This window comes from Pezoporus flaviventris, unplaced genomic scaffold, assembly GCF_033815535.1.
Source record: "Pezoporus flaviventris isolate CSIRO_AGI_PZ_B2104156 unplaced genomic scaffold, CSIRO_AGI_Pfla_v1 ptg000002l, whole genome shotgun sequence".
NCBI classification, from domain to species: domain Eukaryota; kingdom Metazoa; phylum Chordata; class Aves; order Psittaciformes; family Psittacidae; genus Pezoporus; species Pezoporus flaviventris.
In genome coordinates this window covers 51,985,280-52,556,886 of record NW_026892550.1, presented here as the reverse complement: position 1 = coordinate 52,556,886, position 571,607 = coordinate 51,985,280, and the positions used below count along the sequence as shown (strand labels likewise).

Genomic DNA, 571,607 nt, shown 5'->3' with positions numbered 1-571,607 from the left:
ATCTATCATGTGCAGAACAATTTAAAAGAGTAAAACATTATAAGTATTTAAGGTGAATGGTTTGTCTGTACTGCTGCATAGCAGTTGAGAACTCTTGTTACAGCTGAGAACTTTTGTTACAGTTGCACCCACAATTAATAAACGACAACATTCATAGTTCGTAGTTCGCACCACACCGTTCTTACCAGGACCCATCAGATTAAACACATTGTTTAATTTGGACAAACGTACAGACAGGAAAAGACTGCCATATCTTAGCTTCACAAGTTTAATATGGATCAATTTACCATGAAAAATTGCCTCCAAAGTTGTCAGGATTTCTCCTGACCAATCAACTGCACTATTCCTAGAAGTAAAAACAAGTCTTTCTGATGCAGCAAAGCTCTTGGCAATCAGTGGTTAGAAAAAGTCGTTGGGGCTTGTTCTAATACTCTTGAGATTGGAGTGCTGAACCCAAAGCAATTGCTTTTCTGTGACCAGATGAATTGCTCAGTTACTGAAAAGCAGGATTTCCATAAAACTGGAAAAATTAGTCAGCCAACACCAAAGAAGGAAATGGTATTCTACCTTCTGAATGGCAGTCACTGTACCTTTCTGCAGCCTTATCACTTAGGCAGTGCAGATGCTAAGCTCTGTAAGTGGCAACTTTATGGCAGCTGGCAGGGCTGTTTCTGCTGATCTTTGAAGATGGTGGAACTGCCATGAAACTGCTGAACATAAGCAAAAAGCTCCCCCCTAAAAACAACATAGATAGTTTTGGTTTGTCTGTGGTCATCAGTGGTTACTTCTCTACACCAGGTTCATTCAGTGATGAAAGGAAGCCATTCAGCTGTATCTCCATGTGCTCCTTTATCATGCTGAAAATCTCAGTCATTTATGATCTCCTTAATAAATAGTTGGCCATCTGTAGAGACGTTCCTGGCATAATATATTTTTGAGATAGATTTGAAAAACATTAGTAAGGGGAACTTCACCTTACTGTTGTTATTTTATGAATACCACAAGTGGTTTACAAGCTACCTGTCATGTCTTTGAAGTTATCAAGATGTGGAAGCATCTTCTGAATCTCTCCCATGCCCCAGCCTCTAAACCAGACACTCTCGCTATTTGTTGTTCTTATTCTTGGCATCTGAAAGCTGCCTGAAATCATGTGTGACAGGATTCATCCCACTGTAACTGGAGTACCACTCCACTAAGTCTTGAGCTACTGACATTTGCTGAAATGGCTGTGGGCTTAGAAACATCGTCAAATGCCAATTCCCAGAATGTGGTCAATAAATTATTTAGAGCATCTTTTCAAAACCCATTCCTACATTTTATCCCCAGCCCACACAAGGTCGGCATCACACAGTTCATAAAAAACATGGCCTTTTGTGGAATTTACTCCAAATATTCATCAGTGGAAGAAATCTCATCATTTCAGATATATTTTTAGGTGGTGACGCTTGACTTCGACTTCCTCCAGGCCTCTTCCCCTGCCCTTTTGATGACTCAGAAGTTATTTGATTTGTAATGGGCTTTCTATAGTTAAAGTTTTGTCAATTCATTCTGCCCAGAACTTCCTATAACTGCAAAAGATCAAAAATATGTACAAGGATGTGTTTTGACTGAAACAGATCCTATGGAAATATATCATCATAGTTTATTATTCTCTTCTGTTTCAATAAGACTGAAAAATTATTCAGGCAGCGCTGTTCAAGTTCACTGCAGTTGTCTTTCTATCTGGCAGTTATCAAATATTGTGCTAGCTTTTTGCACTTAACATGTGACCTCATTTTTACAGTTGAGTTAGTCTCTCTTGATGGCAGAGGTGTTAATCACACAGCTCCTTGCCTGTGTCAGACTCAGAAAGCCAATCTTTTTCTTTCCTTCAGACTAAGTCTAGGATTTCCCCTTCCACATGTCTTGATACAAAGCAGTTACCCCAACTCCTGAATTAATATTAAATAAAACGAATAAGCCATGAACAAGAACACAGTCTTTTTTCCCCCAGACCAGGTTTCTCTTTACTGAAAATCTGTCCTGGATCAATGGATTGGAACTTGTTGAATTATTGTAACTTGTGAATTCTCACTATTCTTCCTCCTTGCAGTTCTTGCCCATGATTTTATAAGCCAAAAGATTGGTAAAGATTTTTGCACTCAGGGGAAAAAGTACTCTTCAGCAGGGTGATTTTATTCTTTACTTAATCTTACTTTGGTGCTTCCTGTAGGAATTTCTCCTTTGCTACTCATGCATTCCCCTTCACCACAGCCTTTTTGCTTATTCAGAATCTGCCTTCAATCAGGTTGCCAATTTACTGCTCTCTTCCAAGGCAGACTTGCACATAGTTATGACAAAAATTCTTGTTTCATGTCCCAGCCACCAAATACCATTTATGTATTCTGCTTGTACTGAGAGCCATTCCAAATGTCTATCTGCTGGTTCTGGGCCTTTCCAGCCTTTAAGAAAAATAAATAAATAAATAATAAATAAATAAATAAATAAATAATTTAAAGGTTATTCCTTTTCCCAGCATCATTTTTGACTGATGAATCCTTAAAAGAATTTTCACGACCATTTTTGTTATGTGAAGGTCTGTAAGCTTTAAGTACCACCATTTTTCTCTATCGTCCAATCCAGACTTTCTATGTGAATCTTCAGTGGTAAGAAACTAGAAACTTCATAATCTTGTGGCAGGCTGAACTTTAGTCTGTACCAGCTCACATTCAGGCAACCTCTTGATCTAAGTCATTGTTAAAGAGACAAGAAAATGCCACTTTTTTCTATCAGTAAACAAGTAACTTTCCCAATTACCTCTTCTGATGAAGTCTCTGTTAGAGTTTCAAAGAAGTAGCTCATATGGATGCTGAATATAATGTCCATTCACTCATTGCTCCTGACCAGAACAAAGACAGTTATTTTTCTGGCTTGTGAAAAACGTGGCTTTTATTGTTTCTGCTGCTGATTACCTTATCCAAAGGGAACGTCTGGTCCTCTGTCAAAGAGTAAATAATGCTCAAGCAAGCTAAAGAACAAATAAGAGTAGAAATTTAGCCCATGAAAATGTGCCTCTGTCATTCTAGAGAGAATCTTTCCTAACACTGAGAAATAATTTGGGGTAATCTTTTACTAAAAATATTATGCCCAGATTTTACGCTGAACTCAGACTGATTGGCACAGAACTCCAGGAATTGCGTGTTTTCTGTATATTGATGCAATGCAGATGTGACTGCAAACACAGTTGCAAGGTGTAAGTGATCCCCAGCTATGAAGTCTGAGTCCCAGAAAAAGCAGGAGTGTTCCAATTCCTGTTTGCACAGTCCTGCTTCAGCAGGAAGGATATCATTCCACCATGTCACTTTTATATTATAGAATAAGAAATAACAAGTACTTTTCTTTTCTAAACAAGTGGTATACCAGAATGGGTCATGCAAGACCTGAGAGTATGCTCTGGAAAAATACCTATGGGTAATGTCATTTATGAGTAATCTGAAGCTGACAGTACAGTGCAGAATCAGTCTAATACAAAAGAAGGTTCTACCCAAAGTCAAATAAGAATAAAATTTAAATAACAAAAAAAAGATTAAAGTAACATTAAAAGAGAAAGTAATATTGTTCTGAATTTAATTTGCCATGCTGTATAGCTGGATGCTTACCATACTCTTACACTGGCCTCTTTTTCCCTCTGTGATTTAACTTCCACATGATTTTATACACAAGGAACTGGGCTATGAAACAAAAAATATACTTGGTAAGATTTATCTTGGGGGGTGCAAACATTTGGCCAGATCTTAGCAGCATAAAATTCAAGACACATGACTCAGAAGTCGATCCGATCAGCCCATGGCATTAGACTTCAGCGTCACCAGTTAAATCAGGTTCTTACAAAAAAGGTACTTATGGGTATTGGACTGAATTTTCTTTTCTTTGACAAAGGTGTAATTGTTTTAGAGACTGGAAAATATTACAAAGCAGACTATATATATAATTTCGTTCCTGTTTTCCAAAACAACAGCAAACTGGAAAGTATAAGTGAGAAAAAATTAAGCAGGAACATCTTTTGAAGATTTCTTTATGAATTTACTTTTTGAAGGATTAGTAAAACTGCTATTTGAGAACTCTAGAGGTTTCCTACAACTGTATATCTAAATGAATGAAAAGACTTAAAATATATAAGTAAAACCCCATTTGTGTAGTTGCCTGACCAAGTAACCCATTTAATTTAAATTATAGTTGCATTGAACCTACTAGTAATTGTCATTTTGGATTGTTCTTACTTTCCATCTAGTCCTGTAGCATGTCTCAAGTATCTGCAGCCCATACCAGAGGCCTCAGAAGAAACTATCTGAACTCTGAGTGAACAGTGGAAGACTCTATTCCTCCTCTCAATACACACATATATTAAGCTCCTTTCTTCTGTATTAAGAGAGAAGAGAATGCATTCCATTTTAAATTTTTTTCAGACATGAAGTATTTCACCAGATCCTCTCTCAGTCACCTTAGTTTCATACAAAAAACCAAAACTGCCAGACCACTACCAAATTCCTTTGATTCTTCCATGAAAAGATGTGTCAAATACATGATTACTCATAGCACTTTAGAAAAAGTATTTTCTTGTCAGAGCATCTTATATGTAGGATATAGTAATTCACACATTGTCAGTAAACTCATACTGCACTATTATGAGAGGTAAAAGTTGTAGCCGTTTGTACAGTCAGCTCTTTTCAGTACTCTCTTAAACCAATAAGGTATCTTTCAGAAATACCAGATCTTAAATTAGACCAAATATATTTGAAATACATACCTGACAGGTACTACTGAACTTGCTGCAATAATTGGAGCAGCTTCACATACTTTTCTAAATGCAAGGTCAGCACGTTAATTTATAAAAAATAGAAACTCAGAAAAAAGTGCATCTTTTTTACTTAGGTTTTGAGAAAAATTGTATCATAGTTGCTTTCTGCCTTATTGATTGAAAAATTCCCATCCTGAGCACTGATGAATAATGTACACAGCTTTGTAATAAGAATTCTTTCCTTGCTACAGGCTGTTTCAGGCTGAATATTTCAGCTTGATTTTGCAGCTGTTTAACCAGGGAGCCTTTCAGATTTATAAGAAATCGTTTATAAAAATGGCACATTAATCGTGCCTCCGGTCTGATGTGAATTTCTGTCTTCTGAAATTCAGAGGAAAATTTTTTCAGTGATTTAAAAAGAAAAGAAAAAACACCTATTCTATTGAAAACTCTTCATTTTCAACAAAGGAGAGTGCTAGCCTGGAGCTGCTGTGGCTGACTGTAACACCTAGAGCAATGCAATGAATTCTGTGAAAGAAGGCGTCCTGGGCAGCATGTTTCCAGCCTACACCCAGTTAGATAATTAAAACAAGCTTCATATTGAAATCCCATCTGTGCTCATGAAGGAAATGCAAGGTGGTCTGCCTCCCAGCCACGTATCTAACAAATTGGTTGCTTTACAGGAAAATCATAGATCACAGCGGACTACTGTAGTATATCATGCCTAGGTTTCACACCCTAGCCAGAACTGCTGCTGATGCGTATCCCTCTTTCTTGCAATAAATGTATAAACTACTCACTCTCCCTTTTTCAGTTTATAGGCAATGTTTTGTGAAAAGCTCTCACAACTTTCACTGGGACACAGGCAGGCTTGAAGACCAGCTTCAAGTACATTCTTCAAATTCCCCTAGTGCCTTTGTTTCACACTCCAGTTTTATAGCTGCCCCCACCTTGTTGAAGCTGGGCATGTATAAAGCTCCACTCATTGAAATAAGCTGGCAGCATCTTCATTCAACCTTTTATTCAACTGTGAATAAAATAACCTTCATTCAACTGTGTGTAGACATTCCAGGACCCTTGCCATGTACATAACAGAATTACAAGCAAAAGCCTTTGTGAAACACAGTCCCAGCATTCTCTAAGATATTACTCTTCCATTGTTTCTCAGCCTTCTTTTTGCATTTTCCCTCATTTCTTCTCAGATTTCCTCTAGTCCCCACAGCTGCACTCATCACACTGTCTAAAGCTATAAATATGAAAGGGTCAGGCAGACACACTGTCACGTATAAAAACAATCCTTTATTTTCACATCGAAACAAATTCTGTTTTAATTACTTCTTTGAAAAGGTAATGAGTTTAAAATGTCCTTAGTTTACCTTCTTAGATATAGCCCAGCTGTGAACAGTTTTGTTACTACAGACATTTTTATAGTATACACACAAGAGTTTTCTTTCTTAATCCCCCACCTGAGAAAAGTATGAGAATCTGATGATAGTGCAAAGAACAGGAAGTCCACTGTGAGCACTGACAAGGACTAAAATGGATGCATGGATGCCTAAAGTTTGGCTTAGTGAGTGCACATTGAAGCCAGGATTGTGGTTAACTGTGACAAGTGCTGAGGCTCACTAAAGCTTCAAGTAAAAATGAGGTCTATTTGTAATTCAGCTCATACTACTCACTTATTTCATTCACCATACAGTTTTGACACACTTATTATGGGTAACGTATAAAAAGAGGAGGTCTAACATTTTTTGTGAAATGCTGGATGACTTGAGCTAACAAAGTGCAAAACATATGAAAGGCGATGCATAAACATTTGTTAAATCCTCCCAACCTCTGCTACCAGGCAAGCATATATTATAGCCATCACTGTTCATAGTGATCATTGATTCAGTATTGCATTTCAGAAAATATTATACAAACGGACTACGGGTGACAAAATCTATCTCATAATGATTCTATCACTAATATTAACAAGATACAGTGTAAAAATTTTCATTTCTTTACCAAAAGTAGTTCTTCAGCTTTTTAATTAAACTGATCCTGGGTGATGCAGGGCACATATATTTATTGTGTGATTTGGCCTTTGCACCAAATCCTTTTGAAATTCCCAGCAGATTTGCTGATTTGACATGAGGTACAGATGCATGTCTTAAGAGCTGTGGAAAAAATAATGTATCGCATGTTTACTCGAAAGAACATGCCCTTTATAATACATTTTTTCCTTGATATACTGATAGCACATGTGGTCATAGAGAGTAATTTCTAATGTTAGGACGTGCCAATTCCCCGCAAGGATTAGTCAAACCAAAAGGTTTTATTCATATTTGCAAGTGAGCTGTCATAAGTGAGGTTTGTACCACTTCACTCCTATGTATTGATGTACCACCTACAAGTCAGGTGATGGCACTTTTGAACTCCAGATTCAAGTTTCCTGCAAAGCTTTGAAACCCGAAATCAAATATTCTCCACAAATTAAAAAATATATGTTAAAACAATTCCTCTCATTAAGGGCAAGCACGGTGTTTTTAATTGGAAACACCTTCAGCAGCAACTAGTGGCTACTGCCTACAATATCTATATGGAAAAGAGAAGGCAAATATTGCCACACTTCAGATCCAGCTAGAACTTTAGTTTATCATAACCTGCTTGTCAGATGAACCTCGGTTTTAACACAAGAAAAATCTGCTTTCCCAAAAAATCCCAAATTCCAACAAAAACTGCCAAATCAAAACTTTTCCACCCAGAAATCAGAAAACATTTTTACTGCAATTAAAATTATTCTTAGAAAAAGAAGAAAGAGTACCTTTTAACCACACATACTTGTAACACAGAAAGGAACACCAAGCTTAATTCTAAAATCATATGTAGGTGAGCTAATTTTGTGCTTTTAAACATCTCACCTGCTTCCTTACTACAGCTCCCATGGTCTCAAATGCTCAGTCTATTAATCCTGACTGCTGAGCATCATCATGTAGATGGAGATTTTTCAGCGTGTTCATTTTCTGCCATAAGTTTATGTCAGAGGGTTTTTGACAAAATGTTTCTCTCTTGCCAACCTGTATTTTACCAGAAAAGCTCTCCAGCATTCCAGCAGGCAGAATTTAATCTTACACTAGTGATTAACGATTTCCTGTAGAGAGATTTCTGAAAATGAGGTATACACACATATGCATCCAAGTAAATTCTAAGGCTGAGATTTTGCAATAAGATATTTGATGTAAATTAACATTCTTAATATCTACTACAGCCCCCAGAGTTACTCATAATGATATCTTGCCTGAGCTTCAGAATACTAAAGAAGCTCCTTCGTTTTTATGAAGGTTGTGATTAATGTCTGATACAGGCAACTAGCACATCATACAGTAAAACAAGAGAAGAGAAAACAGAATGGTGTTTTAATGAAAACAAAAAAATAGATGATCTTCAACCACGCAACCATTTCATGCTGTATTTTTCTTTTGAAGAACATCATTCCTTCACATCCAAAGTCACAAATGTAAAAAAAGAATAAATAATCAGGCAACATTTTTCTTCTATTCTCCTTCCTACCCACCACCCTACCCATCAAGGAGACTGTACTACATCACATAATAGATTCTGACCACCACCTAGCACCAACCTGCTTCCAAATGCAGTATCATCATTTTGGATTAATTTTACATACCATCTCCTCCACCCTCACCCATGTTCAACACAGATACTCAGACCTAGAGCCTTCACTTTTGAAAGTCATTTGAGAATCCATGCTTGACCTAGAACAGAGGAGAAGCCTTTCCGACTCATCTGTGTACCTTCGTGCCCAGAGCTGTTCTCTTGCACACACTGTTCGAGGTTTCAGAGAGAGTGTTTCAAATTTCACATAGGACTCTCTTGCAAGGTCAGCTTCCTTTGCAGTTTTTGGTTTCATACGAAGTTTTAAAAGTTTGTAGAGTAAGAAAAATATCACAGGTAAAACAACCACACATGCTGCACTGCTGGCCAATATCAGAATTGAAAACTGAGAGCTGCTTTCATTATTTAACCTATCAGTGGAGAAAATAATGCACTGCTCTTTTGTAGGTGGCACTCCTTTGGGTGAGACACATGCCATATATTGAGTACTAGGCTGCAAACCATCAATTGTGACTTTGTTTTTGCTAGAATCAGTGCTCAGAGGCAACATATCTTTCTCACCATACTTTGAGTATAACACGGTCACTGCAGAGCTGCTTGTGGCATTGACAGTTTTCCAAGTTAAGGTCACTCTTTCATCAGTTTCACTGATCACTCTTAGATTCTTTACGGTGACATTTTGCTCAGCCGTACTTGCTGCATTCAATGAAGTCTCCTCGCCTTTCTTGCCTATCTCCCCGGTCTGCTTTGTCTCCTCACTTTTCTTGCTTGGGTCCCCAGTCTGCTTTTTGATTCCACTTGTCACTGCCTTTGAATTTTTCTTTCCATCAGACATGGGCCTGGATTGCTTCTTGTCAGTAAACCTGATGCTTGGTGATACTTCAGTGCTAACCAGTGCTGTGGTGGTTGGTGTGGTGGGAAGAGGTGTGGTTTTCCTCTCAGGTTCCTGCTTTGATTCATCCTGAGTGGTATTCTGTCTCTGTGCCTCTTGTTTCCTTCCATACTTCTGTGGCGACACAGTTGTAGTAACTACACCAATCACTGTGACAGTGACAGCAGCTTCTGCCATTCCTGCTAAGTTCTTGGCTTTACATCTGTATTCTCCTGCATCCTTGTATGAAATCCCTGTCAAGCTCATTATGGACCATCTGACACCCTCTCCAGGTGTTTCTTGGATTACTATAGAAAAATGCAAAGAGTAAAAACATTATAAAAAGGGTAGGTAAAGAGAAAGGAAACATTATTAGACTGCTTCTTCCCTTATCTCTGCCAGGAAGAATCACATGTATTAAACTTAAAAAAAAAAACAAGCCACACACACAAACTATGGAAGTCCCTGCCATATTATATCATTGCAGAAAAAGTGCTCAGCTTCAGTCAAAATGGAACTGAATATGTGGAGGACTTAGAATAGAATTTGCAATTTCACTGAGTAAAGCAAAACCACATGAAGAGAAATCAAATATCTTAAAGCTGCTATGTGACTAGGAAATACAAGTCTCAGTGACTTGAAGTGACACTGAACGCACTAGCCATTTAAAACATTTTTGGAAATGACCTTTGTCTTAAGATATTTCAGTAATTCAGGCTGTTACCTTCTTCAGACTTGTGATTTAAGATAACTGTGAACTGCTTGGCATTAGCAATAAACATTTTTGTATTTAAGTTACTGCACAAATATCTATGACAGTAGCTAGAATTATATCAAGTATTCAAAATGGGTGTTGCAAATAAACAACAAACATTTGAAAATAACATAGAAAATACTGTCCCCTTTTACTCAGCATTGGTGAGGCTAATGTGTTCCGTTTTGGGCCCCTCACTACAAGAAAGACACTGAGGTGCTGGAGCACGCACAACTGTCCCAGCCTCCCTTTTCCTTTACCCTTCCCCTGCTTCACCCGTCTTCCCCCTTCATGAACATTGTTCTTATTACAAACCACATCCAGAATCAGAACAGTCTGTTGGACCTGTTCAGACCAAACCTCAACAAAGAATTTCCTAACAGCAGTTGCTGGCTACAATTGCCAGCTTGGTGCAATATCTGGTCCATTGTTACTCATTATAACGATCTCAAAGCACAGGCAACCCTCAATTTCAGGCTTTCCCATGTCCTATAAAAGAGGAATTATACCTGTGTAGTTCACTGGTATATTGTCTGACCTAGTCCAAGTAAGCTGCGGTGTTGGGTACCCAGTCGCATCACAGCGTAGCAGAACGTTGCTTCCCAGTGGGGAAGTGATCTTCGTAGCTGATGTCATTACAGATGGTTTAAGACACTGCTCTAGCTCAGCCCTCTGGAACAGGATTCCCGCCAGGCTCTCAGGTCCACTACATGAAACCAATGGATCAAGAAGTACAACTGAGTTGTCCACAATTTTGGAAAATTCAATTAGCTTTGAAATGCGACAATCACAAAACCATGGGTTGTCCTGCAAACCTGAAGCAGGGAGGGAAGAGGGGAAAGAAAGAAAGAAAAAATAATGCTGTCAGGCAATATATGAATATTGTGATTACAATATGATGCATGCCTACCACCAAGCACAAGCAAGGAGAACCATGGACCTATTCTGAGTTTTAGTTCGTTGGGTTTTTTTGTTTGTTTGGCTGATGGGTGGGGAAGATTTTCCAGAGGTGAGGAAGAACAGTATGAATGTTTATTAAGCTAAACTTTTTCTTCACAGAAGTTCACAGAAGTATAATAGATACAGGCACTACCTGTGTTTTGCTTTGATATTTACCTAGGAAAAAAAAATACATTGAAAAGATGTCTTAAGCCTGTGCTTTCTGGAATGATAGCTTGTCAGGGCTATTGCATCTCATCACTCTCTTCTGCTCTGAGTCCTTTGGGCTCTTATAATTTGATCTTCTTTTTTCAATGGTTTAAGAGGTTATAGCTTTACACCAACATCTCTGTCCCTTGAAAAAAAAAATAAAGGCTAAGGAGAAAAAGCTTTAGGCCAATCAAATTTTTATCTGGCTTTGAACTGTACCAATATTCTTAGAAATCCAACTTCAACTTAGGACAACCTCTGAAATGCATTCAAAAAGAATAGCAGAAGAGTAGAAAAAGGGGAAGGACCTTGAAAAAGCTGATGACTACAATGCTTTTATAATGGCATGCAAGAACACTATCTCTTCTATTAAAGGCTATAACGTTTGCTTCTTAATTCAAAAGTCTTTGATTGTGAGGCTTCTGTCCCTTGGTGAACCTACTATGGTGAAAGAGAGTAGCCATTTCTGAAGCATACCAGTTTAAATCCTCAGCTGGTATTGATTACTCCATTGTGTTGACCTTCATAGAGCAACAGCAGCTTCACCAGGCAAAACACAATGTAGCATATCACTCACAAGATCAAATATTTTCTCATTTGACTTATACATTTGAGCATACCTTTTTCTTTTTCCCAAGTATTAACAATAAGCAGAACTTACAGTCTGAAATAAGGGACAGTGCCCAAGAACTCCTTGCTGTTGAAATTACTGATGAATGCAACAGACTGGTCATATCAATTAAACCAATGTTAAAAGAAAAATAGAACTGAAGCACCTGCTAATATTGTTCCTTTTTATTGTGTATTTTTAGGAATTATAGAAACAACTAATGAAAAAATTCTGCTTTTTTTTCCTGGATGAAACCTGTAGAGGAAAGAATACACGAATAATTAACAACTGCTTCCTTTTGTCACCTGATCAAGATTAGGTTATTTTAAGCACAATGACAGTGATTGGTTAAAACTGTGGTAAACCCCAATTAATCCCTGCTCTTTAAAACAAGACTTGACCTGAAGAGACTCCGTAACTTTGACATCACAATCCAATTTCACCCCTTGCAGACAGAAGGGATTTTACATTTGCTACTTACTGCCTGAAGGAACAGGGAAGGAGAAATCAAGGAAACTGTATTAGCAACTGCTTGTCTTAAAAGCAAAAAACAAAGAAGAAAGGAAAAAAAAACCCACCAAGAAACAAAAAGAACCCTCCAAAATATATATATTTTTTTTCCCTGTGAACTTCACACCTATACTCACAAGCATAAGAGATACCATCCAAATGTTTTCCGTATGTCTGGGCATCAGCTGCTTGTGGTTGCTATAAAATAAAAATTCTGCCAATTAAACACATGTATGTAACTATTTGTGCTCATCTTTTAAATTAGGGAAGCTTTAGTTTGTAGTTAGAGACAATATTCCTGGGTTTGGGGTTTTTTTTTGCATTCTCACATATAAGGTGTCAATTTTTCTCACTGCAGTAAGAAAGAGACTATATGAATATTTGAAAATTAAATTCCCCTAAGGTGTAAGAGGGAAGACAGGATCCCCTTGAAATCAGCCCTCAACTACCAGAGTTAGTCCATAGCAAAATGCTGCTAAAATGCAAGTGAACTCCCAGCATAATCTCTGTGCTAGCCAGAGGACAGAAGCACGGAGTAGCTGTGCTACAAGTAGGAGGCAGGGCAGGTGCTCTAGGTCCACAGCATTAATCAGGATAGATTTGCAGCATCAGTAAGGGCTCCCATCCCACATACCAGGCAGCAGATTCTCCCTTACATTAAATGTTACTGAAGGTATTTCTTCTGCAATGATTCCTCATTGTACAAGATTTACTACCAGAAAGGATGGTGTTTATTACTGTTTCTAACACCACTCTCAGCCGTCAAAGGCCTTTCAAATAGAATCATTTAAGATGGAAAAGACTTTTAAGATTGAATCCAACCATAAACCTGACAATGCCAAGTTCATCACTAAACCACATCCCTATGTGCCACAACTACACATCTTTTAAATACCCCCAGGAAGAGCAATTCAACCACTTCCCTGGGCAGCCTGCTCCGGTGCCTGACAACCCTTTAAGTGAAGAAATTTTTCCTAACGTATATAAGTACATGGCTTTCATATTCTCCCAGTGTCCTAAAGAAGACCCAAAGTTGTTAACAGTAAGTGTCAAAAAATGACAAAATTGAAACAATGATGAAGTAAAGATGCATAGTCCTTAGACTGGATGAGTGTTTAGTTCAGTCCAGGACACAGGTCTGACCACCTCAGATCATTCCAAAGGACTGGTTTCAGCTTCAGAGGAGGACTGTAGTCACAGAAGACTGTAATTCCATGCTTTAATGCAAAGAAAGCATTACTTCAGTTAGTCACCTTATCTCCCCCATCCATTATGCTTCCCAGTGGAACTGCCTAAATAAACAGGACCCATAAAAATAAATATAATATATACTGTAGGAGTTCCTTCCTTGCCTCCACGGCTCATTCCTTCTATTTGTCTGTGTCTTGCCAATATCTGACAGTATCCACACTATCTTTAGTAAACTTGCACAGCCACTGTAAGTCATCAAGTCATGTGAATTTACAAAATGGAAAGATGAAAACACTACTGAGTTGGGAGCAAGGAAAAAACACTGAATTTGATTATACCTCAGTTAGCTATTGAAGAGAACATAAATAGAAATGTAAACCTAGTTTCCAAACTACAAAGGGCATTCTGAGCTATAACAACTTGTGTTTAAAAGGTGATAAAAGCGACAACAAACACATTAAAGAATAAAGGAAATAAGTGAAAAAAACGGGAAAGAAAAAAAAGGAGTAAAAAGAAAAAGGAGGAAAAAAAAAAGAAAAAAGAAACCGCAAAAAATGGAGAGCTTTAAAAAAGGAATAAGATGGAATTCCTGCTGGAAAATAATTTCCTAAGAAGAGAAAATAAAAATAATGCTAAGTCTCCAATGACATGTGCATCTGATGGAACAGCAAGTCTTTAGAAACCCTGGATTCTTTTCTAGAAATATTAAAGTAACTTGTTGACCTAAGTACTAACCAAGGCACAATACACACTGATAAATACTTATGCATTGCAATGTAACCAATGCAGTGTATTTTAGGGGACCATAAACTGCTCTAAAAGCCTTTCTATATTCTAGATATAGCATACTTTAAACTTACTCTCACACAATTATACATATGTTTGCACGTACAATGCCAAATATGTGTACACATGAGTCTGTGCATGCACATTTTTGCAGTCTTCCCAATAAGGAGGGTTTCCCCATGCTGTGTCAATATGGACTTTAGCATTCAAAATAGATGTGAGTGAAATTTCCTTTGTAAATCAGTAACCATTCTCAGGCCTTAACTTGTATAATTTACTGTTTTTCACTTGCTGTAAAATGACAGTATATTAAATATTCAAGTTCTGGGCTGGTGGAAATATTCACCACAGCTTGGGACAACTTACACAAGGCTCTCTTCCAACTGAAGCTACAAAATTTTTGATCCAAGGTTCCAAAACAGCAAAGCCCACTTCCCGCACTGTGCCCAGTGCGTCCTATACACAGTAATTGCTAGGGAGTAGTTTCAGGAAAAGAAGCATCTACCCAATGGCCCAGCATAACAGCTGGGAGCCTGATGGACCTGCAGCATTCAAATTTTTGGCACCTCTACATATAGCAGAAGCAAGATCTCATCTAACTGCCACTCTATCAAATACTGGATTCCTCTGTTCCTCTCAGCAACCCACTAGATACAATTTTCCATATGGAAAATGCCACTGCCATCATTCGTGCCAGAAATTTCACTCTGTACAGCAGCCAATGCTCAAATTTAGCTGTGATTTGGATCAAAGTATTAGGCTATAGCTCCAGAGGTAACTAAGAGAGGGCCAGATGAGCTCACACACTGGTCATTCAATCATTTCCACAGTTTAGTTGTCAGCTCACTCCACAGCTTTGTTTTGAACTGTTCAAAAGGGCAGTTTCCAAGACAAAGTCATTTGTGGCTCCTGAGGCAATTCACACTTCAGGGATTGCTCCCTGAAAGGCTGTGGATGAGACCACACTAAAGACAGGTCTCTCTATCCCATTCTTCCCCATGATGTAAGTGCATCAGGCTTTGCCCCTCCAAACTATCCTGCATAAGTATCAGGCGTACAACATTCTATGGGTTGCAATACAATTCTTAATCAATTCTGGCAGCTTGAACTGAAGAAAACACATCCCCACCTCCACAGTTACATTTTAGGGTCTCTTAAGCATCTCTTAGGACCCACAGAGAACAGTGTGGAACAGCCAGTCAGTTTAACAGAGAGCTGGCCCTAAATTGTGTGGATGACAGCCAGAGTGAGCCATTTGGCCATAGGACCAGGAATCATTCCCTGACCCTTTTTCATTTAGGATAGTGTCCACAGAGGAAAATCATATAGTGAGAGGTAATAAAAAAAGCCAAAACCCTAAGTACAGTTATGAATTGAAATAAAGAGATGCTAACATGCCAGTCCCCTGGCAGAAGTAGTCTATGGCTCCCCCCAAGAACCCTTGAAGTAAACATGGGAAACCTGAGCTTTCTCTTACATGCAACCTTCTTGACGCTCAGTCAAGATACTGAAGACAAAATTGCTTCCTGGTGTCAGAAAATATGTATGCACGAACACGTGAGTTCGGGCTCTTGCTTTGACAGAACTAGGAGAGAAGCCAGCTCAAGTAGTAACTGCTTACACTAAGTTGAATTGGGCTGCTGTCTTCCTGACAAGACAAAACCAGCATTTATTTACTCTGGGTTCCAGCTTCTAGCAGACCTCTGGTTGCATACTATTCCAGGCAGGTACATAGGCTAGGCTGAGTGCTCCTACAGAGAAGAGCTGGAGCACATAGGACACTCTTGAGCATCAAAGTCTGCAATTGTGGCTATTACATTTTAAAGAAACCCTTCTTTTAAAAACCCAAAGGAGTCCAAAGGCAACCAGTAACTACGGTAAAAAGAGGAGGAAGGGGTAACCCAACAAGCAAAACCAACAACAAAACCACACAAAACAAAAAACAAATCAAAACAAAAAAAGAAATGGTGTGATTAGTTAAGGCAGCAAATGGGGAAGGAAAACGTATGAAAGGTTACTTCTATAAGAGATGGTCATTAGTTTTTCTGTATGTTCATCTTATGTAGGACAAAGAGGTAATCAGCTTAGTTTCCAGTAAGGGAGATTGAGGTTATATATTAAGAGAAACTTTCTCACTGTCCTCATAGATAAGCACTGGAGGTTACCAGAGAAGCTCAGGAAAGGTCAGGCCACAGGCCTTAAGAACAACACTGATCTAACCAGAACAGTTCATTTTATCTGGATCTGCATTCCAGCAGGCTACAGGATGGCCTTTTTGAAATCCTACCTGATCACATACCTTTGTGATCCTTATCTCTTGCCTCAGAGGAGAATATTTATGGGTTACATTTCTCCTCCCTTGGGCTTCAGCAATCCTGGTAGAGACAGAAGAGGTGTTAGAAGAACACATCTTTCTCCTGTTCTGACATCTCCTATGGTTGGAGCATTACAGAGACATCTCAACTCCTAAGTCATCTTTCTAGCCTGATAGTTTCTGTCAGCCATTCATTCCTGAAAAACAACTGCTTTGTAGTGGTCCATCAACAGCAACCTAAGGATGAGCTCCTGGCAGTGAGTGGGAGTGGTGTAACTACCACTTTGCAAGCTCCAGTAATATAATAAAACTAACACTCAGTGGAGACTAAGTCAGCTTGTCAAAATAACCCATGACACAAAAAGTACTGCACTTTTTAATCTCCAGAGGAAGGGGATGTTTTCTTATTCACCAGTGAGTTTCTTATACAGCAATCACTGCCTGTCTTCATTGCAATGTATTCATCAGAAGGCTATATGATGTCAATGAAAGAAAATTCAGCTAATAACTCACAGCTTACCTAAGGTATATTTACCCAACACAATGAAAGTACTAACTGGCATTTTACATCCTCAGATCGAAATCTTTAAAAACTTCACAGAGCCTACCTCAGCACGTACCATTATAAAAAGAGAAGCAAGGCATTCTTTGAACCCCTCTGGAGATCTGTATTCAAACCCGGCTGTAGTTCATAAGTGAAAATGCTCCAACATCACATTCCAAGTCTCTAGGGGACTCAATGTTGGCACAAGAAGGCTTGCCAGGACTAGAGGACGCTGGCAAACTACCTGCACCAACAAAGCCTGCAGATGGTTGTCAAGGGGGGAAGGGAAAGAGAAAAGACTGTGTGGGTTTGAAGCTTTTTGGTATTTTGGGTTTCTTAGTTGGTTGGCTGTTTTGGTTTTTAAGCAGTGAGGGCTTTGTAAGACAAGGGACTCCCACATGAGATCATCAGGAGAATTAGATCTAGCACAGTCAGCTCCTACTTCACTGCCTTTAGTATGGGGGCAGGGAAAAGAGTACTGAGTTGGATACACTTTTACAGCTTTTTCTTTTAATCCTGAATAGATGAAGATCCTATTAATGCTGCAAACCTATAGTTACCATTCATGTGTGAAACTCATTCAGCCTGCTTGCATCTGTGAAGCTACTTCTCTACAATCTCCCCTGAATAAGAGTTTTAAATTGCAGATTCTGCTGTGAAACAAAGCAGCTGAACAACTGGACACTGAATAGTGGGGATTAGATCAAGAGACTGGAAATACTGGGCAGTACAATGTTGGGCAGATCTTTACCAGTGGGTGTAAAACTGCTCCAGTAGAGAGAGACACAGCTGGCTTTCCTCCCTTCCTCCTGCTACACTACAAAACCATCAAAACATCCACTTATGCACAAACAGTGACAGAAGAGAACACTATTGATAGATCTTTTCCAGCCATGTTCTGAGGCTGCAGAAGAGAATGGGGTTACTTAGAATAAGATACAGCACAAAGTCACAAACAGAACTGATGTGATGGTATACTGGAGAGATGGAATAAAAGTATGAAAAAAAATCAGTCTGGACAAACTATTCTTAAACACATACCTTAAATACTATAAAAGTACCTTCAACACTATAAAAAGTGCTGTGAAGTTGTAGGGATCAGATTCCTATTCTCTCTCTCATATTAACATGAAAATTTGGGAAAAATATAGGGTTTAATTTAAAGCAATGCAAGGTCAACAGGAATCACAGGGACAGCAGAGCCACCCCCTTTTGAGCTGCCAACATTGTCTGCAGCACTGTGTCTCGGGACATGCTTCATATGAGCATCAACTCTAGCTACTTGCTTGGCTTGTGAGCCAATGGAAAAAATAGTTGCAAATGGATATGCTTGCAGTTGCCACCACATACAGTGATGAGGGAAATGTCATCCAAAACTCAATTTCTGGAAGTTCTACATTTCTATGGATATCGAGCGCTCCATAAGGCCTGTATTCTGGTAGACCAGAATCTCATAGATTTTACTTTAATTTTATAACCTTGAGATAACAACATGCATCGAGATCACTATCTTCATTTTATAGTTTTCCACCAACAAGAAATAAACAAATAAAGAATCACTGAGCAAACCAGAGGACTGACCCGGATAAAACCCACTCTCCCAAATCCCAGGCTGGTCCCCTACCTGCTCTCACTTTCAACTTAACATTTAGGTACATTTTAATAAGGAATAAGACAAGCTGTTTAACATACCCAAAATGACTCTCTGGGTCGCTAGACTGCCTCTGCTCTTAGATAGGACAGATTCTGAGAAGGGGGGCCAAATGTCCATCAAGTCTGATGGCAAGGTGGTTAGCTTGTTGCTGGATATATCCAGGTAGGTGAGGTTTTTTAGGTACCGGCCAGCATCAGCAGGAATGCTGGTTACTTTATTATTGTGTAAATCAAGAGTCCGTAGGTTGGGCATCTCTGCCAGTGATTCCCAAGGGAACGTCGAGAGCAGATTACCATCCAGCCGTAGCTCATGCAGTTGTTTCAGGTTATAGAAACTGCTGATATCAATGTTTGCCACGCAGTTGTAAGTTACCCACAGGTATTTGAGATCTACTAGGTAGTAAAAGGCTTCAGTTGGAATCCTTCGTATGACAGTTTTCTCTATACGAAGTTTTACAGTATCCACAGGAACATTTACGGGGATCTCATACATGTCAGGATCATTACAGAGTACAGACCTAGCATCAGGAAGAAAGACACAAAAAAAATAGGGGAGAAAAAGGAGAAAGATATTGACATTTCTTTACCAGAAATTTGCATTTTAGATTTAAATGCAGATACTATTACTTTCTGCAACACTACTAGAAGAATAAAGAATGTCAGCTCAAGAGCAGCCCTCTGCATTTAAAAATCAAAAAGGAAAATAGGGAGTTTCTAAATATATTAAAAAAAAGAAAACCCACAAAATACTTTCATGTGAAGTTTAATTTGCTTTATTATAAAGCATATAAGCACCATCCTCTGTCATCTGTTCTATTGATAACTGAAAAACAGAAGCCACTGTATAAGGAATAATGCATGCATGTATCTCAAGTGGGAACTGCATGCCATTTGTGTTACTAAAATTCAGACATTTGGATTACTAATTTCTATTTTTTTCTGCATGATGAAGATTCAAAGTATTTGTCTATATTTACCTTTCAGAACAGACTGAAAAATGAAAATGTTAACATATTTCTCTAAAAGAGAGCTTTCTAGCCTTCTTTCTGTTGTCTGAAAAAAAATTTCCTGCTTTTTAGAGGTGCTAAGAACTTTCTGCTCCCACTGATTTTATTGAAATGGGATCTCTCAGCATTTTCAAGAATCAGTTTGCTTCCATTTCTGTGGAATAAGTTGTTTGCACTCATTAGCTTTAAGATTTCCCTCCCCTCAATAAGACGACATCTAATGTTGTCCCCCTTTTTTCTATATTTTTTCTTTATTTTACTTTCTCCTCATGCAGCTTTATACTGGGTATATTGTGACAAATAGCAATGAGAAACTGTATCTCCCAAAACTGATATGACAATACCCAGATTATCAAACTTCAAATTAACCTCTACAGTACCAAAAAATCATATGATTTTCCTGTAGATTAAAAAAGAAGAAACTACTGTATTTATTTAAACCAGAATTACCTTACAGTAGACAATTAGTTTCTGAAAATAGAAAGGACATTACAATAGTAGGAAAATCATGGAGCAGAAAGAAATTGCCTTCTGCAAGACCTGAAGATTTAAAGTAGCTGTTTGAAAAGTACAGAGCCATAATCACCATCTGTTCCTATTCAGGAATGCTTCTAGCTGTACAACACCAGCATAAAAGATGCCTTTATTTCAACTATGCTAGAACCAATTTGCAACATATGAGAATGTTATTTCCAGTTTCTTCATCCCTTTTCCTTATAAATTGCCTTGTACGACAAAGAATAAAACATATACCTTGCTCCAGTGCCATCGCTTCTGCCATGGTAAACGCAAGTGCATTGTGAAGGACAAAAACCATGCAGTTCTTCAAGAAAGGTCATTAGGAGGTAGAAATAAACAAATAGATACATGACTTCTCCCCAGCAGAACCGATATGGAAAAAATTAAAACTTCATTCCTAGGCACTCATGTGCAGTGTGCTACGAATGTGAATGCAGACATCCATTTAGTAACAGCAGATTACATCAGATTAACTGAGATCTGTAGTTGCTTAACCTTCAAATGTATCCTGAAATGGATCAGTTAAGCCAGTTCATTCTTTATTCTGTTAGAACAACACACTGTTTCCAGGCATATCCAGCATGTTTCAAGGCTATTTTAATAGATAGCTTGCAAAGTTAGCATGTAATAAAATGCTTCTTTGCTCCTAAGAGGCAATGCATTAGTTACTGTCCATAAAACGTTCCAAGGTTCCTGAAGGAAATCTAGTACAGCATGAGGTTATTGCATGGCATTTTCTTTAATACTGAAAATTGCAAATGAATAGGAAGCCAGAGATAGATTCCAGAGTTCATTAAAAAATCCTGTAAAAACAGGCTTTTTTTGACAAAAACAAAACAACCCACCCATGTGAATAAGTTACACAATGCAAAGGCAAACTTCATATTCATGCATACGCAATAACAGAAGATATTTATTCTAAAATTCTGAGTATCATCAAGAGTGCATATACTAGCATTCATAAATAGATGTATACACAGTCATCTTTTCCATCCTGAAAAAATCACCTCACCAAAGGTATTTTTTGAAAACTACACAACAGACCTATATGACCATGAGATTGACTTAGAAATTATGAGAAATAACTATAAATATTTATTCAGTTTTATATGCTTCCCACATGTCAAGATTGAGGGTACAGTTTGTCTCATTTTCAGTATTTGCTGTGCAGTCACAAGCACTATTACTAAATAGTTTCTGTTACTATTACTAAAAACAAAAGCTGTCTTTCCTACAAATTCATTTGGTTGTGTGAGCAAAAAAACTTTAAAAATACGTTAAAATATCCAAAAACTCCTTAAAATTCCTAAGAGCTGGTAACAGGTGCTATTGGGTTTGGCTAGATATTTTGCTAATATATTCACAGAAACAGAACTCTGCAAAGCATACCAACATGGACACCTTCTATAGAAATATATTCACACAGGGAGAATCCAGAATATTTTAAGTCTGGAAAACTTTCAAGGGAAGATGAGAAAAAGTAATTCATGAAAGGAATTAGAGGTGCAAAATCCATGTTACTGAATTTAAGCACTTCCGGATTCAGGTTCTCCTTGCCCTGTGTCACGTTGTCCACACTGTAAGAGTCAGTGATCACTACCCCTTTTTTGTTTGGGACAGACATATTGGGCCAATAAACCCCATTCTCAAAACCTAAAGTCTTAATGGGTTTTGTCGTTTTGCCTTCTTAACCTATCTAAACAGATTATTGTGATTAACAGAAACAGCTGTCTGGGGCAGATAATTATTCCAAAAGATTAATCTTTCAAAAGATTAATTAGCTTTAACTGAGATTTCACTCCTTTCCATTTAACTCATGCATGCAAATGACATGAGTTCTACGACGTCAGTGCACTTTGTGATACACTCATGGGCAAGGCGTTGTTTATGGTTATCTCTTGTCTTGTCTGACATCGCACCATTGCCAAGATTGCCCTCCGAAACCTGCAAAGGCAAGAAAGGGAAAACAGAAAGATCATTAGCTGGAGAACCAAACACCAAGAAACACTGGGTAAGCTACCTTCAGTATTACAACAGTTTTCAACTTCAGTAAACCTTACTTAATAAAAAAATGGTGTATTTGGAATTTGAGAGGACCCAAGTCTTTTTCAATTCCATGTACATGAACTTAACTCAGTTAAGTTTCTTCTACAACAGGCATCACAGCAGGTTTTGCTTATCCCAGGACAGGGTATAGCCATGACAAAGATGAACTTACAGAATGGTGAAAAAAATTAGATGGATTTTTTCAGCAGGATCAGGTAAGTTCACCTAGACAGAGATCACGGGCTCTGCTTCTAGATTGGTGGTAGAGAAAGGAAGGATGCTTCCTTGCAAAACCCAGTTCTCAGTCAGAGGCATTGGCTTGGTTAGAGCATTTGATATGCTTGCTCAAAACAGATGAATAGGTCTAGCTTATTTACTTTAACGGTGTCAATCCATCCTAATCAGTCAGAATATGACACATCCCAAATCAAGCAAAGAAATCTACAGAATTTATATGTCACTAAGCCGCCACACATTTTGGCCACAGTTATTAAAGCCAGTTTACTGCTGATGCAACCCAAAATCCATAAGTCCCTTTGAGAAGCCACAAAGGGACTTTCAAAACTGTCTTACAAAAGCTGCGTTGATGTGTTTTCAAAAATCTTTATCAATTTAGTATATTCTTATGATGATCAAAACAATTTCTTTTAGGATTTCCTGTCCGAAAGGTCATCTTTGTTAAATCATCAGTGGTTTATCCTTTGACCTCTTTGCTAATCATATTTTTCAGATGAACCTACTATAGTTTTATGATTAGCTAAAATCATCAAGTAGAGTGGTATTAAATTGGGAGCACTTACTTTTTGTTTGCAATGACGTAAATGCAGGGATTATAAAATGTGGAAGATTTTGCAAATAAAGGAGCTATGATGGCCATTGCAGGAGAAATTTTCTTTGGGTTTCCAAAGGAAGACCACAGACACACAATAGAATATGGAGACCATGCCACCAAGAACATTACAATCATCACAACAGACATCTGTAAAAGAAGAGGAACAGACTCATAACCAGTATTACCTGAAGATAAAGGCCTTATAACCTAACCTCAAAGGCACATGCACCTTTGTGAAAACAGAGCTATGCAGACTCAAATAGCAACATGTAAACAAGCACACCTGACAAATTTTGACAGGTCATAATGAAATCTCACTTTGGGGATTTAATAGCACATCACACCATCATGTATTTTGGCATGTTGTGACTTCATTATGTACAATCTTCCTTCACAGTCAGCACTATTTATCATGCTAAATCTCTCCAGTAGAAGTTTCAATGGCCAGAGATGACTTCACACATGAATTAAGACCACCATAACAGGTCACTTTAGGACATTATTACAAATAAAAAATATGAACAGAGAGTAAAATCTAAACCAAATATTTCATAAAGATGTTAATAAATAAAACTGTTTAATAAGGTTTAACTGTGGTACAGTAAAATTAAAGAAAGTAAATGTTCTTGGATACAAAGGCTCAGTCCATATACTTATGGAACCCAGAAGTGTCTGATTTAATGAAGTATGATAGCCATGTTCAAGCATCACGCTGAGCAGCTATCTGAGCAGTTACGTCTTCTCTGCCTGCCTGTCAGAGAGAACAGTGCGGGCACGTGGGGCTCATAACCCAGAAGACTCCACACCCCAGCTAGAAATGAACTGCGAAAAAATAAGGGTAGTGGAAGGTTAGGAGAGGAATCAGCTGGGGCAGACCTCTTTGGTTTTTGTCAGGGACATGAACCAGTAACTGAAACTGGAATGAAAATGTCAAACTAATCAAGAGGACAAAACGAATCACTAAATAAACAGACAAACCTGCAGGGCTCTTTGTATGTATAGGATTCCCTAGTGTTGTTTACCTATAGCCTTAGTCTTTCTGTGATGAACAAAATGAGAAACAAGAAGTAAATGGCTACTTTGTATGAGCTCTTCTAGAGCACAACCAATAAACAGAGCGACTCTTTCCACAGAAGATTCCTGTTTACATACAAATGTCACACATATCAATAATAATGTAAAGAAGCTTAAAGATGCCAGCTGTTGAAAAAGCAAGCAGTCCAGTTCCAAAAAAGAAACTCCAAAGATTCAATCCTTTTATTTTTTTTCCAAAATATAACTTGGTATCTTCAACTGCAAAACAGCAAAAATATATTTTCTTCGCAAATATGAGCCTAAATTCATACCTGAATCCTCAGCTTTAAGCATTGTGGAAGTTTTTAAGAAGAGCAAAATGGTTAGATTATTATTTGTAGGTAAAAGTACTATTTTTCACAATTTAGCAATGATAAAGTTTTCCAAGGAATGTTAAGTTTGCATTGATAAGTAATTCAAAAGCATAGGTACATACTTGTCTGCCCAATTCTCTCTCACTTCTCATGTCCAGCTATAAATCATATCTTTACACAAAATCAAAGGAGCTAGTGAGCTTCAAGCTTTCTAAAGGACTTTTAGACGTTAAAAGAATGTCAACCTTCCAGGAAGAATATATCATTTTATGCCATAACTGGTATTTGCTACTGTTTACATAAGAGATAAGCTTAACAGACTGAAAAGTACAAGGGATCAGAATCACACATTTTGGGAGCTTGGAAATGTAATTCTATTTCTAGCCCACGAGTTCAAATCAGAGTTGACTAGTCCATTTCAGACCAGACACCCCTACCTACTTAGCAGAAAGCCTAAGGACTCTACAGACACAAAAAGTCCTCCTAGGATGGACACCTCTGAGGTATATTTCTGTGTACTGACAGAATGGTAGAGGCAAGGAAAATTCAGATTGTTCCCAGGCTTCAAAGTAGCTATTCATCTGGAAAGAGTATTAGGCCAAAAGTAAAGAATATAGTGTTATAAGTCAAGCCAAGAGTTTTCACCTAGGCTGAATTTCAGTTATATTTAGTACAAAAGGAAAAGGGGAAATGTAGGAAACAGAAATGCTTAAAAGGCTGCAATGTTCCTTTGGCCCCAAGATTTAATGCTAAAGAACATGCTTAAAATAAAACATGCCCTAATTTACTATACCTTTGTCACATCTACTTGGTCAGACCAGTCTATGTTGATGCTTTCCAAGCAGTTACTCCTGGCATATTGTTTCATTGCCCGGGAAACATTGTAGTAACAGTAAAACATGACTGTTAAGGGTACAACAAAATTAACAGCAATTACACTCATTGTGTAGGAAACAAAGGACCTGATAAAACAGAAAAACAAAACACAGTAACTTACAAATAGCCATTCAGTAAAAGTTACTAAAGATTTTGATATTTTGAAATTCTAAAACAAGCTTTTAAAGAATTAGGAAAACTTTCTTTAGCTTTAATTTTCTTATTAGCACCTACAAATCTTGCAGTTTTCAAGCACAGCTCAATTCCTGTATTTTTTCTAGACTTGCTCTATATTATTTCCATATTTTTAAAATTATTATTATAAACTACACTTCATACTTCTGACAGAAGTTATACTCAGAGGGTGGTGAATTAAATAAGCTTAGCCTTCAATGAGACAGCAAACTGAAAAGAAAGTGTGAAGGGAAATCTTACGCATCATTTTTCCTCCAATTTACTGTGCATGTTGCTCCAGTCGGATCCGGGGCATAGCTAGCCCAGCCTACAGTAGGCATGGAAGCCCAGAAGACTGCATTTATCCAAGCAGCAAGGATTAGAGTGGCATAGCTACGGGCAGTCATTCTTCTCCCTGTGGCCAAACACATACAATCACAAACCGTTGTCATCTATTGCTTCTTTCCAGAGTTGAACTGCAACAAGTGGCTTCCAGCAAGCACATACTAGATGAATAATGTTCCTTTCAAAGGCCTACACTCCCAAACACTGCAGTATATCATTTCATACTGCTGAACCTGTAACACCACCTAAATACCATCATCCACTCCAACTCACATCATACAGGCAATACCTGATCCTAACCCCATGTCAAAAAGTTTATTATGCAACAGTGCGTTCAAGTACACACTTGCAGGACTGCAGGGGCAGGAATTAACTGTGACAATATGTCTGTATTGACAATATGGCTGTAACAGAGAGGAGAGAAAAACGTACAGCTCAGTGCTAACACAACAGCAGAAGCAAACACCTGCTTCAAAACCTCCCACAGCTGGAGGCTTTTCATGTGCTTCTGTATATAGATACTGTCCTCCAAAGACCGCAAACAACCACGAAAATACAACTTATAAACAGAATAAGAGCCTAATTGTGAAAAATTCATTTCTCCAGCAGTATTATTCATGCCAACTAGATAATTTACTTAACCAAGTACTGCAGGATCATGCTGTAAATTCAAATTATGCCTAGCACTGTAATTATGGAATCATTTATGAGAAAACAGTTTGACTATTATTTCACAGAAGTTCAACAGTGAACTTTTTTTTTACCATAAGTACAGTACCTATATCAGGCCTGCAGATTGTCAAGTAACGATCAACTGCAACAACAGTGAGCAAACCAATACTCGCCATCCCAAAAAAGATATTTAATGCAGCATAGATCTGAAATTAAAACACAGAAACAAAAAAGCATTTTCTGAGAAATCTGTCAAATGTACAAGCACAAATTCGTGGACTGAATCGAAGGCACTAATACATTACATTCAGGCTGTGTTCTCTTTCATAAGCAAGGTACTGAAAGAACTAAATCAGTGAAGGCAATTTGGAGACGGCTCATTTGAAATTAAATGTTTCAAAAGCAACCTGCTCGTGTGTGCATCAGAAATCCTAAAAACAGCAGTCTAAAAAGAAAAAAAACACCATACTTCAGTAAGTAAATTTTGAGATTCAGAGTCTGGAGGTTGAAGGGGTTCAATTCGTGGTTTTGGTATAAGTTGAAGGAAATCTGAACAGCATTTGATTCATCAAAAAGGTTATGGCTTTAGCAAATGTGAGATCCTGAATTGTCACTCTTTCCACTTATTTCACAGATGTGGTACACTGACTTTCCCCATCAGACTCCATTTTTACATGTGTCAGATCTGCTGCACAGAGTGACAGATGCTGCAATCCCAACATGCTCTAAATGCATCTGCCCCCTCATCCCATGGGCAGTGAGATCAGGAAGGAAGACTGGGAAGGCTGTGTTAGCACTGGCACCCAAGAAACATAGCACCCTGTGCCAGATTACATACCAACAGTGGTTATGACATTCAACCATCTCATTTCACAGGATTCATTTGGTTTAGATTGATGGGAGCTGCGTGTCAAGTGAACTCCAAACCATTGGTACTGAGATTTCACATCAACTTCAACCCGCTACAGGATAGCCTAAGTACAAAGATGTTAAGTGAGGCTTCCTGTCAAACAGTAACTGAATTTTGAACTTGAAATAAGTCAGGCAAGTGAACTCTGATTATTATAAATATCCATTATATAAAGGTCTGAAATGTGTATTGCTGCTAATGTTTTTCTTGAGTCACATTTTCAGTATACACCTTTATATTACTACCTATTTTCATGGACACTTGAGATTTAAATCACAGTTCAGAGCAAAGGGCACTATGTTTCTGCTATGGAAGTATAATTTTTCAGTCAGACTATTTTTAAAAATAGACAGCTATTAAAACTAAGCTAAATCTTAGCCTTAGCCTTGCAGACCTTCATTTTGGATATCGTAATAGAGCAATCCGAAAGAACATGTATTGGCCAAGCAGAACTCATTAAGATCTGTCAAACTCATAATCAAAACTGTAGTCACATCCAAAGTCTTTTCATTATCAAATAAGTCATCAAATGTGCATGTGTTACTATAACCTTCTTCATTTGAGGATTTTGTTTCCCAAGTCTTCTTAAAGCTATTTTCAAATCTCTAGTTGATAAATACAATGTTACACTTTGAAAATCACATGCAAAATCCTATATCCAGACATTGTTGACATGACAGAACATCAGCTTCAGGTCTAACGTCAAACTTTGCATGTCCATCCTATCTCGAAAGAACTAATGCGAGGTTGAGCTACTGCTTATTTCTCAGTTTGCTTTTAAGTGCTCAAAACTTTCTCTCTGAATTAATTGCAATACCTGGCATCCAGTATATCCAAATTTCCAGCTTCCATGCAGGTCTGAGGCAGCAGACATGGGGTAACCAATGCCACTAACACCAATGTCAGTAAAAGCCAAGTTGATAATTATTGCATTGGTTGCTGTCCGAAGCTCTTTGTATTTAACAAAGATGCCCAAAACAACAATATTACTGAAAATGCTTACCACTCCTGTAAAAACAGAAAAAGGGAAACTTTACCAAAGGTACCCACCAGCCAGTAATATACATGCAGAAGAAAATATAGCCTGTTGGAGTATCTATGTCCTAAACAAATGGTAATTTCAGTCAAGTGCAATTTTGTGAAGAAGACAGACGCCCGACAAGCAGAGAAAAACTTTTCCACTTACGCTCTTATCAATAAAATGGAGAATTCCAACATGTTCAAGCAAACACAGCCATGAAAAAAATAACTTGTAAATAACAGGAGTCTGTGAGTTGTTCAGATCGCGTAGTTTGACATAGCTGTTACAGTGTCACTGAACCAAATCCTAAACTTACAAATATTTGTATAGCCTGGGCACCTTAAATGAACAAGTGGAATTATTTTGTTAAAAGTCTAACACACAACATGTTATCCATGGAAATGACCCTTAAAGTTTTTCAGGGGGGTTGTTTTGTGGGATTTGTTTGTTTGTTTTTAATTTTTATTTAAGAAGTTTCACCTATGAATCAAAACACTGTAGTTTTCATCATCACAGACTGGAGGCATAATTCTGTAAGGAGCTTGAGGCTGTCATACTGAATGTAGACTTCCAAAAGCAGACTCATCTTCTTTCACAGTCACTTCCCATCCTGCTCCAGCTTGCTGGCCATCACCTTCACTGATGGGATTTCTGCTTCTCTATTGACTCCGCCAAAAAACTGACACACACACTTTAGCTTTTGTGACATGCCTCTGTGGAAAGGGCAGTAAGGTTTGTAAGTATTATACAATGTTCTTTCACCTCTGTCACTGTCAATGGTGCAGCACAGAGTTAAAAATCCCTAACATCAGTTTATATGCAGACTAACAAACATGCTGCAGTTCAAACAACCTCAAATCAGCAAGGTTAGAAAACCTGAAGGCAAGAATCAGTTTCAAGTACTTCAGCTGTACAGCTGAATTTTGAAGACAATTCCTTCAAAGCATGAAAATTCTTTTAAAGCATAGGAAGTCCTGTGGGCTCCATCCTTGGCAGTCCACAGGAACACAATAAATAGATTTATAAATAACAGCACACACCCCAGTGCATTGAACTAAGGCATTCCTAGGGTCAAATACACATAAGTACCATCTGAACCACTATGTTCAGCGAGACATGACAGGTATGCAAAAGGGCAAAATGAAAGCCTTCTGTAACATACATAAAAATGCAACAAAGATGATTCTTTAGATAACAGACAAAAAGGACAACACCAATTCTTCATCCTTTAAATGGAATTTCTCAATTTCATTCCTATAAATATGTACCCTTTTTATTATACCTGAAACTCACACAGCGAGTTTTACTGCAACATTGCATTAACCAATACCAACCTCCTACATCACAGAAATTCTCACAACAGATTCTGTAACTTAAATTAAATGTAGCAAAAATGTAACTAATACTTGGTTGCCTCTCTTTCCATTCTCTCTTTAAACACCAAGCACGTCTGCTCTCAAGTGCAAGTCTCCTGCCTAGTGCAACTTTACATTACAGACGATGCTGGAGGTGCATAGCCACATAGATGTCATCAGCTGTCATATTCATATAGTCACACATTTCAGGAGGGTGATGCTATGAGGCCCTAAAATGCAAAAAAGCAAGGAGCTGGGGATCTGATCTGAAACCAACACACAGTAAAAGCACTTGCAGTGCCAGTTCTGTCAGCTTTCAAGTTGACAGGTAGTATGTCATCTCACAAAATAGAACTACCACTTTATAAAACAGCACAGGCTCCCTATGAGGCATGCTTTAACAGATATTACAGCTACCAAGAATGAAATCAGAAATACAACAGGGCTATAAACTTGTATCCTCAGGGGGAAGGAAAGATCCTGCTAGACGCAGTTAAGTCCTGTGCCTCAGAGCCCAGTCTTAGAGGGTAAGGAGTGCAGATCAAGCCCAAGACTTTCAGTAGCCTGAAATCATCAGCTGGGACAAACTCATGTGATTCTGATACAACATGTAGATGCTGCCACTTGGCCTGTGAAGCATCTTAGGGTTAGACAACTATTCCCACATTTCTTTAAATAAACCTTGTAGCTTTATGAAGTTGAAGATAAAAGCCTCATAACCTGATCAAGAGCAGAAGAATTTACTTTCCTCCTTCCCAGGGAAGCAATGAAAATGAAAGGCAGAACAAATGTAAATAAAAGCCTTAAAGTTAAGCAAGGCACATGTAGTAGCATCAAAACAATGAAGGTTAGGTCTGTGTATAACACAATTTACTTTGCATTTTTAAAATGATACCAGAGCATTTCACCATTGTAAGATGAAAGATGTCCATGAAGTAGTATTGCTTCCTGCAGCCTGAGTATCCTTGTGGTCATCGCTAGAATTAATACACTAGCCACTGTAGAGTGCAATACTCAACAATTACTTCACTCTCAGAAAACTAAGCAATTATTTGCAGAAGAATTCAAACCTTCTAAAAAGCAACATGATGATGAGCACTGTACCTGTGCTTTATTCTTATTCTTAGATATCTGTTTACTAACACAGCTTAAATTTTCCAGAGGTGAGATCTGTGGTAGTAAGGCATTTGCAATGCAATTAATCATACTTTCAAAGATGTTATAGATCTTACTGTCAAAAAGATTCCTCATTAAGAAAGCTAAGTAAAGCCTACAGGCGAGTTACTAGGCTCCTGCAATTATAAGAGGAAAACAAATAAACGAAAAGCAATCCAACTTTTTGTTTGCTTTTTTAAAGACATTTAATTTCCTTGTAAGATTAAGGAAGAAGATCTGGGTTGATTCTAGCTCTTCCCATTGATCACCTGTGATAGCTTTGATCCCTAACACCAAGCTATCTAAAAAGATAGCTATCTGAAAAGACCACCTTGTTGCATACAATCTAACCAATTTAAATTAAAAATATAACAAATATCATACGTATCTGCAGCACATAATAGATCCAGTTACCTGCAAATACTGTTGTAGTACTGCAGAGTGTATCTAGCCTTCCAATACATTACCATAATTCATCTCTACAGCTTCATAACAAGTCTACTTATTCTGTGTAGTTGTTCTAGCAATTTCTCTAAAAATCTGAAATAAATTTATTGCCTTTGCATTCGAAAATAGCCTTTAACCAGAACATCACTGATACCACTTCAAATAGATATGCTAAATAAAATGAGACCATCCACAATACTATTTCATATAAACTTAAAGTCCATTAATATTTTAATGTATTTTAAAAGCTAATAATAGCATAGAAAATGCATGGTAAAGCCTGTGGGGAAAAAAAAAAAGTATTTATAAACTGATCTGATTTTCCATAATAAAGATATAGAAAGCCTATTTTTAAAGACAGTAAGTTTCAGGTTTTGGTCACATTGATATTTCATTGCTATAGCTCTCAATGCTCAAAAAAAAGCATTACTGAAGCAGTTATGATTATAACAATGAGAAAGTTTTCAAGGAGAAGGGGGGGGGGGATCAAACGTAATTATTCAAGTTTAGCCAAAGGCCATTGCAGTCACAGGGAATGAACACGATGTCAAGCCCTTCAGTGTGCTTTTTCTAACATGTGTCATTGGTGAAAAATACAGCTGCAACCAGAGTCTCCTCTTCTGTGATTAATGGCCAGCTCCCTCCCTCTAAGTCACATTCCAACCCTTCCCCTTACATCCCCCTAACAGACACCCGCTCACATGCTCAGACTACACATATATTACTACAAACATGTGGCCCAGGAGAAATCTCAAGATAGCTTCAAGCACATCACAGAAAAATGCAAGATGTGACAGCTATGTCCTATTTTTATCCCTTTTGCAAGCTGGCAGAAATTAATTCTTACTCTCTTCTATAATTACATATCAACAAAATATATTTTTCAACACACAATGCTACCTTCAAATATAGAGCAGAAAACTTAGATGTTTCTGCACACTTCAGTCAGCCTGCTAACACGTCAGTAAACTATGAAGAAGAGTCATCAGACATTTGTGCAATACAAAATGAAACACCATCTCTGTTACTATACAAAATGAACATTCAGAACTACAGTTGTATTTTAAACAGTTATGCGACTATTTGCCAATACCCATACCTGCTGTGATTAAGTAAGCTGCAACTACGTTGTGCTCAGTCTGCGTAAAGGCTGAATGAGCTTCATTGTCACTCTCTGAGGAATTGGATGAATCATTCCAATGCATTTTGAACAAAAGAGACTGTCGCCTACCCGCTGCAATAATTCATCAAGACGACGAAACACTACGAAACCCTGCCAGGGAAATTCTTTCACTATTCAACAGACTCACTGAACAATTAAAAAAAGGGGGGGGGAGTAGGAGGGAGTTCCCCCCCCCCCGCCATTGACAGCCTCCAAGCACAATTTAATTGGACTAAAGTGCAAGTACGTTTACACTCCCAATCTATGCAGGAGATTGTTAATTAAAACAAAGAGCAGCACAGACCTGAGTGTGTTTCCAACAGTATGCTTAAACTTCATTCTTACTGCTAAAGAGATTAACTGTCACATGCTCCCAAACTTTTTCCTTCAAACCTCTTGTGCAATGCTTCAGAAACCTCAACAAAAGCTGAATCAGGTCAGTTGGTTGTCAGCCTGCCTTGGAATTAACTCCCATCATCACAGTGAATACACAAAACCACAGCACAACATAAAGACACGATATTGACTTTTTTAAAAGCAGATACACTCACTCTAAATTACACGCCTTCAAATCCTTAAAGACCTACTTCTTCAAGATTCTCAGCTTGATTTAAACTCTCAAGCTGACACAGACCCAAGACAAACACAGTCTGATATTTTCCTGAAGTGAAGCATGACTTTCAGAAAACTCAGTTGCTACATTTCTAAAATACAAACAGTTGTTGAATATGTCTTACCAGACTGAACACTCTCCCTCTCCCCCGCACACACACAGAAGCTTACTTTGGGCAAATTTTCCAAAGCATGTTACTGGGCAGAAAATTATTATATATTTTCCAAAGCCTTGAGCAGCAGAAGCTTACGTTTTCTTCTCTTCAATGATGAGCAGCACAACAAAGTAAAGATCTTTTCCAAATCTTGTATAAGTATTAGCTGCAATAAACCCTTGCCCAAACAGCTTATTTGCAGTATCAGTATAAGTAATCAAAGAAGGTGTTTCCCACCAGTTCCCCTTCATACAGTTTTTGTCTCCAGTTTTGAGCTCATACTGGGAATAAAAGTGACGAGGATGAGCAACCGGTAGTTCTTGAGTGGTACATGGCTCACAGGCAGCCCAAGCAAGTTCCCAGACTAGGTCATGTCTTCTGATCAGCAATAAGGATGTAGCGACACAGACAGTGTTGAAGAATATGGCCATTACACAGAAAGGAAGTACACCTGAAGAGCTCTCCCTTCTCTAACCCATTAAACACTCATAAAGCATTCCCTCCCACTCCTCAGCTTTCCAAAACAGACATCCTGCATCTTTCATCCATCTGAATCTAAAGGTAAGAAAAGTTTGATACTAAACTTGTGCTGTCATGGCATTTAGTCATCATTACTACGGCTGATCATGTCACCATTCTAGCAACAAACATTTCCTTTAATGCCACAGATCTACACTCACAGTTCTCAGGCTACTTCTATTATTACAGTACTTTTCCTTTCAGAAGAGGATTAGGCAGCAAGAGGGTGGGAGGGTTCCGAAAGGAAAGATGATCTGTTTGGCAATGAAGCCACTTCCCTAGTGCCTCAAAAGATAAAAGCATAGTGATAATTTGATATTTTTGCTTTCCTCCCCTGAAACTTTGGCAAGATTTTCAAAAGCATCTCAGAGCTTACAATGCTGGATGTCTCATTAACGTAAAGCATTACTATTTTTGTTCAGACAGAATTCCAGACTTAAAGTAGCAGTTAAAACCTTACAGATTTTATACATACTTGTTGCTTAAAACACAAGTTTCTAAGACTTGCAGTCTATCCTAGACACCACCACATTGTCTCCATCTCCTCGTCTCTTAAATTTGACTAATTTTATAGCAACAAGAATTAAGAGAAAAAAGTCAAAATTAAAGGCAGGCATTACTTACCATTAACCTAATAGTTAAGTTTTTTCTAGAACACTGCAGTTCATGTAACAAGCCAAGAAGATAAAGGAGTTAAATATTAAAGTACATAAATAATCCACAAAGTTTGAACCACGGCTTCTAAGACAGACAAAATATGGCTTACCACATTGCTTTTTAATACTGGCATTAAAAAAAAAAAAGAAAAATAAAATCCAAAACCTCAGGCAGTTTTTATCCTCCAATAACAGACAGCATTATTAGTGTTGGAGGGACATTTTATAACCTCAGATGATGCTTTTACTTCCCACTTGTCCCAGGTCAATAGCAACAAAACACAATTTCTATTTAAGTCATTCATCAGCATTTAAGTATCTCTATAGATACAGGGCAACGCAAAACTTATTACAAGGATTTAGCAAGTTGCTTTTGGTTATGCATAAAGTATATTTCAATCCACTAGTGATGAGAGTAGAGAAACTTACCATTTGCATTAAGAATAATAAATCCCAAACCAAACCAAACCCTCTTTCCTATTTTCGGTGATAACCACTTCAAAACCCAAACCAAACCCTCCCACGTTTATTAAGCACATCACCACTAGAGGGCTCTATGAGTTGTTTTCAGGTGCAAAGGGCTCAAACTCTGTGGAAAACAAGTGTTTTTTCCTCCCTCCCAGAGGCTTTTACTAGATTTAAACTGTTGATTAGAAAAGTCTGGGTCTAAACAGATTCTCAGCCAATTAAAGAAAACACCCTGAAAAATACGTGACTCCATAAAGCTTTTTACTTGTCATACTTCACGCAGGAGCTATGCTTTTTGTTAGAATAACACTGTTTATTGCCAAGACAATGCTTTGTACAACTGCAAATAACTTTGCACCAGTATGTATGTGACTATCCAGCATGGCTTCAGGCAAACATCCATAACTTCGTGTCAATGCTAGAGAATCCCTTCTGGTTTACAACAGCCAGTGCTGCAGACATACATTAAAGTATCCCAATTATTTTCCGCACTTCATCAAATTTCTCTGTCAAAGTAGCACAGCAACTCTATGAACTATATTGAACCATCCTACCCCAGCAACTACAGAAAACACAAGGATTAAAAACATCCCTCCAAATAGGAATGCAGAGGCACTAAAGCTTTCTCCATGGGCAGTAATTTAAGCTTTACAATACACCTCCATGTATTACCCTCTGCTTCACAGGATCTAGATCCTAGATAGAAAAGATACAAAACCAGAATTTTAGTTTGGCAAGGACAAAAGGCACAAGGTCTTCAAAAAACCTTTAAGCAATCTGACCCTAGTGATTAACTAGCTGTCATTTCAAGATCAGCTGGAAGTCAGACCCTATGCCTGGGTCAAATATTGCAGTAGCTAACACATTCACTTGCAACTGCCTTTTTAAAACAGGACTTGGTTGTTGAATACTCTGCTTCTGCCAACAGTGAGCACACACAGACACTGACAAGTGGACAAGAAGACAGGTAGGTGACACCACTATTGCTGTGTCCTGGGGTGCTCTGAGGCTTGTCTTCTTCCTGAGCTTCAGAGTATTGCAGAACAACCCCCTTCATGTTCCTGGAGCAGTGGGAGGTGAGGAGTTCTTTAGGTGGCCCAGGATCTGCTGCAAAGGCTGCCAGTGAGGGGAAATACAGGGAACACCAAACTGCCATTGAAAGCCCAAATTGCCACCAACACCTTCCCCCATCCTCTTCAGTACAGACTGCACTGTGACCTTTTTTCCCCTAGACACTACAGCTACTTGAAACTTCCCATTTCTGCCAACATACCTATTTCTGTCAAGGTACTGGTGAGCCCACCATTCCTATGCTCTGCAGAAAAAGCCTAGGATATCTGTCAGCACATATATAACACTCAAACACTTCACTTACTAGGACTGGGAGCACAGAGACAGAATTGGATAGGAACTGAATAAAGAATTTAAGACAGACAGGAAGGAGTCATATAAAATTGAGACCCTGTATTAGTTCATTGCAGCATCTCACTGCACACAAAACATGCCTTAATTTTTTGAAAGTACTGAATTTTCATCTGTTACAGTTAGCAGCTACTTGCATTAGGAGGACAGGGTCATGCCATGGCGCATAGAAAACAAGGCAGAACAGGGACCAGACACTGGATGGGCCTTGCCACAACCAAACATGATCCTTCCCCATTATGGGGAAGCTCATTTCACACCTAGTCACTATAGACACTTTTCCATTACCATCTGGATGTCCTACAACCTCTGCAAAGATCTATTATAAACTTCTGGATATTTGTGTTAATCCCATCCAACACTGTTTGTACGCACAGGGCATGCCATAATACTCCTCATGCATTTCTCAGCTGGGGCTGCAATCCAATTCCCTATAAGCAAGTCTGATCCTCCCTCTGGAGTAGCAATGGATATTGCTCTTTAACCCCTCTGCAGAGAGATGTAGAAGTCTTTGCTTTGGCCTTGCAACAGCTTAGGCTGACTCACTGCTCCATCTGCTGTGAGATCTGAAGCATACACTTCTTGTCCCAGGCTGAAAGATGGTCCTTCATGCAATTGAAAAGTCAGCTGTCACATCATGCAATTGAAAAGTCCTGACAGTAGTCTTCTGATATCCTGGGAAAAAGGATGTCCCTAAAGCATGCCATGAGAATAGCAAAGCAGAACATGAATTTGGGTGTAGGACTGAGCACTGTGTTATGTTAGTCTTACACAGCCAGAAGGAAAGATTTAAGTCAGCTTTAGCTACCTGCAGATAGCTATTGAAGCATCAGTGCAGACCATCCTCAGCACAACAGAGGATGCAAGTACAAGTATCACAAAAGTAGTGACAATTCCAGTTTCACTGCAGGTTAGTATTGCTCAACTGCAAGTTGGTATGCCAGAGATGCAATAGAATTTTGTCTACAATACCTTAACTCAGAGACCAAGTCACTTAGGCCTAACAACACACAGCAACAAAAGTCTAAACATTTCCAGAGGTCTTGATTTAAACTGATCTGGTTGAAGTTAAGTCTGTAGCAATACCAGGAATGTAGTCACTATCCCTCAATTCCTGATTGTGCTGTGATTGAACAGTAGACTTCAGTTTCATCTCACAAAACCAGATCTAGCAGAAATCTGTGTTTCGGGTTTTTTTTCAAGCTGGTAGCATTTTTACCTATTATCCTATGCAGTATCTGTTCAGACTTCATTGAATTCTTGAACATTTGCTTTGCTACTTCACATCAAGTTTTGTTCCAGAGACTATTCAAACTAACAGTCAAGTTTGTTAAAATGACCAATAACTGGCCAATCCTGGTTCTGACAAATTACCTGGTTGTTTTTACTAAGCAGAAGGCTAACATTACTCATCTGCCTGTTACTGCATTCATTAAAAAGCATACCAGTACAATGAATTCTGAAATCTACTACTTTCCACAAGATGTTGAAAATACCTTCATGTAGATTATTCTACAGATCCCTTTTTAGAAGTGCTTGGTATGAGACTGTGAATGGACTCCTGGCTCTGTATAAAATCCAGGGCGATTCTACTTTCCTATTCTTATTTCGTTTCCAAAGTTAAAAGAGCAGAAAAGAACTTTCTTCTCTTCCATCATTAAGAGACAGTTACCAGCTTTTCAGGAGTTCTCATAAGGCATCCAACTAAAGAGACCAGACTTGTGCAGACTTTTTCATGCCTTTTTTAAGCAATGCTTAACCAAAATCACCATGTGCAGAGGAGCCCTATGACGGGCTATCTAATCTTAGACCCTGTGCAAGCTCAGAGCACCAAAGAGGTGCAGTGCCAGGACATCAAAACCTTAGGAGAAACAGGCTAAGGGGGAGGTGGGACTAGTTAAAAACCCTCAGCAATTTTAATATCCATACAATTAGATACAATTAGGTGACTTAATAGTATTAACCTTGTCTTATTCATTAGACAGCAACTTTTAAGAAGATGTCTTAATGTGTCTGGCTTTCATTGATATTTACACAGAAAAATCCACAAAATATCCTTTACTATCTTCCTTTTCTTTTACACATAATTACATATAAACAAATTTTTTAACAACACAAAATTTTGAAGTTTAGTTTGTAAAAAAAAGGTTCATAAAGGCTGCTTAAAAGGCATGTCCACTTTAGAGCAACACAGAAGATTCAATATAAAAAAAGAGGACGAGAACTAGGGATCAGTCACACACAGGTAACAGGTTCATATTGATGAATGTGCATGTACTGAAGCTGTACAGTGTTTTAAAAAAACATTTCAACTGATTGTTTACTCCAAACTCCAACATGAAGTCAAGCATTGACTACGTTACTCCTCAGAAACAAGCAGTTTAAGGACAACACTGGATTTGGCTTAGTTAAAAAAGGTGAAGTATATTCTGAAGAGTCTTCAGTTCTTTGCCTGGAGCTATGCTCTCCTCACATGTTGATCAACAGTCATTAAGTGTAAAAATAACTGTTATTTTACAGCTTCAAGTTCTTCATAAAAAGAACTTTTTCAGCGTCCTTTAGAAAGTTTTTTCCTTGTTCTTCACTTACACAGATGATATGGTAAGACAGCAGGGTTCATGGTTCCACATTTAATATCCTCTTCCTGTTTTAAAAGGAAAGAGAAACAGAACAAACAATTCACATCTTAGGCAAGATGCATTTAAAGCAAATAAATTATACATATAACAGTAAATGAGTTGACAGAATAAAATAACAGAACATTACCTGTTCTCATAGTCCTTTTTGAACGCAAAAAACTAACATGGTCTTATATACACATCAAAAATGCATAAATTGCTGTGCTTCAGTTTAAGCTAGATACTGTGATGCACAGAAACATTTTACATAGAACTATAAACATCTATTCTATAGTTCTATTTACATAGTTCTGTTCTATAGTTCTATTTACATAGAACTATAAACTATAAACATCTGCAAGAGATTAAAAACACAACATCCTGTTTAATATTTAAAACTTTAGAAATCAGGAGCCATTCTTACTACTGAAATATAAAAACCACACACTCACCCCGAAAGCCTCCTCCACCACCTCTTCCTCCTCTGAATCCTCCTCCACCTCTTCCTCCTCCTCCACCTCTTCCTCCTCTGAACCCTCCTCCTCCTCCTCTTCCTCCACCTCTTCCTCCTCCAAATCCTCCTAGACACAGGAAAGAAATTATATGTTGAAGAGCATAGAAATTCTTTGTTAAGCATAACAACTTATTTCATTCACATCTTCTGAAAGGAAAAGCACAGCAACAAGAAAAAACAGTCAATTGCTGGATAGTTACCACGTCAGCTACTGGTACTTTGTTTCTCCTAGGGACCATCTGCAGCATTTTAGGTATTCTTTAATATCTGGTATACCATGTCCAAAATACTCCAGACACTAACAAAACTTTTCTTTCGTAACAGAAATAAAATAATCACAACTATTCGTTAATAATTATTAACTAAAACTCAACAGAACATTAAAATAAACAAACAAAACCAAAACAACTTTGAGATACTTGTGCCTTGCTGCAAAGGGGCAGAGCAGTGAGAAGATGCAGAACACTGTGATGTTAGAAAAAATCAGCTTTAATTGAGGAGCACATGGCAAATAATCTCCAAAAAGCAAAGAAGAATGAAATCTACCAGGTCATTCACCTCTCTCTCAAACAATGCATTTCAAGTATTTGTCCAGACTAGAACATACTACAAATACAGATTTTGCTGACAGATTTGAGTGTTTATTATCTACAGCCTTTAACCACAAGTTTGCTCAGACGCTTTCTGTCTTTGTTTCGTATCAGCATAACTCTCCTCCCTATGCTTTGGAGCTGTTATTTAGCTACAGAAACCTAGGTCTTGCCATTGGAAGGGCGACAACGTCTCTTTCACTGAGTCAAACAGGAATATGCATAACATTTTTCTTTGCAATATTACTGTTGATACTCAAGTATTCAACTGCAGCTTTACACCACCCCCCCCCCCAAAAAAAAGGGAAGAAAAAAAAAACAAAAGAAACTCAAACAACCCACCCCACAACAAAAAAACACAACATACTGCAGCTTCTATTCTTGAGACCTTACCTCTGCCACCACCTCTTCCTCCTCCACGTCCACCACCACGTCCTCCTCTACCACCTCCTCTGGGAGCACCTTTTTCTCCAGGTGGCCTTGGCAAAAATCTCTGAAGTGGTAGTAGCTTTGCTGGGTCAATGTAAAACTGTAGGAAGACAGTTCAATTGGACTTTGAACAAACAAATATTAAAGAGCACATTAATATCTCCCTTTACAAATATCCACAATTTGGTCTTAACTTTTTATGTCAAATTTTCCTCTGCAAACAGTCAAATAAAGAAAGAACACAAGAAATGAATCACAGTGTTATAAAGTTACTAAAATACAGATGATATTTGCATGAGTTTCATTTGGTTTTTGGAGGGCAGGGAGAAGAAAGAACACGGCAGATAGAAAAGTGAGAAAGAAGAAATTAATATTTATGTTTACATAGAACAACTAGCTGTTAATAAAAGCTTCATAAAGCTTTCATTATCTTGTAACAGAGTAGATTTATCTAACCAATGACATACAATAGCATTCTGTTATTGAGATTGGCTAACCTTTTGCATTTTTTTAAATGAAGAGGCTTTCATATTCTCCGACAGTTTCACTGAAAAATACTGTTAGTTTCTTTAAGGAACGTAACAGGAAAAAGAAATGAATCTGTTATTTTGATTGGCACATTCAAACATTCTCTAAATTAGTATTTTATAAATAAAGCTAAACGTCACCACTGCAAATGGAAACTTACAATTAAGGAGCAAATACCTGCAATTTTTCTGAGAACTTTCACACAGTTACAAAAACAGTATTCTGTGGTAAAACCATTTTTATTTTCCATGATTAAAGCGTAAAGAAGAACATCCCGTGCAAAGAGCACATAAAAACAGAATTGTAAAGAAGCAAATTTGTATAGCAAGGAACAACCCAGGGTGACCTCAAGGCTCATGCTGCAGGGGCTCTGCTAGTGCTGCTGCTGGGTGATATGACCGGCAGGCTGTGGAAAAATAAGAGCCAGCAGGGACTGCCGGAGCAATTATATGCCCAGCCTCATCCCAGTGAGGTGACAGACACTCTGGAACCCCATGTGCAGTATTGTATGAAGCCCTTTAGCACTCCAGCACCCAAAGACTTCGGTATACAGTTCCTAAGATCAAAAGAGCTGCTGGCCAACTCTTCTTACTTAAAACTTAAGATTAAATGGAGAAGCAAGGAGTTACTGCAAAATCAAGTAACGCATTTTCATAATACATTACTGTAGAAAGAAAACAAGTCTCTGAAATCCAAATAATTTTGATACAAAAAGTAAATCTGCAAATTAATACATTCAGAGAGCGAGTGATTTAAACCTGTATATTTTACTTCTCACTTACTGTGGTAGAGGAAAATGCATGTACCTAGTTACTGATACTCACCCAACACAGGCTAAGCCTTACTGACATGTTACAGGGTTACATCCCACTGTCCCGCTTATGTCATGAATTCTGTCAATCTCAACAAGCCAGCTTTGCAAGAAGACATCTCAGCACAAGCCCACCTTTACTGGCAGTTTAAGTAAGAAGCTGGACAATGAGCAATAAAACACCCTAGCACAAACTCAACTTTGTAATTAAGTAATAAACTGAAGCATGAGCAAGGTCCCCTAATGCACAAAAACACCAGTCCCTTGATCCAGCTCTGTTATAGGTGAGTAAGATACAGAAGAAAAGTTGTTGTCACGTAAGAAGAAACACCCTGAACCACAATGGATCCAAAAGACATCTGCCAGTACTGGTAATGACTGACATAAGGTACTCTATCATACAGAAAAAGCTTTATGATAGGCACCTAATGTGCATGAGGCACCTACTTACACCAACAGTTGCAGCTAGACTTGTGACTGTTCACATCTAACTGGTAGCCAAGCCTTCAACTATTTTTAAATCCTGTAGAAATTCCATTCAATAACCAATCAGCCTTTTAAAACAAAATACTGTACACCACACATTTTTTTGAAGGATACAAAATCCCTCAGCTGTCCAAAGATTTCATCTACTTTGCCAATCTGTTCCTTGTTATCCAGGTACACGGGAGCGTTGAAATAAGGCACCTTGTTTTCTTCTGTTTTACATTTACAAACAATGTCATCTTCGCAGGGATGCATGAACTCTCCCAGTACTGAAATAAAGAACAAGCAAGCTAAAGATCTGGAGCAGCCATTCTAAAGTACATAAACACAGCCTTTCAATGTAACTTACAAACTACACTTTCCGGAGGCCCCTGGTCATATCCGCCTCTGTTGAAGCCTCCTCGTCCACCTCCCCTTCCAAAGCCACCTCGTCCACCACGATTAAAGCCACCTCTGTCACCACCACCACCACCTCCTCCTCCTCGATTGAAGCCGCCTCCTCTTCCTCCTCCACCTCCTCTTCCTCCTCCACTTCCTCTTCCACGAAAAGACATTCTCTACTACCTCCTAAAAACAGCTGTTTAAAAGATAAAAAGTACTTCAATTGTGTTTTACTGTACAAATTAAAGTCTCCTGAGAGCCTGTTTGTTAATGCAAGTTAGACCTTTCAGTCCTCAACAAAAACACTAAGGCGCATGAAAAACCTAGTCTACACCAAGCTTACACTGCAATGCCTACCGGTAAAAACTGACCAGCAGTGACAGCGTGCTTTTCAATCATACAGGGATTGAGTGGCCGAGGGCTGAGCGCGACAGTCCACAGCCCCCGGAGCAGACAGCAGCTCTCCAGCCCCAGCCCAGCGGCGCAGCACTACAACCCCTTGCGATGCTCAAGTCCAGGCTGGACGGGGCTTGGAACAACCTGGTCTTGTGGAAGGTGTCTCTGCTCATAACCGGGGGGCGGGGGGAATTGGATGGTTTTAGGATCCTAACCCAAACCGTTCTACGGTACCGACATGCGCCCACAGCACCTGACGGGCCCGCGGAGCACCTCGTGCGGCCTGCGCACAGGGATGCCAATGCAGGAACATGGTGAAGGGACCCCCGCCCGCAGCACGACGCGGCCCTCAGTGCTGCGGGGCAGGAGAGGGGCTGAGGAACGCCCAACGGCCGCCAATGGCTTTGTCCCGCGTGGCTTCCCCCCCTTCCCGCCGTACCTCCACGTGCGCGCCGGCCCCGCCACTTCCTCTAGTACCGCAAATCGCCACCGGGAGACTACCCACACCACCGTAAACGGGGCTGCCTGCCGTAAATGAAGCTGCCTCGCTGAGCGATACTGTCGCAAAAGGCAGGAGGTTGCTGTACCTGTGGGGCAGTCTGACTCGGGCGGTGGCGGTGTGTGGTCGGCTCCTTTCGCAGCTGCGGATTCCCCATATACACGGTGCTCAGAGCCGCCTCGCTTCCCCCCGGGAGGCCTGTGGAGACTCGTCTCTTACACGGCGTTTATCGAAGCCCGCCGGCGCGAACGAGTGAGAGCCGCTGCCTGTGAGGCCCTGCTGGCTATGCAGGGACGTGGGAGGAGACTTCGGTCCTGCTGGCTTTAACCACAGTGTCCTGGAAACCGACTGTCAGAAGAGTACTTCAGGTGTTTGTCCAGTACTTGAGAATTCCCGACGTGAATCGTGTAATATGACCTTATCGTATGAGTTTGTCGGTATTAACATGGATGTGTTTCCACATAGATTAAAACATCTCTCTCTTATATAAAAAACACATTTATCTTTTACAATAATCACAGAATAGTTTGGGTTGGAAGGGACCTTAAAACGAGTTCCAACACCTCTGCCGTGGGAGAGACACCTTTCACTAGACCAGGTTGCTTAAAGCCCCGTCCAGCCTGGCCTTGAACACTGCCAGGGATGGGGCAGCCACAGCTTCTCTGGTTAATGTGTTTGTGTCTCACCATCCTCACAGGGAAGAATTTCTTCTTAATGTCTGCCCTCTTTCAGTTTAAAGCCATTCACTACATGCCCTTGTAAAAAGCCCCTCTCCAGATTTCTTTAGGTACTGGAATGCTGCTATAAGGTCTCCCCAGAGCTACTTTTTCTCTTCTCCCGGCTGAACAAGCCAAACTCTCTCAGGCCGTCTTCATAGGAGTGGCGTTCCAGCCCTCAGATCACCTTCATAGCCTCCTCTGGACTCACTCCAGCAGCTCCATATCCCTCTTGTGGTGGGGACCCAACGCAAGCAGAACACAGTACTGCAGGTGGGGTCTCACAAGAGCAGAGTAGAATCTGGCAAAGAGGAATGCCTACAGTCAGGAGAATCAGCATGATGACTTGATCAGTCTCCTGGGCAAAAGAAAGGAAATGTGTGTGCTTCCTTTTAATCATTTACTTGAGGGACTTTACTTTTGTTATCTCGTCTGCACTTACAGTAAAAGCAGTTAAACTGCAGCAGGATCCTTTTGGAGAGATCAAATTTATCAGTTAATAGTTGAGGCTCCTGTCCTTTGTTTCTAAACACACTTTAAAATATTTTACTAATGGTTAAAAATTAAACATTAATCTAACAACTGACATTCAAAAGAATCCCGACCAGAGGAATTTGCCTACAAAGATCAAATTTCATCATGCGAATGGTCCCACTTCTCTTGCTTTTCTTGTCTCTCTTTTGTTTTTGTGGATCAGAGGTAAGAATTTGTTTTATTTGGTTGCATTAATTTTTTATTCTTATTAATAAAAAACGTTAAAAAGCAATTTACAAAGCAAAACCAGTTAGGTTGGTTTTTGTTTCCTTTCATAGTGTTTGGGTTTTATACATTTCTTGTAGCCTAGCTTGAATGTGTGAAGTTTGTGATTTCTCTTTCATGTATTTATTCTGTCTGAGGTTTATGCTAACAGGTTTCTGGAAGAGATTTGAATAATGATCCTATCCTAAACCCAATTTGCAAACATGGTTAACCCCAGAATAGTGCTGCAATTTTCCCTGCCCTCCCTTTTTTGAGAAATGAGATTAGCCTCCTAACATGGCACCATTGTACTGCCTAGAGGTTTGCTGCAGAACCACTTCTGGCTAAGCATCCCAGAAAGCCCACCTGGGCCAAGCATTCAGCATGACCCACATCTTTTAGAGGAATCCTTAGATAAAAATCAGCACCTTTTGTTCCTATTCAGTAGAAATGACTTGCACAAATGGGAGTTATGCCAAGCCGGATCTGGCTCACAGTTTGGATTCTACTGACCTAACAGGAAGAATTTAGTAAGATTATACAACCATTGAAAGGGGTTTTGTTGGATTAAATTCTGCCCCAACAACATCCCCACTGACTTTACTATGGCCAGGATTTCTTCAGAACTTTAAACTTCAGCTCTGTTGATTCAGTTGACACAGTCAAAGCTGATAAATCACATTTCAGGACTAACTTTTCTCTCCCATTTTTATACAAAGTTCATCCATATATATTTTTCATGTTTCAGCATTCTTCCTATCCATAGATCAGAGTAAGCAAAAGCAGCCAGCCAGAGAGCTGCACCATGGTGGGTGCAGTCACTCACCTAGGGACAGCTGGATAGAGGGTCAGAATCTTGCAGACTAGTGATGACCAGCAATTGCATTAAAAATCCACTGCTATGCCAGATACAGGAAAACAGCTAATAAGGAAAGGCACTTAATTTTTAAATTCCTTTAAGATACTTTTTGCTTCAGCAGTCACACAGTGAAACAAGTCATTAATTTTAGATTTCTGGACTTGCTTCTAAGTAGTTTAAAACTATTTACAGGTGATATTTAAACTTAAAACCAACCAAGCCAATAAAAAACTCTCAGAAAAAAAAAGTTGCCATTTTTTTATTATTATGGGGTTTAAGTCCCCTTGTATTTTGATTTGGTTACAATCCCATTGCTGTGGTATGTTATAAACCACTGACTTAAAAATATTTATAGCCTGCTGTTCACTTCAGCTGATGTTTGAAGTTCAGAGTGCGTTTGTGAGAGACCTGTAGGAGTGAAGATCACACCAGGTGAATCATCCAAAATGAAGAAAAAAGTTCAGAGAAACTGAGGAAGCTGAGGTGGCTGAAGACAAGGAAATAAACTATAAATGATTTTTAGCACCTTTGTGCTTGTAAGAGAGGAAAAGGCTTACGCAAGAACACTTTGTTGAGGTCAGTAAAGAGTTCTGCAGAACTCTTGTGCAGTTCCTAGTCTTACTCCTTTTTTCATTCATATTTTGTGCCTTACAGAATGCAGCTTCTACTGCTGAAGAAAACCAGCCTCAGCAGGCTGAGCCTGCCCAGCCAGCTGAGCAAGACACATACCTTATAAGAGAATGCTTAAGCAACCGATACACACACAAGTCCTGTGAGAAAGTTTTTTGTCACCCATGGGAACGGTGTGTGGAGGGAAAGTGCCTTTGTAAGCTTCCCTACCAGTGCCCAAAGAATGGCTCTTCAGTTTGTTCTACCAGTGGAAAGTACTTCCCCACTTACTGTCAGCTAAAGAGCTATGAGTGTCAACGTCCCGAAGCAAAGTTTCTGCACAAGGGAAGATGCACATCTGAAGGTATTGACACCTCCTTTCCCAAAACTTGTCAGTCAGTCATCCATGGCCAAGGATATACTTTCCTTGCCCTAGCAAGAACATGAAATATAAAAAGAGGAGTCATTGAAAATGGGCAGTACTTGTTGATTTTCATAAAAATGTGCTTGACATTGTTAGTAACATTTGACAAGGCCCAGGTCATGCTGCTGCTAGTAGATTGCTCAAATCATCAGGTAGAAAGGGAAGAAACAGACACAGAGCTCAGAGGTTTCCAAACAGGGTGTTCACTATAGTGGGAGGCCCAGCAGGAGGCCTGCTGAGAACATTAGCAGAGAGGGTGTCTTGAAGAGGGACAGACCTCAAAGGAGCTAGAGTCCAAAGCACGGAGTCAAGCTATTGAAATGAATGGGGGAGTGCATGGAGAGAAGACGAGCCATATTCACCTCTATCATCTTCATGCTGTGGATTTCATAAAAATAGAAAGCTGTTGCCCTGCAAACCATAGTTTGTGCAGTGACAAGCAGCTGTTCTCACTTGCTTTTTCAGCTGCACCAGGCTGCTGTGTCAGATCAAACTCCTAAGTGCAGGGAGAAACAGCTCCTGCTAAATAGGCAGGTGGGCTTTTAGCAGTAGCAGTTGCTGTTCCTACCTGTCCTCCAGGCCACTGAGCACAGCAGGAGCAGCAAGCCCAGCGCAGGGTTCTCCTGCTCAGTCTCTGCCCTGGTACTATCATATCACTCCCTTTCCCCACAGAAGCAGCAGCTTAGCCCACTGCCCTCAGGGTGGCAAAACTTTATTCTGCCTATTCCACTGAAAAGATTGGAGAGCCTTTGTGTGTTCCTGGTGTGCTGTCTATACAGCTTCACTAAGTTAAGCTGAGTAGCTTAGCTTCCACTGTTACGTTTTGCTACACAGGTAACAGAGGGTCTGGCCATCTTACTTGAAGTGTTAATGGTTATCAAAAGTCCTCTAATGAAAGTCATTATACTAAGAGGCAACCTTTCCTCAGTAGACCTCCAGGTACTCTTACGTGGTAGGAACCGGTACCCTTTGAAAAAGTGGCAGTCTCAAAGCCACAAAGTCAGTCCTCAGAATAATACCTGAAGCTTCTGACTCCCAACCTACCCTCCATATGAAACTGGTTGCCAATACAAATTAGTCCTGGTTTGTTTCTGGGCTGTCTTTCCACTACAGACATCTACATCATACGAGTTTATTTGGGGATTGTTTTATTTCTCTTTTATTTTTTATTTCTTTTTTTAAGAAACATTTTCAATTTCTTTGGGCCATGGAGATTCAACTTTGCTTCAAGTAAAGCCTGTGAATCAAAAGAATGACTTTTTCGTATGTGATAGTGAGTGGACTATGAATGAAGCAAACGTGGCTTGCAAACACCTTGGCTTTGAATTGTAAGTTGGGGGAATTTATCTCTGGATAACTGCAAGGATCTGAAAAAGTAGCAATGTTTACATAAGTGCCAGGCACAGTCAGCCAACAGTTAAGGCAGAAGACTCATGAACAATGTATTAGCTGATAAAACTTCTTAAATTGAGACCTGAGAGTGAAATCCAAACCACATATTCCTGTATTCCATTACAACAATACAGACCATAGTTTTATTTTTAAATAAAGCAGAAGACCAATGCAGAGGTTTCCTCTCAGGTCTGTGTAATGGAAAGTGTGCAGATGGACCATCCCCAAATAGCTCTGAGTAAGGATCTGTGTGCATAGAAAAGTTTTTTACGCTCGCTGACACCAGGGTACAGCTCTGCTTTGCCACTTGCACCAGCCAGACTTACGAGAATCAAAACACAGTTTTTTCATTCATGCCTTGCCCCCATTGCCATTGCTTGCTTTGTCCTCAGGGAAGGCTGAAGCCACACAGAGCCTGTTGGTTTTCCTGCAACCACACTGATGACCTGGGCTGCACTTTCATCTCCTCATAGTCAACTGTATCTTGTACATAATATTTTTGCACTAATTTAACGTGGTCAGGTAGGGCTGCCTCTCCAACCCTACCTGAAGACTACAAATGCTATTGCAGTGCCTTCATTGTCCCCTATAAGTGAGAAGCAAGTATTTCCTAGTCCTGATCAGTATCTCTTTAGGTAGCAGAGAAGGGTTTATCCTGGGACAGAGCATTCAGTCCATTGTAATTCTCTCTAGTTACTTATTTACTCAGTACATACTTTTTGAAGGTAGGGGACATGGACACTATTAGGAGGATACCAGTCACATAAAAACAAGGGAGATTAAATATATTAATCCCAGCCTTGCAGTGGCCTGAGCTTCCTCAGTATGTGCAGTGGACAATCCATTGTGAAATGATGTAATTTGTTATTATTGCTTATGTCTTCATAGAGGTGCTGAATATTACCAAGCCAATTCCAGCATCACAGAATCTGCTTTAAATTCATTGCGCTGTCTTCGGATAACTTGCAGGGGCCTAGAAACAAGTCTTGCTGAATGTCACATGGAGGTGAAATCAAGAGATAGTAATGAGGGATTGGTTAGCCTCCAGTGCCATGAAAATCTCAGAGGTTAGTAGTTTTTTTCAGTTTTACATTTATTTGGAGTTCTTACATTTGAAGTTTAAATAACTAGGACCTGGTTTGCTGAACTCCCAGCCACAACAAACCTGCACCGAAACCCTTTGATTATTTTTTTTTTTAAATCATCCTTTTGCAGACTTTAAGACAACTGAGGCAGCCTTGTGTGAAGATGGTTTCGAGTTCATAAGTTTGGAAAATCACTATTGTTCCTGAAGTATTTTTACAGCTATGTATTTCATCCATGGTTCTGTTTGTTCCTCCAGTCCTCTAAGGATACTGAGGCATATTGTATCCCAGAAGTCTTACCTCTCCTGGGTTACTCCTCCTACTTGCTACTTTGTCTATGAAGGAGAACAATTAGGACATTAGTAGCACTGGAGCCAGACAAACATGACTGTAGTGGAACTGCTCGTGTCTTCTGGGGAGTTTCAGGACTCCCGAGTTTCTCACTGGTACAAGGGGGATCAAGTCCTTGGCTTGACTTCTGACAGCTTTCTAGTCTCTGTCGTAGGCTTGCTTTGGCACTGATAAGCATGAGCCTGAGATGCCGCTGGTAAGGAGAGCTACAAATCGCCTCAGGTTTTATCTTGTGCCACAAAGGTAGGAGTTCAAGGACTCTTGATGACTTCCTTCTAAAGGGGGAACATCCATCATCTTAATCACTTGAATCATTTACAGTGGGTTTGAGCCAATCATTTCTGGTTTAATCCTTGTCTAGAAAAAATGAAGTTCCCTTTTGCCAGGCTACTGCATATTGGAGGAGGAAGATAAGTGGTCACATTGAACACTTCATGAGAAGGCAATTAATACAAAAAAAAAGATTCCTATTTACATTACTGGGCCCCAGAATGCCTACTGTTGATAAGCCAAACTGCTGATATGACAAAAAGAGCAAGCAGAGTATTTCCCTGGGCAATTATGAAGCTACAGACATTTCCACACTAACTTCATTTTCATTATGCTGCACAGCTTGTTCAGATGGTGAGTTTCATTGTGTCAACAAGAAGTGCATTTCTCTGGACAAAACCTGTGATGGAATCAATGACTGTGGAGACCTAAGTGATGAACTGTGCTGCAGAGGTAATAATTTCCTTTCTCAGGTGTTTCAAAATCATTTGAGCAGAAAACCACTCCCAAAGAATTTTTACAGTGATGTAAACAGCTAAAGTCTTTTTTTCATTAGGTCACTACATTAAAGCAATCAAACCATAATTTATATATACATAGGTGAAAAAACATAGGCATAATATAATTTTTTAAAGCAAGCAAGTGATCTCTGAGAAATCTGAATTTCCTTGGAGGATGACAAAATACAATGAGATTTTTTTAGGAGGTTTGTTAAACATTGATACAAAAAAATTAGTTGTGTTAGAATGAAAATGTATTTTTAGCTAGGAAAAATCAATAGTAATTAAACAAAGACACTGTTTTCCAAATGAACTATCTTTAAAGCAAAGTAAGATGTCTCTTAACTTTATTAATGCAAGTTTATCCACAGAATATCTGTGAACAGTTCCTGTCACATTGCTTGTTCATGAGCAGTTATTCTTTCAGCATCTGCAATTCCAGCTGTAACAATTTTATTTAGAAACATGGAATGGATCTACCATGACTTGAATGCAGAATACTACTTTCAGCAGTTAGGGTTTGGGCGCCAAACAATAATGTGGGTTACAAATCCCATCACTATTCCTAAAAAACCTTAATTTTGTAGTTTTACAATGGTCAGTAAATTCAATCCAATAGTTATGGAAACCCAGTCACAGCCATTTTAGGAAAAAAAAATAAACAAAATCCAACTCAAAACAAACTACTTGTGGCTTCATATATTTAGAGAACATTTATTCAGATTCCACTTGACCAAAATAGTGCTGTTTCAGCTGCCTGAGCTGAAAACAATGTTTCCTGAAAGCAAAAGAAGAATTTCAACTAAGATGAATGGTGTTCAGATCATATGGGGATTTTAGAGAGCTATCTTATTTTTTATTAAAGAATATATCCTTAAATAGTAGATAGACATGAGATTATAAAGTAGCTTAAAAAAACCCTGCTATAAATTCCAAGCACTGCTTTCCTTTTGATAACATACAAAGTGATCGCAAGAATTTAAAGGGGTTCTCAGGTTTATAATATAAATAAAGAGTTTTAGAAGAAATAAGTTATTAAATCCAGCATATTCAAACTAGGACTCTTGATTCCTAATCCTGAACCTCTCCCCTTCAACCAAAAGTCAGCTTCGGCTTTGATTTGAAAGGGGAAAATTTGATCCAAGCATCGTAAATTTCTAATTTGAGATAATCAGTAATGCTGCCAAAACTGGAGGTCATTTGGCTGAGGTTGAGTGTGGGCATGTTTTATGGATGAAGCCGTTAAGGAGTGATTCCAAGTCTAGAAGTACAAAACTGAACTGGTAACAGAGATCCACATTTTTGAAGCCTTAAAACTTCAAGATTATAAACTGAGGAGATCCAAGTATTCATTTTGGTTTATACTTACAGAGCCTGCTTTTGTGATCTATTTATGAACAATCGAGTCCCCCCTAACATGGATATTATATTGTGTTTACATTTTAAAAAGCTCCCTAACTATGCAAGGTTGCTGTGTCATTTCATCCCGTGATTTACATTTGTAATTCTCCTGTGTTACAGAGTGCAGAGACAACAGTTTCCACTGTCGATCAGATATCTGTATTCCAAATAAGAATGTCTGCAACAAAGAAATTGACTGCCTCACAGGAGAGGATGAAGCTCGAGTTCTCTGTGCAGGTTTTCTTCTGAAACATGCTTTTGTTTCTTCCCTCTCATTCTGCTCAATGATAACTAGAGACTTCACAATGCATATTATTAATTTAACAGATTAGCAAAACCAAATGCAAGAATTAGTCTTCCCGATGTTATACATAGTAGGAAGAAAAGGTCATGTAGTTTTCCTCCCATTCCTTCTAGAAAAGAATAGCTAGAAAACTAAAGGATGGAAGAAACAGGTGATGTTTTATGAGGTTTAAGGCAGATTATGTCTTTTGGTTATATGGCCAGCTATCAAACTGGCATTCTGTATTTGTGAAGAAAGCATAGACAAGACAGGCAGGAATACTTTCCTCACAGATGAAGAATTGAACTGGTTTGCCATTATGATTCTTCCCGGCTGTTCCCCTCACTGTTCAAAAGATTTTGTTTTGGTCTGAAATTAGAATGTTTTTCCTTGCTGTGATAAAAGACAAAGTCTAAAGCCAAAAAGTAAACACTATTGGTAAAGGTAGACTGAAATCTAAATGTAAACATTACAGCCAGTAATATGAGAACAGACCCAAACCTCAACCTCCATTTAGGAACTGAATTCAATGGGCATTTTGTTTGAATAAAAGCTGACAAACCAGATTCAGGAAACATTTAATTTACCTCTCATGTTGAATACCCTTCCCTACCCTGTTAAAGAGGCACACAGTATACAACAGCATCATCTAAATTGGAAAAAAAAAATATCCTGTTACCTAATGCTCCTTTGGGCTTTAGAAAGCTCAAAAAAGTTGATGGGGCAGGAGGAGGAATTTCCATTGTTTCCTGGTGAAGAATGGGATATTTCTTTGCAGATCAACCTCCCCCCCAAAACAAACAAACAAACAAACTGTTTCTCAGGGTTTCTTTGCAGAAGGGCTCACTAGGCATGCAAAACAGAGTAGATATCATGCAGTTACAAATTGGTATCTGCTGGATGTAGGGAGGCAGCCAAAGAGTAGGCAACAGCAGCACTAGGCTGAGAGATTACTGCTGTCCATTTGAAATGGTGTGCCCTTATGCATTTAAAACATGTCCCAGGATTTTGTCACACAAACATATATTCAAGTAATAGAACAAATTTAGATGTTTGCCAATATTTTTAGTATTTTGTTATTCTACTACAGGTAAAGACAAGGGAAAGATAAGGCCTGAAAATCACAGTATGGATGAAGGTAAGTGTAACTAACCCTCCAAAACCAACAGCACACCCTCTTCTTAGTGGCATTCTCGCTACCAGCCAGATCTGGCCAGATCCAGAACACTCAGATATCTGGACTTTGTGATTTACTGAGACTTACTATTTGTCTTGCTTTCTGCTAATTTCAATAATAATTCATCCTGGCTGAGGAGCCACATCTGCATGTTTTGGCAACTGGTGGAAGTATACTCTCAGCAAATCTAGGGGAACTGCTTTAAAATTATTCTCCTGAAATCAAGCAGCAGTGGGAAATAAAGGGAAATAAGTGATGCTAAGACACAAGCAATTTTCAAAGCAAAAACAAATGCCAACATTTTTTGCTTTCCTGCTACTGGCATATTCACAATACTCATTTTTCAAGATAAACTTGTCTCCAAATAGAGCAAATGGATACCTGACTTCTGAGATACATTTTTCCTTTTTGTTAAAGAGAGAAAAATGATAAAGACACTTCTTCCCAAAGTACACTGTGGTCTTACAAATCACACACTAACTCGACGGAAAAGAATTATAGGTGGAGAGACTGCAAGAAAGGTAAAAAATAATATTACCATCTATTAATTCATTCATCATCAATTTAAATAGGCATTATTGTTCTTCTGTTAAAATATACAGAAATAAGTCAGCTACTACAGTAATTTCATGCTTTGCAGCAGTAGTGGCATTGCACTGAAGGAAAGAGAGGCACAATGTATAAAGTAAAGCATGGGGTTGCAAAATCGAGCATTACAAGTACACACTGAAAATGATTCAGCAAAATACTTACTACTATAGCTTGAAATAAGAATTCTGATGAGATGGGAAATTTGCACCTTTGAAACAGAACACAGTCAAAAATGCTACACTTGATCATACCAGGTCAGATTCTGCATCTGTTTCCGTGGCTATAAGGGGCGTCACAACAAAAAGGTCAATAGAAGGAGGCATCACACAGAGTCAGAAGATTGAATAAAATTATTGCATTTTAGAATATTTACCCTTTATCTCTGATGGAGCTTGATTCACAATTCTACACAGCAGATGTTTTCTGTACAATTTGATATAGCCAAGGAGATGAGATGATACCAAGAAATATGTTTCTCTTTATGCACTAAAAGTAGTAAAATTATTATGATTTCTCATTATTTGGGTGTTTGTTGTTTGAATAGGGTGAATTCCCTTGGCAAGTGGCAATTAAAGATACTAGCAATGAAGGTGCAACAGTGTACTGTGGAGGGGTTTATATTGGTGGCTGTTGGGTTCTGACTGCTGCACACTGTGTCAGGTAAAAACAACAAACTGGGAAATTATTTTCTTCTTGCAAATCTGAAAGATTGATCTAGCTATTGTTCCCTTTCTTGGCTACCTGTTTACTTATTTGCCTAAACAATTTAAAACACATTAATGATGGGGAAAATTCAGAAAAAGTAGAATATTTTGGCAGTGAATAGAAAGATGAAAATGCAACAATGAATTTGAAGAGACACAGCATTTTTCAGTCAGATAGTAGGCAGGCAGAAAAGGTTCACCATAACCACTTTGGCTGAAAGCGAGGTATTCTCTTCCCATCTCTGCCTTGGAGAAGTCCAGGTTCTGTTCCCTGAGGCTGCCCCTGGGGTCGCATATGCCACAGAACAAGCAAGAGGAGGCAGGGAAGATTTGCCAATCCCAGCAGCCCATCCACATCTGCTCACTCTTTTTTCACTTGAAATAAGAAAGGCATAAACACGTGCTTCCTCTCACAGCACTAAACACAATGCCTGGCCTTTAATAGTTTATTCTGTACTAGCTGCAGTGCTCAGCAGTTAGCATCATCTGCTTTGCATTTCCATTATTTTTATTCTAGAGAAAATCTGATAAAATGCAAAAGTTCACAGATAGTTGAAAGGTACAGTGCTTGTGTGAAGTACCAAAACATCCTTTATTTCACTGTTTTTTTTGAGGGCAAATCGAGTTCATCTGTACCGTGTCTGGGTCGGACTGCTGGATACAATATTGTATGACAGAGAGACAGATACTTTAAGACTAAACCGACTGATAATCCATGAAAATTATAATGCATCAACTTATGAAAATGACATTGCTTTGCTGGAGCTGAGAGGTTCTGTGAAAGGAGAATGCTCCCTGGATTACAGCACACCTGCGTGTATCCCCTGGTCAGAGCATATGTTCAAGACTGGTGACAGATGCAAGGTTTCTGGATGGGGACTAGAGAAAGGTATTTACTTTGGTGCTTACTAAAAGAATGCATTGTTTGTATCATGTGCTTTCTGACTGTGGTAAGCTTTCATTTTAAAAAGGCTGGAGAGTAGTTATGCACAAAGTACTCAGAAGAGACTGAGTACAGAAAACACAGTCTCTGGTTCAGCATCCAGCTATCACTGTTGGTTCTCTTTTCTGTACCGCCTCCTCTGCTTCTTCAGCTGCTTAGTAAATCAATCTGGAGCACACCCCTGGTTGGAAACTACCCAGACAATAAGACATGTTCCTTTTGCCAATCTAGGATTTATATCAGCTGTGGAAACCTGGTAATGATATTTAACAAGTGCGGTTAGTAGCCCACAATGAGCCATAGTCACAGCCTGTCCTCTGTCCCCTGCCCAAGAGGATCTGAGCTGCAGCCAACAGTTAGGAAACTCAGCACATCTTGTCTCAGTTGTGTTTGAGATTAGTCCAGAGAAGGCTGCACAGAGACAGGTAAGCCAAATGTAATCACACTTTCCAAGATTTGGGAAGCATTTGTTTTGTATTTCAGTGATGACAGCCAGGCATTGAAGCTAACACATCTTGTGGGGTTTCTCCTGTCCATACTAAGTAGCAGTCTATAAAGCAAATGATAGTTGGGATTTACTAGCAAATAGGCAGAGAGCAAACCAGAGGGTCTCCTTAACCTTGTGGATACATGTACTTCCAATATCTGGTCCCAATATCTCATCCCAAAATGACAGAACAGAACTGGAAAAAAAATAAAAATAAAAAGTAACAAGGATGATCAGAGCCACATCTCCATTTCATATAAAGTAATATACCCATTTCTCAGTGTCTGAAAACCTTGATATGGAAATATAGGGAAAAAAATGAGGAAGGCAAGGCAAGGGAAAGGGTGAAAACGTCACAAAAGGAAAGTACTCTATTTAACACTGCAATTAAACCACTCTGCTTTTATGACCAATGTACTGCATGGGGTAACCATTACTGGCAGTTTAAGGCCTCTGGTTTACAGTACTGAATATATTCTGTAGATAAGTAAATATATAACTTTCAATTTATGATATTAAAAGTGTCAAATATGTACATACTATTTTTAATATAGAAAAGTTTATTCTTTTCTAGGTTATACAAAGCAATATATCCTCAAGTGGGGCTACGTTAATTTATTTCATAATTGTTCCGAATTGTACCCAGGACGATTTTTTAAACAAATGGCATGTGCAGGTAAGCATCAGTTTTCTTCCTATAATATCTTTAGCATCAAACCCACTATTTATAAGGCCAGACATACAGGATGGGAATCTTTTAGACTTGGGAAAGCCAATAAACCAATTGCCACATTATCACCATTAGCCAAATGCTAGCCACTGGAGCCTAGAATCATCCACCATTATATATCTGCTTCATAATCAGAGTTAATAAGACAGGATGCCAAGTTTCTATGATTATGAGGGCAAATTTTCACATGCAATTCAAGTTATGTTTTCTAAATAAGCACTTTGCAACCCACTGAACTTCCTACCTTTACTGTATTTGATTCTGAATCAGCAACATATTTAAGCAAATGTCTGTCTGAGAGCACATTAGTAGTCCCACTACCTAGAATGTGACTATTCATCTACTCAGACATTTGCTACTACCACACTACAACTCAGGAAAAATGCGATTAACTTTTCAACTAGGGTTAGTCTGGCCAGGAAACTGGTTGTCACTCCTACTACTAAAATAAGGACTTTGAATACACTTTTTTGCTTCTCAAGTAACAAAAGATATTGCCAAACACATGACTAGAAGACCAATGAGTATTCAACTTACAGAACAAATAGTTTCAAGTGTTCTTTAAATAAAAAAAGTAAAGTAGTTTATATAAATATTGTCTTGACAGTAAAATAATTAGAAAAGCCAAATAATTTTGGGTTGATGGCTGGTAAAAATGGTAAAAATGGGCTGATGCCAACCTTATGAAGTTTAACCATGCCAAGTGCAAGGTCCTACATTGGAGTTGGAGCAATCCCAGCTACAATTTGGGCAGAGAAGAGATTCAGAGCAGCTCTGCGGAGAAGAACTTGGGGGTGTTGGTCTATGAGAAACAACATGAGCCAGCTTCAGTGTGCACTTGCAGTCCAGAAAGCCAACTGTATCTTGGGTTGCATCAAGAGCAGTGTGACCAGCAGGTCGAAGGAGGTGATCCTGCCCTTCTACTCTGCTCTTGCGAGACCTCACTTGGAGTATTGTGTGCAGTTCTGGTGTCCTCAACATAAAAAGGACATGGAACTGTTGGAACAAGTCCAGAGGAGGGCCACAAGGATGATCAGGGGACTGAAGCACCTCACGTATGAAGACAGGCTGAGAAAGTTGGGGCTGTTCAGCCTGCAGAAGAGAAGGCTGCGTGGAGACCTCATAGCAGCCTTCCAGTATCTGAAGGGGGCCTATAAGGGTGCTGGGGAGGGACTCTTCATTAGGGACTGTAGTGATAGGACAAGGGGTAATGGGTTAAAACTTAAACAGGGGAAGTTTGACTGGATATAAGGAAGAAGTTCGTCACTGTAGGGGTGGTGAGGCACTGGAATGGGTTGCCCAGGGATGTTGTGAATGCTCCAACCCTGGCGGTGTTCAAGGCCAAGTTGGACAGAGCCTTGGGTGACATGATTTAGTGTGAGGTGTCCCTGCCCACGGCAGAGGGGTTGGAACTTGATGACCTTAAGGTCCTTTCCAGCCCTAACTATTCTATGATTCTATGATTCTAATTTGTGATAAATTCAGCATGAGATCTATAAGATACTAGGTTTGTCTACTGTGCAAGTTCCATAACTTATCTCCTTGATCTTCAACTTATTTCAAGTGATCATACTTTACCAGAAAGGAACAAAGACAGTATCATATGGGAAAACATCATAAAAGGGGTATCTGGAATTAGCTTCTGCTCCCTGATGCAAATACAAACTTGGGAATTAAGGGCTACTATCCCCAGGAGTTAGTTATACAAGCAAATATTAATTAAATTGAACAAAAGCAATGAAATCCTGTTTTCCAGGATTAGTAATTCCAGCTCTGAAAAGTTCACAAAACTCTTTCTCAGTAATGTAGGGACTGAAGAAAGAGGTTACGTTTTTAAAACTTGGAGACTCATGCATAGTATGGTCTCCTTCATACTAGGTCAATCAACACAGCAGAAAAGTGTAGTAAGGGTGTTAGAAATTAATAAACTTTTACTGATATAAGACAAAGCATAAATCATATTCGAGGTCTGCAACAGTATTTCTGTTTAGATCACATCCTTCACTCTTAATTCAATTTTTCAGGAGCTGCATTGCAAACAAGTAGTTCTGTGAACATTGAAATTTACGAAGAATGCAGGATGCTACACACTTGTGCCTCAGGGCTGCTATTTAGTCCACATTATGACCAAGACCTTGCAATAAGGGCACTTATGGACAGTTGCTCTCCCTCCCATCCCAGCATCCACATGCTCCTGACCTACTTTCATGAAGGTGGTAGAGAAAATTTTGAGGCCCTCTGCCTCTCTGTACAGCTGCATACAGATGAAACTGGCCAAGAAATTACTGGGTAGAGGGGACACCAAATGCAGGCACGTAGGCATAAACATAGTATGATAGCTTCACTGCCATAGGAATCAGCCTAGAAATCTTTCTACCTTTTACCTTCTGCTTTTGGTCACTTTTTATGAGCTACTTTTAATGGTGTAATAGGCAATATGGCTGGATTCTCTACTGCACAGGGTAAAACAAGACCCACATCACTGACATCAGAGCAAATGAGAAGAATTTTGGCCAGCCACAAATGTAAAGAGAGGCCCTGCACTTGCAAAGAAAGGAGAAACAAGAGACCAAAGAAGTCAGGAACCCCCTTTCTGGTGATCATTAGGCAAACATCTGCCAGGAAGTGGCAAGAACCTGAAAAATCTCCTGAGCTCTGTTTTGTGTGCTAGAGCGTATATGAACTTATTTTTTGCCTTTTATTTCTTCTTTTGCTTCAGGTACTTATGATGGCTCCACAGACAGTTGCAAAGGCGATTCAGGAGGACCCTTGGTCTGTTTTGACGCAGAAAATGTGGCGTATGTCTGGGGTGTTGTGAGTTGGGGTGAGAACTGTGGGGAGGCTGGTCACCCTGGTGTGTATACAAAAATTGCCAGCTATTATGACTGGATTAGCCATCATGTGAAAAGGAGTCTCATTTCACGGTATAATACCTAAAACTTGGAAAATTAAATACTTCCCTCTTATCACCCATGCAAAAATGCACATTGGTCCTTTTTTACAATCAGCAGCCGTGTGACTTAAAAACAGTTAGAACAAATCTTTAAAGAATATATTCTGAAAATTCTTAATGCCCTGTGAATGCCACAATTCCACAGTTTTACAGAAGCCTGTAAGAATAGAATTTTACAGTCATGAGTCCGCAGCAAAAGTCTCTAATAAAAGCTGGAAATTAAAATATCTTGTTGTTACTTTGGGTTCTTTTTTTGTTTTTTTTTCCATATTTCATATTCTATTTCAGTTGCAGTTGTTTATTTAGTTAAAATGCAACACCCATACTGAAAGCAGTAGTTGGAAAATGACTGCACTGGCAGTATGTGAACTTCACAGAAAAGACAGCAAACAGAGTACTTTCAGGAACTTGCATCATCTCAAGGTCTAGGTCACTAGAAACCCTCAGGATGCTGCCTTGCTTGGCAGCTGATTCTTCAGGCTTACTGCAAAAGTAGACTTCAGACAATCTATTAATTGACAGATTGACTATAATGATTAAATTTGTCGTAATATAATTATACCAAAATAATAACTCTTTTGGTGGTGTTTTTTTCAGCTACAAACTCAGACAACTTTTACCTAGTTAATGTTCCTCATCCGATCACCTATCTTGGGGCAATATTTGTAGCTCTTAATTTTTATTAATTTAACTACAGCTAGTCAGAAGCTACAAAGGAGTTTTAGAACCTGAATCTTAAATTAAAAGCATCTTTACTGTCTTTACTGTCTTATGTATGTATATATATATATTTCTGGTATCCAACAAACTCTTCACAGCAAGTAGAGTTTTACTGCATATATATTTATATATACACACATAGAAACATACACAGTATGCATAACAATATAAATACATTAAAATGGAAAGTCTGTATATTGTACATATAGACTTAATTCTACAAATCCAAGTTACAGTTAAAAATTAATACTCTCAGTCATAAAACCTCCCCACTGGATTCTCAGATTAACACAAGCTTTCTACAGAAATATACAGAAGCGTGAAACAGTTAATGCCAAGAAAGAGCATCTAGGGCCTGATCCTGCAATATGCAGATAGGGAGTGTTGCTACTACCTTAACTGATCCACAACTGGACAAAGACAAGGGGCCATCAACAAAACTGCAGTGATTAAACAGAAAACCCTCTGCTTTGTTCCTTGTGAGGAAGTTCTGCCCACATGGTAATAGGAAGCACAGGCCCAACCACTGCATATGTTACACAATTTTAGGCAGCAGTAACAGTGCCAGCTATAAGAAAATGTCACTGTATGTGTAATAGTCTCACATTCTGCAAGAGTTATGCACAGAGAGCGTGCACATTTTTTTTACGGGTACTAGGATTTGGTTTGTGGATTGGTGCCCTTGACATTAAACTGTCAAATAGCTTCAGGTAAGTTCTATCAAACGGCTCAATAGCTTTAGAACATACTTCACTGTATTTTAAATTAGAAATGTTTTTAGTATCTATTCTATTTTATTCCTCTCAATGATTATCCTGTTGAATAAATGGCATATGATCACACACCACAGTTGTGGTGGTGTTTTTTCTATAATTCACCATACTTTGCTTCCAATGACATTTTTACATTTTCATTGACTTCCCTTCCAGTCTTGTAAAAAACCCACATCAGCATGAATTTGTCACGTAAAGACACTGACAATCATCAACAGTTAAAGTAATGGTACAAATTGTTTGTCTTAACCCCCCCAACAAGGCTTGCTTATTTAGGAAAGCATTTAAGTATATTGCTATGCAGGAATTATTTTGTTTAATCAGGGTCTTTGTAAACTAATCATAGGGAAAAGCTGGATGCTGGATGGGTGTAGGAAGAGCTCCCCCCTTTGTCTGACTTCTGTAAAGAATTTTTCTCACCTACTTCAGTTAACTACAAATAATATTAAATGCTGACGCTGAAAAGAGAAATAACAGTAGAATATTTACTATGTTCTTTCTGGTGTGCCTGTTGATCTGGAATTTCCTCAGAAGTTTCATTTCCTGTCCGTCCTTACAATTAACTTTGTTCTGAAGCCAAATACTACTATGTTCTGAGGGATTCCACAGGTCTTAAAGACAGAGCTTTCAATACAAAAGTTAAAACTATTTCCACATAGTTTCACTTCAGCTCATCTGTGAAGCATCTGGAATTTAAATATAAAATAAAAAAATAAATATTATAATAAAACAAATAAAAATCCCAAAACTAAACAGGATGTTTAGCAATATCATTTTGGTCTGACTTTTCAACAAATCAAGACTAGGCTTTTCATGTTCAACAGGTTTACTTTCATTTTGCCCTCTTTTACAACCCTGTCTTGCACATTTGCTGATGTTACCTGAAACTGTCATGTGTAAAGGTCACTGGATCCATTTCCTTCACACTGAACATCATCATTATGTCAAAATGTTAATACTTCAAGTACATGTTCCCTACTGCATTTTTGTTGGCTTCTGAATGAGTGTGCTTCCCAAAAGGTCATGTTTCTCTAGCTGTATTAATACAAGTTCTCCCCCACACTGCACGGAAGGAGAGCAGCGTTTGCCCTGAGTCACCAGAGCAACCAAGCCCCGATGTGTCTGGCACTAATCCTGTTCTTCCATCCACTTGGCCCCATGGTCGCAACATCCCAATGGCCGGCTCGAAAATCAGCCATTCCGCCTTTCCATCAAAAGGCTACTGTAGACTCTCCTTTCACATTTAGCAATGCCAAGTTCATCACTTCTAACACAGTTATTAAATAAAGGTTTTCCAAATAAAACCTCCCTGGTGTTTGTATTACCTGACAGCACGACTGCCTCTCCCGGCCCTGCTCAGCCGCACTGGCACCAGCGGCTCTCCCGCTGTGTACCTGCGCAGGCTTGGGAACGGTCCCCTGTGGCACAAGGGGCACCGTGACCTGCTCCTCTCGGAACAGCCCGCATTGTAAGCCAGTAGGTGCGAGGCCGCGTCCCGCAGTGCCTGATTCTGCCACCTGCAGGTGCGGTGACAGGCTCTGCCCGGCTCCCTGCTCCTCCCCTCGGAGACATCACTCACTTGCCTCCCTCCCACCCGCCCCAGTCCCTCTCCGACTGTCGGCAGTCCGCTCGGCCCTGAGGAAGCGAGCGGCCGCGCCGCTCCAGCCGCACTCTTACACACTGCTGTCCGCCTCCTCCTGCGGAGGCCCCGGCGCCGTCGGGGTCGCTTCCTCAACGAGGCGACCGCAGGCCCCACCCCGCCGGGCGGGCAGGGGCGGTGCCCGCGGGGACCGTGACGATGGCGGCGGCGGGCCGGGTCGAGCCGAGCCGGGCCGCCGCTGCGGGAGCGGGCAGGTGACGGAGAAGGCGGCGGCTTAGCGGGCGCCCGGCGCCCCGTGGCGCCGCTCAGGCATGAGCCGCACCGTGCTGCTGGTGCTGGCGACCTGCGCCTGGCTGGGCCCGCGGCCGGCGCGGTGCCAGGAGGCGCCGCCGCCTCCGCAGACCCCCGACTGGCGGATGACGCTGAAGACCATCCGCAACGGAGTGCACAAGATCGACGTGTACCTCAACGCGGCGCTCGACCTCCTGGGCGGCGAGGACGGCCTCTGCCAGTACAAGTGCAGCGACGGTGAGGCGGGTGCCGGGGCGGGACCCTGCCGGCCCGCGGCGACCCTTGTTCTGCCGAAGCCGGCTTGCTTCGGGCGGACCGGCCCGGGCGGGTCCGGCCGCGGCTGCGAGGGCGGGGGGGGCGGGCGGGCGGCTGTAGCTCTCCAGCCGGTGCTGCCGACGCTCCCAGGGAACCGGGGCGCAGCCGCAGAGGAAACCGCACTAACAAGTTTTTATACGTGTAGATATATATATATATATCCCTCTTGGAGGTGGCTCCCTTGTCGGCTGTCAGGCGGACGACTCTCTGAACGGGCGTTTCTTGCAGGGTTTTCAGCGTGCCCCCAAACACAGGGTACTCATAAACCCTCTTGGTCTCTCTCGGCCGAATCGATTCACCCTCAATTTAGTGGGGTGGATGATTTGTCAAGTCAGGAAAGGAGCTCGGTTGCGGCACCCTGTCTCCGCAGGAGCGGCCAGGACACCGTGAGGTTTCCTCTCTCTAGAACATGCACTTTTCAAATATGCTTTTTCTTTGTTACTTTCAGTTGTGGCCTCGGTTTGTTTCTAATACAGAAACAAGGGGAGAGGGGGCATTGTTCCAGTTAACTCCACAATCTTCCTTAACCTGGGATGCAGAATTCCCTGCCTTGGTGCACTAGTAAGCATTCAGGGAGATGCGGCTTTAGCAGTCTGCACTGATTTAAATTTTATTAATGTTAGAGTTGTAGAAATAAAGAGATGTTTCATTACAGTTAATTTTAAAGGTTAAGCTAAAAAAAATAATCAGACCACCACTGGTGATTGCATGTAAAGCATAGAAGTATCAATGGGCTTCCTCTAAAGTACTCTTTAACGTAATGACACATCAATTTCAGTAACTCGAGCTCTTTTTTTTTAACTTGGGACCTAACAGTGACACTTGCTGAGGTTTCTTGTCCCTGTGTTTTAGAAAAAGCTTAGTAACCCTAAGTTGTAATTTGGCACGAATTGTTGATACTTAGGTGCCTCAATATATGTTTAAGTTAAAAATATAACTGATACTGTCTTAAGCTACACAAATGCCTGTGGTGAGTTTTAATAGCACTAAAACTCTGTAAAAAAATCTCAATCTGTTTGAGGCATGATAAATTACCTTTTTCAGGATCAAAGCCCTTTCCTCGCTACGGCTATAAACCATCACCACCAAATGGTTGTGGATCCCCTCTATTTGGAGTTCAGGTGAGTATTTCCATTTGGGGCTTTTTTGTGTGTCTTCCATACATCAATTTTCCTCGATGTAGGTGTTCTTCTCCCTCCCCTGTTCTAAGGATGAGACAGCATCCATGTACAGTGTCCTTGCTTTTATCAGTTCCAACACACGCTTTGGTAGTAACATATGGAAAAAATTTAGTATTATAAACGAACATAGCATAAACATTTTCACCATTGACATAAAATGTGATAGGGATAAAATTTAATGTTGATGATTAAGTTATAATTTTTGAATGTTTGGTTTAGTCTTTTGTTCTCAGAATCTTGAAAGCATTGAATAACCCCAACTGTAGCCATGTGAGAGTGGAAGGTCTGGCTCTGACTCCTTCTGTCCTTACTGACACTAATCCATTTTGCTTAGTGCTAGAAAGAAAATACACATTAGCTTATGTACTGGGATGGAGTTTCTTCATAGAAGACTGCATGGTGTTGTGTTTGGGAATTTGGCCCAGAACGCTGTTAGTGTTGGCTATTGCTGCACAGTAATTGCACAGCTTTAGGACTTTCTCTTTTGCTTCCACTCTGCCCCTCCACCGCCCCAGAACCTAGGCTGGAGCTGAGCAAGAGAATGGGAGGGGACACAGCAGGGGCAGCTGACCTGAGCTGGTCAGAGGGATATTCTATAGTACATAGAGTCACACTCAGCAACAAGAACCGGAGCAGTGGAAGAAAGGAGGGGTGATGGTGATAGTATGTGTGTTTGGCTTCCAAGGTGGCTGTTGCTCAGACTGGCTGGGCATCCATCTGCTTGTGGGACATGAAAAACGATTACCTTTGCACTGCTAATTTTGTGGCATTTTCTTCCTCTTCCATTCATCTGTTAAACTGTCTTTACCTCAACCCACAAGTTTTCTTGCTTTTGCTCTTCCTATTCTCTCCATTCCATGGAGGGGGATGGGAGGTGAGCAAGCAACTCTGTGGGTGCTTGGCTGCTGGCTGGAGCAAAACCACTGCAGCTTACTAGAGGTGAACAACACAATGCAGAGATAAGTGAATGACAGCTGGATTGATTGCATTAGTTTGTAATTTATGACTGTTCCAGCCTATTTGTAGGCTGCATCTCTCTTAACTGGAATACTAATGGAGTGGGTGTGGGGGGATTTTCTTCACAGTTTGACATCGGAATCCCGTCGATGACAAAGTGCTGCAATCACCACGACAGATGCTACGATACTTGTGGCAATACAAAAAATGATTGTGATGAGCAGTTTCAGTCCTGCCTCTCCAAAATTTGCAGAAATGTGCAGAAAACGCTTGGAATCTCAGAGAGTGTCCAGGGTAAGTGTGAATAAGCCTCTCTTTCATTTCAAGTTTAACTAAGCTTAGTTGGAAAAGAATCTTTGTGCAGTGCAGTAATGCCACGTTTTCATAAGCTGATGCTATTGCTGAAAGATGCCTTGTTCTGTCCCTCTTGTCATGCAGCCCAGACACTTGTACAGTGGAGCAGTGACACAGCACAGGAAAATGGTCAGGGCTTATGCTAACCTTAAGGGGAAAAACTAATGCTTCCCCTTTAGGAGTATGAATATGAGAATATAACTTGATCAAAATGCATGTATGATTCTTGCACTTACTGTAGCATAGATGAATGTTCATTTTTCTGGTGGGTGATTTCTATATGTCTACTACGTGTGATAGCTAGTAAACTGTAGGGAAAAAATGAGTTGTTTCCTTTTATGAAGTAAGATACTAAAATAATATACTGTTATAGTGGAAGTAATTAACGCTATCCCTTAGTGAATATATTTTAGGGATTTTTTAATGACAGACTATATGGTACTCATTCTGGTTGCTGGCCTGTATCTGATGAGTACATGACATAACCACACTTTTTAACTTGGACAGTGTCACTTTTACAGTAAGTACTCCCATAGAGAGCAGAAAGTTTTTATAACAGGCCTGTGTTTAAACTTCTCAAATTCATTTAACTGCAGTTGAATCATGACATTAGTGTTTAGTGTCACAGTTGGTGAATGCTCAATTCTGTTGAGCTGCTGTTGAAGACAGCAACCTCTGCATAAATTGGGATGCAAAAAGTGAGGAGGAAAAACAGCTCTTTCATCTTTTCAGGACCAAGTGGTGGTTTTTAGGCTTTTCAATGATCAGAGAGCTGGAGAACCTCTCCTGTGAGGAGAAGCTGAGAGAGTTGTGCTTCAACCTGGAGAAGACAAGGCTCTGGGGAGACCTTAGAACAGCTTCTAGTACCTAAAAGGGGCCTACAAGAAATATGGAGAGGGACTTGCTACGACACATAGTGACAGGACAAGGGGGAATGGCTTCAAGCTGAAAGAGGGGAGATTTAGATTAGACATTAGGAAAAAATTCTTCCCTGTGAGGGTGGTGAGGCACCGGCACAGGCTGCCCAGAGAAGCGGTGGCTGCCCCATCCATTCAAGGCCAGGTTGGACGGGGCTTTGAGCAACCTGGTCTAGTGGAAGGTGTCCCTGCCCATGGCAGGGGGAGTGGAACTAGATGACTTTTAAGGTCCCTTCCAACCCAAACCATTCTATGACTCTATGTTCCTAACACTGATAACATTCCATATGCAATGAATTTTCTTGTTCATCTTGTTCAGCATATGAAAAATCTTTACTTGGAAATTATTCTGTATTGGCCCAGTCTTTCATTTGACAATTTATTTGCTAGGCTCAGGGAAGATTTCTTCTTTCTTAGCATCATGCTCTCTTTGCCAGAGTAATTTCTGTTAGTTTCCTGTTCTCTTAGAAGCGTATTTTTAACTGAACTCCTCTTTGTTTGCAGCTTGTGAATCAACTGTTCAGCTGTTGTTTGATGCGGTTATACATTTAGGATGTAAACCATACCTGGATAGCCAGAGAGCTGCATGTATGTGTCGTTACGAGGATAAGACAGATCTCTGAAAGAAGGTACAGAGATTTCATGGTGTAGAATAAGTCAAACACTCATCTGAAATGAAGCAAGTGTTTGGTTACAAAGTTTTATGCTTTTCAGTCAGTAATATATTAGACACTGACATGAATATACTGGTTTGAAAGTCACTGTGATATTCTTCTAATGTAAAAACTGAAACAAGTCTTCTTTCTCTTCCCTTTATGCCAGAAGCTTGAAACTGTAATTAGTTTCCTTTGGTGTATGTCCACTCAGGGTATGCTATTTTAAAGCACTACTTTAAAATTTTGAAGAAAACTCCACAATAGGGAAATCAGAGGCGCAGAAGAGTTGTATTGAATTCTCAGATGACTTTTAATATAGGTCAAATTTTAGGTTTGCTAGCAGTTGATGCACCTGATAGATCCTGCTTGTGGTACAATTGCCTTCAGTTCTCTCTGATGGATTTTGTCCCGTGGATTTGTTACTAAAACAAACAAACAGAACCAAACAAAACCCCCAAGCCCTGAGCAAGGGTGTACATCTGCACAACATATTTCTACCTGATTCTACATCATTCTTACTTCTGCAGGACTTTTCTTATCAAGTATGTTGATCCTTTTAAGGCTTGACCACTGAAATGAACAGTTTGCAAACCTTAATCTGACAGAATGGTGGAATGTAGTTATGTTATTTTAGAAATAAATCAAATGTTTATTTTTCAAATAGAACATTTTTTTTTGTTATGTATTATATGCATAGAAAAGATACATTGTTAAAGAAGTTGATTTATATTTTGTCTTGTGGCACAGCTTGGTTACTGTATTGATCTTTCATTTAGTCCTTTCTGATAAAACCTAAAAGTTCCACTGTTAGGGTCAGTATGCCCAATAAACCTTTTTATTTAAAATATCCTCTGCGAGGCTGATGGATATCTGAGCCTGTATTTGTCATCTGTTGCCATGACCTCTGTGAGGATGAGAAGCATCTGAGCCTGTACTTCTGCCACCTCTTTGCTCTCTGACTTCTTCAGCCGAAATCACCTGGTGTCTGAATTATTTTGGGTTTGTTCCCTGTACTGATCTTTCATTGCTTACCTCCAGTTGTCAGTCCGTAGTGAACTTTTGCAGTAGGCCCTCTGTCATGAAATCCTGCTCCCCCGATTCTGCTTTAGAAATCCACAGGAGGACTGAAATTGAAAATACTGTGTCTGCGAGCAGGGAGTGGAAGCCATGCTAAAAGCCTAAAACTTGCCAGACTTCTCAACTGTAACATGGTTTCTCCTCTGGAAGTACTTTATATGTTTTTTCTGTATCAGTTGTTTGTGGGTTGTTTTGTTTTTCACTAGGGCTACTAGGCAGAAAATTAACTTTTACCACAGCTGAAACCAGGACAGCTTACTGTACATGACAGTGAATGTAAGTGCCTCATAGAATAAAGTTCCTGCTAAAGTCCTTTGGCTGTGCTTTGTGGTTTCTTTTCCTATTTGTGGATATGAAGTAGCACTGTAGGACAAGCATTACTATAGAGTTTTACAAAACTGTGCTTGAAGAACCTGTGGTTTCTCTAAATTTTGCAAAACGTATTTTCTGCCATAGAGTTGAAAGAATTCTGAATTACCCTGGGATTCCATGGCTGGAATCCTGAAAGTCTGACAACACCAAAGGATGGAATGGTAATGACATTGCTTGTGTAAAGTAAAAAAAAAGTACCACTATGAGTCCAAAACACTGTAATTCAGTTAGAATTGGGTAGGAAGAGCTTAAACTAGATGCTTATACACAGAAAATCCTCACTGTTTTTGTTCCCTTCTGTGTTGATCTGTAATTATACCATGAAAGCTGTCCAGAGTTTCCTTCAAACCATTTGTAACACAGAAAAGAGCTTTAACCCTTCTGGATAGCACTTTAATAGTTATGCTTGCAAACCAGAGGAAGCATTTGACTTCTTCCACAAAATCTTTACTTTGCTTAAGCTTTTCCTGCAGCAGAAATCCTGGATTACAGTTACCTGCAAACTACACAAATTGCATTTTACAGGCCACAGCCCCAAAATCAAGACTAGCTGTCACCCCCAGGATTAATCATACCATTAACAATTTACATATTTATATGTAAGTATAAAAAAACAATACTTGTCCTGGTTTCAGCTGGGATAGAGTTAATCTTCTTCCTAGTACCTGGTACAATGCTGTGTTTTGGTTTCAGTCTGAGAACGATGCTGCTAACACACAGATGTTCTAGTTGTGGCTGTGCAGTGCTTAGCCCAAGTCAAGGACTTTTCACCTCCTCAGTACCCCTCCAACAAGTAGGCTGGGGGTGCACAAGAAACTGGGAAGGGCCACAAGTAGGACAGTTGACCACAACTAGCCAAAGAAATATTCCATATGATATGGCATCCTGCTGTACAGTAAAACTGGGGGGAGTTCCTGGGGGATGACAGCTGTCCTATTGCTCGTGGACTGGCTGGGCATCAGTCTGCAGGTGGTGAGCAATTGCATTGTGCATCACTTGTTTATTATATTCTTTTATCATTATTATTTTAACCTTCCTTTCCAGTCCTTTTAAACTGTCTTTATCTCAACCCATGAGTTTACCTTTTTTATGATTCTCTCCTCCCTTCTGCTGTGGAAGAGCAATCAAACGGCTGTGTGTTATCCACCTGCCCTATTAAACCAGAACAATACTATATATAGCAGCTCTTGGCATGTGACTCAGTATTGCATGCTTTTATGTAATCTGTAATACTCTAAATATTGCAATGATTTTACTTTTTTTTTTTTTCTTACAGGTTAAAGGCTTATTCCAGTTGCCTTCCTCAGGCTATTTTGCTTTTCTGGATGATACAGTGATAGGACAAGTGGGAATGGCTTCAAGCTGAAAGAGGGGAGATTTAGATTAGACATTAGGAAGAAATTCTTCCCTGTGAGGATGGTGAGACAGTGGCACAGGTTGCCCAGAGAAGCTGTGGCTGCCCCATCCCAGGCAGTGCTCAAGGCCAGGCTGGACAGGGCTTTGAGCAACCTGGTCTGGGGGAAGGTGTCCCTGCCCGTGGCAGGGGGTTTGGAACTGAATGATCTTTAAGGTCCCTTCTGATCCAAACCATTCTGTGATCTGAACAACAGCAGTGTGTCCGCAATCAAACTTACTTCTTTGAACCACGTTTCTGATACATCCATAATACTTGTTCCAAAAATACCTACTTCCAACTTACGGTGAAGCTACTGCAACAATCTGAGAGTGTTTCAAACACGTACATGCGCATATAACAAAAACTTCCATATATTAAAATCAACTGAAATGCACAGCAGTCAAACGCTATCTTAGGCATCATACACCGTGATCACATTCCGGTGACTCATCTGAACACTGGCTGATTGCATATGCTCTTCACCTCCAGCAGAACAAAGTGGAAAACATGTTTGATTGTCTTACTAGGATCTACGCAAACTGTTGGACTGAGGAGCAGGGCTGACCAAGTTCAAGGTGCTGAACGCAAAGCTGTTGCAGAGTCCTAGATTCAGGTTTTACAGCTGCTACTTCACACTTGCTGCCAGTGGGCTTAGGGCAGCTCTAGCATGAGCTGAGAGCTGGGATTTGGAGTTTGCAAAACAATGAATCTGCTTGTTAAGAGTCTAAATGTTCCACATTTAGTGTCTTACAGTGGAAGACACTGAGCTGTTACAATGGTATCATGTTCTAACTACAGTGTACACAAAGACAATTTAAACAATGGTTTTATCTTGATCTCGCTGCCTGCTGGCAGTCTGAAGACAAGTCTAAACAAAGGGAAGGCAAGCAAAGGTAATTAGAAATACCCGTGGCTCCTTCAACCAAAAAGGAGATGTCTTGTCTAAAAGGCTTAACTCATGCAAGAAGCCTGTGGAAAAACAGACCAGACTGGGTAAAAATACCCACTCTATATCCACCTCTTTTCATGCTTGTTGCAGCAATCTCTTAAGAGTGTATTCATACCCGCGTTTATCCTAGTGCCTACCTAGGAATAGTCCAGATAGGAAATTCAGACCCATTCATGGTACTAATCTGCAAAGCTCTTATACAGAAGGATGTTTATGTCATTGGCTTTGGTTTAGAAACTGATCGGTTTACTTACAACAGTAAGTGCCATACAATGAACAGGTTGGGAATATCAGCCTTTGTTAACGGTATCTCAGCGCTCTGCTCAGTACCTTGGGTCTCTCCTCAGAGTTCTGAGAGATCAAAGAGAACTGATGCAAGAGTAGCACAAAGCTGCAAAATTACACACACCCGGACCTCTCGAGGGTTTACATGTGGGTGCATGTCCAAAAATGCATTTTGGCTAACAGTAGTTTTACCGCAAGACAACAGTATGTGTCTTTAAGGGGGCTTCAAGTACAGTTCTGAAAAATCTCAGTTTAGCAAACACAGTATCTTCTCGCCATGTTTCAGGACGCTGCCTATGGCAGTGCGGTCCGTGGAACACGGCCACTGAAGTACACATCACAGGAACACAGGTGATGCGTGGCAAACTTAAAAAGTAATCGCAGACTCTAACGCACCCCTCCTCAGTTTTCCCGGCTGAGTTCCGACTGGCAGCAGCCGGCCTCTGCCATCTCCCGAGCAGGGACCTGAACACCAAGCCATCGCCGTTACGGATCCACCGTCAGGGCGCGGCGGTACCCCCGCAGCCCCGGCGCAGCCCGAAGACCCGCAGCGTGGCCCCTCCGCTGAGCGCTGCTGCCGCTGCTCCCGCACCGGGATCCGCACGACCCAGCCGGGGTCCCTTCTGTCCCCCGTCCTGTTTCTTACACAGGGGCCGACCGCCGGCGGAGGTAAAGGCGACAACCGCCCTCCTCCGAGGCGGAACGTGGGCCGGGCCGGGCGGGCGGGCCAGTCCCGGGAAGGAGCGGCGGCGGGGTGATACAGTCCGCGGTCATGTCGGGAGCAGACGGTCGGCGGGAAGAGCCGAGGCGGACGGCGGGTAACGGCGGCGGCCGCGGTCGGGGGGGACGGGTTAGGGCAGGGGATAGGAACGCCCACTGTTACCGTGCGGGGCTGCAGAAGGTCTCAGCGGTCTCGGGGCCGCTTCGTGCCCTGGCCATAGGGGCTTCCCAGGCGGCCTGTGGCGCCCGCGGCTCGGTGCCCCTTACCCTCCGCAGGGGAAAAGTGGGACGGGGATTCCCGTGCGAGGGGCTGAGGAGAAGGGTCCTTCCCAAGCCTCGTGTGACCCGAACCGACCGAAGCTGGGGTAGCGCTGCCCGGAGGTCGCTGCAGACGTTCGCGGGGAGCTGGTCCTTTGTTTCCCGTCGGAGAAAGGGGGGAAGGTGCCGTGCGGGAAGGACGGCTGGCGGCGGCCAACGCGGAAGTAGCCTTGCGAGTAGAATGCAGCGCCTGATGTCTTAAGTAGAGTTTACTTGAATGAAACTGCAATATGACAGTGGCAGTGGAAAGTTAAAGACTGGGAACTGACTAAACAGGATTAGAAGAACAGGAAAACTATCCTTCCTAGATTTTTTGTGGCCCAGGAATTCTGTTCTTCCTATGTCTACATGACAGCATTTTCTGTCTAAAAGTTTGTTGACTAACATTTTTATGGTCTGCTGTCCCCTTAAGGCAAAAGCATGAGTCAGATCTCAGGCACACAAGCAAAAGCACCGTGTAAATTTACACAAACAGATGCACTCTTAAAAGATCTCTGGCTTCCTATTACCAAGTCGTAGGCAGAGGTGGTGTGCCTGTGTTCTATTTACACTCATTTTCCAGCACCTGTATCATTAGTCTGACTTGCACAATACGTTTCAAGCAAACTGAAATAGCCTTTTTTTTTGTGCGTTCAGGTTACTAGCAGTAATGGTAAGATTCGACACCTGAAAGTATGATCCGTATTTGCCAGGGATGTGTACGTGTAAATACTAACACTCAGAAGCATGTGACTTTCTTTGAGCCACCCCTACCCTCCTGTGCTGTCATGTTCAACGTAAAAGCTTCTAAGGCAGAGTCTAGCTTTTTGCAAGTTTATTCTAATATCTTGATGAGCGTTTCTCCTCTATCAGTACATAGCTATGTTAGTTTGTTTTGCAAAAGGCTTTAATCAGATGTGATGAAAAGATGGGAAAAGATAGTACTGTGTATGTACCAAGTAGTTTGTAAAATATGTGTATATGTGACCTATCTTCTCTTACAATTGCAGGCCATGCCCAGTTGGATAGCAGACCTACAGTAACCACTACAGGTCCAGTATAGTATATAATAGTAAAATATTGAATAAAATAGTAAAACATAATGCGGTATACAATATATATAAACATAATGTAGTAGTTAGTCTCCACCAGTAGGAGGAGGTGCTGTGATTTTGTAGTCCATTGAAAAGGTTAAGGAAAAGGAATAAGTTTTTTTGGCCCAGCCATCTGCAAGTCTTTAGTTTTGATGCTCCCAAGATGTGCATGTTCCCGGTTGTTCCCACAGTTACCTTTATGTGCTTTCTCTTACTGGAGATATTTATGTCAATCTAGTTTAGCAGAAGAAAAGGTATAAATCTTGCATCTTCTCAGTTGTCATGAGCTATACATACTGTTACACTACCTACTATAACTCATATGCTGCATCCAACCTCAGAGACTGATCAGCTTTGCATTAGCAGCATTACTGAAATGAAAGGAACATCAGTGTATTTTCAGATTATGTGAAATCATAAATACTGAGTTAGACACTCTGTTTAAATACAGCCAGCTAGTTATACAAAATCATGATCTCTGAATATGTCTATGTAGATACAGATACACAGATATAAAATATGCATGTCTTGACCAACTAAAATTCAGGACTTTAAGAAGAGCCTCCAAAAGCTAATGAAGCCGTTTAACTGCATGCCTACTCACCTCATGTGTGAATGAGCTTTTGGTTCACATTAACAGCTAAATTTTAAGGCTGGATGCACAAGTTCTAATTGTTTCTTTTCAATGAATGATTTAGTGGCTAAATATCTTTTTGATCTCTTTAACAGATGGAAATCAGAACATCACAGAAGTAGATGCGCTTGATGTAAGGTAAAGTTCTGATGGCAGTGACAGGGAGATTGCCCATGGCACTGAGGTCAGTGCAGGGTTTTCTGATTTTTGTTAAGAGCTGTTCTTATTGGTTATCCAGCCAGTGTTGTAGAAACATTGACGCTAAGAGTCATCCAGATGCTAAGAGTCATCCAGAATTCCTGTTCCCTGTTTGAATTCTCAGATGTTACAAAAAGATGTTTTTATGAATGGGTTGCTGATAATACAGTGGAGAAGCAGAAATAGCTTAAGGGTAACTTTGGTCATTTTATAATGAAACAAAAGCATTTGGCTGATGAAACTGCACTCTAATGTCTGCAGGCAAATATTCTAAGCAACCTGCTTAACTTTTGAGATCAGACAAAACAGGCCATTCTCAGGGTGGTATGGCTAAAATACACTGTATGTGTACCGACATGCTGATCCCCATCGCAATCAGCAGGTAGGTCTCAAGGGTATTCAAAGGCTATCCAAAACCTTCAGAACTCTCAAATGCTGCTGTAAATAGCCTGGTGGGGGAGCGGGCGGTGTAAAGGAATGATTCCTGCATAGGTTGACCACCCAAGGAGAAAAAAACTGCACCAAACTGACCATTCCATAGCAGGGAAAAAATACCCACAACTCAACCCAGTTACATGCCAAAAATAACAGCTGTCACTACAGCCAGTCCTAGGGCAGCATGACCTGGACTGTCATTCTGTGTACCTCTAACACTGGCCTTATCTATTACCAGAGCCTTGTAGTTTCTGTTTTCTGCATCAATATCTCTGTGTCTACAAAAGCAGTAAGATTGTCTGCTTTGTCTCTCAAAATACAGCTATGCCAACACTTGGAAACAACCTTTTGGGTCCAAGTGCACAGTCCATAGGTGTGCTATCATAGATTTCTATGTTGCATTTTGCTCATAAAGCAGTAAAATTGCTCAATCAACCATCACACTAGTTGCCATGATAAAGTCCTTTCCTTAGAAGCTGGGTAGGTCATTTGTTTTGTCCTTCAGAACAACAGTCCTTCATCTTTAGGATTTTGACAGCTGGTTGCTAAAAACTTAGATGCATAGCTTTGATTTCGTTTTCTTTAATTTCTTCTCTCTTTGCAAGATACACTGGGCATACCACATCATCACTAGTTTACTGCTTATGATGCAGTACTTGGTTTAGTTAGAAGAACTTGAAACGGCTACAGTTCCAACTAAGTATATAAGCACTATCCAGTTATGTTAAAATAATACTTAGCTATAACATGGAGAATTGAAGCCAAGTCTAAAGTGCACTGTTATATGCCCTATAGTGTTATTATAGGAGACAGCCTCCTGACAAGAGAAAATACAAATACATTGTAGAGAAACTGTTCAGCTACCTGATGGAGTCTAGTATGCAGTCAACACTTCTTTTTACTGAATTACTTAACAAACCCAAGATTTTCAAAAATACCTAGCAATTTAGGCTCTTCCTAAGATATTTTGAGGTCTTGTCTTCTAAAAATGGATCCTCCAAGTATTTAGTCAACAAAAAAAATCTCAGCTAGCAGCAATACAGGAAGGGAATCCAATTAGCCATTAATTCATTAATCAAGAATGTTTTCCACCTTTGGCAACAGGCAAACCCTTGATCCTGCAGTGCAATACAAAATGAACCATCAAAGAAGAGGAATTGCATTAATCTTCAATCATGAGCACTTTTTTTGGCATTTAAAGCTGACAGACAGACGTGGCACTCTTGCAGACAGAAACAATTTAAAACGCAGGTAAGAAACTTGGTTTCTCTACTAAAGCTTAAAAAGCTAAGCTTCAGAACTGATATTCATAAAAGCAGTTACCCACATCTTAACATTTAAGTATAGAATAAAAGATTTTGCAGACAGAAGCACCTGTGCAACCTTGGCAAAGAAAGCTGTAATAAGAAAGCTTCAAGGGACATTGTTTTAAGTTGCAGAAACTGCTGGCAGAAGTCCTGTGATTTCAGTGAGTCCAGAGCTCTCTGAGGAAAAACTGTCTGAAATAACTTTAGGTGTCACACCTGCACTTGACACCAGCTTGAGTTCAACTTTAGTAGTTGCTCTCATAAATAATGCATAAATGGGAATATTCATTCTCCTGCAGGGAAAGCAACTGAGCTCACAGAAACCGACATAATTTGAGCAAAATTTTTACTAATACTCATGTGTTTTAACAATAGTTTGACAGAGCTTGGGTTTGAAGTCAGACATTTTGATGATCTGAAAGCAGAAGATGTACTGCAGAAAATTTCTGAAGGTAGGAGGCTACGTATTTCTTATGTCTATTTGTAGCAGAATTTCCAAGTATCTTTTGTTCCATTCTCTCTGTTCATCCAACTTAAAATGATTTTTGTGCAGAAGGAAGTTGTTTAACGTTAGAAGAATTTAAGGGTTAGGCTTCAGATTATTTTATTGCAGCGTAAGTGAAGCTTCTGTGGAGAGAACTAACGAAGTTGCCAAGAGTTGAAAGAAAGTGACTGCGTAACATTATTCTTCCTACTTTTAGCAGCCTTTACCTTCAGCCATGTTAAATCATTGCACCTCCAAAATCTTTGCAGTATTACACTATCTGAAAATAGGGTTTGAAACAGGACTAGTCAGAGATTGAATGATACGATACAAATGTACAATGTTTTTTAAGCCTAAAGGACACTGTTTAGTCATCTAAACAGCACTTGACTATTTCAGCCTCCAAAGATGACCACAGTAATGCTGACTGTTTTGTTTGTGTGTTCCTGAGTCATGGCAAGAATGATCATGTTTATGCATACGATACCTACATCAAAATTGAGACAATCACTGACATGTTCAGAGGAGACAAGTGCCAGAGTCTGGTAGGAAAACCAAAGATATTTATCATTCAGGTAAGATGTTTGTTTCTGCATTCAGTGATGTTAACTCTGACCTATGTCTTCTTGTAATACAGGAGTTCTTTTTCCTAACACAGTCCTTCTACAAGGGAAAGTTTTTGCATCTGTAGGAAAGAAGTTATGGAAAATTGTTCCTTAAAGAATTTAAGACAAGGACTCTTAAAAAAAAAACCCAACCAACCAACAACCAAACCCAACAAACCAACCCTTATGTATATGAGTGTTATTATTATGATTCTAGCTGTATTTAATAAGCAACCCAAACTAAGCCCTTGTCAAATTGATTGTGAGTGTATATTTTTGTTTTGGGGGTTGGTTGGTTGGGTTTTTAGTTGGTTGGGTTTTCTTCTCTGTTTTTTTCTTTTGTTTCTTTTTTGTCCATGACCAGTACTTGGCATCTCTGTAGAATTCAAAGGATCAATTTAAGGCTTTATAGTCTCAGAAATACGGTTTGTGCTAAGTGGTCAAATAAAGCCCATATGTAACCCCGCATTTTATTCCTCTGTTCACAGAATAATACAAGTTGGAAGGGACCTTCAGGGTCTCTGCTCCAGCCTCCTGTTCAAAGCAAGAGTCAGTTATGGGGTGAAACCAGGTTACACAGAGCTTTATCCCATCTTTGTTCAGATTACAATTAGCAAACTCATGGGAGAAGCTGGCCCTCAGCAGATTGTAACTGTAGTACTTTATTCAGCACTGCCTTGCCAGCAGGTCTGAGGGAGCTGATTGTTCTTCTCTACTCAGTACTGGTGAGCTGCATCTGAAGTACCGTGTCCAGTTCTGGGTTCCCCAGTACAACACAAATACGGACTTCCTGAAGTGAGTCCTGCAAAGGGCCACAACGATAACTGGGGGACTGGAACATCTCATATGAGGAAAGGCTGAGAGAGCTGGGGCTGTTCAGCTTGGAGATGGCTGCTCAGGGGAAATCTTATCAATGTTATAAACAGCTGGGGGAAATCAATAAAGAAGAGGGACAAATTAAAACACACGAAATTCCATCTAAACACAAGAAAACACTCAGCTGCAGTCTCTCTCTGTGAAGATAGTTGAAGGCTGACTGAACACAGTCCTGGACAACTTAATCTAGTTTAAGCCTAGGGGATTGGACAAGGTGATTTCAAGAGGATCAAGAGATCCCTTCCAATCTCAGTGATTCTGTGATCATCTCAGAGCTTTTTCTGGGCTTCAGCACAGGTGTTTTAACTGACAGAGAAGCAAATGGGTCTTTATGAATTCAGACTCATGGTAATGTGGAAACATCTAACAAGAGAAGGTCCCTCTGGTTAGCATGAGAAGTATCATGTTAACACAGGTGAGCTTGGAAGAGGTGAAAGCATAACAATACTTCTAATCAACAGGCATGTCGAGGTGATAAACATGATGATCCAGTTATTGTTCAGGATTCACTAGACGGTAGTGATAAATCCATTGTCAATGAGACTGAAGTGGATGCAGCTGGTATCTATACCCTGCCTGCTGGTGCAGACTTTATCATGTGCTACTCTGTGGCACAAGGTAAGTTCTAGTATTTTACATTCAGTGTCTGATACTTCACCATAACAAGCTTTAACATTTATTCATTTTGCAGTCAAAATAATGAGTACAGTTCCAAGTCATCTGTTTTACGTGTCTGATAAGTGACATCTTGTCTGGGAAAGAGCCTCACATATTAAGGAAAAAGTGCTCCTCCATGTATCTTGCCCTCAGTCCCATCTGCTTTCTTGTAATGTGCAGATGCAATCCTGTAAGCTGTCAGCCCCTGAACCACGCTTATCTTGGCTAAGCACTGTAAGTGATCTCAAAGCCATTTCTGATCTACAATTTCCAGTGAAATTACATAATTGGCAAAGTAAGATTTACACCCATTAGTAATCCCTTACGGATGCAGCTAGCAAGCAGTAATTGTCCATGTATTTTTCGAATGGCATCACTATTTATATTTGGATATATTTTTATGTTCCTCTTCTACAACAGGTTACTTTTCTCATCGTGAAACTGTAAATGGCTCCTGGTACATTCAAGATTTGTGTGAGGCACTTAGGAAGCACGGCTCTTCCTTGGAGTTCACAGAACTTCTTACTCTCGTTAACAGGAAAGTATCTTATCGCAAAGTGGATATATGCAGAGACATTAATGCTATAGGAAAAAAACAGATCCCTTGTTTTGCCTCAATGTTAACTAAAAAATTGTATTTTCATCCAAAATCTAAGTAGATTGTTACTGAATAATGACAACCATTAACTAGTACTCACTGCAGAGGTGAAAGACACACCGTCTTAGTTCAGGAGACTAATATTCTCCAAGATTATTTGCAAAAATACTGTGATCAGACATTATAGTTTGTATACATAATAGTCTCCAAAATCTTAAAGGAATTTTAAAGCTAGTTTTACAGCTCTGTTCTTCTCAGGGAATTTGGGAAATGTTGATCGGTGCAAAACTATTAGGTGCTAAGATTTTATGGGAACTGGTATTCTAGATTACTTTTTCCCTTAAAAGTTTTTTGGTGTCTAACTATGGCACATTTTAATATTTGCAAAACATTTCAAATGTTGCATTAGGTTAACTTGCTCCTAGAGCGCAGTTGACAGGGAATATGTAGGGCATCTTTTGAAATTTGTGGACAGCAGTATCCACCTTCCAATTTCTGTGCATTTATTGAGCTTTTTAGATGTTGTTTTTTTTCTCTCAACACTAAAGAGGAGCTTAATTACTTGAGTACAACTGTAGCATTAATATATATTGATAGAAGACTGCTTTTTGTTTGCAACATCATTTATGTTTGGGGCACAATTACAGCTTGCTGGTGCTTTGTATCCTCAGGAGAAAAGCAAGCAGCAGTTAAGTGAGACCATGCACCACTTGCTTAGTGTGACTTTGCATAAGCTCACCTTGCACATATCTCTAAAGCTGAAGCACATCATTTCAAGATTCCAGGCTTACTTACAACTTCTGGTCATCTCTAGGCAGCTCTGCAAAATACTATATACGCAAGCCTTCATACTAAAGACCTTGGTGCTGGATCAGCCTTTTCCTCCTCTTGGCCTCAGAGGAGATCAGCCATACTGTCACTGTGTACATAAAAGTGATGGCGCACTTGTCACCATAGGACATTTCAGCATAGGATTGTTACTACTGCAGCATCAGCAGTAGCTCAATGATACCGACTGGAAGCAAATATTTCTTTTATTATTTTTTACATTATTGGTACATATGCTTAACTCTGGGGGACAGTGGAGAATTTGAGAAGAGTGTCTTAATCCACTTTCCTGGGTATGATGTAATTGATTTAATGGCTCTGCTTCAGTTAAATCTTTCCATATGCCATGTCCTGGCTCATAGATGTTGAGTCTTCCTACGGCTATTTTTAAGCTTTGTATAAATCATGTATGTCTGATTTTTTTTATAAATTCTTTCAATAAAATACAACAGTGAAACAAATTATTTTATAGTAAATGAGTTTGATCTTATCTTTCCAGCAGTATTTACTAAAGAAAGCTTACTTGTGATGCACACCTAACCTCACCAGTGGTGTTACACCAGCAAGAGTGAATGCTCAGACCTGGGAAGAGGAAACAGTAATTTCAGGGAAAAAATTCTTTGCAGAAGTTAATTATTCTATGAGCTACTGCTGTGCCATAGTAAATGGTACTAATAAAACACCCCTGTCATTTTGCTAACAGGCAGAATGTCTCCATTTTAGTATGGAGATTTGTCAAATATCTTGAAGAAATTCAGCAGCTTCTTCATAGGGTTTAAAAACAAAAAAAACTCCAAAAACAAACAAACAAACAAAACTAACAAACCATCAAGCAACCACATAATTTTTATACATATTTATTGCAACTTTCAAAACTGTAGTGGTCAAAAATATCCAGTTCCTATAGAGCAACTAAGTGTTTGTATCAGCTTTGAAAGAGCAATTCTAATATATACAAAACCAAAGTCAGTCCTTGTCCTTGATTTCCTGGACTGGGAGCCTCAGTTGCAGAGTCTGGCGCAGGCGCCTGAGCGATTCTTCTGCCTGCCAGTGCAAGAAAGAGTGAGAGTTCATCCTTCTGCAGCCCTCCATATTCTCATTCTCTTTCACACATCCCATATCTTTCTCAGAAGGCACTGGTCTTGCGCAAGAAAACAAACTACTCAAATGGAAGGCACTGAACATTAACAGACCTGCTCAAGTCATTCAGCCAGTCTCCAGAGAGAAGCATCTGCCTTGCCCATCCTACCATTCACCCACACCCCAAAGTATTATTTTCCTGAAATTAAAATCGCAAAATTCATACTCTTAGGCTACTGAAAAAGTATCAAACTCTAGCCTTATGTCAAATGTGGCTCATGAAATGAACTGAAATTATGGGTAATTTCAATTTTCTTCTATGAGACATTGAGCAAAAGGCTGGTGAGATGGGATGAGGGGGTAAGAAATGAGGAGCGAGAGATCTGCTACACTCTTTCCTGAAGACCACAAAAAGTTTCTCCTTTTCCATACCATTGTCTGTATTCTATAAATCTAAGCTTTTACTTTAGGAATAGGATTAACATGTTAGATACTGAACTCTGCAAGACATTCATTCTTCTTCCACGGAAGGGAGGAGGATTGTGCTACCACAGCAGTGCAGCAAACATACTGTCTCTGAAGCAATACAGCTTTCTATTGAAATGGCAAAAAATGCAACACGGTAGAATATGAAAAAATGGGTGTGCAGGGCTGATAAACTGACATTGACATTTGTTTTGAATTGAATTCATGAAGGTCTCCCTTTTTGATGACTTACTGAAGTAGTTTGTATGTCAGTAGCAAACACTGTATGGTCATTTAAACAACTGAAACTGGGTGACAAGTAATACACTGTTTTAAATGTAAGTAGCAAACCTTGAGGTCAATTTTCTATTAGCTTAGAGTTTACTGAAAAATTCTTAAGCAAGTCAGAGGCTACCTCATTATTTAAGGACTGTATTTAAATACCTCTGCTATGTTTTCTTTGAGCTGGTTGTATCGTTCCACGTTAAAATGCTGCTTTTTGCATTTCCGATAGAAGTAGTGGAGGAACTGCCTGTCTCTTGCATCAGAGTAAATGTAGTCCTGGTGAAGAAAGCAGGGCACATATTTGGAGTTAGCAAGAAAACTGGGTAGAGGTCCATTTCAGGAAGATTTATTAGTTCAACTTGCACATGTTCTGTTAAGAGACTATATATGAAGTTAGGTTCTATAGGTTGTAAGGGCCTTTTAGACATACAGTAGGAATAATTTCTTTCTCATCTACAGAAATTGTCAATTACAATAAGGACACAGCATGATCTTTGTGACTGGAGCCACTGACTAAGTCAACTTGGACACTGCTTCCAAGGAGTCAGAAAAACTTCAGCTACTATTTCTCAAAGACTTATTTGAAAGTCTCAAGCAATGGTGTCAGCAGCTGTTCAAAAAAGCCAAGTACTAATCTCTCTACCTACTCATATACCAAAAGCAGGAATGCTTTAGCCTCTATTAAAAATCAGTGAGGAAGAGTAAAACTTGCATTCAGAGCCAGTAATAGTCAAGCCAAGTAGTAATCTCTCTACCTACTCATATAAAAAAAAACAGGAATGCTTTAGCCTCTCTTAAAAATCAGTGAGGAGTAATACTTGTATTCAGAGCTAGTTCTTCATAAAAACAGTCGTCTCCCCTTTTCACTAAAGGAGCCTGATGTCTTACAAGGTCTATAGATCCATTGGTATTATGGAAGGCAGTGCTGGCTCCTCTGCCACATACCTCCATAACAAAAAGACTTTCACATCACACTAGTTCAACATCAAGATGTCCACTCTGGGAGTAAAGTACAGAGCTAAAACAGGCAAAAGAAACATTTCTCGAAGTCTTACAGTCTGTATTGTGTAGCTCAGTTAAGATCTGGTCTTTATGTTGGTCAGCAAACATTTTTTCTTCTAAACAATGCCTGTTCCCTGCTCCATTTCAGCTGTCTCAGGTTTACCTCCATTCATCAATGGAGGTAAACCTATTTTCCAATGTCAAGGAAAAGCAGTCAGATTATGAAGAGCAAAGCAGTAACATTTTTTCAGGCACTGAACCGGGTATATTTCAGTAACGCAGCTGCCAGAGTTCCAAAGGGTTTAGTACTCTGCATTACTTGTATATAAAATTCTCCAAATAAAAGCTGCTGTTCAGGGATTTGCTTCTGTAACGCAGCATTCCTAAAACTGGCACAGCGGTACTATTTGCTCTCCAGTTTCAGCAATGAGCAATGTGCTGTTTACTACTCAAAGTGATCTACAAAATATTAAAAGAAAACACTAATGAGACTTATTAAATAAGTGGCTGGTATGGAAGTTCACGTGTAACAGTTACCTGGCATGATTTCATACAATGTAGTGTTCATATCCAGCCCCATTAGGGATCAACCAGGTCTGATGGCAAGGCTACTTACTGAATTGTATTTTCATCAGAGCCCAAATATTGTGATTTTCAGAGTCAGTTTTCCTCCTTTACAATACTCCAGACATTTACAAAACAAGGACTTACTTGTTTAGTAAGAATAAAGTAGGCATAGAAAGCCATGGCACTCCCATAAGTGATGAAGTATGTGACTGGCTCCATGATGTCCCATGAATAGACCCACCATGTGAGCCATGCCAACGCTCCCCCTTGGGTAGACATCAGAGCTAGGCCGACCCATAGAAGCCTGGTGGTCTTTGCATTTGCATTGACTGCAATTCTGGCTTTCATCTGAGGAAAAGAAACAGAGAAATCTGTTCAAGCAAATATGAGTGCTCCCCTGATGTGACAGGACAAGAGGTAATGGGTTAAACTTAAACAAGGGTGAGTTTAGATTGGATATACGGGAGAAGTTCTTTACTGTAAGAGTGGTGAGGAACCAGAAGGGTGGTAATACACTGGAATGGGTTGCCCAAGGAAGGAATTTATGAATGCTTCATCCCTGGCAGTGTTCAAGGCCAGGTTGGACAGAGACTTAGGTGACATGGTTTAGTGTGAGTGTCCCTGCCCATGGCAGGAGGGTTGGAACTAGATAATCTTAAGGTCCTTTCCAACCCTAATTCTTCTGTGATTCTATAAGCAGCACCTCAACTGTTTTCTCCTGCTGGACTAGATCCTTTTTCAGGCTCTTATTACTGACTCCACTTACCCTGCTGAGAAAGGACTGAAACCCTCTGCCGTGCACCAAGAAATCCTGCTTTTAATCTCCCCTTCCCACTACTATGTAGACATACAGGGATTTATGTCTACTGGATTTCCATTTACCATTCAAGGCAGCTGTGGTTAACGCTGAGGCTGGTCCTTACAAAGCAGGTCTGAAGCCAAGAAAACATATGTCCACTTTGTCAGGCTCTTTCTGGCTTCCTCCCCTCATGCTGGGTTAGCTTAGCCTGCCCTACATCAACATTCACACCTTCACTTCTTGGGTTCTGGCAACCATTAATCCAGAAAATTTGCCTTGCTGCCTTAGTGATAAAGAAATGCCTAACCTAAGACACAGGTGATTTCTACCTCGCTTTGTTTTGGGTATTTTTTTCTGTAATGGGTATTCAGAATTCATGCAGAAACAGATGACTAAGTGGACTTTCAATCCCAATACAAGCCATGTGGAGGCTTGTTCATGACAGCTTTCTCCAGGTGTTGTGGCTTCTACCCAGGAAAGGTGCATACCAGGAGTGAAAAGAACTGAAAATAATCTGAATTGAGCCTCATTTACATAATGAACAAAACAGACACACCATAACCATTCATGCTGATTTTCTTCTGTCACAGGACTTACTCTTGATGAAAGGAAATGCCTTTGAGTTTCTAAAAAAAAGTGACCCCACTTTCCAACCTGTTCAAGAGGCAATAGCTCTTCTTTCAGATGGTCCAGTTTCCGTAGCAATTCTCTCTCTTTCCTGACCTGGTGATCTTCTAAATGTAGAGCCACATACAGTCTGTGAACCAAGTATTTTATATCTTCCATTTCAGTAGCATGCTCACTACTCAGCTTATCTGAAAAAAAAAAGTTTGTCATATAAAACATTTCAAGAACCCACCCTTCTTCATTGCCTCTCCACCTCCAACCCCAAAAAGCAGGACCAACCAATGGTAGAAAAAGAAAGAACCCCTCCTTCCTCCTCCCCCCCCCCAAAAAAAAAAAACAAAACCCCAAACAAACCCAAACCAGAGAGAAATTCCTTTATCCAGACTGAGACTTCCCATTTCTTTCACTCGATGAAGTGAGGTAATTAGAGTTAATAAGCATTGCTCTTACCTTTTACAGGAGGTGACACACAATAGGCTATGTTGTTGATAACAAGTGTGAAGTTATTCCTCAGTAAGACCTCCATTGAGGTTGCACCACAGACCTTGCAACCATCTGCAGAAGAAAGATTTAAGTTCTAAATAATTTCTCATAAGGAGACTTAAACATTAACTGATATTCCTTTGGAAAAGTGCCAGAGCTTTTTATTAATAATGTTTGGAAAGGAACTGTACTTTTAGTAAATCTGGTGACACTAAACAGTAGTAAGGAGCATCAACACAGAGTGTGTGTTTGAATGCCTTCAATAGCAATGTCATTCAGACTCATCACTACAACGAGCAAACTTGCATTTGCCACTTGTAGTTGGACTGCAACTTCAGTATATGAAAAGGCTCTCATCCAAAAGTGTAGACACACTGGAGCCCTTCCCAGGGCATTCTCAACACAGCAGATCTGGCACGATTAGTACTCTGGCAACACTTCTATTTTCTTGGTAACAGGAAAAATAGCTGCATCCAAATGAGAAATGTACCCTTTCCTAGTTTACATTCAATACACAAGGGTCAATGGAACCTAAAACCTCTGCTGAAATGTAGAACTGTTTTGGCCCATTTCTGCTTTTTGTTTCCCCTTTTTAAAGGGTCCTGGAGTTTGTAAATAACCTCTTTTCCTTAGTATATTACTACTCTTCCTGCCTGGAAGCTTTCGTATGTCCTCCCCATTTCACCGTCCACCGTACGTCACTGCAACTAGGAGGCAAAGGAACACACCACATCCTGCAGGGAGCTGTAGACACTGAAAAGGAGTTTCTGAAGTCATTAGCAGCAACATGTAATGGTGGATCCCTGGAGCTCTCACTGGCCCAAGTCCAGATCCCAGAGCCACCCAGTAAAATTAGCCCCTCCAGGGGGTTCAGATGGCCCAAGAACCCCTGGAGCCACACACCACTGGTGCTCCTGGACACACTGCTGTGGTAGGGAGTGGGGGAATTCAGAAGCCACATCCACAACACCCATTTGACCTGGTCTTCCATTTCCTGTACATAAAAAGGGCGCCTTCTCTTGCCCCTGACAAGAGGTGGGCAGTGTCAGAAAACAGCAGCTTTACTTCCGAGATGGATAATAAATTTTTTGTATATAAACATTTACCACAGTGCTGCTGCACCAGCACCTCCATCTGTCTGCATGTGCCCATTACAGAAAGGCACAACAGATAGCCACACACCTGCAATTATTTATTCACTGGAACTCTATCATCAGACCACATCTACTGAGGCTAAGACTACTGAGCTCTGCAAGCTAATGCACCAGCTGGCTCCCTGACCAACTCTGTGTGTAGCAAAGCAAACTGGGGAGGCTAACACTAGCACTTTCAATCCAAAATCTGAAGTTTTAATGTGCCCATCCACTCTTGTTTTTTTTTTTCCCTAGTGTAATAGGACATCATTTGCATGTAAATGATTAAGGTGATATTTATGAAGTGACATTTAAGCAAAAAAAGCTGTTCAAAAGAAGTACCAGACAAACTCTTTGTTCTGGTTGTGATAAAACACCGGTTTATTAACCTGCCCAACCTCTTACTAACTGAAAAGCAGAAACGTTTGGGGGTAGTGAGGTGTTTTATTTTAGAAAATGCCTCACAGGCTTTCAGCAAAAGGCTACTTTCCTTCCTATACCTAACTAAAAGTGTTCAAATGTGGACAAAGGGCCATTTTTTGTCTACAGAAGTTTTGCAGAACCAAATTCAACTCCACAGAAAATGAGTCATCATACACAGCCTTAATACTTTCAGTTAAGGTTGGCTTTCATTTAATGGCTAAATGACAGAGTAGAAGTGTCTAAATCAAGGCTTTGAATTTTTTCTTTAATAATAGATGTTCAAATTCAACCCCTCAGTACTTGACCAATAGTTTCTTTTTACAGGATCAGTTTCATAATGAATTAAACATCTAAGCTGTCCTCTAATATCACAATTGCCTGGCACTTGAAAAATACAGAACAGAGAACTGTTGAACAGTCATTGTTTTAATCAAAGTGGGCAATGTTTCTATTGCAAAGTTGGGATGGGGGGGCTTAAGCAGGTGAGACAGGTGGAAACGGTCCAAATTCCATTCAACTTTGGAACCTGCTGCCCATCCATGCGAGAAACACCAGACTTGTAGGTTTCTTATGCTTCACAAGTGACTGATGCTTGCATTGATAAAAAATAAGTAGTTAACTTTTGCTGATAGGCCACAGGAGAAAGATTCAGCACACAATCACAAATACTTGTGCCACGGATGTGTCTGCATGATAGGATAGTAGTACTCGGAGGTTAACTGTTTGCCAGCATATATTTTTGGCTAGCCCTGCCTCACCTCAGTAAGAAATCCTTTTAGTCAAAACCCCCATGTTCAGGGGAAGGCCAGCTGCTGGCAATGACTATTAATAACAGTGGCTTCTGAAGAGTCTCTTACAAAATTATCTTTTCCAAGAGAATTTTCTAACTTTGCTGCCTAACAGACACAGCCTTAATAAAAAAAAAACAAAACAAAACAAAAACCAAAACAAACTCCAAACACCAAAACCCAACACACACAAAAACCCCAAAACCCTAACATAAAAAAAAACACAAACAATGCCAAAGTTCCGGTGTACATGAAGTTCATTCACATACTGGATCCACAATGAGCTTCCCTACAGTAAACAATGCTAAACCTGATGGAGGACTGAACTCATGCTTCAGGACAGAAAGGAATTCCATTTGAAAATTCCACTTGAAAGGAAACATATTCATTTTGAGGAATGACAGAATTGTAAAATACCTGTTGCAAAGACTTCCGCTCTCTCAACTCCTTTATCTTCTCTCCGCACATCCTGCAGGAATGCCTCTACGGTGGTCACCATTGGTTTAATAGTGAACTGACAGCGTTCACTTCTTGTGGGCAGCATAAGAGTTATCACAGGAAGACCATGCCTATAGTCAATAGTTACTTCTCGGGGGAGGAAGGAAAGAAAACAAAGTGAAAAAGTAATATTGTAAGTTGTAGTTTAATTTAAAAGCTGTTTTTAAAACACAAGATGAATAAAGAAAAAAAAACACAAAACACTCTAGATTTCTTTAATGATACAGTACCTCTATTTTTAGGGGATATATATGTTTACATATAACGTGCAACTAACGTCATCTCCCCCTACTCCCACAAAAATGAAATGTGCATCTCCACACGGAGGGGAAGGTGCAGAATGTGCTGCGAAAGCTTACCATCAGATGGCACCAGTGTTCTGCAAGGTGCTCCCACCTGCTCCCTCCACGCTTCGGTGTGCTTCCACAGCCGCACCTGCAGCACAGACACAGGGAGCCTGCTTTTTGCAATTTCTATGCCAAAAGACAGAACCATCCTTAAAGACAGTACAAAATATTGCCAAAGGTATTAAGGTGTTGCCATAGTTAAACTTTTTGTCTAACGTGGTTTAAATAACTCGAGGAAAAGAGGAAGTGGAAGGAAAGAAAGGAAAAAAAATGGCCATGGCTCTGAAGTGCTTCATGCAACTCTTACAATAAGACCTCTCCTGTCCTGCAAAGAAGGAACTGCTTGAGAAGTCTCCACATCATGGTGCCTGAAAGCAGAAGTGCTCTGCATCAGTTCATAGTCTGTAGTGTAACTTAAAACAGTGGGCATGGTTCTAGTGAAGTCTTCTACTGCTGAACCATAAACTTACTTCTGACACTTACGTTCTCAAAGAAAAGTGACTGAGGTTACTTTCCTTTGCTTCATAATTATATACTGTACACCAAAAGTTAACTGTTGACATTCATGTTGTTAAGAGACAAACCCAACAATGTGGCTTGCCAAAGTATGGAAGATTTTTTTACTTTTTAAACATGAATGTCTGTTTCAGCTCTAGCTGAGATGCTGCTGCAACTAGCCTCTGGTATCACATTGAAGGAAGCACACCCAGATGCTGTAAGCATCCCCTATGCTCTGGGACAGGGATAACAGCAGGTTTTTCAACCTGCCTGGTTGTGCTCCCAAGCCTGTTCCTTCCTGACACATCAGCGAGAACCATAAAGAGCTTTTAATACAGCGATGTCAAAACAGAGAAGACAAACTGCTCTGATTAGACCCATGTACTTCAAGCAGTCCACCCACACTGTGAAAGATGCAGTGACTTCAGAACAAAAGGCCTCTGCCTCTACAGCTAGTCCACCTGAACAAGGAAAAAAAAACAATTTTATTGCAGTGACTCCCACAAAGCAGGCATTACTGCTATAAACTAAGTGTACCATGCAGAAGTAGGAAGCGAAATCACATCCCTGACTAAGCTGGTTACAAGAATTGTCCGTAGGCTGGGCCAAGACACTTGGCACGTAACTTTGCAATCAAGATCTGATATCTATTATCCAAAATGCCCCAGGCATTGAATTGCACCCAGGCTCTATTTGAAGGTTATTTATTTTCTCTTGTTGTGAATTTGGGTATCTATTTTACTTATGAAGGAAACAATGCATTCAACAATTAATACATAACAAAATATTTAAAGATATTAAGTAAAAAATAGATTAAATTACATTTACTGAAATAAGACCATTAAGGTATTTCATTCTATTATTCTTTAGACTTTGACATTATGACTCATGCGTGGTCCATTGAAAGACTCCCTATATACTAAAGGTTTTCTTAAATTTTTTAGGCTGTCTGTTAATGCAGCTTACCCATTAAAATCACCTGGAAAGAATATGTCTAGTATAAGAAAAGCAAAAGCCAGTGAGCCATGCAGTTGAACTGAGTGAAGGGCTGAGTCAACTTTCTCCCTATATTTCCAGATTTAAATCTCCATTTTCAATGAAGTTATTAAACCATTAGCTTGCACCTTTTAGCCAAAGCACTGCGCCTCTTTCAAAGTGCTAGGAATGACCCCTACCCTGCCACTGGAAAAGAAATGAAGTTGGCAAACTGAACTACAGGACCAAACCAATGAGACTGCCCTCACAGTAACATCAGTGAGAGCTGGAATCTTGGCTAATTCATCTAACCACACAGAGGCTGAAGAAAGCTGTTCTACATCTTTCTGCAATACAAACACACACGGCAGGATATCCTAAAACACTAACACAATCACAACTATGGGAATCAGGCCAAAGGCCTGTGAACAACATTTAGCTCTGAAACTGTTAGCTGTTTCTCCCTCAGCTATATTTGCTTCCTAAAGCAAAGCACTTGTGAGCAGCAGTTGGCCACAGCGCATGACATCTCTTGACTCAGTTCAAGGCATGGATGCTGGGAGTGAAAACTCACAAGAATTTAAGGCACAGAGTGCTAACTCTGATAAAAATAATCCAATACATTCCATTAAACAATACCAGTTGGTATAAAACAGAAAATATTATACCAGTTGGTATAAAACAAAAAAAAGTTAGTATAAACCAGAAAATACAGATCCAGTTTAAAGAACTATGTTCTCTATTAAGGGTCTCTGTAAGCAGAGAAGTTGCCACTCTTAAAGTTGGAGAGGAAATTCCAATGATCTGGTTTACAGCACAGCTTTAGAGAGTAATGTAGGAGCAAAACTGAGCTAGAAAATTACACAGCCAGACATGAGGAGTGGGAGAGACAGGAATAGCAATATTGCATTTTTCACTTTTGAGAGTGGCAAACGACTGAACCTACCTACGTTGCAGTTTCTGGAGTTAGCTGTTTCAAATAAGCTATCTCTTACGACGCTGAGTGACTGCACCTGCAAATTTTGTCTCAAATTTATGTGTGACCAGTTATGTTTAATAAATTGCTACCATCATCAGTATAGGAGGTGACATGAAAGTCTCTGTCTTCCTCAGCACTGCATATGGAAATAGAAACCTCATCAGGAACCATAACTTCTGTTCTATGGAAAACTGTAACGTGGGTGGGATGGGAAAGAGCAAGAAATAAAAATATTTCTTCTCATTAAAAAGTGATCTTAATAAGGAATTCTACAAAACGATGTCATTAGGAGACTGTCTTGAGAGCACGGAACTATTGTCTTTGACACTTAGTTGGTTTATTACATTTTGACTTGCCATACCAAAATGTTGTAAAAAATCTGAATCAAAATGCAGCTAGTCTACAATCACACACTTGACACTGGTTTGTCTTCGCTTATATGCATCTCAGAAGATCTGGTAGTTTTGGTTCATTGTATTGGCAGCAAAACTAATGTAATGGTCCTTCACCATTCCATTCCCCCTTAACTTGCATTTGTTAGTAGAAAACTATTCATCCCAACCCAAAAACAGACAGTTGAACTCAGTCTGCCCTCTTCTTGAAGTGCCATGAAATACTTAACTTTATTCCTCTAGCATGAGATGCTGTCAAGAATGCCTTGAGTCAAACTCATAAGCAGCCTTCACAAAAGATTATTACTGCCAACTTCAACTATGAATGCTATGGCATCCCATATTCTAATTTCCTTCTTTCTAAGGCAATGACAAGAACCTGAAATGGAAAAGCAGAGCAATAAAACACACTATTCCACTCAGCATAAGCTTTTTACCCTTAATTACACTGCAGCAAAACACACTCTAATAATCTTGCAGTGTGCTTTTCAATAGTAACATAGTATTACAGTCTTTCCTTTGGCAGAACAGGAGAGCTCAGTTATCTCCTGGAGACCCTGTCCCAACACCTGGTACAGCTCCTTGCTCACAGCTACCAGAGAAGGACTGGACAAAGGGAACAGAAGGGACAAAAATCATGGGGGAAAACAGCAGTTGTAATGCCAAAAAATGAATCTTGGGACCTCTCTGAGTGTCACTCAATGAGCCAATGACCCCAGTATGCAGCATTCTCCCCACGCACTGATCTACTGATCTTTCCCAGCCTGTGAAGGAGAGAGCAACAGAAGTCACCCTTCTAGATGCTGCTTGCTCATGTGGAACAGGAGGAAAATGAGGGCCGGTATTGTGTTAGCCACTGCCCAGGGAGGACATGTACTACAAATAGCTAATTATATTTTCAATATTGACATATATTTTTTCTATTTCTACTTAAACACACCTAGAAGTTCTCTGCATATGAATGACTTCAGCTCCTGTCTGTTTCTCCAGGGGAAACAAACCGAGCAATTAATTATTTATGGAGTAACAATCTGCAACTTCAGAATAAACTATCTACAGACATTTCAGAAGGGTTTAAAACCAAGGGAAAGGAGGAAAAAAGCAGGTGCTGTCACAGTCTACTGAATTTGCAGATCTTGTACAACCAAGATGACCAAAAATCAGTCAAGTATTCAGACCAAGTTTACAGTAACCGCACATAAGGTATTTTCCCTTTTTAAAATGAATCACCAAGGCCATTTGTGAGATATCTGCTGTTAAGTTTCTGTGCTGTTTTTATAAGCAATCCCACATGAGTAGGAAAATAAGACATAAGGAGTCCTACAATCACCTTAGAAGTGCCCATCTGAGCTACAGAAACACCTTCTCCTTAACTTTTCAGTAATTTGTCTTTGCTTACACTTTAAGGACTTTCATTGTTTCTCTACTGGTCCTAGAACAGATTTAGATGACTATGCAACTCCAGCCTCAATACAAACGGCAGGTTCAAGGTACATAGCTCAGATTTAGCAATTTCTTCTGGAAGCCCAACTTAAATTAAACAAGCAAACCCCCTGCAAGAGACACATCACTCATCCTGCAGTAATACACCTATACCTGGTGACTATCAGCAAGGGAAGAAACTTGTGAAACTTGGGAGCATTCAGGATATATACTTTTTTCTTTTGTATCTTCTTCTCTCTAGGACAGAGAAAAGATGACAGATTTTATTTTCCTGAGACACAGCTTTCCTGTCTCAATATGGACCATGTGGTGAATACCTTCTCCCAGCTGCTCCACAGGGCACTACAAGAACTGCACTGCAACATTTATATTTCAGTCCTGCAGCTTACATAAAAAACACAGTATTTTTAACCCCTTCCTCAGTACAGATCAAAGTTTAAAAAAGTAACCAAGATGTCTTTTCCAGCAAAGCAGCAGTTTCAACATAACCATGTATAGTCTGGTGATACTGAAGAAGGAAGAGAAATATAGCATTCACGCAGCTTTCCTTCAAAACTCACTTGCCTCACAGCACTGTAAAAACCAAAAGAGCTCAAGCAATCAAATTTTGGTTTCATGTGCCTGTTGTTCTTTGTGCCTTTATCATCTCTGATGATCTTTCATTTCCTGCCTCTGCTCAGGTTCCAAGAACACTTGGCACTAGATTTAAGCAGCCAGACAAACTACCAATGACCAAAGTGACAGCTGTGCTACATGCATCAAGGCGACTGAACACCAAGAACCTCTTGTATGGTGGCCCAGCTGGTCAAATCCACCACTGCAGCAGAGCTTTGCCAGGAAGATGTTCCACCCAGCCTCCACTGAGCAAGTGTGCATCCTTCCCTTGACTTCTGTCACTACTGTTTTGTGCTCTCTCACACACTCCCTGCGCAAACTCTTCCTCTCCACACCCTCCCCACTCTACTCAGCATATGCAAGTAGGGGAGAAAAGTTACGCAGCAAGTCAAAGACGATCACAAGAGACAAAGTTTCTCTTCTCACATTGTATGTCACCGAGGTCATCTGAGTCTCCACCAGGTAGCTGAGGACGTAGAGCTCCGGCTATCTAAGGAGGCACCTGGATTTGCATCCATATAGGTTTTACAAGCATTAAAAACAGATGGTGAAAACACCGACATTTAAAACAGGCTGAAATTAAGCCTCACCATCCTCTATCCAAAAGCATGATTTTAGTAGCAGTGCCCCCTTACTGCAAAGAAGCAATACCAGGAAGTGTTGAGGAGACAAAAAAGATGAACATCAGCTGACATCTGCTTGGCAGCATCTTCTGAGGACTACTCTGAAGGTACAGATAATCCTTGATTTTGAAAGCAAGCAGGTTTCTCAGCAAGTGTAAGGACAAGCCTAAAACCAAGATAATTACACAGGCCAAGGGCATTGTTAGGAGCAACACCAAGATTTGTGTCTTATTTTATCAAACCTTCTCCTTCCCTTCCTACCAAGAGAAGCAGGTCCAAAATCTCCTCTGAGTCTAAGGCTTTACAGTATTGGAAATCTCACATCTTCATCTGGTTTCAATACAGTCTAGTTGTTTGAAAGTTGCTGTTCTTCCCAACCTACTTTATTTTCAGAATGGAAGATGGGATGCAACACCTAGAAGGAAATGTGCAAATCAAGGATGGGTAAGACTCTGAGAAGGAGGGATTATAGCATGAAAATGTATTTGTGCTTAAAAGCAAGCCTACATTCAAGAGCTGTGCCATCTGTTCCCCAAAAACAGTCTTGGTCAAAAGATTAATCTGTCAGCACAGACAGGGTTTTTAATTTGTCCCACAGAACAGACCTTTGCTCTTGTGCTGTGCCTTCTGGGACAGTCATCTTGATGTGGGAAATGTTGCAAAATTTTACTTCAAGGGTAATAAGAGTAACTCTGCTTTCAAAATTACTCTTACAGTTTATCTCTTTAGATAAGAAAATGGGCTTGCTGCATCTTTTCCTACAAAGGTCTTAGAAAGAGCATATACTAATGCACACAGCTGCTTTTGTATCTCTCTCAAAAAAAGCTCAATCACCTCTAGTAATAATACTCATTCTTCAAATTGCCAGCAAAGAAAAAGCTTGTTTAAATTTCAGCTGAAATGAGATAACAGAAGAGAGAGGATGTGAAGTCAGATGAATGCATTTACAGGTTTATCGAAGTTGCAGCCAACACTTGCTTTCCTCTTGCAGAGCTTTTCACATAGGAAGCATTGGGCAGATTGTAGCACACAGGAAAAAGATGATGTAATTCAAAACAGAACTGCTTGTCAACATTTTCACTTGGAACGGACGCTTCCATTTACAATATAAATAACCCTTCCCACCAACGCAATAAACCCAGGTTTTTTATACCCCTACGGGGTGCACTTCTTTTTCCCAGGATTTTCTTTACTCAACTGTGCAGATTTCAAAATGCCTTAAGGCATTTACAGCTTGACTAATAAAGAAGAGAGGGCTTAGGAAATTTGATTGACTTGGGGCTAAGAATTAGTATTGACAGATGTGTGGAAAAATGTCAGTCAGAATTATCAGCAGTGGAGAAAATCCCAGCGATGGCTCTTATGCAGCTTTTCAGCAAGGTTTTTAGCAGATACGCTCTGTCAAACAGAACTTGGAAAGGGAACAGCTGTGCAGCTGTATATGCTCCAGGCAGGGAAAGCTGTCTCTTCTCCACAGCATCCCTTCCATTCGCCACTTAGCCACCTCTCCAGGAAATTATTTCCATCTTTGTCTCACTGTGTGCGTTTCCCACCTTGTCCCATCTCAGACCTCCCTAGGGTCTGACCTCATGCCATCAGGAACCCCAATAACCTGCAAAATCAATCATCTCCCCTATTCCTTTTCTTCACCTTCCTAAAAACTTAACTGCACTATTCTTATACAGTAGTACTGAAATTTTGCTCTTTTGAAGAGCATTCCCCCAAGCTAGCAATTTCCACTACCCAAACACCATCATCCTAAAAGCAGACTATTTCTTGGCAATGCAGACTGTCAGCTGCAGATCCAGAGCCACCTGGCCAGGCTCCAGCCAGCTTTGTGGACCAGTAGAGCTGAATCCTTTCCCTCTTATTTGCTCTCAAATACAAAACACTTCCCTGATCACCTTGGGGCAGAAGATGCCATCCCAGCAAGAAAACACAGACCAAGAAAATCTGCACTTGACTTCAGATGGACACAGCAGATTCATTCCATTTGCCTACCCACATTAAGCAAAGAAGCTTTTTAATTAGATAATTAACTATTATTTGGAGGGACGGGAAAACGTTAGGGATCAAATCTAAGGCAATACAGGATAGCTGCATAGAGAAGGTAGTCTAATTTCTGGTTTTGGCTTAGCCCCAGTATAACTTAGAGCAAATCTAGGTACAAGTATCTGAATGTTGCACTATTAGGTTTCTCCTTTTTCTCCTGCCACTGCGTTTTCCAGGAATGATTTGTCTATATAATTATGTTAACATAGCAGACCATAATAAGATGTTTTTATAAACATCTCTGTAGCTCCTTTCCTTCCTTTTTTTCTTTTTGTTTAAATCTCTTCCCCTCTTTACCGCCCCAGATAATAAAAGATCTGCAGTTAGACCAGCTGAAATACTTAGGAACTGGTGTTTGGCACAGGCAGCTGTAAACAAGTACTTTTTCAAAGAGAAAATACAAATTTGTTTTGATTGCTTGAAAACAAACAAACAAAAAAAGAAATAAAAAGGTAGGAACAGAAGAGTTGACAGATTAGATTAAAAGCCTTTCTCTGTTAGCAGTTGGTATTAGTATGTAGATGCAATGATTTATATCCCTTATAACAGATAGTTGTAAGGTAATTCCGAAACAGAGCTTACACTGTTAGTTTATATTGCAGCTTTATATGCTGTTACACTCCTGTGGATGCTCATATTACTTGCAGGGAGTGCAAACCACATTTTTTAGCCTTGTTAGAAAGTAACTAAAGAAAACAAAGGCATAAACAGCCAAGTAAAGCGAGAAAGCTGATCCTTTCCCTTTCCATAGCTTCTGAAGAATAGCATTAAAACAAAATTCTATGGCAGATACTATAAGAACATCCATAGCCAGTAACTAACAGCAAACTTAAGGTCACAGTTAATAGAAACTTCACCAGGCTTTGCCAAAACTGTACAGCTGCCATTTAATAGATCCTGGTAGCAGGAAAATATAAAATAAATAATCAGACAAAAGCAAAGAAAATAAACATTTCTAAGCAACAAGATCAAAGGGGCCACTACAGATGTATCAGTGTCAATTCATTTAAGAGCCTTGGGCCTTCATGCACACTTATAGAATCTTAGTATCATAGAATAGTTAGGGTTGGAAAGGACTTTAAGATCATCTAATTCCAACCCCCCTTCCATGGGCAGGGACACCTCACACTAGACCATGCCACCCAACACTGCTAGGGATGAAGCATTCACCACTTCTCTGGGTAACCTGTTCCAGTGCCTCACCACCCTCACAGTAAAGAACTTCTTCCTTACATCTAACCTGAACTTCCCCTATTTAAGTTTAAGTTAACCCTTGTCCTATCACTACAGTCCCTGATGAAGAGTCCTCCCCAGCATCGTTGTAGGCTCCCTTCAGATACTAGAAGGCTGCTACGAGGTCACCACCTCACAGAACAGTTGCAACAACCTGGGTTTAGCAACACTGTTCTAGAAACACTTTACTTAAGAAGACAACTTTCTTCTAAGTCCTTCCTTTATCACAGAGGACTACATAAATGTTTTCAAACCCACAAAACTCATCTAAGTAGGCAAGTAGGCATCTACTTGTTGGGAAAGAGTTTTGCTGGGAGAAGTAGCTTCAAGCGTTCCTGCTAAAAGGGTAACCATAGCAAAGTTAGCTAGAAAATCCAATCACTGTTCTGGCATGAAAAACAACCATGCTGTTGAGTGTGTAGAGGCCTCGTTATCCCAAGAGTTCAGCAAGGGTCCTGATGAGCATGTATGTCCTGGCACTTCTCAACTTTTGTCTATGGACCTATCACTCTCAAATACTTGTGGACACATCTCAAACATTGCTATCACCCAAGAAGGCACACCAAAATGTTGTCAGATATCAAGAAATAAAAACCCATATATTTTTGCTTTCTTTTCTATTTTTCTTTTGGAAGTCTTTTCTCATTGCTCTTCAAGAAGCTATTTTACACTAAAAACATCAAATGGCTGTGACTTTGCTGCTCCTGCCCACTTCCATGTTTCAGCTGTTAATATCGGTGTTTTAAAAACATACCTGGGCTGAAACAATGACTTAGTGAACTCATTTGCAGCATTCCTTATTGAATCCAGCATTGTCTGATTTTCAACTTCTTCTTCTTGAAGTATAAAGCATACACATAGGAATGATATTTGGGAATCAACAACCAATACTGGCTGTGATACACTGAGCCCTTCACTCTGCCCTTCAGGCTTTACTCTGTACCCCAAGCCTCTAAATTTGTAGCTTTCTATAGAGCAGGCAAAACAAGCAGAAAAACTAAAGATTTCCTATAGCGGTTTCCAGTGTTTTGTTTTTTTTTCTAAAGCTTATTATCATGAGAAAAATGATTCAAACCAGTAGATGATATAAGGCTCTGTATGCTCCAGATGGTGCAGCACCTGTATCCTGATGCACCCCGATGTGCTTCCTTGGGGAGGTTAGCAAATCTGCAGGTTAGCTGCTCACTTTTCACCCCAAAGGCTTTGAACTCCAGCCAATTAAGAGCTGTTCTATTTCCTCTTCCTCTATTAATTCACTTAAGGCATGTATTTGAAAGGCTCGCCAACAGGCAGGGGAAGAACTTGCCTTCTGTAAATGCAGAGTTTACCAAGTGTTTTTAGGAACCCCTTTTAACATTAAAGCAAACAAGAATTTAATGCCACACACAACAAACAACCAATAGTCAAAACCTCCTGCTCTTTTTCTCCTCATGCCCATAGTAACATCAATATACATTGGATGTAGTCATCCACTCTTCCAACAGAAGCAGATTACTATAATGCAGTGATTATGAAGCAGAACTTCTTACCCAGCTCTGTACCTGCAGACAAATTCCTGCAGACAGCAACACTATTCCTCCACCCTGCAACACTAGAAAAATCTGTTTTATGCTGGCACATTTCCTTATACTCTCTCAATTAAATCCTCTCGCCTTGTTAATTAATCGAGAGGAGTTTGCAGTTAAACACCAGTTTTCCCCCAGACTTGGTCCTAGTTGACTAAAAACATATAATTTGGGGAAGGCACTACTAAAAGAACACTCTAAAATAAGGTCATTCAATCCTGCAACGTGCTCAGTGTCAGGCTGCCATGTTTATAGCCTCTGTGCACTAGAACACAGCACAACACTGACCTAGAAAATTAATGGTCTGTGGTCATTCTATTCACCCCAGCTCCAACATACACCCACCAAATTTGTACAGGAATTCTACCTGAAGTAAAATCTCAAATAACTTATTATAACTACTATGGGTTTAGCATACTTGTTAATGCTTTACTATTAAGAGCAAGCAGCAGAACATATAAACTTCTCACATCCAAAGGATCTGAAAACTGTTTAGTTCTTAATCTTGGAATTTTAACATATGATCACTGGAAAATTAAAATGACTCTTTCCCTTTGTTATGTAAATGTGCATAGCCAAAAAGATTTCCTACCTACCACTATGTTTTGATATTCAGAATAAAAGCATATCAAGTTGGCATTCTTTTGTAAAGTATATGTATAAATGTATACGCAGTTTGCGCAGAAAAAAAAGACACAATGGGTCAGGAGAGAAGCCAACAGCTATTCTAACATGTTGCCAACAATTTATTTTGGAAACAGCAAAGAAATTCATCTGTAAAATATTAACAGAGAAGACAATTTACATTTTTGATAAACTAAATAAACCATTTACTGAAAGCTATTAATTGTCAAGTGAAGAAAGTATATGAAGTTGAATTCAAAATTGCACTTAACTCTTAGAAATTATAGATCCTGCTTCTCCCTTTTATCAACTTTGATCTGAAAGAAGGTGTAGAGTACAGGTTGTGTCTGCAGTTGCAAAAAGTCCTTGCTCTGAAGGAATTGAAAGTGTTCTCAATGCACTTCTATCTTTGTAAACTGATTAGCAAGGCAGCTCCTTGTTATATATCTCATTAATTAGCGCTTTTGAACTTCTAAGTGACCAAATATTTTCCCAGTGAATTTCTCAGTTCATCAGGGGCAATTCAAAGCCTTACTAACTCTGCCAACAGAAGAGAGGAAAACCCCAACCATAAACATCGCACTTCAGGTTAGGACTATTGTGCAGAGTTATGGATGACCTGGATTTTTTCTTTTGCTTTGGTAGTGTGGCTTCCTATATGAACAGGACACATAATTATGCCGCATGTCTGCCTACTGAAGTCAGTTTCCACTAACATTATTACACTGCCAGGAGCCACTTGGTCAGAAACAGTTAACAAGTGCTCAAAGATCCAACAGCCTACATTCCCCCTACTTCGATGCATAAAACATTAGCGCATTAGAGATTTTAATTTTAAATTAAATATGATTACAGAGAGGTTACTCAAAACTGACACCTAACATCTGTTCATTCCTGGCAGCAAGCTTGCTGCTCCACACTACCAAAACAACAGAGGAGCAATGCTGTTAAGCAGCAAGGGTCAGCTGTTCCACCTCAACGTGTTTATCCAGGACCCTCATAACCATAATTAATTTGTATGTAGAATAGTTTTAACATGTTATTCTGTGCATGCAGACAAAAGCATCCCCAACCAAACAACAAAATAATTTCCCCCTGCTTATCTCTAACACTGTGGAAAGACTGCCATCTTCCATAAAGGTCATCTGTAGCTTTAATTCAGAGTGAGCACTGAAGCATTGCAAATATTGCTGTTCAGAGCCTGTGGTCACTCACAAAGTCTGAATGCTGCAAGGTAAGAACACTGAAGGCACAAAATATTCAAAGACATGTATGTTATTTAGTGCCTTTCCTGGGACAACTGAGTTATAACAAAGGTGTTGTCAGAGCTATGGGAAAGATGTGCAATCTACAGTGAAAACCCTGTAGGAAATGTGGCTTTATAAACTGCTTCATATATACGCAGGTACTTCATCTTTGATGCACTTTTCAGCCATTTTTCTTGCAGTCCTATTGTAAGCTCTTCCCAATCTAATCTACCTTCAGCCAGGGACAGCACAGACTGTTCCAGGAGTCTATTATAGGAGTGTATTTTTCTTGTCTCAGTAAAGGTACCAATTTTAACATCCATAAAAGAACCACACTGATGTATTCTCTTCCACTTTACACTGTGGCAATTTTCTTCCTGCTGGCAATGTAAGCAGGTGAGCTGGAAGTCAGAATAGGTGGTTAACTCTCATTCTGACTCACCGTGCAGACTAGGCAAAGTCATTAACATCCAAGTTTTCAGATAGTGCACTAACCTCAAGGTGTTTCAGACTTAAAGTATTTAAGCCTGGTATCAAGCACCTAAAAGTTACCGCAGACTTCCAACCCACAACTGCCTTCCAACCAAGCACTCCAAACCCGCATGCACATCACAAAAACATTAGTTTTTTCAGTCTATAAACTTCAGTTTTGCAGTTGAACTATAACTGTAAGACATCCAGCAGGCAATGGTACCAATCATAACTCACCATAAGCTACAGTGCACACCCACTTCCATATGAGGTGAGATTTAAGGAGACATGTCTCATAAGTTTTGACCTCTCACAGAGCAAGCTGCAGCAATCAGAACTGGAAATCTCCATATCGATGCTTACAGGGATTTGGAATGCATTCATCCCCTACAATGTTTACATTTCATTAGAGTATGTAGTGCTCATGGGATAAAGAGATTCAGTTGAAAACATTCATTTGTGCATCATGGTTTTATATTGATGAGACATAACAGCGTAATATCCTCTTAAAAGTTGTAATGATATCCTCTTCTAAAAGCTTTTTTTTAAATCTCAAAATGCGTCTACGTGGAAAAAACGGTAACCTCAATGGTACTCTATGAGAGCCTTCTGTAGAAAAAAAATTAAATCTGATTTTATACTACAGACCATTACAGTTGTGCAGATTTACATCTCCATTAATGGATACTCTCACTGACAATATCCTGTATATTCAACTTTGCAGGAAAGTGTAACTGGTTTGTGTGTATGTGAGAAAGTGTATCAAAACAGGCAGGACAATATTCCTGGGTTTTTATGACAAGTAATCAGCCATATTCACATTTTTGGTAATAATATTATTAAAACTACAAATATTGATGTTCAAGATTTACTTTTTCAAAAGGATAAAGCAGATGACGTACTCAATACACAGCTAATGGCTAGCTGAGGAGAGCTGCAGGATGCAAAACAATGACAGGTATTATCATAAATGCCTATGAGAAACGAAATGTTGGTGAATTTGGAGGAGAAACCAGAGGGCAGAGGAGAAACAGCATACGGATCCACTGGTACTCCTCAGTATGGCAGAGAGTGACAGAACACCACTAACAATATATGAATTAATTCTTTCCTCCCCCTCCTCCTTCAGCACTTCCCTTTAAAATGCCATGAATAAAACTTACTCTTTTAGTTAAGGTTGAAAGTTCAACAGCCAACAGGTGTACAAATTAATCTGCTCAGGTAGTGCCCAAATATTTTATCCTATATGTATATAAATTAAAGTTCACGTAAACAATCACACCAGAAAAAAAATCAATCCATGTCTTTGCAGTAATTAAAACTGTATACAAGTGAATCTCTGATTAGATCAGCTAAACAATGCATAAGGATAGCAAGGAACTCTGATTGTTGTTTGTTTTTGTCTTCCAATATTTTCATTGGAAAAAGAGTTTTAGAAGAAGTGTCACAATACATTAGTACTGTTATGTACCCCTAACACACATGCAGCCAAGACTGCAACCTTATCAAAACTGCCTCGACACTATTTCAGCTCAGGGACCTCACAAACAACCAAACGACAGGCAGGGACACTTCTTTCCACAAACATGTACTAGTTTGGTACAAAAAGGGACAAAAAGGAACTGATTTCAGTAAGCACTCAAAATTATCCACCATGACCTGTCCATTAATCAGCAAAGCAACTGGAAACCATGTTGTTTAGGTAACCTGTACATTATACCAGTAGTTGTATTCTGTTTGAGTTGCTCAGGATACTCACACATCAGCAGGTTAAGAGCTCTTACACAGCCACCCCAAACGTGGTATCACTGCATTCACAGTTAATATAGTGCCTTCAATTTACTGATATCTTATTTACAAATTCAAGACAAGTACATTTTAGTAGGTATTACTATTACTAATTGGTATGTTGGTAGCTCACTTAGGTCTTACTTACTCCTACCTCTGGTTTGTCAAACTTGATTTAAAATGGATTACTTTTACAGTGCCAGGGATACTCCTTGAAAAAAGGAGAAAGAAGTTTTCAAGTGAAGTTTACAAGGAGAATTGGTTTCAAGGATATAAATTAAAGATGAAATGCAACAGAGACAACAGCAAAAGGTTTCATACAGTGCAAGCATAATGAGTGCTTAAGAATTACCTGCAATCAGAAGAAACTGCTTATTTTTTTGACTCCTTATGGTCATGCTACCCTGCCATCTCGTACCCCCATTACATTGCGTTTGATTACCTATTTTCTTACAAAATTGCGTATCAGTTAGAGCCCAGCCTCTGTCAAATGGTGAGTAGCTGAATTCCTCTCTGTTTTGAAATCCCAAACTTCAACCACAGGCAATTTCCAAGGCAACCAATAAAAAGTCTCTAGCATCATAATGAAAAAAAAAAACAAAACAAAACAAAAACCAAAACCAAACCAAACAAAAAAAAACAAACAAAAAAACCAAAAAAAACCCCAACTTTTCTTTCAGAATTAAGGTCCTACAAGTAAGAGCAGAACATTCACATATAGGTGAAACAGTCAGAAGTTTCTAACAAAACCATTTACTCTTTTAAGTGACTTAGGGACTCAATTTTTTTTTTTACCAAAGAAAGGGAGGGAGTGTCAAAAGCCAAGTGTTACTTCTAGAAGATTAAAGCAACAAATCAAGGAATGCTTATTATCCAGACTTTAATGTTAACTGCCAAAGGCAAATGACAAGTCACTCTGTAGAGACACATACTCCTGTTCTGCGTAGAGCCAAGATAAGAACCCCAAGCCCTCAGCTATGGGAAAATTACATCAGAGGCACCATCCTGACCTTCAACTAGCTATTTCATGTATATATATATATATATATACCTTAAATTGGAGATATATACATATAATCCTTGGCCCAAATTGGAAAAGCCTGAAAACCAAGTGGACTGTGGTCAGTGTAAAACATGACCCCAACGACAATGACGCATCTAGTGACCTTTGTTTGGTCACCAGCTGAATAGCTACCAGCTCCCCAAACAGGCCAAATATCAGACCAGCCTAACTGAAGGTTTGCAGACATGGATTTAGAGGGATGGGACATGCACAAATACAGAAACTTGAGTATTATCCCAGAGCAGCAGAGCCAACAACTGGAATGCCACAGGGAATGCTGACTATGTATTGTTTTCTCACCTGACACATCTGTTTCCCCAGGAGCTTACTCTCTCCCAAGCATCTCTGTCCCTTTCTTCTCTCACCTTTATGATTTTCATTTGAAGCTACAGAAAAAAAAGAGCATGGAAAAAGCAGGCAAAGACAAATAAAGCTATTGCAAAGGAACAAGAAAAGCAGTCAGCAGCTATTTTTGAGATCAACACTGCACATGGGCAGTCAAATACACAATATCCTCATCTGTCCTGCACAGAAGGGTGATCTGTTTGCACCTTTGGTATATTTCTCAAAGTTGCCCTCTTTTTCAGTCTGCACCTGGTTTCATAATCTATCCTCATTCAGATCCCAGTTGAGACTATTTCCACATGCCATTCCACATGGAGACAAGCAGATACAGTACAACAGAACCATTTCCTTTCATTTCCTTCATCTGAAAATTAGACCTGTGTTTATGAAATCAGATGGGAAATAGCTGACCTGAACTGCTGTGCTTCTATTTGTGGGTACTTCACAACCACTACTATTAATAAGACAGTCTTTTCTGAAAACTTTAAAACAGTAAGATTCAACCACTTGCCTGCAGACAATGTGGTCAGGCAGTTTAGCTGTTTAAATTCACCCATCACTGTGTATTTTGTTTACAACGTGTAGTAAGTCATTCATCTCTTTCCTCTTTCTCTCTTCCTTTGACAGGAAAAATAGTAAAAACCCACTAAAAATAACAGCCACATGACAAGTTCAGACATTTCAAAACATTAAAAAAAAACATAAATGAGAATTTTTATTTATGCATTTCTGCATATAAATGAAGAAATTATACAAAACACAAATGGTGTTAAATTTTCTAGAAGTGAAACACTTCAGCCCAGAAGCTGCCTACCACTTCTCTGATAGCTATTTATCATTACCAGACAGGTTGTTTTGACAGCTTCACTTTTAAGCTGACTGTAAATCTGTGAATATTTCACAGATGACTGAACTGGAACAACTACCGACAACATCCATAGGCTTGGAGCATGAAGATTTAGCCAGGCTCCAGTAGCCAATAACATACCTGTATAGGAGTCAAAATGCTGAAAACATGTATTTACTTTGCACTGTGTAATTCACCAGGATTTCACAAAGTAGCTGTTAACTATCTGACTAAATTAACAATGTGCTTCATGAGTTCAACCCTTCAAAGTACAGCTGCATTTAAACAGTAACAGAACAGCTCAAATCTAGGAAAGAACAAGAGATTTCTGAAAATTAAACTGGCAAAACCAGAAAAAAATATTATAGGGCTGCAGGATTCCTAGGTCTCTGTGGGGTTCTGCTTCTTTACATCAAACCATTAGCTTCGTCCACATTGCTGTTTAGTCCCTATTGCAGAAAGCAAGTCACGCTCCTACAGCTGATGCCTGAGAAGCTGCTTTGATAGGTCCTGCACTTTCAGTCTGTGATGGTCAGGAAATAAGTGACACCTGCCAAGAAAGAGGAAGGGGGTGCCCTGATAAAGTCCTTTGCAGTCCCTTGCTTCACATTCTCTAAAGGATGCCTCTGCTTCAAGAGCCTGACCCTACACTGTAATCACAGTTGGCATCCTACACATGAAACAGAATCAACACCTGGCATTTTAATCCTTTCCCATGATTATTTTCAACTGCTGAGTGTTCAGGCACAGATAGTAAAGAGCACCTCAAGCCAAAATGTAACAGCTGTCACTATTCGGTGCTCAACAATACTGCAATACTCAACAACAAAGTAGTGAGCCTGCCAAAAGAAAGATGTTTTTGAAAAAATTGCTTTGGAAAAGAGGGAAAGGTTGGAGGCAGGAAATACACTTTTATCTTTTAGAGCACTTACAGCTAGTTTGATTATAAGTCTCTTCTTCACACTGTAATTGCACATGTCTGTCTCTGATCTTCAGACAACTGCTGCAGGCAGGGAAGTACAATTACTTCTTTATCCAGACTGAAAAAAACCAAACATTTTAAGTGACTTGAAAAAGGTAGCACACAAAGATTATAGTGGAGCAAAGAACAAAACCTGTGTAGCAAAGTATCATGTCTGCAACACATTTGTAAGAGTGCTATGTGATTCTGTTTTAGGGCTCAATGGGAAATCAGGACAGGGCAAGAATGCTTTCATTCCCTTCCACAGCACATTTTACATGTATTCTCTTTAAAAGAGCAAAATACAAGCACACTTAACATGGGTTTCACAAAGTATGGCAGCTTGACATCCTTGTCACACGATTTTGCTTTGTCTCACAGCTATCACTGCAAAGATCACATGTATTAAAGACACTCAGCAACCTGGCTTTGGGAGATTGAATCTCTTAGCCTTCAGCTGTTTTGCTAAATGTAGAAAATACTACAAGAAGTGGCAGCAACAAGTGCAGCACACAGCAACTGTTCAGCAGCCAATTCCACTTCAGACTGCACCTTATTTCAGGTAGACTTGTGTCATGCCTGCATACTTAGGTGACCGTAAGTAGCAGAAAACACAACTGCTACATTCTCAAAGGAGAATTCCAAGGAAGAGCAGCAAGGGTCTAAGAACGAGCCTGTGGCAAGAGAGGAGGAGTTGTTACCACCTAACTTCAGCCTGACCATTAGACAGAAGCAGGTCTGAGGAAGTGTCTATGCCTGCTACCCAGCTCCTGCTCAGATTTTGGCTAACATGCAGCCCATCCCAAGACCTGATATATGCTGGGAGCAGCACAGTTAGGTCAAAGCGAGAGCAATGCATTGGCAGGGCACCACAGGCAAGAAGGGCAAAAGGCCATTAGTCAGCTGTTATCACCTGCAGCTTCCTGTCTCCTGTGCCATCAGCCTTGGATTTTGATTGTCATTGTTTTCAGAATCTACTAGCCTATGGAAATGGTATAGACCCAACTTCCTCAGTGCACCCAAAAAGCTTTTGAAGCAGATCCAGCAGCAGCCAGATTGATGAGGCTCTCATGGTTTCCAGCGTGACACAGGAATGCCTGCATTAAGCAAGAGGAGGAAGGATTGAGCACTCACCCTCAGGAAGGTAACTGCTTTGCTCACAGGTGCACAAGTTACAAATCAGAGAACTTGGGAGTTAGAACCCTCATGAATTAAGTGATGAATTTGTGAATTCATACGTTAGATTAGCCTCCACAGAGGGGATGGAGCACATTTAACATATTCGTTTTCTTTCTTTAGGAGCTCATTAAATAATGTTTAATTTTCAGAGTAGGCTATCCTGTGACACTCTCCTCCCCTCAACCCAGTGTTCAAGGATGAGAAGAGAGGGAGGGGTTTTTCAGGTTTATAAACCAGTATTTGTTTATAGGACCCAAACCAGCATGGCTAACTCATGTTGCATATCCTTCATGCTAGATTCAAATAATGCTGACAGCTAATGTGACTAGTGTCACAGGACGAAGCCAGGCTCACTACATACATCTAACCATCCTAAAAGGACAGGATTTTTCTTACAACAGATTTATTAGATTTCTGTGTAGTGTAGCTCTGCGTACATCAAGTAATTAATTCTTATCCTCTCCCAAAGGAGCATATTTAATAGCTCAGACCATTTCACTCTCAGGAAGTCATGCTTAGGACACTCAAAGTTTCCATTTAGGCTTTATCCCAGACTGTTGACACAGTTTTTTTCTATTTTTCTGTGCTTGCACCTCTCATACTTGTTAGATTTATGAACCCCCGTAGTCACTGCTTAGGCAAGTTATGCATATTTAATTAGAATCATAGAATAGTTAGGGTTGGAAAGGACCTCAAGATCATCTAGTTCCAACCCCCCTGCCATTGGCAGGGCACCTCACACTAAACCATGACACTCAAGGCTCTGTCCAACCTGGTCTTGAACACCACGAGGGTTGGAGCATTCACAACTTCCATGGGCAATCCATTCCACTGCCTCACCACCCTAACAGTAAAGAACTTCTTCCTTATATCCAATGTAAACTTCCCCTCTTTAAGTTTTAACCCATTACCCCTTGTCCTATCACTACAGTCCCTAGTGAAGAGTCCCTCCCCAGCACCCTTATAGGCCCCCTTCAGATACTGGAAGGCTGCTATGAGGTCTCCACGCAGCCTTCTCATCTCCAGGCTGAACAGGCCCAACTTTCTCAGCCTGTCTTCATACGGGAGGTGCTCCAGTCCCCTGATCATCCTCATGACCCTGCCTTGGACTTGTTCCAACAGTTCCATGTCCTTTTTATGTTGAGGACACCAGAAATGCACACAGTACTCCAAGTGAGGTCTCAAGAGAGCAGAGTAGAGGGGCAGGATCACCTCCTTCGATCTGCTGGTCACGCTCCTATTGATGCAGCCAAGAGTTTTAAGTTTTTCCTCATGAATGAATCTCTACAGCTTCCACCCATTTATACTGCTTTTGAATTCCCTTCAGTGAGTAATATCTTTATGGTATTAGGCAAGATGAAGCCTAATATATTTCAGATACTGTCATACCAGTACTCTTATTCTCTTATCACCTAAAAAATTCCTCCCACACATGCCACGCAAAATTATACTGGTCTTTCCTACCACCCTAGCATATTCACATTGTTTCCTCATCATTAAGACCTTTTAGCAGGAGTGCCAAAATTCAGGGGGGTTCCTCCCTGGGAGATGGGGAGGAGCACGACAAATGTATTACATTTGTGCTTTTCCTTTTGTCTAGCAAACTTGTATCTAGCACTAAGATAGTGCTGAGTAAAATGGAGTATCAAGTAAATTCAAGCTTATTGTATTACAACAAAAATTACAAAATAAGTACTATGTCAATCCCCCTAAAGCTTTTATGTTGCTTTTCAGATGCCTTTCAGATTCTCTCTCAATACCTGTGCCATTGGACTTCACTGGGACACCAGAAATTTATAGTTATTCATCTCTTTTATCAAATGGCTTCATTTTTTCAACACTAGTGAGACAGCAGGACCTAGAAAAAATACACTGGCCACTTCAGAACTTCATCTTGTATTCTGTATGTGCAAAACATGAGGTGTACACAAAGCACAGTCTCTTTATTCAGTAGCAGCAGCTGCAGGATGATGTTAGCAGCTGTGTTAAGACAATGCAGGCATTGCCATACTGCCATTGCTCTTCCCTTTCCATGTAAAATGGATTCTGGACCTCTGCAGCAGAATTAAGAGAGAGAAACTGGGGTGAACATGAAGTGGGCTATGGAGAAGGATGACACCAAAGCAAGCCAGCAAGCTCACAACCATGCCTGCAAAAGTGATTTATGATAAGGAGAGAGGCCTTGCACAATCGCTGCACTCACTGATACAACACTAACAGAAATTGAGACCGCAGGCTTGAAAAATTTCTTTACAAACAGCAGAAAGATAAAATTGCATAATGAACTTGCAGCTGATAAACAGCAAAATCCAACCCCATCAAACCACTATATTCACAATCAATTTAACAGCCACCCTATTACAGTCAGCACCCATCCTGATACTCACAGGAATTAACTCAGAGGCAGAATACTCCCTTATGCTGTACTACACCAACTCTACAGCTCAAGAAGAAACTTTGCTTTCTCATGACTAACAACAAATACTCAATATATTCTAGTTTCTTTTTTAAATGGAACTGGACATCACTTGTTCTTGCTCAAGAAGCAGGACCCCTTGCAGCCATTTCCCTGGAAAACTACGATCTATGCATGGTTTATGACCTTATTATACCGATGGCTGAAGAAAAATGACACCCTAAGAACAGTGTGCTTCTGATAAATACTTAACTACGAGAATCATGCCAACATACTTCTCAGCTTGATTCTCCTTTACTTCAGCGTCATGCTTTCATCTTCCCCTGTGGTCCGAAGCCGACAGTATATCATGTTCAGAAATGTAAGTGTACTCTTCCAGGATGTGAATGGTCCTACTAATAGATTATGACAGTACTTACTTAATTTGAGATGAACTTCAGCCACTCCTCTTATCCGTTCAAATACGGAATCATCTGAATGTTTGTTCTACATTTGCTGCTTTATGAGTTTCACCTTCACAAATTAGAAAAACTTGTTCTTTTCTCAACTATTAGCAGAGGGGGAGAACGATTCTCTGAAATCAGGGCAGTATTTCACAGCTATGGATCAACTGTTCCCCAGCTGTGTATAGACTGCAGCTGGGAAGGGAAGACATGGAAAAAGTCATTAGCCAATTCCGGGACCCAGCAGCTTCAAGGAAAGGTCAGTAGCAAGTGTAGAGCAGTCCCAATTTATTACATCCTTCTGAAGATGCAAGATGAGTCCTAACCACTGTCTGTTTCGGACAGAGTGAGAGCTCCACACAAGGACTACAGCACCCAGGCATCTCCTTCCCCAGGGATTTTGAAGTAGGGGGCAGCTGTCATTACAATTATCACTTCTCTCTCCTTTTCATCTTTCCCTTACGTCTTGAGCCTGTTGAAATTATACCTATGGTATCCAGAATGTTCAGATCTCCCTAAAAAAAAAGTCTACTGAATCCTCTAAAGCTCTACTCCTCCTGTCAGCGTTCAAGAGTGAAAGGGGATCACTGGAGCAACTCACAAAAAAGAACAGACTACCTAGAAATCCCAAGAGCTGGAGTTACAAGGTCCAATCTGTAAATCTATTTGCGAAGAAAATCAAGTACTTTCACACTGATTAAAATGCTATAAAAGCATCAAATCCAAAGGGCTAATCTAATCTGAAGTGCAGTTCTGGACACATCTGTGGGTCTAAGCAACATTCCAGATTCTTTTTATGCCTTTTAGGTACCATGGCAAAGATAAGACAAATCTGCTTTCATTCGTATTGCCCCTTTAGTGAGACTGTTTTCTGCAGAAGAAATCTTTTTTTTTTTTTTAATGAGAATTTAGAATATCACTTACTTTTGTAACTCTGGCTCAAATGTCACCAGCACCATTAGAAGAGTAATGCCAGGACTGTGCTCTCAAATATACCTCTAGATCCATAACCAGCAGCAGATCGCATTACTACACCGGCTGTTTCACTTCTGTATTCTACTAAGAATGCAGGAGTCCTTCTGCAGGCATTTTATTAGCACGAGTTAAATTTACTTCAGCATCAGTAGTGACAAAACAGATGATTATGTTACATTTAGCCCCGGGCAAGAAAAACAGGTTCCAGATTGGCCTCTGTTCTTTCTACAAAGGAGGAATCAGCATCACATGGTGCTGGTGCAAAAAGATGCGCTATGGCTAATGCTGAAGACCACGCTGGCAGGCATCCCAGTGTGCTGGGAGTCATCAGGTCATGGGTCCTGACTCCCAGCGAGCTCACACAGAGAAACTGTGAGTTGCTGCCTTAGAGACAAGGTATCACCAATATACTGGCTGGCAACATCTTGCTTCTTTGCGAGACAGCACCTCCGGCTTCCACTGAATACCTATCATCATGCTTAATCAACTCTGCTTTAGCTAAGGAACAGACAATTTGACATGTTATTCTTGACAAGTTGCTCACCTTGATTCACAGCATCACTGGATAGATGTGATTAATGTCCAGCTGATTCAACACTGTATTTAGCTCTTGCCTCACTATAATTAAGACAGAGTCATGTACTTTTAAAATGTTTTCACATGAACCCTGCTAAGGCTTTATCAAGAGCTTACTGATATAGTAATCAGGAAACATTTCAACAAAAACACAGGATATATATATATATATATGGGAGTTCTTTAGCTACTATTAGCTCTGAAGTGTCTAATAGAAAAAAAAAATAAATCCACTCAACATTTCTTCCCCATTCATTACCAAAGCTATCAGCTGCAACATAGAAAATGATCATTCAACAGAAAAGTCTAGTGGCAATTACAGAGCTAGATATTGAGATTCCCGTGTATGTTTATCAGACCATCACTCCTCATATTCTTTCATATTTCTTATTAAATGCGCTACCCTAAATTGAATGTGTAAGTGTTAGTATTATGACAGCATATTATTCTAAGTATTTTAAGCTTAAAACTTTCAAAGTAAACAGAAAACAGCTGACTAGTAACTGCTGTAAGTTAAACGAAAAAAAATTGGTAATAAATGTTATGTCTCCTGTTTGTCAGAGTGTCCACAAAAAAGATTTGTAGTATATATACCAACAAAGCCTCTCAGTACAGAAACATCTCATATATGCAGAACAGATAAATAATTACACTGAATTTTCCTTCAAAGATCTTAAACCAGGATTAACACCAATTCTTTGGCTTTTACCAACTCTAGGACTTTGGCTGGAAAAATCCCTGTTCCTTACAGGTTCCAAAAGGCAGAATTCCTACTGCAGATGGGACTATACCAGCAAAAGTAGTGCTTTGACTAGTACATCTTTCTTAACTCCAGCAGTTTGTAAATTCTTTTACCAAAACCATGTCTGCTCAAGCTACTTCATATTAAATCATGCTAGTATATATTGTCTCTTTCACTATGTAGAAAAGACTGAACAGTAAAAGTATTTTTAGTTTTTGAATGAGACAAAAAAATACTTTGACAGAAAATACCTGAAACATTATCAAGGAAATAATCAGACTTCGTTTGTTTGGAAAATCAATTTGATGCTGAAACCCGTTCACTTCAGAAACAATAACGCTCGCAGTCAAGTCAATCTTTAACTTGGGTCAAAAACTTGTTAACCAAGTTAAAAAAAAACCACAACAAAACAAATTGAAAAGTCCAATACCAGACAGCAAAACATACCCACCAGCTACTCACAGCACTACTCCCTGTGCTATTTTTTTTTTCAGATCTTCTATTGTCTACAGGATAAGAATCTCAGTTTTTATAAATGAATATATTATCCTCTTGACTATAAAAGAGCTTGAAAAAACACACTACTCAAATCATCTCAAAGGTTTGAATCCCCATGGAGGGCAAGGACACAGATTTTGTTCAGAAAATAAGTGCCTAATGTTTCTGAGAAGCGATGACATTAAAAAAATACACACACACACAAAACAGTCAAGGACTGCTTGCTGCCAAGTGACTGAAGTGGACACAGAGAACATTCATTGCTAGAAATACAGAGGGAAAATGTCTTCTGTACCTTAAAACCTACTTGGGTTAAGGATTATTCTTTGGTTTGTGTTACCTTGTGAATTTGGCACTCCACACAAAAAGAGCCTGAAACAAGCTCTTGCGATGCTGTTCTCTTCCCAACCCACTGAGAAGGTATATGCTAGATGTTCACAGCACAATATAGAAAGGCTTTTGGTCCAGGTGCACCAACACACTGAGCAGCTACTTGCTGCTTTCAGGATCCCAGCTAGTCTCTCCATATGGACAGTGTTTTCTGGATACAGCAACCCACTCAGAACAAGCTGCAGTGAAAAGCATAATCATGCCCACAGAGCCCAATCTGTGTCCAAAACCATTTGCAAATGGTTTTGCAAAATACAGACACCCAGGACTATACATCTCACAATCCTCCTTACTGAAATGGAGATAATGCAATCAGCCATGCTCCAAGACTGCTGCTTTGTTGTAAGGAAGAAAGACAGTGAGATTAGAGCCGAGTTCCCCACAAATACACAGTATGAGGATTCTTGTTAATTCTTCTCACATTATAAAACTTGCATCTTCTTGAGAAAACTGCAGTTTGGAGAAGCTGCAGTATCTTACAACAAACACCTTTAGGACTCAGTGAGAATTTTCCTGGAGCGCAAAATAGTGTCTGAATTTTCTTCTTGAAGGTTTATTGAAAGTATAGCAAATTAGAAAACATACCCGATTAACAACAAGTGAGCAACAGGGACTCATTTGCAACGTGTCATCCTGGAAAAAAGTACACGGGAAAATACAGTCTCAGTCTCTTTGATGCCACCATATTCTGCTGCAATATGTTTTTTCAATGTCTCTGTAGATTGTCTCCCCTTGTCTTTACTTTCCTTCACTCTCAGAATAAGATAACTGAAGTTCAGTTAAAAACCTATCATCTGCCACATTTACCTGTTGCAGCTGAAGCAACTTGCAAGCTACTCATATTTAAACAGAGGCATTAACACTATCAAACAATAACTTAAATGAAAAGGACTAGCCTGAATAGTTCTGCATGGATGAGGGATATAAATACCACAGAGTGCATCCCAGCAGAGTATGCTACAATGAACAATGCAGACAAACAGCCCACTAAATATTGATGGCTTGCTTGGGCTAAACACAAGAGTCCATCAATTCTGTGCTTTCACAACTGTCTTTGAATAAATGTTCAATATTTCCCTCCCTCTGGATATGTGCTGTTGGGGTTCAACCGTATCTTTCTTAACTCGGACATGAGATTTTTTTGCTTTCATCAACACGGGACACAGGGACAGAATATGAAAGCAGGGAATAAGACTAAAATTTCTCCAACTACAGCTTCCCCCTGAAGTAGATACTCCATAGCACTGAAAACCACATCACGACCCAATACTGGCGGAGAAAGCATTACTGCAGCAGCACGACCCCTGCCGTTCTGCAGGGCTTTAGGATGCACTTGGGAGACCTCTCAAATGAAAGAGCAGCGAGGCGCCTGGAGCAGGAGCTAGAGACAGACTGAGGCAACTGCATTGGGCTGGGCTACATGTGGTGTCAGCAACACTAAGAGAGACAAACTGTTTTTTTTTCATTTTAAATGACACACACCAGTGAATTTCTAACAGCAGCAAGGGAGCCCTGTGATACCAGCAACCACCTGATTTAAATATTAATGTGTGACCTGCCAACCCACTTTTCAGTATTGGCTCCAAGTGAAATAAAAATAAAGCAGCAGAGAAGATGGTTCCTCTGTTAGCTCCAGGCCTAGGAATAGCGGCTGGTTGACTATTTTTTATGACGGCCATTCACAGAAACTAGCATTACTCGTACATATGGAGTATTGCAAATTTTTGTCATGGAAATACAGTACTTCTCTTGCATGCGTGCAGGTAAGATTAGCCTGTGCCATAGGAGCATGCACTGACCTGTGAACCAGCATGTTGCAGCTGGCTGCTTGTAGTGGATCTCACTGGTCTGACTGCTGCCATGAAGTGCTGTGTGTTTTTCTTAACGCTCAAGTCCTTAAATTATAGGACTCTACAACAGGCTGACCCACCATTGCAGAGCCTCAGCCAAACTCTAGAAACTATCAGGAACACCACAAAGACCAAGAGCGGTATGTAAGGGATTGAATTCTAAATATTATATGGCATCCAAAATGTTTAGCAGCATATGAATAATCAACATCATCATTTTTGTCTAATCCTCTTAATAACTTCTGATAGCATCTACCTTACTGTGTAACTTTATGCAGTTAATTATTGAATTAGTTATGAATATTCATAACTTGCACAAAAGCTTCTGTAATATGTCAAGAAAACTATTAACTACTGATATTTAATGCCAAGTAAAACAGGATGTGCTGTAACTGTCAGGAGTAGAGTGCACAGTTTTAAGATCTAACTTCCCAACAACCCAAAACTCTATTTATATTTGAATGCCAATGGGATTATAGCTTTCATCTGCTGGCTCAGAGGAATCCCCATAGACAAGTTACATCCTTGTTCACAAGAAGTAACAGGGACACTGCAGAATGAACAGTACCAAGCTATATTATATGCAGCATTATGAAATGCTGAAGAACAGCACCACTATGATGGTTTGGCAAGATTAAAGTTGTGTCAAGGTTTGAACTATAGCAAAACATGCTCATTTTATACTTCCACTGCCATGAAGAACTCCAAGGGTCAGTACTCCAAGAACAGTCAGTACTCCAAGAAGCACACATGGTTTAACAGCTATAATTCAGTTTTAGGGCCTGGGCTATTTGATGCCTCTTTAAATTACTTCAGCACTGTCACATTCCCAGTGTGCTTACAGTCAACCTTCAAACTGCTGTCTTCTAAGCATGCCTAATTTCACTACACACAAAAGACTACAAACACAAAGTACACACCTTTGGCTTCTGATTAAAGCACACAGGCCTAAATATTAATTACAGTTTCATATTCTATAGCATGTCAAACTTTATGGCTTCAGATAAAGGATGTTATTTAAAATTACAAAAATAAAGAACACTGGAGAATACACTCATAACCAACAAATTAAAATGAGAAAAAAGTGGTAGAAAACTCAGTGCAGAAATGGCAATGCCTGCACTTTAAATTGGGACTAGCTCCAGCTCTGCAAAAAATGTTTACCTGCCTTACAAGAAATGCTTTTGACTGAAAGCCATTGCAGCTAGCTGAGAAACTGTACCACTAAGAACTGACTGCAAAAGATACTGCTGTGGTGCCCATGTCTGGGAGTAAGTTCTGGCAGGAATCTTGTCTCAAGATTGTTATTACACTTTTCTTGGTTTAAGAAAGCTGTGACACATCCTGCACCGCATCATCTCCCAAGGCAACCTAGGGCAAAACCCCCAGGAAGCTCCCCATTCTAAACTTTCCCAGTCTCTTTCTGTTGCACCTTGAGCAAGGCTTACCCTTCGGGATATTACGAGGAACTCATTATACCTTCAGAAACTTTTCCAAGCAAACTACCAAAAGGTGTGCCACAAACACAGGTAACATGATGCCTGAATAGTTCAGGACTCATTTTAAAGCAGCCTTTGGGAAAGCGCTATTAAGAATCCAGATGTCACTAGCAGCACGTAAGATTAAAAGGGAACATGTAAGCAAAAAGCAAAGTCCCATCTAGCACAGATACACTATAGAGTTGAATCCTGGCATTTGGTTACTGAGCACAGAAGCTCCTCATAAGAGAACTCCAAGGAATTTATTCAGTTTTCCTGCTTGAACATAGTTCGTAGCCATCCAGAAGTCAAATATAAACAGATGGCGGCACAAGAGACATGCTCAGCCTCTTGCCTTTGGAAGCAGAAGAAAACAGATTCCTCAAGATCATTAATTGCTGTGTCTCCATTCTGTCCCCAGATTTAAGAGACTTCCTGGTTTTAGTTAAAAATACCAGCATAAGCAGTGGTTTGAAAACCAGTATTATTTACAGAGCTGAGGAATCCATGAGCGTAAACTTTCATAACTGCTGCTGTCTTTTAAGAAGCTTTTGAGTTGTTAACAACTTTCTCATAGTTCCATCTGGAATTTTAAAATTCTGAAAAGCTGAGGAAGGGTAGACTGAAGATGATCCACTGAGAAGCCAAGATAAACTCCTAACCTTGCCATTTCACAGGTGTCTATTCCACTTAAAACACAACAGATACACAAACCAGATACACAGCTCTTAAAACACTGTTGTGAAAGATTAGTACCTTTAAGTTTCAACTATTTTATCTATGTTAACAGCAGCCAGCATTTACTTGAGCCATTGATCAAGATCCCTGACTTCCAACACTCAGCTGATTCAGAATTGCTAGCCTTGAGTACAGCATTCAGGACAGCAGATCATTAACTTCAAATTCTCACATAATATTTATTTTATGACACATGTATTTCTTCCACTGGGGTTATATTTTTGCAATTACTGTTTGCAAACAATTCTTTCAGCTTCTTTCTGTGCCTAGGGCAAGGCAAAAACAGACAGTATCTGCAGAAAAGAAAAATGAACTACTTTGTGGTTACACAGTCACAAACCATGTCTCACATGAGGGACTCCAGCTCAGAGGGGCCAGACGAGGAGCTGCTGGGGCCACAGAGGTCCCTAGGTGTGTACATGCTGCTCTATTTCAGGGGCATGGCGCCTTTATACTTCCACTTAGAACAAACACATAAAGGTGAGAAATATGTTTTATTTAAAAAGTCTTTCTTCCACTGACAGCACAATGGAATACATTCACAGCTCTGCTGACACAGGCAGAGAGAAGCTGGGTCAAAAAGTAAGTATAGATATAAATAATGAATAGTTTGCATGAGAAAGTACAGAAAAGGTCAGGTCAGGTCCTAGAAAAAGGAAACCTCAAACAAAACCATAGCACATTGTTCTGCCAACGGTATGGCATAAGCCCTTTGGGTAAAACAGGCAACTGCACTGTACATGGAGAGATACTGTACTGTACTCAACTTTTCCCTATCATGGCACTCTGACCAAAGTGATGTCCTCATGTCCTAAGTTTTACTTGTCAGGAAGAAGAGCAATGTAATTTTTCCTCCTCTCTGTCAAAAATACAGGACATTTAAGGATGCTCTTGTGATCTCTAAATCAATTTTTTGTGGTCTTTTACTATACTTGTAAGTACCAATGGGGAGATACTGGGAAGATTAAATCATTGCCTGCTTTTCAGATAAGCAAAACTTTTCTTTAAAGACAACAACTCAAAGACAACTTATTTCTCTCCATCTGACCAGAATGTAAAGACTGAAGTAATTCTGATCTAAAATGACCAGACAGTAAATGTGAAAATAATTGTTTCAAATTGTTTATCTGCAGTAAAAAAAATAAAGAAAATTATATCTTGCTTGTGTATAATGTACTCAATCTTTCTGTCCTTTTGAAGATGTACTGCCTGTGCTCATTATGATAAAACCAGCCTTTAGAAGGTATAAGTTTCCCATTTTTACAGTAATCATCTTTTATCCACTTCAGTCTGAGGGATTATTGAATGTTTCCTTGCTGGTAAGGAGAGGTTGTGCTGGCCAGTCGTCATCACACAAGCACAAAGCTATTTGTTTACCCATGCACTTACTGCTGACATCTGACACTTCTGCACAGAGTAGTAGGTTGCATACCCCCACCAGCCCCCCTTGGGTAGAGAAGAATTAGTTTATGACTACAGAAATCACCATCATTAGTAGGCAAGCAGACAACCAATGTTCATTTTAAAATTCTAGTTCCTTCTTCAGCTGTTGGTGTTGCAGTAAATAGAATCACTCTAGCATGAGGGATTTATTTTACTAGTGAGGGACCTGACCTTCAGAGTCTAGATCCGCACTTTCCCAACACTTGGGGATCATGGACTTTGGGTCAAGCATTCCCCATAAGCTATCTATACTCACCATGATCACGTCATGGATTCCTCATACGGTGTATCAGTTACAAATGGGTATACAACAGTACTTGTATAGACTAAGCCAGTCTCCACATATTGCAAGAATTAAAGAACAGCCTGCCTGGCAAACACAAAGTATTTCAGGGACAGCATGTAAGAACACCTGCACTGGATGCAATTTCAAGATGATCCGGGACTCATGCAACAGCTGAGGATGGAAAAAGTCACAGCAAATAATTTGCAGGCCTGAAAATTGTCCTACTCACCTCCTTACTCAAGTTCACAGAACAAATAGCTTATTTTCATTGTTCAGTAGGCTACTCAGATTAGTGGGATACCAGAAATGACACAATGAGCAGTTGTAAGAGTGGCAGGAGTGACCTTATAAAGAGCCACCTCTTTCCCGTGCAAACCTGATCACCAAGTTATTACTCAGTATCTTGACAGCAAGACAGAGGACAAGGCAGCAACATAGAGAACCTGTATCTCCCTTTCATCTTTCTGGAAAAGAGCAAAAAAGGAGAGAAACGCACCCATGGGAATGCACATGTTGGTATTACATGCCCTTAGCAGACACTTAATTAGCATTATATTATAACAAGGTCCAGAAGTGCCTGTGAAACACCTCTGGGCTTAGCTAAGTTTACTGCCTTCTCCCCTGGCTGTAGGAATGCCCCCCACCAATGAGCAGCCCAATGAGAAATTCACCTTTGCTGCTGACTTGCAAGTATGTCACCACAGTAAAGACAATCCTAGAGAAAGCAAGCCTAGCTCAAGCCCAGCTATTCCATTTGTTTTCCTTCAGCTCATTTCCCCTTAAGGGGAAGGCTGGAAAAAAAAGGTTATAATGTTTAACTAGATGTAGAGAACAGGTGCATTGTTTGCTTCCTCTCCAATGCCAAAAAATTTTACTGTGTAAGGACTTCAAAAAGTCCTCACCACAAGAAAAGAAAAACCAAAAACCAACCAAACAAAAAAGATTATTACTTTCCTTCCCTCTCATTACTTCAGAAATTAAGATATTATAAGCTCTAGAATAGTCTACAGTTTTTGCCCTATAAACTTTAAAACATGTTTTTAAACCTTAAAAAAAAAAAACATCAAAAGAAAAAAATACATCAGAAGAGACTCATATTTTTAAAGCATGCACTAGGTTTGTAATCAGCATTTTGTATTCAACACTTCTCTGGTAAATCTTCAGAGCACCTAAGACTCTTGCAAAGCAATGTTCTCAGACATCTTCTAGAGGTTTAGTATTAGTCTTTTTACAGGTACAGAAAAACTGAGAGTGCCAGAAGGAACAGTGCCAGACTTTGATGTTTCTCATTGCATGAACAACAAAAATTACTCACACAGTACTGTTCGTATGACCACAACATCCACTTCACATGAAATCACAGCATCATTTTCTGTCATCTACTTGATGCAGCCAATACAGGTATCACTTTATGGTATGACTATTCCTAGCCCCATTCTAAATTAAAAAAAAATATGTAAAATAAATAAATAATGTTGCTACAGTTGACAGGAAGTTAAGTAAATTTTTATTTTCTTTTATGTCTATTGCATATATTTGGACTAATGTACTTCCCAGCCTTTAAGAAGCACAGCCTATTGCTCCTGCATCCCATGTGGGAAAGCTCTTCAGGAAGCTGGCTAAAATACTATGCAGATTCTGCTACAGATAATAATGTTAGACAGCATTTACATTTTAGGGTTTCTTTACATTTTCTGCATACCACACAGCCTTTAGTCAGCACACAAAAGCTCCAACTTCTTTAAGCCTGTGATCCTAAGGAGCACAAATGCATTCTTCACAGCCTTGCAGGAGCAGGTTTTCATTTCCTTTCATAGGAATTGCTATATTCACACAAAGAAACGCATCTACGAACACTTAGAGTAGGCAAAAAAGCATCGCAATACTCTATGCAAGGATAGCTGATTTGATACACACATCTGAGTTCGCTGCTTTTCTGTTATCTGCCCTGTCGGACAAAAACACTGTTGATGTCAGTTTCAAACACTGAGTGAGGCTGGTTATTAGAAATGCCCTAAATTTCAAGGAAATGAGTGGTTTGCAGGTAGTTATATATGCACATACAAGAGTATCTCAGAACCTTCTGAGTTACTACAGAATCTGTACCAGACAGATTAGATACAGAAACACAGTAGATGAGATTAGGTGAAGTACAAAGGATGATGAATTTCTGTGCTATATGTCACATCTCTTTCCAAAAGTGTATTTATCAGAGAACACGTAACTATCTCCCAGCTGTCAGATGACAAGAGACAACAGGAAATAGCTAGCAGCCATCCTGTTGTTCTGGCATAGCTACGCCATCAGAGGCAAATACATGAACCTGCTGAGACAGCACATTTCCTATAGCGAGTGCCAGAGATCTAGATGGCTTTCGAAGGTATTTAGAAATTAGTAAGAGTAAACAGTACTTCCATGAACAAACAACTTAGTGGGTTGTATGTTTCTGTTGACATATGGTAGTATAAGCTCAATGTTTCTGTTTCGATCAACAAGCTAACTTGTGTTGTGCAAGGTTTTCAAAGGGAAGGAAATATGGGGCAAAACACGCCCAGTAGCCACAGATTACTCCCAGTTCTTGGCTCCAATTGGACCTCAATTTCCAAAGGACCTGAGTAGGCTGAAAATACAAAGCCGGGACTTAAGCAACATTTAAGTGAAACATTAGCAGGGCAAGACACTCAATGATAATTCACCTCTGTGAAGCCACCTGGGATGTCCTGGGGTTGCTGCTCTGACAGACTTAGAAATCCTGATAGCAGAGTCCGTGCAAAAGAGAAAAGAAGTAAGTAAATAAATAAATAAATGAAAAGAAAAAAACACATTTCCAATTATCCAGTAGCTGTTAGGACTTGTGGACCCATTTAGGTCCTTACTTATAGGACTGTATAAAACAGGAGGAGAAACTGGACAGGTATAATGCTGGGATCATTACAGTAATTCAGGAGTTTGAAGAACTACAAAAACTAAGAGGAAGGACAGGAAAAAAGTTCAAGCCAGTCTGATGAATTGGGTAGTCAAAAACTTATCAGCTGAAAGCATTAAAAGAAACATTTCTAACAGATATGGATGACACCAGGAACTGACAAAAAACCTCAAAACAAAGAAAGAACCTCCTCTCTACCCTGCTTTCTGCAGATAAACAAAACCAATGACTCTCTTACTGGCTGCAATTTGCAACTAGGAGGAAAATTCCCCCCAGCAACAAGCATATTCGATATCCTACTCAAGGAAGAAAAAAAGCCCTAATGTTTTTCACAGAAACCTTTGCAATTTGATCTTGCCAGCTCACACACCATCTTCCCCCTCACAGTGTATTCCAGAGGGGGAATACAATTGTAAGAGAACTTTGCTCACAAAAATTGAATGCATTCTGAATTAATGATGTTAAATAAACTCACATTTTGAAAAAAAAAAAGTCAAGTTTTCACATTTTAGTTCCCTCATAGTTGTTTAAATCAAGCCCCGCCTTTTGCAAGAGAAATGTCCTCACTTCACCTTCGTACATTTCTGTCCATCTTCATACAGGATAGAAACAGTTGTAGCTAGAACAGGGCTGCAAGACTTTAAAGAAAAGTAGTGTTAAGGGAAGTGAAACTCTAACCCAGGCTTCATTTTCCACATGCCAAGTGATTCAGGCATGCTGGTACAGATCTCCATAGTATGGACTAAACTGGGAATCTCACGTATATGAACGGCCATAGAAAACAACCCAGTTTTAGATTCATCAAATTCAGTGCTATAAAGGGAGTAATGAGGAGCGTCTAAGAAAAAAAAAAAAAAGAATTATATTAAATCCAGTCTTTTCAATGTTTCCCCGCTTAAAAGGTTTATGAATTTACAAAACAAAAAAAACCAAAACCCTAGCAATTCTAAGCTTTGATTCTGTGTTAACATATCTGTTCTCCACGGTGATATGGCAGGGGGAGCAGTGAAAGCAGGGCATTTCTCTCAGAAAGATCTGCGGGAGTTAAATCGTGCAAGTGAAGAGGAAGTGAAAGAGTTGGCAACCTTTAGGTTTCATCACATGCAAAATAACTGCAGTATGATAAATCTGGGACTTTAGCAAAATAAACTGTGCCCTTTGGGGAATAAAGTTATGTGTAATAAGAAAGCCTGTCTGAAAAATATGATACAAGATTCTTGGTTTGAAAAACTAAGTGTCTAAGCACTAGCCACTTAAAAAAACTAATACAAAACTCCGCATGTAACAAAACCCTCAACTTTACAACATAAAAAGGAATTTGTATGAGTATCACTTTAAAAGCAAAGCAGCGGATCACAGCTACCCGAATAATTGTGGATTTTGTCTAAAAGCAGAGCTGAAAAGCTAACAGTTAAGGATATAGTTCTTTGGGACAGGAATCCCTGCTTTTACAGAGAAATTACAGCAAATTAGCCACTGCAATGACGGTTCATTTGTCCTGACAGCAGTGGATTTATTAGTCAAAAACACCACACAGAAATACACTGTGTACTTACACACCTGTCTATCAACACAGTAATACTTGAATATCTTTCAGTATGTAATGACTAAGTACCCACACTACAGCCCTCTGTGGCCACAGAAGTATCACCTCCAGCTTTACAAATGGAAACCTGCAGTCAGTGCCCCAAAAGGTATTTGGTCAAATGGATTCCCATCACCAAACAAGCTGGAGAACATGGCCCACGATGGCACCAGACCACGCTGAGCACAAAGGCAACAAGCAACCAAGCAAGCCCTGTGTTCCTCAGCCCTGTGCAAGCACTCCAACCTTTCTGTCCAGAGCTAGAGGCAAAATATTTGTTCACACAAACAGCAATGGCAAGCAGCAGAACTAGCATCGTGCAACAGCAACAATCAGGGGAAAGAGAAAAGATAAAAGAGAAAAATGAAATATCACAACAGTGATATTTGCATTGAACAAGATGTACGGCACCTGACGTTCTGCATTACACTGAAACCATAAAGAGCTGAACAACTTGCAGTAACAACTGCCACACTTCTTACTTTCACTAGCCTGAAATTACAGCTGCTGGCCATTCATTTAGTGTTTACAAGAACAAATATTTTAATTGCCTGAACAGTTCTGCAGATATGTAATTAAAAAAATGAAAGGTACTCAAAGATGGAAACAGGAAGGGCAAAACCAGTCAACATGCTCCATTACCTATCATGCTAACAACTCTGTAGAAAAGGCAGCACTATGGATTACATACATAAAAAGCATTTTATATTAATTTATTTAAAATTTTTCCACTGAAGAAATAAACAAAGTCTTGCATTAAACTCTTTTCCCAACTAGAATTTTCCTCAAAATTACAACATTCCTCTCCTTAATCTATTCGGGGCAAGTATTCAGCTCCTGAGTCACATCACTGTCATGTTCCATCCCACGAAGTAACAGGGCCGATCGCTTTTCTGTTCTTTCTTATAACGGCAGCACTGACAGAGCAAGAGCGTTTCCTCCTCCCCCTCTCATTTTCGGTGTCTCTTCCTGAAGTTTTATCAGCTTCAGTGTCATTTCAGAGCCTCAGAAAAGCAGGAAGCTTGTCTGCAAAGCACTACCCTGGAGAAGTTAAGAGGTGACAAACCAAGTATGTCGTATCAGTGTGTGCTGAATGACAGTGTAATGCTCTCAGGGAGGTGCAAGATGGTTTTAGCACGCCTCGTTTGAACCTTAGAAGATTAAGGAAGCTAAGTCAATAGTTATCTGAAATTCCTCTCTTAAGTGCCTTCATGTACACGCATGACAAAGAAGGGCCACTCACATTAACAGAGCAGAGGTTGGGCAAATTAACGCAACGGCATTTTGTAAGAGTTTTGGCCAGTTCTTGCAAATTTTCTTAGCAAAGAGCACAGAGCTCATTCCATACAACTCCTCAAACCCAACTGCCACCACCAGCTTCAAAGAAACTCTGGAAGCTGCTCAGTGAAAAGCTTGTCACCACATGCTCCAGAGACTTCCTCACCACCAGTGTGCCCTGGAAACAGGCTATCCCGTTCCACCACTGCAAGACCTGCAAGCACGTACAGCATCTCTAACATTAAAAACACCCACTGAGGACGAAGCTGCCTCCCCTCCCAGTCACTCAGTACTCCAGAACCACACTGTCCCACGTCCGGTATTTTTGAAGTCATTGTGCCTTCATGTTTCCCTTCTTACTCAACTCTAAGACTTATTAAAGCCCACAGAAGCGCACCGGCAGACGGACCTCATTGTTCTAATGCCCCGACAGCCTGTGAGGAAACTTTCTTGCTCTTCCATTCCCCCCTCGCACTTCACGGCAGCAGCCCGTGACTCACCCCTTACTCTCCACCCCGCCTGGAGCCGGGAACGAGGCCAGAGGCGCGCTGAGGCCCCACCGCCCCTTAGGGCGTCCCCAACCCGCGGCCGTTACCAGCGGCGCGGCGCCTCCCCGCCCCGCGTGTGAGTCACCGCGCCTCTCGCCAGGCAGCGGTCCCGAGGGGCCCGTCCCGCCAGGCCCCGAAGCCCCCAGCCCGGCCGCTGCTGCGCTTCCCCCAGGTTGTGTCGCTCCGCTCGCTAAGCCCCGCCACGCGTCAGGGGAAAAGGCAGCGGCCGCTGCCGCGCGGGACACTCCCGCTTCTTCCCGACAACGTCCCGCGGCGAACCTCGCCCGCTCCGCGGCTCACCTGAGGCGCTGAGGGCAGGGGGCTGCCACCGCGCCTGACCCGCGCTGCCCGGCCGCATAGCAGCACAGGGGGCTGCCGCCCGCCTCGCGGCCAGCCGCTCAGCACCGCCCGGCCCAGCCCCGACAGCATGGTCCTCGGCCGCCTCCGCCGGCGGGGAGCGGGCCGCTTTCAGGCGCGCTCCGCCACGGCTCGGCTCGTGGCGGGCGGCGCTGGCTGCCGCGGCGGGCGGGGACGAGTCCCCGCGGAGGGCGTCTCCTCCGGCGGTGCTGTGTGCTCTCCTCTTCTTCCCGCCAGCCCCGGGGAGGAGCTGCGCTGGGCAGCGCTGAGCGGCTCCCTCCGTCCCGCTGGACGGGGCGAGGCCCGGGGCGGGCGGGGACAGTAGCGGGAAGAAGCGGAGTGTCTGCCGGCCTGTCTGTGCGCTCGGGTGGCCCGCAGCCGGGCCGAGAGGCTTTTCCGCGGCGGCAGCGGTGAACTCCGGACGAAGAGGTGGCCCTGCCTCAGCGGGGCGCAACCGATAGTTCCTTACACACAGGTGCTGCCCCCCTCTTCTGCGTGTGTCTTCCTGAACTTGAAAATGGGTATCAGTAACTTGGTTATATACATAGTTATAAATGAGACCAAGGTAATTCTTAATTCCTATCTTACACGAGCACCTGCCTTTTCCATAGCTGATAATTTCCCTTTTTGAGGAACAAAACCATTGCTACTCCTCATGTTTCAGTGGAATAAACACAATCTGGTTCCACAGAAATGATCAGCAAAGCACAAAGAAACGAACTCCCACTCTTGGAGTTTGTTACTTTACAAGAAAGTTCTCTTTACATCAGTAAAGCAGTTAGCAAGGCCTGACCCTCTTCTGGTCAGTCATTTGTTTGGTAGCACCTTATCCAACAGAATCTTCATGCCCACAAATGCAAGTGTTTGTGTTCAATGCAAACCACTGAAGTGAGTAATACCCATGACATTACATCAGGGAAACACACACAAAAGTGCCACCTTCATCTGCTTTCTCTGCCCTTTATGATGCTCCTACAAGCAATGCTGCACAAAACAAAACCAACTGTACCCAGTGATGACAAAAGTATCTTATAAACTGGGCTGTACCACATCTGAAAGAGTGTCATTAACATGGAAAAACTCCACCACTGATTGCATGCTTGATGGCTCTGAGGGACAAAATAAGACCCCATTTGAGTCCCTCTTCCAAGTTCTGGAGCAGAAACCTTATGCAAATAAGATCACTGATCCATTCATTCCTGTTTCAGGGTAACTGCAATCTATTAAAGTGAGTATGGTCCCAGAAAACAACAGAAGAGAAGTTGCACTGTGAGAGACAGTGACTCCCAAAGGCAGTAACTTGTGATACAATTACAGTTAATATTTATCACAGCAAAATTCCCCAAATTTTGTTGGAGTAGTTTTCCTTGAGGCAAAGTAAGACTTGTTTTTAGGTGAATAGGACAAGGAGAAATGGATTTAAACTGGAAGAGGGCAAATTTACATTAGACATGAGGAAGAAGCTCTTCACTGTGAGGGTGGTGAGGCACTAAACAGGCTGCCCAGAGAAGCTGTGGCTGCCCCATCCCTGGCAGTGTTCAAGGCCAGGTTGAACGGGGCTTGGAGCAACCTGCTCTAGCGGAAGGTGTTCCTGCCCATGGCAGGGCAGTGGGAGCTGGATGAGCTTTAAGGTCCCTTTCAACTCTAAGCAGTCTGTGACTCTGTGATTCTATGACTTATGTACCTTATTAAGTAAATGATATTAAGATCCATGAAGTTGCCAAAGATGAAATAAAGGATTCAGAGTTAGGTATATTAATTCAAGATGGAGTATTTACAGTTTCATTGCAATATTTATGGTTTCATCAAGCATAGGTGTCTTGGTCATAGTAAATGGCTTTTTTTTTTTTTTTTTAAGGCTTCTGCCACATAGCGATGGTTTTATCAAAATCCTGCTCTTTAGGGAGGAAAAAATCAGTGTCAGGACTAGAAAAGAGATGAGTTGGTTTTGGTCATTGTTCCATGCTACACTTTTTTTCTGTACTTTGTTTCAGAAGGTCAGTAAGGATCAAAGAAGCACTGTCACAGCAACTTGTGGATTTAGCTTCTGCTAGGAATGAAGACTCATGTTTCTATCTACAGGCCATGAGAAATGAGAGAATGTTTTACTAGTTGAGCCTTGTGTCACTGCCACGCTTAAAAAGATTTACCTGTCACACGTTTCTGATTTTCTCACAAAGCAATTCCTGCTTTGTTGGCTAAGCAACATGTTTTATGTCTTACTATTCCCACTATAAGTACTCACTGCAACTTAGCTTGTTTCAAGTTATACCTCAAAATGTACCTTCTAAACTAACATCAAACATAATTAATGTTTGACATAGAAAAGTCTACATAAAACTGTCATTGTAATTATCTGTTCATATCCAGTGAATACAAATAGATGTATAAAATTCCTGTGAAACACCACTTTGGTCACAGATGCCATTAAAATAGCTATAAAATGGGGTGAATAGAAAAGTTTCTTTAGTACAGCCACTAAAACAAGGTCTGTACCTGACAGCTGTTCGAGGAGAACAGTTGTTAGGAAGACCTGCTACTTCCCAAACTTTTGCCCGCTTTCTCCCCTCCCTGTGCTTACAGTGGAGTTGCTAACAAGGAGTTAGATTACATTAACTTGAAACTAACTTTGAATGAGCTTTCTTTACCTGTGAGACACAAATTAATCTCTTCCCTTCTGGTAACAACATGCTCTGCCAGTAGGAAATGACACTTCAAGGGACATGATTTATGCATACACAGCATCAGGGTTCCTGTCATCATATTACACAGACGTGACTGGCTTCAGTTCCAGTAAGAAAATGGTTATGAAAACAAGCAGATTATTACAGACTAGAATCTTATGTTTCAAGTCATATTCTCAGGGTCATCTTTAAAGGAGGATACTATTCACTAAAATAAAACCAGATGGAGTTCTAGGAAGTGTGAAACTAATGGGAAATAAGAGGGACCCTGGCCACAGTGTTTCCAATCTCCTAAATCTCAGGGCATTAATTTCAAATCTTTGTCAAGGTAGAAAACCAAAATAAGACAAACTTTAAGGTAAGACAGAAGGACACAGACGATCTTCTGAATTAAAACCTTTTTTTCTCTAGGCAAAATATCAAGCTCTAGAACAGCACCTTAACTCCAGATGCATCTTACCGGATTGTCAAGGTACATAGACTTATTACACGGTAATCATCTTCATTAACCAGCTATAAAAGTCTGATGACAAAATGAACCAGGACCCCAATTACAGGATGATGTTCCCATTGCTCAAGGGAACACATATGCTCAGATGTAACTTCAGTCATGATTACAGGGAAGCGAGAGCCCTTTTCCTCATCCTCTGTCTCGTTTCCCTCACCACAGTTCTTCTGATGCTCCCTTGTTTGTTCACAGGTACTTCTGCAGAATTACAGGGTAAGAGAGAGAGAAAAAAAACCCCAATGACAAAACTAAAAATCCCCATCCATGCAATAACAAACCCACAGCAGATAGCTTGAGGTTCCTCCCTCTAAAGCAGTTTTAAACCATCCTCCTTCAGTAAGCAGAATTTCATCCTCCCACTTCCAGCATAGTCCTGGAACAAAACTTTCCAGTGTATCTTACTTGAAAACCAATAGCTAGAGGTTTTTCTTTTAACAATCGCATACTACAGTTCAAAAGACAAATTACAATGGAATAGAATAAGATTATGTGATATAGCTTCCAAAAAAATCCCATGTTTCTTTTGATAGATTATCTTGCATCTGGTGTTGAGAAGCAAAATCTCTTCAGCAGCTAAGATCTCATGCCTTGCTCGCAAAATTCCAGGTAAGGCAAACTTTCCCAGAAGTCACAAGGATAAAGCGGAAACTGCTATGTTTTCATGAAGAAGGGAGCATATAAAGTTCTTTTGCTCCATCTGGACACAGTAATAGCACTGCAGCAGTTCAATGTAAAGACAAACTTTTCACCAGGGTAAACTATGTTCCCTCATAGTGCACAGACAGCAAAAATCTCTCTTCAAGAAGAAGAGCTCATTGCAGAACGTTAGCTCTGCCAGGATTAATATACTGATACTCCTGCTCTGGTAAAGGCAGAGTGAGATGAGACCTACCACTGACTGACACAGTGCATAGACAAAAGCTCTATTTTCTCTAGAGCAGCAGATCATGTGCATAAGATTTCCTAAATAAACTGCTGGAAAGCAAAACGCCACATGGGAAAAGACCTGGACTCCAATTACAGAGCTAAATTCTTACTCAAGGAATGAGAAATGCTTAGACTAGGTGGAGGATCATAAATTATACTCTTATTACAGAGTTCCCGGGCTGCCTAAATTGCACTGCTGCATTAGGTCAGTAGAGCAGAGATCTGAGTTGTGATTTTAGGAAAGTTGCATCATCCAGTCATAATTTTTTCCTTCCTCTTCTGAGACTTCTACTGTCTGCTTGTTTGCTTAAACTTGAATATATATATTCTTTTGCTCATAAATTTATCTTTGATTCATTATAAGAATAAATTCTTACAAAAATAATTATCCCATTTAAGAACTTCATACAGGAATGACACGGAGGACCACCTGATAGCCACAGAAGTCTCAAAAATCTATCAAAGCTAAGCAGTAAGCTATTTCTCAGGCTGGGATTGCACACATAGATATGGCTTACACTGGGCAGGAAATCACACAGAATATGGTTCAGAGCCTGTGTCCCAAAAAGTTCCAGATGAAGAAAGAACTGGACCAAGAGGGAAAGGCTGCAGCTTGACATTTAAGTTGACCCCAGCGTGATAACACAGGCCAAGTCCCTAGAAATTCACTTAGCATAGCATCCATGGAAAAGACTGTTGTTTGAGTACACTAGTTAATACTGAAAGTCAAGTTCAAAGTTAACCTTGTTCTAGGTATGGAAGCAGCATACCAAGTTTTCATTTGATATTCCCAGGACAATTTTAGTAGCCTATTAGGCATTCGTGCCACAGGCACCAACAACAGCATAGCTTTTCAGTGAAGAGCCTTCCTCTTACAACCCTGGGGGAGCATAGGGTCCCTAAGGGAGGAGTCCTGCTAGCTTCTTGGTCCCTAACACCAACATTTTTTTCTGGTGGATAAAATCAAGTTTATATGCCCCATCCTTCAAGGTGCTGAGCACTCAGGACCTTGCAGGAACAGACAAGTGAAACAATAACCGTTTGTATAAGGTGATGTGAATGCTGTAGGCATACTTTGAATATTTGCCAAGAGTTTACTTGGCTGCCCAGTTGTGAACACCTGCGTCTCAGGACAAGCAGTTGCATGACTTGGTGCTGACAGAGGGAGGCAGCGGGAACATACAGAGACAGGGCCGAGATCCCCCTTTCAGAACTGTTGCACAAGGAGATCAGTCTAGACTGCCTCTGGAACCACAGCTTGAGGGAGAAACAACCAACACACTGGGAAAATATGGGCATAGATCTGCCTTATAGGGTTTCCTAATTCTGGAGCCATTCCAGGCCCAGCTCCTGCTCAGTGCAGGACAGCCTGTCATCAGAGAGCAGTAGCATGATGGAAAAGATCAGCTGTTCCCCCTTGCCTGGATACACCACCCACATCAGGCAGAGCTTCAGCTGGTTTCAGGCTCTGGCCCCTTTTGCACCAGCCTGGCACAGAGATAGAGCTCAAGTCTTTAGCTTGGCACCTGCAGTACTAAAAAGAGCTTAGAAAGTGGTTTTCCTCACTCTGGCACTCCTAATAACCTACACCTCTGAATAACTCACAGCTTAAAATGTGAGAATGTGTAAATTTAATGTCATCAGGGTGGGAAAGGAAGCAATGACTGTTCAGGGCGCAGCATGGCACAGTCCTTGTGGTTGGGGTCCTCAGCGGAACCTACGTGTAAGTACTCCATGCTAGTAACAGAGAGTTAGTAATAGCTATGTACAGCTTGACACGCTTCACTCAAATACACAGAAAAGACCATGAAACCAACATGAAAGAGTTGAACTTAAATACATACTTCATAGTCCAAAACCTGCAGATAGCAAAAAAGAATGACTCCTCAAACAGGAACAACCATTAATTATACCAGAGGATGGCATGCACACCTAGATACAGAGATTCTTTTGTTTGTTTGGTTTTGTTAAGTCATTTCACATTCAGATACAAATGAACATCAGAGCTGAGCGCAAACTGTGAGTCACAGCCGTATTCTGACATCCTCTGCTATGCAAATGTGCAGGGACCTGAGCACCCGCTCCCACCCCACTCCCTTCCCAGGAAATTATACTCTGTTCACCTATTCTGCAGAGCACATTTGTGCAATGGTTCTGTAGTAACATTCTTTGTTTGGGTAACAGTTCTCCCTCCCTCCCTCCCATGTTGTCTGCTCAGCTATTGTTTTTAAGCTAAGAAACAAAGACTGCCAGGAGCATGGCAGCTTATAGGAGAAAAGGCTGGCTTCTAAGACATGTTCTATTTTATTCATGTAAAATTCTCAAGTTAAAGCTGAAAGACATTCCTAGAAGTCTACTATTTCCCCCAGCACAGGAATCTACAAAACATTCAGCAATTTCCAGAAAGAAGGAAAAAAATACACTTTTCTTCACAGGTGATTAGATTGAATAATTTCTTGTAATGAAAAGTTCTGCAATCTAAGCTCAACAATACTCAGGTATTCTGATGAGCAAAAATGCCAGGAGGGTTTCTCATCTCAAGCTGATCTCTAAACATGTAAAGTAGAGATGCAACTGAGAGTAAGACAACCTGCACACTAGGGATTTCTCACATTTCACCCCGCATCATCCTATACCAGCCACTGTTAAAGACCCCTCGTGTGCTGCTTTTCTCAGCAGCTGTGCTCTTCCTGCAGAGCCTATCCATCCGCACTGCTAGGGATGCCAGAGCCATGGCTGTAGAAGCAATTCCCACTCTTTCTAGGAATGTAAGAGTTTCAAAACATGGATGCTGGGCTGAGAGATTTTGCGCTTGCTGCCCAAGAAAATATTACACTCTTATAAATATTTTTGGTAGTCAGAAATAATTGTTTGGATGGGGGAAAAAGGGAAGCTTGGACACTAATGGCATTTTATATCGAATAAACTTTAAAGGCTTTTAGAAATACAGCCATATTACAATAAACTGCTGAACTTGAACATCTGGATAGACAGTAAAAGCAGCAATGTTTTAGAAGCTATGCACATGCTCAGCAAGCTGGATGAAGACATCCAGCACATGTACCAGTGGTTCCAGTTCTGCTTCTCCTCCTGGCTTTGCTTAAGCTCCACTTATGATGGAGGTAATGAAGGCAGCGTATTCAGCCACTGAAGAGACAAAGAAAAGCATAAAGAATTCCTCTGCTACAGGTGAATGCTACACATTTTTTTTCTTTGCTTCAGCATTAGGTCACCAGGTAATTTTTAGTAACATTTTGTATTCATAGAAGCTGAGGTTTATAGCCTGTAGGACTTTTTGAAAGTATCCTATCTACAGAAGTTATTAGGAAAGGAAGCTATTAGCAAAAGACAGTATTTTCCTAAACAGGATTTCTCTGTCAATTGTCAGTGATGTTCTAACATGAAAATATTTTGTTCATTTTTTAAACGTCTTCGCAATTTATGAGAATGACATTTCCTGTGGCTGGCAGATTATCAGGATGGTTAATTATTATCAACTCCTTCTCATGCTTGAGGATTCTTGTGCCATTGAACATGTTCACTTAAGAATCCCCCAAAGCCTCAGTGTCTTGCAAGCAGAGACTGTCTACTCATGTTGATAAACACAAAGAAATACTATGCTACTTGCTAGCCAAACAGTACTTCCTTCCAACACTCCTGACCTTCTAAAACTGCCACTTTTAATGGTAACATGATTAAGGATGTAACTGGAGATCTGTATTCTTCGTTGCCTCCAGGGTGAAAAACCCCAGATACAACCCATGTATGTAGCTTTAATAAAATATAAGAGTTACAGGAAAGATTTAACATGTATTAAAATCTGAAGAACTCTTAAAAAACCAAAAATCCCAAAACAACAAAGAAACTGAACGCTAAAGAAATTTTTGACAGAGTAACTGACACATATTTGGGGTACTCCGTATATCCATCGCCAGTTAGAGCCTCAGACCTCCCAAAACACTAGTTCCAAATCTGGCTGCTAAGCTTATGGCACTGAGACACAATACCCTCTAAAACTGAAATTGAAACAAGATCTTTCAGGACTCTTACATGAGTTAATACTTCCATATAGAGAAATCCGTGATTAAGGTTGTAATACCCCTCACAAACACACTTCTGTCCCATACCTTGAAAATCTTGCATAAAATTCTTAAAAATGTATTTGCCTCAAAAACATTAAGACTCCACATTTAAAATTACTGAAGACCTCTTGACTCTCAGGTTTACTCACAAGTGATTTTGGCTTTTTAAAAACAACGGTAATGACAAAACCATTTTTTCAGTATCTGACAAAATGCACAGAAAATCAAAACCAAACAAAATCACCTGGTCATATTTTCTCCATTGCTATGAAGCTGAACAGTGAGATTAATAAATAGGCATATTTCTAAGAAGCTTAGGAACAAAATACAGAAACAAGCTTAGTAATAATCTTTTGGGAGCTGCATATTGTGTCCTATCATTTTAAGAACTTTCCGGACTATAATTTCTCCAACAGGAACTCCCAAACCTCTTATTTGGTAAAAAGAGGTATTAGATGTTTTTAAAACTAAGACATGGAATGGGATGCCCATTTAAAATGCTGAGAATTTGAAATGATCCCCTGAAGACTTGCTTAGCTGGGGCTGGGAAACATCCTACCCAGCAAATCTTTCATTTCTAATGAAACAGTGTTGAAGGCATTTTGGAAAAAGCTCAGTCCCTAAAATGGCTGGAGATGTTGTCTGCAGTTCAGCACTTTATTTAAACAGATACGGAAGCATGCCTGTCACCTCTCCTCCCAAACCTTAGCAGGCAAAAAGCATGTTGAGCTTCGCAGTGCATCCCTTGGTAGGGATTAATCTTTTGCTGTGTATCCTCTGGTACAGTGGTGTGATCCAAACCGTCTTAAATAAACCTCTGTTTTAGATACTTTTACCATGCATACAAACATACTGTTGTTCAAAACACTAAAATCAATACCCCAAATCCTGAGATGTTTCCAATTCAAGATATTTCTATGAGACTGTCTTTTAAAAGTTTAAACCAAAGATCAGTCAGAATGGAGATGTGCTCTATGGTAAAAAAGTAACTAGATTCTCTGTGCCATGTAATAATTTTACTGAACAAATAGCTCTCAAGATGTATTTTCCATAATTTTTATGTACAAAACCCATAGAAGAATAAAACTTTAAGTAACGGTTTTACAGAATACGTTGCAATTAATCATGGCATAGTGTGTTCCCAGATATTCAGTACCGAGCTTGTAAGTCAGAAGCATCTATCATGGGGCATTTAATATCCCATTTTCATCTCTGCAATTACAAATTATTTTTAAGATGCCCCACTTCAGCAGCACTAAGCTTTCACTCAATGCAAATTAATCTATAAACAAGTACTGAAATCAAGGAGGTCTGATTTAGGGACAACATTCAGACATCGCCTGAGACATTTATTACATGATAAATTAATTTGCTAAATGGAAAGTTTCTTTTAAGTAATCTTTGGGTAACTTAAACACATTTAGTTAAGGACAACATACAAATATAACTTATAAAGGTATCTTCTCCAAACAATGACTTTGTGCTAACATGCAGAATAACACCACTCGCAGAATTTAATTAGTGTAGCTTTTAAAGCATTTGCAAACCAAAACTAGTACATTTTTTCTTGATTATTTGATTCAGGGGCTATGGCAGTCAAAAATGCAATATTAGCATTTTCAAGGCTACTTTAAGATAAAATGTAATCATACTAATCATCATTTATTTGTTGCACTTAAATAAACAAACAAAGTTCAGAATAGTGAGTGATTGTGCATTATGAATTATTTCTAATGTGCCTAAAAAAAAAAACCCCAAAATAACAAAACAAAAGCCATCCCAAATTAACAACCGAATTTAAAAATCTGTCATAAACCTATCAAAAAGCCCAAACCATCGAGTTACCAAAACATTACTATGCCCAAGGTTTCAAAGAGATGCAACAGTGTGATTACATTTTGAATTTGAACATTTTCAAGCCTTTGCTTCCATTGATGTAATTAATTTTTACACCCCCTCTTTTTTTTTCTTTAGATCACAGCAGAAATCAAATCATCAAGTGTGAGTGATTACCCATGCTTACTCTAAATGGCAGACGACACAAATTACAGAAACCCAGACCAGGACTACAGTAGTTTACAAAACGTAAAACGAGGCTAACAGATATGCCTTCTTTAGGATAATACATAAGAAGGGTTTTAGGAACTTCATATCAATAGCTCATTTCAGACTATGCAGTGCTTTCTCCTCCCTTCCAGAGGTCTGTGAAATAAAGCAGTAAACATGTTCTCTTTAATATTCAGTTCAGTTAAGAGTTAGTTGCAAAAAGATTATACTTGCATAAATATAAAAACACATGATAAAGCAAAATATTTTTAATTAGTAAGCCAATCATAAATAAATTCACCTAAAATTAACAGAAGCAGCAGCTGTGTTCCTTCTACACGGATACTTTTTTTAGCATGTTTTAATAGTCAACTTCATTGTCTAGCCTGGGACAGAACAATTCATCGTTGAGCACTCAACACCTCTGCACACTGAGCTAAGTCTTTTTTTTTTACTTACATTTTTTACATTTTCTTTACAAATGTAATACTTATGTACATTATATATTTTATTTCTACAACTGATGTACTTTACTGAAACTCTACAACTTTCAGAGGGAATTTGCTGAAGTCTTTAGTAAGTATTAATCATTCCTTTTAAAAAGAAATTCATATAAACAACCAACATACATCACTGCCCTTTGACATCTCTGTTAAGAATCTGGATCTGAAAGGGCTTCTATAATAAATGTAAGAAAAAAGGCTTTACCTAATTGTACATTTCATTAAGAAATATCCCACATAGCTACATAAATTCACCAACTTGCAATAAACAGAGCACCATACCGCTGCACAAGTGGAAACGTGTAGAAACCAATTTAAAGTTTACTAGTGAAACAGCTTCATCACTCCTACCACTTTTAGACTGAAGTAAAACTGCAAAATTCTTTTGGAAATGTATACTTCTTTAGCTGTAAAGCTTCCAAAACAGTGCTGGTCACTGTATATTGTCTGAAGAACAAGCATCCACTTTTTGTAACTTCTGATATGCTTCTCTGGGCCCATGCTTCTCTCTGAAGTCAGGATTTTTCTTCTTTTTACTCCTTGTTCACTTACAGATCTGCTGTTGAATATTAAGTAAGAATTCATAATATGAAAAAGCTGCTTCTGTCCGATCCTCAATTAAATGCTGAAAAAAATCTGTTTTGGCAGGGTTCTCATCTCTGAAAAAAGAGAGGAAAATATTTTAGTCCAATCATTGAGCAAAAAATCCAAGGTAAATACAAGCAGAGGGCTAGGTTCTAATGAAATGCTTATTGGTCCTTGGAGTCTAGATTCAGTCCAAAGATACTACAGCTGCAAACAATCTAAAGTTTGGAAAAAACACTGAAATTTGAAATACACTATCAAACAGCAGCATCTTTGAAAGAAGTATAAAATGGTAGAAAAGCAAGTGAAGCAGGATGTAAAATACCTTGTAGAAACATTAAAAAGGAAACAAAAATAATTTTGTTTTAGGGTTATAGTAAAAGGGTTATATTAAATCCTGATAAAGATTAAAAAAAATGCAGAATTTACATCTCTGATTACATGTAATCATAGAATCACAGAATAGTTAGGGTTGCAAAGGACCTCAAGATCATCTAGTTCCAACCCCCCTGCCATGGGCAGGGACACCTCACACTAGACCATGTCACCCAAGGCTCTGTCCAACCTGGCCTTGAACACTGCCAGGGGACGGAGCATTCACAACTTCCTTGGGCAACCCACTGCAGTGCCTTACCACCCTTACAGTAAAGAATATAATCTTAATTCCCTTCCCAGTTTTTCTTACTTGGCAACAGAAGAGAGAAGGTAAATGTGTCAAAGATCTAGTATCCACAATTACTGCCCCAATAAAAGTTTGGTGGGATGCAGCCAGTATTTGCTGGGGCACAGTCCCTTGTACTCTGCAGTACAGCATGCAGTAAAGTTCTGCTATTTACTGTGGTCTCTCAGCACTACTTGCAATTTCAGCAGCAGTTACAATGCCAACGTAGAAAAGCTTCAGTCCTATGCTTAAACATTATTTGAGTAAGAAAGTCATCATGCTCTCTAAAATGTGATCTCACATCTGGCTCAGTAAACTGAGTACTCTAAAGACAAATATAAAAAATAAACTCAAATATAAGCATTTTATAAAATTTAAACTTCTTTAAGTGGGTGCTTTCATGGTTTCAAAAGGCTACAGAACTTGCCTCACCTGTTGTAAATCAACTGCTGTCCTATGGAGCTCAGTAACAAACACAGACAATTATTAAAACCATCCAGAGATTACTAGCCTTACTTTTTTTTTTCTTAATACATGTACTGAAATTATTAAAGCTATATCAGAAATTAACTTGGTTAATCCCACTGATCTTAAGGACATCCACTGCTTTAACATATTCTTAACAATATAATAAAACTATACAACTAATTAATACCAATAAAACTATTAGATTAATTTGTACTAGATTCTAACATGACCTTTGTTGCTATGAGGTTTCAGATAACAGTACCGTATCAAGTGGAAAGAGGATGTTACTCAGCTTTTTTCAGGCCAGATATTCCAACTTTTCATTAGTGTCAATTGTAATTACAAGTTGCCAATAATTACTTAGTATCTAACAGAAATACTTACTTTATTACTTGAAGAACTGGATTTAAAGGTCTACTGTCTCTAAGCCAAGATATAAAAGATCGTGTCCTTTCTGAAGAAAGTGCATCTACTTCAGGAAGCTGTGTCTGGTTGAAAAGTAATTGAAGGAAGTCACCATCTTTGTTTAAAAACTTGTTTAAAAACTAGATCCTGATAGTCATAACACAATAAAAGGCATAATTTCTATTAAGAAATTATGAAAATTATCATTTTCAAGGCTACTTTAAGATAAAATTTAATCATATTAATCATTATTTGTTTCTTAATTTCTATTAAGAAATTACCAACAATGCATAATATATACCCATTTTTAGTTCAGCCTAAAGTACAAAAATTCAGTAGTATCTGACCTGTAGGAAGCTGTACGTCTTTAACTTAAATTGCCTTTTAAGTGTGAAAGATTTTAGAAAGCAAGCTCATTAAAGAAAAAAAACACAATCATTTTTCAAAATGCTGCTTTCCCAGTTTTATTGCCTTATCTTTCTTTGTCGTCCCTATATGTTGCATTTTGCAGTACTGAAAAGATGAACAAAGCATGAAGTGAAATCTGAATTGTAAGCAAATTTCCAAAAATGCAAAGATTAGACTGGACTATTTCATCAGGGAATAAGCTGAAAAAAAAATAAATAGAATTTAAAAAACTTGAGCCATTCACCAAGCTAAATATACCAACTCTTGGAACAATATAACCTTTTTAGACAATATGAAAAAAGAATTGATGCCAAATTTAAAAGCAGTTCCATTGCTACCTTGGTAGTAAATGAACGGAGGACAAAATTTAAAAGTAAAGATAACTCATTTCTGTTAACTTTTTTCAATTGTTATATAGCATCTATTTATAATGAAAATGAGAGGAAAAAACAACTATTGTCCTTCCTTTAACCAAGTTCTTCCTGAAAACTGTCAACTAATACTTACCACCAGCTGATCAGAGGGGATAGATTTAAACTGCTAATTCAAGCAAAATACAAAACTCTGAACAAGCAGTCCAGTCTGATAGTAGTCTTAAAGTTCACCATTCTTAATCTCTTCTTGTAATTGTATCTTGTCATTTACTTTACCCTTCTTACCATACAAGCTTTATAAGCAGAAATATCTTCCAATGTGCTTCTATAATGACTACTAAGTTTTTGGTACTATCTGAATATAACCATTCAATTATGTACTTTTCTGCAGTATCTTAAAAGGGTCCATCATTACCTGCCACTCATTGACATTTTAGACGTGCTACCCACACAGGAGGGGTCTTCTTTTTTACTGCTGCTCTGTTTCACGCACAAGACTATAGGTACAGCTTATAACATAAAATCCCCTCTACCAAAACACACATCCAAGTATCTTTGATGTCCTAACAGCTAAAAGAGTTTTGTTTTAACATTGACTCAAGGCTTGGAAGCTGAACAAAATCTAAGTCTTGCCCTTTACTTACAGGCCTATCACATCACGCCATAGACCTGGTATCTTACACGAGGTTTGGAGAACAAAAGGCTTCCAAAAAATCATGATATCAATAAAATAACTGTCATCTTAATTAACGTGCCTGGATAGTTTTTGTATCTATTCTGTGGGTTCACAAGAATAGGATGGAATTTCACATACGTATCCATAAAAATAATAAAAGCAGTAATGTCATAGAATAATTTACTTTCCTTCCTTGAAAGCATTTCACAAGTTCTATCTCCCTCTTAAGAAGCTGGGAAGAGGCTAGAAAGTATCCTACTAAAAAAAAAAAAAAAATCCTAATTCAGAGTTACATAATTAAAAACTGAAAATGCAGAGAAAATAGATTAAGTATAGATTCCAAATATAAGCACTCTACAGTTCATTAAAACACCTACCATTTTCTGTGGTACTGATGCATAGTTTGGGTATCCAAGGACATCTTTTATGAAGTTGTTATCACAGTTTTTTCCAATCCAAATGTAAAAAATCTGTAAGATGTTAGAAACAGTTTTAGTAAAGGCCTTGCATACATTTTAGAGAAAGAGACAAGTGGTGACATAATTGGAAGGTAATACCTTTCATGCAAATGAGTCACTTGAAAGCTCCATTTGCAATTCATATATACATCTCTATATTCATTATTTGCACATTTACTTATTAATACACTGGTAGCATTCGGAATAAGATCATTAAATGTCAAAAATTATAGGTAGAAGGCAAATACTGAAAGAATGAGGATGCAGGACACATCTATATTGAACAGTTAATGTGGTAACTTCCCATGTAACCTCCTAAAATAAAACCCCTTAGATTTCATGAAGTCACACCACTGTGTCACTTACTGCACACTGACTTACCAATCTAAAAAAGTCATAGTAAAGCATCAATTATCAAAAACATTAATTATTTCAGACATCTGGAGACAGAAGATAATTTTGACATCCACAGTCAGCCTCTGAACTCATACAAGATTTAAAGCACTCTCTAGACTGCCATTAGAATAGCATAACGTTTTATCACATTTGTGAAGCATAATGCCTTATCCAATCAAGTGTGGTTTAGTGTAATTTCTACAAATAACTTATTTGTGGAGGGTGGACAATTCCCTCACTCTTGCAACTCTTACCTCACACAACCCACAAATCACTTACATTTGTGCATAACTGAGAAGGCTGCATCAGTAGAGAAGTGCTTAGGCTGTAGTACACAGAATTTAATAACTATTAAGAGAAGGTTTGGAAAATGGAAATCCATTTTTTCAAAAAAAAGAAAAAAAAAATCAAGCCTGAAAAAATTCCGAACAAACCCAAACCCCCAGTCGAATGTGAACTCTTGGTATATATTCTAGCATGAAAATAAAATTAACCTCTGAAGCCTTAATATGCAACCTAAAAGATACTGCTCTGATCAAAATACGAAAGCCTTCAACTGGGTCACAGATTACTGCAGGTTACCTGTAATGGTGAATCACTACAGTGTTACTGTTAGGAGTTGACTGCTTTCAATGATTCAGTATGCATCATCTTGATTTTTTTTTTTTAAAGAAATGTGTGCAACGGGTAACTTACTGAGCCACAATCCATTAGAAAAGCTCCTTCTCTTGTCAACTTTTCTGCAGACAGTTTCTGAAGAGGTGGCTGTGGAACAACTCTGTCATTTACATGTATTGTACTCTGTAACAAAAAACAATACTCAGTAACTCCAGAATATAAATAAATCCTGTTTATCTTATCCAGGTAAAATAAACCAAGGAAAAAAAAAAAAAGAAAAACAAAAAGTTTAGCAAAATTTTGAGGAGTCTCATGTAACAAAATGCCATCTTAGGCCTAAAATGATTATGTACATCAAACAACTGTAGAATGTATTTAAGGGACACTTTATCACCAAAAAAAAAAAAAAGTGATTTCATCTGTGTGTGCAACATTTCTCATGCTATAGATGCCAAACTCTCAAAAGACCTTAAATTTTCTACAAACAACCTCCTCAGACTTTTTCATTGTATTCAACTTCACTAGAAGTGCTGCAAGAGCAGAAAACCATAAAATCCCACTCTCTATAAAGGTTCACCATTTTACTGTATTCAAGTAACAAAGTTCTTTGATTTAACATCCTGCCTGAAGTAATACAAGGGTTTGTCCACAGAGCACTATGACTGGTCTGATTAAACAATCTGGCTGTTACCAATAAGATTATAAAAAAAACAAAAACCAAACCCAACCAAAACCAAAACAACCCACAAAACCAGCCAACCAACCATAAAAATCCCAACAATCCAAACCCACCTCCTTCCTCCCCAGCAATAAAACCAGACAAAACCAATAAGAAAAATCCCAAATCCCCAGTATTTTCAGATTAAAGCTGCTTCCCCTTCCAATACAAAACTAGGCTGAATTATTTACTAAGAAACTGTGACGCATTCTGGAAATAATGTAGGGAAAGAAATAGCCTGGAGACTCAGCACATCTCCATATGGTAAAAGAGTATTTAAAAAAAATATCTATTTAAAAAATTCATACATTACCTCATCAATCAACTTGTCTATCCTGTACAAGTTGGGATGTATCATTTTCATCAAATGAACAAGAGGCTGGCTCTTCATCTGGCACATAGCATATACACGATCATCCAAGCGTGTACTTGTGCCTGTTCTAAATGCTTTCTGTTAAAGAACAGTATGTTGTTACTCAAATAAGCCCTGTATTTTATGTCACATATAAACATTGCATTTCAGATGTTTTGCAAGTGTCAAGGAAGGTGACAAAGGTTTTGTAAAGTATCTTACTAAGATACATTAAAATCAAGCACAACTTGAATATTATACCTTTTAAAAGGTAATCCATTCTCCCTCTTTATTGATGAAGGAGAATACATTTCCCCCCTACTTCATGTAAAATTTGTCTGTGATTTCTCATTTTATTCTTGCCATATGTTACTGACCTGTGAAACTGACTGCTGCAAGGTATGCAAAGATACAGGCCCAGAACAGCTCAAAAAAATATTTCTGTGGATAAGATTAACTGGTATTTTACTAGCAAGAATTAAATGTTAAGGAAAAGCTTTGGAAGGGAAATATACTTTCATGTTCTATAGCAGGAACTAGGCTCTCATAGTATTAAATTTATTTTGTAACTCTTCCCTACTGGATTTCTTGGATATCCTTTAGAAGCAATTGGTAAATGATCACTGTGAAAAGCAACACAATGAAGCAAGCACCATATTCTGATTCAATGGGAAATATTCCTATAATCAAAGCTAATATTCACTTCTACAACAAAGTGCATCAGTTGTCTTCTCCCTCGCTGCCAAAAGAATTCTGATTGTGGTTTCTCTATACCCCAGGCTTTTTTAGTTATTGTAAATAAAGACAATAATAATAAAACCCAGTCAAGACCTAAACAACTTATTTTCCCAGCCAGTCTTTCACATGGATCCTCTTCATAGTAAATGGTCTGTTTTTTCCCCATCATCAAAGGTGTTAATTATGGAAGTACCAAAGAAGTCCTAATCAGTGTATTAAAGACTGAAGTAATCACCATGCCAAAGAAAACGAGTTATGATTGGATTTCTTGCCAAACTTACATAAAGGTTGATTCGTGATAAGAAAAGAAAGAAACATCAGACATGGAAATCTTTTAAGCTATGAGATTTATTCATGACAGAATCCTGCAGTGAGTTCTCTATTTTTAAGTATGATGTTTGCCAATATATATTAAAAAAAACCAAAATCACCAAGCAGTAACTACTCCTATTTGAACTTTCAACTATATCACTTCAGTTTCTGTAACAGATTTCTCTGTATCTCCATGGAAACTTATTCTCCTTCTTGGTGCTTTAAAGTACAGAGTGTATGTGTTGAAAAAATATTTGAAATGGTTTTCCTTCATAAAATAAAATTGAAAAAGTATTAACAAGAACTTCCAACAATCTTTATGCGCAACAACAATTAGCTGCCAAAATCAGAAATACTAATTGTTACTATGTACATGTATTTTTAATTGTAAAACAAAATAAGACAAAATATAAAAGGTCCAAAGCCAAGCAAACTATTAAACTTCTCAGGCACTAATTTAAAATAAGCTAACATAGACTTTTATGTGAAAGTCCTGGAAGCTTGAAAAGAATAACGCAATTTTCATAATTTTAGAAAAGTGCACACATTGCTTGACCTAGAGCTGAAGAATTCCTCAAATGGAACAATGATTCACATATCAAACATTAATCCACTAGATTATACATACCTGTTTGAGAAGGGCCAAAACATACAGTGGAAACAACTTGAGGGAATTTGGTGCTATTAGCATGGACTGCTGCAGATTCGAGACAGTTGACATGTATGCTGCCAAGGAATCTACCACAGCATTAACTAAGGCATCTCTTGCATCTGAAAGACTAGATGAAACTGAGCGATCCACAGCTGGTGGGTTAGAAGGATAAAAGAAGTTAATATAGGTGGCCTCATTCATTCCCTTGAATTCTGAAAATCTCAATTGTGCTTTTGGGTGATATTTTAGGATTAAAAACAAAAAAGAAATAACCTAAACCCACACCAGTGGCCTTAACTATTTTAGGAGAAAACAGGAAGATTGCCCATACCAAAACTCACATTCACAATGCTTAAAAAAAATACAGTGTGGGTGATCTCTGCTCCCTAGTCTTGGGGGGAATTTTAAAAAAATTGTTTAAAGCTATGGTATATACCCGAGACTAAATATAAATTCTGTTTTAAACCTTATTCAAGTAAGTTAGCTGTTGATTAAGCTCTCTGCTCTCCTATGTCCAAGATACGATTTGCAGCAACTTTCCCTCTCCCCCCAGGAAATTTCTTCCATTATTTCAGTGGCATAATTATGATTAGTGCAAATGAAACTTTATCTCTCTCTACTGAGAAAGGGCTGCAAATCCTTTGGCTGGAGGAAGCCACCTGCTGTATTAAATGTGCACTCAAGACGAGATGCTATTTATTTCTTCTAATTTATTTAACCATTAATAGACAACATAGCATCTATTAAAATGCTGCACAGAGCCATGCACGTTCAATGGCAGAGATGAGTCTATGAAACAGCTACTTATGACCCAGAAGTAGGGGACAAGTAAGAATCTTCCACCCAGCAATGACAGGATAGAACCATACAAAACTAATGCATATCTCAGATACCTTGTTGTCAGAGGTTCCCTTTTCATCTCCAGTAACTCACTACACACTGTATCACTGTTTAAGTAGTAACAACTACTACACAACTGTATCACTGTTTAAGTAACCCCAAATGGTAAAGTTTGATATAACAGCAGTGATGATGACACAAAAAAGAGTTTTGATTCAAGTACGCTATGATTTTTTGTCCTTTAATAAACTCTGGAGAATAATCTAGTAAGACTCCTTTTAAATTATTAAAGTCAACTAAGTATTCAGATTAAGGAATATTTCAGTTGACAGTTTTGGTATAACTTTGATTTTGTTATTTTTAGTATTCTCAGGCTTCCATTCCAACCTTTTGCCACAATACTCAGGTTTCATTCACTACTTGATTTAAATGGCCATCAAAAGTAAGAAGAGAAAAAGATATTTGAAGTTTGAATCTTCCTGGTCTGTACTCACCCATGTTTGCCAAGAGACATACAACTGCTTGTACATCCGCTCCTGCATATACATCAGCCAGTGAACTTACTACAGGTAAGCAAAGCGTGTGCACTCGGATTCGACGTTCACCTAATAAGTAGAGATCATTTTGCAGTATTTCCTGGTAGAGGTGTACTAATTCAGTCATTACAGAATACCTCCTCTCATATAAGATACATCCATTTTGTAAAAATGCACCAATCAGGAAACTGCTGTAACACTCTCCTGTTCCTGTCTCTTCACCTGTTCAAATTATGCAGTGCTCTAAGGCATTCAACTTATTAACGAGCACAAGTTTGTAACGCAAACTAGCATGTAACATCCACGATGTGTCTTGATCCTACAAATGAAGTACACTGATTCCCAGCCCAAAATTTTGTGGCATTTTCCACAACAGAAATTAGCAGCTATTCTTCATGCCCCCACAATGTATTTGCAACTAGCTCTAATCTATCACAGGTCTGTGATTTTGAACAAAGCACATGCCAAACATGCCATGTTGCTTATAACAACAGTGTGCCTTTGAAGTATCTTGCTGAATCAGCTCTATGCAGGATAGAGATAAATTACATTTCCCCATCAAAATAAAGTTGATAAAGAGTTACATTATGTGATTAACTGCCAAGTAGGCTCTTATCTTTAAGAAATTTCTGTTAGGGTATAGAGAACAACAAAAGGCTGTGAAATTAGCTGTGTGGAACTAACTAACATTATGTTAGATGAAACAACAAAAAACTGGGTGGCCAATCACTTGAATTGGTTTACCTTTGCTTGAAGTATACAACAGAGCTGTTTGAAAACAAACCAAAGATGTGTCAGTCAGACTTTCCTCAATGGACATTTGTACTGCAAATCCAGCATCAGGATTGACATTGGCAAGGGACAATAAATCAGTAGATCGTACAAAAAAGTTCCCATGAAAAGTGTGTATTGAAAGACCTAGAAGCAGATTAAATAATTCAGAGTGAAGCTACAATAGCATGAAAACCTGTCAATAATTAACATCCACAGTTCTCAAGATAAGTTTAAGAAAATAGTAAAAATGCTTATTCTAACTATCATGCAAAATCAATTATGTGACTCATTAGACATTTTAGCATGGTCCTGTACAGTTCAGATTAGATTCTGGACACTGAACTGAACAATGGTCTTACACTAGACATGTCAACTTACCTGAAGCAAGATGGTGCCGTTTTAAGTGAAAACAAAAACAAAACAAAAGGCAAAAATTAACATAACTTACATAAAAGAAACTATCTGACTACTCTTCAGTGAAAGAGAAATAACCTGAAATCTCATGTTGCTAAACACTAAGTACATCAAAATGACAGCTAACATGCTTTCACCAACTTTTCCATATGTATTAGTATTTCAAACATACCTTTTGTGCATCTTATGCGCATAACTGCTTCAAATCCAATCTTTCTTGTAAGGTATCTTTTAAGGTCTTTTTGCAACTTTTCGGCCTGAGCAGGATTATGGCTACGATGGAAAGATGGATAGTAATAGATGCACCCTGCAGAATACTTGGACATGCAAGCTGTGACAGAGAAAAAGATATGGTTGAGAAGTAAAACCTAAATGTGAAGTCAGGACACAAAAGCTCTGTCCAACCTTCTGCAAGTCACAGCTATGCTCATCTTTTTCTTGGTATGACCCACATCTGTAAGACAACAAGAACTGGCCCATACTCAGGGATGAGTCACCCCAATATGCAGTGATCTAATAATAAACTTACTGCAATAAGCATGCTACTTTTGACTGCTAAGACAGGAGTGCATGCAGAAATAGATAATGGTGTAGAGGCAAAATTAAGTGTGCATGCAGAGACAAATCTTGGTTTAATACTGAAAGATGAGAAGTCTTTCCTATCCTCATGATTAAACTTTATTACTTCTTTGCCATCTGTTTCCTCTTCCTGAACAGAAGAGTACCTTCTCTTTTAAAACTGCGAAATCCCAGAATAAACTGTCTGATATGAGCAATCCAACACTTATTTTTTACTGCTACAAACTTCAAAGTCAATTCCTTTGCAGCATTAGCTGCACTTACAAAGTACAAAAACACTGACATGATTTAAGAATTCCCAAAGTAGCCTGTGCTTCCGAAGACAGTGTGGAAAATTGAATGCACACGTGAGGTACTTCTTACCGAGAGAAGCTAGATCAGAATACTGTGAACTTAAGAGAAATAAATCCACAGCAGTCTGCTGGCCTGAACAGTCCAGTGCCAACTTCTTATAAAAATCCGTTGCTGGACCAAGATGATGGACCACCTTTGGTGAATAAATTATACAGGAAAGAGTTAAGACAGCAATTACACTCTAACTTTATGTAGCAAAGACATGCTATTCAGTAGCAAAGTATCATAAGGAAGTTTCCTTTAAGTAATAATTCATAGGCATTTCCACCTGCAGAAATTATTTACCTCAAGCTCCTTATTCTCTTAGTTTGTATTTACAAGTAATTATGATACTTATTTTGCAAGTAGGTATCCTAACATAACTGATATGTAATAACCTAATACAACTGCTACAAAGTATCATAATGTAACTGCTACAAACTTTCAAAGAAGTTTAATTCTCATACAAATAACATTCATGTACCTATGCGGCACTTACTGGATGCTGTAAACTACAAGGCCATAAATATAGTAAGCAGTAATGTTTCGGGTCTACAATTAAATATATCCACGCTTTGGTTCAAAACCCAGGTTGATATTAATTGAGTCAGTGATATTTGAAGCTTCTTTTGCTTGCCAAGAAAACCTATTGACCAAAGGCCCAAAAGACAGCTCACGCACTCTGAAACAATACCATACACACATGTATAAAATAGTGAAGTTAAATGCACATAGACATCAAATAATTAAAATTTAGGGAACTGCTATAAAACAAAACCCAAGAGTTGATTTGCAGAACTACTCAAGTCAGAAAGACACGGCTAGTCCCTAGTCTCATGAGATGAACATTAAAGGAAGTTTTTGTACCTTTGTGCTTGACCTTTGATTGGGATCTTCTCTGGAATGCAAAAGCCCTGCTCCCAAAGATGGTAACTGAGTCTGAAACACAGATATCCGACCACCCGTTGGAGACATCAATTTAAATGCAGCCTGAAGAGCAGGGCCCAACGCACTGTGTGTTTCTCTTGTATTGGTGAACATATTTGGTAATGCATTCAATAGATCTTTTATGAGCTGCAGAACAGATTGAAAGGTGTTTATGAGATTTTGCAAGCTGAGATTTTCTGCTATTTCTAAAAAGCTGAACTGGAACAACTGGTAGACAAAGAATTCAGCTTAGTTTCAACACACTAAGGAAAACAAAGCAATAAATTTAAAAACTATGATGCATCAAACAAATAACATGTAATACTTCTATAATTAAAAATTAAAAAGTAGCACTGGAATTACATATTATGAAGACAGGCATGAATTCAAAGTTTAAAAGGAACCTCTTTATTTAACTTTTTTCTATATTCAATGACATGTTTTCAGTAATCGTACCTCTTTGCTTTCATGGAGATTTACAAGTAAACTATCTGGTGTAGGTAGGAAAATATCTGTAGGGAGAATGGATAAAAAAGCATCTTAGCAAAATAAACCCCCAAACATCAAAACAGAATAAAATATTTCACTGCCCACTGCTATACGTACCATAAAATACAGCCTACTTTTCTGATATACGTATTAGAGAAAATAATACAGTCTATACAAAGCTTGTTTTATTCAAAGCAAAATCAAATTTCACTTTTTAAAAACCACCTACTCTGTAGTTAACTATTATTTTTTAAAAATATATTTAAATATTTTTAAAAATATATTCCCTTTACATTCAGTAAAATTGACATAATTTTGGAATTTCTCCAGAATATTGGAGAAATTCTAATCTTTCTTCTGGGGGAAAAAAAAAAAAAAAAAAAAGAAAACCCAGAAAACTAGTTCTTAAAAAATCTGGTTTCCATCTTTTTCAACTTACCATCGATATCTGAGACAATCAGCATCTGAGGCTGCGATAAACCTTCTTGCAAGTTGTAGAACTGAACAGTGCTGTCAAACGTTATGAACCCTATCCTTGTTCTCGAGTCTCCAGGCAGCCTGAAGCATTAAAAAAAAACACCACAAAACCCAACCAATTAAACTCCAAATTTATCTCTCAAGATACATAAGTAGGATATAGCTCCTGCTGATGTTAGCAGAAACTCAGCTCATGTATCAAGGGTGAACAAAAGGAAGGAGATCTGAAACATGAATACAAGTAATAATTCTTCAGTATTTTCTAAAAAGGTGGGATAGTGATACCATTTACAGGACTAAGTGTTACAGATAAGCAATCACGAAGATATTGATGCTTTGTTCCAAGTTGGAACTTAGTAGGTTTGTTTAATCATTACACTGACATATGACAGAAGGTAGCCGTTTCAGTTTTTAATGGAAAATAGTTTGTTCTGCTTTTTTCTAATTAAAACCCCACATTTACTAACATAGTTAAAGAGCACTTACAGCCCTAAACCAAAATCCAGTCTCTCTACAATGCAAAATACTTATTTCTCATGTGGCTCATGTTCCTATATATGGCATTAGAAATACAGAAAGAAAAACTGAATGAGATTTCTCAAATAAAACAGCAAATGCTGAAAACCATGATGGTGAACAAAAGCAATAGCGGCTAATACTGGTTTTACCATCTAGGTATACAAATTAATTGGATGCATTCCTGTAGACTTTGTATGGAATTTTATGCGTTTTCCTAAAATAATTTAGCATGTGTCTGAGACTCACTGTATGTTTTGATATCTTTATTGGAAATTAAAATCAAGTTTCCTAAGAAACACTTGCAGAAAACAATTTTCAGAGTGAGATCTCAACAGGATGCAAATTAGTTTTCAAAAGACACAAACAGTAAAGTTTATTAACCCATGCTCATAAAGCACCACCACCAATCCCATACATGCTGTTCCAGTATAAAAGTGAGAACAGATAGAAAGCAGCACAGGTACATCTGTGTAGCTGTGATCTGAAAAAGACCAAACTGAAAAATCAGACAACTGGTTGTCAGACATTTCAGACAGTCTCACACGAGTTACAACATTCCAGGACATAGCACCTCAGCCATTTCAGACGAAGAACAGGCCAATTTAATCCCTGTAATTTAGTTATTTTTGTTGGTCTTGTCAAGGGGAAAGACTGTAGCTTATAGACGTTTGTACAATCAGCATGTTGCTAGAATTTACAGCAACATATACTTTGCATATAAATAAGTAAATTATTTGCAGATCCACCTTTAACCACATGCAGGGAAGAAAGCTCTCATCATGTAAACTGCTTCAACAGCTGTTCAGGTTTTTTTAGAGATGCAAGTTGCACATCAGAATCTCAGGCAGCAGAACTTCTGTCCTTTAGGGACAGAATATCTGAACACTATACGCAGGTTTTCTACAAAACTGGATGTTAGTATTGTTCATAATAACACATTAACTAATTTGAAAAGTTTATTTATATTCTTACTTGTCTAGGTTTTCCAGCAATGACTGGCAGACTATTGTCAAATATCCAGCCTCCACTGCATTATGAGATACATCTAAAACAAATAAATATACCGCTGGCTGAGGAGGACGAAGCTACAAAGTAAAAAAATAAAAATAAAAAAAGTTCAAAAATCATATTTAAAGAAATTTTAACAACGATTAGTCATTTCAAAGGGAAGCGGGAAAAGGGAATACTTAGAAAAAAAGCAAGGTATACGTTACACAGTAAAACTGATTTACTAACTAGAAGTCATGTGGACAGATATAACTAAAATTCCTAGTGCTCAACAGTTCCCATTTGTAACAAGTATATAATGCTGTGCTTCCAAACAGAATTCGGTATTTTAGTCTCTCCTTCCAAGAGTCAACTCAAAAATGACTTGTAACAGATACAGAATTCACTCTTCAAAACACAACTGTTCTTTCAGTATGTGCACAATGCAATCAATTAAATGGAATTAAAATATTCTACCTACATACTTCTCCCAACCATGTAATAAGCTGTATTTATTCATTGCCAAATGTCTTGGCCACAGTACTTAAATTCAAGAAATATATTTCTGCTGTTATTAATGTCATTATGAACAGGGCCTTTTCTCAGGCCTTGTTTATCTTTCTTGGAGACAAGACTACTACCACCGTAATTGTAGACTGACTCCTAGTTAGAACAATTTCTATCATAATTATCAACAAAAAATTTGAACCCAACTTAATTCCCTCATTATTCCATTGGTCTTTCAAAATGTCTTCAAAATGATGGAGAAACCCAAGATCAGGCTAATGCTACATTAAACTACAGTGGACAACTATATGCATTGCAATTGCATCTAACTGTCCACATTTACTAAAACTCAAAATAAGTATTTTAACTATTATATGGTCTTAAGAGGACCTTCACAGGAAAATTAACACATACCACTGGAGCATTAAGCAGCATTAATTGCAAATGCATTTATATTAACATGCATTATTAATAATCGGTGTTGAAGCTACCATGAAAACTTCTTTTACCATATAGTCTGAGGAAGCAATGAATTCCACTGTAGAATTTTGGACCTCTGGCCGTTTGTGAGGCTCTCCATAAGATCGCGTCAGAGGATTATACATAAATTCTTCAGGAACTATAAACAACAAAAAAAATTGGGTTTATTTTTTCAAGAAAGTTTATATATCTGTCAGCAAATAAAAAGTATTATGGCAGCCAAAGGAAAGGGAAACTAATGCAGACATTTCAGCTATCACTAACAACAGAAAAAGACTTACATTAAGGATACATAAAACAAACGAACTTTTCAAGTATCTCAAGCAACAGCAGTTAAGTTAACTGAAAACAAAAGAAGGCCTATTTCAAAAAACAGTAGCTTGCCAGCTTTAAAACACCAATGCAAATAGAGCATTTCACAATAACAAAAAGCTTCAACTTCTACCGTTTCTCATAAACTCTGGCCTGGATCACAGACAGTAGCAGCTGTTATCATGTTTCTATTTGTATGTTGGAACAACAGTCAATGGAGTAAATTGATTCTATTATAATCAGGATAATATGGTTACATTTTTTCTGTCACCAAGAAAACTGCAAAACAACCTTCAAGCAAAACAAGCTTCAGAAAATGCACAGAACATTTGACTTACGATCCAGAGGTTTTTTAAAAAAAAACCAAAACCCACCTAAGGAACGCTGTCATTTTAATCTAAAGCATGGACTGATATAATGCAAATACTTGAAAGAGATTTTATTAATGCAAGCTTCTCTTCCTACAAAGACTCACCATCATTAACTCTATAGCACAGATTGCATTTCCACCTCCTTTGATCAATGAAAGAAACAAAAGGGTTGATATATGTCCTGCAGGATCTGCATCTCACTATTGTACTTGATGTTATTACTGGTAATTGCTAAAAAGAAACAATGGAAAACTGTAACAAAGGTACACAATCATTTTACAGAAAACATTATTATGCAGTACTGTGCATAAAAGCTTCATAAGACTAGATATTCTATTTCAGCTAATTTTCTTAGAGTAATTATGATGTCAATTAAAAAACCCCTTCCCTTTAAAATCCAGAGAAATAGTATTTATTATCTTAATCCAATCACACAAATCAAAAGTTGAAACGAGATCTTTAATGAAATTACTTTAAATTACACAGTTACAATGACACAGCCACTATAGTAACAGGAATAATGAAAGACAGGACAACTTTGCGTGATTAAACATGACAGAGAGCAAACCTTACACTAAGAGCACACATCATATGAAAAGAAGTCATAGCAGACAGTTATTTACCTTTTCACATAAATACAAATAAATTAAATGGAGAGGGGCTGATTAACACTTATGAATAACCTCACATTGTGTTTACCTTCTATTGACAGCATTTATTATGCAGTAACACATTCAACATAAACACTTGTTTCCAAGAGGGCATTGTAAATACCTTTCCGAGAGGCATCTAACAGTTCTGAGCCCAACACAAGAGTAGTAATTCAGAGCTTCAGAGAACCACTGGCAAACAAGGATTTCCAAGAATAAGGAAATAATTTTGAAGGACTTGTCCAAAACTTTTCCCTCACGAATTAAAATGAGGTAGCAAATCAAGGTTTTATTTCTCCTCCTCCTAAGTCCCACATAACTTAGGCCTTAGAGTTCAGTGTATTTTATTGCCTGAACAAAAATAAGACAAATGTGTATATTAAGTACATACATTAAAAAAAGGAAAAGTAAGCTACTGTACCGTTAGGTCTCTGAAGGGATGTAGCAGCAAACCTAAAGGAAGTTTAGCTTTGTTTAACAAAGCCTGTGTCTGTGGAATATTTGTCAATGTACATCGAAATGAACTGAAAAGAAAAACAGGATGTTGAAAACAGAATTTTAAAAGATGTTTAAAACATTGTGTTAACACCTGATCTTAAAGAATTCTGAAATTTAAGAAATCCTGTATTATAAAGCTGATTTAATAAATAAAAACTAATGCATCAAGGAGATTAAGAAAAAGCCTTCTAAAGAAATTAAACAAAAATATACTCCCCTGCTCCCCAGTTTAGTAGTTCAGCAATGAAGGTATATCAAACTTAAAATAAAGAGGTAAAACTAATTTAGGTACAACGCTCAATGTAAAATGCTGTATTTTTTAATAATTACAAAGAGTTTTTTTAGGGGGATGAAGGAACTAAAGAAGGAATACAGTATTTGCTAGTTCTCAAAAAATAATATTGATAAAACAGTACAAAAGGATCTCAAATACTGAAAAAGTAACAATATTTTCTTTTGCTTAAAGTGGAAGGTGAGCTTAAAAGATAAAAAAAGGTCACTAAAAAAATCCCAATGCACAAATAGCGCTGTCCAAAGTGTTCCACACATGAGAATCACTTTGAGACCACCCACTTTGTGATTTCTGTTTTCTGATGGGACATGCATTGCCACTAGGGTAGTAAGCTGAGTTAGTGTGGGGCGATGAATAAAATTTATTTTGTAATTAGAATTAAGATTTTTTTAGGGCCAGCAGTTTCCATTGTATCTAGCTGCACCTGAGTTGGGACAGTAAAAAGTACTGCTTAATGTTAACAAGAGGTGAAAGGATAATTGTAATCGGGATTACAATTTTCACAGTAAAATGTGTTCAGAGTTTATTCAGTGTACTTAGACGTGATCATCATAATTTTCTGGAAAAAAGTCCTATGCAATATTATAAAAATATTCTATGAGATGTACTGCATGACAATAAGGAGTTTATTAATAGATTTTTTTCCTTAACATAGATAAAACAAAGCAAAGACTAAGCAGATCTGATGTTGTAATAAGTGAGCCCAACTCAATGCATTCTGATGGCAGCATGATTTCAACCTTTATATAGGGATGTAGAGGATAAACTTATTTTCAAGTGAGTTATATTAGGTCATTACAAAGATTTAAAGTCAGGAGTCATTTTAGACTTTTTTGACACTACACATAATTATCAGTCACTGGAAAATGCTGTTCTAGGCACAGTACACTTACTCTGGACTGCAGTTTAATTTCCTAAGTTCAGAATTCAAGTTAGGCACAGGGGCTGGAACTGAAGATACAGGCAAAATATTTCTATCTTGTGTGAGGTTTACTGGTCTCAAGCTTTCTGGCTGCTGACTATGCTGTAAACTTAACCCTCCTATGGAAGAGGACAGCTGGTTCACACCTGGATATTGCTGAAAAAAAGTGAGAGCATTGCAAACGGGTAAACACACAGTCATGTTTGAATAACAACCTTAAATCTTCCCGTAATCCCAATTCTTCCAAACATATTAAAAAAAATACAGCAGTAATTAGTAATATACCCAAACAAGAGAAGAGTTTTATGGTAGAAATTAAAAAAAATGCTAAGACACAACTGACATAACAGCCAAATAAGTATCATTGGACAAAATTCAAACTTATTATACAAATCAACACTGGAGGTCACACATAAAACTTCAAGCTTCCCAGGCATAAGAAAACAAGTTACTAGAAGGCTGACAATACCCCCCTCTCCCCCCAGAAGGTTACAATGTAACTTTTCCAAGCTACAAAAACTTAAAAAGATATTTATTTTTAAATTAAAACCAAAACACTATAAAAGAGGAGAAAAGGTTAAGTTGGAATGCACACTTGAGGTCTGGCTGTCCAATGCCCAGCTCAAGCAAGGCTAACTTCAAAGTTAGATCATAGTCTTGCCCAGCTGAGTTTCAAAAATATCTAAGGATTGATGACTTCACAGCACGATCTGTTCCCCACTCCTATTCTGAAGAATTTTCCTTTATAGGTCCAACCAGAATTTCATTTGCTGCAACCAGTAATTACTGGGTTTTGTTCTTTTATTTTGTACTCCTGAAAAGAGTCTAACTTCTCTGCCCTTCTTCTGCATCTGTATTTTGCCTCAGTAACTGCCTCTTCATCAGATTTCACTGCTCTTAGGTGACTCACATGTGCATCAGGAGCCAGGTGATTGTACTTGAGTGCTTGTTCCTCTCTTTACCAGGAAAAAGAACAGATGGAGGCAACCAGCTGTACCACACACCCAGCACAGGCTCTGCACAGCTCTTTCCTCTGGACCCTATATCTTGGTTTTAAGGTGATTTAATGCTTGAGATCATAGCCCACAGTGGCACTCTGCTCAAAATCATTTTTGCTGATGAAGTACTTCATTGTGTTTCTTCATGGTTTCCTATCAATAAACTACAGCTGTTTGAAACCCCAAACATTAAAACTGTGGATGCTGGTAATAAGTGGTGAAGCAAAATTGTTAAGTGTAACTTTTTGGAGATATACTTAAAATTTTAATTCAAAAGCATTCTAATAAGAAGTTAGGATCCAGAACTATGATATCAATATTACACTTAACATTTATAGTCTCAGAAATTATAAAAAATAAAATATGGACACATGCAAAAAAAAAAAAAAAAAGAAAAATATATATCCCGTAGAAAACACTTTCCCCATGCAGTTACTTCCTGAAGTAACTTTGAAATTAAAAATACAAACCTGTGTATAGTGCTGAAACCCAGGATGGTGTCCTGGATTACTGGGCTGCACAGGAGTAGGTGCCGCGTTTTGGTAGCCAGGCTGCAGTGTTGGATATCCGTAACCAAAAGGCTTAGAAGCTTTTGGTGTTTGTGGGGCTGATGAAGCAGGAACTGGGCTGCTGCTCACAGAATGTGTCTCTGGAAGAACAAACAAACAAACAAAAAAAAGCAAAAACCCACAGGTATTGAATTTTTTTGAAGTATTACTACTCCTTTTATAATTTAAATGTCGTCCTAAAACCAACAAAACTTCCATTTTAAGTTTTTGCATTAAGTTGTGTATCTTCACTGACTAAATAAATTATCAGTTACTGCAATTAGGCTGTTAAAGAGGGCATACATGGGAAGATGATCATAGGCCTAGGCAGCTACTAACAAAAGGCTATCTTATCAAACAAAAACAAAAAAATCAATCAAATCAATAGATCGAACAAATTTAAACTTGATGCTATTATTCTTTATGCCTTCAGGATATCCTGATATCCTTGATGTTTCAAAACTTGAACTGCATATCAACTATTACCAGTAACTTATGTTAAAACAATCAGGCATATAGTATAACCTAGAGAAAGATGCTTGCTTTCACATGAAGCATAATTTCAGCATTACCCTCAATTTTGCAATGGAAAGTATGACTTATGACGCAGGGAATTTTTATCAAATGGTTACTTCAATGTAAAAACTGTGAAGAGCGATTAAAAAAGTCAGGTATGTTCTCTCTGCTGACTGCCCCCATGCTGTTCATAAGCATTTCCTTCCACCTACTTGTTAATTAACAATAAGCAGCACTCAGAATAGAAAAAAAAAAAAAATCATAACCAGTAAATATGTAAGTCTCTAAACAAAAATTTTCATAATGAGTATGTAATAAACTGCTTACCTGGATAGCCACCTCCTTCCAGGGCATCATAATTGTTCAGAACAGGAGAGGCACTGCTTGTAGTAGAGGAACTATCAATTGCTGGGAGGACAAAAATAATTTAAAGTTAGATGCTTCAGAAATAGCAAATTTTTGAGAAATAAAGAGACTGAGATTTTTTTCCTAAGAACTTTGGTAAGAAACTGTCAAGAAAGTTCCTGGGAAAAAACAGCACTTCAGCCCTATAACTTGACAGCTGTTACTACTGCAAAGAGGAGGGGGAGGAAGAGAAACAACTGATGTGATACTAAAGCAAGCAAGCAAGCAAGCACATGCCCAAGAAATAGCAAGAGAGAGATCAATGGGAAAAGGACAAAAACAACGAAAAGAGTTGTTTCTTGAGATAAAAAATATTTTCTATTAAACTGTCTAGGCTACATCAACTGATGCCTTGCACAATCTCCGTCATGACTTCCTTCGTAACTGCAACCAACAGAAGACTCCTATCGTCTTCAGAGTATGCACCATCCCCACCTTCTAGCAAAACTGGCAAGCATACAATTCTTTCCTCCTTTCTGTAGTGTTGCAATTCAGAGCTTGTTTTGTTTTCAATGTAAAGCTTCTGTTTTCCGTAGAACTTGGTAAGAGGTCCCAGAATATTACTTTTGGTAGAGGAAAAGGTAACTATGTAAAGAGTAACCATGTAAAAAAGTAAGTAACAAGTAAATAAGTTAACTAGCCAAAAGTAAAAAAGCACATAGATACATACATGGTTGTTAATACCAAAGAGACACCTAATGCTTAATTTTTAGTTCACTCTATGCATATAACTAGAATGTCTTACTGTCAAAATACTGCAAACAAAAAAAATATTTAAAAACATTTCTTCAAGTGTGACTTCACATACATTTCCAAAGAAAAAAGGCCAAAGACATTAAAACACCCCAAGCCATGAAGTGCCACAGAAAAGGAGGATATTTAAGATTTCAGAAAAGACAATTATATATATAACTTTTGTGACAGAACACACTTAGAAGAGATTTACTGATACTGTTGTACTCAGAAGGATCAACTGTGACCACACATCCTACTGTGAAGCTGAAAGTATATTAGGGGAGAAATTCAGTGGGGGAACATGAGAGATTTGATCCCACTTCAACTGAGATTTCAAAGTTAAGAGACCCCTGCATATGGAAACATAAAGCATCCCTGACATCTGGGACACACATTAATATCATAGTGACAACGTGACTGTATAGATTATTTTTGAGCATTTTGCCTTTAAAGCATTCAGCTAAGAAATAGAAAACTACTCCAAAAACCCCAAAACACTAACAATGCATTTTATTTTAAATATATTAACGCTGCAAAACTAACACAATGTTAGTTTTCAGATTGTTCTTCACTGTAAATTTCCCTTTGACCTTGAAGTTTATAAAAGAACATAACTGCAAGATTCATTTTCCTACCAAATTTAATCATTCCTTCTATTCTAGAAGCTTAAGGAAACAGGATTTGCTATTTTTATCCTGAGCTATTTGCTATTTTATCCTGAGAAACACAGCTTGTAAAGGTTTGGGAAGTCCTAGTACACAAAAGCCAAAATAATGCTTTTATTATTTCAAGAAGATCAAGATTTAAGAATTTTCAAGAAGTACTTTTTTTGTCTGACCAGAAGCTAGTTCTGCATTTCAAAAGACATACCAAGAGGTTATAAGCACAGTTGTGAACATATAAAACACTAGTTCAAACTTTCTGATTTCACCACTATGTCACTCTTTACAGAGTTCTTCCCACAGTAAATTGCATTCATAAACTCACATCCACCTATATAATTTGATGAGTTTGCTCTTTTCACTAGGAAGGCATTAATGATAGTGATTTGCAAAGAAATATTATAGACTTCCCAAGCTCTGCCAGAAAAGTTAATAGAAACCAATTTGACAAATATATGAAAAAATATATTTTTAAAGCATGCTGTAAGTAAAAATAATGCAAATTAGTCATACTTCTACTACTACTACAAAAAAAAAAATCTATGTATCATTTCCAACATACAGAAAAGTTCCAGTTAGAAGGTATAAACTCAGGTATTTTGAACCACAAAGTCTGTCTAATTAAAAATAAGAAAGTGAATCCTATTTCTGAATATCTCACATGCTAACTGAAGACCTGTCACTTCCAGTCTTGGCTTCTAAAGAACTTTCAGATTTTGTAAGATATTCCTCAAAACTGTCAGACGTATAAGAATTACAATGTGTCCTATTCTACTTTCCACGGGAAAACAAGTATTTGACCCAAAACCAGCGAGAGTTATACAGCTTACTGCAGACCAAATGTGGCTTCAAACTCTACAGTGGTCACATGTGTCATGGAGATCTCACAGATGCTCCAACAATAAAAAACCCAAGATCTTCTACAAAATTAAAGAACAGTTTTCCTATGCTTGAATTAAGCTATAACAGCTGTAAAAGTTTATTTGAGCATAATAAGGACCAGACAAGAACATATTGCAAAGACAGAAAAAATGTTTTGTTAACACTGCTTAGATAAAAATAATACTTAGAACATGCTTTTACAGTTGTTATTTTACCAATATAAATTTTGCTTTCAGAGTTTTCAAGAACTCTTTGGCAACATATAAGATCTAACTGGTAAGAGTGATAAAAAAGTGAGAAGCTACACAAACACAAGCAAACAGATGTCCAATACCTATTCTTCATAAAAACAGTACCAAAGCATGAGCTAGAAACCTGTCTACAAAATGTAGTTAGGATGTATACTAACTCCAGTGACAGGGCATAAAAACAGAAAGCTTACTGATCAGGTAGCCTACATATTGAACTTGTGCGTCCTTTAACTCTTTCGTGTAAGATAAATTTAAATACAATGATAGCTCAAAGGTTACAGGCTTTATCAAAGTACAGGACTTGAGAAAGATGGGAGGGAGTATGAAAACTTTGGTAGGTTTAGGAAACAAAGTAAGGAAACAAAGGTTGCAATTGCTAAAAAAAACAAAAAAAACAAAAAAAACAACAAACCAAAACCCAAACCCCTTACATTTACATTGATAGAAACCTTTGCATAGGATTAGGCAAAAAAATCAGTAAGTAGTTCTACAATAGAAAAACCACCAAAAGCCAGAATGCTCTCCTGTCTTTTTTAGACTACTCTTTAGAAAGCAGAATTCAAACAGCAGCTGTACCACAACAGCCAAAGCAAATTTTATATCCCAAAGTAGGATTGCTTTCTAGCTGTTATAGTCTAATTACTCATTACTTTAGAAAAAAAGTAATTACAAAGTATCCTTAGATTTAAAAAGTGGAGTTATTCTAGAGTTCCTATCCATAATTTAATACCAATACTGAAGCCTGTTGAAAGATCAATTGTGTTACCACACAAAGGAAAACACTGAATCAATTACCTGAAAGAGCCAGAATTACATAGGATATGCAAACTATCCTAATACCTTTGCTCCCCTAGGATGGGGGTAATAATATCACTTATATTGATACTACTGCACCCTCCAAACATTGTCTTTCTCTAGCTAGAACAGTAAGTGTCTTTGGCTGAAAATGCCTTCCTCCTAGGAAAAACAACAACAGCAACTATTTACTTCTAATGTTCTAATTATTCAACGTAACAGTTGAATCCATATTATCCAAACGGATAACATGAATCCACCACACTATTTTTGACTTGGGTGTCATCCCTGTTTTGCTCCATTCTTCATGATATCTTGTGCACTAAGCTATTTTCAAAGTACCCTAGTTTTATATTTAAATACAACTCAGAATTATATGGCACTGGTTTTTTTTTTGTGCTCAGCTACAATATGAATTATAAGCTTAAAGTAAAAGTTACAAAAGTTTGCTATCCCCAAACTGCACACACAAATTGGAATAGCATATCAGCACAAGGTACATGCAATTGCAGATACTTCCATCTGTCAACACAGGTAGATGTCTAATGTTTAATCTCAAGAAGCTTTTTACAGTGTTACCATGCATATATAGATTGTAAATGGTTTTCTTTAAGTTGGAAGAAAATGTTAGCATTCAAGCAACTAAGGTGGTGAGAAACATCAAACTCAAAGCCAGACCGTTCTGACAAAATACAGGCAGAATCCTTGCAACCATGAACGTAACATTTCAATCAATCAGGACAAACTGCTTCTTAAAAAAATAAAAAAAATTTAAAAAAGTAAGCAAAAGTTCTTAAGTTCCCTACAGAACAAAGACGTTAATACTGAACCTACATGCTTGAGACATATCTCAAGAAAAAAAAAAAGCAGCACAAATTAATTTACTGTCTTAAAAATCACGCTTATTATCTTTCTATATTTACTTTACTATCTTAATTTTAAGAGTTCCCTATGCGTAAGATGAGAAACAGGTAAATACAAACTAGTATCTAGTTGCTTAACATAAGCAATTACCAGTCTAAGTTCTAGAGCTAGTTACTTTAAGAGTTTAAAACCTACTGCAAATCAAAACACTAAAAATAAGGGAGACTTGCAAGTTGTGACTATTACTTTGTTAGCTATATAAACCATCTGATACTAATATGAGAAAAGACAACCACTTGCTGACTACTATTGAATTCCTTTTTGTTACTACACTAAAAACAGCTGAGAAACTTCTAGTTAACTTGATATATGACGCATCAGAGTGACGTTTTATCTTAAAGGAAAAACGTTTCAGGGGATGGAAATATGGAACATGACTTGAGTAGGAAGAGAACAAGATACTGGTGTAAAGCTAAAGCCAACCTGCTTCCTCATCCTCCTCATCCTCTTCCTCATCATCTGAACTTGATGACAAGGGAGCTGGTGCAGAGCTAGCTTGATTATTAACATATCCACCATACTGCATGCCTGTGAAGTGGAAAGCACAAACATAAGAATCAGACAGACAGGAAAGATGAGAAATGAAGTCACAAATCACTGCATTAAAAGCAAGAGAAATTAGCCGTTCTAGAGAAAATCCCAACATGCGAAAAGTTAGATCTACAACCCTAGACTATAGAGCTATAGCTCATATATGAACTATATTAGCAGTACAACAAAAGCAGTTTTTAGTGGGCTAGTTTAGCAAAGTATTAGTACCAGAGGAAACTTCATATATATGTGTGTGTGTGTGTGCATGTATATCAGGAAGTTAACACACAGAGACTTTTTATATATGTATTTAGTATCAGTTTGTCCACTGGAATACTTTCAGAAGTTAATACCTAGAACAAAATTAACTCCCTCCTAGACAAATTTTTATTGTGCTATGAAAACATTAATATTGAACTTTTGCTTGGCACATCTGTCCCTTTTAAGACAAGAATAATTCATGCTGGAATTCTGAACAGTGTCAAAAATTAATGAAATATACTGCTGCTGCAATATGCGAGAGTACAGACGTACCTCTGCAACAGAGCCAGTGAAATTTAAGATGGGTAAATACGAAAACTTGGTTAGTCTTATTTTTAAGTTAATTCCTAAATTCAGGCTCATAGACCCACATTTAAGCACCTAAACGTATTATTCACTTTAAAGACCTGGTGACAATGCAACAATTTTTAACACTGTTACCTCCAAATAATAATCTATAAGGTTTTTTGGTAGTCATTTGGGGTTTTTTGGTTGCTTGGCTGGGTTTGTTTTTTCTTGGTCTGGTTTATATATTTTTTTATTATTTTTTTTAATTTATGTGTGGGGGTTTGTTTCATTTTGTGATTTTATTTGGTTTTGTTTGTTTTTTTAATATCTACCTGAACATGCGAACAATACACAAAAGCAACACATACAGTATTTTAAAACAGTAAAGCATGCAGCAATGGCTTAGAACTGATTTTCTACATTACTCATTATTGATGCAATTTCAGCACCTCCAAGAAATCTTAAGTTTTTCTTTTCACCAGGTAGGGTTAGCAAGGATTTTAAATGGTCTGTAGTCATATTTAAATATATGCAAATGACTACTGCTTCTCTTAGCAATCCAATGGATTGCTATAACAAGAAAATATCCTAATTCTTCAAAGTTCTTTAAAATTGTTCAGACTTTTGAGAACTTGGGATTTTTTTTTCCCCTGTGCACTGTGGCACCACGAGTGTACTTTAACGTTACAAAGCACTATGGAAGTGTCATATGTTATGCATAATCTAAAACCATCACAGTAATAATCTCCCATCCACAACTTATTATCAACTCTATCAACTTGTATTTTACTTAAAATACAGGATAAAAATGCTGTTAGTTTAATGTATTTTTAAAAAGGTTTAGCAAATAGACCCAAGAGGACCACTTCAATTTCACTTCTGGAAAAACAACAGAATGTAGGTGAAGAATACCTATTCAAATAGTGTGAAAAAAAAAGGAGCAAAACCATATCACTGTATTCTTGAGAAGCTGAACTTTCATACAGAAGTTAGTGAGACTGACATGATTACATTTACTCTACTGCATTAATACTCATTCGATTCCAATCGAGTTTCTCCACAAGTAGTCACAATGATAAAGACACAAAAAAAAATAAAGCCAAGTGTGACCTAGGAGGTACAAAGCTTCAGTTTCTTCATACTGCTAAAACACTAACTCAAGTGATTCATAGGACTAACTCAAGTGAGTCATAGTCCCATCTTTTATGAGGGCTATTGGATGCACTTCATAAGAGATTTAAAAAAAAAAACCCCAAACCCAATATTCTCTGCGCAAAACCAGACTACAGCCAAGGAGGCTATGTCTTTTCTCAGGCTTGGGAGAGCTACGGAGGGAAAAGACAGAACAACTGCATTATTGTGGAGGAAAACAAAACAACTTAAATAATTAACATGCAATTAAAACGGAAAAAAAGTCAGGATGGTAAGAAGAAACACACTTGATGGGCACAGTGAGAGAGTGCAAAGACAGACCTCTAACAAATACCATGTACAAAAATAGGAGAAGAAAGAAAAATCTAGCTGCAAAGGGCATACCAACGCAAAAATTCCAAGCACGGGCAGATGAGACGAGACTGAGTTAGTTATTTTACTAATATTACTTTGGAGTCTTTGGAATGCTTTTTGGAAGAGAAAAAAAAAAACAAAACAACCAACCCAACTTCTACTAAAACTCCCACTTTTCCAGTCACTGGTCACACACATGACAGATGCATGTGTTCAGAAAGAATACAGAAGGAGATTAAAAAAATATGCTGGTGACAGAAATTTAGGCATCATGGACTATATTACTATGAATCCTCTGACTGGTGTGACTTGTAACATCCTTATGAGTTTGCATAGATTATTTATATTCATTGCCAGCAGTACTACAAATTTCTGGCTTTAGGATACTCCTTGCGCTGTGCTAGCACTACTGTCCAGGCACAAAAAACATGAGAACGAATCTGACTGAAAAATAACCTAGTTTAAAAGTCATTCTCAGCTGGAAATGCATCCCATTCTGTTCTACTGCCACCAGTAGCCGGTCATGGGGGAGAAAGCAACTGAAGGCCAGAAATGGGTGACTGAAGACAGCAGTTTCAAGTGCCACCACGTGCCTAACCATGACTTCTGTTGTGACAACTCAGTTCTGCTTAGTTTCTTATATAGAGTTACTAATAATGTGAAAATCTCCCACCCTTAGAAGCACAAAAGCTTACTTTGAAATCATTATTTGAGTGAATTACTTCAAGGTCTGGCTTAAAATGTAACCACGTATTTAAATTGTCACAGATTTCTTGCACTGGAAACTTAGATACCAATGTACCTGTAATGTAATAACCTACTGTGTTTTACAGACCCTAGAAATATAGGCGGAAGGACACAAAGGGGTAAACTGAGCTAAGAACTCATTTACCTATGAAACAAACTAACTATTTAGTTATGCTTCATACCATGAAGGACTTACAAAACATACATTTTATGTGGCTTAAATTCCATAATGGAGCCAGACTGAAAATTAAATAAACACATGCAAAAATAAACTATATTCGGAAGATCTTTAACTGGCTCTCTACCCACAACACACATATATTCAATGAAGTTAGCATGGTATTAAGATCTTTAATATTACAAACAGTAGTCCTTACAAAAACGAATCCTACTTCATTCTTAAACTCAAAAACTCCTGACATCTTTATATTCCTCACACAGGTATAGAGCTGGTTTTAAAGTGTGCTCATACACACAGTGCATTATTATTCACTTATATGGAAGTATTTGAATTCAATGCATTTGGTAGTGACCACAGTGATTTTTATTTAATGTACTAAGTATTCACACATTATATAGGAATCACTGCAAGAACATATGTATTGCACATCAAGGCAAGCACAGTTGAACAGCTAAAATTGTTTCTAATGAGAAAAAGTATGTGATTTCTTTGGAAGATGAAGCAACAGTTTTTCCCAAGAAGCACATCTACAGTATAAATTCTACCTCATATCAAAGTCAACCATGAAACTCTGCAAGAGCCAAGCACAGTTTCAAAAACTGATTTATCATTTTCCTCAAAATGTCACACTGTACATAGGACTTTAAAGCAATGAAGAATTATCTTTTTGCCTGTAAGATATGCTGATTCACAGACAAGCTGTTTTTTCACATTCTCCAATCCACCAGGAAAAGAAGGAAATTGAGGAAAAGAGGAAATTTAAATGTTTATGTCAGAGGATTTTGAAATTTAAGAATAAAAACCCATACTGTGACAGTCACACACCACACTTCTGAGAATTATTTTTGAATACTAAATGTATCCAACTGTTTGTGGAAAAATTAATGCTTACTTCCTCATACACCAAATAAGAATTTAAAATTCTGAAATAACCAAGAGAAAACACAGCCTCCTTACCCCCTAAAAAACAACCAAACAAACCAGCACAGTACATTAGATATAGAATACTAAATACAGAAATGTGCAACAGTCAACAGACAAGTCAAACCATAAGGGCAGAATTCACATGGCTGAAGACTCAACTGATTCTTTCGTTACTTTTAAAACTTTCCTCCAAGAACTTAAAATAGCGAGCAGCTTTTTAGAAGAATGAGGGAACTAAAAGAAGAGGTTTTGAGGAAGAGACATGTAAGACCAACAAGACAAAAATGCTAAAGGAGACGTGACCAAATGAAATCAAACAGAAAAGCTAAGAGAAACTAGAACCAAGGTCGCATACAACAAGAACACTGAGGGAGCATGAAGAGATGCAAAAGGTGTAGTCCAGTCATACAAGCACAGAAAAGCAGCAATAAAGGTTCCAAGGTGTGCATGTGGAACAGGGCAGAAATCTGTACTGTAACTTCCCATTCCCTTTTAGTACCTTCCTGAAGGCCCAGCTCTGGTGACTGTGCAACAGAAGGTGAAGACTGTGGCTTGGAAGAAAGGCTTGGAGCAGGTGTCCTTACTGGTGAGATCACAGGAGAGGAAGCAGATGTTCCAGCCCCAGGCTTGGTGTACAGAATGCTCTGGCTCACAGAATGCACAGGCTGTGAAGAATCACCACCACCTGAAGACAACAGCAGAAAGCAGGAATGCTTTGGATTTGTACAGTTACACAATAAAAGCAATCACATTTGATTTCACAGTAACTACAAAAATAATACAGTACTTCAAAAAAGTTTATACAAAAGAGTTGGTTTTTTTTATTAAATATAACGTTAAAACTCCATTAAAATGAACAAACTGCTCTGACAGCTAACTGCAAAAAAGGAAATCATGATACAGCAAGATCAAGATTAAGCAAAAGCTAAACTGATCCATTTTTGACTGATCCTCATAACTCCATGTCCTCACAGGTTCCTCTTCCCGGGTAAGAGGAATGCAGTCCATGCAGGGTAACTCCCTTTCAATATTCCTCCCAGAGACAGGAAACCTGAAAGTCAGCTGTGCAGCAGACCAACATTCTGCCTTCCTCACAGGCCTGGTACTTTGTGATTTTGATACTCAGTTATGAGACTATATTCCAAGCAGTCTGTTTCAACCAACCCTGAGTATTCCACAGAACTTCTGATGTGTTTCAAACATCTGGACCAGATATATTCTCCTTAAAAAAAAAAAGTCAAGATTAGTGCTTTGAGAGATCTGGCAAAATTCAGTTGAAATTCCTATCAGATAAGGACAACATAACTTCAATTAAGTTAGCTTTTAATAGGGTCACTCCTTGTTTATGAACTGAAAAAATTCATCATATTGATTCTTTCCAAAATCCTGACAGACAAGCTGTTAAAAATAATAATAAGGAAATCTGACCAATACTACTTCGTAAACAGAAATTAAGCAAGAACAAAATTCACCATTTGTACTCATCTAAGTTACAGAATTCACTGGATGATGCACCTGTAATACTAACATTGCTTCCTTTGCACATATAGCAGTACAGTTCATATATTCCCTGACTTTTCCTTAAGTAACGGGGTTGATATCTGGAAGGACTTTAGGGGAAGTTGAGTCTTTTAGAAGGAGCAAAAAGAAGAGGCGGCTTAAAATTATTCCTCTGCTTTTCAAATTCACTGCCAAAAATAACAGCATACATTTTCAGCACCCTAATGGAACTTTCATTTATTATGCAGTTTTCAAACATAATGTTGAGTATACAGACAGCTTTCACACAAGTGTTATCAAAATCCAAATTAAAAGATGTATTTCTTCGAAGGTCATGGACACAGCATTTTCTATTGAAATGTACTTGCTATAACCTCTGCTTCTACACATTACGTCTTGAGGACTCCCCATGAAAGCATCAGCATCTGTCAGCAGAAATATTCTTGTCAGGGTAGCAACACAGCTCCCTCAAAGCAAGATATGCAAGAAGACAAGGGAAGCTCTTTGCAACATTACTGTGCTTACCCAGGTTCTGTAGCAGAGAGAGTTATTTATGGGGTTATGGTATTTTCCATACTTCAAGTCAATACAGTGATGTTGGCAACATCAAGCACTGCTGTAAAGCATGCCAAATGCTGTAACGCCAGTGTCACATATTCAAAACCAAAACCAATTTACACCCAGATTAACTGAAAATGTACTTCAAGCCAAGTACTAGTACCTATTCTCAGAAGTTATCCAAGATATCCTTCAAAAATGTAACTTTTTCACTTTTTCTTTGTAAAAAAAATCCAACCTGCAAAATTATACATTAAACTTTATTTGGTGGCTCTGGAAAGCTCTTGAAAGCCATAAATAACCAAGACCAAAGGAAACACTTCAACAAAGTTAATCTTAAAAAAGAACACATTGTTAGTAGCTATCATCACATGAGACAAATGTATGGTTATGGTAATTATGGTATCAATTTTTTCCTTTTCCTCTGGCAAGTAAGCAGCTTGGACTCTGTCATGTAAGTACTGATTAATTTAGGATTGCATATTTTAGCTCATGACAAAGCTATACTCTAAACTGATGTTCAGTCCAAGTTTCCCATCAGCTTATGCAGCCCAATCAGGCCATATAACATTGCCACTAACCAATCCCATGAGAAGCCAAGGGCTTTGTCAGGCTGCAATAAACATAAAACCCAATCTCACAGACACAGTATTTTCTGTTTCTCACCTTCCACTCCGCTCACCTATAATGGGCACTGAAGTCTTCCCTTGTGCCATTCAACCACGAACATCTCTTGTACTAAAAATGACCAAGTATACCACTTGGTTACAAAAGCCATGTACTAATAAAGCTCTACAGCTAAAAGGTATGTTACAGTAAGAATCTGCATAGCTGTGCAAACTAGCAGTTTAAGTCACCTTTTTCTCTACGCACTGTAACTTAAAAGTTTTTACTTAATTTCCAACTTGAGACCTACAGGTATTGTAGTTCAAAAAGCACAGTACCACAGTACCTTCTCAACTTTTCAGAAGAGATATAAGAACTATTCCTTTTGAGCTGCTATAGCCCTCCTGGTCTTCCACCCCCCTCCAACATAACATGCAATTCCTGCCTTAAGATTTAACACCTCCCTGCAGTTAGGAAGATAGGACTGTGTTGAAAGACAAACTTTCTGTATCTCAGCTACAGTCCTTCCTCTTTTTCCAACTACACCTATATTAGCAGATTTACAGGGTTTTAACCTACATTCCTAAGAAACTGGGGAAGCAAGGACTTTAAATCCTGATCTGACACAAGGGGGGAAGTACGTGAATGAGATCAAGAAATTAAAGTGTCTCCTGCTCAAGCAGACGGCCTATGATTACAGGACAGTGGACTAGGAAGCAAAGAAACCCTGACCTATCCCCACAGAGGGAATTCTCTTATCTCCCCCCTTCTCAGGGATGAGTCCACTAAAATTTAGGCATCCTGGCCGACATCCACACTGACTGGAAAGCACCAAGAAAAATCAGAGTGCACCAACTTCAGTTGAAATAAGCTGAAAAAAACCCCAACCCCAAACCCACTAAGGAAAGCTACTGAGCTAGAAAGACAAAAAGCCTAAATAATACAAAGTGCGTTATTTACACAGCACAACACCATTTCTGGACATACCTATACCAACACTGTTCTGCTGAAATAGAGAATTTAAGAGTAGAAGAGGGTGTTTTTGCTAGATGAAACTAGTTTAAACCAGCAAGCAGAAATATATTTCTTTTCTACTTTATTTATACTCCCTAAAGCAAAGAAAATTATCCTCACTGGCTGCTATTTACCAAAAAAGTCAACTTCCAGAAAAAGATCCCTCTTCAAATAAATTTCTTCTTTAGAAATCTCAGCAAGCTTCACTGAAAATACCTCAGTGATTCTAGATAGTGGCTACTGAACTTTCTGAAAAAGATTTTTGTTGCAGTTCTGTGCCCTTAGTACATGACATACAGCAGCTCAGGGCTTTGATCTGAACAGTTTCAGCATTTTAGGGGCTTTCTAAGCCCCTACACAAATAATTTTCTTTAAAAATCCAATTGTAAGTCCAAGGCTTAGAACTTCTCTGATTCAACTAGAAAACAATTCAGAAATCATCAAACTTCTGAAAAGCTCATGCCAGTCTAGATTTCTTAAGTCCTGATTAAACATAGATTTTATTAAAAACATGGCATTCTTCTATAGAAAGAACACTTCATTTTCATCACAGAGAGCTTTCAGTGTTCACTGACTGCGCAAAACTGCTGTTGAAAAATACATTAAGACAGCATCCTGAACTACAGTATTTGTAAGATTTGCTTATTTATAATTTGAGGGTTATAAGGGGTCTTCTTTCACAGCACAGCAGCAATAGCATGAAACTGTCTTATTGACACTGACTAATAGTAGTACACTGTATCAAAATTTCTTTACATGGAACACTCACAGAAAGCACTCTTAGGAATTACAGTAAATTTTCTTTTTTCCCCACTTTTGCCAAAAACTATATACAGAAAAGACTGAAACAGTTTTCCATCATTTTCTTCCTAGAGAACAGTAGGGAGGATTAAATATTCAGAAAAACTACTTTTTACAAAGCACTCCTTATTTCTTTAAATTCCTTGTGTGTTGGACTCAGACACTTTTCAAGGACATACAAGAGCAGACAAACAATTTTCAAGATCCAATTCCTTTTCTGAAAGGCTGCAAACAATTAGAATACTATACAGGAAATTACTCCATCTGAGAACAAGACAACTGCACTGGAAATTTAAAAAGCATATCAGTGTTGCAATAAGTAAATAAATTATGCCAGGACAAGACTATTACTATTTTAAAAATTGTATTTATTATATATTCATATTATTTTGTTAGTAATTATTATAAACCAGGTGTTGCAGCAATTGTATTTTTAACATATTCTAGCCAAAGACTTCAAAAAAAGTCAGATATTACAGGATGGAGTCTATTTAGCCCCAGACTTCAAAAATGGTGCCTTTAGAATTTAATAATAAAACAGCCTGGCTCTTCCTTCAGCCTACTACTGGCTGCTATCTTTATTTGCTCCTTCCCAGTCAGTAAATACAGAATCATTTGTGTGCTGAGGTTATACCAGGATTCAGAGCGAAGAGAAAAACAGTTATTCTCCAGATAAACCAGTTCCACAATCCAGTCCAAAGCACAGGGCATGCTTACCTCAGCAGCTTTGCAAGCTCAAAACAAGTTAAATGCGGTTTAAGTAATTATGCCTGCAGTCTGGCAAACAAACCAGGTACTGCAATGTTACTCAAGTGTAACAGAAACAGTGGATCAGATCAGTGTTTATTTTTGTAACTGCAAAGTGTGTACCTATTATGCACCACTACCACAGCCAGTTTGATCATCAGCACTTTGAAATTCAAGCATACTATTACTATGTTTTCTTAAGGCCATATATTAACTCAGTCACTTCATTAAGAAGGGCACTCACTGAATTAAGAAATAAGACCACCTATTGCTTACATTGCTCTTCATAGTCTGGTCAGCTTCACTTTTTACCTTTAAAACAGCTGTTCTTTATAAAAAATACTGTTATAAACAGATCACTGATTTCAAGATAGCTCCAAGGGAAATAAAATTAACAGACGTTCAAATTATAACTTTCTGTTTTCATTTTCATACAACTACTGCAAATCTTTCTATTCTGGAAAGATATCTGCATTCTCTCTAGTCCAGCTGTAGATTCTGCACTCAGGAACAATTTTTTTGGCCAGAGTTTTAAATCTTTAGTCCTTGAAAGAATTCATTTTTAAGCTCAACTGTGAAATGCAATCAACTTCAGAAGCTTTTCAAGAAGCTCCCTATTTTAATTTTTTAAACAGTATTTTGATTCATGTTTTTGAAATATTACAGAATATTGCACAGAGCACCTCAGAGACAGAATTCAAATCTACTAATATTCAAAGTACTCAAACTGACCTGAATGAGGACTCTCTACATCCTAGCCTTGGGGTAGAAAAAAGCAGTATTGAAACTAAATGCACCATTGGCATATATTGGATAAGCTTGATTTAAGCTTAGCTAGTTTTTCCAGTCAAACCTTTATCATCATCAAAAAATCAAAACCATGTTCTCTCAGAAGTCCTTGGTCTTAGAAAACCTCAGCTACAACGACTGCTAAAACAATTCCAATATTAAGCTATAATCTGAAATATCAGGCATAAAAAAGGAAACCTTCTACAGTTCTCTAATCAGTCTCAGAAAAAGAGAAAAAGCAGAAAAAGAAAACCACTATTTTAGAACAACTTTCAACTGCGTGGTCAGAAAATGACCAGTTGAGAAAGAAAATCAGAATTTTCCTGCACATGCTATTGATCTCTCAGAGAGAGCAAGACGCTTCAAGCACTCCCACACTTCTGATCTCTTCCATTCTTCCTACCAAGTACTGCCTACCCTATGAACTTGTATCAGTTTTCCCATAAAGCAGAAGCTGCAGCTGCTACCAAGATCTGAGCATACTTGTCCTCAACTTGCCCTTCATAGCTACATCCATACTAAAAATGTCAAGCTGTTGTTTAAAAAAAAAAAATAAACTAAAGCTACCAAATTACTCATTCAAATGCTCATAAAAGTATTATATCAAACAACTGCTTCCAAATCCATGCAGGCTTCCACTTTTTCTGAACTTTCTGAAGAGCATATGCACGCTCCCTTAGGTAAAATTTGAAGAAACAACTTAGATCACGACTTCGAAAAATTCTCTAGCCAGAAAAGAAGTATCTTAGTGATTAATATACGTGTTTTGGAAATTACACATTCCTTCAAAAGTGCATGAAAGACATTCCCTTCCAAGGCCACTCACATGAAAAAAAAAAAAAAGCCAATAAACTACAGCTATCCCCTAAATAGCATCTTTTCCTGTATATCTCTGTAGAAAGATGTCAGTGATACAATTAGCTGCTATTGTGAGGACTGTGGTAAAAATAAAAAAAGCTTCAAGAATTAATAAGGACAGAATTCAAAATTATGACACTGAATTTCATGTAGTGAACAAGTACAAACCAACAAAATAATGATTTCTGATGTTTCCCAGATAGGTCTGGAAGTTCACTACCCTTCAAATAACAGCATACCTGTATTTATTTGGTTGTTTACTTTAGAAACTGATCCAGCGAGATTCCTGCAGAGGTTGTCTTGAATGGACTGAGCAGATGAAGTAGTTGATAATGTTGTATTATATCCCATGGGAACATGCTGCTGAAGGGAACGAGGTACTGATGTACTCTGGCTAGAAAACGTATTTGTCTCTTTGAACTGTCCAGGAGCAGGTAGGGTCTGAGAGGTAAATGCCTGCCCGTACACACTGCCAGCAGCCACAGGATAGGAAACATTAGGATACGTGGCACCAGGAGCCAGGGGCATGGTGTAGCGATCAGAATTGAGGGGAAATCCCTGAGATGTAACTGAAGAGCTGACAGAAGTGCCGTAGTGATTATCAAATGCTGCATATGACTGCTGAGCACTTGTATGCAAGTAGGATGCACATGATATTGCTCCTTGAATAGGTCCTTCAGCTGACCCCACGGTATGGGGAGGAATATTGTTGTACAGCTGCTGCGATTCCTGTGTATTCAACGCACTGGTACCCGCAGAAGGAGTCATAACATTTTGTGCTGGTGCTGAATAGTAAGTAGGGTAGTAATTTGCTCTATACTGATTATCCAAATGTGAAGCAGCAGCTTTATTGGGCACTTGGGAATAGTGTCCTGAAGGCGCACTATAGTTTGGAGGATGCGAGTCATAGCCAGAGGGGAACTGCGCGTGACCCTGCACAGGACCTGAAACAAAGAGAAAATGTCACATGTATTAAAGGTGCATCTGCTAGTAGTGACAACGGACTCTGTACTTACTCTAATAATAAGTTTCTTCTTGGTTTCCACCACTAGTTTTGAGGCCAATTTCCATCAGCAGAAGGAGAACAAACCAAGTATAATGCACACTTCTTTACATATCCTCAATATGGTGACCAAGATACAGTGCTGCAGGGCACTTTTTTGTCTTCTGCTCTTTCATACTATGATTTTACGAAAACCAACAATTTTATGAAACTACAGAGTATCTGATAAGGCACTTCATTTCTCTTTACTGCCCGATACTTACATCAGGTATAAGAGATGTGATTTTCCTGTCACTGCAACTGGCTCTGCAACATTAGAGATTAATTACATAGTAGTCCAGTAAGGGTCAAAGAAGTACTCGTTTGCTAGAGACGCAATGTTAACTATGTTCAAACTGGTTTTCTTTTCAGTGCCAACAGATCAATGGTAAATCTGAAGGGTTTTCCTCAACTTGTTTTCCTGAACCCTGTATGTCTAAGTCACCTTTATTTCCATTTTTAAGTAGAAACATCTATAAGGTTTGAACTTCACATGAGCACACAAGAGTATAAATCCCATGAAGACCTCATTAAAAGAGACACACCTGACATTTGAAAAAGTGCTTCTTTTATTTTAAACTTCTGGTCCTTTAAAAGCAAGTTTTACAATTACAGATGACAGATTATTCCCATTATCTGAAGTGAGGTTTTGTCCATTTAAAAATTATAAAGAAATTAATTTTTGTACTGCAATTAGTAGTTGAAGCTACTAATGATGACGAGATAATTGGTCAGTTTTCAACACCGGAAATCTGCATAAATCTTTTCTGTCATTGTGAAATGTTGTTAATTGCACAGTCTGTCCTGTTGTCTTAGGTACTTTGCCTTCCTCCCAAAACACCTGACAAGTTTCTCAAAAAACAACTCCACAAGAGGATATGAAAACCTTAGCTACACACAGATGTACTGCTAAAACACTATCTCTATAATGGAAGCAGTGAAGCTCCGCTACAGACAAATTAATATTTTATAATGTTATAATGTATATCTACACGGGCATTAACACGTGAACTCCAAAAGCCTTATCAGTTTTTAAGGAGGGTGGGGGTGAGACATCACAAAAAAAAAAAAAAAAGCACAGTGCTATGGCTGTACTACTTTGTGTGGTACATAAAGCTTTGCTTGCTAGTGTCATGTTTGGTTTTCAGTTTCTCACCTGAATAACTTAACCATCTGCCATGAACCCCACCTATATATAGTCTGCGTACCCTACAACACAAACTTGCTAGCCAAGAATACCTGTTAGTTTCCTGCAACTTTTAACATCCCCTTACACACCCCAGAGAAGACTCACAACAGATCCTGCAGGTATCCTTTAGGGAATGGACAGGGGGCAGCACCACTGTGCCTTGTTAATTGCTGGCAAACGAGCCTGCAAATCAAGCACTGCTGAGCTCTCACAATACGGAATGAATGTCTAGCTCCTTCAACGACCCAGCTTCCTATTTTTGCAATATATTCAGGGATTTTGTTATTTTCAGACCTTTATCCCCGTTATGAAATTTAATGAAATTGCCCAAAAGATACAAAGCCTGAGGAAGGATGGAAAACAAGGCTAAATACATATCATAATGAAAATGATGGTCCCAAAATTCTAGTAGAGATACAAATGGTAACCTTACAAACCAACTGTAGACAACACTAGACAGAACAATGGGGATTCAACACCATTATCCTCTCAGCCTTACATTTAAATGCATTAAATTGTTAGCAAAGTCCTCCATCGCCACTGGAAAAAACATCACCTTTAGTACTGATTTAACAAGCAACATTTTATTACGCTGAGACTAGGAAAGAGGTAATTTGCCATTTAGATACAAAGCCACTTGTAAGACTACAGCAATAAAAGCTTCTTGAACTTGCAAGATTTTATTCAGAAGAACTGTATTTTAAAGCCCCAGACTTCTGAACAACAAGCCAAAAAAGGGCTTTTTTTTTTTTAAACACTTGCTTTCATTACTGAATCAAACCAAAAGCACTTTAAGAGAGAAGGAAAAAAAATACAAACAAGAATTAAAAAAAAAAAATATCCCCAAGTTATACTAAAACTAAAAGCTCCAACAGTCTCAAATGAATTTGTCACTGGACCAGCCAAAACTTTTATAAACAAAGCTGAACATCCCTTTAAATATCAGTCTATGTGCAACAGGTTGCTTGCTTTCTGCAAAAAAAATCCTTCCATCAGATCTGAGTAACTTCAAAGTTCTACCTGAAAAATCCACATTTTATGAAATTACAGCACAGAGCACTCCAACTATCTAAAAGGATGCACTGGTGTTTTCTTTCAGTTAATGAAGAAATAGCTGTACTCATATATCTAACATCTAAACTCCAGAAAACTGATGTAAAATTAAATTTCAAAATCAATTATAACCTTTCTTGTAAAATTTAGTTTCTATTGGACAGCACAGAAATTTCCAGCATGGCCTTCTCAGTTATTAATTCTCTCTATTTTCTCTCCTGTTCTTCTTCTAAAGAAACCAAACCAACCAACGAAACAAAAACCAAAGTAAGCCTTAAATTCTGTGTTATAACTTCAGAAGATTAGTACCAAAAGAAGACAGACACACTAATCTAAAAATTCTGGAATGCTATTGCTAAAGGACACAAAACGACAAATTCAGAGTTCTTGTCTACAAATCATCAAATACACACCACCGTAACATATCTTAAGGCATACAGAAGCCCAAGTTGACTATTTAGCAAGTTATAAAATAAAAATCCAAACCTATTTCTGAACAGTGTATAAATTTCTCCGTATTAAAGTGTTTCAAAGAAAATAAATGGTCTACTATAAAGTTTTAAGAAAGTTGTTTTTAAGAATATTATCAGCAGCAAGGAGTTGATTAAAATAACAAATAGTAATGATGGTTCTTTAAAAATCAATTTCAGTCAGTTAAAAACACAAGAAGAAAGCATGATGTTAGTTTCTATTTGTTTCTGTGAAACATACTTTCAGGGTACTGATGCTGTAGTAGCTGTGCACTGATAATGCTATGTTTTTCAGTAAAAGCCATGCAGGTTGGCATTTTCTGAATAATTTTGACAAAGCTTAGCATTAGAATACTAATCTACCATTTAATTACATTCCTTTTCGGTCACTTCAACGACTTTTGCGCTATATGCAAACTGATTCAAAACCTACTTTATAGGCATGTAACTGCTTATCACCTAACTACCCCTTTGACATGAGAAAAATTCAGCAGTAAAAATTTTTCCATGTCATTATCCTGCATACTGACTTGCGCAGAAAAACTGCCTGTGTTCAAAACAGCCTGACTACAAAATAAAGGGTTAAACAGTAAAAGCTAAACCTCTAGGCAAGCAAGAGGCATAATTTAGATACCATACTATCATTAGGTGGGGACAAAGCTCATACAGACAACCTGAAAAGTTAACGAGGTTAATAAAAAACTGATTTTATAGCACACCAATTTAAAAATTAGGCAGTGAACGCCAATTAATTCATAGTACAAGTAGTATCAGCACCTCTCCCTCTGAAAAGGAAGTCAGTATTTTGGGATTTTGAACTCTTTTACCTTTGTTTTTCAGTGACCCATATTTCACTGCCCAATCTTGTTTATTCAACTCAAATCCCAAGATCCTGTTGCGTGAATGCCTACCGCCTACTATGTTTTAAGTTCACACACAATTATGAAGCAAGTAAGCGCTCTCACCTACGGTACGTGGTTTCCTGCCCATACTCACGCACGGCTGCCGGAACCGAGGCCTGGATGTGCCTGGGCCTCCAGAGCATTCCCGAAACACCACAAAGCAGGCGCCCCAACACGGACCAGATCCAGCCTCCAGGGAGGGCAGTAAAGAACACCCTCTCCCTCGCTGCTTCAGCGAGACTGCGCCTTCTAACACCTTAACTCCGCACGTAGCGACGAGAGCCGGGGCGGGACGCGCGGTTCCTAAGCGGCTTCTGCTGCCTTGCAGAGAAGGGCTTCCTTACATGCCGGCTTCACCGTGGCCCACCGGGCCCTCCGGCGGACCCGCGCCCTTGCCTCCCCGCACAGACCCCCACACCTCCCACCACTGCAGGAGGAGGGAAAAGAGACCAGCTCCCCCGGCCCCGGCACCTGCAGGGCTCCCGAGGAGGGAGCGGAGCCGTGCAGCTCGCCTCAGGGACTCCGCGGGCGGCCTCTCCCCGCCGCCCCGGCCGCCAACGCTAGGCCCTGCGCAGGCCTCTGGCCCCTCACCGTTCTGATAGCGAGGCTCGCCGCTCTGGAGAGCCGCGGCCTCCCGGGAACCGCCGGGCCTACTGGGGTAAACAGCGGCACCGGCGGGCCGCGGCGGGAGCCCGGCGGGCGCAGACATGGCTTCTCGCAGCTTTTTCTCACTCCAGCCCGCGCCTGTTCCTCCTTCTTCTTCACCCCAACCGCAGCCGGACATCAAGGGTCGCCAATAGATTGGCCCCAACGGGCGGGAGGCCACGGCCGCTCCTCGGGAGCGCGGAAGGCAAAGCACGCAGCCGGGCCCAAGCGCCGCTCCCGCCACCGCGGCCTTGAGCCCGTTAACGCCGCCTCCCACAGCGCCCCCTGGTGGCACCTCCGCGACACCTCCCTGCCCTGTGTGAGGGGAGCGGGCTCCCCTTCTCCCGTCGTCCTCACACGCCCAGGCTGCTGCCCAGGGCGGGTGCCGCTACGCGGCCGGACCGCGCGCGCGGGGAGGGTGCTAGTCTCCCGGCAGGGAGAAGCGCGGCCCGCTTCATCTGTGGGTGATGGGGGCCGTATGTCCCATTTGCGTGCTCTGCGCATGAGGAAGAGGCCTCAAGGTGAGGTGAGGTGAAGTGACAACTGCAATTATTCTATATACAGACACAAAAGCCTTAGTGAAGCAGAATGAGCTGAGGCAAGGCTTTTCATTCTGTATTAGGAATGCACACTGTGTATTCTCTCTCTTTATGGTGTATAGATATTATCTGTGTGCACAGAAAGGCCTTGACAAGGAAAATCAAGGTGTGATAAGGCAAGGCTTTTCATTCTTTACGCAGAATTTATACTATATATTCTCTAAATAGATATATATTTATACTATATGTATATAAATGTACTATATATTCTCTAAACAGGAATATATTTACTATATATATAAATATACTATATATTCTCTAAACAGGAATATATTTATACTATATATATGTATAAATATACTATATATTCTCTAAACAGGAATATATTTATACTATATATATATATAAATATACTATATATTCTCTAAACAGGAAAGAAAGTGTTGGTGGGCCTTTGTCATGGTTTAACCCCAGCTGGCAAATAAGCCCCACACAGCCCCTCGCTCACTCTCCCTGCAGTGGGATGGAGGAGAAAATCGGAAGTGTAAAAGTGAGAAAACTTATGGGTTGAGATAAAGGCAGTTTAACAAGTAAAGAAAAGCTGGATACCCAAGCAAAGCAACACAAGGAATTCATTCCCCACTTCCTATCAGCAGGCAGGTGCTCAGCCATCTCCAGGAAAGCAGAGCTCCACCACACGTAACAGTTAATTGGGGAGACAAAACACTGTAACTCCAAACACTTCCCCCTACTTCCTTCTTCCCCCCCCCCCCCCCCAGCATTATATGCCGAGTATGATGACATAAGATACAGAATGCCACTTTGGTCAGTTGAGGTCAGCTGTCCCTCCCGTGTCACCTCCCAGGTTCTAGTGCACCTCCAGCCTACTTGCTGGTGAGGCGGTGCGAGAACTAGAAAATCCTTTGACTCTGCGTAAGCACTGCTCAGCAGTAATGAAAACATCCCTGAATTATCAACACTGTTTCCAGCACAAATCCAAAACAGCCCATACCAGCTACTAGGAAGAAAACTATCCCAGCCAAAACCAGCAGAGCCTCCCCTGTTGGTTCCTGTTGGCAAACTATCTCCATTCAATTTAGCACTTTCTGCAGTAAACTGCACACTATACCATATTAATTTTGACTGTATGTCTGTCTTTACCACCAATCTATTATCTCTTATTCACTCAGGTGCTATTCAAGACAATCCATTGCTCAAGTTCTTTTATTAATTATGTTGAAAACACAGTAGCATATACTGCTGATCGCATTATCAAGACCAAGTCCAACAACACCAAGTCACCTTTACTTGTTACATATGTTTGATCAGTTCCTTCCCTGTTGATATACTGGTTTTCCTACTGGTTACTATGAGTGTCTGTCTTTAATTACTTTTAACACTTTATAAATTACTTTGCCTGTATGCTAAGCATATGGTCCTGCTCTGAATGTTACTGTTCTTACGAAGCATGCAAGGCGTCTTTAAATTTTTGAGAAACTGACTGTGTTTCAAGGTTTCTCAGCCTTCACACCCTGTCAAACTCTGTAGAGGTATCTTGCATAGCCTCCATTAGTCCCTTGATGGACTGCAGATCTGAAATGAATATTTTCTTCTCCATGTCCTAATAAGCTAGGGTAAGAAATAATGGACTCAAAATGTAACAAAATTTCGCTGAGCTAGTGAAAAAAAACCCATTACCTTAAGATACTAAAGGCCTAGGTGACTTGGGAATGGTGTGACGTTGCCATAATTGAACGACTCTTAGCAGGGGTTACACAATCATGTCGGGAGTCAGATTATCAACCAGCTTTGGTGTAAGTGACCTCTTAAAGTACCTCCTAGGGCTAAACTGTGATAGGGTTAAAAAAAAAAATCTGCTGTTAAAATTGTTCTTCCTTCTTTATAACCCATCCTCCATCCCACAAAGTATTTGTGAGAAATGAATGCATGGCAGCAAAATAATTCAGAAATATGAACAATCAGTTGATTTGCTTTTTCATTCTCTGTGCTGTTTTAGAAGGCGTGTAGCTGCTTCCATGTACTGCAACTATATTTTGTTACAGCATGCAATACATGTGAATGTGTGTTTTGACAATGATTTTCCCTTTCCAAAGGTTTGGTTTTTTTTCCTCTCTTTGTACTGTGAGACAACAAATATATCCTATATCACAATCTGTGAAGGTTACACATCAATTTATGATCAAGAAGATTGCCTCAACAAGAAGAGGCAATGGGGAATTTTCCCATTGTTTTGAATGCATTTACAAAACCTTTTACACAGCTTAATTACTTTCTACAAAAAACAACTACACTGTGGTTAAACCCATTCACTCCTAGGAAATCCAGGCAGCTAGAACAGAAGCCCCTAATGAAGATCTACCATAAACTCAAATCCATTTTGTTTTCCTCATTTATAATTAATCTGAACACATTAGCAAAAAATGAGTATTAACAACTGCTGTTTATGCTATCATGCAACAAATAAAACATGAGCTGGCTCACCTAGACCATTGTTTCCACTAGGTCTGGTAACAAGTTTACTGGAGTAACAAATCCTTTGGCCAGTTGGTGAGACTTAATTGCTAATAGATTTATTTTGACCTTTGGTGAGGAAATTTTGCAATGACACAAATTGGTTCCTCTGTCATTTGGGTCTGAGAGAACAAAATATCAAAGTTTATCTCATTACCTGTTATCTGATAAAAGGGACAATAAATTTCCAGAAAGCAAAAGTTATTTTTGCAAGAAGGAAAGTCTGAGAACAAAATAATTATAAACTGACTTGGAAATGATTTTGAACTTTAACATAGCTAAGCCAAATATCTTCCAATTTGCCATACATTTCAGAAGGACAATGCCAAAATTAGGTGCTTTTATAATATCCATCAACAAAATACAGCTGTGGGTCACCCTAGCTCACTAATTTTTTAATTATTCTCTTGCTTTTATTTACAGGAAGTGGGCCACTTTAGTGCAAAGCAATAAAGCTTCATGTTTTCACAATCAAAAGTCCCAAATTGTGTTAATACCGTTGTATTTGGATAAGTTCCTTGTAGTCACTGCAGTGTGGTTGCTTTCCAGCATGTGAAAGGCAACTCAAGACTCTTCATGTCACTAAAAAGTGTGCTTCTGCTTGTGTGACCTCTGCATCTAACTGGAGGATAAATCCCTGCATCTGCTGGGTAAGATCTGTGCTAAACTTCATTTGTAGCTGGCTAATTAGTACAAGAGGCCCCAGGGTAGTCATGCTCCACTTCAAATAGAAGTCTTTCGAGACCTAAGAGCTACCAGAGAAAGAAAAATCAGTTGTGATTCAGCACAACTTTCTTACACATGTACACTTTTACTTCCCATGCAGTTTATTTTATTTACTATCCATGTTACTCCAGAGGAGTTCTATGACTCAGCCATGAGCAGGGCTTCTGTTTATTTGCCTGAAGCACTTGGTACGTATTGAGGTTGGGCACACATGACGAAACTGTGCTTAATTTTCATGGGGTTTTAATTAATTAATTTATTTATTTTTCCTGGGGTATATATATCTGTAATGGAAAAGGCTCAGAAAGCAGCAGGATCTGCTTGGCTGTGGTCTTACCAGCTCTAAGGAAAACTTTGTGTGTGCACATGCTATATGGACAACATCTTTACCAGGCCCTGTGCAGATCATAGGGTAAAGGGGACTGTCACTGCCACTGCCAACCTAATGGTGACGATCCAGCCACCTTTGACTTGATGCCTTGGCAACAGCAACAGTCTAATTGTTGTGGTCCTAGGATGGCTGTAAGGGATTTAAGAGAATGATTTAGCTCTACTCTGGACTAAGGCAATGAACTCTGCTAACTGCTACAGCTGATAGTTACTGGATGCAGCTAATCATCATGGTCTCTGTGCCTGAGACTGAAAGTCAGAGTAATTGTTCTATTCTGTAGCCCCTGATGGTGGGTGTCATCCCTGTTCACAGTGTAGTCTGTAATTTATGTGATACCTCTTCAATCTGAAAATACAACATAAATTCTTACTTACATTGATACTCCTGACTTGCAGTTATGCCTGGTAAACTTCTTGAGTATGCAGTGTAGATAGAATCATAGGATAGTTAGGGTTGGAAAGGACCTTAAGATCATCTAGTTCCAACCCCCTTGCCATGGGCAGGGACACCTCACACTAAACCATGCCACCCAAGGCTTCATCCAGCCTGGCCTTGAACACCGCCAGGGATGGAGCATTCACAACCTCCCTGGGCAACCCATTCCAGTGCCTCACCACCCTAACAGCAAAGAATTCTTCCTTAGATCCAATCTAAACTTCCCCTGTTTAAGATTGAACCCGTTACCCCTTGTCCTGTCCCTACAGTCCCTAATGAATAGTCCCTCCCCGGCATCCCTATAGCCCCCCTTCAGATACTGGAAGGCTGATAAATGTATACATCTGTATTTAGGCTTGTAATACTCCTGGGTAGTTTCATCAGATGCAACCTTCATTCTACAGCATTAGTACTTAGAAATCACCAGGCAAGCTATGACTAAGGAAGAACCTCTGCTATATTCAGACATCTAAATATTTTCATGAAATTGTGTTTAAAGGAAAACTCTAGCCAGAAGCTTTTGTGTGACCTTGGTGGATAGATAAACAAAAGCAAGAGAGTATGGGTAATTTTTGCAGCTGGTGTGCCACATCCCAGCTGTAGAAGCATAGTGATGCTGTGCTCCAAACAGGCCAAGCTTAAGCTCATGAAATCTTTTCAGTTTTCAGCTATTAAAGTTTTACATTTTTACAGTAATTTTTATAAGATCTATAAAAATAATAGACCCCTGAAAGATCTGTTGCTCTCTGGCAGTTTGATATTTTATAGGTTTTCCATTAAGATGGAATGATGACTCATCTAAATAACTGGAGCTCCGTTCCTCCTTCTGTAGTTCCAGATGTGCTGCTTCCCCCAAAGCAAAGCTTGCTGCTACTTCTAAAAGAGAAATGTTCTGCAAACATGGGAACTTGTGTCCAAAAATAGTTTCCCAGCTTTACCGGATGTCTATGTCACTGTTCTGCACTGTATCTTCTCACTAAGATACAGGGCACTAGGAAATACACAGACCCAAAACAAAAGGCACAGCTCCTCCCCTGCATTATATGACTGTGAAGGCTCCACTATTTATGTACACCATAGGTCCTTTGGAGCTCAGTCATATGATAATACCGTTGGCTTCAAAGGGTTTCACATATGAATGATGGCAATGAGAGGCCCATGTGAACTGTAGATCAAACCATCCAAAACTAAAATAAAAGATAATTAAACCATTGATGCACAATTAAAACTTAAAAGTACCATGCTGTGGATTAGCAGCTTAATGCCATAAACCTCAAGGACTTTGCAGTAATGCTTTAGAAACTCTGTGTTTCTGTGTACATTTGAAACAATATAAGAAGCTGAAATTGCCTCTATCCTTATCTGAAGAGACTGCTGTCCTCTGAAAGTAATTGAAAAATTCCTCTCACAAGATGTTTTGGCAATATTTGGGACGCTTGTCACACCAGTTATATGTTACGGACACTGGCTGACCAGGGCCAGATTCTGCACAGTTTGCCTTGCCTTCTTCAGTGGGACTAACCTAGAGCAGCGCATGAAGCTCCATGCTAGTCAGAAAAACATTACTCAAAGTCATCATATAAAGTAGCATAATCTCCCTTTACAGTCATAATACCCCATCAACTGCTACTTATTTAAGGTCAGGTTTTTTTCGTGAGTAGCAGTGTGTTGTTTTCAGCTGAGGGAACCCAGAGAGTGCTCTTCACTGTGCAGAAGAATAAAAGGATCTAATTAATAAAAAGCTTACACCTTGTTTCATATAACATTATATGCATGAAAAAAATGAAACAGTAATGCTAAGTTTCATTTTCAAGCACAAGCTAAGTGGTAGTATTCATGGAGAAAGACATGTTTATTTAAAATCTTTTTAGACATTTAAACTGCCCATCTAAAAAATTCTTTTGTGCTTATAATTCTGATGGCCTTACCAGTCTCAATCTTACTCTGAGCTTTTTTAACTGTAGCTTTTTACTCGTCTGTAGCTTCTTTCCAGTAGTTGCCTTGTAATTCCATTTCAGTCTTCCTAGCAAGTGAATTTCACCTTTTATTCCTACACCACTGACTTCTGTTGAAATAGGAGGTTGTGGGAGGTGAAAGCGATAGGATCTGCATGAGAAACACTCTGGGCCTTGGGGAGATAAGCTAGGATATTGTTGTAACAAAGAATTTCAGTTGAAGGCCAGAGGACATGGGGGATGTGAGAAGAAGTGAAGCAAAAAGGTGAAACTGTCATCGTGAGAGCAGCGCATGATCAGCATTGTGATTGGACTCTCTACCTGGGGGATTTTTAAAGAAGCCAATGAGATTGAACGTAGCATGCTCGTGCAGGTTGGAAAAGTACCGAAGAAGTGGATAAAAGGGCTTGAGCCCATGTAATTATATGCCACAGGTGGTGACACTGTAATTTCAAATTCTCCCAACCAGGAAGCAGTGGAGTGAGCACCTCAGTTTAACATGTTTTTTGCTAAGACTTCAACATTTACTCTCCCACAACATGAAATTATAACGATAGAAGTCAGTGATTTTCAGTCATAAAGTGCCTACATCCAAATATTTTTCTGACATAGAATGAAAATTTTCAACCATAAAGATCAACTTACTTTTGGTGTAATGCTTTTGCTTTAAAAAGAGTGAAAGTTGCTCTCTGCCATTTTATCTTTTAAGAGCAGCTTGTGCTGTGTGGTTTCACATTGTGCTGGAAATAGGGCAGACAGATCACACCTGCAAGCACAAAGGGGAAGTGTTTTGTTTACAAAAGAACAAGTAGCACAATCTGTGGCATTATTTTATGGGGTGAACTATTTTTCTGTAGATGCTTGTTATGACTTGGGACAACCAGACCTTGCTGCTTCTTAGATTGTAGTGAGCGACATCTCTCTTCCTTTGACCTCTACTTAATTGCTTTCATTGTAACGGAGATACCAGTCTGGGATTGGTTCTAGAAGTTAAGATGAACATTTACTGAAAAATTAGTTACTACCTGTAAAGAAAGCAGCTCTGGCTTGACACTATTTGGAAGTATGATTGAATATTTTCAGTTTCAAAAGTACTTTCTTTAGCACTATCGAGTGCTGTAGAATGCAAAATAACGAAAGGCGATGAAAGGACTGGTAGCACCTGAAATGCTGCTAAGTGATTCATAAAAGGTTCAGTTCCAATCACCCTTCTTTTTCTTTGTGATATCATTGTTTTTGTATTAGGGTGACTTAAAAGGTGTTTATTTATTTTAATTTTGATCAGAAGATAAAACCAACCATTTTCTTGTATTCTTTTTAGTATTCAAACAAGTCTTCTGCTTCAGGAACACGTGCCCAAAGTTAATAATGTTTTTAAGTGCCTTCTAGGATAAGGATGTTAAGCGTATGTCTGAGTATGTTCCTATGTAGTTTCCAAGGGCAAAATACGGCCAGAAACCAACTGGACAGGCCCCTTTCTCCCAGTTTGCTTTTTCCTAAGAGTGGGTATTAAGTTTATGGGAAATAAATTAACTTGATGTGATCTGAGGTCTCTGAAACTGGGAACACTCACATGTTCACCCCTGGCAGTCTGGAGCAGTTCAGGAAGCGCAAATATCACCTTGCAAGTGTTTATTATTTCCAGCAATTTTCTTTCGAGCTCTAGGCTAGACTTGAAAGGGGCAGTTCGGGTTAAACTTAACTCTTCCTGTTTAAAATGTCATGCTGTTAGCTTCCTATAGCTGTGATGACTTCTGTTGCTCTTGTTGCACAGTGTTTGCTTTTTGTACACCAGGCTGTGTCACAGGTGTATGTGGGATGTACATGTGTACATGTACGTGCATCGATGTACATTTATGTACAAGTGGGGTGGAGAAAGTAGAGAAATGAGAGACCTCTTTTCCAATCTCCTTGGAGACCTGGGAGCAGCTGAGATGCCTGTGCTCAAAGATTTTATTTTACTATTCCCCAAGTAAACAGGTTCATGAAGAGACGTGGTCAAGCAGCGGGGGGGGGACCATAAATAAATTGCCCCTTTAGAACAGCCACAGGCATTCACATTTCCCAGCTGTAGGAGCTGTAACTAAGAAGCATTCTGATAGTTTTGGACATGAATCTATCCCCAGGATTCACATTAAATAAGCTGAGGTCATTAGTTCTTAAGCATTTTGACTAGAAAAAGCACTGATTTTCAACAAGTGGCAGGGAATAATACTGAATAATAATTAAAAAATCATTATTTTTTAAAAGTTGATAATTTATTTTCAGAATTTAAAAAGTAATGTGGGATTTACTGAATTTTAAATTCTTTTTTTGTCTTCTTCCACTACTGTACAGCATGTCAGAAGCAGTATATAATAAGGCAGCATTACTGGCAATCAAATAACAGGAGAATCAGTAGGTTGTCCCATATTTGAAAGAACATTTCAACTGAAGCAACATCATTTTTACTGCTGCTTACTAATAGTATATAGCCCGACCCCTGCTTAGCTTCCAAGATCAGACGAGATTGGGCGTAGAGGGGAGGGCAGGGAGGGGGGGGGACAGTGAGTGAAGGAGCTCTGCTTCCATTGCTTCCTGTGACTGATGAACAGTACCGCCTGTCTCTGCCTGGTTTTAAACCACGACAAGGGGCTTTTACTTACCTGGTTTGACAGGTTGCACAATAGTTCAGAGAAAGCTGAATCTCTTCAGCTGCTTCCTCCCACTTCATAAAGTCCCCAGAGATAATCCTGCTCCCTTTATGCTATAGCACCTTCTTTGGACTCTGAGGGAAATGAAGTGAATCATTTTAGATTTAGATATGATTTTCCTACGTAGGAGAATACAATACAGTTTAAAAGAAGGGTTTTGGCAGGGAGAGAGGTGGAAAGGATGAAGAGGAGAGTGCTGCAGGTTCTGGACTTTAAGACTGCATCAATGTTTAACACATTTCTAATTCTTATATCAGACTGAAGAGATACGGAGTTATTTTCAGGATTTTTTTTTTTTTTTTTTTTAAATCCTACCTATGAAAGAGCCTTCTTGAAGATTTGATCCCCTGGTTCTTTAAGCATACTTAGTCTTTCCAGGTGTAATGAAAATAGCATTTTCTCTGCCTTTTTTACTTTGCAGTGGAAACAGCCTACATTCCCTCCCACCCAAAAAATACTGTTCATCTGCTAAGCCTTTCTATATTAATCTGTCAAAAAAACCCAACATTTAAATGTAAATGGTGAATTGTTTGAGGTTTACATGTTTGGATATGATTGTCTGGCCAATGATGCTAAACTGTGTTGTTTTTCCAGGCTGTGAGACCCTTGAGACAGTGCCTGTGCCTCCCTCAGGGTGTTGTAAATGTCAGACACACAGAGAGTGTTCAATAAATAAATAATGCTGGTTTTGTTACTGCTCTGTGATGTTTCCCTTGCCAGAGAAATCATTGTGAAGCAGAGATCAAAACCCGTATGAAACAAAAAGAAGTACTCTGATTTATCCATGCCGAGGACAGGAAACCATGTGAGACTGCACTTACTGCTGGAGACTGAATACTTGGTCTATTTTAATGTTTTTCAGCAGGCTTCAGAAAAAAACAATGCTGAAGGTCCAAACAGTTGCAGACTGGGGTAATGCAAGCATGGATATAATGACTAGGATTAGGAATGAATTCAGTAGGCAAGTTGCCTTAAAAAATAATAGACTTGACTTGATTCAGGAAAGTCCTAAACATGTGCCTGACATTTAATCTTGATTTCAAGAGGAGCTAAACGGGTGATTAAACTGCCTTGAATAGCAACCATCTCTCAAAAATGGGCTTTCTGTGTGACAATGGCCAAAGGGAATGCAGTGGGTGTCCAGTGGCTCAGTGGATTATGCCTGTCCTGTGAATGTTGAAAACAGTGTACTTGGTTTTACGCACACGGATGAACCCAGCTCCAATCCGCTAGCTACAGATTAGAGCGGAAATGTTAACAGTGTCTCTAATCTCTCTGCTACATTTAGCATACTAAAATCCTATGCATCCCTCTAACTTTTCTGCAGAAAGTACTGAAGCATTCCCCCAATTCTTTGTAAATTGTTCCCTATCTGGAAACTATCCACAGTACTTCTATAACTTCATGCAAGCACTTTTATTTTTCCAGATATAACAGAGAATAAATTCATTAGGAACTGCTTTGAAAGTAAGGAGACACCTTTTTCATTTAAACTGATAAAAGTCAGGAATTCAGTACCGTTACACTGGTATAAATTAGCTCAAAATTAGGCCTTCTATCTGATTTGAATCTTGGAGAAACTCTTCCCAGAAAGGACCTTTGGGTTTGGCAAAGCCCACCCTGCATCTTTTGTCAACTGGTAAGAAAGATTCTGACCCTCACATTGCCAGATCCTTCTGTAACTCAGGAGACAGCTCTCTCTTCAACAAAGATAAATGCTCCTGTGCAGCAGCAGTACGAGTACCTGATCCTAGCTGGTTCCTTTTATTGCAGAAGCACATGGAAATGTAGCGTAACGGTGGGAAGCAAAAATTCTGTTCTCTGCATTTCCCACTGAGCTGAGTCAGCGCGGCCACTAGGAGATGCTGCTGTACGCGGAATATACCCAGCGCCAGGGAAGGCAAAAAAAGAAATAACTTCAAACCTGGCTGAATCATAGCACTTTTTTGTAGGCATCTAGAGGGGAAATTTGAGACAGAAATATGTACAAGACTGTTGTGTTGAGTGAAACAGTAACTCACAGTTTGAAGTAATTCGGGAGGACTACTTTAGCACTTAAAAAAAGGCATTGCCTTTTAGTTTGATATAAATTACTAACCCATTCAATTCTCTGATCTAGAATCTGCTAGGATTTGGGTAACAAAAAGATCTGTGTTGCTATATGTGGAAGGCTTTAGCCCACTCAATAATATGACTTAAACATATATTGAATAAAAACTTCCAGGATAAAATGAAATTAAAATTCAGAGATGTAATTAAACAGAGAAATTTAAATACACCTGGGAATTCAAGCAAAGAGATTTTCTATGTCTAGGAAGAAACTAGATAGCTTTAACGGTGATTCCAGTTCAAAATTAAGGTTTTGGAAAAGCTTTTGCTGGAGCTATGTTGAAGGACTTCCAAAAATATGAAGATTAACTGAAAACTCCATTTATGTGTTTATATTTGCTTGTTGCTGAAGCAAAACTCCAGCTGCTGTGTAGCTTTATCACCCTTCCCAGTGACTGGGAATGCTGTGAGTGCTTGTGTTGTTCATTTGCCATTAGATAGTATTGTCTTTTCCTGGCTTATGATGATTGCTGCCATAAAATGAAGAATGTGAAAATTAGTAAAACAATGTCAAATTTGTATTGTCCTTTGGCAACATAAGCGTCTATTCATCCTCAGGGAGCCCTCTTATCAGTGATCTTTTCTCTGTGCCTTTCTTGACATGTTCATTCAACCCTTGGAGTTTTTGTGAAGCCTTTTTTTGTTTTGTTTAGTGTAGTTTTGCTCAGGCCTTTTTGAGGGGTGGGTGAGAGAAGGGATACTTTTTAGAAGTATTTTGGACATATAAGTTGCTGCAGTTCTCTTGCCCCCATTTTATAGAATAAAGCTAATGTCTTCATACTTGTGTGTTTATTTTTAGATACCCTATTTCCATATTTAGTGAATGCATTTCTCAGCCTTGCATAAAAAGAGGCCATTTGGATATCTAAGTACATGGAATTAAAAGTCCAGAATAGTGTATAAATAAGCAGCTTGATTCCCAGCTCGCTCAACTGTCTGTGCATTTATGGTCCTCCCTCCCTTCCCTTGCTGTTATACTATATTGTGCACCTTAAGCAAAGACACTTCTTTAGGGTGACATTTTAGGGGAAATACACTCCTCAGCCACTGTCTGCTCACATCGCTGCTGCTGTCACTTTTGCAACCAGATCCCACTTGTTGCTGCTGCTGAAGGCAGGCATGGCAGCTACTTCTTGGTGGCTGCAGCAATGAAAAACAAGGCATGGCAAAGCCAGCAGCACAAGAGGTAGGAGTGGGATGTGGAAAGTGAGGGTCTGGGGTCCCAAGGAAGGTGAAAATCAATGTGGTAAAGGAGACACATGCACTGTATAATACATTTGATATTTTTGTGTGGGTCAGCCTTAATCAGGTGTTATGGCACAATTCCAGGTCAGCCTTGCCAATAAACTAAATAATTCTGTGGGGCTTTGCAAGGGAGAAGACAGGGAGATGAATATACAGATATAGACTGAAAGGTTAAAGTAACTGTTTAAACTTAATTGGGTAAGCTGTAAAACTTGTTCTTGATCAGAAAGCCTATGTTGATAAACCCTAAGCTTCCAGGAAATGATGTCTTGTAGAAGGGGGAGCATAATTAGAAATAGTTTAATTTTTGCTATTTCTATTCTATAGAATATTCAAATATTCCTTGTGTGAGACGTATACTTGTGAGTCTTCCAGGCATTCCTATGTGGGATAGAAATATTTCCTTTTCTTTCTTTAAGAAGCTGGTTGGAAGATTGTGCTGTTTTCTTCAGCTGTTCCACTGGCAGAACCCATCCAGATGGTCTGCCATCAAAATTTGATCCCAGGTTATATCAGTTTCTTGTTGCTTTTTTGGGGGGAAGGAAGGGGATAATTTTAAGATAATGTGTGCACTTTGCAAACAGATGGAAGACTAGGCCCTGCTACAAGTAGCACAAAGTCTACTTTAGGCAGAAGTCATTGATATTACTTTACCATAAAGTGGGTGCAGATGTTATTGGTGAGCAGAGGAACATTGAAAGCTTTTCAAAGGAAACACATGTAAGGAGGGATTTGAAGGAGGAAGTGGCAGGAGCTTTGCACGTGAGAAGTTATGATGAAATGTTTAGACTTGATCCATAAATGACAGGACAACATTCAGAACAGTCTCATCAAGCAAATCATAGGATATTTGATCTGCAAGTGTCAAGCCTGAAAAGTCCCTTGGCTGCTTGTGAGCATTTCACAGTGAATTCTTACAAAAGTTAATCTTAAATGTGTGCCTACTTTGGAAGGAGGATTAACAGTGCTCCTAGGAGTAATCAAAATGGGAGACATACTCAGATGGACAAGAATCTTGATTAACCAAGAGTCACAGAGGGTGAGAAAGAAACTAAAGATAGTGGTTGAGGTTAATGCTGCCCTTCTTGCAGGCAGGCCCACTGTTATATAAAGCTTTTTGTATTAAATTAATTTCAAAGCTAGCACTGGGGAAATGGAAACCCCTTTAATGTGCAGATGATGGTGTTTTCAGTGCTCATCAGAGCAATCAGGAGCTTCTTGGAACTGAGTCTGGACACTTTTCCTTTACCTGGTAGGAGAATGTCAGCGCCACTTTAACCTTTCTAAAAAGTGCATCTTTCCCTAGTGATTAATTTGCAGAAGAAAAATACACAGACTGATTGAATGAATAAAATAAAATGTAAAAGGAAGGAAGGAATTAGAACAGTTAACTCGAGGCTCTGGTCAAATCCATTCTTCCCAGCTCTCCCATTCTCCAGTGTTTACTTTAACTGCACCCCACCAGAAAGTTCATTCCAGTGTATATGAATTTATAGGTAGGTTTCTTCTTTATTTTTAATACGCAGATATATCTAAACACATTTTCACAGGAAAAGGGGAAATGTGGTCTTACAAATGCTCTTAACATCAATGGAAGCTCTGCTTCTCTGTCCTTTAATTGCCATGAGACTTTCCAGATGGGGGGCAGATCCTTGTCTCCTATCAGTTTTCTACTGACTACTCACCCAAGTGAGTTACTGCAGGCTCATGCAAATAGGAGAACAGTGGAATTGGACCTTTTGGTTTTCTGCGTGTACCCTGCTGGGTTGCGAATTAGTCTTCTTAAAATCAAGCAAGATGAGATAAGAGCAGTAAGCTCTGGTAACACAGCCAAATCGTGTATAGACTTTGGGTGATCCACTCCTCTTAAATCACTGTGGATTCCTTCAAGCACTCGAAAGCCAAACCCAGAAACCAATCTATCTATGGACAAAGTATTTCTGTTCCTAAAAAAGCCAGACATTTTGAGCTCCATATGCAGATTTGGGGTGATTTTTTGCAGTTATTATTTTAAGGTGATGCCTTCTGAGTAGCTGCCGTTTCTCATTGCTGTCAGAGCAGACTAGTAGTTCAGACTGTTGCTGCTGGCACTGTGCCTTGTTGCAGAAATAGTTTATTTGTATAGGTTTCTGATTCTTCATATGTAGAAGACCTAATGCATTTTATTCATTCTTCTTCTGGCTGAAGGTGGCCAGTTCTCATTCTCCTTTTATAGTCTACATGTAGTTAACAGCTACCAACTGCTCTCATGGAATGAGGATGAGGGTTTGTAGTAATTCTCTCCTTTATTACCACAAACAGCTTGCTGGGTCTGTGCCAGCTTCTTCAATTCTACCCCACTGTGATCCCACCACTTGTGGTATCTCTTGATCTCTCCTTTACTATCTAATTCTATGCACTTGCTTTCTGGCAAGGTCCCTCAATAACACGACACTGCAGAGTAAAACTAACATCCTTCATGCTAGGGTTTTTTAGAAAGGGTTGAAAGAGGCTTTCTTGTATTGGGAGGCTGGCATCTAAAAGGTGGTAATGTTGGCAGCTTGCTCTTGGATTGACCATTTTGGGAAACTAGCTTCCTCTTGCTCTTCATTTTTATGCTTTTTACAGTCTCACGTGTACAGAGTTTTACTTCTTGGTGGAATAGATGAAGAGACTGCATTGCAGTTGGTTGAAAATCAAAGGTCAAGATTTTCAAAATGTTTTAGGAAGATGAATAAGCAGCATGCTTCCTTCATAATTAAATCAGTGGTTGTGCTGCTGGAGCACAGAATGTGTGTAATTTGGGCCATTTATAGCGTTCTCAAATATGACCTTTTGAGCTAGCTTTAGGTACTTCTGAAAAAAATCTTGGCCAACCGTCAACAGTATAATCAACAACTAGAGAAATTAGTTCTAAGTAGACCACCCTGAAATAGTTCTGCTTTTGCTAGCAATTTATACCATACCCCCCGCTGGATCTCTCCCTTGCGTGGAATATCCTGTTGGATTTATTGTGGCTTCACCACAAATATGGTAGCAAAGTCCCCTCTAAATTTTCTCATGAGCAATGATTCAGCTGCGAACGAAAAAATAAGGTGTTACGGATAGCACACAGCTTGTTTATAACCTTTTTCTTGAAAGTAAAGATCTTCTGCCATCTTTGAGCCCTACTTCTTGTATTCTCAATCCTGCAAAATAGGCAAAGCTCTGCTAGACAAAGCTATTCATAACAAATATTTATTTTGTCTGTGCATAGAGAAGTGGAAAGGCAGTGTATCTCAGTTGCAGTGGAAAGAAAAATATGCTTTTAGAGGATATTTAGACTTTGTTACAGCTGGAAGCTGCTTGCCCTCTTTTATGAAAGACAGGGGAGTGCTGAATTCACCTAGCAAACACATGGGGTGGCTTTTAGCACAGATATTTCTGATGCTTTAGAGGAGAGGCACTCCAATGGGGCATTCTGGCGTGGGTGAGGATTTTAAGCAGTCTGCCCAGACCTCACTGAGTGACATGTGGTAAATCTGTATTCATTGCCAGACCCTACAGGTCTCCCAGGGGGCAGTTGCAGTTCACTGCCTCAGCCTCCAGCTGTGGAGGTGACGTGTGCTTCTTTTCCAGGAACCAAACCTCAGTAAAACTAACCAGCTGGCCTTGAACTCCTCTGTTTTGGGACTCTTCATGTGGGTCAGTGTTGGGAATGTACCAATAGCAGTTTCCCAGGGGTCATGAAGAGTTTTACCATTTTTTTAAATGGTGCTAGGTTTTGTAGGTTAAATCCTGAAATACAAACATAACTCTGCCTTCCACCAGGTTTAAACCAGCGGTGGACTATTTGCCTTTTGATGAGTGTCATGCAGAGGCATTAGTATTAAGTGTTGGGGGGGGATTATGTGGTCTTTCTTTTATTGCTGGATGGGAAGTCTTAAAGAGATCCTGTGATGGAAAGGTTGAGAGTCATATGGCTGGCATTTGGTGCTGACACTGAAGTCATAACTAATGAGAATAAGCAGGTATACAAAGAAACCTATAATAAGCCCCGTGATATTGGAGTTTAGCACCAGCATGGTGCATATTCATACATTATACTCCATCAGACTCCAGTACTGACATAACCATTCAAAGCCAGAAAAAATATCACTGGTAGGATGTGAGGAATTAGTTTCAATACTGATAGAAATTGCACCTCAGGTACAAAATGCTTAAAAAATAGATGTGCATGGGAAAGCAGTGTTATTTGCATTAAATATTTTTACAGTAAGGCATATGAAAAATACTAGCTTTGTGCTGTAAAGATAGGTGAGTTTAACAAGAAAATCAAGTAAGATACTGCCTTCAAATAAGTTAGCCTTGCAGACCCATGTAGCACTTCTTTTGTTAGTTGCTTTTTACATTTCTTCTAGTTTCTGATTAAGTGAGAATCCATTTTGGTGTCTTTTGCATCCACAAATGTCAAATCTGATTTTACTTCACTATTTGCATCTTTGTTTTTCTACTGATTTACACCTCAGTTATGAGTAGCAAACCTTTTTTTTTCACTGTTTATTTCAGTTCAGATATTATGCTGCATGTTCCACATTCCTACTACTCTTGCTGCTACACATGCAGAAAACAGACAACAATTTTTGCGAGAGTGCACATCCCAGTGTAGAACATATTTTAATGTGATTCAGGTGCATATGCCCATGAGACAAGGAAGGGAAGGTATTCTAAGGGGTGACCTTTTTCACTGGCTTGGTAAATTGGTGGTGGTCTCTCACTTTATTAAATTGTCAGCTGGTGTTTGAGACAAGCTCATCATTCCGGAGGTTATGGGAGAATAAAAGGAAGCTGTATTGTCTCTTAATGAAGAACAGTACAAGCAGCAAGGTGAATTATCAAGGCACAAACTCATGTCAAGGCATCAGTCATGTTGTGCTGAAGAAGTATTTTGAATTCACCGCTACAGCTTGTTGGAAAACTTTGATGAAAGACTGAAAATACCAAAAGGATCCTGATTAAAATGTGTCTAGAGAAGAGTATTCATAGTACTGGCCACTGCTGGGTTCAAGAGCACATTATTAGTAGGATATTGCTTCATATTCTGGTACAAGCAGTTGCTCTCTTTGAGGCATTTCTGTTCATATTCCATCTAGGACCCCAATTCCCCTTAAAGAAGAGTTATTGTCTGCACAGTTTTAAATTTAAGGAAAAGCAAAATACATTGAAATTGAGTTGCCTATTTCTTATATTCACAGAGCTGGGCTCACTTAGGGCAGGTCTACATTTGTTTTGTGAAGCTGGAAAAGAGATGGGTTTAGGGGTAACCGTTTTGCTTCATTTCTTTGTAAGAGATGACTTACCATCTTTAGATATGAATTTGGATGGAATAAATTTAATTCCTATCAAATTTAATTTAGGTTTCAATTTGTTAGCTCATTCTTGCATTGAGAGTAAATCAGAGAAACACATTAATCAGTATTAATTTTCTGTTTCTTAACACTTTAGGTAGGTGTAACACAACAGTGAGACAATGGCTGGTTATTTCCCTGAACTTTCTTGAAATCCCAGGGCTGCACTGTAATCTTCTCAAGGTTTAACATGCATTTACTACTAGCGTAAGTTCTAGCCACAAAGCATATGATTAAGAAGTGCTGAAAGAAATGTTGATATTTAATTTCCTTTACATTAGCAGTGGCATTTCAAAAAGAAATAAAACTTCAGAGTTCAGAAACTGAACAAGAAAAAGGGAGACTTGGGGGAAAGCTTCAGTTTTCTATCATGCATTTGAGTTTACTTAAGGAAATGTGATTTACTTATGCATGTGAGGCAGGGAGGCAGCTGTACTTCTCCCTGCAGGATCCTGGAGTAATTGTGCCCAGTTCCTGGCTATGTCATTGCCAGACAAGTTAGTGGCAAACTCATTGCTTTGCTTTTCTTTGAATTCTCTCCAATTGCTGTCTGAAGCAAGCTTGGCTAAGCAATAGGCAATATGATATCCACATACATTAGCCAAAGCAGTAAAAGCTGATAGGAATGAGTTAATACAGCGTGAGTGAATAATGTAGGCAAAAATGAGGGTAAAATTGTGATCCCTGTCAGAAATGGCAGTGGCACCTAAATCCTGGCTGCCCCAGCTGGCTGTTCTGCCCTTTTTAAGGTTACTGCTCCTGTAGCAGAAGTGATGTAGCAGGAGATGTGCTGGCTCCTCAGCAGCAGCACACTGCTCAGTACTTTAACATAAACTAAAACCAGTGGTGCTTTAAAATGATATATTGGGTTGTGCACTATGGCATCAGTAGAGCTGACTTGTTACCTAATATGCCATCTCTGTCATCAGGGCAGCAACTTTTAAGAGAGACATGGAGGATCTTAGGGGCAGTAAACCTTTTAGATGGCATTGGTATGCATGCTGGGAATTGTGTACCATATTACTAAACAGGGAAAATGTAAACTGCTACAAAAAGGAGCAGTAATAATTGCATGAATTCCTAATAGTTATGTTTTAGAATATTATAGCAGTCTTACATTTTCACTAGGTTCCCTGTTATCTTCATGAGTTTTGAGCTATAGTTTAGTAGGTCACAATCCTACAGTGGAATTCCACCTGAATTTTCATTTCCAAAGGCAATTGGCTGTTAATTTATAACATCATGAGTGTTCATAGCATTTTGCAAGGAAACCAAAGGCAGGTCCTAGCCCTGAAGGGCTTGTAATCCAACAGTCAGACCATGACACAGAATTAAATCAAGGGAAGGATGCAAGTATTTTCAACAGCACGGTACACAGGTTGCCACAACTACATTATCTGAGAGAGAAATTCTGTGGCTGCAGAGAAGCTCAGGTGAGCTCTGGAGGGAATGAGTTGTCCCTTCTGCACTACAGACATTCAGCAATGGATTAAGCATTTTGAGAAATCCATCTGATTACATATTGTCTGAGAGATGCAGGAAAAAGAGAGGGCGCTAGAGCTGGAGCAGAGACAAAAGATATCCAAAAATACGGCTTGCATTTCTTGTACCCAGGTTTTGCAAAACTTTAGGGATCCTGGAAGTTGAAGACTTTCTTCCATAGCAGAATAGGTACATTTCTTCCTTTCAGCCTCAGTGTCTAGGACAGAAAGTACCTCCTCCTTGAAATCCTTCCCATGAGAGTGAGCCTATGGTTGGGTAGCAGAGGAAGGATGAGACTCACAACTGTATATAATCATAATGCTCTGAACTACTGTTTAAGTGTGGAATTTATTTTATATTCCTTGGAGCTGCAGAGAGCTTTAGCAGCACCCTTTTCTGCCTTTGAGCAAAACTAAACTAAATGCAGAATAAGTGAGATCAAGTCCAAAATACACACCAAATGGGGTTAGTGTGGGAAAGCTAAATATAGACAGTGTCTAACCAGAGTTGGAAGGCCAGAAATGGAGCAGTATGGCACACAAGATGCAGAAAGATATTCAATTAACCTTAATTCAAGTTCAAAGTTTCATTCTGTGTTGCTTTGCTGGCTAAGAGTGTGCGTCAAAGTACCCATGATATTTTGGTGAGGGCATTGCGATCTGTCGAGATTTTCACAGCCTACATCTAAAAAATATTTTTAGATTTTAGCTCTTAAAAAAAAAAGGCAAGCTAAGCCAATTTTCTAACAAAGTCTAAGAATAATATTCATTGCTGGGCTGACAACCTTAATGGCCAGTTACAGATGAGCTACAAACCCCGGAAAATGAGGCTTATAATGGAAACTGCAATTCAACCATGTAACAATAGCATTGCAGATGGGATATGGTCACACAGAACCGTTCCTTGCCTGAGTGAACTGGCTGCCTCAGAGTTCTGAGGAATTTACCCACTCTGTACCCATCTTCCCTGAGCTGGAAGGGAATCAGCAGACATCCCTTTAGATGCTAAGCCTCAGAAAAGCCAGCATATTGAGTAGTAGCATGGTTAATTTCAGGCCTGGGAGTAAGAGAAGGACATTTGGGATAGACTGTAAATAGTTGGCAAACTATAGAATAGGCCACTGGGAGAGAGGGGAAAGGAAAGAGTAAAGAATCAGCACTTCAGTGGCTTAAACCATGCCATAAATAAGGGACAGATGTTTCCTATTGGAGCATCCACTTATAAAACAGCTTCATCCCTGCAAAGCAGCACACTGCAGCTTCAATATATAACTGCAGTGTAACAGAACATAGCTGAGTGTTTATGGAAGATTGTTTATTTGTAAAACACTAAGGGTAAAATCAGATAGTCAAGATCAGGAGGGGTGTCTTGATAATTGCCCAATATTTCCATGTATAGAAGCCCACTTTTTCACCTGTTTTCACAGAAGATGCAGTCACATTCCTGCAGCCAGTGCTGATTGCCAGTCCTGAATGCTACTTTTTGCATTTATGCAAGATATGAAAGCATCCAGAAGGTTGAGATTTAGGCCATCCAAGGCCAGATAACTGAGGGCTAATGTACTCTCCATAACCTTAATTCTGTTTCCATGCACAAGTGCATTATGGTGTTTCATTACCAGATCATGTAACAGTGTGATGTGACAATGTGACTTACTATTTTGCAAAACAGGAAATGTTGAAAATCCTTTCTGTGTTATTCACATCAGCAGCTTTCAATAATAAAAGTGACATACTCTCCGTGATGGAATGAGTATGGATGCATTAGTATTCTTCATAGAGCATCACTCTTGTCATTATGGTAATGACAAACTTTGCATGCTTAACCTATCACTTATAAAAGAGTATGTTTGTTTCTATAGAACCAGATTGTTCTCCCCCACATGCACTCAAGTAAGCGAGACAATTCCAGGATTAAGGGTCTCAGCAATGTCAGTAGGATTAAAGCAAGCATTTTTTCAGAAGTGACTGGGATTTGTTAAAACCCTCTTTCTTTAAAGTGTAATTTTTGATGCGTTCCAGCAAACATGGTTTTTACTAGGTTCATCATATGCTGCAGTGCCTTAGCTAGAAGATCTGGATCCAGATTCATAGCTGGACCAAAGTCTCAGGCATTTCTGCCCTTCACAGAGACAAAAAGTTGTGGTTTATGACAGCCAGACACACTAAGAGCAGGACTTAGTATCAGATTAGGAGTCCCTTTCCAGATGTGATCTCAGGAACATCATTCGACTTGTATTTCAGTTTCACCATTTCCAACAAAGAGGTAAATGAACTTTGGTATCTGATGAAAGTGAATCATACCTATAAGACACATAAAACATATCAGAATGCATATATTCAAAGAGTTATTTAATAATATAAAATAGTTCTGGGAGACCTCAAAGAAAAAAAGTTTTTCCTTGAGGATACCCTCCCAATCTTATTAAAAAGTCTAGACCTATTTGTTTCACAAGTGTCCCTGTTCAATCCATGTTAACAATTGCTGTACATGAGGTTGCATGAGCAGCCTAGCCCAAGTACAGCATGAGCATTTGAAAATGCTTTCCCTGACTGTAGTTGGCTTGAAGTGCCCCTTGTTCAAAAAGTGCTCCTGTGTAAGCAGCAGAAGCAGGCAAGATGGTGCTTGCCAGGGTGTGAATTTGCAGTACATTAGCTTCTCTACATTAACTCCTGTAGTAAATGTTGTGCTTACAAAAGCATTCTTAGTACAGATTAAGGCTATCCACATAGTGGATACTCTGCTAGTGCAGAGTAGCTAGGGCGTGTAAGTTCACACCTTAACTTAGTGCTAAATTTCCCCTGTAGACAAACCCACCATCTATCCACCTACTTAGATTCTGTGGCTCCTAATGCTGCTTTTCCTCAATTGCCAAATTTCTGAATATGCTCATGAATGCATATTCATTTTTGCCACTGAGAGTAATTTGTTACATACTGCCTACTGGACAAACCTTTAGCTCTTGCAATGGCTCTCACATGTGGTAACAATGGCCTCTATGCTCTCAGCACGAGGTTTTGCTGCTGGAAAATGTGGATGCTATAGGCTGACACCTCAACACTTGCCGCCATATTTCCAACTGCAGCTGCTATTCCCTCTGTAGGGGTTCTCCTCCATCCTCCACAACCAACTTCATCTTCCTCTGCCTCCTCTGCAGCTCTTTGTAGCTGACTTGGATTAGAGTTGTGTGAGAAAAGCAAAGTCTTAATGCAACCTAAGCATGAACCCACTGACTTACCCCTATTCAGAGAGCAACATGCTCAGGGACCATGTGGAACCATGCCTGAGCAGAGCTGTTATCATTTAATTACTTGTTTTACAATAAGCTCAACACTTTTAAATTGTTTGGACACCTTTAGCTGGGTATAAAGCTATCCACTGTAGCCCAGCAATGCTATAAACTTCTCTTTGGCACCTGCGCTGCCTCACTGCTTGCTTTTATGTTGCTCAGGCTTGTTGCCTGTTGGTTGGATGGTAAGCTGTTCAGGACAGCATTGATGCCTTTTATATTTCATCAAGGACTAGGAGAAAGGGGGGTCCCTATCCTGTTACATGGGGCACAGCCACAGTACAAGTGATGGTGATCATGATTACAGCTGACAAGTGAAATAAATGGTGCTCTGCAAACCTCTTCCACTTCAACTGCATTAACATGAAGGGCAGAGAATACAGCCATGATCCCAATGTTGAAAGCTGGGATCAAACCGGTAGTGTTACAGTTGTATTTTCCCTCCCCTTTTCACGACTGGATTACACACCTTATTAAGAATATTTTCTTGCATGCTTTGTGTTATGTCTTTGCCCTCAACTGTGAAGGAATGCAAGAGCAAGCCTATCTTCTCTATGCTTTCTCTCTTTCCCCCTTGCTAAAGTACGTGGGACTTGATGTCTAATCCATATGTTTTCTAGGGCAGGCTACTCAAAGAGAATACACCATTATTAGCAGAGGACATCACTGAGATGCTTGAACAATGCCCCATTGTGAGAATGGAGAGAGGTTGTTGATGGTTCAGCTCCAGGCCTTGAATTCCCTCTGCTAACCCCACAGCTGACCCACGTGAACCTTTTCTCCTTGTCTGTTACTTCTCTCTTTTCCTGAAGAGTCTTTGTTGCCATTCTGTTAATAAGGGTCCTGCGTGTACTCATTTGCATGGCGATTTGCATTGACAGCTCACAGATAATCCATCTCGAGGATGTTGCTTGGGTTCTAGAAATATACAGGAAGGATCCAGAGACTTTAAATATTGTCTTCAAGGATGTGTTTTGCAGACGAGAAAGAAGACCATTTGGTCTCAGTTTCTGCACTGTACCTCTTTCAAAATAGGTTTATTAATGCAGTAAGTGGGAAATTCTTTTCAAAATCCTATCTGAAAGCTTGATGAGGTGTATGCCCACTTCCCTGTAGCTCAGGCAGGATGCTAACTTTTTATCACAAGGCCATCATAAATAATGGATTTTAGGGGAAGTTGGAACCATTGCTACGAAATCTTGCTGCTGCATAAGCACAGATGGAAAGCTCTTTAGGGTGGACACCTTGTACTGATTTCCTTGCTGAAAACCTTTGTAAATGCAGATTTTGGCTTCCTACCCAGAGCTTTGAAGAAAATGCTCTAATAAAATCTCTCCTCTCCTCCCCAAGAGATTTTTTCCCTCTCAGAGCTCTCAGTGTCTCAGTGCATGTGAGTTTAGCCAGGGTGTTTAACAGAGCAGGTATTTTGAAGAGAGTTCACCTAATTCTCACTTTTGACCCTGTAGGCCTGCACTCAGGCACTAAAATTACAAGCTGCCTTAGTCAAACATGGCTTTTAAATATCCAAGTGAAAACTGTGTGTGATGATGATTCCTAGTTTCTGGTTAGGTCAAAGTAGGTAAGATTTATGATGGTCTTAACTTTTAATTTCCATGTTCCAAGTAAACACTTGTTACTAGATTTGTAAATGATCTGATAAATAATTATGTTTCTGAGCTTCAGCAACTTTGAGTTCCTTGATAATCCTGTTTGGTTTTTTTTTTCTTTTTTAATAAGCAGAAGTAGATTAACTACTGCCAATGTGATTGTTTGGATTTATTGATTTGACAGGTTAATATTGACCTCTTGTCTTGGTCAATATTTGCCCAGGAGGATATTAAATCTTAGTGTCTGTTACAAAAGTCAGTACATATATTGTAACTAGAACAGAAGAAAATTGTAATGCTAGAAGTTTTAATAACCAATACTGAAGGTTTGGTGGAACTAATTATTTTCAGGTTAGATTCAAATTAATCAAACCACTGGGCTGCTTTTTTAAGAGTGGTCAAGCATCTTGACCTGCAATTTGGAGACGATTAGTCTCAATTTATCCAAGTTTAATAAAGGAAAGTGGGGGTGAGGGAACAGCCAAGATTTTTGATTTACAGTTAAAACATTTTGTTTAACCTGAGATTAATATATTTGTTTTCATATGCAAAAAAAAGCCTACTAAAGGAACAAACAGAAAACCACAATCCTTTTCCTCTCACTTCAGCCAGCAAATAGAAAAAGCAATGCTTCAAGCAGTGCTTGTTGTTGCATTCATTATAAGTGCTTTCACTAGATATATCAGGAAATTTCTCTGCATTATGGAAATCTAAATTAGATTTTATGAAAACAGGGGAAAAAAAGACAGACAAACATTTATCTCCAGGGAGGAAACAACTGATTCAGCTGCAGCCAGCTGTTTCTATACATTTACCAGAGTACATTCCTCCAGGGCTCCCACACTGCTGGCCTATAAAAGGTGAGAGCTAGGAGCTTCCCGACGTGTTATCTTTCCAGGCTAGATGCAAGACTGTTAACAACATGAAAAAGGGAAATAGTTCCCCTTGTTCTTATTGCTGGAGGAGTCATTTTCCTCCTTCTACCAGGTTTCTTACAGCTCTGCCACTTAATAAAACAGGAGAAGACACTGATCCCCATCACACATTCTTCCCATTTCTCTGGGCATAGGTATTTAACAAAAGGGAATGTTCTCCTAAGTTTTGCCTAACTTGTCTCCGAATCACTGCGGGACAGCTCATGCCATTTCACAGCTGTTGTCTTGTTTACATAGCATGCTTTAAGTGGACATTCCCATCATGGGACATATGGAGCATTGATGTTACATATTGCATTCTAGAATAAGGCTAGTTAAATCCCGCTTTTATGGCTTGAGTTTTTAAGTCCCAGTGAGACTTTGCTGCAGGAGACTGACAGGAGGGACAGGTGTGTTGTGGCTTCAGCCTGGTGACAAGTTTTCACATTCAGTTGCATTCTTCCAGCAGCAAAGGGCCAAGCAGCTGGCAGCCTCTCAGCCTCCCTGCCTCTGTGGGAATGCCTGTGGCAGGGAAAAGAATGTGCTGTGTCTCGCACCCCATCACGCAGCTGCATTGCAACACAGGCACGGCTGCTGCTCCTGCTCATCAGGTGAGGCCTCGTTTGAACACAGTCTCAGCCCCCCTGAGTTACCCTGAACGTGGTCCTGAGGTCCTTGCCCTGAGAGATGCTGAGTGCTTTTGGCAGTGAGCAGATCTCATAATCAAAGAGCAAGGCTTACTGAATTCAGGTCTCTTTTTTGCAAACAGAAAAATCTTCCAGGTTTTAAATTGGGTGGGAACTAGACATAGCTCATCACGTTCCCTTGCTTACTTAAACCCAGATTTTAATAGCAGTAAATTGCACCAGGTTTTGCAGGAAACAGTTTTAAAAGGGTCCTTCTGAAGCCATTCAGCCTGTGAGCAAGGTGACTCCATTAATGGAGCACTTCTAGATGCAGACACCCTTTGTGTGCCTATTTTATGAGGAATAGGTATATAACAAAACTGAGAAAGCCAAGTAAGAAAAGACTGGGCTTCTTTTGGCTGCATTGCATCTAAGGGCACTGACATGAAGCAAAGGGATAAATTACCCTTTGTTCTGCATGGATGTGTTAGGGAGGAGAGTACACCCTCCCCATTCCTTTTCTCTCCCTCTTGTCACATCTCTCATGATCTTCAGAAATGCTTCTTTGTAGCTCAAGGGGAGGAGTTGGCACTGCTGGCCAGGACTAGACATTTCTGTAGAAGCATAAAGGGGGGGTCAACAGGCTGGGCATATATACCGGCTACACTGGCAGATTTGGCATAGCGAGGGCTGGACTCACTGCACTTCCACCAGCTTTCACCTGGGCAGTGTCCCTTCCTTCTCTTGTGAATTATTTGTGGTACTATGGTAGCGAACAGGATGAAGTGCTGCACCAAATTCCTATCCTAACTATTCAGGCTACAAACCCAGCCATAGGAAAAATAGCTAAGAAAAAGCAGAAACCAGTCACCTTTTTTGGCTGTAAAAGAGGAATGGTGTGAGAATCCAGAGTAAAGTCCCAGCCCACCACCCTCTCACATGCTCTATATAGCCATCAGGCAAGCGCTCTTCAGAGTCTTTTCTTGCAAGATGTGTTATAGGTATTACTGCATACAAGCTATTTCCTTTTTTTTTTTTTTTTTTTTTCCCTTTGAAGGTCACTGTGAGGGTGAGCTGCATCATTACACAACTCAGCAAAGGCAGGTGCTACAATTACCTAGTCTAAAAAATCATGCAAGAGCGTTTGCTCTTTTACAAGGAGAGCAAGCATCTGGGATCTTTCCTTTTTTTCACAGTAATCTCATTTGCTATGAAATGAATGAATGAAGTTCCTTGGATTTTCCTTGAAGACTATCTCTAAGTACCAGCCATCTGATCTGCAGCAATCTAGAGGGAAGGGGATATATAAATCTCCTTTGGTTATGGACACCTTCCTCTCACACTCCGCCAAAATCATATTGTCTCCCTCCAGATAGCAGCAGCTGTGACTGATGCATCCATCCAGTGGCAGTGAGGACAATGTGGGTCTGAAGCTGCAATGTTGCTTGGTAACCACATGCAGAGAGCACCTAATAGCCAGGCTCTGGAGCCCACAGGGTCGAATCTCTCAGACAAATGGGTGCCTTGCAGTTGGCCTGAGGATCAGCAGTGCTCAGCGTGGACCCCTCCTGCACAGCAACCGCAGCATTATGTGCTGGGCTGTCTGGTCATCGAATTTGAGAAGTTTGTCTCTTTATCTCATCTCTGCAATTGATGTTGTGCGCTTCACTGGTGTCTTTGGAGCACTCCAAGTCCATAAGCACAATGCAAACCTATTCTGAGCAGATGAACAAGGACCTGACCCTGCATCCTCCACAGCATGGCAGAAGGACTCAATGGCACAAAACCTTATTTATTTGTGAAAGCATTCCTATTTGAATATATTTATCATATAACTTTTTATGACGTTCTGGGACTCTGTCAAGCGGTATACTTAAAATGTATTTTGGGATTCTGACATATTTGGAGCTTGGTCAGATGTGGAGCTTGGCTCCAGATCAGAATCTCACTCACGTTAAGTCTAGTTGTGGAATGAAATCCTAGACTAGGGTTTGTATTCAAATTAAACAATACTAGAATCCTGCAAGCTGCTCTTGTAAGAGCTCACCTATATTTGGTGTCTACCTGAGCAGCTCAGGCTTTAAATAAAGTCAGTAACACTTGCTTGACTTTTACGAGCATCATGAGAAGTCTTGTTAGAAAGAAAAAAAAAATAAGGCTTTTTTTGGAAACCTAACCAGAATATGGGCTTTTCCCTAGGAAAAAAAAAAAAAATAGTTTGGCCACAGCTTTTGGTTCATATCAGGGAATTAAACGAATTTTTCTTTCTGAGACTTTCCTTTCTCTGTATTTTCTTTGTAATGAATGAGCCAATAACTTAATGAAGGGAAGAAGAAATATGGCCAAAGCAGCATAGCCATGAAGTATCACGTATCTGATATTGTTGAACACTGATATCAAATTTGTCATTGTACACATTACTGGCACATTACTTTAAACTCAGAAGCAAAATCCAAACCAGAGTCAGAATGTAGCAGAACATTTATTTTGGCACATTAAACATGGAGGCACATATTTAGAACAGCTTGCGGAAGAAGAGTCACACCTTTAAAAACAAAACGAAGCCTGTGTTCGCACCTCACATGTGAAAACTGGAACTAAAAATAACATAATGGTTTCACTGTGTTAAGCATACTACAGCACATGGAGCCATCAGGAACTTCCTCAGTTCCTGGGACCTCCAACCCATTTAATACTTGCTTCTTGCCATGATCCCTGCCTTGTCATTTTCCCCTTGCATAAATATATACTGTCCTGTTTTAGGCTCACCAAGGGGTGCACAGAGGCCATAGCCTCTTGGCAAGCAAACTGGGGGTGCTCCTGACCCAGCTCCATTGCTTCACAGGCTTCAGGGTATTCATCTGCAACTACATCATCCTGTTTTGTTCTAGCAGGGAAACATCAGGCCTCATGCACCCAGACTGCCAACCTGAACGTGGTAATAGGGCGTAATCAGACAATTCGCTTGAAAAGCACACTCCTGGTCTGAGCTAGAGCATTAATGGATGTCCAGGCTCATGCAGCAGCAGCTGCTGAGCAACTCTTATTGTTGCTGTAGTCAGGGGCATTGCCTGAAGGTGCCCCTCTCCCTTTCTGCCTCTCAGCTGGTGATGTGGTAACACACTAAAACCTTAATTTACTCATATCTTCCCTCTGTATGCTGTACTTTCAGGGCCACTGTACATACTGGCGGTGTGTTAGTGAAGCTCTGTGCATGGTTATGAAGCACAGCAGGCAGTACAGAAATGCTCCATGCTATTTTTGACAATTACACCACTTTATTTCATAGTGCACTGACTAAATTCTCTCGTGGATCCTGTAGATAATCCCCCCGTATTACAGCCTGATAAATGAGGAGGAGTCATCTTGTTTCCTTTCCCCTGGTGCTGCTCCCCTGGGAGTGTTGCTGCCTGTGCAGATGCACAGAAGAAATGGTCCACGTGCTCTCCCCCTAGTGTGGCTGTGAGAGGCCTTGTGCCTGCTGGGCTACGGGGGGGAGTCTTTCCCCATGCTGAGCTCCTCACGCCAGCCAGCAGGTCAGCCGTGACATGGCTCTACATAACTTTCAGACAAACCCAATCTCTGCCTCCTGATGTGCAAGAGGAGCCTGCCTGTCTCAGTAAATGTGTTTGAGGTATCTGCAGCAGTGAGAATGAACCAGAAGGTAAATCACACATTCCACCAATGAAAAGGGCTCAAGAAGCATGAATATGGCAGTTCTTCATAAAAAAAGTCATGAGACTGGCTATGAATCTTCAAAGTGCACAAAATCAATTTGTTTTCAAGTTCAATTATGGCCTAAGCCTTTGGTATTCACATTTTCTAACTCTTCTGAGATCTGCAGGGCAAGGATTTATATCTCTTTCTTTTCTCTGTTTAAACAGGTTCTCACATAATCCTGATCCTTGACACTGGGCTGCAAAGGAGTGGTCCCTTCCTGCCACCCTCCTTCAGGCAGCTTGCCCTGTGCAAGAGCTTCCACCCATGATGCTGCCTTGCAGAGAAGAACCAGGGAAACATGTTTCATTCTGAGATATTCCCAGATCTCTGGCTACACAGCCCTGCTCAACAGCAGGAGAAAACAATGGTGAAGAAAGTAAAGCCCAAGGAATAAGACTGTGACATTGATGACTAGGGTAATTTTGACTTCAGGAGGAATAGCAGAGGCTAGGGACTAGCCAGCATAACAGGCATGTGGTGATGGCTCAGAAAGCTGCTTCCACCATCAGTTTTCTGTGGGCTTCCACACTGCATGTGAGCTGCTGGAATGCATGCGTGCTGCTGTGCCCTGTTTGTTGTGGAGGAGCTGCCTCAGGCAGAGCAACCAGCCAGGGGCAGCCCTGCAGCAAACAGCTGTGGCAGTTTCAAAGCGAATGCGAGCCAAAGCTCTTACTCTGTGGTGCTCACAAGGCTACTGTTAGCAGGAGTGGGGGGGAAAGAGTAAAAAGCAAACAGTAATGTGGTAATTCCCCTTAAAACAGGAACTATTAAGAAACTGGAGTCTCTGTGTGTAGCTCACACAGCCCCTTTATTATGCTCACCTTTTAAGATCTACCTTGCATGATAGGGTCCTTGTTCTCTCTCACCCTCTCCCACTGTAAATTTTCCAGATGGAATGATACTTTCTTTAAGCACTCCTTCATTACAATATCAGCTACCTCTCTCACCTGGGAAATAAAGGTTAATTGGTGCTATGCAATTACAGATTCATATCACAGGCACTTGAAATAGGCAATATTAACTAACAATCATTGCAAAAATGGTAATGACTAAGCTAGAGGCACCTTGAAATCCTCATCCAAAGCTAAAAATTGTGACCAGTGTACTATCCAGCCAACTGTATACTGAAATTATACAGACATCTTTGGAGGCTATTTACAGGCAATTAAAGCAGATATGATAAACTGCAACATCCTCAAAATCTCAAGTGTAAGGTACCTTAATTCTAAGTTATGGCTAATATATCCCCAGATCATTTTTTAAAAAGTAAATTGCATGCAAGTGACCTTCTATCCTCCTCTGTCTTGATATTCTGTTTCACTTTGTTAGCAATTAGTACTACTGAAAAGACATCTTTAGCTCAGAACAGATTTTCAACTCAGTTAACATTTCATTGTTGGATGGTGGAAAAACAATTGAATCAGAGACTGGAGCTAAATGGTTCATCTGAGTACAGAAATGCTGTTTATTATTTCAGATGTGTAGCAGTGGCACTTGCTATCTCAGACCATCATTTCAAGAAGGAAACAGCACACAAAGCTGGGTACTAAATCTCAGTTCTGTCCGCCACACTGGTTGCCACAAATCAGGTTCACTGCCTATAGACTGGCACTGAACTTCTTTGTGAAAGTCCTTCCAAGCTGGACCCACATTAAGCCATCTACTCCAGCAGGGCCGCCCAGCCTCACAAGCCACAGCACTTCTTGGCCAGTGTTAAAGTTGTAACTTGCAAAGTACTTAAGGATGAAAGACACTATTAAAAAAAAAAAGTTTTGTATTTTTAGAGCTCAGAGAAGGCTAATAAATAAATTAATCTTTATGTCAGTCTTAGAACATTGTATAGCTTCAGGCAAGTACATGCTCCTTTTCAGGGCAAAATAGAGAAGAAGCAATTTCAGTCTCTGAATGGAAATGGGTTTAGAGGGAAAGTAAACTGCATCTCTTATATGGAAGTGAAAAAGAAAACGATGCAAAGAGCCATGTGTCTGGCTTCCTTGGAGTCCTCAACAGGGGAAGGGAGGGAGTCTTGTCACAAGGGCAAGATGTGGTCTATGCTTGTATAGACAGGGAAATAAGAAAATAGTTTCAAGAGGTGAGAAATGCCAAAGAAATAAAATAGGTATGGTAAAAGAGGTGTTTAAGAGGCTTATTCTCCCTCAATGTAATTCCCTGAAATCCTATTTAATATTAATGGGACTTGAATACGCAGCTCATGGGGAAAGAAGAGTGACCTTTGTGGGCTTAAGTAGGATCCTACAAAATTCAGAGCAGCACAAGAGGTAGCCAAAAGAAGTCGCTTAAGTTCTAAAAAAATGCAGAGTACAGATGCATAGAACGAGCTACTGAGAAAACAAAGTAAGACCAATAAAACTGAGGAAGTAGAGGTAGCTGATGTGAGAGCCATACCCTAAATTCAGATAGCTTCCTTGCCTCTAGTAGATCTCATTGACATGTAGTAATGGCATTAGATATAGTTACTGCTCACTCCAGCTAGCAGGTAACTGCAAAGATATGTACATTTTTGGCAGCATAGTATTCCTTCTCCTTTTTGCTGTGCCATGTGATAAATCCTATGATGAAATACAAATCCCTGCACGATTTTTTATGTAGCCACAAAAAAAATAACTCAAGAGACAGCATTGCAAACATTTGTAATAAGCTACAATTCTGCTGGAAGCATTTAGGAAGATGTAGCAGGTCAGTTTTCAATGGATGCTTGGCAGTAGACCTCTGCAAAAACTTACAGTGCTAGGACTGGGGTGGCAGTGGAGCCACAGCTGGAAAGGGGATAAACCCTCCTGGCAAGAATGATGCTGTCTCTGAACTAAGGCAAAGAAGAGACAGACCTTTAACTGGGGGGGGATCACAGGAGCCACAGGAAAAAACAATGAAGGTGGGATGTAAACAGAGGGTGATTAATTTTGATGGGTCCCATCTCCTGACTGCAATAAATCAAGACATGTCAGCCTCAAATCTAGAAGAAGCGACATTCTGGCAGATGCCTCTGAAAAGCTGATTGCTCCAGCATATCCTAATTCACAAGGGTATGAATGGCAGCAACGGGAGGGCTAGCAGTAAATCTGCCATGGCTTCTCTGCATTTCTCTGTCAATGTATCTTTTATAATCAGCATCTAGTGAAAAAAAAAAACAAAGCTCAAACAAATCAGCCTCCTGATGAAACCACTAAGGCAACATGCAGCTTTCCTAAGAATCAGAGCAGAAGTCTGGTTATGATGAGCACTGAGGAGTGACTAGCCTGTAGCACAGTTACGTAACAAAGGGGCTGCAAAGACCCTCAGACTCTCGCATGAGTCCAGGAAGCTTTACATCACAGTTGCAGTTCATGAAGTTTTACAGCTGATTTATGGTATTGGTTTCAGAACTCTTCACTCTTTTATAAGTGCATGGGACTTTTCCCATAAACACAGATTGAGGAGAAGGCTTTGGAGTATTTTTTACACATTGTAATCATATACAGGCATGCTATCACTTGCAAAAAGTGATACCTATATTCTCCCTCTCTCCGTACCTCTCTCCCCCATTTTATTTCAAGCATATGGGCTGGTATTCCTGTGGGTAAACCACCTAAAAATTAGTTCCAGAACAGACACGTTAATGGCAACTTAAATAACTAAAACATAAAGTAAAGCTGATGAAATCTTGGCAGTGAAATATTTGAACATTGCCAGAAAAAAGTAGATTCCCATCTTACGTCCCAATTTCATTACCCCTCTGATGACCAATACTATCAGTTTGCTTTGATCTTGGTAGCTTTAAGTATTTCTTAGTTTCTGGAGATTAATATATTGTCTCCTGCAATCATAACACCGAGGACTGTGATGCTGTCATATTTTTTTGGTTAAATTGGGGTCAGCTGAACTCGGTGCCCAGATGGGGCATTTCATGAGCAGCCATGGGTGGTTGTGATGAGCTCCCTCCCAAGCAGTGCAGCACCCCAGCCTGGCAGCACTGTTTCCAAGTGCACCACTGGTACCATCTTTTCCCATGTGGCAGAAAGCTGACAGGCGCTTGCTCACACTCATTAAAGATTCCAAGAGGCATTTTATAGATGAGTGAGTTATAGATGCCTATTTGCTGGCTTCCTGAGGGAAGCTGCTCAGATGCCGGATTTTGTACTCATCACAAAGTTCATTGGAAAAGGTATCTTCACTTCCTTTCAGATCTATTTTGCAAAGCATCTGCTATGTTTCATGCAGGCTACAGTTGATTTCTATGGAAATCAGCGATTCCTACATAGGATTTACACGACAGCAGCAGGCTAAGCATTGATAGGCATGCTTAATCCTCAGCTGTGCTCCAGCTGATATCAAAGAGCTTTTATATTTAATAAGTCTCAAACACTTAGAATCACAGAGGACAGAAAAGTACATAAAAATACAGTAGACCCAAGCTGTCCTCCAGGGCAAGATGAAACGGAAAATCAAGAGCATAAGATTTTTTAAATGGGTAGAAGTCCATACTCAATAACAATGAGGAATTATACACAAATCATCCTTCTGTTTCAGGATAATTTATCTAAATATGATGTCAGGCAGAAACCACTGGAGCACTGATGTTGGGTAGGTACGTGTCAGAAAGCAGACATATGAGTAAGTACCATGGATGAAGACTTCTCCCCAAACCTGTTTTCCTTGCTTTGTTTCATGCAGGAGAGTAAACCCTATAACAGACCCCCTCTCCAGAGAGCCTTTCTAAGCTCCACATCTCTGCTCACCCACCTGGCCTTCCACATCAAGCAGAAAATACTTCAGCCTCAGCGATCAAAAACATTCCTTTTCCTGCCTCATGAGGGGAATGCTGCTCCCAAAGCCTGCTGGGATCTGTTTCTGTCCCTCTAACACAAGGACTGTTTTAATTTTAGATCTGAGCTGTCCTTAACCAGAAACATCAGAAAGACATGTTTTTAGAGGTTTTAACCAACCCAGAACAAAACTGTCAGCTGGAAGACTCTTCCTTCAGTCCATTGCCACCTTCTTGATCTTGAGATCTGTCAAACCCAGATAAGATGGCTTCATCCTATTCCCAGCTAGCTGGCAAAACACAAGCTTGAAAGTGCCTGTATCTCTTCCTTGTCCCTGTATATATAAATATCAAGTGTTTTGTGTCACCATGATAGATCTTTTCTGCCCTTCTGCTTTTTCATCCACAGTGCTACTACTCCCCACCATCAAAGCCTGTCCATTCTCTCTCTCACTTAGATAGTGAGATAGTCTTACTTCTGCTCTATCAAAAAAGAGCCTTTAGGAACATCACCCTCAACTATAAAAGCTCATAATAAATCCAATTTCGTCATATTTTCCTCCAAATCTTATTGCTTTATGCAGTATTAAACCAGGGTCACCATTCTCCTCCAACTTCCTTCCTGTTCTCACCATTACTGACAGTTGCTGTCAATCTCATATGGCTGGTTGCCAATATTACTCCTGCTCACCTGTAAAGACAGCATCTCTTCCAACTCCCTGTGAGACTGAGAGAGCATTTAACACATGTGTAACTTTCAGCTGTTTTTGACAGTGAGGTTTCAAAAGATAAAGGAACAGGAAAGCTTGTGTTGATGTCTAAGCAGCCACATACAACGCAGCAGTTCAATTTTCTGGGAAGCATACATGTGGAGGGCTCTGGGTGAAGAAGGAGCATAGCAGGGCTGGGGAAAATGGAATCCCTGCAGAAGAGATCCAGGATGAACAAGTGTGACTAATACAGAGGACGGTTAAATTAAGAGCTTACCTAGTGGTCCCTTTCTCCCTTAGGTCAGTACTCACTGGGTTAGACCTCCATAGCCAGCATTATCATCAAAGATTTAAACTTTCTTACAGGCACAGCAAATAGGGAAGACAAAATCACTTGACTTCACCTTTGATGTAAAAGTAATACAGGTTGTGTAAAGCGTATGACAGCTACAAGAAGTCTATGGCAGTAATTTGAGGAATCTGTGCCCCTGAAAGATGCAGTAAAGTCTCCGGCAGCTGGCGGCCTGATGGAGTTGAGATGATGCAGACACAAGGCTGGGACCTGTAATCCCAAACAGCCAGGCTATTTTATTGTGGTTATTCACATGAATACTTGTGAAATCTACAGGAGATCTATGGATTCCTTAGCTGATAGTATCTCCTGACTGACCTTCTTTACCTCTCTACCATTGGCAAGGAAAAATGTCTCTACTCGTGGCAAGGAAAAATGTTCATGATAGGGTTTGAGACACTCTTCTGACCACCAGCATTTTTAGCTCTGTAACTCTTTGGAGGCTCAGCTCAGTGACACCTTAGTTCCATAATTCTCATGATAACAACTTACTTTTGTCCAGATATCACAGGTATCTTACCACATTCTCCTTCCCTGAGAATTTCATACAGAAGAGGTTATAGTTCTGTTCAAACAGAGACATGTGAAAGAGACCTATAACATCAATTTTTGGAATTAGCCTTTCAAAGCTTTTCAATTGTGCAGCCCTCAAGGAACTGGGCTTTTTTTCTTCATTTCCCTCTGCAGAGAGAGAAAGAGAATCCTGGAGTCACAAAGCCAGGAGCTATGGAAAGCCTGTCTTTACATGCTCCTGCTCTGAGGCACATAAAGCAGACCCAAGCCCATCGCAAGGAGAATGAAAGGGGGAGATCTGACAGCTGGTATTTTGGTGAGGATAAAAGGCCTGGGAAAACCAGGGTATCTTCTCAAAACCTCTGAGGAAGAAGTTGAATCCATAATATGCACTTTTGCACCTGATAGTAACCACGTTGGTTAGGTTTTGCCACATACTTACAGGCAGCTTAAAAATTAATTTGTTCTGATCCAAAGAATTGCTATACACACCTGATCTGAGCATGATCAGGAAGATTTTGTATGAACAAGCAACAGTTTCCCAGAAAACTCAGTTCGTGTCCTTCAAAAGTGGATTAAAATCTTCAGTTGCTAATGGCATAGTGTTTCGAAACTGTACTCGAGTAACTGGGGAAGGGACCAACACTAATAGTCAAATTAGGGATTAGCACAGAAAAAACATCAGAAGTAACTTTCCGTTGAATCCAAGTTTGAGCTGTTCAGATTTTTGTCTTTTATCCTGAATCTATCTTGAGCCATGGCTGGAATTTGGGTAGAAGATTAGGACTAATTTGCCTGAGATCAGTCATCCTTTATTTAAAAAACATACATTTAACTTATAGCAACATCTCACTGAATTCTATGACACAGGAAAACAAATCTGAAACGAATTTAGTTCTTAGACTTTCCTTTCAAGAGACAACAGCTTTGAGTTATGGCAGAGCATGGGTGCTTGGACTACTGACTTTTTGCAGTTGGCTAAACTATGTGACACTTTTTTCCGGTGATGTGACTGACTGGGGAGTAGTAGTGAGTACATAGACATCTATGCTCAGACATCACTGAATTAATGAGAGATTCAACAACTGATTGAAAAGACACATCTTCAGAGCCCACCACTGCCTTCTTCACACCTAACAATGTAAAATATGAACCTCAAGAGGACCAAGGAGTTACTAATAGCATAAAAAAAGGGAAACTGAATATAACTGAGGGTACTGGACATTCTGATAAGACTTTTTACTTGATATCATTGTAGCAATTTGGTTAAATGCAGAGAAGATCATGGCCCTGAGTAGATTTGTGGAAGCCAGTTTAAAATGAAGCACTGATACTCAAATACTCAATGGTTGTAAGAAGATATCTTATTCCATAGAAATTATTTGAAATATACTAATTCTAAACTGGGGGCAAGGGGGTTGGAGGTAGGGGAATAAAAGTCACCATTTTTTTTCTGTCTGTAAGTCACTTGGAGAACACCACCACTGAACCAAAGGAGGAATTCTTCCTGAAATAAATCCCCTTTAAAATACGTACAGAGATTTTTCTTTTGTTTGCTTCCTGGCTCCTTCCTATAAATTTGGTAATCCAATCTTCTTCCTCCCATGTCTTGCCTTTTCTGATTCCTAATTTTTTGTCCCACAATAACCTGCTCCATCTTTGATCCTCAATGTCCACAGATTTCAGAAGGTTCATCCCATTCTAAGGGCGTAAACCATTGACAGTGCTTACAGAAATGCTAGTTTTATAATAATTCTGTTATTGCCAATGCCCTGTGCTCTTCACTGTTACATTTCTGGCAACTTTTGTCTTTGTGTTGGGGCATAAAAATATATTCAGAGTTACTGTTGCCTTTTTCAGAGGTGGATTCCACTGTGATCTCTCAGGAGTATACTCTTTATTGCAATAAGTTCTCTGAGAAACAAAATCACTTCTTAAAACTAACTGCTTCTGCGTACAGACATTATTTAGTAATGACCTCAAGTGACAAAAAGCAACCAGAAATTTGCAATTAACAAGATACAGAAAATTTCCCTGCTCTGCAATTAGCTTTTTTTGTGCTGGATCCTATGTCTTGACCCTCATCTTGGCATTTTTATATCTCCAAATACTCCAGTACATGTGAAAGTTTACTTCTATGACTAATCCTATTGATTCGGATCAGACTACTCATGTGAATGAAGTTATGCGTTAATATAGGACTTTAAAGGCTCAGGATCTCTTCATCCAAACCTTATCCTCCCAGCCTTTCACCATGACCCATGAATTCCAGTGGTTTTCATTCATATACAAATAAACAAACCAGGGAACCAAGGGATATTAATTGGCCTGGAGCCAGGGCAAGGATGTCTTTTTTCAGTCTGAGGTTCTTAGGTCTGGTCTCCTTGTCCTATTTCTGATAATGGTTCTCAATTCAATAAAATTCTTGCCAGGGCTTCCCAAGCATCGACTGCCTTTTAAGGCAAGTATTTGAAGCTATGACAGATGTAAGATAGCTGGTTTATTTGTTATGAAGTGTTTAGTAATGCATTCACATGAAAAATGCTTGTGAATTTTAGTAAAGAATGACATACAGAGTCTGAATTTTGTCTTAAATCAGTTAGTTTGTAGGTCTAGGAGAGCTGGTTTCATCATGTTGAAAAAGAAAATCCTGTGAAATATATTAAAATCCAGATGCAAGGGGTTTTTTTTTTTTTTTTTTATTACCAGGTTTGCCAAAATACCAGTAAGGTTATGGAACTAATAAAGTAAATCCTATGCTCGTGTGACTCAATTGCATCTAGTCTGAAGATAAGTCTGACTTAAGGATTCAAATATATGAAGTGCTTGCACAGTAGATGTGAAATGAGTGTATCTAAGTATTAAATCATGAGCAAGTGTTATCCATCTGCTAAGTATATTAATGTACTGCATCATGTATACTGTACTTTAATGTGCTTATATTAAATTTAAAGTGCCAGAAGGCAATCAATTTGGATACTTGAAAGTGAAAGGCTTTCCCAGCTTTTTTTCCCAAAACACTGAATTAGGATTTTTATTGGGTTGGTGGTTTCTTTGGTGATTCTGTGCTATCTTGGCAGGTATTATGAACAGCTCAGCAAGAAATACTGTTCTACCTAACCTGCCAGAGAGCTCAGAAGTGAGGCAAGTCATGGAAGTGCTGGATTGTGGTTCTAGCTTGAATTTTACCCATGTAAGTATACAAAAGTTGAGTAGAATCTCATTTAGGGTGCAAGATGCACTCTAGTTCAAAGGCTGAACTGGGCAGGAGTGAGAGAAATGGAGAAAGCAGTAGAATGCAGATACAATTCAAGTACAAGTATAATGAATATTATATAAGCCATGTTTGAAAGTGGGAACATTTGGAATAGAAAGTATCTTGAAGCATTTATGACCATTATCAGGCATTCAAGATTTTGTGCTTCTGTGTGTCACCTTAGTTCCAACAGAGTCCCAGATTCCAATTTCTACTATTTATTCTCTGCCTTTCTTGACCATGTATGCAAAATACTTTACAAACCTAGCAGACGGGTGCTTATTTTTCACCAATCTGTTTCTGCGTAATTCTAATTATGAACTTATGTTGTTTCTGGTAAAGAAATCCAGTAATGGATTGTGGATTGGTCAGACAGAATACAGCAAGCTGTAGACATAAAAATATGGAAAGAGCTCCAGACACTAGTTCTGTCTAGTGGAAAACTGTTATCTGCAAACGCCATCCACATCTTCAAACACAGACCCATGAAAAGCAAACAGTAGCATCTTGTGTCAATACCTTTGGCCTGGTCATGCACGAGATCTGCTGAAACATGGCATTCAGAGATTCGAATCTTCAAAGTGAGAGCACTTCCCTCCTGGTGGGAAGCGTGGCTGCCTCGGGTCTGCATGCACAAGCTCTTCAGCAGACCTTTTAGTTAAAATTCTTTTTGCTGCTGTTTGTGTTGGAGCGCTGCAGATCTGCCGTTTCTTATACTCCACCTGCATGTATTAATGGCCAGTTCAATATATCTGGGGTACAGTTCTTATTTCAAGCGGCTTTATTCTAGCTACCAGATGCAAAATATACTTTTTAAGGATTTTAAGTGGTTTGTAACCTGACCTTGCATGGTATATCACCTTATGTGTGACCAGCAATTTCTGAGACAGAGTTCCTGACTGCAAGCAGTTAAATTACTGGTTACAGCCATCTGGTTTACTCCTGGAGTAGGAGTTTGACTCCTTAGACCAAGTTACTCTAATTCAAAACCTATAAATCTTCACCAATAAAAAAAAAAAGTAAAAAATTGTGGCTGTTTTTAAGAGAAGGAAAAAAACCCCAACAGCCCAGTTCTTTCTTTGCATGGATAGCATTCTCAAAAGTGCTACAGCAATCTGGTTTCAATCTTAGCTATGATCCTAAGTAGATGCCTTCTTGACTCTGGTATCATCATGGCTGCAAAATAAGAAGCAGGCTCACTGGCACTGAACATACGCATGTCCTGGATTTGCTCTGCCTCCTGCTTGTGGAAAGCTGGCAAAAGCAGCAAGGCTGAGTCTTACATGTTTTTTTTTTCTCCAGTTTATTGTGTTTAGATGGGGTAAGCATACTGCAAAGCTGCTGGTTGTCCACTTGATGGTATCAAGTAACTGAACACGGGAGGGTACAGCTGCTTAATGCTTTCTGTTTGGGCAGACGTGACTGGAGATTTTTATACCAGGTAAACCAGCTGCATTATGTTCTTCACCTACACAAACAAATCCAGTGCTAGATTTAATCAGACTGTGCTTCAATTAGCTTGCTGCTCAGAGTCTATAGTCCAGCCTAGTCTATTCTGGACCAGCCTTGCTGGGAGGCGGATAAATACAACAGGAAAATCATCATGGTTTCCTGCAAGAGAATTGCTAATTTGCATTGTGTCCAACAGAAACATTATGATCTGGCTCATTTTGTAATCTTTACAACAGCAAATGCATATAAATCTAGTGCAACAAGGGACTTTCTGCCTCAGGGTAGCTCATTTCTGATATGGAATATACCACATTCAAAATAAACGGATGGCATGATGCTGGGTCAGAAAGGTACTTGGACAGAAAGACTGCACCTTCTGGCCAAGCAAAACATTGACCCAGGTCACAGTGGTACACGGGTATGCAGTTGTCTGTGCCCTGAATGGGCACTGAAGCAACCAGAGGATGTCCTTATCCCTGATAAGAAGATAAATAAGAAGAGCTGATCTCAGGAGGAAATTTCACCCTGTCCTAGATGAGGCAGCACCCACTTGAGCATGGCAGCAGCAGGGCACGGGCAGCTGTCCTGCCTGCAGCAGGGCCTCAGTAACCCCCAGCATAAAATCACAATCATATCCCGAGAGTCTGAAGCTCTGTATCTGCTGGATGTCACCACAAGCAGGGGTGAGTAATGGCACTGGCTACTAACAGCAGGGGGTAACGCTAAGAGCTGAAGCTGGCGCCAATGGCTCTGAGCGCCTCGGGCCGTCAGCGGCTCCAAGGCATCCTGGGACTGCTCATACCACTCTCAGGGAGCCCAAATAAGAGCATGTTGGTATTATTTGTTTTCTTCTATCAGACTATTCATTCCAAATACCATTGCATCTTCTTATTGTCAACAGATAGTCTGTGGACAAGGCCGTGTTTTGAAAAGAGCAGTTGCTATTCACAAGCCCTGGTCATAAGGTATGTGGCACTTGGGGGAATTTGTTTGCAAACTGTTCATTGCAACTATTAACTGTTTATCATGAAGAAATTATCACCTGGGGCTATGTAACCATGATTCCTTCTGCCTGACTAGATTCCACAAAACTTTTTCTTAGAAAGGAGAAAGACAAATTACAAAAGATAAATGACTAGCTATGAACTTCTGGTAAGCTTTATTTAAAGTCTATGTAATTATACTGAAGCCCACAAAGCTTTTTGGATCCTTGTCTTCATGGCATTTGTGATTGCTTGAATACTTGGGAAACAATAGGTAATAAAACTGCACAAATATGACTGCATAAGGAAACTTGATTCCTTGTACAAACGAACTAGTACTCTCAGTCTTATCTGAGAAGTGCCATAGTTGGACAAGTCTCTTCTTCGTTCCACTAGTCTTTATATCTTGCAAATAGTCAGTATTCACACGAATAAATGCCAGCCAGGAGCTGTGTGCACCTTCAGATTCTTGTCCTGCTTTGAGAAGCTTCTCTGGTTTGAATGCTGGGCACAAGGGATGTCACACGAGGTGCTACAGAAAAGATGCACTGTGGTTATGCCAAGACAAGAACCAAACCACAACAGCATTTGGAAGGTAAGAGGCAGAGTGGAAAGGAACAGAAATCAGCAAGCTCTCCACCAGCCCATGTGTGCAGTTGGGCTGAAGAGGTGTCTATGCTTCTTTTCTAGCCAAACACCCGGAGCAGGGCAAATGGGTCAGTGTGCACGAAACAGTGAAGAAACTACTTGGTAAATAAACAAACAGAAACAGCTAAAATTAAACCGACTCGCCGCAATGGGAGGCTAGTTCATTCTGCTCCTTTGGAAGTGAGCCCTCGCATCCCGTGTGCGCGCTCCCTGGAAGCTGGCCGCTGAGTTACAGTCATTTATCCTCCGTGCTCTAAAAAAAGACCGGGACGACGGATCACTTCCCGTGTTTTATGCCCGTGCCGTGGGCATGACAGCGCGGCTATAAACCGCCGTAAATCAGCGCAGCTTCCCAGCACCTCTCCCGGCGGGGCAGGCCGCCCCTTCCGCAGCACCTCCCTGTACCCCCCACCTCTCCCCGCTCCATCCTGTGGCGGGGCGCCAACCGCTCACCCTCATTTCTTAGTCTAATGTCCCGAGCATACATTATACAGATTGCTGCCTCCCGCCCCGGCCCGCTCCTCCGCCTAGGTGAATACATTATGCTAATGAGGGCGGGAGGTGGGCCGGCGGGCGGGGCTGTGGCTCCGCGGCTGGCCGCGGGGCAGCGCGGGGTACCGCGGAGGCTGCCGTCGGGTTTCTCCGCCTGGCGCGGCTGCTGGGCGCCGTCGCGCAGGTGGAGGGGGAGCAACAAGTCCGACGGCGGCGGGGAGGAGAGCGGGAGGAGGAGGAGAAGGAGGGGGGATACACACACACATACGCTTCCCGCCCCGCGTCTGAAAACCCCTCTGACAAGTGGCAAACCGCTAGCAGAGCACGCTGCTCCTTCCGAAGAGCGGGTGGAAGCTGCGGGGGCTCGCCCCTAGCCCAGCCCTGCTGCCGGCTTTTGGCTCCTCGCCCCCCTCCCATCACCTCCTTTCCTGTCGCCCCTGCTGTGGCGCTGAGTGGAGACCCGCTGCCGGGCGGCGTGCGGCGCTGGCTGCTGTCTCGCCTTGAAAGTGTGCGAGCCGGTTGAGGGCTTTCCTTCTACTTACAGCTAATTTTTTTATTATTATTATTTTATCTTTTTCGCTCTTTATTTTTCTCGTACTTTATTGTTACTGCTTTTTGTTGCCGCTGTTTGAAAACTAATTGCCTCCATGGGGGGCGGAGGAATGGAAATCAGAGCTGCCGCAGCTGAAGGGTGTAAAGGCGCGCTGGTGAAGAGCCGCGGAGCCGCAGGACGGGATGGCAGCGGGCAGCGCGGCCGCGGCGGGGATTGCTGCCCGCGGTGGGCCGGACCGTGCGGCTCGGCGCTGGCGGCTCTCCTCTCCGCGCTGGCTACCGCCTCCTGCGTCTACCTGGGGGTGCGGACCAACGACCTACAGGCCAGGGTCGCGGCCATCGAGGGCGCCCGAGGGGGCTTCTCTACCGCCGCCCCCCTCCCGCCGCTGCCCGGCTTCTCCCTGGAGCAGCTGAACGCGATGATGCAGGAGAAAGTAGAGCGGCTTCTCGCCCAGGTGTGCGGGGCGCGGATGGCCGCTCTCGGCCAGCGAGTGTGCCGGGGATGGGGGGCCATGCGTGCGGGACGATAGGAGTGCCGCCTGAAGCGATGAGAGGGGCGACCGAAGCTGCTCCGAGGGCGGGAGATGCGGGGGGAGCGGGGAAACGGAGCCCGTACCTCCGGCTGGTGACTGAGCCTGGGGAGAAGCGGGCTTGAGGTGGAGACCGGAGGAGGGGCCCGGCTGCTGGGGCTGGCGGGTCTGGGGGCTTGGGGACCCCCAACGCTCGGCGCTGTTCTCATGCGGGGGGGGGGGGGGGGGGGGGCGGCGGAACTTGCGTCGGAGGCAGGGGAGAGCCGGTGGCTTCGGGCTCTGTTTTGCTGTTGTGGGTGTGCAGAAGACAGCGAGATACCGCGGGTGGAGGCCAAGTCCCAAGTGGCGAAGCCGTGGCAGGGTGCGCAGCCCGTGGGATAGCGCGAACTCCCGGCTCGCGTCCCCGCCGGCCGGGAGCGCCGGTTGCGGCGGGTGAGCTCCCAGGGGCCCTCACTTTGCTTCTCTCCCCCTCAGAAATCCTACGAGCACTTGGCAAAAATACGAGTAGCGAGAGAAGCGCCTCCAGAGTGCAACTGCCCACCAGGTAACGGACACAGCGTGGTAATTGCCTCTCTGAGGCTTGTCACTCAGAGGGGAAACATGGGGAGGGGCTTGGTATTCCGTGTTTTTCAAATACACCTAAGTCAGATCTGGGGGATGCCTCTTCAGTCAACAGCTCTACCTTGGGTGGAAAGGTGTAAAGCCCAGGATTATCTGTTTCCGCTGTGACAGTAGGTTGGAATTACTGCTAGTTAAAAGCCTTGGTTAGGCTGGGTGATGCCAACTCATAACAATTACAAAGAAGTTAATGATCTATCCCAGCAAGAAGGAATATATTCTCCCGCAGATAGGGCAGTACTGAATCAAGGCATTGTGTGCTTAGCTTGGGATGTGGAACAAAAGTTCCTAGCAAAAATATTGAACAATTTATAACATGGATTGTAATGAGTCTGTTGCAAGTTAGCAGTAATATATACAAGAGCTTTTCAGTCTCATTTTTCTGTAGTCTTGGATGAAAGCAATTCCCCTAGCAAGGGATTACAGGTTTCATACAAGAAGGTTCAGAACTGTTTATGCGACCAGTGATATTGATTGACTTTGGAAACCGGCCTCCTAATACTGGGATCAGTTGTTCATACATGCACACTGCAATGTTTCCTATGTTTTTCATGCTGCTTTTTGACAGTGTGATAACTACTGATATTGTTTTAGCTATTAAACTGTCATTGTTGTTTATAAACTTCTGCTAATATATACCCAAGTTCAAATGGTATCTTAAAAGTTAAGAAAATACCAGTATTTCCTAGGGTGATGTGGGAATTCCAGCATCCTCTGTGTGAGGAAGCACACTAGATTCACTGTGTGCTTGATGTGTCCTGCCACTCTGTATGAAAAAAACATCCCATTTACAGGTGGAACATCAACTGTCGACAAGCATTGAGCTCATTTTGTATGCCAATAGGATGTGTGATAGTACTGTGTGTATAAGGAAGAAGCTTTTCCAGTTTAGGATGTGATTCCTGCTAAACTCATCAGTCTGAAAGGAGTACTGAGTCTAGGTATTAAAGCTGGCTACAATGGTTGGTTCAGTATTTTGATGATGCTACAGCTGGGAGGAGAGTACTGGCTGCTAAAAGAGTTACCAGGGCTAACATGAAAAGGACAGTATATGTGACTCGGACTGTTTTAAAAGGGTGCATAGAATTACTCAATTCCCAGACAGTTTTGGTAAGGAATGTTGGTTTCCTGCCCTCTGTATAATGTTCTCCTTTATGGCTAACATGAGCATACAGTGTTCATCTTATTTTTTCTGTTGCTTAACTGCAATAAATTACAAGATTCATGTTTGTGCACTAAAAATGAGGGTTGATGGTCATGTTGTATGTAAAGATGTGTTCTGTGAACCTGAAACAGTGTTGAATTTGATGCAAAGCTCTCTTCTGCTTCCTTATTTAATTTGCTACAATGTTTCAGTTACTGTTTTCATACTAAAGGTCAGTATCAACTTTTTTCATAGCTGGTGTTATGCACTGCTTTACTTCCCCACTACCACTAGAGCTCCACATTATACCAATTTTTATCTGACCTTTTTCCTTAAGAAATACGTTTTACCAAATAGGTAATGAGCAGCAGAATAGTTCTCACATGCATTGGAGCAAGTCCTTGCTAGATGAAAGTAAAAATTAAGTGATCTGTGAAACCTTTTCAAGGGAGCAAGACTCATAAGATCAGGAAAAATTATATAAATTGTTACAATGAAAAAAACTAAATTGCAGAGAGGACTAGCTGGTATGGGGGCTAGAAATGTGATATGGAGCTTTTCACCTCCGGGTAGCTATTTCGGTTTGGAAGCAAGTTTTGTAGTGGCTGAAAGATGCTGCCATGTGATAGCCTCATGTTGGACAGCTTAAAATGAGTTGATGCTCTCATGCTTGTTGCCAGTGGACAGGTGTCTACCTCAAAATGGCATCTTCTTGAGAGCCTTGTCTGAGACAAGATGGGCTGAGTGGCACTAGCACCTGAGGAGTGTGCCTTCCTAATAGCAGGCATTAGAACAGGATGGGATAGAGCAAATAAACGGTTGTTACTTCATTTGGTTCACTTTGTTAGAATTCCCTTCCAACTGGACAGGATGGGCTTTTATTTTCATCCTTACTACTCCTATTTCAAATCTGGACTACCATGTTTAGAAAAGCATTTGGTTTAATAGGAAAGGTATCAAGTGTTTTTTCTGTTGCCTGCTATTTGTGAAGCCAAAGAATACATTGCCTCTTTACTTCTCACATGGTTCCCATGGTGCTGCTTTATTCTGCTCAGCTTCTTCATTTCTTCCCTGGATTTCTGTAATAATAAAATACATGTCTGTTAGGGATGACACTGGGAGGCCTTCACGGTACAGAGCTGATTTTTGAAACATCCCTATGCTGTGTGAAAAGGTTGCTGCCAAATGGCTACTGAGTCAGTTTCCTTCATCCTACTCTTTAAAGAGAAATAAAGATTGTTTAAAAGTAGGTTACATTGTTCTCTACCAAAAGAAGAGAGGGAAATTCAACCTGCTGACAGGATGGTGAGAACATGGCCTCTGATTTAGGATTAAAGTTATGCAACTGGTGTAGATCCCACTAGCTTGAGATGTTCATCCCATGGTAGGAACTTGCACGTTCAAAGGAAAGTGGGTTTGAATGGCTTGGGTACCGAAGGCAGACAAATTCACAACTGCTCATAGCTTGCAGAGCTGTCCACATGTGGCTTCTTTTAATTCAACACTAGCCTTGAACTTTGTCTAGAGTGAAGAATTGTTCACATTTCTCTTTCAAAACTTTGTATTCACTAAATGTGGGTTGTTTTTTTTTTTTTTTTTGTGATTATTATTTTCTATTTCCTTACAAACACAATGCAAGGAGATATTAGAATTTTGAATTTCCACAGGACTAAAGCCAGATACCAAAGATTTTGTAAATATTTAAAAAATGACAATAGCAGGCATTCTTTCTCTTCTTAAAGCAGAGTAATAAAGTTTGAAAAGTAAATGCATGCTGACATTCCTCTTAAATTACCTCAGTTCTAACAAGAGTGCCAACTTAAATCCCATGCTTGCGACTGGTGCTGCAGTCACTGCTGGCAGTTAGCCTTCTGCAAATGCGACCAGGGTGCAAACTGAGTGGCTGAAATTATTTTTACAGTAATAAATTACTGTTCCTTTGCCAGATTTATTATTTATTGTAAATTAATGTTTCTATACTGTAAAATATGAACAAAAAAAGTAGGTGTGTAGGTGAGTATTTCATACGTTCCTTTAAATGGCTGTGGGAGCATAATCAGCTTTTATGAGGAACAGTCAAGCACAGTGCTGGATACTTCTTACCTAGTGCCAAGAATTACACTGTTGTGGAAAGAGTAACATGTACAGAAAGCCCAGGGTTACTCCTAATTCAGTAGAGTTTTAAGAAATACTTAGTTTTTTTGTAGATTCTTCAGACTTTCCTCTTTCAGGAAACATTCATGCCTAGGACCTGTAGACCTCAACAGAAATTAATATATGCCTACATTTTTTAGTGAATCGATCCTTTATGCATTGTAAGGGTCAAGTTTTGACACTTAAGGTAAAGTGCCAGGATGTCTAATTCTGTAAGTGATCCTCGGAACTGGAGTCAGATGATGTTGGCAGGACTAGGAGTCAAGTCTGTTAGTACAGAAAGTCCAAACTTGGTCGGTAGGAGGGCTAGCAAGTGATTATCTATGGTTTTGCATGTCCCTTTAGGCCAGTTTGGGGAAGCCATTAATTTCTTTTTCCCCCTTCTCTTTTGAGGATTCTAATGAATTTATTCGTTAAGGAAAAAAAAAAAAAGGAATGAGAGGAAGGAAGCAGCAAGCAGCATTATACAAGTGGGAAAGCCAATGTGCCACACATTTATTTAATTCTTCATTGACAAAGGATACGTAGCATAGCAGCAGAGATGTTTTTTTATCTCTTAACTGCTGTGACACACTGTATATGCCTGTTCACTGTAGCTTGCATGTAAATTGATGGTGTTTTCTGCTTGTTGGCTTGATTTTCCTTCTTTTTTTTCCCCCAGAACATTAGCTAAACTTCACTGATGAGTACCCAGCAAACTGATCAAATAAATTTGCTATTTTCTTTGTGTCAAAGTTTTTTCCTTTACTCTTTCTCTCTCTATATATATATTTTTCCTATCAAGAACCCCAAGTTTTTCTCCTCTTGTGTTTGAATACCTGTGACTTCAAACCTTTTCCAGGCATGGATGCTATCATCATTCTTCTTTCTTAGCCAGCTATTTGGTGCTGGTTTTGTAATCATGTCATCTTGATTCTCTGTTCTAGTCTCCAAGAGCTTTATGGTTTGGCATTTGAAGTAACTCCTATTTCACTGTCAATTTGCTATGATCAGGTTATACAGCTTGTTTCAGTGTAGTTGAGTGTATATAAACGTGTTCATTCAGGAGACAAAATGCCATAAGCCAAGGTTTATTTTTTTTGGGGGGGGGAAGGGATAGAGAATATTAGTTGGTTTTATTCTGGTGGGACAACTGCGTTCTACAGCTACAGTTCTTCAGTAGGATGATGAATCTGTTACATGCATTTTGGTAGCAACATGGATGGTAAAAATCGGTATAATTTTTTAGAATCCCAGTATTGGTTTTGTCTTTGTAAGCACCTAATATTTGTTTTGACATGCAGTGGAAGTACAACTTGGGCACTCTTTCTTATTTCCACATGTTCCATAAGGACTATTTCCTGGAGCATTTTGATTAGTGAGGCTGAAAGAATGGAAAAGAAATCAATCTCTGGGATTAAAAGTATTCTGAAATAGGTATCAGTAAGGTATTACTTGTTTGTTTGCTTCAAGTTATGTTTATAATGAAGCAGTTCTCTAAAGACTGAAGAGTAAAGAGGAGCTACAGAGACCCAAAAGAAAGTACAGATGTAGAATGTATCCAAAGTGTTTTTCCCTGTTATTTAAAGTTCCAGAGTGCACTATCTGAACCTAGCTCCCAGCACTACTTATTTCTGCCATGTCTGTATCATCTATTTGCTGAATGCAGTGCTCAGCTCTAATTTTGTAATTTTTCTGACAGGGCTTTGAGTTCCCCTTTCATACCTTCTCTGGTTTGATATTTTTCATTTCAGTTCCTAGATAAAGATGTTTATTGATGTGCAGCAGCATGCAACCTTCTGGGTAGTCTGTTGTCTTATTTGGATGAGTGATTAGAGACTCTTTTCCCCCATGCCCCAGAATAGCTAGATATTTTTTATTGGCTAAGATGTGACCTTTTAATTCCCTTCCCTCTGGGTAGGGAGGTAGGGTGAACAACATGATGAATGAAACATAACGTGGCTCAAAGGAGAACTGGTTGACAGCAGACTGCACCAGATTTTTGTCTTTTTTAATCTTACTGATGTCAGTGGAGTTGATGTGGCCGCGAAAGTGTTATTAATGAAAGATTTTTCTATGACTTGAATGAAAATTTATTTAACTTGCAGTTTTGTCAAACAAGGTGTATTGAAAGGAAGGTTTGGTTATCTGCATTAACTTATGCTATGAGATTAATATTAAGAATATAGTATGTTCTTACATTTCCTTACATGTGGCACCTGTCCATCTCGAGCTGCTGAAGTGCCTAAGCAGTTCAAGTACAGTGAGTCTTGTGGCAGGAGAAGTGTCCATTAAGCTCACTTCTGGAACAATGTTTTTAGTGTGTGTGGTCTTTCTTTTTTCTTTCTTAAATCATTAATTATATGCATGTATTTATTTGAAGAGTATTTAAAGCTTGGATAACTGAATTCTGTGCAGAAATACTCACCCCTGCCCCTTTCCTTAAAGGCTAGTGTGTTCTTGGGAATGTGTTGCCAGAACAACACTGCTGCACCTTCATACAGTGCTCATCTTTCTTCTCACTCCCTTATAGGTTTACTGGCTGCAGCCTTCCTGTCTAGTTTTTGTATAGGTAGCACAATAAAAATTGCCTAGCTTTGAAAACAGCATGACTGATTAAAAACTGTCTTTTAGGGCCTTTTAGGTTATCAGGTAGGATCACATAATTAATATGTTCAAGTTACCAACCCTGTGAAACCATCCATCTTACTTTAACACATACAGAACTTGAGTCATATTGCTAGCTACAGCCTCTTCAGGAAGGCTGATCTACACAGACTGCTTTTCCCCTTCATTGTTTTAGTTGGTTTCCAAGTCATCCACAAAAAGGAAACATGATTGATTGCTTAGAACTATTAAGAAGATGTGAGAAAGCATAGAATAATACAGGCTTGAAGAAACACTTTTCGCTCTGTACAATTACAGCTGCAGCTTGTAGTTAGATAATACACACAATAGTGAACATGATGCTGCAGGGTTGCTTGTTGGAAGCTTGTGGACCATCAGGTTTTTACTGGTTAGATTTGCAGTAGAACAATGCCTACTTAAATTAATCTGCTCTGGTCTTTAAATGAGATTAATTTAAGCAGAAGAAGCTGTTTGTGATTGCTTAATAATAACAACTGTCAGGAAAAATCTTCAGAACTGGGTGCCCGGTTTAAAAATGCAGGATTTGTACATTCCTTTCATGCAAATACAGCCACTTTTTCTCTATGTAGACTTGAACAACTTTAGAAATACAGGTTGGGCTGATGCCCCAAGAGATCATCTTAGTCATGCTTCTGGGATCTGGAGCAAATATATCTAGGCCATCATTGTCAAGTATTTAATTTCATGTGGTTCACAACAGCAGTGTCTAGTAAGTCCTGGCTCAACAAGTAGTTGGATCTGCCTTAATTTTGCGATTCAGTGCAGCAGCCTCATGTAAATAATCTCCCCAGTTAAAAATGTGCTGCTCTGTAAATATGTAAACGTGTAGTGCAAAAAATTGCTAATGCATAAATGTATATTGTGTGAGCTTAGGCACTATTCAAATATTTCGATAGGTTGCCTAGTTCATAGTAGGCAAGCTACACTTCCTTGTTTGTGAAGTAAAACACTTGTCCCATCCTTTGTGTTCATGAAGAAAACCTGACCATTACGCTCTGTTTTAGAGCGGCTTTTAAAATATGTTGGAAGATGGACTTGTCTGTGAAGCACACTATTCTTTCTGCTTCTTCCCTGTTCTTCTGACTTTTGGTTTTTTTTTTCTTCTTTTTTTAGTCTGTGTTGTATTAAAATTGATTCTTGTTTATATGTGCAGATATATGTATTTAGGAGCAGGCTTTTACATGCAGTTGTAAATATTGCATGCATGTTTGGTGAAAGCTGTTTCTTCTTGTGCTTGGAAAGCTTTGAAACAGATGGCGATGCTTGGTGAGATTTTTTTTTAAGAAATATGAAGCTGTTATATACCCATGTAATTTTTTTTTACTAGACATATATGTTCTTATAATTATCAATGATATGATGAAAGCAAAATAATAAATGGAATGAAGAAAGCGCAATAATGGAGGTGAAAAACTGGGAAGATTTTTTTTTTTTTAATGTTTTGAAAACAGGCCTTTGTTCTGCCATTTGTAGTTTGTTCTGACTTAAGAAAAATCCATTTATTTTTCCTTCCACTTGAGTATTTTCGGTATCCCTCTCTGAATATAATAGCAGAGAGAAAAATCATACCTCAAGGTATGTTAAAGTTTTAGCTTATGAATGAGCTTCCTTCCATAAGTATAAACTCATTCTTGGCACACTGTGCATAAGATTATGCTGAAAATCTGCTGTTCAAAAGATCTTTTCTAAAACTGTGTGTGTGGGGACAGGGATAGGAATGGGGAACACAGAAGGCATTTTGAAACCAGGAAAATATATTGAAAATTAGAGGCCAAAATCTTTTATCAGATGTGTGGCTGCCATTGCAGTGACAGATTTGTGAATGCATGTCTGAAAGCAGAACAGCACCCTATGATTTGAAGGGCACTAAATAAACCCCCTAAAAAGATATTTCTGTGATTAAGATCATGTATAGCAAATGCATAGCTGGCTACAGATGAAGGCCTCTCCTGTGCTGGCAGTACTAATTGTGTTGCTGGGGAATGATGTAAGGTTTTCTGTATGTCAGTGATTCAACTGGATGATAGCAGGGTTTTCATGGAGGGCTGAAGTGCTGAAAGTCAAAGTGTATGCATCTTAAATTGAGGCGGTATTTCCTTTTGCTGGCACCTCTGATAATCTCTTAAGAATATGAGAACCAGCTGCTTGAAGGCATCCTTCCTCTTCCTCCCCACCCTATGCTCATACCCTCTGAGTGAGCTCCTGTTCTGAGTCCCTTGATGTTCTTAAGGGAAGCCTTGATACCTAAGCACAAGGGTATGGCCACAGAGGATTAAAAGGATAAACTCTATAGTCTGTGTATTAATATTCTCCAGTCACAGAGTTTTCATCTAGATAATGTTCAAGGGCATTACTGTGAAAAATACTGTAAAGTGTTCTCTGGAAAGTCTCTATACTGTCAACTTTTTTGCTGCTTTTTATCAAAATGCTCCTTTAATGTTTGCACCACCACTGCTGTATGACTGGTTACTGCCACTTGAAGGATGACAAATGTTGAGGGCTGTTACTTCAGCTTGACGTAGAGGTGGTTAATATACTATTGATTTCATACCCTCCATCTCTCAGGATAGCTGTCTAAAAATTCAGTCAAAATACTTCCTGACTCATAATTTGGCCCTTGTGCCAGGAAATGTGCCCTGTACATATATTCTCAAGTGTAAACCAAAGTGGTGTCGTTGTTGTGATGGTCCTTCTGGCAGTGCCGAACTTGAACTCAGCTTTTTTGTGTTCTCTGTCCTGGTGGATGCTTGATAATTGTTTGTGTCAGTTAGTAATATGTAGCTTGGGGAATGGTTTTAGTTGGCACTTACAAATGCAGTGGTATCACAGAAATGGGCTGTGGTGTTTGCTGCAGCTGTGTGTGTCTGTGAAGAAGTCACAGTTCGGTTAGGATCATCTTGCATGTGTTTCCCAAGTGGTTCTTTGGAGTAGGTGCGCAGAATACTGATGAACCAGAGAGGCTGAAAGACAGAGGCAATGGCATCAGTTTAAAATGAACCAGTGCTTGGACAGCCATTGTCAATACTTGCTTAGGGTTGGTGTCTTTATAATGACGACACTCGTGTTTGTAGAAGGCTGGAAATGATCCTATATGTGAAGGTGAAGTGTTTTTCCAATGCAACAAGCATGTGCACTGTATTTCTTTACTGTAGGGAGACTAATCTTTGTGAAGAGAGATTAGTATTTAAGTCTGACAGTTACAGATTTCACTTTAAGACAGCTTTGCATAATTTCTTGGTTTGAATTCCAGGCTAAGCCACATCCTGATGTGCTGTAGGAGGACTTTGTTTTAGCACATTCAATTAAGAGGCAGCACATAAGATATTAGAGTGGCCAGCTAAGAAGCATGAGCCTTGAAAAACTGAACTACTAGCAATGAGGGGGAAATACAGCAAGACTGAAATCCTCACTTTTTTTCACTCTTAAAATTGATTTGCTGCTACAAGGTGGTCTTTTCATGTCTTCCAAACAATTCCAGTCCATTTTAGGATAATAGGGAGAAATTAATCTCTTTTCAGTGTGTATTATAGCAGCTGGAAGACTGGAAACACTCTCAAAAAACCTCTCTCTTAGCAAGTTTAAAGGAATGAACCTTAGAGGAAATGCTGTACACAATGAATTACAGCAGGGACAGCTATTGTGACCGTTTTCCTTTACAGGGCTGTAAAGGTGGGGTAAAATGTCTTTATATTTGAATTTTTCCATTTGCAAAATTGAGTTTATGTAAATACATTAAACAAAGTGTGCCAAAGGCTTACAAGTACGAAGTATAATTTTGAAATAAAGTTACTGTCTTTCTTTCCAATGCATTCCTCACCTCTGTTAATTTGGGTAACCACCTCTTCATGAGCCATTCTGATCAGTAGTACAGGACATAATCAGATGGAATCTGCTGAAGTGTCATCGCTGGCAGTTGCATGTTCATTTTCTGAGGATAGAGAAATGGGATCTCGTACAGTGCTCTTTCTTCTTTCTTTAGGTTGCTGAATCATCACATGTGAAAATAGTTACAAAAGCATTAATTTGCAGCTGAATTAACATTTTTGGAACTTTTTAAAGGATTTTTTTTTTTTTTTAAAGACAGCCCTGTAGAAACTTCTTAATTGAAAAGGTGGGCAATGCCCGCTTAGATCACTTATGCTGGGACAGAAGTAGCTTCTTTTGCTACCAGTTTCTGATATCCAAACATGATTTTATTTTGAACTGAAGGTAGGTAAAAGTAGCCTTTAATTGGAATTGTGACTGATAGTAATAAGACTTGAGAAGTGTATGCATTACTTCAGACACATTAAGAATTCCACAAATTTTAACTGAAATCAGTAGCTACTCTGGAATCTGAGAGTTGGGAATAGCCTTGGTTGTTTGTCATTTGGTTGTGGTTTTTGTTTTTTTTTTTCTTGGATCAGTGTGCATATCTGTAAGTGCAGCCATTATAATCTACTTTAGCTTTGACATACATTTTTTTATCAAACAAATACTTTTTTTAAATTAATTTACCATTCAGTTTATCATTTGTTCTTTCCAATGTCTAATCAAGAACACTATGTCTATATCTACTAGGAATACAGAATTAGTTTTGTAACACTGTAAGAGTTCTGGTTGCACTTGGGGACAGTCTGAACAGTAGAAATTATTAAATGTATTTATCTTTATGGGAAAACTACATATTCTTATATCTCAATATATAGTTTGCAGACCCAGTGAGTATTGTTCTGAGGACTGGTGGTTGTTTAGAAGTGATTAGACAAAGCTACTAAAAATCTTATAGAAATGCTCAAAATATCAGTTCTAAGGGATAAAAGAAATAGATCCATATGTACAGCTGGACCTTAATTTCCTTACCAGCATGACCGAGTTCTGCATATGCGCGTGTTTTTCCACTCATATGTTTTAATACATGCGAAAGGGGTGAAACTTCTGTTCAACCCTGAGTGTGTCTTTTAACTCTGTGGATTAGCTCTACCATTCCCCACTTCCCTGATGCTATGCTTGAAAAGTCACTATTTGCTTAACCCAGATGTTCCCTCTGTTTCTTTATGGAAGCAATAATTAACATTTTTCATACCCACTGTACTTGGTAAGTTTCTTTGCTTGATGTGATATAAAAAAGTTGAAGATCCCTGTTGGGGCTGTCAAAATCTGGAATAGCCATAGAGTCACAGAATATCTCAAGGTGGAAGGGACTCATAAGGATCATCGCGTCCAACTCCCTGCTCCTCACTCCTTAAAACTAAACCATATGACCAAGAGTGCTGCCCAGATGCTCCTTGAACTCTGACAGGCTTGATGTCATGACCACTTCCTTGGGTAGCCTAGTGACTGACCACTGACTCTTGGTGAAGAACTTTTTCCTAATGTCCAATCTGAACTTCCCCTGATGTGGCTTCATTCCTTTTCATCATGTCCTGTCTCTGGTCACTAGAGACAGGAGATCAGCACTTCCCCCTCGACTGCCCCCCTTCCTTGACTAGGTTACTATGCTGTGCTTGGTGCACTTCAGGACACAGTTAGCCCTTTTGGCTCGTATTCAACTTACCATCAACCCAAAACCCCAGATTTCTTTCTGCAGGGCTGCTCTCCAGCCTCTGTCCCTTAATTTCTACATATAACCAGGGTTATCCTGTCCCTGGCCTAGAATCTGGCACTTGCTCTTGTTAAATTTAATACAGTTGGTGATTGCCCAGCTCTCTAGTTTATTCAGATCTCTCTGTAAGGCCTCTCTACCCTTAAGGGAGTCCACGACTCCTAGTTTAGTATTATCAGCAAACTTAATGTACATTGAATTCCTGCATCCAGATAGTTTGTAAAAACATTAAAGGGCTTTGGCCCTAAAATTGAGCACTGGGGAATCCCAGGTGACTGGCCGCTGATTGATATAACCCCATTTACTCTAACTCTTTGAGCCCAAACCATCAGCCAATTGCTCACCCAATGTATTATGGACTTGCTTTGTTCCAAAACCTGTTGTTATGATCCCTCCTTGCTTGATTGTGTTGCTGAAAGTCCATTCGTTTTCCTGTTTTGTGTAGAGCAGGAAGGACAACAGCTAGGGCCTCTCTTCCAGAAGCATATCATTTATATGTTTGGCTGAGTATCCTAGTAAGCACATATTCCCACTGCATGTATGTCTTGCAAGTGTTGGACTTTACAGAAAAAGACTGGTGAGGCACAATGTTATTCTGTTACCATTAATCATATTTTGAGATGAACTAATGATGAGTAGTTGTTTAACTTAGTTACTAATAATAGCAGTCAGGATTTTTCTGACTCCTGGAGAAAATTCCTGCTGGTTCTAAAGAGCACTTGTTTTCAGATGAAGACAGATATCTCCCCAAATTGTCATCTTTCTTTCAGATGCCCAAGCATTCTCTTTTTGACTGCCTTCAGTGTTCTTTAAACTGTGTTGCTTGAGACGGCAAAGAGGGTTACTCACATCTTTGTATTATGTTCAGACACACTAGACTTTTTGTTAGACTGTGATTGGTCTAATCAATCTAAACCCTGTGAAGCTGCTGAGTAGAAGTGGCTTGAGGAGGACTTTTTGTGACAGATAGCCATCAGTTTAAAGGCTGGGAGGAATCTATAGTGATCTGGGGAGAAGTTCATCGTGTCCTTTGGACAGATGTTTTTCTGCACTTGAGATCATACAAAATGTACAGTAACACCCGCACTTGCCTACACACTAAGTGAGATTGCATTGATGCTTCAGGATGAGAGCATATACTTTTCATAGATATAGCAAGGGGACATTTGCTTGTTGCTACTTTCCTTTCAGCTGTTCTGTTGAGACTAAGACTGCCCTTTTGTAAGGTGAAATAAGGTTCTTGGCAAAACAACAGATTCATAAAGGATGTCATTGCATGCATATGTAACTTCAATGTAACTGACCCCCTTTTTCTTTCTGAAGGGAAGGTTAGAACCAGTAGTTCCAAGTCCCTATTTGCATTTTTGTAAAATACAATTAATTTTTTTTAATCTTGCTGTCAAATTATAGAACTGAACATGTCAGATTTTTCCCATAAAGTTAATTGCATGCTCTTTGATCACCAAAGAAGGTACATAACAAATTAATTTTCTTAAACATGCTGCAAAATGTAACTACCGATGTGTTTACCAGCAGCAGGCATCTCATGTTCATTTGCATTCATTACATATGCTGCATTTTTCCATTCAATTAATTTTCTTTTTCAGTGCATGCAAAATATGATCTTATGGCATTGGCCTTTTTAGATTCTAAAACTGTGTCTTGGTTTAACTATGGAGAGAGAATTAGTTTCTAATTCTGCTGTTATCTAAGAACAGTTATAATTAGATGGAATTCAGGAGTCTTTTTATCCCTACATGGTATACTTAAAGTTAGTATGGTTTCTGTTTTTGTATTTCTTAAGTGAAACATATCTTAGTAAATGACAATATGTTTTAGTGATGGTATGTTAATATCACTCTTATTTGCCCATTCACAGTATGCAGCTGGAGTAAGAGTAAATACAGATCTTGCTGGTTTACTTGGTTGCCAATAGCTGAATACATTTAATGGAAACAATGGTTTAAATGTTTTCCCCAAAAAGATCAACTCTACTGGTAAAGTGTACAAGTCTACTTAGTAGTGTTGTTAGCAGTAAGTTCTCTTTGTAACCTGTTTTCATATTTAGTGTGTTTTTCAGTAATTCTGGTTTGAAAACAGTAATTGAGTAATTTGAGTTTGAGCTAGGATTTATGGTTGTGTATTGTAGATAAAATTTTTAGTTAAAAAATATCACTGAGTCAACTGTCAGTGGAAATTTTGTCAAAAAAAAGAACTAGGAAAAAACTCTTAATCCTGAAACTTACATTCTACTTGTAAAAATTTGGAACTTGAAAAACCTTGGGGCCTTATTTATTACGAAAGCTGATGGAAAACAGCAGAAAATTTGTCTGTGAGCCAATACCTCTATGATTTTTTTTTCTGAAATGCGAGTTTATAAAAAGCCCAAACAAACCAAAACCAAAAAAGCAACCTTTTTTTACAGGAAAGATTTTCATTAAAAAATAGATAAATGACTGAGCAAATCAGGAGATAGGCTATAGGCAAAAAAGTGTGTCTCAGTGCTGCACTGCATTACTAGATGCTTGTGGTCTTAAAAGCTGTCAAGGAAAAGCAGAAATAGAAAGCTAAGGGTTCTATTAGTGTTTTCTTCTAGCCTTTTTAGAGAAATCATTGCCCATTTTATCCAAATGTGTTTCCTTAAGGCAAGAGGAAAATCAGGTCCTTGCAGCTAACTTTGTGAAATGTTATCTATTTCCATTAATATGGAATCAATTGTGTTTTTCTCTGGAGACTTGAAATTGTATTACTTGATTTGATAGAAATATATTCATGTGACTTGAATAAGAACTTTATAAAGTTGCAATATTTTATATGATGAAGTCCTTCACAGGATTCTTGAAATACAGAACAGTTACTGAAAAATATTGCCCCTTATTCATTGGTGTCTCTTGCTTTTTGGTGTTGGATGGAAACAAAGTAGATGAATCCAGCGTTAGGATTTTACATATTTAACAGTTGGTGACAGAGTGCTGCTCATACCAAAATACTTTATTTTCAAGGGTTATGAGTCTGTTTTGCATAGTAAAGTATGGGTTGTTGCTGGGCTGCATTTCCAGTGCATTGCACTTATTCTAAACATTAAACAGCTTAAAATAGCTCAGTGTATTCTTCATGATGGACCTGTGATACTCCACACTTCTTAGACTGACCTTGATTTTGATTAAAAAACTGTATTTGTTTAAACCGATTATAGTTAAAATATATGGAAAACAGTGACTTTTTCAAAGTGAAATCTGTATTTTCCATACTTGTGTTTTGTTAGCAGATGAGAGTATTTTTTGAATTTCTGATTGGCAGCATTGTAACTCACGGTAGTAAGTGGAAAACAAAGCTGTATTCAGTGTAAAGTTCCCTTCTCTCTGCCTCCCACCAGGAATCACTGTCGATAAAGAGCTTTTGAGGAAGCGTCTCTGATGAATCAAGAGGCAGAACATGCCATTTGCACTTCTGTTGTTTATTTGGTTTCTAGGGAGATTCTTCTTTGCATGTAGAGATATCTGTTGAGATGTAAAGATATGTGGGCTGGAAAGAAAACCTTGGTTAATAAGGTGAGACATTTCTAAGTTAACTTTTTTCTTGCCCATTAAAATCACCGTTGGACTGCCTTTTCTAGAAAGGTGCAATTTCCCCAAACAGATGTATATTGCTGTTGGTGGCATGTGTTAATAGGATAGGTATTACATATATACGAGGTGTTAGGTCCTTAGCTACTTATTTGCATGTGCAGCTGTACTGATGCAGCCCTGTCCATGTATATATGCTTATGGCACATGAATTTTTTGGCTTTAAGAATTTAGATTAGCACTTAAATCTCCAGCTGTCACATCCAAATTTACAAATTTCCCCTGCCTTCCATTAGTCTCAAAGCATTTTAAATAAATGGTCTTATTCATGTAACAAATGTAGCCTGGATCATATGTCATTTATTGCTGATGTCTATCAAAGTTGGCTTTTTCCTTTTTTCCACTTAAGTAAATGAAAAATTAGCAGTTTGCATGGTCCTTTATTTTTCCACTGGATTTCTTAACATCATTTAAATACCTGGGCTTGTAACTGTATTAAGGATTCTCATAAGCAAATGATGATAAGTGAGTAACTTACTATTTTATGGTAATATTTTAGGTATTTACAGTTAGAAATTAATAAAATGGGTTACTTCAGGATGAATTTGATCTCTTTAAGTCAATGGTACTTTTAAAACTACATTTTCTCTGCACATTGCTTGTTTTTATGAATTGTTTGCCCACGGTACTAGAAGCACCAAAAATAAGAGCACCTCCCACGCCTTATGTATCATATTCTCACCAGAATAATTTGTCATGATTTGCATGTTTTAACTCATCTGCACATTCCTTTTAGCAGTCTAGCACTGCTTTGATTGTTGCTTTGACAGATGAGCTAGTGAGAAGTGTTTTAATTACATGTTTAAGGATTGAAATTGAAAGATATTTTGTCTTTCAGTTTTCCACTGTTGCTTTCTGTGTGTCTTAGTTTCTGGAACAACCTGGGAAGATTAGCAAGTATGTTTGAGCCCAGAATTTAAATTCAGATGTCTTGCAATTGAAAGCTTTTCAAGAATCCTGAAGTGAAGAAATAATCGGATAGGATACAGTTGAATAAGGCTGAGTAAAGTATACTTTGGATGTAAATAAGCTTGCTGTATAGACATTGACAAAGTAGCTATTCTGAAGAAATTTCTGGGATTTATAGTCAATCACAAGCTGAACATAAGTCAAGTGTTACACTTGTGAGAAATGAAATAGCTCTTCCACTCTGAATTGGTAAGGTATCACTTGTGAAATTTTGTCTAGTTCTGGGAAACATTTAATATAAACATTGCTTGGATGAGAAGAGTCCAGAACAGAGCTACAACAGCCATCAGAAGATTGTTCCTCTGTCTGTAGATACAGGGAGTTTGAGAACTGTAGTGGTTTGAATTAGAACAGATCTAGCTGAAGGGAGGAGTAAGTTTTCAAAGACCTAAAAGTTAATTGCAAAAACAAAAAGGTGAAAAAGTAAACTGTGTGCTTATTTCTTGTCTTTGCAGAATAGTGTAAGCAGTGGAACTCATTCTGTTTAATGGTTATAGCAGCTCCATCACAAGATGTTTTAAGAACAGACTTGTAAATACCCATCAGGACTGATATCAGTAACTTTTTCCCTTACTGTAGGGAAGTAGTCTAGGTGATCTTTGGAAATCAGTTCCAGCGTTTCTTGTCAGTTGCTCAGATGTTAAATGCCCTGCAAGTTAAACATTGATTCATAGCTTTTGCCAGGTAACATTGCTTCATTAACTTCTTTCTTAGATACCCTGGGTTTTGGAGGCCAAGGGTTTGTTTGCTGCCATCGTTACACTTGAATTTAACTTGAAAGATAGACCACCTGTAGGTACAACTGTAACACTGCTAGCAATCAGAAATGTATAATTATTTTCTCCCAAGATCAGAAAGGAGAAACATAACTCAAAAGATGGGGCTAAGAATTACTGCTTGTGCTTGAAAGATCCTGAGAAGGTAAGAGATTTCTCCAGCTTTGTTGTTGCATAGCGTGGTAGTACTGAAATACTCTGCTTAGATGATTTTATTTCAAGAAGTTCACAGCTTTTAAAGTTGAAGGGTAGTTTTTTAAATTGCCAAGATAAAACTTAAGAAAATAAACTCTACTGCTAACATGATCTGGGGGACAGGGTCTTGCTTTTTGGATGTATAAGTGGCTTAGTGACTAAATTTTGTAGACCTGCTTGCCAGTGTTTGGTGTCTTTCTATTTGGCACGGATGTGATTGGGGTTTTGTGTGTTTTTTTTTTTTTAATTTTTTATTTTTAATTTTATTTTTCCTTTATGGGGCGTGTGTTGTAAGACTTTGATTTTGTTTTCAGTGGTGCTGTGTGTATCTTTGATATCTTTACATGTAACTCAATCAAGTATGGCTCTAGTAAGTACTTGATTGCCAGACTGTCAAGTGAAAAAAAAGCAAATATGCCACAGGAGATATGAGAATTTGGTAGTGCTTTTTCTTTTGCTGACCGACTCAATATGTTACAGTAGTGTTTGGAGAAACTGTAAGGTTTGCTTTTTTTTTTTCTTGGCACAGTGTAAATTGAAATTGTGATCATTGATACAGGAGATGCACTTCTGTTTCTAAAATAAACAGTAAAACATAGTAATAAGAGTTAGTGTAGAATATACTTCTAAATCCTCAGTACTTCTGAAATTGTTAGGAGATCTGTTCAGGAAAAGCTTGGAAAAGCCATCTTCTTGTGTATGCACAGAACTTGCAATGGGTCTGCTGTATTTCATTATTTGTGTTTCACCACAAACCTTCTTTACCTGTTTTGTTATTCATAGCTTAATTTACTTTAGTGGGAATCTCCTGCAAGATTTAACATGATCTGTGTCTGATTTGTTTTTCCTCATTTCTCCTCATGTCTTCCTCAAAGGTTTAAGAAGTTGGCATGGCTAGCTAAATGCTGGAATGATGGAGGAATGCTCCTTAGGTTCAGAAAGACCAAGGGCCTCACAGTAAGGGGAGCCTCTATTTGGTTTGAGCCAATTTCATCAAGCTTGGTGCTTTCTGTGCCTTTTATGAAAAAAGGTTGCGGTCAAAAACAGTACTGTTGGCATTGTTTCTGTGTATATGAAGTGGCAGTAGTGTTTAAACAAACATGACTTTAAAGCATGGCTGAATTCTGAAAACTGACTTGCAAAATTAACACCTTCATTGACTGTCTGCTCCGTATGTGTATGAAGACAAGATGTATAATTGACTGAAGTGACAAAATATATGACTAGCCCTGTCAACAGCAGGGTAAGCTGGCTACTATTTATCCTTAGACATCATCAGAATTGTTACATGAGTTACATGGCTAATCATCCTCACCTATGCTCACCCTCATAAGCTCAGGTTTCAGAGGTCTTTGCCAATGAAGTGACTGCTTATGTTTTGCCCTACACAAGCTTTTATAGTGTGCAAGAAAATAAGAATGATCTTGTTTGGTGGTGTGGCTTTTCTCTTTAAATAGGTTATAAACTGATTTTTTTTTTTTTTTTTTTCTTAACCAACTCTGTGGCAGATGTGCATAAAACCAGACTGGATATATTTCTGTAAATCAGAAACAAAACTGTGAATATTACTGTCAGCAGTGAACACACAGTAATTTTTCACCAAAACACACCTGCAACCTCCAATAATTTGCTTCTTGGAGTGGTGTTCAGGTAGATATGATCCCTTTAGTGGTGGGCGCTTAGGGATTACCATCTAAACTGGTACCCAAAACTATGCTGCAATATTACTTTCACCCAAAATTAGCTGTTCAGAGGCGGTTGATAACTGCTAAAACTTGGTATTTGTCAATCAGCCGGCACATGGGATAATATTTATGAGAAATTGTACTTACATTACTGCTGCAAACTCTAGGGATCAGGATATCCCTTTAAACTAAATAGCACTGTTTGTGAACATATAAAATGAAGCACTAAGACAGGTGTCTCAGTGACAGTCAAATTTCAGACCTGAGAAATATATTTAGGGATTTCGCTGACAATCTGCTATTTGAAAGCTAGATACCAATTTCTAGATTAGCAAGTTCCTGATGGAGTTAGAACTTTGTTGCTGCTAATGATTACGCTATTGTTATTTATGCCTGTAAATAAAGGTTTTAAACATGAAAAGAAATGAAGCCTCAGAGGCAGCTTTGGGGACCCCATCCTCAGAGGAGTAAATCCAGGACGTTGGGCGGGCCCTTGCAGGACCCTGCTGTTTCTCTCATGGGTTTGGTTTGCTTTTCAAAGGAGACAACTGTATATATTACACTAATTAATATATTTTAATAAGAGGAACTGTATTCCCACTAGTTCCTCTGAATTAAAGCCCTTCCTGATAACCTTGGACAAAAGAAATGCTGTAAACGTTTTTATTACAAGTGATTTTGTCTACTCACGGGGCTTTTTTTTGGGTTCTCTTTACCTCTTTTTCTCTCAAGAGTAAGATTAACCTTTCTGAAAGGGAAGGCCTCCGTTTGGCCTCATTAGGTTTGCTTTTTGGCCTTTGCACCCCTGTGGTGATGGGAAACTTGTCTGTAATCTTTAGGGGATTTGTTAATGTGAAGGGGAAAAAGAGGAAATGTCTTTGTGGTATAGATTAATTCAAATAGGGGTATGGCTATTTTTCTTTTATGAAAGTGCAAAGGTGCATAAAAATTGTGTGAATATGTCAGTTAGGGGCCTATTGCTTGTAACCAGTGGATTCTAGCCTAGCCTTAAGATTTAAGCAATTTAACTTTTTAGAAGAGTGATATAAAGGCATATCTTAGAACAGCACTTATTACTTAATTTGATCTTAGAAATGTGAGTCTAAAATAATAAACATCTTAATTATGTTGCAATGATACTGAAAATGTAAGTAATGATTTTCATTAACTTGATTTTGAGAAGGTTTCATAACTGTTTTGGCATGTTTTTAGGGGTTGTTTTCTTATTTGTTCTTGTTTGTTCCTTTTTATACAGAGCAGAATGTTGATGGTATTTAGTGAATTTTAAAGAAGGCAGCAGCTACTTGATCACTTGAAAGCGAAGCAGTTTCTCACATTGTACCTATGCAGTGCCAAGGAAAATTTCATGTCATCAGTAATTTTTTGGGTTAGGAAATGTTGGTTACTTTAACATCTTTATAATTTCCCAAGGTCTGGACAATTCTGAAACCCTAGAAATGTTGTAGTTATATTGTGTAGCAATTGGCAGCTGTCAACTGGAAAGTTTGCTCATTTCAGTGTATATTATGTCAAAAAAAACAACAAACCACAAACCCACCCGAAGCACCTACACCATGCAGCAGCACCATTACACATCTTAAGCTTTTCTGAATTTGCAAGTATATCATTATGACACTAAAAAAATCTTCTAAACCTTGTAACTATGATTGGCAATAAGCTGCTGAGAGGAGGAGTTTTGAAAGAACAGTTTTAACTGCTTGCAAATGTAGGAATATTGTCTTAGTAGAGATATGGCATATCCATGTAAAGTACTGAATTGTGTTGTCATTCCAAATTCAGTTTACATTACTAAAAAGTTCTTAAGGTGATGTTTCTTATATAGAGCAGCTTGCAATAGTGATCAAAAAGTGATATATAGGTATAGTCTTATGTATAATGTGTTTATTCCTTTCAGTACTACCATAGTGCTTAGGAACTCTGCTAGGGCCAAGATTTTGTTGCCCCAAGCATTGTGGAAAGAAAATGGGGAGGTAAGGGAAGGGTGAGATAGTCTTTACTCCTGACAGATTACAATTTTAAGTGTGAGGTAACAGGAAAAGGTAAGTTTAATACAGGCTCACGAGAAGAATATGTAAATGGTGTGGCAATACCAGTTAGTGTAGTGAGCAATCATTTGATCAAGTTATCACAATAAGCGCTATGAAGTTGTTTTATTTGATTATCTTGTCTTGTAACAGGAAAGTAGACTTAGAGATAAAAAAGAAGCTTTGCAGACCTTTGAAACTGCCCTACAATATGGGAAGGACAGGATTGGGAAAACTATTTTGAAAGGTGTTGCTTTGAAAACTGGAAAGAACAAAAGTGGGCAGACACTGCTATTTGCTGTTTATACATCGAGACTGGTGCTTTGGAGATGAGATTACTGGAAATGTGGAATAACTTGAAGGTAAACATTGATCCATTAGAGAAAAAAAGTGCCGAGAGAGAAGAGATTTAGGCATAGGATTCCATTGAGATCCTCACAGCTGGCTTGAATCCAAGACGTTGTACAAACTATGTTCATGAATGACCACGAATTTATTCACTGCTTTTGAGTAGGGAGGCATGGGGAGAAGTCTTGTGATGGAAAGATCGTGATGTCTGTTTTTATGCTGAACTTAACACTGAGTTATTAGAGTAACTTACTATTGAATTGAGAAATAAGACATAGCTAGGCAGATGCTAGATATTATCGCTGGACTCTGAAATTACTTTAATATGGACTTCTCCATCTTAGTTGTACTACTGACCTGGGAAAGTTGGAGCCTACTTAGAGAAAATGCATGGAAATAGTAAGGACCAAAGAAAGAAAACAGGGGCTCCCTCAGCCAGCCTGGCTTGAGGTGATACAAATATTTTAGTATCTTTTGAATTGAACCTTGTTCTTTGAGCGTTATCTGCTTGTAACAGATGAGTGCTTTACTTTGTTCAGTTTCATGGTTTTGGTTTGTACAAGTTTTATATTTTCATAATATTCATGTGTTTTAACTGAATATGATAAAGTTAGTATTTTCTGTATGGTTCCTATATAGCCAATAATTTTAATCCAAGTAGGAGACTTGGAATTTTAAATAGTAAAAGAGGGCTGGATTTCTGAAGCTGTTCAGGAGCCTGGGCTTAACTGAAAAGGGTAGTGGGCACTGAAATCAAAGTGTGAGTCTTTGCTATGGTGCTGTGTGTCTTACATCTTGCCTTTCAAACACATACATGCACACACACACTTGAATGCTTTGTTAAACTAGGGCCAAGACATAATATGGTAAGAGCCAAGTATCTTATTTTTTTCATCAAATATATGAAGAATACACTTCACAGTTTCCCTCAACAGTCTCGTGCGTGACTGAAAATTGCTATTCCATTGGCAGTGATACTGTGGCTGTAGTGCAGTCCATTTGTACCATGTTTAATTATAGAAGCATTAAACCAAGAGCATTTAGTCTAGACTTTGAGCACTTTGGAGAATCTCACTTATTTCACTTAAAATACTGGAATTGATCAAACAAAAAAACCTCAATTTTCTTGGAGATCCGTATCTTCATACAGCATGATTAGGCCTTAAAAACTCTGGTTATTTAAAGTAGGTACTGGCATGTAACCGGGGTCTGCTGAAATGAGTAAATCTCAGATTTCTCGATCTTACTGATGTTGCTCAAATTGAAAATGTCAGATATGACGCCATGTAAGCATGGTGCATGAACATGAAACTTTAATTATATTTCTTAAAAACCGAGTTAACAAATGATCAGATTTGTTTGGAATTATGATGAAGTCCTATTGCTGTTCAAGACCACAGTGAATCATCTGTTTGCTGAATATTCACACATCCTTCATGCAACACAGACAACATGATTTGCCCTGAAACAATAAAAGACATTTATTATTTGAAGATAGAATGCACTTCAGAGGCTGAGACACAGTGATGAATAAGCACATGACTTCAAACTAGTATTTCAAGGTCTGATTTTGTACAACAATTGCAGAAGAAGAAAGATTTGGGTTTGTGCATTTTGAGTGGGTTTTTCTGTTTTAGGTTTTCTTTTGGTGCAGATCTGGCTTAGCTTTGCAGTGGAACTGCAGTACATTTTACTCATTAAACCTGTGCTGTAGAATTCTCAGAGTGGGTGGAATAAGAGGATTTGAGAAAACTATAAAGTGTTATCCACCCCCTGCAGACCTCAGATCCTGTATTTATTGCAAGCAGTATTAAAAGCCTCTGAAAAGCACTTTCTGTAGGAAAATGAAGTTACTATAAAACCTTTTGTGAAAATTCATGCGTGTTTTTTTCCTGACTAGGAAACAGTCTGATGGTTTAAACTCCCCAGTTTCACTCCAAACCTTATTTGATAAAGAATGTGATTTGATTTCTGAGGAAAGTTTTGTAAGATTCTGAGCAAATATACATTTTCAGCACAAGGTGGTAGCTGCAGCTGAGACTTCTCGTTTGCTTGTTTAAGCTGAAATTTGAACCCAAACTCTGGGATTGGACCCTGGTGAATTAACTCATCCCAATCTGAAACAAACTGGCACAGTTTTAAGGAACTGACATGATTATAAAAAACCCCAAGCAAGCACAGAATTTCTAGGAATTGCTACCAGCATTTCATTACACCTGAAGTGAGCGGTAGATTTCTGATATTATGCTGGGAGGATTTTTCCAAAGCTGCTTTGCAAGAGTATTTTCATCTACCTGAGCAAAATGTCTCCAAGTTATTTTCATCCTATGAGATGAGAAGTTTACATTAGCGGTAGGGATAGTAAGAGAGACTGTTGTGAAAACAGTCTAACAAAGGAAGAGAAGCTAAAGGGGAAAGATTATGACAAAGGTTTCTTGTCTTGTGATGTGTGCATGTTCTGCTTCATTCTGCTGCTTTTGGTGAAAGGCACTTAAAATCAGTTGTGATAGCAAGAAAGTTTAACATGCTGTTTGTTCCTAGATGTAATGGCTGATCCAGTGTTAGAGGTCATCCCAGATTTCTCATAGCTCTTGAAATGCCTCAACATAATCAGATGTGTTGGAACATGTTCCTCCACAGCTTGTGTGTTTGCTTCAAAGCAACCAAATGTATTGCAGGAAAACTGTTTGCCTTTTTAGTTTACTCCAAAGGAACCAATGGCAGGTCCTGTAAAAGGTACCCTACTGAAAACAAGCAAAACCTCCCTCAGCTAACACAGTTATCTTAAACCAGAAGGATGCACTTGGAGTAGTGCTGCAGTGAACCAGACATGTTGTGTGTAGGACTATTCCCTTGATCCCAGTTCCGGAACTGTATAATCTTATTTTCAAAAGTAGGATGTGTTAAAGATAACTCCCCACGTTTGTTTGTCTGGTATAGTTACTAAATTTGATATTGTTCAGACATAGAAGTGCTACTTCTGAAGGTAAAAAGGAAAACTTGTATTACTGGCTTCATTTCCACCCAAATCTCACAGGTAGTAAGGCATATCAACAAGCAGGTGTTCTGCACAACTAAATTGGTATTATCAATACCTGATGCACTAGGTTATGCATCTCCTAGAATATTAATTACAATAATTACTCAGGTGTGTGGAATTTACAAGTTTATATTGCCTTTACAAATCTCAGGGTTGTTTTTGTGAAAGTTGTTAAAAAGCAGGTTAAGCATGCCTCTTCAGCGGAGTTAATTCATAACAGTCTTTTGGCTGGAAAACTGTTAAAATTGAACCTTGTATGTAACAGCTGGTATGATTGGCTGTGAAAAAGGGGGCACTCAAAGTTAACGGGAGGGGGGATACAATCACAGTACCTGCTCAGAGGTTAAAAGAAAAAGCCAAAGTAAAAACGTTTTTCCCCCCCCTTCTGCATAACTACTCCTGAGTATTGTCCTTAGTACTGCTACTGACTGATGCGATTGCAAAAAGGCACTAAGTGATCTGATTTTGCAAAAAAAAAACAGTAATCAGGAGATGTTGTATCTTTCTCTCTGTGTGCGTATGTATGTTTCTGTATTGGCTGTTAGTGAAGAATAGTTCTGTTGTTCCTCAGAAGTCATGGGAACTTTGGAGGGGAAAGTAAGTCCATTACTGGCAGACTTTTTTTGAAATAGCATGTCTGTTCTGTAAGTGGATTTGCTGTGATTCTTATTGCCCGTACTAATACTATAGCTTTTCTACTGGTTCCATATGTGTAAAATGCAATATAGGGTGGGAGAAGGGAAAAGTATAATGAAAAACTTCTGGATTTCCATATCATAGACAATTGCTGTAATTTCACAAAGAAAGTTTACAGAAATGCTTTTGGTATTTAGTGGAAATGCAGTTATTTGAATAGACCCCTTCAAGGAATATAGATTAAGAAAAGCTAATTCTAGAGTTTCAGTATGAACCATATAAATACTACTAGACAGTTTGCCCTTAAAAGTAACTTGCTTCATATGTAAAAGAGGTAGACTGTAGGTCAAAATTTGTAGTGTAGCTGTAAATGTACCTGAAAGGATTCCTGAACTATATAACCATTGAGAAAGCTGATGACAGTTACCTTTCCTTCCACACCAGTTTTCTTTGTGGAAATGGGGTTCTCTGGATGTGCTATCTGTTTATATCCAAAGGCTTTGATCTTGGATATTGGAGATGTCTTTAACTTCAGGAGAGGCTGGTAGAATCAGTTTTGTCCTGTCACTAATGAATTTAAAATTCCAAGCAGTTTGAAAGACGTACTCATATATCAGATGCTGAATGCATTGACCTAATATGTTTAAATACATTTTTTTGTTTTCTTGGTTTTTTTTTAATCATTAAAAAAACAACAAACCCAAAAAAAACCCAAAACATCCTCCTCCCCCTCTCCCACCCACAAAAAGATAAAAATAGAAAGAGGGGTCCTTAGTAAATACAGGTTATCCTCAGAGCACCAGGCTCAAAGCATAATGTGTCAGTCATACTGGTAGAGGAAACTGCTCAGGCTATCGTACTGAAGGCATGTTTGATACCTATCACTCAGTTTATTTTCTTGCTTCTATACTGTTTTTCTAAAGACAGATGTTGTTCCTTTATACTAAAGTGAATTGAGAATAACCCCCAGAGTTCCATCTGGTCTAATTCAGAGATGATTAGCTTAATTCTTATCTGATTGCAGGTAACTGCTAATTGTCCCTGATGCACAGAAAGGTGCAATAATTTCTGCTGTCATTTCTACATCTGTAACTTTGGAATATTGCCATGTGTGTCGACAATGTCAGTCTGCTTGTTTACAAAAGACTAGGATTGAGCCAAATAAACACACTTCAGGAACACTGCTGATCAGTAGTTTAAATATTTAGATTAACCTGGGCCTGCTTGTAAAACAAGGCAAGCCCATCAATTTCCACACCAGTCAGGCTCAGTATTAAAGCAAATTCAAATGTACATTTACTAAAGAAAAGCTAAACTGAATTGTAAAAGCAACTATGGCATCCCATCAACTATGTGGAGAGCAGGGAAAAAAATTACTTTTAGAAAGCTTATGATCCATGAGAACCACATATTGTATTTCTTGGTCTCTGAAGATAGATCTCCTCATGGATTAGTTTAAGTTTTAATAATAGATGTAGTTACACAAAATATCATGTGTGAACTGCTCAGCTTGTTTATTCAAGTAAAATCATAATTGTATAATTGTGTGGGATACTTCATGGATGTTTTATATCGTGGATTAACATTTCATATTTTTAATTGGGGGAGGGGAAGAAAATGTCTTTGTGTAACTGCAGTGCACCTTAATGGCTTTAAAATGCTAAAATAGAACTTGAAAGTGTTTTTAATGGTTAGCTGGTTTGCTTTTTAATGGCATTTTGGACACGGAGAAAGTTTATCTTTGAATTCAACTGTGAGACAGCTTTCATGTGAAGTTAAAGGAGCATTTTTGAAATTAAGACTACAAGACTGTCTACCATGATTTAGGCAAATGAGGTTGCCTTAGGTGATGCAACTCTTTATATTGGATTTAAAGGGTATAATGCACAAAAAGCCCAAGTGATACTATGAAAAAAAAAATAATGATAAAGGGTATAAAACTGCAGGTTACTTGCATCAAAAATGATTTGCCTGTAAATGGGATGCTTTTTTTCTTAAGAAATGTGTCCTGAGATGTTTGAATGATCAAACAGACTTTCAAAACACTTTGTCCCAGCAAATGAAGGAGCTGGATTATAGGGTGTCTTTCAGATCAGTTTGGATGAGATGTTCCTACCTTTGACAGAAAGAGGGAACAGTAGGAGGTAATGAAAATTCAAATACAGATTATTATTCTAAGTATCTCCAGTGGTCTGTGTGCTCTTAAAACTGAGTCTTTGGAAAAAATGCACAGTTTAAATACTTTTTTAATGATGTAGCATACCGTAAAATAACTGTAGTTTGTCTTCATTAGCATTCTGTGTATTAAGCATGAATTTCACTCTATTGACTAATGTGACTCCCGGGATTTTCCTTTATACTTGTTGATTTTACACTTCAAAAGTGGTACGAGTCCCAAAATTATTTTAGAAAGCAAATTGATTGTCAGTATTCTCCCTGGAGAGGAGAAATGGAGCTCCCTGTTGTAAGAGGTAGCGTGGGGGTGCAGGACGTAGGGAAGACAATAAAAAAATAATACAAAAATCCCTTAATATCATTGGTTGGATATTCTGCTTGATTGCTTTGGGTACTGCCAAGCAGTCACTTCAATACTTATAATGCATGTCATAATCAAAAATATCAGGTTGAGATGTATGAATTTTCTTCCTGAAAGTGCATGGTAAAGTATCTCCTGTCTTAGAGGGCACATGAAATGCAGTGCGTGTAATTCAGGAGGAGCCTGTGGCTAATGTTCATGTTTGCAAGGGGGCCAGCAGAGTAGGTAGGACCTTCATTCTGCTGCTTTGGTACTAAACTGGCAATGATGAATTATTTTTCTGGTGCTTGGCCCAAGTGAGAGGCAGAATAACTGTTTATCAAGCTGCAAGCAGTTTGTGACAGCCAAAGGCCCAGTGAGAATGATCTGATGAAACCAGTGGAGTTCTGTCATGTGAGATTTTGTAGGCAATAGCTCTAGGGGTGCTGTTAAAGGTTATTGAGTCATGCTGGTGTGGTCAGGTCATTTACTGTGACTTTGTAAATGTAAAAAATTCAACCCTAATAATGGAAAGAATATGCATCTGCAAAAAAGAACACCAAATACAATAATTAAGAAACATGTGCTTAGTCATTAACATTGTAAGTTCACTTTCTAACTGTATTTTGTTTTCTTTCTATATGCTTTGTGGGAGTTTTGGAAAGAAGGGTTACTTCTTTAGCTTGTTGCATAACCTTTGCATAAAAAAGAATTTTTTCAGCAAGGTCCTTGCCCTTATAGAAAAATCTACTAGAAAGAAAAAACGAGGTTTCAAGTCTTGAAAGGAAATGGGCAGTTTGAACCACGAAGGAATGAATGTGTTCAGGCCATCAAAGGGGTACTCAAAGACAGTCTCTAAATTAGCAGCAAAACAAGTAATTCTTTGGATCTTGGGGTAGTGGGAGTCTGAATTTCAGGTGCCACTATTCAGGGCCTCAAGTGGGAAAGTTGTATCCTTTTAAGAAAGGAGGAAAAAAATAATAAAGTTTATGCTGTAATTAGGAATCAAGGATTGCACTGAACTCCTTTACTAGAATATCATATTGTTGTTTCCATGAAAAATCAGTAGCTAATATATGTTGTGTATATTTGATGATTGCAGAAACTCAATTATCTTTTATATCCTATGATTAAATTTTTTTCATCAGTTAGAAGTGTAGTGATTGGAGAAATCTAGACACCACTAAATCATATTTATTCTGACATCAGTTAAAAGCACTCAACTGTACTTCTTTTTCATGGGAAGACCTGGGGAGAAAATAATTAAGCAGGCCAATCGTTCTCCAGGTTATCATCTGATAAATAATGCTGAATTATCAGGCATGTTAATATCTGAGGTCATGTCTCCACTTTCAATAAGTAAAAGCATCCAGAAACTCAGTCAGTTTTTGGCAAACGAGGAGAAAGTGTTCATCTTGGTAGTTTACTTTAAATTTTTAGTTGGAGCAATTGCTCACCAGAATACAAAAAAAAAGCTTTAATATTGACTTAAGTAAAGATGTACTGGAAACCAAGTAATGTTTTCCATGCAAATGCATGTGGGGAAGCAGCTGTTGAGCACTTCAGGAGCATTGTTGGGAAGAGACTGAAGAACTCCCAGGGTATTTGGTATGTTTGCAAGTTGTATGTGTGTTAATTTCCATGCTCCAGAAGTGCCATACATTTGCTTTGTTTGTAAATTTGTGTTTAATCTTTTCCTGACTTCTGCAGCAGGAAGGAATTTGAGATTTTTCTTACCTATACATGTACGCGCTCTCAGAGCGGTCTCTCACCTTGCTTTCCCTTTTCTTTTTTCCCTTTCACCTTTTGTTTTCTAGTCTTTTGCTTGCACACCCATTTTTATGTAATGGAGTTGTTGGAACAATTGCAACAAAGGCATATTACTTCATGTACTTTTTTTTAGTGATGCTAAAATAAAATACTGCTAGAGCAGAGTTCAGTTTCTCTCTGGCTGATGGACATTCCTTTTTATACAAATACAGAATTAACACAGCAGGGAAACAAGTTAGGAGAACAAAGTTTACGTGAGAGTGACAATACACATATAAATCTGTGTGTAAACATGGTATTTTCTGTTCATGTCCTTTTTGTTGGAGGGGTGTTTTTCTGTTCTTTCCAAGGATCCAGGCAAACCAGCTGTTTTACAGTTGGTATTTAGGATTATTTATTGAACCAGTCAAGCTGGTTCTTTTTGGTACACATATGCAGATATCTGCCAAGTCTCATTTGAATGTGTATTATGGAGACCATTTTTAAAAGGGAGCGAAGTCCTTGCTCTTCCTGAAGCCATTTAATAGTGTTCCTGGCAATGATGAGGAAACCTGTGGCCATCTTTGGCAAGTATGTGAAGATTTCTTTGGGGATGTATGCAGAACTGCACTTCATAGAATTGTAGAATGGTTTGGGTTGGAAGGGATCCTAAAGATCATCTAGTGCCACACCCCACCACCTTCCACTAGACCAGGTTGCTCAAAGCCCAATCCAAACTGAACACTGCCAGGGATGGGGCATCACAACTTCACTGAGAAACTTGTGTCAGTGTTTCACCACCCTCACAGGGAAGAATTTCTTCCTAATATCTAATCTAAATCTACCCTCTTTCAGTTTAAAGCCATTATCTGTTGTCCTGTAACGATATGCCCTTTTAAAAAGTCCCTCTCCAGGGACTCCTTGTAGGCTGCCTTTAGACACTGGAAGCTGGTCTAAGGTCTTCCCTGAGCCTTCTCTTCCACAGGCAGAACAAGCCCAGCTCTCTCAGCCTGTCTTCACAGGAGAGATGCTCCAGCCCTCTGACCATCGTCATGGCCCTCCTCTGGACTTTCTCCAACAGGTCCATATCCATTATGTTAGTATATGTCATCTTAATGTTAGTTGGAGCAACCTGTGTGTACAGGCGTTGGGGGAACCTCCACTGTTAGCTTCAAGATTTGTGACAGAGCATTGTAAATCACTCAAAACCATACTTCCAAACTCTGGCATGGTAAACAATTTACTTTCTTGCTGTATAATATAGTTTGTGTATGTTTATGTAGCATTTTAACAACATTGTGGTTATCATGATTTTCTAGGTAAGCATGTATGTTTTGGTGTAAGGGGGAAATTTCACACATGCCATAAACATAATCCAGTAGGACTGGATGATATTCCATTTCCAATTCACGCATAATCTTACAAAACATTTCCTGTTGTTTTTAGTTTTGGTTGTAAATTATCAATAAATTTATGCCTGTGTTTGTGCAAAAGTAAAGTGCTACCTGTTGTAAAAACCTAGCTAGAAATAAGACTGAAAATCCACACTGACTTCTAAAAGGGTTATTGGTTGACTATGTTTCGGGTTACTGAGCTGTACAGATGGAACACTTCTTTGGCTGTTTGTTTACAAGAAAAGCAGGTTGATGTGTGAGAAATGTGTTGCAAAGATGTATGGTATCCCACTTAGGTGCTTTGAGAAGTGACACCACTTTTACAAAATGTGGTGTGCTTGAGAGAAAAAGCAAGACTGCTAGTAATACTGCAGGCAGAAAGTGTTTGTTGTCTGCATTTGTTAGTCTCTTTTTGCAGAGATGAAACAGCTCGAAGTACAGGAATATAAGAGTGAAAAGGAATAAATACTTCTTTACATGATGACATATTTTTATGTGAAACTTTGTTTTTGGGGGGTTAAGGTATTATGGAAACTCAGTAAAATTCTTAAATTAAAGAAGACTTCTGAGTGCAACAGGAACTTCAGTAGATAAATTAAAGATATTGAAGTACCTGTCTGGGGGTGAGATCTGGGTTACTGGGGTTTCACTAACACTGCTTCAGCAACAGTTTCAAAATGTCTCCTGTGCTGTAAATTACAAACTCCTTTATTTTAATTAAGACCATCTGGGAGCTCAAAGGGACTGAAGGTTGGGGAAAGCACTGAGGTGCATGGAGTGTTTGTAGCGACTGGTTTTCAAGGAAAGAACCTTTCTCTACAAAATGGCATGCTGAATAGAAAGAAATGATGAAATGTTATTTTGCAGTCAGTGTTTTTTAATGGTCCTATAGTATTAGAAAAGATGAATAAGCAAATTGACTGTATTTGGGGAGAATATTGCATATATGTGCATATTCCCTTTAGCTGGTGAGTAATTGAAATTCTGACTTCATTCTAAGCAGTACTAAATAGAGTACAGGACAGTGCAAAAGGCTGTAGATATTTTCAGCACCTGCACTTCAAGAAGTGCAAAATTCCAAAATGAAATCGGTTCATGTTAAACCAAAGGCAGTGTTTGATTTTTGTGTATTTCAAGATGTCAAGGTAAAAGCGATGTTTCTTTTGACATGAAGTATTTTACCTGGCTAGAGCCAGAGTACTTCATTTTGAACACTGTGGCCAAGTGGATACAGATGGGGATTTAAACTGCTGGGAAGGCATCTCTTTTCCTCTGATAGCTTGAGCTTTGATTTAGTTGTCCTGGATGTGCTAGGTGGAGCCCAGATTTCCCACATATCCACAGTGCTCTGACTGAGCTATTGCATAAAGAGGGAACAATTCCAGCCTCTGAGGTTTTATGACACTAGCTCTTAGTTTGTTTTTCCCCAGATGAAATTAGTGAACTTGACCTGGATGCATTAATCCTTTTAAGTCGGCTGAAACCACATGTTTACTGAAGAAAACCCTGATTGCTTGAGCCAAATGCCCTTGTCCTCATTGCAAATGGGGAATAAGAGAGAATAGCTCAATAAAATTGTCACAGCTTCATCAGGTCAGGTACAGTATTTTTGCCATCCTGTTAGGAGGAGGAATTGAACTGACCAGCATCTTATCTGAATTTCTCACACAAATTCTCATAGTGTATCTAATGCTGAAAGCACTGTACTGTTGAGCGCTAATTTTCTTTATTTAGGTTCAGTAGTTTGCTTATCCTGCTACAGCTGATAACCTCACACAGAAACTTGAGCCTTGATAAGTGGAACAGGAAGTATTTTAAGTCCTGTGGATATAAAGGATGATAGTGCTGCTCTGTTTCATGTTGGTTTAGTAATGGAGAATTTATTTTGGTTTTAAAGTAAGTACTAACAACACACTGAGTTTACAATTGAGGATTGTCTCTGTGTGTGCATGTGCACGTGTGACTTAAAGATTATTCTTTTTTTTTTTTTACAGATATCAAATTCTCAGCTAAGAGGAGTTGAAATACTTTCAACTGTAATGGTCATATGCTGATTTAAATCAGCTGAACTTTTGCCTCTTAAATCACTGGCTATTTAGCTCATATTCCCCTAATATGTAGCCTAAACTTATCATTTGATTAATGATGCCACAAAATCTGCAGGTGCACTTGGGTGTTTGCATGTGTCAGTTTGATGGGTAGATACAAGGTTACAAGAACTGATGTGCAGATGTATGGTCTTTATGAATGTGTACAGCGCGTATGTGTGTGTCCCTGGAGCCATATGGAAAATATGAGTCTGATGTGAAAAAAAAGGTAGAGGCTGACCTCCTCATTACATCACATAACCAGACACATTCATGATGTAATGCCTTATTCCTTCTAGCACTGTGAAGATCATACATATTTCTGTTCTTCTCCCTTCATCTGAAATTAACTTACAGACTTTTAAGGCCTTTTATTTGTAGTCTAGTGCATATTTTCCTCTGCTAGATGAATGAAAATCAAGTTAACTCTGCAGAAGTCTGTGGCACAACTAGGAGCAAAGGATGAATCTCAATGAACTCTTTATCTCTGGGACTGCATCACCTTCCTTAAGGGGCAGGTGCAGATCTTGCAATTATCAAGAGAGTCCTAGAGGAAGAGAAAGGTGGAGGACCAGAAAAATCCTCTGTCACTAGACAGAATTCCCACTGCTTTTCGTCAGGAGTGAAATAGCTTTGCTGTTATGGCAGTGCCTTGCTATATTTCTAGATGGAAAACTTTGTAGTATTTACATCTCACAGAACACTTCGGCCTTTAGTGGTGTGTGTAGGTCCCATTACAACAGTAAGGATGTAGATAAACTTTTCAGCTTGGGTACCTAACATGAGGCATGCGACTCTGTATTTGGACGCTTATGTAAGCAGTTGATTTAAAAGTGTTCCTATTGACTTCAAAGCAAAAATGTGTCTTTTGATGTATGCTTAGATGCCTAACATTTGGCATCCAAAGATTTTAAAGAACTACATTGTCTTTGACATCTATAGCGTATATATTTATACATATGTGGGAACAAAGGTCCTACCTCCCAGAACCTGCCTAAACAGATGCAAGGCAGAAGTCAGTGTTTGAGTGTGGAAAGATAAAGCTCCAGATTGTTTTAGCAGCAGTAGTGTAATCTTTTATAGGGACATGAGTTTTTTCAGAAGGCCCTTTCTCAGGGCAGGAGTCAGAAAAGAAGGCATGCATTCTTGATGTTGAAAGCCCACTTGTGCTTTTTATGTTGACCTTTTTCAGGAGCAGTCCATCCATACATAGAAGAATGCAATGCTGACAAGTTTAATAAAGTTTGCCTAAACTGCTCTAAAAGAGGTGATTAGGGAAAGAAAAAAATTGTAGGGACTACTTTTTCCTCACAAATAATTTAGAAAAGCTTTCTCAAGTTTTGTTTTCTGTCTGCCACTGAATGTAACTCAAGGTAATATTCCCTCCCCCCCCGTTTATTTCAATGGCCTGTATAACATTTGTGCAATAAATTCTTTTGCAGTGAATTCCATTTAACCTAATCCTGCAAATGCTTGTAGGATGCATGCTCTGGGAGGTAGTTTGATTAAGTTGAATAAGTCAGTTCCTCTGCTGAAACTAAGGTATACAGAAATTGAGACATGTATGGAGAGCTATGGTTAAAACATCCTTTTATTTTTCAGTTCTATTTGATATGGCAGTACAAAGTTACTGCATCTTTTCTACTGTGTTACACTGGAGGTATTTTTAGCTGGTATATCTTATCTGATCAGAAAACTGAATTACCATTGCATGGAAAATGTAAGTGTTTAAATAAAAATGCAGTTGAAGCATAGAAGTCTATCACAAAATGCATGTTTCATAAAATTTAGTTGTAATCACATAGTTCATGGAGACGCAGTTGAATTCCTTTGCTTAAGACTTCTTGATCTGCTTGTAATGGTTAATTATGGTGAAAGCATTCAGGACTACTAATACTTCAAGATTACTACTACACTTTGCAATTTGGAATGAAGTGAAACTATTTTGAAAAAATATTCTGATACATTGCATATCTATGTGCTTGCGCACTTTTCTTCATTCCTGATATAAAATGGGAAAATTGAGTTCAATTCACACATAATAAATAACAAGATTAGACATAGCAATGTGTTCATAAAATATTTTTATACTGAATAGATCAGTTGCAAGAGACCTACAATGATCATCTAGTCCAACTGCCTGACCACTTATACTTGTGCCTGGCATTACTCCATCCTAGGTGCAGAATCTGTCATTTGCTCTGGTTTGATTTCAAACCATTGACCATAGTCTAAGTCTCCAATTTATCTAGGTCCCTCTGCAAGGCCTCTCCTCCCTCAAGATGATCAACAGGACCTCCCATTTTATCAGCAGCAGTCTTGCTCATGGTGCATTCACATTCACCTCCTGCATCTAAATCATTGATAGAAATATTGAACAGAGCTGGTCCTAAAATTGAACCCTGAGAAGCTCTTCTGGTGACTGGTTGCCAGCCAGATGTAGCTCCACATATCAGATTTTGATATAAGCACATGCTTAGTGAGAAACTCTGTGTTAAGGTATTTTTTTTATCCATGCCGCTAAATACTCATGCTCACCTGTCCAGTCTGTTGTTTACTGGAAAAGTTTTGTAACTCTTCCAGTGGACCTTTTCTAATTTGCACTAATTTACAAGGGCTAGCACTGGCCAAGCACAACTAAAAAGCAGTACTGCACAAAGGTTGTCAGGCAGTTCCTTTTCCTGCTTTTCTTGTTTTCTTTCCTATGCCAGAAACAGTCGTATCTTGATGGAAGCTAGCTGTTACAATAAGATGATCCTCCTGAGGCTAGTAGAAAGGGTGCTTGCTTTATACTATGGTTGATGGGGCAAGGGAGAAAGGTCAGGAGAGATGAGGCAGAGCAACTGGCTTGAGTCTGCTTTCAGAGAAGAAAGGAAAGTACTTTTCCTGATTTTTAACTAAAAAGTATGAATGACAGAATGTTTTATAAATTAGATATACATGTCTTCAGGTAAATGAATAAGCCAGCTTTTTCTGTGCTCTTACTCATGTAATATAGGTAAGATAGATAGTCTCACATGTACCAGACCTAATTAAAGGTAGTGTATATATATCTCATGGTAGCGCAGACTGGGCTGTGGGTGAGTTGCAGTTGGCTGGCTGGAGGAGTTGTATGAATCCCTGGCAGGTGAGATGGTCTGAGTGATTTTTGTGTGGAAAAGAGTATGGGAATAGGTTTTCTGGAGTTATGGGTATGAGCGTGGCAGCCTTACACAGTGTATCTGTCTCTAACATTCCCTGGGATATGGACCTCCTTTGCACCTTTCTGGCCATAGAGACACAGGTCTGCCCTGCTCTGCCTGTAGGTAGTGGCCTGCCTCCATACTGTCCGCTTCACAGAAAGCACTACCTACACCACTTGTCTCTTGGGCTGATGGGGAAGAAAAGGGATAGGAGAAAGGGCTAGAGCACTAGCTGAGTTTCTTCATGCAAATAGGAGGGTATCAGGTAGAAAGGGAAGGCCTGAAACAGGGAGCTAATAAGTCCTATGACCAGAGAGGGTTTTGTCTGTTCTTGAGGTTGCTGAGAGGAGAGTAAAGAAGACAGTTGCTCCTGCAGTGGTTTTTGCCCCCTTGCGTGTTGCCTTCTTAATAGTCTGCCAGTAGGTAGGGTATGACAGCCAACCTTTTTCCCCTTCAGCATAAGCAGAGAAGGCAAATTGCTGCCTCTTCAGGCTACTCCTATAGGCAGCTGACTTGCTGTGCTCGTGCCTTAAGTCAGATCTGATATTTGCTGAGGGGGGAGGAATTAAAAAAGAAAGAAGGAAAGTAACCTTGGAGCTTTAAAAACGTTTTAAAATTTGTAACTGTGCAGAGTTTAAGCTGCACCTGAATTTCTACCTGCAAATGGCAACCTTATCATCTGTACAGCTTGCCTGCAGACCAAGCTGCAGAATGGCTTTAGTATGAACTGTGAGTCATCGGTGTTAGCACTTGTAGCTCTCTGGATATTCTGAAGGAGTAATAACCGAGAAGAATTGTGAGGTCTGAGGGAACCATAGCATCCCAATCTAGCTCTTTCATGTAAGGAATTTTTTTTTCACTGTTATACTATTAAGATGCATTTTCTTTTCTAAGATAATGGACTACAGTAATCAAGGGATTACCAGAAACCTTTTAAATAAAGAACCCAAGAATAAATTTTCAGCATGCTGCTTTTGAAATGTACTATCAGAAGTGATTTGATTCATCCTTAATTCAGGAAAGATTTATGACAATGTGTCCCTCCAGTTTTTATGCTGTAGTGGTGGTCTGAATACTCACTTCCAGCAGACCAGAGTTCTTATTCTCTCTAAGAAACACATCATATTTAAAATAGTATGTGCAATTATTTGGTTTCCAATTCGAGAAGCAGAGGTATTGTTATCATACTCCCAGGACTGTCATACAAGTTGTAAGCAAAACAGAACACAGTGTAAGTTGTTATCTTTTCATGACTGGTTTAGATCATACAAATTCAAGTTTGCTGAGGCAGATAAGTTTTTGCAGAATAACAAGGGTAGGTCATATGGTAGCTGTTAATACAGTTTCGTCTGGACCTCAGTTTACAAGGGTCTGAAACAACATCATATTACTTTCCAGTGAAAATGTGTAATTATAATGATATGTAATGGTCTCAGTATTCATTCACTTCATTGCTGTCTGATAGTCAAATTGGAATAACAGAAACAAACTAAGTGTTTTTAATTCTTTCTTGGGGCTGAGGATATTCAACAGGAAGGATATTAAATGTCATGAGTCAGATTATCACATCACATATTGGAGTAATGTCACTGAAGTCAAAGTGGTGATTTACACCTGCTGAACTTGTTTCCATAGCTTTACTATATGTAAGGGCACCAGTTGCTCCAGTGCATCACTTCTGGTCCTTATAATAATTTTTGATTTGCAAATATCAGCAAGGGGAATTTCTACTTGACAATAAACTAATTCTCATTAGCAATAACTTATTCTGAACAATCCATTATTGTTAAAATTGTGATGGTTTAAGACTCTAGAGGCTTTCTGTATTTGAGTTTTGATGTAAGCTGGTTAAGTTATTGAAGATTTTCCTAGTTTACTTATTAGTATCCTCTAACTTTCTGAACTTATGAAATGTACAGGTCCAGTGGGCAGGGATGACTGTTGGCAGAGGCTTTTGAAAACATCTGGGAAGTTACAGCTGTAACTGTGCTGGGAGTTTTAAATCTCAGTTGAAAGTGCCCTGCTGACCTCAGTTTTTCAGCAGCCTGGGAACTACAGATCACTTTGTGAAAGAAAATCAGTTTTAGATGTCTCTAATGTAATTTATTCAAGCATTGCACTAAACCATTTCTTGCCAATAACGAAAAATGTAGCTGGTTATATATAGGCATCAAGTAGCACTCTGACAAGATGAAAAGTGGGTGCCATGCCAAAAATTCAGATTTAAAAGACTAATCCCATTCTAAGTGCACATTCAAAGCAGTTACAGCCAATTTTTAATGTATTATTCTACAATGACACCCTCTCTTTTGAAATGTAAACTGTTCACGAACTTAACTGGAGAATAGAGTAATAGTTTTTAGATGACTGAAAAATACCAGGTTGGTACTTTCACTACCTTGAGGCAAATGGAATACTTTTACTTCTTATTTGGACTTTAAGCTCTGCCTGTAGACTAGAATGTGCTGTTTGCTCTGTGCCTGGATTGAGACTGCACAGTGATGTCCCAGGGACACAGTGATGCCCAGAGGCACAACCTGTCTGTGGTGCCACTGCTGCTCTGAGTCATGTCTTAAAAAGGTGCAGAGTACTTCTCTAAGTTCAGCTTGGTGTGGATGTCTGCTATGCAAAGTAGTACCCTCTTCCTCTGACCAGACACACACGCATACATTTTGCAGCAGCAGGATCTGGAGGGAGGCCCTGCTACAAAATCCTAGTGTTCAGGTAGCTCAGGGAGGTTGGCAAGGCACAGAAAGAAGGGATGCAGCAATATTCTGCTTCAAGAGAATAGCCAGAGAAACATGTACATTTAATAGCAGCAATATGCCATGTTTTTTAACAGGTTACTAAACACAAGGCTAATTCAAGTTGTGGTGTGCATTGTGCATGAGATGCTCTGTCTTCTGTATGATCCTAACATCTTTGTGCTTATGTAGCACGTAGCCTCAATCCCATGCGCTCACACCAGTGTACTGAAGGATTGATCTACAGCATACTTTGAAACAGCGATTGCAGTTGGATGGAATACCCTGGCTATTTGGGAGCTAGGAGTGAAGTGAGGAAGAATGCTAGGTGATTTGTGTGTATCTTGGGAAGATTTTGGTACTGATGCATGTAGCTTCTTTTTTTCTTTTATTTTTTAATCAATCTAGCCAGTTTCAAAATAGATTACACTTACCACATCTGCATTGTGAGACTGGAGTTACTGTTGAGTCATTAGTTGTCATGCAACTACTGCAGTTAAATGAGAGTCCAGAGTTGTGAATGTAAGATTCTACTTGAGAGGAATTTATTACCCAAGCTGACAGATCATGTGTCCTGAAGAGTTTACATTAGTAGCTCCTCTTTTCCTGCTTTATGGAAAGTCATAAAATTCTCCATGTTTTTAATGAGCATAAAATCTCTCAAAACTTGCTTTTAACATTGATGCTGAACAGTCTACCGTACATAGTTCATGCATTTGTTCTGTTCAGGCTTCATGCAGTTCTGGGTGTAGTGCATGTGAGATACCTTCCTGCTCTCCTGTGGGTAAAATAGCATATTAAGACCTGACAAACCAATTCACAAAGGCCACTGCAGATTTGGAAAGAGCTGAAAAAGAAGTAAGAGTGTCATGAGAGAGGAAAAAGCTGTCATTTGGAGAGATTGAAACAACTGATCCCTGCTTCAGCACATCATCTTTGGTTGGAGCAATCCCATGCACTGCTACAGGTTGGGCAGAGAAGAGATTCAGAGCAGCCCTGCGGAGAAGGACTTGGGGGTGCTGGTCGATGAGAAAATGAACATGAGCCGGCTTCAGTGTGTGCTTGCAGCCCAGAAAGCCAACCGTATCCTGGGCTGCATCAAAAGGAGCGTGACCTGCAGATCGAAGGAGGTGATCCTGCCCCTCTACTCTGCTCTTGTGAGACCTCACTTGGAGTATTGTGTGCAGTTCTGGTGTCCTCAACATAAAAAGGACATGGAACTGTTGGAACAAGTCCAGAGAAGGGCCACGAGGATGATCAGGGGACTTGAGCACCTCCCGTATGAAGACAGGCTGAGGAAGTTGGGGCTGTTCAGCCTGGAGAAGAGAAGGCTGCGTGGAGACTTCATAGCAGCCTTCCAGTATCCGAAGGGGGCCTATAGGGATGCTGGAGAGGGACTCTTCGTTAGGGACTGTAGTGACAGGACAAGGGGTAACGGGTTAAAACTTAAACAGGGGAAGTTTAGATCGGATATAAGGAAGTAGTTATTTCCTGTTAGGGTAGTGAGGCACTGGAATGGGTTGCCCAAGGAGGTTGTGAATGCTCTGTCCCTGGTGGTGTTCAAGGCCAGGCTGGACGAAGCCTTGGGTGATATGGTTTAGTGTGAGGTGTCCCTGCCCACAGCAGGGCGGTTGGAACTTGATGATCTTAAGGTCCTTTCCAACCCTAACTATTCTATGATTCTATCTTAATTTGTTACCTGAAGCTAGAAGACTAAACCCAAAGATCTGAACTTCTCCCTGTTATGCGTCCTGTTTCCCCCCACTTTTATCTTTGTATCGAAGTCTTAAATCCATACACATATCCTGGAGAACACCCAAGAGCGCTGAGGGTAGGGAATTGTTTCTCAGGAGGACACAGGACTGAATGCTAGGTGTGCATATGGAGGTTCCAACAAAACCTGTAGAGAGCTGTGAACCTTCTGGTTCATTCTCTTTCTTTCTCTCTCTCTTTCTGGACTTCTGTTAACTGTTAGCAAATCTGTGACATTGCCAGTGTCCGGGAAGCAGAAAGCATGTCTGTCTACACTTGTATGGCTCCATATCCTCTCTCATTCCAGCAGTCTGTTACTTCCTCTTTCTCACTTAAGACTGCAATTAGCACTTTTTTATGACTTTGAAATATTAGAAGGGGGAACCATGATTGATAGTAATGTAGATGCTTGAACTTTTGGGGAACATTCTTTTCATATAGTGATGGTGCCAGCTGCTTCTTTGGCCCTGTCTGGTTAATATTTTTTTTTCTCTTGATGGCTTTTAAAAATGAATGCACTCTGAAACTAAGACATTGAGTTTGTTTGAAGTCCAACCAGCAGTAGAATAAGTGGCTTAGCTAAAGTGCTTTATTCTTCAGTAAAGGGCAGAAGCTTTAAGGCTTGCTTTTCAGTAGTCTTTACCCAGGGTCATAACTAAATACCCCATCAAATATAGCATGCTACAATATTTCATATTTTGCGGCTATTAACTGTTGCCTCTAAAAACATCTAAGTGTTAGAAGTTAAGAGGATGGTATTTTCATGAGGGATGTGATTTCCCCAGGTATGACTTTGTCAACCTAGCATTTCTTGATGGTCTCTTTAATTGGAAGTCATTGCTTTTGGCAGATCTAAATATCAGCTGTATTATTTGAAAGTGCCTAATTAGGTAAGTAGTAACAATAATAATTAAACAATAAAAAACCCTGTTGTTAGAAGGTGATAAATGTGTCTGTGGGGGTTCCTATTGGGGAAAGCTGTGTTGATGAGGAATCAGTCTAATCAATGTTGGGGTTTTTTGTTTGGTTGGGTTTGGTTTTGTGGTTGTTTTTAAGAAGAAAATGTCCATATTATGTCTTAGCAACACACATATACACACACACACACACACACACACACACATGAGAAAAATATGGTCACATTTAAGAATGCTCAAGAAAATATACCAAATTTTAATTATTCAGGCCCAGTCTGTTTTTCTCCCCACCTTCCCCCCCCCGGCCCCCCCCATATGGTAATACAGTGCTTTGCCCACTGGTTCTGTGTCCACAGATGGTGGGCGTTCCTTAGTAGGTCATTAATTTCCATGCTGAAAAAAATAACCTTTATTTATCAACTTCCATGTTGATGTCATCGCATTGAGGAATTGCGTGGAAAGGAAACTCATAGTATCACAGCATAATGCCTTGGTGCAATGTAGTGCTGGTACCCTGTCTCAAAAGGACGTGATAGAACTAGAAAAGTCATAGAAGGGGTTGAAGGGCTGACCAGCTATGGAGCTTGTTCTGTGAAGGGAATGACTAAGACTCTGTAATGAAAGAGGTGCACACATTTCTATGTATAAGATCTCAGTTGATCCAGAGAAGGTGAGTAGATAATGACAATTCACTTGCTTCTAATGCAAGGCGAGGTGATCATCACACAGAACTGGCTTGCTCACAGCAGAGTTAAATGACTCTTGTGCAACGTGCAATTAGTCTGTGGAAGTCCTTGCCACAGGAGATGGATGTTGATGTTGTACATGGCTTCAAAAAGGATCTTTATGAAAGAGATGTTTATGTCTGTTGATCATAAACTCTTGATCCACAAAATGCCTGAGCTGCAGTGTTGCTGGGACAGTTTTCTGAGTAAATATTATGTGCTACTGCCCTGTAATGAGTATCCTGAAACATCTGTCTTTGGTCTGATAAATTCTTTTAATGGCTTGAAACTAGTTAAGTCACTGCAAAATTGTGGTGCGCATTTAAATTTACTCTAAACATTTTAGAGAAGTCATATATACCACTGAAAAATCTTCGCATTCAAATTGGAAATAATGTGTTCTACAAATAAGTTGATTAGTTTACCCTTTATGTGGTGCTTTTTTACTTAGTGTTTAAGGAACATTACAGAAACATGTAAGAAATGTTAACACAGGTTTTAGGTAGAGTTCCTAAAGAGCAAAGGATGAAAGTTTCAGTGTTTTTCCTGTCACGTATTGACACAATTTACATAAGATTTACACTATAAATATAGAAGGTTAGTTGTGAAGGTGTCTTTCTCTGCTACGGGCAGAGACAATGCATTAGTGATATGAGTTGTTGAATAAAATGTGTCATTCCTGTTTATGACTCTAACTTTTTAATATAAAAGTGGTTGTCACTGAAGAATAGGACGGGAGTCCTGTCTCTCTTCCATGCAGGGAAACTCTTTAGGAACCTGTTTTAGACTTTAAATATCTAAATCATCTACATGAGTTGTGTATCTGAATAGTTTTGTATATCTGGAGATAAGTGTCTTGACAGGAGTCACATCCATCACTCTAGTGAATTAGAAGCCTGTTGGATTTGCAGGCTTCATATTTGGACTTAATCTTGGAAAATGTGTGAACCTGTGTTAAACAAAAGGTTTGTCTAAATACTTAAAATGGTTTTAACTCTGAACATATGAATTGATCTCCATAAACTGATTTCAATATAGTCAATAATTTTTTCAATATAAATGTTTTTGGTACTTAGTGAGCTGCAACAATGAAAAGATCAAAGCTTCAGTACTGGGCAATTCTGCTTTAATCAATACAAAATTTTGGTTTGGCTCTCTAGACTAGAGGCTTAGAGCATGTACTCTAAAATTCAGTGTTCTCTCTCTGTGGGTAAGCTAAATATTCAAAGGCTTTATTTTTTAAATTAATGCCGTTTACAACATACAGAATCACAGAATTAGAGAATAAAAATTAGGTGATCTTTCATGGGAAAAGAAATCTATTGAGCCCTACCAGGCAAATAATGAATGATCTTCAGGAATACTGCTCTTAAATTGCAATAGTATTTATTTTTCTATATTTGGGGGTGGAACCTAAAAAACCACCCCAAAACCTGTCTCAACCTCTCCTGTACTTCTAGGCTTTTACAAGTGATGCTACTAGCTATTAGTACGATGATACTTCTCCACAGTAATATTTTTTCATAAATCAAAGACAAGTCCATCCTTAAGTATCCCCAGAATATTTTGAAAAATCTTAATCTTCGAGGTCTTAAAACACAATGGAAAGTGAGATAAGATTTTTATGTTTTTAATGAAATAAGAATTGTCGATCCTCGAAAGCCAGCAAGCAGGAAATGAGGAAACGTTTCTCTTACTCCCCTATGGCAACATGTACGGTTGAGGAGTCGCATGTCTCTCGTTACTAATTTTTAATTTAAATATCTGTTAGGTGTTAAATTTGAAAACTACATGGCACATAAGTGCTTCTGCTGGTTAAAACCATCAGAATGTCACTGAGCAAAGTCATTTAGCTTTCTTCCTACCTCTTCTAAAGCTGAATGGATTTTAAAATCTTGGCTAGGTCTCTGTTTTAAGAAGGAAAACCCAATTTGAGCTGTTCTGTCAATCTGAATCATTTCTTCCTTAAAAATGACACCATATGTTGAGAATTTTTGTTTGTCTTCACTTCTAAATATTTCTAAATCATTGGGTTTTTTCCTGTTGAAGGAGAGATTTTAAAGAAAATAATAGTAATTGAACACTAGAACTTATCTTTTGATTCAGTGGATTTTCCAGCACTTGAAGCACTTCAATCAAGATCAAATGACTTTCTGAAAGACATGCTCTATCTGCAGTAGAAATTATGGGGTTGTTAAAAGCTTCAGTTGATGAAACTGAAGATGTCCACAGAGAGGGATAATCATACACTCACTTCTCAGTTTCAGTATCTGAATTTATTGGAAGTACTGGTTTGGTTGGGTTTGTTGTCAGCCAGTTCAGTCAGATTTCTTGAAAAAGTTCACAGAATAGACAATAAGCCATCATAACAACCATACAAACATAGTCGTGGGACAGAACTCCTCCCACTGATGCCCCGACTACAGCCTGAATAAGGGTTTGCTTTCTGGAGTAAGACCTAACAAAGTGCGAATTGTGCTGCATAAATGCATTTCCAGTGCAGGGTTAGGCAGGAGGTCAAAGGATGAGTGCCATTCGCATAAATATGAGTGTGAAATAGAAGAATTAATTTCAGTTAACTGTGCGCAAATGAATCAATGGAATTATTAATCCTAGCAAACCATTCGTTGCTATTTGCTCTTCTAATAGTTATAAACACTTTTTTTTTCTTTTAATTAAAATGAGAAATAATTCTAGCTAATTAAACTCTTAATCTGTATCTCTTGAATATTTTTTTCAGTACATTTTTGGGTGATATCTTCATAAATGTTCAAGTTTGGTTTGTGTGGTGGGTTGACCCTGGCTGGACACCAAGTGCCCACTAAAACCACTCTACCACTATCTGTCCCTCCTTAGCTGGACAGGAGAGAGAAAATATATTGAAAGGCTTGTGGGTTGAGATAAGCACAGGGAGATCACTCAGTAATTTCCATCATATACAAAACAGACTCAACTTGGGGAAATTAATTTATTACCAGTCAAATCAGAGTACAATAATGAGAAAAATAAAAACTAAATCTTAAATTGTCCCTCAATTCTTCCCAGGCTTAACTTTTCTCCCAAATTCTCTACCTCCTTCTACCCCTGATAGTACAGGGGGATGGGGAATGGGGGTTGCAGTCAGTTCATCGCATGTTGTTTCTGTCACTTCTTCCTCCTCATGGAGAGGACTCCTCACATTCTTCCCCTACTCCAGTGTGGGGTCTCTCCCACAGAAAAAGTCCTTCACAGACTGCCCCATTGTGGATCCCTTCCATGGGTGCAGTCACAGTATCACACACAGTATCCTTCAGGAACAGGCTGCTCCAGTGTGGGTCTCCTGCAGGGTCACAAGTCCTGTAGCAAATCTGATCCCGCGTGGGCTCCTCTCTCCAAGAGCTACAGGTCCTGTCAGGAGCATGCTCCAGCACAGGCTTCCCACAGTGTCACAGCCTCTTCTGTGCATCCCTCTCCTCTGGAGTGGGGTCCTCCATGAGCTGCAGGGGAACAACCTGCCTCACCATACTCTGCATCACAGGCTGCAGGGGAATCTCTGCTCCAGTGCCTGGAGCACCTCCTCTCCTCCTTCCTCACTGACTTTCATGTCTGCAGAGCTGTTTCTCTCACATGTTCTCACTCTTCTCTCTAGCTGCTGTTGCACAGGTTGTTTTTTTTTCACCCTGCTTTAATCTGTTATCCCAGAGGTGCTATCACTGTTACTGATGGGCGTAGTCTTCGCCAGTAGTGGGTCCATCTCAGGCAAAGCTTCTCACAGAAGCCATCCTTGTAGTTGCATGCTACCAAAAGATTTGCCATGCAAGCATGATTCAGTTTGATAACATGCTAAAATTTCTAGTGTCCCATGTTCAGAATGTAAATGGGGGAGATCTTGAAAATAGAGTTTACACACTTGAATAGATGAACAGGTGCTGTTAGGCATAGGGGAGTTCTATGAACCTGGTTCACTCAAACCCAGCTGCAAAATTGATGTATGATTTGAACTTGCATTAGTGATTCTTTTCGTAATTGCCTAGTGTTACAAAATGTAAGCTAAATGAATCTTGAAGGGCAGCTATATGACATACTTCTACTGCTCTGCCACGTTTTAGTTGATAATCAGATCTCCTATTACAGCTGTCCTCCATGCAGCTCTCTGAAGCACAGGTCTGACCTTAAGTAGGCTGCTATGGTGAATTTAAAGTGTATGTTTTTGTCTTTAGAATGGTGCCTGCTTAGGAACAGATCACTTAATTTAACCCAGTCAATTATTAGTGCACCTGAATGAGAGAGTATATTACCATTGTGTACTGATGGGTACATGACATGTTGTCTAGCAGTAATGGACTGCATAAGCAGTTTGGCATTTCAGCTGACCTGCAGATGAAAAAATTATTTAGAAATGTATAGCAACTTTCTGTATTAGCTGGGAAAGTTCAGCTCACAAGGAACTAAATTGTAGGTGTATAATTTTACCTTGAAGGTACTATTATTTCATTATGCGTAGCTTGCTGGACTTTACCTCTGCAGATCATGATGATGTCTTGTTATAACTGGGCATACGAAACCTGATGCAGTCAGGCCAATAAAGCATTGAAACAGTTGAGGGTTAAAGAATGCTGTGTGCTGCCTCAAAAAAGGGAAAATTGATTCCATCTGCTCCAATTAAATGTTGATTTAGACCTCTTTTTTTTTTTTTAATGCAAACCATGTTTTTGAAAGAACTACTTGGTAAATACTTTTGGTTTTATTATATGGATTTAGAAATAAATTGGAGAGAACTTCAGGTCTGTCTTGTCTTCCTTAGGAAAAGGTTTTATTCAAGTGAGCAATGTATTTCAGCATAAATGTATACAGTACAGCCCCTTTTGCCACGCTCAGCACTTTGTATACCTGATTGAGGGCTATTAAACTCAAATTTGATGTACTGGCAGAGTTGGCCGAGTCTTGTTTAACGTCATTAAAATTCTGTGGTCAACATTTTCTCCCTGCATTCCACAGCCAAAAAAGCCAATGTGTGCTTCATGAATGGCCTTTGTAGACAATCTGTTTGTCTCTACTGAACTGCTTTTGTTTTTAATAGATGTCTTCTGTACGGTCATTTCTGAATGTCTCTTCAGTGTGAGTTAAACTGCTAATAGAAGTACCTAGAGTGATCTGGAGGTCTGTTCAATCTCAAGGAGCTTAAAGGTTCAAATAAGGGTCTACTGAAGAGCAAATCAGTTAATGGTTAAGACAAAATGTAGTGAGCCAAATAAAGAACCCACAGTTCACATAGCTGACATCATCCTATAATATCTCCCAGACAACACTGTGCTTTATAATGTGTTTGATGCGTGGTGTTTTTTTTTTTCCTTCTGTAGACACAAAGATTTCAATTGACTTGAGTGCTCCAGAGGCTAAATTCTCAAAGGTATCTGAGTACTTAAAGGTATGCATAGAAGTTTCTTGGGATTAAAAACTAATGCCCACACACTTCATTCCTGTTTGTGATTTTTAGGGACATCTATTTGCATTTCTAAATACTGAAATACTTCAGAAGTCCAATAGGCAAGATGGTCTTTCATTTTCTGTGGGGTCTGTCAGGCACCTTTTTGCCTGCTGCACAAAACATCAGTGTGGGAAGAGGCGAGAAAAGAGTGGAAGCTGAAGAACTGATGTTACTGAGCTTGTTTACCCTGGTGAGCAATGCATTTGACACGTTTGGTACTTGTTTATGGTGATGTGATGTACAGGATGAAGAACTGTGACTGTCTGATGTTTAAAACATGACTTGGTCTCTGACAGTCTTGCTGTTTATGCTGACAGCTAGCATATAAATTCTCAGACATTCCCTTCTAGCATAGCCTGCTCTCAGACACCAGAATCACTTACAAGGCTTTTACCAGCTTTTTTCTTGGAAGGCAATGATGACAACTGAATGCAGTTTGTGCAGAAGTACCCTATTCCCTCAAATGGTGGTGAGGTAATTTTCTGTCTGTGTGCTCCCTGCTAGTTTTTGTAGGGTGGATTGCAGTCTTTGAAGAGAAAATGCTCTGAAAAGGCCCTAAGGAAGGAAAAAAAAAAATGGGAGGGCTTCCTTCCCAGTAGCCTGATTTAAAAAAAAAAAAAAAAAAAAAGAGCAACATCTGAGTTAAGGTATAAAAACCCCCACCTGTTTGTCTAGCTACTTCCTCTGTGTTTCCCAGGCTGGGTGTTAGTGTTTGCACTTGCAATGGCTGGTTTTCAAACAGCTGCTGAAGAAGTTCTGTTGCACAGAATTGTTAGCACGGGAGAAGCCCACTGTTTGACAGCACTCCTGCCTCTTTGTCTGAAGAGTACTTGTGTGGCCACTGATCACCATCTACGTAAGGCAAGAATCTTGTTAACTGTAGTGCTGTAGGTAGTCAAAACCTTGATCAGCTTCTACATTAGTTTTGTTGTGATTTATCATGATGTAGCCTGTCATTTAAATTCCACCATCATTATAAGCGGAATGTGATTTTTTGGCTGGTTACTTAGGCTAATACTGCATCATTGTGATGGTAATGATTAACTCCACATCTAGGGATTGCAAAATGAAATCTTACAGCAGTGATGAGTTACGCTGCATAGAGCTATCTGGAAAATAGCTTAGCTATCTGGAAAATAGCTTAGCTACCTGCCCTAAATGTTTTAAGGGTATTAATATATTTAGAACTGAACTGATATTGACAGGTATTGTTTAGCAATCCATTTTTTTACAATCTCCTTATGACATGGGTCAGATTTTTGCATTGTTACTGCATTTTTGGGGCTCTATAAACTTTTTTCCTTAAGGAATTAACTAGGACAGTAATTAGCATATAAGGTCTCCAGTGTCGTAGAACCCCTGTCAAAATGTACAGCGTCTTAAGGAAACAGGAAAAAGCATTCGGTGTTAGCCTCTCTTCAGAATTTTCTTGCTTCTCTAGAAACAAGGATTTTAATGCTGATTTGAAATTGTGCTTGGTGTTGACAGCAAAGTGCATTTAGGGAAGTATGGCTTTTATTACAAAGGGCTTTGCATATGGGAAATTGGAAAATGTTGGTTTTGGTGATTTCTCACAATAAACCTAAATGCTATGGGGAGAAAAATACGAGGTCAAATCCCTTCAGATTTGCTACAGGAATGACACACTGAAGGGAAAGCTCAACTATGGAGTTTACCAAACCCAAAAGGTGATTAAGCATTTCAGCCTTATTTTACTCTTAGTCCCATCAGGTATGTCTTCCAGCTAGCTATACTGATCACATTCTGCAAGAGGTGAGGGGTAAAATCTAGGGAGAAGCAGAAGAATACATCAGGGTGTTTGACTTAGGTGACTTGCTTAGGATTGCTTTAATAATAATAGAGTTAACAAATTCAGTCTTTTTATCCTCCTAATTGGTAATACAATGATAAATTTCAAGGACCAGCTTCTGATTTGGTAAATGCAGAAAGTTTATGGTTTTGCTTTTAAATGCATCCATCAGGGTTGAGATTCTGTAATACCACTAAATCCTGTCCAGAAAGATAGAAGTTGCTCCTTCTTTAAAAATACCACTCTCGCTGTCAATAAATATGCTGTACATTGCTGCTTTTCTGTTGCCTTGCTGGCCATGCCCACTTTGCTGAACATGGTCTGTTTCTTACCTCGTAATCACTACAGATAGTCAAGTCTCTCTTCATGTGTGGGTGAAGATTAAAAGTACAAGGTGTATATGGACAAAGAAACTGTCTTCTCTAGATTTGCTCATGTCCATAGCCATTACTAGCTCAGATAAAATGCTGTTGTAGAAACAGCATACCAATATTATGAAAACAGATATTATAGAGTTCAGTCATTTGGATGTATATATCTCATTCTTAAAATGGAAATTCTGACAAGTACAGCCTAGACTCAACAGTAGATGTGATTGTGTGTGGACATCAGCATATGTTTTAAGAGTTCCCACCCTGTGAATGTGTTGATGTGTTGAATCTGTTGGAGGAAAATGCTCATGGATCTAGTTTAAAATAGTTGTAAGTATTTATTTTATGTTTATTATGTTTTGTTCACTTGAGAAGCACAGCATGGGCAATTCCAAATTTGAACAGATAGTGAGAATCTCGAGCTTCATGAAGCTTAGCTTAGTTTAGCTCTTTTGCCTATTCCCTATATTTCCTCAGAGTATCACAGGGGAAGCTATATGGTAATGTCTGCTCTTTCCTTCACTGTTTTCAAACTATAGCAGCTGTGAAATAAGAAGGATAAGTAGGATTCTGGCTAGTTGAATGACCCTTGATTACTTTCCTTAATAGTGCTGAAAGATTCATGGTTCCAGGTCCAGGCCTTAGATAAGAGAAATGTGAAGATGACATTTGGTGATCAGGTCTCACCGGCCTTATCTGGAAAACAGCAACATCAAACCTATAAGCCTCCTCCTGAGGAGAACATATTAAATATAGGAACTTATCCTATGGTCCACTTTGTAAGGCCTCCATTAGGTGGAAAACTCCAGCAAGTCCTAAATATAACAAGCAGAAACATGAGATAGCTGTATAGCCTGTGCATACAGAACTGAGCTCAGGTGAATTCCTGAATAAATGGTTCCGTGTATATCTTCACCTAAGTTATGCCAATATGCTGCTTTTCCAACTTTGTTCCCCTTTGTAACTTTTCCTGACATTTTCCCAACTATTCAGTGGTCAGAAGCAAAATAGTTATAATGTTTAATTGTGACTAACCATGGAAAATGTCACAAGAATAATGGTGCCACAACTAGAATTGGAATACCCTGAAGGTTACAGCTTGTCTTGTAGTTATAGTGATGCCCTCATTGTAAAAGGCTGCCTTTATTTCTTATGGAAAAGGCATAAGTTTGAGATAATTTCTGATTTGAGCTTATTTCTCTCTCATGTTTTCTTTCCCTGTGAAGGGAGATGTAATCAGAATCCAGAAATGGACTTTTAGGATGTATTAATTGATAACATCTGTCTTTGAAAGGAGGTATATGGTATTCCTATGTTAAAATAGGAAGGAATGGAAGGATACACAGCTCAAATGGGAAATTGAGAGGGAGACACTGCTTCTGTTTGATAGAGCCTTAGAAGCTTTTTACAGATGCTGTAATAGAGCTCAAACATGAGCATGTGTAAGAAAGGGAGTGGTGACTGTTTGATAGTAAGACCTTGAATGTCCCTTTTGCTATTCATGCAGGCACGGATATTATTTACATCCCTATAACTATACTTTAGGGCTGTGCCAAGGTTTTAAAGTCTCCCCCCTCCAGCTAATTGATTATCTGATGCGGGCTGCTTTGATTTGGCAGTATCATATATACACAGAGTGAGGTACAGGGGCAGCTGGCACGCTCATTTCTAATTTCAATGTTTGGCAGCTTCCGAAATCATCACGGGGCATACTGAAACACTTGGCACTTCATCCAAAAGTAATGAAGTCTTTCACTTAACCCAATGTGAGGGTAAACAGGATGTTAGCCAGAGTTGCTTTGGTGTCAGATATCAGATGAAGGATAAAATGCACAGTAATTTATGGACTGAACTAAAAGTTCCTCTTCTACCATTCAGTTTTTTTTGTTTACGTTATTGATAATCCATTTATTACGTTATTAAAAATCTATTTGTATGTTCTCTTTGTAAATTAAGTTGTAAATTATCTGCATAGGACTATAAAACAGTAACAAGTATTTCTTTAATATAAAGCCAATTTCTTCTTCCACTTGACAGATTGAAGAAGTGATTAACAGTTTCTCTGGTAGTTCACATGCTGTGGCTTCAACAGTCTTGTGTTTCTCAACTTCTCCTTCTGTTGACCATTGCCAAAAATATTTTACATTACTTACCAATATGAGAAAAAACTCTAAGAGAAAAAATTATAGATGTGTGGAATAGTACAGAACAGAATATGGGTTTATCAACTAATGCAGTATTTTCCAGTACTAATAAAGTGATTAATAAAATACTGGGGGAGATGACACTGAAAATTGCTCTGTAATGTAATTCTTGTTGAAGACAGAAGGTATAATTGGTCTAATGTGAACTTCTAAGCATTTGGCAAAGACCTGAGATGATATTAACTTAGCTGTAAAAGATGGGGTTAGTTCTGGAAGTATATGTAACTAAGTGCCTAGGGAGACAACTGAATTTTACAAGGAAATGTTAGTGTAAACAGGATTCTATGATTCTGCCCTCAACAAAATTTTATTGGATATTTTAATGAATAAACTTAGCACAGAAATGTAGAATTCTACCTATACAGAGGAAAAAAATAAATGGACAGCAATCCAAAGACAAGCAGAAAACTGTGTATAGAATATTTGAATGACCTTGAGGATTAGAATAATAAAATAGAAATAAAATGATTTACTTAAGAGTGAAAAGCCATGCATTTGAGGAAGAACATTTTTCATAATTTCCACTGTAAGATGGGGAGCCAGCATGTACAATTTCTGGAAAATGAAAAAAAAACTGAGTTTTATTCAGACAGGAAGGACTGAGCCTTCAGTGTGGCATATCTGCATTTAAAAAACCACGACCGAGCAGCTCTCTCATCCCCAAGGAAATAATAACAAAAATCAGGAAAGAATACTAATGCTGGTGTGCAGGGTGTTGCCAAACCCTTATCTGGGGTACTGCATCACCATGTTCAGCTAATTCATACTGAAGCAGGGTCATAGAGATCATTGTAGAGAAAAGAGCTTGTCTTAGGAGAGTCTAAAGCTGGCTTCTTTGGCCTTGCAAAGTGAAGATGAAGAAAAATGCTTCCTGCATATAAATGAATAGAATAGGATTATCATTAGGGAAGAAAAAGAGATTTTGTGTCAGGGTTAATGCTTGTACAGGAACAGAGAGGTGTAAACTATCTACAAATGAAATAAAGCAGAAAACCAGGAATCTATCTGTATGAGAGTGTGACTTTCTGCATTTTCCTTCAGTGGAGATAAGAACAGGAAAAATAGACTAACTGGATGAGGTAGAGATCAGCTTCTGACAAAGTTCCTTGGAGTCTTGAGAAAAACTGTAGTTTAATGTCAAAAAGGCATACTGAGACAGAGAAGTTCTTTTGAGTTGCAAAGTTTTACACCCAAATCAAGCAACGCTTGATTTCCATGATAGATCTAAATGGATAAATCCCAGTCCTTCTGTGTCTAGGATAATCTCTGATAAACAAAGCAAACAAACAAAGGCCTCTTAGGTTTCCATCTGTTTCCAATGTCAAATGCTTTCTTCGGTTCTGACCTTTGTACAGTGTCTACTTTTATGTGGCCTGCAGCCAGATCTCCTGAAACTGTGATTTCGTAATCTCACAAAGTTAGCTTGGTCATTATGCAGCTGAGAGGTTTCCAGGAAAAAAAAAAAGGTTTTGATAGGGTGTATTGGCACTTCAGTAGGTGGCACTCTTCACTTTAGGTCTTGCCCTAAATCCTATTTTTTCTCAGGAATGGGGAGGATGCAATTTTGCCTGTTGGCCTTAGCTAACTTCTGTTTTGGCAAATGTAGTTTGATCTCCCTGAATTCCTCTTGCTGTGTTGTTTCCATGCTGTAAGTTTTACGTCACTGAAATATTTGGAGTAAAATCACCCTAACACTGGAATTAGATTAGAAAAAGACCCAATAAGTGGGACATAATCTGCTTCCTCTTCTACAAAAGTTCATCTAGTAAGAACTCGATAGTTTCCATTAAATTGGTCCATATGGATTTTGGTAGAGCTGAACCATAGCCATCATTACTCCTTGATCATATTTTGTATGTTGTCCAGGCTACTGTGATTGGTGCCACAATATTCAACCCATAGTATGCCTAAATCTTCATGCTGGTGGTCTGTAAAGGAGCCAGTCCTGTTTATCTGACATTCCCTTTAGACACAGGGTGTTTCTGTAATGTAACTTCACAGGAAGTTAGCAGTTAAGCTGCATTTAGAGCTCCCTGAACACACTGGGTCAAATACACCACTTCCTAAAGCTCTAATGTTCTGGACCAGGGTTTTTCAGTTCACGTTTTCAGGAAATGTAGTAACTGAAAAATATTGCTTTCAGAAAAACTCAGAGAAACCCAACAGACTTTTGCTTAAATTTGTACAAAGCTTATTCTAGAAGAGTGACATCGTACCCCAGTTTTCTCGTTGTGGATTTCTTGGGGTTTGGTCTTAAATAAGTACCTGGTGCCTTTCCTTAATTCTTATTTATCCAAATAAATATAATTATCCATCTCAGTCATTGGTGATCTTCTTCTGTAGTTGGTCCTCTATTAAAAGTGCCTTCCCCTAGAAAAGGAGAAGGAAAAAATGAGAAAATGCTGTTTGACTCTCTTCTTGCCTTTGACGTTAAAAAAAAAAACACCATGAATATCAGAATTGTATTACCCTCTCTAGTTTTGATGATAGTCTAAATCTCCCTGACTGCCAGTATATATAATAAAGCATATATATATATTATAGTTTGGGGGCTCTTATTTCCATTTCTGTCTGTTTTCAGTACAGTATAATCAATAAGGTAAACTATTTCCTCTGTTTGTCTAATCTGTTCTTCTGGTTGCAGTTAATGGTATATGATGTCCCTAAGCCTTGCATTGCATATTCAACCCTGAGGTGTTGATGAAATAGTGATGTTTTCTAAAATGATCAATTTCTATTTTCTCTTCTGTGCTGCTGCTTAGTCTTTTTTTGTGTGTTGTCAAGCAGTTTTCATATAGTTGACAACATGAGGTGAGCTGTGCTGTGTGAAAGAGAAGACCCTGTACTGATGACAACTGCTGTTGAAGTAATCTTTCCATCGCTCTCTAGCCTCTCAAAAGCTGTGTTTAGTTTGTTTAGATGCTCTTCCTTCTGTCCACTGTAAGAGGAGAGTAGAAAGAGAATATGTGACGTGAAAATGTTGTACCTGCTGACACGGTTCCAGACAAAGATTTTTGGAGGTCTGTGCCTTGAAAAACACCTGTCATTGAGTGAGACTTTGTAAAGCCTTCACGTTCTTTCTTACATGGTTTGCCTGCATCTAACCAGTTGTACTGTAACTCTTTTCATCTCCGTATCATTCATTATGATAGTGAGGATTAGGCTGCTAACTTGAGAGGTCAAGATTCTCTAATCTTCCCTCCTCCCCACAAGCTTGACTTTATTTTTGGAAATACTTCTCTGATGTCTCAGCACTCTCAATAATGATAAAAACAACACAAAATGTATTTCTTGGCTGGGGTAACATGGGTACAAATTTTGCTATGGTCAGTGGAAGTTTCTCCTTGGTGTGTACCTGGTATTGTAACAGAGTGACAGTGGAATTTAGACTGTATCTGTGTAGCCATCAACTTCTGTATGGAGATCTTGTATTGCATCTCTCTTGTGGCTGATAGCTTTTGTAGTGTATGCTGAAAGCACGCTGACCTTTAGCAATTCCCCCTCTGTCACAACAAAAAGATGTCTGTTAATTCCAGCTTGCATAAACTCTGTATTTGGTTTTAAATTGTTTCTGTATATAAGTGTAAATTTAAAACCATTAGAACACATTTTTAGAAACTAAAAAAAGAATTGTATTTCTAGGATATCAACAATATATATATATATATATAGAACAGTAAAAAAAACAAACAACCAAGTCATCTTTCATCTGCATTTTTTTAACCCCTCTCTGTGGCAGTGTTCATGTAATAATGAGTTTATATAAGCAACTCCTCCTTCACTGCTGTCAAAATGTTTTGACTCTAGTCACTCTGACTTGTGCATTGAAAAGATACGCTTGCTGAAAAAGTGCACTTACACAGTGGTCCTTGAAAATGTTTGGCCAGATCCTTTTGCAGTAAGCACACAACTCCCCAGAAAGCACAATGACAACTCTGGCAATCTTAATTTCATCTTTAGATGCCAATTTTATAATTATTGCATTTCAAAATCCCTCTTAGACCTTATAGAAGTTGCTTCTGTCTTTGCTGCAAGTTTTGATCAAGTAGATCTGGGTGGGAAACTAATATATTCTGCTTTATAATGGCAGATAAGCAAAGACTGAATGAAGTAAATTATTTTTGAAACAAGTGGTTTTGGGTGTTTCTTATGCAGGCCTGCTAATAAAGGGGAAAAAAACCACGTGGTTTTGTATCACCCTAACCCTTGGAACACTGTAATACAACTTACATTTCCCACAAACCCTGCAGAATCTCACAGGAATCTCTTTTGTTGGATTGTGCCTTTCAGTAGGTTGATGTGTAGTCACGTAGGCTTGAGATTTTTAAAACCTGTTTTCTTGCAGAACTAAAGGTCTCTTCATAATTGCAGTTTACTTGGAAGGGAAGTTAAAATTGAGCCTTTTTTTTTCTTTCTTTTTTTTTTTCTTTTCCCCTTGTTTTCTAGGTTGAAATTTATTTGGTTACAGTCTCAGTTTTCTGATTGAATTTTATTTTCATTTATGCTTACAGATCTCTGAAGTAGCTTGAGTTGTTTCTAAATCAGCTTTAACTGTGCATGAATAAATTCTGTCTGCAAATTAGAAAAAATCCATTATTAAATCAAAGGTCTGGAACAGTTGTCTAATTAGAGAATGCTGGGGTCAAAAGGACCAAAGTAATTTTCAAATGGAGTTTGTTAGGTACTGTATGACAACAGTACAGCACTGAACTTGACCCAGGGGGGTTCTTGTGTTCCTCAATGTGTCCTGTTGTAGCTGAAAGCACAACTTGACCTAGTTATTAAACTGTTAACTGGAAAGGGTAGCATAATTCTATTTCCCAAGGTCTGATTGTGTTTCTGAGGTGTGGGGACCTACACTGGCTTGTTTACTTAAGACCCCTGCTGGGTGGTTTGAGAGTGACAAGGAGATTGTGCATAACTTCACAGCTGGAATAAAATAGCTGCAAGCAAACTTAGACAGAAAGTAGAACTCAGCATATCAAAATATGGGATATTCTTTTGAGAACCCCGAATACTTCCAAGTAGCAGAAAGTTCTTGCATTAATCTCAGATGGAAACAAAATGTTACTAAAGATAGTAACTAAATATTATAGCTTCATGTATGGCAGTATTAAATATGCTGTTACCCTGGAGAATTTTATAGAATCATAGTTTGGGTTGTAAAGGACCAAAAAGAACATCTAGTTCCTACCGCCGTGCCATGGGCAGGGACACCTCCCTTTAGACCAGGCACATCCAGCCCAGCCTAGAACACTGCCAGGGATGGGACATTTACAACTTCTTTGAGCAACCTGTTCCAGTGCCTCACCACCCTCACAGTAAAGGATTTCTTCCCTGAATCCAACCTAAATATCTTCTGTTTAAGTTTGAACCCATTACCCCTTGTTCTATCACTACAGTCCCTGATGAAGAGCGACATTCCCTGTTGACTTTTAAACAGTCAAAGAAGAAGTCACAATAGTGCTTTACAGTTTCGCAGATCCAGAGTTGGGAAACAGTGCACGTTTTCTTTGCCAGGGGCTGTATATACCTATGTTGTAGCCATATGGGGTTGTTAGTTCCTTGGAGGTAAAGTGGCTCTTTGTGTAGCTTCTATATGGTGTAATTTGGGTAGAAATATTGTTTTCCCAGAATTTCATGACAAGACTGGTTGGGTTTCCTTATTCAAGTTAGCTGTCTTGAGCTTATGTCCTTGAACATTGGCTAAAACCAGGTTTTCAGTATATACCAAGTTTCATGTGTTGGTTGCAGCTGTGTTTTCAAGCGTAGTTCCGTTCCTGCACAACTGAAGATATTTTAGCTGCATTAGAAATAGTTTCTACAAGTAACTTACATGCACAGATGCATGCACATGTTGTTGTATTTATATATTCATTTAGTCTACTTTTAGACTCATAACTTCACATCTAATATACTTAATCTTTGAACTGTATGTGAATAATGAATATAAATGTGCTAGGCAATAATTGCATGTTGGTGACTGCCAGCTATCGGATTTGGTGCAAAAACCATGAATGTTTGCTAAATAGGGCTGTGAATAATCAGGTAGTATTTGACTGAGGAGTTGGAGGAATGATTTATCATGCTAACAGCACACAAACAGCCTGCCAATTTTAATGGTTTAGTAACTTGTTGATATTTCAGTATCAGTATATGTAGCGACTTCCACTTGTGTGAAGGTGGAATGCTCTGGGATAATAAGTAACAACAGTTGTATAAAGGGATCCCCTTTACCTCACTGGAAGAAGACTAACTTGCTGGAGTTATCTGTTGCATTTTCCTAGATGGCACTTCAGTCACTTACATACAATATGTAAATGGGGGTGTGCATCCTTCCAAAAGGTATGTACTTACAGTACATATGGTATCTATCCAGCACATAATTTTGGGTAAATCGGATTTCTTTCTTCAGAGTAAACTTTTGGGTGACAGCCAAGCTGTACAGTCATCTTTATGTTGCCATTTTAACCTCATTAAGGGGAAAGGGAAAGCTGCTTGGCTTTACATGCTGTCAGTTTTCCTCTACTGCCATGTACGCATACCAGTGTCTCTTAAGTCCAGCTTCCTGTCTTGTTGATCCAGCTTAATGTTTCTACAATATACATACAACATGAGTTCTCTTTACAGTATGCATGAATGTATCTCCCTGTATACTTCACTGCCAGAGTTGCACCCTCATCTAGTTTTGAACAAGGGACTCTTGTGTGCCATCTGCTTTGAGTGGGAGTAAGTATACAGCAAGAACTAAGAGGAATCAGCTGCGAAGATGGGCATTAGCCCTCCTGTCCCCCAAGCTCAATAATAAAAAGAATATGGACAGAAGCCAAGTATATTATGTACCAAATTCACTTCCTCTGCAGAATAGAGTTAAATGAAAAACATATGGAGTAGTTTGTTGAATTGATTTTAGTCTGTGCTCTGTCCTGGTAATGGATTTGTTTTCAGGACTGAGTATCCTGCATGTTTCGTAGTGGATGCTAGTAGTCTTGGAAATATCACAGCATGTGGGACCCAGTAAAACATGCATTTCATTTGTTTTCCTTGGCTTCTGTGTGTCATGATGTGTTCAAGATGATAAAGTCTGGAAAACTGTAAATTTTAGTTAGGTCTCAAGTATGAATCTTGAGCCTTGTCTTCATGCTGAAGAGGAAGTCTGGTAGTAGGAGGAAGGCTGTTGTTCAGCTGTGTTCCTGAGGGTGCACCGTGCAGCCTATGTTTTGTTTACATTAAAAGTATGCTGACATAGCTGCTGGCTCTAATACTGGGCTTAATAGTTTTGTTTGGGTTTGCAGCTGTGTCCTGCTGTCCTTTCACTCTGCCTGCCTGCAGTTCTTCACTGAATAATATACTGCAGCAGCAAATCTTGCTCCAGTACTGCTGCTCAGGCCAGCATTCTGGTGTATTTCTGTATCGTCCTCAGAGCTTGCCAGGCAGGTTTTAAAGATGGAGATAAGTGGATGGGCATCTGTGTGCTCTTATTGCCTTGTGACCATTTAAGGAGCTGTGATCTGAAATGAGCCATGTGACTTTGCTTTTCCCTTCAGCCTTGTTCTTGAAAAAGTAGGATTGGTGAGGGTGACGATAGGGTTCCCCTACCTTAGATATACATGGTTCAGAAAAAGAAAAAAAAATTAGTAATAATCAAAATTAAATTGTAAGAGCCTTTAAAGTGAGCTTTTCATAAGGAATGCAAAAAACCAAACCAAACACCTGAAACACTGTGACTTCACTTCTTAAACAATACATTAAATTCAAATACCAGTTGCTTAATATGCATGCTTTTAGCAGGGCTGCAAATTTCAAGAGACTGTGGTCCTGTTGTACTAGCTACTGTGGAACCAAAAACGTACGCTACCCAGTGCAGAGTGCTGTTCTTTAGGACCTTGGCTGTACAAGGCACGGCACCTGTGGGGAATTCTTTATAAAGCAAGGTCTAAAAAAGATAGACTAATGTCAGAGAGAAGATGAAAATTGCTAGAGAGAGGAGAGCTCCGGCTTTCTAGTTATTGAAATATATATTGACTTCCTCCAAACTTTATTTGCACAAATGAAAGTTGATGGGGGAATTCTGTGTCGCTTTTCTATTTAGTGGCATTTTATTTAGCAAAATAAGTACTAACTTTTAAGTAGGGTAAAAATGTTGGTCCATCAGTTTCTCATATGACACATCTGATCCTAACCAAACATGAATATTTGCTGTGTGAAGATTTTTCTATCTACCTATGTGGACCTTAGTCCCAACATTTCAAATAGATAGGAGTCTGACATTACAGGGAATGGTAGTGGTGTTGCCAGAGAAATTACACATCAGCAGCTTTCACTTGATCATCTCTTAGTTTCTGTCTCTTGCTATAATACCTGGAACTTTGGGTAAAGAATTTTGTCCAGCTCATCCTGATAGATTGGCTGGTTTGTGTTTTGGACAGTGTTTTTATGTTGGCTATAAAAGAAAAACAGGTTTAGAGTCTGAGCACTAGAGGAACTTTAGAGTCTGCTTGGTACTTGGCTTCTTCAGAACAGCTGCTTAAGTTCATTTCACTTCTCTCTGTTTCTTGTGGGTGATGAGTAAAATCTCTCTGGGGGAGAGAGGCAGAGAGAGAATTAAGAGACATCGGGGTTCATAGCCTCAGCTGTTGAAGTTCCTCACCCAAATCAGATAACTGGGATTCTCTTCTGAGTTTCCCACAGGGTGTTTTTCCTGCCAGACTACAAGGTCATAAATATAATTGGGTATTGCAGTCCATCGGTCTAAATCTGCTCTGTTCAAGTGAATAGTAATATGAAAAGTGACTTCTGTTTGGCCTGATAACTCTATTGACCTACAGTGAGACTGAGCTCTTCAACACTTCTCCAGTTTTCGTTGTCAGGAGTTGCCACTATAAATATATGCAGTGTAGCTGACAATTTAGTTTCCTGTGTAATGGCTGCTCTCTCTGTAGATAGTTAAATAAGCCAAATAGCATAGACTTACAGCTGTATGTTGTAGACAGAATGGTTTGACTGGCTGGTTATGACAGTAGATGGTAGGAAAATGACACAGGTCCTTCTTGTTCCTTGGTACAAGCGACAGTGGGTCTGGCCTTGTGTACCACACAGTCTAGCTGCCCTCAGAATTGTCACGTTCTCCTACACGCCTGTATGGGCACAATCTGCATTCTTCATTGCCTAACTTCACAGGTTTTATTAAAGTATACTGAAATACTGGAGTTGGGACATACAAAACCTTATAACGCGCAGGTTGTGCAGTGCTGCAATGCCTTCTAGGTTTCATTTTCTGTCCCCCTATAACATCTTATATGAAGTTACTATTTAAAGATTATTGGGATGTGAAGATGTCACAACAATTTTGTGCCTCCTCAGCTGGCATTACTTAGAAAAAAACAGTGGTGAAATGGGATGACGCTAAGTGCTGATTTGGCTGCTATGCTTGTTCTAGCTTTGAGTTGGAAGTTGTATGGAGTGCGTTCTTTCCAGACAGCAGGGTGTGGCATTTCTTGATGTCTTCAAGTCTAGTAGGTCTATTGGGTAGAGCTCTGTTTACAGTAGCCGGAAATTTATGTGGAGAGGATAGGTTCAAAAGGTCTGCAAACATCAGAGTAGAACTTGAGTAATGGCCCCTTGTGGTTTTCCTGTGTAATGGCACTATGTTTTTACAGGCACTTAAACTATGGGAAAAAGTAGAAGTTAAGCTTGTATTTAGATAACTTTTAAAAATTTCTTTCAAGCAATAAGTTTGAGTTTTCTCAGTAAGGATCAGTTATTTTCTTCAGAAGATTAAGGTTTGGTGAAGACATGAATAAGATGCTGTAGAAATCTAGAAAATGGAATTTCAGAATTTAATAGCAATGAGGTGCCTTATTTCTTAAACTTGCATAAGGATTTATCTAATTTTTCTTGAATTTGATACTTTTTTCTTTTTTCTCCAAGAAGCCTCTCTTAAAGAGCCTGGGGGTTAATATAATCTTGTGTTATCAAGCTTGCCTAGTTACTTGCTTTGGTACCTAATTCAGCGGCTTGTTCAGGTTTACATGGGTGCTTAATCACACTTCTAGCCATAAGCCCATAGTAAATCCCACTGCTATTACTGTTTTTTTTTTTACCACTTGTGAGTGTTACCTTGGATTTTTTTGAGTGATGTAGTTCTCATGGATACGTTTTTCAGAAGATATGCCTCTTCAGACAGCAACATCACTGTTTTGGCATGGGGAATTTTGTAAAAGCATAAGTTATCAAGGACAAGATGAATATTCTAAAGGAGGATTTTTTTTTTTTTCCTTATAGTACTGCAATGTTTTCTGTAATGAATCTGCTTACCTGGCTGCTAAACAAATGAAATGTGCTGCGACTTATTTTTGGCACAGGCACAGTGTGGTTAGGAGTACTTGCCACATTCTGACACGAGTTGGAATTCTGGGACCTTTTGGCTGGTTTTGCAGCTGCAATGAGACCCACACTTTATCCCAGAAGGGGCAGTTATACCCACTGGATTTGCAAGAGAGCCCTGCTGCATGTGTTCACAGGTAGCTTGCAGTTTCCCTCTTCCATGTATCTTAGAGTAGGAGTAGCAGACAGGAGCAAGACATTACAACAGCATGTGTTGTTCCTGTTTAAGGTTTCTAACAACATGCTGTCCTACTCTAACTCTGGTTTTAGTATCATGAGGAAACTGATGGAACACAACCCTTACAGAAGTTGAGCTGTAATTGGCTATTGTAGTCCCCCTATTGCTACTTAGATAAGGTAGTCAACCTTAGGCTCTCAAAGTACTTGTTCCCAAAGGTATACAAATTTCAGTATTGCAGGATGGCAGAAATATGCCTTTTAGCTGGTGTGTGTGTGTGTGTGTGTGTATGTTTAAGGGTGACTAACATCTTGTTCTTGTTAAAAAAATGAGAAAAAAAGCCCATGCTCAGCACTGACTTTGTGTAGTTCGGCTACTCTTCATATAAGTTCAATGTCTTTAACAAATGCTTGCTTGCAAAAGGACCAGACAATGTAGAAATCTGTCTCTCATAATTGGAGATAGCACTGTAAGCATGTGCCTAGTTGGATCCTGTTCTCTTTTGCCATTGGTTTGGGAAGTCATCTTTTACTGAATATGCAGTCTACATTTGATACGGTGAAGTATTGCCCTGAAGTTGTAGCTTGATCCCATAGAGCTTTCCAAGTAACTTCAGGTTTTTCCCAGAGCCACGGCATTGAAGCCTGTTCAGTCTGTGCTTTAAGTAGTCATGACTGGCTCTAGTTATAAAAATACCAGTATACACTTGTATATTAGACACCCAGGGGCTGTGTGGGAGAATTATTTTCTGCTCAGCCCTGTAACACCTCATTAGAGTGGGGATGTGGTCCTCAGACTACATGCCAGTACGCCCATTTTATTCCAGTGCCAGAAGAGAAAAAACCTAGCCTGTCCTATTGGGAAACTTCTGGAAGCACCACCTGACTTGCACAGAAGAAATATGTCAACAGGAGTTCTGGACCTGTTAGTGCAATTTCCAAATAAATCCAGACATTCCTAAACTAATAAAATGCATTATCTGCTTAATATTTAGTTCACTACGATCTTACAAACAATATTCCTTGAAGTCTTACATCTGGAACTGAGCCATTTGTTTGATCGCAGACCTCAAAAAGCCAAAAAATCCCACAACCTGCCCTTTCTGGGGTGTGTTTGAAAAGAGGGGACAGTGAAAACATTGTATCCTGGCTGCTGCAGAGGTGAAATGCTTAATCCTCCCAGTTTTGCCACGGTTTGATTATGGTCTATCTGGAAGAGGTCATTGCAAGTGACATTTAGAAAATTTTGGTTATTTTGCCACCTTTAGTCTTGGAAAGTTAATTTACTATGCCCTTAAACAGCTGAAGAACCAGTTTCAACAGTGTCTTTTGCTTGGTAAAAGAGCATGTGGAGCAATTGTCTGAAGCGAACCCTGCACCATTTTAAAAGTAGGTATTGCTGGAGCCAAATCCAGGTAGCAAACTCGGCACAGTGCACTGATCTAGATTCGGAGTTTGTTAGGGGCAAAACTTTCATTTCTCTCTCTTCTTGTTCCTCTGATGGCATAATGGTGAGGGCACAGCAAGGTCTACAGCTGAGAAAATAGAGGTCTTGTATAGGGCTTCCCATGTATCTGTTAGAGATGAGGTCACTAGCAGGTGAACTCCAAAGTGGGAATAGGATGCCAGAAAGCAAATGGAGATGTTGGAAAACCTGGCCTCACCGATAAGTTGGGAAATGAGAACTCAGACCTCAGGGGAAGGGCCCATAAATTTTTGCCAGATATTTTATAGGAATTTAAGAACGCTGGTGCTGTTGGTCTTTTCTGGCATCTTGTTATTTTCAATCTTCTCTTCATCTGTTGTCCCTTAGTACAACAGAAATCTGGCTCAGTATTTAGCCTAAAATACTTAATTTATGAGCATTTGCTAATTAGCCAGAAAGTCTGACAGCTTTTTTATTTGCTTTTAAATAGTTCATGCATTTCCTAATCTCTTCAATACAACTGTCATGCTGAAATAGCCAGGCACACAAGTTGTGTCAGAAAATGAAGTGAAGCCTAGTTTTTGCCTTTCACAAAAAAGGATGTGCTTTTAATACAGAATGTGGCCAGCTTCATGTAAGTGTAGAAAGGGCAAGGAGGGGTACAGCTTTTGTAATTAGTTCTGTAATTAGAACTGCTGGTAGACTTCCCAAAGATAGTGGATAGAGCAGAGGCTAGCTCCTAACATGCAAGGTAAGATTCTGAATACTTGAAGTACTGGTAACAGCAGCAATCCAACATTTTGTCTAAACTGTCCTCACCCCCTCACTATACTTGCACCTTAGCTAAAAAGATGCAGGAGGTGGAAGAAGAGGAGAAATATATCTAATTTTTAGAATTTATTTTTTAAGTTGTTTTTAGGTTTTCAGCAGGTGTACCACCTAAATATATTGCAGCCTAAGTCTTACATAATAAAGTATCAGAGAGTGATAGTAAAAGGAGAAAAAAGCTCCTAGTATGAAGGTGTTATATGGATGTTTGAATCGGAATTTAGTTTCTGAAGTCCAAAGGAGATGTAGCAAATGTTTGGGATCGTGACAACATATCAGCAGTCTCAGATGACCGTGGTATAACCAGGATGAGACCAGCATGCATAGTTTAACCGTAGAGGGCTTTGAAATCAGTAGCACTGGCTGGAGCTGTCCAAACAGCTGTTGTGTCAGGTGCAGCTGGGACCAGTCGCGGCAGGTTGTGTGGAAAGCAGTCTATGACATGGTGGAGGATGTGTTTTTGCCAGTTTGGAGGCATTCCAAAATCAGCTGCCCATCCCATGAAACTGCTAGGGTACAGATGGTGACTGTCGCCTTTGGTGGTCAGAGCGTAACAAACACTAAGATGCAGTGAACGGAAAGTGCTAACAAGGTATGAGGAAATGACAAGGACGTGCTTGTAGGAGAGTGCCAGAACATGTTTATGGGTTGTCAAACAAATTTTTTCCCTTGCAAATGAAATAAATCTCTAAAAGAAACAATAAGTAAATCGGGCAGTAACATATTAAACAAAAAATTCCAAAAGCTTGTCAAAACTAAGCCAGAAAGATTCCTGAAACAAAGGCCAGTTCATAAGTTTTGGAGCTCTGACACAGCCACTTGCTAAAGCATAGCATATAGTGGAAAGAAAAAAAAACCCAAACCTTTATTGAGTGTGTTTATTTTCATTGTTTTAATAGGATGCTATGTCAACTACTCTTCTTGCTGCTCCAACTGGACTTTTATTACACTATGTATTCTCGCACTGTGCCAATCTTCTATAGCATGTGGAAAGACTGGAGTAGTTGCAAAACTCCTAACAGTTGCGTGTCCATGTCTATTAGATTATCTAATAAAATTGCAAAGTTTGCTATGCCCGAGTTACAATAATTCATAGAAATAAGTCAGATAGATTCTATTTCAACAAGTAGTATTGAGATTCTTAGTGTGCCTACATCCCCAGCTTAATCTTGAACAGGGATTTGCATCAATTCCAAAGCATCTAAATACAGTGGCCTGCTCTATAGAGTTGCTATTTAAACTGGTTTTGAATTTAGCCATTCTTCTGTTGGTGACACTGTTCTGAAGAATCAGGTTGGTTTTATTCAAGTCATGTAAGGTTTCTTTCATTATAAAGTGCTACAAGTTCAGTATGTTAAACATTTAAAAACAAAACAAAAAAATGAAGTTCACCCTTAGTTTAAAAACTCATTTTAAGCTGAAACAAAATGTGATTCCATGACTGGATTTTTAACAGTATTTGGGATCACCAGACTTTGACTCCTGCAGCTAAGGATGGATTTGTCAAAAATACTTAAGTGTAGGAAGGCAGTTAGTGGCAGGATTTTCAAAGTTAGACTAATCTAACTAGTTTGAAGGGCTTGCAGTAATGGCATAGTATGACATAAAATGACCTGTCACAAAAGCCAATGTCCTAGATATTTTCTAATTTGCTTGTTTTGGAACACATCTGTCATTCACTCCTGTCCTCCTGGGTGGATGGTTTGGTGGTACACTTTCATAAGCAAGCTAAAAAAAAATAAATATTGGTTTTGAAATATTTCAGGACAAAAAAACTATTTTAATCTGCAAAAGCAAGATTGCTGACGCTAGATATAATGTTTTAAGTACATTTCAAATATTCTTGATTTCGAAGCTTCATGTATTTCAGTGAATGGTTAGCTATCCTTTAAAAGTAAAGGGCACTGCTGACTAAATTTGCTTTGTTTGATCTTTTTTTTCATTTTGCATTATTTATAAATTTGGATCTGATGTTTTCCACAATCAACAGGGTTTGTATTAGATGCATGTAGATACTGCTGGCACCATCATTAAACAATGAATTGTATTATCTGGCACACCAAGCTCTGAAGTTTCAAATTATTCAGAAATGTTTTTGTTGTGAGCTGGCACATTCTCATTAGCATGGATCTGGTCAGCCAGGCTGAATTGGTCATGCAGGGAAAATTTGCAAACTGCCAGGCTTGTCACCTCCTGTTAACTCGGAGGACAAACTTGGCCTGAAATAAGCCTTGACTGCGGAGCGTGTGGACAGTATTGATAGCAGAAGGTACCCATTCCATTAGCCCTGAAGGAACTCGGCTACACATTGATGGGCTGGTCTGAAAAGCAAGGACATAGAAAAAGGTTTTGTTACCCTCTTGAATATGAAGCAATGAAGGGAGAACTTGCTGCCTTGTACTGCTGAAGAATAACAGTCCAAACTTTAATGATGTAGGCACCTGTTGCTGATCGAATACAGTGCTACTTTGGAGAAAGGTCATGAGCACAACTGTGCTTCATGTGCCTAATTTCTTCTTAAAATTGTTTTCTGGAATTGAAGAGAATATTCAACCTTTTTTAGGAGGACATTGCTTAGCATTTTTATTGCTTTAAATTTGAAAGAAATCCCTTTGGTTCTCCTAAGTTCTATATAAAGAATATAAAGCAAGCACTTTCTTGTTTGTTTTTGGCAAGGAAACGAGCTCAGTAGCCAAGTTTAACTTTCATTTAAATGAAAATTAGAGACATCACAACTAGAAACAGACAGCAGAGCTCTTTTGCATTGGTGCTGGCTTTCATGATGCATAGGGATATTGTTACATTGTGGGAAATTTTGGTCATCTTGAAGTCAAGGAGGTTTCAACAATGATTTAAGGGTAGGGGGAAAATCAGGATTTCATCCCAGAGATTACTGTCTCCAAGACTTTGAGGATTTTCAGCTAAAATGCGTCATAAGGATGATGAGATAATGGTTTATGTGTAAGATGTGTGATACTATAGGACAGAATTATGCTTTTTTCATGGTAGTCTGGTCTGTTTTGAAGGAAATGGTAATGACCAGAATTTTTTTCACACCTTATCCTTTTTTTTTCTGCTTCAAATTTTGTTTGGTAAAGCTACACCTGCAAATAACTCTGATACTTAATGTAAGTTTGGTGGCTGACTCTGACAGAGCTTGATGCTTTATCAGCAAATTAAAGCATGAAATTTAATGTTTATTTTCCTTCAGCAATTAATATTTCTGTGTTGCAGAGTTGTGGCAGCTGGCCACAAAAGAATCTTTGGTCTGTTGCCTAGACTTGCTTAAGCTTTCTTTCAGGTTATGGAGGGAGCAATTAAATGTTTTTTAATACAGCAGTATCGGAGGCTATAGAAATATTTTTCAGGACCTAGATCAGGATCACAAGAGAGAATGGAAGCTACATCAAATAAGCCAAGAAGATTTTTTAGGGGTAGTCTAAATAGGTAGGAGCCAGGTCACTGGTTCAAAGGTGAGAGAAAACTCGACAGAAGGCAAAGGACTAAAGTAAACCAGCAGCTTGGCTGTTGTATCTGTGCAAAAGGTTGGCTTTGCATTTGCAAAGGTTGGAAGCTAGGCATGAATTCCTCACCCATGATTATTTCCTCTGTTGCTTACATTTAATTGGTTATAATACTGTAAATAAACAAAACAGTACCAACAAAACAGCTAACTTGGTAATTACATATTTTTCTTTATATCTGGTATAACCCAGGTGCTGCTTTTTCTGCACCCAGAATAGAGAATAGTCATCACTTCTCAGATACAGCAAGTGGCTGCTAGAAAGTATTTTGAATGGCAATCTTCCTAAGTTGAGAAAAAGAATAAAATTCTACAACAGTGATTTGGCAGTCTGAGGTAACCTCAAATCTGAGCTGCCAAACCAAAGTGGGTTTTTAACAGGAAGAGAAAAATTCAAAGCAAAAAGCCAGCTGAAGTCTTCTATTAGGTGTCCACTCTATAAAATGTGGTATTTCTGATCATGACTGGATTTGAAAGTAGTAAACTATTGCTATCCTGAAAGACAATACTCATAAATAGGATAGCATCAATATTGGTTCAGCCAGTCCAGCTTAATATTATGGTGCATGTACTTAAAGCCATAGATTCGTGTTACATGGCACTGTTAAAAATCTAACTTATGTGGTCTGCCTGTCTCACAGTGATTTTTATACGGAACTCCTGAGCAAATGGTCAGCTCTGTTGCCATGAAATTAAATCAATGCTGGCAGATGGACAAGAAAAGAACTTCAGAAAAAATCTCAAAAGGCCTTGGGCTTTTTATCATCCAGCTTTTTGTCCTGCTTCTAAGGTCTAGAAGCAGAATCACTAGGTCAGGGCAGAGTACAACTGTTCAAATAGTGAGTAGTGATCTTGATGTGTTTCAGTGGAGCATTTTTTAGTGTTTTTCTAGAACACTTCAGTAACTTCATGTGCAATCAACACAGACAGCTATTCTGCAACTCTGTAAAATGCTTTCATAGGGGAAAAGCATAACTGCTGAACACTAAATGAATTGTATGCTTTTTTGACATATATGCATATCGAAGAGACCTAATAGCACACACATAGCTGTAATGATGAGCAACCAATTCGTTGATTCCTGAGGGCTACAAAGCCATGCTCAGGATTGATTCCAGGGAGTTTTAAATCAGATTCTGTAAGATGTTAGCAAGTTCAATGGGTGTACTTGTCTTATTGTATATATGGTTGCTACTAATATCTACTGCTGTTGCTTTCAAAGAAGCATGAAATTTATAAAATAGATGTGTGAGTACATATGCAGGACAAGGATTAGGCTAAAAATCAATATTGTGGTTGAACTAAGTACTTCAAGTACATAGCAAGAGGTATGTTACCATTATGAAAATGTCATGGATGGCTAAATCTTTAATGGATATGTGAGTACATAATTCAGAAGGCTCTTCTGACCTTTAGTCTCGTTGTAGGTCCCTTTGTTACATTAAGTGTAAATATATTAGGGATATGGAGAGAATAAAGAAGAGAGAACATGTTTTGCTACATAAAATGACTTTTTCATTTACGCATCACTCATTCTCAGTGCATTAACTGCATTTTAGCAGATTATTTGACCTTTGCTGTCAGGGGAAATGCAATTTTACTTCTACCATAATGAAATAACATCAGGAAATATACGAAAGAATGCTTACCTAATTTCCTCCTCCATTTTTCCTCTGGAAAATTATGAACTGTTGTCTCAGTCCTATGACACATATTTTGCTTGGTCTTGACTTTAAAATATAAACACATTTGGTTTTGCTTCAGGATAAAACAGGTTGGTCTTAAATGAGGTAATCAAATCTGTATCTTTCATTATTCAAAAGTGGAGTTAAACTACTGCTTAGTCTTATATGTTTACCATTTGTGGCTTCAGGTACATGTGTGCCTGTATATATGCGTTTTATCTTTAACACATCAATATGAACAAGATAAAATAATACGTAGTGATAAGTTAAATTTAGTGATGATTCTGTGTTCTAGGTTTCTATTCCTGCATAGGAATATATCCAAGAATATCAGGGAGCAGTCTGAGGGAATATTAGCTCATCCATCTTGACTTGGGGCAATTGAGAGAATCCTAAAATAAAGTTATAATTAAAATGAAAGGGGAGAATACTAAAACATAGGAGTTTCAGGCTGTTTGGAGATGTAAGATGGGAAACTTGGGAGAAGCATGCAAAAAATACTAACAATAGCTGATTATAATGAGAAGCAAATGTGCTATGAAGTCCTGATATTGTATGGTCCATCAAGAGTAGAAACAAGTAAAATAACCCATCCCACCCTCCTCCCAAAACACCCTCTTGGAAAGTGGCTCTTGCAGTACCAGGCAGTTTCCAGGGAAGGTGAAGTGTCTGTTCACTAAACATGTTACAGATGCATATTGTCAGCTTCTGGTGCCAGCAAGTAAATCAAACAAGTGCAAAAACAATTTAGATGTTGAAAATTTTACTCTGAAGTAAAAAGAACATGCTCTAAATACATGTTCAACATGGTGATTTAGTGTTGGCAAATATGCGATCCAGAGAAGATTAACAGCTGTTTAATGGACAAGTGTAAGATATCAAAAAAATTTATAACTAAGTACAGCATAAGAAAATGGAAAATGTAGGATGAATAATTAATATTCTGTCAAATGCATTAATGATTGAATATCCTCAAGAAATATAATAGATGTTATATTATTAACTGTGATGCATTTGTGGAAATGCTGAGCTTTCCAGTGCTCATTCTTGCTTCTTTGCATCAATAAACTAAGAGGTTACAACATAGTTTGATTTCAGGCAGCTTTCCTGAGCCACATCACACTGTAACCCTGCATGTTCTCTGTCTACATCTGTACAGTTTTTCTGTGTCTCCATGGAAAAAGAGAATGGAAAGAATTATATGGTGGTAGATTTAAAATAAAATCTTTATTAACAAGAGCTTCAGAGATTATTTTGTTGTGGTTAATTCACAGTGGATGAATCATATTTGCAGCTCTAGATGAGTGCTCCTTAAGCCTTTATAAAATGTCATGGCATTATATGTGTCATAGATGTTACAAAAGCTCCCAGCATTTTGCATATATTTTGTGGGAACTGTAAAAATTGTAATGAGACTATTTCTTGTGTCTGGCTGTAATCTCTAAATTAATTCAAGAAAGGGCAATGTAGTCTATACTTATACCTCTGGACTAAAGATTCCTCAGGTCTCAAGAGTCTTGGTCTTTCTGTACAGATTCAAATTCTGAACAGTTTATGGCCTGTGAACAGTGGTCATCTAAAGCAGCTACAGTTTGTAACCATCCCCCTCTTCTGCAGTGGTGGCAGATATGTCAGGAAGATAAAACATTGCTTTTTGTGTAATCCTGCAGAAGCAATTACTTTGGACTCTGTCTATGAATTGTGGCTGTAGCTGAGGGCAGTGTTCTACTAGGAGAGTATCTGTGTGGCTAGGACTTTATGGTCCCTGTTTTCAGTACTAATTTATACCTAAACATTTTTCCCACAGAGGTAGAACAGGTTCAGTAAATTGAGTCTTTGATGTTTGCCTCTGACTAGATGGGCTTCCTTGTAGATGGTAGACAGTATGTACTTCACAGTCAGCATAAGGTTGGCAATTCCAAGGGCCGAGTGGTGAGCTGACAATAAATCTGTGCAGTCTATTGTTGAATGTATGGTGAGAAAGGATTGCTTGATGGAAAAGATGACTGTACCAATTTCCCGTCCAATTTCTGCTCTGATTAGATAGCCACTTCTGTCCCTGCTGTGGTGCACACAACCCAAATAAATTCAAGAGGACAAACATATTGGTAAAATAGAGCTTAATCATTTGAGAGCCAGGAACAGAAAGAGTTATGCTGACACTATAATTTTAATGATTTTAGAGTCAAACTGAAGGCATAAAGATGGTGATATTCAGTGAGAAAGGTGTGTATGTGTGTGTGGGGGAAGGAACTGAAGAAGTGCATTGCAACTAGATTGGCAAAAAGAAGCTAATGAGTTACAGCTGTATTTAAAAGAAAATCTTTCAGGTTTTGAAAATTAGCTAGTGATGGATGGATGGAGGCTGTAGCAATTGATATAGCAGTGGTGCCAAGTGAAACACATTTGTTACCAACAGGGAATAAAATATATGCTACTGAAACCCTTTAGCACAGCTTGGAGCTTAATATAAATAGAGTGTATTTTAAAATTATGCCAACAGTCATTCCCAAGAAACAATTTCAGTCTCTTTGATTCTTTTTTTTTCACCTCCCTTCTGCATCAATTTATGAATACATGTTTCTGTAGGATGTTCTAATAAAGAATTATGGTCAAATTTAATAACTCACATCCAGGCTGGGGTGGCACTGAATTCAGGAATATGCATTAGCTATTCTTTGAGCATTCAGATACACAGTCTCCCTCAAAGTCACCATCCAGTTGGTTGTGGATTATCAAAAATAATCCTAATAAATTTTATTTTTGTATTTTAGAACTCCTTAGAAACTCTAGTCATAGGCTAGCAGCACTCTACCAGGCATGGTGTGAACATAGGACAAGAAGATGGTTGTTGTCCTAAAGAACACACAATATAAGCTTCAATGCTGTTATGTTCTTTTTGTTAAACTTTGCTTTTTTAATAAAAGGTTATCTTTTGTTGTATTTTGCATAATTTTTCTGCCCCCCCCCCCCCCCCCGAGAGAATAAGAATACAAGAGAATAAATAAACTAGTGCTTTCAGATCTTGTATTTCATCACTGTTTCACCTAGATTTGAATTTAACCCCAGTGCACTGTGATTTGAAAACATGAATATAGCAGGCTGAAACCAATTAAGGAACATACTCAATCTCCAGGGCTTTGGCGAGGAAGAAATAGGAAACAGGAAGGAAGCGCAAGTCATTTTTCTCCTATTCTACTTACATGTTCTTTTCATAGGCAAAATATATACCTAATAGAAGTAGTAAAATAACTTAAATCTGACTTTAGCTCTTCAATAATATATTGAATTCTGAAAGTGCTATGAGACATATAGTTTACGTCTAGTATTTCTAGTGAAAACGTAAAAACCAGGACTACAACAACAGTTATGGCAGATTCAGAAGCTTTTAAAATCTTGCTCCACAGCTAGATTTTGTGTGCCCAGCCGCTATGACTTCTGTCTGTTTATAAACATATGTTGAATTTGAATGGAGTGATAAAGCTCATGATTGAGCACCGCACATCTGTCACCAAGCAAGTAGTTTCACACGAAATGCTGTCAATAATGTCTGCCTACTGAAGGATATTGAAATGGTACCAATGTATTTTCTCAAACGAATCCCTTGCCAACATGAATGAATGGGTGTTACGTGCAGCAGACATTTAAAGCAAATCACTAGTAGATAGATTGAAACTATTCAAGAAGTATGACTGAGCCTAGTCTGCAATAAGGCTTTATATTACTTAGGCTTTATTTTTAATTTGATGAAGCTTATTTTCTGATAAGGGCTTTGGATTGCTCATTTACATCATTGAAAGGACTACATTGGATACTGATTTTTATAATAATATAGTCTCATGTCTTCTGGAATTTAGCAAGAAAATATTTTTTAATAATTTAAATATTTTTTAATGTAATTTTAAGTGAAAAGAACATGTCAAATTACTGTATGAACATAGAACTAGATATTGTGTTGGCTCCAGATCATGGGATCACTGAGGGCATAACCCATTCAGCCTTATTCTGTCTTATGGAAGTGAGTTTGAAAAACTTACATGTAAAATTAAAAACGGGATCTCAGTTATTGGAGTGGAATGATGGTAAGTGTGAATGAGGAGAGAATGATGCTAAATGTCACTAGTATCGTTAAATGAATGTGTCTTTCTTAAGGCTTATATGGATTTACAGAGCTGCAAATGTTTAGGTGGACGTGACTGAGAACCCTCTTAGGAGGATGAAAGTAACTAAGAACTTAGAGAGGTTCTATTTGAGATGTTGTTTCTATTATTCTAGAAGTAAGACTCTGGGAAGCAGGAGGGCACTTTCAGCCAGATACCAGCTTAGATGGTTGCAAGCTCATAACAGTGTCTTCATGTCAGCAATTCTTTGAATGCTTTACACCTGAAACTTGGTGGGGGATGGGATGGAAAGGTGTAATACAGGGAAGTACAGATTTATAGCCATATTCTGCCAGTGTTCACCCCTCACAGTAAGAGTCAAATGTATATGTTGCCATATTGCTCTAACTTGATACACAGAATGAGCAATAGATGCTTCACCTGGAAATGTCAGAGGGGAAAGAGGAATGAAACATCGTGTAATTCAGTGCTTTAAGAAAAATAAAGACTAGTTTATGGTGCTAGGGAAAGCAGAGTAAGACATGTTTTCTACTACTTCCTAGTCCTCCTGCTGTGGCCTTTTTGTGGAGGAGAGAATTTTAAAAGCTTTCAGCACTTTGGAACTGGGAGTAGGAACTCAATCCACCAAAAATAAGAAACCAGGTGATTGAGAGACTAGTACTCAGTAATGACGCATAGCATTTAAAACCAATTCTGACATTCTTTCTGACTCTGAGGCCAGTTTTTATAGAGCAGATTTAATTTAGTATATGAACCAATTCATATAGACGGGTTTAGAACTACAAATGCAGAAAAGCAGTAGAAAATGTCAGGAGTTTAAACTTTTATAAAGGTTGACAAAGCAGAGAAGAGAAAGCAGTTGATAAGGGCAGCAATTTTGAAAGGGAACCTTTTAAGCAAAGATTTTCTGTAGATAGTCCAGAGATAAAAAACTGATTGTGGGGGTGGGAGGGGAGAAAATCACATAATGAATAAATCTTTCTGAAAATAAAGAAATGACAATTTTTACATCATATAAGAGCAAGTAAGCATTTGCACTTCAATGTTTTCATGCTCAGTTTCTATGATTATGCATAAAGACATTACAATTGCATTAGCATTTCAAGGGTTTAGATTTCTAAATGTCATTTTCCATTCCAAAGCAGGTAAGTACATACAAGGACTTATTTTGTTATTTATTGCTTTAGTTAGAGGACTATATATCTTCTTACTGTAAGATACATCTCCTTACATTACTTGTAACTACAAGTCAAGACTAAATAAAACTAAAAAAGAAAATGAATAAACTGTTTTACACAGTATGTATAATTTTCAATCTTTGTTCCAACCAGGTCCTAGTGGTCAGTTAAACTTTACTTTTGTAGGCTACTTAGGTAATTTGCTGCCTAGTACTTCTGGAATCCCAACAGATTTGTCATGCCTGATTCTGAAGTTGGTTGCACTGAAATACAGCAGATGTGAAGTACAGCCCCCCATACAAATTTAGTGCCAGTAATTTCAAGTCTCAGAACTGAGTGACCTTCTCTTTACCAACACACAACATGAATTCTGCAGTTGACTGCACAGTTATCTGATGATTGTGTGTTAACTTCTGGTGGTTAGGAAAAGTCAGTGCTTTACTAGGATATTCAGGGCTTTACCCCTTAATTTTGCCATCCCTTTGCAGATTAGAGAGGTTACAAAATCAAATAGGGTGATCTTGCCAACATTTCACTTAATGGTAATATTAGCAGTGCCCTGTCAAGAAGTTACTGATAGCTCCTTTGTGCTGTGAATTTGGGAGCAACAATATATGTAACTTTGCCTGCTTTGTGTTCGAAGTCGGTAATTCATCATGCTGAATTGTTCAATTTTTGGCATGCCAAGTGGTTTTTGGGCTGACAGAGCAGATTGCTAATATGCTCAAAATAATGAGACAATTGTCTCACTCAAGAAGAACTTGAAAAAGCATGCCTAATCTTCTAACAATTTCTTCTTCTTAATTACCTCTTCTTCTGAAACATCTTCCTTGGAAATCAAGATTTTGCAAGTGATACTGCAGTGCTACAGGCAAAGCTCACTAGCTGGGACTGAAGTTCGGTGTAACAGAGTTATGAAAGACATCTTTGCTTTGCATGTGGAATGTATTTTAATTATGTACACTTTTATTCCAAGAAGCTTAATTCGAATTCCTACAATACAAATCAAAAAAGATTCCATGTAATTCCCAGCTAGAGCAGAGAGGATTAGCAATTGGAAAGATATTCGATACCTGCAGGTAATAAAGCTAACTATTTGGGGCCTGAGGGTTTTTTGTTTGAGCAATTACTCCTTTGGCCTATTCTGGGGAAAACATTAATCATAATGACCATTTTAAAGTGCTCCCTTCCCTTTGCAGGCTGGACCACAGAGGTCATCACATAGTCATTCAGGTCAATGAGAAGGTCACATGTCTCCTCTTGCTTGCGTACTGGCCCAGTGTGTAAGTTGACATCGGGTTAACAAACAGCCACTCTCCTAATTATAGGAAACGTGGCAAGCTTGTACTGATGGGTAAGGTTAAGACTCATAGGAACATACAGGTGGTGGCTGGGCCTGCAGTTAAAAGCTGAAACAACAATGTAAGCCAAATTGAGTTTTGCTGTCATGTGAATGAACCTAGAGTTTTCTAAATGACGTGTTGTTTGGCAGTTGCTTTGCTTTCGGTACAAATATGGTACAGAGAGAAAATTCCCATAACAATTCATATTGCAAACAGTTTTGGGGTTTAGTTTGCTTTGAGACTCTGACCCCCTAAAAATTTAAGTATAATAATTTAAAAACTTTTCTGAATCATGCGATTAACAATACTTAGTTTTACATATGTATGCATATCTATATATAAGCATATCTATATAATCAGATGTGGTGTATTCATCTTAATATCTTTATTCCAGTGTATGATTTCAGTAATAGATATTAAAAGAGGATATTAGTCATACAGTATTGATGTTTTTAAAGAAAAAATATCAAATACTCTTTGTTTATGAACTTGTATTCGAGATGCCTAACTTCATGGTTTTTTTGTTTAAGCTTCTGACTGATAGAAACATATGGTGGGAGGAAAAAGAAGCTCAAGATTTTGAGTCATCTTCCCAAGGTTGATTAGATGATCTCTAATTTCCTGTATCATATGCATGCCTATCATCATGTTCTCGGTATGGAACTTTCTAATAAATATTTATAGTTTGTCAGGTCAAATCCTGAGCGAAGTAATGTGGGAGCTTGCAGCAGCAGTGATAGGAATGTGTTGTAAAACTGTATCTTACTGCCCTGTGTAAAATGTGCTGTGCTGGCCATGTAGAGGAAGAGGGAATTGTTAAACATATAAGTAGAAGTGCCGCCAACCTATGGTGGACAGCACAAACTCTGCCGCCAACTGCGGGTCTCCTATTTACATGGCCAGTCCCAGACATGGCTCGCTTAAGACCTGGAGTGAGTGTTAGCTGCATGCACTCAGGGCTGGTGCACCATATGCTGCTGATTCTGGTCCTGCAGCTCCACTGTTGCATGCAATTTCATTTCTGTGTGGCTTGTCCTTTTATTCCCTTTACAGCAGTTGGCTGATAGTTAAGATTGAATTGCAGTTTACTCATTGGGCAGCTAATACAGTATCTTGTCACCTGTGAATTGCCTCAGCATGATGCAAGTTGTTATTTCAAATGCGAATTTTCCTTTTGGAAAGGAGCTGCATTTCATTACCTTGAGAAACTTACAAAGCGTTTTTTTTTTTTCTGTAGTTTAATTGCCAGGCTCCGCAAGGAGAAAATCAGTTTTGAAGGAAAATAGGCTGCAGACAATGTGTAACATTGGGTGCTTTGGAGCATAAAACCAGATTTTCCAAGGTGTAGATACACATTTGTAAATTTGTGTCTATATATGTTTGTGCTTTTGAATCGGTTGGCATATTCTAATGTTTTAAATAACCTTGCAAGCTTGTTTTTCAATTATTGTCTACCTCTACTTTTTGATACAACCATTTAAAGATACTCATATAAATCAGTGAGTTTATTAGGTGACCTGACTGGCTTTCACTTCACATCTGTTTGTGGCTCTGACAAGAACAAATTAGTACTATTTTTACTCCAGTGAAACCTGCACAAGTGAGAAGGACAGTGTAATGAGTGTGTGACAGTGATTTGTGCATAGTCTTGTGATGAAAGTTTTATGCAGATAAGCTAGACCCAGGCTCCTATCCAATATCTAGCAAATTTTAGTCTGTGCTTTACAGAAAAGCTAATGACTTTGCACGATGAATACACAAGTTTCTTCCATTATATCTGATTCAAGATACAGAGCTGTCTTTGGAGTTATGTTCAAGTAAGACAGAATACAGATCAATATTGGGATTTTTTTTTTTTTTTTTAATCCAAGTATAAATCTTGTGATTAAGGGCAGTCATCAGCATTCTTGGGATGCTGTAAATGTAAAAGGATGTTTAAAGAATCAAGGGGGAAGAGCTTTCATTTTTTTTCACACACTAATTCATTGCTTTGCAGTTAACGGTGAACTGAAAACTTTCTCCCTGAGCAATCCCAGAATTTCTTTTTGCAGGTGTATCTAAATCAGAATTCTGAATCTGCTTAGATCCAAGTTGCTGATATTTTGGCGTTTTCCACAAGAAGCCATGAGGTCGCTCTGGTTGTACTTTTACATCCCCAAAATATCCTAATTCAATGACTACTACATATTTTTTCTGTGCATAATTTGTTGTGCATTATGTAGCATATGAAAGAAACTTTCATAACAAATGAATCTGGCTATTCCTCAAACACTAGGGTGCATGAGCTGCTTTCTGCATGTGGAAGGTCCATGTTTGTTTTGTTTTTTTTTTCTTTGGGGTTTATTTTGTGATCTTTAGTTTTATAGATTTCCCTCAGAACAGTCTGCTGCTTATAGTTTCTCTTCTGCTGCTGTTTCTCTTGTAGCCTCTTCTCAGGCCTACCTGACCACATTCTCTGTCAGTGAGCTTCTGTAGTACTTTAATGCCCGGTCTGTTCAGAAGTTTCCCACTTGTAACATCATCATAATACCAATGACACAATGTTGCCACGTTGTACATCATAGTTTTGAATGCTCTAGTGGTTAAAAAGCGCTACATCAAATGTTTGTCTTCCCCTAGGTTTCAAAGAAGGTTGCACTGAATGGTCCTTCCACCCTTGCAAGGTGGAACACTTGAACCTATTCAGAAACATTTTACTTGCGAAGACCCTAAGTTCAGTAAACCTGTAATACTACAGTCTAAGAATTCTGTCTGTAGTTTCCTTATTCCTGAAAAAGTCCTGTGTTCACAAAAGTGTTTTCACTTCTATGTTCTTATGGACTCAAAATCAGACTTGAAGTCTCATGTATTTAGTTTTGTTCTGTCAGTGGAACCACCAAAGTTAAAGTGCAGCCGTAATATTTGCATAAGGCTTAGGTTATATCTAGGTTGCACAAAAGATAAATCCAAGTATATCCAAAAGATAGCCGAACTTTTCCTCTTCTCCCTCCTTCTCCACTAAACACAGGCATCCTACACAGTGGAACTATCCTGTTTCTTTTACCACAAAAACAGTGAGAACAGTACTAGCACTCCAGGACTTAAACATTATCATCATTCCATCTCTGTTATATCTCTCAAGCTGTTTCTCTGCTCTCCAGGTCAACTTATTCCTAGCTCTTTAGAGTAGTAGTCTTTTTTGGTTCTGCATATTTAATAGCAGCCATCTGCTAATACTTATTATCAGATACCATGTCCTCTAACTGCTTGGATTTGCTGAACACACCTCAGTTGCGCTTGAATACATTCTTCTGTAATGCAGTTCATATACTGCAAAGAAATTGCAAACCTCATTCTCTTCTAGGCACAGACTTCGTAAGACTTTTACATTTTTATTACGTGTACACTGAGAGACACCTAGGAAGTCAAGGTAATAGCTATTTACAAATACCCTCTTACACTATAATGCAATCAAGTGTGTGTGTAAAATGAAATCCACTGTTTAAAAAGAGCAAAGTTCCTAGGTATGCCCACACTTCTTTGAAATGAGAGCCATTTGTTAAAACGCATATTTGAGATTAAAATGTAATTAAAAAGTGCAAGTTAATTTTTTTAAAATGTGGATTCGTAATTGGATATACAGTCTTCCACTCTTGGGTCACCAGTTCAAATCTATCCCAGGTCAGTAGTCACTGAATCCTGGTACCATCTAACAGCTGGTGGTTTATGTGAAATGAGTAGCCTGTCTTACTTCAGTTTGTAGTGAACAGGTGTTCATACTGCAAAAAAGCTGCTACTACAATTGTTAGCTTAGCTGGCAGTCTTTGTATGGGAGGAAAAACCTGGGTTGCTGTAGAATTAAACTGCCCTGCAGCACTTAAAAAGGATTTCTCCGAACTGGTACTGAAGTTTATTTGTGTACAAAATGAAAAAGTTTATAATTCTTATATTCTCTTCTTAAACTGCAAATAAGGGGAGCAAGAACACTTGATATGGTGTCCAAGATGGCTGACAGAAACTCTGAATTACCTTTGTCAAAAGGAAACAGTAAGATGACTAATCTAAGTATCTAAAGATCTGAAAGCACATGTTATCAACATATGGATTTTTTATGCTCTACAGCATTGCTATTAAACTTTAAAATGCCAGTGAACTAAATCAAGGAATTTCCTGGAAATTGTCTCCTGTGTTACAGTTATCATCTGATAATTGTCTCCCAGATCACTTTTTGGAATCCCAGTCTTCTAGGAGAGCAATGCTACAGCCGTATTTGAGAATACTGAAAAGCAATTATAGAACATTAAACCCAGTATTTTCAACAGCTATACACCCTGCGTGTCAATGAGAGAGGCTTTGACACGTAAGAATCTGAAAAATTAAAAATCAAAATCCTTAGTCATAGACATGGATCATTAAACAGTTTTGTCTTAGCCATCCCCGCACCCCATCCCCCAACTCAGTAATGTGTCATACGGCCTGTGAATTTTATGAGAAGCTTCTTTTCCCATAGAGCCCCTATTACAGTAAGGAACCTCTTTTCTTTCAGCCCCCATTATTTTGTCCCATTTCAGCAAAACTGAGATTTGGTGCTTCTGGGAGAGCACGTGGTGGTGCTTGGAGTGGTGACAGGACCTGCAGGTTACCAGGGAGTGTGCCCCAGCTGAGCAAGGCAGCGTGCCTCTCGAGCCAGGGCCATTGCAGGGTTCCCGCAGGCATCGCCTGGCTCTGCCCGGCCCTAAGCGCACAAGCATGGTGATTCACACACCAGGGTTGGTGTGCTGGGGAAAAGGAAAAATGTCATGAGGACATGCAGTAAAAGGTGGCCTCACAAGGGCACAATGTTACACAGTTTTTCTTCAGCCTAACAGGTGGCTTGTCAACATAACTGTAATTTTATATAGAGGTATGCAGAAGCTTTAGAGACATAGACTATGGCATTTCAATTATGTCCATGCCTTTGATACTGGCGCTGCAGTGTTGGGTATGGTATGGCACTATTTAAACTCGGTGTATGTCAGTGTTGGCTATATGGCTGTGTGCCTGGTGCCAGCTCAATACTTTCTTGTGCCAATGACGGCTCGTGCTGTGCATGTAAAAGGCAGCTGGAGTAGTAAAGCTTGGGTTTCACAGGTTTGTTGATAATATGGCTGAACACCATGTCACAAACATCACAATAAAAAAGCCTCCCGTGATGCATGACGTTCTGTCAGCTGAACATATGAGTTTAATATGTAAAGAGATAATTGTACGTGGTTTAAAGTGTCACCTTTGTTAATGGTTCTGGTCCAAGCAGACTATGTGAATGTGTTCTATTTTTGTTGTCTCTCAAGAGGAGCTATATTACATTCTCTGCAACCTTTAAAAAGAAACAAGGACACCTTTTGGTTTGAAAAGTGGTTTAAGTCCCTGGATTAAAACAAACCAGCTAGTTTGGAATTTTTAAGATTTCTTCAAATTGCTAAAGAGTATTCTCTCTTTTTAGTTTTGTGTTCTGACAGACGTTCTCTTTCTCACCTCAGCTCTACAGACTTTGTTGATTTGTATCAGCATAAGTAATAGGAAAAGCATGATCGCAGATATGTACTTTTACCTCTGCCACATTTTCATTCCTGTGATTAAACACATCCAGGACTCTTGGTGCTAAGTCTGCTTACATCTTTGTAAAAGGAATTGATTAGCAATGAGCCTGACTTTGCTTCGTTTAAGATGGATAGTTTTTTGCTGTTGATGTCAGAGGCACTTGATGCAGGCTATGCTGCTCTGCCTTTTTTATGAAGAAGAAACAGATTTATATTCATCCCACTTTCTACCCATCAACCTGAAATAAAATCGCATTAATTTCTGATTTCTACCAGTAAGTGAAACTAAAAGAGTAACAGGATCTGACAACTACTCATCAAGATTTCTGCAGCAAAAATTGTTACTTGTCTAGTTTAGCCTGATAATTTTCATTTAAATTTGAATTGTGAATTGCCTTGTTTGTGTGAAGGTGCCACAGTGACATTGATTTCACTTACATTTTTGTCTGCCTTCTAGGATATCTTGTATGGCTCTTGTACCCTTAAAATCAAGTTGCAGAGGTGACAACCTTCTGTAGTAATATCTAACTTTAATAACAGATCGTTAATTTATAGTTACTGAAATAATAAGCAATCAATTCTAATGCTTATTTAATTCGCTCTCAGATTTTGCTTAGTGGGTTACTGATGGTCTACTGCATACTCCATAGTTGCTTCTCTCCTTTTCACTTGCAGCTGCTTCTTTTGATTCCTTGGCAACTGTAAGAAAGAGTCATTGCTTAGATCTTCCCTAGTGTTGCTTGCAGCCCTGCTTTATATCCCACTTTAAAATGGAATAAAATCCAAACACCTACTTGTTATCAAGTCTGGAGCTTCAGAGAGGAGGAAAAGACTGGGCTTTCTTTGGATATACTGAAAGTAGAACACTCGGGAAAGAGAGCAATGTGAGGTCACACAAATACAGTCAGAAAAGTCAGTCATCCCTGCTGATTAGGACACCAGGAACAGTATGATGTTTTTTCCTGTCTGTTTAAAGCACCCTTTAAATGCCAAAAGGGAAGATAAATGAGTACTAGGCCTATGCAGTAGAGCAGTGCTCAGTGCTGTTGTCTTGCCCTCTTTATTATGAAGCTGCTCAGCAGGGCACAGAGAAGGATGCTGAAGTTGCACCCCTGACAGTGGATACTCTCTTCCTGCTGTGTGGAATGACCTATTGCGCAAAGACAAGAACCAGAACTGCTGACTACAAGAAGTAGGAGACACAGGCTAACAGATTGTCGTGTTGACCCTTATGATATCACTCTGGTGATAGGAAAGGTAATACATTGTGTGTAGGTAACGCATTTCCTTTCACATTGGGTGTTGGAGGCCTTGTCTAATGTTTACAGTACAACGAGTAGGATTGCTCATTATTATGCCATTTGAACATTTTTTTTCCATCAATTTAGGGCTATTCTTTCCCACCATAGCCACTAGATTCTGTACCTTTAAGTCAGCAGAAATCAATGTTAATATAAGAAGTTGCACAATATAGTCTCAGACCCTGTAGAAAAACCTCATATTTTAGGGGGATAAAATGTTAAGACAATGTTAACTTCTCAAGCATACTTCTCACTGTGTCTGCAGTGTAATGTGAATTAACTCTTGCTTCAAGAGTTATGGCTGTATAGTGTTCTGGTAATATCATATCAAATTTCTCTCATTTGAACAGTTTTTCCTTGTCAGTCAGGACCTGGATAAAATGGTGTATAATGAATTTTATACACTTTTTGTCTTTTACTTGTTTACAATATGGAGCCTGCAGTTGTATGGAAACCTCAAAATCCTGTCTTGTCTTTTGTAGGCCAACTTAATGCATCTGTATGCCATGATAATTGGTGTGACATTGCTGGCAAAGATGCTGTTTCAGAAAATTGCATTTATGCCTAGAGCTATCTGTGAACCTGTGATACTTCACATTAGCCTAAGAATGTGGTAAAGTACAACTTCAAGGCGCTTGGAGATGGATCGCAGATGCATGAAGATGCCTTCCTGAATAAAATTTGCATTAAATATTTGCAGGTTATGCTTCTATTTGCTAGAGTTTTCGGTGTTTTCTTGGAGGAAAGAGAGTGGAAGGAGTGGGGTGAGAGTTGAAGAGTCAGTGGCAATGAAGATACGCTTTATCCATCTTTTAGTCCTGGGAAGCCCACTTGAAAAGCTGGGTCTTTAAAGGTCTTTGCTTTTATCTGGAACAAACAAACCCCTTCAGAAAGTTTCTTTATCTTTCTCTTTCAGTTGACACCTACACACTACACACTAGGTTAACCAGTGTGCTAAACAGCAATGTCTAAATGCTTTCTTTTATGCACTTCTAATTCTTTTTAAAGGTAACCCCTCTAAAATTTCTTACTCTGAAAGTGCATCTGCTAGACATGCTTGTGTTTACCTCCCTATGCACTGTTTTCTTACCTTAAATAGAAGGGTGTGTTTGTCCATTTGGTGAGATTATATAAAATATGCTTTTTGGTTTTGTTTTGGTTTTGTTTTTTCTTAATAAAATTGGGGGTGGGTGGGTGTGAAAATGAAACAGAGAACAGAAGGGGTGGTAAGTGGTTAGTTCCCTGAAATTCGTAAATGCTTTCAATTAATCTCATATGGTAGAAGAACACTTGTATTTTTTTTCCTATTTTACCCCTATTATTGTTATACTACCATTCTACGCATAATTGTTTCAGGGTAATATGAACAAAACTAATGGTACGCTGTAAAACATTAGACTAATGTATCTTAAGTGAATAGATCTAGAACTAGCACTCTTAATTATTATGCAGTTTCAGGATGACTTAAAGGAAAACTGGTGGAGTTACTCTTGGTGTGGAAAATGAGAGCTGATAGTAGAATTTAAATCTGAAATTTCTATATACAGTCTTTCAGTACTTCAGAATATGTTAATAAAACTAGAGTAACAGCATGAAATAGCTGGGTCCAGAAGAGCAGACAGGGTCAATAAAATGCACTGTTTAGACATATTCTGTTAACCCTTATGACACTGTTCACATAGGATCAAAATTTGCTACCAAACGCTTCTTTGTTTTTCTCTGCAACAAAGCCACCTTACTTATGAATTACAGCTGTTGAAACCAGCTCTTATAATGAGCAGATCTGGAGGGGTTGTAGGGTGTTTAAAATTGATACCTTTGCCTGAATAAAATTTCTGGAGTTCTAATCTTTTACTGAATTATAACCTGTTGTTTTGTAGCACTGAAAGTAATTTATGACAGCTAAAATAAGTGATAAATGGGGGTTTGGAATGTGCTGCTTTTCCCAGTAGGCTAAGGGTTAGATGTGGAGGTCAGACATGCTGTACAGGCAACCTTGCCTTTTTAGAATGCCTCAGCGCTTACATTTTTGAAAGAAAACAAAAAAAACAAACAGGCCAGCAGGCCAGTAAACTCAGAAAGTAAGAAATTGCTTCAAGGGTCTTTTTGTAGTGTAAATTTTGATTAGTACCATCCTCCACCCTCCCCCCCCCCCCCCCCCCCCCCCCCCTTATTTTTGGTTTGGTTTTGTTTTTTCTTGTTTACTTTGAGTAAAAAAAAATGTTGCTACTGAATTTTTCCTGAAAGGTTTTAATTTTACAGGTACTACTACATTTTATTGTGAATTGCCTAGCCTGTCCCTCTGATAGAATCATCAAAAAACTGTGTAAACTGTGGTCTTAGGTTTTCATTAAATGTACTCGCACTGTGTTAGTTTCTGATTGGAGATTGTAGGAAGGAAAGACCAGAAATGCCTCAGAAGTTTATCCTGTGTGCTGTCTTTCTCAGGTTGGATCATTCTTTAAGTGCATGTCCAATCTTGTTTAAATTGTTCAAGTGCTAGATTTTTTCCATTTTCATTGGAAATGAAAATCTGTTGAGGCTATTTCCTTGTTTAGCTGTATCCAGTAGTCTTTGTTGATTCAGTCCTTAATGATAGGTGTTAGATCAGAGCCACCGATGAGACAAGCAACTAGAGGAGTTCCTCATATTGATGGAGGACAGATGCGTTAGCCTACGTTGGATGGTGGGTAGTCAGACTTGCATCTTGCCTTTCCATAATGAAGCTAGTCGTCAGGTAGCTGAGGCAGGCTACATGCTTTTGGAAGTGAAGGTCTAGACATTGCAGAGTATTGCATCCAGTGGCAGCATCGCCAGACTGCTGAAGGATTACTTCAAGCCTGTTCTCAGCTTGTTCTAGCAGTAGAGGCAGTGTAAATTTTCAGACCCTAATGAGCCATGTTGACTATTCCTTCAAATGCAAACATTTCTGCTTCAAAATAATTCTTTCTGGATGTTGCATTTTTCTGGGTGACCTTTTATTTTCTGTAGGCCAAATAAGCATAAATAGAGGCACCATCAATGCATAGATTCTGCAGAGAGAAGCTATTGAGGAATAGCTAATTGCATTTGTACATGTTAGGGCATTAAAAATAATATTTCAGGTGAAGTAACAGTTGCAAATGAGTCAGTTTTATTTATATTGAGTTTTGAAGCAGGCATGTAGTTTAGTTTTTTTATTGTTATTAAATGTTTCTAATTCTAACAATTGGCTTTCCAATTCTAGTACTGCGAAGTGCAGCAGGAGATGGAAACACTTCATTTAAGAATTAAATTATAGACTAAATTATAGAGTTTAAAAGTAGTACTTTAGTATTTTTATAGTAACAATGGTGGGTTGTCAATTATTTCAAAGTGGTACTTGATCTGCTCTCCTATGTATTTGCTACAATTATTAATTCCTGTATTACTGAAGCTAGAGGGATTCTTTGTTTCGTTCTTCAGTGCATAATGTGAAGTCTGTGAAGTTCAAGAAGTCCCAACTAATTTAACCTTTATCCCAGTGGAACAGCATCTCTAGGATATTGCCAAAATAAACAGTGAGGCTAATGAATTTTCCATTAAGCTCATTATGAAAATGATTTCTTAATTACAAGTCATTATTTTGCAGCCAGTTTTACATGTATGGTAATTATGCTTTATAGTGAACATCTTCTATATTATAAAACATGCTTCAAAGCATGGACCGTTATTTTTAAATGCTAAATGGAGAAAAGCATCATATATGGAAGAAAATAACTTACCTTGTAGAGTATTTCCTAATTAAATGCTGAATAACCTAATTGATTTAAAAATGAGGGCTGAGTATGACTTAGTACTAAGTTAAGACTATTCTCCAAATACAGTGTTAACCACCTGCAGAAACTGTTCTTGAGTCATAGGTGTTCTAATATAGTACCTGTCAATATTTATATTTGAATGGCTGTGGTAACAGCAAAACATCTGCTTTCCATGGTTCCTAAAGTAAATATCCCAAAGATCCCATCTCATCAGCTTGTCACTGTCTTTGTGTTAAATTGAATTGATGAAGATGTAGGAGCTGCATGAGCATGAGGAACCAGTGGCAGTTCTAGTTTTGCTGTGCAAAGTGGGACAGACAGTGGGACTTAACAGGCTGTGGTTTTCTGAGCGGGTGTGAATATAACTAAGTTGGGTGCCCTCTGTGGACATCTCCCACTATCTGTTCATATAGCATGCCTTTGGCTTTGCTGAGATTGAATTAAAACGAGCTAGGATAGGACCTGGACGCATGTGCTGAAGTTTACTGAAGTCAACAGCTGTTTACTTTGTTGATGTGTGATTTCTTGAGCAGAACTGTATTTCTGTATTTGCTTAATAGCGTTTATTGAATAGGAATATTCATTGGCAGAACAGATTTAATGCAGGCAGCTCCTGCCAATCTGCCTCAGCCCCATTGCAGAATGATGCTTTCCAGGACTCTGAGGGCAATTCATTCCTCATGCCAGTCATTGGTATCCGTGCTCAGGCTGCCAATAAACTGCCAATTATGATGGTGGTTTTTGTGAGGCTAACAGGTGTTCTTGAGGAATAGGACCACTAAATCATTTGACACAGTAAAGGACAGAGAAGAGTGAATATTACTCCATATGTAAATGTATTGCTATGTATTTTTAGTGTTTATAGACCATGTTATATGTTTTCCAGAGAACATTTTTAATTGATACAATAAAATATTATAGTGTGCTATATATTCTGTGTAAAAACTAAAAGGCTGTATTAGTGTGACAGAGCCTTTGTGTTTGTAAGTAATTTTCTCCATGCAACATACTGCAGAAATAGCTTCGATACCAGGAATGCACAATAGTCATGAAGGGCTGTTTTGTAGCAACCTACTTCCTCCCATTTCCTCTCATGAGTTTTCCTGGTGTGCACTATCCCCAGAAGTGAAGACCAGTGCATATGGACCACCCAAAGAGATGTTTCTCTGAGGTTCAGCAAAGGGAGGGCAGTGCATTGGTGGCCACATTCTTCTTTGGATTCCCTCTTTTTGCCCAAGCATGGGATGAGCGACAGACTGGCTCAGGGTTTGGGGCAGACTGTGAGAATACATGACCTTGCCCCTTGGTGGTGTAAAGCAGTCCACATTTGATAGCATGGTGTACTAATGTTTGTTTAATTTTATAACTTTATTGCTACGGTATTTTGAATGTGCTCTTAATTGGTCTCACAGCCCTCTTGTGGGCCCAGATTATTACTATGTATTTACATCAGCCAAATGAACTGCAGGCATGAGTCGGAAAAACAGTGCCTTGAGTACTCTTGTCATGCTTGCAATTGGGTAGAGAGAGCTAGAGGAGTACAGACTTGGGCTTCAAATATTTGTATGTTTTGTGTCTAAGTCATGGTTGACCATAAAAAATATGTTGTAGGAATGGAAGATTAAGGTGAGTTTGCTTTTTAAAAAACTTTCCTGTTTCTGTAGGTAAGAAAAATTTTACAGCCTGACAGAATTCAAAACTGAATTAGTTGATGAGGAAGTTGCTATGAGCAGCTTTGGGTGCTGTCTGATACTCATAATGGCAAAGTGTTTTGAAAGATGTAGGATTATGTGACAGTGAAGTAGTTTAAAAGTGAAATTAATGATACCTGTTCAGAAGCTGAACAGCATGCAGCTTAAAAAATAACCATTACTGCGTTCTTTTTTTGGCATTTCCAAATCTAGTAATGAGATTTAAGGAACGTTGTCTGCTGCTGCCCTTGATATGCTGCTTGGCAAACACTTGGTTTTGGAACATGAGACCATATTCAATTACTTTTCTTCAGAAAGGAAACGGAAAAATCAGTGTCAGTGTCATCATTTTACTTGCCTTTAATATTGGTGTAGTAGTGCCTATGTCATATGGAACTCGGATATTACCATAGTTGATAATGTGCTTTGAGATCTCTAGGTAGTAGTAATAGAGACTGCATAATGGTATATTGCTTCAAGTGAATATTAATATAAGCATTTATATATTTGTCTGCGACTTCAACATATTGCTAAGATTGCTCCTTGGAGGTTTCGCATAGACTTACAGAAGTTATATCTTTTTTTTTTCTTTTTTTTTACCATTTACTTTCATTTCCCCTGATCGTTCTGTTTTTGAACTAAATTATTTCTAATGCATGCTGTTAAAATAAATTAGAAAGTTACAAAGATGTTTTTTCAAGTACATATATTTTTCTTCTTGCAAAACAAGCAAAACAAAGTACTGTTTCATAGATTCATTCCTGGGTCTTGCCCATTCTTAAAGACTGGGTCATAATTCCTTGAGTACTAAGAAAATGGGTTTTTTAGTTGTCTCAGAAGAACCTTTAAGAGGTATTAGTTGATTACTGAGTTGAGGAGAACTGCCAAGGACTTCTGAAATTCAAGAAGCCTAACAATTTTTATTTTGTTATTTTTGGTATTAGAACCGCACTGGGGTAAGCCAATTCTCAAAGTATGCACAGCAAAATTGATCTTGAAGTATATAGTTATATTATCTTGATGATCTATGAATGAACCTTTGTTTTTCACACTTTTTCATATTAGGATCTAGTTTGAGATGACCAGAGGCTATATTTCATCTTTTCCACCAGAATCCATATATAAACAAGATTGCAGCTTATAATATATATCGAATATCATTTAATGGATATGATTTCATGATATTTTATCATCTTGTAGACCAGTTAAATGATCTTGCTCATACTTGGCTTCTTTTTTTTTTTTGCTTTTTCTTCCTTTTATGGTTTGTCTCTTCCCAGCAGACTGGATGTAGAATTTGACTGACAAAAATGCAATTTTTTTTTTTTTTAAAAGTGTTGTAGTGCTTTATTACAAACCCTTTTTCCTAGTGGCTCACAGTATCTCTATTTCAGATTTCATTTTATATAGCAAAGACTTATACATTAGGTGTGATTGCTAGGCAGTAGTGTCTTTGACACAAAGAACTTGGGTTCAAACTTCCCATATAAATTTTTTTGCCCACACTGAGCAATTGGTTCCTTCATGCTGTCTAATTTAAACCTGCCTTGGATATATCAGTGTAAGTCACAATTGCTGCTGTGTACTCAAAGTTGCACGGGTCCCTTAGGTTTGCGTTTTTGTTACCATTCCTCATAGACCTTTTTAATCAGGAAACATGCCACATATGCATGTGTCATCCTGTATTTTTTCTGCATTGTCTATAAGAAGAAATACTATATGTGACAGTTTCAAGATTAAGTTTGTTAAGGCATTTTCCATTTCCATCTATCTCCTTCTGCCTCCTTTGCAATTAGGGCATGTGAGCTCACTGACCACTTGGGTCAAACAAAACCAAACAGCAAAATCCCAATTTGAAAGACTTCCAGGAATGCTGAATCCCTGTGTGATAGGACCATAGTGTACTCTAAGTCCTTGTCTTAGATCTGAGCATCACTGTTATACTGTACCAATTATCTGTACACCTGTACTTGTCCTTGCATGTATGCATTTCAGACGAGCTTCAGAGAAGAAAAAACATTTAATTATTTTTTGTAAGAATTTGAATTCTCAGGACAGCGCATAGCAGAATCCATATATGGTCTTGGTTTTGAAGCTGTAAATATCTCTGGAGTGACCTAGGCTCTGTGGCTTTCATTGGCTGAATGGAACCTTGTTTTTTCTGAGCACTCTTGTATTGTTTTTTTTTTATCATTCGGTGGCCTTTACTTGCTAAAAGATTCTCAAGCACAAAAGAAAAATGTTGTCTGTGGGACATTTCCATATGTCAGAAGTCATTGACAAGAAGCTTTAAATTTTGGAAAAGTGCGTCTCTGTATTTTAAGGGAAGCAAAAAGAAGGAAATGAGAAAAAAGAAACCTTAGGCAGAGCAAGTACATTGAGAACCCTCTGTGTATTTAAGGGGAACCGTTGTGTTGGGACATGGTATGCATCACTGCTGCCTCTTGACAAGTTCACCGTGGAGAGACACAAATTAAATTCTTTCAGTTGCAGTTTTGAAGCTAAAAGTGTTTGACTGGTTCAGCCCCTGAATGGTGTTTAAGGAATAAAGGGAAAAAGAGCAGGAAGTTCTATTTGGCAAATTACTTCTTGTTATTTAGTTTGGCTTCCAAATTGGAAATTACGATAATGAGGAGCTTTGTGGGACTTGCCCTTGAAGAGGGCCAGGCAGCTTTTTGTTCAATTACCATTTAATGTGAAGATATTCAAGGAACATATTGTAGCATTTAAGCCATCACTTTCTATTAAACAAGTATTCTGAAGTAATGATTTTTAAATCCCTCTCTGTGGATGGCTTTTGTGATTTTAAGATGTCTAAGTGAAGTGTAGATTGCAAACAAGGGCTAAAAGGATTTTCTTGTTATGTAATATTTAACAAAGTGACTTTAAATATATTTCTCGAGATGTAATAAAGAATAGTGTTGTATGCAGTGATATGGAAACTTCCCATTAACATCAATAATCTCAGTAATTGTCAAGGTGAATATATAAAATGTATATGTAACTCATTCATTTTATTTTATATTGCTTTTATAATTTCTTATCTACAAGTGTTATTGTTGACTGAAAGCATCAATAACCATGAAGAAGGACCTGATCCTGGAAATACATATGTGAAAGGTGCTGTTAACTGGTGAATTCTATCTTGAAGATGAAACTTGAACTCTGGTGTTACATATACTTATAAATACAAGGAATGAAAGTCTGAAAATAACAAAGAGGAGATGTATTCCTCTGAGAAGAATACAGTTTGAATTCTTAATCTTTGTAAACATGCTACAAGTAATAAGTTTGTGGATATTTAGAGTGCCGACAGAAAAATCAGTTTATGGTTCCACAGACAATGGACTGGGATTGTATTGTGACCTGTTTTCATTCTCCCTCTTCTATGCTTTCTTCGTGCAAATGACTCATTCCTTTTTGTTGTCTTTGAAAGATCTGGTTTATCAATCTTCTCAACCTTTTATTCTGTAGAGCAAGCTGCACACAAGCTTGATAAAAATCTAGAGCTTTTTACCTCCTGAGTAAGGAAACAGTGTGGACAAATCAGTTACCAAGTTTCATCCAAAATATAAAAGCAAAAGCTATTCAATGATGATTCTATGAAGGGACCACTTAATAGTTTTACATTATTCACACATACACATATTTTCTTGCTTATGGCTCTGTAATTGACGCTTCCCATTAAGTTGCAAGCTCAGAATAAACAGTCCTAACTAGCTGACTTTTCACTTTTCAATGTTCACATTAATTAAAATGGTTAAGTAAAATACTGGAAGAGAGTTAATTTGTTCAGCATGTTTCCTCCTGAATTGGTTCCTTTCAGCCCCAAATTTGGCCTAAAGCAAGTGCACTTAATGCCATTTTTTTAAACCTCTTAAAACCGAGGCATGTGATAGGAACACAGTTCCTGAACTCTAGCAATGATGCTGGATGCTGTTCTCAGACTGTCTGCTATTGTTTCAGTATGAGTGGATGACCAGTGGATGATTCATAGTCTCACCCTCCTGTCCAGGACAGAGAGCTGTTTGAGAGCAAGCCCACAGGCAATTTACTTCATGTTTTTCCTTTGGCTTAAGCTGGTCCAGTAACAAGAAAACCAATTCATTAAAACAAAAAAAGTTTGTTGTGTGTGCTGTTTAGTTACATTTATGTGTTGATCCATGTGAGCATAAAACTGTGTATAAATGTATATACATATCCATGCGCACATACATGTATGTGTACATATACATGGTCCCAATAAAGGAAACATCAGCAGATCATAGTAGTTAAGTATTTCATTTTGTGCAATGGTAGCCAAAAGTATTCTTTCGAATCAGCCCCTTCAGAAATATTAAAGTTTCATAGTAGGGCTGGAGGGGGGCCTCTAGGTAACCTATGCTGGCAACCTTCTGTATATCACAGACAGTGCATTTTCCCAGAGACAGGAATGAAAATATTTTATTCCTAGTGAGACTGCATACCATAGGTAGTAAGCAACAGAGACAAATATATTGGTAAACATCTTAGTCTTCTAGATTTTCCAGGTTGTATAAAATATATGCCAGAGGCCCTAGGGAAAGCCTGTGTTCTGTACTGGAAGGGAGAATAAGGAAACAACCCAAAGGCCCTTGCTCGTCTAACACGGGGAAAGTCTTTTTGTATTTGAGCAGTCTGGTGATCGGTAATGCCTTGATCATGTGAATGGGTCACATACCAGTCAGGTATCTCAAAGGCAGATTCCTATTGCAATTTCTGAACAGTGGGTCACTTTATCTCTTATCTGCTTTGAACCTGTGGCTAGTCTCTGATGGTCCGTGGGAAGGCCTGTCCGAATACACTGAACTGCAGAATGGCATTTGTTCCTGACCTCTAACATCTGGCTGAAGCCCTGAAGCATGAGATTCAGTCGTGCTGAGTGTTGCAAAGTGTTATGAGCATTTGGAGGTCAATACAGGCAATCTTATTCTCCCCTTTTGGCCCTTGCTAGAGAGAGATAAGCAAGGGGTCTCATAGATCGTTCAGTATCAAAGCTAGAAAGGACAGTAGTGTCTCTGCAGTAGGGCCCTTCACAAATAGGCCATTATTTGTTTTTTTGGGGGGGGGTGGGGGGGTGGTGGTGGTGGTGGTTTTTTCTTGTTTTTTTTTTTTGTTTGTTTTTGTTGGTTTTTGTTTTCAGAGAGTAGAGGATAAAAATGTCTTAGATATTTCATCTTCTCTAGAAAATTTCTGGTAAGACCTTACAGAGTTTAGGATGCGCGTAGATAAACCTGTAAACCTGAGTTTAAGTAGACCTTGCCTTAGCATTCATAAGAGAGCTAGATAGGCAGTGTGTGGGTAGTTGACTATTTAATTTATCTTGGCAATTGTATGCCAAATATTAGTGCAGTCTTGAGTATGAATATGATCTGCTAATGGAGTACAGACATGTCTAACAGGAATGATGTTATTTAAGGACAGAGCATGAAACTACTACTCAATAACATCAGAGATGTTATTGGATCAATTTCCCAATAGTATGGCATTTCTAAATGTTTCCTTTTTATACCAGTACATCAGTTTCCTATTCAATGGAAAGCAGCCTACATAACAGGGGTATGCATGTGCTGTTTTGAGTGAAGTTTTACCATACTTTCTAAGCATAACTGGTTTAGACATCTTGGATGGTGTGCAGAACACCATACAACCAATGAATGCATTGAAACAACTTTCCTTTGTTCTCAGATACTCTTGTGACTTTTGCTAAAGAAAAAAGATTTAGCTTCTCAAAAAAAAAAAAGATTATGACTTAGTAATTCTAAATATCTTTTTTCAAGAAAACGTTGTCTACTGGGTGCTTTTCTTTCAGACGTGAAAGGGAGAACAAATGCCAGTGACAGGTAAAATCACGTAAAATTAAAAATAAAGCATAAAAAAAGATGATTAAACATTGGCTCTTCAGAGTTTTAAGAGAAAAAGTACATCTTGATTTCAGGTGTCGTCTTTTTATGACTGCATGCCTGCCAGGAAAATGTGTTATAGTGGAATATGTTTCCCAGTACAGAGGTAGATCATACAAAAGGAGTTGTTAAAAAAAATCAGTAATAAAAAATAGCTGTCTAGTTCTAGTGCTCTAGAAACACAGCATGCATAACTATTTTTATTACTACTTGTTTTCCATTTTAACTTCCTTTCAACCTAAACCACAACTGTAATGTCTTCACAGTAAAATAAAAAGTAAGAAAGGATAGAAAATAAGGTTTTAATTCTCTATTTAATGGTCACTTATATCTCATGTAGTTTTGGTTTTCAGTTTCTGTTCAGAACTAATGCCTGAGGGAGATGGAATATTTCACATCTCTGCTGAAGTGAAGGGGAAGCACTTAGATCTCTGTCATCCTGATAGAAGATTTCATCTCTTTTTCACATAAATCTGAGATCTTAATGCAAAACGGAGTAAGCAAGCCATCACCTGTCATTGTGATGATATCTTTGAGAGGTTCGTAAAAAATTAAGGACACTTCAGTAATTTTTATGTACTTTTATCCTGTGACTGTTATAAATGAAGATGGTTAACTGCACTATCAATAATCCTACTGCAACTCCAAAAGCAGCCACAACACAAACACTATAAAGATAAACTGAATTTCACAGGGGCAGTGAAGCAATAGCACACAGTCTCACACAACAGGCCCATTAGTAAAGTGAAAGACCTGTCACTTGTAATTTATTGAGTGAGGCACAACACAGTTTTGGAGCCAAGAGGATATTTTTTAATACGCCTTTAATGATGCTGTATCATCCTCCATAAAATCCTACCATCTGAGCTGCAATGTACTACATCACCTTCTGGCAGGCAGAGAATGTGCAAAGGAAAGAGGGAAAGAGCATAACAGAGCCATGCATGTTTTGTAACTCTTGATCTGAGTAATACACATGCAGTCACAAGCTGGTAAACAGCTAGATGTGAACAGCAGGGAACTGAAATCATATAATAATGGGAATGCAGTGAAACAATTCCTTCTTTAGGGTAAGTAAGGTCAGAGGGTTAAATGTAGGCTATGAACTTTGTTGCTGTAATAGGAATTGCACTTCAGACTGTTAGAAATGCTTACTGTCCACTCAAATCTCAGTTCTTCTTTTTTTTTGTTGTTTTGGGTTTTTTTGTTTTTAAATCTTGCACTATCAAAACTAAAGTAGCAGTCATTTAAGGGATTTTAGACTTAATTTCAATTATTGTCATGAAGTTAATACCAAATCTTAAAATCATGGTGAAACTTCTGTCTCACTTCGGCTTTTGTAGGAATGATGCTCCCCTTGGATGATAACAAATCATATCTCTAGCACATATGGAGACATTAATTGAAACTACCATTTTGAGCTCCCTAATATCTCCCTTCTCTAGGGATTACTGTTCCCACCATAGGATCAGCAAGAGGGGCGTGAAAGAGTTTCCTTCTGCTACTCAGTTGTCTGCCTTAAACTGCTGTTGCTGCTGGGTTTGTGCAAAGATTGTGTTGACACCATTAGTTCATTTTGAGTTGTTATTTTTTTGGTTTTACTCTTTGTATTTATTATTTTTATTTTGTGATGTGTATTGTATTACTATATTTTATTTTATTTGGGTTTTATTATTTTTTATTTTACTATTATATTTTTTTTTCCCATTTGCTATGTCACTAAGAGTATATTCCCGGTATTTATTTATTTAGTCATACCTCTTCACTGAGTTTATATGTCTAGTAATAGCACCTGAATACAGTCTGTAATATGGAAAAATCAGTTTTCTTGGTAATGAAATGGATAAAGCTTTGTCTTTCCACCTATGGCAGTTACTCTGAGTGTATATATTATATGGAAAGATGCACTAACTGCATCCCAACAGATCAATATCAGGAATAAAGTTTAAAAATACCTAAGTTTTCCATCATAAGTCCTAAAAAGGTTTTGTGGCTTGGTCAGAAAGCTTGGTAAGTGGAAGGAGAAAAAAGGAATATTTTCATCTGATCAAACAGGAAAATCCCACCGGATCACCCCCCTAAGCTTTTAGGGAGATTATTGTGCATGTATGGAAAAGAGGAGGGGAATAGCAGAGAGAACTGTAAGAGCCATTAATCATGTTGGAACATACTGTCACTGGCTTATCCGTATTTCCCAGAGGCATGTGGCAACTGAGACAGTAATGAAGCTGAAGAAGCAAAGCTATAGGAGATGCAGGAGACAAGAACAAAACAAAACCCAAACAAAGCATGGTATAGGCCATGGAAGGGTTAATTAGGGTACATTCCACCTGTGTAGACAAAAGCTGTCATAGATGTACAATACGTCCGTGTGCTTTCGCCATGTTAAGTTCTCAACAGGTTCTGGCGACCTTTGTGTTGCTGACGTTGCCCAATGCTTCACGAACACAAAATTCCTCCTATTCATTGTGTTGTTCTCTTGAACTGTAATTGGCTAAGGAATAAATACCATACAATATGGTAGCCCTTTGATTGTTCTCACTACTGAAGGTCCCAAATTAGTTCTGTATTGTATGTATCTGTAAGAATAAAGGCACAGTAAAATTGTAGTTCTCTTACATTGTCCTACTATCTTTCAAAAGTTTATACTCTTCAAGAGATGTATGTTGTGTTGTAGTTATTCCTTGGATTAAATTATTCTATCCTTGAAGAACATGGCATTTTTATTCCACCATTTTGTTACCTCTTAAGACTGTCAGCAGATTCTCTTCCTCACTTTCAGGTTTTACAGAGTTCTCAACACAACTCAATTTTAACTTTTCAGCTGCAGTCTAATGCCCTCTTGAATTTTCATTGTCTTGCAATTAAAAAAAAAATAATAAATAAAGGGAATACTGAATGCCATACAGAGATAAAAAAAGGATATTTTACCAAACATGATTGATACTAGTTCTATGCAGTAAAATCTCTATCATTTTCATAGTGTCCTGCATAAGTAACAAAAAAAGCGTATATTCTAAGGAGCCAAACAGGGCCAAGCATTACCTTTTAGAACGTCTTTGTAGCATTTCTTTAGACTATTCAGTGTATTTTTAGCATAAGAAAAAGATCAAAAGCAATTACATTGGCTTTATTTTTTTAAATGCACTATGCTGTTTATTGCCTTTTGATGCCCTCTCTGGCAGTTGTTCTGAGTAGGCAATGGGAGTTCAATGGAAGATAGAGCTATTTTGTCAAAAAAGATGTTAATGATGCAGGGGAGTTCAATAGTGAAATAGTTTTTCTTGCTGTTACTCTAATGAAGGCATACAGAGGAGCTGTAATGTGCACCATCCTGAAATGTCGCACAGCTTTGTGACTTGTGTTAAATTGATATTGCCAAGAGAGAGGAAAGCAAAGGTGCCAGGGTCTTTAAATGTTAGGGATCTTGCTGTTCACATTTTATATCTGTTACACTGTTCTCTAGGGCAAGGAATTTCATGGTGAGCAAAGATTATTGTAAAAATGTTTCAAGACTGAAAACAAATCTTCATTTTGTTGCGGGGATTTTGTTGTGTGTGTGAACGTATACGTGTACAGGCAGCTTTGTATATCTGCATCTGTGTGTCAGTGCTTCCAAGTAGAATTGATTTTAGACAGAATATAGATGAGATAATGTAGTTGTCTTCTTTCTTTGGCAGCTCCTTACTGGTGTGTAATTGCCCTGTAGCTTGTGTTGATCGATTTGCAGCCTGAAGTAAAAATGCCACCCTAATGTGAAGGCTGTGTGTGTCATTAAGTGGTAAGGACAGTTCTTTTCTTCTGATAACAGGCCTTATAATTTCATTTGGTAAGCACCTATTGAGACAATGCTTTATGAGTAAATGTACCACACACACACAAAAAAAATAAATTAAATCCATGTGTCTTACCTTTTCATAACTTATCATAATGGTTAATTCATCTCATTTAAAAATGTATACCTTCACCTTATTCCCAGCTCTTGGATCTAGCCATGAATTTCTCTGCTACAGTAAATAGCTGTCTAATCTGATGAGTCTGTTTGTGTGTAGCTACTTATAAACCATAATCAGGTCACATCTTAACCTTCTCTTTGACAAAATAAATAGATTAAGTGCTTAAGCTAAGCACTCTAAGGCAGATTTCCAAGCTCTGAATAATACTGTTTAGCTGTTCTCTGAACCATTTCCAAATTGTCAGATTCACATTTTAAAACTGATACTAGTCCTGGCCACTTAATTTAAGTGATGATCTAACTTATATTATATGAAGTACAGGAGTTACCTCAATATATGTATGTTAGAGTTGCTTCAGCTGCAATATTTGCAGATGCTCCTCTTTGATTGGTTAGTAACCACAACCACTGGGGACTTTTCAGACTTATAGCTGTCTATAATAAGGTTCCCTTAGCATAACAGTGGCCCTTGTGCATTGTTCTTGAAGATGTGACTTTGCATTTGGCAGTGCTCCAGATTTTTCTCAGGAAAAATTTGTCTGTATGCTCTTGTTGATTCAATCCATTTTTACTCAGTAACTGAGAGCTAAAACTATGTCACAACAGCTGAGGTACTCTCCCAGCTGAGTAATACTAGCAAAGTGATTTTGTTAACTCAGAGTGGTGGAAAGAAGGTGAGTTCTGTATGTGATCTAGGCAAGTAGGATCCAAGAGGAACCCTGCTAATGATCTGGCTTGGGAGATAGCTGAAGCTTTTGTTGTATTGAAAACAAAACGAAATATAAGGCTAATTTCCACAATGAGTTCTCATTCCTATTTGAAAAGGCTTTGTAGTTGCTAAATAGCAATTCTGCATGAAGTTCAGCAACAGCAGCAGAAGTTTCCAGATACCTGATACTGGATATTCAGAACCTTTCACATAGCTCTGATTCTGTTCACACTGAGTTAGTTGGTACTCAGCTTTAGAGAAGCTTGTTGTAGTCAATGGAAAAGGTTGTTCAGCAGCTTCAATATGGAGCTCCATGCATTATAATTTACTCTGCTGAGAAGTGCAGAGCTCCGTGCCAACAGGGCTATATTGAGTCATACACCTGCTAGGGTTCACTTTGAGTTAGCTCCTCAGTCCTTACCATGTACATTAGACCTTTATGCCCTTTTGAAGAGCCAACCTGTGCTGTAATTTGAGAATAAGAATCTCCTGACGTTTATGCAATGTTAAGTCATTTAAAATCTGTTTTATAATGTTCAATAATTATTAAAATTAATCTACTTGAAGATTAATATGAATGCAGGGTGAGCAAATACATATCTGTGCACATGTATGCATGGAAACATTTACATGTGCAAATACACATATGCGCACAGAATATATTTCTGCAACACCCACTACTTTTTATTAACCAGTAGCATACTAGGTTTCATGGAGCTGTTATAATACTAGTAGGTCCCACAGACAGCCTTCTGTGGAACTGTTACTGTCGTAGCACTGTGATTATGCAGTATTTGATATTCTCAGCGTGGGCAGAAGTGGTAATGACATTGAATCAAACACTTCTGGTGTTTAGTCAGCTGTGTATTAAATGTTATGTATCAGCATAACTTATTGTTTGAAAATTTACATTCTTGCTGGTACTAACATGAGTGGCCTGGCTTTAAAGAGAGATACATGTAAGTAAAACATATCCTTAGACCCAAACTGGAATGTGTACGTGAAATATTTGTGTGCTTTTAATTCGTTGGCGGAGAAGAAAGTTTTACAATTACAGCCTATTCACGTTATTTAGTCACAACGGTGTCCAACATGAAGCTAAAAATTGTATTGATTTGGTCAAATTTGATTATTATGCAGGGCCTCTGCATAATTGCTTAAAGAGATATTGGACTCTGTCTCCCTGTTTACAGGGCCCAAACCAGAACCAGCAGAATTTGTCTTACCATCTTTATTGAAGAATTTGTTTGTGTTGTAATGGAATTTTCCTAGTTTTTCCTGAACAACTGGAGTGAAGGATACGGTTTTGGTTATATAGCTAGTGGCATGGAAATACCAGTATCAAGAGTATCAAGAAATTTTGGATGTAGATGCGATGATCTACGCATCTATTTTTTTCTATTATTTGCAAGTGTACTAAAACTCTCATGTGTAAAATTTAATCTGAACTAAAAGTGTTTTCCTAACAGTTCTTTGCTGAAAACTTTAATCCTCTCTCAAGGAATGAAGTGAGATGTGGCTATGGGAAACATTGACATGTCAATGAAACAGAACTGGTTCGTGAGTTGATTAGCTGGAGGTATAAAATTTCACTAATTTACACCATTTAATGTAAAAGGTGTAAGTGATTGTGCTTTGGATTCTGTGCTTTCCTTTCCTCAAAGTGAGCTGGGGAAACAGGGGTGCCATCAGTATTGCGAATGGTCTGTTATGAAGAGGTTGAGGTGCCCAGGTGTTGATGGGGATGTGATAGGACTAGCTGTAAACAGTGTGGTGAAGAGCTGGGGGTGCATCCCTGCAACGGGCACGAGGCTGGGACCTTCTTCTCACCTTTAGGAAGTATGGGATGGCTGTTTTTAGAAGCATGTTTTAGACCAGGGCAAACTGCATACAGTCAGGGAAAGGCTAGATGAATTGGAAAGTAGTATTTCCTACAGTCTTTTGAAAGAGCACATGCATGTGTTTTATATGCATTTTTGGAGCTATTTTGCTAGACCAGCAAGGATTTGGATTTAAAAATGTGTGTGTCCTGCATCTGGATGAGTGGAACTGTGTCAGCAGAAGAGCATGACCTTGTTTTTATGATCCTAATTTCCATCATTTGGGGCTTGTTCCCTTGAAGTGGTAGTAGTGATGGCAGAACTGCTGGGGAGTTCAGCATGTAAGTAGTGGTTGAAGCTGTTGGCTTGCCTTTATCTGAACTTTGAGTTTTAGCTGATGAACTGAGTCTTTCCTCAAGATTTGGCACCTTGCACTTCTGTGGGGTGCTGACTTAGTCGTCTTGGAGTAAAAGACTAAAATGGTCAAAGACTGTCTGTCCACATCCCCATCTGCTCCAAGACCATGTTTTATGTGGGTGAGAGAGGCAATAACACCTTTCAGACACAGCTAAATTTGCAAGGGAGGGGGAGGGAGGTATGCTTCTACTTGGCAAGCTAAGCTGAGCTAATTGCTGTAATAAAGTTGCATATAGTCAGTGATCAGCTTCTGAACAATCAGCAATAAACTTCTGAGCAAAACAGCTTTTCAGAATAATTTTAAAAGTCCTGCAAACCACCTTTCCCCTAAAAATACTGAGTTTCATGTGGCAGCATAGGTATATGTTCAGTAAAACTTGTACTGGCTATGAACACTTTTTTCTGATCCTCAGCTGTGTATCACATTTCTTCTGACAAAGGTTTCCATTATAGTGTTACATCCTGAAGCACTGTGTTCTCTTCCACTGAGAGTAAGGTACGTGTTAAATAGATTATAAAGTTTACAGAAATAGATTTTTATCAGTGTGTTCATTAGTCATGCAGACACATCAAAGTCTTTCCCCTAATGGATAGATGTCTGGTTTATCTTTCTTCTTACCACCTAGGAGTAAGCAAGGCAATCTTAAGTTTGCAAGCTGCATGAATATATCTTATGGAAAAGAGAAAATATTTCCATCAACTGTACTTAAGATCTTCTCAGAAAGTATGGTCATCTTTTTTTCCCTCTCCTCACTCTTGTTCACAACAGGATGCCTTTTGCTTACTTCATCCTAAATATAGTCTGAACTATAATCATTGGACAATTTGTTCTGAGTGGTAGTAGTGGAGAGAATAATGCAGCTGATTTGCACAAGGATTTCTTACTCTTTCAGTATGGTCCTGACTATTTGTTACATGAACTGCGTTTGAAATGTAAGCTTTTGTAGGGGTCTTTTATGAACCACCTGAACCTCTGGATTTACACTAAATCTCAAAAACTACTGCTGTTCCATGGAACAATAGTAAAAAAACCAAAACAAAACAACACTTTAAAATACCCTGTTGTGTAAATACAAATGGTAAACAATAATACCTTACATAAATATGCTTTCTAGAAGAAAAGGGGCATTTTGAAATGGAAAATGAGACAAGTATAAGAATAATTTACTAACTCTGCTAGCTTTTGGTAAGGTTGGCTTGATTGATGAAGGTTTTTCTGCTAAGAAACTTTCCCTTTTGGCAGTCACTCCCATCATATTGATAGCTTTTTATTCTATGGATAAAAGCGACTGGACTATCTTTTTTTCTTTTTAATGTGGAACCCAAGGCTGATGTCTTTGATTTGCAGCATGCCAAAATAGTAGTAGTGGTAGTTTAAGTAGTAAACAATCTCTTTTCCTTTGTACTTTGATATGGTACTGCCAACTTTTAACACACTGCTCCTGAATATCAATTTAATTGTTCTTATTCAACAGTAAGATCTCTAGAGCCAAATATGTGTGGTAATATTGAATAAGAACATTTTGAAAATTTCATTCAGATTTTGATTGGCAGTTGACACAAGGCGAAGTCGGCATGCTTCAGTGTGAAATTTGTCTTCATGTGTTCTTAATAAACATAAAATACTTTGCATCACTCAAGGAGCATCAGAACACATAACATACAATCATACAGGTCTTACTCCAGAAATTTATTCTCTATAGAATTACTCAGGGCTTTTCCACATGCTCTCTCCTAGAAATCAGGGAGTTAGGTAGTGTACTGCCATGGGATTAATTCCTTTTCCAAACCACAAATGCCGTTTTACCCCTGTCACCAAAGGAAGACAAGGCACTGGACCTCTTGTAGAGAGCTGTAGTTGAAGCTTCTTGTCATGTCTACTTAATGGTATTGGATGGTCATGTAAAGAAATGGAGCCATAGTGCTGCTGTGGTCTATCTTTCTGTACCTACTGGCATGCAGATAAGATAGGATGACATAATACAAACCTACTGGCATGCAGCTAAGGTAAGACAACATCATACTAACCTACATTTTTATCGTGCTGCAAATAGCCAAATCATATCCATTACTAAGCAATTTGAGTTACAGCTCTGGTCTTGCATTATCCCTTTCCCCTTCTTTTCAGGTCCGTTTTTTCTTCTGAGGTAATTTTGAGTGTTCTTAAATAAGTCTAACACTGAAGCTGAAGAGTAAAGTAGCAGTGATTTTATTTGATGTTATGCCAGCATATCTTCATTAGAATTGAGAGTTAGGTTTTCATACTCTCTGCTGTGTGTACGCTGGGAAGGATGATGAACATTTTGCCAGCTACACAATAGTGTTTGTGAGAGGAGCTTATATAATGTAGTGAAAGCTGTATGCTGAGAAACCATTACTTACTGAAAGATAGATAAAGTGTCTGTTGTGGTATAAACCCAGCCAGTAACTCAGTACCACACAGCCACTTGCTCGCTCCTTCCTACCCAGCCTGACCCGAGCAGTGATCAGTCTTTTCTGGGTAACTCCCCCTAATTTATATACTGGACATGACATGCTGTGGCATGGAATACCCCTTTGGCTAGTTTGGGTCAGGTGTCTTGGCTCTGCTCCCTCCTGGCTTCTTGTGCCCCTCCTCACTGGCGAAGCACGAGGGACTGAAAAGTCCTTGATCAGTGTGAGCACTGCTCAGCAGTAACTAAAACATCAGTGTATTTTTAGCATTATTGCTAGACTAAAGCCAAAACACAGCACTGCACCAGCTACTAGGAAGAAAATTAACTCCATTCCAGCTGAAACCAGAACAGTATCACTTTAAAAATTGACAATAATGGGTTGATAATACATTTCTTCATTAACCAGAAGATCAGAAGTTAGATGAACCCTCTAAGAGCAGGCATAGAAGAAGGTAGGTTTTGAATTTGAATTTTTTGATATCTGGGGATCCACAATGAGGCTTAAAAAAATCGTATTTTCATTACAATGTGCTAGAGCCAAATGCTACTGAATTATGAAAACCACTGTTTTATTGTAGTGCTTCAATGAAATATAAAAATTCATGCAACCTGTGAGTATCCTTCCAAGGATAGAATATGGTCTTAAGACTGTATGTATCTTGGGTTTAGATATCACAAACTATTTGAGTTTCTAATTACACTGGGAGTAATCAGACCCTCTTGATGTGTGTGCATGTAGACATATAGTTTACATTTACTGGTGAAGAGATTATGCTCTCCTTGCTGCAGGCATTTGGCTGTTTGGTATGTTAATGGAAGCCTTTGTATAAATTGAGTGGAAAATGTGAGTCATAGTTTCCTTTCTTTTTGTCTATATACCCTGTACAATACCAAGGCGTATTAATATTTGATATAGACTGCTTTTAAAATGGAGATTCCTTAGCATATGGCTTCTTCCTATCCTTGCTGTGGTGTAAATTATTTTATCAGATTATCACAGAGAGGATGGAGGAAGTAAATTAATAATGAAACAGTTATGTGATGATTTCTGAGGTATGTTATTCTCTTGCTGTGTTTGTAAAATACAGGCAGTTATATTCCCTGTTCTGTCATACCATAACACCATATCCAATGACACTTGTTGGAGCTCTAATTCTGCCTACAAAAGGGTGAAGAAAAGCTCTCTGCCCTTCAAGCTTGTGAATTGATTGATTATTTAGATTCAGCTGCCTTTTATTCCATAGGTTATTTCATAGGTGTCAAGGTATGTTTCAGGCAAATAAAGATGTTAACATTTGTACTGGTGACCTGGAGACTCTTCCATCTTCATCAGTGATGACCATTTTCTACCCTGCCCCCCTTGCATCATGTGGATTCTTATCTTACTTAACCATCTCCTTAAAAAGCATCTCAGTCTGATGCTCTGTGAGGGGAAAGACAAGATTCACAAAGTGTGGTTTTCCTGTACTTTCTTGTCTATCATTATTTTGTGCCAATTTTCTTCATTTTTGGACCTCTAAGAAGAGGCAATTGTCATTCGCATTTGGAATCAACTAAGAAGTGTTACTACATCACATGCAAATCACCATAATTAAAATACCATGGTGGCCAATGAATATATGAAAGAGCAAAGAAAAAAATTATGCCTGCAAAAAAAAAAAATTACCCAAATTACTCTTGTTAAGAATAAAGTAGGTTCTTCTTCCAGCTTTGTCCATCAGGATAAATTGTAATTTGTGTGGAAAACCATATGTAGGAGTTGAGAAGCGCCTGAAGACAGCTGTGGCTCTGACTCATTGTCTTTGATGCACAACTACTGGCAAAACAAATCAGTCAAAAATACTGCTTTGTATGTTAATGAAAAATACGTTACAGTGCATGTGAGGATAGTTCTTTTAGAGACTTTTTAAGATATTCTCAGCTTGTTAGAGATGAAATCATCATGCAAATTTTAAGAAGCATATTATATTTTTACCCAAGGAAAGTATAACCTGAAGCGCCACAAATACTAATACTTGGTCTCATCTATCTGGGTGGGTTTTCACATGCAAGAAAGTTGAGGATAGGGCCAAAGCCAAAGTAATAATTTCTGCTGCAAAATTCCCATGAAAGGTTTTCTGTGTTTCCATGTTTTCATTCATGTTTTAAGTTAGAAAGCTAATGTGTATCAAATCACAAAAGAGTGTGACATATCAATACTTTCATATTCCTGAGTGGATCGATCGGCTGGGTTAAGGCACTAAATACTAGACAGAGATCTCTGTGATGGAGTTTTCTGTCATCAACAGGATCTTTTTAGGTTTTGGCTAAGTCAAGAGAAAGGCTATACCCACAGCAAGGAACATGAGGGACTTGTTATCTTTCCACTTTCTATGCATTGCTGGTCACTTGCGTAAGTGCAGCTTTCAGGGCTTTCAGCTGTAATTGGCATTCTTGTGAACACTAAAGTTGATCTAATTCTCCCTCTCACTTCCATCTTGAAACATGTTCACTGAAGGGGAAATAAGAACCCAAATCAAAAGAGCCTATACGGAGGCTTACAGAATACAGGCATAAAAAATACGTGATGTAAGTAAATGTAAGATGTGATTTGGGGGGCTAATGATAAATCTTATGTATGTACAATAAAAAAAAACTAATTGTAGCTATAACTGCTACAACTCTAAATGTTTTTAGACTTCAGTAGTTTAAAGCCAGGTTATAAACTCTTTATTCTTAGCATTGAGTAGGAAACCCTCAGTTGAGCGATTTCACTGAATGTGTTTTTGAGAAGTAGAGAGTTGGAAACAGTCTTGAGAAAATAGGAACAGACATAAAATAAATAATCCTCTTCATTGTGTAATATTAACGGTTTCCAAAGGAGTTAGTTTAATGTCAGAACACATTTTTAAAAACAAGGTGTTTCTTTTGTTTTATTTTGTTTTGTGTTTTTTTGGTATGGCTAAGGAATTAAACTGAAAACCAGGAATCTTTAGAGGCTGGATGTTGTTGTTTGTGAACAGAAAAGGACAGTTCAATATTTAGATATTTTTTACCAAGTAAAACGCCTTCATATCAACAAGGAGCATGCCAAGGAGAATAAAAATCATGATCATTGAAACTTCAGGGTGTAGCTCTGTATAATATCAACTGGGGGAGATCTGGTTTGCACATTTGTGGCAAATCTCTTCCATAGCTACAAAACAACTTGCTTCTGTCATCAGGGGGTTAAAGAAACAGTTGTCTTCCTGTTCTGTTAAGAGGACTTTTATCCATTCTTAGTTGCTCAGGGAAATACATCATAAGAAAGAGATTATTCACAGTTGTCCAATACTGCTATTACATTTATTTAAAAAAATAAGACAACTTTTTTACTCTTTTCCTCCAGTGTTAAGAAAACACAGAACTTCAGATGTCATCTTGTCATCTCATTTGTCTCTCCTCTCTTGCTGAGCAATTTTTTATTCATAGGTAAACTTGTGAAATCTTTTGACTGAAAGAAATGGGGCATTCTGTAGACTAATGCAATCGTCAACCTAGACAAAAAGTTCTTGTCATGTGTGTCTTGACTAAATGCTTTAGTCTCCAGTGTTTTACTCGTTTTAGGTGTTTTTAGATTTAGATCTTGATGCAGACCCTGACTAAAGGATGTATGTGTAGAGTGCTGTCTGTCATTTTGGAAATACCTTCAGTTGCAGTAACTGAGATGTAATGATTCACTGTAGCAGAAACTATTTTCTGCAACAGTGTTTGACAATTGGTATCATTGCAGAACTTTAGGAAAATAAATTTTTAGGAATTTACAGATGCCCCCTACTACACTGATTGCCATTTCCATTTAAAAAAAATTTGAAGAAAATTCTTTCAGCTATAGGACTCCACATTCTCAGGAGTAATTTCTTACAGGAAGAGAAGATTCAAGGTCAATTATACCTACCTAATAAGTTAGAAAACCAGATTACAATGTTGTAATGAGCTGATAAATGAGCTCGTTTCAAGTATATTATTTTTAAGTGTGGTTATGAGTTTGATGCTAGAGCCAACTGTGTCAAGGGATGTGGGGAAGGTGAGAGAGTGGATACTGAACTGAATGAGGCCATTAGCTATTGGACTTGCTCAAATAGAGCTATGAAGGAATTTTTTGTTTTGCCACCAATATTTTGTTTTAGAAAAATGTTTCTAACCTAGCTGTTGCAATGAGGGCAGTATAGCTTTGTGCACACATAACCTTTGATTGAACTGAGAAAATAAGGACTTAGAAGAGATTTTATAATTGTTGTGAATAACTCTTATTTAAAAGATTCTCTATTATAAGAATGCTTATTACTGTCTGGTTTTTGTCATAAGACCTGAACTTAAATGCATTTTGTACTAATAATACTTCATGAATTTTAGTAGGTAAGATTAGATTTCACTGCCTTTTTAGTTTTAATTAGAAATATTAAACTTGCAACTATATAGCAATCAGAAAAGTAACTGAATTAAAAGCTTGAAATGAAAGCCAATTTGAGAGCATACATAATTCTTCACTCTATTTTGTTTCTTGCACTGACTGAACTGGCCTGTTACATGGATACAAGTTAATGTTTCTTGTTTTGGTAGCTTGAATGTGGTTTTACTGGCGCAAGTCAACAGTGATGCTGGTTACCTACAAAAAATCCCCAAAACAAAACACAAACCAGTTTTTCCTGGTGAAAAGAGGTGTGATAGTGACAAACAGGGTGGCTTGAGTGCTGAAAGAGTACCAAGGAAAGCTTTGTGGGCTGTTCCAAACATCAATCTGAATTCTCTTCAGTTGGACAGGTTTGATGGGAATGAGCTGGTTGCCTGGCACATCTGCCTCATCTGACATCTTGCTGGCAGCAAAGCCAGTGTGACAGCAGACCCCTTCTTCTTGGGGCTACCTTTGCAGGTGGTAGGAGGGTTTGTCTTTCAAGTCCCTGTCCTGTGCTGGTAGTTCTTGTGTCCACAAGAAGAAGAGGAAAAGTGCAGTCCATGCTTTGTGGAAGATGAGTCTAATTTTTCCTTCTTCTCTTTTTTTGCCCACTGCTCACCATGGTATCTAGACCTAATCCAGAGTTCAATGAACTGTAATAGGAAGGAGTTTCTTAGTCTGGCTTTGTCCTTTCCCCAGCCCTTTGAAGTTTTTACTTGGGAAATGGTCTCTGGCAAAGTCTTTATATCAGCAAGTGTCAGCAGACAGCTGCTGAGGCCAGCCTGTTCTGGATACTCATGGGGATCCACTCTCTAGCTGACTTGCTTATCTTTATACTGACCATTGAAATCTGAGAAATTAACGCGTCGTTTAAAGAAAAACAGCACATCTCTACTCAATGGCAATTGTATCTGAAGTTCTATGCTTTGCTGCAATCATTCAGACCTACACAGTGTAATTTGTATAATGCGACTTATAGCTTTTTGAGGCAACAGATTGATTATTTCCAGAACCCAGATGGCAGATGGTCTCATCTGTAGAATTTTTCACTACATTCCCTTTGCAATGTATAAATGGTACAAAAAGAAATTACAGTAACCACTAAACTACCCTTTCTCTCTGAAAAGAAGGGTTAGAGGAATTGTATATGGGGAAGGTACAGGGAAGTAAAAAGCAGTGGAAGATTAAGACCAAAAAATGTGGAGCAATGTTCTGTTTAAAAGCCTTTCAGGGATTTTTGGTGTGGGTGGAAGGCAATGAATGCACAGGTACTTCCCTGCAATTTAACTTGTGACAAAACTGGTGGAAAATAATTGGGAACCTGCAGTTTTTTCTTTATATCGGTTTTGACAGTATAGTTAACAGTTATACCCAATGCTGTGACAACTTGAGACACTGAAGTAGCACATCTGACAGAAGATTAGTGTTGAATGACAGTCCTCAATGATCAGAAATGAATGTAAGGATTGAACAGAAAATATCTGTAGCTTGAGAGATCTGTTCTTGTCAGAGAAATACTCTATGCATCTTTTGAAATTGCATTCATAGCTTATTCACTGCATTTGCTCAATTCAGCCTTCTTAAAATCTTGTTTTTAAATTACTCTCAACCTATAACTTGATGCTCCAGTTTTTGACTGGATACATGAACCTTTCTCTGCCTAGTCATTGTAATATAGAGGAAAATGTAAAAGTAAACTGAAATATTGAAGAAGATAACTCTCTGGAAAACAGCAGAAAGTTGTCATGTTCTACATCTGGAATGACCTGTATGTATGTGGAATGTAGTATAAATCAAAGCTATACAGAACTTTCCACCACAACCAAACCAACCAATCCATAACAGAAAGGCTATGTGAATTCATTATGAGGTGTTGAAATGATAGAAAGGGTTTATGGAACAAAACTGTAGGAAAACAAGGATAAAAAAGTTGCAAAAACTTGAATGTTTGCTTCAGCCTAATTTGCTTTCAGCTTCAGTGTCTGAGCTACCATTTCTTGCTTAATGGAATGACATAAGAAAGGAAGAGGATTATGAATACAAGTTGAAAATCTCTTTTTATTAAAGACGTTGCCTTGTGAAGCAGTAACTGTATTTATCATGCGTTCTCTTTAGAAATATTATGTGGGTGCTGAAAGGTACTGAATTCAGCTTTTGCAGGAACAGACTTGACTAGCATTCCAATTAGGCTGGGTTGTGGCTATTTTCGTGAAAAGGGAAAATTGGCAAAAAAACATTTCCAATTGGCAATTCTTTATTTTTAATTTTTTTTAACATACCAGTATTTCCTTGACAGTTGTTGTTATTTTGTAGTGAAGCAACTTGTTGATACAGTCAACATTTGTTGTTTCTTTTAGTTGACTTGATTTGTCAACAACTGTACTATGTGAGTTTGGCATGGTATTTGATTCTTCTTTATTCGTGTTCCTCAAAAAATGAGCAAGTAAAGACATGCAGATCAGTTTTGACTTTTTTTGCTCTGTGTCACAGGAGAGAATTTTCATTGGAAACATTTCGAGTATTTTCTCTTTTTTTTCAATGGTAATTTAGTCAGCATTTAGTGTTCTCATCGCATTAGAAACTGAAAGACAATAATGAAATGTAATGTGACAGCTTAACGAGGCAGTATCCACTTAACTTCACCTGCTAATCATTCCTTTCTCCATAAAAACATTGGTAAGTCTCAGACTTAATTTGTTTTTTTGACAACAGGCTTTACATGTGTTCATTCAGTTGGTAACAATTGCCTCAAAATATGAGGAAAAAGAATGAGTTATTATTTATGCTATATGCTAATAAAGATTTTTAGCAAAACTGCTTGGCAGAAGTCTTTCATCTTTCTGTTTTGTTTTCTTTTATTTTCTTTCTTGAAGACTGTAACAGGAAGTAATGAATTAATTCCTTTTATAACCTTTGAGGTGGACTCGATACTGACCCTGGATTCAGATTTTTATTTTGTTTTTTACTGGGTTATGTAGTCAGAAGTCTGTAAAATAAAATTTGTGTTTTTTAAATTACAGAATTAATCTCTGCTTTGCAAAAGAAAAACAATTAATTCTCAAATTTGTTCAGTAATGTTACCAGTCTTGGGACTTTAGCTATTGATAAAGCACGAGGATTGTGTTTGGTTCCCAAACAGATACTTACTTGGAATATAACACACACTGTAGGCAGCAAACAAAGCATATGTTGCTATACCTTTCTTGCACAATATGACTTTTGCAATGTCTGGAGGTGATTAAGAATATGGAAAACAAGCTTTCATGAATATGACCACATCTGTCTTTCTAACCAAATTCTCCTATGGGGTTTGAAATTCCAGTGCTCTGAGCTCCTTAGAAACCCTTTCAGTAACTGAAGGATTTTTCAGAACAATATTTAATGGGTTGTGCTTAAAAAAAAAAAAAAGTCATATACTGTGGCAAAATAGAAGGGAAATTGCTCCTCAGTCATTAGCTGCAGGAATATTTCATGCTTTCTCCCTCAATGAAATGACTGGTGATGTGGTTTTCCTTTAAGCATATATAACTGATTGACCTTTATTTATTTATTTATCTTATTTTCATTTTCTTTTTCGAAGGTCTATGATTAAATAATTTCTTAAGTCCAAGTTCTCTTCATTTATCCACTGTAATTTAAACTGTGACACTTAGGTCAAGTGGAAGGTTAACTTCTGCCATGGAGTTAACTACACTATGAGACAGTGTACAGTGATTAAATAATACTGTGGGTTCCTTCTTCTTCTGTTTTGAAGTATGTGTGTAAACCAAAAGTCAAGTTCTGGTTTAGCTTAGGGTTTCTATTTTCTTGTAGTCATAAGAGCTGTATGGATGTATGTGCTGCAAATAAAAGCAATCTGTATCACATTTGATCTGAGTGATCAGATACTCTTTTGTTGCAATAGCTGTTCATAGAGAGTAGCCCTTGTTTTTCATGAGTCTGTGTGCACTGATGGCTCTGCCATGGAAGGGCAGTGTTCTACAGTGTCGCGAAGTTGGCAGCCAAATTCTAACATGGAGTTCTACTGTTTTCCATCAGTTTTCTCTTATTAATATTATCCAGATTTATTTTGAGGTTTCAGTGAAAATAAGGTAGCCAAATTAGCTTTTATCAGAAAATGCAATAAAAGAACGGCCCTTTGAAATACTGTAGATTGTCTGTGTGGATTCAGCTGTCACATTTCTCTAAGTGGAAGAGCGCGTTGTCCCTCATAGAATACCTTACAGGTACAGTGGGCAAGAGATTGATGTATAACTTCTGTGATTCTTCTGAGTGCCAAGGTACTGGGAGAAATTTAAGACTGAACTAATTTTTCTTGGGGTGGAGTTTAATGCTGTTAACATTAAATAGATTGTTTTGAATTAATTTCCTTGTACTGGTGTATAAAGAACAGTCATGTAAAACTACATTTGGCAAACTTATTACAAGGGCCAGGATGTGCCCTCTTTACACGCTTCTTCAATATGACTGAGACTTGAGCTTTCTGAGATTGTATTATTGGTCTTTGATAATAGTGCTTCTAAAGCATTTTTAAAAGAAAATAATACATATTTTAATAGTATAAAAGGAGTTGGGTTTATGTCATTTATTTAAAAAAAGTCTTGCAACTTCAGCATAGTTTTTTTTTTAATAAGGTGAGACAGCGCTGCTGGTTATGAATTTCTCACTGGGGAGAGAAAAAAAAGCCTTCATCAGTAGCTCAGTCAGTTTAGTATGAATGCAGAGAGGGCCCAGGAGGAGCAGAAAGAGACAGCCAGATGTCAGCTTGATGGGGAAAATTTTGTCTATCTCTGTTCAGGCTATGGGGTGTTTTATGAGAGGATAATAAACATGTGGAAAGAATTACTGCGAAGCTATTTTGAAGCTAAAAGCATAAATGAATTATTTCTAGAGAAATGCAGTATTGAGGGATATTGTGAGAAAACAGGATGGCTGCATTAACACCGTCCTAAAGTAAGGAGGTATTCAGGGCCAGGTGGCCTTTTATTCCTAATGTTTCTGGGGTTTTTAACCTTTTTTCTTGAATGTTTTTGTTCTGAAAAATCCATCTCCAGCTTGGTGCTAGGGGAATGAAATTAAAATAAGGGTGTTGTAGTAGTGGTGTTTTGGTAAAACTGTGTTGCTATGGACAATAGAGTGGAGACCATCTTGCTACTAGTCAACATTTTTGAGGTCTGTGGAGATGTCGTGAGCTGTGATATTAGGCTGATTCCCAGTCAAAATGTAAGTTTCAAAATCAGCAAGTTAATGAGGCTAAGGTTATTGTCCTTAAGCTACTGAAAGGAATTGCCCTGTACAAATAAAGTACTCTTCCAAATTAGTGTGAGTGGTATGGGGATGGTTGTGCTGTATGGATGGCTAAAAAGAATGCTAAATATGATGATTGATTTATTACTCAAGGAGACATTAGGGGAACATTTTAAAAAGCTGTAGTGAGGGGCTCTGTATTATTTTGGTCCATTTCAAAGATTATGTTTATATATTCCACATCTTTCTTTTGACATCTTTACATACCAAGCTATTTTGATCTAGCTGTTTGATTCTACTCTGTTGAATAGAATTAGAAAGAAATTACAATTTAATCCCGAGATCTTTCGAGACTATATTCTAATTGTACACTCTTATAAATGTCTTGTAGTACAAGTGGGACAAAATGAAGTGTTCTCTTTTCCTGCCTAGGGACCATCTTTCCATGGCGCTGTGTATTTCCTGACTTTGAATAAAATTGTAGGGCACTTAGTCTGGAATCAAGCCCTCACAGCCCTCTGCTCACTACAGAATCAAGGAATTGATTTAGCAGCAACTTAAAGAAAAAATTTCTTCACATCAAATGTTATAACTACACAGCAGATGAAATTTAAACATTTTGTACTGTGGTTCTCAGATAAAAATTATAAAAAAAAACCACTATTTTGAGCTAGCACAAAGGGTAATTAAAATCTGAACAGTTCATTATTGTTCAATGGCCCCAGTTGTATTTTATTTTCTACTCGGAGTTCCTCTTGAATTGCAGTATTTGCAGTCAGAGCCTTTGCTCACAAGTGAAGTCAACCCATAGTAGACAATTATATACTTGCCTGGCTGTGCTTTTATAATTAAGTGTGAAATAAAAGCCTTACTACAAATAAATACTCTTCCTATGCATTGTAAAATCAGCAGATTTATCTTTGTGCTTAAGAATAAGCATGTAGTAAAAGATCTCACTGTGTTTTGAAGAAGAGAGAAAAAAACTTTGTTCATGTGGACTACTGTATCTGGCCTTTTTGCCTGTCTGTTCCTTTCTTCTGTCTCTTGCCCTCCAAGGGCTTTGCACAGTTGCTTTCCTTGCATGTAATCTGGCCCTTGAGCTTAATTATTTTAAATTATTCTTCACTTACACAAGCCATAATCTGGAGTTCCACTTCCATCTGTTTTAGATCAAGAATGAGAGATAGGAATAACTTCCTACAGTTCAATGGTGATTGTGCAAGATCTGAAAACAGAGCTTGGTGGTACTGAAAAAAAGCCAGCATCTCACTGCTTTGTGAGCTGAAGCATCTAATTGTAACTGGAGGGAGAAAGTAAGCTAGGTATCAGATTGTGTTTAATATTTTTTCTGTTGGTGCTAAAACAGTAATAAAAGATGTTGTCTCACACCATGATAAGAATAGTCTTTGGACAAAAGTAAAGAGGATTTGGGCCAAAAAATGTCTATAGGTGGAGTCAATAATTTGTGGCTGTTTGGAAAAGGGATTCAGAAAAACTTTGTTAATTGTTTGGATGCGGTTCACAGTGGATTTCAGTGCATCAACATTTTAAGACGTTATTACCTTTCCATCATTAATAAAGCACTCCAGACCTCCTGATGAAATCGCTTATTTACTATCGATTGCCTGTAGCCTACTGAGATTATTTATCCAACCCATGGTGGCTTCGTCTTTGGGGATGCTGCAAGGTGTGCACGATGTGTTAATGTGCAGTAGAGGGCCAGATTCCCTCTCTTTCCCCTTGAGGAGATGGCAGATGGGAGGAAGTTACCACAGGTCCAGTTGGTTCACTTCTCAGCTCACTGCAGCGTGAGCCTGAGGTGCCTGTGGAAGGGTGAGTCTGTAGGAGAGAACGGGCGGATGGTAAGAGCAGCTGGTTGCTGCCATGCCTGCTCAGTGAGTAGGGTTCTGGTCTGCCACTCTGAAGCAGTATGGTTTCACAGTGTGTGCATATGAGGCAACTGCTGAGGTGAGCACAGGCATGGCAGCCCCTGACAGCTAGCAGTGCTGTGTGGCTTTGCCCAGCAGAAAGATTGGATGCTGGTCAATTACAGTGTCTCCAAAATGTGAAGACCTTGTGAATCAAAATGGCAGTACTGTACAGATCCACAAATTTCTGTGGATGAGCAAACAAGGAATTATCATTGCATACTTTTACCCTGTGTTATGGCAAATGAGATCAAAGTTGGTGAATTCTAGAAATCTGTGTTCTGTTCTAAGGAGATTTCTAAAAGCAATTATAATTTTTCAGTATCTGATTTGTTCATAGGTGGTTTAAACCAAGCAGTTTTATTTGGGTTGTTTTGTTTCCTATGTTGATGGATCAGAATCCATGGAATGGGTCAGATTTTACCACAGAACATGTCTGACGTGTCTATGCTGTAGAAGCCTTTTCACTGACTAGTGATACGTTATTTTTGGAGGGTCTGCGTCTTTATCTAAACCAACACTATATGCTCATCATTACTAGTCACAAGACTAATGCACTTTGAGCATTTTGTGAAGGCTGAAAATGTAAAATGCAGACTTTCAGGAGGCAAAGGTCTAGACACAAGTGTGTTGTCATGCTGTGCGTTCAGGAAAGCATCACACCTAATAGCAGGCAAGCAAGTGCAACTCCAAAGGAAGGTGTAGGTCACTATTAACATTTATGGCTCTTGAAGCAAAAACAAGGTAACTGCCCTCCAGGAGAACTTCTTTCCTCATCCTCCCTCTACCTTTGTAATGGCTTAAGTACAAAATATCAGCTATGTAAAGGCTTGTTCTTGGGAGAAGGCAGAGGTTGAGATTGTGTCTAGTTATTAGTGTTGCTGTGGAAATGCAAAACCCTTGTAAGCTCCTATTCTGGTAAGCACCTGAGCAAGTAACAGTGCCAACCTATCCTTAATCAATTTATCAATTTTATTTTTTTTTCCCTGGAAAATAAGCCAGGTGGCTTGATTCCTAGTCTTTTGGCTTTGATCATTAAACTATATGCCTTTTCTGACATATGAGTCTGAGTACCCTGTCTGAGATAGGCCAGCCAAGTGGATCAATGAAGCTGTGTGTTTTCTTAAAGCCTCTGTTAAGTTCTGGACTAAAACACAGCTTAGTTTAAATTGAAGGAAAAAGATACATTTCTCTTTTACAGAGGTGAATGGAATTGGTGGAGCACTTGTTTTGCTTCTAAAACCACTCCTGCTGTACTTCATACTTTTGCTAGTTTCATACGGAACTTCCTGAATTTCTGTCTCACTATACATATAGCACAATATGTCAGCATGGTATTGAAATGTGGCAAGAGTATTATCTTTACTGAAGACTAGCATGACTGCTTCATGAAATTATTCTAATACACTAGCTTTGTATAAAAAGCTTGTTCTGTTATTTAATGGGTTTATATGCAGCACTAAAATATTGCATCTCTCTGTCTAGACATCAAAATATTGAATTTGGACACCTCATGCTGACACTGACATTTTAGAATGAGCTCAACATTGTCTAACCAATAAGTCTTTTTGTTAGGTTTACGTTTCCCAGACAGGGCATATGAGTCTGAGCTAAAAGTGCAACTGCTTTCTACTGCTAACCTACCTATCTACATACCTACCTGCCTGCCTGCCTGCCTACCTACCTTCCCCCCAAAAGGAAAAATATAATCAGTGGAGCAGCTGTTACATAATACCCTGTAGACAAAATACTGGGGGGGGGGGGGAAGGATGGGACACATGACACGGCACATTGTTCAGTAATCTGACTTGTTCATTTGCCAAATAGTGATTTCCATGAAAAAACTTGTTGGCATAAGGAGCCTGATGCATCATGTCATCCTATCTCTGTCTCTCCCTCCCTGCATATATTAAATTTCTTACAAACAGGTGAAGTGATCTGTGTGAGATTAGCCCTTGTTCCAAGTTTGTTAAACAAAGAAGTGGAAACAACAGGAGTGCTTTCAAGTGATGGTGATGATGGCTGGTGTAAATTTGGGATCAAAGCTAGTCTCATAATAAAAAATGTTTAATTATTATTCTGAAAGAAAGAGAAAAGGAAAAGGATACCTCTTCTGTTATGCCCAAGGTAATTAAATTAGATTCAAGCACATTCTAATGCTTGCACATTAGAAAGCATTTCACTAGCTTAGAACACAGCGGGTGGTTCACCCATGTCTTCCAAGTTACTGCCTTTGGATATGTGGGCTTTGACAATATAACTTGTGAGAACAGGACTGACAAAAGCAAATACATTCCGGCAGCTAGGTCTTTTATAATTGTGGGCATCCAAATGCCTCTTTAATTTCTCCGTATTAAACTATCATCAACCGAGTACCCTTTCTCTGTGGACAGACATACTCAATTGCTTGTGTCTTGCAATGCAAGTGTCAGCTTTAAGCAATGTAGCAGCAGTGCATCTGCTTAAATAAAACCAGCATATTGTAAATCCAGGAAGTTTTTCAAGAAGCACGTAGTTTTGATGAAGGGCTATAAATTACTGTCTGGAGCAATGAAGGCCTTTTTGTACACTCTGCCATAGAGTGATGTAGTAGGACTGCAAAGAAGAGATCTTTGGAAAATCGATAAACCATCTGTCCCTCTGTGGATATTGTTTCCTCATTGTTTCAAATGAACTTCACTTACTGTTTTAAGAATGGCATTTCTTATTTACTTAGGATAATATAATATCGATTTGGGAAGTTCATGTGCCAGCAGTATCCCTGCGATGAGGAATAGCTCCGTGCTGTGAAGTATTACTGCCGTTGTGGTGAATTACCCTGCAGAACTATCAATATCAGAATAGTAATAAATAGCTTATATGAAGCTTAAGAATACTTAGAAAGGAGGTGACACCTCATCAATAAGTTTTTTTTCCCCCTTAGGTATTGCTTAAAGTGAGAGTATTTCTAATTGAAGTCATTAGAACTGGAAAACAGGTGCTTGTCCTCAGTTAGCAAACCAGCTGAGAGACTTTTGAAGGGAAATGTAAACCTTGTTTGTACCTTGACCTCTTTTCTTACCACACGGCACCCCCCGTGTCCATCATATTTACCCATCAGCCACTCTAACCCTCAAGATCTGGCACAAATTTTTGTATTTTGCTTCTCAGTGTTAAGATCTTATGGGGCATGAGTTGATCTTTTCTTAAGCAATACTTTAGCTTCTTTCAGTAGAGAACCATCCACTACTAGTTTGCTGGATGCCCTTTCTCGGGAAGAGGGAACAGTGCTGAATAGCACATTTCCATCTTGATCTGCCCAGAGCTCTGTCAAGCTCAAAACTCTCTATTTCATGTGGTGCTTACCTTGAGTACATGCTCTGTTCTTAATCAGGTCAAAAGATTTCAGTATTGTTAACCTTAAAGTAATTAATACTTACAAGATTTCTCTTTCTAGAGATTACTTTGTGTGAATAGCTTTGTTATTTTTGTATACTTCCTGCAATCTGTTTTTATGAGCATTTACCTAAAACGAAATCACTTCAGACGTTCTCACCAAGTTATGAATAGATAAAATCTGTGGAATTAAAATATTAGAATTAAATATTCTAGAATTAAAATATTGGATGTTTTACCATTTTACCCGATTCTCTACATATGGCCAACATAAACCAAACTGAGTAGCATCTATTTTTTTTATCCCTTCACCAAAAGGGCTTGAATTGTAAAAGATCTCTCAACAATTTTAAGTTCTTGGTTTTGCCTAGTTTGTTCACCTGACCCTGTAGGTAATACACCAAATTATTCCTGGTTTTGAAGTGAGTTAATACTTCAAAGCTTGTTTTCCCTTGTGGCTTACTGGCAAATGAAATATCACAATATGCATTCTGAGTAAGAAATAATATTTCTGTCTGACTAATCTCTGAGCTCTCAAAGCTTTTCAAACAGATGGCATGAGATGTATTGCCAAAGCTCATGCATTAATGCTGTGTAATGTAAATTATTTAATTGCACTTTGGCAAGCTGCTAACCAAACTGTGAACCTTACATCATGCACTAGATACATGTATGGATTAAGACAAGCTCTCCTGTAAGGAGTAAGAAATGGAGAAGGATTCCCACACATGTAGAAGGAAAAAAATATACTGCTAAAATAGTTTAGAAACCAGGCAATCAATACCACATAAAGATCATGGAAATGAGGCATGCTGAATGTAAGTGGTCTAACCTCAGGCAAACTGCTTAGTGGATGAGGGAAACACTGTGGATGTTATTTACCTGGACTTTACTAAAGACTTTGACAGTCTTTCCACAACATTCTCCTGCAGAAACTGGCTGCTCATAGGTTGGAGGCATGTACTGTTTGGTGGGTAAAAAACTGGCTGGATGTCTAGGCCTAAAGAATTTTGGTGAATGGAGTTAAATACATTTGGCAGCCAAGCACATGTGATGTTCCCCAGAGCTCAGTACTAGGACCAGTTCCGTTTAACCTTTCAATCAGCAATCTGGATGAGGGGATCAAGTTTATCGTCAGCAAGTTTGCAGCTGACACCAAGCTGGGTGGGAGTGGTGATCTTCTGAAGGATAGAAAAGCTTTACAGAAAGATCTAGACAGGCTGGATCGATAGGCTGAGACAAATTCTATGAGGTTCAACAAGGCAAAGTGCCAGGTCCTGGGCTTGGGTCACAACAACCCCACACGATGCTCCAGGCTTCAGGAAGAGTGGCTGGTAAGCTGCTCGGCAGAAGAAAACCCAATGATGTTGATCGATAGCCAGCTGAATATGAGCCAGCTTGTGCCCAGGCAGCCAAGCATCCCAATAGCATTGTGGCTTGTATCAGAACTAGAAGCCACCAGGACTAGGGATGCAATTGTCCACCTGTACTCGGCACTGGTGAGACTACGTCTCAAATACTGTGTTCCATTTTGGGTCCCTCTCTGAGAGATATTGAGATGTTGGAGCAGGTTCAGAAAAGGGCAACCATCCTAAAGGTCTTTTCCAACCTAAATGATTCTATATTCTAAGTTGGCATAACCTCAATAGGGACCTATTTTTTCTCAGTATCTTTAAAGGAGGTATGATGCTGTTGTCTGATTTATATTTATGTATTAAGCAGTTATCAGTGCAAGAATAATATATTACTGTAAGGGGGATAGTGATGTTGGCTTGTTGCGTAACTGAAGTTGCAGTAACTACAGTGAACTATTCAGAAAAAGTTGTGAATATAACTTATGGGTTGCCTCTGTGTATGGCAAGTTACAGTTTTCATGCACTGAGTGAACAGTTGCTGGACTGAATCTTGACCTTGTTAACTGAACAGTTTGGTTGAAATAGCTGTTTCTTTACTTCTTGACAGGTAAGTAATAAAAATATGAAAACATGAAACATGAATCCCTCTATGAAGTATAAATAAAAGGAGAATTGGAGCTGGATTTCTTATAACCTTTGGATAATTGCTTGCAAAACCAGAAAAGCTTTTCATTCATATTACTCAGTGAAGACTAATGTCGCAAACATCTTCCTTTATAGGAGTATGGTATTGGATGCTGCAGACTGCCTTTGCACAGAGCTGTAATTTGTTCTGAAAATGTTTCTTTTGCTGCAGTGCTTTGATTCCAGATGTACTGTTGTGCCTTCTTTTCTTCCAGCAATGCAACCTAATGTTTTCAGCTCAATACCAAGCTTCAGCTATCCTAGCTGATAACTAGAATCCTGGAGTGATAAAGGAGGACAAAAGTAATAGGAATCATGGTGTTGACACAAAATAAATAAAGAGCACAGTTTTCTAGAAAATGGAGTCAAGTAATAGCAAGAGGATTAGAAAACAGTGGGGCATCCAGCCTGCAGAGCTACTTTGAGAGTTTTTCATCTAAAACTACTTGGAGAGATGAATACTTGTTTTTAGCCATGTTTGTGAGTTTTTTTTCATGAATGCCTAAAATGCCATTATGGAAGAAATTAACCTGCAGACATAAATAGTCTATGAAATAAAAATTAAAGAATAAAATGCAGGTTCAAAAAGGAACTTGCCAGAATCACTTGGGTACAAGTCAGGCTATATCTAAAGCTATATAAATTTTTCTTTACAGTGAGAAATAACTTATTTTTTCTTCTTTTGTCCTTGACTGAAGGATATTTATGTCTTATAAAGTATTTAAAAGATAAACAGATGTTAAATGATGTAAGAAAAGGTTTTTTAAAAATTCATCTGTAATGTAATCTTTTGCTGTAGGATAAGAAAGGATAAAATTTATGTTCTACCAGGCTACTTAACCGTGCATTTTTGTTCTATCAGAATAGTGTTAGATACAGGTATTTAAAAGCATAAAATATGTATATGCTCATTAGCCTTTTTGTTGAAATTCCTCATTAGCTAGTGTGTCAACAAACTTGTTACAGAGATTCTAAGAATTGAGTATTAAAATGCAAATATTTGTTTAAAAAATATTTCTAATTACTTGGTGTTTCTCTGTAATGTTGCTTTCAAGAAATGGTGAATCCATTTCTAGCATCATAATTGGCAGCTTGGAGAATATGACATATACAGCACTGAAGTTAAACTGAGTTTCATAGAGGAATGAGTCTGATGCTTTAGTAAGTCTCCAAGAACACATGCATGGCTACAATTGGGTGCTGTCACAGAACAGGTAGGAAGGTCTGTTGTCATTAGACCAAAAAGTGACTTGAAATACAGAGTGCATTTTGTTGCTTAGCATACATCGCCTTCTTCCACACTGTGGTTTGTTTTGTGGGTTGTTTTTATGTGTGTGTATGTTTTCTTTAATTTAGCCACTGCTACTGTAAATCATTCCTTACAGAGGAAGAGGAGGGAGAAAGTACATTGATTGAGGTCAGAAACAGTTCCCGTTAAATGAAATATAAAGTAATGCTTCTGGAGAAATTTCTTAAGTTATCGTGAAGCTTCTAGAACTCATCATGGTTTCCAAAATAGCTGTACTGTGAGACTGCAAGGTCTCTCTTTGTTTTGTGGGCTAGGTGCCAGGTTATTTCCACACAAAACTACATTTGAAGAATAACTTCACAGGCTTTCTTTGCCCCCACAGGACATTCCATGTGTCCTGGGTTCCCCAGTAGCAGTCATTTTTCTCCTCCTTGGTAGCTGGTGTAGTGCAGTGTTTTGACTTTCAGCTTGGGAACAGAGCTGATAGTGATGTTTTGGTTTGGCCAAGCCTCATGCTCTGCCAGGGAGGAGGGGAAGCCAGGAGGAAGCAGAGACAGGACACCTGACCCAAGCTAGCCAAAGAGGTATTCCATACCACAGCATGTCATGCCCAGGATGTAACTGGGAGTGAGCCGGAAGGGCTGGGGGACTGCAGGGTTGGAGGAGGTATCGGTCGGAGCTTGGTCGGGCCGGGGGGGGGGCGAGTTATCGGTCGGCTGGTGGTGAGATGGTGTATTCTCTTCCCTTGTTATTTCCTTTATCATTATTATCATTGGTGGTAGCAACAGTGATTTGTGTTATACCTTAGTTACTAAACTGTTCTTATCTCAACCCGTGGGAGTTGCATTCTTTTCAATTCTCCTCTCCGTCCCTCCGGGAGTAGGGGGAGGGAAAGAAGGGGGGGAAGTGAGTGAACGAGTTACCTGACTGGGTTTAAACCACGACACCATGTAAGAGTGCAATGTTTTCTTTCCATGTTCATTAAAACCACTTTTGATTGGCAGTCAATTTATTTGAAGAATTTAGTGGAAATAATTTCCTTTTCATAAAAAGAAATGAACATGTATTATTTGTAAAGGACAAGCCCATCCAAGTACAGACTGAGCCATCACTGTCCACAACTTAGATTGCCATCTTTTTTCCGGTAACGACACTTTGGGCATTCTTACCACTCTGTGTTGAGGAGACTTTTTAGTATGTTGTTGTAGAGATGCTTGACGCATCTCATTAAAGATTTTGCGTGGCTGTTTAGCTTGGAGGTTGTAGGTAGCCTTTCTGCTGAATCATCTTCAAGTTGTATAAAAACAAGATCATACTTGCTAGTTTGGTTGATTGGCAGTGATCTGAGGGCCTGCCTGAACTTCAGGAAGGATAGAAGTCACAACTAAAGAGCTGGGCATGTAAGTTTCACTTGAGTGAAAAAGAGAAAAAGGCTAATGTGGCCTTGGACATAGTTTTGAGGAGATACTTCTGAGTAACAAATGAAAAGTTGTGTATTATGCGGTTTTTGAATTAGACTGTAATACAATGCTGATTACAGTTATTTTGCATTTTTTCAGTACTAGTCATCTCTGACATATTTTTTGAAATTGACACTTTTTTAAATACAAGTTAATCTGTGTAATGACTACAGTGCACTTGGGAAACAGCAGAATTGCCTATTCAAAGCACTTTTTGTCTGAAGTAATGGTTCCCTGATCTGGTAGCAGTGCACTTTCTTTTTAATCAGATGGGGAAATCTTGTTAGTACTAAAGAAATGTTCATAATAAATAGAAAAATCTGAAGAGTGTGGAAATCTTTTTCTCAGGAGGGCATCACCAGGAAACTGCTGTTTGGTGGATCTTTTACTGACTGTGGAACAATTTCTGAAAGCTTCCTTCCTTCTGGGAACTGACTGTCATCTGTTCGCAAAGCTTTGGAAGGAGAAGTAGTGGAATAAGTGCTGTTTAATTGCCCCAAAGCAAATAAGGAGGAGATCAGGCCCTTTATGAGGTCCCTTCACCTTCACATTTACAACAGAAGTACCTGTTGTGCATGGCCTCTGTTCATACTGTACATATAATGGTGACTGGCATTGAGTGTAGATAGGGGAAGATTTGTAGTTATGATTGTCAAAGCTCAAAAAGTTTCACCTGGGGATCACAGACCCTGTTTCAGCTGTGACACAGCCAGTGAATAATGTGGCAGGAGTTGTCAAGGATGCATCTCCCATGTGAATGGAGAGGTTTTTGTCATAAATCCACCATGTGCTATTTTCTTGTGCTTCATCTGAAGACTATATTTTGTGCCAGTACCTCAACATCTTGTAGCTTTGCTTTTGTCCGCTGAGCAAGCTGCTGCTTTTTGCATATTTCATATAATTAGTTTCCAAGAGATGTGCCAGCTTGTGTCTGTAATGAGATGGTGAAAGAAAAAAAGTGATGGAATGACATCAAAATAATTTCTTTTAAGTAGTGAAAGAAGGTGTGAGCTGTGATGATATGATGAAGGGGATGCAGTGACAGTTTAACACCTAAACTGGGAATGTACAGTCCTGCTTTTTAAAAATCTAGCTACTTGTTGGAGATAACCAAGTTCATGCCTCCATAAATGTTTGTTTGAAGAAATGTACAGTTTGTTGAACTGTAATGAAGTATAATTCACTTATTCCATGCAGTCATCAAATCCCTTCATTTCAGCAAATTCTGTGAAACCCTCTACCCTCTGGAAAAATTAAAATATGTAGATACCATCAGTATTAAGAGCTTTTGATCACCACATTTGATTTCTGTCTGGAATGGGAAAAGAATTGGGGTCCATACTATGTGACTCTGCACTGAAAATTTCCTAATGGAACATTATTAATAACATAAAAATATCTTAAAGCAGTTTGGATAGCTGGATTGTCTTGTTGCTAGGAAATAAAGAAAAAAATATTCAGGATATAGTAGAGTATAAGAAGAGATTTGCATCATAAAATGAAAAATTTGTTTTCATAAAATTTAGTACTCTTTTTTGGTGAGAAAAAACTACCGTCTCCAGGTATGGCAGTTTTGGATTTTGTGGTATTTTAGAATAAGCCACCTTCTTATCAAGATTTGCCAAATATGTTTCTATACTACTTCTAATGTGTGTTTAATTTCTTCACATTTTACTCCTGTTTTTTACAGAGACTGACAAATAAGAGGTGTTTTTTGAAGCACAGGAATGTAACTGATATCTAGATTTCTTCTTTATACTCTGTTGACAGCCAGGTGAAGGGTCTGTTTCAGTAAGGAATAATCTGAGACGTTAGGTTCTTCAGTGTATATTTGAGCACCTAAATAAATACTATAGCCTTCAATACCATTGGGTGTTCATTAGCTTTTAGTGATTCTGTTAGCAGGTCTGGGGCTCATTTCTGATCTAAGACATTCAACAGCAGAGCGTTGTCCTTGGAAAATCTTTTACTCCACTTGTCCATGCATGCCCAGCAGCACACTATTCAAGATAAGTGTTGAAATATGTCAGCCTGTTTCAGATTGTAACTAATTCAAATGCATTAATTTCTAAAGAAAGAAATCGGTTAAATGGCTGGTTTAGCTAGAGTTGCCATTTGTTACAAAAGGTCAGTAGAGTACTCTGCTACATGTTATACTTCATCTGTGAAAATTTGACATAGTTGACCCTAAAATAATTTGTAGACCTTAGAACCAAGAGTAGCTGCTTTTAAAATCTCTTCATATCTTTCTAAGCCTCTTATAAATATACACGGTAATTGACTGGATTTTCTTTTTTTTTTTTTTTTTTTTAAGGAATGAGAAAATTATTCCACATATTTGTCAGTGTAGAATAAATTTTGTTTTACTAATATATTTGTTTATCCTTATAAAGTATCCTTTAAGAAACACTGTACCAAACATCATTTTTCAGCTTGGGAAGTTCTGTTCTCTGTCTTCTTCTGCCCTCATCACTCAGTACCTCATACTCAACCAAAAAGTCACTCATCAGAGTGCTGTTATTTTTATAAGCTCAGATGATGTTGATTGAGAAAATAAACTTTCAAGTGCAATTTCAATCTAGTATATTCCTCTGGACATTCAAACTGAAGTGTTAGTATTTGAAATGAAAGGGACAAGGAAAGTATTTCTTTTTAACACTTATGAATATATTACCATTACAGTAACACTTGCAGCAAACTAGAAATGAAGGAAAGTGTTCGTTTACATTTCAGTTGTTGAAAGGCCTGTATTTTAGTGGTTGCCTCATGCCAGAAATGTACCTTTTAATTTCCTCTAAGTAAACAACATGAGCGGGTTTTTTTCACCATTACTTTTCACTTATTTCTGGTTAAGTCTGGATGATGAACGTGTTCCTTGCTGGGCTAATCGATTCAGAAAATCGCTTGCAAAACTAACAAGTAATTATGTGAGGCAGAATATGGAAGGGGAAATAAAGCAAATCTGTTAGTTAGGAAGCCGTTTGAAGATTAAAGTCCCAGATTAAACATTAATGAATAAATTATCAAAGGCTTTATCAAATGGCTAAACCTTGGAAAAAGCTTAACAACACTCCAATGTCTCTTTCCTTGTCTGTGTAGAATGCTCGCTTTATATAAATGCAAAAAGACTTCCTTGTTCAACAGAAATCATTTAGTTTAAAAACATTCTGACTTTCTCCACAAGTGGATTTCTGTCATTTAAAGGTAATTTTTGTTTGTACGAGCAAACGCCTGGCATGTTTTCAGATGTGAAGCACAGGCCTTTTAACATTTTTTTGTTATTAACTTTTCGAAAAGAGAACATGACATTTGTGCGTTACATCTGCTTGGGGTTTTTTATGAAGTCATTGAAATACTATTTCCTCTTCCTCCCACCTTCCCCCCCCCCCCTTTTTTCTTTTCTTTTAGTTTTTTCCTTCTAGTATCTTAATTCTTCTAAGAACTTTTATGAAGCAGTTATGAATCTCCACTTTGCTATAGTTAGTATTGCTCTGAGCTGCTACTAACACTCAGAAGTAGTCATGGGAGATTGGGTGAAGTGGCCACTGGAAGGGAAACAGAAACATGTGTTGACATATAATCTAAAATGTAGTTATTTGTCAAGGTAGTGGGTCAATACTAATTCCTGTTCTCCAAACATGTGCATATCACACACAAATCGGAACAGTCCTACAGTTCAGACCTGTCCAGTGATGGGGAGAATGGGATGTTCAGTCAAACAGGCAAATGTGCAAGGTGTGTGGATGACAGCTTGACTACTACATGTAGCAGTTGTTCTCACTGGGCTGCAGCTTCTACAAGATATCTGACATCCCTGTATCACATTTCTACCCCTGTCTCCTCTGTCTGCCCTGGGACTATTGACTTAACTATTTACTGCTCTCCACATTAGATCATTGGTATAGTCATATAGCCCCAGGCCAATCCCCCTGAATTCCTCCTTCCTTGAGGCTGATTAGTGGTTGCTGCTGTGGTTTCTTTCACCCTCTGGCCTCCTGCCTGTATGTGTTATAGAAATGTTACCTTTATTATCCAGCATATGCTGGATTAATACAGTCAGTTTGAGATGGGCAGATTTAGTTAGGTCTCATTTTTCTAGGCAGTGCCTTGGGTAGGTTATACTTGAGATGGGCAGATTTAGTTAGGTCTCATTTAGCTAGGCAATGCCTTGAGTAGGCTATACTTGGTGCTCTGTATTGTGAAAATGAGAATTCTGTGCAGAATATTAACTAGCCAAGCTATTGGCTGCCCACAGTAAGGTGTTTGCGGTCACCTATTTGGTGATACAGAAAGCCTGTGACTTATGAGTACGGCAATAAACAGAGCACCCTTCACTGCCCACCTGTGGTCCTGATCTCCTCATCCCCTCTGTTCCAACCTCTGTCTTTACATGGAAGGGAGCCACAGATCTTAAGTAATTGAGTGATTAGAAACTGGATTTTCAGAGGCATTCTGTAGAAGCTTTCTTGTTCTCAAAAGTCTTTGCCTGAAATGTGGTAATTCCCCAGTGATTGAATTCTGGCAAGGTGAAGGGGTGCCTAAAAATATATTCTTTTGCTTTGAGGCTAACACTGAAAGCTGGTTTTGTGTTTTCCGGTGACTTGGATAAATATGGAGGGTTTTTAAATTATTCTAAGTTTGTTCTTTTTAGGTAGGCAGCAAGTCTAAACTGGCTGAAGAACCTACGGAAAGTCAGAGAAGAGCAGTAGCTACTGATTCAGTGCCACTTGTCTGAAATCCTTTTGAGAAAAGAAAATATCATCTTTCAGAGGTGACTACCACTCTGCTGCCAGCCTATAGTCAGTTTCTGGGGAAACTTCTTGCTCATAGGCAGAAACTTCATTAGTCCTAAGTGTATAATGATCGGAACACCACAGTATGCATATCTTTTTTCCTAACCAAATATAAAAATATATAATTCCAGTATAAATATGGAGCTTACATGATTCTATGATAAAAAAACGTTTGTACTTATTTCTACTGATTCTCAGGTTTTTGTGACCTATGACAATTTAGGAAATAGGTGTCGAATTTTTTGACTTTTTTGCTGTGTGTACCACTGCATTAGGTACCAAAAATCCTGCAGATAAAAATTGGCATAAGCTTTCTTAGAATAAAGATTACCTTAGAAGAGCCAGAATTGCTTATTCAGATTCAGAGGGAAAATCTCAGTGTAATGACTAGGATTTTTTTTCCTTCTGAACAGTGATGTATTAAGGGAAGAGAGAAAATTCAACCCTATTGATTTTAGTGTGGCTCGGGATCCAGCTTCTGTAATCCTTGTCTGCAGGCGTGTGTAAATGTTTCCCTTTACTTCCTTTCAGATGCTGAGGAGGTAAAGTACAGAAGAGGGCCTCTAGGTCTTAACCACACATCCTGTGCATGACAAATGAGCAGCACTTACATTGTTTCCATTTAGTCTGGAGTCCTGTCCTGCACCTGTGCAAATGATCGCCTGCAAAGTAGATCCAGAGTAGTGTTCTGGGTAAGCACGTGGCAGTGGGTCAGGCATTAGTGAGGCAGCGTGTCTGGATGCTTTGCAGCACTTTTGTCTACCCTCATGCTTCAATATAGAGATATCAGTTCAAATGCTTTTCAGTGCTGAAAAGCTTTAAATGCAAGGAAGGTTTTGAGTAGTCCTGAGGGGCTATATGGACTCCATGTGTGTGACTCTCCTGCAATGAAAGGTTTCATAGAATTTAAGAATAATACCCACAGCATGAATCACTAATGCCATTGCTGAGTGGCTGGGACCCAGCCATGATTCCTGCATTTCTTGAATGTCGCTACTACATCAGCTTCTCAGGACATTTTGTCCAAACTCCAGGAGGTTGACAGACAGGTCCATGTTTGGCCTGCAGCATTACTCACACTCTGATGCTGTCAGTGATGAAACTGTATAGCATGGATTCAAAGCAGACTATAGGTGACAGCAGGTGTTCCATTACTCACTGTCTGATAACCCTTTTCTTGCCTCCACTCCTGCTGACCAATACAATGCAACATACTGTGCCAGGAGACCTGTTATTGAATCTGTCTGTGGCACTCAGATAATGCTCTGTAGGTGCCTGAGAAATTTTGGTGGGACTTTCAACTAGCCCCTTGATAGGTCTGTGGAGATATTCTGATTTTTCTGTACAATCTGTTTGCTAAAACTGGATTCCCAAGCACGGAGCAGCAGATGATGATGGACTAGCAATAGCTTCCTCTTTTACAGTATGTCGATCAATGATGTCAAGCTGCTTCACACACATCACATTTGTCAGCATCATCCAGTGTTTGGGGTGGTTGTGCCTGTTTGATTTAGAGAGATACTGGGCTCAGGATAAGTTTTACAACCTGCCCAGGGTGACGGCACAAATGAATCATGAAACTGGAAATGTTTTCTTCCACAATATTCTGGCCTTAATATGTGCTAATAGCATGTTTCATGGATGGTCCACATGAAGGCTTTGTGAAGGTAGCCAACACTACCAATTTTTAGGACTTGTTGGTGCTGCACACTGCAGGCCTTTGAAAAGGCCTCCTCATGAACCTCTTTCAGGGGATTTTAGTGCCTTACAGTGTATCCCTATGTGCAAGGTCTCTATTGTGAAGTTATTCCTTTGCAGCTTTTCAAAATATTGGCATTAGCTTATGTGCTTCCTTTGGGATTCCTTTTGGAATAGCTGTTTTAAAGCTGCTTTTACTTCCATTTGTGATAACCTGTATGTTTATTTCTAAAATGTTATTTATATAAAACAATTTTAGTTGGTTGTTTTTAGGTTTTGTAATATGACTGCACTAGTTGTTTTTTTTTGTTTTGGTGGTTTTTTTTTTATTTTTTCTACAAGAATTAGTGTTTCTATCTTCATGAGGGCAAATTTGCATGTACACAGCTAATGTATAATGTTTATCATATGGTCTTATAATTTATAAATTGTCCCACAGTGAATCATATTTAAACAATAGATTTTTGGTTTCAGTGGATGTGGGTAGGAGGCACAGAATGGATACTTTTTCCCTCTTTATCCAGCAATGATTTCCAGAGAGCTCTGTATTGGTGGTTTTTCCTGTTTTGTGAACCACACAAGATGTGGTACATTTCAACCAGATACTTCATATTCACAGGGGGTTTTGTCTGTTGTATGTAATATTACATATCTTATTTAAACACTGTGAGTTCAAATATGTAAATGGACAGTTGTATTTTATTCATAGTACCAAAGGTATTGTGCCTTATTCATATTGAATTAACAAGAGTAAGCCTTGGGAAAACATCTTGGATCACGCTGCATTCTGTGGTGGCTGAGTAACAAGAAGATATTCGGAAGCCAAAAGGCTTCTTTTCAGTTGTCAATACAACTGGAAACTATTGCTAAGAATGAATTTTGTCTATTGTTTCAAACTTTAAAGCTCTTTTACCCTCATCAGTGTAGCATGGAATCCTAGATCTAGAAAATGAGGTAGGATCCTGTTGAGGGGACTGTTAAAACTTAATGCGTCAGTCTACTTTCACGCTACTGTTGCTGTTTTGTCAAGAGGGTTGGCTGTTCATACCTTTATTTTCTCAAATACATTGTACTGTAATAGTCTGAAAGTTTGTTGAGCACCTGTTCAAGATAAAATGCTGGCAGGGTACACAGCAGAAATTACTGTATAATATTACCTATGAGAAAGGCTGTAGAAACACATTAGATTGCTTTGAAATTGGCACGGTCCTATGCTTTTCCAGCTGGCTTCCAAGAAAAAAATACCGTTGGCTCCAGCAAGATAACGTGCCCAGATATGAAATCCATCACCTCAAACAATGACAAGCTGACACTGAATTGCAATTGTACCAGTGTGGGCATTATGCCCAGCTGAAAATGCCTTCAGAGTTCATTGCTTTAGACAGAAATAAAATCCCAGTCTTGCACATGGCTATTGTAGAGTTGGCATGAACTCCTGAAGAAGACAGCTTATATTAAGAAAGCATTTAGGCCTCCTGCAGCGATAATGTTAAGTCACTGATGTGAAAACACGCCATAGTTATCTGGGCTGATACAAAGTATTGCTCAGGAGAACATGATGTTTATGCATGGCCTTTTAAAAATCTTACAGCATTTGTAGATAATTCCTCTTATTAGTAACAGTGAGTTTTGAGAAGTAAGTCTTGACCTTGAAATAATTGAAAAATATCTTCGAAGAGATTGTCATTTTGAAAAAAGAAAACCAATGATCCTGCACAGACTGCTTTTTTTGTTTTGTTAGCTTTAAGGTTTTTTGCTTAGACCCATTCAATACCAGGTGTATGAGTATATTCTTTAATCCTGTCATTGTGAGAGTGGGCTTAAAACTCTTAATAGAGACTGCTGTATTGGCTACAGTGATGGAGTAGAAATTGTACATTTTAATTTGCCAAAGTACTCACGATACCAGGAGGAGATAAGTATTTGCAGGTTTCAAACCTGGAGCAGTATGAATGCCATAGATGCATTAAGTGTTGAACTTGTACTGCCAGAAACAGTACTAAGCAAAATCTAATATTATTCTCATACATAATGATCTTATTAAATAAATGTTTTGGAGTCACCTTATTATGATCATTCGTATGATGAATACAGAACATTTCTTCTCTTCCCTTATGTAATAATTTGGATATTAGAGGAAGCAGAGCCACTCCACACTGGAAAATAAAGAGTGGATTAGATCTTTTTAATGTTACTTGACCAAGATTTTACAGTAGATGGCTACTTTAAGAACTGATAATAAATAAACTATCTTCATGTATGAAGTATAGCAACTGTAAATAGAGTGATTCAAGGTTTAGGTTTTTTAGCTTCTATTTTTTTATAGTTCGTGAGGTGATGATGCAATCCTGAGAACCTGAATTCTCAAGGCAAACCAAACTAAGTGAGTCCTGATGGGAGGAAAACATAAAATTAGTGTAAAGATACTGAAAAATTTTGGAATTTTAATGCATACAGCAGAATTCTGAATTAAGTACCATTTTGAAACTTTGTGTGTTGTCTGACAAAGCACTTAAAACTTCTTTAAGTTCTTTAAGGGTTTTAGTATAGCCCTTTGAGCAGTTTCTCACTGTGTTCAACACAAAAATGACAAAATAATAGAGATGTGCTTGTCAGATTTTCATTACATTATTAAAAAAGAAAAAAATCTACTAATTCTCAATACTACACATTATGTCCTTTCATCAATTCATGTTCTTCCGGCAGGTATAAAATGTAGTTGTCAACATAAGGTGCAACATAAGGTATGACAGTTGGAAGGCAATTGACAGCTACTTGTAATGTTCTACAGAAAGTGAATATGGGTTAAGAAAATTGCAACTCTCAATCTGGTTGGGTTGTTGGGTTCTTTTTGGTAATTTTCATATCTGACAGCATCCTGAACTTGAAAAGTTAATTATGAAAAATGAGTTAAGCCTACTTATTTTACTGCTATGGATAGGTGTTGAGAATCTCATGACAAGGAAAAAGTATTGAGGTACTTTGGAAGACCAGCTAGCATTTTCATTCCTTGTGAAAGTGTTCTCTGGAAACTGCTAGTATTGTATGTCTAGATATATACCCTCAGGTCTCATGGAAAGCAAAGTAATATCTGGAAGATACTTCTACACTGGGTAGCAAGTAAGAACAAGATAGTTCAGAAAATTGAGACTGATCCTGGAGTTAGTGCGGGATGCAAGAGGCTGTGGGGACTGTTTTGATGGCAGGAAGAGGGAGGAACATTAAAAATAGTTCCACCTTCACTGTAACAACTGAGCACTTTGTACTCCAGTCTAGTATTTTCTACCCTGTTCTGTTCATATGGTGCAAGATTTCTTAATGGGGCAAAGGTGCTTTTATAATCATGACTGAAGTTTTCAGCTCTCTGATATGTATGAAAACCTCAGCAATCGAGATTCTATGTTGCTTACTGGGCAAATGACTTGAGTACCACTTCAGGACAGGTTGATTTTCCATATGACAGATTTATTGTCTGGAGAACTGCAAGACAACATGGAACAAAGTCTTAAAATTGCTCATACAGTTTAGAAGACCTTGGAAGGTAATTTCATTAATCCCCTGCTGTTCCTGCTGTGAAAAGTCTATAGTAACCAGAGATTCTAAATACACAAAGATTTCCAAAAGCTCCATGGTAGCAAGCACCTGAAATTTGACTAGCGCTAGCAAACTGTTTTCCATATTCAGTCTGTTTCTTCAAGTGGAAATAATAACCTGATTTCAAATAGCTTCACCGCTGTAAGTTGTTCTTCCTCAGGTATTTGCATACATCGCATACACTTTTGTACTTTAACGTAAAAATTTGTTACTACAAAAACCACATGACTGATTCAGCTTATGAAGAAGGAAGAAATGAGTTATTAGCCATAACATCTATAGCAAAACTCTTCAGAGGAATCTGTAAGTTTTTGCTATGCATGACAGTCTGCCAAAGGAAGCTTATTATGAATAATTATGAACTACTTATTATTAATTTATTGTGACAGTACTTCTTATTTGTACCCAACATACTAATTTTTACCTTACACTTCTTTTTTTGTATTGAATGGTGAAAGTTACAATATTGTGCCCTGAAAAACTTGCTCAGTATCTAGATGGACAGTGTACAATAGGACCAATAGTAATGGTGTTACTAACAGTAGCTGTGTCTTACTTAGGCATTTTTGTCCATAGACTTCAAGTGTTTTACAGAGGAAATGGTAATAGCCTGCATACTAAATGTGTAATATTCGTAATACGGTGCTCGGAAGTTTGTGGTTTGGGAGGAGGAGGGAAGAGGGCCTTATACTTTGTGAATATCACTGAAACAAAAGCTTTTATTGAGTAGACTGGAAGGGAGTAAATGTTACATTAAAGGTCCTAACCAAACCTATTTAGTCATTACCTTATCTGTATTTCAAAGCCTGGGGAGCTGAGGCTCCTTGAAGTACATGGTTTGTCTATAGGTCATTTTAGGCTAGTCTAAGGAGAGTATCAGGCTTATGAAACAGAAAGAAATTTGTTTCAGAGACCTTCTGAACCAGTCAGCAACATCTTTGTTTTCTAGCTTTTGTGTTGTTTAATTTTATTTTTAGACAAAAGGTTACTGATACCTTGTTAGAAGAGGGAAAACAGTAGCATCTTTGTGGAAGCTTGACCAATCGAAATCAGGACTTGATCATAAGGTGCTAGTTGCATTTACTGATTGTTCCCTAGGTGAAGGAACAATCTTTTTCTTTGACTGTTGTGATAATGAGAAGAGGGAAATCTGCTGAACGCATTAACATTAAAGACATTAAAAACCATGAAGAAGAAGCAGCTGAAATGTGGACATTTTCTGGCAGTAATGATGTTTCTGCAGGCAATCAAGACCCAAAAGGCAGAGATCTTCTCTCCCTCCTTCCTTTCCCCACCATTTTCTGTTTCTTTTTAGTGGGTCATAGCTATGTGACTCAGTATCTGGCTGTCAGAGTACCCTTTTCATGGTGCATTCAGCAAGAGTTTCAAGAGCATAAAAGTGAATGGACCACCCCTACTGAACTCCTATTGAGCCTCTAAGTGACCCTGTATCAGATTTTTGCTTTCACATCTATCCTCACCCAAAAGTGCTTGATTCTGGTATTTCTTTCAATACCATTGATTTTGACACACCTTTAGATTCTTCAGGTGTTCTTCCTTTGTGTCCAATTCTGCTATAAAGCAATTTTAATGGTATACGTCTGACACCAGTATTTGAGTGGATGTTTTTTTTGCACAGGAGTTAATACAATCTTTCAAAAGGTAGATAGATAGTTAAAGATCTGCCTTTATCTGATGTGTGAATGTTGCCCTAATTTTACATTGTTCATACATTTGTGTTTCAATTTTCTCATTACATGATCTGATTCTGTCTGTCGTCTTGCTCAGTTAAATTTGTTTGGGCCTCTTGTCTCTGGCAGAGACTGGAGACTCATTCACTAATAATGAAATTTGTTGGTTTTTTTTTCTGATTACTTTTAAGTGTTAACTTCGGCAACATGAATTGTTTGCTCTCACAAACAGGTTAAGTACGTAAGCGAGGAGCTGCAAACGATAGGAATCCTTTTCTTCTCTGAAATTCATACGCATTATATTGAAATAACTAAAATTTGTAATAATATGGTTAATGTTTACTCTATGGTCTGTAATTTGTGTATGACTTACCTGAAAACCCAGTAGACTGAGGTTCTGCATTATGCAGCCCATAGAAAGGGGCTGTCTACCTCTCCTAGGTCTGCTAAAGCTTGCTTCCTTCTGTGCACTTGTTTTTATGTATGGTTTTATGCATGCATGTGCATTCTAGCACTGATCTATCTCTGTATTTGAAAGGCTGCAGTAAACAGGTGGTTTTGCAGAGTCTTTTCAGTTTGGATAGGCTTTTGCTGATTGCGATCACCGTCCCTTTAATCAGGGTTGATACTGCAGTCTTAATACAGAAGTAATGTTTGGACTTTGATGTTCACCAGATGATCATGACCCTGTATTAACATCTGAGAAATATTGCCAGACCTTAGCATGCTTCTTCTTGACTGACACCGAGCAGTTAGTCTATGCCTTTGTCCAAGAGAAATTACTCCAATAACCTGCTGTCTGGCTTGCCAAATAGGTTTATATGCAAACTATAATTTGTTCCAAACATTGTTGCCAAGTTAGTATTTTGTTCAGGAACATATGAGTTCATATCACTGATGTGGAGATCTAAGTAAAGCTGTAGACTTATTTTTTCTTACCCCCCCCCAGCTCTGCACATGTGTTGTTTTCACAAGAAGAATGCCGGACACTTTCAGGAGGTCTGTGGCCCTTGCTAAGACAGTGCTGTAACTGTAAGGATGTAGGAGGATGTCTCACTTCCTTATTCAGACAGTCCTTGAAGTTTACATTAAACTTTAAAAGAAGATTCTTTTATTAATGCTGTGAACATAACTTCCTGATATGAATACAGCTTTTCCCTGCCTCTAGTAAAATGCAGCACTTAGTCATAGCAGAGTGCTAATGTTTAACTTCCTGTAAATTCTGCTTTCAGGATATTTAAGTACAGCACCATATAAATTTATTAAGTCTGGACAGTATTTTAGACAAAATACACAGCTTAGTGCTTTTCAACATCCTGTTGTTTTGAGGCAGTGTTAAGTCATACTGTCCAGTTTAACTGAGAAAGATGTTTGTAAAAAGTGGTTTGTTCCATTTGTGACACCTTGCATTTGTCACATCTGGGCAGGTTAAGAGTGTAACTTTTGCTCAAACATCTGCTCAAGGAATAGCCTTCAGTTATGGTCAGCTCCTTGAAAGTTATATTATAATGCTTAGAGCCAGATTTTCAACAGCTCTTTACACAGAACATGCCAGGCTCCTTGCAGCTTGACTTCCAGGATAAAAAGCCAAGAGCTCACTGTTTTCAAACTTGCTCTCCATTATTGTCATTTCACACCACTGGTTGTGGAAAGCTGCAGTTGTGTTCTGCAGATGGAAGGCTAAAGCAGGTTGCCCAGTTGAGAGAGAGTCATGTTTTTTTCTTTAACTGGATACACACATACTCACTCATGCATGGGCACAATTACAGAAGTATGCTGATACCTATGAATCTGATTAACTTGACTGACTTGATTAATTAGACTGACTTAAGTACCAGTCTAATTAGCTTTGACCCTGTGCTTGTAGTATGTGTATAAAAAAACATTGCTAACGTATTTATTTCACTCTCTGAAAATGCTGTGATCAATGTTTGCAGATAACCTTCAAGCATAAACAATAATAGGTTATAAGTAAAAGGTGTATAATCTCAGTTTATGAAGATCTTTAACTCTTATTTACACATGTAACATGCGTGAACTAGTGCATGTTAAAGGACAGCTAGCTTTACTATATCTTATGGAGAACATCCATTACTTGTTTTTTTTGAGACTGACCCAAATCTCAAGATGCTTTTTAAAAATTCACTGCTTGCCCAAGTAAAAGCCCCATAGCTTCAGGGGAAGATTTGCCTCAGTCAAAGCCGATAAGGCCCTCTGTAATTGCCTTAAACTAGAAAGCTCTTTTGTGTGTGTGCTTGACTCTGAACGTATATTTGTGTGTCTGTCAGTTTAAAATGGTAGATCAACTCCATGTGTTTTGCTCGAGTTGGAATGTTTTTATTTACTTGAACTCTTAGTCCATTGTCTTTGTATGGGTAAAGGATGATCTACATAAATTGATATGAACAGTCCTTAGATTTTGGAGTCTCTATTATGTCATGAGTAAGACCTTGATAAAAGAAAAGGGCACAGGTTCCACCTGTGAAAAGGCAATAATAGGGTGGATTAAGTTCTTTAAATTCAACATGGGGTTACAGTTGGCTGACAAAATTACAACACTGGAAGGTTTCCAAGCTATCGAAGATGCAGCTGGTAACAGAGAAGCAGCTGAGAGCATCCATTCTCTTAGATTGCTTTCTGCAAGCTCTCTATATGTGGGACACTTACTCAGCTTTACATTTATGTTAGAAAAATTTTGACACTTTAAAAATAATTGGAAACATATAGTGAAAGAAGTCGCTATAGTAGTATAATAAGCTTTCATCCATTAATTCTTGTCCTCTTAAATTGCTTGCTTGTCCTCTTAAATTATAGAAGAGAATTTATAGCAGAGCAATCCAAGTCCTGGTTGTTTTGTCATCTGCTGGTGTCTTTTTTTTTTTGTCATCATTCAGTTCACTTGTATCTCAACCTGATGTCCAGTGGATCAAAGGCAAACTGCTGTAGTTCACGAATGTAGTCTCACGTCTAAAGCATTGGACTGTACTTTTTTGAAGACTTTTTTGTTTTTGTTTTTGTTTTTCTTTTTTTTCCAGGCAAGGATGCTGTTTGAAATAATCAAGTCTGAGGAGCAGGATGTAGCCCAGCGTACTAAAAACATTTTGCTGGTGTCTGTAAAATTGAATATGTGTCTCCTCAGGAAGCAGAGCCAATATCATTGCAAAAGTTCACAGGAAGCTGTAATATGTAAACCAAAGTGAACAAATTATTTCCTTTTTATTAGTTTTGGTCTTTTCCATTTATGTACCTCCTCTGTTAATTCCAACAAAATATTTTGAAGCATTTGTATTCGGTGTGTTCTTCACCCTTTCTGCAGGTGGATGGTACATCAATAGAGGAGATGCTTTTATAGATTATCCAGAAGAAACTGACATTTGGAGCTTGGGAGTAAGGAAGTCCTGGCACATTTTTTTTATTTATTTAATTTTGCTTGTAAGCAATAATTGTGCTGTTTTGGTGCTGTTATGCAATAGAGACTTATTGAGCCTTTTAAAGCCACTTATTATTTTTTGTAATTAGAACTAACTTGTGCAGCTGTCACTAAGCTCCTCGTCAGATGATATATTTATTATGTTAGAAATGAGAGGAGGCACATGAGTAGGACTTTGAAAAGCATATGCTCTGCTCAGGGTAGGGTTTTATGTTTAAATGGGTGATCAGCATGTGTGGGTTAGACCAAGATGATTGCAGTACCAGTGCCTGACTAGTTATGTGCTGCCTTTAATCCTGTGGTATTGTATTTCATTGTCTCCCAGTACACTACTGTCACAACTGAAATGAAACCCCTCTAAATTCAATGAACACTTTAATCTGTCATCATAATCACGAAAGTCTTGTCAATCATGGCTTAAAAGTTAAGCATGTGGATCAAATCTGTAGTAAGAGGAGACACCTGGACTCCACAATGTAAGTGGAGATAGTCTAGGATGTTAAATATTTGTTTCATGTTGTACAGTTTTAACTGAATATGGTGTTGATGATATTCCACATCTTTAAAAAACTAGAAAAGCTATTCACTGACTTTGCAGGAGAAAATTGTTAGAATAAAATGAAACTGATAGGACAAATTATGCGATGGGAATGTTGTTTGTGTCACTACTTTAGATTTGAGGCTTGAGCTGAGAAGAAAAAACAGAATGTGTTGAAAAGCTGAGTAGCTGATTGAGTAGGTTAAGGTAGATCACTGCAGGTTTACAAAAGGCATTAAAACTGAAAGAGACTGTAGGCACTTCAAAGTGTATTTGGTTCAGCTACAGCTTGTAAACAGGTATATTGGTAAGCCGTGTTCTTTTACAAGTTCATTTAAAATGCAGATTAAAAAGTGTCTTGCTCTTTGCCCACATGGCAGCTATCTCAGTATCATATCCATAATACATAAAATAATAATTTTACTATAGATTATTTTATACCCTCTCAATAAAGTTTATTTTCAAGAACTGTCTAGTTCTGTAGGTGCTGTAACAGAACAGTGTAAAAATTGAAATTTATCTTCAGTGTTTTGTGGTGTTTAAAGTGAAATATATATTTGAAAACACTTAAAGTGAAATTTTTAAAAGCCTTTGCACTAATCTAAATCAATATGTGTTGAAAATTGTAGCAAATCTTCCAGCCTACAATGAGCATTCAGAGAAATCAGAATCATTGATCCTTAGATAATTTTACTTTTGCTACTGCCAGTGAAAATAACACAACCAAGTGCAGTAAGGGTTGAGTAGCTGACGTATTGTTATTAACATTGCCTCTTCTTTGCCATTGTGAGACTCGGTTTTCAGCAGCTTATCTTTTTGCCAAAAATTAACCCCACTCTGTTGGTGTTTCCTTTTAAACAGGGACAGATATTTAAGAATTAAAGTTAAAGGTTTTGGCTTTACTTGTTACTTGTTAATAAAATCTCAAAGCCATAATCTGGAGTGAAAGACTGAGATTTAAGGTTGGCTGGTGGTTTTATCAGATTTATATGATTTTCAGCTATTGTCATGTGATGAGAAAAGACTACACTAATATCACAAAGTTACAAGCCTTGGAAAAATCATTGTCTTTATACATTTAATACAGCCCATGTTTGCACTGAGATGACTATCTCATCTGCCCCAGAGCAAAATCAATAGCCTGTGCTGCATCTCCCAGGAATACTGAGGGTGTGTCTACTTGGCATATTGGTGCTCCAGCAGGACTTTTCTCCATCTCTTGCACACAGTTGCTGTTGTACTGGATCTGGCAGCTGAGATCCATATGACCAGCAAGGACGAAGGAAAAGAACATAAGGAAATTGGCGGGAAGCTATAGCAGAAGGAATACATTGATGTAGGACTTGCAAGGAAATAGAACAGGTTATTTTCATTCTAATGTACTGGGGGTTTTAAGCTCTGGTGTGATCCGTATATCTAAACCTGTGTTCATCCCACCATGACATGGGAGAGGTATCCTGTATCCTTTTTTTCCTTGGAAGAGAAGCATTGAGCACCTTTGTTTTGGTTTTTTTTTTTGAGAAATCTTTGAGGACATGGGTTTCCTGAGGTTAAAAGGAACCCCCTGAGAAAGGAATGACCAAAGTATCCCATGCACATGCAAGACCATGACGTTAAGTGAAAAATCACTCAGACTGAGAGTAACTTGACACAAGTAATGTGAAAGCCACAGCCAGGATGGAAGTCTAGATTGTGCTTACTGTATGGAACGGTACCTGATGTTTACTGGGGTAGGAGAGTGCACTGGTGTGGAAAAGTCCCCATTTCTCAACAGCACTACATGGAATGCTGTAGTCCTACTCTTTCCTGACCTATAGCCTGTGTTATTGTGCAGATACTTCAGAAAGATTTTCTAGTTCTTGAGAATTGTGACAGAATCCTTCTTGAGAGTTAATGTGTCCAGAGCACTGCTTTTGACAAAGATGGTGTTGCGCTTCCCATTGTTGTTATGTTGTGGTTTGTCATTTTCTTGGTGGCAGAACTTTGAAGCTGACCTATAATGTGATTTCTTAAAGCTGGATGCAGGATTATGTTTTAAGGACTTTTAATTCTGAAACATTTCTTTTATACAACTACAGTTGCACTGTGTAGTTATTTAACCATCCGGTATAGCTGCATGTCCTCAAAAAGTGTCTAAATCTGTTCCTAAAAGTAATTTAAATTCTACTGAAGCTGAAGAATGATTTAATTTTTATACCTCATTTCTTATTTAATCTACATTAGTATCTGAAAAAGTTAAAAGAAGCTTAAATATTTTTTTTCTCAATATGACACATGCATTTTGCATCATAGGGCTGACTATTGATATGGCATGATAATAATACAATGGAATGGCAAGTTGAAATGATGAGAAGACTTTCATGCCTTGCTAGTATAGAATAGCTATCCCTACATACTTCAGCTGTTCCTCAGCACTATTATTCAGCCAGGTGATAGCAGCTATTTCTGTGTTTGCAAAGATGGCCATGTGTGATTGGAGTGTTATTATGTTCTTTAAAATAGCTTTAGTGGCCTCACCACTAAAACTTAGTCTTTAAGAAGCAGCAAACTCTTCCAGCCCAGGCTACTGGGATCTATTTCAGATTGCTTTAGAAAGATAGATCATAATTTTAGCTGGACACAAAAGCTGTGATCTGAGGTGAATCATTTCATTGGTTGCCTTATAAATGTGAATCTTCACCTCTAACAGTATTTTAAATATCATCAGTTACACATGTTCTGCCACAGCACTTTGGTGATGCAGTAACCTGTGATAAATGCAAAGTTCAGGAATCTGTCTGTTCTGCATTGTTAAGTCTTCCTGAAATGAGGTCACTTAAGCAGCAGTGTTTCCTATCCGAGTCCTTTTACTGAACAGAAAAGAAAGAGAGCAAATGTCAGTATGATTAAGCTTGGGGACTGTAATGCAACCCAAAACCCCTATGATTTGGTAAAGGTTCTTCATACATGTACAAAAAGGCCTATGAAAGCATTCCTAAAACTACAGCTGTAGCAAAGGACATAGTCAAAGTATTAGCATACATAAGGATGAAAAAAAATGCAAAATGTGCTGCAAGTCTGTTAAGTAAACCGGTGGTGCCATTTTTGGTGGAACGCTGGCCCCTTATATAAAACATGAAACCAGCAATGAAATAGAGAAAAAAGGCAAACTGGTGGGAGGAGGTTTTGTAGACAGAACAACTTGCTCTCACAATGATTACTTGTATTAATTAGGTCATATGTGGTAACTGTAGAAAGCAGATAACCCACCTTGTATTGTGTCATTAAGAGAAGATACATGTACTTGATGTTTTATGAAGTGTTTAATAAGCTCAGTCTTTTGATAGGCTGGGAGCTGTTAGTCAGAAAAGCAATGAAAACAGGGCATATCCCTTAAACACTCGAGCGTCTAGTGACGGGGAACAGCAACAGCAGCATTTACAAAGCTCTCAGGCAGCTTCAACCCAATGAACTATCTGTGGGCTGGTCAGGGAAAACCCAACTTCAAACACTCCCAGTGCCTGGGTCTGAATGTGACCAAACAGGTGGAGTACATTTGTGCTAAAAATCTAAGTCTGTGAGGAGTGTAGATGGAGGGTGCAAGGAAGGGTGTCCAGCAGTTACCTGTAGCTAGGAATTGAATTTTATGTACATTTCACTTGTCAGGGTTTATCTTCTACTTAATAGTTGAAGGCAGTAAGTCTTGCTTAAGAAATTTTTGCCTTTGATTTAATATAGAGCCGATGTATTGTTAGGGGGAAAGATGAAGCAGAGTGAAACTTGCAGATTTAAAATGAGCTGTCTTTTGAGAAATTATAAAAACAAGTTTTGAGTACAGATGATCCTTGGAAGGAGGACCTGCTCTTGGGAAAGTCCTTGAGAACCCAAGGGCTGAGAGATGTTTCTTGCCAGGCTCTGCAGGAAAGGCTGTGTCAGGCTGTTAATCACCAGCTACTGACTCCTGCAGCTCTGCTGGACATGCCTTAGTGCTTCTCCTGTAGGAGCATGTTAGAGCAAGAGCTCAGCACTGTGGAAAAAGCATGATTTCAGCCTTATCATGCTGAAAGTCTCATTGCAGAATCAAAGAAAGCTTAGGAAAAGGTAATAACAATAATATGGAGAATATTCAGATTAAGAGATTGAAAAAATAGGGTATGTTCACTTTAAAAAGGAGATAAACAAGAGAAACATCTTAAAAATGTGGCTGCTATTTAGCACAATGGTATCAAGAAGCTGGGTGAAAAATGCAAGTTTCTCAGTCTCAACAATGTAGAAGGTGACATCTGTGATTTCACAAGCCAGTAAATTTACCATTGAAATAAAGAAACAAATACTTCATGAAATACTTTTTCCACAGTGAGGCTTATTGTCACACATGGTTTCTTAGACCAACAATTTGACAAGGTTAAGGGAAAAACAGACTAGACTTTTATATAGTTACAGAATTAATTCAGAACAATAATACTGGATGATGTTAGAATTTTTGGAAGGGATATTACCTTTCATGCTTGAAGTATGTTTAACTAACATAGAAGAAAAAGGGACAATTTATGTATGTACATACAGTTCTGGTTATTTTATAAGTGATGATAATGGGATTCTTTGAGCTCCCTCAGTAGTATCTGATACCAGTGAAATTACATTATGTTAGATGCCTCTAGCCAGATGGCATTTAGCATGCACAGAAGTGGTACAAATAATCTGACTTAGTGAGGTCAGATTTCTTTGCTGTGGATCAAACCGACTGTTTTTGGCATTTCCTCAGCCAAGTTCCATAATAACCTCTGACATCTATCCAAGACCTGCAATGCAATGATGTTTCATGGTGAGCCAAAAAGATGATGTACTGTGTGTGAAACAATGAATGTTATTTACCCAGCTGAGGCTCAAAATGAGGTAGATTATTTTATGAGGTAGGAAATTTAGGCAGGCCGTCCCAGGCAGACCAAGGTACAAAGCAGAAGACTAACATGCCAGGTGGGATGATTATGCAGAGTCAGAGGAAAGGAGTCCAAGTGTTATGTGAGCTGAAAAAGCTGAGAAAAGAAGGAAGAGCAAAAATGCTGATCAAGTAGGATGGAATAGATCCATGCAGTGTTTCCAAGAACATGCTCAGCTTTGGAGATAGAAATCTTCCCATTTTTCCCTAGTTGGGATGGATTTGATGGTAGTGCTGTGAAAAAGGACCATGGATGCGTCTGTTGAATCTCATGCTGCCCAGGTGGCCATTCCAGCCAGAGGAGGCTAACAGGGTGGGACAGTGAATCATTTAGCATGAAGTGGAATCACTGTGCTGCTTCTGGCATGTGTGTTTCACTGGAAGAGGTGTTAGGCTCAGCAGATACCACTCTGCTCTGCTGTCTACCTGCATTGCTGGCCTGCGCTGTCACTTGGTGCTCTGGTGTCTGCAAAGCATAGAGGCATCAGTTTGCTGGGGAAGCATCCTCTTCCCATGAGGAGTAAGTGGTTGGCTCTGTTTGATGCAGCACTGCAAGTCCTTTCTGAGTTAGTTTGATAGGGAGAAATGTGGATTGCGAATAAATGATACATCTGGTTTGAAGTCTGAAAGTGGAAAGGAGAGAGTTGAAGTCATTGATAAATTGGGTAATGGACTTGAAATGCAACCAGCAGCAGTTATTTTGCCAGTGTTACAGTCAAACCAGAAAGGATAGTTTGGATGGCTTGGTTGGTTTGGTTCAGTTGACTTCTAGATATTTTAATCACATGATTTCAGCAAGGTTGGCTGCTTTATGCCTGATGATACTGAAGTGATTCTACCAACTTCAGCATTTTGAATATGTAATTGGCTCAATTCATTTTTCCAACTTGACAGGCAAAATTTTATGTTGCTGTAAACTACACATGAAATGGATGTCCTTTGAAATGACCAGAAAAACCTTCTTTTCATGTACACATGAAATATTCATTACCCTTAAAGTAGCTACGTGTATGTAGCAAGCAACATGTGAGTTGAAGTCCTAGGCATCAGTAAAACAGGGAACGGGATTCTGAACTTTTCTCTTTAGGATGGTGCACTGGTTTGGTGTAGCAGCTCTTGCAGGGCCAATGAGTACCTGTTGGAGTTTGGTAGTACCTGAGATATAAGGAAGAAGTTCTTTACTGTAAGGGTGGTGAGGCACTGGAATGGGTTGCCCAGGGAGGTTGTGAATGCTCCACCCCGGCGGTGTTCAAGGCCAGGTTGGACAGAGCCTTGGGTGGCATGGTTTAGTGTGAGGTGTCCCTGCCCATGGCAGGGGGGTTGGAACTAGATGATCTTAAGGTCCTTTCCAACCCTAAATATTCTGTGATTCTATGATTCTATGAGATGGATAAAATCCTTTTCCTTTTACTTGATAATACCACTGTACTTTACAAAATCAGGTGAAACTTGACTTTCTAGATGGCAAAGCATTTTGACATGCTTGGCAGCTGATAGAGGGACTCGTCCACTAAATGTGGGTTTTGGTTGGGGATTTTTTGTTCAGTTCTGTTTTTTTTCACCCTTCTCTTTATTCTGCTGTTTTGGAAAGTAGAATTTGTTGCAGGTGGTGCTAGTGGTACAGTGTACTAGTACCACCCTTAGCTCTTTATTTGAAAGATCTGACTGTTAAAGCATAACTTTTTCCCCCAGTTTGGGCCATATAATTATTGAATCTATGTCCTTAACAACATGGGATTAGTGTTTAGAATATATATATATATATGTTGTAGAGCCAAAGCTTCATGTAGGCAAACTGCAAGTTGTCTGACCCTCTGTTTTCAAAGTTCTTAACTGTTGTGAAGCAATGTGATAGTCATAATCACTGATTCATACTAATTAGAAACCTGAGCCAAGTTTTTCCAGTGCTTCATAAATGTGCATTAATACAATGTAAATTATTTCTTCTCTAGCTAAATATATATCTCAGAGAAGGAAAACGCTGTTTTAGGGTTAGGGTAAAAAGGATATTGGGTCAGTCCTTTTTTTGAGCAAGGACAACCTGTTCATGCTTTTGAACTGTTCATCTTTAGAAAGAAGATGGAGAAATGAACTGAAGAAAACCCTGCTCTTTCTGTCTAATGTGTGAACAATGTACATCATCTTTACACTTCTGTGTCTTTAATAAATCAATTATGTCAGAGTTTAACTCATGATTCAAGCCTAAGCACTGGAAAAAATGTAATAAATTTATTTTAAAAGACTATATTCTCCTTCAGTTGTATCTGATTTAAAAAAATGTGTAGATCAAAATTAAGATCTATGGTGTTTTTAACTATCAGATTAAGATAGATTATCTACTCTGTTAAATGCACAGATGAGTCTTTCTGAAGTGTGAAGATGGCATGTTGCCTCCCACACCTTAATGTGTGTGCCTGATTTATATGACCTTTTTTGATATGTGGCAAAGCATATAGTTTAGTACATACAATAGTAATTGTCTTTCGTCTAGTAAAAACTGTCTGAAATATAGCAGTATAAATATAGCAGATCTGCTGTAGACCTCTGGCACTGCTATGCACATAGAGAACAAATTATTAAATGATTAACAAGAAATAAGGCACACTGAGGCAACCTTTGCAGCACCGCAGCAATCATCTGACCATAGTCTATCTGTACTAATTATTTCTGATTTGGATCACTGAATGGGTTAGAATACCCATTACTAAAATATTTTTGAAATATTTTTTATATTTTTTAAATATTGTTAATATTTTTGAAAATGTTTTGGAAAAGCTGTTAATATTTAAATTCTTGTCCTAAATGATCTTTACAATGGCACTACATCAGTAGTTATTTTGACAGCTACTTCTGAAGATTGAGGGGAATTTGGGGGTTTAATTGGTGGAATTTGAGGGATGGGGAAGAGTTACTTGTTTCTTTCATTGCTTATATTTCAGTTAAAGTATCAAGTGTCAAAGTCTAAAGCTGTTATCTGACTGAAGTTTGTTGTGCGTGGGATGCGAGAATTTTTTCTGTTTGTGCTCTTTTTTTTTGTGTGTGCTTGCCAATTTCTTGGCAGGGCAGAGCAGATGACGTCATCTACCTGGACTTGTGCAAAGTGTTCGACACTGTCCCACACTACATACTTGTCTCTAAATTGGAGAGGCATCAATTTGATGGATGGGCCACTCGGTAGGTGTCCTGGGTTCAGCAGTAGCAGTCATTTTTCTCCTTCTTAGTAGCTGATGCAGTGCTGTGTTTTTGACTTCCAGCTTGGGAACAATGGTGATAACCAATGTTTTTAGTTGCTGCTCAGTAATGTTTACTCTGACCAAGGACTTTGTGAGTCTCATGTTCTGCCAGGGAGGAGGGGAAGCCAGGACAGGGCACCTGACCCAAACTAACCAAAGAGGTATTCCATACTACAGCACGTCATGACCACTATATAAACTGGGGGCAGTTACCCAGAAGAGCTAGATTGCTGCTCGGGTCTGGCTGGGTGTTGGTCAGCTGGTGGTGGCCAGTTGTATTCTCTTCCCTTGTTATTTCCCTTATCATTATTATCATTGGTGGCAGCAGTAGTGGTTTGTGTTATACCTTAGTTACTGGACTGTTCTTATCTCAACCCATGGGAGTTACATTCTTTCAATACTCCTCCCCATCCCTCCGGGAGCAGGGGGAGGAAAGGTGAGGGGGTGGTGGTGGTAAATGAACGGCTGCGTGGTTCTTGTTGCCGGCTGGGCTTAAACCACGACAGTAGATAAAGAAGTGGCTGGATGGCCGCACACAAAGAGCTGTGGTCAATGGCTCAATGTCCAGCTGAAGACCAGTAATGAGTGGCGTCCCTCAGGGATCGGTGTTGGGACCGGTCTTGTTCAACATCTTTGCCACTGACATGGACAATGGGATTGAGTGCGCCCTCAGCAAGTTTGCCAATGACACCAAGCTGTGTGGTTCGGTTGATACGCTGTAGGGAAGGAATGCCATCCAGAGGGACCTTGACACGCTTGTGAGGTGGGCTGATGCCAACCTTATGAAGTTTAACCATGCCAAGTGCAAGGTCCTACACCCGAGTTAGAGAGATTACTCTATCTCAGGCACAGCTACAGGTTGGGCAAGAGAGATTCAGAGCAGCCCTGTGGAGAAGGACTTGGGGGTGTTGGTTGATGAGAAAATAAACATGAGCCGGCTTCAGTGTGCACTTGCAGCCCAGAAAGCCAACCGTATCCTGGGCTGCATCAAAAGGAGTGTGACCAGCAGGTCAAAGGAGGTGATCCTGCCCTTCTACTCTGCTCTTGTGAGACCTCACTTGGAGTACTGTGTGCAGTTCTGGTGTCCTCAACATCAACAGGACATGGAACTGTTGGAACACGTCCAGAGGAGGGCCACGAGGATGATGAGGGGACTGGCAAAATTTTGGGGTAGCTGACATTTAGTGCTTGAGAAGATAAATTCAGGTAAGTAATTAACTCTTAGTTTTTTGGAAGTATAGCACACACTCACACCCAGTTTCTTTAATTTTCAAACTTCCCTGCGTAGATATGCAATAGCAGTGCCATTATATTTTTTTTACATTTGAAGGAGAAAAAAAATCTTTTAAAAACTTTCTGTTCATAAAAACTAGATTAAGAAATGTTTTTGGAAGCATAAAATTATTTCAAATATTTTGAAGCTAAACTAAGTTGAAAATGAACACCATCTGATCTGGCATTTTACTCTTACTCCCTACCTGTAGGCAAATGTAGTGGTCTTAGGAAAACAGTATATTGGCAAATTACTGTAAAATAGCTTTTGCGTATTGCTCAGTATCATTAATCTTTATTAACCCAGCTCATTCCAGAGTTTCAAACTTTTGTTTTTATTTCTAAGTGTTCTATATTTTCTATATTTTCTATATTTTAATATTAAAAAAATGTTCAAAGCAAACTACTTTTTAAATATTCTGGATTAAATTCAATTCAGCATGGATGTTTCTGATACTATTCTAGAGAGTTTTTTATCCCAGGCAAGTTGTGCACCTTGTGCAAGCTGTAAAAATCTTTGGATTTGCAAGCTGACATTGTCCTTAGTGGAACTTTATTCACTGTTCCTTCTGCTGCAGTAAGTCTCAACCAAATCCTCCAATTAGTGCAAAGTTATAAAAGCATAGACAGATGGAAAATTAATATTTATAGCAAAATGCCGAGGGTTTTGATAACTGGAAACTCTTGGAGCAACAGATGATGTTAGCAGTTAAGATTTAGAGAAAGCAGCCTGTTCAGGAAAACATGAAAGCTCTTGTACTTTCTGAAGTAATAAGTCATCTAGTGATGACCTTAAATGTCAGCATTAGTGTTTCTGTGAACTGGAACCATCTGTGGTTAACTGTCTAAAATGAATTGGTTTGTATTGGTAAATAAATAAATAAATAAATATTTCCTCAAGTGGTCCCCAAAACCCAGTAGAAGTTTACAGGATTCACCTCTTATGCCACAGTTTCTATGAGGTTTACAAACACCACCATCTTGACAGATAGTTGAGTATTGCAGATCTGCACATCCGTTTTTGTGATCAGCTCAAAGTGCTGCACGGTTGTGTTGTGAGCTCGGGAGGAATAGCCCAAGAAATATCCACTGAGGAGTGCTGCAGGGGTAGGTGCAGGCATAGGGACTCACGCTTTTCAGTGTTAGTTAGGTTGAAAAAAAATGCATGTGTGTATGGAAGCTTGTACCATGTTATAACATGCCATTACCCGTGTAAGAAGTTTCCATAGCTATTTCTTGAAGAGGTTGAAGTGTTTTAGAAGAGTTTCAAGATTCTCCACATTGAGTGACGCTTTCACTACATTTCAGCATATAACAACAAAATATATTTGTTAAGTATGCTGTTAGTTATGAATATCTTATACCATTCATACTTTCTATAGTATTGTTATCTTAATCTTGCGTTGCATTATGCCACTATGGTAATTTTTAAAGCAGAACAAGAAAGAAGGATTTCGGTGAGATGCATAATGTTCTGATAGCAGTAAACCTCTCTACCTTCAAGGCAAGAGCTGCTTCTCTTTTTACTTTTTTTTTTAATGATTTAACATATATATTGAAATAGCATCACTAATGTGATACTGTGTTGCTTTTCAGCATCTTAGTCTTTTAAGCCAGATTGTTGCAAATATATATATATAATGGAAAGTAAGATTTGTCATTTGTGTTTTCAAGCTATGAGATGATACTTCAGATGATTTGTAAAATCATGTAGTTGCTGAAAGTAGCCGACAGTTGCTTAACTATTTCCACAAAACCACCTGTGCGCCTAGTATCTATTACAAACGGTGAGATACAGCCACAGCAGAGGTACTTGTGCTCCTGCATGCGTTGCTGCTTTTGGAAATTCCACCCGTGCACTTGCCTCTCAGAAGCTTTGAGTCCCACCTGTGGTTCTCTTTTCAGAGCAGCAGCATTTCAGTACTCTATGTCACTGCCACAGTTGCTGTCTTCCTAAGCTGTATAAGAAGTGCAAGTGTACTTTCGTTGCTTATTCAGGAACAATACATCAAGGTCACCAAGAAGAGAGGAAGAATGTTGTACTGATGTCTCCAGTTTAGAAAGGATGTTTAAGGTTGAATTGCAGAAATAAGGGACAAAAATATTTTCTTTTCTTTTTCTTTTGAGGTGGCAGCAGACAGTGACTACAGTATGTAAATATTTGTGAAGAAAGGACCGTGAGGAGTAAAGGAGTCCTTAGCAGAAAGCATACAAGGACTAAGCCATTGGTTTATGGCTAACAGATAAAAACTAGAAGCAAAGCCACCTTAGTGTCTAACAACACATACAATCTTGTCAGTGTTTGGGGGATGGTGAACCATGCGATGGTTTCTTCATCTCTTGTGTGTTTTCACATAGAGGCTGCAAGCATTTTCCAGAGGATTTGCTGTTATAAATAAAGGCTGATCTTTGGGCTTAATACAGGAACAACTGAATGAAATTTAATGCCCTGTGTTAAGTTTGGTTTAGGAAGATTGAAGGAATGGTGCAGCAATTCTGAGGAGCACAAAGACTTTTTTTGAGAAAATAAAAGGAACGATTTCTTCTCTAGAGTTTGTGGTAGAATGCACAAGAATTGATGGGTTTTAGTGCAGCAAGTTAGACATAAAGAAAAATGTTCCACTTGTCAGAACAGTGAAATATGGGGGAAAAAAAATGCCTGTGGAAGTTGAAATAATAATTTAGATATGGTTAACTTTTTCCTTGAGTAACAGAGATGAACTGAATGACCTCTAAAGTTTCTCCCAGCCTTTTCTCTGACAGCCTGTAGTGAGTAATGTAGCTGTCAATTTTATCTTCAACTTCCTAAATCTTATTCTGATTATCTTTTACCACTGCTCTGCCAAAGTCTTGGGATTTCATGTAATGTTATCTATTTAATGGCCTTACTCTGAACACAAATGATATTCCATACATAATTTCAAGGAAAAAAGTAACAACCCACCATCTTCTTTTTAGGTCCTCCAGGGAAAAGAGGTAAGCGGGGCAGAAGAGGAGAGACTGGTAAGTTTTCAGTTTCATAAGATCCATTGTTTTTTGGCACCTGTGTTTTTGTGAGGATACATAGCCAGCATGCCTTCATTTTTAGTTTTATTACTTGAGTGCTACAAAAGAGAGTTCTGAAATGTCTCTGAAAAAGATTTGTGACCCTTGGCATATACCTGATGGCTTTCCAGATAGTTTTCTAGTCTTGGGCATCACTAATTTGTAGGCAGACTTCAGAATGCTTGACATGGTATCATTTGTAACATATTCTAGTCATCAAAACATTTTGGTGTCTTCGCACATTTGTGCAAGTTAGAGTAACTCCATGTCATTCAGTAGTTGGAGTGCTATAAGTCAGTGTTACATCAAGCCCCCTTGGTCCGAAGTGAACAATTGTGTAAGGAAATAAAGAGCAAAATGAATTTTTTTATGTTAAGAGTATCAGTACTCAGGGAAATAACATGATAAGTAGACTGCTCTATATAAGAGAAATTGTTTTTACTAGAAATGAGTGCCAAGTAAGTTCTTACGGAAAAACATTTGTTGGTTCATTACCCCATACCAGGGGGATTGCTGTTGAGAAGATCCTGCTGGTGGTAAGGAGCTTGACATTTCATTTAAGACAATGTTGTGAGATGCTGAGCACCTCTTCCTGCTGACATTCACAAGAATTGGAATTGTTGATTACCTTGCAAGATTGAGTTCTTCATAGAGGTGAATTTTCTGGAGGCAATGCAGGAGAAAATGAGCATTTCTGCCCTCCTTGGCTGTCTCGTCTAACCTGCCAGTTAGGAAAATCTCCCAATCAACTTGATCTCTGTAAATCTCCTGTAGCTTTTCTTATCTCTGTAAATGATCATTTATCTGACTTTTAAAAATTATTTCCATATTTTCCTGCATCGCAAAACTGGAGCCAAGCCCTGCCAAAGGTTAATACAAATCACCTTGGTGTTTCCATTCAGTGTTGGCTTAGTATTTGCTTCAAAGAAAAATCCTGTGGTACAGAAGGAAATTCTGTGTTTGAGGATTGTCTTACAAATGATCCTGACAATTTGCAGGATGCTTTTTGATTCATTTTACATTTCAAATAAACACATATTAAACTATTAATAAGGGAAATTGATCTCATTTAAAAACAGACCTGCACCTTAAAATGGTGTTTAAGAATGTTTACCAGGATAAAGAGATTACCTTAGTTACTGGACAATAAAATTGCATTGTTAAAACCAAAAGGCTGTCAATATTAAAAGCAATCTCAAAGTACAGCTGCTGTTGTTTTATATTCCTTTTGCACTTCACTTTATTCAGAAATTAGAGAGAGGCATAAAAGCTTAATGAAATGCCATTGATTTGGGAACTGCAGCTGCTCAACTTAATAAGACTGAAATAGTAGATTTGATTTGTGGCCCTTTGATAATGTTTCCAAGAACTGCTGTACAGGTCTTTGAGTCTAAATAATTGAAAAAATGTGCAAATATCACTTCACAAAGTGTGACATTTTAATGGGAAGCATTTTATATGTGTTCCTTAAGAAAGGAAGGTGATGAAAAGAAAGTTCAGCCCTGCCAGGTCACCACTAAAACCTCTTCTCATAGGCGAAGTTGGAATGCTGGAAGGTCCTCGTACCTATATGTCTTGATGAGATGCCCAGGTTAAATGCCAAGGGTACTTTGTGCAATTTTGCAGCCAAGCTGTGATCAAATACCAACTGTGTGGCTAACTGAAACTGGTGATGTGGTTACATATGCTTGATGCGGAGACTGACAAAATGAATTGTAGTCCATGGCTGGTATTCTTGGACTGGCATGAAATTGCATGGAAATCGATGGAGAAGCAACTTGCGTAAGATTGCATGACTGTAGTTGAAGAATCGGTAAGGTAAGCGCATGCATTTAGGCCTTAGTCGTATTTACAAGTTACAAAGCACAACCAAGCTAAAAAGTACTTGAATGGGAAAATGTGTACAGTGTATTAGCAGTGCTGCTCACTTACAATCCTGAGGCCTTATGCTTAGCTTCATACATATGTGTCTTTCTTTAATAACTTCATAAGCTTACACATTCTTTTTTTCTCTTTTTTTTACCCTCTTTCCCTCTACCCTATCCCACAGGACCTCCTGTAAGTACAGTGATACATTGTTGGTTCTTCCAGAATCAGGGAGAAATCTGTTAGATCCTGTTAAGTTATCACTGTGATAAAATGATCATGTATCATCAAGAGGGAATTTTGATACTTACACAGTGTAAATATTCACTAATTATCTTGGAGCTGAATAATTTAATCAGAAAGTTCCTTAAGAAAAAATTCTCTAAACCAATAGAGCTTTATAGTCACCACTCCAGATAACAGTTTGGATCACAATTCCATGTAAGTATGTTATGCTCATTTTGTTTATGCCTTGATAACAGATACTTTAATACAGTATAAAATGTGCAAGTGTAGTATCTTAAGCCCAGACGCGGTCACTCTGCCTTTTTCTAGGTAGTAACTTGCACTGCAGTCATCACAAAGTCTTGGGGTACCCGGTCCTTGTTCTTTGGAGGTATATGAGCTATCCAGCTTATTGCAGAATAATCACAGCTGAAGGCAGTATGTGCTAGTGTAAAATGAATATTAAATAATACTGTTCAGTTTAGTAAATTAGTTGAATCTTGTGCTAATCCTATTTGTAAGAAAACAGTTTCTCTCTTCTGGGGTTTTATGATGGTTTTGTTTTGCAGCTAGGTTATTAACTTGGTTGGGTTTTGTTTACTTTGTTGTACATTCCTGGAGTAGGTCAAAAGTCAGACTTGGAAGAACAGGACTAAACACTCGTATCTTAAACATTTCTATTTGTCATGCCATTCGTGCGCACCATATGGTGTAAAAGTGTGACCATTAAAAGAGTGTTTCTTTTACAGTGTCTGCAGGCTTCTATTATTTTTTTTCTTTGATTGATATAGCATTTCCACAATATTTTCAGGACCAGATTATTTGTCTATTCTATGCTACATGCGTGCTTGAGAAAGGTGAATTAGTATGTTGAATTCCTGCTATGACCTAATAATTTTACTGTAAATGGTATATACTGAGCAGTGATACTACTTATCCCTGCCTGACAGATTTTGACCACGTACTTTGTAGCTCACAGTGTCAAATTCATTTAATAAGCCATCAATGAAAACCCATGCTTAATGCATAAAGGTACTGTTTATTTGAAAGAAACACCACCTTCCCCCATTTCTTTTGCAATCTTCCCAAAAGAGCAACTGTAAATCAAGATAAAAACAATTTTTCTGTAGTAAGACAATGTGGCAAAAGTTCACTGTGTGTCTCATTATGAATGTCTTTGACTTCAGCTCCCTGCTGTTTTAGTGCAGGTCCATTTTAAAAACGAAAGAAAGGGTCTCAATTGTGGCTCCCAAAATGGAATAATTTTAGGAAGAATCTGAATTAAGTTCTACTTTCATATTCAAAACCTACAGGACTTCGTCTCGCTGAGAGGCAGTAAGGGTTTAAGTTGATAAAAAGCAAAATGTAATTTCTGTTCCCAAATAACTTTATTATTTTCATAGACAAAGTCTGGCTAGGGGCAACTGGTGTGAACTTAGTGTTTTCATCTGGGAGACTGTGGTAATAATTTTCATTTAAAATAGCAAATATTTGTTTATCCCACATAGGGATTAGGTGGATGTTGTATTTTCAATGGTTACCGTAGTGGTCTGCTTATTTTCCTGGTACATGACTACTGAGTATCACATGTAATAGAATTCAAAGGCTGCAGCTTTCATTTATTTTATTTTTTTTATGATCTGTTATAGCATTCTCAAATTTCTTCTTTGGCACCTGTGTGCTAGTGGCAGCCTATGTATGTAATACTTTACTGCCTAAGCACTAAATCTGTTTTCCTTTTAACCACATACTGCCCTTCAGTCTAAATGGATAATTCTCTTAATAACAAAAGGAATTTCAATAAACATCAGAAGAGCCATTAGCCTTTTAGTTAGAGGGTTTATTTAAGTCAAAACATATAATTTTCATTTCTTCACTGTGTAGTACATATTTCATATTTATCGGTTTGTAATGTCATCACATATCAACAGTTAATTGATATGCAAATTATAATCTGCCAGTAATGTACTCTGCATGTTTGTTATGTCGTATGTCATGACTGCATTGTTAATGTGTGTCGTACCATTTCATCTCATTCAACCAGGGTCTACCAGGGCGAAATGGCTATCCGGTAACTCATCAAATATTTATGACAGTATATATTACTCTGAAATCATGATCTTGTGTTTTGGTTTTCCTCTATGGCTGTCAAAAAGACCTGCTTTCTATTTCTCATATGCCTATAAAATGTAGGACTTTCCTCTAGAAACAAAACAAAAAAATTTTTAAAAGATTTTTAAAAGAATGAGTGTTTGAAGTGCATAAATGCAAACACATATTTTGTGTTCAGTTTCTGCATTCTTGCATACAAAACTAAGTTTTACTCTAATTAAAAAAAAAGTAATTCTTTAGCAAGATGTTGCATCTCAATTTACCATGTTAGAAAGCTGTACAGTTGCTTTATGGAACCTCTAAGTCCTTCTTTGAATTCTGTCCTTTTTCTTTTGACTGCTTCAAGCAATGAATGTTGAGAAAAGTAAAATGCTATGGCAGAGGTCCTAGCAGTTGGCTGCATTGTCTGTCACAGAGTAATTTTCTAATAATGGATGCAATTAAGTTTTCTGTCAGTTTCACCCATATCTCTAGGATTTATTGCCTTAAAAATATATGAAATAATGCATCTTTCTAAAATCTACTAATAATATATTTCTTCTATGTAGTCAGGCTAGCTGACTGCAGTGTCCCAGTCAAGGAAAGAAGTGTATGCCTACTGTCACACGTGTATTAGAAACCAAGTGACAAAATGTGTTATTGTGATACATTTCAGAGACAATGCATATGCACAACAGAGTGACTGTTAAAGTATGATAATGATATTGCTCAAAGCACTTGATAGTATATCTTGGAAGGCCCTCCCCTACTGATTTGCCTATATATTTCAGGCAAAATATGCCTAATTTTTCAGTGAGTTTTAAAAATGTCTCTGTTGGTAAATATAAATCCCATGCCTTGAACATCTGCAAGTAAAAGGTAATTTCACAGTATCATTGAATCTCAGAAAGGTTTGGGTTGGAATGGAACTGTATAGATCATCTAGTCTAATACCGGCCATGGGCTGCGACATATTTCACTAGACCACGTTGCTCAAAGCCCGGTTCAACCTGACCTTGAATGTCTCCAGTTGTGAGGAATGCACAGCTTTGGGAAACCTGTTCCAGTGTCTCTCTGCCCACATCTTCCTTATTTTTGACCTAAACCTGTCCTCTTTTAAAATCGTTGTCCCTTGTCCTGTCACTACAAGCCTTGGTAAAAACAAAACAAATCCAGGCCGAACCAACTAGGTGACAACAGCAAAAATAACAAACATAAACAAAAAACCCAAATCAAAAGACAAAAAACAGAGCAAAACAAAACAACCAAACCCAAACCCCTCCATGTTTCTTATAAGCCTCCACTATATATTGAAAGTCCTCAGGAAGATCTCCCTACAGTCATCCTTTCTCCATTTGGAAGCCCAACTCTCTCAGCCTGTCTTTGTAGGAGAGGTGCTTCAACCCTCTGATCATCTTTGTGGCCCTCCTCTCAGCTTGCTCTAACAGGTCCATGTCTTCATTATACTGGGGGCTCCAGAGCTGAATGCAGAACTGCAGGCAGAGTCTCAGCAGAATAGAGGAGGAAAATCACTTCCCTCAACCTGCTGGTCACAGTTCTTTTTATGCAGCCTATTACAACGCTTTTCTCTGGGCATCTTCTGTAGTTGCAGAGCCTTCTGAGAAATACTACCAATGAAGCATCATCCAGTGTCTATCTTTATTACTAGAAGTCGTTGAAAGTCAGCTGGGGAGGAATTGATCATCATTATTAAGAAACATGTTGGATATACTGAAACCATTATCAGGTTTCTTATTTCACTTAGAGTGCTTAATCTGTGTAGGCGAGTGCACAAGTGTGTGGAGGAGGAGATACGATGAAAAACTTGCTAAAACCCCTTTTTTGCTCATCATCCAGCTATTAGCTCTGTGTACAAAGACTGGAATTTAAAAGAAAAAAGACCCATAGTGACAGTAAACCAGCTGTTAGGCTTCTGTGAAAATTAAATCTTTGGTGTTCCTCATTTCAGTTAATGAGCTTAATACTCAAGGTGAAGTTTTTATTGTGCACAGCACTAAAAACCTCATAGAGGTAACTTTTTGGCCTAAAGTGTAAGTTGAGATAATGAGTGAATCTATTAGTGATGGATTCATGCATGTCTTGAAGGCTTCATGGGGACAGTTTGAAAATACAATTTTCTGTAGAGCCTGAAGGCCAGTCCTTTCTACTGGTCCAGCTGCTTTCTTGAGAAGATTTGCTGTGGAATTTGAAGACAATAAAGTTCTTGGAAGCCACGCTATTGAAATTGCTGGGTCTAATAGTGGCATTGTTATAGGCAAACTTTAGCCTGAAAGCATTTCTGTTCATGCATGCAGCCATCGATGTATGCAATCATTTGCCTTCAGTAGTGCTTAGCATGGGTTGAACTCTACTTCTTCCTGCTTGAAAGTGACTGAGAATAGAATGTGGCTATGGTTCCTGAAAATTGTCACATGGCTAGCTGTTTCCATCTTTTCAGTTACAGCCATATCCTCCTGCTTTGAATGGGAAGTATGTAACAGCAAGTGCAATGCACTTTAAAAGTACTTATATAGCCCTATAGAGCTCTATGAAAAGGCTATTAGTGTTTAAAGTTATTTCTCTAGAGTCCTATTTAACTCCTGTAGAAATATTATTGCTTTAATCTTTATTGGATATTCTGTGAGGATAGTGAGATATGTCTGTGAAATACAACTTAAAAAAAACCCTCTCTGCTCAATAGCCCAAAACATAAGGTTGTAATCTCCAAAATCTAGTGATTGGTTTCTCCAGGACAGAAGTTTTCATTATCCATGTTCATTCTAAATTTAAGAGTAACTTTAGAAATAATAATTATAACAGTAAAAGGAACAAAAGTGATAAATATAAGTTTCCGGGAAGATATGGTATTGAAAGTCAAGAAAATAAGCTGGACTTACTGCTAATGAATGCCACAGTTATAAAGGGTTTTATAAGACCATAATTAAGTGGTTATTATGTAAGGCACCATGAATACTATAAAAAGTTTACACTGTACAGCTCCTTTCTTTCCTCATTAAAACCTTTACGTAACAGACAAATGACCAAATTTGGAGTTGTAACTCTTTCAACTTGAGTTTAAAATTGAAATAGGCTATCACATCTCCTTAAATGAAAGAGAGCAAAAGAGTGTTCAAACATTAGAGAATATGAATATAGGCATTTGTTGCAGGGGTTTTGCATGACAATGTCACTTAAGAAATAATGCTAGAACTTGGAAAAAATAAAACATAACAACAAAAAAAAAACAACCATTAAAAATACCCCTTTTCTCAAGCTGAGGTACAGACCAAGATAAATGTCCAAGCACATCATCATGGAAGTTGTTGCATATATGGTGGTAAAGCTGCACTATCTCCAGAATAAAGGGTCGGAATATAAAGATGTCCATATAGCATTGCTTCATAAAAGAGGGGATCAGGGAAATTTCACCTACATTTTACCCTGATGTCAGTCTGCAGAACATCTGATGCATTTACAAGACTTTTAGGAATTGTGGAGGGTTATGGTTGCTCCAGGTGATCTTGTATTAAATCATAGAATCATAGAATAGTTAGGGTTGGAAAAGACCTTAAGCTCATCTAGTTCCAACCCCCCTGCCATGGGCAGGGGTGCCTCTCCTAACATCCTTGTCTCACCTTCAAGAAATGGAAGCAGATTCTTCTCTTGCAGAAAAGGATGTTTCTGAAGTGGAGGTTGTTCTGTAACTAATATCACCACTTGTTCAAACATGAAATGTGCATCTTTGAAATTTCATCTGTCATTTCATTTAATATTTTCCTAGCTCTTGAAAGACTTTCTTACCTCTGAATGGTGAAGATAACAAACTGGCCAAGATTAGGACTGCAGGTAGAAAATTTCAATTATTCTTTAGCCTGTTATATTTCCTCCAAAATCAGAAAATATCTTGATCACCACACTTCTAATGTTTGCACATGTAAAAAAGTTTCCCAATATACCCTAAGACAAACTGTTATCCTGATATGTAAAGAATTTCAGGCTGCCAGTAGAAGGCTCTGATTCCCCTTCACCTCCCTTTCTGTATTACTAAAGGTGAAGAGCATTTCAGGTAGAACAGAGAAGGGCTGTGAGGGGGTTGAATTTGAAGAAATAGTTCTGGTGTGGAAGAGCGTGGAAACTCCTGTTGTGAGAAACTGAAAAAAGGCATATTTTATTGTCCTGCTGTGTTGCTTTGCCTTTGAAGGTGTTTCATGTTTCATTTTCTGCTGGGTCTCCAATTAAAGACTGGGGCTGTGTAGGCAAATGTGTAGTAAGTAGCAGTGTCTGTATATGTAGGTATGTATGTAAAATTAATCCTATTCAAATACAAGATTTTCAACCGCATACTATGGCACCTGATTTGCTGTAAAATGAACATAACTGGAATAATCAAAAGAGAAGAAATAAGCAGAGACTGAAAGTTTTGTATCTGTGATTAAGTACAGCTTATGGCAATATTAAGCACTTCTGCAACAGCTGTGGCATTCCCAGTAGCAGGTCAGTCTCCTCTTTTTCACAGTCGTAGTAAAATATAAATGTCTAAGTTGAAGGGGTGGCTATGTCAAGTCCTAATCTTACACTGAGAGTTTGGCTTGGTGATCCTGTAGAAGTTTCCCAATCTGCAGCATTTCTACAGTCAGTTTCTACAGCTGCAGGCAAAGGATACTTTCAGTGTCTTCAATGGATATATCTGCCAAGTCCAGCACTCAGTGGTAGCTCTAGCTACTGGAATGGATTGTTCTAAGTGATGGATATTAGTATGACCTTTTTCAAGCCATAAATATGTTATAGGATGCATACTTTGAACAGTGGTCAGCCAGAGGGGGGTCACTTGCTTAAGTATGAAGTTTGTCTTGATATCAAACCATAGATATGGCCCTAATGGCAGTTTTTATCTGTGGTATGAAAAATTCCATTCTGTCAATTAATATTCTGATAGGTAAGAGGTAAAGTCCACTCTGTAAAAAAAGACAGTTACACTTTCTTACTTGCAGTTGTTGCCATCCTGTAGAATTTGTTAACAGGCCTACATGGCAGGTTGTGTTGAATTGTTTATTCCTAGAAAACTTCAGTGGCACCTCAGAAATCTTCCTAACAGTCTGGACACAGGGCATCAGAATTTCTCAATAATGCAATACCAGAATCTCAACAGTTGCACTGTTCTCAAATACATGCCACAGTTTAAACAGGTGCAATACACACTTGCTGCTAAGCAGGTTAACTATGTAGTATTTCTGTGCTATGAGAAACAGAGGAAGACTGTAAGAATGTGGTAATTTTTTAGAAAAATACTGTATCTGAGGACATATTAATAATATTCAGCAAATAAACTTTCAGTTTTTCTTGCAAATTCTGAGAGTCTAAATTTGCACAGTTGTCTGAGTACTAACTGTGGCCTTTGCAAGCTGTCAGTCACATTAATATGATTTTTTTTATGACCTTTATATCTATAAATACAATTAGTTTTAACTTCTTTGTATGCCAGTTTTTTTAAAGTGAGTGAAGATAGTCATAAAAGCAGACATGAAAGGAAAAGTTTGCGATTTCTTTACAGTTACTGTACATTTTGCATTACAGCTGACTGTTGAAGCTACACATCAGAACACATTAATTAACTTCTTATAAGTCAGTTGCCATTTTGAATGAACTATGTACTGAAACCTTTCATCTGTTATGCACCCAGCATTACATGAGTGTAAATACTCCCTGGAGGATGTTGAGAGTGACCTAAGCTATTCCATATCTGTGACTGTGATAGTGAAGTAACGACTGCCTCATCTGCAAAAGCCAGTGATATAAAACTGTATTTCTACCCTTTTCCTCACTTGCAATTGTAAAAGAAATTTCCATATATAAACTCAAGTACAAACTTTACACAGTGACTTAAGAAAATTACTTGTGCTGCAATAAATGCCTACACAGTATGTTCTGGTTTAAACTCACTAAACTTTCTACATTATTTAGTCCATTTTATATATAGTATTGCAAACAAGGATGTAGAAAATAGTAGAATAATAAGCCAACATTATAACAGATAACCTCAATGTGTCATTAGTAATACAGGCTATTGTTACCATATGCTGGATCCACCAAGACCATCTTTAAAGCAATTTCCGTCTTGGATGCATGGACAGAGAACTTCTCTACTGCAAAATCCACATCTCTGTGTGGCACTTCCTAGATGTTAGTGTGTGGTGGGAACTGAGCACATAACACTAGGATACAACGGGCTAGTGGATCAGTGTAGGTTAGATTCACAGCTGATGTCAGTTCAAAATAATGCAACCTCATATATCTGTCAGATAAATACAGAATGATAGCTGATAGCAGATAGGATAGATGTAATTTGACAATTAAAAGTCTTTTATCAGTGTTTTCCTCTTTAAAAATTGCGCTCCTCCATAATAAAGCATGTATAGGCAGAGAAAGAAATTAAGCTAGTTAGTCATTTACTTGACAGTATATATGAATTTCTGGTCTCTCTGGGCTACTCCATGGAGTTCAGCTTGGCCGGTGGCATACAGAAGGATCTAGTTATGATTTTCATATTTATGCTTTGGCAGGTGTAATTAATGCTTGAACCACACTTAAGATCATTCATACTTGCCTTTCATTAGGCACCCCACTTGAAATTTCCCAGTCATTTCCTCAGAAGGCAAGATGTAACTCTCTGGTCCAACAGGAATAGCTTTATTTGTGAAACAACTACCTTGAAGTAAAGTTTTGTGTTCCAAAGGAATTGTAATTCTAGGCCTTGTTTCTCAATTTGTGTTTGCCTGTTACACATGAATGTAGAGTGAGTAACCAGTGATAGTTAAAAATGACTCTTACAATTTGCCTGAGCTGAAGTCATCAATTTCTTCACCTTGAAGGAGGGTTGCAAACATGATGTGTCATTTCCACACTGGGTTTTTCATTTGGACTTATGATATAGCTGAAAGATATGCAAGACTTTACTACCCATACAGCTCCAAGATGAATATTCCTATGTAGGAGTTTAAGTGTGTTGTTAAACCTAGCTAAGGTCAAGGGGTATAAACTTTTATTGAGGAAACTTGTTCCTAAATCACTAAAATCACTAGACTAGGTGGCTGGATTTTGTGATTTCCAGAGTGCAGGGTGGAAGTGTTTTCTCCAAGGCTGTTTGCACATCTGCTTCCCCCTGTAGTCAGCCCTCAGTTTCCATTTATGAGAGAGGCAATATCAGGAGGGGAACATCTGGAGGAGACAGCACCTGAACTGGTTCTTCTTATAAAGATAAATAACAAACTTTTTCCCTACTGGGAATGAAAAAGTTCTTTCATACACCTGTAGTGGGCCCTACACTGCTTAGTAATTACGTCCAGTAATGACACCAGAAATGATTTGGCTAGTGTTTGTCAAGCTAATAAGGTTCTCAGCTCTATGTTTTCTGAGTTTCTTTTTTAATACCAGAACTTAGCTGGTGCAGCAAAGACTTAAAGTACTTTTTCTCCATTCCTGGGGATCTTTGGGATGGGCACATTGAGTGTGCATCTTGCCTTTTGCATCACAAGAAAAATACTAGGGTGGTGTTTGGACTGCCCTTATTTTTTTTCCTCAGCTATATGTATGCATATCAAAATCAAGATTAGTTAAAGCAGTTTCTAAAAGCAAGCATATTTGTCTGGTAGGAAAGATTTATACAAGTAGTGTGGAATGTCAATTGGAAGTTTTTCTGTGACTGTGTAGAATACAGATCATAAATCACCCTCACAAAACCTTTTTTTCCCCTCTTTGGCTTAAGGTAAAACAATTAACTGTTTTTCTTCTAATATTGAGATCTGCACAGAACTGATAACCTAACAGAGGACCATTGAGTTAAGAATTTTTTTTAGATTATTTTGTGCATGTTCATGATAGCTATTTCCAGTATGAGAGGAATTTAACCCTTTGTTGCTTTTCCTTACAAAAGGAGCATGATTCAAAACAGTCATGCACATGAGCACTCATCAGTTGAAAAGAATATTAAATTTTTAACATAGAAATTGGTTTCTTGCTGCCACATGATATTCTTATGAAAATAAACTGTTAACTCCTGCTTGGAAAGCTGGAAATCTTAGCTAGTGAAGTAAAACAAGGAAAAAAATTGGAAATTGTTAATAGTTCCATTGTTCTTTCTGTAACAGTTCTTCATTTTACCAGCTCAATTGCAATTAAGCAGTAATAAGGGTAGATACTTTTACTTTCATTCATGTTGAACAGCACTTACTTAGCGAAGCCATCCCCAGAATAATAATTGCTTACGATAAGAAGGCAAAGAGGAACTGCAGTGCATGCACAGAAAAAAATTAGGAGACAAATTGTGGGTGCTAAGGAAGTTTTTTGTTTCTCACTACACAGATTTTTGTGAAACAGAAGCACTGGAGTTTTGGGCTTACACTGACATCCATATTTTAGTTCAGTAATATTAGGTATGTATATTAGACATGCTGGAGGTTTTGGCCTCCAGCAGTTGGAATGATCTTAGTTTGCAATTTACATTTAGTTTCAGAGGGTGATGTAAACAATGACACAGTTTTCCATAGGTGAGAGTGAAGGCTGAAAGAAAGTGCTCCAAAAGCACCAAGAGAAACATACAGCAGTTCAGCAATTTTTGTCATACATAATGCAGTATTTATATTTCTAGTCATCGCAAAAGTGCAAAAAGGGCAAGTGTTGGTTCCTTTTTTTTTAATAAGAATACTCCAGAGTGAAGGCTGTGGTTTTTGTTCAGGTAGTCTGACTGATTAGCCAGTCTCTGAAGAGAAAATGACCTCAACATTTCCACTTCCAGCTATGTGGATTAATTATTGTGATTTTTTTTTTTTTTTTCATAATCCACTCTGCATATGATAGGAAACCTCTCATTTTAGGTCTCTGCCTTTTGGCTATGTAAATTGTAGTCTGGTATCGCCATCACATACAAATTGTTTCTCCCTAGATGGGAATGCAAAGAAGCACATTTTTGCTGTCACCAGCTTCTGCAGAAACCCTTTTGTAATCTTGAAAGGCAATTATGTCAAAAGAAAAAAATGAAAATGTATTATTTGGATGTATTCATGGGTGGATCCCCAAAACTTAAAAGAATAGTCTAGAGATTTTAAGATTAAATGAATTAGTGAGATTCGTAAATGCTTTAGGGTTTTAAAAGCTGTTTCACCAAACTATAAAAGCTGTTTCACCAAACTATATTCTGTCCCTGGATTCACCTGCTCAGCTCTGGTGAAACTTCAATTTACCTTGCATAATCTGACAGAAATTAGAAAGCAGCTGAGAGGAGTGTATGATTTGCTGCAGTATGGCTCAGAAAAGCACAGGTATGAAGTATTCCGCTTTGCAAGTTTTCTTGGCTAGAGGGCAGGTAGCCCATCTTCTAAACAATCTGATTTCAGTAACTTTTGTTTCCTTAGTTAAATATTTTGTTGGCTGAGTTTGCTTATTTCTGTTTGTGCATAAATTGTCAAGGAAGAAGGAAGGGCTTCTTTCCGACTGGGCAATGAGACGCTGGCTCTACTTGGGGTTAAAAGAGATTTTCAGAATCAAAACAGAAAAAGTTCTGAATTCGTTTTTTGATTGGCAATCTTCAGAAAGCAGATGTATGAGAACTGAGAAACTTGGTAGCTTTTCCTAAATAACCAACTCGAGAGGAAGATGAGCTCTTGTTTGCCAATGTAAAAAAACCCCAAACTCACCAAAACAAACACCCCCCACACACACACCAAAACCCCCCACAACAACAGAACAACCACACACACAGAAAAAAAAAAACATAAAACAACCCAAATAACCAAAACCCAAAAACACAGCCCCTGCCCCTCAAAGAAATCCTGTTGATTTTCACATAAATGTCACTTGTCAGGAGAAGTTTGGAAGTTGGGCCTGTATATATACTTTCACCTGAAAAAAAAACCCAAACCAGACAAAACCTGCAGAAGTTTGAAACAGCATTGCTGTTGAGGCTCTGAATTGAAATGACAAAGTTCTTCCAGCATTCTCCCAGTAGCTACTTTCAACCTTCTCATGAACTTCCAGACGTTACACTTTGGGTTTAAATTACAGTGTCCAGGGGTTTGCTTGAAAGGCAATTAGTACTGATGTCTGAGGTTGGCAGGAGAGGGCATTAAGGCAGTAAAGGAGGTAGCATTCGGCTCCCCAGCTAAAATAATATAACTAGTGAAAGCACAGACTTGCAAAGAAAGATGCTATATTCCTATCTGAGCACTTTATGCAATTTATAATCTTTGTTATTACATGCTTAATGATTTTGTTTTCGTAGTCATGATAATAAATGTTCCTTCTGGAAACCAAGTTTTGGCTTCTGATCATAGCAAGATTTATGCGAAGATTTTTCTTCAGGGACTAGAAATAGTTTATCTTAAAATAATTTTTTTTTTTCATTGCTACATCCCTCTTTTCCTGTTAAATTGGGAGAATAGAACAGGCGGTGCATCACTAAAAACTATATAGAGAAAAATTTCAGGAAGAAAGAATGAAAAAGTTTGTAAAGCATCCCTGAATTCTGCTTTATTTCCTGGAATGAAATAATCTTTTAAAGTATGCTTCATATATTTTTTTTCCATAATGATCTATGCTTTTCGAGATTTTACTGGTTCCAGCTCATTTTGGAGGGGACAGAGTTTATGCAGCACCATCAACTTCTAATGAATGATTTAGATTATAGCATGTTTAAGACGACAGTAATGCCCTTAAACTAGTTTCATGCACATTTGTGCCTTTTAAATCTGGTAGGTGCGTGACAGAAGGATCTGAATGGGCTTGCATGTGCAGAATTTTATATTCCACCATCTGAGCACATATGGCAGGGCATAGCTGAAAGCACCTGCTTTGGTGTTTAACACAGTTCATCTGTAGAAGTTTGTTTTTTGTTTTTCTTATGTTGTATCCCACATGGAAATACTGCATTTCTGGACTAGGACTAGGTACGACCATTGGCATTTTGGTTATCCGAGAATTCTTCAAACAAAGCTTTCTTCGATCACGTAATAGTTGAAAGAGATTGGGGGGTTATCTACATTTTTATTTATAAACACTTCAGTACCTTGGGTTTTCATTTTGTTCTCTTTTAAACCCTTTGTACCTGTTCTCCTTTTTAATGGGGATGTATTATCTCTGACTGATCTCCTTTGTTATAAGTCAAAAGTGAAGTGCCTCTATGGCAGCTGTATTTTTTTCTTAATTCCCTGGGAGCCCCATTCAAAATGCTGCCTCTATATACAAATAAAAGAGATATGAGGGTCAGGTTCTTCTGTCCTAATGGAGCAAAAATCAATTTACACACCTGCTCTTGAGTTTTGCTAATCTTCCAGAGCTGATGGTTTCATCAAGGGAAGGTCAAAAATTGGCCGCTGCAGGTTATTTCTCTTTGATCCTGTATTACTCACCAAAAGACGGTATTTTTCTTTTTCCTCAATGGACCTCATTCCCCCTGAAAAGAGAAGATGTGTAGAAACCAAAAAAGAGATTGACTAAAAGAATTTACTTTTTTTTTTTTGTATTCTATAAAGCCATCAAAACATATATAACAAAGTTGTTGTTCAGTAGGGCTTCAGTGAGCAAACGGATTCACTTCCATGGTAGCATGAGGAGACAGATTATTCCAGCAGAACAAAAAGCTAATTCATCAAAGTCATCATGCCACAGCTGTTACAACAACTTATCTCCTACTGAATGCTAGCCAGCTAATTTTTGAGAAGTGACATTTTTCACAGTTTATTGTTTTCTCATCAATATGGCACCAACCACATCAAATATATTCACACAGTAGTGTTGGCGTTGATGAATTGGCCATGTGCTTTCTATTTACAGATACAGGAGTTTCAGTTTCTTCAGGAGAAATGAGAACTTTTAGGTAAAATGTAGGAGATTTCTCTCTGGTCTCTGGTGTATGTTCCCCACGTTTAAATACTTGCTAAGCTATGCTGGAATTCAGTAGCATAATGAAGTATTTTTATGGAAACACATAGTTCTGCAGTCCTTCAGAAGATTGTTTTTATGGATGGGTGAGGTGTATGGGGGTAAGCACTTTAAGATTACAATTTCAATACAGTTCATTTTTTAACAGCAGGCAGTTACAGTGTTCTGTTTCTCAACTCACTGTACCGTACATGACTTGCCAAGGTTAGGCAGATTCATTTTGCAGTTTCTTTTCTTTTTTTCTTTCTTTGTGCTTTTTTTTTTTTTGTTTTTTTTTTCCATGAAGAAGCATCTGAGTATCAGTTAAGTATTTCATACTTGGGGTTGTAGTCTACAGTAAACAGTGTTAGTCAGTGGTAAATAATCCATTTAAAATGAACCGAAGCAAAACAGAGTCCACATGACTCCATTCTTTACTATAATTTGAACTATGTTGCTCTTACTCTTTCTGGGGCTAACAGTAGTTACTCTTTGCACTAATTTGTCATACAGATGTGACTATGAATTTTGCAGATGTGGATGAGATGTATAGGCTACCAGGAGAAAAAAAGGTGTCTTGATATAATCTTTTTGCTAGCCTGGTCTATGAAGACAACCAAGGTGCCTCACAGTTTGGGGTTCATATTCATACTTGTCCCTTTTTCCCTATATATTTGCAATGTGTGCAATATTGGCCATGATAAATAGAAGGATTTCTGCCCACATCTTTCGTCCAGCTCTAGATTTGCCCAATTCTTTCTCATGGTTGTTTACATACATATTTCAGCAAGAACAGTGACAGTGCTCAGATACTCAAAAAAGCATCTGCACCACAAGAAATTGCCTGTCAGATTTCCTGCAGTAACTATAAAAATAAAAAGTATCTCAGCAATTATTTTTCAGCTGTGAAATATGCTTTTGAAAAGCTGTGACTATAATTTTTCTTGCATAGAACTCTTTGTACTCCCTTATTGTTACCATATGCGGTGCTTCTTTTGTAGTTTAGCCATGCTCTGAATAGCCAAACTCTGAAAAATCTTTCTTTCTCCAAATTGCTTACTTCCACGCATAACCAGTCTATCTTATAATTGCAAAGGAACTGTTTGAGTATTCAGACTCCATGAAGGGCTACTGGCTAGGAGTCTCGTAATCTAGAGCGATGATGCTCCAAGGAAAGTACTGGAGACTATACCTGATATTTCTGGTTTATTTTGGAATTTTTGAACTGTCGCTCGTCTTTCATCTTGTTCTGTTATTGATGATTTCCATCGTCTGATTTAGGCTAATACGGACACTAAAGCCATTAATGAAATTCAGAGCTTCAGGTCACCTGTCCTTTTGTTTCTTGAAATTCAAAGAAACTAAGAAGTATGAAAAAATGCAAACATTTTCTTTTCTGTAACAAAACTAGCAAAATACGTGTAAGATTCCTGACAGTTCTGCTTGGCAGCTTAATATTTGCACTGGCTTATTGCTTTACACATGCACACTGCATATTTCTCTATATGAAGGCACTGCACTTGACAGGTGGTTTAAAATATAGATTGGAATAACTCGTGATTACTTTTTTGCTCATGAACTAAATTCTCAACTTGGAAACTGGTATAGCTTTTCTGGCTGATGGAGGCATAGTCTGCAGCCTTAATCATGGTGCTGTTACTCTTCATTCTCCAGGTTTTATCAGAATCTTGTTTCTGAGGCTCTTCTGTGCTTGCAGGATATGCTTTGAGATCCTTGTTGGCTTGGTGAAGGCAATTCTGTAGGAGTTTTTGATGACAGCATTAATATGCGGCTTGCAACCAAATGAGAGATAACTGGAATTTCAGGATGAGGGTATTAAGGGCTTCAGAATAAACTTGGTTGACTGTTTTGTTTCTTGTTTTGTTGTTTTATGTTGGGATTTTGTTGTGGTTTTGTTTTTTTTTTGTTTTGGTTTTTGTTTTAGTTTTATGGATTTTAGTTAACGTAGTTATTCCATTGAAATAAAAAGAGTATTGGGGAAGAGGTTGTAGTTCAAATTTTGAACGATTAATTTTGCCTCAGTGCTTTGAAAGTTACTAGGAAAGCAAGATGATGTTTCTGGAGGCTGAATAAGGTAAAGTCTTTAGCAGTTCAGACATGATCCAGAGTTGTGGTCAAGAAGATCAAGCAGCCGAACAGTGCTGGGAATTTTGGTTTGGGTTTTTTTTTTGTTGTTGTTGTTCTTGTTTTTAAATTAATTTAAAACTATATATTCTACCTTGGAATACATTTAAACTTACTTTTCAATATCCAAGTGATGATCCACCTAGTTGAGATTTATGTCTTAGCTAACATGAACTACTTAAGGGAAGAAAGAGCCTTGCAGTATTTCTTTTATTAGTAATTTTGCTTTTTTGTGATAAAGACATTTTAGGCAGTAGGCTCAGCTTGTCTTGTAGTTGATTTCTTTTTCACAGCAAAGTTTTCTCCAACCCAAATGATCTTGATAAGTTGAGGGTTTTTTTTCAGTAGTGTCCTGATTGCTGGCCAGAGACATTTGTTTCAGGTTGATTTAGTGCACCCTTTTTTTCTCCCAGGCTTGCAGCAAGTGACTTCTGTACCCAGGCTGTTTGTTCATATTGCTCTGAACAGCAATCACTTTCAGTCATTGAAAAAGAACCAATTTCATTAGTAGGAAAAAATTAGATAGCTCACAAGCTTATCATACTCATTTGGCCACATAAGCTCAGACAAAATGTCACTGAAAAGAAATCTCATCAGACTTGCTAGGAACTATATATCCTTGCTAGGAATGCTATATTACATCATTACAAGTCAGCCTTGATAAAGCTGCAATTAAACAAAGGAGAAAAAACGACAGACATGGTGACCCATCATTTTAATGGTATCACGATGAGGAAACCTGAAGGTTGTGGGGTTTTCAACTTCTACCAATCTTGAACTAAAATAGGTGATTTGAAAAGACAATGGTCTTTCACCTTATCTGAACTTAGTGGAGATGATCTCCAAACCTGCTGTTTGAGAGAGATTTTCTGTTTTGTTTTTTTTTAACTCCACATAGGTATTTTTAAACTCAGCCTGACACAGTAAGTGGCATGCAGCTCACACAGCTGCTCTAAAGCTAGATTCCTGCTTTCTTTTGAATCTCCTTTGTATATGTATTGACATAAGAGATTTTCAGGCAGCTGCAAGTAACAATTTAACAATCAAGCTTGCTGTAGATTGTTTAGAAATGTGGAATAGTTTAGTCTCAGAATTTCATCAGGATAAGAGTTTCTGAATTCTGAAATGCTGCTGTGCTAATCTCTATTAGTCTTGTCTTAAAACTGCCTAAAAGATTAAAAAAAATAAAAAAACTTACTGGGGAATACCTTAAAATGTGTTTTTTTCTTATTTATTGGTTTGTTTTTTTACAACCGAGTGCAAAATCACGCTTTTATTAAAGTCTATATGAAACTCGTTTTTAATTCAGTGCATTACAAACTGAGTCCAGAAAATATTTGTATGCTGGCCAACTTCAGCTATGGCATTTTTATGTGCCACGAGCATTATTTGTTGGGCCAACACTGGCTCTCAGAAATGTTAAAACAACCTCAGCCACTTATCGGTGCCTTTAAGTTCCAGTAAATTGAAATACAACGTAGCATGGTACTACTGGGACTCTATTTGGTATTCATGTCTCTTTTAGAAATGGAGATGTTTCTGTACTAATTTTGTGTGCGCAAAGCATCTCAGACACCTATAGTCTACACTGGGAGAGAATTTTTTTCCTAAATTAATTTGCTTTCACACCAAATAATCTGGAAAAACAGTGAGTCAAGTTAGCGAAATTACTATGCTTTTGGAGATGATAATTGGTCTACTTGTAATATATTTATACACAACTAGAACTGGAGTAATTTATGACCTCAAGAGTTTTCCTTATTCTTTCCACACAGATTGTATTTGCCACAAACAGATTTATCTGCATGCTTTCAATGAATATAAACCTACCAAAATGATGCACTTTCAAACATGCCAATTCATTTTATTTAAAGACAAAACCCCTTCAAGTAGAGGGTACTCTGCATTTTATAAGAGGAAGTGATGTCTGTTTCTGGTTATGTATCTTTTGGTTCAGAACTCAGTCTTCTGATGCGTATTCCTTAAATAAAAAAGAACCACTGAAGGATGAGTGGAGAAGTTAAAAGTTAATCTGTATCATCTTCTCCTTCCCTTGGAAGATTCCTGTATCACATGGTAGATATCACATGTTGAAATTTTTTCATATCTTCACTTTTGACTCAGAATTTTCTGAAGAAATAAATATTGCATTAAAACTACCTAAAGTAATAATACTGGCTATTTTTTTGATAGGAACACTGTCAAGTTTTCTGGTGCATTTGCTTACATAATCAATTTCTAACAAACAATAACCCCCAAATCCTTAAAATATTTACCTCCAGAGTAACGCATATGTAAAAAGTGCTTAAATGGAAAACAACTATTTGTGTAGCATTCAAAATCTGACTAAAGTTGTGGTTCTTTGAGAAACATTATATTTACAGTATTCTTGAAGCAGGGAAGCTGCTTTTCACAAAACCAGACTGAAATGGCACTCATATTCCCCTTCCCCCCGTATTTGATCTCTGTCCATATTAGGATTATTAGATAGGTAGATAGTGGGTAGTACCTAGGTAGTAGTACATAGTTGGGTGTTGTTTGAAAAAAGAAATTGAAAAAAAAATTACCATACAAGGATCTTTGCTGTTGAGGAGCTTGGAAAAAAAGTGTATATGATACTGTAAGTGAATATCCAGTGTTGAAGTTTAATCCCAGCTGGCAACTAAGCCTCACACAGACGCTCACTCCTGAAGTAGCCTTATTTTGGCTTCTCTTTCCCACCTATCCTGTACCAGCTGCGGAACTTAATTTTCCATTAAAAAAAAAAAAATTTCACTCCTTTTACAACAGAGGAAGGAAATGACCATGTTTTATTGTTAAAGATTTAGTATTTTTATAATGAAAGACTTATTAATTATCACAGTAATGACCTCTTCAGAGATCTTTTGTCTCCTGTAAGTCTGGAGCAAATTTCTCTTCTCTTACTCTATAAAGCAAATTTCATAAGACTTTCCTAGACTTCAAACTAAATAGTCCTGGTAGAAGTAGAATCACGTTGGAAATTCCTATTATCTTTCGTTGTGAGCAGGAGCTTCTCTTCTGTCTACTGGGAATTTCTGATTCTTCTTTACTGAGACACTTCAGGATGCTATGTACAGTCTTTTAACTCAATTGCAGAAATTATGTAGCATAGATAAAAAACAAGAAATTGACAGCAGTTAAAATACCTATCATTGTAAGGGAGCACAGATAGGTTGGGTTTTTTTTTGATTTTTTTTTTTTTTTTTTAATGATGAAACTTTCCCGGAACAGTATTTATATGCAAAATACAATCACTGCTAAAGCTGTAAGAGCTGTTGGCTAGTCCCTCTAAACCAACAGTTTGACCCTGTAATTAATTCTCTTTCTACAATTACTTGCATAAATATTGTCTGTATTTATTTATTTTAAGAATAATTCTATCTTTTGGTCTAAGCTTGCGGCAGACTGATCAGTTAAAATTAGCTGCTGGCCTACACAGCCCACTGGGGAACTTTATATACGTACAAATGACCTTATTGTCAAGTGTTTTATCTGTTAATATCTGGAGTGCTTTCTAGAAGTAAGCATACTCATAGGCAGGTTTCAGCTCTGCCTTCATTTTTGCATCTGCAATGGACTGTATGTTAATATTACTAGATAACTAACCTGTAGTATAGTGCTAGAAAAATCTAGAAAATCTAATAATCTGCAGTCTGATTTTTGAGGTGCATAGTACTATATTCAGAAATTTGCTAAATACCTATGAGAAAATTAGTAAGTGATGCATGTGTGCTGCACTTGTGTGACCAAGAGTTACTGAGGAAGCATACTAACAAAAGCTGACATGTTAATGCACTGGAAAGTGTTGCTTATTCAATGAGATGCCGGGGAAGAACTGTTTAGTGGTAACTTTTGAAAGATATTGTAGGTCATACCAACAGTCACAGACTTTCCCAGGACATCAACACATAAAAAAGTGGTGGTCATGCAGATAATGTAGATGCTGGTGACCCGCTCTACACTCTCATCATGTCATCTACTCATGATGTGACTGGAAACCACTGCAAGACTGGAAGGAAAAAGAGGGTTAAGGGGTTTTACTCCTTTAGGTCTTCCCTTACGCAGTAACTTGTTATTTGATCTGACAAGTTAATGCACAAGCTTCTTAGAAAGCCAAGAATGTAACCAATAATTATGAATTGCATAAGTACATCCAAAGTGATGTCTTCTTCCATACTAAGTTTGTCTGGAACCTTTGGCAAAGCTAGGCTGATAGAGGACTGATAGCTAGGGAACTCACTAAATTGGTATGGGATCACATTCTCATAATGTTTAGTACTTTCTCAATAGCTGGCTGAACTGATTCATTCATATGGCTCTAGTGCCTATTAGTGCAGAAGGTAGGAATATGCACTTCTGGGTGAAGAGGTCAGCAGAACCCCCACAGACCTGATTTAGAGTAAACTTTCATTTTGAGTTTTGCTTGCAAGCCAAAGTAGTGGTCAGAAAGGGGGCAAAAAGCAAGAAAGGTAAGATAGAGCAACATAAAATCAGCACATATGTTATGTGCTGTCGTCTCAGCAGCCGTGATCCAAACCAAGCAGCATCAGCAGTCATGATCTTAGGGCCATGTTCTTAGGGAAGGTAGTCTTGAGAGAGTGTCTGTGAAGCTCCAGGACAAAAGTCTGGCTGCAATGACAGCATGTAAGGGAAAACTTCTCTCCAGCAAGCATAAACTAGTGTCCCTTTTGCATGGGGCAAAGACCTGAGACCTCTCAGTTTCAGCCAAAAAGAGGAATTTAATGGCAAAACCAACTTCTCTGCCTGCTATTATTCCATTGTCAGTGAAAGGCAGTTTTACTGTTCATTTGTCAGAAGACATAGCAATTAAATATTAAATTTAAAATTTATCCAGCTTTCTCTACCCCGTTCTCTCTCCTTTGACCACGTGAACTTGCGGTTGATACAGAACAAGTTACTGACTTACAACAGTGGACATACATCTATATTAAATCCTGTCTAGAATGTGCATCCGTATAACTGAACTCTGAAGGAAACAAGTAACTTGTAAAGTATCTATCAGCAAGAATATATCCATGTTTCCCAAGAGAATAAAAAAAAGAATCAGGATTAAGGCATAAGACTTCTTGGCCAACACATAGCCAGAAATATTTAGCACCTCAGTGTGATAGGTGAAGTTTCTTATTAACCATAATTGTTGTAATGTTAGTTTAATACAGATTAGTTATGAGATTTTAAGTGTTTGTTCTTATCATCTTGCAACCATGTGATAAAAGCATTCAGTAAATGGGCTACTTATTCTGTTTTCTGTTATTTAAAGAAAAATTCACAAGCCAGATGCATTATTTCATATGATTTATTATGTTGTGCCACTGTCATTTGCCAAACTAGCAATTACTTCATTGCATGTTGAACATGTCTTTTGTTAAACACCAGCTTTTGCCTGTCTACTTTCCACCATACTGTTTTCGTTATTTCTGTCCTTGGTCTGCTTCTTTTGTTTGTTTTCTGTGCCTTCATTCTCAACATGTCTTTAAGGCACTGCATTTACCTGCTGAAATAGAGTTATTCATCTTCTAAAGCCTGTAGTATTCCCCAAGTCTGTATATTTTTCCTCATCTTCAGTGTTCCTCTGATTTAACTGTTCCATTTTGTTTTGACTTTTGATTATCCCAGGGTCCGATTGGTATGGATGGAAAGCTGGTAGGTGATTTGTTCAAAACCAGTGTAATTTAGGTCTGGCACATATTTCCTCTTTGCTTTCTTAATTACTCATGCTAGAATGTGTGTTAATCACATATTGGCTTCCTTTGGCATAATTTATTTTCACCTCAGGAGTATAGATTTTTAACAGAGTGCTGAAGAGCCACTTCAGTCTTTTGTGTCTATCCAAGGAAATGGAAGTCAGCCATGCTATTCCTGTTTTCTCATCATTTTCTGCCTAAATTGGAAGACAGATATTCCTACTTGGGTGCTCTGTCCAGAGAATGCTCTACAAGGATAGTTTCCTGGTACCTTTCAAAGACCAGGATATTATTTCTGACCATATATCTGTGACTCTTGATGGTTTCCTTTTTCCTCATTTTTGCGTCTTAATTTCTCTGTCCTGATTTTTTTGGCTGATTGGATATGAACAGCCTCATATCTCATTTTAAATGCATTCGTATACTCTCCTGGATATTGTCTGGTTAGATGCTACTTGAATTAAGGCACAAATAACCTTTAATTTCATACAGTACATTTGTGAATGTATTTGTGTATGTATTTGTATATCTATATATTTGGGTCTATGAGCCTGGAAATCTATGTTCCCAGCTCTTTAAAGATTAAAATAATGCAAAAGATGTGAAAATCCAGTTTCTGTGATTTCTCATACTGTTGTTTTTGCCTCCTCTCTCTTTCTCCTTTTCCAGGACAGGTCTTTTCTCTGATACCCTCAAAACATCTTTTCTGTCCTTTCATCTACTACAAGCCTCATTTCTTTTGCACACTCAACTTGTTAACTTGCAGTGTGAGCTTCCATTTTCTTAAGACTTTTCTTGCGCCCCTTGGGGTATCTTTCCACTAAGTAACTTTTCTGCAGTGTTTGCAGCCTCCAGTCAATAAGCTTTTTCTTTAATCTCTTTTAGCAGATTAATAGCTTACCTGTTGACTTCAAGTAGACCTGGCTGCACCATACATCTTTTTCTTTTAGTATCATTTACATATCAACAACTAATATTAGGTTAAATGCTAGAAAGGCATCATCAGCCATAGAAGACCTTTGATCATGATAATTAGAATAGGCTGCCAACCTTGATCCCTTTCTCTCCTTCAAAATAACACATTAATCAGGAAACAAGAATATAAAAGGGAAAATTGGTCTAAAGATTTTTCTGAAACCATGGCATATTATGCAGCTATAGCCACTGTAGTAATTCAGATTAACAATAAATAAATAAATAAATAAGCAGCAAACAGTAATAGGTAATCAAGTGCATGAGCAATGATCTAGAGATTCAAAGCAGCATACACTAACACACCTGATCAGTTGTTGTTGTTGGGACTGATCTGTACATGCATGCAAAGAACAGTAGTCAGTTGTTAGTTACAATCAATGTATCAATTTTGTGGTTCATAACATACAAATAAAGAGATATTTATTAGAAAAAAAAGCAGAGTAATGCTGACTTTTCAGTCTTCAAGAGTATCTTCACCCTTTTTGTTATCTAAAATTTGGAGAAATACTTCCAGCTAAAACATTTTAATCCACAAGTAACATGCAATGGCAACAATTTGCGCAGGAATAAACCAGGGCGATTTCAGCCACCGTGGAGCCCTTTTGGAAGCACAGGCATATTAATTGAGATTGAGCTTGCTCAAATGAGTTGCAGTATCAGATTGTATTCATGTTAGAGTGTTTTTTAATGAACACCAAAGTAATTCACAGACCTTTATTATAAAAAAGATCAGTATTGTGATGCCTTTTTCTATCTGTACCTTTATAAGCATAGCAGATGAGTTTCATAATATGGTGCCTGCTGCATCCTCTGATTACTGTCATTTACTGGATCATTAGTGAGAAAATTGTACTGTAGCTGGAGTAGCTAGTCAGGCAAGGAGCATCTAAGAGCATGCAAAAATATTGAAGGATTAGAAAGAACTGAAAAAAAAAACAACCAGAAAATAACTACCTTTGCTAATGCAAAGTTCCTTCCAGACTCCAGGAGCTCATAGCCAACAGGATAAAAAATTCCTGCTATGGCTACTTTTGTATTCAACATCTACATTTACAGTTGAGTGTAGGATGATTGCACAGTTGATAGCACATGTTAACTTAGAGTAATGCAACTATTACATTCTCCATTATTTTACAGAGTTCTGTGTCACAAAGAAAAACAATTGTCCTATAAAACTTCAGTTTCTAGCTTTCCCCTCTCTGTATTGCAGATATGATAAAAAAGTATTTATAAATGCACAATGACAGAAAGGCAAACTGGTAATGATGTTGAGACAGAGTAAAAAACACTTTCATGGGAGCATGGTTCCATCTCTGACATTCAATTTAGGCTATGTTTGTGTTATGTGTGTACTTCCTTTATATCATGGCATGTACCATATGGACACTGTACATCTAAATTAGATTAAAGAAAAAAAGTGCAGTTTTCAAATCTTTTTCTTTAAATATATATGTACTCTCTTTATATGCTTTCTACTGCTTTAAATCAACATTTTGGTAATTTCATACTTCAAGTTGTTTTTTGTTGTTTTGAGGTTTTTTTTTAAATCTGTGTCTTAGAGATGGTTTTTAATGGTTTGGTCAAAATTGCAACTTTAGATATATTTGTGAGACAAATGTTTTGTGAGTTTGTCTATAAAAGTTTGTATGCATACGTCTCAGTTTCGTTAATTCATACAAATCTATTGTACCAGCTGTCCAGTACTGCATAAGTAAGCAGTTCCTCAGGATTTTAGGATCAGATATAGCATATAATAGCTTAAAACCTGCTGGGATGGGAAGTCTGAGAGAAAGGCTGAGTGCTGAGCATATACCGATATCCAGTTGTATTCATTAACCCAGTGTGATGTGCAACTTCATAGAATTGATCAGTCTAGAAAACAGTAGTTCATATTAGAACTGGCAAACAGCAGCCAGTGCTTATTTTTGTCTGCAAACCTCTATAGTGCAATGTTGTTGTAAGGGACTAGTACAAAACTGCAGTACCTCAACAAGGAATGCTTTTAGGCTGCCTTCAGTGTAAGGATTAGGTAACCACAATAAATCTGTATTTTACTATGATTTCTCTGTAAAGAAATAGCTAATATTTTTTATATTTAAAAAAAAAATAAAATTTGTCATGTGAATTAGAACATTTTCCTGGTTTTTAGTTAAGTACAAGAAATCTTATAGGTTCCTAAAAAAAGCATTTATCTTCAGATGCCCCCACCCCCTTCTTTAAAATCACACAGAATCACAGAATGGTTGAAGTTGGAAGAGACCTCTGGAGGTCACCTGGTCTACCCTCTCTACTCAAGCAGAGCCATCTGTGGCAGGTTGCCCAGGATCATGTCGAGACAGCTTTTGAATATTTCCAAGGTTGCCTCCCTGGGCAACCTGTACTAGTGATGAGTAACCCTCCCAGTAAAAAAGTGTTTCCTGATGTTCAGATGGAAAAGTTTAAACTCTGTGTATCAGTACCTTCTGGCTAAAGTGACAAGGTTTTGAGACTTCTAAGAAGTCTTCATGCTCAGTTTCTTTCAACAAAAGCAAACATAGTTTCACTTCAGCTGAAATACTGGTGTCATAAAACACCGGAAGACAAGCTAGCTCTAGGAGTTTTAAGAAATTCTCTCTTTATAGGGAGAAATATACAAATACACAAATACAGATCCGTTTTATGATGTCGTGTAGAGCTGATTGGGTGCTTGTAGTCCATAGTCACAGCTTCTATACCACTTTGTTACACTTTTTTTTTTAATTTGCTTCATGCAAATAAAGTATAATGAGAGGGCTAGAATAAGTGATGACTTTCAGTGGCTTTCCTAGGCTAGGGGCCTCAGTCACAGGAAGTCTGCTCTGTAAGGACTTGCAGCAACAAGAGATACATACAACTCTTTAGTGCGCAAAGGGTGCTTCTCCATTTGTCCAGGGTAGTCCAGAGGTGATGTTGGTAAATTAGGGAGAAGAAATGTATCAGTTAACTCTTGGGGTGACTGACAAAGGTTCATCTACTCCTGACATGCTGGCTCAAATATCGGTATAATAGTTGGTTAAAACTGTGGTGCTTACAACAAGAACAAAAAGACTATTGTTTGGCCAGCAATATGTTCCTTCACTTTTTAGAGTTTGTTCATTTGATGGACAGCAATTAGCTCCTCCTTGAAGCATGGAGATGTTGAAACGTAGAACGGTTAGTGTTGGAAAGGACCTTTAGATCATCTAGTTCCATTCCTCTTGCCATGGGCAGGGGACATCTCCCACTAGACCAGGTTGTTTCTAAATCAGTTCAGCATCTGTGGATCCTTTCTTACTTGCGAATGATTAAATTAGGTCTTTCTTAATTGGTCTATAATCTAAACAATTAGGTTTCTCAAATGCAAGTTTAATGATGTGTTATTGTAATTCAATTCTGGAATGACTAATTGCAAGAAAGTTCATCAGATTGAATTAAAACATTCAAATTCAGTATAGACATAGGAGTCAATATAGATTTAAGAGTCTGACTTCAGTACAGTTATTGGATTATTTTGTTATCTCCTTATTAGAGAGTAGTGTAACTGTTTGCTGCTATTTAAGGAATTAATCCTTGTCATAACTTTTCATAACCTTATCTTTTCTTGTTTTTCAGGGTCAACCTGGTCCTCAAGTAAGTGCCATCTTATTTTCCTACACAGTTAAAGCAAAATACAGAGCCCACTAAACTCAGGCCATCTACAAAGTATTTTAATGGATTTATTTAAAACCTACTGTAGTAAGCTAGAAACCATTGCATAATTCAGTAAGGCAAATATTTCCCAAGAAAGAAACATAGGCCTCCCCCAGGGTTGTCTGAGTTCCCTCAGCTGTTTGACCAGATGGTGGGGTTAACAATGTTACACTGTGAATAAAGCAAATCTCTTAACTATGGCTTGAAACTTTGCCACCTAACTTTAAAGCAAGATAAAATAACTTAGCAAATGTGTAGCAAATGTAATACTTCAACTGCTTATTAATCACATGCTAATAAAGTTGTTATAATCTAGGCAGCCCTCAGTTATTTTAAATATTGCACTGCTTGCTATTTTTATTAATTATATATACTGCTGTGAGTTCATTCTGCTTTAAGAAGAGTAGAACTTTGTCTTATGAGCTGGAATTGAAAATATGGAAATCTGGGGATCTAACTTCAGTTTTAAGGTAGAAATAGACCAGCAGAAAGGAAACATTAGGTATAGCAAAAGTTAGACACAAAGTTTTTGAGCCAAAGAGTGGTATGGGAATGCGGAAGAGCAAGGGGAAAAAGAAAATAAAAGCCAATATCAAAGCCAAACTTAGTTAAATCAGTTGAAAAACTCTACCTTTTTACATATTCAAGATGCATTATGAGAAGTAAAGTCTGGTAACTCTGGTCTTTGGTACCATCTTAGCACAAGTATGTTGTCTGAAACAGGATTTTTGTCAGTGCCTTTTGTATTTCAAAATCATATTTGCAAGTCAAAGTTTTACAGGCTCATTGGCTGATAATTTTTTTAAGTTAGGATTTTCTTTATGGGAAGCAAACTTGTGTGTTGGGGGGGGGGGGGGTGGAGGTTTGTTTGTTTCTGATTGAAATTTTCTGCTGAAAGACAGTTTCTGTTACAAACTCTCATCCCACTCAGTTTGATTGCCTAGTACCCTTGCAGTGCCAGCCTCCATTTAATAGTATTACATAGGTAGGCAGTATGATATTGGAAATGTCCACCCCCCTAGTGCTTATGTTTCATAGTAGGCTCTCAATGTGTGGCCTATACAAAGTTCTTCAGCCTCTGTGCTGCTGGCAGTCAATGAGGAGATGGTAATTCTGTGTGGCACTCTTGCTCTGAATGAGCTCTGTTGAGGACCTGAGGCTGTTACTTGAACCTGTGGGCTGCCCTCTAGTTGATGTTGACTTGTGCTGCCACCCATGTTTTTTCCCTCTGGGTTTAGACCCCCACACTTCAGTTGCTTGGAGTGTCTCTTGTTTAATGCCTGTAAACAGCTTCTCAGTCCTCGGAGCTTATATCTCTACATGAAATGCCCTGAGGTAGCTGTAGGCAAAGAACCACCATGGAGATGACAGCAGTCAGTGCTGTTCCAAGGGCAGATAAACAGAGAAATCTGGTCATGATTGTAAGAGAAATGTGGTGCAAACCATAGGAAAAACTCTCTAACTCATCTATCCCCATTTTATTAACTTCTCTGTGTCCCAAATGATTATACAGAAAACAGGTACAAGGTACAAGGGCCCACAAGACTTAGGATGAGAATTCTTACACCCTAACTTCAGTAGTTTCTCCTAGTGGAAATGCTCATCTCTGTGTCATTGCCATTCTTCTGAGTATCACTTATCATTATTCTTAGTACTGGCTTTTCCTACTTTTCAGCTCAAGATACTGTTATTGTGGCAGGAAGATACCTATGTACTCAGTCATTTTGACTGGCTGGTTGAGCCCCTGAATAATATTTGCAAGGGCACTGGTGAGGAAGTCATAACAGCATGAAACAGTGTAGGATTCAGCTTTAGATCAAGATGTCTCAGCCAAGGAGCTTGTGTGTAGGTGTTGACATGTGAGGTGTCTTAGCTCTCCTTGCAGCCATTGAAGGTTGAGTGCACCTAGAGGCCTCTTCATCTCATTGTAAACTCCTAGGGCTCCATTACATTGCCTGCATGAGATCATCCAGGGTCTTCAGCCTAGTTTCTGGTTGTTGTATGTACAAGGGAGAGTCTGTGTTGGATCGTTGTTGTACCTGTCAGTCATGGGCAGCTGTTTTGGATACCTAGGAACCTCTCACATGACATTAGTTGTACACATTCATGCCTCTTAATTCCAGATTTTGATTATAGGCAGTTACTGAATCAAATAACCATTCTGCTGAGTTGCTTTCTAGCCTGATGATATTTACATGTCTTAAGCAGCTACACGTAGGCTGTACATTTAGATGTGGTTCCTCTTAAGCTGAAGCCCAGATGCAGATGAGATAGCACTTTTAAAATGTTGAAAGCTGTGGTTGAAAAATCTCAAGACTATATTTTTAAAGTGCCAATAGAAACCAGAATGTGTTCGCATCCAGATAAAACAAGTAAAGCCCCCTCAGTTTCTCATAAAACAAAAACAAAACAAAAACAAAACCAAAAAAAAAAAAGGAATTTCAGCCACCTGGGATTGTCAGTAATTTTCCCAGTCTTACCTGTGTCCATGTGAAATCCAAAATAGAAAGGCATTGGTCAATTTGGTTAGTGAGTAAAGGCTTCCTGGTTTCAAAGATCAGAATTGCTATGCTGACAAAAGCAGGACTTAGAAATTTTTTGATGTCATAGCTATGTAAGTCCAAAGTGAGATCAAAGATAAATTCTAATGCTTTTTATACTCAGTGTTTTATTAACACCTATTCTTTTTTGCTGTGGTTTTCAAAAAGTAATTCACCCAATACATTCACAATTACTGGGTTCAAATATAAATTCATAACAGATCAGTAACACCTCCTATCTTTTTATCTTTAAATTTTTAACGCTTTTCCTCAAAAATATAACGCAAAAGATAATTTTGCTTCATATTTTCTTGTTTTAAGTAAAAAGAAGCTTTATTACAACCCACAAGCTTTTTTTCTTTAGAAAAATCTCTTGGTTCTGTTGTATCTCTGAAAGGTAAAGAGCACAATCAATAGCTGAATTTCTAGAAAAACCTTTAAAAAATGAAGTACTTTGTTATGATTTCAGTTGTCTCAAAAAGAAAGCTGTTCTAAATACCATGTAAACTGAGTTCCTTTATAGAAGAGCAAGTAATAAAAATCTTAATATTTTTGCTGAAACTTAAATGCTGCATTTTTGAGTGACCTCAAAGAATACCTTCTTTCCTTTGTTTGGAATTTAAATATGTATTTAGATTAACCTGAACTACAGAGGTTTACTATGCCAGTAAATCTATACAGCTGGACTCTGCCCATACATCTCCTGTTTAAAAAAATAATGGAAATATTCATGTTTGTCAAAGAACAGACTTTAGCTTCTAGTCTCAAGAAAATTCCGTATGGAATGTACTATCTGGGTATATAGAGAAAGCTTGTTATTTTTAACTTTTTTGTTGCTTAGAAGTAGAACTCATATAAACATTAGAAAACAGTGCAGTTAGTATTATGGTGAAGGAAGATAAAATGATCGTTTAAAAAATCCTGCTGAACTAAAACTGCTAACAGCTATAAATGTGAGGCTGGGTGCTGTTTTGGTGTGACTTTGTCGCAGTCAGCCAACTGTTTTCTTCTTTGTGGCACTATCTTCTTCCTGCTCTGTCTCTGGTGTAACATACTTTTCCCCTTTTATGGCAGCATACATGATCACTCTCTGTGTGGGACTTTGAGATACAGCATCCTCGCAGATGCTTCTCCCTTCTCTTTGGCAGCCATTCAAGTCTGCATTAGAAATTGACAAAATACTAATGATTGATACTCGTTTTAATGAGATTCTTGTTTTCCTGTATGTGATATGTCTGTGGAAGTGATGCTTTTTCAGTCTGAAGTTTTCTAGTGTTGTGTGCATGATAAAGGGTTACCATAGCAATTCTGATGACAAATGTATGTGTGTGTCTTTTTCACCATTGAGCTTCAGGGTGACTGGAATATTCTTACTTTTGGATGGCAGAGATTCTGATTCACAGTTATACAGGCTACTACTGGCTCTGGCACTGTCAACAGAACTGGTAGGAACCATTTTAAATCTTAGTTTTCTGTTTTTTGTCAAGGATTGAGAAAAACAGTAGGACATAGGGCATAGTTTTGAGCTGTTTTAGATGGCAGCAGTGTACATAAGAGATTTGTTTATCACTTCCTAGAGAACAGTGTGATGGTAGGGAGAATCCTAGGCCTCAGGAAAGAGCTGAGTATCTGACAGCAGGATGAATGGGAAGGGTTTGTCTATATAAAATGTATTTTAAGTCCTCATGAGTTTCCCTTTCAGCTTTGCCAGTTTGGATAGGCAGCTGCATTCCAAGATCTGTTTAATATTCCTCTCAGTTAGCACATGCTGTTCAATACTGGGGCAGTGGATACGGTCAAGTGATCATGTATGTGTTTTGATGGCTATTTAAACTATGGGCAAGGTACATAATATGTCCTATTGACTAACACTGCAAAGTGGTCTCTACCTGTCAGACTGTTGGACATGCTTCTTTTGTTCTGATCTCCATAAGTTGAGGTGTAAGCTCAGTGCTCCTTGTTCCTAGCAGTTTGCCTTTAGGATTGCCTCTCTGGTTATGTGGAGAAGACAAGAAGTATGCTTACAAAGGACAGAATCAGCATAAGGCTGGAGAAATAGTTTATCATCTTGAGATACACAGTAGTTGTATACAGGCCATCAGCTGTTCACACTTTAAAGAATGATGTTGTGGGGTGTTTCTCCTTCTAGCAGCTGATGCCTTAAGCTCCTGTGTAAGCTTCTGATCTTGCTGAAGGATTGTACGACTCATTTCAATATACACATGCTAGTCTGCTTTTGAGTTACGAATTGCAGTTCAAATTTTGCTACCAAGCTTTAATAGTTTGTTAACAAAAAACAGGTACAGCAACTCAATTTTTTCTTTTCTAGGCAAATTTGAAGTGATGTTATCTTTGGTTTTTATATTTGTGTGTGCGTACACACTTTATCAAGATGTCATCAGGCTATTATTTCCTACTGTCATCAAGTCCAAAATAAGTAGTTATACCTGTGTAAATGAAAATAAGATTAGGCTTAGCCTATATATTTCTATTTAGCAGTAGGAATAAATGTAGTGTCTTTTACAAACAGTTAGTCTCATTTAATGGCCAGGTAGATATACGAAGACAGCCAAATACAGTATGTTTCTTACTTGTATCTGTGCCAATACCAAATACTTGATCCTATTGCTGCTAATAACAATTTACTTTTAACCATAAGATCAGAAATTAATCTTAACTGAGGGCATCACATAAACAAGCTCATACTAAGTTTCATATGTATTAACAGCCGGAGCTTTACCATTTGCTTACCATTTTTCATCCTTTCTAAAGCTGTAATAGAAATCCTGAACTCTATTGAAATTGTACAGCCTTTTTAGGAAACACTCAGCCCATACTGACTTGTGAACATGAGGAAACAAATGCCATCATTATGGCTTTTCATTCTATGTTAGTTGCCAAACTGAACCACATCAGAGAATGTAGGAGGAGAAATCATGCTTGAAAATTTTTGTTTACTGTCTGATGAGTACATAAATGTTTATGACACAAAAGATGCAAGAAATGTATCTTTCCAGAAGGAGTTAATAAATTTAATTGTTTTAAAGTATGTTGCTTTGTCAGCTTTGTATGCAATAAAGCAGAAGTTAATTTTGTTAAAAGGAACTGACAACAACAATAAGCACTTTGAAAACATAAAACACTTCAGTTTCTCCTGGTAGGCATATGTGCATGTGTAAACCAGGATAGCTGTGAACATTAAATAATGCTATTAGAGGACTCCTTGCTTTGTGAAGAAGAGAACACAGAATTGGAGAATTAAAAGCAAATTGTACCAAGACTAAGGAAGCACCAGACATAATTTAAAAAGGCTGAGGGGAGTAAGTTCCAGGCATCAACAAGCAAGATTCTTGTAGCATGGGATATTGTGCTCTGCTTCCAACATGTTTTTCTACTCGTCTTTTTCTACCCTTTTGCCAGGATTTTCGAAGGAGCCCCTAATGGCAGATTAATGACTTCCCTACAGTACCCTCCTATGTGACTTAGTTGGGGATAATCAAACTTGTTAGAACTCTAATGTCAGACACTCAAAGCAAAGGCCAGGCTCCTACCCAAACTGTGCTACTGTGCTCTTTTACCTGCCCTGATAGGCACACTTTTGAGTTACGGTTTCAGTAGCTGTCACTGGGAATCTTTGCTGAAATAGTAAGATATTTAAATGTTCCACAGCATTTCCTGAAAGTTATTTCTGATTTTATTGTCTGATTCAGAAAATTATCAGGTTTGAAATCTGTTAACAATTATCAAATCATTGTAGGTTTTGATTTTCTACAAACACAAAAATAAGAATAGGTATTGTACAGAATTTTGCGGAAAGGGCTCTTCATGCAAGGTAATGTCAGCTCTGGATGCTCTTATGAAATAAATTCCATTATGGAGGCAGCTGCTACTGAACCTGAAGATCTTCTTCCAGAATAGCTGTATGCGATAGATGGAGAAAGCTTGGAAGGGGAGTTCTTGGAACAGTTTTTTTTGGCCCAAAACTTTCAGAAGTTGATCCCCTCATTTCATGGTTCACATAGTGACCATTTATGGTACTGTTACTTGGAAAACCTAAGTCCTAGGATAAACACACACACCCCTCAATATATAAAACAACTAATATATAAAACTCTAGAAGAAAACACGAAGGACAGCTTTCTGTTTGTAGTGTTACCAACTTTTCTTTGTGTCAGTATCATTAATTTCTAAAAAGAATTGGTTTCCTTTTAATAAATAAACATGAAGGTCTGATTCACTCATTACATATGCTAGCATAAGTGTTATGGGGAATCACACATTACCATTCCACCTTTTCATCTAGAATTTGCAGCTGTCACCAGGGCATGGATCTTATAACAGCAAGTGAGGAACTGTGAAGCAAAAAATTACTTGTAAACCTTAATTTGGCATAGCATTGCTTAGCTTAACAGAGTACATATGAGTACAAAAAAGCAATGGCAAGCCTAGTACCATGGTTCTATTATGAGATGTACAAAGAGTTGTCAAAATATAATTAAGGACTCTGAATTACTTCTTGTATTCCTAAACAATTTATCAAATGACCTTTCCTTTTTCTTAATCCTATTCCACAGATGGCAGAACTACTCTAGTGTGTTCTGTGTTTTATTAGGAATTATATCAAAGCAAAGACTTGCACTGTGTTCAGGAATATTATATAGATTTTACTATCCTGCTGCACATGTTTTTAATTCAATATTAAACTCCTACTGGCTTATTGTTTTTACTGGTCCTTATGCTTTATTTCAGCTTTGAATTCCAGTTCAATTTGTTGCAGATCCCAGCAGTTTCACTAGTTTTTTTAAAAAAACCAATAATTAAATGAAGTTAAAAAAAATTTATATTTCATCAAACTTACAGTGACTTAAAGATAACCCTGTGATATCTAAGACCTGAGTCTTTCACAAGTTTTTCACAAAATCAGTTTCCTTGATCACGTATTATCAGTCCAGAGCCCCGGTGACTTTCTGTGTTGGAAGCTTGGAAGTCCTACTAACTAGAGAAAACCTGGAGAACTGGGATATCAGCCTGTCAGATAGAAGCTTCAAAATCTGTATTTTCTGTTATAAAGTGTCACTTTTGTCAATTGAGATTTGTCTTTAAGCAACCTTACCAGTAAGCAATCATGTAAGTAAGTAGAAATTCTTCAGGTTCTTTTTATTGAATTGGTGCTGGCATGAGGAGCTGTAATGATGTGCTATTCTTTCCTGTAAGTATGAGTCAAGTTTGGCGGAGAGAAAGAAGAAAAAATAGAAAATGCAGAATGTTTTGTGTACTGCCAGTAATGTTATTAATGAGCATGGCATGGAAGTGTCCATTCTGTTTGTGAGCTTTAATCCCAGAATTCTATGTTTAAAACTTTTTAGCTTTCCCTGTAACAGCATAAGAGTTTCTAATAATCTTTTATTGCTGAGCTCCATCAGTAACATACAAGAGTTGTGAGCTGCTGAGAAACATGTAAGAGAGTCACGTATTTTCAAAAATACAATCCAGTTATATTGCACAGTATGTCTGTTAGTGATCATTTGCAAAAAGAATGACTATCCATTTAAGTATACATATACATATGTGTGTAATTTCCCCTGAAGATGTTCTGAATTTTGTAGACCAAACTATTAGTCTTGAGGAAAAATCTGTTTTGTTTTTAATAAACTTTATTTTATCTTAAATTGCCTCCTGTGTAAAGATGTTGCCAGCCTTAAAGGTTACAAAAATATCTTCAGTCATCCCACTTTTATATATGCCTATGTATAAAAGTATGTGTATGTTTGTAGTTGATATAAAAATTCCTTTACATTTATCTAGTGTTTCAACTCAAACTTTTCAAATCTGAACAGTTCTCAAAAGAGGTGTATGTAGTATGTCATTGTAGTTTTCCCCTGTTGTAGAGAAAGAAATTAAGGAAGATAAATGAAAAGTTTAGTTCTTCTACTAGCATTTGTTTGTCTTATTGTACACTATTTTTATGTGCTTTTATACTCATTGACTTTGAATAATTTAATCTGTGATTAAGGGTTGACACATCCCCATCAAGAGTGGAGTTATGACTGTCAAGTCTTTGCCTGTTTTAGCAATGACTTGTAACTAGGATAGTTTGGAGACATTTGCCTAGTACTTGCAAGTTGCCTGAGATGGATTTGTTCAATGTAGCTTTTATCATTACTTTTGTTGGGTAGTTCTTGTGAAAAGGCTTGTTTGGGCACCAATGGGAGCCTGAAATGCACAAAAGCTCTTTAAGGGACTATAGGATGTGAAAGGGGGTGTGAAGGTGGAGAGAAAGAAAAGAAATAAGGGTAAGATTATCAGAGAAATATATGTTCATATTTCACTAAAATATGTTTTCCCCGAGCATTGCTATATCCTGAAGTTAAAAAAGTTACCTAGGTTGTGAAATAATTTCGTTGCTCTTTATCTGTGGAGGTTATACTGCAGTCTCAGAAGCCTTTCCCTTGGGCTATATTTTATGTGGCTATGGCTTTATACTAATATTTCACTGAAAAATGTTTCATTTTCTTTTAACCATTCATGATTTAAGTAATCTAACACAGTAGCATTTCATAGTAGAATTTGCAGACAACACTAAAAGAATATCTAAATCTTTCTTTGGCATTCTACTGCCTTGAATAAGCAAATGTATCCAGTAGTGAGTAGTAAAGTTTGGAAAATTAGAAACAGTGTATGTACAGGACGCCATGCTTTTTAAATGCTGAATGCAACTTAGGGCACTGCTGCTGCAACACATGTGGATTCAGCTCAGTAATGAATAGTAAATGCAAAAATAGTAAATATTCTTTGGTTTTGTGTGGTTATGATGTTTTTGTAGAGCTGTACCCTATGCAACACCTGTTAATGAAGTACATAAATCTTCTCCTTGACCTAGTTGCCTGTCAAAGGAGGATCAGCCTGGTAGACATTTGTATGTTATTTCTCCGCATATTAGTAATGGAGGCAGTCAAGTTGAAAGATCCAGAAGTCTTAGGGAGCTTGGAAGACATATTTAAATGACCACGGGTACTTCTCGTGTTGGTAGTGACTGGCAGTGGTGAATCTCCATTGGTCTGAAATTCTCCTCTTCCCTTACTTTGAAGTTCAAGCTGTCATCCTCATCAAAAATGTTCTTTTAACTCAAACAAAAAAGACCATATGAGTAAAAGATGCTGTCATTTCAGCCGAATTATCTATCAGGCTACTAAGTAATCAGGGAAGTACCAGAGGTGTTTGAAGCCACTATTCAAGCTTTAGGTAAAAAATTACTGAAATGCTAGAATGTGAACTACTGTTTCTGAAAATAACAGGAAGTTAACTCCCAGTGAGGAGCTGTTTTCTTGCTAAGCCTCTAGGAATAAATGAGAGAGTTGGCCTCTGGATAAAAATCTACCAAAGGAAGTATAAAAAGTATTAAATGGTGTATTTTTTATCTCAAAAATCTGGAAAAAAGATTTTATGAGTTTGATTGACAGGAGGTGGAATTTTTTCTTTTCAATTTCTATTGCGCTGGGAAAGAAAGCCAGAATGTACTTCCATGATCCCTGCAGTTTTATAAGCCCTAAATTCCACCAGACTATGTTGGTCTTCCTTTTAAGTCTTTTTCTTTTTTTTTTTTTTTCCCAAGTTCTCATTTGATTTGGGAGCTTATTAATTACTTCCATAAAGCAGAACATTTTGATCAGGTTCAAGGCATCAATACCTTATGCATCTGCTTAGACAGGGCGCCAGAAGGTTACCAGGCTTTTCGAGCAAAATAGCTGTATATTTATACAGTTTGCTTATGGGTTGCTTACTGGTTCAGTCCTCATGGGTGAATACAGACAAATCCTCTGGAGCAGTACTGTGCCATTGTTATTCTAATAAATAGGGATAATTGGAAGCTTAAAAAGAGCTAGTTGTTTTTTCTCTTTTCTTTCATATCCCCTTTAATGTTCAATACAAAATAAAAGGTGTGAAGTCTGTGGCAATAAAAATCTGCTTAGAGCTATAACTTCTTTGCTGCTTCAGTAGTTTGACACAACAATAAATGCAGTTCTTCTGAGGAAAAGGTGAAGCAATCTACCTTGAAAACTCTTTGCACTCTAGTTCTTTTTAATGTAAAATTTGAAAGGAGCCCTTCATTCTTCTTTGTCTTCCAAACATGCTTTTTATAGTTGTTTAATTCATTGCTCCTTGAATTTCTCTGGCATCATTTCTGTTGACTGAATTGAATATTAATGAAAGTAGAAGTCTAGTCAACTGCACTTTCTCTTCTTACCACATCTTATGAAATAATAAATCCTACCAGGAACCCTATGACTTATAAGAAACATAAGTTTTGTCTATTCCATAGCTACCATGTTATATATTAATTTTTCTGTCACTCATGACAACTACTATTGTCAATGCTAATAGAGAAATACAGTCTTGTTTTTAAATTCCATCAGTTTACACATTTGACACATGTGAAGACATACACACTCCCATTGGAGAGGATATAAGAGGGATACATAAATAATCTGCTGCATAGTAGTCTAGTATAGAATGGAGTGGGACTCCAAGTGTTTATTCTTAAAGCAGCAAAAGGAAGAAGTAGTAGGGAGGTTTTGTGAATATAAAGGAGTCCAGAACAGCCTACATGAAATACTGGAGTATGAGGAGTTAATCTCAGTCTTGATCTACATTTTATCAGGTCATGTGATAGGACAAGGGATAATTTTAAAACTAAAAGAGGGTAGAGTTAGACAGACTACAAGGAAGGAATTTTTTACAATGAGGGTGGTGAAACACTGGAACAGATTACCCAGAGAGGTGGTGGATGCGCCATCCCTGGAGACAGTTAAGGCCAGGCTGGATATGTTTCTGAGCAACCTGATCTAATTAAAGATGTCCCTGCTTATTGCAAGGAGGGGGGGTGGACTAGATGACCCTGAAAGGTCTCTTCCAACCCAAACTATTCTATAAACCTAAGACAGCATGTGATGCTTTTTTGAGTCTCAGGTGGACATGTAATGAGACAGGGATCTGCTGGAAGACCGGTGGAAAAGAAGGAAGCATGAACCAGCCTGTATCAAAAAATTGTCATGGTTTTGGTATGTTTTATAAACCAGGTATTAAACACTGAAACTGGTATTTTGTTACACTGTCCTTAAAAAAATATTTTAGAAATCACAGCTTGAACTCTAAAAACTCCTGAGGTTGGTTTGGAAACAGTAAATGTAACAGTAATAGTAAAAAAGCTCACTGTTCTGTCTGGTTTAGGAGTTTTGCTTCTGTAGGGCACACATCAGTTGTGTTTTCAAATAACTTCCTGCACTTCTGAGCACTGGCCAAAAATTTGTGTGTTTCTGTCTTTTTGAGGTAACTAAGATTATGTGTTTGTATCTTCTTTGCACCTATGGTGTTACTGAAAATAGAAACTCTGGGTGTTTTCTTCTAAAATGAGAGACTTAGCAGTGTTAGATTTTCTCATGTCTGTTTTTATGTGCTGTTTTGCATGTTTAGTAGAGTGAGATTTCCTTTGTGGTGTTTTTGTACAGTATTGTGTCAAAACTCTAACATCATCAATAAATTTCTGCCTACCTAGCAAGTAGGAGAATAAGAAGATGCACTATAGACAGGGCAATTAGGGTTTAGATTCAGGAAATACATGTATTACAGCGCATTGAGCTGTATGTGGTAGTCAGGAGGCTTTTGACTTTACCAGGAGCCATTTTCTTATGTTTAATAATGTGACAAGTTTTTCTGTCACCATATCTTTGGTCTTACTAGCATTCTAGTAAGCAGCTACTAGATTCACAAGAAACTTAACAGTTGATTCAGACTATAGTTTTTGCTTAAATTCGTTCGTGGCAGTAGTAAAGATGATCCTTGATTTGTGATCCATTGCTCAGGCAATAGGTACATAGTCATACCCTCCGTGCCATGGAATCTTTATACAACTATTTGTGTTGAGTTTGTAGGTTTTCAAAGAAAAACATTGTGTTTGTCTGTAGAAGGGGAGGAAAGGTGGGAGGATAGCATTACTGATTAATCAAAGAAATCAAGTATATCAGAGAAAGGGATTTCCTCTTGCAGGTTCTTGCTCAGGCACTGAGCCTTATGCTTCTTCCTGCATACTGAATTAGTCAGCAGTGACCCCTTTGCAGCTTGTGATGCAGTCTGCTGATTTTTTTAAGCAACATTATAAAGTTCAAAAAAGCACCCTATCCCAATCTCAGCAAAGGCATTGCATGAGAAATGAATATATAAATTACAGTCTAAATGCTTTATTGATGCATTTTGGGTAGATTGTGTTCTCCTGCCTGCAGCTTATTGAACCTGTCTGATTTATGTGTTGGCATAAATCACTGACTTCTGAATATGGTTATATGAATTTAGGGCAGTATTCACTTACAATTTACTTGTTGATGTGAATGTTAACTGAGCTGTTTATCTAGATTGTTATATATATCAATTTAATGTTTCTCATTACTTCCATTTACATAATGTTTATTAAGTCAGGCAAAGTGTTGTGTCAAATATTCAGATTTCCTTTTCTCTGCCTTGAATATTGTAACAAAAATTTGAGAATATAAGGGGAGCAAAGGAAAGATTATTAAGAGTTTTTTGGGTGTTGGGTTGCGGATTTTTTTCTTTGTTAAGTTTTAACCATAGGTCAGTCATATCCCAGGGGAAGAATAAAATATGTAAAATAAAATTTCAGTGGTAGAAGCTGTTCAGACTTGCTGGAAATTCTTGTGAGTGCTTTTAAGATTGATGCAAGGTGAGATCTTTGCATTGTAAGCTAGTGTATGCACATACTGGCTGTAAATATGGCCAAATTCAGCAAATGCCAAAAACACATTGCTGAGTAGTTCAGGGCTTGCACGGTGGATGCAAGACTAAAGTAAGGACAGGAACTTGGAAATAGTATTGTTTCATAATACTCTGTGTAACCTCTTATCTTATGATTCAGCATATCTGATTCTAATATTTTGCGGTAACTATAGGTTAGACTTGGGATGGTTGTTCCAGCAGGATAATTGTAATTTTTGAAAGTCATGAGCCAAATTTCAAAGAAATATAAGGTCAGACTTTTGTAACTGAATACTTTGTTGTTATGTGCTAAAACCACCTCTTACCCTCAAAATAAACTGTATGAATTGAATTTACTTTGGCAATGTATGGCATGTCATTTAGTTGTGAAAACATGATTAAACTAAGTTGGCAAATTAGTTTCTATTTTGAATTTGTCTGAATGACATTGGACTGTTTTTCTTTTCTGCTTGTCTCAATAAGGCTGCTATTCCCTTACACTGCCAGCTACACTCTTATTGTGGATGCTATAGCTGCTAGTAGGGATGAATGCCTTGTATGCTCTTTTATCCCAAACAAAAATGAAGGTTGAACCTTGCAAGTTATATTCAGTCCTCTAGCTGCCAGGTTGCCTTAACTTATGGGTCTTGTGGTTGAAATACAGAAAAGCAGTGGCTGCATCTAATGGCTTATTATTAACTGTCTTCTGTGGAAGCTGTCTGATAGGAGTGGCAGAGTTTGACATCTCAGGTTCCTTAGGAACCTTGAAGGTGAATGGTCCTACTGGGATCTGGGACTGTCACAGTCCAACTGATTCTGCTTGTTTATCACTTTATGCCAGGCACTGGCAGGTCCTTTTTGCAGTGGAATCATATGGGTTGCCTAACATTTCACTGTAAATCTGGATTCCTATGTCTTGACTTTGAAGGTTTCTACAGAACCTAGAAATATTGCTGTTTCTTTGAACCCCTTCCTGAGAATCTCTTACTATTTTCAGTTCTACTCTGAAAGATGCTGGGAGAGTTTTGGTGAAGTCATGGTAGAAATGCCTGTATTATGGTTAAAGGCAATAGGAATACGGAGAGAACATATCTAAGAGAATTCAGATGGTTTTGAATGTTTGCAAAACCAATATAAATCAAATATTGACTTTTTAAGAAGTCCTCTGAACATAACTTTTCCAAAACTGTAAAGGTGGCAATGGCCACAAGGGTGGAATACAAAATCAGCAAATTTCAGGCAATGAATTATAAGATGCCTGCTGTGCAGAAAATCCTGCTGATCACAGCTAATCATAAGGGGAATTGTTTTCTGAATGAAGACCACAAGGGCTGGTCTCATGTTTTGCAGCACTGCATTCACTTGCTCTTCTATTTCTTGTACCCATATTCATAATAATGTAAAGACTTCATCAGAGAATGGAAATGGGATTTTGATAGCCAAAAAAAAAAAAGTCACCTGCCAGTAATTTTGAACATGGCTGTTGAGTGGATTTGACCTTGATTTCAGCTTTGTTCTTGGCTGGCAGGTGCCTGGAGGCCTTTTGGTCTGCCTTAGAAGAACTTGTTTTAAAACAGTAGTATTTGTCGCCTAATTATGAATGCAGATATTGCACGTGTTTGTGATTTACAAGGCCTTGCTTATGTGAAACAGGCTATAAACTCTCCTTGGAAATGTATAGTAGTCTGGAGTAGATAATTACACTTTGAGAAAAGAGCCTCTGTTTCCAGTGAAAACACTGTAAAGTTATTTCAGAAATGCTCTGACCTCAGACGTTTCATATAACTTACACAAAATGCTTTCACATTTGTGCGGCAGCTAGCAGCTTGATCTCTGCAATCTCATAAACGAAAGCACAGAAGTCTCCCTGGGAAAAAAGCAGGATGTCTATGCTGTGGCCTACAAAGCTAGTGTTATTTTACTCACTCTGTTCTTTGTGTCTAGACGCTTAAACAGAAGAAACCTTGCCCTCCTTTAAACAAATCTTTCTCCCAATCACACCCCACCCCCGCAAACCCAGCTTTCCCTCAGATTTTTCTTTCTCCCTGCCTCCACTCAGTGTACACACACTAATAAATTCTGCAGTAAAAACCTTGGGAGAATTTCTCAGCACAAATGGAAAGAAGATGTCAAAGGCTGAGGATAGGAATTTTCTTTTTAAAGTTGCAAAAACAATAGAGAACAATTGAAACAATGGGGGAAGAGCCAGAGATGGGTGAACAAGCCATGACAGAATTACATTAAGTTTCTTTTGCTGAAACCCCACTGGTTCTATTCACTAGCATCCAGAAGAGCTATTTTTGCTTGCAATTCTTTGCTTGTTTTCCAAGACTCTTGGTGGAAAGCAAAAGCATTGCAAATACAAGTGCAGAGAGAATTGTTCACACTTGCGAGAATGTTCACACTAGAAGTGCTCTTGTGGCCTCTTGAAAAGCTGTTTTTAACTTCTGGTACAATAAAGTTGTCAGATATTAATGAAGAATTTGTATGAAAAAATTGTGTGCTGAAGGATGACTTCAGAGAGAGTATAGTGTGTCACACTAGGGGAGAGCAAACACCAAGCAGTCATAGTTGCTGGCTTTGTCCAATAGAAAGAAATGAAAAGAAAACCCTGGATTTCTGAATATGATGTGGACAAGCAGTTTTAAAAAAACTCTGCACAGAAAAAGAAGAAAAAATTAATTGAGATATGTGATTTGGTCTTATAATAAACGTGTTTGGGTATGGATTGCTCTTTCAGAAAATTAACAGAAGATATGCGAAGGTGAGGCAGGGACCACTTCTGCAGGTGTAAACAGCTGAGCATATTGCCAGCAGTTGTACCAGGAAGATGGTTTTGTAGCCCCTCAGATCTGCTGGCTGAATCTCATGTGAGCATGCTCTATCTTGTTTCTGTTCCAGTGAGCCAGCTTAGTTCAGGCAGCTGATGCAGTCTCTGCTGTCTTAGTTTCTACCAGCTGGCAGAGCTGTGGTAGGCATGCCTCAGAAAAGCTGTGAGCCAAAACCCTGCAGAAGTAGGGCTAACTCTGGGCGTAAGAATGGCATTGAGCAGCTGGATGAAGGCAGTAGCAGTCCCACAACTGTGGCATGATCCAAAAGCCAACATCTGTCTGCAGTCTTGATCATGTTATCTGTAATTTCACGCTTAAGACCCAAGAAATAGGATTCTGACTGTAGCAGATAGGGGTCATGTTATTTGCAGTTTGCTGCCAGTAAGATATTCAGAGCCAGTAGCAGTCTGATAATTCAAGGAGATAGAATACATAAGCACAGCCCTTCACTTGTACTCAGTGTTCACAGTGAAAAAGGCAGAAACAGCCAGCGTTGATTGATTCTACTTCTTCCCATTCTGAAGTTACTGTGTTACTGATGGTATGAGTTTGCAAATTTGCAAGATTAAAGACATATATGTGTACGTTTTAAAGTGGGCCTGCTGAAAATATAGTCTATGTAATGTCACATCCAAGTAAGTATGAGTCTGTAGACAGTGCTGCATGTAGTTTCCGGTGTATGTATATGAACATGTGCATTGGAAAGGGTCAATAAGAGTTAAAGTATAAAAAAAAATAGATGGAGACACCTTAAAGGGTGCAGCAAGGTTGTATCCATTCATAAATTGTTTGGTTTACTTTGTTTTTAAAGAGGACAAGTTCTTGCAGAGTGGTGCAAAATTGATGGGATCATAGTTACCTGAGCAGACGGTTCCCATTCAGCTAGCACTGAGCACTATCCTTTGTAAAGGAGATATGGAGAAGTCAGGTAGCAGACTTGTTTCTGTGTGCTCTGCAGCTGACGGAAGACATGGCAGGCTATGGAAGGAGAGGCATATGTTTTAACTCCTTGGAAGATTTAGCAGCAGATGCCCTTCTCTGGCATGCGTCAGAAGCCCTTAAAAATAAGCAGAAAATTGACTACAACGAGGATTCTCAAAAACTTGCATATGGTTGGTCACATCTTTAATACACAGCAGACTGACCTTCCTTCTATTTGCATTTATGTGAACCACATGAATTTTTACTAGTGTAAATTATGAAATGATTCAAACATGCTCAGCTCAACTAAGTTGCACTTGGTTATTTCTAATTGTCTTGCTGGTGGCAACCTTTTCTTATGCTGCATTTGTGCACATACACACACCCTCTCTCTGCTAGCTTGGATGGCTCCTTCTCTGTTTCCAGCTGCTTTCATACATTCCCAGGTCCTTCTTTGTAATGAAACACCTGCATATTTTTCAGAAAAGTGAGGTAGAGTCTGCACTGTGTAAGCAGCCAGTTCTCTGCAGACTGCTAGCGCTTTTATTCACAAGATACTAACCTGAAAACTAGTGTTTTAGAAACCTGCTGGTAGCTTGCTGGAAGGTGCTTAATAAAAATGGAATAGGAAAGGACCATGCTGTTATGTGATTGTCACCTTACTGTTTGTCTGGTGGTAAGTAACAATAAATATTACTTCTGCAAATTCACGTTATACAAAGAGCAAATTTTGTCTAAAACACTTGAGACTAAACATCAACTTCAGCATTGCCAAAGATAGGACTGAAAACTCTACTTTTAGATTCCCGAGTCCATTTTTCTTTGGCAATCTAAGCCAGGGAGGGTGCCAAAATACATGGCAGATTTATATGTCTCTGAATTTATTAGATGCACTTGCAAAGAAGTTTTACAGTCTTAAAAAACATTTACTATCTGATAGGAGATAAACTGCTGCTCCTAACTGGAATCAATAGAAGTTTTGCCATTTCAGGCATAGTTTTGCTTGTTGAAGTAGCCTGATTTAACACACAGGGTGAGCAGACTATTTGAGAAATAACTACAGAGTGCTATTATTAATACAGTGAAGAAGCTATCTCTGGAATAGCCCTGGCCTTTGGAGTGAAAAAATTACAAGGACATACATTGTTAGGAAGAACTTGCAGACTGTCACAGACCTGTTTCTTGCTGAGTCCCAGGACTTTGTCAGTATTAGTAATTCTTCTCTGCTTTTGTTTCTTTCAGGGCCCTCCTGGTCCAAAAGGCGAGAAGGTGAGTTGATGTACGGGTGACACAGATGAATGGAAAGCCCAGCATGAGCTAAAGAGATCGTTTGTGTTGACGCAGTGTAATGTCAGATTATGTAAGAGAGCTGGGTAGCACACAGATGCTGTGTTAAACCTATCATCTCATCTTTCCACTTTGCAGGGAGATCAAGGTGATCAGGGCCCTCGGGTAAGCATCTTAAAAAACAATGTTACACTTCCCCTTGCTGAGTAGGCAATTAGTCTTTAGTGCAAAACTAAATTAAATACACTGTCTGAGCTAATTATGCTTATTAGCTGCCTTTACCCTGCATGTTGAAGTAAGTGTCTGCAGGACAGTAATATTGAACGTGACCAGATAGTGTCTGGGAAGATCTGAGTAACAGTAATAATGCATTCAAATACACAGTTTTCATTATGGGTGGAAGCAGGTTTCACAGTGTTTTTGCTCTGCTGTACAAAAGCTGGCTTTCCTAACCAAACCTTTCAGTTTCCCCAGCAATGTTTTCGTGCCTTGCATGGGCTCCCACAATGCAGAGGGCTGGTGGGTTTCTAATAAATATACTTCCAGATTTCATGTAAAATGTGTCGAGTAATTAGTGAATTGTAAACAGATATCATGTATGCATGTATTAGCTCTTTTTCCTGACATGTCTGTATTTGATATTTTAATAATAATATCACCTTGTAAATACATTCAAACAGACCACAATTTAGCTGTGGAAATGTAAAGGTTCTTTTAGTTTTTAAATATGTTTATTTTAGCAGATCAGATAGATTGGCTGTGCCAGTTCATTCTTCTTTACATCTGTGCTTCATTAGAAAATATTTGGTTAATTGTTCTGATGATATAGTGATTCTCTTTGGTTACATGTTTATAAATCTCTGTAACGGCATGTTCCATGGATTTTCTTTTTTACTTTTTCTGCCAACTATGTTAAATATTTTGAATTTGCAATTTTATTTTATTCTTCTGTTGTGTTTCATGTGTATTTCATTTGTAGTCAATAAGATTATCTAAAATCACAACATGCATTTATAGCTGAATTCGGTGCTGTCAGCTTTAATTACCTACAAAGGAGTTTTGTTATGTTTGGTAATATGACTGCACATTATAAAGGCAGAGGCCTGTTAGTGAACAGCTTTAAATATTATTTCAGTTGAAACACAAAAGAAGAATTAGAAAACTATTTAAAGATATAAAAAGGAAATAGAGACTAGCAATGTGAGTAGCGTGAATACACAGATTGAAGATTCTGAAGAATGTAAAAACTTTAACTTCTAAGTAAATTTAGTATCTCTCAGAAACTATGCTAGTCTGTGTATTTTGGCTAATTCTGTGATATGGAACCTTATGGAGAATGTGAAGGGAGAGAAGGCAGGGGAGTAGACCAGCACAGTCTTAGTGGCTTAGGAGAGGATGCTCCATTCATCCTCTGACTGATGCACAGTCAGAAGTCTGTGCATAGGTACTTGTGCTAAGTGATCTTCTATTCAGAAGAACTGGTGTTTAGTTAAGAACAGGAGAGCAAATTTGACAAAGCTATAAGAAGGAGATACATTAATAAATAAATATGGAATACTGTGAAGAGTATTACACAGCTGAGGATAAGAATCTGGAATTATGAGTATTGGGGAAGTTTCCAGAGAAAGAGAGGTCTGAATACAAAAAAAAATGTTATATACGCAAGGGAAAGATGATGCTGTTTTTTCTTATGGTGGCATAAAATGGAGAGCAGAGGGCAGTTTTGGAGGGTAAGCAAAGGTGCCAGAGCCTCTACTGGTCCAGAAATCTTGGCAAAATATTGGACAAATGTAAGAAGTGGTTAAGAGTGTGCGTCTTTCAACCCCTGGGCTGGAAGTGTTGGCAATAGTAAATACAAACATGCAGGTTTGTTCACTGTTATTTTGCAGGTTGAGCAAGTTCAAGGACTGCTACACAGAGACTATTGTGTCCCTCTTTGACAAGACAGCCCCCTATACTGGAGGGCAGTAGAATCTGTACTGGGCCATAAAAATGGTTATGGCTACACTGTAGTTTTGGTAAATCACTTGCAGCTAAAAACCTTTTTTTGAAGTATATGGGTGTAGCTTAGGTAATTTGCTCAGTCTTGCTGCTTTTCCCTTTATCTTTTTTATGTGTGTTTGAATGTGTTCTGCAGCAGCCTCTTCTATTTGCCTTGCGGATTTCACAAGTAATAAGTACTACAAAGCCTCTGACCATTTTATGTTTTATGGTACAGCAGTTATCTCTTCTGATGACTGTCTTCAGGGTGAATCTGCTCAACTTGCTATGCCAGGGGATTTAGAATATAATAAATGGAAATTATATGTGCAAGCCAGTCATGCACCAAATAAACCCATTTAACCGTGACTGGTTACCTTTGCACATAGTTTTCCATCACTGCCTATGTAAAATAAATGTGTTTGGAGGTAATACCATAACATATTGTTTTAGAGAAATATTGTACCTGAAAGTGACTGTGGGATGGAATCAACATTTGGATTTCACAAGTTTGCAGACAGACTGACTACAATATCCAAAAGCAATAGACATTTTTAGACTAATTCAAGTTTTACAGGCAAGGAGCCTGAAAGATTCTTTGGTTTGGTATTTTTACATATTAGTTTGAAAATTTTAAATCCCGCTGAAAAGAAAAATACCCCAATTTAAAAAAGCTTTTAAAGATTTTGTAATGGTAGGATTGCAAATGATAAATTGTCCAAGTATAGATTGTACCCTGATTACTGGAAATAGATCTTCAGAGGTGAATGTCTGGGAATGGAACAGCTAGTACTGAGTGTCTTAATCACTCTGTTCTCCTTGTATATATGACATAGTAAATATCTTCTGTCCTTTCATTCAGATACATGGGAGATTCCTTGCTTATCAGGTCTAGAAATCATCAGCTAGCAGTTGCCTTTAAATTGGTTTTGATCTTCGTACAATGAGAAACCATCCAGAAGCCATACTTATATATTTCCATAAAATTATTTTCTGTCTTTAATACGTTAAGTAAATTTTCCTAGCATCTGGATCTTCCCAGAACTGATAACATCTCTAAAATATCTTCAGGAGAAGAGAAAGTTCTAGAAAAGTATTCAGAAATTTATTTTATTGTGTTAAACTTTATTGACTTGAAGATTAAAAATTGACTTGTGTACTGTTAAAACAATGAGGTTCAGAGAGTGATGTTCTTTTTTATTTAACCCTTTCCCCTTACCTATTTTAATACATTTGCTACTTAGTTGCTGCAAACTAGGGAGAAATCATTGTTTTACAATAGAAATTTTGCAGGTTCTGTTCTGTGCTGGAAAATTATTTAAAAATGATCTAATGAAGACAGAAATGGCTTTGGATGCCGTCTGTTTACTGAAATAGCTCAATACAAGTGAGTGTGTAAATGTAAGCTATGTTTTTAGCTGAAGTATTGCTTCACTTGTATCATAATAGACACAACTTTTATAAACTGTCCCACGTTAAAAGGAAATTGAAGATATCCAAGCAGTACATTTTGACCCATTTTTATAAGAAAATTTCAAAAATTCTAGTTTTAAAATATGTACTATTATTAGTTAATAGTTTTCTATGGAATGTGTAATAAATATATTGAGCCTTTTCCTGCTTCTACTGACAATTAATAGAAAACCTATATTCATGTCATTAGAATCAGTACCTCATCCGTAATCAGATGATAGCAGTTACTGAGTGATGATTAAATTGTGATGATTAATTTTTCACCATCTTTTAAAGCTATCTTATTTTGTATTATATTTCATTTGAAGGTTAGCAAATTTTTTTTTTTTTGAGAGGAACAGGTTTGCTTTGCAAAATAAGTAGTACTAGAAAAATTAATCTGATTTCTTGCCTTCAGGTTTTTGAAGGCAATGCCAATTGTAGCAAATGTAGGTAAGTCACTGATGTAATAGGAAGCAATGTTCCCAAACAGTGCTAATTTTTATCTTCATTCAACATCTCGTCAAAGCCAAAATGTATAGGTGTATAGTCAGAGTATTATGTTAATTAAATATAATTTTACATAATTTAAACATAGTCTGTGAATTTCTTACAGGACTGCAGTTGATGATGTTTAATTATATCATCATAAAGTTTCTCTAATTTCTATAAATACTACTAATTAATTTTATCTTTCTTAATAGAAGAACTGGGTAACTTTCATTAGCATAAATTAGCTAGGAACAGCTTTTTCTTTTTGGATTAAATACTCTTTAGTTTCATTTATATGAATATACTGTCAAAAACTCTGTAGAGGTAATGATATAGTGGTAGTATTTCCTTAAAGTGATGTTCTTATGTATGTAAAAAAGCAAGTTATTCGTTTATTATGTGTTATTTCAGATACATAGTACAAACACTGCATCACTTGAAGTTCATACTTGAGCAGTATGATTACCCACATTGTTGTTTCTTCTGTTATTAATTGTCCTGTGTAAAACAAATTATAGTTCACATTCTAAACTATATTTAACCACTGTAAGAAGACTAAAAGAAAGTTCATGGTTCCTTCTGTTAAATTTTACTAAAGCAGCATCATAGAGTAAACTGCTGAACATCTGGTTTAACACCATTTTTTTTTTTTGTGAGCAGTTAATCTGACTTTTGAGACTTTGTTTCCTTATCTGCCAGAAGGCAACACGGGTATTTACCTTCTCTGTTCCTGGGACTAATTATCTGTTCTGCTTCACTAGTATTAGGCTGTTGTGGCTCCCCTGTTTTCCATTAAGCTGAAACTAGGATAACAAATTGGAGCAAGGTAACTTTGAGTGCTGTAACAATAAGACGTTAGGAAAGAGCTCAGACTGCAGTGGTTACCAGCTTCATCTGAAGCAGTGGGACACTCAAATGAAAGGAGGATGTGCCTCCTTTCGGAGTTCACAGGAGTGTCCTTTTGGCTGTGGATGACTCTCTAGGGCCAAACTATGCCTTTGATGTTCAGCTCCTGGGGTTTCCCTGGGGAATGCAGAACAGCTGTGACACCCTCTTAGAGTGCCACATACACCCTCCCAAGATGAGGATGTTGTCATTCCTGTCTTAAGAGCTAGTTGGTGCCTGTCTTCACTCACCACCACTTGGTTTGCATCCTGCCCCTTTTTAGTAGTGCCAAAGGAATGGTGAGGAAGGAAGTCTCTGTACATCCTGTTCCTTTTTCTACAGCCATGTCCTGTGACTGACAAAACATCATGTAGTTGTTTTAGCTCAAGCTGCAGCTGTCACGCTGCAATACTGAACACTTGAGTTAGACCAATTTGATTGAAAACAACTCTTTAAAAACATTTCATCCAGTCTTAATGAATATCATAGAAGTGAACGACTTACCTGCATTGCACAACTGCGATGGTTATGTAATTTGAAAAGAAACGTAAGCCAGGACAGAAGATTTTTGGTGTGAGAACTAGCTTGGTTTGGGGAAGACCAGCCCATCTTGAAGTTAACTGGATGTCTACCATTAGTTTCAGTGAGAGTAGGAGGTTTGCCTTCAGGAGGGAAGGCAATATATATTTTGCATAGGTCAGATGGTGATCACTCATCAGAACTTGTAACTGAGTTGCATGGAAAAGATATTTGCCTCACTAAAAATTCATCTAATCCTAGGACCAAAATAGAAAAGTTCTGGCGTTTTCCAGTTTTGTTCATTTTGAGTGCAGTTTCAGGTAGAGTTTACTGTGAAAATAACATTTTCACATTATAGTCACATTATAGAAAATAACACTTTTATAGTGACCTGTTTGTGCTAGTTCTTAAAATTACATTTTTTATTATTTTAATACAAAGTCTGAATCATTACATAATGTATTCCAAATAAAGCTCTTTGCTGAATGATTGCCTAAGCAAAAAGAAATTTCTGGATCCTTGTCCTCTTTGGGTGCACTGTTTTAGTTAGCAGATTTGCTGATGGAGAAAGCAGCAGCTATGATAAAAGGGGTTATATAAAAGAGCTCCTGCTGAGAGTCCATGGCACCGTACAGGGTGATACCGACCACTGAAGGTACAATAATTAGCTGCAGGACTGGTGCTTGGTCTGAAGGATTAATTAGAACTGGAGGTGATGTTGGGGGGAGGTAAAGCAGCCATAAAGAGTGTCAGGATCACTCTGGCCAGAAGCCTGTGTGATTTGATGTGAAATAGCAGCAGCTGGCTGTAACCTTAGGAAGTGCAAGTGAACAGCAGGTGGTAATTCCTGTCTCATTTACCATGTCTTCAGAGGAACACGTAAGCTTGTGCAGCTTGGGTTTATTGGCAGGTCAGAAGGAAAATCCTAAGGACGACTGTGACATTTACTATACTAAGTAAATGCAATAGTAAAAATTGAGTGTATGTAGCATAGTGTAAAACCAGAAATGCTGTTGCTTAATTTTCTTACACTCGCCATAGGACAAGGTTATTGATGACCTTATAATATTGATCAATGTTGATCAATGCACAAAGTGGAATGTACCTGAAAAATCTTGGACAGCTAGTAGGAATCACATCTTTGAAGGCTGTGATAATGTAACAGAAGAATTATTTATACTAAGTGAAAAATCATATGATGTTCTGGCATCTTTCAGTTTTCTCCGTAGCTATTGTCTGGGGACAAGTAGGCTTTATCGACGTTTCCAGGCAGGTAAGCAGGGCAGTGCATTATGAGGCCTGTTAGCCTCCTCCAAGCATCATGTTTTGCTTGGCATTTGGGCAAAAATTGCAGTGAGGCATGCAACAAGTGTGCTAATTTGGAAATTGTAACCAGCTAGCATTTCAGAGTGAGCTTGAGTTGCTGTCAGCAGAGGAATTTAGTGGGCCAGTGGTCGCTGTTGATCACTGTAGTGTTTTGTATTCTGTGAGGGCCTCCTAGGGTGTAGAACAAGAGCCCTTCCTATGTGCAGTTCAAGAATCAAACCAAATAAAGAGAAAATAGAGTAGCTTTGAATCCATCATTGAGAACAGCTTTAGATAGAGAAAAAATAAAACAGATCTAAGGGATATTTGGGGTTATATTTATAGCAGAGTGACAGGACAAGAAGAGAACTCATTTTGTGGGGAGGATAGCTCTTTTTATGCCTTTTTCAAAACTCATTGTGTGCCAACATTATCTTTCATGGATGCCAGAAGATGCAGTGCCCTCTAAAGCCTCCCACACATGCAAAAACTATGCACCCATTATAGTTTCTTTGCTGGGTTCAATTTAATATTCCTGTGTTTCTGGCTCTCTCCAAATATGTGTGTTTTACATATGGGGAGATAATTCAGGTCCAAGGTGGCATTGCGTGTCTCTGACCTGTGAATCTCAGAATGTATGAGATTATGACTGCTTTAGTCAAAGGAAAAAAAGCTTTGTCCTACTTAGGAACAAGCTGAAAGATGTTACTAAGCTGCTGATGGAAAAATGGAGCTTTCCTATTTTCTCATATGTTGTTTATGTAGGCAGGAAACTGCAGCACTGATAGCTACTCTTGAACTTGTCTGTGTGGTATTGGGAAGTACTGAGAATGCTGGGGCAGGACTGAGAAGTGCTCTATATAAATGTTTTTGTGTGGAGCTACACAAATCTTTTTAATTTTTTTCATTTATTTTCTCAAGGAAAAAAAAGAAATCTTTCATGTCAAACCACTACCTTTTCCAATTAAACTCCTTTCTTAATTAATTCTCAGCTCTACCTTTTTCAAGATAGAATATGAGTTTTGAGTTTCCACTTCTTAAAATGTCAGATTGAATATATACTGCTTTTAGAGGTAACTGAAAATTACTGTGCTGTAATCCTAAAGGCTGAGGAGTAAAACTGAAGTTGTTGAAAGATTTTCTGTTTTTTTTTATAAATGAGACTTAAAATGTATTGCTTGCTACTCAGATTTAGTCCTTTTGTAGGTTTCTTGTTTGTACTCATTTCCATTACATGGGTATTGTAGCTTTATCTAGGAAAGGAATGGACCATGTGCACAGCAGGGCTAATGAGTCACAGATGTAAAGATTCTGGCAAGTTACTATCTTAATAACTTATATCCCATAATAAGAGAATTGCAAATTTGATACATCTGTTTTCTATATTATGTATCTCTCCTGTCTTAGTACTGTCTCAGAGTGAGTGAGTTTAAATGTTTGGAGTTTTAGCCTTTTTGGGGATTATCTTTGTATTTGTTTCTAAAGATGAGATTTCTGGTCACCAAGCAATGCAGTTAGCCACACCACTGTTCATTAGAACAAAAGAAGAAGGCTTTATGGGCTCCACTGACAGGGTCTAAGCTTTCTGATCATGGGTATATATCAGGAATGAAGCTAATGAAGGTGTTAGTGAAAGGACATCCATGCATCAGAAAGTTACTCCTCCTTTTCTGTAAAGACCAATGCGGTCTTTGTGATCCAGGTATTCTCTGATATGATGCATGTGGCAATGAATAGAGCTAATATTTGCCATGCTGAGAGAACCTGCTGCAGCTGGGAGACCTGGCAGACTGCCGTTGCCTGTGGTGCTCTCCACCAAGCCATCTGGGCTGCAAAGGGCTCATGCACTGTGGCAACATGGTTTGCCCCAGCAGAGTTTTCACGCAGGATTTCCTGGAAGCCACCTTATCTGGCAGACGGAGAGAGGCTTTCCTTTTTGGAGGTGTCAAGCTGCAACCCTACAGGCTTACACTCCAGGCCTCATAGAGGGGCTGTGCCACCAGTTGTGTGCACATGCTCTCAGTGGTGGCATGTGTCTGAGCATGCATGCAGGGAGCCTAAAGCTACCACACTGTATTTTATTCTGTGCTCCTCAGCCTGATGCCTCTTTTCAGACAGTGTGCTATGCTAAAGACAAGGAGAAGACTTGGGGATTTCTTTCTTTAGGAGTTCACTGCTCAACTCTATAAGGTTTCAGCTTTATCAGAAGCTCTGATTCACACCCTACAAAGCAACACAAGAAAGGTGTTGAACTGAGAGTAAAATTCACCTCTTGTATTGTCACAACAGGCCATGATTACCACACTCCTCTTTTTTGTACCAGTAAAGTACAAGTTCTGCACATGTTGGTAGCACATGCTGGTAGACTAACATATGAGAAAACATATGTAGCATAAAAAGCTTGAGGGGAGAAATTTTGCCCGGGATGTGAAAATGCTTCTTTTATGTCTTGAAAGCGTTGATCTTGGCCATTCTGGAATACCCAAGACCTAGCACTAGATTGTTGTTCAGTGTTTATAATTGTGTATGTACTACCAGTTTATGTGCTGAATGTCATATGTTAAACACAACGTGAGGAGCAAGATTTTAATTATACAAAGCACTTCAAAATCCACCATCACTGCTGTCAAGTTCTGCAGCAATCCAGAGTTCAGGCTTTCTATGTAACTCTCAAATTGCTATAGCACATTTTACTTGAAAATGGCTCAGTTGTCTGCTGGCTGATAACTTAAAAATTATCAAATGATCATAAAAATTTATTGTAATTTTAAAGAAAGTCACATCTGTGGGACTGCTCCTTCTAAAATCTCTTGATATTCTCATTGTAAGTTAAACAGCCTGCATCTGCAGTGTGGTGCAAACCCAACTCTGTTTCCCATATGACAGAGAGGCTGTTTCCTGTCAGTAGGCAATGTGGGGTATACTAAACATAGTGTTCGTTCTGTTTGTCTGTTAGTAAATTGTCTCTGTGATGTCTGTGTTGTGCTGTTTTGGTACCATGTTATGCTGTGTCCCTAGGGTCTGCCAGGCTTCCCCACAGTCGCTGCTCTGCACAGTAATCAGATCCTCACCGTCAAGGTTTGTGGGTGTCACGTACCTGTTCAGTCAGATATCTCTGTATCAGCATAAAAGTGCACATGAAAAAAAACTTTTTTGACCATTGAATACCAATGAATCCTCATGGTGGACCTAAGTTAACCCTCACTGCCTTTGCATTGGTATAAGTACTCCTGATGCAGAGCGTGGGATCATGCCTATAACTATGCGTAGTGTTAGCCCTGGAAACACCCACATTCCCCATTATCTCAATCAGTATTTTATTTTCAGATGATATTTTTCTGTAGTTCTGCTTCCCTGAGGCATACAGGAGTGTGGAAAATGTCAGTGAACTCTATACTGGTTACATGTAGAGTCAGCTATTTGTGTTAGATAGCAGAGGTTTAATCTGTACATACAGATTTTCTAAAAGCTGGATTTGCAAATTAAGCAGGAAGGATTGAAGCAATCTGGTCAGGCTGGAGCTCCAGCCCTTATTAAAATGACACCATTCTTCATGGCACAATATGCTGGTTAGAAAATCTGACTGAAAGCTGAACTGGTGCTTTGTCTCTAGAAGCTTTGCTGAAAGAACAACATGTAAAAATGCTGATCTTTAGAGCCCGGGCAATGAAAGAAAAATACATGTGAAGAATTCTCACAGGAAGTCTGGGGAGAAAAAAGTTACGCAGTTAACTCACTCTATGTGGTTAATTCATGGAGTGGTACGTCCTGTATATCAGAGGTAAATTTCTTCAAAAGAAAATGCACAGTTTCTGTGAGGCAGAAGCACCGGTTTATATTATTTTAGTTATTACAAATCTAATGAATATGTCTTTATTTCTTTCTCGGGCCTTCTGATGTCTATTCTTCAATTCTCTCATCTCTGATCTTCAACCTTTGACCTCACCTGCCTGATCAGATGGTGTTTCCTAAAATCAATCATGGGTTTCTCTCAGCTGATCAGCAGCTCATTAAACGCCGCCTCATTAAGGTAGTGCTTCATCTCACTGGAGTCTGGTTCTTCTTTACATTCAGTTTACTCTTTGCTGTACCTTTTTGTCAGATGCCTTCTTATAGCAGGATGTTCATTTGCAAATGTTTTAGAATGAGGCAACTGTTAATGATATTAACGATTAGAAGGCTATGGGTAGCTTTGCTAAATGATCCATATTTAAGATGCAGTTGACTTTTTCCAGATTTTAGCAATGATATGCTGGAAATCAAATAAGTTTGGTGTCTTTTTTTTTTTTTAAGGGGAAAATAATATGTTTGGCAACTCTCTTGGAAATTGGCTTTTACAAATTAATAAGTTAAATTAGAAGTAAAAGCCATTAAGAGAGTTAGCTAATAGTTGTTATAAAACAACTCCTCAGAACAGATGAAAAATTATGTACAACTTCACGAAAAAGCAGTTATTTTTCATGCTCATATTTGAAATCTATCCATGCATCATTGATGGGCTTGGAAAATTGCCATGCAAACTATATATTCTCACATGTGGCTCTTCTTTTTTACCTCAGCTTTGTTATGATTATGTGAATTATGAAGCAAACAGCTGCTTATTGAAAACAGTTACTTGTTCTGGAAAACTAGATGAGTAAAATGTTGCAAGGCTACCCCAAATTTTGGCATGTGCTGTGGCAGGACAAGCAGTTTAGAATTTAAATGTTCTGCTCTGTGGCTGATTGCATTGGAAAGATACAACCCTCTTGTCTCCAAGGCAAAGTCCAGCCTCTGCCATAAGCAGCAAAGGAGCCACTGTCCCACTCATGGCAGCTTCCTCCCGCCTGTCTTGTGATCTTTCCCGGTAAATCAATGTCTTTGTATGTGGTTGGTGCCTATAAAACAAACTTGTGATGAGTTTTATGTTGGTTTAGGGGGACCAAGGACAAGCTGGACCCCCTGGACCTCCAGGGCCACCAGGACCCAGAGGGCCACCAGGAGATACGGGCAAAGATGGTCCTCGCGGGATGCCAGGCTTACCGGTGAGTTAGTCTGTGGCTGTCATGGTGTCCCAATGCCTCTCAAGTATATGCCAGCTCAGTTTCAAAGATGTTTTCTGAGGTAAGATTGGCAAGGAAGATACATGGAAGCTGAACCACAGGCAGAGTTATGGTGTATCTGAAGTCTCCCTCACGAAGAGCAAGTTCATTGCAGGGCCAAGAGTAACACCTAGGTTCCTTGCCTTCCTCTCCTGATAGTTTCTCCGCACATTCTAAGGTTTCTGTGTTGCTCATTGATGTAATGTAAGCATTGATAAATGCATGAGAAGGGTCTGCCCCTCCCAAAAGTAGTAAATATTTGTTCTCAAACTTCAAGATAAAGCTGAATTTGAGACGTTTGTAGCACGGACAGGCCTGAATTCTCACTTCCTAATGATTTAGCCTCAAAAATCATGGAATTAAAGTAATAAATTGCTAAATGCTGCCTAAATTATGATGAAGTTTAGAATCAGGTTCTGCCACCTTTACACAAGTATAATACCATTTTCCTTGGCTCATTTCCTGTTCATTAGAACAACCAGCAGAATCCATTGTTACTGCTAATTGTTTGGTTTAGGCACAGTATCTGACCCTCTGCCTTTGGCACTTCGTGACCTGATGATTAAACGCTTTTTAAACAGATGCATCGATACATGGACTTTTTTAAAGCAAAATATGAGTATGTTTTTTGTTTTATATTTTGTAGGCTCTTTAATTTTCATTCTTTTGAAAGAAGTAGCTCTCTTTTCATCATGAATGCCACTCTGTTATCAGTGTGGAAATGGAATCACAAACAGGAAAGGGACATGGCAACTGAAGCACCACATGTACAGCTGCACACACACACACACCTCTCCCCATGATAAGTACAAACTGTGGCTGAGAGGACACATAGGGAACTAGCAAGGTGAGGACCAGCACTGGAAATAGAAACAGGGCTTTTTGAAGGAAAAGCATAGCTATTATGTGGGGTTAGGACAGAAAGGCATAAAATTTCCCTGCAGGACCTTTTTAGGTAAAACCAAGAAAGAAAATACCTACACTCTTGTTCTAGCCCTATTGAGGTTGCCTCATCTGAAACACTATTTACTGTACAAATCAATATAACATGATGATAATAGTAAAACCCTGCTAAAATGTCCTGTGAAAATCCAGCAAGGCTTGGCAATTAAGACCTACAGTGCTCTAGGGCTGCTGCTGTTAATGTTGTTGCTTTGTTTTGGTTTTCACCACCATTGCCCTTATAAGTTATAGCTCAAGGTTATGAAATGACATTAAAAGTCTTTTGTTTCTGTTGTTGAGCACCTACTCATCTCTTGTTCATCCTGCAGCACATCGGGCTTTGGGCCTCCTCTTGGTCTCTGGTTTGTCCTTTTAATGTGGTAAAATTGACTGCAGTCAGCAGAGTTGCTTCTGCTTTGATATAGTGAAGGTGAGACTGAAACCAGAATGCATTTCTGACTGCAGTGGTGCCATTTTTATAATTCAAGCACAAGAGGCTAGAATCAGCTGGCTTTGCTGATTACAACATGACTGTGTGTTGCTTGGGGTTTTGTGTTTTTTTAGCAGAGGGAACATTAGTGTTTCTCATAACAGGGAAGTAATGCATTTTATGCAATGAGGTCATTCCATTTTATAACAGTTCTGTAGTGATTTTGACTTTAGATGGCAAGAGAGAGTTTCTTTTTATAGGTTTTTAAGCTGTGGCTATCTTAAGCCCTATAGCATTATGGAAAATCAGTTCATAATACAGCTTTAGAATCAGATACAAACAAACACTCAGATAGAAACTGTCCAGATTGCTGACTGCTGTTACCATTCTGCTCCTTGCTATTGTCCTGTACCCTCAGGTTAGTGATCCTGATCCCCAGAAGGTGTTTTTTTTCCTCCATGGCTGTGTGGTGTGCAGTCAGCAGGAGAGAGGGAAAGTTTAGCCAAGAGGTGGTGACAGCTTTGTATCTTTAGAAGGCTTGCATGGACCTTTGAGCTAAAGAGCTGAACAACAAAATAGCTGCACTGTGTTATGCATAAGGACATTGCAGCACCACACAGCTGTAAGACGATGTCCTCACAGTGGTCAACCACCATTAGAAGGTAGTCATTTCCTCTTTTGCAGTGCTAGGCAAAGCAGGGACTTCTTTTCCAACCTGTCTTTCTCAAGCAAGGAGCTTTACAATCACCAGAGATATAAGATGTACTTGGGCCCCTGTTTTCTCCTGTGCCCATGCACTTGCTGGGTATCCTAAGCAAGTCAGGCAGCCAAGATAGCAAGGCACGGGGAGAAACTCCAGCAACCCCGCTACTTCTCTTCCGCAGTGTACCAGGGGAAAAGAGCAGCCTGCGTGCCCACATGTCTCCATCTCTGTCATCGCCACCTTGTATCCCAGAAGTGTGCAACCTATTATGGATACTTAAAGCTTCTAGAGATGAGAAAGTATTGGTTTCTTGGGCAGGAAATCTTAGAGCTGAGGAGGTAGAAATGTTAGACATGCTGTTGGACCTATGGCCAGCAGAGAGCACCAAGGAAGAGATGTTAGAAAGGGCTGCTCAGCCTTCTGCCTAAGCCTTTCTTTGGATGTCCACAGAAGATCCTGTTGGAACCAGAACATATTTGCCTTCTTACAGAGTAATACCTTTGCATCGCACAGACACCAGAGCAAAGACTTTGAAACTTTAATGCCTCCAGAAAGAAATAAAAAAAGAACGAGATTTTTTTTTCCTGTTAATAAGACAATAGAATGATACAAACTCTTGAAATTATTTCATCTTTATTTCCCTAAATTTATGGGGATATCTTGATACTCACTTCAGGATGTGTAACTGCTGTATCCAGAAGTTAGCAATGTTTCAGAGAGAGCTGAAAAGTCCAACAAGCGTAGGTAATTAGCTGTCAGAAACCCGTGCATATCTGGTTTCTCTCTCTTGGGTATCTTGGTGTGTTTGAAGATGCTACATATCTTCTTCTGAATGCAATGCACACATAGAATCATAGAATCAGCTAGGTTGGAAAGGACCTTTAAGATCATCAAGTCCAACCATTACTCCAGGACTGCCAAGACCACCACTAAACCATGTCACTAAGGGCCTCGTCTACATGGTGTTGGAACACTTCAGCGATGGTGATTCCACCACTTCCACGGGCAGCCTATTCCAATGCCTGACAACCCTTACTGACATTACTTTTACAAAAAAGTAATATACGTAATGTACAGTTAGCTGCCACACGTTTAAGAATGAATTTTTTAAGATACTTTTATCAAGTAGAAAATTGAATTCTAGACATGTTACATGACAGGTTACTGAAATTATTCACTCTTTTTTTTTTTTTCCTTTTTTTGTTTTAAGGGTGAGCCAGGAAAACCAGGAGAACAAGGATTAATAGTAAGTACTCCGCTGGTATGTAACAAATACGTGACATGTATACTTTTTAAAAATGTGAAATTCCAAAAAGCTTTATAGCTGTGTATTTTCTAACCTTCCTTTGTCACAGACTATTTGAAACCTCATTTGTGAAGAAAACATGAGAAAGACAACCTGCTCTTTTTACATACAGTTGCCTGTCATATAAGGCCAACTTCTTTAAGCTTGTAGTAGAGGGAAATGAAACATCTAAGAGCAAACAGCAAAGCAAAAGAGTCAAGCCAGGTGTTCCCAGTTCCTGGCCCCCACTTATCACTGTCTCTGAAATTGAGCTGTTTCTACCTTGAGAGCATTGAGCAGCGCAAGAACCATCTACTTGTTTTAAGGGCCAAAATCCCAGCTGTCTCTGTGGCAATAGCTCTTGGCTCTTTGCCTGATGGAACAGTGAAGACACAGCACAGCCCACTAAAACTCTCAGAATGTTCTCCTCTCCTGAGGTTTTGTTTTTTCTCTCTGTGTGTGTGAGAATGTGAAAGAAAACTGAATGCATTTTTTTACAAATATTCAGATATGGCAGTAAATGTTTTCTGTTGCATCAGGAACTAATTAACCCTATTCATTTGGAAGCAAATTGAAGTTCCACTGGTTGTAAATCAGCCTCAGCCACAGGGCAAGGCATGAGAAGTTTCTGCCTGTCACATATTCTCAGAACTCTGAAACATGCGGTGGTTCTTTTCCCTTAAGATCCCCCTAAACACTTATGGTCATTCTTATTTTTATGAGAGATGACAGAACTGTAGCCTGTGGCATGTGGTTTTGATTCCTGAATGCTTCTGAGGAGGAAGATTATATGCTCAGCAATCACTGCAGATATGATTGCTATCTGTTTGTGTTCATGAAGTTTTAAACAGGTGTGATGATCTTTAACCTTGACAAATTGCAAAACAATTTGAATTAACAAAATCCAATATCTTCTGGAAGAATAAAAAAAAAAGATTCTGAGGCTCAGAAATACCTGCTGTGATCAGGAAGCTAAAGTCTTCTACTTTTTCATTTCAAGATAATGGTTTAACAAAACCATTCTAGGTTAATTCTGCAGGAATTCTTTTGTAAGAACTTGCCTTTGTTTCACACCAAGAATCTGAAGTGTGAGTTACCTTCCTGTTTCTTCTTCCTGATGAAATTGAAACTGTGAAGCCAATGGGTCCCATAAAGTACTACTGGTCCCGGTGGCCAGTGGGTCCACTTGTTGGAGTGTACTGTGGTTTCCTACTTGACCGCATGTCCAATGCCCTTTCCAGTAAGAAGCAAGCATTGTGGCATGTATTCTGGTTCTTTGTCCAAGATGGAGGCAGGATATAGCCAAGGAGAGCACCAGATGATGCAAAACAGTCTGTACAATTTGGATGTATTTGCAGAAGGTTGTGGAAACTGAAGGCTACCTGTAGCCTACAGGATCACACTCTCAACAGCTTTAAGTTCCATGATGCTGTTCAGGTGAAGAAGAGCTGCAAGCCTGACCTCAAGATTGTTATAATGAGGATAAAAACTTTTCTTTTTCATGAAATATCTCTAGCACTTATATTTGTAATGATTCTTGGTATTTCTAGGTGAATGTACAGGTTATTCATAGAACTTGTGAATCAACAACGGCACAGCTTGAAATTGCTTAGTCTTCTATTTTCTCTTTTTACAAGAAGTGGATAAATTTCTTGAAGAGCACAAGATAGTAGCTAATGAGAAAGCAGTGTTTTCCAGCTTGTGTCTCAGAATGTACCACAAGTTTATTACACATGTTGAGTAATTTGTGACCTACTCAAACAATGTGTGCCTTGATTCACAAAAAGCTAAAATCATTTTAATACATTTGGAGTTCTGAGAACGTTCATGTTTTCCATCCAGTGACATAGGAAAACCAGTGGCTCTAGTGAAGACAAAGATGTGACAATTTTCTCCAAAGGAGAATTTGCTGCCATGTTATCTATTTTTAATGAAGTTTTTTGTCAATAAAGAAAAAGAAAATAGTGTTTCAGATGATGTTGAGAGGACAGTAATAACTTTTCTTACTCTCAAGCAGAAGTTTGCTTGGACTATATACAAAGAGTAACTGAGTTCTCTGGCGTGAATTCTCCTTTGGCGCACAAGAGAGCTCAGAACCTGCCTTAGGTGCACTAGGGAAATTTGCCTTGAAGACAGAGAATAGCTTCTCTTCTTCCCAATTTCCAACGTAAGTGTGTGTGGGTTGAGACAGGGTAGTGGGAAGAAAGGTTTAGGAAAGCTAATTGTTGCTTACAGGGGTCTCTCGTTCCCAGTTGAAAATCTTTCCAGATTGTTGGAGTGGGCTTCTATTGCTCTTCTATCCTTGCAGTCAAGACGTTTGCAAGGGGGTTTTGGCTCTATATGTTGCTATGTCAGGAAGAATCTGTCTTCTCTTTGAGCCACGAGAGTTCAAGTTCTTTTTAGGTGAGATGGAGGCTTAGGTTTAAGTTTTAAAAGTATTGACTATATGCATCTTTAATGTTATAAAAGAATGTAAGAATGATGAGTTAGTTGTAATTTGTGTCTGGTTTCCACGGCACTTGAAAGCCCTGCAGATCTACTTTCTGCAAGAGCTGAAGGTATCATTCCTCTGTGCAGAAAGGATTAAGAGAATTCAGAGGGAGGCCAAGTAGTGGGGTGACCAAAGGGATTACGTTTTGAAATGTTATGTGGAACCAGCAAAATGTATTTTATGCAAGAGAGAAGGCCAGCAATTTCCTTAGCTTTTCAGGCTTTTCAGTTAAAGTTGTGTTCTGCCTCTCATAATTCATCCTTCTTCCCATGCTATTTGTCTGCTATTCCTCATTATATGCTCTCTTAAATGCCATACACATTTTCCTGTTTTATTTTCTCATTTTCAGAATTAATCATTAATGAATATGTGACTCTTTTCTACCCAAGAGCTAGGATTTCTAGTTCATGAGAACTTAAAGTGAGTCAGTGATGGGAAATCTCCAGGGCTGACACTGATAATCTACATTTTCCAATTCATAAGTTGCAACAGTATAGAAGGTGTGCATGAGGTGGTTTTCTTTCTAATTTTCATATGAGAGAGTTTTGGATGCTTTTATATATAAAGTATTTTAAACTAGTGTGTAGTCATAAAAAATTGGAAGATCAAAATTTGCAGTGATTTCAGCTTCTTGGAAAAGAAGTAAATTTAAACATGGTCAGTGTATGAATCAACCATTTCTTGTCACTGAAAAAACCCTGCATATTATTTTATCCTCCAAAATTGGCTGTAAAGACAGGTAAGTAATTTTACAGATGTTTTGCATGAACAGAACACTCCAGAATAATCAGAGAAGTCAGGTAAAGGTGTCTCTTTTGCAAAAAATATCTGTACTGTAATGATCAATCCAAATGTAAAGTCCCTCTTTAAAATATATTGGTTTCCAAACTAGTAGTTATGTGCTTATACAGTCTTGCTGGGCGTCTGTTCAAGAAAATAAGACTTAATGCTACTGCTTTTGCTAGTTATTCAGAATAAAGAGGATGTTCTTCCAAAGCGTATTGCTATTTCTGTGAAAGACAGTGGAAACCTTGCAGTTAAGTCTGCAAAATGTCACATCTTTAAAATTTATGAAGATTCATTTTTCACCTTAGGTTAAAATGAATAAAATGGACACATAGGGATCAGGCAGAGCTGACTGGGAAGTGCTGCTAAGTTCAATTCAACCTTTTAGGACAATGGCCAAGACCAGATGCTCAGCTGGTGTGAATCTTCATAGCTCCTCCAGGAACCTACTAATTGTGGTTTTGTTTTCAGTGGCCAGAGTTCTGCAGCAGCCTTCTTTGTTTCATTCTGGTAGCATATTCATAGCAAGTTTTACGAGGTGGTGTTCTTATGCTGTTTAGCTGCAAAAGCTTACTAGGAACTAGCAGATGAAATGGAAATTCTCAACCTGTGCCTCTCACAGAAACTGTTAGTTTTTTTTCCCCAATACAATTGCATTGGCCATGACTTGCAGGTAGTCTCAGGAGCAGTAGTCTTTGCCGTTTTGTAACTTCTGTACTTTAGTAATGGCTGCCACAACAATGACTAAGGCAGTGATAATAAAAAGCTCTGCCTGATCATTAATTAATACTTCCTGCTGCTCTTTTCATCAGTTAAGGTAGATAACATAGGAGGGGATACTACTTAATCTCAAATTAGGTGAGATTTCCCATTATAGTTAATCTGTTTTCTTAGCTGGTCATTCTTTTATCTAGGTGACACATCAATACTAAAGCATTGCACATTTCAATACTTGTACTCTAGATATCGCAATCTATATGAAACACTCCTCAACCATTCAGGAACACATTTCCAGAATAACATCACATGCCCGCTACACACAGAAAATGGGATCAGTGGGTAGTACAGGCTCTCCTGAAATGCACATGAATACTTTGTGTGAAACCTGTGCTTTCCTTTTCATGTACATCTACTAGTTCAGGTTTCCTTCATAAGTTCTTTATGCCTTTAGACTGGTAAGAAATCAATCTGCGGGAATAAGGAAGTGATCATCCTCCCATACTCAGCACTAGTGAGACTGCATCTGAAATACTGTGTTCATTTTTGGGCCCCTCACTACAAGAAAGACATTGAGGTACTGGAACATGTCCAAAGGAGAGCAACAAAGCTGGCGAAAGGTCTAGAGAACCAGTTCTGTGAGGAGCAGCTCAGCAAAGTGGGGTTGTTTAGTCTGGAGAAGAGGAGGCTCAGACCTTATTGCTCTCTACAACTACCTGAAAGGAGGATGGAGTGAGGTGGGGGTCTGTCTCTTCTCCCAAGTAACAAGCGATAGGACAAGAAGAAATTGCCTCAAGTTGCACCTGGGAAATTTAGATTAGATATTAGGAAAAATTCCTTCTCAGAATAGGGTTGTCAGTCACTGGAACAGGCTTCCCAGGGAAGTGGAGGAGTTACCATACCTAGAAGTATTTAAAAGATGTGTAGATGCAGTGCTTAGGGACACAATTTAGTAGCAGACTTGGCAGTGTAAGGTTAATGGTTGGACTTGATCTTAAGGTCTTTTCCAATCTAAATTCTATTCCAATCTAAAGTGTTTAAGGATTGTTATCGACACCAAAGGGGAAATATGTTATCTCAGTGACAGTCTTGAAACTTCTTTTGTCCCACAGAAATAAAGACACAATACCTCCTAGAGGCCTTCTCATTACAAAAAGCTTTTACTTTACATAGGAAATATGGAAGTTTAAAAGAAAAACAGGTTTTTTTTTCCCCCAAAGCTTTGGAATAAGAGGTTTTTTTGTATAAGTGTATTACACCATTGTGACATATTTTGCTATATAACTTTTTCAGTGTAGTAAAAAAGAAAATCATTTTTTCATTTTATTTTTGTTAGACATTTTCATTTGGTGTTTGTTCTCACTGTCCATGAACTTTGATACCTTGTAAAACAAATCCTTACTGCTGCCTTAGACCTGCAAATTGAAAGTACCCAAACATACATATCTTTAAGTGTTTAGCAACTGAGTCACTGAAGTTGAATACAGAACACCTTGAGAGGCTATTGCTAATGTATCACACCCTGAATGTGTGTGCTTTGAAACTGCAGCTTTAACCTTTACAGGGCAGAATTATTTCTTGTTTTGCAGCTTGCTAAAGCATAACAAACAGAATAAGCTTAAGAAGAAAATACAACTGTAACATTAGAAGGGAAATCTAGGAAGAATTCTGGACTCAGAACATTTGTTCTAACTACATTTAGGTCAGACTTTTCAGTTTGGTTGGTTATTTTTTGAGTTGGGTTTTTTTAAGTAACAAAAAGGCTCAAGAGGCAATCTCCATTCCTGGGACATAAAAGTAGCAGGTTTGAACTATGACGGTAGTCTTCAGCTGGTCAGTCTGGCTTACTGATGGAGGGATTTTTCTTAAGATATGAAATATCCCCAAAATACAACTGGTTAATATATGAAAGTTCATCAGATAAGTGATGCCCAGAACATAGATGTTTGGAGCTTATTTTGGTAGCAGTGATGTAGGAATGCTCTAGTTTGAGCATTAATCCTTTGGGGTTTTTCAAGATGTTAGCTTATCTTGCACCTTTCTCACAGAAGCGGATGATTCCTGGTTCATCATTGCCACGGTGTCAGGCATTGGAAGAAACTTCCTTCTCTTGAAGAAGAGGAAAAATATGTATTTGTGGAGCATGTAGTTTTATCCATGGTTCCTTACCCAGCAGGCCACTCTTACTTACCAGCATCCTCTTGATTTGTGTATCTTATTCTTAATCCATTTCAGTTTTCTTGGAGACTGTTTGCAAGCAATGCTTAAGAAATAGGTTGTACTTCATTGCAGTACCACTGGTGACCTCAGCCTCCAGCAAGTCTAAAGGTTAGAATTCAGGTACTTACTGAAAAGATGACCTGATTTAAATAGCATTTTTTTCACAATGCAGTGAGCTGGGGGCATTTTTCTCCAGTCTAAAGCAGCAGATGTTTACTCTACTTGTTCTGATCACCACCATTAAATTTTCAAGAAGCAACACTCATCTATGTTGCTGCAAGATTTGATGCATAACCAATGTAAGAATCCACATTTAAAAAGGCAGGGTTTTCAGCCACATCAGTAGATCCAGGACCCAGACATACGACCACTGGAGCTTTTCCATTTTTGCAGTTTAATCTTCTATCAGAGCAGTGTTCCAACAAGCCATGCATCTACCAGCAGGGCAGGATTCCACCTAATTTCAAACTACATTAAGAATAAAATTGGCTCTGCATTTTGAAGCAGAAATATTTCTTCTTTTTCTTTTTTTTTTTTTTTTAATAATTGCAGTTTTGATATCAATTGTTCTTTTATTCATTCAAACATTAGAAAGATTTTGATTCTTCTGGTTTTGGTTTTTGTTTTGCACCTTCATGGACTGCACCTTCATGAATTCACCTTGCTTTGTATAGCACCAGCACCCACAGGTTGCACCAGCATCTGTAGTAGGAACATGGGGAAGAATGTGGACATGGTCTGGCTCTTACCCAAAAAGACTGTGAAAATGTCAAAGACTTGGTTGGCTAATCTATTTCCCTCCTGCCTCCGCTCTCCACTCCACAAACAACCTGGGTACTTCAGAGAAGCCAAATGAGAAATGGGTCCTATTAATACCAATGAGACTTTGATGCCCGTATGACATTAAGCAGTTAAGCTTTCCTGAATTGAGATATCTCTTCCTGCCTTCCCAAGTCATGGGGACAAAATGGTGATTCTTTACTTCCCAAGTGCATTCTTAATGATTTCTGAAGTTAATTCTTAATTATTTTTCTCTTAACTTGCAAATGATGGCATAGATCACGTGTTGGGTAAAAAATAGTAATGCATGCTGATACCTAGAAAGTGAGAAGATTATGAGGTTTATGCTTCTTTCTATCTTCAAAATATTTGTTTGCGTAAACCTTGTTTTTATGCTGCTGAGCAGATTTATTACTGTGGACACACAGCTGGCTGTTAGCTGGTACCAGAAAGAGAAAAAACACTGTCACCTTAATGCTGACAGATTTGTCAGTACTATAAGAAACAGACGGGTTGGAAGAGAAAAAATTAGAAGGGGAAAATTTGAGTCTTACAGTTAGTAGTTAGATCAGTTCCAAAAGAGAAAAGATCCATTGTGCATTTTGAGCATAAAGTTTTACTTTGCCTTGATGTATAAAACATCAGCCGGTTTCAGTCCAGTATCAGAATGCTTACACAATAAGACAGTTTTAATTGGTCATTTCAGTTTAAATTGGCTAGAGTTATGATGTTAATTGAATTGTTTTCCCTTTGCAGGGACCTCAGGGGCCTCCAGGACAAAAGGTATAGTATAAACAACAATACTGTGAAAGTGATTATTCCTGCTGGTGCCAAATTGCAAGCAGAAAAGGTGAATGGAATTAGCTACTGTACACTGCATTGGATCAGTTAGTTTAGGCTCTGAATTTTGTTTTTGCAAAATGCAGCCATATAAAGTGAGACATCAGATTTCTCATTTCCCCCATCGTAGGAAGTCCAAGCAATGCAGAACAGACTGTTTTCAATCTGTGTGCTTAACTTTCAGGTGAAAAGGTGGCTATAATTTTCTTACTTGTGCAATGGTGCGACTAGGAAACCAATGTTAAAATGTTATGAAAGGTGGGGAGATAGAGTTTCTGATTAAATGCATGCCCTTACTCAAGTAGATCAGTGCCATATGACTAAAGAATTGACCACCAGAAACAAAGGACATAGGTGTTGCTGATAAATGGGGCTTGGCTGATGGTGTTCAGGTGGTCTGCCAGTATCTTCCTGTTCCTTCAGTAACCCAAGACCTGACCTCCTGGGAATGCTGTCAGCATTATTTACGCTCATTAAACCTGACTGCCTCAGTTTGATGTAGTGAGTTTAGGATTTATGGAATTACACCATTAAAACAGTCCTAGGTATATCAGCAATAGCACCTATTAAGTGCCACTTTTCCAGCATCTCACCCACACACCACCAAGGCAAGTAATTTTCTAGTTGATTTCAAAAGATTAATAAATTGTATGGAAGATACTTAATAAAACAGGCTTGAAATGTATAAAGAAAAAAAGTAAGAGGAAATGAATAAGTAGTATTAACATATGTGAGAAGGATTCCACCTCTGTCTTTCATTTTCTAAGATAATATTCTTTAAGGTGAAGATTTGTTTGCGTCTGTTCAAATGGAACTTTTTGAACAAAAGAAAGAAAACCTCACTGATACATAAAAATGTAATCCCAAAGCATATAAATCCATGGAAAATAGATAAACTGGTGGAAATTTGTCAGCTGTGGGCTGTGCAGAACTTGCAGGCTGAAGGAGAAGACTACACTTCATGTTTCACAGTGCAGGAATGTGGCATTTTAAACTGTGCTGATGTCTAAGTTGCCATTTAAAATTATGCCCTCAGATTTGGGGAGGAGGGTATTTTACATGTACAGCATCAGCAAAACTCATCTGCTGATTAGCTTTTGAATATCTGATAACTTGGCATGGTAGAATCAGCTTTATTTACACTCTCTAACATCTTCTGTCTCATAAGAAAAATCAGCAGCTATAAAAGATTGTCATGGAGACCAGGAACTGTTATGATAGTTTATTGAGGCTGCTGGTTTAATGCCGTCCTGAGCTTTGTCTTCTAGTTTTCTGGAAATGTTATAGAAAGATGTGGAAATGTCCGCTAGGAACCCTTGGTAGTCATGACCACGCATCCAGCAAAAAGAGGCAACACAAATGCTAAAATGGAAGCTTTGGCAGTAAGGGGAGAGCATTCTGGGTCATGGAGATGCAGTGGGATGCCACAGTATTATTTCTTACTGATTTATAGCTCTGTTATGAGTTGGAGCCCCTTGGGCATTCAAATGTTGGAGGTTTTTCAAGACCCTCATGAGTTGCCTCTTTTTCTTTTTTCTCAGGATTTCTCAACTCTATTCATTGGCAAACATGTGCATCCATTCTGGGTACATGCTTCTGGGTGTTGGTGCCCTTTGACTAATCCATTTCTAGTGAAACCTCCAACCAATATGAATAGATGGGGAAATGTCACACACTGTTTTTTTAGGGATAAAATCAAAAAGAAATAAAGCAGGACATAAGAGTATTCACAGGGTGCTTATTTGTCTTAAGGGTCCCATGAAACTGCACACTTCACTGTTGACAGAGCCTGTGCTTTTCCCAGTCCCCTGTTCTCTTTTTAGGGTGCCAGCCTTTCAAATACAGCTATCACACTTTTGTATCCTATTAAGTTGATTATAAATGAAAAATAATGCTCTCAGTTTCCTTGCTGAGCAACACCATTGTTATACAAAAAGAGGATAATGTTGGATAAGCGCACATAGTGTTCCTGCTTTCTTCATGCCTCAGGTTTTCAATGAACATCCGTAACAAGTCACACAAGTTCCTTTAGAAAAATTGTCCATCATATAGAAACTTATAGTGTGATTGCTTTGTAAAAAGATCCCTCAGATGCTACAAGTCAGTATTAATATTTTGCTTTCCTCTTTGCTCCTTGTGTTGGCTTTTAAATTTTTATTGCAATAATACTGATGTAATTTAAAAGGGTATCTGTAATTTGCACTGTCAGGCTGAATTGTTGCAGATCATCTCTTAAAAGCCTTATGATAGATTGGCGCTGCCAGTTATTGAGCTTGAAACATCCCTCTTGAAGCAAGAATAATTTTGTTCAGGTGGTATGTTTGTTTGTGTAGGATCAGTCTCAAAATTTATCAAAAGCATTAAATAGAATTGCATCTTAATTCTTACATTTCTTGTGAAGCATCCACAAGGTTACAAAGCTTGAAGCTTGTTTCTGAAAGAGGCCATACAGTGAGACAGTTGCTAAAACGTGCAGCATGAGAACATGTGTAATTGGTATAAGATCTCAAATTAAAAGAGAGCTCAGCTTGGATAAATGTTAGTTTTGGAATAATTTATGCAGTTACAATAAGCAAGCATTCACCATTATTTTTAAGCACTGTATTAAGAGATGAAAGGTTTCATGACCTGTTTAATTTGCTAAATGCTGGCGTCTGTTTCCCACCAGGGTTCTGTCGGAGTGCCTGGTGTTCCAGGGAGAGACGGACAAGTGGTGAGTTCACTGACTTTGTCAGCACTGCAGTTATTTATGTAGTTGATTAAAGATCCTTAGGGCTTGTTCACATGAGCAATATGCAACCTTGCATCCAGACCTGTGGTTTCAAATTGGCTTAATAGAAAAGACTCTACAATCTGATTTGTGCTCTAAAGTATTTTTTTCTAGTTATATTTAAACAAACAGCAAATATAATTAACTGAGCTGAAAGTCTGATGCCCAGATTTGATGACGACTGATAGGTTCCTGAGAGAAATGTGTATTACTGATGTGCAACTTTAAACAGTATGTTTACAAACTTAGTTTTTTCTGCAGATTTTTTTAATTTTTTTTTTATTTTTTAACTCAGTACATGATGCAAACACTTATGTTGATATTGGGTATTTATACAGTGTTAATATATTGTTAATACAACCAACAAATAGAGAATAAAGACAGACTGGAAACATATGTGGAGAATGATGTAAATTGAAGTTGGGGATGAAAATGCAGAGAAATAAATCAAGCAGAAATATTCTTGAATGCAACTGGGATAAAATGTTAACTCAGGCATGTCAGTGTCATCTTTCAGTGCCAACACCAAGTTAACTCTCAGTTCAAAACAGCCCTCCATAAGGAGGGGTCGCAGTAAAGCAGCAGGGCTGTTTCATGGCATTGCTAAGGTTTGTTGGCAAATCTGAATGGTGATGTTTAAATAATATCACTCCCTGAAGGTAAACAGCATTATCCATCTGTTGTTCTCACAAGGACTATCATTCCTAGTGAACTTCAAAAGCACTAGCAGGGAATGCCAAAAGGAAAATGTATGATATTATAAACGGGTTGTTTACTGTGTTGAAGCAGCAATAGGTGGTAATGTATAAGGTTCACATCATACAATCTCTTCTTCTGTCTCCCTCCCCAAAAGCCCTAGAAATAAATGCGCTGTTTCAAATAATTTTTAATTTCTCTTTCCTAAGAAAAAGGATGTATTGTTTCTAATAGCATAATATACAGTATTAGACCTGTGTTTTGACAATGGCTGTAAGAAATGATGTAGTAATCATTTTTTTTTCACTTTAGTGATAGTGACAGTGCTAGGAATCTATTTTTTAAATGCTCAGAGTATTATGACTACTGTGTAATGACAAAACAAAAAAAAATAGAATTAGCTATATATAGCATACAAGTGATTATAAGAAAATATTATATAAAAAAAAATTGCATTAAGACCAGACATTATTTTCCTTCATGTTTTATAGCTATGTTCAATTGCAACAAAATGCTAGACAGTAGTTGCCAACACAGATGCTTTTGCTCTACATAATTCAAGTAAATTTTGTGACCAAAGTATGTGTGAAAAGCCAGTGAAGACACATTTTGTAGCATAATTTCCTTTGGACCTGCAGGAAAACTGGACAGGGTGAAGCTTCATACCGTATTGAATAGAACAGAACTGATGATTCAGATTTTATCCAAGAGCTTTGCTTTTAATAGTGTTGTCACCCAAGCTCTAGCCAGAAATCTTCACTCAGATTGGCACAAAAAGTGGATGTTCATGAGTCAAATGTGTCAAATGCACAAAAAATATCTGGTTATTAAAGTGTCATTCCTGGGGATGTAGAAATTTTTTAAGCTCTACTAGCAAGGTTGTTGTATGTCTGTTTTTAGGACACCACATAAACTTACCCGGAGTCATGTCTTATGGGGAAGAAAAAAAATATGCAGTTGCCTTTGATTAAGGGAAAATGCAGACATCTTTAAATGCTGTTTATCAAAGCATTCACATACACACTTGATTTTAAGCATTTGCTTAATGCTCGCTGCCTTTTAAACTAAGAAAATTGTGCTTTTAAAACAGGTCCTAACATTTTCAATTTGTTGTATAATGTTTATTTGATTTAGTTCAATATTTACAGGATCTAAAACTTTTAAGACATTCTTAAATTATTACCATGTTAATAAAGATGTCTGTATTTTTAATGTAGCTGGACTATTTTACTTTTGACCTGAAAGAAAAAAACATATTAATTACTAAACTAAAATCTAGATACTAGAAAAAAACATACAGATAAAAATGAAATGTGGTCACATTCTTTTTGTTTACTTTCACAGTTGTTGGTTGATATTGGCTAGCAAGTACTTCCTTATGTGCAGAAAACGTATTGCTTTCATGTAATACTAAGCTGATGAAAAATGAATGTTGCTATCTTTTAATAAATAGCTAAAAAATTCTGCTAGCTTGGAAATAGTGTTAGAAATAAACTTAAACTGAAGCAGTATGTATCTAAAGTTAGAAATCACAGTGCAGCCTAGGACTCCCATGCTACCAAAAGGTCTTTTCTTCTAATTTATATGAAAAAAACAGATTCGCAGTGTAGTGTGACACAGAAGATATTGTCGAATGAAGACCGGAGCAGTAATTTTAAGATTTGGTCTGTACTAAGAGCTAGCTGCTGGCACTCCTGGCTTTACTCATACAGATTCATGTTGATCTGCAGAATAGTTGAATTTGACTTGAATGTGTGATGCAAGTCATCCCCTTTTTAGAAGTTATGTAGTTAAAAGGCTTTACAAAAGCCTTACTGTCTTGGTAGCCTTTTAACCAGTGCGCTCACTCTGTCAAAAAGCAGCATGTACAGTGCACTAAGTTCCAAGTTAACATTTTTTCTTAGTTTAAAAGGCAGTGAGTGTTAAGCACATGCTTAAAATTAAGTGTGTGTGAATGCTTTCCTCATCTGGACAATGAAATATTTTTCTGCTGATGAATGTCAGCAGTGAATTAGATTTGATCTCTCCTTAAGCAGTTGAATAATAAGAGTTAGGTCATCTCCATCTCACACATGTCTCTCTAATTTTCTTTTTCCTTTCCCTTTACCTCTTCTGTAATTGAAATAGTGGATTATGGGAGATGATTGACAACTCTGACCAGTGGGCCTGGGAATGAGATCATAAATTCTGAGTGCATTTAGAATGTTTTTCTAATCCCTTAACATATGAACCACTTCTCTTAGACAATCTTTAGATATTAGAGTAAGTGTAAATTTACACAACCCACATGTTTTTGCAGGACTGTGAACTAGCAGATTTTTCTTGTATTAAGAATAGTAGCAAAATCATTGCCATGAAAACTTCACAGTTTTTTTTCTTTTAGGTTAAATACAATGAAATGTTACAGGTAATCCTGTGAGGGCATTACAGTCTGAGTTTGTTCTTACATTTGGGAAACTCTAGCCACAATCTGCTTTACTTGTTGAGAACAGTAACTGGAAAGGAGCTGCAGCTAGAGGAGTGTTGTCCTGGGATGGATAGAAACCTTCTGAGATAGCAAGGAGAGTCCTTTTGAGTGCTCCCTCTCCTTTGCAGACTGTTGTGCAATCCAACTGTGGCAGGTTGCTTCCTAGCAAGATGCTACGGGAAATAACCTCCTCTTTCTCAATCCCTGTCAAGAGGTCCTCAGGAACTTGAATGGTATGAAAAAAGGATTATATTTACATAGAGATGCAAGGTTGCAGTGCTCTAGGGATATCAGAACTCTACATTAATCATGTTGAAATGGCCAGAAAGGGGTTCTTGGAAAGTTGACTGTGCAAGTATAGGACACATATCCTGGTATTTCTTAAGCGATACTGATTTGATAAGGACTTCCAACGACTGCAGGAACAACACAAGGAGGAAAGGGGAGGTTCCCTAAGTAAGGATTGCATTTTGCCTGAAGGTACCCAGTTTCTGGAGTCTGTCCATCTAATTCTCTTTGTTTTAAACAGGAGCTTGTCTGGAGTGCATAAACACCTCACTCTATACTTTCATGAAATGCTTTTTCTTATGTAGTGCTTGATATTTGGTGGGGGGAGTGGGGTGTAAGAGTCTGTTGAGAAGAGAATACGTGGTGGGGATAGATCCCTTTATTTCAAATTGTTTCAGAAGTTTGACAATATCAATTTGATAAACCTCGGAATTTCCCTTCTTATCATTAGACTTACTGATAAGACTTACCCAGGAATCTGGGTATGCACATTCCTTATTGCTTTCTTCATGCTTCTTATTACTCTGATTTACATGTATTTCCTGATTAGTGTGTACTGTACTATGTAGGGGAGACGTTTTGAAAGTAGTATTATCCTATTTCTTTAGAGAAATAAGGATGGGCATATGCATCCTAACATTTTTTCAAATAAAGTAGCAAGGAAGGGAACATCATTAAATATAGTTCACAAATTCTCAGACAGGTTTGCAGGCCAGCTGAATCTTGTTGAAGAGTCTTTCCACTTAATTTCATCTGGTGAGTGGTCCAGCAGAGATTTCCAGCCCTTAAACAAACAACTTTAAGTTACTTTTGAGGAGGTGAAAAGTAAATTGAAGGAAGGTAATTCAACCCTGGTTTGAAATTGAAATCACAGTAACATGTCTGAGAAACCACTTCTTTTCCCTTCTGTCCTTGTTTATGTATTTTAGAGTAAAATTAGACTGGATTAGGTTTGGGGGCCTCATGTATTTCCTTATCCTTAAAATTGATTACATTCTACTGACTGAAAAATATAGCAATACTGACAGCCTTTCTTCTGAGGGTGAGGTGGATATCAAGCAGCTGGTGTAGGCAGAATTATGCATCCCACCAAAACCAAACCTATTTCAGATCAGCAGCCTCCAGGCTGTTTTCCTGTTACAAACAAGAAAAGCTGGGGCCTCCAGCCACGTTATTTTTAGCTTATTAATTCTGGATATGAAGGTATATGCCTTCAGGGCACAGAGCACTCCAGTAAGGAGGAGCATGCTTTCAACTGCATTGGCTCCTTTGATATGGACTCTAGTGGGTGCTACATTTTCAGATATGTTCTGAAGTAGGTCTTATAAGTTTGTATTGACAGATTTTTCTCATATTAGCAGCAAAGCCCAAGCAGTGCCCTACACATCTGAGCACTCAGCAAATTCATTTTAATGTAAACATTAATACTGTTCCTTCCACTAGAGTATCTGAGGAAATTACAGCTATTTATTGGGTAGGGTGCTGAAGGATGTTCTTTGCCCAAATAAAAGAAAGAAAGAGAGTACAACAACGTTAACACAGTTAAACAGTTAATATCATGTCGAGAATGCTAGGGCTTAAACTAAGGTGTTCTGGGGTGCTATCCAAAGGAATATCCTTTTGGTTATTCTTTGAATTATCTGAAACTCCTGAATTGAATGGCTGGGTTGGGTGTTCTGAGACTACACAGGCAGGAAGGTTTTAGATCATGTTTTGCTTAGGGATTCCAATCCCTCTCTCCCTGAGTGACAATTTCTCAGGAGTTCATGACTGCAGAATAGCAAGCTACGACCTAAAATCAGATGCATTATAGATGAAGTTACTTTTTAAATAGGAAAATGAAAAAAAAAAACATTCATGAGGTCATTTTTGGAGTTCTGTGTCCTGCTGTGGGCTCCTCAGTACGAGAGACACATGGATATACTGGAGAGAGTCCAACAAAGGGCCTTGAAGATGGGTAAGGGACTGGAGCATCTCTCCTATGAGGAAAGGCTGAGATTGATGAGGGAGTTCAGGCTCGGGGGGGAATCTCATCATTGTGGACAAACACCTGAATGGAAAGCGCAAAGATGCTGGGCCAACAGCTTTTCAGTGGCGCCCATTGGCAGGACCTGAGGCAGTGGGCACAAAGTGAAACACAGGAGGTTCTTTCTGTTTAGTACAGCAAGAAAAACTTTTTTCTTACTGTGAGAGTGACTGAGTACTGGCACAGGTTGCCCAGGGTGTCTGTAGAGTCTCTTCCAGGAGGTATTTAAAAGAAGCCATCTGGACATGGTCCAGGGCATGCAGGTCTAGGTGACCTTGCTTGAGCAGAGAGGTGAACCAGATGATCTCCAGGGGTGACTTCCTATCTCAACCATTCTGTCATTCTGTGAAAGAAAAAAAAAAACTAAAAACAAAACAAAACAAAAAAAAAAAACAAAAAAAAGAAAACAAAAAAATAAAAAAAAAAACCAAAGCTGTCTCAATTTGAAAGGTAGATGATGTGCAGAAGACAATTGTTTCTGCAGCCTCACACCTTTGCTGTCAGTGCTGAAACAGAGAGACTGCAATATGAGTCAGGAAAGACATTACCCATGGCCTGGTGAATGTAAAAATCATATGAGATTAAGATCTAGTTTTATAACTTCTGTCATTTTACTAAGTTGAATAGCAGTCTGATTGAAAGTATTGCATCAGATGACATCGTTGAATGTCTAATTTTCCTTTGTCTGCATCACTCCTAGAACAATAGTGTAACAGTCTTTAACCTTTTATGGGGCAGCTATACCTTTTGTTCCTCTCCAAACATGAGATGAAGCATGTGGGGCTGATGCATGCTCATACAGCATTTCACACTCCAGTTTTAATACATCCTTTAATTAATAAATAAATAAAATAACTAAATGGAAGGAAAGTAATTAGTTGTACTTCTTAACAGAAATATTTTAAATTATTTCCATGCCAAAAATCAAAATAATCTTTTGGGATGACTATTTCTAAAGCAACAGTATTTTAGTGTATATCGGGGAAGAGCTAACAATCTATTTGCCTTCAAAAACCTGCTGTTTTGCTTCATAAATACTTTGGGAATATCCTAACCAATGGGAGGTCTGTCAAGGCTTTGTCCTATTTGGGTTTGGTTTAGGGGTGGTGGTGTTGGGGTTTTGAGGTTTTTGGGGGTTTGGGGCTTTTTTGGTTGGTTGTATTTTTATGTTAGGCTTTAATGAAATTGTTAGACTATCTATACATACAGCCAGACTGCCATGCCTACAAGACACACGGTGTGAAAGAGGGAGATTCCCTGTAATAAAGTTAATTTTGCTGTGCCCTGGGAATGTTCACCGGGGGCAGAGTATAAAGTAGCTTATGTGCTGTACATTTTTATTTCACTTTATTACTCCCTGATTCCTTGTATGGACAAGAAAATAGGGTTCTAAAATAGCGAAAGGAATATTATAGGTATGAAAGAAAATTATGTTAGCCTCTGTTCCTCTGGCCATTAAAAACAGAAGGATAATCACTTCAAAAGCGTAAAGCCACAAGGTCATTTCTGGTGCTGTACTTCTAGGTTTGTCTTCAGTCTTTCCCATTCCCAGAGCTAATTTCTACTGTGCTAATGCCTCTGACTGGTACTTTCAGGGTCAGAAGTAGCGCTGGCCATAGTAAAGTCACATATATGTCAGCAGTTAAACCATTGGTGTGAATAAGGATTTACTATGACAGCCTGAGGTTTTCACTTTTTTCCAAAGAAAACAGGATAATTCTTTTGGTTTTATTGTCACAGTGGTAGCTCTTTGCATTCATAGCAGTGATGTGTAAACCTGGGAGGAAAGTGGAAGCTTGGGACTTCAACTCTTTGATTAGAAAATTAAGTCCCTGAAAGTGTCAGCTGACAGCAGCTGTTTTAAAACAAAGGGGGCAGAAACAAACTTGTTTGGGGTGTGGGGATGAGGAGAAACCAGTTCATATTCATTGGTCCCTTCTGCTTCATTTTGTCAACTGGCAGTTTTTTTCAAGTGCCTTTCTGGTCAATTCTTTAGGACACATACTCCTAATCTCCAACAGCTTCGAATCCTGACCACTCATGTATCAAATGCCTGTGCTACTCTATCAGCCTTAGAGCTAATGTAGTGGAAAGGAGCCTTGAAAAAGGGCTGACTCAAATGTTGTTTAATTCCTTCTGAGCCTAATGGTACTTAACACTTTTTCTCTGGCTTGTAAAACACCTCACTAGAGTTTTGCTAGAAGCTTGAAGCTTTTGTTTGTAGTTTGAAATGAAAATGTAATCGATGATCCTGTTACCTAATTTAGAGATAGAATGGAACCAGGTTTAATGGAGAATTGGCATTTATACAACTATGATTAAAGTATGACATGGAAGTAAGAAAAAGTCCTTTCTTAATGGAAGGCTTTTGTGGAAGTTTGGAAGATCTATGTTGTTGCATTTGGAACAGGTCTTCATCAAAATTCCCCTTTAACTTCTGGGTAGAGGGTAGGTTTATCATGTCTACTAAGTCTGTATACTGCATGAAAATTGTCCACTGAGTTTCTGATATGAATTGCTGTTTCTAATTTGATTACTATGTTAGCTATTTTCTTTAATTTTTACGTTTGTTTTTCTTTTTTTTTTTTACATTTACATAGCAAAGAGTTTATACAAGAACTTAGTTGCAGGCTTTTTCAATTTTTTTTTCATGTTATTTTCACATGCTTTTCCACCCTAGAAGTGCAATGCAGTTGTGTACCTGAGGGTTACCAAAGAAACTAGATATTTCTTGTGAAACCAAGACGCACTTCTGCAGAAAGTTTTACATAATTAGCCATCACCCCTAGTTGTTTTACAATCAAATCTACCCATTGCTTTATCATTTTACCTAAAATCAATAATGTCTGTGTTCTCTTCCAAAAACCTGAGAAATAGACACTAGAAAAAGGTCTTTAAGGGTATGGGTATTTTGTTTTTTTTTCTTGTTTATTTGTTTGATTAGGTTTTTTGTTTTTAAATTTGGAGGGGGGTGGGAGATTTTTGTAAATAATTGTTAATTTTGGACTGATTTATGAAAATTATTTATGACTTTTTAACCTGTGGAAAAGTATATGTTCTATCCATTAAACATCACTAAAATCTGGAATATCGATGTAATGCTGAAAAATTTTAAATCTTTTAAATCTACTTTTCAGCCAGTGGTATAAGAATATGAAAAAAATTGACAAGTAAGGTATATTTTAAAAAGTAAAAGTTGTCTGTTCTAAACTCTTATTTTCTGCAACGGGCCTTTCTCATTTTTCTTCATTATCTGCCTTCTGTATGAAACCAGAAGAACAAATGTCAAAGTAATTTCAGATAAGCCTTTCTTGCAGTATTTCTAAGTTGTAGAGAAGAGGAAAACGTTGGCAGTTTTGCCGGGAAGACTATGCTGTAAAGGTTAATTAGACAACTTTTCATAATTAGAAGTCACAGTTCTGTTTTCTGTTTAGTTTGACACCTGTGTATTCACACTGTGTATTTCAGCAGAATTATTTCTTATTATAGAGGAGTTAATTAGAGTTGATCCACTCTATCTGGTGAAATAAGGCAATTTAGTGCCCAACTGTGGAGGACGTGTTCATTGAATCTTTCTAAAGTTTATCGTTACCTACCCAATATCACACAGTAGGGGAAATGCTGTTAATATACTCAATCATGTCTGTCTTAACCCCATCTTTTGTTTTTCACCTTTAGGGTGAACCTGGTTTGCCTGGCATAGCAGGAGAGAAGGGAGCAGCAGGGCTTAAGGTTGGTATTGAAAATGGATTAAAAACAGAATCACATGGGATGTGAGTACATGTATAGATGACAGTCATGCTTTCCAGCTTAGGTTTATATTCTCACTGGCTTTTAATGATCTCTTCCCTCCAGTGATCACTGCTGTAAGAGGCTTTGCACATTCCGCCATAAAGAAGCATATTCTTCTGCTGTGCTGTGCATATAGAATTCCAGTCAGTGGCACTGATGCACATGCATCCTCTGCCAAATGAATGCAATATGCCTGCAAGTGTTTGGGAATTTGGGGACCTTTTTAGGAAGACTTTGTTTATGCTCCTTACAATGCGTTTCAGGCTTCTTTTCAAGAACTACTGTGGTCAATTCTTTGATGAATGTCAGGGTTAAGTCTTGAGAGCTGATCCTGCTATTATGAAAGCTAGCAGCAAGACTCATTAGAAGCATGCCTTAGCCTTTATTGTTGCATCACAATGTCTCTTTGCACTTATTTTGTTGTTAAATATTTTTTTCTGCTGTTTTGATATTGAAAAGTCAAATAGAACATAAAGCTTATGATAACTTCATTTAAAAGAAAGCTCAAAGTGTCTGAGATGGTGCTACCTGTGGGCCTCTTGGAATGGGTAATGCTAAATTCTAATCCCATCTCCTGCAAGTGTATGTCTTTGGTGCACATATGCTCCTCAGCTGATCCTGTGGATCACCCTGCTGCTGACAGACGCACAGGGCAGGCTCTTTGCATTTACTGACTGGCTTGAAAACAAACCATTTAGGAGCACGACCTTTTCCTACTTTGTATACAGAAGAAGCCAAATTATGGCAGTTGATGCTTAATTCGTATTCACAGCTGTAGCCTTTGAGTTGCCTAGCGACTGCCAGCCATCAAAACAGGCAGAGATGAGCTAGAAATGCAGAGATGAGTTGTCAGGGTCATGCTGGTGTGCAAAAGTACATTTGCCATTGAGCAAGTTATAATTTTGAAAAATAATGGCTATAATCCACCTTTTTATTACAGAGAATGTGAAGAACACTGAAGGCTCTTTGGCCTGTATAAATTATGAACTAGTTCAAGACATTTAAGGCATTTTGTCTTTTCCAAAGATCTTTCTAAGCCATTAACAGAATCATAAGACTTTCCCCTCATATTTGGCCTTTGGATTTTTTCTTTGTTTTATTCCCAAAACAAGGAAAACCAAGCATAGGAGTCACCTGGGTCCTGGCAGGCCTCTTCACAAAGACATATGCTTGTTTAGTTAGGGTTTAATCTAGGACAAAATGGGGGGAAAAAAAGTCTGCATGCAAATCATTAAGCTTTTAACATCATGTTGAAGATATTTGGCCTGTTGAATTCTATTGAATTACAGTATGTCACTGTTTATTGAAGATTTTCTTGTTGGATTTTATAATCAGAGACAATCATCAGTAGTGACAGATCGTTAGTAGCCGACAATCTGATGATCATAATATCAACACTGATTTTTGCTTATGGTAGTAACTTCTTTGCCTCAATTATTTTCATTAGGGTGACCCTGGAGAAAGAGGAGAAAAGGTGAGATATGTTCCACTTCCTTTGTTGTGGTTCTGTTTTGTAGAACTGTTTGGAGAATCACCAGTGCACTGATTCTGAGTTTAAGAAGAAATAAATATAGCTACTACCTAGAACTTGTGCAGCATGGTGCAGCCTTTATAAGTATCAAATAACACCTACTAATGAAAGTCACTGCAGTGTGATTAGTCGGAGAGAGCAGTGGTCATGTGTTAGAGGCTGCACAGTTGAGTAACTGTGAAAATAATCCTAATTATGATTAGTCTCAGAAAAAGATGAGCCTGTCTAATAAATGAGAGATCTACACATTTCTTATAACTTGATGTTAATGCTCTGTCACCTGTGTCAGTAAAACAATTAGATAACAGGGTGATAACTACATAGACTCTGAATGGCATATATGTAACAAGTTCACCCCATACTGAAAGTGGAGCTCTCCATTCTTGCATGCATTAGTTTAAGTAAAAGCAGGGGAAACTGCACCAACAATCTTAGGCTGTAGACTGTCCAGAGGGGTACCAGCAGCACCAATTGAATACTAATGGTGTTGTGACTTGCAGCAAGTTAGCAAGGAGTTACTGGTCTGACATCCACAGTCATGCTAAGGGAAGACAAAGGGGTGCAACAAGCTCCACACAGCAAAGCTTGGGTTTAATTACGATTTTCCAGGGAAAGTGGCCAGTAGGAGCTGCCATGTAAAAGTACACACTGAGAGTCAGGCTTCTGCAGCTGAACAAAGGAAGTTTGAGAAATGGCGTAAACCTTGTTTTGCTTAGGAATCTGTACAGACTCATCTTCTGCAAATACAGTGAGACATGTTTTTTAAAAGTAAGTTGCTTGTATTCAGGTGCAGTTTGCTCTTGAGAAATGGAAGTGTTTAAGGTCAGGTTAGACAGGACTTTGAGCAACCTGGTCTAGTGGAAGGTATCCTTGCCTGTGGCAATGGGGCTGGAACGAGATGACCTCTAAGGTCCCTTCCAACCCAAACCATTCTGTGATTCTATGAAATATTTACCCATGTATAGCTGCTGGAAACATGCTTTGAAAAGGCAATTCATTTCACATTTTGAAAAGCACATCATAAAAATAATCCAAGGGGATCTTGAAAGAGTGTATCCCACATGTAGAAGTATGTACTGGGAATCTCTTTTCATCATTAATCATTACTCAATCATTTTCATTAATCATTACTCATCATTAATCATTTTCATCAGTAATCATTACTTTAGTTAAAATTATATTTGTTGAAGAACTTCAGTAATTATTTATTTTACAATGCAAAAAAAATGACTACTGATTTTAACATATACTGAATTTCTGTTACTGAAAATAATGATATTTTTTCCATAATTTTCTTTTGTCTTGTTTTAAAAATGTAATTCTAAATGCCCTCAATATACTGTATCATGTTGAATGAACCTGGGATGGCATTCCGAACAATTATTGTGTTCCCATGTTTTATCAAGCCCTTAATTAAGGTACTGCTGGATTGTTAGCTGATTCCCATTGTGTCAGTGACATAGAAAGTGGTCTCTGTTATAAGTCCTCTGAATGGAATTTTACATTAAGGTTTTCAGAGCAATATGACAGATACTGAATAAATATTGTTATTTGAATACTATTACTGATTATCTGACCAAGACCTGCTACACCTACTTTTGCTTGCTTAGACTCAACATTTGTCAATATTTTGGCCATTTTAAATAATTCTCACACTTTACATGAACCTTAAGTCCCACAGAAATTTTTGGCCTATAGTCATATGTAGCAAAGACTTTTTAGTGCAGTCTAGACATATTGTAGGTCTATATGACTGTATGTGGAAGCTGTTTCCAAAGGTAAATCTTTGGAAATGTTTCTTTACAAAGTTGGTTTTAAAGTAGAAAATGCCTACCCAGCCATTAAAAAAAACTTTATCTGGACATCACCTTTTCTTAACAATAAATAATGCATAGTATTTATGTAGAGATAACAATAATTTTTCTTACTCCTTGGAGGGGCATTCAGTGAAGTTTTTTCAGTCTATGAATCATTCATGAAGGACCTGCTGGAGCAAGTCCAGAGGAGGGCCATGAAGCTGATCGGAGGGCTGAAACGCCTCCCTTATGAAGAGGGACTGAGAGAGTTGTGATTGTTCAGCCTGGAGAAGAGAAGGCTCTGGGGAGATCATACAGCAGCCTTCCAGTAACTGAAAATCTCTAGAGGGAACTTTTGGAAAGGCATGTAGTGACAGGAAAAGGGGAGATAGCTTTAAGACGAAGGAGGGTAGATTTACATTAGACATTAGGAAAGAATTCTTCTCTGTGAGTCTGGTGAGACACTGGAACAGGCTGCCAAGGAAGTTATGGGTTCCCCATCCCTGGCAGTATTCAGCTGGGCTAGTGGAAGGTGTCCCTGCTTATGTCAGCAGGTTGGGACTAGATGATCTTTAAGGTCCTTTCCAACACAAACCATTGCCATTTTACAGCTTCAGACTCGGACAGTATATGCCATAAGTTACTTGAGAGTCCTAATAAACGGTATTGGAATCATGGAACTGTCACCTGAATTTGACTAGATGCATTTAGGTGAATGTCTCTCTTGAAAAAAACAAATGTACTGGTAATTTAAAATGCTGAATCACCATGAAATCATTCCTTCAGTGCTAAACCACAGTGAACTGGGGAAGTCTGTAGACTATACTGACAATATATGTAGTTATTTGATAGTTTGTGGGTTTTTTTGAGGACCTGTGAAAGGGATTACAGCTGTACTGAAGACTGTGTAAGACACAGCAGCTATATAAACCATGCTTCCTGACCAAGTCATAGACAGATTGGTTACCTGATTAACAAAATTAGGTTGCTAATCATATTGGAATGCTGAGCCTCCTCTGCATGCTGTATGCTCACATAAAGTCACTAAAATATAGTATATATTGTAATTACAGGGTGATGCTGGAGAAAATGGACAGAAGGGTGACACAGGAGAAAAGGTATGCTACTTATTAGTAGAGAAGAAAATGTGTTCTTTAGGCATGCTTACAGAACAAGCAGCTAATGAGAGCAATAATCTGATCAAAAGAAAAACACATTTTAAACGGTTTTTTTAATGATTCTGAGTGATGTAACTGTTCATTTTTATGCAGAGCAGGAAAAATGTCACTGTTCTGTCCAATTAAGCGTAAAATTCTTGACTTTATACAGCAGGAGGTAACTTCCCTTCAAATTGCCAGCTGGACAATTCAGAGTTGAAGATAAAAATGGTTTACTAAATCTTTTTGCCAGATGACATCAGCAATAACCTCACCTAATACTTTGTTAGTTCAAAGTATCAATATGCTGTAGAAGTCACCGAAGACATTGTCCAATTTATTTTACTTGATTTTATGTGTGACTTATGCTGTATCATTGAAAGAAAAAAAAAAGAATTTGAGTTTTCATATGTGCTTTCTTTAACACAAGTGATAGTCTAGCAGAGAAGCCTGTGTTGCACAGGAAGGGCGAGTCATAATGATCTCTTCCAACCATCACTTTGGAGGTCATATGCTTTTAAAAGCATCCAGTTTAGTGACTACACTTGGGTGGAAGAAAAAAGATTTCTTCTTGTACCCCTGTGTGTACAATTGCTTAACCAACTCACATCAGTTCAGTGCAAGGAGAAATTTATGATGGATTTATCAAGCTGGCAAGGAATGCATGCAAATCTCTCAGGTTCTATGGTTTGGGTACAGTAAAGCTATGCTTTCAAGAATGTAAGGTTTTTTGGGGGCATATTCTAAAATCAGCAATTAAAAATAGACATTAGATTTAAGAATAGTCAAGTTATTGGATTCCCAAAGTTTGTTTAAATAATACTTTATCTGCAGTCATGCTTATTATCCCAGATGAAAGTCTTAAGAACCTTATTAGTTACTTACACAAATTATGCTGGTAACATCATCTCGATCCACTTTTGTATCATTCAAGAATGTAATCTTTTAGCAAGTGTGAGCTTGTTGTTCAAAGAGATAGTCCTGCAACACGTAAATGGGAAGTTCATAATTTCTCTTGAAAGCCTAGTGCCCTGCAACAAGTAAATGGGAAGTGTATAATTTCTCTTGAAAGCCTAGTGCAGCTTCACTTGTCCCTTTTCTACTTTACTGGGAGAGCAAGCTTGCATCCACTAGAATGCTAATACCGTGCTTTAGTCCGCAGTGCACACATATCCTTGCTTGGGATCTTGTTTAAGGAAAGAAAAAGTTCTCTCCTTTCAGTAGGAAATCTCTTCTCCCATGTATAATGCTTTAAATATTTCTGTGTGAGCTTTCAACAGTGAATTTGTGGAATTGCTGTATCTAAAGAAATTTCAATAAACTTGTTGAACTTCATAATGCAGAAGTCTCCCACCTCTTCCAGGTTTCATATAAGTTTCTGAGGAGACATGGGAAACAATGCTGATTGTGTGGAGTGCGTTGTCTTAACCAGAACAGGCTAGAATCCACTGCATGAATTTTTACAAGAGACATCAGAACTATGGCTTAATTGCCCTTCATTATTTCTCCTCCATTTTCCTGATCGCAAGAAAATCTGCCACCTAGAAACAAAAGGCCCAGATCTTATGGGAGAGTTACAGCTTAAAGCTGCTGATAGAGAGTTCTGCAAACAGCATTTGTAAGTGAGCTTAGGAGGGTGTCTTTTGACAGATAATTTAAGAGTGAGCATTAAACTTGGTGTCATTACATTTGTACTAGTTAACAAGGAGTATATTATTTCCTGCGTAGGGGAAAGATTTTGCTGTATGATCATTACATACAATTCCAGCGTGAATTTGCCCAGCAATCACTAGTCATGTAAGTGTTAAAGGAAATCAGAATGACTATTGCAGGCATATTTGACATGTTCACAAAGTAGCTTTGATTTTTTTCCATATATTTTTTTAATTTGTATTTTTTACTGTGTTGTGACTGTACTTTCTCTACTGAAGTCACAATCATCTTGAGGAGGCAGTTAAACTTATCTTGAGTATAAACCCTAGTATAACAAGGGGTTTAAAATAGCTCAATAGCATTCCTTCTATGTTTTCTACTGGGTGCTTTCTATTGGGCAGGACCGTAACATTAAAAACTGTCTGTTTACTTAAAAGCAGCAGACAAAATTGAGTTCCAGCAAATTTCACAGACAGCTTTATTGATGCATTATGCTTATACGTACCTTCAGTTATTTTTTTTTCCCCTGCTACAAAACCTGTGTCTTTATTTGGGTAGCTGTAAAATGTTTGGGGCATGTATTACATTATGGAATTTCACTACCAGATGTAGTTTTTTCCAGCTGAATACTTCTGGGGAGACATGTAAGTCTTATTAAGGCTTAGTTTTTAAAGACTGTTTTTAAGAGAGCTGCTGCATGTATTCAGAGGTAAGGCTAGCATCCATTCAGTTCTCAGGTGTTCAACGACATACATCTACAAACCTTTCCTGCTCAGTAAACAAGTCATTAATTTTATGTAAATAAATGAAGAGACCATTGCACTAGATCATAATACTACACATATGCTTAGGAAATCTAACTGATACTTCACAAAAGTTAAAAACATTTATTTAAAAGATTAAATAATGCTTCTGTGAGATAAATAGTAAATTTTCACTTATATTTTGAGAGAGAGGTACAAGTTGACAAGTGTCAGATTTGGCTTAGGACTGGGTTCCTCTTTGTGGAATTAATATAGCTTTGTTTTCTGAACTGTTGTACCTAGTGGCTTTCAGAAATACAAACTTGGGTGCCTACATCTTGACCTGTGACTTAAGAAAGAAACCATTTCAGCTGAATTGTCCTACTTCTAGTGCCAGACTTGAGTTCTTGCTTCAACTCTTCTACTGTAGCCTTGATCCCTAGAAACTACCAAGCATCTTCCTTCTGTGTGCATGTTCCCTTGTTAACGTTTCTTCATTTCCAAACTGTCTGACTCATCAGAGAATTGAAAACATGCTGTACAATAATTTTTTCTTTAATCCCATATTAATTTTGATTCTTGCAGGTAGGTGGAAACTTTTTGTCCTACCTTCCCCTCCTACCATTACCCTTCAAAATGTTTAACTCGTGAATGTCTCTTACCAGTTGCTTTACCACTTTACAGTTATAAAAAGTCCTTGAGGTTTTCTACAGACTTCTAAGTGATACCAGCAGTATCAGTCATGTATGTCTATGAAAATGAGGCAGCTCAGGTTTCTAGACATGAAAACTGTGTCATTCACGGAACATTTTCTAGCAGCTTCACTGTTACTTTCAGGGAAAAATCTAAATTTATTTTGCATAACAAATAATGAGACAGTTCTTCAAATAGAAGCACTTCAGCCGTCTTCAACAGATTGTAGGTTGACTAGCAAATTATTGTTTGGGTTTTTTTAATTTCTGTTTGGTGTGTCATTTAAGAAAAAAATGCAGCCAAGTATGAGTGCACAAGAATTGTAAAGATCTTGTGACAGTCATACAAAACTCTGAGCTAAAAGCTTCTTGGCCAGGTCACTCTCTGATCCTCTGCCCTTGTTCATATCAATGCCTATCAAACCCAGTCAACCCAGTAAAACACAGGTGAATCTTTCTGAATATTGTATGTCTCCTCATAAGAGACCTTTCCTGAATACATAAATTACTATAGCTCTCTCATCTGTGAAGTATAACACTTTACTGCATTAAACTATCAGTTTAAATATGTTGAATTGCTGAGGAAATAGAGCTATGACTTGTCCTGATGGGGATAAACGCATAGGTCACTGAGGTTTTTTTCCAAGGTGAACCTTCAATAGCACAAAAAGCTTTGTCAGTTGAGACCTGACACTTGCCATCTGTAGAGTTAGGTCAAAAGATTGCTCGTATTCTTTGTAAATGGCAGTAAGTGATTTTTAATGGATATCAGCAATTTAGAGATGTTGATGTCCCATCTTCTGGCTTTATGAAGCACATTTATACAAAATCTGCAATTATATAATCTACATTAGTAGCTGTGAAATTTGAGGATAACTGTTATGATGTTTGGATGAATGAAACAAAAATCTCTCTACATATTCTCAAAAACAATTCTGTTCCTTTTCTGAGCCACACCGATTTAATTCATTGGGTAAATTCCTATGTAGCAGCACAGAGAACAGGCAATCTTGCTATATAGTTATTTTTCTATATAATCTTCCTATACTCTTGCATGTCTTCTTACATATTTTTCTTGACAAGCTGTATATATAATTATTCCTTGTGAATTTTCTATCAGGGTGACCCTGGTTCTTCTGCTGCAGGAATTAAGGTAATTTGGTTTTAAAGCAGTCTTATAGGGACAAGAGGGGTGGTTGGTCTGTGTTAATCTGTAGTGTCACAGACATTTCAAGTACCGTTAAAGTTATGCTTTTCTCTAGCTCTATTTTTAACTCATCTTGTCAGATCTTATATCTTTCATCTCTTTTAGGGTGAACCTGGTGAATCTGGACGGCCTGGACAAAAGGTATTAGTTGGAAATGTTCAGTTTTCCTTTTCTTCTCTTGGATTTGTGAATAAATGATGTTACACAGATGTTACCACTGGTACTTACCTGCACTAGGGTGAGACCAAGGCAGTACAGTTTAACAGCGCAACGCCTGTAAGCATTTGGTGTGTGATTGATTTGTATTTTTTAAAAGTACAGGAATGATTATACTAATAAAGATGAAAAGCAATATTAGACTAACTCACCTCCCCTTCTAGCCATAGCACACTTGCGTTGAAAGCTTACCCAATTGCAGCTGGGAAGACTAACAAAGAATATGAGTAATCACAAGTTAACCCTGCATGTTTGACTGAATATTAACCTTCAGACTGTGGTGCGTTATTACGTCTCACTAGGAAGAAAATAAATATTGACTAGAATCCCCTTCACATATACCTGTAAGGGGAATCAAACTGTCAGAGGCACACAATGTGTTTGGAAGGATATAGACCAGGTAACGCCATTCTGTGCTTCCTTCCAGGGGCAGAAATTCCCCTGGGCGCTATGTAGCTGAGGCTGCTTTTGCGAGTAGAGGTCCAGAAGGAGCTATAATGACTCCACATGAGGCCCTCTGAGGCTGGGGAATTTCCTCTTTGAATCTATAGTACATCAAAAACAGTAAATGCTGTTCCTTCAGCTGCCATTCATGAGAGTAGGAGGCAGGTCCTGCTGGGAGAGTTGATGAAAGGACAAAGAGGAGAGACAATGGGGGAACCAGATTTTTGTTTTGCAGTACTTGGTTTTCGTCAGAAGCCTTCGACACCATTTTTGCCTCTTATAACATTGAAAATTACCTACTGTTGCCAGAGTGGAGCAGAGTTCATCTGCCAGTTAAGCTAGCAGGTATTCCAGACAGCCAAGAGCTAAAATTCTATATAGCGAGTGGCAGTACAACTGTTTTCTATTACTTGAGGTCTTTTGGTGACTAAGCAAAACCCTAAAATATATAAAAAAATAAAACAAATATAAAATAAAATTAAATGTTAAGTCTTTTTGTTTGAGAAATTATGACTGTCACTAATTATAAGACTAAACAAAGGTTATTGTGGTTGTAAATTAAGTGCTTTAGTAAAATGCAGTTTTAGTTAGGAAAGGTAATCAAAGTAGTTTAAAGCTATTGAATCCACAAAATCATTCAGTGTGTGCATTCTGCAGTGTATGCTTTTCTTGGGGAATAAACTAGAAAATGCGCTTAGGAGCCCATTAAGATTCATATCCTCATTAGCTGCTGTGGAGGCAAAACTAGTGGTGATTTATCAGCAGGCACCTGGATCTCAGTCCCCAGGTACTCAGGTTTGATCTCATTTAGGTAACAGATAAGTGAGAGGTACGCAGTTCAGATGTCCTATAGTCTCAGCTTGTTATTCGCACCAAAGGGGGCTTAACATATTTCCCCTTCACCTCACAAGCTTCCAGTGTGCCACACAGGTCCCAGCCCAAACAGCAGCCACAGTAATGTGCTCATTCAGAGTGCCTCCTCCAGCCAGGTGCCCCTTGTCTGCTGTTCTGCCCCCTGCTTAGCAGGTACCCATTCACCCACCAAAGGTTTTGGGGAACCCTTTTTCCAACTGGAGATGTGCCTCTACCCTCTAAGTCTCCACAATAGTTTTCCCCCTACCATGTCCCACTCCGATTTCCTGCTGGTGTCTTCCTTCCTTCCTTATATTTAACTTCTTCCTCTTCTTCCAGTTATTCCTTACCCATCTCCTAAGGACAGGTAAATATTGAGCTGCCCACCTAAATAGTATTTACTTGAAATGTGACAGTATTTCAGTGGCCTGACAAGCCTGTTGTGTGCCATATATATTGCAGAGGTGACAGAACAACCTGCCCTGCCAACCTGAGCATTATGAGATGGAGATAGTATACAGCCTTGGTTTCTTTAAAAATCATTTTCTCATAAATCATACTTAATTTTTTTGTATCAAGAAAGGTCCAGAAAAGGAAGTATTACGCATTCTTCTGCAAGAAGAATTTAGCATTAGCAATTTCAATGTGTTTCACATTTTTTAAAGTTATCTTTGAGGGGCATTTTAATTGGTTTTGATTACTGTAATTCTGAGCTGGCTTTGGTGGTTCCTTTCTGCTTGTTACATGTGGGTCTATGAGAGTTATCTCTGTCCCAAGACTAAACAGTGACCTACTGCAGCAGTAGCGATAGATTATCAGTTATAATTATTCAAATGCTGTTCTTACAAGTGAAATTTAGTACTTCCACACTTAGATGAGAAAAGGTCACAGTAGTAGTGTTGTATGTATGGCTACTCCAGTAAGAAACTGCAAGACAGAGAAGTAAGGTTTTGGAACTAGCATTTTGTCAGGAATGAGTGCAATGGAGGCTTTGTAAAGGATTATTGTTTTGCAAGAGTAACAACACATATTCTGCTTTAGAAAGTTGGGCAACGTACCCAAAAATACTAGTATCTGTTGAAAATGGTGTCCTAGCCTCTGTTCTTTCATCTGATGTTATAGTTAATATTTTGAGACTGGAATATTTCCTGTGTTTTTAGGCAATGTGAACAGTTAAAATTCTGGAGTAAGTAAAATGGGCAAAGAAGCTGTTATTAGATCCTTCTATAACATTTAAAAATCACTCAATTTGGTAAAGCAATTTGCAGACCCTTTGTTGTGTTCTTCAGTTTGTGGCAGAATATAATTTTGTTAGTAGCCCTACAAGTCTATTTAATATTAATGCCTCGAAGAAGTGTCTCTGGGTACTGATAAATATCTATGTTGCGCATGTATGTGTTCATATTTGTGTATGTAGACATGTGTATACGTGAGTGTATGACTGTATGTATATGCCTATGCATACACATAAAATATTTAAACAGCACAATCTGGATGAATCAGCCCAAACCACAGAGTTGAAATCTGGATTTCTATAATGCTCAGCAGCGTACAAAATCTGGAATATAGTTCAACTCATTCTGAAGGTAAAAGATGGTTTCAGAGTTCAGACCTGAGCTTCCAGAAAGTTCAGGGAATATTCAGATCCAAGCTGCTGGTTAGAATCCATCTCTGTATTAAAATAAAACCTCCAGACTTTAAAATAATGTTTTCTTCATGTTATTGCTTTTTTTTTTTTTTTTTTTCTATTCATCGTCTTTATTTCCCTGGACAATGTCTTTCCATTTAGCTGATATCTCAAAATGACCATTTGTGCGAATGTTGTCATTCTTTTTTTAGACTAATATCCACTTCATTTCAAAATTAATACATTCAGTTTTCAATTCCTGTTACAAAATAACCCTTGCAAATGCAGCACTATAAGTCTTTTCATTGCAGTTTTAAACAAGCAAGGTTCTTCTGGGTAAAGTAATAGAAGATTACATTCCCATTATCCTTCATGACACCATGTATATTTACAGATAAATAGCAAGCACTGAAATGATGCTCCAGATAGCTCCATAAGAATGGTGGCCCAGTTATAATTAGGTAGTCCTGCTTGAGCTGCACAATTTAAACCAAGCTCTTCTTAATTGCTCTGTAGCTAAACCAGAAAGTTACACAGCACAATATCTAGCTCAGAGTTGAAAACTGAACAGAATTAAACATCTGTCTGCTGAAATGGCAGCATGTAAAATGAACCATTGCTGCTTTTTAATTCTGTTTTGGTGAAGGCTAATGTGAATTCATTTTTGACTCTTCTGATCTGGATTTTCAACCTGGGTGTCATCTTCAGATCCAAGGTTCCCAGAAGTTATTTAAGTTCTTAACATGACTTTTACTAATTGTAAATTTAAGTCATTCATTTTGCAAATATCAGTCCGGCTTGAACTGGCTAGCAGTCATCTATGCTTTTTTATCTTGCTGCAGAATATATAGGGGTGTTCACTGGATAGTGATTATAACTGAATAATGTCTGTAATATTATGTAATTTTCCTGTATAGGGTGAACCAGGTCTTCCTGGGCTTCCTGGACTCCCTGGGATAAAGGTAAATAAATCGTAGTCTCTTGTACTGGGGAGGGGACACCACAAAGGGGGAGACTACAAGAATGTGGCTAAAATGGACTTGCTGTACCTGTGCTGTATCTTCTTCTGTCTCTGGTATTGAACTGGGGATTATCACAAAACGGTTTCACATGGAAAATCAGCCAAGTGTCTGTAGACAAGCAGTATATCATACAATAAAATGTGGAGTGTTTCATTCCAGTGCTTTAAAAAATAATCTGATATGGTAGGGTTTTTTATACTTTAATGGAAGAGGCTTGTTATTAAAGCTTTACTTGGTTTCCACTTTCGTGTGTGCTTTCCAGTAGCAATAGTCTACTGACTTTACTGAGCCTCCAGACAGAGAACTGCGTTAATTATACACAGGCTGTGGAGAGCTGGCTCTGTCGACAGACATACTCTGTGCTCCATTACACAGCAGTGATTTCCACTGACAAGTCAAAATGTTGTAATAAGATTCTATTAGTTACAATCCCTGACCTAATACCTGGTTTAGTCCCTGCCTTCCGGTTTGTCTAGGATCTTTAGGTTAGTTGATACAAAATACATGTGGTTGATCTAGTTCTAGCATAAGTGGTTGCACTGGGAATTGTAGATGCTTGTACAATTTGAGCTAGTAACCGTATAATGCTGCAGAAACTGAGTGGAATCACATATCTTGAGTGAATGCAGATTATAGTGGTTGCTTCTCTTTTGTAGCAAAGACTGTGCTTTCAGAAAACAAAATCTCTTTGAAACTTTTTCTTTGCATTCAATCATGGGCCTGTGGATACCTCAGGAGATGGTTTATATCATTTCTCCAGTGACAGGGGGCCAAACTCTTGTCCATTTTGGTAGCATTTAGGATTTCTCTCATGGAATGTAACGTTTGCAGTGTTTTTCTCAAGGGACCTGTGAATTGCCACAGCACTGAAGCATGGAGTCCCTTCTGTGTTACTGGTGATTTATGGGAAGAATTGAATGTGCATATTAAAGTTTGTCTGTTGTAATACCTGAAAATATAGTTCCCAGGGAGTTTGCTCATTTTCCATGAGAATAAACCCTATATTGTCTAGTGAAGATCATGTAGGCGCTGTCCTTTGTGTGATGAAACTCTTTTTATAAGGACCTCTGACAGCAATCCCTATTCTGTTTTCTTTAACAGCGATCTAAGAGGTAGCTCAGTAGGAGGTCAGTGTCAGCATCTTGGGGGCACTTGCCAAAACCAGCTGGAGTTACAGCTGGTCTTTGGGGATTCCATGTTCATGCAGATCGTGCATGTCCATGCATATCATCAGCAAGTAAATAAAAAAGCCTAAATCTGAGTCTCTGCTCTGGGAAACTTACTGCTGTTAAGCTTTACTTGTTAGTGGTAAGAATGGCTCAGAAGGGCAGCTTTCAGATTCACCTGAAAGGCAAGTGAAAAATGGATGAAATGTGGGAGTTTTGCCCAGTGAAAGTTTGTTTCAGAATTCAGTGGATACAGTGGAAAAACAGTACAGTTGCCTGCAGAATAAAATGGAATAATATGGTCAAATATTAATTCTTTTAGGAGAATGCTAGCTTCTATTAAAAATCTAGGCCAGAGGGAGACTAGTGGCGGTTCAGTGAAGAAATTCCATCTAGTGCAGTTCTGAATTGAAGTGGCTAGGTACACCCTAGATGGTGACATTCAAGCTAGCAGAATGTGCATAGGAGAGAGCAAAACCAGATCTGGTTACATCAAACTTGCAGAATGGGTGCTGTTTTGATTCAAGGCATCTGTAAACTCTTTTTAATTAATGAATCTGTTGAAAAAAGCCTACATTTTTCTGTCTCAGAGACTTTATCTATGGCCCGAGAAGTCATAGGAGAAACCAGTGAATAGCTGGAATTAGGCATATGGGCAGTTATTGGGAAAGAAAAAGCAGTAGTTTTGCACCTTTTCTCACTCTCTGTTTGAGCGAAGAATGATGTATCACCATGGTAAAATCATCTATCAATTTCCAAGAACAACCTCAGTGATATCTTATGGCAAAACAGATTTCCAGTGAAATGACATTGATTGAAAGCTACTTTGAGATAGTGACTGGATGAGAAATTTAAGCATGGAGGAAATCAAATTGTCTGGACTTGCAATCTCTTGGTGTTATCATGGTATTACCGCACAAAGCTGAAAGCAATAACTCTTTATTTTCCTGATTATTCCCTGTTGCTTGTTGCATTCTTCTCGGGGCTTCTGGGGTCTGTTTACTTCAGGACTTCATAAAACTCTTTAAAATATGTGTTTGCTATTCTGTCTTAACAGTGATATGCAGTGATGGCATAATGCAACAGATATAGTACAAACCTTGCACAGTGTCATCACAACATCTAGGAACTTGTTACATCATGTAAGAAGTTTCCATAAGCAAAGTTTTTTTCTAAGACTTTAGTGGATTTCAGAGTTCTCATGAATTTGCATGCCAGCACAGTAGCTGTCAGCAGGATTTTGCAGGCTATTTCCAAACTTTGTGAGATGGGCATCTGGCAACTCAAGCAAAGCGCTAGTGGGAACATGTAGGAGAAAGTGATGGGGTTCAATACAAGGCAGTGGCCATTAATCTCTTTCCCAGTATGAAAATCTAAATATTTTTTGTCTTTCTGGTATAATTTGGATACTATTCTTGTTTTCTGCAGTACTGTTTTCTTCAATTTCTGTTACATTACGCAGGCATGTACAGGCACACTCAAAAGTCTTGTGCAGAATCTTCCATTGAGGTTTCTTGCAGCTAAAGCACTTTACGGTTCTCAGCACACTTTTGATCTTTCTTCCATCTTATATAATTGGAATCACAGAACGTTCACTAAATTTGTGCCTATGATGATCTAGAAATTAACACATTCTATTTGTTTTCTGCCTTTTGCCCTGAGTTATTGGTAAAACACATTTCCTAAGCAGGTTTTAAAGATTATCCCAAGATGGCTAAAATGCATCAATTCCTATAGATGAATAGATGTAGCTGTGTTCAACCGGCCAAGTATTCAAGGAATTAGGACAATATATGTTCTAGGAATTAGGTATATAAATAGCAAAAGCTCATATCCATTTGATATAGAGTAACTCAAATCACACGGCTGATTTTGGGTGAACATTGTCTGAGGATCATGTTTACAGAGCTTTTATGTTCTAAATAGCTTTGGAATTGTTGGATGTTGGTGGACTGATATGTTCAGGTATCTTCTAGACAGATGAGAAGAAAGAGGTGAGAGAAGACTGTGTTTTCTGATTTTGAAAGAATTTCCTTTAGTGTCTTCTAGTACTTCCATGTAAGGAAATGTAGGATACAGGGATATTCTACACATAGGAAACTCTTCAATGTAGTTCTAATCTTCAATATTTACCCTTTTATTACTCTGTAAGGAACTGTAAGTCTCCTTTTCTTTAAATCTACTAGTTGAACTACAAATTTGCTTGCTTCTGAATTAATTTCTCTACAGTGTCAGGCTGTATTAGTAAATGTTTTAGGAAACTGTGCACATACATAGCACTCTCTAAAAATGCTAAAACAGCCTGTGAAAACATGAATGCTATGGCAGGCAGTGGACCATATCTTTCCAGGTACATCTCAGCTTCCTTCTCATGGTTGGAGAAGCTTTCTAAGACTTCCAGGCAAGTATGCTTGAATGTGTAGACAAACTACTTAAGGGATTAATAAATACTAATCATTGGGAAAGTTTCAGCTCCTTATAATGCCATTCCAATTAATTAATCACTGTTCCCAGGAACCTGTTAGAGCTTGGTTGAATATGATACTGGAGTCTGAATGAACAGCAACGTTGGATGCACATGCAAGTATCATATCTGAATTCAGAGTATGCAGCAGGGTCTTTCATTACTTACTTTTCTAGACCTATTCACCATGCACATGCGGATGTTTTGGGAGTTCTTCCTGATCTTTTTCGTTCTCTCCTCATTGTCAGTTGGTGCCATGGAGGAAACACAAGTGCAGTCAGTTATTTCTAAGACAGTGATGAAGCTGTCTGTGACATACTGGAGAAATGTTTCTCAAGCACCTGTTGCTGTTTAGGAATGGCTGGAAACTTAATGATCCCCTGAATGTTCCACCATGTCACTTGGGAAGTGAGCAAGGCACCTAAACACAGGCTATTAACTCATCGCTCTGATATCTCCCAACTGACGCCAAGCAGACACAGAATACTTTCTATGAAACACTAACGTCATCTATCTGTTTTATCTCTTAACTTTCATAGGATGATATGTACACAGCAGCACTCACTTACTGTGATGGAAGTCATGCGTACTCTTACTCATTGTAATGTCAGACATCTCTCAAATCCATCGCGTGTTGCATTTTCTGTCATTTGGGCAGTACAGTCCTCAGTTTCATCAGTGTAGTGGGAAGCCTTCACAGAACACTCGTTTCCCCTCAGTAGCAGCACTTTATACAGGATCTTGTTTTTCTTTAGCATTTCTGGCATTTCTCCTTCTGTTTTTAAAACAAATACTGAAACAAAGCTTGTGTGGTTTATTCCATTGTGTCCATGAAAACTGCTGTTGAATGATTTGGCATGAGAAAAGAAAGGCTGCTCATCCCTTCTACTTTCAGTAGGGAAATTTTTCTGTGTTTTTCAATCCAGTGGAACTGGCTGCTTCAATAGATTTGCCAGTATGCAGCATCTTGCATCTTTTTATACAATTGCTTTGGATTGACTTCCCTGGAGCTGTGCCTGAGCAAGGTTTTAGAAGAACCCGGATAAAGATATAGAAATTTGATTTTTTTTCAGGTTTGTTTTTTTTTAAAGCAAAAGCAATTCTAATTTTCATGTGTTATTTTCCTTTTCTTTTTCTGTTCATATTCAAAGATCTGATCCAGTGACTTTCCTAATTTTGTGTAAAGACTGAAAAACTTGCTGCTCCACAGAACTTATATTTTTAGCTCTAGAAGAGTCGATGCTCCTTTCATCTAGTGAGTTCTGCAGGAAAAGAAAACTCACAGAGAAAATGTGACTGAATTTTCAAGCTGGATGCTTAGAACTTAGTATCCTATTTAAACTCTCTTAGAAAAGCAAGCGATTGCTGTTTAAGCTCATGTGTTTAGATGTTGCTCTTCTCATCTGGTAGTAAAATGAAAGGAAATCTGAAAGAAATGGTAGTTCCAAGCATTTCATTTTGGAGTCAACGCAATTTACCGCTTATAGGAAAGTTCTTTGAACTCCCTTTTTTTCTCCAAGGCTTCTTAGGAAGGCTGAGTGCATTTTCCTAATGCATTTTTCCTTTTCCATATTTCCACTCTTCTTGTTTTCCTTCCTTATTAGTGATTGTTTCCAGGAAACCTGCAGAGCCTGTATGTCTCTTTTAGTTTATTCAAGTCCTCTTATTTTCTGGTCCAGGCTTCACTTCATCTTTATCCTAAAGGTCACGACACTCAGAACTCTTTTTAGCCTGAACTAGGAGCTGGAAGGGATGAGCTGACCTTGTGACAGGCATCTCCAGATCCTGGATATAGAGGTAGGCTAAGCATGTCCACTGCAGCAACTAAAACTTGTAGGAATTCAGATTCAAACCCTGCTTCATAGAACTTAGGTTTCTCCCTGATATGCATTTGTCTTAGCTGATACATTTTGAAATATACAAGGGTGAACTGATTTCTAACCTTTCACTGCTCACATAGAGTGTTCTTAAGAGTGGGTCATCTGCCTGAGCAGAGGAAAATGTGCAGTGTTGTATAGGTCCGATACTGAAAAGTAGACTATAAGGATGCATGTTCTGTGTGAAAAAGGGAACTGATCTAAAAGAGTAGGACTTAGTACCTATATTTGAAGGGCTAGTTTTCAGAAGTATCTCAATGCATGGGTAGGTAAAACATAAAATTAAAAAAATTACACAACTGTGCCATTAATTTTCATTATTTACTTCCTAGGGTTAAAGTACATATACAAATGTATATGTCTGTATGTATATAGCTGCATATCTTGCTTTGTTCATCCACTCCTATCTGTCTGGTTTCCATATGTTATAGAAGTAATCACTTGCATACAGTAGACATGTAATTTCCTAGAACTAATTTAGAGAATCGAGGCCAGAAAATTAAATCATCATTAACATTGTATGGTATGCATGTGTCAGGAGTGTTTACTGGGGCATTCATATGCGGTTCTTATTAACCCATCAGAAACTACCATGAAAGCTCTCATTTACTTTCCTGGAAAGGCTAAAACATAAGTAACTGAAAAACAAGACTTTTTTCCTCTAAAGATATTACTAATTGGAAGACTGAGCTTATAAGGATTTATTTCACAGCATCTGTTTTATGGCATAGTTTAATTTTTTTTTGTTAAAAAAGAATAAATCAAACAAAATCACAAATTTTTAAAGCAGCTGAATAATATGGGAGTTAAATATTCTGCTGTATTCAGAAATCAAGAAAATCTGTAATCTGAATTTCAGTAATCTGAAAGTATTACTTTTACCTTTCAGAGCAGCAACAAAAATTCCTTAGATTCATCATCTGTTTCCTATAGAAAACAATTTGGGGCCATACTTTTCATAATATAGCAGTTATTTGCAATTATTTGCAGCCATTGCAAATAATTGAAAATGGAGTGCTTATTACAACAAGTGTTTTTATTCTAATCCTGAAATCTACAGTGACTTGAATTATAATTAACCTTTGAGCAAGAAGTCCGTGATATGACTAATCTATGCAGAATTAATCAGAATTATTACTGGTTCTGTTAACACCCTTCCAAAGAAACGTATTTTCTAAGCAAGCAGAACTTAAAAGCGATGAGAAAATTAGGATCACTAAAAAGCAATAAAGGTACAAAGTAGGGCTCATTGTGAAGCTCCAGGGTGTTAGCAAGGTTGTAAGGTTTTACTTCTCTAACTCTAAATGAATCATAAAGGCTAAACATGCATTTGGAAATTCTAAACCTGAATTGTTTTTCTAAGTTTAGGGACTGATTAGGGATTAAAGATATTGTTTCAAATGCGATGAGTGAGCCAGACAACCTGTTTTAACTGGCCATTTCTGGAGCCAATTCTGAAGGGGTATGAAAAGTCTTAACAAAGACCGTATAAAACAGGGTTAGGGTTTGTTTTTTTTAGCAGATTTCATTTTACTCTGCTCATTTCCTTCTTATGAGCTGAATACTGTAGTCCTCCCAAGAACAAAATTCCCATGGACATCAGGCTATATGTGAAGTCCTTCTAATGCCCTTCACAGTGAGAATGTATAATGGGCAGTCCTCTCTGACTTGTATAGTCTAAAGCTAGCCGAGTTTCTTCGAACTTGCTTCACTGAAACTGAGTGCCACAGATGCAGGCAGGGCACGAGCAAGTGTGGCTTCATTAATTGTCATGGATTGTTCTGTTCCAGACTCCTGAGAATTTGGCTCTCACTCCATTGCAGAATGGAAAAGTCACAGTATTTTGGTTAGATAGCAATCTCAGAAAATAAGTCTGAGGCAGCAGATGACAAATTCTGGAGAATCAACACAGACACCAGTGAATAAAGTTAAAATTATTATAACTTCATAGTTCTCCAAATTGCCTTGCATCTGGGTTTTAGGGATTTTTTGCTAGCTCTTCTGTATGTCTCTACCTTCGCAGGATTCTTTCAGTGGAGTCAGGCAAGGATAGGGCATTGTACTTGCCGATGGGTAAATCAGAGTAACATGTAAGACAAGCATACTGTAGTCACTTCATGTGATTAAAATTAGGACCCTTCCATGTCAGAAGGGACAGTTTGGGCTTTCCCAAGGTCTGTGGCTCTTGAGGAGTTTGCAGCTAGACTCGTGCCAGATGCAGGAATTTTTGGAGGTCCTCTAGGCCAGCAGGCAGGAGTTTTGAAGCTCCAAGCCTGCCTCAAAGTTGTGTGTCGGAACGTGTCAGGGTTTTCCCCAAGCCCACAAAGCTAGGTTTCCCGTGTATGGAAACTGTGGGGTGGACCTACACTAGCAAAATCCTCCATAGAAATTCTGATGCTTTGGCATGGTTTGCCAACCCAGAGGTGTGCCTGCAGGAATCCTGGCCTTGGCATGACTGGACTCATAAGTGAATAGCAGGGAAAGGTGTGCATGTCCTAGTTCCATGGCAGATCTGCCAGTCAGCCCTGAAAGAAAAAAACTGCTATGGTCCCAGCACTGGAGCAGATATTAAATGAAGTGTTTTGGCACCAATGAACTAATAAAGGTGAGAGTTTCTTATCTAAAGCACTAGATAAGGATAAGGATTGAAATGGCATTGTTCCTTTTAAATTCATGTTCAAAAGATTGGTGTAGTCTCATTTCTATAGCATAAAAGAAAATAACGAAGTAATCCGATGCAGAAGGAAAATACTAAGATGGCAGTGAGTCTTAAAAAAAAAAAATAGTTAAGAATGTTAAGGGCTTTTGCACAGTTTATACTGATAAGGGGAATAACTGGCTCACATGGTTTTGGGTTTTAGCAACAATAACATGTTTTATCAGTGACTTCAAACATTTTTATTTATAAAAGTAGGACAGCGATTTCAGGAATGGAAGCAACTTTATTTCAATGTTATAGAAAAGTCAATGGTTTGGGCACTTTTCTGCAGCACAGATTTTCTTTTGGGGCAAACATTGATATGGACGGGAAAATGTGTTATATTCATTAGAAGAATAATTATAGAAAGAAGAGCCTTCTGTGGGAAAACAGTGTATCCAACAACTGCTGTTCTCTATGATTGCTTGAATAAGCATAGAGCTGTGTGTTTCAGGCACTGGAAGTGGACTGGGCCTGTATAAGAGCAAAGTTTCAAATAATTTCATTGTTGTGTGTCTCAGCTCTGCGATGAAGGCAAATTCCAACCGAATACTTTATCAGAACTCCATTGCTAATAAACACTTGCCAAATTAGCAGTGTTAAAAAACGGCTATTACAAAGTGGATTTCAACTGTTTTGCATTTTTTAAGCAAAAGTCCAAGTTTTAGCCAATTACAGATTATATAAAAGCCAAAAGAAGACATTCAGCAGTGTCTTAGGTTAACTTCTAATAGCAAAGTTAGCCTCTGTCTCAGCCCATAAAGGCTTTAATCACCATGAAGGCCAGCTGTTAATATGTCTAAATAATAATCCTCACAAAAATTTGACTATCTGCTGATGTAAATTACAAGGTGCCATTTTTAGTATTAAATTCTGATGGAGCTTACATTACACTAGGTGTACAGCATGCCATTATACAGTCCTTTTCTGTTTCAGACATTTTATGATGAGGGGAAAATGAACATTAGCAAGGTTTGTTAGTAGTAGTATATCTTTTGCTGTCTGACCCATTAATATTTCTACAACTGTCAAACATTTGAGGGTGAAAATGAGCACACATAGAGGCAGTTTCTTAGTGTTTTAATTTATTAATGTATCAAGCCATTAGAGGTTACTCTTAAAAAGATAACAAATCACTCCTCTAAAGTGGATGCAATTTACAAGCTTGTTGATTTTTTTAATACCAAGTTGCCTGTATTGTATGATTGATACAGATTGCTCCAAGCCCTAACAGCAGATGAAGTTTGAATGCTGAAATTCATATTGTGTAATGTGGTGGTTCCTAAGTAGTGATTTCACAGCTGTGCCAAAGAGTTAAACTAATATGCACAGAGAGTCATCACTTGCTGATGGCTTTCTATACAGCTGCCAAACAGTATTTCAAACAGGGGAGCTTCTTATTTTTCTTTCAAAACCTGCCTCTTTAACTCCTCTTTCCAAATTCTGTGCGTCCTGCACCTGCTTTAGAAGGCAAAGAAGCTCCTGGTATAGTCTTACTAGATAAAACTTTGGGTTTATTGTAAAAAGTTGAGGTGAGATGTTTAGCAAAGTATTATAAATCTTGATTACTCTGATTCCTTTCATTCCTCTCAGAATTTCATGTTAGCTTGGAACAATTTCTGAGCTCATTTAATGTAAGGGACATAGAACCAGGGGATGTTTCATTGAATCCCAGAGCTATGATGTCAAATCAAAGTGCAGTCCAAAGCAAGCATTTACTCTTGCTTTTCTGCAGCTATATGCCAGCTAAATCATAAATGTTACATATTTAAAACAAAAATGAAAATTTGATTTCCTAGCTGCATTACTCCATGGCTCTGGCATCATGTTTCTGTGATGGACTAATCAGAATGTTCTCTCTCATATCTTTGTGTAACAGGGACACCAGCATGCCTTATTGAGAGGAAGCTGTTTTCTTTACATTTCACACATAGTTGGCAGTGTTAATTTCGATAGGTTCTCATTTCTTTTTTTTTGCTGAGTGTCTTGTTATTCTCAGCAGAGCTGTTACTCAGCCAGTCACATCCTAGTCTCTACCAGCGCATGACTTCTTCCACTCCACACTTGATATTGTTTTAAAGCTCTGTGTCATATAATATTCTACTAACGATAATAAGTTGCCAGCTTCTTCCATTATCAATTCCACTAATATTGATACTGAACTTTAGTCTTAGCTCCTTATAGATTTTGGGGAAAGTTGGGACTTCTTTTTGGACATTAGCCAGAAGTTTTCTTGCGGTATGCAGCTGGTATAGTCCTAAGCAAAGTGCAACAGTTTGACTCAAAAGATGTGCATCAAACTCTGAATGACACTTTTAAGCCTTACCAGTGAAAAGATTAAATAATGTAATAATCTGGGGCTATTGAGTGCATTCTCATTCTAAAATAAGTGATTGAAGCTGACATTTACTGACATTAAAGTGCTTCCATCTTGCAATGACAACCTTAAGTTACTCTTGCTGAGTAAGACCCATCTAAAGAATCTTACCTATGCTTATGTAGAGACTTATCTAAACTCTAAGGTTATTTTCATACAACAGCAAAAAAAAACCCGAGCTTCTCTGTGATGTGTTTGTCTTAGTTTATTCTTTTGTTATCATATTTTGAACCATGACCAGCTGGAGCTTCATGTGAGAAAACTCATTATTTAGTTATATTTTTTGACAATCTAAATTGAGGTCATTGCGAGCTTGCTATGGCTCTCAGTATAGCCACAGGAAAGATTTCTGTGGTTATAGATTTGCTAGAGGCTTTCTTTGCTTTGAACTGTTAATGATGGATTCCAGATGAGAATGCAGATGAATGTGCAAGAATACTTCCTCATTTGCTCACCCCGTTCAACATGCCTGTATTTCTGTGGAGGCAAAGAGGTGAAGAGAAATATTATCCAATTGCTCATATCTACTGTCTCTATATGTTCTCAGTAATTATATCAAAATAGGTTTATGATACATCTGTCTTCTAGCTATTTGAAGAAGCATTTGATGGGTAATTTTTAGTCATTTCAGTTCAGTGATACTGTTAGAAGGTTAATAACTAGATCTTTATTAATTGGATTACACTACTGACTTTTAAAGTTACAATAGCTTGTGAGTGTATCTTCTTGATTCAAACTTACAAAAAAAAAAAAGCAAGATTAAATAGCAGGAAACCTTGTCCAGGAGAGTTTGGAAAGGAAACCATATGGCTTATTAATCTTCCATTATCCCCCTTCAGGCATGGAGATAGGTAATAAAATATGTCCTCACTCTTCTGTTTAATGCTGCTTCTGCTGCAACTCAGCTTGATTCCTGCTATTTGTCTGTTATGTTTGTACAAATGAATAGGCAGAAAGGGGGCAGAATAGGGGGAATGAGGAGAGCTGTGACTCTTTCCCAGCTGTTCACAGCCAGAGAAGTTGTTGGGTGCAGAGAACTGAAGTATTTTACTGTCAGAATGAGAAGGGAGAGTACCATGATGCTGGGGGGTCTCTGACTTGAAAAGAGATCACTTTTGACCCCCTTTTTGGGCATGATGCAGCCAAGTACCTCCCTTGAACACATATTGCAACAGTACCACCTGGTCTCTCAATTTGTCATTGCTTTGTTGCACCCTTACCCTGTCTGCCCATCTGTTCACATTTGTGATAGAAAACTACCTCATAACCCATGACTGATATGAGCTGTCCCTTTTTAAATTTAGAAATCACTCAGAACTCCCTTCTTGCCTTCATACTTGTTTTGGTATAATTTTGGTATATTATTTTGTAGAACAGATTGCATATTAACAGTCCTTAACCTCTTAAAACTATGTTTGACACCTTCTGCTTCTTTTGCTTTTCATGTGCTGTGTGATGGCTTGCTACAAGAATTTATGCTGATGAAAGTTACTCATATTTAAAAGTATGTCTAGATAACTGTTGCATTGGAGCTGGAGAGCTCTAAGTAAAACAGGGAAAATACTATCCAAAAGAAACTTGAGTTACTGCTAAATAAATAATCTAACATTCTTCTCATATGGTATTTTTTAAGGGTGAACCAGGTTTCATTGGTCCGCAAGGAGAACCTGGGTTGCCAGGGCTACCAGGAACAAAGGTAAGGGTAACTGGCAGCCATTACAGTTAATGCCAGCTTCAGATTCCTCATTATATAGCAGAGGCTAAGACTGTACTAATGGCAGACAATGTGAAAAGTCTTAGTTCATGGATCAGTGCTATGATATATGTCTTTGTACTGATCCCCTCAAGCAGTATGAAGGCAGATATTTTATCCACTCATAACTTAAGTTCACCTATTGCCTTTATTCATGTTAGCATTCCAAAGCTTGCTTGCTAAAGACACTGAATATGCATGACTGAAGAAAATATATAGATTTTTTAGATTTTTTTAATTTTTTTTTTTTTTTTAAGAAAAAGCTTGAAAGTATGTGCAGGTATTAGAACTTTGATACTACACACCAGACTATGAAAATACAGATCCACTAAACCTGTATTATTTAATTTCTTCCTGTGTTGTTTTGTTTAGTGACTGTATGACAGTTAGAATATTATGAATCCTAAAAATGGTCTCACCATTTGGAAATCTTTATTCCAGTCCTTTCAGAATAGGGAAAAAAAAAACAACCAAGCATTTCCATTTTGAAGCTGCCTTCTTTTACCCTCAAGAAGACTGTATTTACTCAGCAGAGAGTTCCCCAACCCACTACAAGTCACAGATCACCTTGAAATACTTTTCTTCTGATGGTTTGGTTTCCTTGGTTTGTACTGAGATGGTGGTGTCCTGAAGACTGCCTGGTACCCTGTGATATATGTATATCTGTTGCAATAGGGTGACAGAGGAGAGGCTGGTCCTGTTGGGAAGGGTGAGCGAGGTGAACCTGGAGTTCCTGGACCAAAGGTCAGTCTGATTTCACTTTGGAAATGTTTTGCTAGTTTAACAGCTATGAACACATCTTTTCCTGCTGAAAAATAGAGCAAACGCTTGGTGAGTGAGCTCTTAAATGAAAATGCTGTCAAATGCTCCAGTCCCGAAGACAACGGCAGTTTTGTGTTCACAGCTGTGGAGCTGCAGTCTGAATGAACTCTTATCTGGTCTACAAAGTAAAGACACTACCTACATACACTGTCATGGAGTTGGTCTAATTCATTCCAACTAAAGCCCTGACCTCCAGGTCCCTAACTTTCAGCACTGAAGTTTGAACTCTTTGACCAGCATACCTATTATGTAGCTACTGAATGCAGAGAAAATCCATTTTGCATGCTGTCTTCTAACTCTGTAAGAAAGATATCATTCTAACTACATTTTAGTATTTTCTTATTTTCCACTGTGTCAGTACCATCCCTTTCCTATCACATCTTGAAAATAATAAGGCAGATTCCGTGCTCCTTGGCACAGTTTAGTTATTTTGTATTCACCTGAACTGTTGGGAAAAGGAGTTGTGGTAACACTTTGTTTCCTTATTTTAGGATATTTATCTTCACTATCTTTTAGCTATAATTTTTCAGGAGTTATGGAATAACATCGGTAATTCCTGCAAGCCACTGTTAACGATGCCTACTCTACTAATGCCAATACTGCTTTTCCACTGGGAGAATGGAATCTGTGGCTTTTGAATGCTGGTGTTAAAGAATATGTTACTCTGGGTGCTATTAAATTCAGTGCCTTTACAGATTCATTACCTTGGTCATATAAAATGAAGTATTTCTGCTTGTTCATACTGTAGTTAGTTATTGCTAATTTCTTTTTCTCTTCATTTCCATTTCTGTATCAACTTTTCTCCTTGTCTGTCTTCCTACGAACAGGGAAAAACAGGTGAACCTGGATCTAGAGGCCCAAAAGGGTCAAAGGTTAGTAGTAAAGAAACTGTATTTAGTTGAGCAATTAACATAATGATTTTCAGGATAAATTTGTAATATTTCACAGAAACTTATCTCTCTAAAAGAACCCATAACAGTCTACAATGTTCTTTATAAGTCAAACCTTCTTTTAGCTGTAGCTATTAGTGTTAAAACCTGTGTATTTTAAACACTGTAATTCTAGTTCTTTTTCTGTTATAACATCTGTTCCACCCTGCTCTGGTTTTTATCATGCAGCTTGGTTTCTCTCTGTATAACTAATGTGGGTCAGTCCTCCCACATGCCAGGGGCCAACACTTGACTATGCCAGTGGGGATTTAATTGTTTTTCATAATAATTTTGTGGATCCACCCTTTGATGAGTTAGGAATCAGTGGTATTCCATGTACTGAGATATAATGGCCAGAAGTCTACATAGGCAAGACTTGTAGGCTACATTACTGGTTTATCTACTTTAAAGAAAAATAATTTGATTATATATATCTATCCATGCATCTGCCTCTATATAGATACAGTTGGTTCACATATATGTAGAGAAATAAGATATATGCTTTTCTATTACTTCATCCACTGTGCAAATACCGTGCTCAATAGTCTCTTTCATGTTATAATATGGAATCAAAGCAAAATGAAAATAGATTTGATTAGGCAGTTGTTGAGTCTGTGTCATAATAAAGATGACAAGATAATGTAGGCTGATAGGATACTGTTTGCAGTACTTGTAAGGTCCTTGAAGAGCAGTCCATTGACAGTGCTTAAGGATATGATTAAATAAGTGCCGCTTAAACTCATTCATTCTTATCAGAAATAAACACTGGAAAATTATGGAGCTGATGAGGGGATTAAAGCATCAGAGTGAGAGTAGAAGAGCCTCTTATTTGCCTGTGGTACCTGGGCACCAAATGCACCAAAAAGATAAATATACCCTCTTTAATCCCTTTTATACCAAAAAAGGAAATACAATTTTCATTTTACCTGCATGTCTTGAAAATCTGACCCACAGAAGTCAAGCTAGTGGTTGGGAACTCATTTTTTTAACAATTCTAATGGTACATTCCCTAGCTGCTGCCAAGGCAACACTGAAAGGAAAGCAGATGGCACAACCTTGATCATGTCCTGCCAGCAGCCTGCTCTCCATATTCCTTGGTTAGCCCCGTGAAAGTTTTCTATTTTCTGTTGCAGAAATTAATCATTCTTCCCCTAATCATTAATCAGAATTAATCATTCTTCCCTGACTTGTACTAAAATTTTATAGATTTCAACCGAAGCAAAAGTTGCAGTTCTTATCCATATTAATATTGAGTAATAGAAAAATGTAAGACCTTGCTATGAAAGTGACTGTGAAATGAAATGAATCATAGTCACTGGCCACTGGGTTATGAATGCATACATGTCTGAAATTCCCTCTATTGCTTGAAACATTTCTAATAGCTGGGAAAAAAAAAGGCTCTGTGCAAGATGGTAAAGATCTTAAGCCTGTCACAGTAAGGGAGTAAAGAAACTCTAATTCTGACAATGATGTTGTAAGTGTAGGGGAGGCAATGGCTCACAGAAGGGAAGTTCAGAAAGTTAGTGGAGTCACGATTGCAGGAAGAAAAGTTTTTACACTTTGAAACACACCTTTGAAGAAGTCGTTGAGTGTTTTCAGATTGAGTGATTTCATTTCTCTATTTTAAAGCTTTTGATAACAGCACTATTAAGAATAGGGAAGTTATACAAGTTATTTAATTGGTAATGTCTTTTATTGGTTCACTGGGATTTCTTATTCCAAATCAATACAGCACTCTAACAATTCACAGAGAAATAAATGCCACTACACAGATTTTGAAGTATTTATTCCTTTGATAAATCAAGATCCACATTTTGTTTCTGTTGAGAGGCCTTTTAACCTGTGTTATTTAAGGTAACTATATTTAAAACGGGAGAACTACATAATATATTGTCAAATGGCATTCCTGTCTTCAAATATAATTTTTACATAGGGTGATACAGGTGACAGAGGTGACACAGGATCTACAGGTCCACGGGTAAGTCTACTTCTCATTTCAGATGTTTTGTACTCTTAGATTCAGTCCATCTTATGAATTGAAACTGTAGCAGTAACTCCAGCTAAACCAGTGAACTTGGGCACTTGACTTTGACGAAATGTGTGATGCTAACTGGCCTTTAATATGAATAACAGCCCTTCCTACTATTTGAAGCAGTCTCCTATTCATAGTTCATGGCCAGGATGTTACATGCCAGATGTTCTGACTTTGTTCACAGCCAGTACAGAACTAGAATATAGGAACTGCTTAAATATTTGACCTCAGAGGTTTCATATATTTGCTTTCCCAGCAGAACAAGTCACTGAGTACTGACGTGTTTGTTTATATTTATATTTATCTTTCTTGTATTTTTTAGTAATTGCTTTCTTTGAGAACATTCTTCAGTTTAATGCTTACTTTTGTGGTTAGTAGTAATATATTTTAAGTACAACAAGATTCCAACACTGCACAATCAAGTCAAAGCATGTGTCAGTAGTTAAGCGTCTAGAATAGTCTTAGGTAGGTGTCTCAAAACTTTCATGGAAAATGTATTACAGGGACCACCTGGACAGAAGGGCGATCAAGGTGCAACAGAGATAATCGATTATAATGGCAATATCCATGAAGCACTGCAGGTATGCAAACATAACAAGGCTGGAGTGGTTTAGTCTGGTCTGGGAAAAAACGGTTTGACAGCATTATGTTTCTCTTTTGCGTAGACCTTGAAAACATTTTGTGTGCAAAGATTTGCTGGGTTTATTAACCAAGAATCTCTTTCTATATTTGGAAACCAGGTTTTCTGTTTGGTGTTAGACAAACTATTTCCTTGATATGAATTAGCTGAATGGATTAGTTTCATTTCCCCTGGAGAGTATTGACATCATCTAATGAGGATAAAGGTGATTCATTGCTGGCTGTGGCACTTAGGGCTGAATTCACACAATAAACCATATACACAGGGTCAACAGAAGTGTCTGCTTTTCAGTTCATGTAGTATAATATTGACATTTCTTTTTTTCCCTCCTTTTCTTCCTCCTCCTATAAAATGCAAAGAGCAGAATATTTGAGATTTGGAAACACGGTTCCATTAGCAAGCTGGGGATTCAATCAGCAACTTGAGTATGTTAAATAGGCCAAGGACCAGTCTTCCCACTTATTCATTTTCAGAAAACTTATTTTGACTGGTGTGCAAAGAAGTGTGGAGGATTAAAGCAGGGTTACAAAAAGAATGAATGAGTGTTTGGGTAAAAGCAAAGTTCCAAGGTGACATATGTCATTGCAGTCAAAGTGATTTACATTGCAGTACACTCAGATGCAAATTCTGTGCAGTATAACTCCGCCAAAGTGAATGGTTTGCTTATGTGCAACTCAAGACTGAATTTGGCTCATTGTGCATCTGATCATTTTCTCACTGAACTTTTTTCCTTGCAGTTACTTAGTGGAAGTGGATAGATGTCTGGCCAGTCGTTTGGTTTTCAAGACTCTTTTGAAATATAAAAAAACCTTCACTGCCTTTACTAAAATCTAAAAGCCTGTATGTCATTAAGGATAAGTCAGATCTTTCATTGTGAGTGGTGTCTATAGGGAAGTCTGCATAGGCATGTTGTGAGGCTCTGCATTATATCTGTCTCATTTGGTTTACTTTTAAGAGAATTCAAACACACAACTTGCAGTCTTTTAAATGACTCTCTGAGTTAGATGCCTAAAGCAGCCTGAAATTAATGTTGCACATTACCAGACACAGATTTACCAGTGGCTTTAACCCCTCTATGTCCTTTATTCTGTCTCTGTATCTTAACTCTGGCATCAATGTTACTTTCAAGGTTCCTTAGAAAACCTGCAGCACATAAGGAAGTCTTAAAAAGGGACTAAAGCCTATTGCAGTGGTTGAAATATATTAGGAGGCCCTTATCCCATTGTAAATCATTTCAGATGTCATCACCTTCTGATCCAGGGCAACAAATAATTGATATTAGTGGGAATGGCTGTGCATGGCTGGTGTAAGTAAGATTATATAGGATCAGTTGAAAATATCCTTGCCAAATCCAGCTCAGTCCTTTCAGATGGCAAGCACCCATTCCTAAGTTTCCTGGTGCCAAATTCTTAGGGGGTCTGAGATTTGCAGCTCTCTCTCCCATAGGAGCAAATGAGAACTTTCAGTGCCGAGCACTGAGCTGTGAACTTGCACAGAATTTGGCCTGCTGATTTAAGAAGTTTGCAAGATCTGGGCTGCCTGTCTGGGATTTTTTAGAATTTAGTAATAAATCATCAAGTAGCCTAGAAGCTTCAGAACAATTTAGTTGCTTTTCCCTGTGCCTCCTACTCAATCTCATGAGTCCATCGACAGTGAAAATTTCAATTGTAAAATTATCATCATTGCTGAAACAAGACCCCTGCTGAGCATACGTGGCTTTCACTGTGAGGGCCAGATACAAAATTTGTGTCTCTCCAGACCTGTTCTGCAGAATTTCCTAACGCAAAAGGCAGTAGCTACAAAAGTTAAATTTTGTAGGAATTATAGGCTCAGATATTCAGAGCTGAATAAGCTGCTGAAAATGAACCCACTACTGTGAAATGCAAACACTCATTTGGAATTGTTATTTTAGGTTTTCATGTCTAGATAAACTGAATTTCTCAGTATATTTAAAGTTATTGATTTATTTCTATTAATATGTTAAAATATAAAGGGCAAAGGGGCATCAATACATTAAAGCATGTGTTAGAGATTTCATCTTTTTGAAGTACTTTTTAGTGAGCAGGTTCCGGATTCTTGACCATAGTATGTATTGCCGCACTGGCATATGAAGATTGTTTCAAAGCTTAAAATGGAAGATTTACAAACGTTTGTTTGCACATAGGAAAGCAATTAGTAAAGCTAAATATTTCCTCTTCCATGTAGGCCAGTAGGTTCTTCACAGGCAATAGGAAAGCATGTGCAAGCAGCAGTATCTGGGGGCTTTACTCTGTTTAAAAATATAGACAAGCATTTTAATGACTTTTAAACACTTCTTCACTTGCTTTTAGAATATTCTTTGGCAAAAAAAACACGTGCAAGTCTGAGATATTTTACCTCCTTCCATGATGAAAATGTATTTTGTCTTTCGAAGCATTTAAAGCAGAATTGTAGTACATATAGCTGAGTTTGTGGGCCAGCAGTTTAGGATTCAGAACTTAATATTTTTGCATATCTGCATTTCTATATGAAAATCAATTTTATGTCACCTCTAGGAATTGCATTTATTAATTAAACATTGCTGCAAAGCCTGTGGAACACAGGGCTAGTCCTTTAATCAACTTAAGGCACCAACTCATCATGTTTTCCTAAAATGTTTTAAAAAAACCTTTTGAAATATTTTTGCTGTGATTTAGTCATCATTTATTTAATCTCTTAAATTGTGCAAGAATATGCAGTCCTCACCTGTGTAATATCCTGTTTCCCATATAAGCCAATCAGCTAGTAAAACAGTGAGAGTTAAAAATATTATGTTTTTCACTCTAATTTTTTTGAGGCATGGTGTCTCCTAGATGCAGCATAGGTTTTGTGGAGATGATAATTGTAGCAAGCAGAATAATTTATATCATTGTTCACTTCTGGTAATGGTGTCTTTTATTAATACATTTTGCCAACAGAGGATCGCCACCCTGACCGTCACGGTAATTCCTATTGCATTGCTTACTGCGTGTTGTAGAAATTCTCCTTTGTGTAACTGCACGTTCATATTTCTACCAGTTCAGGACATGCCTTCATTGGATGTCAGTCTGGTTCATCATCACATTTATTTATTTGTTTATTTTCTTGGTGTGTCCATAACAGGGAACTCATTGTTGAAAGCCATTCAACAATGGAACCAGTTCTGCTCCTGCTGAATTAATGGCAAAGCTTCAGTTCATTTAAGTAAGAGATTAGGAGAATACAGAACTCCATTATTTCTTTAGGTACACATCCTGGCATATAGCTGCTTTGGAATTTTTGGTGTATGTTCCCATCTCTGCGTGTCTACGTGGGCGTTGAGTGAAAACATGTAGCAGGATTTGAGTACTAAACAATTTTCTATTATCAACCTTATTTTCAGGGTAGAAAATCAGTTCTTTCAAATTCCCATCAAAGAAACTTTGGGATTTTTCATGTTAGATGCAAATCAATTATTTTCTGGAAAAAAAAAAAAAAAAATGGTGCCCAAGTATGAGGAGTTCCCTTGTCCCGTCTTATCAGATCTCTATTTCTAAGATAAATTTTCCAGCACCTGTTCCCAAAATGTAGGCATTTCTGAACACCCCAGTGCTTTTACCTCACCCAATTTCTGCCACTGTCTACAGCCGGAGGTAGAAATGAAAAAAGTAGTGATAACTTATTCCATGGGGATTTCACAAAGCATTGGTTATCCCTTAATGCACTTAGCACCTTTTAGTGGAATCCTCTTTGCAATCAGCTGGAGGTTTCTCGTGACCTGTGATTGGTTTGGATCAGGCTGTGAGGGCTGGCAAATATGGTCTTTTGGTCTCCCTGCCATTAAGACAAGCTTTGCCATTTTATCAATGGGAGCTGCAGGACTTTATTATAAAATATGAGCTGTACTGTTATTTTAACATTGTTTCTGTGGTACCCTTCTGATTGTTGAGAGTCATCAAGATTAACAACTTGTACATAACTGGTCTTGGTTACCCTTGTATTAAAAATCTAACCCATTTTGTTATGGTACCTATATTAACATTCAGCCAGTGTTTACATGGCAAGTCCTGCAGGTATTTATTTAGAAACTTAGACATTTGTATCTTCTGTTTAGGGGCCACCAGGACCACCAGGACCCCAAGGGCTACAAGGGCCAAAGGTGATCTTCCTTATTTTACCCATTTTATCTTAAAGATGGATGTATTTTTGGGGGAAGGGGGGGGGGGGTGTGTGTGTGTGTTACTGATATGGGCACACAAGTCCACAGAGCTTTCCTGTACAGAATACTTAACTGTAATTTTACCGAATATGGTACATTTCACACTTTGCGTCCTAGCCTTTTGAAATGTAGCTTTCAGAGTAGGTGCTTTGTTCAGTTTCCACACACAGCTGAGAACCAGCAAAATTAATGAGTATTAAACAGGGCAGAAACATCTCCCCAATGGCTGTGTACTTAGGCTGTTACCTAGGACTTTGCAAAGTAGCTGCCCAATCAGGCAGTGGCTCAGGCACTGTGTCTGGCTGGGTGAGAGTGAGGTAGGCAAAACTGTGTGGCAGGCATCACTGGCCACAGTATGAGTGCATGTGAATGCAGCTTTTATATTACAGTGGTGCCCACCCAAATAAACATGGTATTTTCTAATGTCAGGAAAAATGAAAACGTGCACATATGGGCAGGAGCCTGGCTGCAAACCCAGGCTTGCTAATCCTACCTGGCTGGTGCTATGCGTAGTACCAGAAGTGTTACTGAGCAGCCCACACAGAGACGATGAATACCATATGCCACGCTGTTCTATAAAATTTAAATAATAAATTTGCCTATAATAATAATAAAAAAGTCTTGCAGTTAGTGGACCCTAATATTAACTAAGGGACTAGTTAATATAATTCTCCCACTTCATAAGTACTAAATGTAGCTTATCTTCTGTCAGTGACTCTAAACTTTTCCAAGAGTAAATACATGTTTCTTCAATAACAATACCAGACATTTCAATTTTAAGCTTCATCCACGGTATCATATGGAAATACATCACATTATACTGCTAATTGTTTTGAGAAATTGTGACAAACTAGGTTTATTCTTCTACATGAAAACCAGTAATGGAATACACAGTTATGTATGCAGAAATGGCTTTCTGCATTAGGATCTACCCCAGCATTTCTGCAGCCTGCAGTATGTTGTAAAACACAGAGGAGCTGGAGTGTGGAAGCAGTTGTGTTCTTTCATATGCCTGAGCATTCTCATTCAAAATTAATGAAGGGGAATCCAACCTTTCCAGGAGTTTGTTTCCACTGTTGTAGTCTCTAGCCATCAATGTAACTTGTTTCCTTGGACAATTCTATCCAGGAACCTGTCACAGGGCAATGTTGTGAATGTGAATTCCTTCACTGGATGGTCTATATTAGCCCAGGAAAGAGAACATGAAGTCTCCATCTATCCTACATATTTCAAGAGGCATGATTCTGTATTTATTCCAGTAACTAACAAAGTTTCCATTGGATTGAGGTTTTTTTTCACCAAGCTTCTGGGGTTTCTTCTTTTTCCTTTCTTTTATGCACTTGTCTGACCTCTGTACAGCCCAAAGTTTGCACCATGGCCTAATAGTCGGGGCTATTTATTCAATATGTTGCATTATGTATATATAATGCATAATATATATATACATTCTGTTCTTTTTTGACAGAATATTCTCGGAGTTTGTTGTTGTTCTTAGTTAAGCAATTTCCCTCTTTCCTCTAATGTCTGGGACAATTGGAATAATCCAATTCTATCTTGTCTTTTGCAGGGTGAACCAGGATCCCCAGGAGCTCCAGGAGTTGATGGCGAGCAAGTACGTTATGTGCAAATCATATAGCAAAGGTCATGTCAGCAACATAGGTTATTTCAGGATCTTATTTCTGTGGTCCCAAATTGTATCTTAGATTTTATAATCTAAATAATAATACAATTGTAGTAATTAATAAAGGTCATTATTATGTTGCTGCATACTCTGCAGTCTAATAATGGCTGCATTACTACATATTGATAACAAAGGTCAATCCACAGAATGACTTATTCTTTTTATTAGGATCAAAGCTAGAATTCTGTTGATGTCTCAGGTTTTTCACGTATTACTTGCTCAATAAATATATATTTTAGGGTCCTAAAGGCTCAAAAGGCGATACAGGTGATCCTGGAATATCTGGAGAAAAGGGAGGAATTGGACTGCCTGGCCTGCCAGTGAGTATGAAAAATTAATTAATTTTACCTAAAATACTTGTATTTTTTCTCTCTTCCATTATCAGGAATTTCCAACAGTGCTGATAAATTGCATACGGCACAGAAAGCACTGCGGAGGAAAATTCTGAGGTTGCTCTGCAGCTAATCTAGGAGAAGGTGTAAATTGCCAGAACTTTCCATTCCACTTAGAGTCAAACAAAATATTGCTCTGGGAAAAGAGAGATTAGTTGGCATGCTGATCAGATCTGTACCTCTCTTATAGCATATAGCACAATTTGGGCAAGCATAGCTTGTAGGAGAAAGAAGCTATGTTTTGAACACTTGTCAGAAATTTCAAATTATTCAGGTTGAAAAGGGAGAGAAAAAGCATCAGTATGTATGGGATGCATTCTTCCTATTCCTATACATATATTTATGTATAAATTAAGTTTCTCAGTAAAAAATAGTAACAATTACAAAAATGCATCCATAGTAAAATATATCATGAATGGAGTGCCAGCTTAAGGACTTATCATAAACATAATGCCCCAACTGACAATATAAAGCATACTTTTACATTTATTAAGTTATTAATGAAGTAACACCAAAGTTTTTTTAAATGTAATTTCATTATGTGTGCTGTATTATTCTTTTTACAAATTATAATTATTTGCAAATAAATATTATAATTTCTAGTTTGATTGCTAATAAGATTAAAACTGCTTATAAATGCTGTTTTGTAATGATTTTGTAGGGAGCCAATGGTATGAAGGGCGAAAAAGGAGATGTTGGTTTGCCTGGTGCCCAGGGTCCTTCAGTAAGTCTTAGTGTGGTGTTCAGTGAACATAATAATCCAGCAATGGCTCTCCAGCTTTTGATTCTGAACAATGCTTCATTTTCATGACTGATTTTTCCTGACATCCTTGATGGTACCTACACTTAAAATTTAAAAATATTTTTCTTCTTTGAATAATTATTTGCTCTTTTGAAAATTAACAGACTTCTGGTCATAGCGCTAAATACCATTTAAGAAATTCTAAAGACATAATCCTGTTCTGTTCTATTCTCCCATTATGAACAGCAGTCCCGATCACTTCAGTAAAAGCCTTCTGGCTCTGTAATGAATCAAAAGATAAATGCTTTGCAAAGTAAAATAGAGAGATAAAACTGATGAAAAAACACCAAAGCACCAGATTTCTCTCAACACCTTGTATTCTGGGGTCCTCATAAAGTCCACTGAGAACCAGACTAGACCAATTTCAATGATGTCAGTAAGAGTGGCAGAGACTGGTTTTATAAGACCAGACATTCTCCTGATTTTTCAAAGCACTGTAAAAGCATTAGAAAAGCAAACAAACAAACACCTAAAAAAAGCTCCCTAGACAATACCTTTATGATATGGGTGATTAATATTATGAGAGCACAGCAAGCCAGGAAACCTCAGAGCAGAAGTTAGCTACCACTGCCTTGTCAGTGGTGCCATGCTCTGTGTATTTGGAGCCATAGCTCTGGGGAGGCTAAGCTTTGCTATCGCAGGAAATACTAGGCACCCAGTATCTCCGAGTCTCTTTCTCTGAAACTAAAATTAATTTGTTCCAGATTTTTTCAGTTTTTAGTTGAAACAAGGTTTTCAGTTTTCAGGAGTTTTCACAGATGGTGAAATATCTGTCTTAGGTTTCAAAGATCACTTTTTTGCCTCTATGGCCATCACCAACAGCTAGTGTAGCAGAGGGGTTGCACATAAGTCTGAGACATCAGCATCCCTGCTGCATGTTGCAGGTTACAATAACAGCCCTGCAGGATTAAACCCAGGAAGAGAGGTAATATCAAACTATATATCATCATAGAATTGTCTTCCATGGATTTGTTACAAACACAGAAAACCAGCACAGAATATGCATGTACTAAATGCTGAGCAATCTGACTACCTATTTTAATGACTTCAGGGAATTCTTGGTACAAGTGGACTAAATGAAATAAAATGAGAGACAAAGGGAATGTACAAAACCCTGGCTTGAATTTAGTATCTTTTCCATTCATCAGTACTGGGGAGGAATAAAATCACACATCATCTTCTGTTTCTGTACAAAGACAACTAAATAGCACATACTATAAAATATTAAAAGTTTAAGCATCCCTGCTCACTACTGTTTGTTTTAGTGAGGGTTTTTTAACCCATTGTGTCTTAAAGTGTATCTTAGAGCCTAGGAGTAAGAATCAGGAGACAGGCATGCTGCCAAATACCACAGGTAATTCTGCACTTCAGATATCCTGTCTTCTGAATCAAAAGTAATTCCCATTTGTAACCCCCTTTCTAGATATGCTGTCAATGTGCACCATTGCATTGTTATGTTTGTAAGAGCGTGCCAACCGAGGAAGTATCAGTCTGATTTTTGGTATTTGTGAGGGAGGTCTTTACTTTGCATGATCTAATGCCATTGTTTTTTATCTGTAGATGATAGGACCACCGGGACCACCAGGGCCACATGGTCCTCCAGGCCCCATGGTAAGCTTGAGAGGAAGAGCTCTCTTGTCCTTTTAATACTTGATTAGTAAAGTGCTAGGAGAGTTTGTGACCACTACAGAAGGACCTAACTTAGGACCTTTTCTGCATGTCTTAAAATTCATAGGAACTAGAGAAACAAACTGCAGCTGCCTATGTTAGTGTTAATACACTAGTGGTCTTGTGCATTCTATGAATCACATGTTTGCAGTTGCTTTATTAACAGCTGCATTTCATTTGTGAGGACAAAAATACAGGTGCAGCTTGCACCCCTGTAAAGCAACAAACTCTTAAAAATTTGTGGCATATTTTCATAATGAAATAAATATCTTTATTTCCAGGGACCTCATGGACTGCCTGGCCCAAAGGTAAATCAATGGCTGCCTTGAATAGCCATGTTCTTAACGTCTGCAAAGTGTCATGTTTTGTTCTTTAACTCATGCAGCTATGTTTTGTCTTATGTCTCATTCAATAAATGTTCCTGATATTCTTAAACCTTAAAGCAAATTTTAATATTAAGATAGCTTAAAAGCTCTTAAAATTTTCCATGATTGTTTCTGTGTAGTAATTCTCCTAGGCAGTGGCCATTTTTTGCATTAGTATTTGAAATGTGGCACTGAGTTAATGTAATCCTATTTATGGGCAAGCTACCATTGCGTTGCAACTGGAATTACTTTTGAACATAGAAGTATGTTGCACACTCAGGAAATGGAGTCAGATAAGCTCTTCATTATTTATATTCTTTCACATCTCCTGCTTCTTTCAGTATGAGTGGCCTTTCACCTTCCCAGGGGCCATGTACTTGCTGACCAGTTCCTTCACACATTACGCAAGCTCACCATTACAAACTCATGTGTGTATTTTCATGTTTTCCAACCTAGAATCCCTGATCAGGCAGGTCTGCAATGCAATTCAAACTTTTTCCACAGTACACTACCTGGAGATACACTGTAGGGACTCTAAGCCCATGAAAACAGATCAGGAGGGTAGCAGGTTTTGGCAAAGTTGGAATATTTTAATTTGTACTGTAATTCCGTAAGCACAAGTAAACTAAAATCCAGTGTGACACTATAGCCTAGCATTCACCTGGGGGCAGTGGTGTTCTCAGGCATGATCGTTTTAATTCACTGTGGCTCCTTTATCAAATGCATCTTTCTCAAAAAAGTAAGTAAGAGGAGGAGGGTGTTTTTGGTTTAGGATTTGGATTTTGTTTGGGTTTTTCAAGTGCAAGACAGAAACTCACAGGTTTGACTCCACATGAGACTGTTTGTGTTACCTTGGCGTAAGAAGCCTGAGTCATGAATCATTTTTTGACATCAGGTCTGTTCCATCTTAGCACCAGCCCTGCCTTACCTCAGACTTTTGGCCTAAGACTCAGGCTTTTGTGAGATTTCCAGGTCTGTTTCCAAAACTTCAGCATTTTCAGTGCTACTGCTCTAAAAGTCACATTGTGTTGAATAGAAAAAAGCAGAAATGGCTACTTAGGCAGGGTGCAAAGCAGGCAGGCAATATCTGGAGTTACTTAAAGCAGCAGACTTGATTCTACTGAGATTTCTTTCTTTTCTTTTTAATATGAATATGATATAAGGTAACATAATACATCAAAGGGAAATGTGGGAACAAGGCCATGGGGAGCAGTCTGGATGAAATACCCACATATTTCTGTTCCCCAAAAGAAGCACATGTGGTCAGTATTCTTTTTGACCGGGCAGCTCTCATGCTAGCATAGTGTTTCATGATGCAAGAATAATTTACTGGCAGCTCCAGGCCCACCATTATCCTCTTAGTGATGTTTAATGTAATAGGCTATGCAAAGTCTAACAATCACAACAAGTGCCATATTTTATGTGTTTTTAAACTTCTCTGTATGAACACAGAAACTATGGATCTCCTGGATCGCTTGGCATTGTATAACCTATACTGATTATTTAAACTTGTTACTGTTTAATTATTTGTGCTTAAAGGTTTAAAATAACTTTATGTAAGATTTTGTTGCAAATTCCAGTTTGCTGTAGGAAAAAAATATTGCTTCCTTACAAAATCTACTTTTCAGGAGATCCCGCTATAGAAACCTGCAGGTTTGAGACATATTTTTCTGAAAGTTTTCTTTCAGTTTGATTTGTCTGCATTGGAATTTGAGGAAATTCCAAAAACCCCTAAAACTCACACTTAAATCAAACCATCTAACTGTAGTGATAATTATTAGGGGAAAAAAAAAAAAACAAAAGAATCAGTTACTCATAAATTCCCTGTAGCTTTTTTTCATGCAGATTTTTAATCTCCAGCAGATGCCTCCCAAGTGCTTTTGCTCAGTATTGTATCAGTATGTAAATTGACAGTAAGCTGAGAAGGCTGAATTTGTGTCCTTGTTTCAAACTGGAATATGCAACCTTTTCTGAGACTGGCTTCTTTTATCCAAGCTTAAGCACCCATTATAGCACCAAAAATATGGCATTTATACTTTTACGTTTAGGGTGAACCAGGGTTAAATGGTCTTAAAGGATTGAAGGGTGAACCAGGTCAAAAGGGTGACAGAGGGCCCCTTGGTCTTCCAGTAAGTAAAAATCCCCAACTACTCAATCTCAGTGCAAATAACAAACTTCTCTTTCTACTCCTGATGAACAACTCTGATTTACTCCACAGTATATACAGAATATACCATGTTTGAGCAGAGCATGTCTTGTTTTGTTTTAGCCCAGATGTGTGCTATCGTCCATAGTAATGTCCTGTCACACCCAGTGCTGTCAGGGTTTTTTTGTTATGTGTCAGTTGAATGTGTTCAGTGTCACAGGGATGCTATCACCACCATTACATCAGCCATGTTGTTATTTGAGTGTTGTATGGTGTTTGTGTTAAAAAAGGAATCTTCCCTTTTACCCCATCTCTCCAGTTATTCATCCACTGATTGTACTTCTGCAGTTAAAATGGAGAAGTCTAACTGAGGAAAGTTAAAAATTGGTTCAGGGATATTCTGTTTATTTACTTTCCTCATTCACTAGAGATGGTGGATTGTTACTCTTGCATTGTTCTTTAGAAAATTTCCATTCTGAGTGTTTGGCATAAATTTTGTATTACAAAGAAATGAAGGACCTTAAAAATAAATTTTCATGTTTCATGTTCACATTATGATTCTTAAAACTTAGGTTGACAAAAGAGAAAAGAGTTTGTGTGTTTTAAAGCACTCTGGAAAGTTAGTTGTTGGGTTTTTTTCCCCACAGAAAGAGTTCAGTTTTCCTTTTAGGATTACTCCGTGCGATTACATTCTTAATAACAAAGCAGAGGAAAAAGACTTAGTTGACCCAAAGGAACGCAAACCCCTCTGATTAATATTTTCAAGAATTATGTACAGAGTCCCTGGTCAAGGTCAGCTTCACTGAGAATTTTAAGGGGGGGGGGGGGGGAAGAAAATCATTTGCCAGTTACCAGTTACCGTTATGTAGAGAGGCAGCTGTGCAGGTCTGAGACAACCCCCTGAAAATAACTAAAAGGAAGAAGGAAGTTTCAGTTCTGCCAGAAATGTGTTTTCTAACCCAGAGCAAACTATTCTATTATTTTTTCAAATTTTCATATTCTTGTCTTGCTCCTGCTTACCACTTTTTCTAATCATCATTTTAGAGAGCAAAGTGTTTGACTTCCTAAAACCGGCTCATTTTATCTGTTAATGAGTTGGGGTGGCAGTTGGTTTCTTTTTAACTTTGGAGATTTGGGGGGGCTTAGGGGTTGGAGTTTTTGGGCCCAGATTATTTCTGAAGTCCCAAATAGTTTTGGTCCCTCTAGTCCCAGCATTACTGCCAGCAGGCTGGGATGGTCGAGCAGGTCCTTCGCTGCTCTTCTGTTATTCGCATAAAATCCAGCAGAGGTCATCCCGTCCCCAAGGATGCTGAAGCAAATAGCCCGAAGTGCCTGGTGCTGCCCACTTGCAGCCTCTGCGTGTGCTCTGAGCTGGGAGCACATTGGGAAAACAGGAAATGTGATTGTCTCCCGGGATCTTGGAAATGAATGAGGCCATTGTAATCAGGATCCAGATTTTTTTTTTTGCTGCATAATGCAATATTCTTGCACTTAAATATTTCCTATCACGGTTAGCATATATTTTTCTTTCTTTGTGTAGTATAGTATTCAATTTTGTCGTTATTTACAAATTAGAAGGCATGCAAGTAAAGTACAAGGTAAATATTTGCAGGTTAAGGCTCAGAAACACCCTAACATCTGGTGTTTGTAGCACTCCTATAGCTTGACATTATTCTGGTCTAATGTACTGTGACATGACGGCAAGGGTGGGTCAGAGATGTTACGCTGATGTGAGAATAGAATCAGGCTCTTGATGTCTTATGTGAATTTTTAACTAACATGCTGTAGTAATGTGATACCCATTTCAAAACCCTGTCACAACTTGTACTGTACGTTTGAATTATGTTTATTCATCAGCACCACTTACTAATCTCACGTTCTTGTCATTCGTGTTGTATCCATCATCCATGCTTCCACCTAACTACACAGGGAGCATCTGGCTTAGACGGAAAGCCAGGACCCCGGGTGAGTCCCTTGTCTTTCTGTGTCGCTCTTCATTACAGAGCCTATGTTCTGTCCAGCGCTTCACACACTGCATAGAGGAAGGAAGGCCAAATGCCGCAGGCATTTTTCATGGTGCATAAGAGGGGACTTTGAGCAAACTCTTGGAGTGATACAAGTGAGAAGGAGAATGTCACCCTCTGTAGAAGGAGTTCTGAATCTTAAAAAGGCAGTTTGGTTTTGATTTTTGGTTGGACAGCTGCCTTGGTTGGGGTGCTTATTTTGCTGAGTAAGGTTAGGGATCAGTTTACACAGGAAAACATACTTGTTCAATGCTAATATGGAATCAGCGAAACAGATGCAGACATTCTGTGGCTGGGGTTCTGCCACAGGCACTTTCACATTAAACATAAACATTAAGTCATTTGCTTTTAATAATGATAAAGAAATGGATAAAGTGAAAGAGGGATGGAGTTACACATTTGAAGGCTTCTATAAGATTCCTATTGATGAGTGCAACAGGTAGGTCCACCATACAGCTAGACATTTTCATTTAAAAAATAATCTGTATTAAAACAAAACAAACCAAAGCAAACCCGTAACTTTGGCCCTTCCAATTTTCCTGGGAAAATTTTTCAATAAATTTAAAATCTTTGTAAATCTGGTGACTTCCATGAATAAAGGAAAATCCAACTAGAAAAAAAGATGGGTTACCTTATAGCCAGAGAGCTTATAGATGGAGTTTTGGAAGACAAATGGATTTGTTTGCCCATGTCCCATCAGAGTTCAGTCTGAATTTTCTACTGGTGAAGACTGATTCCATGTTAGTTCTTGGCTAGAAGACAGTTATTAAAATTATGGACTTGTAAGAACAAGACCTCTCTTTTAACCTCTGTTTCCTTTTGTAGGGTGTAGATGGCCCAGTTGGTCCCCATGGCCCCGCAGGTCCTAAAGGAGAGAGAGTAAGTATTTGTTCTATGTGCTTCTCTTTACAAAGCAACCGCTGCCATGGCAAAATGTCATATGGCTGCTTACAGTGTGCCAGGATGTTGTTAAATATAACTGTATCTCCTCTGTTTAAGGATCAGCCCAGAACTGTATGTGCATTCTAGTTACACACATTTATCTGTTTAAAGGTTGATTTTGTAACTCATGAACTTCAGAGAAGCTGCTATTTTGTAATGATTAATCCATAAGAAACTTACAGGACTTTCAAGTTCACAGTGGTACACAGAACATCATTTTGCTTGGTTTCATTGTGTAGTGTAAGTGGTTTGAGAGGACAAACTGAGACAAAAGAGATAGTGTGATCTGATTATATCCGTATGAAATGGCAAAAAAAAAAAAAATTCCCAATTTGTACTTAAATATTTTTATCTTAAAAAAATGATTTAAACTTTTCTCCCTCTCCCCTCCCTTTCTTTCTTAGGCTTAGAAGATAGGAGCCCTCCTATTTCACTTGAAATATTCACAGTAATTTTTCATCAGTGTAATAGGATAAGGACCTTAATCTTTAACTGTGAGCCTGTCATCTTTAACAATACAACCATCAACTTGTACAACAAAACAAAAGATGATACCTTATACTGACTAAATCCTCCAAGGAGTTGACAGCCTAGAATTATGTCTCTTTGAATTTCTCACTTAACAAAACAGCTGTGATAAAACAACTTCAGATTGATATATTAAGGAGGCAGCCATATGGCACAGGTCCAGTTAGCTTTAATAGCAGTACACCTGAGAAAGGTATGCATGACTTGATGATTCATTTTTAAAGAGCTCTGTGTTGAGAAATATATACAAGACATGCAACATAGTCCAAAATAGGACCAGTAGCCTATAGTCACAACTCAGGCTAGTTAACAGTCTGAAGGTCTTAGGTAAGTCTTTTTTTCAACCAGGACATAACTTTTTCTTCTATCAACTCTGTGAAGATAAAGTTGAACATCATCTTCTGAACTTTGGGAAATAATTTTGATGGAGAAGCATATATAAATACTGTACTTTTATCCTTGGATCATAAGCTTTTGTCTTGAAGGATATGCGTACGTACTACCAGTTGAAATTTATTTCAGAAACAATGTGCTGTAATATAAGCTATTCTTCTAATGTATGGAAGAGAGCTATAGTTGTGTTTTCCTTATGAAAGTATCCAAGGTTATAATAAGTCATACACCTGGATCTCGAATCAGCCCTACCATGGCTGTTGACAAGTAGTAATTACAAAGGGGAGAGGAGCTGCAGCGATGTAAATTTCTTCAATAACTGCACAGAGCACAGAGGGTCAGATCTGCAAAACTATGGAAACTAAAGTGTGCAAAAAAATCCTGCTGACCCAGCATTTTCTGTGTAGCTAAATGAATGGGAGGAAGTTCACAAGAAAGATGGAAGGGGTTTTTAACAAGCAACCAACTAGCAAGTTTATTGCTGTAATTGTTCATTTAATTATTCAATACTGTTTGGGAAGAGAAGTTGTTTGTAGAATCATTACCTAGCAGGTGCCTGGCATTGATATATGTCTCATTATCTAAATAACAAATCATGTGCGTTTAATGCAGGTTTACACCTGCAACTTTTGAATGTGAAACGGAAAAAAAATTTGCCTGCAGATTTCAGAAACTGCCTTTTAATTAAAAATTAAAAGCCACTGCTTACTATCACTGGACAGGATCACATTTTGTCCATGCTGATAAGAAAAACCTTGGGCCAATATTAACTTAGAAGGGCACTAGGGATTTCTAATATGAAACATAACCACATTCTTAAATCCACATTATTTAATGTTTGGAAAGGCAATCTCACTTTAAGAGAATACATGTAAAATACTGGTCACTGTATATTTATGCCTCCTTAAAAGTAAAGGAAAGCAAGTATAATCAAACTGAAGCCTAATGATTTCTTTTACAGAAATCATCGTTGCATAGGCTGCAGATGAGGCAATGCTGAATTACTCTTCTTAGGTAGAACAGACTGTTGTGCAAATTAGGGTTGGTTGTTTTGTTTCCAGTTTAGCTATTTAATTAAAATAGAAAACATTACTGAGTCTTTGAACAAAACTTATTTAGATGGTGAAAAAGTAGACCAGAAAAATAGCGCTTGTCACTAGAAAATAGAAAACCATGAATTTTAGAACAAATGTGATTAGTTCACTGTCCGAGCTTAACCATGTAATTTTCTCTCTAAACTTTAAATTATTCGTTGATCATTAAAAGCTGACACAGGATTTAACACCTCCCTCCTTAAGCATGATATTGGTGAACTTTCCAACACTGTGGTTTTGTGCATTTCTTTTGGTAGAAATAGAAATGGCAATTAACTGTTTGAATTAATATCATCTATTAGGCTGATGTCTTACAGTCCTTAAATTCTTTGGCTCTTCAGATTTTACTGAGACCATCTTCATTAAATGGAGGAGTTGATCATAATAGGCCTCTGAATCTGGCTGTGTACCTATTAATCTCACTTGTATATTTTCTTGAGAGAAAATTGAGAACATTAGTAAACAGATGAGCAGCTTCAACTACTACTAGGGAAAGGGGACATGTAAGCCTGAAGGCTAATAAGAGATGTAATGTCTATCCAAATTCTTGTCTATCTAAAAGAAGCTGAAAGACAAAATTAAGTAAATGCTGATCTCCTGAAACCCTGGCCTTGATTGCAAGGAACTGGTTTTGAGCTTTGTTTTTGGCTCTCAGAACACTGTCATCACTCTGCATATTCTCTACTGGTAGGGAAAGTGCATTCTGTTTAATTTGGTTAAAATGTTTGTCACCATGACAGTGCTGTAAAATCTCTCTATCAATCTTAATGGAGACACAAATTATGCAGCTTTATTCATGCAAATGGTAGTTTGTATCCACCCATGGTTCAAGAGACTGAAGTGACATAGGAGGCAAAACTGAAGGCTATGGTTTCTGTTCCTTGGGCACTGATGAATTGTCGTACAAAAAGCTATTAAAAACCTTACTGAAGTTTGCAAATGTCTGTTTCCCTAAAGGAAATGCTTTATCGTGATGGCTGAGGGCAGTATGCTTATGACGGTTCATCAATCTTATATAATCCATACACATTCAGGACCTCATCTGATATTCCAAACACGTTTCAGCATGTGCTTTGTATTGGAGGCAAAAAAAAAATGGGAGATGCATTTCCCAAAATATATTCTTACACAACAGATGAGATTATTTCCTAGACTGGTACCTTCAGCATCTTTATGTCTACCATATGTTTAGCAATGTTATAGGCCTATCTTGAGAGAACGCTGTACAGTCATCTTTGCTGTTGGAGATTTTAAAAAAAGATACTTAACTAGTCTTGACATATCTCAAGTAGTGATCAAACATTTTTGTAGCCGTTACATACATGGGTCAGCACATCAGTTTCTTCTCAGAAGAAAGGTTTAAAGCTGCAAGGGATTTACTGTTCTGAAAATCAGAAGTCAGTTCCCAGTACCTCCTCTTGTTCTTCAAGGGCATCCTACCTAAGTGCTGCTCAGAAATGGCTGGAGATTATCAGAATCCAGAAAGATCAGACATTATGCATGTAATCACCGCTAGAGTAAAGTGAGCACAGACAGTGTTCACCATATAAAAATGTAAAGTATCTAAAATAGATCAAATGTCAGTTACTTTGTCGAACTTCTTACTCCTGTGGTTATTCAAAAACAGGTTCAGGCTCAGTTTATTCCAGTGCCTGCTTTTTTATATCATCCAGTCAACAAAATTACGATTTAGCAGCCCATTTTCAGAGCTGTGCTAAGGGACTTGGCTGTGCCAATGATCACTGCTGTTAATTAGGCACACATCCATATCTCTGTCTTATATTTAATAACAGAGTAACAAATTAATAATGATTAGTAAATAATCTAGATTTTTGGAGGATCTTGTACACAACATTATCTCAAGAACTTAAGTGCAGCAACTGCTAGGATGAAAAACAGCACTTCTGTAGGCTAGGAGCCTTGAACAAAGCCTTGCATTAGCTCATGTTAAGGAAAGGAGGTGAAGAAAATATACAAATAACCCTGTATAACAAATTGAAGGTAGGAGCTTTGAAAATTGGACGTGGTCAAGACTTTTTTTTTTAATCTCTTCAACACTTGGAGGAATTTAGTTCTCTCAAGAGAGTAGGGCTTTTTGCTGGACTTTATTCAGAAGGTGGCACCACAGTCTTAAACACATACTTACTTACCAACACTGCCTCCCTAACAACCTTGCAGAAGGCTGTGCTCGCAGTTACTTGTGTTAATGTTAGCTGACTCAGGAAGTTTAACTCCATATCAATCTTTATGAAGAACAATTGGAAAGCACAGATGATTACTATAGTGAGCCTGAAATTTGTTGCCTTGAAATTTTATTTCATTTGGAAAAGTTTGCTCTATATTAAGCTTGCAAAATTATTTTGGCAGCATCCCTCTGGAAACTGGCAATTTTTTCCATGGGTTTTTGAGCAAAATGAGATCAAACTTCAAGTACGGAATGATCTCTGCACTTGCTTGTCTTGCACATTAATACAGTTTTGATTTCATAAACCAGGGTATTAACATCACTAATCTAGGATCCAACAGAACAGTTAGCAAAACAATACAGTGCATGGGATAATCTTCACAATGTCACTGTTGATAACACTGCCTGCTTAAACACATTTGATTGGCACATTTTTGCCTGTCACTGTGCTTCATCTCAGCTGCTGTGGTGAACCTTGATGCTGCATGTCCTCAGTTTTCATTACAACATTGGCTTTTTATTGAGTTATAAGCTTAAAATTGAAATCAGTGCAAGTTCAGTTTAAAAAATATTTTCAGTTACAAATGTATTTAAAACCAAATATAATATCATATGCCCAAAAATCATTTTGCCTCAAAAGCCATACACATCTCTTTTGACCCTTATACATTTAATAAAAGTAAATTATCTTGGCTATTTTTCACTCAAAAGATTTAGGAATGTATAAACTTTAACCTAAAGCACTTGGTAGAGATCATTTCTATCTCATTCAGCCAATGTTTTTGTTTGCTTGTTCCGTAATCTTTTCGTAGGGTGAAAAGGGAACCATAGGTGACCCTGGACCCAGAGGACCATACGGCTTGCCTGTGAGTTGAGCATAGTTTGTACACGTTGTGCTTTTCATCACTCCTTGATTAAACTTTGTGTGCTTTATGACTGCTTTTCACCTAGCAATACAGTTATTTGGAAAAAGCAAAGATAGATAATAATAATCCCTGGTTAATAATAATGCTCACTGGTCTGTAGATTTCTGACCATGCACATGGTCATGCAAAAGTAATGAAACAAATCTGACATGAACCAGCAAGAGAGAGGAAATCCAGAATGCAAGTGCTCCTCTTTCTGCACCCTGTGGCAATCAGCTGCCTGGGGATCATGTGAAAGTGGCAGGAGTTCACGATGAACCGTGGAAAGCCGCAGCTTTCTTTATGTCAATAAACTGCTTTGATTTCTGTGCTGCAAAGCTAATTCACTGTTATACTTTTGGTTTGTTTGACACTTCAGAGACCAGTTTTGTTTTCATTTCTGTGCCATGTGCTGAGAAGCAATTTGGGAAGTTCATTGTTGATCATTTTTAGGTGGAGATGGTATGCTTTAAATCAGTCATTTAAAGATTATTATTCATTTCTAAAATATGAGTGAGAGCTTCCTTTGGCCTACAAGGACAGCCCAAATAAAACAGCTGACTTACTCTGTTTACTTTGCTGATGACTGGGTCAGTTGTGTACATATACACATGCCTGTTCTGTACTTTGACACAAGAAAAGCCATGTAAATGTGCTTAGCCAAGCACAACCAGCCTTTGCAAGAGAACTGCAATGCTTCCATACCCTCTCCAGTCTAATCTGTTTAATTAATTAAAGATGGAATACAGACTTGTGGTTTAATTGGATCCATTTAATTGTATCAGGAGTCAATGACTAAAGATAGTTTTCAGGCTGCATGGAGTGTTAAATTAGCTTGAGAGCATGTTCATGTGAGGGTTACTTTTGTGAGTTAAATAAAAAAAAAATACAGTTTCTGTTTCCCTTTCCTGTGAACTAAAAATTAAACATAATATTTCATAATAGGCTTTTCTGTATTTTTAGCTTGCTCCTGGAATCTGCATACGAAAAAACTTTTACAATCAAGCAAAATTTTACAGTCAAGTTATCAGTTCCTCAAAATGTTAAACACTGGCCGAAATGTCCTTCACTAACAGCCTTAGCATCGTGGGGTACTGCTGTACAGAGAGAGCATAGAAGTCAGGCATCAAGGCAGCCTTTGGTATCATAGTTTAGGGACACTAATGTAGTTTATATGGTTCTTTGGCAGGGTAAAGATGGAGAGCCTGGCATTGATGTAAGTAATATGTATGATCAATACACTCACAATGGTAGGTAAGCATCTTTTAAGGAATAGCTTACTGGGTGTAACAACTTTGTTTCCATCTAGTGTGCATGCACTACATAGAGAGTGTGCTAAATCAGCATTTGCTCTTTCTCTGTGATAGAGAAAACAAAGATTATGCAATATACAGCCCTAATTGACAGACACCACCAGATGCAGTGCTTACACAAATAGGTGGTACTTTGGTAGTCACTAGGCTGAAAAAACTGCACTTGGTAAGAAAATATTCAGAATATTTGGTTAAGTAAATTTATCCTAATTAAAGAGAATAATTCCATAACCTGTAAGGGATGTATTTCAAAACATAAGTTCTTTCTTTGGCATGCTAAAAAGACTTACTGAAAGCCTTTTCTTCTAATCCTACACTGAAAGCCCTAGCTTGGAAGAGTCTTTTCCAGAATGTAGATATGCTATGTTGCATGGACTGATGTCATTTTGAGTTACATTTCTTTCCATTGCTGACAAAATTACTCTACCAAATACTATGACTTGTCTCACATACTCCTGTGTGTGTGCATGTGTGCACATGTAACACATATATATGTATACAGTATGTAGTGAAATCATCTTTTTTTTATATTTTCCAAGAGTATTTGAAAGCTTAACCTGCATGTGAATAAAAGAAGACCTATCTTTGTCCATTTTGTTTTTATAGGGTTTCCCTGGTCCTCGAGGAGAAAAGGGTGATATAGGAGAAAAGGGAGAAAAGGTGACCAGTGTTAACTGTTTCTCGATTCCTCAGCCTAGTCAGCTCCGCTGTCTTTACACTATGAATTGTCCCATTAAAACTTATCTTTGTTTTTACTGTGTGCCAAAAGGCAGGTCACAGGTAGATGCTGAGCAAAATCATGAAAAACCACAAAAATTTATGCACAGAACCAGTAGTATTAACAAGCTGCTCCTGGGAGGTTCAGACTGGCTATTAGGAAAACCTTCTTCGTTAGGAGGGCACTGGGGCAGTTTACCCAGAGAGGTGGCTGAACCCACTGCAGTACCTGGTCTGGTCTGACCTAATGGAAGGTCAGGGATCATCCTGCTCAGGGTGGGAGGTTAGACCAGGCAACCCACAGAAGTCCCTTCCAATCAGACCTTCTGATTCTGTTTCCATGTGCAGCTAGAGATAGGTAGACAAAATACAGCCATCAGATTCCTAGAAGATCTCTGGAAGAAAAGCTGGTAAAAGAGTTGGCTTACATAAATACATCATGTGAAAATGGACAGTCTCAGATTCTTGCACTCAGGATGTAAAAACATTTTAATGTCCTAGAGTCCAGCATGCTGCTTTGGGGTATTAGCTCATTATTCCCAGAGACGGACTGAATACCTCAAACATGGAACCTCCAGCTGCAAAAGGGCAAGGGAATCATGTGAGGAACCATGTGTGGCCGCAGGCACAGTTAGATCTTTCTGGAGTCTGGTTGCAGCTCAGGCTGCCAGTGTAGCCCTGTTCTCTTGGGCTGCAAGACACATCTCCTAGGAAATCTAGTGCTCCAACCCCCTAAAAATTAATGAAAAAGCAAAACCTGTTTCTTGAGGAGAATGTATGGGATAAAGTACTTAACAAGTCTGACAGATATGTCAGAAACCGTGTTATCTTATGGGCTTTCAGATTAAAAGGATCACCAGGAAGTCTGTAGACTGAGAGCAGAGATGAAATCTCTGTCTTAAAAATTCTCCGACCATTCGAAGAAGATTAGAAGGCAAAGGAAGGTCTTTTTCAGTGAAAAATCAGGGAAGGTATAGCTGAGACCTCTGTCAAAGAAGCTTCTGTTGCACAGGTTTGACAGTTTTCCAGAAATGAGGGAATACTTGTATCTTGCTGCATCAATAGTTCCTTTTCCAAATGGAAGGCTGACTCTCAAAAGACAGAGTAATGCAATTAATGGAAGGTCTCATATAACAAATTTTCTCAGTTTTCTGATGTTTTTCTTTATGTAAGTTACTAATTATCTGTTACCAAATTGGTGTAGCAGCACCCATTTCATTAGAGAATAATGAGATAAACCAGTTTACAGGTTGAGGGTCCAGCTCATGTTTTCTTAGTTTTTAAATATTCCTTACAGTAGTGTCTTAGACTGACATTGTACACATTGAGATTCACAAATTTCTACTTAAGAAATTTAAATTGCATTGCAAAAATATATACATCATTACTAGCATTCTACTGAGGATCATACGCTTGTTTTGTTCATAGGCATGCTATGATAGGCAAGGAGTAAAACTTTACTTCTTCAGTTTGAGATGACTACTAGACTGATGATTTTTGTTTTAGCCTGTCAGTAGTTGTGCTACATTGAAAGTCAGTCAGTGTTTGCATTATAATGTCTGCTTAACTTGGCTGTAAAAATAATTTGTAAAAGTGTTCTAACTCTAATTAGTCATTTAAAAATATAGTTCAGGAGCACTAAGCACGAAAATCAATACAATTGATTTTGTATTTTCAACCTATATAAAAAAAAACAAAACAAAACCTCTTAGAAATGAAAAACTTTTAAGAAATGGTAGAAATTGTGTTATGGGGAGAGGGAGAGAAGGGAGCCCTGATCCTAAATGTGCAGTTGTGTCTCTTGTTGACAGAAGAGTATGATGCGTTACAACAGGGGCTGGAAAGGCATCATCTTTTCCCCCCTACACTCTGCATTGCTGAAAATCTGTGCATGTGATGATTGGAGATGTTCCAGCCTGTTGTGGTTTAAGCCCAGCCAGAAACTCAGAACCACACAGCCGCTCGCTCACTGCCCCCTCACACAGCACTGCACCAGCTACTAAGAAGGAGAAAAATAACTATTACAGCTGAACCCAGGACACAACCATGACATTACTACAAAAGTGCCACAACTTTGTGTTTGTTTAGGCCCTGAGGAAGGGCAAGAAGGAATTTATTTTTTTTTTTAACCTTCATCACATGTAAATTCTCCATAACTCTTGTGCACCTCAGTAGTTCAGAGTAATGAACTGAAGATTAAGAGACAAGAACTCAGTGCATGGCTAAAAGTAGTAAAGTACTCAGAAAATCCAGACTGTTCTCTACACAGATGACTGCTCCATTGGCCTGAATAAGATCATAGATTTGCCTTGAAAACTGGATGTTTAAATAGTTCTCTGATGGCTTGTAACACAACCACATAGAGAAATACAAGTCCTAAGAATATAAAAAAAGAGTAGAAACCAAACTGTACTGTCCATTTTCAGAATCATTTTGGAGTATGTTCGTGCTCTGTGCTTGCGTGTACTCACAGCAAATACATTGGTGTTACATCGAGCACAAATAACATGAGATTTGACCCTGAAACTGTTGGGCTTCTGTGCTACACTGTCGTGTTTCTAAAGGTTTAAGATGAAAACTTAGCCAACACACAGTTCCTGACATGTAGGGCTTTTTTTACATCACAATCTTATAATTTAGTGAAGAAGGGTAATGTTTGAGTTGCTGTTTCCCAAAATATTACTCTGTGACTTTTTGGCACACAGAAAAGATAGACAAGAAACTTTGCTTTTATAGTGTCATGAATGCAGTATGTTTTGTTCATGGAAAAAAATTTTTCATTTGAATGTGTTGAGTATGCTATGAAATTAAATGAATAATATGCTTTCTTTCCTTTTTTAAATATAACTATTTTTTAATTGTGTAAAATGTTTTTTGTCTCTTGTTAATGGATTAGTTTTTGTAGTGGTGTGGAGCTAGTTAAATGTCTATTTACTACGCTTTACCAAAATCTGTCTCTCCTTCCAAAGGGGCATTCCTTCCTTCTCCTTCTACCTCCATTCCTTACAATTCCTCTGTCTTTTTTACCCTTTTCCTCACAAAATAAATCCACCCAATAGCCACAACCTCCCTTGCTGGTTCTCCAATGTCATACTAATTTTCCTATGACTATTTTTCCCATTTCCTTGTGATATTCCCGATTTACTCATCCTTCCTATCCCATTTTTTACAATCCTAGTTCAATTTATTTCATTTTTTTTTTAACAGAACCTTTTTTGATTTTTATGAAATTGAGAGCAATCCTGAAACTCATTTACCATTGTGATAACTGGTGTGAAATCAATTATAAAATGAACTCTGTGAACATCTTATACTGCTTGAAGGTGAGGTCATCTTTGCAGGTAGCTTTGTTGAGGGAAGTCTACTCATTTCTATTGAGTAATTAAAGCACTGGAAGTTTTACATATGAAAGGAAAACTCAGTGTGAAATCAAAGGACTGGATTTCAGTAAAATAAGTAGATGGAATGTTGCCTGCAGTAAAGAGAACATTTAAAAGTTGGAATGTTTAAATCAAGAATCTAATTGTCACTTATTACTTTGATACCAATACATTATAAAATCATTGAAAGTGTCATAGCAGATCTCTCCATCAAGCAGTTCAAATGTTTTGATTCCTGTAACAGGGTTTGAAATGGCCGCGTTGTATTTGGAATGACAGGAGTGCACCCTCAGTGATGTCTGTATCTTTCTGTGGACACCACTGAGAACAGGATTTGTCCCAAACTCATACCAGAGTGAAAAGGGTCAGTTCTGCAAAAAATGCTTCTGGCTACGTTTACCCTTAACATGACACTTTGGAAGTTGATAGAATTTAGCCAGAGACCAGCCATCCCTGCGAAGCATCCACGCCACAGGTCTTTTTTAGAGAGACTATGCTGATGTACTCTGCTCTCACAAACTTCTTCTGACCAGTGACAAATTTTGTCAGGAAGCTGACAAATTCAGCTTAGTGTCCATGTGCACTTCAGTACTACCACTTAGAACAAACAGAAGAGCTCTTGTTTTGGACTGTGGATTGGGAAGTTTTGCAGATTTGCCTCTGTCTCAAGAAACTGATGATTTCAAGCCCTGTTCTAAGATTCAAAACATTCATAATGCTGATGTACCAACACAAACTAATACCTATCGATTGCAGTTCTTGCTTTGATTATATAACTTATTTTTCCACATAATGCACCATCCAAACCAGAACACAGTGGTAAGTGTCCTTTCAGCTCTCCATTGGCTTATAAAGAAAAACCAAAACTTTTAAACCAATCTTTCTTTAATTTTTTTTCCAAAAGAATGAAACTTGTTTTATCCAAACCATTGTATCCACAGGGGGAAAAGGGAAAGAAAGGCAAAAAGGGGCCTAAAGGGGAGAAAGGAGAACAGGGTGCTCCTGGATTAGATGCACCTTGCCCATTGGTACGTCTCACTTCTGTATTGGACAATCAATTGTCCTGCTGTAGACTGATGGAATAAAAATGATGGGAGAGGAGCAAGCAGCAATTACTGTGTCACCTGCTGCCCTTTGTTAACGCAGCCTGATCTCAAGTTCTGGCAAATTCTGGAGCAGACTTTGTTTGTCAACCTCCTAACTTGGTTTAAAGCATTAGACTTCAGACCTTCAGGACAAATTTGTGGGTTTTACTGGTGTTTATTTTCTGCCAAACATGTTAGAAAGGAACCAAGCATGGGAATTGCCAAATTCAGTGCCCCACAGGTTGAAATCACGCCATGATGGTCAGCTTGCTCCTCTTGCCTCTCTACTGTTATTTGTTCACTCCAGATAAGTCAATACTGAAGGCATTTTCTTGACAGTAACATTGCAAGTTAATCTTTACAAACAGGGATTCCGTGGAATTAAGGGGGAAAAAGGGGAGCCAGGCCAGCCTGGCCTGGATGGGCTGGATGCCCCTTGCCAATTGGTACAGTATTTCTCTTTCCTACCAACCCTGCATGCAGTTCCTTTGTTTGTAGTCAGCCATTCTCAGTGTAATGTTTTTCTGAGCTGACCTTACATTAGTCACCTAACACATGCATGTGCATGGACAAACCAGCTGCTTCAGTGATCATAGCTGCAATCAAAGAACACATTTTTTTTGTTGTCACCTCAAACCTAACTCTCAACAGTTTGCTCCCACATTACATGGCAATTTATAAGTTTGTGTCCTTCCTACATTTTCCCTGAGATTCACTGGTTTGTTATTTTCCCTCACAAAGTACCGGTTGCCTTACTCACCCTAAATGCAAGTCTTTGTAGAAACCCAGCACAATCTCCACTTCTAATCAAGTCTGATGACTTCTGTCTGCACTGGCTCAGTTCTTCACCATAGCCCGGTCCCATAGCTACCCTGCACCCTGGACTTCCTTTCAAATCCATGCAGTCTTAGGCGTGTGTTTTCATGATTTGGTCAAAATGAGAGTACAAAATGATGTAAATATTATTTCTAAAAATCAAGTCACAGGTTTCCAGTAAGCCAAGCTGGAGCCTGATCTCCCAGACCTTACACGAGTAATATTTTTGGTGTCTGGCCTGTTCATCAAATAGTTTTCAAACAGATCTGGAAATAAAAAACTTACCTGAGGTTCCTAAGAAGATAACAGTCTGCAGCCCACACCCTCACTGTCTTTGTTCCTTAACGTCTTCAATTTAATGGTCTTACCCTTGGAACTTACCTTCCTGGAATACACACAACACTCCCTACCCTATGTTAGCATGAATTCAAATTCCCACCTATACTAAAATGTTACCTGTTGACCCTTTCCCTTGTACCAATATGGCAACAGTGATTTTTATTTAATGGCAAAGTAAGCTTCAGGTTTTTTTTTTTCTTAAATAAAAGAACAGAACATACACGTTTCCTAAAGATACAAGGAAGATTTTCTTTTGAATTGTTCGCAGTAAAATTTGATCTGCATGTTCTGATACTGTTTGGTGGTTAAGCACGGTTCTTTAAGATGAATGTTAAGTAGATTTATTTTCAACTACAGCACTTCTAGTTTGATGTTAATGAATTTTAATCTTAAATACATAGTCCATTAAGATTATTCCATAGCCCATTTTGTTTGCTTCCAGTTAATGGTAACCATATTTCATATTTTGTTGGGGATAATCAAGCATGCTTTTTCAATTTAAAAATGTTTCTCTGGCTCTGTATTATCATTTATATCTGGAGATTCACTAACAATCATTGATAGATGAAAAATATTCTGTCCATAGGTAATGACTAGAATAAACTGCTAAGAAAATTTCACTGTTTCTAGCTTTAGGCAGCAAGCTGTTTCCATCAGATTGCATAGAATCATAGAATCAATAGCAGGCGCATTCAAAAATTCTCATGAACCACTATCTTCACATGTAAATTCACATAATAAGTATTGTTATTCCATAGTCTAAAGAAATGTAAAGGCCAGATATTTTTTTTTCTGCTCATGTATAGTCTAGTTACATCATATGTGCTCCTAATTCTGAGCATATAACTCTCTGGATAAACCCTGTATAGCCATGTAAATTGGAATTAGTTCCATGAAAATAAGTATGACTGTGGTCAAAAGTTCACTCTGATCTTACTGGATGCATGGAGATATGTGAAAGTAGGGTGGTGTCAGAAAAATGGAGTGACTCTCACTAACATAAGAAGGAATTAGATGGCTATATTGTCCAAGTGATAAAATTATCAGTGCTGCTGTACTGCCCTGAGCCCACCGCTGTTTTCTTCCACTTTGCCACTTGAGGTATGTTCGGGCCTTAAGATTTTGCTACTTCATTCAAAAGCTAAGCGTGAAAGTGAACAGAAAATGTTCTACTCAAATATGAGTCTTCTTGTCTTATCATTGGGTTTACTTTATACTAGGGGCCCATTAAATACAGATTTTAAACACAAATATCCTCCAGATAAAAGTGATACTATTTTGTTGCTCATTGATTTTTACAGTCAGCTACAGATTGTTGTGAATAACAAATGTTATTTATTATATTTTATTATATATTTTAAATAATATGCAGTCTGAGCTCTAACAGCAGTAAGAAACCAATGAAGATATTCTAATGATTTAGGAAAAAAAAATCACTATGCAGAGGGGTGCATGTGTGTATTTACAGTGTCAATTGGGTTTTCTTTCACCTTGAGAACAAGAAAGTAAGTCAGAAACTGGTAGCTACTTATCAGCTAGAAAGTCAGAGCTGCTTTAGCTGTTCTAACAGATATTGAAGAAATATCTATCCTATCAAACTTAACTATGCTCTCTCTATTTTTTATTTGTTTTTCTTTACTTGCTCCCCTTGAAACAGGGTCCCGATGGATTACCAATGCCTGGCTGTTGGCAAAAGGTAGGATGGGCAGAGCTTTTATTTTTCAGGGGCAGTACCTCTTTGGCACACAGAAAAGCCTGTCACAGTCATACTGAACACAATCAGGATATACCTCAAAGCTTCTAGACAGATATATGCAACAATGCAAAATAAGACCTCCCACGACAGTAGCTGGCACGATGAGGTAGTAATATACATTTAGAAGTAATAACTTATTGATGCAGTATTGTAGAAATAGTTGGCTTTAGATTTCTGGAAAGTCCAAGACTTTTCTGCTTCATATGAAGACTCACACATCCTTTGACTTCTGCACATGACCACTGCTTACCATTATTTATAAAAGCTCATGGGCACTTTTATCAAATATTTTTCTTGACTTATTATGATATCAGTTTTCTGAGATACCTAGAAGAGCAGTGCATCCTGCCCTTCAGTTTTCCCTACCTTTCTATTCTTCAATCAATACTCTTGGCTGACATGTTCTATGCTAATGTTAACTGGCAACGTTATTTTAGTAAAGACTTAACATAGACAGTGCTAGATTTAAAACCATTTCATTCAGAATAATGTAGGTGGAAGGATACTGGCATGTAATACATTAGAAAACAGAAAGCATAAGTGAAACCCTAGGTGCATTTATCTCTGAAGTATAGGTGATGCTGAGGAAACAACTCTCCATATTATTTGTAACTCTGCCTTATCTATGTATTTGGAATAGATACCTGAAATATCAATTTACTAATTGGATTAATCTGTATCTTTTTTTTTTTTGTCTTTGCAGTGATGAATCTAACCATACAAGCATGAAGTTGTGTATATAGTGCTCCACTTTTTGTATTTATAGTTGAAAACTGAAAATTTGATTTTACGAGTCTGAGATATGTTTACATGTAGCTGCTTTTACTTGTTTGCAATAGTCCATGTGTACATCTGGTTTTCACTTACATCTGCAGTTAGATGATATATAACTGCAGGGTAAACCTGCAAAGATTCTCTCTTGCATTAGAGAGAGATCTCAATACAATGATCAATAATAAAAATCTGATTATTTCTGTAAATTCTTATATTTTGGCTTGTGGACCTGCATGGACAATGAGTGCCATGAACTAGTTTACAAGAAATTGTGACCAAATAAGAGCAAAATGCTACAAAATGTACTGTACCAGCCGCCATTGAAGTTTACTGACTTGGCTTCCATGTCCATCTTAAATACTTCACTGATTCGTGCCACATCTGCTTGTACAGACTAAAAGCATGAGTTTGTGTGCCAGACCTGCTTGTTGTGTGATCACGTTATGTACTAAATGGCTGCTCACGGTGACCTTTGATTCCAGTTTCTGAATCATTTCCTTTTGTCATCCCAAGGGAGTCACACCATGGCTTATTGCTAAAAAGAGATAAACCAGAGGAGGATAGAAAGAGGCCTTGAATTTTTGGAGAATAGAGTTCCAGCTGCAGGTGGATGGCTTCCAGTCTTGCGGGTTACTTGGCCCCTTTGATCAAAGGGGGTCCCGCCTGTTAATCAGCATCAGTTTGCCTTGCACTGCTCACGGTCGTGAAGACATTCACCGTTCACGACAGGCCCTGTCAAGTCCTTAATCAAGAAGGAAGGAAGTCTGAAGAAGAAACCAGACTTCTCTGTGGGTTGTTTGAAAAGGTTACAGTGGTGCTGCAGGGATCGTTTCTCCATGGCAGACACCTCCTGAGACCAGAAGTTTCTCAACCTTACGAGGATGGACAGAGTATGTACTCTGCATATTGTGTTTTGGGACTGCTGGAGGAAACAGCATTCTTGAGGCGAGGATGAATCAGAACATCCTCCAGTGGAGGAGGATAATGGAACTGACCAGAGACATATGTACCATGGTGTGATTTTCAGGTGATTCAGTTGAAATTACACAAAACTAGCAGAACTTTTCTGCAGAATTTTGGAAGCTATGGTTAATTTTGTTTCCTTTTCCCATAACTGTTGCCATAAAGGATGCATTTCAATAATCTGTTTAACATTTGTGATGTTGGCATTGAAGAAAATACTTCAAGCCAGACATGCATCTTGTTTCAGTATTTAGTTTTTATTTTCGGGTCTTTGAAGCCTTTAAGTCTAAAAAAAAAATAGTTTATTTTTGTGTTTCACAAATTGATTTATATTCATAATTGATCTTGTTCTTTTTCTGCTGTTACAGTGACCTTACTTGACATTATTATTCAAAAAACATTGGAGAAGCAAGTCTGTGTGATTACCACTGCACGCTTGTTACCGCACTACACTGTTAAAGGTGTCAGTATTTCTCCATTTCTGTTCAGATGACTAGTTTTCTAGGCAAACATGGGCAAAGTTTTGCTTTTATTGTTAGAAATACTGAATTTGTGCACATTTGTAGTTTTTGCCATGAGATATTTCTTCCAGTTTTGAGTCTTCATATGGTGCGCTGTAGTTAGTTTGAGAGGCTAGGTTATGAGAAATGGTGCCATATTTGGCACATGGAAGTTCTTTTTATAGCACTCCCATTCCTAGTGTATATAGCAGGATGATCACAAACTTTTTTAGTTACATTTCTGAGGTTTGTTTTTCATACACAGACCAAAACAAAAGTTGAAGAAGACAACCTGTCTCCATCCATGTGTGGGAACCTTACCCTTCTTGGAATGCATGTTTTTGCTTACTCCATCATTTCTAAATCATGTGAAGATGGAGACCTGGTGTGGTTGCACTTTTCATATTGATCCACAATCTCAGATCAATGGAAAAGACACTATAATGCCATCTTTCATTTTGCTAAATCTTTATTGTCATTTTGCTGTATCAGAGACAAAAAGAGCTTTTCAAGAGGGGAAATCTTCCACAGATTTTTTTAAAACTAAAAATTAATTTTGTGGCCTCCATCTGGTAGTACCTTACGAAGTTCCAACAGTATATAGATGTATATATACTGAATATATATATATATATTCACTGCTTATATCCATCTTTCCAATACTAAGAAATAAACAAGTGTTCACAGATATAAGGGAAAATGGTTTTATTTGCTTACATTTTCAGAGATGCGAGCATTGACCTGTTTGAATAATCATTGCTGCAATAGTGAAAGCCTTCACATGGCATAGACTGAATATAAGGTGTTAATAATCAGAGTGCAGCAGCAGTAATGTGAATGAGGAACTTTCCAGAAAGGGTGCAAGGGGAGAATCACATAAGCCCTTCAACTTGACAGTTTTAGTCTGCTTGTTTAAGAAGCACTATCCCAAAATCCAACAGGTTGAGGAGCAAGCTGCCCACCTAACAAAAAAGAGTTTCTTATGCCTATACTCTGACTTGGTACATTTGGCTGGGTATATTGCAGATGTGAATACTAGAAGTTGAATGTTTTTATGAAATAGCAAATACTGGCAATCATACAGTAAGATAAAATATTTTTTAATTGGCCCTCAGAGTATCCAAATGCTAAGTCAAGTAGGATGTTTCTTATCTGGCTAGATGCTTTAGCAGTTCCATATCAAGACTGTGCAAAAACACAGGTTATTTAGGAAAGAGCAACAAGATAAAGAGCCATTAAATGCACACTGTCATTAGCACTCTCATTTTTTAAATTTGTGTATCTATATTTTTAAACTGTCCTCGTTGCATCCATTTCTGTATGCATCAGTAAAGCTGGCAGAATCTTGATTCATTTCCTCATTCAGAAAATATTTATAGATATTGCTGCTAAGCATTAGTCAAAACTCAATTTTCCTTTAACTCCCTGACACTGAGACCCTGCTAAAGAAACACTTCAGCACCTTTACTCACTTTCTTTTCAGTCTTGCAATTTCTTTATTTAATTCCCACCAGAAAGGAATATTTTTTTTTTCCCCAAAAATAATCTAACTTATATTTTTAAGCTTCTGTGTTTTTCAATATCATGAAAGATTCATTCCATTTAAATGACCATGGGTGAACAGCAAATAACTTAATTTGACATTAAACTACATTCATAGATTTGACATTAATATTTGCATCTCAAAGATTGACTTGAAACCTAACAGTATGTAGGTAAGTTGCATGTTCAGGACAAGGGGAAAAATAATGCATTGTGTTTAATATTTAATCAAGAAAAGCACCCTGTGAAGACTTGCAACGTTTATTTTGTTTAAAAAGTACTATTTTTGGTGCTAGTATACCTTTTTTCTTTCGATGGCAAAGCTATAGTTTGAACTGCCTGTGTGTTGTATCTTTTAGTAGCATTCCTCCAGATAGATATGATTTGTTTTGTTTAGTTTGTGACAGGAACAGTAGTTCCTCTACCAGTCCTTTCAGTTGTAGAAGTCTGTAGTGGTATTGGTCTACACAGTTTCTGTATCCCTGACCTTTTCAGGTGTGATTAATTCTTGTTCTTTTGAGAGTTTTCAGTATTTGTTTCACACCAGGTTTTGTAATCATCTGTTACTCCAGTGTATTATAACCACATTGTGCAGAAGTCCTGTTACAGAAGCAGCAAGCCTTTGAAGCACTGTATGGAATATGTCTGACATACATGGTCCTTGTCTTCATATCCATAGATTAGCTATGGGGAAGCTTTCTTTCAGGATGCTTTGGACACCTTTGTATTTTTTTCCTGAGGTAAAGCATGAAATGCTAATTCATGGAACAATGTATTTTTTTGATTTATATTTTTATTTATTGCTGAATTTGATGTCACATTCTGATAGTGTAGCAAGGCAGAATGACACTCTTCATCCAGCTGTTTATATATATATTTTTAGTCCACCATGTAAGTTGTATGAATGAGTTTCAGAATGATCAAATCCATATACCTGCACAAGTGTAAAGTATAGAGTTTTAAAAGGGATAATTCTTAAGATTACTGTACAGTGTGGAAAGTTAGCATTGGCTCCACTGAGCATTACACTCATGGAAGAGTGCATGTGAGTATCAGTTACTCTCTTAAACCAGCAGAAGAGACAATGCAATCCCAAACGAGATGAGCAGACCTTTGGTCCTTGTGGCCAGGTGGTGCTGCATAGGGCTGGGGGCCATGTCAGGGGATGTGGTTTGGATCCTGGACCCCTGGCCTCTTCACTTGGCTGCACCTCCCTTTCCCCAGCAGGGAAACAGGATGAGTGATGCATTCTTCCCTTGCAAAGCAATTTGATACGTGCAGGAGGAAGGACCTAGGTATTGATGCTTAGTAACCAGGGGAATATCAACAACTTTAATCATGGGGTTTGATTGAATCAAGACCACTTCAGTGAGTAAAAACTGCAGAGATACTCCCAGTCTATTGAATGTGATGATGTTCAAGGCATGAAGCGTTGACCTTTCCTTTCAAATTTCCTCATCACTGCTGCTTGACCATCTTAAATTACATTTTTAAATATCTGTCTTTTACCTAATGAGACACATAAATTTTCACACTGGAGAGTTACACAAACCACTAATATCAAAGGTAGAGGTCAAAAGGAAGCCTAAATTTTAGTCATTGCAAAAAAAAAAAAAAAAAAAAATATTTGATTTCAGTGACCAGAATTAAAACTAACACCTGATTTTCTTTATTTTCTTTCTGCAACTTCCTTTTATGGATCTGAATGTTGCTATGATGAACAAGTAAAGATTTTCTTGCACCCTCTGTACTGAAGTATTTTACGTGGTGGTTGGATTCATTAAATGCTGTTAGATACAAGTGCCTGCCACCATCATTTCTGACAGAATTTCAAAAATATGCTACACAGAGCAAGTGGAGTTTGTATTTAAAAAAAAAAAAAGAAAAAAAAAAGGATTTGAAGTGTTGTTTTTGTTTAATTTTGTTTCTAAATGCATCCAATTATCAATGCTGCTTGGAAATCTAATTTTCTTTGGAAAACAGGGGGCCTTAACTTAACCTGGGACCGTTAGCGTTTTACTTGTTTCTATTTAAAAAGAGAAATTGTATGAATTTCCCAGATACCATTGGTACTTGCACACTTCTCTGAAGTATTATGAAGAGTTGAGTTGGTGGAAGAATGTTTTACATATTGTTAACATATATGTGGATATTCTTATATTATTGTACATGTTTGGGAAAATATCACACAACTTTAAAAATGTTACTAAGATGTATGTATCTGACTTTTTCCTTTGGAAAATATTATATATTTTTATTTGTATTTTTTACTTTTTTAAGTTCATCTATATGTGCTGTTATTTTTGTATTGCAAATGGTCTCATAAGTGCAGTAGAAGAGATAAAAATACAAACAAAAGTAATTTGGTAAGGATTACAATGCTTGGGGGGAAAAACACATGGGTCAGTATCATAATATCAATACTAGAAATATTTTGAGTGTCTTAGCGCTGTAAGTATGTCACGAGACCTCTTGACAAGTAGTGTAAATTACAAGGTTTTAATCACCCATTTTAATTTGTTATTAATTACCACTTTCCTGTGGCCTCTGGTCTTGACTTAATTGAACCCGATCAAACAGCATGCTTTTTTTGGTTTTATTATTAAAATCGCTCCTTGTTTTTTGATTGAATACTGTTTTGTTTTCTTTCAGTTTTGTACTTCAGGTTTTGTTTCTTGCTTGTGAGAAGTTGATCTTCAGAATTATTTTTACACTATTTATGATTTATTTTCATAATGTAAAAAGTGTGTAATTATTAAAATATTAATCCAACCACTGGTGCTGATTTTGCATAGTTATAAAGTTTTTAGTGTTGGTGCAAAACATTGCTCTAGTCTGTCTGGATCTGAAGAAATTTATGCTGCATTGTGCCAATCTGTAGTTTGAAATCTTGTACAGGTCGTTTCAGTCAGTATTTGCATTCACACAAAAAATCAGGGCCTTTGCAACACGTTCCATTTTCCTATAGTGTGCAATAAAAAAATCCCCATGTTGTTTAACCCTTTAAAATCGAGTCCATTCAGTCTTCTTTTTTCTTGGACATGCAGAACAGCCTATGGACATCCACAAAAGGATGTAAGGAAAACATTTTGCGGCAAATATTAGAGCTTTTCCTTGCTCTGGGAAAGCTGCAAGGATTTATGTACTAACCAGAAATAGAAACTATTGCTTAGACAAGTCCACATGTACTAGGATCAAAATAAATAAGCTGAAAATCACCAGTCTCCCCTTTCTGTAATACTGAAGGTGAAAAATAAACCTGAACTGCTGAGAAATAAACATGTGCCCAGACAATGTCAAGTACCAGCGTAAGCTAGAAAATGTGAGGATCTGTTTTACCACAAATCCAGTTTGTTCATACAAGACGGAGGATAATAATTATTGCAAAATGGCATATTGTCAACGCCCTGGTCTAAGAGCACACATTTTTGCAGGAGTCTCCTTGAACAAAGGAGGTTTTTTGAAAAAAAATGGAAGATTGGACAGCAGCTGTAATCACTTCAAAGCATTATTTAAATGTTTGGGGTTTCTAAGTCCCAAAATATTTCAGACAAACAAAACACTCCCCATTGTTTCCCCTTCCTTCACCTCAAAGAAATGTACTCACCCTAGGCTAAGAAAGAGAATAAGCACTGGGAGGGTTTGACCTCTATTTTTAACTCTTAATTATTCTTAATCTCCATAGATGTCCGTCAATCTTATCTAGCTTTGTTTCAGACTCTTGGGGGGGGGGGGACTAAAAATAGCTTTGCTCCCTTTCCTAGATGAGATACTTACAGCTTAACTTGCCCAGCATCCCCAAGGAAGCACCCAGCAATGCCAACTGCATTTGCTCTGTGCCATGCTTCACGTGCAGTTAGCTAGATCTAACTGAGCTAGATCTAACTGTCCATGGGTTTCCCATTCAGTCCTTTTACTGCCTGTGAAGTCAAACCTCAGCTAACCAACACCATATAGCCTTCACATCCTATTGCACTCATGGGACATGACTTCCCTCTGCCATTCCTTCACACAAGGAGCTGCGAAAGCATTCATGTTCCAGCAAGTAGTAACAATCAGACCCAAATAGGTATTAAAAGCAAACAAGCAAGAACATGCCAAAGGAAGTCATGTTCCTGCAACCACAGTCCTTCTGTCTTCCCAGGGTCACTAATTTGTCTTCTCTTCTGTTAGCTTCTGCTAATTTTCAGCCAGAGTACTCACGGGGCTTTCTCCTGTCCCTTCCCCTGGCTGCGGTAGAAAAATGGTAGAAAAGTGATTTGGGATTCTTGCTCAAAACTTGGAGCTTGAATGTATGTATGTGTCTGTACGCATGTATATATAAATATTTGCATGCATGCACATATATCCACATGACCTGTAGTGTTCAAGAAAATACTGTACACAAACCTCACAGATTACACTCTGCTAGTATAGTTGTACTTAAGCTGCTTTAGTTTGCATCTGAGAGCAAAGGCAGATAGAGTTCCTGTCACATCAACTAAGATGCAGATTTTTCGTGTGCTTACACCAAGGCAGAATGTTCAATAACTAATAAACAACCTGCTTATCTTTGTATGTGCAGGTTACAGCTTGACTGAGTTTCCAAAGTACACACACCTAAGCGGAGCAGTCATGAGCTCTCGCTGGCATACCTGTGTCTGGCTGCTCCCTCCTGGAGCCAACAAATAACTTGGAACTTTTTGCAAGTTTTTAGAATCTCTTCTCTTTGGCATATTAAGATTGCTATGACTTAATTGATTGAGATAAAACTGATAAAAGCAAATACAGCCAAAAAAATACATAACATGTCAACTCTCACTCCATTACATCAATTAGCTTGTATCAGAAAGATGTGTATATGATACATTTTCCATTTAAAGATATGGAACATTCAGCACTGAAATGATCTTCCACAAAAATGATTCAGGACCCAGCAAGTAAGCAAATGGTTCTGGAAAGCGATGAGGCCACGAAGCTCAGTAAGTAACTTAACCACACACTTCCCTGCCTTCCCCTGTGCCTATTGGTATGCAATTAACACACTCTGTGTTCAACTGACTCAGGGCTGATCACCACATCAACTTGCAGGCAAGTCCATTCCTCATTCAGCATAAATATCAAGCACCTGGCTATCCCTGGGAAGGTGCAGGTAAGTATGGTTCATCAGTCTTTACCTTTCTGTACTGAAATGGATCTTCAGTGCAGATCATTTCCCACTGACGATCTATAATGGGTTTGTTTCTCAGGATGAACCAGCAACAGACTGTTTTCCAGAGGTACAGTAACTCCTTAAACAGTTAATTAGGCAGACAAAAGCACCTTACTTGGATACTTCGAATAGCTCTTAGAAACAGTTACTCCTTTTCATTTTTCATGCAGGGAACCAAGGCTTCTGGTTGCTGGTACCCTGCCAGCAAAAAAGCCATACCCAAGTGTGGGAAAATTAGAATGTTCAGAAATCAGGCAGAGAAAGCACCATGTTTCTTAAATTAAAAAAAAAAAAAAAAAATCCAAAAAAAAACAGAGTATGAAACCCCACACACACACCTATTTTAATAATTCTTTACATCATGGAGAAATAGCTGCTAGTACTTACTCCACAGCTGTACAAGGCCAAGTGGGAGAGGTCTAAACTAGCCAAGTGACAAGATGCTGGAAAGCCTTGTCTCAAGCAGGATCACACTGCTAAATGGAGGGGAAAGACCTCCTCTGCTCTACACATGAGACGTGGCAGGCTTGATCCTGCTGATAATATCAAAAGTGTGTGCAAGAACCGTGAGCCAGGAGGGCGGGCTATTTGCTTGGTTATTAAGCCTCTTTCCATGGCTGTGAAGGAACAGAGAAGCAACCTTCCCCCCACAACACCTACCTTCACCTACCACTCTGATCTTTCCTCATGAGGTTTAATATTGACTCAAGCAATTACTAATCCAGCTGTGAACAAACTTGCTTTTGTTACACCTGGAACAAAACCTCCTGATACAAGCAGGGCTGGCTGCTGATCCGTGCCAGTAAAGGAGCAGAAGCACAGTAGCCTGCATATCCCTTAAATCTGTTTGTGGTCCAGGGTTTCTGTGCAAGCAAGACCAGGCAGGTCAGCATAGACAACTGAAATTATTCCATGTAACTGCGCCCAGCAGCCCTAGAGGAGCAACAAGCCTGTGCTGGGCACCAGCAGGTGGCAGGCACAGGCGGGTGCGGGGAAATCATCTCTTCTGAGATGCCTTTCGACTCTCAGACTCATGTGCTGACCTTCGGTGCCAATGTTCCAGCCTTCCTTTACATTACTGTCACAAAGGGATTGCAATGAGGTCCAGTATATAACATGTACAACTGAACCACATCTACCCTATTCTAAGTATTATCCCCCACCTTTCAGAGATATGGGCAAAATGGAAAAGCACTGCAGAAAGCATTCCTGGCAGGTTCTAGCCTAGGCTTGATTTGGGTGTTAGCAGATCTAAATGCCTGCTATCTTCTTAAGACTCATCAGTGATTCTTGTTACTGGCTGTACAATACTGCCCTAGGTGACAGCTTTGACAGCTCCTTCCTATCTTTTAAGTCCATGCTTTCTTCTGCCTGGGCAAGGCACCGAAGATCGGCAGCTGCTGTCTCTGCTGGGATGTAGAGGTGTTGCTACTGGCGCCTCCTACCACTTCTGTGACAGGGCTGTTCTGTTGGTTGGGTGAGGCAAGGTTTCCAATGGAGCTGGAATGTGAAAGCTGCAGAGCTTCAAAATTAACAGTTTGACGAAGCTCAAGAAAACGCCTGTAGGAAAAGAAATGCTTGACTACAGAAGCAGAAAGGTGGCTTACTGGCAGAGACACAGAATATGTAAAAATCAGGAAGTGTTTCTTCCATCTGCAAAATTTGGGATGACTGACTGGATACTGATCTAGAAAAGACAAGCATCATCAGCACAGGAAGTTGTGTGGCTTTACATATGCTCTCTGAAATCTCTTCCAAACATAGCTCTGCAGGTGGCATAGACGAGCTACAGATGGGGCAGTGGGGATGTGGGCGCAGGTTTTGCTGCTCTCTGCCCATGCAGCTCAAAGACCAGCCTCCAGGCGAGGAGAGAGTGCATCTTGGCAGGGACAAGGTAAAGCTAAGGGGCTCCTCCAGGAGCTTCACTGTTCTGAAATGCAGTGCCTCTTGACGTGAATTCTGCCCTTCTTCACTGTGAAATCATCCTTTTTTCTTACAGGCTTTGATGTCCAGTGAGAGGGTTATCAAGGGTAACCATGAAGCAATGCCACATTCAAGCAAATTGCTTCTATGTGGACGCTGTGGTTAGAAGGAGATCATAGGACTAGTTATACTTAGGTCTTGCCTAGACTGGAAAAGGGTGTACCAGTGCATCAGAGCACCAGGGATAGAGCCCTTTCCTACTTACGTGTATAAAAACATTGAAATCCATAGCTCCTCCTAGTTTGCTTCACTTTACAAGAAATACGGATACTGTCTTTGATGGATGTATACAAGTATCTCTCAGCCTACACTTACGGACAGGTTCAGGGAGATAAGCATCTGTAAAAGTCCCTGGATTATGACGCTAATTTGGATTGAATCAACTGCTTGGTGCCCCCCTCGGGGACGTGTGCCGCACAAGTGCGCTGCCCGCCCGGCCACCGGGGAAAGGCGAGCAGCCGCAGGCCCGTCGCCTGTCGCTATTGGAGAGGGGTGGCCGCCCGCTCTTCCTCTGCAGCAAGTTGCTGTGTTGCAAGTTTGTGCCGCTCTGCACCGCTGGAAAAGCTTCAAGGCGCGGGGAGGGGGGGGGGGGGGGGGTAGCTAGACAGCGAGCAGAAGTTGACCCCCCCCGACGGAGGGCAGTGACCGGCCGGGACGCTCTGTCCAGTCCTGTCCTTTCCCGTCCCGTCCCGTCCTGTCCCGCTGGGGAAGGCGGGAGGGGGCAGGCAAGGAGGAGGAGTTTGGCGGGGGGCAGCGCCGGTTTAAGAGGCGGCGAGCCCCCAGCCGTGCCGTTCCGTGCTGTGCCGTGCTGGCGGGATGGAGGAGCGCTACAGCAAGGCTGAGACCCTCGCCCTGCGGAGGAAGCACATCGGGTAGGGTCTGGGAGCGCGGCCGGGGGCGGGAGGATGAGGTGGAGGAAGGTCTCAGGCAGCTGCACTGTCCCCCCGGGATGTGCCACTGCCCGGACGGCCCCGCTGAGCACTGCTGGGGGCTGGCAGCGCTGGGCATTCCCTCCGGGGCTGCCGGGAAGGAACACGGCTCGTCAGCCCTTCATCTTGCCAGATCTTCCCTCCGCCTCTAATTCCCGCGGCGATGGGAGGGTGCAGTCCTTAAACACAGTACATCAAACCCTACATCACTTTTTTAGAGATCAGAGCAAGCAACCTGAGTGTGGTACCCAGGTGAATGTCTAAAATGCAGCTGTGCAGGGTTTTGGGATTTGGTTTTGGCTTGGTTATTTCGGGGTTTTTATGTGAATAAACTGCATGCTCCTGGAAAACAGACGGCTCTGTTAAATGAAGCCGAGGAGTTTTCTTAAGCTAAGTGGGAGAAATGCAGGAAGGCTGCTAGCAGCTGTGACCTGAGCAATATTCCTGGCTGTGCACTTACCTGATTCCATGGTATTGCAATATTAGTTACACCAGAATGTGCAGCTATAATTCTTTTATTCAGTAGGTGTTGCTAAGTGAAAATAAATCCAGATTGTTAAAACCATACTGGCTATTTGCTGATTGCATCCTAAATGTGTGGCATATATAGAAAGTTCACTAAAGAGTCAAAAAAGTCGTCCTCATGAAGACGACACATAAGCCTCTCTTTGGGGCCAGCTCAATATTACAAGACTTGCTTGTGCAAGGATTAGAGGATCAGATTGTGCTGGGCAACCAAAAAGAAACTTTCACCAATCAGACTGATCTGCTGTAGAAGAAAATTCTGTGGTCAAGATCTGGCCGATGATGATGATGGTGTGCATTGCTTTTAAAGCGTACCAGAGCAGTAACTGAAGATTTCAGAAAAGATCTATGCAAGGGGGCTAGAAATTGTGAGAAAGAAAGTAAACAACTTCACTTTCTCAGGGTCACATTTAGGCTTTACAAGTTCGGAATCTCAAAATACCCAACAATAACTCCTGAGTTACCTGGAAACAACTGTGCTTATGCAAGGTCACATAAACATTACCAAAAGTTCAGGGAGCTTTCCTTCTACTCAGTAATATCATTCAACATAATTACATTGGCATGTTCCCACTGGGGGTTGGCAGGGGGAGAGAGTACTTCGGGTAATTTTACAAGGAGTCTAAATTTTGCTGGAAGTGATATAGGTTCTTATAAAAAGCTGGTTTTAAAGATTTTATCCAAAGCAGTCAGGAAGAAATAGTGAGGGTTTTAAGACCTTCTCAGTACCTCTGAAAATAAAGCCCGCAAAACATTAGTGTTTTGTTCTTGAATGTGACCTCTATATGATAGTCATCCATTGCGTGATGAGTTTTTGGCTATAGTATAAAACAATGTCTAACAACATAACTTTATTCCCAGTGAGTTAATTGCCAATACATGTTTGTAAGGCATGTAAACAAACAGAGCTACAGCCTAGAAACACAGCAGGACATATAAGGACCTGGAATGACCTGCAGTCACTATGCTCCTGTGAAACCACTTGCAGACAGAATCATGCTTTGAATACACCCTTATTAAAGACCTGCTTCTGTTCCCACTGTGCTTGAGGAGTGGCACGGGGGCTGGTTTTAATTTCAGCAAGAGCCCCACTTGCCCACTGTTGTGATTTAAGCCAGGACACTCCCCATCTGAACCACTCACAAGCTCATTGCAGAGGGAGGCAGTTGTCTCCAGAGCTGCCAAAAAAGCATCCCTCCCAAACACTCAGAGGAGGGGGAGCAACTAAGAAATCTAAAATGATGTTATTTTATAATTTTTAATTTTGTTTTTAGACCTTCCTGCAAGGTTTTCTTTGCCAAGGACCCTCTGAAGATAGTGCGTGCTCAGGGCCAATATATGTTTGATGAGAAAGGAGAAAAATACTTAGACTGTATCAACAATGTTGCACATGGTAAGCAGATTAACCTGTAAGACTGTTCCTTAATTTCTAATAGGGATCAGAACATGCTTCTTCTAAGTGATGAAGTTCACAGTGCTTCTCTGAATCTCCTTGTAGTTCAATAACTGGCTGCTTGCTAGTAATAACTAATTGTTTTCCTCTCTAGTTGGCCACAGTCATCCATATGTGATAAAGGCTGCAACAAAACAGATGGAACTGCTCAATACAAATTCCCGGTTCCTGCATGACAACCTTGTGCAGTACGCACAGCGTCTCACAGCCACCCTGCCCGAGAAACTCTCTGTTTGCTATTTTGTTAATTCTGGGTATGTCTCACTGTTTGGTTTTTTCCATTATGACTACTTTGCAGCTGTTGAGGTGGACACTCAGAACAGCTTGGTCTAAATCTTACTAACTAGGACTTAGTAATAAGCAACAAAAATATTTCTAGTAGTGTACTGTCGTATTTAATGTGCTTAATGCAAGACAGCTAAAACATAAAACTGGTTTGCTGAAAGCTCTGCACACAAGGGGGAAAAAAGCAAGAAAAGCAAATCGGACTGCAAATTGGTAAATGCTAGGTACAGAGTAGTGAATACAATCTGTAAATTGATGTATGACCTGGAAAGGAGTAGTCTTTTTTGGCGGTCCGTTTACCCTGTCATCACTTACTTTGCCGGAACAGACAACCTGCAGGGACTTGTGAGCAGAGGGGCTGTTACAGGTCAGACTAGAAGTTTGAGTCTTCATCTGAGGAGCAGATTTACATTCTCTGATGCCTGATGGTGTAAGCACCGGGGACGACAGAGACGTCATGGAGAGTGGGAGATGGGGTTGGCATGCTGCTGCTTTCTGAGGGTTTGTGGCTGCATTGCACTCTCAGCTGCAAAGCAGTCTCAGTTGTACCAAGAGGAGGTAAATGTCTACAAGCAAACTAGGGGAAGGAAAGAAAGCATCTCTTTGTTTGCTATTTATACAAAGAACCATTTTTTCTTCGCCCTCTTACATGGCATTTTGTCCCAACCTTAGCATTGTAATCTGTATGGTAACAGAGCCTGCTGTGTTATTATATCCATTAATCCCATGCTTCGTCTTCTGTATGAGAATACCATTTTAATTGGAAGCCCTTCCTCACTATTTTGTGGCTGTATCGGTTATTATGCAGGTCTGAAGCAAATGATCTTGCTTTACGACTGGCTCGGCAGTACCATGGGCACCAAGATGTGATCACTCTTGAAAAGTAAGTACATAGAGCAGCTTATATGAATGCAGCCAGCAACTCCTGCCATTACCTCAGAAGTGGCTTTGCAGTAACCCCCTGCTGTTTGTACTCTACTGCCGGCTGAAAGAAAAGCTTTGTTGCTTTCATATTAGAACAGGTCAGGAAATCCCTTTTCCTTTTCCGCATTTGGATAAACACAAATCTTGAAGATCTCTGAAAAATAAGCTTGTCAGTACCTCAAAAGGTCAATCACCTGTTACAGGGCATTTCCCACGGAGACTCCTGAAGCAATTCAGGCCAAAGTCTTGAATGTGGGTTTCCAACATCAATGATTGGTCTGGCCACAGGGCTGCTCTGGAGAAGGGCTTTCTGTCCATCACACTCTACTGGACATGTTTCTTTTTGTACAAGTAAATATTCAGCGGACAAGAAGATCCTGTAACCCTGCAGCAGTGTTGCACTGGTGCTCAGCTCTCTTTCAGTGAGCACAAGTATGTGCACAAAACCAAGCAGCTCCAAAATCAGGAGGCACTGAGCAAGCCACCACCCGTGGGGATGGTGGACAGCCATGTCTCTGGATTTCCCTTGCTGAGATGCAGCTGTAGGCTTGGGTCTTCTTCTCAGGTTGTGATTAGCAAGTCCAGCCAGGGCAACTGCAAGAGCACTTGCCTCTATTTGAATGGCACAAAACTTATTTGACTCAGCTGTTCTCAGATCACTGTTAGCCCTCCTTGACTCATGGCCAAGGCTTGAAGCCTTTGAGAGTAGGTTCCACCAGGAGAGGTGGAGGATGGAGCTGGCTCTGTCACTATTTTACTGCAGCATCTTCCTGAACACTGCAAGATATTTCTTTGCCCTGGTTCTCACACTCTGTAGGCTTTATACCATAGCTACCATCTCAGTCAAGGAAGGCTTTCTGTCCTTTCTTTGTGCTCATTAGCAGATTTTTTTAGCTAGTAGAAAGTTGTAAAGAGCACAAAGGAGTTCAAACACATCTCTCTACCCTATTTGTGTGCTGTTAAGAGATTGTGACATGTCTTTGATGTGGTTTGAGGTTCCCTTCACTTCAAGTTTATGGCTGAAATAGAGTGTTTATTCCCTGAATGAAGCTGCTACATTCTTTAGGCTCAAAAGACTGTTTTCCTCATTTCTAAATCAAATTGGGCTTGGTAGTAACCAGCTTTAGAGTACTCTGTGATATAAAGCTTTTATATTCAAACAATATTCATACTTACCCTGAAAGTGGCTCCAGCCAAACATTCTAGCCTGTAGGGTCTTCAGGGCAGGTAGCAGTGTGCTGCTGCTGCAGAACATCCCCACCTTCAAGTGCAGTGCACGTTCTTGAGAGTCTCTGCAATGGTGTTGGGGTCTAGTTTGCAAAGCTTGGGCTAGCCAGAGTGGTCCCCACATGTTGGAAATGAGGGAGCTGGACTCATCTTTCTACTGCTAGGTAAGGTTGCTAGGGCAGCCACCTTAGAGGTAGTGTGGTCCAGGGAATGTCATCTTGGTCTGTCCCCATGCTGGCACTTGATTTTATGCAAGAAAAAAGCCTCCTGGTTCCAATCTTGCTAATGAATTAAAGTCAATGGCAATTTCACATTGTCTTTGAGAAAAAGACTGAGTAAATTAAATCAAGATCACTTAACAAACAGTGCTACTGTGTTGCAGATACAGTTATTTGTTCTGGATTATTTATGGGCACAGCTGTAATTTAGCTCTTCTATACATTTGGTGAAAAGTGACTTCGATATTTAACACTTACACAGTGCTTACCATGGCCATGTTACATCTCTGATTGACATCAGTCCCTATAAATTTAATCAGCTGGGAAAGGACAGCAAGAAGGACTTTGTCCATGTGGTAAGTGTGGTTTTTTTGCTTTTTGTCATTTTTATGCTCGTTACGCAGCATACTGAATTACCCACTTCTGGTGTAAATACACTTTCATTCTGTTTTGCTGATGCTAGACTACATACACTTGGCTGTTTATTAAATACAGTAAAATTGTTTGCTTTTGGATTTCTAAGTGGGCATTCAGCTGTGAGGCTGATTTCCTTCAGAATGCTACAAGTTTCTTGAGTCACTGCACTATATGTTACAAAGTTTGAAAAAATTAGCCACTACCTGTTATGTTGGTTTGGATAAAGATAGGCAGGACATTTGAGTCTACTTCCAAAAACTGGAAAGGGAGACACCACAGGTTCACACAGATCTGGGTATAGTGCTCACGGGTGTCCAACTGAGTGCAGTACAGTTCGATTTTCTGCCTGATCTTGATATCTTACAAAAGCAAAAATCATTCTCAGCCCAGAGGTGTACACCAAGCAGGTCTTTCCTAGCTAGACCTCCTTGCATTAAGCACACTGTTGAAGTAGTAGCCACCTTTTTATACCACTTCCTTTCTCTTATTTACTGAACAGTTTGTAGAAGATGGAAAGTCATACAGATTTGTACTGTGACTAGGACACCGGAAGGAAAGTCACGGACTGGAAAACCCCATTTTCCAGTTGCAGAAATGGATCTTTCTGCAAGAATCTGAAATAAGATGATGGATGAGGACTCAGTATTGTGTCTTGGGGGAGAGGAGGGATGGTCTTGAAAGGTGGAGGATGTAGGGATGGTTTTGAAAGGTGGACGATGTAGATGATGGCTGTTTCAGCAGCTGTTGAACACATCACAGGCCTGGATTGAGTTTAAGCTCTTGTAAACATATTTGCAATTCCATGCAGAAATTCAGGCTGTACTATTAGTATTTTTCTGTGTGGAAAGAACAAAAATGCAGAGCAATAGAGAAGAAAGTAAATGTTTCATAGAAGGATGGGCTTAAAAAAAAAAATAAATTCAAAAATTGTTTTTTTTCAGGCTCCTTCTCCAGATATCTACAGAGGGAAATACAGAGAGGACCACCCAGATCCAGCAAGTGCTTATGCTGAAGAGGTGAAAAAGATTATTGAAGAAACACAGAAGAATGGACGGAAGGTGTGTGTTTTGTGCTCTGTAAATGCTGAGGTTTCATCTGTTAAGTGTGGCATGGGGGCTTGAAACAGGCAACTAAGGACACGTTTCTTTACTCAGTTTTGCTTGCTTCCCCCCATCCTTCATTTTCTATGCTGGGTTCTGTGTTCAAAATAATAGCCCATTTTTCTACCTGATGCTCTTTATCATAGTATTTCTAGGCAACAATGAAGGGATCAATAATACAGATGCAAATAAGCAGTTACAACCAAAGCAGTTTGATTTATCATTTCATGCATTGAATCAGTAGATTGTGAATATCTTAGGGCAAGGTTTGAGGTAAGATGAGAAACTGTACAGATTCTAGCAAGGATATATCAAAGTCTCCAGGACGTGGGGTAAATATACTGGATAAAATCTTGATACATTTCCAGGTCTAGTAGCTTAAGGTAACTCTGTAGTCATCTAAAAATGTATACCTTCCAATCATTTACAATATGACCTTAATAAAAACAGACGATTTCTGAACAAGTTTACCTAAAATGCATGTTAATGTTTTATATGATGGCTTTAGAGTTTCGAGACATGTAGAGCTTGATCCAAAGCCCACTGAAGTCCCAGAAGGCTTCAGTGGGGGTTGGAACAACATGTTCTCATCTAGTCCAGTGCACTTACATCACTCTTTTAGTTTCTTCATCAACTTTTTTTTTATTCTCTACTAACGGATAGTTTTGTTTTTTCTTCCCTTGTTTCCTTTCTTTTGCATATTTCTTAGGTTTTGATGACATAGACCTGTGGCAGGACAAGTTGTGCTAAAGGCTAAGCCTCACATGCTATGGGAAGCTTCGTACTCTTTGGCCGTAGCATGCCTCTTCAAATATAGTGTATGGTTCTTTACACGTTACTGCTCGGCCTTGTTTCCAGGAAGACTGCACCAGCCCAGAGAGACCTCTTGATGCTCAGGGAGGGGTTCACAAGTGGTGTGGGGATGCAATCCCTTAAATAGCAGACTTATGCCGAGACTTTGGGGTAATATCATATCTCTGCTGCATAGACCTCTGCTGTTGACAAGAAACGAATTTTGATGTTCCAGTGTATCTGATCCGCTGCTCTTACCCTTACTGACTTCAAATAACTTTCTTTTTCATTCCTAGCAACTGGAATTATTTCATCTATAGAATTTTTCTCCTCTTTTGTCAAGTGCCTTATGCTGACATTTTACTTGTGTAGTTACTTGCATTAAGCAGGGGTGCCCAAAGCATAGCCTCAGGTCATTTTACAGTTCAGCTTCTGCCCACCTCTGGCTGGTGTTCAGGATTGAAAAAAAAGCTGATCATCACATATATGCATTACAGGAGAGCCTTGGCATTAAGAAAGTTTCATTAACCTCTTGGGGAAAAAAGAGTTTCACACACAACATGGTGGTGTGTCTCCTGTAAATTGAAATCTGTAAATAAGTTTGCAGAGCTCCCAGGAGCCTGATCCAACATCCACTGACATCAGTAAGTGTCTTCCACTTCAACTGTAGGACTAGGGCTTAATATAGGTCCTTGTATTCCTATCAGGTTGCAAAGGTGGCCCTGGCTACTGCAAATTTGGGCACCCCAGATTACAAAATGAATAAATTCTTTAGCCATAGCTGTTCTCAAGAGGCCTCAGTTGTCCAACCTGTTTCGTGGCTAAATTAAAGCACACATTGAAACACGTATTTCTAGGTTGTTAGGTATTTGTGTAAAGGCCAAGTAGATGAGCACAGTTCTCACCTGAGTTTGTTTCTCGTAGATTGCTGCCTTCATAGCTGAATCCATGCAGAGCTGTGGAGGCCAAGTAATTCCACCTGTGGGCTACTTCCAGAAAGTGGCAGAGTACGTACATCGCTTCAAAAGGGTGTAACTGGAAAACGAGCTAAAGAAACAGGTTTTTCACTATAGGCTTATGCAATCAATTAAGCTATCCCTCTCTGTTGGGCTTGGCTACCTGTGGTTCCTTTCTACTTTTTGAAGAGTATAAATCCACTTCTATTTTATTTTTATGGAACATTAGTTGACCAGTTGTTTTTAGCTGGATAATTATCTTTCCTTTTCTATCTTTAATACTTAGGCCACAAGTTTGATGGAAGATGAAGCTGAACCTTCATAGATAGAATCCTGAAGTACTATTACAGTGCCCTATTCTGCATCAACGTATCAGATTTTTTCCTTAACGTTTAGCAAACTGAAAATTTTATCAATTGAAATAGCTATAGCTGTGTTTCGGCAGCCACATTCTTTCTTTTTTCCTAACCTGGTCTCTCACTGGAGAATTTCTGTAGTAGAAGCTCCCCTGTCCCAGACTGCCTGCTTGAGACATGTACTGCAACACTAGTCATTGAAGCTATTCTATTTGTTTTCAGGTATGTGCATGCAGTGGGTGGAGTGTTCATAGCTGATGAGGTCCAGGTTGGCTTTGGCAGAGTTGGGAAGCATTTTTGGGCGTTTCAGCTGCAAGGTGAAGACTTTGTGCCTGACATTGTCACCATGGGAAAACCCATTGGCAATGGCCACCCTATGTCTTGTGTGGTCACAACAAGGGAAATCGCTGAAAGTTTTGGTGCTTCTGGAATGGAGTATTTCAATACAGTAAGTTTGTATGTGAAAGATTGCCTTCTTTTATTTTGGTCTGCATTTAGCAGTTAGAAGTTGTTCAGGTGATTCAGCTAACGTCTGCGTCCACCACCGCATCACATTACTTGAGAGTCAACCACAGTCTAACATCTAAAAGCAAGTGGAAAGGCTTTTAAATATGCTCTGTATCAAGTGATATATCTTACTATGAACCAGCTCTAGCTCTCTGGCAAGCCATGCATTTCAGCTCACATCCATAAGATAAATTCTACTTTCCTTCTCTCTCTCTCTCCTTGCTCTGGAATGTTGGCCATGTAAAATCTCATTTTCTAGGACAGGCTCTGTGTTGGTGGCACGTGTACCCTGGCAGACCTTGCTCTGCAGTTGTCACCTAACAAAACCCTAACCAAAAAAAGTGACCATTTACCACCAAACATTTGAGCTGCATGCATGCCACAGAGAAGTAGCTTTCTTCTCGTTTACCAAGTCCTCTTTCTGCTCCTGTGACTGAGCCTTCTTCCCAGCTACCTTGAATCCCCTGCTTTTAATGGAGTTTATACCCTCTAGTTCAAGAAATAGCAGATCTATCACCCACCCACTGCTCTTCACAGGAGTATTTTGCCTGCACATGTAATAGGCAAACCATGAGAGCAGCTTGAACACTTTGGCAGTGAAATCTTCAAATTACTGAAACTCAAAGCAGGGGAAATGGTAGCCCCTCCCTTAGGCCTCTTACACTGCCCAGAGTGTAGGGGATGGTGCCCCACAGCCTGCATGGCATAAAATCTCCACCTCTTCAAGCATTCCTCATGACATGGCAATCTGGAGAGGGGAAGTGAAGGATAGGCACAGTTGAATGTTTCTTGATAGGTTTTGTTTTCCTATTTGTCTTTACTATCAGTTTGGAGGCAATCCAGTGTCTTGTGCTATTGGTTTGGCTGTGCTGGAGGTAATAGAACAAGAAGATCTCCAAGGAAATGCTACACGTGTAGGAAATTATCTCCTGGAGTTGCTGGCTGAGCAAAAGGAGAAACATCCCTTAGTGGGAGATATCAGGTGGGTGCCTTACAGCAGCGTCAGAGAAGAATAATAACTGTGCTAGAAAAATAAGTTGGGGGTGCTGGGAACACAGAAACATTATGTCATGGTTATGCTACACCTTTTTTTAAATGGACGACACAGAACTGATACTGTGAGGCAGTATATTTTTCAAAGTTGTCCATCCATCTACTTAGAATTTAGCTTCAGAATTCAGCTCTGAAGTGTAGTCGTTAGAAAAGCTCTTGGAGAGAGTAGGAGGAAGAGCTATCCGCATGTGATATCCTAATTGTCAGTGCACTGTTGGGATGTTGGATCTTGTTCAAATATCTGGTTCATTTCACTTGGAGATCTTAGTATGGGTTTTCCTCATCTCATGTTACTACTATGAAAATTGCCTTCAGGTTGGCGAAGGAAGAGGGTATTAAGTTGTGAGGGTGTTTTTGGTTCTTAGTTTTGGTTATTTGTCTTCCACAGCTCCCTGGCTTGAGGTTTGCAGGGTAAGAGAGAAAGAATATTACTCTGTCTTTCTTAACTGGCCTTAATAAGCCAGCTAAATTTGTTTATCCAGAAATACCTGTTATCCCACTTGATCATCTGAAGTAGCCAGTGCCAAAAGATGGCCAAAGAGAACACCCTCCTCTCTTTCCTGCTCTTTCTCCCTTGTACCCCAGGGAAGGGAACTGTACTTCATAAAAACAGGTTTTGCATTTTCTTGCAGCAGAAGGCTGGGGTTACTGACACTGGGTTTCACTGGTTTGTATTTTTTTCTCTGCTCCAGGGGTGTTGGATTGTTTGTTGGAGTGGATCTGGTGAAAGATCAACAAAAGAGAACACCAGCCACAGCTGAAGCTCTTCACCTTATTTACAAGTAAGTGGCTTTTAAAAACTATGTGCAGTGATCAAACCCTCCCGATATTCCCCAGCAGTTAGTCATTAATTTTCAGTTTAAATTTGTGTAGCTTTTGATAACATAGCACAAGAAAAAAAAAAAGTTTCAAAATATAAGTCGGTCACAATATAGTTTTATACCTGTGCCTAACACAGAATTTTCCTCTTTCCACAGGCTGAAGGAGCATCAAATCCTTCTTAGTGCAGATGGACCCCACAGAAATATACTAAAATTTAAACCACCAATGTGTTTCACAATGGAAGATGCAAAACACGTAGTGGAGACAATTGATGCACTTCTCACAGGTATGTATGCTTTGGTGCTCAAAGGAATGCTCTTTCTAGATGACCCATTTGGTAATGACCCATTGGTGATGACCCATTTGGTGCTCAAAGGAATGCTCTTTCTAGATGACCCATTAGAAACATCAGCCGCCATAATCTAGGCCATTATATGCAAGAAAGCAATCAATTACATTTCTTACCACTTGTCCAAACTGATGTTCTTAATACCAATTGCTGTAAATAAATAAAAAACTCCATATGTACTTCATCCAGACTTCTAGCCAAAATCCTGCTCTTGATCCTTTCTCTTACAAACAGAGTGTTACTACTCATTTCTGGTCACATATGCTACATGTTAAGGAGCATATATATTCATTCAGACAGGCCTGAAAGACACTGCTGAAACACTGGTGAAACTTTCCATAAGGTGCTCTACCCTTTTTGTTTTATTTTAACTGGCGTACTGGAACATGATTGCCTCACTCAAATTTAGCCTGAAGGTTTTCAGGCTCCGTTTATCTTCTACCTGGGGACCAATCCAGGGGAAAATAATGTACACTAGGTATACTATTAGCATAAGGACTCTTCAAGCCCATTGGACATTGAATGCTCCCATCTCCTGAGATTGTAACAACTCGAGTTAGACTAGCATGAACCGGCTGGACAAAGGGAGAATTCAGCTCTGAAAGGTCTGTCTGAATCCCCATGCTACAGTCAAGCCTCTAATTTCATTCTTTTCTTTAAACACCCCCAAGCTACACAGTCCGGATACGTTAATCACGTTGCCTCAGAGAAGTGTTTTAGGAAGTATTCATCATTCTTCAGTTATTCTTCTGTGTGATAAATGCTCTGAGGAATAGCTGATTAGGTATTCTTTACTTCAGCCAGCTGTTAAACTGACTGTATGCTTACTTACCCCAGTTTATACTTAATTGAATTCTTTTATTACTTTTTTTTTAGAAATTGAAGAGGCCACTGGAATGAAGATAGAAAATAATGCATCTGCAAATGCACAGTATAAAAGAAAAGTATGTTTTGAATTTTTTTTAGGTCTTATTCAGATAGGTGTTTGGCAAAGCAAGTATAAATTACTTTGGTGGAGCACACCTTCATTTTTGGTGGTGTGAGTAGTTCTGTGCCTTGAAACTGAGCTCAGAACGTAACCCATTACTAGAAACCTGAGAGGATTGTGTTACTGGGGCAAATTTAAAAAGAGCTGAGTAATACAGACCTACAAGAAGAATCATGTTATAGACAAGCCCCTCACCTTGGCTGCCTTGTGTGCAAACAAGACCAACCAGACTTTGGACTGCACAAAATTGTGAAGTCAGCAGTCAACGATGTTACTAGTTCTGGGTATTGCATGCCACTGATGGCTATTTGGCTTTCTAAGCAAGCCTACAGCCTGGAAGGTGTCCAAGTTTTCGGAGAATGCCAAGGATTTTGTTTCCACCATAGCTCTCTGAGTATGAACGGCTGATGTGCATCCCAATTAGGACTTACTAGGTTGCAGCCCCAGCTTTGGATAAATCATCTATGATTTCTCACAGCCTTAAAAACCTGGCACCCACCATGTTTATAGGAAAGCTCACTGAGCTGTCCCTTGGTGAGTTTTTCAGTGATACTGTGAATAGTGTGAAGGCAACATCTGAGCTGTCTAGGGATGTAGTAATTAAGGCAGACGCCATATGGATTATTGGTTATCTAAATTATACTGGATTTGGGGTGCAGAACTCCTCTTACAGACATTTGTATACATTCGGTTCAATTTCTTTTCAAAGCCAAAAAGTTGTGCCACTGAAAAAGGAGAGTCAGAGCTACCTAATTCCAGTGGCTGCTGGCTGGAAGACATGTATGTGCCTTCATTGCATTTCATTTCTGTTTCAGACAACTGAAGGGAGTTCTCAATCAGAAGGTGCAAATGAAAGCATCAGCCATATGAATGGAGCTGCCTGCAGACAAGAAAATGGCCTTTATTCTAAAAAATGCTCACTGCCAAGTGAAACAATAAGAACATGAAGAAGGAAAATTTCCTCATTCAGTTTGAATTTGTGTCCGGATTGCTTTTGAGAAGAAGAGTGCAGTAGTCAGAGTCCTGTGATCTGTTTGAAGCCTAGTCCTACCTTCCATAAGCTGATTGAATTCCTATTAGCTTCAGTAGGAGTTTAAAATACTTTTTCAAAGAAAGACATGAACGACAACTGCACCATGTGGCTTGAAATCTAGATGTGACAGAATGGACAAGTGATACATAAATACCTTGGTGCTGATGGCAGGTTTGGCATAGGTACACAAACTCAGTGAAATCTGTTCATTTACCTGTGTTACACAGAATCTGAATTGCTTAACCATACAAGCAAATGCCAGTCCTATTAAAGTTTAAAATTATATGCTTAACTTGCTATTTTAACAATATTTTAAATTTCAATATTTAATATTGAGATGTTAATTACTTCCCATGTTTTAATGGCTGAATTCACAAAACAATGCTTGAGAGAGAAATCACTGTTATCTTCCAGTGTAACCCTAGGTCCTATGGACCATATTCCCAGCTAATGTAAATTGGTGTAGCCTTGTTAATGTCAACAATGTTCTATCAAGAGTCTACCACTGTGTGTGTAGAGACATGATGTTTATGCAGGGTGTTCTCACTTTATGTGCAAAGAAAATTATGAATCTGGATCCTAATTTTCTATGGATAAAGCAACTTTTGTAAAGATAACTATTTATATAGAGTAAGAATTTTTCTTTTTTTTCATTTTTTTTTTTTTACCAGAAAGTTTATATGTTGAACCCTCTCAGTCCAAAATATATGCAAGTAGAATATATGTCATTTGAGACACACTGATTGATTGAATTTAACCTGAGGGTCTCTCAAAATGAGGTTCCTGGGGACAGCCCAGTTTGCATTCGCATGGATCTTAGTTGTTTTGATCCTGTTGTAGCAGTGCTGCTACTTTTTGTCAGTGGTGACGAAGTCACATGCCAATTGCATGGGATCCTGACACGTGAATAGCTATGCTAACGTCTGACAGATCACTAAAATGAGAGGACCACTGCACAAACATTTGTGCTGCAGATATTTTAGACTGACTTGTCAGTGTTAAATTTCAGCGAGAGTACACAAGACCTGCTTCTGTTTAATACATGTACAACTCCATGCTATAGAAGATACTAGGGGCTTTACAAATGGTTTGTACTTCAGAAAAAAAGGACAAAGTATATTTATTTCCACTTCAGTTTTAATACCCTGAGTTCTGCTGTTTTGTGATTGCTGCTAATGACCCTACTGATATGTCTGAAAATTGAGCACCTTATCTAATTTCATGTTTTCCACAGTTTGCTATATTAATATTGATGTTTGTGGTATAACGTCTTCCACCATCTTCAAGCTGGCTTATTTTCTGTTTCATTATCCTTGAATAATTCTTCCATAAAATAAATCTCTTCTTATTTGTAATTATGATTTCCCCCACAAAGAGGTTTTTTTTGGTTTAATTTTATTCTTCAGTAACACCTATTTGATGAGGGAAGTAACTTCAGTTTTGGCTGGAGGTTGTCTCCATGCCAAAGCAGAACTGTGTTTCTTCAAGGTCTTATATGGCCCTCAGCTGCTGGCAGGTCTTAACTTCCAAGCCAGATGCTGCCTCAGCTGCCACAATTCAGCTCCTGCTAGCCCTGCACCAGGAAGGAAGACATAAGTCTTTCCCAACATGAAAATACACAAAGACCTGAAGTCAAAATAATTTGGTATGTGTCCAAAGGCACGGTTTAGATCAGTTCCTGTATGGAGTGCGGCTGCTTACTTATTACACCTCATCCGCTGCACAGAGCAGCAGCAGCACTTCCCAGCAAGCAAAAGCTTGTACAATTGATTGGAAGGGTTAAGCTCAAAGAGACCCAGACCACCAGTTGTCTACATGGTCTATGGCACTGGCTGTTGTGGCTGGTCATTAACATTTAAGTTTCAAAAGCATGCCAAAGAACGAAAAAATAATCCAATTAGCCTAAATCTGGGGGGAGGTGAAGATTAAAACTTCATAAACACAAGGGGCCTGTTCCTCTGCCTCTACCGTACCCGTGTCTTGCTTCTGCATATGCTTGAAATAAATGGAGCAATGATTGCTCCAATTTTCTAGTGTTTTTCACCCAGTTTCTGCTTCACAAGTTAGTATGCAAGATGCAAGTTACCTAGAACAACGGTCTTCTATCTTCTTTAAAAAAGAGAGGCTATCGATTCTATGATGCAGGCTAAAAAACTCCAAACACTGTTGTTTAATTAAAGGAGTCAATCCAACGGTTACCAGGATTAGAGCTGGATGTACTAGATTCACTATATCATTGTTAATGTTCCTGCAGTATCTCAGGGTCCACCTGCAAGATACTGTGAAGGGCTTAAAAGAGACTGACTAAAGAATGGGAGAGTGGAAGCAGAAATAATTAAGGTTAACTTAGAGAAAGTGGTTCCAGTCAGCTGAATTGATCAAATATATTCCCTCCACTGAACAGGCAAGGCTTTTTGCCCCTTTCCAACAGTTCCCCTTCTTTCTACCTCTCCTCTCCTGCCTGTGTAATTGCTGGTTTAGCCATGTGGTTCAACCTCCACCCTAGCCCTTACATTCATCAGAGGTCTCTGTAAGCCAGTTCAGCTAACTAACCTTGCAGAAAGAAATAATCCTTTTTTTCCCCATCAGTTTTCTGCAAGGCTGATGAACAAACTCATGGAGGAGGCCTGAGCCTGCACAGGCCATGCAGCAGGAGGAAGAGATGGTGGGGCGAGGGAAAGGCAGCACTCAATCCCAAAAAGGCATCACACACTAGAGTTAGTTACTTTTATCTTCACTTTAGCTCATAATCCTATTGGAAGCTGAGTCAAGGTAATTTTATTGCATTCTCATAGTTTACCACTGTTTTGATCACTTTTATAGGTTATGTTTAAGACTTTCAAGCAAATAGACTGGTTAAATCAAGGGGAAAAGAGAGTGCTTGCTGTGAAGGCTAATGAAGGAGTGACTCTGAGAGTCTCAACCCACTGCCAGTTAAGTCCCCTACACAAAAGCAAGCAGGACTGAACCTGTGAGGAGTCAGAAAGCTGCGCTTTAGACAGCACTGTTCTAGGAAGAAGAATCAGGATCTAAAGGTGCCACGTCAACACACCACTACCACTGAAATGCCAGGGAAACAGAGCATGCCACAGGCCCATGTCTGGGTGAATAAGCCACAGCCTTAGCTCCATTAAACATTGCAATGGGAACACATTAAGTAGAAGAATCATGCAGGAATATTATATGTTGTCTGTGACTTTTTAGATATATGGTTTCCTAGACAAACAACACAGTCTTACCAGAAAATATGTTTATAATCTTCACAGCTGCTAAGATCAGTGGCTCTGAACTGACAGACAGCACGGACACAGCAAAGTCCAGAAGTGAAAAGTTCCCTGAAGAAGCAAGCTGTGACGATATAGGATAAAAAATGGGAGGTGAATGAAAGGGACTAAGGGACAGGCCTGAAACACTTCTTTTATATTTACCAATGCAATCTTCAATGCATTTCTGTTTAAAAAAATTAATCATTTGCAAGCAGAGCAAATTAGCTCATAACAGCAGAAAGGTTAGTTTAAATTTCCAGGTTGCTCAGTGATGACTTGAGAAGGTGTTCTAGTAGTATCCATTTTCAACCTGGACTTGGCCTGTGCTGCTGCCATCCAAGCTCTGGCAGAAGGATTATGCAAGGGAAGATAATGTCAAATGACTGTGACAGGATTTCCCTATCTCTGCTACCCATACAAATTTGCATTTTCCCACCTGGACCATTGGATTTTGTTGTGCCTGTGGTTCAGCAGAAAAGATGAATTAGAAAAAACAAGTTATGCTTTTACATTTCTCACTGACTTGTGTTGTCACTGGACTGTGTCATGTCATCTGTAAAGGCTTCAATTTCCAGAGATGCAGGGTATCTTACAAAGGCAGGACTCTTCAAGATGATATTTTATAAGGAAACATATTTGGACCTAAGACCCTAGATACAAAGCACCAAAAGTTTAAAGCCTTCACTTAGCTTCACAACTCAGGATCAATCTGCATTAAGCAAAACAACCTCCAGTCTCTTCCCACCTCTGCTCACAGCCATTCATGTGTGTTAGGATAAACACTGCTCAAATATCTCAATAACATACATTTAGAACAATGTGGAATTAAAAAAAGGAAAAAGTAAAGGAAGTGGAAGGGGAAAAACATGAAGAAATGTGTTTCAGTACAGCACTAAAGGTTGCTAAAGCTCTTTAATAATAGCCCAGGCAGAAAGTCTTGTAACCACATGAAATTCTGACATCTTTCTGTCTCTGTTTACTTCCATGTATAAAAGTCACTGTAATAACCTTCATTATGTTTTTTAAAGGTTAATCACTGTATCAGGCACAATCATAATTATATAGCACTGCAGATCACAGAGTAAACTAGCTTAATTTACTTATTTGCAGTTACCTCTTCTTATTCCCTACTTGCATGTGGCTTTGTCAGGAACTAAAGCCCTATGACTGCAGTACAAAGAGACCATTTATGTGAAATATAATGAAGCAATGGAGAGACACAAACACAGAACAACAGGAAAGTCAGCAGTCTGGCTAGCATCTCCCAGGAAGCCTAAAGACCTGTAAATACATTTTCAGCTGGCACAGGTCACTTTTTTTAAGCAAAAAGAAAGCTTTTGGTCTCCATGACTTAGTTTTGTCATTCTAGTCACAAAATAAGACATGAAAGGAGTTCATCTGGAAAATGTACTACTAACACGCTCCACTGGCTTGCTCTTGAGAACAAAGATTTCTGTTCACAGTACTTAGAATTAGCTCTCAACTAAGTTAGATTTATTCTACTTTCTACTAGGCAAGACACAGATCATACAAATCATAAGTAAATTGAACTATAAGAACAGACTGTATTTTGCACATTCACCTTTGAAGAGCACCATTATAGTACACGAGACCTACAAGTCTTTGTTAGACAGGACCAGAGTCCCTTCCAACTTATGTATGTATCTATGCAAAAATAATCACTGCATTTAATGCTGCTTTCTGTACTCACAGCCAAATGAGGACATGATTACAGGCGGTGAAACCCCAGTGAAAAAATTACTTCTAGAGTAAGCTAGATTTGATTGTTTATTTCTGACATAGATTGTAAATATCATAAATATCTACCAATAAAGATGGCATCTTCGCTCTTTTCTCTCACAAGAGAAATTGCAGAGTTACATACCCATGAGCATCGTATGAAAACATTAACTCACAAATGCACATGGCTTCATATGAAGTCCGTAAGACTTTTCCTTCATGCCCCTATTTATTTGTTCCCTAAAACCTGATGAGAACCCTGTTCTCCTTTTACTACACTTAACCTACACTATAAATCTTTGCCCACTTTGGATTTGTGAGTGGGAGGATGGTGCACACTGGAAAACATGCTAAAAAAGCACTTTGTATTGCATGCCTCCCATGGGACAGCCAAAGTACCAAAAACCTTCGTGTGCTGCTGGGTACCCACCTCCAGGTAAATGTACTGTTCTATTTTCTCTTCCAACATTCCTGAAGTTATCAAACATCATCTTCTTCCTCCTTGTCCCTCAAAAGGTTTGGCAGCTACTGACAATACTGCCTTCTCTATAAACTTGCTATTTTACATTCCAGAAGAACAGTCCAGAAGAAAAAATAGCTATTTATACAGGGATTTCTTCTATAAATTATATGTGTGCATGTAAATTATGTATATAGGGGTCTGTCTGTTTATCTTTTTCTATATTTATAAACACTTATTGATGCATGTATACAGACCCATTGCAAAGCAATTTATCCGTTACACAATCTCTTTATGTTCAATAAATATAATGTGAAACAGAGGGAATCACTGTTTGGCATGTTTTTGAGATTAAAGAAAGAAATTTATGAAGGGGGGGTGTCTTAGTAATTGCAGGTGAAACCTTTAAGAATAACTGCCAGAATGAAAATTGCCTCTCATCTTTCTTTTCCTCTCACTCCCTCCCTCCCCCCCAAAAAAAATGTAGCTGGAGAGAAAGAGGCACAGCTAGCTTGCCTAATCTCCTTTCTCTCAGCCCATCCACAGACTGCCCTCCTCTAGGAAGGTTCCTAGAACAATTGCTAGGGGGTTGCAAATCAATGGTGGCAGCTCTGGCTCCTGTAACAATCCCTCTGTGCTGCTGAATGGTGAATTACCTCAAGTTTATTCTTTCTTTCCTGTTTTTCCAGACTGGCTTCTATTCAACTAAGCGCTTTATACTTACACAATAAACCCCAAGGCTTGCTCAAATTCAGCACTGATTATTGCAGAGTGGCCTAGCAGTCACACCTGCATTTTCTATATTTTTTGCCTTCTCTAAACAAATGCCACTTCATTTGCAATGTCTCCTTGCAAAGCAGACACTGCTTTTGGCTCCTGCTGAATATGGTTTGCAGCAAGCTGCTCGAGGGGGAAGGCTCATGACAACCGAACCATAGGCACATACGCAAGAAGAGTGGATTGTGTAGGGAGAAAGTGGTGACACATTCCAGCCCATGGGCAGCAGGTTGTCTTAAGCAAGAGGCAAACAGGAAATAAAAACAGGGAAGCAGAAGAATCATATGACTTCAAGCACCTTCTAAGTGCACAACACAAGGACAGACAGGAGAAATCTCTGCCGGCCAATAGAGCACATAGCAGTGCCAGTGTATTTCCCTATGTCTCTCTTGCTAATGCCTATCTAGAGGATATTATAATCCAGTCCATAGTATGTACTTGCTGAGAGCCTTAGAGCAGCAGTTTTGCCTCATCTCAGACCCAGGAGTCTGTCCCAGTGTGTATGCAATGATGGCTTTCTTGAGCCAGCTGAAGTTTTTTGGCAGCACACAAGTGTTTTCTCTTAGTTAGTCTCCATAAAAAACTATGCAGCTTCTAATGGTGCACCACATCTACTTTGCCCTACCTGCTACTGAACCAAACAACATACATCAATTCTTCATTATCTGGGTTTTCCAAAAGATGATCTGTCTCACATGGGAAAAGACACACTAGGACATCAAATTCCACTGGTTTGGAAACAGTTCTTGTTTCTCACAGCAGAATTTAATTTTGCACTGCCTAGCTTTCAAAATCTTTCAAGTCTCATCACTTGTACAATACCAGTGGAAAAAAAGAGTCTCATGACTCTGTTATGAGTCCATTTTATGTAATATGTTTGCAGTGAATGATTAAACTAAAAGATTATTGCTTAGTAAGTTTTGAGTAGTTGCCCAGAAATCATGCATGCAGAGCCAAATACTACCGCTGATGTTTAAGCACTTTTAAAAGGATTAACTAAAGGAGACCATGCCAGAATTCATCTTTTGAACAGGGAGGTGTGCTTTGCTTGCCATTGAAATGTCAATGACAATGACAAATTCAACGTTGATTTGAAATGACGCAAAATGCACAGGGAACTTCATTCTCCTGTTGCTTTAGATATCAGCACTAACGTACACTGAAGGATGAATACATAGTAATGAAGTTAGTGATGGCCATGATCCAGGTGAGTGGGGATGTGTAGTCTTATGTCTTTGGCAGTTCTCTTTGTGTTCCCTTTATGAAAGTCACAAACATTCATGTGACCCAGTGGGCTGTTCAGGAATAATTTACATCTGTAATGCTATGATTACTGCTATACAGAGATTTCATTATTCCTTAACAATTTTCCTATCAGGCACATCAAAAGCTCTGGTGTAAACACTTGGGCAAACACAATCATAGAAGAATTCACAAGGCTCCCTATTGCTTGGAAAATATAGGGGTTTAGTGCCAACTCACAAATTGTTTGTGAAGAGCAAAACCAAAATAAACTGCAAATGCCACTGCAGATTTTATAACTAATTGCCTTCATTAAATGCTTTTGCAATTAGCTCAAGTCTAATGGAAGGGCTTGCCTGTGCTTGCAAGTTAATTCTGACCAGAACAGAGTACATGTAGATTGCAGTAACTACTGTAAAATACCTCGTGTGTGAAAACCTGTTCTGGAATCAGTCTGCCTCATTCCACTTTAGATTAATCCACTCTGAAAGAAAGAATTGGGATATGACACATATCAGAGTTGAGAGGCCTTTTTTTAGAAGTACTTGAATTTGATACTGTCTTTCCCTGTTCTTTCTTTCCCTTTTCAGTATGCTTTTTGGCATACATTTCATTCATCTCTGCAGTAAGGATAAAGGGAATACTAAAAAAGAAGGGAGCCCTTCTGGACTGTATTGATTAATTCCTGCTGACATCCTTGGATTCTACAGCAAATGTTGTAACTAATGATCTCCAGGTATCTGAGGCCTTTGCTTGTACCTCTAGGTTCAGAACTTCATGACCGCAGTGCCCTATGTAACTTGCATAGCCACCTCTGTCTCAATAACACTGCAAGGGGTAGGGAGAGGATCAGCTTGGACACTAAAGCGGCACAATGAATCACTACAGTAGCCAATAATAGTACTTTTAGAGAGATACATAGTCCTGCACAAGATTTTAGTTCCCATATTCTCTTAGAGCCTCTGAACATAGCAATAACGACACTAGCAATCAGTGGCTCTTTAGACAGCTTTTTGCTCCTTTTGCCTGCAAGAAAAACAGCCAACATGTTAATTTCCGTTACCACATAGCAGGCCAGAAGTGCTTACATGATGACTTTTAACCCTTGTGGAATGGGATGATCAACCCCTTTCAAGGGGGCTCATAAAGTGAAAAAGGAAATGCTCACCAGATACTCAATTGGGAATGCATGGCACAACTCCTGAACAAAAGATAGATATATAAAATTAAAATAATAAAAAGTCAAAGCAGTGGCAATAGATGACTCCAGATCATTCAAGGCTCTCTGTATTTCTTTTCCTTGGCTGTGGTTCCGACTGTCCTGAAAGCTGGTGCTCTGAACAAAGCTGCATCCTAGCCTTCAGCTAGCTGGGCAGGAAGCTCAGTTTTCAGTACTATGCTTTTGACCACAAAGCATACACCTGGGGCCAGGAACTGATGTGACAGTTTTAGGCTGGCTACTACTAGATCAAAACCTCTGTGGCCACAAGCTACATAGACATGATTCAGTACAGGTTCAGCTTATTAAATAGGCGGAGGGAGAGGGAAAAGAAGCAGAGAGAAGGAAAGTTTATTTTGGTGGATGTTATGCCACATGAGGCATAAACTGTCCTGCTGCACATAGCATAGAGTCTATAAACTATAAATGAGTTAGTATGTCAAGTTTGGTAGAAATTCTATTAAGTGTATTCATCTCATCTCTGTTAAATCATGCCTCTAGGATGCTTCACAGATGAACAGGGCCAGTATCTGGTACTGGATGGTGCACCCTGCTGCTGGTGAATTAAATACCACACTCATACAGCTGCCCAACAGAGGCACTCACTACTCTGGCAAAACTGCAACTATAAATCACCACACCAGGACTTAGATAATCCTTGGATTCTGCCGATGAAGTGTGCTACTGAAGATGGGACCCAAAGAGCTACTGAACATGCCAATGATGATGATTCTCAGTTTGAGAAAACAAAATGAGAAAAAGAAGAGATGCAGCATCTCCAACAGGAGTGTCTCTAGGCTTCAGCAGCAGTATGAACTGGATGTAAGATGGCTGGCAGCAAAAAATACATTTTAAGATATGTAAAATCTCAGTGTACAGCAACAGTTACAGTACTTAATTAGGCATGTTGACACTTGAAACCCTCTGTGGCTGGGGTAGGAAGCCACTGGTATGAATTTAAAGTAACCTATATGTGCTACCTTTTATTTCACATAAAAGTGTCCAGCCAGAGCATGATACAGACTGAGTTCAGGGACTATCACTAATTTGCAACAGCAGGATCAATCTAAAAAAGGCAAGGTGCTTCAGATTAGGAGACACTATCACCTACATTCCTTACGACCACTGCAGGGAAATGTCTTGATACCTATCCTGCATTAATTCCTTGCCTCCACAGACTGTTCTTTTTTTAAAATGCCAGGGAAGCACATTTCCTCAGGCATTTGAGCATTTCAAAGGTCTGGAGAAATCTTGCAGAGGAAGAGAGACAGAGAGAAGAGTGTGCATGCCCATCCTGAAACATGCATATATATATCTGAGCACCACGGAGCTTTACACATGAAAGGGTGTGTCAAGCTTTTGCTTGCTCATTAGCTCCATTAAGCTAGGCATCTCTTAAATTTATTAGAATGGATCATATTCCCAGTTGGTATAAATTATTGTGGCACTTCTGCCTTCAGTGACGTTATGCAAGTCACAAGAGGCTTGGATCAGCATCTTTATTCATGCACCTGCGTCCCCAGTCCCATGCATTCAAGCTACTGTATGAAACATAAAATGTGAATTTACTGCTTTTACCCTCAAAGTCCATAGACAGCCTAATCTGAGAGTATGTGAGCTGGTGGATACCCATGGGGTGTAGGTTTGCACTTCAGGCTGTCTTACAGTAATATACTATAAAAAGAAAATATTAGCACAAATTAAACAAGCTGGTTGAAAGAGTCAGCAGGTTGGCTTGTAAACAAGAATCATGCTGGATCCACTCCATTCCTAGCATTAATTTCCAGTTAAATAATCAATTATAAGTGTTTGAGAAATTATGTTTACCATTTATCTGGAAAAAAGAATTCCCCTTTGCCTCCCGCATCCTATCAGAGCCCTCCACTGTGCTCACATTGCCCTACTCAACCATTACAACTCTTCGTCTCTCGGCAGCAGTGACTGAGGGATATATATAGTAGCTTGTTCTCTAGATAAGTGCAACTTTTATAAACAGAGAGAGAAAAGGAGAGAAAAGCCTCTCTGCTGCTACCTCTCCTTCTCCTTGCTATCCCCCCAAGACCTTCTGAGCCCCTACCACTTCCACTTCACCTCTGCCTGCCATGTGGGCTCTCTCCTCCTCCCCATCCTCTGTTTTCCCGCACTAGTTCAGAAGCCCAGAGGATTGTGCTTTGCTAAATGTCATGCTTCAGCTTTGTGTTCATACACAAAAGAGTGAAATAAGCAGCCAAAACTGGCAAGCAGTGCCCAAAGCACTTTCCTGACTTGCAGTGAAGCAGCCATTCGCAAAGCTTTTGGGCAATGAAGCTCCAGGAATTGATTCCCAGAGTCCACCTTCTACCTTATCCTGCCCACCACAGAATCTATTTTTCTCCACTGTGGCCAGTGGCACTCCCAGAAAGAATTCAGGGCAGAATTCGCAATGGCACTGAACAAAATACCTCGGTTTTATGTCAAATACCAGCAGTACTATCATGTGAAAAATGTCTATTTTTAACGGATACTTTGAAACACTTCTCCATTCAGATAGCTCACAGAAGTTCAAAACCTTTGGTACTCAAAACCTTTCAAGCACTCATGTCTTACCATGTTTTCCTGATGCTGAATTTAACGAGCAACATCTACTTTTTCCAGAAATCATATATTTGATACCAAAGTTTAAGAACCTCTACTTCCCTTTTACCTTCAAACCCTTATATGCTGATTTCAAGCATCATTAAATACCTGGGTACAAGGCAGTTAACTTGAATTGAAAATTGAGTTTCAGCAGATTGTTTAAATTACATAGAATACCTGTGTTAGATAACCCTCTCTCCAAATTCATCATGAGTAAAGTAAGAAAAAGTAAGATCATAGCTAATCCTCAAGAGGTACCATGTGTTTCGGCTGAGGAAGGCTTCACTGTAAAATTACTTGGTTTGTAAGCATTATTTTTATTATGCATGGCCATTCTGTAAAATGGATTTGGTTCATTTTTTGCCAAACACAAATGATCAAAAATTATGAGTTAAGACCTCTACTGATCATCAACTTTTCTAAAAATTTAGTAACATATTAGAATATTTATTTGTCTTTTATTTTCAGGGTGTGTGCAATGGCTTTCAGTGAAACCACTTAAGAAGCCATCTTTCAGAAAAAATTAGTCCTTCTACATGTACATGGTCAAAGTAACAGTTTCTGGTGGAGCACGCTTTCGAGGAACACATCTAAAAATGTAGAGTTTAAAATAACCTTCTGGGTGAAGAACTTCTCCAATATGCATTGCTTCATCTGTTAAACTTAGAATCACTATTGCATAGACCTACTAACTTGGGAGAGATAAAAATACCCTTAATGGGCCATAGCATTAGGCTAAGCCTTACTTCCTAAACCCCACACACCTCTTGCCAAGCCCACGTAGAGGATGCTGTAGAGTTAGGTGTCTTCTGCGTCACATGGCTTTACCACCTCCCAGAGCTGATCACCATGATCAAATATTACTCTCCCCTTGCATCACCCCGCTGACAAACTGTCACACCACCTCAAGTGCTCTGGAGCACATGGCTTGTCAGGCAAAGACACACCTGCTCACTGCTGAAAGCTCTTCACAGACATGCTCAAGGAGACAAAAAAGCCAACAGGAGAGACCCTTACCTCCCTATGAAGCCTTCAAGACAAAGAGGCTGTCAGAGGGACAGGGGCTACTTGTAAAAACACAATTGGCTCTGCTTTACAAAACCCAGAAATTATTCTACCAAAGTAACAGTTCCCTCCAAAACACCAGTCTTGTATGTAGCTATGGGGCCACCAGGCCGCAGTGCCTAGGGTACACCTTCCACCAAGCTTTTCTGGATGCAGCTAGGAAGCTGGTGCAACTAGCAGACCATTCCCAATAGGAAGGTTGGATGCAGACATCCTGCTCTGGAGGCCAACACTGATGTAGGCCATTCTGGGTCACAGGAGTAGGTGTCTAATGATTAGGACTTTGTATATTTTAGTACAAATGGATTAGGCTCTTTGCCCTTCACATCTTTTGCTACTGTTATTTCTGTTTCTTCTAAGATTGAAAATAAAAACCTTAAGTTCTTCATCAGTTGGCAGTCTGACTTGGTGTAGAAATTAACAATTCAGTCCCCATACAATTTTTCTTTAAATCCAAGTGTCAGAAAAATGTGGAACTCAAAGCAAATTTTTTGATTGAGTCTATGTCTAATTTTACTATAAAGCAAATTATGCAACAGGATAACCTGATTACTGTGTTTGTTGAGTCACCTTCATCAAAGGCTTTCATAGGAGGTGATATAACATCCTAGTAGGCTTATAGAATTAGTGACTGCACATTGACTGTGTGACAGAAACAATGTTGGACTGGAAGAGAGAGGATATTTTCTAAGCTCTGGGTAAGTATGTCACTTCTGTGTTTTTATATTGCAAAGGCCCCAGGCATAGGGAAAACAAACGTAACAGGATGTGCAAGAAACACTACTTATCGTTTGAAGTCTCCAAAATAATGCAGGAACCAACTTTAATTTTTTTCAAGCCAGAAACAACTGAAACAAGCCCTTTAAAATGACTGGCATTGATCTTTGCTTTTCCCTTCCCTGACTCAGATTTTTTTGAGCCATCTTGAGACTGCAAGTGTTCAGTGACTTGCCCATGCCCTTCATTAGCAACAAGCTTTTGACCCTGCTCATCAGTTTGCATGACTTTAATGGAATCTATAAGGACAAAAACTGGCTCTTTTCCCAGGTTATGTATGATTCAGGCTAACGAGAGGACAGAGGGAGCACTGGCCAGCACATATACCCTTTGGAAGTGCCGAGATCACAAGTTAAACAGAATCCTCATAAACTGTCATTTAGTTGTTTTGCTGCATTTAATGCACTTTTTTTTTTTTTTTTGGTTTGATATTTAATTTCTTACTGAACCTTGAGCAGCCTGCTACAACACATGACATCAACCATGAGTAATCATTTGTTTGTGGTTAGTTACTATTAACACTACCAGGTAGCTTAGTCAATAATAATAAAAAAGCAGAAGTGCTCAATAAATACCCTTTATCTTCATTTAAAGGATCTCCCTCTTTGTGTCTCTGATGACTGAGGAAATTAATAAGCAGCATGGAAAAGGTTGATATTATTGTGGAGCAGAGCTATAAATATAGAACTAAGTCACTAGTTATGGTTTTCTATCAGGACATGTTTTGTATTAACTACTCAACTTGCTGCTAAATTGCTCCTGCTTTGTCAAACTTACTCCAGAACTGCCCTGCTGCAATTTTTTACTCTGATCTCTCCCTCTTTCTCTGTGCTTTTTAAAAACAAATATCTGAATGCAGTCTTTGTTATGGTGGGTCCTGAGGTACAGAATTATCTTCTGCTGACATCCAGCTCATCTTTCCAATCCCAGTTTCCAAACATCACTGACATTATCTATCTATGTACTCAAAGCTGTATTACTGTGACCAGTGTTAAGTCCAGTTCCTTTCCCAGTTGTATTCCCAGTCTAATTCCTTCTATTTTCCAGCCCTTTCAAATAAACACTCCAGTTTATTTGGAAGTTACAAGCGTGATTTGTCCTGAATGTACTGATAAATCAAACCAGAAAAACCTAACTGTCCTTTTTGGTCCTTTGCTCCGTGAATTCCCTTACATGGCTGCAAGTCTCTGTTGAATTGTTTTATTCACTTTCATTGAACTTTTTTGGCATTCAGTTGTATAACAACTGGAACATGAAAAGCCTGGTCCAGTAACAGTTGACTGCTACTAAAGTAGAGTATAATAACTGATAAATATCAATCTCTGTATTACACTGGCAAAGCACAATCACTGCTTTGGTTATGGATACCAAAATAAAAAGAAGAGATATTAGCATTTTTAGAGACTGGCATTGCATTTACATACAAATATCATGGTTTATGACATTTTGTCACCTGCACAGTATGTCTGCATGTTCCCTGAAAGCCCAATTCAGTACTGCTTACACTGCATTAGGTTGGATGTACATTACAAGATACTAAAGCTTTAAAACACTTAGAGGAGAATTGCTGTAATTTGTTTAAGGTTATCTAAAACAGTTAGAAAGCCTGGTTCTAAGACAGGGAAGTTTCATTCACTCTATTCAGAATCACAGCCGGTCTCCAACAAAAATATCCAGCAATTTTCCCAGATATATGGGAACATATTGGTAGCAGCAGGACACTACGCTGTTTCCAGGTACTAGGAATGTACCTATCAGGAGAGTCTGTGGCTTGCCCGAAAAGAGTCAAATAATTCCACACAGCACAGGACAGAGGCTCATCAACAGTCCTTACGCAAGAACAAACTGCCGATAAAGTTTCTGATCAAAACAGTTCCAAAACCATACAACTATTTCCAGGGCCATGAAGAGGCATGTAAGATTGGAATGTAGTGAGAAGGAGTGACTGCAAAAATGCTATTCTGTGCAGGAGGCTTTGAGTAAGAGACCTATCCCTCTAGCTGCCTTATTCTGAATTACTAGGCTGGAACTACACCAGGTCTGTTTAATTAATAGATTTTGCTTCAGAAACTGTTTTGTCAAACCAAAGCCGTTTGTTTGAACTATCAGTTTCAGCATTTTTTTACTAGATTTTGCAAGTCCAGTGTACATAAGAAAGAAAAACTTAACCACAGAGACTGACCTTTTTGCTCTGCAAGCAGACATTTCAACAAAGTCACGTCTGATTAGAGATTTCAGGAGATTTCAAAAGTTTTGAAAGCCTTGGAGGCATTTGTGAAACAGAACCTGGTTTTTTTATGGCTTGTTCCAATGTTGACATGCAGTGAGAGGCAGAGCAGGACCTGGCACTCCAGCACACTGTGCTACCTCAGAAACATACCTGGAGACAAATACATCTCTGCCTTATACAGACTGACAGTTGATAGTCTATTGGCTAGCCTCCTTGATGTCTTCTATTTTCTTGTCAAACAAATTGAGACTTCCTAGCCAACTTTATTAACACTGCATTACTATCTATGCCTGCATTATTTCTTTTCAATACAATTTATAATAGCAGTGTAAATCTCATACCTAGAATCTTTCCCCTATGTTTGTATCAGACAACAATACATAAGCTGTTGTATAAGATTTTGCCAACGGTGCAGTAGAGGAGATACCCATGAATCAAAGGTGGCATAAAGTGGGTTTCTCTTGCAGTGAACTATGTTCCACTTACAGGTTTCATAAGGATGTACAAATATTGATTGAAGGCAGTCCTTCAAAGACCTGTTTTATGTTATACACCAAATGAAAACATGCATTAGTTTAACCAAAAGGATGTTCAAATGCATTAAGACTGTATTAGAAAGAGAGCTTTATCATTTCTATACTCAGTTTCACCCAAGTGTAAAATGCTGGAACACTGATTGAACCCAAGAGACCATGAGATATTGTTATCCAGAGCTAAGCATTTCCAAAATGTTCATACAGTTCCAGAGTCTCTCCTGCTGCCAAATTTAAATTTAGTACATTAACTTTAAAAACATCTCTCTGCTTTGGAGAGGAGTTTGGAGCCAGCTGCCCTCCCTCTCTCTCAGCATATGTAAGTGATAATGGCAGGTGAATATGTACTATACTGTAGCTTCACGTTTCTCCCATTAGGATCCATGTCACTTTCTATTTTTGAGAGCTGACTGTTTACTAGGCTACGCTTCATCCTCCTCCTTCCCCTGTACCATAACCTTGTAACCCAAGCTGCTGGAAGCAGTATTGGGTTTGCAGTGCTCTGACCTTTTGTCCCTCTACGTGAAATTGGCTGGTTTTATCCCGTGATGGCTGCCGGTTGGGTTACACAGATAACCTTTCGTGACATGCCTGATGAACTTCCCAGCAGAAACAGGAAAAGACCATGGCTTACCTCAATTCAAATAGAAGCAATAAAAACTTGGGTCCCTGTTAGGCTGGGATGGTGTTAGATCTTTCTGAAACTCCCCTATATACACACAGGGCCATGAAGGAACTTATCATTTAAGCCTTTGGGTGACTGATCCACAGGTGACCCAGGGACCGAATTCACATTCTGGGCCCCTTTCTCCAGTCCTTATTTAGGAAAAATACTTAGTGAACTTCTCAGATATTTTTCCTGGTGAAGACGGAATGATCAAACCACTTGTGGAATCCATCACATATATTTAACACGAAAAAGCAGTTCCTTGCTCACAGTGCCACAGTACATCACCCCATACACAAACCCGATCCCAAAAAGATACTCAGAGAAGGAATGATGTGACAAATGGAAAGACGTTTGAATTATTTTATCATTCCCATCTGGAGGGTCTCCACCTAAACTCCCTGGGAGTTTTAGCTGTGTGCCAACTGTGAAATCAAAATGGAACCAAAGCATTGACTGACAATGTTTGGTGGCCTGGTTTGCAGAATAAGAAAGACTTGGTGGAAGCCGGACAATTGCTGCCACTCATTAGCAGCGTTGTGGTTTTGGGTTTGGTTTTTTATTTAATCTTTTAGCCTATCTCCTGATTTCTGATGTGCGACTGAATTTGTGTTTCCATATCCCACTGGCTTCACTTGCAAAAAGTTTTGTTTCCTATTTCAATTTTCTGTGACTATTCCAATCAGGAATGCTAAACTTTGTGTTCCTTTTTATAGGTAACAACTCAGAGTGTTCCTTTTTATAGGTAACAACTCAGAGGGGTGAACACAGTTCTCAGAAAAAGATCAACAGAATACTCTTACCACCTAGCTAAAAAAAGTGTCATTTTAAATCTCCTCTTTGCATAGCATTTGAGTTAATTTTGGCTTCAGCATACTGTAAGGCTGTGCCCTACTGAATAGCTAGTTACTGCTCAAAAGGACAGTTCCACCTCCTCTGACCCCTGGCTGTGTCTTCCCAACCCTCCCCTTGGCCAACATGGGCACTCATCTGATGTTATGGAGAGCCAGGTCAGGAAACTTAGCTGGCAGAAAATTAATGACTCTTTTTATGGTCTAGTTTTTTGCTGGTTTGATTTGAGCAAATTCCTGAAAGTTCAGAAAAATTCAGAATTAAACAAACAAAAAAGCAGAACACTGTTACATTGGCTCAAACATTTTCTGAAACTTTGCTTTTACCATTTGCCAAAAGCAGAACTTCATTCGGTATGACTAGAAACCCTTCTATCTTGCCGCTTTTCCAGACTGTGATCTCTCATATTACCTCCGGATTTTGACAGTTCTGGAAAGCTCAGTGGACAAGACTTGGATCTCTTTTAGCACGTATCTCCACAACTTTCTCTCATCTCCAAATCACATTCAATTATACTCAAAGCAACACAAATTTTGAAAGCTTTTACATATAATTTACTAAGAAGCAAACCAGACTTGTTTGGCCTTTCAGGTATTTCAGTAAGTTGCTGATACTTTTCCCAAGCAGCATTCTTTACTTTTAATCATTAGCTTTCTTTTTTATTCAGTCCTTCTTTGGGGAATTAAAGTTCTTTTTCACAAAGCCACAGCCTACCAGTAGATACTTGAAATACAGCCAACTGCTATTTTCCCTACATGTTATAGTCATATTTTATAGCACACTTTTTTTTTTTTAATGTGGATACATAGAGAGTTTATACTTATTCATAGAGAAGACTTATTTGCTTTGATTAAGTATACAGGAGGGTAACTGCTGGCCAGTTGAGCTGTCATACCTAGGGTTGCTGTAAGAGGTAATAGACCTTTACATTCAATCCTTAGTTTGTCTGCCTGACCTGCCAGTTAACTGGTGGTTAACAGTTAAGGCATTTCTCAACAGTGTTCCGTGATAAAGGAACATCCTCATGTTTTCATAATGCATAATTCATTTCAGGTGCGGTCTCCATCAGTTAAAAGTCTGCCTTTCCCTATTTACAAGTGTTATAAAGCTCAACCAATTTTCATGCTTTGGAAAACAGTAGCTAATATATTGTACGAATTGCAAGCCTGTAAAACACATATGTGACTTCTTTAGAGCTCAAAGTATCATCCTTGATAACAATGAGAAATGCTGGCCTGGCTCTTATATGTCTGATAAGTGTGCACAAAACAGCTGAGTGAATTAACAAACCAAGGGCAAAAGGCAAAGATCATGCATGGGCTTAAGGCAGACAGCGATCCTCCCTGAAACATGCTATTTGATAATTTCATTTTGAAAAGGCAATATGTCTTTGAAGTCCTAGCACTATTTTCCATAGAGCTGAAAAGTAAAGATGACAGATGTACGAGCTCACTATTGACTGCCACAGCAAATATAGTTTTTCTTGTCACCACCTACAAATCCCAGGGTACAACTGCCTTTCCTCTCTCCCTTCTATTTATCCCTTCATGTCTAACTCCACATTTCCTCACCCCACCTGCTCTGCCAAAGCTCCTGTCAGCTTCCCTCACAATCACTGCCGCTGAGTCCCTGATGAGCAGAAAATTTCCTGAGCTCATTTGCAAAGTCCCTATCCTTCTTTTGATGGCTCATTACCATCGTGCTACTAACTGCAGGCAACTGAAAGTAACTCATCTTTTTATAAAATAAAAGGAGGAAAGAGTGAGTTTCTCAGGAAATTCTGAGATGGATGAAGCTGCAGGGAAAACTCACATTTGGTCAGGATTTCACTGACACACACTGCTGATTTTTATTGGTACCAGTGGGAATCTGCATAAGGATCTAACTTCTCTTACAAAGCTCAAAACATGGCAAGGAGATAACAACAAAATGAAACTCATAAAAATCTAGAAGGAAATTATTACAACACCGACAGAGGTCATTCTGTGAACAGCCATCATATTTTGGTCTTGGACCTCATTTCTGCTTCCTACTGCACTGGCTGGGAGGACTTTTCATACAGGGGCACTACATCTGGCCAGAAAACATTCTCCAGACTCTAGCAATGATGTTCTTTCTTTCCTCCTGTCAGGGTCTTCAAGATCTGAAGGCACAAATTTTCAAGACTCCCCCACAGTCCATACCTGCTATTTCCAGAACTCCACTTTCTTACTTCCTTACATCAAATTTGTCAAAAGGAAATTCTCAACCTAAAGTACTTTACTCACAAATGAAATGAAAGATACAGGTTATGTCTACACCACATAGTGAAGACCTAAGTATCACCATGTGACTTATTTTCAGGCCCTGAAGCAGCACAGTACAGTGAACATATTAATACCAAACAAGTTATTATATCTCTACGGCACCAAACTAATGCAGTTGTGCTGCTTCCAGCACTCCAGCTAACATCTGCGCATGTCCCTGTCTTGTGGCATGTGGATAATTTAACTCATGTCATCATCCACCTGGTAGCTCTGCACCATGTGAGACATACCTATCATTGCTGCTCCATGCATCTGAAACACAAGCGCGGGTCTCCATCTCAGTTGTCTAAACCTCCTGAGAGTCTTTCTTTTGTGCCTTTCACAGCAATACAGAGCGCACGTCTCTTTAAGTATCACCTCTAGTTATTGACGCCCTTGCTGAAAAGAACTTTCTTTTTAAGGAGCAGAAGGTAAATATGTTGGTCTCCACCTGCCCTTCCCCTGGGGTTTTATCATTCTCCTGTCTTGTTAGTTACAACAGATAAGGCTGATTCAGCCAGTCAGCAGACTTTTCTGCTCATGAAACTATAGTTGTGCTTCTGTCCTATACTGGATGTCCTCTTCTGGGCTCAAGAGTAAAGTATGTTTTAGTGCTTTAGCTGTTTTTCAGTAATTAAGTAAGTAATGTCTGCTTTCCTGCAGATGTGTAATTCTTTTAGGACTGGATTAACCCTTTGCATACGCAATATCAACAGTCACATAGACAAATGATACATACAGAAGCTATTCAAAATAACCCACTCTTGGCTTTACTACAGCTCTACTGTAATCATATGAAAGATCTTGGACCAAGATAGTACACTTCCTGTGTCTTTCCTTTCATCAGCAAAAAAAGTACTGCATTAATAAGAAAAGCCAAAACCATGAACCCTTGTAGTCATCAAATAAGTGTAGTGCAAAAATAAAGACTGCCAGCTTTGAAAGAAGTCTGTGTTCACAAGGTACGAAACAACCACCTTTCAGAGACATAAATACCAACAGTTCACCCAGAAGCAATTCCCACCAGGGAATCTATTCACAGGTCCCTAGAGGGCAATGTAGCTAAGTAAAATGCAGAGCAATGAGGCTCGTGGAGAAAACAAGCAATGAGAGATCCTCCCAGACTGCAAACCCAGGTAAGAATTAACCTTGGGAGATATTCCTCAAGGTAATAAGAAAATATGCCAAATGTACAGGGGAAGCAACTCCCTGAAATGTGTCAAACAACCTTCTGGCAGCAACCAAAAGTTTCATTCCACTGTGTATGCAAGTCCACCCGAGACTTCAGGTTGTAGGGGTGGAGCAGGCAGTATCTCTGGAAGAAGAGCTCTCTAATCACCAGACTCCCCTCCCTATCCAAAATACTGTGAGCTCAGCAGCAATGCCATCCATGGGTTTGTATAGCCAATGCAACAAAAGCCAGTGTGAATTTACCCCTCTAAGTATTTCCACAGAACAAACAATAACCATATATTTTGAATAAGTTCAAAAAGTACACTCTGTAATCAGTAAGAAAATACAAATCTGAAATGGGAATCACCAAAGGCCACTAGTGTCAGGAGTTTCGTGGAGGGCAATTAGCATGGAGCTGCTTAAAGCTCCTATGGGAAACCTCAGTGTACTCCTTAGGACCAGAGGATGTTTCCTTCAGTGCAGCCATGGCACAAATCTGCCTATAAGAAGTCTCTTCGAAGCCCTCCCATGAGACAGGTAAACATGTACAGGGCAAGGGAGTCTCAGTTTCGATAAGACTTTAATAAAATATTTTACAAGCATATTACATTATGGCTAAGAAAGCAAGCGTTACAGCAACCTCGTCTCACCCACTAATACTTACTTAATCTACGTGCAATTTCATTTTATAAATGAACATAGCAGAATACAGGAGACTTTTTGGGCAGATATAATTTGGTCTATATTTACTTGGGCAATGCAGCATCTCATAGATCACCACCTAAATTTCAAGGCACAAACATGGTTCCATTATGTGCACTGGGGACGTACAAACACTCTACAAATGCTTCCTATACAATAGCAAAACCTTAAGCAACATCTCCAAACCTTGTGCAAATGTGCCCAAACGTTTCTGGATGCCAATCACAGCCGGCCCATGGTTATCTGTATGGTGGGCTAAAGCAAAATCCTGGGCTCATGCGCATTCATACCACAAAGAAGCTTGTATCTCAGTCAGGAGCAAAGCTTTGGACTGTACTCCAAATTAATCCTTAATGAATGACTGGTCTTTCTAACTTTGTGAGGCAGTTTTTCTTCAGGGATATTTTGTTCAGCCTAGGAAGTGAACAATAACTGGAAATCCTGCCTTCCCTGCAATGAAGTACTAAATCATTACATTCCTGCAATTTTTCCTTGTCTTCACCATTTCTGATGGGACAAGGACTCGGAAAAGATGAGCGTATGTGTCCAACTGCACTGGAGCTGTTGTAACTTCATTGCCATGTGGCCATTTGCATTGCTCTGTGCAGAATTTACCTCTGCCTGTGGTGTCAGCACAGCACACAATAAAAAGTAACGTGCTTTGTCTCCCAGATTATCTACCCATACTCAGCATGCTGTTGTGGTAGTCTGCCAAATCAAGTCTGTCCAGCCAAGGAGAAAACTTTCTTCCTAAACGAGAGGATGTGACTGTGCGAGAACAGTGAGTGAGGTTATCTCAGGACAAGCAGCAGACCAAAAAACAGATTGAGTCAGCATGGGAAAGGATTGGGCAGAAATGGAGGGTGTGCTGGGGCATGCTGCCAGGCTGAAAAAAGCTCAGAATAAACAAGGAGAGAGTCGCTGGCTGGGGGGGGTTTGAATAAAGGCCTCAGAAATGCAAAGAAATGGGCCGCGCTAATGAGGGCACCAGCACTTCCCTGCAAGCAGAAAGCTAGCGAGGAGGGCGGAGGGAAAGGAAAGCTGGGCATGGAAAACTGGAAGATTTGCAAAGCAAGCTTTAGAAAGAAAGTAATCTGAAACCTCAATCTGAAGGAGATAAACAGTACAGCTGGCTGGGAATTTGGGGGTAGGACTCCTCGTGATGAAGTTTAATTAATGCAAAATCTACTATGGGTGTAATTGAAGCACCAAGGAGTCCTTTACAAGGACAAAGTGTGGTAGAAACAGAGGATGCCCTTGCCCCAAGGAGCTTACAAATTACACTTGGGCAGACAGCTGCAAGCAGATGGGCAGCAAGAGGAGATGGAGAGGCACCACTGGGCTAGTCTCAGCACCAGACCTGAAAACTCCGGTCCTCTGATTTTGGAGGCCCCACAGGATCTGAGGCAATTTTAAATGAGAGTGTACTTAGGAAAGAATAATGTCATATTTCAGCAGATGTTTATGGGGCACAAGCAAAGGACTAATGGAAGTGGAAATATGACAGAGGTCCTTTGAAAATTTATCAAGGGAGAAAATTTAGCACAGTGGACTAATTGGAGAGAGCTGGGAGTAATCGTTTCAATAATATATGAAATGGAAAGTAGGGTGAAGGAGACACCAGGAATGATGCTGCAGTGAAACAGTCTACACTCAGGAAATGGAAGAGTGCTTGCCAACAGACTAGTGAGCAAGAGAGGAAGTACCGTGCTGAAAGTTTCAATAAAATGCTGCTGCTGCAAAAAAAAAAAGCATTTCTATAGAAAGAGCCCTTTGACAAAAACACTTAAAAGGTCATTGTTATCCCAAAAATATCAAGAATAAAAAAAATACTGTAAAAACTCCAGTGAATGCTTGCTGTTGAACTGACAGTGCCTAACGCTGTGGGTAGGATGCAGAACTGACAATTAGAGCTAAATTTTATTCCTAGCTCTGCTATTAAACTGCTACATAACTTTAAGTTAGTCACATTACTGTCTCAACAGCCCACCTGTAAAAGGGGCATAAACCCAGCCATCTGTGTGACACACATTCGTGCTTTGAAGTGATTAGATGCGGGCAACTGTAAAGGGTGTTGAAAGGGGGCTTTTCTACAGGCACTAATGCACACATTCTTCTTCCTATTTTCACTTATCTCCCTTTTGCTGTTGAAGAGACATCTACAGGACTTATTTGTAATGAACTGTCATTTAAATTTCTATCCAAGCAAGAAAAAAAAGAGACCCTCATTGCCTTAAGATACACTCGGGTGAAATCCCTCCTAACTTAGGTAAACGCATCTTATAGATTGCGGTATTTTATGTGGGCTGTATCAACACTTTGTCACATTATGCTTCAACACAGGTGCCAGCAGGGAGAGCTCCAGGTTTTGGGGAAACCTTTTCTAAAACCTTGTAGTAAGAAACCCTGCCCACCTTATAACCATACACACAGGAATTCCACGTTATATGTATTATATGTATATGTATATATATGTAACCATATGTATATGTAACCATACACATAGATTTCCCTAGCTCTGTAATCTATTTCTGACTTAATTTATGGACATCAGTCATTATTTTGATACTACATAGTTCTTATCTGTACATTTGTTGTATTTTATCCATTTAAATAGTCAGTTCCTTTTAGCCATTTAATTCCTTCCCATCCATCAGACATACAATGGATGTTCAATCAAAAGACTGAGGCTTTATTTTTTACCTCTCTATATAAACACTACAATTCTAAGTAATCCATACAGCTGCGCAATAATACAGATCTTTTTTCCAGTTTGTGAGATATGTACAAAGTCAGCATGTAAAGATATATTTATATATACAAACACACACTGACTTCTTAATTGACCTAGTCTGTATTAAGTTCTTCGATTTTTTTTTGGCAGGATGGTGCCATAGAAGTGCAATTTCTTATCTTCTTGTATGCTTTTAAGCCCTGAGGGTTTCAATTAGAAAATAAATTTAAGTGAAAGAAATCTCCAGAACAGTCTTTCATATATTTTAGCAATAGAAAAATGGATCCAAATATACTCACCACTGTAATATATCATGTACATATTAATGTACAGAGCAGCATGAGATTTCAGTACGCTACTTTTAAAACCGGACTTGCCTTCCCAAAGTGAATAGCGTTGCACGGACTGCCATCCAGTGGTGAACCAAGGGCTTAAAGGATGATTGAAACTGCAGATAAGTAAAATTAAAAGGTGTCACGGCTGAAAAAGATTAAGGGTAATGAATAATAACGACGCTGGAAATGCTAAAGCTAGAAAGAATTTTTGTACTTAGTTTCAGGTATTATTTACAGCATTTAAGGGAAAGACATTTATTTTCTAAATGTAGCTGCACAAATACAGTACTTTATACTGCCCATACAAAGTAGGTAAAATGAGGCTTGTTCAGTCACAGCCTAGTAAACAAGCTGCAGTTAAACACAACTCTTAGACTCATCCAGAATATTACCAGTCTGATTTCTCTCTTTGCACCAGTCTGTCTCCATTGATTTCATCAAAGTACAGGCTGGCTTTATCCAGGTCTTAGATGAGACAAGAGAATATTTAAGGTCACTATATGTTCCTACTGATTTCTGAAACATTAGAAGGAGAAAACTTCCTCATATACCCAAAATTGTTCCTCCTTAGGCTATGATGATTTAAATCTAGTTTGTTAATCATTTTGTTAAGTGGCAGTGGTTTTAAGCATTGTGTGCTTTGTGTACCTTTAAAAAAGGTCTGACAAAATATTCCATTTCCCTGGTTTTATGAGCTTTCATATTTATTGCCTTGTCTACTGTGTATATGAATCTTGGTATTTGTGACAGGCTTTTCTTAGTTTGTTCTATTGTGTACAGACCATGTGTTGCCTATGCTCATAAAACACTCAGTAATTGTGTGTGCAGGAAAAAAAAATAGCTATTCACTAGGAAACTTAAGAACTTTCAGGTTATCCCTGCAGAGGTGTTTTTAAATCCAGCCCCAGGAAACAATTGCCTCCTTTTCTTAGAGTTGTGATGAAACTTTGGCAGGATTCTCAGATGTATTTGGCAGTTAACTTCCACTGATTTAAACAAAAATTATGTACCTGAACTCCAGGAGGATCTTTGCTTGACTGCTGTTGATGTAGATTTTGGATACAGGAGTGCCTTTGTTGGCTCCCCAGTGTAATGCTTGGGGATGCAGTAGGATTTTTATTGTTTTCGGGATGACTCATGCAGGCAGCAGCACAACAGATGGTGTGGAGTGTAGAACAATAAAGACAAAAAGATATGAGACAGCTAAGAGAAAACTGGAACAGTCAGAGGAACAACCAGAGGATAAGAGCAGCTGAAAGGATGAGAGAAGCCAGGAGGTTCAGCTTTGCCACAGATAGCAGGAGCTGATGAAGTGTGGAGTCAGTGCAGGGTGAAGTAGTTCAGACAGTGGTCAGCAGGGAAAATGAAAGGACCTGTAGTCAGAGTAGAAGGAACAAAGGCAGGTAAGCCAAGAGGAGCAAGGCTGATGGATAGCAAGTGCCTGGTGGGGCTAAGTGGTGGATTTCGATGTGATAAAAGAGAAAATACCATCAGAGGAATAAGGAAGTGGAAGAGCTGAGGAGACTGATAAATAATACCCTTTGAAGGCAGAAACACCACAGCAGTTAGAAAGAGAGCAATCAAAACCAGCAGTGGTATCATGAAACTCAGAAGTCTAGAATGACAGCAAAGAAACAAGGGATGGCAGCTGCTGAAAGACAATAGTATAAAACCCTCAAAAAGAGAGCAGGCCAGCAGTAGGACAGCAAAAAGGAGATGAAACACAGTAGTTCAGAGTTGGTTTAACAACTGACTGTCACAGAGGGAGGCAGATATGTTTGGGTAAAATATGAAAGAAGTTAAATTCTATGGGTCAGTGAAGTACAGTTCCTGAAAGGAGGGGTCTGGAGAAGCACGTGTAATTGAAAAGTGTATTAGTGTCGTACTGCTGCTCCAACTCAGAGAAGGGAGAAACGGGGAGAAAAATCCATCAGCAAAAGACTTCCTAAAAATATCACTCCTTCCTGTTCTAACTGTTCTTTTTCTAATACAGCAGCTATACTGACAGCCATCTAATCGTAACATGTTTTAGGTGAAAGACTAACATGGAAATTAGGAAAGGAAAAGGCCTTAAGCATTCACCCATACGTTTCTATTTTCCTTACCCCCAACAGCTAATCCATTTTCTGTTCTGGCAGTAGGGAGTTAATGAAACTACTTCCTGCTCTCATGTCTAGGTCATATAACTACTTGACTTTTTCAGACTGAACTAAGGCCAGCAAGACAGTTCTACAACTACACTGCAGGGATAATTTTAAAGGACTTATACTTAGAAAGATCTTTCTGTAACTGTTTTTAAAGACAGAGTACATCAGTGTTTGGAATGTCCAAACTTTTGTTCTTATCCATGGAATAATGAAGATGAGCAGCTGCTGGAAGATGCCTCAAGAAGCTAATCACACACCCCAAAACAAGGCCAGATGTATCTGCAGATTTTAACAGGTATTTGCCTGTTCTTCAAGCTGCACACAGCAGAAATTCCATCACCACCACAGATCACCTTTCCAGCAATCAACTGTTTTACCCTCAAAAATATTTTTCTAGTACTATCCCAAGTCTTCCTTGCTGCTACTTAAGCTCTATCTACTACTGACACAGAAACAAAATTACTCCTTTCCATGCTTACTTTTATGCTTCATATACTTTGTAGTTACAAGTTTTGTAAACATCTCAGTGTAATGTTGTATTGATGCACAAAAGGCAAACTCTCCAGCTTGCAGTGCAGCGGAACCCACGGATTTACTCTGAGGAATCCTGCTTTCCTTCAGTTATTTTGCTTGACTAGCATTGGTATTTTGTACACATTCCTAGGAAGAATAAACCAGTCTCATTTTTGGGGGGATAGTCTTTTTGATTTATTAAGACCACTATATATCCTAATTTTGCCCTCTGAACAGTCTCTCATTTTTATGATTTCTGCTAATTTAGTAAGTACTCCCTACTCAATCCAGGTGACTGGGTGTTGAACAAAACTACCCACAGGAAAGACTTCAAAGTTAAAATATACTTCCACTTTTATAAAAGGACATCCACTAATCAGTAAGCACTCTCTGAAAATGGTTTTCAAAGTACTTCAGCATTCATCTTATAGTTGTTTCAATTAAACTGAGTTTCGTAACATTCAAAAGAGTATCAAAAGCTACAGCCCAAACATCTGCTTTTCTTCTGTCCGTGGGGCCCATAACTCATGTATGGCTTTTTCTCCATATGACTTGTTCTTTAAAAATCCAAGTTGGCTACTCATCTTTTTTTTTTGCTATTTTCTTCCAGGTGCTTAAAATTCTTACCCTGCTCCCAACTGCCAGCTTTTTCTTCAGACTGAAGTCAAGCTTATTTTTTATCATCCCCCATCCCTCACACTCTCCGTCCACATTTAAAGACAGATGAGGTACTGGAAAGCTGACTATAGTGAACATATTACCTATCATCCAGGAGCTGTCAGGAATAGCTAAAAGTTTGAACTTGTTTCAGCCTGTTCTAAGGAACATAGAAAACGTTTAACTTTCATGATTCCCCCAGAATAACACAATCAGTCTGAGTCTTTTCCAAAATCTTCTTTTTTTTTTCCTGTTTCCAGCCAAGAGTACAATTTCCAACAACAACAAAGGGATACCAGTCCCCACCTCAACATTGATCTTCGTAATGAAAACTGATACAAAAGAAAGAATGAAATTACAAATGTCAGTCTTTTGTATGCATAAGGCAGCAGATGATACCATATTGATCTGATTTACTCACAGCTAAATACTATTTCTTGCATCCTGCAGGTAGAACTCTCTAAGAGCTTTGACATTTATAGAACCCATACGGGTTAGTTACATGATGAAGTGAAACTCCATCTTATACCCACACAACATTAGTAACTAAACCGATATCATTAAACAGGAGCTCAGCAAATTCAAGATACTAGATAATCAAAATGAAGAGCTTCACATCTATATCACTAATTAAAACGTGGTGCAAGTCAGACATGCTTGACTCCCATTACAGTGCCACAGCTGTTGCTCTAAAATGAGCTCATGGTCTCAGTCCAGTTCTTAGCTGATGGGTTTCCATGTCAAACAAAAAGGATATTATTTCTTACCAAAGAAACCAAATCACCTAGAAACTCTCATATTCCTAGTAGCTGCTTCCCATGAAACACTACCCTTTAAGAACAGTTCGATACAGTAGTTGGATTTTTTGCTGTCACTGAAAAGCAGATTTCTCCAACCATCACTATAGCTGAAAGGCCTCAATGCGACTGCAAAGCATTACAGAATGTTCTCCTGAGATTCTTAGAATTGTTCAATTCCATTCTTGTAATGGCTTCAAACAGGTTTAACCATGTTCTGGAAGAAGAATATTCCAAAGTAACTGCAAAGTTGAGAAGAGACAATTAGAAATTCTAAAAATAGGCCAGAGCTGCAACCATTTTGTGAGGAAAACTGAAGGGAAAAAAAGTCATCACATTCACAAACTTTCAATACCAATTACATTCTCATAGACATTGCTATGCTGTAGGAAGTTTCCATTGTACCAGCATTTCCACGCATATCAGGGAAATAAATGAGAATTTCTGTCTTCCCCATATCCACACTGGCCCCCTGCATTGGGAGCAGCAGAAGAAATTCAGGATTGCCTCAGTTTCTAAGGCTGTGACTTCTAAGATGCCCAATATCTAGTGCTTCCTAATTCATATATTAAGAACACATATTTAGGCATATAAAATACACAGTATATTACAGTAACCATAAAAAGCAGTATTTTGTGAATAAGTACCCAGCTTTGTAAGTAGTTAACTGAAGCACTTTCAGACTCCTAAGCAAAATTCCATTAAACACAATATATTTAGAATATTCTTATATAGAGACTATATAAGAAATTCTTATATAGAGAATATATAAGAAATTCTTATATAGAGAATATATAAGAAATTCTTATATAGAGAATATATAAGAAAGGCGTCAGTTTTATTTCAGGCATCAGTGTGGACTACTTCATACCAGTAAATAGACCTACCTATAAAAAACATTACAGGTTTTGCACATCTTTTTAAAAGTTGGTATTTGGACGTACAACACCACACTTACTTTTACCTGCAAGAGCATTTATCTGAATCTCCTCAAAATGGCTGAAATGTCCTCCTGCTTCCAAAAATTGTTTCAATGGCACAGATATTCCAGACATATCTCAATTCTCAGCGATGTCAGGATCGAAGTCAGCAGAACTGTCACCTTGGGCTTCTGGATGGTATTTTGTGGCATTTTGTCCTGTTTAGGAGCCTGGTTGACAGAGCTCCTTGGGAGGCAAAGAGGTGCAAGAAGGCTGTACATTCTTCCAAGAAGGAAATCTTGAAGGTGCAAGAGCAGGCTGTCCCCATATGCCACAGTTTAGTGGTGAACTTGGCAGTAGGAAGTTTACAGTTGGATTCAACGATCTTAAAGGTCTTTTCTCACCTAAATGATTCTATGATTCTATGTTACTGTTCCACAATGGGCAGGAATCTGGAAAAAGTACTGAGGGGAAAAAAAGGAAACCAGAATGTCTGGGGTTTTTTACCTAGAGGTATTTTTCAGCTTAACTCATGTTAAGTATAAGCTTACTTAGATGGTTAAGGGTTCATATATGTATATACTATTTTCAAAAGCTACACTGGTTATATATCTCTTCTTGACTATACTGACTAGGCATCATCACTCAGATTATACTGAAGCCTACAGAGAAGCAACAGATTATTTTCTCTAGCAAGACAGCCAGAAAATCAAGACCTCCACACTTCAGCCTGATGCTTTTTGTTGCATTTGGAAGTAGGTCAAACTTCTGGTTTTAATCATGGAAAGATGAGCTCTTATAAACTCTGCTTTACCTTTATCACACAGTGTTTCAGTCTTGCTTTTAATTTCCCACCACACAATCCAGTTCACCCTAGAAGATACGAGCACCAAATATAGATGGACACTGTCACTAGTTACAAGAACTTTTCTTTCATTCACTGAAATATTCCTAAACCCCCACAG

General features: G+C 38.6%; 10 protein-coding genes and 1 long non-coding RNA gene across 17 annotated transcripts; 6 read left to right on the top strand and 5 right to left on the bottom strand.

Annotated features, from left to right (window-relative positions):
• Positions 1 to 6,931: 6,931 nt before the first annotated feature.
• On the bottom strand, positions 6,932 to 21,477 carry LRIT3 (leucine rich repeat, Ig-like and transmembrane domains 3). Its single transcript, XM_061478554.1, has 4 exons — positions 20,535 to 21,477; positions 18,814 to 19,292; positions 10,527 to 10,832; positions 6,932 to 9,571 (listed from the first exon to the last, which is right to left on the bottom strand). Exons 1-4 carry the CDS (start codon positions 20,648 to 20,650, stop codon positions 8,469 to 8,471), a joined length of 2,004 nt encoding a protein of 667 aa, XP_061334538.1. The 5' UTR covers positions 20,651 to 21,477; the 3' UTR covers positions 6,932 to 8,468.
• A 41-nt stretch (positions 21,478 to 21,518) lies between these two features.
• On the bottom strand, positions 21,519 to 33,387 carry RRH (retinal pigment epithelium-derived rhodopsin homolog). The gene is made up of 7 exons (XM_061478545.1): positions 32,621 to 33,387; positions 28,361 to 28,551; positions 26,740 to 26,839; positions 25,878 to 26,031; positions 25,360 to 25,528; positions 23,147 to 23,325; positions 21,519 to 22,244 (listed from the first exon to the last, which is right to left on the bottom strand). Exons 1-7 carry the CDS (start codon positions 32,724 to 32,726, stop codon positions 22,139 to 22,141), a joined length of 1,005 nt encoding a protein of 334 aa, XP_061334529.1. The 5' UTR covers positions 32,727 to 33,387; the 3' UTR covers positions 21,519 to 22,138.
• A 5,023-nt stretch (positions 33,388 to 38,410) lies between these two features.
• On the bottom strand, positions 38,411 to 43,785 carry GAR1 (GAR1 ribonucleoprotein). The gene is made up of 7 exons (XM_061478534.1): positions 43,708 to 43,785; positions 42,841 to 43,058; positions 42,606 to 42,760; positions 41,164 to 41,223; positions 40,631 to 40,766; positions 39,586 to 39,714; positions 38,411 to 39,159 (listed from the first exon to the last, which is right to left on the bottom strand). Exons 2-7 carry the CDS (start codon positions 43,043 to 43,045, stop codon positions 39,146 to 39,148), a joined length of 699 nt encoding a protein of 232 aa, XP_061334518.1. The 5' UTR covers positions 43,046 to 43,058; positions 43,708 to 43,785; the 3' UTR covers positions 38,411 to 39,145.
• A 1,285-nt stretch (positions 43,786 to 45,070) lies between these two features.
• CFI (complement factor I) lies at positions 45,071 to 60,207 on the top strand. Its single transcript, XM_061478524.1, has 12 exons — positions 45,071 to 45,182; positions 46,735 to 47,053; positions 48,297 to 48,441; positions 49,394 to 49,572; positions 50,554 to 50,664; positions 52,233 to 52,349; positions 53,486 to 53,533; positions 53,990 to 54,093; positions 54,708 to 54,823; positions 55,482 to 55,756; positions 56,872 to 56,973; positions 59,747 to 60,207. Exons 1-12 carry the CDS (start codon positions 45,123 to 45,125, stop codon positions 59,962 to 59,964), a joined length of 1,794 nt encoding a protein of 597 aa, XP_061334508.1. The 5' UTR covers positions 45,071 to 45,122; the 3' UTR covers positions 59,965 to 60,207.
• Positions 60,208 to 63,248: 3,041 nt separating this feature from the next.
• On the top strand, positions 63,249 to 69,132 carry PLA2G12A (phospholipase A2 group XIIA). The gene is made up of 4 exons (XM_061478511.1): positions 63,249 to 63,601; positions 64,724 to 64,800; positions 65,946 to 66,111; positions 67,593 to 69,132. The coding sequence occupies exons 1-4, from the start codon at positions 63,385 to 63,387 to the stop codon at positions 67,709 to 67,711; spliced, it is 579 nt and encodes a 192-aa protein (XP_061334495.1). The 5' UTR covers positions 63,249 to 63,384; the 3' UTR covers positions 67,712 to 69,132.
• A 3,934-nt stretch (positions 69,133 to 73,066) lies between these two features.
• CASP6 (caspase 6) lies at positions 73,067 to 81,020 on the top strand. Its single transcript, XM_061478504.1, has 7 exons — positions 73,067 to 73,892; positions 74,664 to 74,706; positions 76,306 to 76,452; positions 76,884 to 76,960; positions 77,392 to 77,567; positions 78,935 to 79,091; positions 79,551 to 81,020. The coding sequence occupies exons 1-7, from the start codon at positions 73,814 to 73,816 to the stop codon at positions 79,787 to 79,789; spliced, it is 918 nt and encodes a 305-aa protein (XP_061334488.1). The 5' UTR covers positions 73,067 to 73,813; the 3' UTR covers positions 79,790 to 81,020.
• A 377-nt stretch (positions 81,021 to 81,397) lies between these two features.
• Positions 81,398 to 126,641, bottom strand: MCUB (mitochondrial calcium uniporter dominant negative subunit beta). Of its 4 annotated transcripts, none has more exons than XM_061478482.1 (9): positions 126,426 to 126,564; positions 125,146 to 125,340; positions 89,066 to 89,141; positions 88,626 to 88,796; positions 85,832 to 85,936; positions 85,409 to 85,569; positions 84,100 to 84,303; positions 82,546 to 82,662; positions 81,398 to 81,600 (listed from the first exon to the last, which is right to left on the bottom strand). In XM_061478482.1, the coding sequence occupies exons 2-9, from the start codon at positions 125,161 to 125,163 to the stop codon at positions 81,523 to 81,525; spliced, it is 930 nt and encodes a 309-aa protein (XP_061334466.1). In that variant the 5' UTR covers positions 125,164 to 125,340; positions 126,426 to 126,564; the 3' UTR covers positions 81,398 to 81,522. The 4 variants fall into 4 exon arrangements, with proteins under 4 accessions (XP_061334466.1, XP_061334473.1, XP_061334460.1 ...); XM_061478489.1 differs by lacking the exon at positions 126,426 to 126,564 and adding an exon at positions 126,078 to 126,193; XM_061478476.1 differs by lacking the exon at positions 126,426 to 126,564 and adding an exon at positions 125,987 to 126,124.
• A 10,342-nt stretch (positions 126,642 to 136,983) lies between these two features.
• On the bottom strand, positions 136,984 to 179,665 carry SEC24B (SEC24 homolog B, COPII coat complex component). 2 transcript variants are annotated; one of them, XM_061478458.1, is made up of 24 exons: positions 179,235 to 179,565; positions 174,227 to 174,931; positions 167,614 to 167,799; positions 163,100 to 163,204; positions 158,350 to 158,430; positions 157,429 to 157,607; positions 155,932 to 156,116; positions 154,670 to 154,772; positions 153,703 to 153,829; positions 152,945 to 153,054; positions 151,914 to 152,026; positions 150,385 to 150,503; positions 149,913 to 149,968; positions 149,397 to 149,603; positions 148,560 to 148,683; positions 147,790 to 147,948; positions 147,174 to 147,347; positions 146,388 to 146,498; positions 145,030 to 145,205; positions 143,313 to 143,450; positions 142,360 to 142,464; positions 141,187 to 141,279; positions 139,331 to 139,434; positions 136,984 to 137,891 (listed from the first exon to the last, which is right to left on the bottom strand). In XM_061478458.1, the coding sequence occupies exons 1-24, from the start codon at positions 179,425 to 179,427 to the stop codon at positions 137,777 to 137,779; spliced, it is 3,768 nt and encodes a 1,255-aa protein (XP_061334442.1). In that variant the 5' UTR covers positions 179,428 to 179,565; the 3' UTR covers positions 136,984 to 137,776. The 2 variants fall into 2 exon arrangements, with proteins under 2 accessions (XP_061334442.1, XP_061334446.1); XM_061478462.1 differs by lacking the exon at positions 163,100 to 163,204 and having other exon boundaries at positions 179,235 to 179,665.
• A 53-nt stretch (positions 179,666 to 179,718) lies between these two features.
• Positions 179,719 to 218,791, top strand: LOC133275491 (uncharacterized). Its single transcript, XR_009745548.1, has 4 exons — positions 179,719 to 179,809; positions 182,909 to 183,009; positions 209,082 to 209,333; positions 218,335 to 218,791. It is a non-coding gene; the product is annotated as an uncharacterized LOC133275491 (long non-coding RNA).
• A 3,523-nt stretch (positions 218,792 to 222,314) lies between these two features.
• On the top strand, positions 222,315 to 522,604 carry COL25A1 (collagen type XXV alpha 1 chain). The gene is made up of 41 exons (XM_061478450.1): positions 222,315 to 223,092; positions 223,642 to 223,711; positions 375,623 to 375,667; positions 377,760 to 377,767; positions 379,845 to 379,871; positions 399,605 to 399,631; positions 404,257 to 404,274; positions 422,633 to 422,659; positions 422,816 to 422,842; positions 433,269 to 433,340; positions 434,227 to 434,334; positions 437,677 to 437,712; positions 445,502 to 445,528; positions 448,254 to 448,298; positions 457,511 to 457,564; positions 459,072 to 459,098; positions 462,025 to 462,069; positions 466,317 to 466,349; positions 466,509 to 466,544; positions 470,460 to 470,504; positions 482,780 to 482,842; positions 483,575 to 483,643; positions 484,549 to 484,593; positions 486,584 to 486,628; positions 487,186 to 487,263; positions 490,259 to 490,282; positions 491,413 to 491,457; positions 493,085 to 493,129; positions 493,438 to 493,518; positions 494,252 to 494,314; positions 495,953 to 496,003; positions 496,342 to 496,368; positions 498,474 to 498,554; positions 500,501 to 500,536; positions 501,421 to 501,474; positions 506,550 to 506,603; positions 507,832 to 507,858; positions 508,562 to 508,615; positions 512,994 to 513,080; positions 515,950 to 515,988; positions 516,752 to 522,604. The coding sequence occupies exons 1-41, from the start codon at positions 222,733 to 222,735 to the stop codon at positions 516,752 to 516,754; spliced, it is 2,208 nt and encodes a 735-aa protein (XP_061334434.1). The 5' UTR covers positions 222,315 to 222,732; the 3' UTR covers positions 516,755 to 522,604.
• A 5,128-nt stretch (positions 522,605 to 527,732) lies between these two features.
• Positions 527,733 to 541,656, top strand: ETNPPL (ethanolamine-phosphate phospho-lyase). Of its 3 annotated transcripts, XM_061478431.1 has the most exons (13): positions 527,733 to 527,873; positions 529,730 to 529,848; positions 530,003 to 530,162; positions 531,002 to 531,076; positions 532,825 to 532,918; positions 533,921 to 534,037; positions 535,796 to 535,878; positions 536,406 to 536,631; positions 537,518 to 537,672; positions 538,436 to 538,525; positions 538,721 to 538,851; positions 539,791 to 539,858; positions 540,718 to 541,656. In XM_061478431.1, exons 1-13 carry the CDS (start codon positions 527,818 to 527,820, stop codon positions 540,847 to 540,849), a joined length of 1,506 nt encoding a protein of 501 aa, XP_061334415.1. In that variant the 5' UTR covers positions 527,733 to 527,817; the 3' UTR covers positions 540,850 to 541,656. The 3 variants fall into 3 exon arrangements, with proteins under 3 accessions (XP_061334415.1, XP_061334420.1, XP_061334426.1); XM_061478436.1 differs by lacking the exons at positions 539,791 to 539,858; positions 540,718 to 541,656 and adding an exon at positions 538,969 to 539,766 and having other exon boundaries at positions 538,721 to 538,902; XM_061478442.1 differs by lacking the exon at positions 529,730 to 529,848 and having other exon boundaries at positions 527,740 to 527,873.
• The last annotated feature ends 29,951 nt before the right edge of the window (positions 541,657 to 571,607 follow it).

What these genes read in the sequence shown, in the direction of transcription:
- LRIT3 (XM_061478554.1), bottom strand. Translation starts at nt 20,650, where the DNA reads ATGTATCTATTTGTTTATTTCTACCTCCTAATGACCTTTCTTGAAGAA. An exon ending in AGCGATGGCACTGGAGCAAG is followed by an intron (nt 19,293 to 20,534) that starts GTATATGTTTTA and finishes TCCTGATGCTAG; the next exon opens with GTCTGTACTCTGTAATGATC. An exon ending in TATACCAGTGAACTACACAG is followed by an intron (nt 9,572 to 10,526) that starts GTATAATTCCTC and finishes ATTTTTCTATAG; the next exon opens with TAATCCAAGAAACACCTGGA.
- RRH (XM_061478545.1), bottom strand. Translation starts at nt 32,726, where the DNA reads ATGCATTGGAATGATTCATCCAATTCCTCAGAGAGTGACAATGAAGCT. An exon ending in AATCTGCAGGCCTGATATAG is followed by an intron (nt 26,032 to 26,739) that starts GTACTGTACTTA and finishes GTTTGGCCACAG; the next exon opens with GGAGAAGAATGACTGCCCGT. An exon ending in ACCAAGTAGATGTGACAAAG is followed by an intron (nt 23,326 to 25,359) that starts GTATAGTAAATT and finishes CTTCTTTTACAG; the next exon opens with ATGTCTGTTGTGATGATTGT.
- GAR1 (XM_061478534.1), bottom strand. Translation starts at nt 43,045, where the DNA reads ATGTCTTTTCGTGGAAGAGGAAGTGGAGGAGGAAGAGGAGGTGGAGGA. An exon ending in TTGGACAGCTGAGGGATTTT is followed by an intron (nt 41,224 to 42,605) that starts GTATCCTTCAAA and finishes AGAAACTAACAG; the next exon opens with TATTTTTCAGTGAAACTGTC. An exon ending in CATTTAAAAAAATGCAAAAG is followed by an intron (nt 40,767 to 41,163) that starts GTTAGCCAATCT and finishes GTCTTCCTACAG; the next exon opens with TTTTACATTGACCCAGCAAA.
- CFI (XM_061478524.1), top strand. Translation starts at nt 45,123, where the DNA reads ATGCGAATGGTCCCACTTCTCTTGCTTTTCTTGTCTCTCTTTTGTTTT. An exon ending in GGGAAGATGCACATCTGAAG is followed by an intron (nt 47,054 to 48,296) that starts GTATTGACACCT and finishes TCTTTTTTTAAG; the next exon opens with AAACATTTTCAATTTCTTTG. An exon ending in AAACACCTTGGCTTTGAATT is followed by an intron (nt 48,442 to 49,393) that starts GTAAGTTGGGGG and finishes ATGTCTTCATAG; the next exon opens with AGGTGCTGAATATTACCAAG.
- PLA2G12A (XM_061478511.1), top strand. Translation starts at nt 63,385, where the DNA reads ATGAGCCGCACCGTGCTGCTGGTGCTGGCGACCTGCGCCTGGCTGGGC. An exon ending in CCAGTACAAGTGCAGCGACG is followed by an intron (nt 63,602 to 64,723) that starts GTGAGGCGGGTG and finishes TACCTTTTTCAG; the next exon opens with GATCAAAGCCCTTTCCTCGC. An exon ending in AATCTCAGAGAGTGTCCAGG is followed by an intron (nt 66,112 to 67,592) that starts GTAAGTGTGAAT and finishes CTTTGTTTGCAG; the next exon opens with CTTGTGAATCAACTGTTCAG.
- CASP6 (XM_061478504.1), top strand. Translation starts at nt 73,814, where the DNA reads ATGTGTATATGTGACCTATCTTCTCTTACAATTGCAGGCCATGCCCAG. An exon ending in ACCTACAGTAACCACTACAG is followed by an intron (nt 73,893 to 74,663) that starts GTCCAGTATAGT and finishes TCTCTTTAACAG; the next exon opens with ATGGAAATCAGAACATCACA. An exon ending in CAAAGATATTTATCATTCAG is followed by an intron (nt 77,568 to 78,934) that starts GTAAGATGTTTG and finishes TCTAATCAACAG; the next exon opens with GCATGTCGAGGTGATAAACA.
- MCUB (XM_061478471.1), bottom strand. Translation starts at nt 126,554, where the DNA reads ATGCTGTCGGGGCTGGGCCGGGCGGTGCTGAGCGGCTGGCCGCGAGGC. An exon ending in CCCTGCCCTCAGCGCCTCAG is followed by an intron (nt 89,142 to 126,425) that starts GTGAGCCGCGGA and finishes TCTGTGCTGCAG; the next exon opens with GTGCGGCTGTGGAAGCACAC. An exon ending in AACACTGGTGCCATCTGATG is followed by an intron (nt 88,797 to 89,065) that starts GTAAGCTTTCGC and finishes TCCTCCCCCGAG; the next exon opens with AAGTAACTATTGACTATAGG.
- SEC24B (XM_061478458.1), bottom strand. Translation starts at nt 179,427, where the DNA reads ATGTCCGGCTGCGGTTGGGGTGAAGAAGAAGGAGGAACAGGCGCGGGC. An exon ending in TTTTGGCCCTTCTCAAACAG is followed by an intron (nt 143,451 to 145,029) that starts GTATGTATAATC and finishes GTTCTTTAACAG; the next exon opens with AAAGCATTTAGAACAGGCAC. An exon ending in TTCTAATGGATTGTGGCTCA is followed by an intron (nt 141,280 to 142,359) that starts GTAAGTTACCCG and finishes AACATCTTACAG; the next exon opens with ATTTTTTACATTTGGATTGG.
- COL25A1 (XM_061478450.1), top strand. Translation starts at nt 222,733, where the DNA reads ATGGGGGGCGGAGGAATGGAAATCAGAGCTGCCGCAGCTGAAGGGTGT. An exon ending in TCGCCACCCTGACCGTCACG is followed by an intron (nt 490,283 to 491,412) that starts GTAATTCCTATT and finishes TCTTCTGTTTAG; the next exon opens with GGGCCACCAGGACCACCAGG. An exon ending in TTGGACTGCCTGGCCTGCCA is followed by an intron (nt 493,519 to 494,251) that starts GTGAGTATGAAA and finishes ATGATTTTGTAG; the next exon opens with GGAGCCAATGGTATGAAGGG.
- ETNPPL (XM_061478431.1), top strand. Translation starts at nt 527,818, where the DNA reads ATGGAGGAGCGCTACAGCAAGGCTGAGACCCTCGCCCTGCGGAGGAAG. An exon ending in GATGTGATCACTCTTGAAAA is followed by an intron (nt 531,077 to 532,824) that starts GTAAGTACATAG and finishes ACACTTACACAG; the next exon opens with TGCTTACCATGGCCATGTTA. An exon ending in CCCTTAGTGGGAGATATCAG is followed by an intron (nt 537,673 to 538,435) that starts GTGGGTGCCTTA and finishes TCTCTGCTCCAG; the next exon opens with GGGTGTTGGATTGTTTGTTG.